The sequence below is a fragment of the Camponotus floridanus genome, unplaced genomic scaffold (genome assembly GCF_003227725.1).
Source record: "Camponotus floridanus strain SB8 unplaced genomic scaffold, Cflo_v7.5 scaffold28, whole genome shotgun sequence".
Lineage (NCBI taxonomy): Eukaryota > Metazoa > Arthropoda > Insecta > Hymenoptera > Formicidae > Camponotus > Camponotus floridanus.
The window spans coordinates 914,113-1,361,745 of NW_020229414.1; the positions used below are offsets into that span (position 1 = coordinate 914,113).

The 447,633-nt window shown below is 35.5% G+C and overlaps 14 protein-coding genes and 1 non-coding gene across 27 annotated transcripts in view; 7 read left to right on the forward strand and 8 right to left on the reverse strand.

Moving 5' to 3' along the window:
- Positions 1–59,118, forward strand: part of LOC105249826 (E3 ubiquitin-protein ligase TRIM9) — a 102,538-nt gene extending 43,420 nt beyond the window's left edge. For 2 of the 4 annotated variants that reach the window (XM_011255574.3, XM_025409765.1), the window contains exons 4-10: positions 36,930–37,025; positions 37,679–38,072; positions 39,657–39,689; positions 49,089–49,261; positions 53,304–53,442; positions 54,990–55,220; positions 56,216–59,118. In XM_011255574.3, coding sequence (XP_011253876.1) covers positions 36,930–37,025; positions 37,679–38,072; positions 39,657–39,689; positions 49,089–49,261; positions 53,304–53,442; positions 54,990–55,220; positions 56,216–56,544 — 1,395 coding nt within the window. In that variant the 3' untranslated portion in view covers positions 56,545–59,118. The remainder of the gene's footprint in view (positions 1–36,929; positions 37,026–37,678; positions 38,073–39,656; positions 39,690–49,088; positions 49,262–53,303; positions 53,443–54,989; positions 55,221–56,215) is intronic. The other 2 variants (XR_003122939.1, XM_011255576.3) reach the window with 2 other exon arrangements.
- A 51,868-nt stretch (positions 59,119–110,986) lies between these two features.
- On the reverse strand, positions 110,987–115,141 carry LOC105248891. Its single transcript, XM_020026777.2, has 5 exons — positions 114,914–115,141; positions 113,451–114,804; positions 112,764–113,342; positions 111,595–111,823; positions 110,987–111,472 (listed from the first exon to the last, which is right to left on the reverse strand). Exons 1-5 carry the CDS (start codon positions 115,116–115,118, stop codon positions 111,053–111,055), a joined length of 2,787 nt encoding a protein of 928 aa, XP_019882336.2. The 5' UTR covers positions 115,119–115,141; the 3' UTR covers positions 110,987–111,052.
- A 2,224-nt stretch (positions 115,142–117,365) lies between these two features.
- Positions 117,366–138,597, forward strand: LOC105248887 (organic cation transporter 1). The gene is made up of 10 exons (XM_011253930.3): positions 117,366–118,444; positions 123,936–125,683; positions 126,459–126,821; positions 134,291–134,549; positions 135,027–135,118; positions 135,684–135,887; positions 136,030–136,279; positions 136,372–136,503; positions 137,171–137,525; positions 137,786–138,597. Exons 2-10 carry the CDS (start codon positions 125,558–125,560, stop codon positions 138,060–138,062), a joined length of 2,058 nt encoding a protein of 685 aa, XP_011252232.2. The 5' UTR covers positions 117,366–118,444; positions 123,936–125,557; the 3' UTR covers positions 138,063–138,597.
- Positions 138,598–138,777: 180 nt separating this feature from the next.
- Positions 138,778–141,150, forward strand: LOC105248890 (tubulin beta chain). The gene is made up of 3 exons (XM_020026773.2): positions 138,778–138,910; positions 139,225–139,889; positions 140,095–141,150. The coding sequence occupies exons 1-3, from the start codon at positions 138,854–138,856 to the stop codon at positions 140,699–140,701; spliced, it is 1,329 nt and encodes a 442-aa protein (XP_019882332.1). The 5' UTR covers positions 138,778–138,853; the 3' UTR covers positions 140,702–141,150.
- Positions 141,151–141,229: 79 nt separating this feature from the next.
- Positions 141,230–144,260, forward strand: LOC109609725 (tubulin beta chain-like). The gene is made up of 6 exons (XM_020026771.2): positions 141,230–141,310; positions 142,135–142,246; positions 142,438–142,665; positions 142,951–143,281; positions 143,443–143,686; positions 143,806–144,260. Exons 1-6 carry the CDS (start codon positions 141,230–141,232, stop codon positions 144,169–144,171), a joined length of 1,362 nt encoding a protein of 453 aa, XP_019882330.1. The 3' UTR covers positions 144,172–144,260.
- A 417-nt stretch (positions 144,261–144,677) lies between these two features.
- On the reverse strand, positions 144,678–152,279 carry LOC105248886 (tubulin beta chain). The gene is made up of 4 exons (XM_011253928.3): positions 151,947–152,279; positions 148,240–148,348; positions 145,802–146,375; positions 144,678–145,641 (listed from the first exon to the last, which is right to left on the reverse strand). The coding sequence occupies exons 1-4, from the start codon at positions 152,001–152,003 to the stop codon at positions 145,011–145,013; spliced, it is 1,371 nt and encodes a 456-aa protein (XP_011252230.1). The 5' UTR covers positions 152,004–152,279; the 3' UTR covers positions 144,678–145,010.
- A 3,175-nt stretch (positions 152,280–155,454) lies between these two features.
- LOC105248884 (probable RNA-binding protein EIF1AD) lies at positions 155,455–160,221 on the reverse strand. Its single transcript, XM_025409757.1, has 3 exons — positions 160,194–160,221; positions 156,027–156,305; positions 155,455–155,836 (listed from the first exon to the last, which is right to left on the reverse strand). The coding sequence occupies exons 1-3, from the start codon at positions 160,203–160,205 to the stop codon at positions 155,639–155,641; spliced, it is 489 nt and encodes a 162-aa protein (XP_025265542.1). The 5' UTR covers positions 160,206–160,221; the 3' UTR covers positions 155,455–155,638.
- Positions 156,292–160,232, reverse strand: LOC105248885 (DNA polymerase subunit gamma-1, mitochondrial). Its single transcript, XM_011253926.3, has one exon. The coding sequence runs from the start codon at positions 160,203–160,205 to the stop codon at positions 156,441–156,443; it is 3,765 nt and encodes a 1,254-aa protein (XP_011252228.1). The 5' UTR covers positions 160,206–160,232; the 3' UTR covers positions 156,292–156,440.
- A 5,848-nt stretch (positions 160,233–166,080) lies between these two features.
- On the forward strand, positions 166,081–172,007 carry LOC105248883 (centrosomal protein of 97 kDa). Of its 3 annotated transcripts, XM_011253923.3 has the most exons (13): positions 166,081–166,140; positions 166,400–166,551; positions 166,867–167,025; positions 167,099–167,200; positions 167,349–167,545; positions 167,798–167,881; positions 167,997–168,292; positions 169,292–169,492; positions 169,561–170,163; positions 170,271–170,403; positions 170,480–170,702; positions 170,778–171,412; positions 171,565–172,007. In XM_011253923.3, exons 1-12 carry the CDS (start codon positions 166,128–166,130, stop codon positions 171,372–171,374), a joined length of 2,760 nt encoding a protein of 919 aa, XP_011252225.2. In that variant the 5' UTR covers positions 166,081–166,127; the 3' UTR covers positions 171,375–171,412; positions 171,565–172,007. The 3 variants fall into 3 exon arrangements, with proteins under 3 accessions (XP_011252225.2, XP_011252224.2, XP_025265493.1); XM_011253922.3 differs by having other exon boundaries at positions 170,778–172,007; XM_025409708.1 differs by having other exon boundaries at positions 169,292–169,444; positions 170,778–172,007.
- Positions 172,008–173,706: 1,699 nt separating this feature from the next.
- Positions 173,707–175,695, reverse strand: LOC105248889 (peptidyl-prolyl cis-trans isomerase D). The gene is made up of 6 exons (XM_011253932.3): positions 175,376–175,695; positions 175,155–175,292; positions 174,573–174,871; positions 174,349–174,483; positions 174,003–174,257; positions 173,707–173,943 (listed from the first exon to the last, which is right to left on the reverse strand). Exons 1-6 carry the CDS (start codon positions 175,509–175,511, stop codon positions 173,725–173,727), a joined length of 1,182 nt encoding a protein of 393 aa, XP_011252234.1. The 5' UTR covers positions 175,512–175,695; the 3' UTR covers positions 173,707–173,724.
- A 611-nt stretch (positions 175,696–176,306) lies between these two features.
- Trnaq-cug lies at positions 176,307–176,378 on the reverse strand. The gene has a single exon. It is a non-coding gene; the product is annotated as a tRNA-Gln (tRNA).
- A 1,597-nt stretch (positions 176,379–177,975) lies between these two features.
- On the reverse strand, positions 177,976–179,877 carry LOC105248881 (NEDD4 family-interacting protein 1-like). The gene is made up of 6 exons (XM_011253921.3): positions 179,676–179,877; positions 179,078–179,245; positions 178,861–179,001; positions 178,602–178,725; positions 178,335–178,520; positions 177,976–178,239 (listed from the first exon to the last, which is right to left on the reverse strand). The coding sequence occupies exons 1-6, from the start codon at positions 179,700–179,702 to the stop codon at positions 178,136–178,138; spliced, it is 750 nt and encodes a 249-aa protein (XP_011252223.1). The 5' UTR covers positions 179,703–179,877; the 3' UTR covers positions 177,976–178,135.
- Positions 179,878–180,854: 977 nt separating this feature from the next.
- On the forward strand, positions 180,855–212,955 carry LOC105248880 (putative oxidoreductase GLYR1 homolog). Its single transcript, XM_011253920.3, has 10 exons — positions 180,855–180,889; positions 180,976–181,012; positions 182,299–182,387; positions 182,469–182,595; positions 182,844–182,945; positions 183,035–183,226; positions 184,781–184,954; positions 211,264–211,374; positions 211,505–211,949; positions 212,225–212,955. The coding sequence occupies exons 1-10, from the start codon at positions 180,855–180,857 to the stop codon at positions 212,422–212,424; spliced, it is 1,512 nt and encodes a 503-aa protein (XP_011252222.1). The 3' UTR covers positions 212,425–212,955.
- Positions 190,739–196,371, reverse strand: LOC105248879 (leucine-rich repeat and immunoglobulin-like domain-containing nogo receptor-interacting protein 2). Of its 3 annotated transcripts, none has more exons than XM_011253919.3 (4): positions 195,796–196,371; positions 193,562–195,384; positions 192,981–193,230; positions 190,739–192,631 (listed from the first exon to the last, which is right to left on the reverse strand). In XM_011253919.3, the coding sequence occupies exons 2-4, from the start codon at positions 195,373–195,375 to the stop codon at positions 191,969–191,971; spliced, it is 2,727 nt and encodes a 908-aa protein (XP_011252221.1). In that variant the 5' UTR covers positions 195,376–195,384; positions 195,796–196,371; the 3' UTR covers positions 190,739–191,968. The 3 variants fall into 3 exon arrangements, with proteins under 3 accessions (XP_011252221.1, XP_011252219.1, XP_011252220.1); XM_011253917.3 differs by having other exon boundaries at positions 192,981–193,263; positions 195,796–196,370; XM_011253918.3 differs by having other exon boundaries at positions 192,981–193,263; positions 195,687–196,370.
- Positions 212,956–217,810: 4,855 nt separating the features above from the next.
- LOC105257711 (AF4/FMR2 family member 4) lies at positions 217,811–419,502 on the forward strand. Of its 6 annotated transcripts, none has more exons than XM_025409695.1 (19): positions 217,811–218,090; positions 227,833–228,961; positions 308,046–308,238; positions 340,827–341,387; positions 344,951–345,004; positions 356,323–356,418; positions 360,224–360,260; positions 395,786–395,819; positions 410,176–410,224; positions 410,602–410,654; positions 411,225–411,735; positions 411,884–412,623; positions 412,932–413,838; positions 415,613–415,749; positions 416,110–416,304; positions 416,400–416,477; positions 416,561–416,657; positions 416,807–417,086; positions 417,167–419,502. In XM_025409695.1, exons 2-19 carry the CDS (start codon positions 228,897–228,899, stop codon positions 417,274–417,276), a joined length of 4,197 nt encoding a protein of 1,398 aa, XP_025265480.1. In that variant the 5' UTR covers positions 217,811–218,090; positions 227,833–228,896; the 3' UTR covers positions 417,277–419,502. The 6 variants fall into 6 exon arrangements, with proteins under 6 accessions (XP_025265480.1, XP_025265482.1, XP_025265481.1 ...); XM_025409697.1 differs by lacking the exon at positions 217,811–218,090 and adding an exon at positions 225,907–226,204; XM_025409698.1 differs by lacking the exon at positions 217,811–218,090 and adding an exon at positions 227,575–227,756.
- The last annotated feature ends 28,131 nt before the right edge of the window (positions 419,503–447,633 follow it).

Here is a 447,633-nt window from a genome sequence, read left to right on the forward strand (position 1 = left end):
GTCGTTTGGACACGAGGTGTTCTCTGCCTTCCCTTTCATCTTCTAAAAATAACAGGGTTGTTGGCGAATCCCTTGCCCATGGATTCGAAAATACCAGAGCACCGCATGGCATCGCTTTCGTTTTGTCGAGCGCCATACGCGCGATGGGTATCGTCAGACTAGTCTCGTGCCAAAATCAAGCCCCGATTCCACGTACTCATTTCTGACAAGTGGATTATGCGATGCAGGAGCGATTCCAAGGAAACCGCGGCGTATCGTTTGGCAGCGGATTTAATTGAAGCTTAAAATAAAAGCTTAAATTGAAGTTATCGCGTCGTTAAAAATATCGAAGATAATCAATTTAAGCAGCTAATTTTTCCGAATCCGAATCTGATTTTATTTGGAAAAGAAAGAAAAGCTCTGACGTATCCAACAATAACGAATAAAGGGCACGTATGGTACACTTACCGGAGCAAAGTGAATACGTGGACGAAGGAGAAGTGGTGGATGACTTTTTTAATGCAATTGTCGCGCTATCAGGCCGATGAAGTGGCTCTCGAAACCCTTTGTGCAGTCGGTGTTTTATGCGCGAGCGAGACCGGGCCGTTTATAAGGTCACCAAAGTGCAAGAGTTCACGGGGAGTAAATCACATGGCATTAAGATTAAAAACGGTGGGTGTTATCAACCACCTTGCCGGAGCTGCGTATATTTAGCGCGCGTTTCTCATCGGGGGTGACCATTTATATATTGCTTTTTTTTATTACCTGGGCTGGCGTGCGCCTTGCGAGCCACTATTTCGACGCAATATTTGTACCACTGTAATATTTGCTGCATGCAAATGTTTCTCGTGCAATCGTTGATTTTCCGCGACTTTTTGCGTACGAGGTTTCTGTATTATTGTTGCGCGCGCATGCTTATTTATAATTATTAATTTCCCCCATCTATATACGAGATATTTTTTATCATTCGCTCCATTTTTATCACATTCTATTATATTCTTTCTATCTCATCGTGTAGAAAACTATAAGAATTAAAATAAAAATATCAAAAATATCATAAAATAATAATATAATAAATAATATAATAATATGATATAATAAATAATATAATAATAATATAATAAATTTAATTATTTTTTTTAAATAAATTTTTTCTCCAAAATATTAGTGAAAATAATATAATAAATTGCTTCATTTTTTAAATAAAGTTTTAATTTCCTTTCAAAATAGCAGCTGAAATAAAATAAAAATAATATAATAATTTTGGATATATTTTTCTTTCGTACGTATTGAATTTACTATAGAGATAATGTTCTCTATATCTTTCTGTTTATTTTCTACGTTAAAAATACCGCAATATTCTACTGAATATTAAAGTTTATAACATACGTATATTTATTATAGGTATACACGACGATATTTCTATTTGTCATGTTTCTTTTCGATCTCCAACGTGGATCAGGCGCCACACAGCTTGCTTTTCCGTGAGGTACATACAATCGAGTCTCCACTATTGTCAGCCACGCATATAGGTAAGGTAGATTTCTCTTTGAGAGCCGAAAGAATCCGAGCGTTTTGTGTCGACAGGTCTAATTTGAATCGCATTGTTGCCTTTGCTTGCTCCGGATCTTTTCGGATCCAGTTCCGTGACGGATGTATAAGAACTTTCGAGACATAGTCCCGTTGTCGCCGTCAGGAATAATCCCTTGTACGTGCGGTTTTGCCAAACACGAAGAATCGTGCGCACGATCGAGCGTAATCTTTGTGCATCGCGCGGATCTTTTCCGAGAAATAAATATACAATAGCTGAACCAGATAAATCAGAGAATTATTTGGTCGTTTCGTAATGTTTTTTAAAGTTAGTAAAAATACTTGTCGCAAATTTTCCACTTTTAACATCAGATATTTCTTAATGATCCTCGCATTATGTCCTCGTGTTAATGATGGATCTGCAAGCGATAGGTAGCTTTACACGTTTAACTATTCGAGAACTTTAATTCACGATTATACGACGCTCATTTTCCTCGTCGTTACATCTACCCTATTATGTCGCGGAGTCGTTACGATAACAACGCGGATACTTTCCGCGGTTATCAGTCCCGAAACACGGAAGGAAAAAAGAAATCATGAATGAGCGCGAAGGGGGATGACTCATCCCCTCGACCCTCCGATGCTTCTCCCATTTTTACCGAGAGAACGTGGATATTTATATACGCATCCAGCGGCTGCGCATCTCTCTTACACGGGCAAAACACGTGCGGGACACACAGCGAAGAGGAGTATACATCACACCACACCTTTTCGACTCTCTAATTTTAGCTCCGCGGTCGTCAGCTGCCAAAAGCTTTCGTGAAAGTGCGCGCGCGGCAAGAAGAACGAGTGACAGCGCGCGTCGTTCCAGATCCAGCGTGATTTCGTAACGCGGCACAAAAGGCGGTGGGATGAATAAGAAGGAAAGGGATCGAGGAAAAAGGGCCGGGGCGAATGAACCGTTGCTTTCGACGTCCTCTTCCTCTCAGCTCGCGTCACGCACGTGCGTCGATCGTCTCGATTATGGCCATTTATTCTCCGCGTCTCCGCAAACGGTTACTCAACTCGTTCATCACGACGAGTAATATGTACAGGGTGTTTCTTAACAAGCGCGAAAAATTTAGGAGATGATTCTTTGTCGAAAATTAAGGGGCTTTTCATATAAACATACACTCCTACAGCCCTCCTGTGGAGTTTAATGGGACTGAAAATGGGAGTAAAAATGAGAATAAAAATTAGGTTTTTATTTTTTTTCCAAATTTAGAACAAGTAAAGAAAGGAAATTAGTTGGATATTTTCTACTAGGAAAAAGGTTATTATTATTTATTAATATTATTTATTATTTATTAATATTTTTTTCAACCTTCCGTATTATTATAAGAGGATGAAACTAGCAATCTCTATTCAATTTTTATTTCAATTTATTTCAATTATTTCAATTTATTAGAACTTTTTAATGTTTATACGAAACCTCTCTCCTCTTAATTTTCGACAAAGAATCATCTAAAATTTTTCGCACTTATTAAGAACCACCATATATATATACACACACACTTATATATATATACACTGAGAAAAAAATTTGGTTGCATTAATTAGAATTCTGGTAGATTCAATCACTATGTCTGTTGGAAAATGGACGAATCCGAATTCTTGTAGGAATTACCAGATGAATCTGATTAATTTCTTCCTGTTAAATTTACTAAATTTTTTTGTTAATAGTACTAAACTCGCCAGCACCAAGTCGTCTAAAATGTTTTCCATCTAATCTCAAAAGTCTGTTTAATATTCTGAATTCCAACAAGATTATTGGATAAATTCAATCCAGATTATTGAATAAATTATTTTAAATTCAATTTGTTAGAAATTAAACTGATAAACAGTGATGCAACAAGAGGATGCAGCTCAAACACACACAATCAGAGAGCTAGCGTCCTCTTTCTGGCACTACTGCTCGTAAGAGAAAAAAAATATACTTTGGATTTAATGTTAATACTAGTTCTTTATACACATTTTATGGCAAATGTTGAATACGAGTTAAGTTAAGAAGCAAGCAAAGAAATTAATGCAACAAGAAATTTTATAGATCCAACCAGAAAACTACTAATCAAATCCTTATAGTAAAATCTATTAAACGTTCTAGTTATAAAAAAATCGAATCTTATCTTGATAACTAGAAATTCTTGTTTGATTTAACCAAAATGCCTGCAATCATATACGTTTTGTTGGTACAAACGATTTTTCTCAGTGTATATATATATATCAATTCATCAATTTTTCAAAGTTAAGTTACCATCAATGAATATTAATTCAATCCGTCGATTTATTCTGAGTATCCCGAATATAATTTAGAGAGCCAATCTCATCACGAAACAACGTTCTCATCCAAAAGGTGCATTACGATGTTATACGCTTGCGAGAATGAATTTTGGCGAAGTTTGAATGAAAAATTCGCTGGGCTACAAGAACGCGGTACGGGGATAGGTATATTGCAGTGAACTGTCAACGCCGATAAATATCCCGTGACGAAATTGCGCTCGTTTGACGCTTTTGCAAAAAAAAAAGGAAAGAAAAAAAGGCGAAAAAACATCGGCGCGAACACTCGCTCGGAAACGAGGAGGAAATATCGTTCGCTCGCGAACGAGCCTCATCGAGGCGCGCGAAACTTTTCTATTGCCGCGCGAGATTTACAATTTTTATTTCATACCGCATTAACCTCCAAGTTAGTTTAATTTGAATTCGAGCTTCTGAAAGAGAAGAGTCTTTTTTTCTCCTCCTCCTCCTCTTCCCCCCCCCCCTACCCCGCCGGCGGCGCACAATGCACAAACGCGAGCGTCCGGCGGTCGGAATTTTTTCAATTAATGCCCCCGTGTTGTTCCGAGATATAACCGTTCGACGTGTGGGAGGAAACGCACATGCGGGCGGACACGGCCATAAAAATATTGCGAAATGGCGGGGCTGACGATTGAAACGAACCGTTTGTTCGCCGGTGATGGAGGAAATTTACGTCGATGCAATTTCGACGTGCGTTGCCGTCTGGCTCTTTCTGCTTGGAAATCTCTACGTCGCGTCTCTTATTTCGTTACTATGCCCCATTAAGTTTGACGAATATTTACAATGCGGCGGTGTTTTGTCGCATTTGAAAAGATTAATATGCAAAATTCGTTTAACTTTGGTTTTACTAAAGCGATATTTTTTTCACAAAGTCGAGATAGTGATACGGCGCTAATATATAACGTACGAAATAATATATTTAAGTGTTAACAAACAGATCGCAAAGTGTGTACTTAATACGAAGAGCTCGAGATATCTTGTCTTAGTTGTTTGAAAAAAAAAAATTTCGAACGGATAAAACATACGTAAATATATAATTAGCTTAGCCGATTTTTGCACGACACCGATAAGTAAGTACAAACAATTTCAAGGTGGACTGTACATTATGCACGAGGTCTGTAGCACAGTAGGATAGGAGCTGCGTTTCGCTATCAGCATTCATATATTCGGCCTCGAATCCACACCCTCCGGAAAATCAATACTTAATGAAATCAATGTCGAGTCACGTCGCCTCTATCCGGATTTGATTCCTGGTTTGGGCAACGCGTTGATGGATTTATCGCAGATAACGACTGCACAAATTACGGGCTATTTTTGACAGTATAATTGCCTTTACAATTTATGAATTTATGAAAATTATCAAATTGCGAAATTACAAGTTTGGCCAATCTTGTGAATTACTTTTATAATTTCTCCTGACGCAGTGCATTTTATAAACCTTGGAAAAATGTTTGCGAAATAAAAAAATTATTAAGACATTACTTGTTGGAGTAAATGCTTAGGAAAATGAGTTAAAATAAAACGTAAGCTGCTTTTTTGTTTTATACATTAAATATTATTACATTAAATATTTTATACATTAATTATTATAAAATACTTTTTTTTTATTATATTGGATTGATTGATTTTTAATTAATATTGTTATATAAGAATTACATTTTCATGTTAATCATATGATAATGTGAATAATAATTATTAATATTATCTTATGGAATCTCTTGAAAATTTCTTTTTATGATGTCTTTGTAATATTATTATTTTAATGTAATATTATTATTAATTTTATTTATATTATTGTTTATAAATTCTTTAAATATCATGTTTAACGACAATCATATAACTCGCTCTCTTTCTCTCTTTCTCTCTCTCTTTATGATCATCGTGATTTCTCCTTGAAATTTTCTATCACTGTCTTAGTATCGCGTTATATCACGTTTCTCCAAAGTGCATGAGAATCACCTTGACGGGCAATTTCGAGAGTGTTCGCGACGGGGAGCGACCCGAGGAGTCGCACGATCTACGATCTCTGTTGAAGTTTTAAAACTGACAATGGCAGCAGCTGTGTCCCAATTTGTAGCGCATAATGTCGCTTTTACGAGGCGTACTTACGAGACATCGCGATCACGTCGCGTGGCACACCGGCGAATTGGGAGCGTTGTTGGAGTTTGAATTGCGCCGCAACGAGACGATGCACATTTATATTCTTCGAATAATATAGAGAATCCGGCTGTCGCACACGAGGGGGAGAGTCCGTGGCTTTATTACGGAGAAAGCGGGCCACGATCTTTGGGAGGCCGCGGGACATCATCGACATCTCGCGTGGAATCGAATTGCGATTCATCCGAGATACGAATACACCGCGAGCGAATTTTACGATTCCGACCGCGAATCGTCGAGGGAAAGGCGGGAATTATATACGAGGTCGAACGTGGTGGCCCCGTGAGAGAAGTCCTTCGGAAGAGAAAATTACATATAGAATTGTTCCCGTAAATATTACCCGAGGTTAAACTATATTCTCCCTCCCTTTCGATACAAGAAATTCGAAAGAGATGGAAAATTAATTATTGCATTCGATTAATTTCAATTTATTCGAATTCTGCAGAATAATATTTTATTGTTTTTTTAATAAAAGACATTTAATTTTTATAATTTAATTAATTGCTAATTCACGTAAGAGAGTTAATTGAATATATTAATCCGAAATTAATACAGAGAAACTCGATGTGGTACTGCGGTGGTACAGGTAAATATATTGTCTTCGATAAATTAATTATATGCTTAATCAAAGCGATTTAATGTGAAAAATGAAAACAATATATATATATACAAATAAAAAAATAATTAAGATTAATTATAAAAATAACGAAGATTAACATATGTGTAAAATCAGTCGTATTATTAATATATATATAAAAAGATCGACGTATAAAAATCAATGATATTATCGATCGTTTTAAACGATTATATTATTTCAATTTCTCGTAACAATATATGCCACAATTTCCTGTAATTTATACTATCAACGATATATACCGCGTATACATTTTCAGCGATAAACTATCCCGTTGTTGTTACAAATTATTATCACCGCAAATTCGCATTTATATAGGTAGACAAAAGTTAACTTTATCCACCGGATAAATTTCATTAATTATCAAAATTAATCAAAGTTAGGAAGCACAGTACGATTTCGTTGCTTGCATGTGGTCAATATAATATGCCGAGCGTGTTTTCCGCGTCTCTATTTAGTTTTCCCGACTTCTACTCAATATCCGCTCCGTTGTATAGACAACATGCAATTGCGAGTCAGCTTTGTACGATTTTACTCGTACGGAATTCTGCAAACAGCGCGGCTCGCGGCGAGAATAACGGTATGTTTGCACAGTTTCGCGAATAAACTAGCCCGAAGAATAATAATATAGAAGTATGTCTATCGGAGCGATTTTGCGCGCCGATAAAAAACGTGTCGACGAAAAAACGTCAAGCGCGTCAAGATGCTTGACAAGATGCGTTATTACAATTTCGTAGAGACACCTCTTTCTTTCAATCGTCATTTTTTAATCGTCATATTTTAATCATCATGTATTCTATTTATTTTAATCGCACTGCGGGAAAGGCGAGACACACGCGGGAAAGTCTTCGAACGAAACTTTTATCGTGCGAAAATATACGCGTTACGCGCGTTTAGCACTCGAATGCAGGAGATGCTCGTTCTATGGTGAGGGGAGGAGGGCGAAGGAGGGAGAAACATTTTCATAACGCGACGGTAACTTTTTTCTCTATAGCGCTCTATATCGAGAACGGGGGCGAAGGGGAGGGTGGAAAAGATCGGCGGCTGTCCGCTAGAAATGTTTGCCGAAGTTCGGCGCGTGTATGCTCGGTGCTTTTTGCCCTCTCCTCTCCTCCCCCCTTCCCCCTCCCCCTCCCCCTCCGCTCGACAGGATCCCGCCCTCGCAGCATCCCTCGCGCAAACAATGCGATGCGCGCAGCTGCGGCTCTCCCGACGGAAAGTGACTTTTTTCCACAAACAAACCGCACTTCTCCCCCTCCGCTCTTTCCCCCCTCCCCCTCCCCCGCGGTGTGCGTGAGAAGGAGGAGAAAGGATGGATACAGAGAGAGGAGTTAGTTTTCCTCTCGCTTAAATATTCGCCGGCGCAACGTCGGCACGTTGGTCGGGGCCTCGCCAACCGGAAATGCTCGCCGCTGCCGCGGATGTGCTCTGTCGGCGAAGCGAAATAAAAGAAGCCGGCGCAAAAAAAAGGAGGAGAGAAGTCCTATCCAAGGGGAAAGAGAGAGAGAGAGAGAGAGAGACCGATGAAAATCGCGAGCGCGGAATTTCATTTGCGCGACTATTTTACTCATTCGCTTCACCCTGGCGCAGCTTGCGCCACCCCTTTTCCTCTCCCCTTGCTTAGCTAGATGGGGCGCGTTTTCCATGACCTGCTGATCCGCGATTTCTCGATGTCGGAAGCGAATTTCACGGCTGACATTCTTTGTTATTCTCGTCGATGTTAACGATGCCTCACCTCTATTTTTGCGGACACTGTACGGTTTGCTAAATTTGGCGAGTTCGCAAAAACTGCTGCGTTTTTCTAAAATTATATAAGGTTTTAATTTTATACAATAGACGCTCTTGGGAGAAGAAAGAGAAGCGCGATCTCACGATTTGATTATGTCTTTCGGTTCCTCGAAGATACACTTCGTGAGAGAATTTCTGCACAACTTCGCAAGTTTATCCGACGTTTTACGCCAAAGAGTCGTACGATCTCATACATAAAAGTCGCGATGCAAACTCGGAAGTTTGTTGAGGAGGATCTGCGAAATCTATCCTCCCTCCCCGCGGGAATGTATCTTGCCAGAAAAATTCTATCCAGTCCCATAACTCTTGGCGAGTCTTTCGAAATTTCACAGCGGACGATCGCGCGTCCGCTCCGATCGATCGTGGCTCTCGCGAAAAATACCGTAAACTCATCTACGAGATTCAGGCATCGCCAAACAGTTTCAACCCCGGGATAAGTCTAACAGCCAGTCGGGGACAGAACGTCACGTGTCAACGGACAGTGGAAGTGACTGGCGCCATGATGCCTGGGGAAGATGTGTAAACGGGATGCATCACTCGATATTGGTGCTTCGATAGATCGCCCGCCGCGAAACGAGGTCACGTCTTCACCATCGGTTTTACGCCCGCTCTCTGCTTATAAATCTAACGGATGTGCCAAGACGTGCGCGTTCGTTTACGATGTTTGCGCTTCCTTTTACGACGCTCGTGTCGTTGCCGATCGAAAAATAGAACTGTGTTTCGCGAAAATCGCCCTCTCTCTCTCTCGATGTTGAAACGCGACGCGATGGAAAATCGTCTCTTGGAGCGACTTTTACATCACGCTCGCTTTTGACACTCGGTGCATAGTGAGAGAAAGTCGAGCCGATTGTCATGGAAACATGGCAATTTTAATCCCTCGCGGTTGGCGGCGATAAGAATGTCAACTATTTCGATTCCCGAGAGAAAGCGCCGTACATGAAAAAATCTTTCGTTATGTATAATTTCGTGTAAAAGTTTCGCGTAAATTTCATTCGAAACTTTGATTGTACTTACACGCAATTAAAGTATACCTTTCGAAAGTTTCCGAAGTTGAAGATAAAGCTTTAGGCAGACGACTTTAGACAGACAATTTTTTTCTACTTGCGATAATTGAAGTAGATTCAGACAGTCGTGATCAGACAGATAGGAATGAAATACTATCGAAACTGAAAGAGAGGGGAATCTTAAATACTATTTTATTTACTTTCATCACTAATTACATTTAAGGATGTTTTGTATGTACAATCCCAGCAAAAAGTAGCTGAAAATCAATATTGAATATATCCACTTTTTGGTGTATTTTGAATAAGAAATTGTGTGGAACAATTTGATCTTAGCTACAGTGCAGGGATGTATTTTTTAATATTTATTGCGTTTTTACTGAAATATTCCGAATTTTGTTAATCGAATTAACTTTTGGCAGAGAATTTCGCCTTCTGACAGATACATGAAATATATTTAATATCTTTTTAACCAGTTAGTACTTGTATAATATTATTTGACCAAATATTTCCTCTGTATCTAAACCTTTGCAAATTTTAAACAAATTCTGAATATTATTTCCATGTGTTTTTGTCATTTGAATCAACATGTATGAATCAATGTATTGGTTATACATTTCCCATAAGAATACATGTTAATTCGGTGCAAATTAAAATCCTTATAATTTGTGAACGCTTTAGTGAATCGATTTAAAAATTGTACTGAAGATTCTAAACATATGTATATGTAAGGACATTCTGTACAATTTTTATTGAATTCTCAATATTTTGAAAATAGGTACAAAACATCCTTAAATTTAATAAATTTATAATTGAATAAAATTGTATGTAAATAAAATGTTAATCTTATACTTTATATATTATTGATTGATTCAGCTTAACGAAGCGATATCTTTTTAATGGATTGTTTTTGAACGTGGAAAATTATAGATAAAATATTTATATAAATCTCTTGTATATCAATAGAAAGAGCATTCATATTTTATTTTATTTTTTTTTTAATGTCTATCTAGATAATTTATTTTTATATGAAATTTTAATGAAAGAATACAATTTTGAGATTAAAATAATTCTCGTTAATTAGACGAACTATTAAATGTTCTCGACTTTGCGTTTCATCACTTCGTGCCTTGTCGGAACACGCGTTCGCGAGAGCTGCACAGACAGACGCTGTAATTATTGCGGAAATAAATGCAGCGATCCGAGTTTCCTCCGCATCGATCGGCTTGCGAGGGGTATCTAACCGTGAAAAACGTGCCTGGTGCGCCAATATCGAGCTCGAAGGGCCCGCAGGGCGCTCTCTCTCTCTCTCTTTCTCTCTCTCTCTCTCTCCCCTTTTTTCTCTTTCCCTCTCGAATGGGGCGCGTCCCTTCCGTTTTACCGGGGAGTATCCCTTCCGCATTGGCGCGAAAAATACAACCGTAGTTGTAGATACACTCGTGCAATTACGGGGCACTTCGGGGTACTCCGGTCCCTCGAAATATCATCGGGGCGTCGAAGTGCGGAGACGCATTAAAAATTCAACCGGCGGATTCGTGACCGCCGTTGCGCGTGACACGCGCTTTTGCATCGCGCGCGTTCGTTTATACGACCGCACTCGGGCATTTCGCGTTACAGCCTCTCGCGGATCGCGAGAACGAGAAGGATAGAGAGAATGCAAATGAAATATTTTTACGTTTATCCTAGCGATATACCGGCGGATTTGTGGCGTTCCGTCAAATGCGACTGGTCGAAACGCCACGAGTGCGCTTGATATATCGTCGCCGTTAAAATTATAAACGTTTTAAGGGCGTTTTTTGCTATGATAAATTGCCGCAATGAACGCGGGCTATAGGTATAGGTAGTTTAAAATATATATACCGCCGCTTTTTTTTTTTTTTTTTTTTTTTTTTTCCAAAAGCGTAATACGCTCCGCGAATATTTTTTAAACAGTCGCGCAAAATGTCTCCATTGAAATTTTATGTAAAATTTCAAACAGGCTTTCGTGCGCGTTTTCGAATGATTAAAAAATACGCGAATATATCTCGGAATGTTTACTTGACAAAAGTTTATGCGATTCTTTAAACGAACGACAGGCGTATGTATTATTCAGGAAAAATAATAACGGACGTTGTTTGTTTTAAGAGAAAATGCTCGTTAAAAGTATGCATTCGCGAGTGCAGCTCGAAGCTACTGTTTTCAACGCAAAAGTTCTTTTATATTTATTAGATGATGGCCAGATCGCGAAATGCGCGAGGATGGAAGAGGAAACAATTCATCGTTAATTACTGTTCTATGCACACGCGTTCTCGGTTTGTCGGTGCAACAGGCGTAAATTGCATTCAGCATCGTGTATCGATCGAATGCATTTCGCTCGCGTTACACGTAAAAGAAGTAATAATAAAAAGAAAACGCGAAGAGATAACCTTTCTACGCCTCAGAACAGTTATTTTACGGCTGACCGGAAAAATTTCTCGTGCGATCGTGAAAATTTTATACCGTTGGTTAAATCACTTTGTATTCGTCTACGGTGGATAAATAATAACCGCATCTGCGTATAACTGAATAAAACGATGCGTGTTATAATCTCGTTTCTTCCGACTAAATTCATTTCATTTTAAATATCGTTAATTCCCTGTTAGAAACGTATGCGTTGCATGTAATTGCCCCTATAATTTAGAGAACTTAACATTCGTGTAATTGGCAGCGCTGTATTCTTTGCTTTGCAGTCAAAGTTGCAATTTAACTTTGTCGAGGAATTGCGCCGAAGTAGCCTGCGATTGTCCGATACATCTTTCGCGACATGTCGATAATAGAAAAGCTCCCGCGTTTAATTTCGCATCACGCGCTCGGGTTAGCATCGCGTAAATACAGAAACGATCGCGCTCCTCCGTGCTTATTTGTTCTTTTCTTGGGGGGTTCGCGCTTCCCTCGCGCAGCCCCATCGGTTTGTCCTTAACTACGTAAGTTACGGGAATGTTTTACGACGTTGGCGCGACTCTTACCCCTCGAAAATCGCGGGGGGAGAAAGGTTTCGCGAGTAATGGCCGGTGTTCGATAAGCGCTGAGTAACGATACTAAGGTCCGCGTGTTGTCGTGTTGGTTGCACCAGTTGCAGCTTTTGCTTCGCGAGCTATCGCCATATGACTTCCTTTCCTTTTCCTTTCCTTCCCCTTTCCTGGCCCCTCTTTTTCCCGGCCCTCTCCTTCTCCTCGAGTTCCTTCTTCGTGCGATTTTCTTCGACGATCCGTCTTCTGCGCTTTCGAGGTTTCGAAGACAATGTGTCTCGGAGAAGGATTAATGTTCTGCCTGCGTTTATACATTTCCGGCTTATACTGAAGAACTTTAAATGAAGAAAGTTATAATATTTTCAAATTAATGCAAATGGGAGGCAACACTTTCTTCCCCCTCTCCTTCTCTCTGTCACATCTCCTTCACTTTTCAATCATATTAAATTACATTAAATTTCATGTAATGGATAAATTTGATTAAGTCGGTTTAATTAAGGACTGTTTATAACTTTTAAGCTCGAGCTATTTTTGCTCGATATTTAATATGACAGACGCGAAAAAACTTTAATTTAGATGATGAGAGACTGAAAACGAATTGGCATTTTCTTTTTTTCTTATGAAAAAGCCATTCAATTATCCGGCGCATAAAATAACCGGCTGTCACACTGACGTATCGTGCGGGAAACGGTGACAAAGCAAAAATCTAATCTTTCCCCGTCGGGGACGAGAGTTCAAAGGACGCGTTTCGAAATCGGCGCGACGTAAATCACCCGGCACAAACTTGGTTTGCGCGGGTTAATTGGATAATGTTCCACGGACGCGCGACTTGCGGCTCGTACGCGTGACATCGTATGTTTATGTGACACACCGCGGAACCGACGATTAAAATGGAAATTCGCGCGCGGACTCCTAATTACGGCCATAGTCTGACAATTGCCGACAGATCGCGTAGAGGCGAGGAACGTGATAAGCTCGAGGTGCGAAAGCGAGAGAAAGAAGTTAGCGAAAGAAGTTAGTTGTACAGAAAAATGAATGGCCATCTAAAGTTATTATACACAGTTACTATATAATTATATAATTTACTATATATTATATAATTTATTATATATATATATATATATATATTATTATTATTATTATTTATTATATAATTACTAAACTATATTATTATATAATTACTAAAACTATTTATTATATAATTTACTATATAAGTTACTATACACAGTTATTATATAATTAATATAATAGAAGAAAACACAAGTGATTTTAAAAATTATTAAAGATGCATGCACATGAAAATACAAAAGAAATTAACGATTTTATTAGAAAACGATATTAGCGAAATTTACAATTCGAAATGAAAATAGTAGTCATAAATATTTTATGTCTAAAATTATTACATTGCTACCGCAGAGAAATCTTTTACGTGTACATACATCGATTTACGAAGGGAGAATGGACGATTTCTTCGCAGCTAGTTTCGCGTATAGACTCATATAAACTCGTTCTTTCTTTCCGAACGAAGAATCTTTTCGCTCACGTTCGTGCAACCTTCGCCGCTAAGAAGACTTTACATAGCGAGGATACGTGACGGGCGAACATTTAGGTCCGTTGTCGGAAAAGCGAGAGGAAACCAGAGGAAAAGGAGCCCGGGATACTCGACGAAACGGCGAGCGCATGTTAAACACGAAAATAAGAAAAGCCGATATATGGCTAAAGCAGATTTTCATGTAAGAATAACCTTATCTGGCCTCATATATATATATATATATATATATATATATATATATGTGTGTGTGTGTGTGTATTATATATTATATATATATATAAAATCCCGGAGCTAATACTCTTTTCACTGACCAACTTGAATCGTCGGTATTTACCGAACAACGGCTATTCATTTTTAATAGCTTACAATTTTGAAGAGCTATCGAAGCTTTTGAAAAAGCAATATTTGGCTGCGTATGATTGGAAAGTATTTGTAGAAAGAAAAAGCATAATTCTATAAAACATGCAATCCCATGAAATTATTCGAATAAATTCTATAAAATTATTCGAATAAATTCCATTAAATTATTTCAACAATATTAACTCTCTCTCGTCACTGCAAATTTTTTATCGAACGTTTTCAAGAGCTGTCATTTGCAATTAAAAGATTTCTCTGGTGAAAACGCACGGTACAAGTGCCAGTGGCTCTTTCGAGCATCGTTAGCATCCAAGTTAACCAAGTATCGATGTAAATCGGATGCAATCTCTGCTTGGCAGAGCTCGCTCGCGAGCTACGCGACACCGTGATATTTCTTGAATTATTGCGATTTCAATCCGACGTTCGCAATTTACTTCTCCCTCGGCATGATGCTCATAAATCATTCCATTCCGGATGTAACATCTCCCGTGTTGTGCCGACGACGGAAGCGCAGTCGCAGCGCAGCCAATTACCGCCTCGCGAACGCCTAATGCGCCACTCCGCGAAGAGCTGCTCCGAGTATTTCCCTTCTCTCCTACGAGTTTACCGTGCAGCTTTTCATCCCGACATAATAAATAGCAATTGTAACAACAACCTCGAACAAACAAAATAAGCTTGAGCCTCGTGCGGAAGAATTGACTTCGGCGAAAAATCAAGAGCGCCACGAGTAGTACTCTTCATTTATTAGATATAATAATTTCGATTAATACTCTCAATATATACAGGATGTCCCAAAACTCATAATCAATCTTTCAAAGATTCCTGGGATCATTTGGAGACGATTTTTCCTCAACGAAAATGTCGAGGCACTAATAATTTTCGAATTATAAGTGATTGGAAATAAGGAAATGTTTTTTTCGTAAACTAAGCTTTGTAGAAATAAAATATTAACGAAACCACATTCTTCGATTAATTTTACATAGAGTTTACTTTAGTTGAGTTTTAATTTAAGGCTTAATTGCAAAGATATATGATGACAAAAATCGGGAACAATATGCAAAAAATGATGGCCTTCATCGACATTTTCGCTGAGGAAAAATCGTCTTCAAATAATCCCAGGAATCTGTCTTTGAAAGATTGATTATGAGTTTTGGAACACTTTGTATATATATATATATATAGAATATAAAAGAAAATAGAATTTTTTAAAATAAATTAAGTATTATAAAAAATTAATTTATAAAATTATAGAAGATATTTATCTCTCTTTGAATAGAAAATCGTTTAGAGAAGACAGCCATATTTTTTTTTCTTAACTCACAAATAAGATTGTTGCATTGAAAATCTTCTAAAGCATATCTTATAATGACTATCGAGCCATAAAAATCAATTTATAAAAATTATAGAGATGTTTATCTTTTTGAAAAGAAAATCATTTAGAAGTCAGAGTCATATTTTTCTTTCTTGCATGGAAAATCTTCTTATGCGTATCTTATAGTGGGCGTTGATCCATGAGTTCTCGATCGCCAATTTATTTGTATAAAGTGCTCATTATGCGCCCTCGAATGTGCCATCGTTATGCATCGCATCGCTCTTTTCATGGCTCCAACAATCGTTGCCGAAGGTTATTCCGCCCGTTCGTGTTTCTCTTTGCTCGCGTGTTCGTGTCATAAAGTAACGACGTGCAGAGTCATTCGATTCTCCCGTTCGACAAAGTCGACGAGCAATTGCGCGCTATACGATCCCGGGAACTTCTCCAAGAACATTGGAAAATGCGGCCAATTCTCCGCCTGCATCGGGCAGTTTTATGTCTCGAGATAATCGAGAATGGTCCTTGAAAATAATTTCGGCCAAAGTTAAATCGTATAATTATCATAGAGAAATGCTCTTGAAACTTTGGCGACATCGTCCTTAATGATTCCTCTTTTATAATCCTTAAATATATGCACGTGACATTTTATCATCTTTCTCTAGGCAACCTAAAGTGTTTTTAAACTCAAGACACGAGATCACTTCGAGCTATCAGTTATATTCAGGCACTCGGAAAATATTGACAGAGGTACTTTTTGTGTACTTTTAAGCAAATTTTGACTTAAGTAGATCACGAATTTCTATAGCTCGCACCTGCTATGAACACGAGCTGTCTCCGGCAACGTTTTAGCGTGATTGAGACCCGCCATCGCTCATCCTCGCCCTGACAGCGGCGTCATACCTACCCTAATGTGGCCCTTTTTAGCTCTTCATCTCTTTTCCGACGCAGAAAAGAGACGCTCTACGTGTTTTATATTAGGAGAAAGAATTCTATCGCCGACTGCTATCTCTCCTTTATTTCCTCGCGAAAAAAAATACGATCGTACGCGATATATATTCCTGGGGGAATTTAATTTGTTTGCCGCAAATATTATTTTTTTAATTCACTCGTGTTAAACAAATTTCGTTCTTTACACGAAATAATCGATATATCTCCCCGCAAGAATTCATATTTCAATCAAATGGCAGGTGGGCCACGGAAAGCGATGGAAATTAAAGCGAGTTGCTTCCCGCCCTTAACGAAGCACTTTCATTCGCCCCTATTCGCCTCGAGTTTATTCGCCGCCCTTAATGCGCGCCGGCCTCGGTATTATCCTTATCCCCGCGCTGGTTCTTTCGGACAATTCGGAAAATGAGCCGGGATAAGAAACACCTGCCGCTGTATTCACGAAATTAAGCCCGCGGATGATTGTCAGGGCGAACAAAAACCGACACACTCGTCGCTCGTGTTTGCGTTTTTTTTATCATAAAAAACGGAATAAAGATTCACCGCGGAGAGAAAGAAAAAACTTTCGCGTGTCCAGATTATTTTTCCAGATATTATATTTTTATATAGATTATATCTGCGGTTAAATATATAATAGACGAAAGAGAATATATCTCCTATTCTTATTATCTCGCCAGCTGCTCGGTTAGACAGCCAATTAACGTTAAAGTTGAGAACTGAAAATTGTCGCGATATCGCTCGCGGGAATTGGAATTGCTTCGCGATGCGGTCGACGAAGCTTCAATTCAAATCACAGAGGAGCGTGCCCGCGAAAGCGTAACCGCGTTGTTAACTTCTGGAGCCCCAACGATTTCAGGACGAAGGAGGATAATAGCCTCGTGCTTGGCTTGCCCAAGATAGGTAGAGCAAATATATAATTAACTCTCTCTCTCTTCTTCGACGCGATGTCCCCTCCCCCCTCCTCCCCCTCTTGCCGACTGTTCCTCTCGAAAGACGCGTAAATGTTCGCCCGGCGTTGGCGAAGGGATTAAAGTGAAACGCTCCCTTGGCAGCGGAGGCCACTTTCAGACCGGTTGCAACCTCGGCAGATAATTTGGAAAATGGCACGTGATAAAGGGCACCTGGTGTACCTTGCCCTATTAACACGTATTAGAGTGATTATCGCGATTGGGAAGTAACGAGCCAAGGGTGCCTCGTAGGTTTGCGTAGGGATGATCCGGAAACTCGGGACCGTCAGACGGTTTGCTCACCGTCTGGACATTTCCTAAACTTGGATTGTACCCGTAAAGCCGCACAGGATTCGTTGCGATAATAGTAACGATTTAAATTAACGGCTACATAAATTGTGAAACTATTTTTATGAAACGTGAAATAAGATTTCCTTGCGCGGAACAAAATTTTGCAATTAAATGATTAAATCGCATTATTCGAAAGTATCATTTTTTTTTCGTCGTTACGTCATTTCGTATTATGTCACTACGTCACGCACTGTTTGTTACAATCGGCGATTCACTTGCGAACAACGTGCATAGCGAATTGAAGGTCGTTTCGTGACTTTCCAGCGGGATTTATCATTTCCATGTCACGCGAGTCTCGAATCCGGCTGCTTCGATTGCGAAACTGAAAGGGAATTTTAATTAGGATTTAGCGAGCGGATAACGTGTAGACGTTTAAATTCAAATGCGAAATGTCCCTTTTACATAATAAGCAATAGTTTGCGATATTTTTATTAATCGCAAGATATTACACATTCTACAGTGAAATATTACTTCTTGAATTTTTATTAATCGGAGAAGAGATGGCCAGGTTAAACGCGAATATGCCATCGAAATAATAAATGCGTACAAAAATACTGATGGAAATATTTTTAAACCTCGCGAGATTATTCATCGCGTAAAAGGAATAAATAACGGAGCGGCAGCGACTATTACGCGTTTTAATTTCAGCCGCGGAATATAATCTGCGTCGCTCTTTAAACGTTGATGCTGATCCTCTCGCGTCGCGGAGGGCCAATTTGGCAAATGAGCCGCGATAAAGGACAGCTGTTTCGCGCTAAAGGACATTAATAATTGATAATTATGTCAGCTGCGAAGTGTAACATCGCCTAGTGGGATTTGGCGAAAATTTCCAACCGCCATATTTTCCATCAAACGCACGCGTGCGCGCGCGATATTGCGCGACCGATGTCCCCTTTAATTTTTCACGAATTGTCGGCGGAAAAATATTTCACCCTCAACTCTTCCGGACGTTTAACCGCGGCTGCTATTACCATATTTTTCTTCCGCTCTTTTCTCCTTTCCACTCGGAAAAAGTACACGTATTTACGGCATAAAAAGTTATATTAATCTTTATCTCTGATATTATTTATCTAGTAGATTTTTTTCAAATATATTTTTTAAATGATTTCCAAAATATTTTTCGATGGAAAACAGTGCGTTCCGCCGGCTTAGATGAGCGAAAAATAATTCCAATTTTTCGATTCTCTCTCGCTTGACAATTGTCGTTCGTTTTTCGACGCCGAATGACTCGACTTATCGTCGAGAGTGTCGCTAATCCTCTCCGCGACGGTGCTAATTAATCGCGCGCAAATTGCCATTAATTCGCCGGGATTAACGGGGATTTCTTTACGCCGTACGGAGACGCACTCCGCGGAGATTTATTACGCCGCTCTCTAGATTAAGGCACCGTCTGTTTTTCGGATGGTGCGGGTGCGCGATAACACGATCGCGCGCTCCAACACTCGTGAAAATTACAACCCTCGCGGGGAATTAATTCGAACACGCGGGGTCGGAACGACGCCTCGCGTCGGTGATGTTCCGTGCTCTAGCTTCCATTTTTACAATATTATTTCGTGTGTATTCGCACGCGTAATATTCTCAATACGCGAGTATGAAATTCGCGTATTCTTTTCCGGCGAGTAATATTACGAGTAATTAGAGTTCGCTGCTGAATATACATTTTGCCGTAAAGAGTTATTAGATGGATTCATAAAACGCGAAGCGTAAAAGTAAAATGTTAAAAATATAAAATAAATTTTCTCTCTCTTAACAACTGATATAATAAAAATCTTAAATTTTTTATGACAAGCGGAGATAAAATATTTTACGTAATTATACATGCGAAAATTATACGTATATTAATAAAACATACGTATTATAATGAAATTAATAGTGTGTATAATTTATTCTTTGTTTAAAAAAATTATTTGTTACTAATATTTTTAAAAAGCTAATGTTTTTCTTTCTTTTTAAAATAAATAAATAATAGTATGCCCATACACAATACACAGGTTGTAAAATTTGGCAAATTTAGATTTGGTGCGAATTCTTAAATATTTATGAATGCACGCTTGTTATAGATAATGCAAGAAAAAAGTAAAATAAAGTTTTGTACAAAGGTTTCATGATTTCGAAATAATTGTCAGATTATTTTGCGCGAGTTGATTAGTTTCGCTATTTAACGAACCGAGCCGAAGCTCATTAGATCGCGAAATATATCGCGGAATTTACGCACGTATCTCTACAATCGCGCGTTTGTATCGAAGCCCGTTGCCGGTTCCTCGTAATTCACATCACGCGGAGAATAAATTGAACATCGGAGATACGCGTGTATTTTATTTGCATTTCGTTCGAAATGATTTGCATTCCGTAGTACTATGAACGCGCGATATCATGCGCGGCGGCTCTTTGATTCGACCGTAATCAACGAGACGGTAATTAATATTTGCGTTATACACGTATAAACGATACGTTTTCGGTGCCTTGTTGACGCTTTAACGACGAATCTCTCGTTATTTATTAATAATTCCGCTCGGCAAAGTATTTATATATACGCGGAGAGGCTTTCATACGATGTTTTGCGCTTTTGTGCTATACACAGCAACACATTATAACTATTCTCGTGATATTCGTACTGCGGGCATTCTATGCGCATTGTGCAAAGCTTTTCTCTTGATATTTCTGAAATATTACGTTTTTGCACGCAATATTTACGCCGATATTGATATGTTGACGTGTCATTCCGAATTTTCGAAAACCTCGCATTTTGTTAAAATAACCACCGGCACATTTTGACATTTATAGTTAAATGCAAGTGGCTCACCTTGCGCGACGAACGCGCGTAAAAATCTTTGGGGATGATGGAAAAAACGCGCGGAGGAAATTTATTCTCGACACGTAACTGCCGTAAACGTCTGGGAAACATGTTCTCCTGATGTACTTAACTCATGGTATTCCGCACGCCGATCTCGGATAATGTACCGCGTCCACCAGTCATCTCGGCAAAAATGATTATCCCCCGGGTTCTCTATCTCTCGACAACGGATGGCCGAGAAACGAACGTTCACGTATCTCGCTTTGCACGGTCGGAGATCAGATATCTCCGGTTAATGTAATTCGTCTTGCAGTCTGATGTATCCTGAAATGTTGCATGTTTATGTATCTTGCGAGAAATAATTATTCAAAAATAAATAAGACCCGCGGAGAGTAAGAGAAAAATTCCTACGAAGATATAAATGAATTTTCGCAAATTATTTCGAGATATCTTTCTCCTTCCTACGTGAAATCATACACTGAGAAAAAAATCTGGTTGCATTAATTATAATTCTGGTAGATTCAACTAGTATGTCTGTTGGAAAATGGACGAATCAGAATTCTTGTAGGAATTAGCAGATAAATCTGATTAATTTCTTCCTGTTAAATTTACCAAATTTTCTGGTTAATAATACTAAACTCGCCAGCACCAAGTCGTTTAAAATGTTTTCCATCTAATCTCAAAAGTCTGTTTAATATTCTGAATTCCTACAAGATTATTGGATAAATTCAATCCAGATTATCGAATAAATTATTTTAAATTCAGTTTGTTAGAAATTAAACAGTGATGCAAGAAGAGGATGCAGCTCAAACACACACAATCAGAGAGCCAGCGTCCTCTTTCTGGCATTACTACTCGTAAGAAAAAAAAGATATACTTTGGATTTAATGTTAATACTAGTTCTTTATATACATTTTATGGCAAATGTTGAATACGAGTTAAGTTAAGAAGCAAGCAAAGAAATTAATGTAACAAGAAATTTTATAAATCCAACCAGAAAATATTAATTAAATCCTTATAGTAAAATCTATTAAACTTCTAGTTATAAAAAATCGAGTCTTATCATGATAACTAGAGATTCTTGTTTGATTTAAAAATACCTTCAATCATATACGTCTTGTTTTATAATCAAACGATTTTTCTCAGTGCATGTACCTTGCGAGAAATAATTATTCCAAAATAGATAAGACGATTATTTACGCGCGGAAAGTAAGAGAAAAATTCCTACGAAGATATAAATGAATTTTCGCAAATTATTTCGAGATATCTTTCTCCCTCCTACGCGAAATCATACACTGAGAAAAAATCTGGTTGCATTAATTATAATTCTGGTAGATTCAACCAGTATGTCTGTTGGAAAATGGACGAATCAGAATTCTTGTAGGAATTAGCAGATGAATCTGATTAATTTCTTCCTGTTAAATTTACCAAATTTTCTGGTTAATAATACTAAACTCGCCAGCATCAAGTCGTTTAAAATGTTTTCCATCTAATCTCAAAAGTCTGTTTAATATTTTGAATTCCAACAAGATTATTGAATAAATTCAATCCAGATTATCGAATAAATTATTTTAAATTCAGTTTGTTAGAAATTAAACAGTGATGCAAGAAGAGGATGCAGCTTAAACACACACAATCAGAGAGCTAGCGCCTCTTTCTGGCATTACTACTTGTAAGAAAAAAAAGATATACTTTGGATTTAATGTTAATACTAGTTCTTTATATACATTTTATGGCAAATGTTGAATACGAGTTAAGTTAAGAAGCAAGCAAAGAAATTAATGTAACAAGAAATGTTATAGATCCAACCAGAAAATACTAACCAAATCCTATAGTAAAATCTATTAAACGTTCTAGTTATAAAAAATCGAGTCTTATCATGATAACTAGAGATTCTTGTTTGATTTAAAAATACCTTCAATCATATACGTCTTGTTTTATAATCAAACGATTTTTCTCAGTGCATGTACCTTGCGAGAAATAATTATTCCAAAATAGATAAGACGATTATTTACGCGCGGAAAGTAAGAGAAAAATTCCTACGAAGATATAAATGAATTTTCGCAAATTATTTCGAGATATCTTTCTCCCTCCTACGCGAAATCATACACTGAGAAAAAATCTGGTTGCATTAATTATAATTCTGGTAGATTCAACCAGTATGTCTGTTGGAAAATGGACGAATCAGAATTCTTGTAGGAATTAGCAGATGAATCTGATTAATTTCTTCCTGTTAAATTTACCAAATTTTCTGGTTAATAATACTAAACTCGCCAGCACCAAGTCGTTTAAAATGTTTTCCATCTAATCTCAAAAGTCTGTTTAATATTCTGAATTCCTACAAGATTATTGGATAAATTCAATCCAGATTATCGGATAAATTATTTTAAATTCAGTTTGTTAGAAATTAAACAGTGATGCAAGAAGAGGATGCAGCTCAAACACACACAATCAGAGAGCCAGCGTCCTCTTTCTGGCATTACTACTCGTAAGAAAAAAAAGATATACTTTGGATTTAATGTTAATACTAGTTCTTTATATACATTTTATGGCAAATGTTGAATACGAGTTAAGTTAAGAAGCAAGCAAAGAAATTAATGTAACAAGAAATTTTATAAATCCAACCAGAAAATATTAATTAAATCCTTATAGTAAAATCTATTAAACTTCTAGTTATAAAAAATCGAGTCTTATCATGATAACTAGAGATTCTTGTTTGATTTAAAAATACCTTCAATCATATACGTCTTGTTTTATAATCAAACGATTTTTCTCAGTGCATGTACCTTGCGAGAAATAATTATTCCAAAATAGATAAGACGATTATTTACGCGCGGAAAGTAAGAGAAAAATTCCTACGAAGATATAAGTAAATTTTCGCAAATTATTTCGAGATATCGGTCTCCTTCCTACGCGAAATCTTATATATAACATTCAATATTTATTCTCGAGTATTCTCTTTGATATAACAATAACATTATACGCAATGCGCGATTTCTTTGCGAGTCTTTTCCGTAAAAATAGGATGACTGTAAATATAACAGCAAATAAAACAGCGCACAGCAGACGCGACACGTCTGATCGCATTTGTGTCCGCTTCTTCTTTAAAAATACCCCTCGAGCGAGGAGAAGCGCCACCGGAGGAATATCGAGGAAGATGTTTCCTATTTTCTTTCTATATTTGAGACACAATAGTCTCCGGTTTTTTACGCTTTCTCGTGTGACGTGTACGCCATCGTCGTCGCTCGACGCGGATAACTCCAACTCACTTTTTCTCTATCATACTCGAGACGGGGAAGGGAGGAACAAAAGGATGGAAAGACGGAAGCGAGATGCGCCCCTTCGATACAAAAGCCACGCAGTGCGTCGAGACGTGCTGTAATGAGCTCCTTGCACCCTTTCGTACCATCCCGTCCCCTCGCTGGTTTGTGCAACTGCTTCAACACGACGCTATCTGCGGTCGCGCCAAGAAAGCCAAGGGGTTCCGCAGGTTTCACGCGAATCAATTCTACATGATTATTCACGGATGCTATATTATATGTATGACAATTCACCGCAACTTTCGAGATTGTTTTGGAATATCTCCAAAAATCTCAAGGACGAAAAGATCTATTATTTGGGACAATTTGCATTTTGAGAAAACCGAATCCGCGTGTGTAATATATTTTAGAAATTAGAATATCTTTTCCTTCTCTTTTTTCTGTCTCTTTTCTTTTTATTTAAAAAAATCATGCATTAGAATTTAATCTTTTTACGATTTTTTACAATTATTCATTTTTTAAATTTAATATTATCTTAGATTTTGAACTTTACTTGGAAAAGAAATTCTATATATTTAAAGTTTTATGGAAAACACTGTAAAAATTATTTATCAATTTATAATATGTTGAGGGCACATCTGATTTTTCTCGAGAAAAATCTGGCAAGAAATCCGGTAGTTTCGTGGGCCATAAAGCAATTAATTCCGCGCAGCTGCACTCAGCTGCACCTGGGGATGAACGCGTCGATCGCGATAATTTCCGTCTCTCCCACGGGAGAATATGCGACTCCTATTACAAGCTGTTAATTGAACAACGTCTTGCTTCAAGAAGTGCTTTAAAGGAAACTCAGTTTTGATCGCGACGATTGTCGGAGCTCGCAGTTAATTAACGCATTAATTGGATAACTCGTTGAATTGTCGCAAATTTTTTAATAATTTTACAAGCCCGACATCGTCATCCATACAAAATGGCCGATTGGACATTATTCAGAAAAGTTGCTGAGACTGTAGAAAGTGAATGGTAATTTGCATTCAGAAGCGGAATTTAAAGGCTTCGACGCATTTATGCGGGATTATGCAAATTCGATGTCCTCGCTTGTTCGGACGAGGCTTCTGAACGGTATCCACCCCCGATATCACGGCGGTAAATATGTATCCGCGAGTTAAGTGAGAATTATTTTACGCCTCATAGATCCTTCAACGGGGGATTTCGCCAATAAAGTTTCACGCGACAGTTTAATTCGTCAGCAACAAACATGTACAAGCGAAACTGAAAACAAGACAGCTGTCCTCTCAACGATGCATTTTATGAGAAGAATCACTTATATATTGTATGGAATAAATAGTACGTTTTAGAGTAATTTTTCTGCATCGTATACATATTAATCTAATTGACTTTTAGGCATTTTTCATCTATTGATGAAGAGATTTAAATGTGAAAATCGTAGTCTTTTGCAAAATTTCTGTTTTATAAAACGACTTATCAAGTACCGAATTTTTGTGCAAGTTCACTTTTTTATAAAAAGCTTAAATTTTCTTGTGAAAAGATTAAATTTACAGAGTATCTGCGAAATGTAAATACATAATATTTGAATTATATAATTCATTTTCGAATTTTTTTAATAAGATATGAACCTTATACAGTTTATGCAAATTTGATTGCGACGATGCAGATATTGTATTCAAATATATGGATAGTTTCTTTTATCTCTAGCATGCTAGAAACATGGATATACAAGCCCATAAAGTTTCGAACATATGGTTACGATCGTAATTTTTTTCCCAGTGCATGCTATATGAGTCTACATGCATGTAAAAGCAGCGCTTCTTGAGAGAAATATGTTATCGGTCATGTTCCTCGAGGTGCATTGGATTTCTTTACGGCTGCTCCTGTTAAACCTCCATGGTAAATTTCAAAGTTACGAGGCGATGAAAAGATTGCAGCTAAAAAGGCTAATAAAAATCAAGCGAGAATAAAAAGCAATGCTTTAAAAATCCTCCCGCAATGTAATGAAAGTTTTAATATCGCGAAAAATATGGTATCTAAATAATTTTCTGTTTTATATAATACAAGAGAGAGAGAGAGATATTTTTATTCTTTCCCTAATGGAATATCACGGTATCTCAATTTGTATGTGTATGTGCGATATATTTCGGCAGTTTTGTATTCTCTCAACTCTGCGATTCTCGGAGAATTAATGTAACGCCAAAATATGTGGCTCCGTACTGGCTAAATAAAAAAAAAATGCCAAAAATTTGACAGTCGATGATGGATTTGAAACGTCGATGATGGATTTTCGCCGAAAAATGGAGATTTCGTTCGGCTTGAAACTCGCGCAATTCGCGGGGTGGCAACCCCCGAGCCGGCCGCGGCGCTTTTACTTACGATTTGTAACCGTCGCGGCGCGTATTTTATTTTTTTTTTTTCGCACGCGAAAACGCGCAGGAACGGCCGCGTGATTTAGTGACACGGCGCCCCCAGCGAGATATCGTCGTTCGCAGTCGACATTGAGCGTCGGATTTATAAGTCGAAACACGGCCAGCGCCAAGTTCACCCGCGCGTTCTCCTATCAGTCCGCCCGATATTTCAGATTTATCAATGCCGCCCGGTATTTATGAGCGCGTTGTTCGCATCGCGATAGAAGCGCGATACCGCATATTTATACGTGACGCTGTATGAACGTGGAACGATGTATGCATAACAGGAGCGATTAATTGATACTCTTTTACGCATTCGATTCATTCATTGCGTAAGCTATCGCGAGATGCGTAGTAAAACTTGAGATCTCTTTCAAAATAATCCGAGTGGAAAAATTTCTAGGAAAAACTTGTCGCAGAAATTGACCAGGCTTTTTTATTGGCTAAGATTAATTAGATAGTAAGATTAATTAGTAGATTAATTAGAGTAGATAATTAGATAGTGTTCAAAAACTAGCCGGAAATATCTGATATTCATGGCCAAGAAATATTAAGTTTGATTTTATTCTGCGTGTCTCTTATTGTAATATCTATTGTAGATATGAAAGTGCATTGAAATGAACATTTAGTATTTTTTACTTCTTTCTTTTTATTTTTTGAGAATTTTAAAATAGAAAATATTCGAATCCAAATTTCCGCAGAACTTTTTTCCAACTTTATTTTTTTCAGTAAATCATGGAAAATTGATAATACATGTATATTCGAGTTTTTGCTTCTACATCTCTGAATCAGCAGAACAGTCTGTTATTCTTTACAGACTTTCCCCGTTGAGAACTGAAGAATGGATTTGTGTGCACTATTCCAAAGTTATTGTTTCACTGTGCTTTTATATGCATAAAATTCAAATTTCAGTAACTTTCAGAGAAAAATTGATCGCAAAATACATCGAATAGTTCAACAAAAATATTTTGTTATTTCGATCATTTTATTGAAAAGACGCATTTTCCATAAACTGGACATCAAACATTTTTTATCACTGTAAAATTGTCCTTTATGCGCATACTGTTATTGCATCGCATTCAAAGCATTTCGTTCAGGATACACAACAGTGCAATTTCATACAAAAATCTCCAAAAATACTTTGTACAATCATGTTATGATGGAAGAAAAAAAGAAAATGTGAAAATTGTTGCTTGATTCTATATAAAATATGATGTGTCGGCAACATTACATTATTGTTACCTGCAATGATTGGCAGCCCGAGTGTGTTGCATTCAATAAATACTACAAATAAATCTCCAGATTTTTGCAATAAAAATATATTTATATAAAATTTTTAATAAATAATAATAAATATATAATTTATATATTAATTATATATGATTAAAGAATTGGAGTCGTAATTACAAAAAGATCAATTCTGCTGTTTCGGCATTTAATCTACAATTTCTAAATACAATATATGCTTTTCCATCATCAAAGTCATGGTCAAACGCAAAATGTGGGTTTTGCAATCGGTAGAGAATGTGTCGCGGAAACGCAACAGTGAATCTAAAAGGGGTTACGGTGCATATAACACATTGCGGCCAGCCGTACATTGCAGATAGTGGATTACATGAGAGTATTAGCCGTATTCCCTGGCACTCCCCAGTTCCTCTCGCTCATTCTGATAAAAGAACACGACATTTCCTAATGGACGTAAATTGTCTCATCGCACTATCGTGAGTTTCTCTTCCATTTACTCGATTCTGCATCATGCGTCGCTCGTAATTAATATAATATTATTAACTTTAATCAATATAATCAATATAATATTATTTTAATCAATATAATATTCTTAACTTTATTTAATATTATTAACTTTGTTTAAAACATTGTAAACTTTATGTTAGCAAAAAAATCAAAATTTTGCTATCAATATCCGCACGAATAATAATGCAAAAAATTCACGATATAATTGGCGATTTTTAAATCATCTTGAGAATGAATATGATTTCTAATATTCTAAAGTATATTTTAATTCGCAGGAAGGTTGGCGAGATGTTTATGCACCTTCATCAGGGCTTATGCACTTCGACGCGTTATTTCCGAGAGGGGACGAGGTCTTTGCATCGCAGTTGATTAAAAAACGTAGATACCATGACTAAGGGGAGGATGTCGGACTCGGGGAGGTCTCTCCCGATCGTGATCGCGAGACAGTAATTCAGAGGGTGCTTTCCTTGTATACCGTGGGTGTAACACGCTGTGAAATGAAAGCGGGCAACGTTTTTGGCGCGGATCGTAGGGAAGGTAATGGCACTTTAACAGTCGACTCATAGTAAACTCGAAATTATTCATAAATCACCCTTACATTTCCTGTTTTACAACGCTTCATCGCGAAACGATATCGTAAAAATACAAACGCCACGAAAAACAGTGACAGCAAAGAGATCTCTGCGTTTGAATAATTTATAATATAAAGTGGAAAAAAGTCACGTGCTATTTTATTAACAATAATTTATAATAATGTAAAAATGTAACAAAGAGTATAATTAATTTATTAGGTATATTAAGCTTTGTGGAGGGAACTTTCGAGGCACGTAACAGAGCATCAAAGCAATCTCCGCGTGCAATCCTTGTGACTAACCCGATGCATCGGATTCTCTCAGATCTCATTCGACGTGCGTGCGGTTTCAGTCTCGTATGTGCATCCAACCGTTGCGTTTGTGCGAGTTCACTGCTCGGTGCATCGCGGCGATAGACCTATCGTGTTTACGCAGGATGGTATCCATTGCGCGAGTCTGTCCCTTATGGCGAACTCGAACATGTTCCGGTAAGGGCGAGGATAAACGAACCTCCGTGACAGAATGGAATGGATGTACCCTCAGGGCGGTACCCTCAGGTTAGGACTAAGCATATTTAGGAGTATCATTCAGAAAATCGATATAACGACACGATATGAGAACTCTCTCTTTCTCTCTCTTAAGTGCAATATCGAGTTAACAAGAATCCTGAATAAAGGAAAATGTTAGGAAAATATCACGACATCGTTCTTGCAATTTTTTATCGAATACTATTTGTGTATCGTGGTACTCGAATAAATGTTAGCGTCAATTTTTTACTAAAAATATCGTCGGTTTGTTGGATCGCCTACTTGCATCGTGTTCCCTTTCGTTCCCATTCATTCGAAAGAAGTAATCTATTTCAATGTTCCTCGCTATTTTCGTCCTCAAGTGAACAGCGAAAATCACTTTAAACGGATGACTCTGTGTAAGGAGGGTGGCACTATCTTTGCCCTTCTTGCTTCCCCACCATCCAACTCTCGAGTCGAAGGGGCGAATTGCGTGGGCTGCGACTATACGATAACGGACTCGTGCGCGATCTTATGTCTGGTCGAAATATATACATATACATACATATATATGAGCGCGGGAATGAATATCTCACCGGGGAACGGGGGCCAGAAATCAAAAGTCTGACAGAAGGGGGTGCATTCGAGTGACCAATTATTCCGGCGCACGAAACAAATTCTCTACCAGCGTCTAGATGCCACGCCTGGCGCAGACAATGAGGGATAGTCGGTGATAAAAAAAGGAGGCCGTCCACCTTTATATTTCGGCTATAAATGACCGGGAACACGTGGTGACACGACAGGCTGCAGTTAGGCAAAAATGTATTCGTCGGGTTGCGCGCTATTTGATATATCCGATAGCGATCCAGGGTAAAATGTGCGCTGGTATTTTTTAACTTAATATCGCGCGCTTCGTCAATGCACTCTCGTTTTACGCGTAACTTCGTTTCGACGCTAACCGACTTTGATTTCGCACTTTTACGCATAAATCTTCGACATTTAACTCTATAAAAGAATAAAAGTTGCCTGATAATTTCATTGCCATTTTAAGAGAAAGTTTTTATATAAATGTAGGTTTTCAGGTTAAGAAGGGGAGTATTTTTTGATAGTATTTTAAATAGAGAATATTTCATACATATAATAAATTTCTCGAAATCTAAAATGACATAGTGTCCCTATAGCAAACGGTATATTTTATGTAACAATGGCCAGGTCGCGGAGAAATCCCAAGTGTTTTGAGTTGACAGTGGATCCCGATCGATCGTGCAAACAATGGCGGAGCTCTCGAGCTTAATAAGTGCAAGGGTGCTTTCGGTACGTTGCGCTGCATGAAAACGCCCCGAGGATTTGCTCGAGGAGCACCCTCGACTTTTATAATTATGACCGCTGCCGTTCGCCGTACGGTTTGATTGGCGTCCTTAATTAACAAGTGCAATGGCTGCATTTGTGGGCGCAGCATGCATTATGTACGCGAGAATTGACTTTGCCCTCGTGATCCTACGTCGCTCTATCGCGTAGAATAGGTACCGACATTTTTGTTTTATTGTTGTTGTTTTTTTTTTTTTAAAGCAACCAGCTTTATTTGGCAAAAACCAGTATTAAACTCCCGCCCAAAAGGAGAGTCATGAAAATTCATAGTACTTTGCGCGAAACGTTATTCTCTGTGGGGAGACCGTATCGCGCAGGATTACACGGCGACCGAATAATTTAAGCCATGGAAAATGGAATATATCATCGCGTAATAAAGATTTGTTTATTAGCGTTCCACCGTCGTGACTTCAAAAGATGGATTTTTACATACAAAGGGACAAAACAAACAAAATAGCTCTAGAATTTTTTATTTTGCCCCTACAAAGAGGCGAGAGGTAGAGAGAAGGAGAAACTTGATTCGTTTATTAATATTTTCATACGTTTTAAAAAGAGATATTTATATTCAAAACAAGCAACTTATAAAAAAACATTAAATAAACATAAAGCGTTTAAATATATTATCGTAATAATGTCATGTACAAGATATAGATGTCAATCTGATGTTGCAAATTTTAAATGAGAACAAACGCAAGTTACGTCCAAGTTTTTCGCAAACCTTCGCTCGTTGTTTTTTTTCAACCACGGTTTCTGTAGTACTAAAGTAACGGAAGTGCTGCGGAACCTTGGTAGACTTTAATGGAATTACGCGTGGACCGCGCGAAAGTATTAAGAATCGATTATTAAAGGGGGAGATCGTCGCCCTTGCAGCGAATCCGACGAGGTTTCTCTCCCTTGCGGCTTCCCTTTATAGGTGTACAACGCGGTGACTGCGGTAATTAATATAACAAAGAGTCGGGGGCGCGCGTAAAAGGGACCGCATGTCGGGAACAATCTCGCAGCATTCTCCATTGGTCGCCTCGCGCGGAACTTGGCGGAAAGTTGCGTTGAAAACTGCGGAAATTACCGGGCGCGGCCGACGTTAACTCGAAAGGAGTAACTTAATTACGCTCGGGCACGAATCGCCGTAATACAAACTTTTCGTTTGTATTAGTGCGCGAGCGGTATGTGTGCGCGGATGGTAAAGGGAGCTCGGGAAATACTTTCGCGAACTTTATGGGCAAAAATTCATTTCGGCTCGCCATTGTGGCGATAATGAGCTCTGACGGACCCTTAATTCGTAGCCTCGTTGCTCGCGAATTAAGAGCACGAGCAAAATACACTGAGAAAAATCGTTTGATTGTATCAACAAGACGTATATGATTGAAGGCATTTTGGTTAAATCAAACAAGATTTAATTAGTATTTTCTGGTTGGATTTATAAAATTTCTTGTTACATTAATTTCTTTGCTTGCTTCTTAACTTAACTCTACTTAACGTATTCAACATTTGCCATAAAATGTATAAGAACCAGAAAATTTGATAAATGTAACAGGAAGAAATTAATCAGATTCATCTGATAATTCCTACAAGAATTCTGGCTCGTCCATTTTCCAACAGACATACTGGTTGAATCTACCAAAATTCTAATTAATGCAACCAGATTTTTTTCTCAGTATAGGATTGTTATTTTCGTGGTGATCTTTTAAATACATCACCTCAATCTGCGTCTCGTTTTTTATTATACCTCGCGATAGCTTCATCAGCGAACTCTTATTTCGAAAATCAGTAATAATAACTTATTAGCTCTTTTTACTAATTATGCCATTTGCAGGATGAAATTTCCGATATCGTTGGATTAATGTTTAAAAAATGTATAGTTGGAGAATCTACTGGTTCGCGCGTATCAACGATGATGGAGTCCATCGTCGATTACGTTCGCGAGGCGAGGGATTAATCGGAAATTAATTCGCCCCGCGCTCGAAACTTTGCCGAGGACACGGACTCCATTATCACGGCGGACTGCTTTCGGTCCACCTCGTATATATGCCGCGAGACACGAACGTGGCACCTCGTTTCGATGTAAATTGAAAACGGATGACAATTACGGGTTGGCGCGACCGCGAGTATAATCGCGGAATTAATCGGCTTCGCTCGCTCAATAGAAATATCGCCGAGTTCCGTGTTTGATCTTTTTCCTTTTTTCCTCCTTTCCTTTTTGTCGGCGCGCGCCTCGCTGTCGGGATTAACCCCTCGCGCGAGAAGCCCCTCGGAAGCATCTTTCCACCTTTTCCCATTCGTTACCGTTTGCCCTGTAAATACAGCATTTTCTGAAAAGCGTTTGCTGAAAAGCATCGGCCAGATTTAATAAGCTTTCGCGTACTCTTCGTTAGGATTTTAACGAAGCTTTCATCCGGCGTGATGGAAGCCTCCTCGACGATCCCCGAGAGTCGAGTGTATCTACGATTTTTTTTTTATTACGAATCGTATAATACCTCGGTTATTGCATATATATATATATATATATATATATATATATATATATTATAGCAAAGAATTGTATATAAAGTTTGCGCGCTCCGTCTTTGACTTTTACGACCATTACGACGGACGTGGGTTCCGATGTGAACAAAGTTCTTTGTAGATTTGCTTTCGGCCAATTAACGTCGTCGAAGAAAGCCGAGCGTTTGTCACAACCGAGACAATTCCCGAGGCGCATTTTGAAATTATTATCGGACGAGGAGAGTTCTTGTTTTGTTAACAAATTATTCTCGAAAGTTACGGTACGGAGGAATGCCATGTCTCGCGAGTCTCGAAATTAGTATGCTTGTTTGCGCGGAATGGGATCAACTACATGAACATTAAAGAAGCGCTCTTTTATAAGACCTTTGCATTCATCGGAATTCCAGACGAGCCATTTAGACGACGGCTTTCTCCGCCATCTCGTTAGATTTGTATTAAAGTTTGCAAGTCCTATTATTTAGCCGCGGATTTATGTATCGTCAAGGATCTCTCTCCCCTTTTCTGTGGAATTTATTTTTTTTTTAATATACATTATAATTTCGAAATATAAATCATCTTTCCTCTTCAGGTGCGCGCGCGTTTCTCGTATAGAATAATAATTTTACAATATTCAAAATATCACCGTGGGCTTTTTTTGTGCGCGAGTCTCGATGAAATGACGAAGAGCATTCGCGGGGTGATCGATCGAGGGAATATCTCGCCCGCGGCGACGTGCTGGATAGCTCGTCGTCCTGATGAAATCCCCGAGAGCTCTTTTCATGCTAATAAGATTTCGCCGGTCGCGCCCAATGGATACGCGCCAAAGCGCGAGGGAAAGGACTGTCGTCGACGTCGTCGTCGACCGTGTTCGGTACGGATGAAACACCGAGAGAAAGAGAAACGTACAAAGAGAAGTGCGCGTCTCCGAACACCTTTTGTCGACGCTTTAATTCGATATTTCGAGCGCGATGCGCGATACCATGGGTGAGAAAAATAACGACTTTCTCCTTGGACGGGGGTTTTAAAGGACATGCGTGATCCACCCGGATATTCATTTTAATTTCCGATACGTTTTGCCGCAAAAATACTTAAGGATGTGTATTTTTCTATTTTCAAAATATTGAGAATTTAATGAAAATTGTACAGAATGTCCTTACATATGTTTAGAATCTTCAGTACAATTTTTAAATCGATTCACTAAAGCGTTCACAAGTTGTAAGGATTTTAATTTGCACCGAATTAACATGTGTTCTTATGGAAATGTATAACCACGTCGATTCAAATGACAAAAACACATAGAAATAATATTCAGAATTTGTTTAAAATTTCCAAAAGTTTAGATACAGAGGAAATATTTTGTCAAATAATATATTATACAAGTACTAACTGGTTAAAAAGATATTAAATATAATTCATGTATCTGTCAGAAGGCGAAATTCTCTGCCAAAAGTTAATTCGACTAACAAAATTCGGAATATTTCAGTAAAAACGCAATAAATATTAAAAAATACATCTCTGCACTGTAGCTAAGATCAAATTATAATGTTCCACGCAATTTTTCATACTCAAAATACACCAAAAGTGGATATTCGTATAATATTCGAGAAATTGAGAAAAATGTATAGTTTTGAACTTATTTTTTGATCAATAATCCTAATGAATTGATATTGATTTGGAAATCTTGACAAGTGGAAAATATTAATGACACTTGTTGCAACTTTTAATTTTACATTTGATTAATGCTTAGAATATGTATCATTTATACATTCATAACATACACATAACGAAAAATTAAGGACGTTTTGTACCTATTTTCAAAATATTGAGAATTTAATGAAAATTGTACAGAATCCTTACATATGTTTAGAATCTTCAGTTCAATTTTTAAATCGATTCACTAAAGCGTTCACAAGTTATAAGGATTTTAATTTGCACCGAATTAACATGTGTTCTTATGGAAACGTATAACCACGTCGATTCAAATGACAAAAACACATGGAAATAATATTCAGAATTTGTTTAAAATTTGCACAAGTTTAGATACAGAGGAAATATTTGGTCAAATAATATTATACAAGTACTAACTGGTTAAAAAAATATTAAATATAATTCATGTATCTGTTAGAAGGCGAAATTCTCTGCCAAAAGTTAATTCGACTAACAAAATTCGGAATATTTCAATAAAAACGCAATAAATATTAAAAAATACATCTCTGCACTGTAGCTAAAATCAAATTATAATATTCCACACAATTTCTTACTCAAAATATATCAAAAGTGGATATATTCGTCAATATTAATTTTCATCTACTTTTTGTTGGGATTGTACATAAAAATATCCTTAAATAAATGCACCTAATCAAAACTGAAATAGAATATATTAGGACGATGTGCGAAAAAATTCTTATCTATTAATTATTAAATCAAGAATACCAGAAATGGAGGAATGCGTTTATTGCACGTACCGTCCGATATTTTCCTGTAATCCATGGAGGCTTTATCGCAAACTTGTGCTAGTAAATCCGCGTCTTCCTTGATGAATGCTGGTGCCGGTGGTATCGCGCGCATACTGCATACGCGATCGCATCCCATTTCGACTAGCATGCATTGTCGTGTTAAATGGAAACTGCCAACGACGCGCGTTGGTCTCTGGTGAATTCGACGAAATGCGCCGTCCGTTCGTACGATCGATCTGAAGGTATTGTCCGGCGAGGAAAGTCGAGAAATGAGGAAAATGATAAACGAGAATTGTGGGAACGATTCCACGATATTGCGAGACGTTCGACGCATTCTCGGCCGTTGTAAAATGATAAATTAAATCAGAGTTGTTTAAATGTGCACCGGCTACCAGATTATAAGTTCTTCGACGTTGGCCGCGTAATGTTATTAATCCTGAGCGCTACAAAGTATTTTACATAAATGAATAAGACATCGATTCTTTCTCCACTTGGGAGAGAAGTTTGAAATTGTTTTACGAATGAAGATCCAAAAAGAATTCAAAATATGGAAATTAATGCGTAAGAGAGCCATTTTTTACGAAACTGTTGCTCGTGTACCTGTTAAAACAACTATTTTGTATACTAATTAATTTAAATATTTTGAAGGATCCAAAATTTTTATATCGATAAAACGTTGACTTCTATAAAAATTCGGCGCTCTTTTATTTGAAAAAAATTACAACATAAAATATAACTGTTTTATTAAATTTGTGGAACATTTTCAAATAAGGTATCTTGAATTTTGTTTATATTTCATTTCGTGTAATATTAAATCAAGATATGTCGGTGCACGCTATATATCTCGAGTTTAGTCCCAGATTTTTCTCGGGCAAGGTAACGCTGTTACCTTTTTCCGTCGCGAGAGAAGAGCACTTTATGTCGTTATTGAACAAACAACGATATGTACTTAATACTCGTTCACGAAAGCGTGACTGTTTGCGCGTATGCGCGCTCAATACAAACTCTCTATATGTGCTGCCTATATGTTTATCCACTGGGACCAGCATAACATATCGATCCGATATCGAACACTCGCGCAGTATATAATTTATCTTCGTTAGTTGCCAATGTCTCTATCTACAATTTACAGATATATTTCTGGATGATTTGTTACACGAAAAAGAAAGACTAGAGAGAGAGACTACAAATATTATATAACACATACACGCGCAAGATATAATTTAATTCGCAACCTAAAAAGATGAGATTCTTTTCTATCATTTGGTTTTACATAATTTATTTTTTTCTCTCGGAAATTTTGCTTGAAAGTGGAAGGACGAAGGGATGCTCCCTTCGTTCTACATCGGTATCTTCAATTTCACGAATGTTACGTCCATATCACGTTCGCCGAATCCCCTTCGAATCACCGCACGTTCCCTCACGTGTCGCGAATTTCTGCTGTTACAGACGGAGCTGTCGCAGAATTTGCAGCAGCTGTCGGAGAGAGCCCGCTCGACGACGGAGTTCATTCAAAGGCTCAAAGGAATGACGGACAAAGTGCATGTGAGTATACCGCGCCTTTGACGTCCGTTTTAAATTCCGTGTCGGCGGACATGTCACGCGGTACGGTGCCGTAAAATTGCGAAAAAATATGGCGTTAATTATATCAGTCCTCCGATGCCGGTGGGGGGATTCGTTTCCGATGGCCGAGGGGGTAATTCGGATGCGCAAAAAACACCCGCACGGCTTATCTTACATTCGCGGAACAAAAGCTGACAGATGAAATTTCGTTTGATATCAGCGTCTATTTTTCACCCGCTTGTACTTTGCTAAGCGGAATAATCAATTCGATATCGCGTTTCTCGTTCGTGATATTTTTTTTTGCGCAAACCTTTCTTCTAGATTCATACATTCATCATTGATATAAAAAGTGCGATGCCTTTATTTGAAGATTAATTTTCTGAAACGGATTCGGAAATAAATTTTTATAGACAGCTATTCTCCGATAAAAAATTGTGTCTTTACAATGATTCTGACGCGACAAACTAGAGATAGAAAAAAAGGAGCTTTGCGAAAACGATATATCTCTCACTGAATATATCGATCGGAGCAGGAAATGTAATTTTTTTTTATCTACAATCTATCTCTCATCTCTTTTTTTTACCGGATGAGCTATTTCCCGATATTATAATCGAGCGGACCAACCCTTTTCGCAGGAGGAATGCATGGTGCTCGAGGGAGAGGTCGAGGATCGGGTGGCGAACCTGGTGAGTCTCCTGCAGGCGAGAAAGTCGCGACTGATCGAGGCCGCTCGACAGACCCGCGAGGCCAGGGTGCGTTCGTTGCGTGACCAGGTGGCCAGATGCGCCACGCACCTGCAGACGACCACGGCGCTGCTCACCTTCTGCATCGAGGCGCTGAAGGAGACGGACAGCGCGGCCTTCCTGCAGATTGGCGGGATGTTGTCGGTGCGAGCGGCGACCGCCGCCGGCTCCTGGGGCGGCGCCGAGGGTGTACAGGAGATTGCTCGTCTGCCATTGCTGGATCTCACCCTGGACGACAAACCGCTGCGTCGTGCCATCGATCAACTCACCTTCGTCCAGCTGAAACGTGAGTACGCCACACTGGATAGATGCAATTTGTGTGTAGATTGAGTTTTTTTCCGAACGCCGGTCCCATTCGCGGTGATGCGTGCGGTCGAAAATAAATTTATCTATTTTTTTTTATTTCCCGATTTTTTAGATGCTAACTTATAACACGAGACAATTAAATAACGTGGATATTTTTTTTTTGTATTTGAAACGAACGAGCCCTTTGCATGCTATACTTATTCGCGTTTGATTTTTATAAAACGTTATTGTATTTTAATAAATTTACAGCCTCTCGTGCGCGATCGATTTTATCGAATCTGTTACTTTTTACAACTCGTATAAAAAAACTTTTCGGTTTAACTAGCAAAACTTGATTATTTACGTTAGTAATTTTGCTGAACACGAGACTTTGGAAGTCTTAATTAATTGCTTGGAAGTTTAGTCGAAGCACGATATCTTAGGATCTATCGCGTTTAGAAAGAAAGTTACTCGGGAGTCAACGATATTTAACGTGAGAATCGTTAAATAATTTTGTTACAGAAACGATAAGTACATAATACTTTGACTCATTCCTTCTATGCTCGTTAAAAGTGTCTACAATAAAATCTTGCAATCTAGCGTTATAAATAACATTATCATTCAAAATTAGATGTTTAAAAATTGTCTAGAAAAGAAATCTTCATTCAAAATTATCATTCAAAATTAGATGCTTAAAAATTATCATTCAAAATTATCATTCAAAATTAGATGCTTGAAAATTGTCTAGAAGAGAAATCTTCAAAATATAAAATCTCTAATTTTTTAAATATTATATATTTCTCGGTCAGATATATTTTATAATAACGTAAATATTTCGTAAAAGTCTCAACTTGGAATCCACTGTAGTGGCTTGAATAAATTAGATATCCTTCCATCACGAGACCACTCGCGGAAACATCTCGTTGGCTCCTTGAAATTCATCCATCTGGTTCGTTGCCCGAACTGGATTGTTCATCGTGGTTCATCGAATCCTATAGTTCGCGTGGCGTATGTATGTGTCTAGAGTAAAGCATCGGACCTAAACTCATTCGAAAGACGTCTTCGTACACGCTTAATTGACTCGTAACTCCTCGTTTTCACGACTACACCGGGATTTCGTGGGGGCGATTTATCTTTGCAGCACCGAGCTGATCGCGCAACTTTGTGCTTTGCACGAGTCTTGCTCGCTGATAGTCGTTTTATCTTTCAAATGGACGAAACGAGAGTTCCACATGCTAGTGCAATTTCGATTATCTCGTTACGTATATCCTCGGAAAACGACTGACGCGATGGCTAATTGAATTCACGTATGTGGATAGATTAAATAATAATTTTTTAAATAAATTTTATACGCGCTCGTTTATTAATCGACTTGAAAAATATCGGAATTAAAGTAATAATTACGTAAGAGATGTAATTTTACGCGACGTGATAAATGATCGCTTGGATTAACGAGAGAAAAAAAACGAAAATATTCGAGTGAAAACGACTTTCGAACGAGTTTCATTTTGACGTTGTGCTTGCATGCGTAAGTAAATATAAATATCTTTACACCGATTACAAATCGCTCTATTGTTGGACGCAGCGTCAGAGGGGGAGGAACGATTTCCAACAGCAGGTAAAGAAAAAAAATCCAGACACGGGAGATGCGACTAGACATCGATTACAGTAGCGACAACAGAATCAAAAAGGAAAAATGAGAAAGAAAAATAGTAATTAAGAAAGATGAAGGAGGCGTCGATCTTATCCACCCGAGTCGTCTAGACGAGGATCAAGGACAAGGGGGGGAAGAGGGAAATCGCTTAATAATTTTACGTAGCCCCCGGGAACGGCTCCTTTCAAGCGTGCCTCCTCGCTCGCCGTCAGCCTTGCCTACGCTAAAACGTTTCAAAAGCGGATTAATTAGGTACCGGCTTTGCAGTAACTGCCGTAACGATCGAGGTATTAACTCGTTACAAGGAGACATCCTCTACATCCTTTCCGCGTTCGCCAAGGATACGCATCTCTCCGGGTCTTAGATGCCCGATGTCGGGTCGGGAAATGTTAATCGCGTCTGATTAACGTGTTTACGGATGTACGGATAACTTAATAATGCTAGGACGTAGAGGAAATCGCGTTAAGAGGTAGACATGGCTCGATTCATTCGTGTGGTAAATAAAATTATCGATTTCGTCGACTCGATTTTACTTGGATGGAATTAACTCGTGAAATTGATCAAAGCCCTCGCGGTTGAAATTAAAGGACGCGGAAGATACTCGGGGAAGCTCGTTTCTGTTTGCTCATTATATCTTAACGGATTTGCAACCGCGTCAGGATTTCTAATCAGGACTAGCCTCCCGAGAAGGAGAGGAGTTAATGAAATACAAATCTATTTAACGAAACTCGATAAATGATTACGAGGTCGAGGAAAGCGCGACTTTGCTGGCTTCTCTATCAGGACATTTAATTCTCGGGCGATCTTGATACAAATCGGGTATATACGGAGGGTAATACCAGAAAGTTTCTTCATTACGCGCAGTTTACTCGTCAAAGAGCAGCGCGTCTCAGTTTGTTAAAATCCGCGATACTTGATTGGCAGTCACACGGAATTTCATTTACTTAACCCGGCTTTGCAAATAGCAAAGCGAGGAATGTGCCCCGCGGAAACTTCCAAGTTCGTCGGGATTTCGCGCAAAGTTTGCGACGAAATCGTTCAGGCGAAAATTTCCGGAATCTAACGAATGTAATATATTGGAGAAAAGTATGTATATGCATATATATCTTTGACATTGTTGCTCGACTTTCTTTTTTTTTTTCTTTAAATTTCGAGCTTGTGTTTCGCAACCATCACTCTAGTACCATAGATCACTCTTTCAATAGATTTTATATTGTAAATTTATATTAATAAATAAAAAGATTATATATTAATAAATAATTGTTGAAAATAAAATAATGAGGAGAATGAGGACAAAATAAATAACTTATCAATAATTTTTAAAAGTATTTTGCGTCGAGTTTAATGATTCAAAAATCTGCAAATGTGCAAATGCTGCAATAACAGCTGCAACGCGAGAAATTAAATTATCGACCCTCAGCACGGTTATAGGGATGACGAACGATAGGCAAGGCAAAAATGCGAAATTCATTTATCGTTATTTGCGCGCGCTCGATCTGCGATTTCGATCTTTTATCAAAAGCCTGGAACGAACATCGAAAGTCGACGATTTTTTATTATCATGATTTGGAGCAGGAACAGCAATCGACGCGGTAAAACTCTGTAACAAGTGCCTCGTTTTCTTAAATTTCAATTTTATTGCGGTGTTTGATCCGGTAATTCGACTTTTACGACACGAGAAATTGCGGAATTTTTCGGGACACCGCTAAATCTTATTGTTATCTGCTTTCGCGATTATAGAAACGATCGAACCGTCGTATCATGGAGCTAAAAGTTTGTCACTGTCGGAAATTCATGCGTCTTATCAGCTTCAGTTTTATAACGCGATGCAATCACGAGCATGAATAATTATTGTCCAATAAAATATTATGATGATGCTAATGCATGTATGTAACGGCACAAATGGAAAACGAAGAATTTATCGTATTTATCGCATCTCAACTTCAAAAAAAAAAAGAAGACAGACAGATAGCGTTATTTCCTGTAAAGTCATTTTTTTATTCATTTTATTAAACTCTTAATGAAAAAAATTTGCCTGAGTCAACGTGTATATTTCTGATTTATATACTTGATCTTCCTAAGTTTCTTTCTATGAACAGGAAATAGAGAACGAATCTGTCCCGACATCGGGCGGAAAATTAAACGCACGCTTGTCGCAGACGAGGCTGATGACCGTACAATGCGACGTTAATGTCCTGTACGTACGTCTCGTTGAGATAACACGCGAGTAAACAGGGATTTTACCTCCTCGCTGGCAGATTAATTCGCTCATTAATTTATGCGACGTCGCAATCACGCTTCATCGTCAACGCCACTGATCGCTTTTAATAACGATTCCCTCAGAGTTCATATCATATATTGATTGAAATAATAATTTATAGTAGTTTATATATTTTTAGAAAAATAGTTTGATTAAGCTCTTCTACATTCAATAAAATAAATAATATTTGTGTATAATAATAATATTTATTTAGAAATATTTTATTAAAAAGAAACAACAAAAAATCACTTATTATCATATTTATGAAAAAGTAAAAATTAATAAGCATCACGAATCTCAATTCAAACTGTATTAAATTTCTCTTTTCTTTCATTTTATTAACTTTTACCACGGCTGCTCGACAGGAGAGCATCAATCTATAACGTTGCAAACTCGAGGAAGAGGAGTTATCGTATCATATCGAACCGAATCGAAACTATAGTCGACGGACTTTCAGGAGTCTAGGAGAGCTAAGAAGCTTCTCTCAAACGAGATCAGTTGTCTCGCGTCAGAAACGGAAGTGTCGAAGCGAACGTGATTGTTACTTTTGCGTCGACGGTGAAGCGTGAAAGATCGTCTTCGGCGGGGAAGTTCCTCAAGATCACGGCCGGCTCTCGCGAGAAGACCATTTTTCGCGACGTCGGGAGCCGTCCATCCTCCGTGAAGTTTATTTTCATCTGTCGGCAAGTTTTATCAACGAGATATATATATATTTTGCGCGTGATACATTTTAACAGGCTATCGGCGCGCTCGCGCTCCTCTCCCTCTCTCCCTCTCTCTCTCTCTTTGCTCGTATCCGCCCTTATCGATGCACCCTTTTTCCGCGTTTTTCTCACAAAGAGAACAGAATGAATGAGAGAAAGAGAGAAAGGGTGACGGGGTCTATACGGATATCGGGTATCAGCGCGACGCGTCTCGCGTCGTTCGATAAATCACTCCGATATGGGCATAAAGTTTCGCTGGCGTGTCGATTCACGTCGGACCCATTACAAAACTGTAAAAGGGGTGGCCGTAATAAAGAGAGACAGAGAGAGAGGGAGAGAGAGAGGGAGAGAATTTTTTTTAGCCGCAACCCTTTCGTTGTTTCCACACGTCTCTGTCGAGGCCGATCCTTTCTCGGAACGGGAGATCTTCAAGTCACTCGCGTGCACCTGTCCCATCCATTAATTCTCGCTTTTACGAGCGCACCCTCGTAAAATGATCGATATTTCACGCGGTCTCTCACGACTTTTTTAGGCGGTTTTAATTGACGCCGCGGTTTCGTTATTTCCCGCAACCTCCCCCTTCCCTCTCCTCCCTTTCTCTCTCTCTCTCTCTCTCTGGGAATTTTTTATTGTTATTGGGTTGGATCGTAAACGTTAGCGGTACTTTGAAACGTTACGCGATGGTAAATTCAATTAACGCTCGACACCCAAAATAATCGTTTCAATAAATCTTGGCTGCTTCGCTAAGGATCCATTAAATATATATATATATATATATATATATATATATATATATATATATATATATCTGTGCGTGTCATATTTCGAAATTGGCATTGTGAGAAATAATCGTCGATGCTGACTGTAATACCTGGGGATGTCGCACGTTGATAACACCGACGTAAAATCCGACGAAATCCGGGATAATCGATAGTAATGTCGACGATATAGAGCGAGCGGAACATGGCGCGGCAGAATTTACCGTTCGAATGGCTCCATCGAGGTTCCACGTCGGATTACACGAGTTTTTGGATCGCGATAAGCGATGAAACAGCGTGAGTTTATTCTCCACCCGCGACGTTCTTACCCCCCGTTCGGCATAAATGACTTTTATCTCGTCGATCTTTATCGCGTCCCACGCAAATTATGCGATCTTACTCGGGATTGCTCCACGAAAAATCAGATTTTCAAGGTATTTTTTCTCGAACGACATCATTTTCTTACCTAAGACTACTTCTTTATCGGAAAGACTGTTAAGGATGTTTTGTACCTATTTTCAAAATATTGAGAATTTAATGAAAATTGTACAGAATGTCCTTAGATATGTTTAGAATCTTCGGTACAATTTTTAAATCGATTCACTAAAGCGTTCACAAATTGTAAGGATTTTAATTTGCACCGAATTAACATGTGTTCTTATGGGAAACGTATAACCACGTCGATTCAAATGACAAAAACACATGGAAATAATATTCAGAATTTGTTTAAAATTTGCACAAGTTTAGATACAGAGGAAATATTTGGTCAAATAATATTATACAAGTACTAACTGGTTAAAAGGATATTAAATATAATTCAATAAAGTTAGCCATGTATCTGTCACAAGGCGAAATTCTCTGCCAAAAGTTAATCATTTCGATTAACAAAATTCGGAATATTTCAGTAAAAACGCAATATTAAAAAATATATCTCTGCACTGTAGCTAAAATCAAATTATAATATTCCACACAATTTCTTACTCAAAATACACCAAAAGTGGATATATTTGTCAATATTGATTTCAACTACTTTTTGCTGGGATTGTACATACAAAACATCCTGAGCCAGAATTATCGTCAAGCGTTCAAACGGATGAACATTGTTTTTAAATAACTTTTTGTCCCGTGTATTTAAATGAAAATTGACATGTTTTTCTTCCGTAAGCTTAATTGTCGTTATTAGGAGTAGGAATAGAGAATAATTGTTTTTCAAGAAAGAAACAAAGAGAGATAGAGATAGAGACGACCTCAATTTGCATTAGGACTCCGTTGATTCAACGCCGAACATAGTTATGTAACGCTCGTGCCATTAGCCTAATTTCATAACGTCAGATACCGCAGGGACCTTAGAGCTGCAGAGTAGAACGACTCTCTCCAAGGATACGCTGAACTCCATGACGATTTGCTGTCAAGCATGAAGCCAGTTAATTATGCATACACACGTCGAGTCTTCCTTGACGTTGCAGGAGACAAAACACTATTCCCAGTGTTTTATGTCTAGTCTATTAGTTTATATAAAACAGAATTAACAGTTTATAAAGTTCGCAACGAGCTTCTCGAACTTCACTCCCTGTCTATTTCACGTGACATTTCGCAAAATTTAAACATAAGTAGACTTAACATTTTGATTCGTTTACCGTATAAGCTTTTTAAGCCGAGTTGTGATAAAATATTCAATACTTAAATCAATTATCTTTTATCGATGTATTGCATGACATGTATATATAATTTTTACTTTGAACTTTTCCTCTCTTCATCGCAATTTATTCATATCGCGACAGTTTCCCATATAAAGATTACATTTTTCAATCCCATGCGAGAAATTATATTTTCCCATTATGAAAGATTATATTTGTGAAGAGAAAAATGTGATTTTTCATGCATCGCGTATATATCTATTGAAAGAGCGCATTAAATTTGCTACATCATTGAATTCACGACAATTTGATTGAAATCGGAAAGATGATTTCGCAGCTTCCATTGGCTTTTATTCTATAGAATTATCAAAGGCAGTATTTTTTCGTTAGCGCGAGTGTATGAGATGTGCCATTGAAATTCCGTTTTTTTTTATTTTGCACAAAATATAGATACACTTTCGCAAGTCCAATCGATCTATCGATCTCCGACTCCGTGTTTATCTGTCTTTTCATCTATTAGAGAAAGCAGATTTTATCAAATTTCTAATCTAGATCTGGATTGAGCAGAATGCTATCTATTTATAGATTATCCTCGAGTAAATATCGATCTCGAAAATGAACGAATACGAAATTATTCTTCAAAAATGTAGTGATAGAGACGAGATCTTATTCAGCAGAATTCTATCAAAGAACTGATGTGGTCGCAGTTTTTTTACTTGACAGCATCAATCGACAATGGCAGGAAAAAAAGACAAGTTTGGCGACATATTCCTTTTATCCTGACGGCGGCGTGTTTGTTGAGCCTTGGTCTTTTCGACCAAGACGTGTTTACTCCACGGTCGCGACCGCCCGATCGAATTATGCTTGCCGGCACATCCGGAATCGAGGACCGAAACGGACAGGGAGCCGACAGCTCATCGCGTCGAGAGTGTTTTCGGGATAAGTTTGCGCGAAACCTCATGCGGATGGCGGCGCGCACCAAGAGGAAATGCTTTCGGTTTATTAGCATGCCGCACAAGTTAACCGACGAGTTGACGACCCGCGTCGCGACGCGCCGAGTTTCCACTGAAAGCCAGATAATTGCATGTAGAAGCATCAACGAGACCTCCTACAGATCGCGTTGACGCTCTTGAAAGCGGACTATTTCGCTAGCATTCGCGTATTCGGTCCATAATGAATCGCTAGATCCAACATCAATCGTTTCGAACTCACTCTCTTATGATGAAGACAACACGCGGGGATTTATCTAGAGAGCCTTACGAAGAGAGAGAAAGAGGTATCATTGATATAATTTTCCATTTTAATCGAAAATTTTAAATATTTGGACAAATTGTCATTTTTTTAAGGATGTTTTGTACCTATTTTCATATCGAGAATTTAATGAAAATTGTACAGAATGTCCTTACATATGTTTAGAATCTTCAGTACAATTTTTAAATCGATTCACTAAAGCGTTCACAAGTTATAAGAATTTTAATTTGCACCGAATTAACATGTGTTCTTATGGGAAATGTATAACCACGTCGATTCAAATGACAAAAATACATGGAAATAATATTCAGTTTGTTTAAAATTTGCAAAAGTTTAGATACAGAGGAAATATTTGGTCAAATAATATTATACAAGTACTAACTGGTTAAAAAGATATTAAATATAATTCATGTATCTGTCAGAAGGCGAAATTCTCTGCCAAAAGTTAATTCGACTAACAAAATTCGGAATATTTCAGTAAAAACGCAATAAATATTAAAAAATACATCTCTGCACTGTAGCTAAGATCAAATTATAATGTTCCACGCAATTTTTCATACTCAAAATACACCAAAAGTGGATATTCGTATAATATTCGAGAAAAATGAGAAAAATGTATAGTTTTGAACTTATTTTTTGATCAATAATCCTAATGAATTGATATTGATTTGGAAATCTTGACAAGCGGAAAATATTAATGACACTTGTTGCAACTTTTAATTTTACATTTGATTAATGCTTAGAATATGTATCATTTATACATTCATAACATACACATAACGAAAAATTAAGGATGTTTTGTACCTATTTTCAAAATATTGAGAATTTAATGAAAATTGTACAGAATCCTTACATATGTTTAGAATCTTCAGTACAATTTTTAAATCGATTCACTAAAGCGTTCACAAGTTATAAGGATTTTAATTTGCACCGAATTAACATGTGTTCTTATGGGAAACATATAACCACGTCGATTCAAATGACAAAAACACATGGAAATAATATTCAGAATTTGTTTAAAATTTGCAAAGGTTTAGATACAGAGGAAATATTTGGTCAAATAATATTATACAAGTACTAACTGGTTAAAAGGATATTAAATATAATTTATGTATCTGTTAGAAGGCGAAATTCTCTGCCAAAAATTAATTCGATTAACAAAATTCGGAATATTTCAGTAAAAACGCAATAAATATTAAAAAATATATCTCTGCACTGTAGTTAAGATCAAATTATAATATTCCACACAATTTCTTACTCAAAATACACCAAAATTGGATATATTTGTTAATATTAATTTCAGCTACTTTTTGCTGGGATTGTACAAAACATCCTTAAATAAAAGTACGCATATTTTTCACCTAATATCCCGTAGCTTTACAAGAAACAAATTATCATACTAACTTGCTATACTAATTATCTAACTTTAACTTATCATTTCGCGATACGAAGAATCAATTCGATTCGAGTGTGTTCGGGAAATGTATACCTATATATATCCCGAGATATCGAGATTTGACAAATTGAGATATGGTGCTCCGCACCGGTAGTTCAATACATTTCTGTCGGACAGAAATCTAGATAGTAGCCGCGCAGTAATTTGCACGGCTTCGACTTGTACCTTAGACAGTCGGCATCGAATGGAATCGTGCGGTCGCGCGGCAACGACCAAGTTCCATTCGTCGTTAGGAGAAACTCGCGGCAAATTCGGCAGCCCGGAACCAGTTTAAATTGTGAAATTATTGCCGCCGAAGGTCATCACCGGCAATCTGGCTTTGGGGCAAAATCGGATTGGAGCCAAGCAATTTCAGGTCATGCTATATTTAAATATTAGCCAGCAGCGTTAAAATCATCGAATTAGTAAAACCGTTTAACGATCTCCACGTGAATATATTTATTTTATCGCCTTTTTGCGATCTTATCCTCTTCAATCATTTCATTGCGTTAAATTGTCGAGTTTCTCAAAGTTTCATTTGTTTTCGTGATGGTACATGATTATTTCTTCTATTTTACATATGAATATATATTATAGATCAGCTTTTTATTTATTTCATTCTAATTATTTACATTTAATTTCAATTTATTTATGATAAGTTTCTTTTTACTTGTAAAGCTACCGTCTTAAAGTGACTCACAAACGAACTTTGCCGATTCGAAATTTATAAAGTTAAATGCTTTACCTAAATCCTTTCCCGTTACGAAAATGCGGAATGTTTAGCTACTTATTTGGAAAACTTGCTAAGTGTGTACAAAGTTCTATCAAAGTGGAAAATTCCGGGATTGCAAACTTTTCTTAAACAGGTGCAACGTTTATAATCTGCTTACAACTTTATTCTCACAAGTCAACTTTAGCTCATAAGTTTGATCATATTCCTCTTACAAATTTATCATACCTGTGTTTCCACCACACGACTACTAATGCGGTGTATTTTCTCTACAATTTCGAGAACAAAAGATTTTAAATTAAGCAGAAAATTTGTTATTTAGTCGGTTTATCCTCGTTCGTTCAATAATTGATATGACAATTAAATCTCCACCGAGTTATCGCGAATGTTACAATATTAGAATTAATCCCAAGTTTCCTCATCTCGGAGTTAAACGACATTATTAAATCCAGCATATTACTTTACTCCCATGTTTCCACATACATACACACATCAAGCACACGTGTTCCACATGTATACACATATACACTGTCGTAGTTACAGCAACGCGAAGCGCTACTTAAACCGTCTCGACGCACGTATTTCCAGCACCCGGAGCGCCTTTACTGATCCCCGAAGAGTGTAGCGCCGAGAACAACAGCGTCACCGTTGCCTGGCAGCCGCCACCTGGGCACGGAATTATAGGCTGCGCCGGACAGAGAGGTCCCGCCATCGAGGGATACCTCTTGGAGTTGGACGACGGCTGCGGCGGGGAGTTCAGGGTGAGTAAACACACCCCCGTGTCCCGGAGAAATTGTACTCCGTTTGTCATGGAATCGGTGGCCAGACGCTCGGCTCGAGTCCCTCGGAGCGAGTTTCTCGAGATCTCGGCCCCCGCGAATTTCCCTCGAATTCCTCGATGACACTTTACTCTTCGGATACTTCGTCGCGCTTTCCGTTCGCTTCTTTTTTTTTCTTCTTTTCTTTGTCGACGCGACGGACGTCCGGCTCCGGTGTTTCTTTCTTTGTTGAATGCTCTCCTTCGGTCGTGTCATCCCGTCGACGATGACGGCGATACGGCTTTGTCCAACAATGGGACACTTCAACGTTCTCACGATATTTTTCGTAGAATTGTTCCGGCACGAAAGACGGCTGGCATTAAATAATATTTGACGTTTGTTATTTCTTCCGCGGACATTTTCAAAGTGTCATATCAGCTTTCTCATATAGTGCGATCGGTATAAATATTTTTCATCGATTATATATTAATTTTTTTGGGTTTAATTTATTTTCAAGATGGAATCACGAATCGATCCTTGTCCGTTTAATATAGAAATTCGTGATGTAAATCGAATTTATTATAAAATACTGTTGAAGTTGTAATAAAACACTAATTTTATTGGAAATGACGCTGCGAGAGTATCCATTAGTTTCACTCTCGAAAAGTTAGAACGGAGTTTCCTCGCGCTCTGACGAAAGAAAGTTACTCGTATTGCAAAAATAGTAAAAAAAGACGGGACTGTACGTGGCAAGAAATTCGAAAAGATTGCTTGTACATGTTGAACTAAACGTGACTGTGTAAACTGAGAAAAAAGGGATGTCAATTTTTTTATACTTGCAGAAATTCTAACTTTTAATCCCCCATAATTTTTTTTTATTTTTTAAAAATATCTATTTAAGTACAAAATTAATTGAAAAATAGCAGCATTTTCTCTCTTTAGAAAAAGAAATCATTGTACATTTGATTTGATGTATTGATTTCTTTGTATTTTGGCGAAAGAAATTTATTCAATTGTTGTCAATTTTATTATAACACAATAATTTATATTACACGCAATATCAAATAAATGTATTTTACACGGATGTCCGGACATTTAATAAAAGCAGAGAGCCCAAATGCATAAAAAGCTATCTTTCAATTTACCCGGAAGAATAATATCGGCTATATAACGTGACACTAAAACGCGGTGAATCAAAGAAAAAAAACGACGACAGGATTATAAAGTCCTTTTCGATGCAAATTTGTTTCGCGCGCTGCGAAATGAAAATCAATGCCGATCGCCCATAAAGTTGATATCTTCTATGGAAATTTTTGTCGAGTAAAAGATCTCTTCTGTCCTGTATCTGTTTTCGATGCATTTCCGGCGAGGATGGCGAGGCTAACCGTCGCATTTATTCTCGGATCGGGCTTTACTCGGCCGAACTCGAAATGCCGTCTTTCGCGTTTTATTGATCGTAAACGCGAGCACCTCCCCTTCTCCCTCAAAAAAACTGTGGCAACGATTACGGCTAATAATTCAGCCTAAATAGTGCGCTCGAGTCGCGGCATAAAAGTCGGGGATTAAAAGGCAGTCTCGCGCAGCGAATTCATGAGCCAAGTTTGAAAAATTTGAGAATTAGTTCGGCGAATGAAGGCATTTTAACGCGCTACATTAACCCTTTACGCCCGCAGCATCCACAGCGATACATCTCTAATTGTCTGTATGATAAGAAAATTGTACGTAATTTATAACAATTAAAGTCTTTTTAGTTCTTTTGCGCGTCTAAGCAAGTATCTACAATCATATAGAACCGATTTATGAATTGGGGGATTTTTCCTACTCGTAGATAAGGACTCGGTATTTGAGGGCGTTAATTGAAATCCGCAATTTCAAGATTCGGAGCTTACACGTGAGAAATGAACGAGCCTTTCGGGCGATGGCAATTATTAATTACTGACGACGATATAGCTTCGTTCATTAGAAGTTTTTATCAAATGACGGTAGTTCGAACCGTCGAACTGCAACATAATCCACGATATTAATGTGAGGCTCTACCGATGGACATAGAATTTTACAGAGTTTTGTCTTCCATCGCATCGGGAAAGGAAAAAGTTGAGCAAAAAGGAAAGGTCAGTTGATATATTATAAAGATTAATCTTTTTCATACGCAGTTTTTTAATATCATTTTTTTAATACCATTGAATTTAATACCATTAGATTTAATTCCTATAAATATCATTTCTTTAATACCATTGAATTTAATACCATTAGACATAATTTCTATAAATATTTACGCTACGTCAAAATGATATAGCGGATTTAAAAAAGATTATACGGTACCCTTAATAAAGAGAAGGATTATTTTTTATTTCATAATATAATATCGAGTTTAAACTTCATACGTAAACTTCGTAATAGCTTCAGTTAAACTAAATTATACATGTATAATATGATAATGTTGAAATAGTCTTATATGCGAGATTATACTAATCCTTCTCACATTTCGCGGAGGTTCCATTCTAGAAATGATCCGCGCGGAGGAACGTAACATGCTAAATCCGCGGCAAAATCGACGAAAATAGCACGTACATTGCTCCGTATCATATATATATATATGAATATCCGTTTGCACAAACGTGCTCCGGGTCGGGCTTGTAAATCGCGCGTCTAAATTTTCATGCATTGTTAATAATGCACCCGGTGGGGTTGGATACCAGTGCTCGTTAACGAACGGGGCGATACCGCGAATATAAATCGTCCTCGTTGTCGGCGCTCTCCTCCTTCTTCCTTCTTCCTTGCCCGACTCGACGCCAGTCCTCCTGATGGCCATCGGAATCGCGCGAACTCCCCTCATCCCCCTTCTTTTAATATTTAAATCGAGCTCGTTCGCGCGCAAGTACAACGCCTCGGGTTTCCTGGTCTCTGGTTTCGGTTTCCTCCTAGTTCACCGTCTCTCCGACGTTCCTGCGGAATCGTCCTTTAAGCTTGCGGCGAGAATCTCCTTTGACGGATAAGGATCGAGTTCACCGGTAGATTTACACTAATTTCCGGGATTAATTTCATCTTTATTTCATGTGTTATTTTATTTAAGGAAAATGTGCAAGATATGCAAGAGCTCGATTTTTATTTCTGATTCAGGAAAAATTTGTAATAGCAAATTCGTTTTATAGCACGCTTTATATATTTTCATTCAAATCCCAAATTTATTATGTTTATTGCGTGTATCAAGGTATTATAATTATACCTTGTACGTTAAAGATATATATATTTTTTTAATTTAATTTTTATTATTTTTATAAATGTTTCTATGTATCTTTATTATTATATTCTTTAGATGCATGTTTAAAAAAGATTAAAGAAAATTGTATATATTGACAGTGATGGAAAAAAACTATCAAAAAAGATTGAATCATATATTTCAGTAACTTATCGCGCAAAACTTTGATTTCAATATAAATCACATCTCGATTTGTTTATGTGGCTCGACCAATCGATAGTACCTTGACATTTTTCTTATAGAACAGTTTGGATGACAGATAAACTCCACTTATTCTCGTTGATCTATGACAGCAATGTTTGTTTGCCATTTTAGTCGAATCGAGTTGGACATTTTGATCAAGCTTTAATATTAGTCGACGTATAAAAATCAGTCTTGAAATATCATATCTTGAATATTTCTAAATAAATTATTTCTCTCTTTTCTTTTTATACATTATTATTTTTATTATTATTTTATTATTATTATTTTATTATTATTTTATTATTATTTTTAATATTTTTTATTTTATTTTATTATATCTTTTTTTATTATGCTTAATATATTTTATATTATTTTTTTTCCAAACTAATTAATACATAAAATTAATATATCAAACTAAATAATATTATATTATTTTTTTAACCTAATTAATATACAAAATCAAACTAAATAATATCATTTTCAAACTAATTAATTATTCTCGCGAATATATCGCGAATATATCATTGTTTCTCTCGAGTAACGGCACAGATTACTCGGATACAGTTGCAAGCTACAAATTTACGTTTGAAATCTGATTCGCAGGAGGTATACTGCGGCCGTGAGACTATCTGCACCGTGGATGGGCTGCACTTCAACTCGCTCTATAACGCCAGGGTGCGAGCCTTTAACAGCGCCGGCGAGGGTGAATACTCGGAACTGATCGGCCTTCAGACCGCGGAGGGTGAGATTCTTCGTTTTCTTTTCTTTTCACGGTTACCTGGGCCAAATGCGCGGAGGCTTCGGCTGGAAAACCGGTGTCGCGTGGAAGACGAACGGTCGTAAGCGACGTCGATTTTCCACCCGTGCGTGTTCCTCTCTTTTTTTTCCGCGGCACGATCGCGTGATCGATGAGATAGACGGTGGACGCACAGAAACGACCGCGATAGAATGCCCGCCGTGCGGCGTTTGCGGAATAATGCGGGCGACAATTATAAATGACTCCCATTTTTATTTTCGTATGTTTTGGACACGGTTTCTCGGAAATATTTGATTTTATTATTATTGAGTCTATTACATAAATATTTCAATGTTTTTAGCATCGCAGAGAGTTAGATGCTAATATCTTGCAATTTTTTTGAATGAGACAAATGGACTAATAACGAATATTGAATATTCATTTATTATCCAAATTAGAATTTTTATTAATATAATAGATATAATGACAATTAGAAGGCTCGTGTATTGCAATGCAATAATAATCAACTTAACATTAAAGGACAATACGAGCAAATTAATAAGTTAGAAATAAAAACAATTAATTATAAGTTCGTTTAATTAAAAGATCACAAACGTTTTGACTTAACTTAGTCTTCTTCAGTATGATATTTAAACAAAAAGCAATATATTAAATTGGTCCGTAATTGGTCGCAAAATACAATTATAAACTAGTCAAAATGTGAAACAATCATCAGAGCGTAGATAAAGAATAATAAGAAGCCCTCAAACTTCTACGGATCGCATTTATACGTTTCGACGATAGGAATTATTCCAATTTAATATATTGTTTTTTGTTTAAATATCATACTGAAGAAGACTAAGTTAAGTCGAAACGTTTGTGATCTTTTAATTAAACGAACTTATAATTAATTGTTTTATTTATTTTTATTTCTAACTTATTAATTTGCTCGTATTGTCGGCCCTTTAATGTCAAATTGATTATTATTGCATTGAATTTTTATTATTTTTTCATAAAAGTGGACCAATTTTCGTGCTCATTATATATTTTTCTAAATGAAATATTAATACTTAATGAAATCGTAGAGGAGAAGTATCTGATTTTTCATATTTTTCCAGATTGTCAGTAACTTGTAGCGTTCGCTTTGGATGAGAATTAAATATTAATTCTCGACAACCTCGCGCGTCTGACAAATTCTATATAAAAGTCTTAAATGATTTAACATATTGCGTAATATGTAAGATACGTCTCCCCTTTCTCACATTGAGATTTCACAATCGCGTCACGTCGACCTTCGACGTATCAAATTCTTCAATTATTTAGCGGCGTAGAAAATCCGGGTTTTCCTCCCCATATCGTTCCTCGTCTCCCATTAAGATTCCACAATCCCGTCACGTCGTTATTAACATCGAGTGCGGCGGTGATGTCGAATTCCCAATAACCCGGCACTTCGATATACCAGGCTCGTGTAACGCCAAGCGTGCAGTTCGTTAAGCACGCTTGCGGATCCGTATCCGCGGAATATTAATCGGAGCTCCTCTCTGGTTTCGCAGTGGCGTGGTTTTCGTGGGCCACCGGCGCGGCTGGCATACCGCAGGAGGTGTCCATATCGGAGGACGCGATGAGCGCGTCCTGCGAGGGCTACGAGCACCGCGTGGTCCTCTCGAGCGTCGGCTTCTCGCGAGGGGTCCACTACTGGGAGCTGACTATCGATCGCTATCACAGTGACACCGATCCGGCCTTCGGTATCGCCCGGGCCGACGTTTCGCGCGATCAGATGCTAGGTAAGTCCAACGTTGTTCTCTCTTTCTCTTTCTGTCTTTCTCTCGGTGTCTTTCTTCCTGGAAAAGGAGACGAAGCTCGTGCGGTTTATCCGGTGCCGATGAAATATTCATGCGCCACCCGGTACATCCTGGAGATCCCTGATTTGTTCGGAAATTCGGAGGCGAGAGACATATGTACTGTGTTTTCCCTTGTGTATTTTTTTCCGTATCTTTCTCTTCTTCTATCTCTTATATGTCGTTCTGGATGAAGGAAAACGACGATTCCGAAAGCGCGCGGTTGTGCAAGTAAAAGAGAGAGATACTTTAATCCTTGGACACGTGGAAACCGGATCAACGCTCTTAGAGTTGATGAAAAGACCGTTCTTAGCTTAACAAACTTTACGGAAATGTGTGAAATAAAAAGTCCACAATATCTCTCACGTTTTTCGCGATTTTTTTCTAAAATATTCTCCACAGTAACGGCGTAAAATCAATAATAATGATTTGCTTTATCTGTTTCAATTATTTCGAGCGAGTAAAAATAAAAATAAAAGTAAAAATGTATTTAGGAAATTGTTATTTTTACGCTATATCTTAAAAATTTAAATATTTTCTAAGCATTATATTTTATTGCTTATACAAGAGGAATATAATTATTTCGATAATGATTATGCGAAGTCTCTTTGTTTTTAAAGAAAAAATATTTATGATATATATTTATATCCATTTGTATATATTTATTTTTAATTCGTAAAATCAACTATAAATTTTTCATAGAATTTTAATTAATATACATAATGAATATTGATTATTAATATATTTATATATTAATTAATAATAATATAATTAAGAGGAAATTAATTTATATAAATATTTTTGCTTGTAAAATATCCGCACACGTCTGGTCCATTTTTGTTTCTAACATTTATTCCGCCATTTACATGATAATACAACTCAATCTCCTGTTCCTTTCCTGAAGATTGGCTCGCGCAATTTTGCGAATCGTCTGTTTGTAGGTAAGGACGACAAGGGCTGGAGCATGTACATAGATCGGCAACGGTCGTGGTTCATGCATGGCGGTGGTCACGCGCAGCGCACCGAGGGTGGCGTTCAACAAGGCTCGACTGTCGGCGTCCTCCTCGACCTGGACACCACGCACACATTGCGCTTCTTCGTCAACGATCAGCCCCAGGGCGGCGTCGCGTTCCGCGATCTCTACGGCGTCTTTTATCCGGCGATAAGCCTGAACCGCGGCGTCACCGTAACCCTTCACACCGCCCTGGACGTACCGCGTCATTTGCTCGCGCTTCACGAGGAGTATGTTAGCGATATGGTTCAAAGCTAGGGGTATCTCAATGTCCTCAAGAAAGGCCTGTCGCAGGAGATCGGCTCGCCCTTAAGCTCGACCGTTTGCATCGGTGACAGGTGCAGGGACTTCGAGTCGGGCCAGCTGCTGGAGAAGATTGTCGAGGAGAGCCCGGTCGACGTTAATTGATGAATAGATCGCTCTGAGAATGCCTAATATGATCGTAGCCTCGGTTTTCTATCATCTCGCTCGGTTCGACGTGCCCGGAATCGCTCCAAAATGTCGATATCGACGTGAACTTTGACTTTTTTGCCACGTTGTGCGGCGACACGAAAGCGGTTCGATTTTCACGCGAACTCAGAGTACGTAATATTCCCTCCGAATATTTTGCAGCTATTCGAAAATGTATTTTGCGAGTACAGCGAGTACATTTTATGTCATATCCGATTTAGAAATAAGAATTTTTATGTACGATTCAGAAGTGCATTGCCCCTGAGAGTGTTAATCCGAGTAAAATTCGCGTTACTTGTCTGAATATAAGCGGGATCCACGAGTAATGACAATTCAACAGGTCCGGAAACTTTAGCGAGGGAGACGCAAACTACTGGATCTTTTTGGATCCGGCTTATTCGAGAAACTGAAACTCTAACTGAAATCGGGATTATTTTCCGTTTCGTTTGCACGATCAATACTAAACCGGAAACCATCGAGATAATATTTTCATCAGAGATGCAGACATTTAAAATATACAAGACAGTATAGAGCCACTCTCGAAGAGTGAGAAGCCGCTTTATTCTCAAGACTTAATGAGACTGAAGTAATTTACGCGCACACGTCACGCAGTCCATAAATAATACTTCCCGTCAGGAGGTCAAGACAACCGAGATAAAGCCCCCTCCGTTCAAGAACAGCACATTTTCTATATATAGCGCGCGCTATAAAGCGAAGCAAAGAAAATGTTTTTTTTCTACGTACATTTCCTGAATACGTTTCTTCATCCTGGAAGATTATCTCGAAGACATAACGCACTTCTCAGAGTTCGATGCTTCAGTCTAAACTAATTCTTTGACGTTTCGTCCTGTACAACTGACTACAATCTACGAGTGTATGTATCGATCGGAGAAATTGCCGAATACTTAACTGAAACTGGAAGAGTTGACCCTTGGAAGCAAGGAAACGTCCATTAGCAAATAGCCAAGTATCGTCGCCGACAAACTTCCGTCGAGGACCGTGTTTGAGTAGAAGCGATCAATCGGTCGGTTCGAGAGATCGCGTCAAGAGAGGCGAAGAGTCACCCTGAATAAGTGAGAGGAATCTCTTTGCGAAATTCGTCGATGGAGGAAGAAACGTGAGTATCGTTTCGCTCACTCGATGAAACGCGACGATTCTCTTGGAACTTCTTACTTCGGGGAGTAAAGTCGAGACTCTAGGGCGCAAAGAGCATCTTGAGGGCTGACAGAAGGCATCGAGAAGAACGTTGAGCAGTCTTCTTTACAGCTTGCACCAAGTAACTAGTAAAGAAACTCGACGATCGATCCCACCGGACGGCATCCGCCGTACATTTTATCGATCGCGTAATTAATTCTTTCATCATCTACCGTCGTATCGGCGCCGAACCATCATGATAATCCATTGAGGAACTCATCATTCGCCTCGCGTAATCATCGTATAACGCAAAAGGTATAGACAATTTTTATCAACAAATTTTTATAATGAGATAATTCAATCTTACGAAGAGGGGAAATGCCATTTTTTCTATACTTTTTATATAAAATAACATTCTTTTATGCTAAAATATGCAAGGAAGACGGTGCATTTTCTTTTTCTGCCGAATGGATCGACGGAGAATTCAGATTCTTAACTTATTCGATGCTGAAACGATTAACGAGGGCGCGAAATCGCGAGCATTGAATCTTTGAATGAGCGCTGACGAGGCGCGATCGACGACTGAAGAGACGGAGGATAATCGACCACGGTAAGATAATTATCCTATACAGGACGAGGAATCTGAGCTCCTCGGGTTACATGCTGATCGAACGGTTCCTCGTCCTGCTCGCGATCGACACCCCGAGATCGCTCGATCGTCCTATCATTCATTATCCATATCGACACACGTATAAGTGTAATCGCGTTTTGTAGGCGTTAAGCTCCATTAAAAGCGTATAGACAGGTAAGGCGTATAAAGCACAGTGCTGCCGCGGCTTTAGTGTACAATAACATAGGAATCGCGTATACGTTTTTCTAGTCTTCGATAGAGACCTCCCCTGATCGACATCTCTCTCCTCTCTGTTTAGACCCACCCTTATTCCGTCCCCCTTTCCCTTCCTTTCTCCCTCGCACTCGCGTCTACGCTGGTCCTTTTTTACGACTTTGTATCTCGACAGGTCAGGAAAACAGGACGCTCGATGTTCTCGTTATATTCCGATGTAACGATAACCCGGAAGCGTAATTCCGCGCCGGGCATCGCGTTCGCTGCTGCTGCGCGCGTCTATTGGCGCCATATGTACATAAGTGTATATATACATATGACTATATCGATTGTACCGCCGATGAATTTACCGATTGTACCATTTACGACTCTGTATCGGATCAATAAAACGCAACGAAAACGCCCGCACGACGTGCCATACTTGGGTGAACCCCTCGATTCTCTCCATCCGACCACTTCGTTCCCCTTCGTTGGCGAATTAAGCCGGAGGTCCCTTACATAGGAGATATTACAGAGGAGATTTCGGAAAGCATTATGTACATATTATATTTGTTCTTTAATATATTATTAATTTTATTTATATTAATATTATTCATATACTATTAATATTGAAGGAATAATAATGCATTATATCGACATACACGTTATATATTTAATATAATTAAAATATATACTTTTCTCGTGAGGTAATAAAACGAGCTGTACACTTTAAGATTTCAAGGGAAAGAGATCAAGAGATCCCGCGCGATGATGTCCATAATTCATCACACTGGTCTCTTGCCGCTTTTCCCCCTCTTTTCCTCCCGTTTTTCGCTCATTTGATCCGAAACTTTCGCAACATCTCTTCAGGAAGTTCTCCCGGCGTAGCGCAAATTGCGACGAGTGGTCGAACGGCGGAGGGAAAGACCGGTGGGAAGCGTAGTCTGCGCGGGAGATGGAGGAAGAAGGAAGCAAGGGTGACGAATGATACGAGAGCGAGGGAGAGAGGAAGGGTGAGGTTGTGCGTACCCTGGGAGAAAGCACCAACGTGGTCTGGGCGGGCCTCTTTAACGAATGCAATTAGCCGTCGCGGCTGCGGCACGAGATCATTTTTCCCCTTCGGGCGTTATTTTATATCGCCTTTGCCGTAAGTTCGTTCAAGCACGGCGCTTGATTCGATTCGGAGATTGGAGGAAGGACGTTGCGCGATCACGCTTAGGGCTAATCGATTTCCACCTTCTTTTGCTCGTCGTTTCGTCGATAAAAAATGCGACTGTCACGATGCGTTGCTTCTATCATCAATAGCGCCTTTCTATTTAAACCAAGTCAGGGGTGAAAAATGTCCCGACATTTTCGGTTTGTATCCTGATAGCTTGGATGTGCAGAAAAGTTGGAATAAAATGCAATTTAGACTTCAAAATTAATTTAGCAAGCACATGCAAAGCTGCATTTTAGAGAGAGAATTATATTTTCTGAAAGCTTTATACAAGGAACTTTTTTCTAGCTTGTTTTTTTTACATATTATATATATATATATATATATATATATATATATATATATATATATATTGTTATTATTTTATGAAACGGAGATTAAAAAAAAATATCTTATTAATTTTTTTAGAAACATTTGCCCACTAACATCGCACAACGTCGAAAACTACGTCAGGAGAGATAATTCCTTGCTTACCTTTTTGTGCACTCATATAATCTTCAGAAAAGCGGTAACGTAAGAAGAAGGTAAAGTATCACACCAGTTTACGACGCGCAAAAAACATTATAAAAGTTGTTCAATGCCTCTCTGGGAAGTTCTTGTCCCCCACAAATTACAGCCGGCGGTGCTATTGGGAAGAAAGATGGTCATGGGTATAACTCGGATTAGAGGAAAGAAAAAGAAACATTGAGTGTCGTGTGCGAAAGAGGCGCTTCAAGAATATTGTTACTATTAAGATCATCTGTTCTCGAGGGGGAGAGAAGAAGGAAGAATCTAATAAAAAAACCACCGTTATTTTATGCGAACATAATTAGTAATAAATTCTTTATCATTATTTGGCTATTTACTTGTGTAGGATATTTCGTAAAGAGAACAAAGTTTGAGAGAATATAATTCTTGACAAAATACAGGCCTCTCTCCGCAAAAATCTAAAATAAAAATCCAAGTATGCGCATTATGAAATTATATAATTTTTAAATAAAAATTTAGTAAATTAAGAATCTATCAAAAGACATGATTAATGACTAACGGAACTTACATTTACTTTAGTTAATTTAAAAATGTATTTTATTTTCAAAGAAATTTAACTTAAGTTCTGTAAAGAGTAATTCCGAAGATAGATATTTAATATGTTGAACATTTTTACAAGTTGCGCAAAAGATTGCATTTAATCGAATTTGTTCAAAGAAAAAGTCCTCTTCAAATCAGAGAACGATATCTCAAAGATTATAATCCAAATGATCCTACATAATTTTTCATAAGAATTTGATGCAAGCCACGTTACGTGGAAAGACATAGACTTTAGACAAAAAGTAGTAAGCCATGTATTCTGCTCGCTCGTTGACAATAATGCAATAAGGATCTCCAAGTACAGAAGTTTCGCTTTTTACCCTCCTTGAAAAAAGTATACTGCGGCTTTTGAGCTTAAAAGTTGCGGAGAGAATCGGCTACGCCGTGTACGTGTTGTGACAATAGTGCACATATATGTAACCACGAAAAATATACCTCGTTAAATGCCGCCATCATGTAAGCCCGTGCTCTTCAAAATGTTTTGCGCGGATTTAAAGGATTCTATAAGATGTTGGTAAAACCTCAGTACTTTATTATCTATCGCATATATACAAATTACGTTAGTTAAACTTTTCCACTTTTGTATCTAATTATAAAATCCTTTGCACCCTTATTCCAAACTACTGAGTTACTCCGGATACAATAAACTATTGCACCATACAAAGGACTCTTGATTAAAGAGAATCGTCAATTGACAGTAGCTTAATTGTAGCTTTATCAGAAATTATTTTCAAAAAAATATCAGTAAATTATGTAAGAAGCGAAAAGTATGGATTGATGAAAAAATTTCTTGAATTAAATACGCGAATGGAAAATTATCTGCCATTACTATTTTATAACATTTTTGGAGAAAATCATCCCCGTTGTGATGAAAACGAAAATAATATATATTCCGAATGACTTTCTATTATGTTGCGCGTCCCCGAGTCAAGCTTACACATTAATAGGACTTGCTCAGCCCATTTACATGGTTCCTGCAAGCGATAATCCAACATGTACAATGACAACGAAAAACAAGGGAAACGCGTATTTCCGCTCAGTTTCTGTCCACGGCAGGCCGTCCAGTCGGAGCGAATAAGGGGGAAAAAAAAGGGCAGCCATCTGCCCGGTCGTAGTCCGTAAATCCAGCGTCCTTTTTCGCGGTCCGTGCGCTATCTCCGGCTGGTAATGGTCCGAATTCCCGGGATGGTCGAGACGCGGGAACGTGACGCTCGTTTCGGTCCAGGACGAGGAGAGCCGAGACACGTGGTCGATCCCCCTGTTCGCGACCTGTTCTCCTCTTCCGCGCTTGATTTCTTATTTATCCCCGCGAGATTAAGCAGGACTACTGTACGTGCGCGATCGCCGAGGCGTACAGAAGGGTCGCCCTAATCGCGTAGCCGTGCGTAGCTCTCCATCGGTGAGTCTATTAAAAAGAAAAGGGAGACAGAAAAGATGCGGAGAACCTTTCGAGGGGTTCGTTAAAGTTGGATCGAGGGACCTCCCTAACTACGACGATTTTTTTTTTTAATAAAGACCGAATCGCTTTGAAGCGAATGTCCGTGCGAGTTTTATTTAGCGTTAGCGCTATCGAAGAAATTATATTTAGTATCATTGCTATTTAATGGCTTTGTATCCTTTAATCATAAATTACTTTTTATCACGCGATTAATAATTTAAATTTCTAAAGTAATTTTTTTTGAGCAAATAATTATAAGTAAAAGTATAATTTTATTCCGATGGTAAAGTATTACACGCATTAAAATATAACGTTAATAAAAAAGGCAGGATAATTAAATAAAAAATATTATAAATTATTATATTTATAGTTTTATATTTATAATTGATAATTATAGATTATTTTAGATATGACTTTATTCCTATAGGCTATTAAATCAATATCGTAATATTAATTGTTTTGTATCAATTATGACGTAATCCTGATGTAAAGTTTTCTTAGCTGTTTTCGTTTTAAACTTTTTTTATATCATCACCGCGCAGACCTTAGCTCGTAACTGACTTTTAAACGAATCCCGCAATAATTCAGCATTACTCTTATAAATATGTACCAGGATGGTATCGATCCCAAGAGACTGGGTACATATCTTCTAAAGTTGAGACGTTAATAAAAAAGTATTTTTACTGCAGTTAGGATTATGAAAATTTAAATAAGTAGCGAGACGGGAAGTTCTTCGACGGACGTTGCCGAATTCACGATAGCTTTTAAGCTCTCCAAGTATCTCGATGGATATCTGTGCGTGTCCGATGTCGTCTGCGAGATCTAAGAGTTACATTAATGTCTAAGGTCTAAGGAGTACATTAATGTCGTAGACTCGAAACTCCCGGCCGTCTGTGAGTTTAATTATTCAAGTATCTTTCGTGACATTACATCGTTTCCTGAAAATTTCCTGAAAATTTTTATCTCGGTGAATAATATATGTATATCGAGATTATATCGCTATCTATCTATGCTACCAAGGAAATGTAAAGTCTTTGCGAAAAGAAAAGTTGTAAGTTTGCGAATATGCTTCCTCTCTTTTTTAAAATAATTAATTTAAATTTTTTAAAATTAATTTTCGATAATATTCTTGAAAGTTTTTTACAGCAGTCCTGAAATATATTAAAATTAATAAAAATAGAATTTTGCATAAGTTTTCGTTTTGTCTTTATAGAATTTTCTGTTCGCAACTACAAGATAGAATTAAAATCATAATTAAAATCTCAATGCGATGACCAGTCATGCTTAAAAATGGAAATTTTTCAGGAATTAAAAAAGATACGTTTTGAAATTTATAAAACCGATTATTTCGACATTTCAATTATATATCCAATTATATATTCAATTTCTGTTAATTGTTAAAATTAGTTAAAAATTTATTATTTTTGTGTGAGAGGAAGATAGCAGATTTTTATTTTTATCACATGTTGACATGTTGAAACTCAATTTGCGATTTCAATATCTGGCAGTACTTTATTTTTCATTTATTTATATCGACCATTATTTACAAATATTTAGTCTCTCAAGATAAAATATTGTCTCTCAATCAATACACCCATACACCCATTTCCTTGCAGAAAATACAGATTAATCGGTACAGAATGAAAGAAATGAGACTATGAAAAAATAGTAAGACGAGCTAGAATCGAGACATTTTTTCCTCAACTCGACAGTTCATCCCTTAATCAAGTGGAATGAATCGCAATTAGCGGCGACGAACGTTTGCCGACACCGGACGCCCGATTACGATTACGTCTGCCGTTCGAAGATCGAGAACCATTAGATTAACCCTTCCTTCCTCCGCCGCCGACAATTGTCGTTCCGGCGGCACGGCAAGGAGATTAGAGGAACGGTGTTTCGAAACGCAATTTCCGGGTTAACGAGGCGCCGACCAATGGAGCGAGCGCCATTTGCGGGGGAGTCCACGCGCGCGGAATTAGCGCGAATTTTCGAGCCGATAACCGGGTCGACTGCGAAATAATTATCGGGCGCCGATGAGCCGCGTTATTATTCCGGAATCCCTATTCGGGAAATCCTCGGAAAACACACGGTGTAACGTTTTCAATTAAAAGCATCGATATTGTCGGCGCGGCGCGTGCAGCGACCCGAATGATTTTTCGACCGCATCGCCGGTAAATCTTATTTAATCGTTTACACGTACACGCGGATTAAATTCGACGGGTTTCGGGCCATTCCTCACTCCATCCAGAAGTGCGGGAGAAAGGTCGTTAAAACGAAAAAGATTAACTACGTGGCGCAATGCGTTATAATTATAATACGGATTAATGTTTGATGTTTAATCGCAATATTCCGCAAATCTCGTGATTTCGCAAAGTTATGAAAATCACTGTAATTTTAGCCGTGCTACTGAAGAATGAACGTTTCAAAATGAACGATAAATTAAACATTCTTGAATAATTACATTAGTTTGTGAAATTTTCGAAACCCCCTAAGGGTCCTCACCCTTATCCCTATACGCTTACTTCTCGGCTTGTATTATATTATTTTCTGCGGCCCCTAGCACGGTATAATCGCGTATTTTATACGCGATAAATTCTCGTCGCGATCTGACAAGCGATACGTTTTGAAGTTCGTAATTATACGATCGAATGCGAGATATACGCGCGTCGAATACGGTATATGTTTCATGGATAGGGTTACAAATGGCCAGGCGGCGTCGGATTCGCATAGTGACTGTATCAAAGCGTAAATGGAGGAATCGATGCTACGGCTTAAACTACCCGGCCGTGTGCTCGAAACTCGGCAGCTTCCTCTAGAGAGAACAAGAGGCGAGAACTTAGCCCGCCGCCGAATCCCCAATAAACTTCGTCGAGAGTTCAATACGTCGAAGAAAAAGAGCGAAGATTTCACGAGTGAGTAAGTATATACATCTCGCCGGTTTCGGCACAGATCGACATCAGCGGAAGATAATACGGTTGTATCTATCACTGGAGACAAGAATCCACTTAATTCTGCACGTATTAAAGTATGTGTTAGAAATTTTGATTTATAAGATTGTTACGTGGGATTGTTGAAGACTTTATATATGTAATCTTATTTATCTCGCGCAAAATAATTAATAATATATTAAGAAATTTTAATGAAAAGAGATGAGTTCTCTCGATATCGTTTATAGAACAAATTCTAGTTTAATAGTCTTTTTATGGAGAAGACAGCGGAATGGATTAAAAGAAAGGAATAATGGAACAATATTGATTGAAATTAAATCTCAGCGAAACCGTTTTGCCCGATGCAAAATGCATTCATGTAATTAAATAAATTCACTTGGAAGCGAAATTTTATTCCTGGATTTCGATTATATCCTAATGCGAGAATTTATTTATCGATTTATATAATTTATTTTCATTTCGAGAACGATGTAACTGAACGTCACAAAATCATTATCGATGTATTTTGGCCACGAGATAAAACACATTTTATTTGATGAAAGAATTTTTTTTTTAGAAAAAGAACATTCCGAAATAAAGCAAAATGTGGACATTATTCTTGACTGAAAAAGAACTACACTCCTTGTGTGTATTATCCTCCTGGGAATTATACCGGAGGATATGTAAAGTTCTCCGAATTCTCTCAGATAGGACGTACAACGGATATTTTTGATTGGGGCACGGAAAGTGGGTTTCAGACTTTGTAAAATGTCGCGAAAAGAGGCATCACTCTTAAGCGGAGTTCTTTTTTTTTTACGGGAGCTGTAACGTCCTCCCGGGACACAACGGAACGGGTCTTCCTTTGTAGGGAAACTTCCTTCCCGGGGCCGCGAAAGCGTGAACCGCGAGTTTCTAAAATGTCTCGTTATGCAAAAAAAAGAATTCACCCCCGGGGAACGTTTTTCCCCGCGAACCCCCCGCGAGGCTCCGCTCCGCTGGGTCACTATCCGATGTAGATCCGCGTAAATAATAAATATGCAAAAGGCAAACATTCGAGGCTGTTGGCCACTGAGTAAAATGACTTTGCTTAAACGCCATCGCGTCAGCGGTGTTTGCGATGGAATGAAATGGTGCTACGCTAGCTCTGAACTACAATTATAGCACGCGGGACAAAGAGCCGCCACGATTCTCTCTGTGTCGGTTCGCCAGTCGGGATTGTTCTGTTCCGGTTAATCAGCATGTTTCCCCCGTAAGTTCATTACCAAAGTGGTCCTCGTGTCAATTGCAACTCGCCGGTTCGAATCACTTCGTTGACTCCCCCGAGCGACCGTCTGTGCTATTGTTTCCTGAAGACGTCTCGTCGCGCGATTTACCGTGCGCTTTGCAAATTTAGATACGTCAATATTTGCTAGCTGCGTATTTAAGCATTGGTTAATGACATTTGATGCTCTGATTGAAACAATGTTTTCTGTAAACAATTATATCGCCTTGAACGATTAAAATAAAAAAGGGGAATGAAGTTAATATAAAGTTCAACACATTTTAATATATGTTTTATATATATTAAATGTTTGTTTCTATAATCAATTTTAAAGTTTGTTTATTATAAAGAACAGAAATAATAATAATAGAAAATCTCTGCAAGTGTACAATACAGGAGCGACATGGCCGTTGATATTTCCCAACAGGAAACATGATTTGTTATTGTGCGAATATTATTTACGAAAGTGAATTACGCGTATGAATAATATAATACGCGATGCAAAAATCATTATTCATTCTCTACCGGAGTAGAGATTACTTGGAATTAGCAATACACATATATACATTGATTATATTTCTTAGAAATATAACATCGGGCTTATGGTGTGTACACTATAGTAGCGTTAGACCATTATCCTTGTAATATACGTTTTCATTTCATTAAGCTTAACCCACTAAGTTACAGGTAGCAGTTTTCGAGAAAATTTGTAGTTCCCAAACGCGTATATTTCATTTCGCATAAGCTGTCCTACATCTCACTTCATATATATTTATATGTAAGATACATATACGAGATTTCTCTTATATAAAAACTGTTATAAAAGTTTTAAAAGTTATAAAATGTTAGTGGTAAATTGTTGATCTATAGAGGATTTTTACTTGAGGTATAAACATATGTATTTTGAAAGATAAAGATGCAGAGACTTTTAATGCATAGACTTTTAATAGAAAATAAATTAATTAATTATGTGGAACATATTATTAATATTTTATAAAAGTATTATAAGCGGAGTTTATAAAATTGTTTTCGTAGGTTTCCTCGCGAGTATAACATCTTCATTAATTTTCATTTGATAAAAGGAAAATACTGATAACATTTAAAAACATTGAGTGATATATTATATTCTTTCGTGAAGGCTAATCTTTTGTAATGCATTAGAGGTACTGTATGTGTTAAAAATTTCTCAATGCATATTATAATTCAATTTATATCTCGATTAAGATAGATTTTAATGTATGATTCTTTTACGAAGTATATCTGCCAAGCCAAGGAATAAAAATTTATACTACTAACGTCATCGTCATATAATGTAAAATATTCTTAAGTAAATTTTAAATGTCGTCAATTTTTTTGTGACGATTATGAATTATCCATTTAAAATCTATATAAAAATATTTGATATTATATTCATGTGATGAATAAAGATGATGAATAAAGTGTATAAATTTTAACGCAACACTATATAATAAGATACATCTTAATAGCTTCTTGAAATAGCTTAAAGGTATTCTTATCCTCACAATTTTTTAAAAATTAATATAATTGATTGTACTAATTTTTCATAATTTACAATTTAAGCATTTATTATTACTATAAATTTCATCAAAAATATGAAATTATAAATAGCGAATATAAATCTTATTACAAATGACATCGCATTATTTGATGAAATTATCTGTAACCTCAGTTGCGAGAGTATTATACGCTAAAGAAAATTTACATAAAATAATTGTTGTGTTACCTTTCTTTTGCGATAGAAACGAAAAGTTTTCAACTGCGGATGTAGAAGGAAAGTGTCGAGGGAAATGGCGAAAACGCCGGAAAAGGATGGCAAAAAGTTACATGGCTTTCTGGCACGAGAAAAGAAAGTCTGTATGAGAAAATGTGCTGTCTCTTGGAAATATTTTTAGATAGTATATAATATTGCGACGTGTGTCCACCAAAAATATTTATGAAGGAGAAACTCTTATTTTTTATATATACTTATATTAATGTAATAGAAATAATTAAAAAAATTATTACAATTATTATAATTATGCGGGGTAACATTTTTATTCATTAAAAGCTAAATGGAAAATTCATGCTTTCCCAAGCTGTCATCCGCGATTTGTTAATTGCGGTGGCGTTAATAAACTGTCATCGTAATTTGACGTACTAACGCTTTCATATTTGGATCTCAACGAGCGACACGCTGAATACGCGACTACTCGCGAAAGTTCGGCATATGCATTTAATTAACGAGCATCTAATTAACGAGCAAACAGTAATGTCAACGTAGATCCGCTATTATGACGGATAGGGCCGTTATTTCCCCGCATAAATACATTTCATTAATAGTTTACTGTATTGCAAATACACTCTTACTAAAGTTATTTGTGTAAAAGTTACATGGTGTTCCTGCAGTGATGGATATTATATTCTCTAGCAATTATTTTGAAAAGCAATCTTCATCTAAATTCAACTAAATTTATTTAATGGAAGATATTACAAATTTAATGAAACACACAATGGATTTTAATTCTATGATATAATCTCAATATACAATATCTATCTCTATAAGTTATCTTCTCATTGAAAATCGAATCATAACATATACATATAAAAATTTTACGGAGTCAGATTAATTTTTTTTTAAATTACAGTAACTCAATTATAATATAACGATCTTTATTTTTATATGTCGCAAAAATAAATTAAAAAACGGAGATGAGGTTCGTGACATTATAATTAAAAAAATATGATTGTGAATAATTATGCAGAGATAACATGAATGCGATGTAATAAGAAAAATTAATGGGGAACATTGGAGAATTGAATATTCCGCGACTTGCTTTCCTTCTTTCTTTCTCTTTGCTGTCACAAATTGGTGATTGCGCATTATTAATGAGAATTTGCGGAACAAATTCATTCTCGTCCGTTTTGATCTTTATGATTAGAAAATTACGGAAAATTCTAAGAAAAAAGAGCAAGAGAGCGGAAAAATAATAATGAACTGGAGGAGAAAAAAGAGAGAGAAAGTCTTCAAACAGAATCATAAATAAAACTATGACGAGAGAAAATATATAAAAATGGAAAATATCCAGAAAAATAAATTAATAGATTCTACAATAATCATTTTGCAATTTCAATTGATGATGATTCGATATCATTTCGCACGTGCGTTTCATCATGATGATTTTATAACAGCATCGATAGAGATAATGCCTGCGATATCTTTATTAAGCTGCATAATTTTCTCTGTCGTAGGAACGTGATTTTTCCAAGGAGATAAAAAGAAAAAATGTATCCAGGCTCGTGTTGCGCGTAATTTAGCTCCCTGCATTCTTCTCCAACTTTTTGCATTCTCCGTCGTTTTTCATCTCGAAGCGTAATATAATTTCAGCCGCATCGGCGCTGTTCTTATTGAAAGGTATACACAGAGGAGGATAGAAGGAGGTACATGGGCATCGGTACGGAGCAATAAGACGCTAAGATGCTTTCTGCTACGAGGAACAACGCAAGGCAGGTATAAGTAGGATACATCGCTGAACTCCGCGAAAAGGAAGATAAAAAGTCCGCGGGCCGACATGCGAATAATAACGAGGCGCTCGTCGAGATCGAGAATGCGACTTGCAGACGCAGAAAATGGACGAGGGAAAAGCGCGGAGATAAAAAACACGTGGACGTAATAACTTTATTTTACGCAGAATCTCTCTCTGCGCCGAGACGAGAGATAAATGGCTGGACGACAGGACGGATGGTGATTCGATGAAAGTTTATGGCTAATGCATAAAGAGCACAATGCGATAACAATCTTTAATCAAATATTTGATTATTATCTGCGAATTTACTGCGTGCCGCGTGACGTGTGACAGCGACGTTAAAATCAGGCTGAAAGATCTGCAAATGCGTATGTGAGGATGACTATTTGTTTTTCGGTATTACTTAATGAACTAATGAATTAGTGAGTGATCTGTCGGAACGCTCGCTGCATCGAATTAATTGCGCGCAAATTAATTTCGAGCAAAAAAATTAAATCTAATGTAAAGAAGACACGTTTAATACAAAATTATGTAAAAAAATATTTCTACATTCAAGTATCGATGATGGAGAATTATCGATAAGCAATATTTCATTTTTCAAAATGCTAAGTCTTAAGTTTAAGCTCTCATTCCGATTTTCGAATCCGAAATATTATGATGAATACGTCAAACTGTCGCGTTTCGCCGATCGGCTTTTCGTTTTCCATGCGAAAGCCGATTACTCTAGGCTTGCGCCTTAAATCTTTATCTTAATCATGTGCATCGATCCGCGAACGGCGGACGGGAACGAGAACAGAAAATGGCAAAGCCGTGCCGACGATCGGATAATGCAAATTTAAACGAGTAGCACAATTTAGCGGAGACCGTATTCTGTCGAGGTGATACCGAGTCTCTTGTTCTCGGTTTTCTCTAACATCCTCGTCAGGCAGTTGACGGACGCACCGTCGAGAATCTGTGTCTCGATTCTCTGACACGTCTATCACCTTATTTTTATTCCGACGTTCGAGTGAAACGAGAAAGATCGAGTAATATCGATAAGAGAAAAATATGTATATCGACGATAGGGGAAGATCCATATGCAAAATAATGGCCGAGATTGCCGCCTATATGAACGGCGCGACAACGCGCTTCCGCGCTCACCGTTTTACATGCAAAACACGGGATAGCGGGATAAAGCGTGAAATAATATCTGCTATTGCTAGGTCTATCGATTTTGCCGGACCGATGGAAAATCTATCGTCCTCTTCCATTCCGATTCTTCCCGTTTCAACAACGGAAACTGAGAATAAGCACACGAAATTAAACACGGATGTTGGAAATTATGCAGAGGCCAATCGGAGATCCTGTGTTTTACAGACAGCCGGGAAGAGTAATTCTCCATTCTAATATGCTCCCAGGCGAATAATGTAAAATTATGTTATTACATTAATCCGGGGATCTAGTTTTCCAAATTAATTTTTACAATCATTCAATTATATTTTTATAAGCAATTATTAAAATTTTATTTTACACATCTAACAATTATATAAAATTATTACAATTTTTATTTCTTTTTTAAATTAATTTCGGATACAAACGAGATCGAACATCAGATACTGACATGACTCGGAGGCAAATAAGAATAAGAGTACATGTTCTTTCTGAACATACGACCGCGTAGTGAGATTCGCGTTACATTAACGGGATGCAAAATGGAATTATGTTCGAGAAAAAAGGAGCGACTCGTGGTGCGCTACGCGGATAAAACGTGGATGTAAACGAACAGGGAAAATCTAACGAGCTCTTGAATGCTCGGCTACGGGAACGAGCAAGATGACTGCTGCCTGCCGGCTGGCTCCCTATCCTCTTCTATCTGAAAATCGGGAATAGCCTCGGGGCCCTTGGGGTTGCCGTCCTCTACGGTTACCGCCTCGCGTTTTCGCCCAGCCACCCCTAAACGTCGTAATTGGAGTCTACTCCCTTCTTGTACCAGACTCTGCTCTCTTCTTCGTCTGTCGCGCCATCCTGTTGCGAACCATGCACGTACAGTTGGCATCAGAATGGCCGAGACACTTCTTTCCAGTTACCAATGTCTACAGATTTATTCTTATTAATTCACTAATTAAAAAAAGACGAGTATAATTATTGCATTAGGATATATTATTATATTTATATTAAGATAAATTTATTATACAAACATGTAATAGCAATTACCACACTGACTCATAAGTTGCGTCGAAAATAAACAAATTAAACAAGTAAACAAATTAAACTGAAAATAAACAAATTAAGCTAAACAAATTAATAATTGGCCAAGGTGTCTTATTTTATTATAATTTTCTTTTTATCTTAAAATATTTTATTCTTCTATTAAGCTTAATTAAACTAAAAAATCTATACGATCGATGAATCAATTTTTTAAAGGGTTTGACCTTTTTAAGCCTTGAATACATATGTTATATGTTTATTAATTCTCCTGCGTTGCGTTTAATATTGTAAAGGAGTGAATAATCGATATTTAATTTACACGCTAATTCCCCTTAATTCATTGTCAGTGTCACAACGCGTTTCTATAGTATTAAATTGAAATTAAGCCCTGACCACATCGCGTGTGATTGTTCTCACAGGTTTGATAATGTATTATGAGCTTGCATCGGCAAGCAATGTCAAACATTTCGCGGATCTTAAAATCTTTTTAAAATAATCGGTTTCAAAAACAAAGAAAACTATTTGATTTTATCAAATTATTTAATTAAATTTTGCGAACGCTAACGATACAATGATGAACGTTACATGCAAACGACATAATAGAAAGTTACATTTGCCTTTTCGAACAGTTAAATCTCCGTAAATATTTGCGCATATGCAAAGAAATGTATTATTAATTAGAAATTTATTTAATTATTAATAATGCATTATTAATTACAAATTTATTTAATTAATAATAATTAATATTAATAAAATAATTATAATGAAATATAAATATATTATCGATCAATATACATACATACATATATATATAAACATAAGATATATAAGATATATCGATATGAGATATAAAATATAAGATATATCGAAGTAATTGTTTAAAAGAAAGAGAAAAAGCAAAATGAAATTTTTTTCCATTATATAATAACATCTTTCTTTTTTTTATCGAAAATTAAGTAACGTTTGTTCGCGTTTCAACAGAAGATACACGTGAAGTATTCGTGCTTGGTGTAAATTCTGATTTATCGTCCATGGCGACCGATACTTTATGGAACTACGTGCATGCGCGATGGCTACTTTATAATCCAACCCCTCGGTCGCTTCCTGCCGTAATGAGCAGATAACGATAATTGTGGTAATAAACGACGATGATAAGAAGTAACTTTCTTCTTTTCTGACATGCTAACACGCCGTCATGAGATGCCGCTACTATTTATGATGACCGGTGATAAATGCTTTTTTCATGCAAAAAGGGCAAGTGCCCATATATTTTCAGACGCCCTCGCAAGGGATTAACTCTTAGATACTTTCATAGAGAGAAGCATGATTCGAGATTTATCGGCATGATTATTATACACGAAATTACAATACTTAATTCGAGAGGCTCTTATTTATATATATAATTTTATAGCGCGTATAATACTGTGATTTTCAACTTAAATATTATTTTACTTAATGAAATTGTTAAAATCACGGATCATTATACATCCTCTAAGATTACTTTATTCACCAAGAATCGCGTAATGAAATTCTGATTATACCGCTGTCGAGCTTCGCGAGATTTGAATATCGCCACAAACGCGTCAGTTCAAATGAGACGCGGCCAATGGGAATGCTTGGGAATGCTTTATACAAGTTTATTATGCACGCCAAGTTCACCTAAACGTAGTTAGCCGCTATGATTACAGAACTATTGTTGTAACGCCACGGTTGATATTCGTATTCCAAACATCTCTGTTTGAACGTTATCACATGCGTCCAGGTGGAGTATAAAACTCGATAGCATTTATCCTTGCTCGACATACTTGCGCGAAATTAGTTTTAATTACGCAGCTTTTATGCATTACTTCCTTGGCAGTTGCATCACGTTTTTCGCCGGAGCACTCGGGGCGAGCGAGCGAGCGATCTAATTTATCACGGTGGCCGGTCAGACAGTCGTGAAATTGCATTCTCGCGAATGCACGCCTGACATAACTCTCCTACATCACCGTTGAAACTTGCATTCATTGCTCGTAAATCGCATTATAATATTATGCATATAATTATTACCATTATTATTGTTATTATATTATTGTCGCCGCTAGCCAGGGTTTAATCAAGCGTTTATCATCATAAAAATGTGCGTTTTATCTTCGACGCACAATTATACCCTCGCAAATTTATCGCGTTTTGCGCCCTCTCTTTTGTCGGTAAGCTCATTACAAAGATAAAGAAATGCAATCCTTAATTTATCTAATGCAATTCAAAAGAGGGGGAGGAAGGGAATTATATTTTTTAATTTAAAGAACAATAATTGTTATTTGCTTAAAATATATTTTTCGCGTGCACTTTGTTGTGCGTTTGGCAGATTTACATATTGTAACGAAGATTTATGGTCCCTTATGATTTTATTCGCGCGTGGGTTTATATTCATTAGCCGTTCCGCGAAATAAGACACGCGATAAACTCGGCGCGCTCCGCCTTAGAGCGCCTTTATGAAAGGGATGTAGTGATATTTGGCGGAAAAATACGCGTATAGCTCACCCTATGCATAAGTTAAACAGGCCCGACATGGCATGCAAGGGCTCTTCCTATAATCTGATTTATTGTCGTCCGAATATGAAACATTGGACGCACGAGAACGCGCTTTGCATAATACGTTTCGTGATAGTTCGTGACGATCGTTTGCAATTTGCCTACATCTAGCTGAAACTATTTCATAAATTGCATCGTGTCTCGCGAAATGATGAACGTAGTTTACATGAAACAGCTTCGACAGTTATCTTAAACTTAGTTTGCTCGCGCGGATGAATAAATTATGGAATTTTAATGCGTTTGCATTAAAATTCCAAAATGGCGATTACATTAGTCTAAATGGGCGAATTGTGCCCTATAAATTTGATATCAAGCATATTTAATTTATACGATTATCGTGTACATGATCGCTAATTATCATTAATTACATTTAATTGTCGCAACGATACGTTAGTAGAAAATTATTCCCTCACTGCACTTGATTCATCATTATAATAATGCACAGAATGACGCTTTGTGTCACGTGGAAAATTTGCTTGTTTAATTAATTTAATTTTTCAATTTTATTCCATTTTATTCACACAATAAAAATGATTTTATATACTTTTGATACTTTTTAATCTTAGAATTACACATGTATATTTACGTACTATTTGTACTTTATAATTCCTATTCTTTATTTTTGTAATTATTAATTTACATCTCTCATTGCTTCGTAATTTTGATATTATCATCTAGCTGCGTGTAGCCTTATTGCTTTCCATCGGAGTCTCGTTGCTTTCATTTTTTTTTCTTCTAGCAGTTATTATCATTTATTCCCGCGACGCATCGTGCGTTTATCACCACGGGCAGCGCATTCTGTTGCATTCGGGTTCTCTGATTTATGATCGCGACCGGCCACGCAGTTTATGAAACTACTCGGCATACGAATATCCCGGTTAGATAATACATCCCCCGTCGTCACTCTTGACTTCTATACACTGTTCCATTAGCAGTGCGACAATGCGAATAATGCCAAATGTCGGTGACAATAATGCTAATGATTACACGCCGAAAAATTTCGCGTTTATTTTCTTCGATGAGGGCGACAAAGATGAGGGTGCGTCGTGAAACTTTCGATTTTTCGAGGCTCTCGCGCGGAGAATCATCGCGAAAATAATCGCGCCTAGAATTTTTGCTAAAATAAAAAAAAAATAGGTGACTCGAAAATTAACGGGGACACGCACGGTGAATAAAATATGAATATGTATGCGTACGCGGGCTCGCTCGGTTAAATCTACGATGTAACCGATTGTAAATAACTCCCGAAATTATGCAAAGTATTTTGCATAATTTGCACACAATAACGGGCGATAATAACTGCCGGGAACGAGCCTGATTAATTGTGCGCCGCGTCGACTCTCTCGATTTTCGGCGATTCGCTTGTTTTTCGTTATCCGCGATACGATCATTTTTGCTGTCACGGCCCGCGGGCGCATCGTCGTTTCACGGGCTCGTTTTACGGCGTGCAAAACGTCCCCGTAATCTGATTTATCGTTACGGACAGCGGAACAGTTTATAAAATTGGATGCGCTCGAATACTTCCCGTACGGTATACAGGCTGATTCAGTTAGTACCACTATTCTGAGCATCCCGTTCATTTCGTGACTGTCGCAAATCTCGTGCTTCCGCAACCTGTCGAAATCTATCGACGTTAGCGCGGACATTGGACGGTTATAAATTCGTTCGTGTCATAAAAAGAACGTCTGACCACGGACTTTCCTTATTTCTTTCCGCAATTTTTGATTAATATTTTAAGGATGTTTTGTACCTATTTTCAAAATATTGAGAATTTAATGAAAATTGTACAGAATGTTCTTACATATGTTTAGAATCTTCAGTACAATTTTTAAATCGATTCACTAAAGCGTTCACAAGTTATAAGGATTTTAATTTGCACCGAATTAACATGTGTTTTTATGGGAAACGTATAATTACGATTCAAATGACAAAAAACACATGGAAATAATATTCAGAATTTGTTTAAAATTTGCAAAAGTATAGTTTAGATATAGAGGAAATATTTGATCAAATAATATTATATAAGTACTAACTGGCTAAAAAGATATTAAATATAATTCAATGAAGTTAGCCATGTACAAGGCGAAATTCTCTGCCAAAAGTTAATCATTTCGATTAACAAAATTTGGAATATTTCAGTCAAAACGCAATAAATATTAAAAAATACATCTCTGCACTGTAGCTAAGATCAAATTGTAATACTCCACACAATTTCTTACTCAAAATACACCAAAAGTGGATATATTCGTCAATATTGATTTTCAACTACTTTTTGTTGGGATTGTACATACAAACATCCTTAAGCGCATAAGTCGCAAAATTAATAACAAATAATTATAAAAAATTTTTTTATTTATTAAGACACGTGAAAAGTGTACAACATGATTTATGAAGAGTTTTCTTATCTTTCACAATTTATCAAGAGAACAAGAATATTCTTATTATTATGTATATCATGTATAAGCCATGTGTGATTATTATTAATGTAACATATTCAAATTACAGATTATTATTATTAATTTAACACATTCAAATTACATAAGAACGATTATTAATACTTTAAATAAACGAGGCAACGAGACCAAGTTGCTTTCGTCGTTTAACGACAATCCATGTCGCGGAAATAACTCGCGCTCCCACGATCTTCATTCGCGCTCGTGGACCCTCTTTTTGTCGACTCATGATCATTTGCTCTTTCGCGCGGATTTCACGGTAGTGTACGACGTGCGAAATGTTCGCGTAATCTGATTTATTGTCACGGCCGCGCGTTTTAGAGGGAGGGCAGTTTATGGAAATGGGTCTTCTTGCGCGCGAATGTACATTTTATATATATATATATATATATATATATATATATATATATATAAAGAGAGAGAGAGAAAGAAGAGATGAAAGCTTCAAGTCGCAACATTATCTACGTTCGCAACGAAGAGATGTAATTCTCGCTCTTCTTAATTCCATCGGAGCTCTTTTACAGCCCTTTCACTTTATCGTCATCCATCCCTTATTATTCTACATAATAAAACGTTAATAAAAATGATAACATGCCGCAAGTAATGGTATTTAAGCGAGTCGTCGGGATCGATTAGACTTGAACATTTTTTAACGTACCGCTTCGCGAAATGAGATGGAAGCGGGGCATATGTGGATACCCTCATAAATGTGCGTATACATCGCGCGTTACTCCCTTTCGCGAAATTAACGAGCTCCCGGACGGAACTCTTTAACGGAGCGCTTTAAAACTCGACGAGCGCCGACCATAGATTCGATTCCGTGCGGCTTCTGGAATGCGAACATTACCGTTTGCCTCGAAATGAATTTCGCAAGGGAGGGAACGGCGCGCGCCCTACCGCGTGATTCGACGTGCATGCCAATTAACGGAGGCGACTATAACGGGCAAATTCGCCGACGGACAGACGGCGGATATTTACGGCCGATCGAATCGCGGGGAGAGTCCCGGGTATTATAGAATTCTGTCTAAATAAACCTACCGATATTACGTGACCGCGCCTCGTTAAAATTCACGACTTTCCATTCAACGTCGATACACAGACGGCGAGCTTACGATTTCGAAGAGTTCGCGACTCTGCGCCTATGCGATTTTCCCTCTCATCCCTCCGAGCCCTCGTTATTACATCCTCGTTCCGATGAGTTATAATATTATTTAAAAAGGAAACAATGCGACGCGTTGACGAAAATTCGCAGCGTGACGAATTACGATATTAATAGCGATTTCATAAACAGCGAAATATTTGTGCCGCGAGAGAGATGTATCATTTTATTGCTATTATATCGGATGTGGAAGAATCGCGCGAAATTTATCGACATATTTGGACTAGCTTATGCCATTCCGATCGATTAATCAATTGTTAAAATCGGAAATCGCGTAAATGCATTAACGCATTTTTTTTTTCGTTATATTACTTTTGCAACGCGAGCAACATCGATTATTGCGGTCGTCGTCTGATGACGGCGATTATAAAGGGATATTATATCAGGATCGGGCGACGCCGCGACGCTTCTCTTCGCAAGGGATAGGTGCCGATAAAGGACTATTAGGAGACGCGTTTGGAATCTCGAGCACCTCGAGGGCCGATCACTAAGGAGCATTATCACTTGCGATCAAGTTCCCACCAGGACATGCTCGACGCCGGCAAATGCACACATAGGGGCATATGCACGTCGTTAACCCCCGTCGTCCCCTCTTCTTCCGCTCTTCTGCAAGCCGGAATATGATCCGTATAGTTCACTTACACGCGCGAAACTTGCGCGAACGTTACTAACGAACTGGCATTTCTTGCGTGTTTCGCCTGCTCATGCCGGAATTCCACATAAACGAACATTCTCGCGTAGGTAAAAAAGGAATATTGTATCGTCAGACGCAATCTGAGCTGCACAAGAGAGAAAGAAATTTGTTTAAGAATAACCTAAAATTTAAATAATTATGTTATAAATTTTTTTTAATTAATTTTTTATTTGATTTTAAATAAATATATATTAAAATACATATTAAAATACATATTAAAATTAAATAATTGTTATTAAAAATAAACTTATTTATAACTTCCATGTTAAGAGAGAATATTACATATTATGAACGCAATGGTTCTTTATATATCTGAATTTGGAAATTGGAAATATTGCTTCAGGCTGCTGAGTTTCATCATTGTTTGTAGCAGACCTCGTGGTATGCACATATGTGGATCGCGTACCAATCGCGTACAGGACAATATGTAATATTGCACGTCGTGCAGTTTAGCATATTGATCGCACAACAGCCGAAATTATCTCCCCGATTCTGTCCGATACCTGTCCCTAGGTGATCAAAATATTTGCAACCAAATGTCGCGTATAAAGCGGCGTTTTACTATTCGACAAGTATCGGCGATATTATTCCGCCCCTCCAATTTTCGATAATGAAAATTTCGACGGAAATCACTCGTGTTTCGAGCTTACGCGTGATGAAAGAACTAGCTGTCGAACAGAATGCGATATCGACGAGATTAATTTGATCAAAGATACTATCTTTCGGACGTACGATAGCTATCGATCGAAGTTTCCAAGCAGAAATTACTCATGACATCGTACAATACTAGCTTATAGATGATGAAAATATATTGGCAGCCGAGAAGCTAATATTAACAAGTAGAGTCGACAGATCTCCCGTTTATCAAAGTTATATTATCTCTATCATGCAATAGATATTGATCAATCTTCTCTTCGCAAAAGTTACTTCTGATATTGTGCAATAGTTGCCCTTTATTAATAAAATTATTGATATGCGATACTATATTTTGAGCAAAAGATATTGGATAAATTGTAATATTATTACTGTGATTACATTATTCTTTATAAAAGTTGAACGAGAATTATGAACGAGAATATATGATTTTTTGCGCATCTCTTAGATTATAAAGCTATTAGACTATTAGAGTATAATTTCAAAATTGAACAAAACATATTGTAGAGAAATTGTAACAATACAATAAATGTCAAAATTATTTTTGCTACTGGAAAATATTGGAATATCTCACGTAGAATGCATAATAATATATATGGGACATTCACGCGCTATCGATAACACTATTTTTTCAATTTTTATTGGTGTGAAGTCCATTAAGCCTGAAATCAGTAGACTGTCTGCTCATACAGAGTCCAATATTGCTGGATCGTGAATTTTCGGTGATACGAGAAAGGTATTGTTTTAAATTGCAATTTATTTGTGTCGTATGTTTCGTTTTTTATTAGACTTCGTGAGTGATTATACATATCTAGGTATAATAATATTTTATCGAAAGATTCTTTATGTTTAAACATAAAAAGATTAGAGCAATAAATTTTATAGATGTAATAAATAGACACATTTGAGAAGAAAACAACATGAAATGTTATCTTCTTCTTGATTTAGTCAGTCGTAGGAAAAATATTTGTTAAATTCGACGATTATTGCTTAAAAAGTAATACTACATAATAAATTTTGTAGCACAACTTTTTGCTATTTCGTTAATGCTATTATTAATGCTATTAGATTATTAAGAAATTCGTAATAATACGAATAAAATCATTTTTCTTTTATTGTATTTCTTTAACACATTCCTTTCAATTAAACATTATAATTTTCAATATTTTTGTAATTTATATTTTTATTGATAGTACTAAAATATATGAAATATTATTCCACGATAAATAATAAATGTATATTAATAAAAATAGTGCTATAAACTTCTTTATTAATGCTAGGATATTTGTATATATATATATATATATATATATATATATATATTAATATTTATATATATAAATATTTAATTAATTAATCGAACGATTGCATTCCGATTCATCTTTTCGTTCGGTATATATAAGTATTTAATCAATTAATCGAACGATTACATTCGGCTTGCCATTTTACTCGCCGCGTTACAGTGAATATCGCGCGAGAGAGGCAGGCAACATGCGCGTCGTGCACGATTTCGACCGCGCGCAGACGAAAAACGGCCAATTTATATCTCGACTTCCGGACGCGATAGCGATTTCGTTCTTTTTGCATAAAATTCTACACCATTTCGCGGCACTACCGTTTAAATCTCGTCCCGATCGCCCGAGGAGCGGCTGACTTACAGTGAATATCCGAAATCTGATTCTTGGACTCACACTTAAGTGTAATATTTATACAGGGTCGTCAATTTTCGACTTTAACGAAATAAAGAAGTAGATTGGCTCGAATTAAGAAGGAATGACCAGTATTGTTTTGGGATTGTTGCAATAATTAATGAAATATTAAATAAAGAAGATTGGCCAATCTGCGTGAGTAGAGAAGCGCGCGCCGACGAGAGTCGTCCCACTGTAATCCGATACTACGAGCGCGGCGAAGCGGTGGACGGGTCGCTTTCCGAGACATGATGGTGATTTGCGATATATCGCAATACCGCGCCGAAAAATGACCCGTCCTTTTAGTGGCGAGAAAATGAAGCGCTATCATTTCCACACCACCTTGCGGTAGATAGCATGGTGCGCTTTTTTTATAGTGGTTTCCCCCATAGGCCTATTCCACTCTCAATTTGAAAATTATTCAAAATGCCATTACTATACCCTGAATATATCGTAAATGTAAAAAATTAATGATGATAGTACCTTTACAAAAATTGATTCATGGTTGAAAATCCCTCGATAAAATGTATTGCACACGTTGATAATGATACGATGATAAAATGCTTCAAGAATCCTTTCTTCATCTCATACACGAAGACGCACTGCTGGACCGGTTATCCCGATATTATGAACGACATCCAGTTTCACATAATTTATTGCACAACACGTAAAATTGTACGGCCACTTGGTTTTCACGCCCGAAAAATGATTCCATGTAAATTGCGGCCGCATGATAAGTATTTTCTCCCGCTAGTCCGTATGCCACAATTATATCCGTATATTCCTGCAGAGTACACTTCATTTTTTCTGTTAATTTACTACGCAAACACAAGATTTTTATTAAAACGTCTTAGCTCTCACACGCTGTTACCAGACTGCGTACGCCAGCAGCACGCAACTACAGCTGACAGCTGAGCGGACTGTGAGTGTAATCATAGTGCGCAGGCGTCGAACTCACACTACGCTTCCATTCACATGTCCGATCAGCTGTCAGCTGTAGTTGCGTGCTGCTGGCGTACGCAGTCTGGTAACAGCGTGCGAGAGCTAAGATGTTTTAATAAAAATCTTGTGTTTGCGTAATAAATTAACAGAGAAAATGAAGTGTACTCTGCAGGAATATACGGATATGATTGTGGTATACGGACTAGCGAGAGAAAATACTTATCGTGCGGCCGCAATTTACATGGAATCATTTTTCGGGCGTGAAAACCAAGTGGCCGTACAATTTTACGTGTTGTGCAATAATTATGTGAAACTGGGTGTCGTGCATAATATCGGGATATTCGGTCCAGCAGTGCGCTTTTGTGTACGAGATGAAGAAAGGATTCTTGAAGCATTTTATCATCGTATCATTATCAACGTGTGCAATACATTTTATCGAGGGATTTTCAACCACGGATCTATTTTTGTAAAGTTTACTGTCACCATTAATTTTCTACATTTACGATATATTCAGCGTATAGTAATGGCATTTGGAATAATTTTCAAATTGAGAGTGGAATAGGCCTATGGGGGAAACCACTATAAAAAAAGCGCACCATGCTATCTACCGCAAGGTGGTGTGGAAATGATAGCGCATCATTTTCTCGCCACTAAAAGGACGGGTCATTTTTCGGCGCGGTATTGCGATATATCGCAAACCACCATCATGTCTCGGAAAGCGATCCGCCCATCGCTTCGCCGCGCTGGTATCGGATTACAGTGGGACGACTCTCGTCGCCGCGCGCTTCTATTCATGCAGTTTAGCTGATCTTTTTTATTTAATATTTCATTAATTATTGCGACAATCCCAAAACAATACTGGTCATTCTCAATTCGAGCCAATCTGCTTCTTTATTTCGTTAAAGTCGAAAATTGATGACCCTGTATAAATATTACACTTAAGTGTGAGTCCAAGAATCAGATTTCGGATATTCACTGTAAGTCAGCCGCTCCTCGGGCGATCGGGACGAGATTTAAACGGTAGTGCCGCGAAATGGTGTAGAATTTTATGCAAAAAGAATGAAATCGCTATCGCGTCCGGAAGTCGAGATATAAATTGGCCGTTTTTCGTCTGCGCGCGGTCGAAATCGTGCACGACGCCGCGCATGTTGCCTGCCTCTCTCGCGCGATATTCACTGTAACGCGGCGAGTAAAATGGCAAGCCGAATACGATCGTTCGATTAATTAATTAAATATTCATATATATCGAATAAAAAAGCGAATCGGAACGCAATCAGTCGAATAGTGAATTAAATATTTATATATACCAAACGAAAAGATGAATCGGAATGCATTCGTTCGATTAATTCGTTAAATATTTATATTATAAAATATTAAGAAAAAATATTACATATATAATATCTGTATAGAAAATAAAATATATTAAAATTTATTAATTTTTTTATTATTAATATGAACAAAATCATATTACGTAATACAGTAAAAATTAAAGTTATTTATAAAAAAGAACATTCTAGATAATATAAAATTTTATTTCACGTTATAATGTAATAATACATGCAAATATTATGACTATGAGATTTAAAAAAAATTGAAAATCAATTAACAAATTTTGCCATTTAATGAAACTCTACTATTAAATATAATAACTTTCTAATTTAAAAAACCTATATATATATATATATATATATATATATATATATATAGAGAGAGAGAGAGAGAGAGAGAGAGAGAATTTCTAACAAAATATGAAGAAAAATTTATATAATATTTCCATTAATTTATTTATTGTATATTATTTTAATAAAATTTTTTACCAATTTTCCATTTTTATTATATCCAGGAAGAAATGGGTCGAGAATTGAAGACCACGCACCTGTGGTTCAGGATTAGCGACTGGATCTGCAACAGGATTAGCTTCAGTCTCAAACATAACCAATTCTAATAGGATGCAACTCAGGAACAGTTGGAATAAAAATGAAATGGTCTTCATCTTCGTGATGATGAAATAACTGTCACAATATGGCTAACTTCGATTTAACTTGGATTCTCTTGAACTACACTGAATAGAAAAATATCAGCTATATATACATATGTATTACAGAGAGGGAATATTCATTTTAAAATGCATTAAGTATCAAAATTCTAATGGATATATTATACAGCATATGTAAATATATCTGACATTATAATTAGAATATTTTCTAATAAAAAAAAATTTTTTAAAGCTATTTGCCCAAGACTTTTTTACAAGAAGCTACGATTAATTATTTTCTTTTTCTTTTACAATATTTATTCGTATTAAAAATTTTTAATAATTTTCATTAAGTATTTTACAATTATAGACAAATTAATTCCTGGGTAAATAACACGTTGCCTAACTGTTTAAATTGCTGTTTTCTTTTTTCTAGAAAAAATATACCTTTAATTTTAAAAACTCCTTTAATTAAGAAATGATAAAAAATGTTTTGATTAAAAAATCAATGAAATATCTTTAATAAATTTTTGAACTTATTAAAATATTTTTTATAAATAATAATGTTACATTACAAATTAATAATGTTATATTATGATACGCATGCGTAATTAACTGAATAGAATGCAATATCGATAAGAATAATTTGTTATGAAAGATTATTTTTCCTCACAATAGTTATGGATCGAAATTTCCAGGTAGAAATTACTCGTGACATCGTGCAATACCGGCTTTTAGATGAAAATATATTGATAGTCGTAGGGTGTAATATTAACAAGTAGAGTCGACAAATCGCACGATCCGTTTATCAAGGATATATATCATCTCCATACTGTAGATATTGATTAAAGTTTTTTAACAAAAGGTATTTCTGATATTATACAACAATTGTTCTTGAACGATAAAATTATTGGCATGCAACACTGTATTTTGATTAACAGATATTATAAATTGTAATAGCATTACATTATTCTTTATAACAGATAAATGAGAATTACGAACGAGATTGTGTGATTTTGCGTATATTGGATATAAATATTATATTAGAATATAATTTCAAAATTCAACCAAAAATAAACTTGTAACAATATATTGCCAAAAATTGTAACAATATATTGTCATAACTTTTATTAATAGAAAATATTTAATAGAGTTATATATATTGTACACACATAGTATATATATATATATATATATATATATATATATATATGTGTACAATAATATGCACGAGGTATATTTACGCGAGAGCTATCGATAACACTATTTTTTTTCAATTTTTGTTGGCGTGAAGTCCATTAAGCTTGAAATCAGCAAGTCTGCTCATACAGAATATTCAATATTGTTTGACCGTAAATTGTCGATATACGAGAAGGGCATTGGATATTGTTTTAAATCGCGATTTATTCGCGCTGTATCTTCCTTCAGAAATATTATTCATCATACTATATATTGAAACAGCCGAACATCCTGGTTTTTGAGAAAGCAGTCTCTTCTTTTGAGATAATCCTGTCATCTCGAAATAATCTTTCATTTTGTTCTATCTTATTATAATTAAAAATTTTGTGATGCATTTTGACTCTGTGATTCTGCCTTATTTAAAACTTTAATATTTTAAAAATGAAATATAATTTTATATTATTTTAAACAATAATTATTATTATATTATTTAACAATAATTACTATTATAATTAATAATAGTATTCATATAGCATTTATTTTATCGTAATTTATCTATAAGACAGATATATTTATAAAGCAGATATAATAATTCTCTTTAATGTAGCTGAGGTATTCTATAAAGATGTGCGCTAGTCTTTACTGGCTATTGCATTCACCAATTCATTTTCTAACGATTTACTCTGTACACAGAAATATTCAGAGAATCATCCTCCTCCTACGTTCCTACAAATTCGTACATGTCCCATATGCTGAATACATGTCCCATCGGCTGGTGTATGTCGTGGTGTCGTCGGCAATCATACCAGGCGGCGTTAAGTAAAAGCCCATCAGGCTGATGAGGATCGGTCCGCGTCCAGCTTCTGCTTCGCATTTGCACTTACAATTAAACTCGGGTACATCAGGAATGTAACAGTCGACCGGTTCTAATTCCTCCCTCAATTTCCTCATACGTAATACCTCCGCTAGCTAAGTCAAATTCAACATTGGACACGCGCATTTAGTTTGAATTCGTAAGTGAAACATATTTACTAATTGAAGGAATTTAATTGTTTGATGAGTGATATTTTTCGTACGAAATAATTTCATTGCAGAGTTGAATTATATATTTTTTTAATACTTTGGCATTTATATACTTTTTACATTAAAAATATATGCCCGATTTTTTAGTACGATGTTGATTTAATTAAGTTCTTATATTGCTTTTTAGGGTACTCTAGGAATTTGCTCCATTTTACAATCTGTGGGATCTATTTAGCTTAATTCCGATTTACGATACAAATCTATCAAATAATATTTGTCACTTTTTCTAAGTTTTCTCTTTATTTTTTAAGTACAAATTGTTGGGTATAAAATCTACTCCGCTTTTTTCCAAAATGTACGCATGTAAAATCGCGATTGATATCCTAGCTCAAGCTATGCGCGGGTATTAAGTAGAAGCCATCAGAATGATGAATGCGGGTCCTTCACACGGTAGAAGAATTCACGCTGTTATTTCGCCGGCGGCTTTTTGCACCGACGGTCGCGAATTTTTCACGCCATCGCGAAGTCGCGTCCACGTGCGCTCGCACGTGGAAGATAATAGACGGCGGGTATACGGGCTGCTGCTTATAAAAACTCCCGAAGCGTGTGCGAGCATTAAGCAAGAGCCCAAGCCCGCAGATGGGTTGATGAGTTCGCCGTTCTTCTCTTCGTACACTTATTCCGTGTCAAATACTGATGTTATGCAAATGGATGCGAATAATGCAACAATGTCCTTTGTCAGCCGAGAGATTGACAAATGTAACTTGAGAGAGAGCTTGCAGCGAGAAAGAGCTTACATTTTCTTATAAATTTGTATTAACAATTTTTAAAAACCTTCTTACATATATCCTATATATTATATTTCTTTATTAAAAGGATAATAAGGATATGATGTGATAAGATATATAAAAAAATATTAAAGAATAGTACAAAGTTTATATTCTTTTACACAAACAAAATTACATTTTGTTGAAATAATTTTTAAAGGTTATTTTTAAAAAAAAATTATAAATATAATATGTATAGAGCTTACGAAAGATATTGTGAGGAAGTGTAGATGATGAAATCATATCACTCTAAACAATCGTGTCATTCTAAACGTGACACGAGCATGATGAGACGGTAGGCTTCCCGTTATTTACTCCTTTGACACAGTCTGGAAGCCAGGAAAGTGGTGCAACAGTAGACTTAACGCGGCGTTTCATCTTTCACCGCAAAACCACGTTGGCAGGAAGTAAAGCTTGTCTTTGGAACGACTTTAAAAATCGATCTAGTGGTTTCGCCCATGACACCCTAATCTCTTGTTTACTTTCTCCTTTAATTTCATCTCCTTTTTTCCCTCTCTTTTTTAATTAAAATATCAATTATTAGTAATTATTTGACAATAATTATTTAATAATATAAGTAATTAAATAATATAAATAAATAAAAATGATATAAAAAACTAAAACATAGTAATATAAAAGCAAAATATTATTATAGCGCTGCCGAATGAACAGATGTCTCTACAAATTGTGAATTGCGAAAAACTGTTTGCGCGAAAACAATACGAATTCAGAGACAATAAAAGGTCCCTTCATTTTTTTTCCGGTTTACAAAATCAGAAACGTAATTGACAAACGCCGCCGGTAGCAACGAGCGCAAATCAAACGCGAAGAATATCCATCGCGCGAATTGATTTCTCTTCAATCACGAAAAAAATTCTAAGCGAGATGAATGTTTTCGCAATATCGCGAAAATCATTTTCCATCGTGGAATTTGATTCAACCGATTTGCGCCGTCTGCGCAAATATTTCGCGAACCGGATTAAAAAAATGCAAACGGTTTGTAATCCGTGCGATTTCAACGCGACTGCTATATCGTTCGGGATATATTCAAGATTATGATGATGGTATTTCTCACGGGGATTCCCGCAACAGAAAATTGCGACGAGTTTTTGCGACGGATTTGTCCGAAATTACGTCGTCGATCGAGTTCGACATTAGTGGTAAGCTTGCTGTCGCCATTACGAGATAACATATCGGATTTCAAATAAATGAGAGAATTAGCCATACAATTAGGGGGAGATCGCACGCTTGCGGGGATTGCGTCAATGAAATCCGATTGGCTGATCCCCAGCATTGACATGCACTCTCGATGTTTGATTTCGCGATGATTGCATATAGCGGATGATCATTGGTCCAATAAAACCGCGATAGTGACGTTTTTCAGATACTTTTAATACCAATTTAATAGTCGCTCGTCATTTAAAATCTGGTTTAAATTTCTGTGTTAAATCTATGCCTCCCAAAATTTGTACATTTATCGAAGAGCAGGATTTTATTCATGATAGCTTTCAGCTCGGAAATTATTGATGCTTTGAGATTTTTACTCGATGGAAAAAATTGATGATAAATTCTGAGTCATGCCCTGTGAACCAGCCCCAAATTTCGTTTCGCACGAATATCGCGCTCATGTCGCCGATATCGTAAAATAGGTATCGACAGTACCTATCAGCAGATTAGTATCGATGGCAGAAGCATCTCGGCAACTGTGATGCCTGAAGCAATGTCGATACAATGTCAAAGCGTCGACAGTTTATTGGCTGCGTCCATAATTACACGCTCGACAATTACAACGACAGACCGGATTCGTTCTCTGCCGAGCCGTTTCTTTTCGGAGCTACGTTGGATTATGATCGGCGGCGCTCTGTTGTCGATCCCGGCCGGGGATTATCGGACCTTCGTGCGCGAATATTCGAATATCCGGGCGACTGGGTTCTCCGCGCGCGTTCGATTAAACGCTACGATGCGATTGGCGCGAATTTCGCGCGGACACGACGAGAGATCGCACGTGCTTATTCCTTTTTTTGTGAGCCGACACGATCGAGTGTCATTCCGTCGGTTGTTGGCTCCGAGTTAATTACGACGCGGCTGGGACGTGTGATTGAGCCTTGAATTTATCATTAATCTCTTTTGGCGAGTCGTACATACATTAGCTTCTGTGTTCATACATTTCGCATATTTCATGATTATTTCGTAATTCTTTATAATTCTTTCCTCGTTAAATCAAAATGATGAAAATGAAGAAGCGGAAATGATATCGATTGTAGGAAAACGTCAAAGATGCGTCGCTTCTTTTCTCGATGTTATAGGGAGACTCGCGACACGAGAGCGCATGCGCTCGTTTTCCCTCTGAGAATAACCCGGAGAATTTCGGAGGTTCGAAAGTTTGCGTTCGGGATCGCGAAGGATCAGAGAGAGCTGTACTGCGGGGACCCGACTTCCGCTTATCCTGCGAACGGCGCTGTGAAATCAGCGCTGGGGCACGGTGATTCGAGAGAAGCAAGCCTGACGGAAACGCGTAGTAGTAGTAGTTTGTAGAGAGATGCCAAACCGCCAAACTTCGCCTCGAAACCATTCTCGTAGACCACCCTTCCTTCAACCGTAGACCACCCTTCTTACCTCCCCTCGCCCCTTTCCCTTCCGCTGCTCCATTCTCTCCTTCACACCTTCTCTCAGTGTCTCTCCACGTGCTCTATTCGCATTCTTTCCTTCCCTCTCTCTCTCTCTCTCTCTCTCTCTCTCTGCTTGTTTCTATCCTCTTCCTTTGTGACGTTTCTCGACATCACCGCAAGGCTTTTCCTGTATTTGCATTTCCTTCCTGCGCGATACCTTCCTCCACATTTCCCATTCCCGTTTTCATCTGCAGCCTTTTATCTGCAATCTTTCTCGATCCTTCATCTCCTTTCGCGAGCCAAAGTCCGCAACACATTATCTTCATCCATTATTTCTTGCTGGCCTTTTTGTAGCTCACTCTCTTTCTCCGCTTTCATCCTGTTCTCTTAATCTCGTTTATCCGTACTTTTCGATGCGATTATCGTTGCCACACATTTTCATCGCGCTTTTCTCATCGGTTTTAACAAACTTTTAATACGTTCCTATAGTTATTCTTCCTTTTTCTACTTCCTTGTATTTTTTTTTTCCTGTAATATATCTATAATTTTTTATAAAACATTTATTCCAGATTATATTAAATAAATATCCCTCTGCTTTTAGCTTCGCTCTGCTTGCTTGATTTCCGGCTAGTGATGCATTTTGCCACTGAGACAACGAGCTTTCGTCCTTCTATGTGAACGTATGAGCTGTCGAAGGAGTTCCGAAACAGCTACGAGCTACGATGCGAGCTCGGCTTGGTTCCTCTCGTCAGACTTCCACTTAATACTAATGTAAGCATCGGCCAATTAACGTAATTGTGTTATGGCCCGCGTGGAACACGGATCTTGGAGCTGTCTGCCGGCTTCTCAGCCCGCAGATCGATAACTCGTGCACACTATACATCAACGATGTGCAGACAAGCGATAAACGGGTACCATGGGCGGTATCAAAGTAACAGTAGATGAATAGGACTGGACGATGAATCGAATTAAAGTGAAGGATTCTAGTCGGTCGAGAAAGTATGGCGTTCAGGGATAAGAGAAAAAAATTTTCCGCCGACCGGGAAAGCCACTCAAATAAATGAAAGCGAAGCAAAGTGGGTTAATGAGAGAGATTGAAAGAAGTCGCCTTATTCTTTTTATTTTATCACTTCTTTAAGAACAAATATCAACGGCATGAAAAATGTAATCTTAATGTTTGACTGTTTATTTCGCACTTAATTGCTATCTATATAAATAATATGTTTAATTAATGTCGCACAAAATTTATATCTTAATTAAAATATCTTCTTGTACTAGCATCACGCCATTCTTATGAATATTAATGTTTTAGACGAAACTCAATCCTATCTACCATTTTACTAATTTCCTTGTCTCACGGTTTCTTGAGGAAGATCGCGACAGAATATTTTCTCCTCTGCGCGTCTTAATAAGGTAAGAATATCTTATCGTATAACATGTCTCTCTGCGACCAATTTTGCTCGCGTTTCATTTTATGATTTAACCACGCACTTACATATACAAGTTGATACAAATATTTATTATGATCTTTTTTATGATATTGCGAAAGAAATCACGGCGAAAATGAATAATGCACGTTCATTCCACTTTGAATTTTTCAGCAGTATCAACAATATATTATCAACATTATATTATTCATGCGACTGAATTATTTATCAACAAGAAAAAGATTAAACGCTGTTTAATATATTGTCGTTATTGGTGAACAACATTGAAACGGCGAAATCCGGAAATAAATTATCACCGGAGATTTCCTGATCGCGTGACAACGGGAGCGGATTTCATTTTCGATTAAAAAAGCATCAGTTCCTGCCGATTCTCTCAAAGCTGCTTGCATAACCCTCTCGATCCGCCTTACGATATCCTCTTTCGTACGGAGCGGTTTCACTTTCGCGTAAATCTCTTAGATAAATATTCAGAATAGGACAATAATCTCTTTACAAACGTTGAAAGATAGGGTTCCAAAATTTTTATTCTACACATAACTGAATAAATGTGTTGCGAAAATTTGGAGAAGAATTAATAAACTATTTTCAGACGATTTCAGCAGATTGATTCGATAATAAACGAAAGGGATTCAATCACTAGACATACATAGTTCATTAAAAAATCCCTGAACAAGTCCTTTAGATTTATATTTTTCGGTGCCAGTTCGGTTTCTCTGGAATCGACTCGAAAGCTTCTCTCCTCGATATCTTAACTTTTTTCGACGAGCGTGAACATAACATTGCTTCCGCTCTTTTGCACGAGAAGTGTATGCAGACGAGACGGTAAAAGTCGCGCAGTCTTCCCCAGGTGCTAGGTACATAAATTCGCCAGCGTCCCAACGGCTTCTGGAAGATATTTGAAAACTTCGATAGACAATCGAGACGCTCTACGCCTGGAACAACGGCAAAAGACGAGTCTCTTCTCACCTCTCTCGCCTCGATATCCTACGAGTTTCTCATCATTTTTCCCTGAATCGCGCGAGAGGATCGCATTTGCGTTCGACAAAATGCAGCTTTACGTCGCTCTCAGACTCCCACGACACATATAGCGGATGCATATCGACGACGTGCGTCTTTTTACAATCCATTTCCGAAGTTGCATGCGCGATACGGGTCGTTTCGCTCGTCAAACTTTAAGGACGGCGTAGAAAATCTCGAGAAGAACATTGAACGCTTACGACGTCTTTTATTTAAACGATGATTATCTCAAATACTGTCAATGTGAGATATATATGAAATATCAAAATTTAAATACGCGTTACAACGTAAATGCGTAACAACGCATTTTTACATTTAGATATTTTAATATTTCAGCTTTAATGCATATAAAAAAACATTGCATCTCCATAAGAGACAAACCGCATTTTTACAGATTCAACAGATATACCATTTTATTCGCGGAGAAGAATTGTAATCAGGGACGCGTGTATAAACGCAACGACACGGAAAAGAGTGATTTTGCGGCAAAATGGCGCTGCAGCACTCGCGCGTCCGGCTAATATCCGACGAGCGCGTTGTAAGGCAGAAGGAGTCGGGATGGAAATTTAAAATTCATATCGAACGTGTAAAAGTTCCGACGACGGAGCTCATTAGATATGAAACGAGATAAAGTTGTGCGGAACTCGTGAGTAAAAATTCGTTACGCGCGCGCGCTGAGATATTAATTCGATCCGTCCAATTTGCGCAATCATGTGCTTCTCGCACATGTCAATCTACGGGAAATCGGTGGGAAAATGCAGCCGGTGTAGATAAAATTAAAACGTCATCCGGACGAGTGATCTGGAAATTTGTCGAGTTTATGATTGATTATCGAAAATTAACGAATATTGAAATTGATTCTCGTCTTTGCATATATTTTTTTTCTTACAACGAATTATCAAAGAAGCATCGGCAATTCTCGCGCAAAATTGCGCCAATCGTCGAGTTTATATATATACGCGCCGATTAAATGTATCTCGCGGAAAATCGTATCCAACGTATCCCATTTCCGCCACGTTTCTGCGAATTTGATTTTACGTATCGACAGATTGCAAACTGCACACAGAGGGCAATTCGCGTAATGGACACGAAGTTTGACTGGCAGTTCCCTTTAATCGAAATTACTATGTCGATCATCATCTATTACGATCGAGGGCGTTGACTTATCTCGCTACGATCGAAATCCAATCCGGTGAATTAAACCCGTACACATACGAACGGAAAACAAAGCCTCGCATTTATTGACATTTAGCGTTAAATTCGACGTGCAAACACGCGTCACAGAAATTGTCGACTTCTGCTCGGAGGGGGGTGGAGGAAGGGGTGTAAATCCTGGTTATATTGTTCTAGGCGCGCGTACTATGAAACGAGAATTATTCAACGGTCACGGAGCTGATTCTCTCTCGCGGCGGATTCCAATTCTATTGCCATTGGAAATTCTATACGACTTAACGCCGAGAATATGGAATAGCGACGGCCACAATGCTGATATAATGAGCATCGGACCGTGGAGCAACGAAGCAGTGAAACGCCAGTCTCTCGGATTTATGGTAGTGATCGAACGCGGCGATCTCGCTCTCTTCTGCTTGGATTCCTGAATTGAGATGCTTATCGAAACGATTAAATTGCTAGGTAGAAATTTCCGATCGTCGAGAAATTGGAATGTTAATATTATCGCGGGGTGCGCACTTTTCTCCCTTCGGGGAATCATTAAGATGAACGGGAGTATTAGTATTCGCAATAAAGTATAGGAGACGGAGAAATATAATGGAGAGATTTTATTAATAGAAATAACGCATTCCGCTAACATCGATCATTGCGTAGCCTTTGTATTAAAAAAAGGCAAACTCTTCATGTCGAAAGAAAGAGGAGGAAAAAGTAGATTTTCTAAAAATAATTAATTTATTATGTGTAGACATAAAAGACTAATTATGTGCGGTATATATTGACATATGAACTACAAATATTATCGATAGTATAGATATAATTCATGCGAATAGCCATAGAATGCAATAATAATATCATACATAATATTAATACAATAATGTTAATATTGACAATCATATTAATCTTTCATATTGGTTTGCAAATTCGTGGAATAAAGAGCTGCTGTTATTTTGATGCCGAATACATATGCATTTGTTAAACAAATATTTTCGAGGAGTCAAGAATCGCGAGATTATACGGGAATGAAATGGGATAACTTGAAGAAGAGTGGTCGTCTGTCACGCTCACAAATATCGACGATTTGCGTGACACTGAACGCGAAGTTTCCACTTTGCGCGTCATCGATATTTGGATACAATGCCCGTCGGAAATTTCGACTGCGAGACTTGGCATGTGGAAAAATAACGGGGAAATCACGTCACAATGCATGCACAATACATATACTCGCAATAAAGACTGACAAACAATGAGGCCGCATACTGCATAAAACTGCGGGAGACAATCGTGAAAATTGAATGTCAGATGTCAAAAAGTTTATTGTCGATACTCGGCCCCACGAGTTAATTGTCGTACAAGAGTGCCCGAAAAATCCGATACGCTTTATCAGAAGGGATTTTACATTTTATCATTTAATTTGAATTTACTGGTCCTGGTACAAGTCTTCTCTCTCTCTCCCTCCCTCTCTCTCTCTCTCTCTTTCTCTTTTTATATAAAATTATTTGTTAATACAAATGTATTTATTAAAGCATGCAATCCAGAGAAATAATTTTCAGCATTAATTCGCGTCGCGTAAAAATGAAATAGCGCAATTTTGACACAATTTATCAGGGCATCATCTCCTCCAACACGGTAAAAAACATTTTATATTTCTGTTAAAATTTTCTCGTGTAAAAATTTTTATGTTAAATTTTTAACATACTCTTATGTAAATGTAACATATTATTGTTGCGTTATTTTGACATTTCTGCGTTGAGTTATTATTCACCGTTTCTAAGAGTTAAAATAACACAATTAATATGTAAATGTACGAATTTTTTATGAAATATGTTATATATTAAAATGAACAAAGTTGTATTATTTTTCTCTCTATAACAGTTTCCATATATTAAATCGACATATTTCTTCTGTTATTTATCATAAAAATGTAAGAATAACATTTTCTTTTAATTAAATTTAACATTATAAATATGTTAATTTAACATAAACTTTATTTCCAGATAAAGTTTAAGTATTACACTTTTGTGTTAATTTTTAAACATATTACTTGTGTTATTTATTTATACATACTTGCCTTCTGTTAAATTAACATTAAAATTAGAGTGGATAAATTGGAACATGTGAAATATGTTAAATTTAACAGAAAATTTTTTACTGTGAAAGTTTATTTCGTCCGGCTCTCCGCATGTAAGGATACACAATTATTCCACGAGAAATTCCGCGAGACTAGGGAATATAAAATGGCGCTGTTCTGGATGCTTATTCATCAATAATATCAAAGTGATGAGCTTTGGTGAATGCAATATATGTACATGCGATCTATCTTATCCCCTAATACGATACCTATAAAATGAGATTTTTACTCTATTGTATGAAAAAACGAATATTGTCCGTCGAGAATGAAAATTTGTCTTCGGATATAAATTAGATGCATTATAAATTGCGGTATAAATTGTATAAATCATTCATATTAGAATAAAAGAAAGGTCCATAATTCTTTTTGCTATTCAAACATACGCCATGTTATCATTTTTTCTTCTTTTCTCAAAACGCCATATCAAATATTCGAAGCAAACGCCATTCACGATCGAAGAGATACTATTCTTATTATACATATATCCGAAAATGTGTACAGCAAGTCGCAGATAAACGCCGGTATCTTTCGCTGGGAGACCTTTATATCGAGCAATAGCGAAGGAGGGTGTCCTACGGGAGAAAAACGTGAGGTATCTTTACGCCCTCAATTCTGTCCCGATACGCGCCAACGAGCGTAGCGAGGAACGGTTGTGACGGTTCGCCTTAACTTCGTACGCCCTCTCTCCGTGCAAGGAACGTACAAGAAGCGTTTTATGGAAGCAAAGCGGAGCGACGGCGCCACGGCACCCTCCACCCTTCCATCTTCTCGTCCATCCCAACCCCGTTATATCAAGTTGCACAAAACTCGTTAAAATTCCGCCGGTCTGTCCGTCCTTACAGCCGGCACAATGCGGAAATCATTTGACGGGGAAGAAGATAGGGGCGGAAGAGGGAAGGAACAGAGAAAAGAGATCGCGGTACAGTCGCTCGATCCTCTTTCTTTCCCTTTCACTTTCCCTCCCCTTCCCCTCTTTTTCCTCCCTCCCTGGGATGCTGCAGCATCCGGGGGAGCGCCCGTTGCCGTCTGTCGGCCGTCTGCTGCGCGGTAAAACGAAAAATTGCTCGTTCATGTATGTACAATGAGCTTGATATGCGTGGATGCGAAACCATGGGCTTTGATATCGGATATCATTCGCGAGCGATACGAGTGTCAAAGCGCGACTGACAAACGCGATCGGCTCGACATGGTGTGTCAGTCGCGCGTTTTTTTAATTCCTTAAAAGTATCCCATAATGAGGCGCGACATATAAATATGCGTTTATTTGTTTAATAGTTGAATTGGCGATAAGAAAAAACAAACAGAAGAATTCCATAAAATTATTGAATATTTACGACATGTTATTTTTATATGTAACATGAAAAATATAATTTTCTATGGAAATCATTTTTCATATCGTGCGTATTTTCTGCGCGAAAAATATTTGTCACCAGAGGTTCGCTCGACAATTTCTGTCGTGCCGCACGTGTTTAGCACGTAAAAATGCGAACGTGATTTTGCGACTGCGACGCATTTGCAAGCTCGTGAACCACAGTCGAAGATACTTTTACGTACGCCTTCGCTCGACTCCGGGAGTTGATAGGTGATAACGAGGAGGTCTGATGGAGGCAAAGTGGAGCACCAGACGCCCGGTGATTAAGATGTTAAATACGCGTCGTAAATTAGCGCCGCTCGCGGCGACGAGGGAGGAAATCATTACGAACGAGCAATTATCGTCACAATCGGTTTTCCTACGTCGGGCGCATCTTCCCTCGGCGATTGGCCGCGGTACCTCACAATACCGGGCGTGGCAATTTTCCACAACCGCAAGAATTAATTTCCGCGTCGACTTTATGCGCGTACGCGGGCACTAAAACATCCCTTCTCCCTCCCGTCGCCGTTTATTTGCGAGGGTGGAAGAAAAGGGAACATGTTGCGCAGGAGACGCGAGGGATGGTTCGAGAGATCCGACACCTCATGCACGAATTTTCGGTCGATTTCATTCTGTAACGCCGAACGTGCTAAAAATTCCAACCGAGTACGATGGGAAAATTCCCTTCATCGCATCCAGCCGTTAATCCATTTTGTTGGCCGCCGCGATTTTGGAGTTACTGAAAAATTCCAGAAAGATGGAGGGGGGTCCGTAAAATCCAGAGATTTAACTCGTCGAATAGGGTGACTCGACTTAAAAAAATTCGTGCTAACGTTACCCTTTCAAAATTATTCTTTTCAAAGAACCTTTACAATTTTTTAAACGGATTAAGAATAATAAAGATATGTTAGAGTATTGCGATAGAAGGCTCACGACAATGTATTCTTTCAACGTATCCTGGATTAATAAAGGAGGAATTTCCGTATTCCGTTTCGTTTACTAGTATCGAAGAAGATTGAGCCGTGACGCGCTTTCTCTCCCCGAGGGTGAGAAAAATCTCAAGCTGCGAAACATGACAATCAGAATTCGTCATGGCAGTAGCACGTACGAAATTGCAGAATCCGCTAGATGAGTGGCGCGTGACGCTGCGCATTCAGATTTTCTTCTCCCTCGGAAAAATCATCTTTCTGTTTCACGTATCGGCTGCATTAAAATTTGTTGGAACGCGTGGATCACGATTATGTTATAATTATCTAAGCAGAAACAATAGTAATTACAAGTCAGATCTAATCATGATGTGACCGCAGATAATGGAGCAGGACTCCCTAATCTTGAAAATTGCATCTTAATATTTTAAATACTACCATCATAATTGTAATAATTAATTTTATAGTAATTATATAATAATTATTACTTATAATTTATTGCCATTGCTATATCATATGAAATTCCTTAAACTAGCAAAGGAGAAACACATATCATATGCATAATTTTAATTGTTCCTTTAATTATATTAATTTAATTATATTAATTTATATATTAATACTTGTTTTGCGTTGTTTATGTTATTTATTATTATAGTTATTTTTATATAAATTAAGCTTTTTTTATTCATATTTTTTTCTATTTGTCCTTATTAACTTAGCAAATTTACGCAATCAGCTATCATTATGTTGCAAAATGAATGATATATCTGTTATTCATCGCGTGTCACGTTGAAAAGCACAGCATTCACGACGCGTGCCGAGCAGTCTAGAATCTTGACTCCCATAGACTTCTCCTTCTTTACACTTCCTGCCAAGAATATTGATCGAGATTATATTAAATCTCACGTATTCAAAGACTGAATTATAGTATAAATTAAATTACAAATTGTTTTCCACATATAATTGTTAGAAAAATTTATCCATAATTAAAAGAAGATTTATATATTGGAAGCAAGGAAGAAGAATTCATATAAATTCTTATAAAATAAAATGTAATAGTCTTTAAAAAGGAAAGATTATTTTTTATATTAGAATGAATTAATATATAATTAATATTAATTATATATTATACATTATTGTACATTATTGAAAAGATATTTACGATATATTGCGTTGTTTCATCTAACTTAAGTCACGGTTATTCCATTCAAAGCCATGTAATAAACTTATGGGATATAAACGTAGATCCATAAAGGAATTTGTCATAATTCTCAGTCACAATTGTATTTCAAGAGAATCAGAAATTCTCTTAAAGTCTGGACATGTGACATATTTGCAATTTTAAAACGGTTTTATCCTGTGTCACGCACGGAGGGCCATGCGAGTATCATGATGCGTAGCGAAAACTCGTCTCGTGAATATCCCTTTTCACTTTTTTTATTCGTTCTAGTGGGAATATTGACGTTATATTAAATCTCGCGGAGTCGGGAAAGTGATTTATCGGTAGCTCCGGCGAAAAGAAGAACTGGTGAGGAATAGGCGGAAGAGCGAGGTCCCAGACGGGAGAGAACCTCGTAAATTCTTCCAATCACCGACAAATGTTACCAATTTCAAGTGAGGTGCTGCTGGAAAGCTGAGCGCCATCCGTGTGTTCCCTTCCGTGCCTAAGCTTTAATAATAAAATGATAGTACACAAAGCGTCAAACATCAAGATTAATCAATCGTTGATCCTTTCAAATCGAGGGTTCTCTAGAGTTAGAATATACATCATCTAGATTATTTACATCAATTTTGTCTTTCGTTGTTAGTTTAATTCTTTATAATTGTTTTTTCTTGGATTTTTGAGGAATTAGAAATATATTTATTAATGCAAAATGTTTAAAACATTGTTTAGGGTTGTAAGGATATACATGTATATATCTTGTAAAATGTATCTATCTGACAGTTAGAAAGAAACAAACAAATATAAAGAAAAAATTTATTATATTACCTTTTGTAATATATAAATATTTTTGAGAAATTAGATTAAATATTAAATATATATTTAAATTAAATATATGAAAGTGATTAATAATAGTTATATATATATATATATATATATATATATATATTTAATAATATTTATATAATGTATAATACAAGCCTGAACATTGGTGCATACTACAAAGTATTCATCATACATATTTTATAAAATTCATTTTTTGTCTTATTTTCTAGTCTAATTAGAATTAATCTCCTTAGCGAAACTAGTTTCTATTCCTGAGATTCTCGTTAAATGATTGCTATCTTTGATTGAATTTTTGAATAAAAATCCAACTAAGTTTTGTTACAAAAATCAACAAACTACAAGAAAAGAGAAAATGAAATACACAGAAAACTCATTGTCAGTTTAGCTTTCTTGTTGTGATTTGTATTTATTCTAAGAAATGAGCCAAGAATAACTGTTCTCATCTTACTTTAAAAAAATAATTAATAAAAAAATAAATACTTAAATTTTCATTTATTTTAGATTATATTAAGATTAAATCTTAATAAAATTAATGACACATCTTTCTGAATTGATTGCAGGCATTTGATTACACTTTAACGTTTTATATCTTCGTTTTATATCTTCTATAATTTAAAAAATAATTAACAGTTATATTATTGCTATTTATCTTTCTTATAGTATTTATAATAAAAAATAAAGAAAGAAATAAAATAAATGAGAAAGATAAAATAAAATAAATATTTATGAATTTAAATAGAAAATAATTATACTACATGTAATAATTTTATCAATAAAAAAAATTGTAATAAATATATTTCAAATATTTTTTATTATTTTTATAATAAATAAGAATAAATAAGAATTTTTTAATTTTTATTCTAAATATTTTCTAATTAAAAGCAGTGCAATTTATAAATTAATAAATATTAGAAATACTTTTTAAAATTATTAATCACTTGTTTATACTTGATGATATTTTATATTCATAAGTTATCCTTCTTTTTAACAAAATTTATATATATTCTTTCTAATAATTGTAAAAATAATCTTTATATACGCATATGCGCGCACTTATAATACGTATAAAACGTATAAGACGTATAATACGTATAAGACGTAAAGTAAAAAAATAAAATATATTTTATTCGAAAATGCTAACGCGGAGCAAACATGCCATTAATTTATTATTATAAATTGAGTAATGATTTAATATTATAATTATTATAAATCGAAAAATAAAAAGAGTACATCTATAATTTATTTGTTATGTATGTATCTACATTATACTCATTACTTGTTACTTTATAATATACTAGTTTATTTTAATTTTATAGGTTAAAAGATATTACTCCTTTTTTTATTAATTTTTCAATTTATTCTTATTATTTATATATTACATAGGTAGAATACATCTTATTCACAAAAATATTCATGAAAGAAAATAAAATAATGTTTTATATGTTGCAAAGATATTTTCATTTTCTTAAGATTGCTAAGATTAAATTTTTTTAGTACCATAGATAGTACTATTTAGTAGGTTATCTTCTTAATTGTACATGGTTATTGACAGGATCGTTATTTTCATGCTGTCAGTATAGATCTCAAAAATCTGAAAGAACATATAATAATAATAATAATAATAATACCAATTTTAAAATGAAATAAATTTAGAACTAAATCCAGAATATTTCTACGTGCAAAAAAATTATACGATTCAAAATATTTATTTAAGCAAATTTAAAGTATTTATAATTCGTAAAAACAATTACAATTATATTTACAATTGTTACAATTTGTTATATTTCATATTAAAATGAGCGTTATTGAAAGAAAAGTAATATTTATGGTACCTAATCTTTATTTTTCTTGATGTGCTTTACTTTTATTTTCTCAAATTTAGAGTATAATGACATTTATATAAATAATAATGGAAAAAAATATAAATAATAATGAAAATATAAATAATAATATAAAATAATAATATAAAAATATAAATAATATAAAAATATAAATAATAATATAAAAATATAAATAATAATGAAAAAACTATTATAATAATTTAATTAAATAATAAATAAATATCTCATGTTAATTATAAAACAAAATTTATTTTATTACTAATAAGAAATTATTTATCAATTTTAAGATAGAACTATTCAATTTTTATTTTTTCCAAGTTTCATAAAACCATCTGTTATAGTTAATTTTTTCTAATTTATATACATGTACATTTTATATTTTTGATATACATATAATGCTAATATGTTATATTTATTATTATAAATTTTAATAGAATTTAAAAATTTAGTTAATTCTCTTTCATTGAATAAAGCTTTTCCCGAAGAAATTCATGATTTTCTTAATCTACATATTTTTATATTATTTTAAATAAATATCTTGTAATTTTATTTTAAAAATTTACTTACCTTATAGAATCATTTTTATTACAATTTTTCAAATATTTCTTTGATTTTTGCCACGTTTTGTTTCAACTTTTCTCCTATTTCCCCGATAATTTTTTCAAGTGGAGATTCAGGGCTAGGAACAGCTGCAGCAATGACTCCGTTGGAAATAGTAATTCCTAGAATTAGGACGAGCACGAATACAAAAGCAAAACTTGCCTTCATGATTTCTTCAAAATATTTAATAAAGCAAGATTTCTAAAAGTTCTAATAGAGATTGTACCGAGTTGATTCGACCTGTCTGATTTTATAGGCGAACTTGTGCCAAACAAAATTTTTATCAAGCAATAAAAAATTTTATCAAAAATTTTTATATTGCATTTTAAGAGTGAATACGATATTCGCATAATAAATATTATAAACATGTAATAAACAACAGCATTTTATTCTCTTCATAATCCATTCAGAGATTTCTTTATAGCATAAATAATATAAAGTTGAAAATAAATGTAACATAAAGTTGATAACAATTTTCATAAACGCGATAAATGTATATTTTACAATGTAATTATTTCAGGATTTATCAAGTGACACGATTTTATCAAAGAAGAATTGTGCTTTATGTCAAGTCTTGCTCAGTAAATTATTTTTTATTAATGATAAAAATCATATAAATATATGTTGTCACGAATTATAAAAAATAATATAAAAAATTATTATTAGAGAGAAAAAGATACAGATAAAAGAAGAAGGAAGAAATAGAAGAAAAATTTGTTTTATTACTTTTCGATATATACATATATATAATTTAAAATATTATATTAAACACAATGTAAAAAATTATTGGGAATTTTCTTTCTCGTACATTTCGAATATTTATTATATGATTTGTAATATGTATATGTATATAATTATGTATAGAATTTAGATATACATTATATATAATAATGCGATTCCATTGGGGCTTCTTTGATGTTATTAAATAGGTTATACAATATTTTCTCTCTCCATGTATAATTATATACATAATTTTATATGTGATTATATATAAGAAACTTTTTCTTTTTTCTTCAAATTTAATTTATAAAAAAAAACAATGCAGAAAGTATCCTTTATATATATATATATATATATATATATATATATATATATATCTATATTTCTTTATCTCTAAATACTTTTACATCATAAACTGTTGAAAAAAATAAATAATTTTATTTCAATAATATTTAACATTTTGTTGAAATTATATTCACAATATGACTTTACAAATCTGTTATTAAAAGAACAATCGATGATTTTAAGACAATCGGCATACATTGAAAGAAAGCATAAAACGTTAAGTATGTCTCGATAAAATCATGTAAATATATGTAAAATAATCTTATTTTTAATAACAAGTTTTACCTGTCTTTTATTGATAAAATTATATCATAATTATATAAATCCTAATAATTATACAATAATTATATAATAAATTAATTACATATGTAAATAATATAATAAATAAAATAATTTATCATGTTTAATATTAAATATATAATATTATAATTTATCTTCTCGCTCTTTTTCTCTTTCTCTATTATTAATATTACATATTAATCACATCATTCATCAACTCTACGTGATGGTCTTTATCACAACGATCCATCACTGAAAATAAAGTATCTATATAAATATAAAGTATTCTAGTTTATTTGTGTATCTCCTCTCAATATTTAAAGCACGATAATATGACCTGAGGCAGAGCGCAAATTTTTATTTAAACGAAATGAATTAACGAACATATGGCCGAATGCTATCGATCCCGCTGTTACGTCTCTCGCGTATATTTCTCATTATTGTATCTGTGCGAGAACGCATCATTAAATCCGGTCTTTTGCTGTTTCATGCAACTTCGCCGGGCATTGCAACCGCACGAACGCATCGAGCGGCACGAGGTCAGAATGAAATTTTTCCTTTTAAAATGTTACCTGTACGCCCGACGGCGGCGGATACCTGTAGGTTGGCCGATTACAAAGGAATCAATGGCAAACAATTGGATTTCTCTGGTCGAGCAACGCCGCATTCCCGAGGGCGAAGTTCACGGGCGCATCCAGAAATTCGATTGCCGCATGAAGGAGCAGCGCAGGCGGAGGACGATACTGCAGATTTTGCCGCAGCGCATTATCCGGCTACATTTCCTGTAACGAGTGTGCGTCGACAATTTTTGCGTAACATTATCGTGTCAGCAGGATTGTATAATTTTGATAGGAAGGATATATCTCGTCGATCAAGAAAAAGAAAAGAAAGAACGAATTTCACATCTCTTATATATTTTCTCTTAAAATTCACAAATTTTGAAATAAATCATGAATCAAAATCTATTACATTCATATTTATTACAGATATTGGAACAGAATGGAGTCTCTATTCCTTGTCTCTATTTGTTCTCAATGCTATTTGTCCGATGCAAAATTACATTAATTGCATTAAGTTGCGCTATAATTGATCGCCGATGTTGCGAAATACTAATTGCCACACAATTCATATCCGGCAAGATTGCGGGCGAGGGGTACAGTTACACGCCGCCCTCTCCTCATTATCGCAACAATTGATTCGAAGCTCTTCGTCCGTGTAATATTCGATATCGCGCCCGCCGATGTTCAATCTATCCTTGCGCCAAACGTGAAATAGCAGTTTCGATCTCGATTTCGAGCTCACCCTCTAGGGGCCAATAATCTCTCAGCTGGACATTAAAAGCCAACGACGAGTGCGTTGCAACGATCGGCGATGGACCCCGCGGCATACGATGGGAATAGCTCCCTGGTGGCCCCGTTAGAGTCGCATTCATCCCCTAGGAAGAACGAGATTGCACGGAAACCCCCATGAGCGCTCGACTTCTGCGCGTAATTTCGTCATTTGGCCGACTTTACGAAATTACGCTTTTTCTTCTCTACAACGATCATGTTATTCGACGAGAGGGATGAACCAGAAGCTTCGCCCTTTGGCATTTTTAAAATTTCTCAAAGAATTAATCAAATGAGCATCGCATCTCATCATCGTAATGTTACTCTACGATCAAGAAATGACAGAAAGGATTTATTTTAAATGAATATTTTTATTTAAATAACTATCGATCCCATAATTTATCTCGATTTATTTTAAAAATATGATAACTCCATATCACTCACATCAGAGACTTCCCTTTAATATCGTTAAGCTTTTTCATTTTTCCAAAATATTTCTTTCATCTTATTACACGCAAAAAGCTCAAATTTTTTATGCGAAGTTAAAATATAATTTCTCGTATACATTTTGGAGGGGAAATAAAAATCTCGCCTGTCGTTTTGCAATGTCCACGAGCGAGAAACGGCGTAATTTTGATAATTGCCACGCGCTACACGATATATATGTACACGTATATACAAAGTAGCCGACACGCGCGACACGTGTGTACTCTGTATATTATTTTTCGCTGGTACTGGTTTGCCTCTTCTCTTTTTATGCCGGGTGTGGTGTTCCAAAACTGCATCTGCAACACGCGAATGAGTCCCTCGAGGGCTCATCGAGGCGTCGCGCTGCCCAAATGCACCTTGCCCGTATGCACCTTCCTCGTTTCTGTAATCTCGATCATTAGCATACAGTGAATTGTACTCTCGTTCTCCGAGATACTCGGTATTTCTTTATTGTGCCATTACGCGAAATTGCCGCAGATAGAGCCGAAAAGTTGACACCGCATCTGCATTTTATGTATTTTAATGATAAATAATGGTAACTTTTTTATATATTCTACGAATTCTATGAAGATAAAGTGCCTAAAACGAGCGTTTCTCTCGTATAACATCTATCACAACTAATATGTGGTTGTGCCAAAAATATTGACCGAGTCGTGCTTTTATCACATTGTTAAAAAAGCGAAGCTTTTCCCCATAACATGCGTTTCGTAAAACTGCAAAATGTAACATTAATATTCTAAAGGTAATGTATCTTATGTATTATAAAATCACGCAAGGATTTTCAGATTTCACGAAAAAGACAGATGTCGAAATTTCATTTACATATATGGCTTTAAGCTTCACTTATTCACAGATTATGTAAAAGAGAAACGCGTAGAACGATACAAAAATATGCTGCTACCGAGCATTTATTCGAATCAGCAGATGCATGATAATCGATATCGGAAATTCTTGCGGAAAATCCGAGAAAATTTCTGCGAATCGGAAAGTTGCTTCTCAATCAATTTCTTTCAGGTCAAAGCGCAGACTCGAAAATTCCATGACTCAGTCAAAGACCAAAGGCGAGAGAATTTCATTTACGTCGTTGCTTATTCGAACGATGTAAAATTTTCGAGGAACGAGCCAATCGCGCGTATATATCTGCGTTTATCTGTGCAGATGCACAGGATGGGAAGAATCGATATCGTGGAAAATCCGTGGGAAAAAAAAAATCCGAGAGCTCGAGATGCTTTTTTCGGAGCGACTCTCTTTGAAGTCGCGGGACGGAGCCTTTCGAGATTTCGGGATTCCGGCGTCGCGCTGCTAAAAGAGCGAGAATTTCACTTACGTCGTCGATCTTGGCTTATCCGAGCCGTGTAAAATTTTCGGGAAGCGAATATACGCGCACACATACATTGCTAGTCGCATATTCGAGAGAACCCAGGTGCGCCATCGCCGTCGTGGACGATCGGCGCGCGAGGAGAAGCATGGGCATTGCCTTTCCCTTCCGACCCTCTCACGTGCCGTCCCTTTTTCTTCGTTCCACCGGCATATCGGACACGATTTTTCAAAGCGACTCACGTCCTCTCAATGTGTGATATGCTTCTCAAGCGACACGAAGCCAAGGGAGACACGTACGCGCGCCGCGTGCGCGTATCTTACGCTCAACCGGTGCTATATATATTAATGCATATTATACACGGGATATTCCACCAAAGAAAGAGGAAACCAACGAGCCTTTTTATCTGCGGATTTTGTCAAAGCCAAGTGTCAAACCGACTTTTCCTTCAAACGTCAAGGGACTGGGAGAGAAGCTATTTCTGTTGAGAATAAAAAATTTTTCGAGAATAAAGGTCCAAAAGTGTAAACGGATAGTTAATATGAAATATTTTTAATTATAATTATTAAGTGACAAAAATGGCACATAAGAGCCGAGACGTAAATATTTAATTTCGTTACAAAACATGAACTAATTACTTGATTCATATTTTGTAACGAAATTGAATATTGCAATATATTAATAAACGAAGGGATACAAATTGTTTTCCTTGCGCTCTAATTACTACGCCTGGGCTCTTTATTATTTTCGCTTAGTGATTGTTATTACTTTATCAATTTTTGTTATTTTATTTTTTAATTTAATCATTTTAAAGATATTCAAAAATTATTTGAAATTATATAGATTATAAAATCTTGCAATAAATAATGAAAGAATCTTAATCAACAGCAACAAAACTTTAATTCCAAGTTAGTCAAAATTTGCACGAAAAATGATTCCTTATATAAAAGGAAACATCATATTGCATCAATTCTTTAAATAACTAATAAGAAAAGATATTTCTAGTCACACATAGCTTAATATATTATTTCAAATGCTTTTTTCTAATTAATGAATCTATTCTTTCTTTTTCTCTAGAAAGGAAAATAGAAAACGAAGAAAACATAAACTCGTATGACGTTGCAAAAATCTCACAAGAAAGAAAGTAGAATAATGGAACTTATGTTGCAACAACACGACGTAGTCCTGTCGACTCAACGCTTAAGCAAATATTGCTCGTGTTTGAAGCGTGTAATTCAAGCGACAATACAATCCCATCATAGTGAATGCACGTAACTAGAAGCTTTCCTCGGTGCGCTCTTTTGTCAAGATCATTGTCGTTCAGAAGAGAGAGACGCGCGCGTGCTGCTTTTTACAGATAACGTCGGACGTCTGCAGATAATCCCGTGTTGAATGCCCCCGTCATTCGACATGGAAGAGCACGAAAAGTATATATTCTAGCCCTCTTGAAGACTTTCTTTCCGTGTGAGAGCGTGTTTCGAGGACTTTTGTGCGACGATGCTACGCCATATTTATCCTGATCGCCAGAAATATATCGCCCTTTATGCTTTTATCATTATTCATGCTTTTCGAGGGAAAAACCGCAATAAAATATAAGATGTAAGCAAAATTACATCCTTCAGCAACTTGATGGCAACGAATATATATTTATCTCAGAATGACAACTTTACAATAATTAATAACAGTTATACACACGATATAGCCATGTATCATAATATAAAAAACGCTTCGATAAAAATGCAAACTCCGTCGTCACCTCTTTTTGTCGCGAGTCTTGTAGTATGCATAGTCGCGATAATTACGCGCGTTTTTTAGATGCCGGCGACAAGGGACGACAAGGATGACAAATCCATTTTTGCGATCGTACACGTGCACATGTATATGTACGCGGAGACAATGACAGATGCACAGCTGAGAGATTATACCTATGTATATCGGGGCCTTTGATTTTCCACAGCTGCCGAATCACTCCGCGAAATCTGAAGTTTTATACGAAGGCAAAAGTGAAAGAGGGTAAAATCACCCTGTCAAAGGCAAGCATATTCGCTCTAGCGCAGGACCGAGTGATTTATATTGAAATAACACCGTCAGGTAAACGAATAGATTGACGGATAAGCCGACGTACGAGTGTGCGTTTGGCGCGTGTGTACTGCGTGGGCGTGTATATATTTTATCGCTAGGATGTATACGATGAAGAATAAATATCTCTCTTTCCGCGAAAGAGTGGCTTGGCAATGTTCAAGCTCGTTGGAAGCTCGAGAATTGCCTTGAGAGGATCATCCTTATTCGAAAGTTGGAAAATCTCTCATTTTCTTCAAAACATTCTCAAGAATGCCAGTTGGAAGATGACCAGAGATCTTAGAGTTGGTATTGATAACCCGGATTGAATCGAGTGGAAGACGGATTTAAAGTGGATTCGAGATGACATGTTTAAAGATACGGCTCGATTTATTTCGAAGGAAAACTCGACCCGAATATTTAATTATTATTATTCAACTAACTCAACGAAAATAAAATATACGTGCGTGTATACAAGATTATTCAAAGTCCCATCCATGTAATTTTCGATACAAATGGTTGAACTGAATCTCAATTGCAAAATTTTGACTGAAACGCAATGGCTCTCTTTGCGAATCATTTATATATTAATATTTATATATTTAAAATTTATTATATTTATATATTTGAAAGTTGGAAGGCGTTTGTCAGAACAAAAATGACCAGGTGCGCGCACTAATCTTGCTCTGATCTCATGTATATTATTGGATAATTATATTGGACAATAAAATCAATTTTAAAAGACGTTTCTTTAAACATCGAGGTCTAAACTCTTTGCTAAAGAATAATGACATTCTTATATTGCTTGTAAATTTTTCACTTGCAAGTACATGGGCGATATGGGGATACACATGCATACGAATGTGAAGCGGATTGGAATACGACTGCGAGTACAACCTAGCTGTTAGTTTAGCTCAGTTTAATTTAGTTTAGTTTAGTCAATAGCTCAGCCCGTTATTGTACTCTGACGCTCGACGTGCTGGCGAGTGCCGAAGAACCACCCTCTTCATTTGCATACAGGGTGTGCTCACGTAAATACTCGACTCGGAAAAGTCTGCCCTTGGCACATCAAAGGGACAGCGGCGCGAATTAACAATCCTCCTCTCCCGCGCGCAATCCCATCTCGCCCGCAAACAGAACCGACGAAATATCGACTTTGAATGTCATTTAATTCTTGGGCGTTTAGAATGGTTGCATCTTGGTGCGCGTTGATAAAACACGGTTGTTGGCGCGACTTCTCGGCTCTTGAAAAGTTCTTCGGATCTCTTGAGATAAAAGACAATAAGATGTTCTTGATCTAAGCAGATTTAACAGACATTCGCCTTCCAAAAGACATATATTCATATAATGTTAGATATTTTTATCGTCTATTAGAATTACACGCATTTTTATTAACTTAATCGATAATATACATGATGCTAGCGTTACTCAGTAATTCATCGTTTACAAAGAATCACATATAAAATAGTTCATTCTCTGTGCAGCTATTATATTTGTATATATACATATCTCTAGTGATAAAATGTATGCAAGGATTCTTTAAATGTTACAAGCCGCACATAGTTCAAGAAACGATGCAAAACGAGTGATCGAGACAGCAAGTCATCGCTTATCAAGAAAACAATTTTATAATAATTATATAGACCATATATTATACTATATATTATGTTTATAAGTAAAGAGTAATACTACCTATAATAAAAATCTCAATGCATCAATATATTGAATGAAATTAATGAGTAATATTGAACAGTATAAATAAATATAATATAGTAACGACACAATAATATAATAGCTTTGAGATACATATATATATATATATATATATATATATATATATATTTTTTCAATCTGTTAAGAATATAAAACTGATATATAAATTAAGATTTGTATTATAGATGATATTACATTAATTTGGCAAAAATGCATAAAGAATTAAGAATTATGAAGTATCTTATTGAAAGCATTATAAGATGTTTCAAGATCAAATATCAATTGTCTGACCTGAGTATCGGATAATTCATCCGAGGCAGACATATTGTCAAGAGTTTGTAACCATTCTGCAACTTTTTCTTTGCCATCAAAATCGCTTGGTAATATACTAAGACGGTTCATGGTGTCCATGAGATCCCTTAAATCTGGATGTAACTGATCCATAGCTTTGATTTCCAATCGTAGTTTATCCATAAGTGTGATAAATAATGAAACAATGTCTGCGATACATTTGGAGGTGTTGCCCTTGTCATCTTTTATTGTGATAGGTCTATCCTCTTTGATTCTCTCAAGTGCAGCTGGACAATCTAATCGAAATGCTCTGGTGAAAGAGTCAATTGTTGGAAACTGATCACTTTGTACCTGTAATAAAATATGAAACTTATTACAATCAATCTTGTAAATAAATATATTTATAAACATTAGATATGTATATTGAAGAATTTAGAAGTATTCAACTCTCGCTTCACGCTTCATATACTGACCTGCTTAAATGCTGCTCTATATTGTACTAACAATTTGCTGCATGCTGCCGTGTATTCCTTTGGAGTCACGCAATCCCTGATGTAAGCCTTTTCCAAATGTTGCAATGTATTTACCACAGCATACAGATCTGCTTGATTGTCATGCTTTTCTCTTTCTCGGGCATTTTTATAGAGCTTTACTTCTTCATACAATTCGGGACGATCTTGAGCTATCGACATTATTCTAAAACTATAAAAAAATATATCTCAAGAATGCTATTAAATTTTCTCAAGTTTGGTTAGATTAGTAACAACAAAGAATAAAGTAATATTCTCTCGTTATTAGTAGAAATTTCTCATTATATTGTCAAAGCAAACTCGTCAACTCTAGAAATTTATAGATTAAGCTTAAATTATGTATATAGTAACTCGATGCATTTAAATATTTAATCACTTGACACAAACGACAAGTGTTTCGGAGAAACATGATTACTTACTTTCACGATACACAACAGTAGGTACTATTAATTTTACTCGTCTATTCAAGGTAAAAATTAGGTAAATTATATTAAAATGTTAGAAACAATAAGTTATCAAATCTAACTGACGAAAACCAAACAAAGCCTTCCAGGAAGAGGAAAACACTAAAGGGGAGGAGAATCGTACGAAATGCAGAGCCATCTTTGTTAAGGCAACAATGATTACGATCGCTATGATTGACTTTATCTATTGTGAATCATAACAATTTCAAGAAACGTTTTATTTTATATAACATTTTACAACTTATTTTTTCTCAAATACAAAACTTTATTTTGCGAATGTATTATTTTTCGCAGATGTTAAAAAAAAAAACATTTAAGAAATATAATTATTTCACATCATAGCGATATTATAAATTATTTCATAACTCCTCAACACATTATAAAACTGTTTCATGACATAAATTGTACATTTGAACCAAACTATTACAACTTTATGAATAAATCACATTTTTTAATGTTATATTATTAAGAAAAGAAAAAGATTATATAATATTCGTATAACAAAATTATCACATATATAATTAAAGTTATAACAGCAGTCACGTATTAAAAAAATATAAACAGTTATAATAGCTTTAACTGTACTTTATAAATACTAGAATTCTCTTCAATAACTTTTTTGAACGTACAAGAAATATATATTTTTAGAAATCAAATATTTGTTGCATCACATCAGGTTTATCACTGTTAGGCTTTCTCGCACAGAATGGAAATTCTCTTCCTTCTTCTATGCAAAGGCAGTTAAACTCTTTGACAATTTGTTTCTTATGTTTATGCGAGTTATTCTTATTTCTAATAATATCAGGTACTTCGAGATTGTCGTTTATACTTATGTACGTTGCTTCCAAGGTAAGATTGTGTTTATCTAAAATATTCCAAGGCGGATAGACGTTTATCACAACTTCCGACGTCATTTTTAATGTACCGACAATATCACAGACTAGCATAATTGTTATATTCCTATGCAAAATTTCCTTTCGTTGTGCTTGAATATTATGCGATTCTGCTTCTTCAATTTCTACATCACATTGCAAGAGATTAAAAGTATCCTCGATCAAGGTTCCTTCCAGAAACTGATTGCCAAATTGCTTTCTACAGTTGCGTACAAATACACTGATGAACCGCATTGATGCAGCATCATGCTCCTTATTCAGTCGATGACGCCATATACGAACATTGGATACTTGTGCATTAATCAAAGACTGTAGTTTTGCAACCATGCTTCCTCTGAAACAAAAATATAATAATAAAAATCATGTACATATGTAAATCATGTACATATCATATAAACTGCATTTTCTCTGTATTTACTTATTATTTATTATTGTTTCTCACTTTTTAGATTTGCGACGTTTTTTTCCAGAATCCAAAAGTTGCGTATACACACTTTTGTCTGGAGACTTTTTTGATGGTGTAGTTATAGTACTAATAATTGCATCAGTTTGATTTGATTTGCTATCTGTCTTTTGAGTCGTTTTATTAAAAGATGGTACCTGAGAGATTTTTGCAGACAATGGTGTATTTTCATCCTGTATTGTTTCAGCTTCTGAACAATAAGTTTTGTCCAAGTGATCGGCAGTTAGTTGTAATAATGTAAATGGTTGTCTCGAAGGAATCAAGGATTTATTTGGTATTAAAAGCTGAGATGTCTTCACAGTTTCTTGTGTATCAACATCCTCTATGAGATCGCTCAGATTATTATTGCTACTACTACTTTGTGTATTGAAAAGTTTATTACATTCATCATTACTGCTACTACTGCTTTGTGTATTGAAAAGTTCATTACATTCATTGTCTTTGCTATCATTACTTGCATCTATTTCTATATTTGGGATTTTTTTATCAGTATTATTACTTGAACTGTCTTCAAAATTCAATATATCTTGTATCGGTGATAGAAACATTTGCCTATGTTTTTCTGAACTTTCTTTTACCTCATGTGAAGAAGAAATTGTTTTAATTTTGCCATCTGCATTTTCTTCCAACTTATCATAATCCAGAATACTATGATTATTATCAAGTTTTATTACTGGATTTATATTGGTACTTGTGACTTTATTATTGCGTAATTTTATATATTTTGGAGAAATGCCATCGTCTGATTCATGCTGTAATTTTCTTCGCTTCTTATAATGTGTAAGGACAGGAGATGTTTCATCAGTTTCATCGTCTGCACAAGATGGTGTGCAATGTGCCTCGCTTAAACATTCCTGTTGGTTTTCGTTCTTCTCCTTATTTCTTCTATAATCTAGTTTAGATTGTAGCATACAACTTGTAGAAGGTTCTGCGTTCTCGTGGGAATCCACATTGTCTATCCTTTCCACTCTAGCATGTGTATTTATATCGATCTTTTTCTTAGGTTGCTTCCTGCTATTAACGAGTATCGGTGATTTCTTGGAGGTATCAATCGACGATGTCCCAAGAACGGGCGACGATTGGGACCGATCGTCGTTCGATGCTACATCGTTCCCCTGAGTCTCCAGCCACATGCGTACGTAATCCTTCTTGTCTGTGCGCGGTATGTGAACCACATTCTGATCAATCACGAGAGCACGATCCGAGGTGGAATCCTGCTTCGGGGCGTCGAGCGCGAGGATCGATTTTCCAAAGTTCAGACGCCTCACGTGCCTCGGCTTGGTGTTGAACGACGCATCCCTGCTAGAACGACTGCAGCTCGATTCGATGCACTCTGACATTGCGAATAAATCCAATTACATATAGTCTGTTTTTCGCGACGCAAATTGCACAATCGCATACTTATATATTACATTAACACTATATCTATCTACACCGCATACCTATATTATCATCGCTGTCAAATGACGATAACAAGTCTAATTCGTCGCTATCGCTGTCGGATGATGATGAATCTATTAGCTCTGCAAGTGCTAGAAGTGCTATTGCTAACATTTTTTTTCTCAATATTTGGTCCATAATAACATGTGCAGTGTAATAACGACTGTTAGAAGGGTTAGAAGACGCCATGACACTAATGCCATTCATGCTCACAATCGCCAACGCTTCATTGGCTCTCCCAACAAATCTTGTAACGTCGCGTCTACGACTACAACGCGATAGGAAGCTATCCGAACGCACCCATAAAGGTGCAATTTCATTGACGCTAAAAAGTAGCGTCAATGAAATTGCACCTAATCGTGTCGTATACGCTGCCATCTTACTGTTGCCTTGACGATCAGTCTGCATCTTTGAACTGTCGCGTTCTAGATCAGACTTGAGCAGCATGCGATCGATCAATTTACATTTGTGAAAATATTATTTTTTATTAATTTAATTTATCTTCTCGACAGTAATTAATCGATTACACTTATTACTTATTCGATTTTTCCCTGATCTGAAATTGCAAGATAAATTTTTTTGTTTTGTTTACTATTTCATTAAACATCAAGCAATTCAATATACATCAAGAATCCACAATTTTTATTAGCAGCTAAGTTTGCAAAAAATTTAATTTAAAAATTTAATTAGAGTCTAAATAAATTTCAAAAAGTTAAAATAATCCTTAAAAAAGTTATAATTTTTATAAATTATTTGATTATGTAAACTTGGATTTGTATATAAAAAAATTGGCAGCAAAAATGGATTTTTTTATCACCGTTGTGTACATAAATGCTACAGAAGTATAAATATTGGATCTAATTAATTGCCTTTTAGCTTTATATGTATTTATAAATAAAATGTGAATGCGAGATAATTACGAAATATATACACTATATAATGATAAAATATTGTAACACGTACACATAATATTGCTACACTTCCAGGCTATATTTATAATAATCCGACAAATAATAAACAAGATATTAATAATAAATTTAGTATTTCCTAACAAGATATTAACAATAAATTTAGTATTTCCTAAGAATTATATATGAGAAATAAAATACATATTTTACATAACAAGAGATATGTATAGGGATGTTCTTTATACTATCACTATAGCATTTATTTTAATGTAAATAGCATCAGACTTGATACATCAAATATCAAATAATAAGATTTCCTTAATAACAAAAATTAAAAAATCCATTTAATGTCAATTTAACCAATTTAATTATACCAATTTAACAACAAAAGTCATTTCCATATGTACGTGTGTGTGTGTGTTTTGTTTCTCTAATTATCTTTTAGAATTATAAATCTCGTAACTATATCAATTATTATAATATTGAAGGAAATTAATTTTATTTAAAAGGAGAATAATAAAAAAGATTAATCAAAAAATGGAACGTATACATCGAAATTTTCCATTAAAAAAAAAATCGCATGACATATTTTTCTACTACACTGCACCTTCCCACTTGGATAGCGTGCTTAAATGTACAAATGCGAGATTTAGTGTGATAATATCCTGTCCTCCGCGGATCTGCCTCAATAGCATCCGCTATAGTCTGATTTGAGCACACGGATGTGTACGACTATCTTACCCTGCCGAGTGCTCTTATTTAAATGAAGCGACAAGATGTTCCTTCCGACCCCGTTCGATCATGATTGATATAAACCCTTACGCTCTTGAAGCGTCACGTCTTTGATAAACGTTTTTTATAGCAGAACGAAAACGCGTGTTTGGAAAAATAAGAAATCGATAAAATCCTTCTCTTATATAACTCTCTGAAAGAATAAGAAAGAAACGAAAGAGAGCTGTTCATTTATTTCTGAATAGAACAGAATATCTAATTTTTGTAAATTATTCTATAACGCGATAACGTATTATTCCATTTTAATTTTGATAATGTTATTTAAAAAAATTTAACTTCCTTCTTTTCACTTTGTAGAAATTAAAATGACGTATCTTCATCGAAGAAGGCAAGTATATCTTCGGATAGATTCAATCATCTCTGCGATTGCTGGGACCAAACGATTGAGAGAGATCAGTGAGAAGGAAAGAGAAAGAAAAAGAGAGAGAGAGAAGGAGAGAGAAACAAGGCGAGAAAGGGTTTAGGCCGCTGTGGAAATCTAAATCGTCGAGAGAGCACCGGGCTGTGCGGGCCGCGCGGACACAATTACCGGGCGGCGAGTGTCGAGGAACCCCTTTTATATATTAATAGTCGAGATAGCCGCCTATGTATGTGTCGCGTTTATACCGAGAGGGCCACCTCGGTTAGGACGATAGTTGGGAGCCAGGGGGGAGAGCGGTCCCGGAGGATCGTTGTCGGCAAATGGTAGGGGCGGAAAGAGGGGGTCGTGCGAGAGCGAGAGGATTCGAGAGGCTCGTACATCCGATCGAGGGAGATCGAGCGATCGGATTCGCGGGGTGGCAGAGGGGGAAGCCGAGGGGGGGCCTCGAAATGATAGATACGAGGCCGGGATAACGCGCTGGACCCCTTGCATCTACACACGATAGCCTCAGTTTCAGTTCGGTCACTTGCTCCTTCTAGCAGTAGATAGTGGTGCGCTTCTTTGCATTCTAGAGGAAGAGGGTGAGATAGATTAGCGGAGAAAAAAAGACGAGTTGAGAAAAAGTGGAAAAGTTAGAGAGTGCAATGATACTTTAGAAAGGGAAAAAAGAGAAAGGAAATCGAGAACGAAAGAAAGAAGGAGAGAAAAAGAGAAACGGAGAACGTAACAAGGGTAAGGAAGAGAGCAATTACGAAGAAATAGATCGTAACAATAAGTCGGAGGGGTGCAAGATTACGAGAGGACGACGTTCCGGATCATTTCATCGAAGATATCCACCGGAAAACTTCAAATCTGTCCCTTTATCTCGCGAATATCTTCCTGATCTTCTTCGTCATCCCTCGTCGGCGGTGCGCGCGAGGGGATGACTCACGACGGTGGTCCAAGACGAGAATTGTGAAACGCGTTATTTTCAATAAATACACGCGTAATATATACATATATAGATACGACATATCGTCATGGCAGAACGGAGGTGACCGGATGCCGGGCGGTGCAGTGATTCGATTGATTCGCTCAAGAGTGTTCGTGGCTTCCACCGAACTTCCGAGTGCCGCGTTAAGTGAATGTACGTGTACGTGCGTGCGTTTGTGTCTCTTGCTGCGTGCGTACGTGCGTGCTTGCGTGCTTGCGAACCAGCGTCAATCGGGGCCTTATACAGTGATCCCTTAGGCACTCTTGTGTACGTGCGGCTTACGAAGGAAGAAAAGGCGGTGAGTTTATCCGAAGTGGTCCATCCAAGAGAGCATCATCGTCGTCATCATCGTCGTCATCGTTCTCGTCATCAGCCCCATCTGCGCGCTGTCGCATTTCAATCAGCGTAGCACAGAGGAAATGACAGCCGGACGCGCGCGCTTCATTGAGCTTTCTTCGATCCTTGCGATAGGGAATCGCAGGGATTGATCGATATCAGGGTAAGACCGGATGATCATTCATTCACGAGGCTGAATAGCAATTACGAATTTGGTGATTTAGCGGAACAGATTTTTCAATCGGAATATTACATTATTTTAATGCTGACTGCAATTTAATTAATTCTCCGATTCGAATCGTCATATGGTAAAGTTAAAAAATATTATTAGTAACAATTGATTATCTGAGGATTTTACATTCAAATAGTATAATAGTGTAAATAAAAAATAAGCTATTAATCCCTTAAATTATCCCTTAAAAATCCCTTTTGATAAATTATCTTTTGATAACAAATGAAATATGAAAATATAAAATATATGAAATAAATATAAAATATATAAAAATGGAGTACATTATATGTCTTTCATAAAATGCACTTATTGATAGATAAATATTTCATATTAAAAATAATCGAGTCATCGAATTATGCGAAACTATATTATGCAGCATTAATATTAATGACACTTTACACTTTTTTGTTTAAAAATATGCTATTATGTCCAAAAATTCTTCCAGATATACGAAATCTTCTTTGCATTTGCATTTCATAACAGGTTCGATCAGTTGAGATCGCGTCAGAGAAATCTACGTCATAGTGAAACACGTCATCTCCGCTACCATTTCTCTTATCAGGCATAGCTATTATACAATCGCTAGTATAGACACGATTACAGCCTTAATTTGGTCAGGTACATAAATATAGATGATTCTTGAAATTGATTTTAAAACTCGAACTTCTAAAAATCGAATTTTCATACAACACTCATAAATATTTATTAAATAAAACTGTTAAATCTGTCGCGACGATAATTTTGTTAAATTGACAGATTATAAATTATCTATAATTACAATATTTGAAAATATGTGTGTGAGTGAGATTGCCAAGTCTTTACAAAGCAGAACGATAAATTTGTAATGTTATTTATAAATTGTCTCTCTTTCTATTTTCATTGTTGCAATGCAAAAAATTTAAAATACGCACAAACATACTTAAAAACATAATTTCCTCATTATTTTCTCGTACATCTTATAAATAAAACAACGTAAAATGCATCATTTATACATATATGCATTGCATCAATAAAATTTCAATTTCCATCGCGGAGAGCATTTAGTTGAAATTCCACAAACTAAGTAACATCTTTGCAGAATTTCAATCATCTTCGATAAATATCGTTATTGATTTTATTGGATATTATAATGAGTAACATTGTTGAAAATTTGTGACATCTTTGAAAGCATGCAAAATTTTCACACGTCTATTAAACTCAATAAAAAAATGTAAATACAATTTTCAATATTTCTCCTGTTATTCTTACAATATTTATCACGAATATATACTTTAATAGACATCTTTTTGATGCAATTTAACAGATATATTTCCTTTTTATATGAGTTGCAAAATTTACACGCGACAAATTATACATTATTAAATTATGGATTCTTAAACGCATTAAGAAATTAGATATTATTAAAAAAGAAAAGTACAATAAAACTTTTAGCGAGAGAAAATAAAAAACAAGAAAAATATGCAATTTCTGTAAAACTGCAGAAGATCCTACGGTATGGAATGCGTAAGAAGTATCGCGTAGGCGCGCGGATTCGCATGCGAACACGCAGATGACAAAAACAGCGGAGACGATGAAGTGGGAGATCGTGCACGGGGAAGAAAGAGAGGGATAGGCAGAATGCGAAGGCGTGCGAAACGGAATGACATTGTTTGCACTCGTGACGTCATCCGTAATTGTAACGAACAATGAGAGGCGCGAGCGTGCACATGCGTGCGTACGCACTCGCGTACCGTATGTTCTCCGAGTTCTAGAATTACCTGACGCCAACTATAACCCGTTAAATAAAAAAAATGTCAACCTTTTGTGTGTATTCGTGTGGGATTACAAATTGAAGAAACCGCCTGCGTAATTAGGATTTGTATACGTTATATAAAGACACAATAAGAGAGTATGATTTAATTATCACAGTATGATTTAATTATCTATTATTGTTCTACTTTCAAAAAAGGAAATATTTTTTTATTCTTGTAAAAAATATTGATAAATATTGTTGATTAAATTATCAAATTATCATTATTGATTATTTTATTAGGAATAAATTATATTATTAATCGAGATTATACTGTAATAAGAATCGAAATCTCGAACAAGATGCTATTGTTTATTGCTAATCGTTTTGATACAGAACAGATTACAAATTAATGTTACTTATCTCGTACAAATTCTAATTAATGGGATTTTATTTCAGTTGAGATTGATAAGAGAATATGAATTTGATTTATTGATGAAAACAAGTTAAGCTGGATCCGTTTGCCATTACAATTCTCCAAAGAATAGCATTCGAGTTAAGTTATGACGTTCATTCAAAATACGACAATTACGAAGCAAATGGATCAACTATTTTGTATGCATATCGTTATCAGTCATACGAAATTATACGAATATGGCGTACCTTATTGCATGCAAAGTTACATTATCAGTTTGCTTATGAGATTATTAGCTTCAATTTATAAAATTATAAACATTTTACATCATCAAAGATATTTCAAATTACTTGCAGATCACGATCACGCCACATCCTAATAAAAACTCTACAGGTTGTTTCCAGAAGATAATAAATAAAATCTTGGCAATCTTGGCATTTTAAATCTTTTTTTCATCTTTATCAATACTTGATGAGAGAAATAACAGTAAAAGGAAAAAAATTCAAAGATAAGATAGAAACGTGTGCACTACACGATGGCTTGATTATTGACGATTTCGTGACAATATTAATTTGTCGACAAGCACGTAGGCATGTCCCCAGGCAGCAAAGTCTGTTCAAACAGATTTTGCCAATTTCTGCTACAAATTTTTGTCGACAGTAAGATTGCATATTGTATAAAAAATTTGTTATATCAAATAATGATAACAGAATGTCAGTAGAAATGTTACAAAACCTGTTGACATAATTTGATAGCAGAAACTAAACAGGATTTGTTTAAAATGATCATAGCAGATTGGTGGCAAAAATCTAGCAAGATCTGCGCAACACAGTTTGATATTAGATTGATTGCAGAAATCGAGCAAAATCTGAGTAATGCAATTTGATGTCAGATTGTTGGCAGAAATCGAACAGAAGTTGTATAAAATTATTATAGAAGATTGGCGACAAAAATAGAGCAGGACCTGCGCAAAACAGTTTGATGTCAGATTGATTGCAGAAACCGAGCAGGATCTGCGCAATGAAATTTGCAATCAAATTCTCAGCAGATATCGAGTAGAACCTGCTGATATAACTGACAGCATTACAAGATGAGAAATATATAATAAATATTATGCATCTTACAGAAAGATTAAATATCAAAGAGTAATAAATGCTGAGATCGTTTACGAAATACAACATACAATGATAAATGACATGACATAACACATATAGATATTTTCTTTACTTTGTTAGTAGTTGATAACTGAATATATATTAGCTAGATACGCACAATGTATAAATAAAGTTACGCTCGCATGAGATTCTTACATCTATAAAAAATATAAAAAAAATTAAATTGCAATACGCAGTCAATTTATTGCAACTCATGGCAGCGGATGATCGTAATTTACGAATGAATTAAAAGCGAACAGAGAAATATGTTTATTTTCCTCTACTTATCATAGTCCACATCAAATGATGTAAATTTGAAATTACATGTTATTATTCTCAATTGCCGATAGGAACGCATTTCTACAAGTCGATGCATTTTGTTGAGATAATGTTTTCTGTGAATCTCGTTATTATTGTATTTATTCGATATATAATATCTGACATTTCATCTTTTATGAGAGTACATATACATTGGCCATAATAATTCATGCTAAATTGTTCTTTCATAAAATTTAACTGAATTTTATATGTATCAACTGAATTTTATTATTAACTTATTTTTCGATTCTAAGAAGAAGGCAAAAATTCAATCAATCTTTATTAATGATTGCAAAAACTATTTATAAGAATCTTCAAATAGACACGCTATTAAATCATTATTGTATGAGAATTTTTCTTTTCCTCATATGTAGTTTCAAACATGTTTCCGCATTCCAATTTTATATCTTATTTTTAAAATCTTGGCGAAGAATTGGCCTTTCTTTGTCTTATTACTTAAAAACTTGTGCTTTATCAAATTAAAAAAAATTAATAAAAAAAAAATTAAATACACCCTTTTAATTTAAAAGGACAGTTTTACTACTGTAGGAAGAACGCGCAATTCTTCTAACGTCAAGTGAGTGAGAAATTGCATTCTGCTCGCACTGTTGCATCTACACATTCCGACGCTGTGAAAATAATGCAACACATCTCGACGCTGTGAAAATAATGCTACGAAGATAATAGAAGATATGCGTACTCTTTTGTCGGAAGACGCGAAATCGAATCATTCCTTTTTACTTATCACATAAGCGTGCTTTTATTTATCTCTCTTTTGTTATTTTTACAATTTTTCCGGTACGCGTGTGTGTGTGCAAATTTTTCATATTTTATCGACGCACTTTACCGATGATCTAATTGTGGAGACCCAATCTAATTAGGTTAATAAGTTCGAATAAAAGCGATAAAAGCGCTCGGATTTTTTATTCATCATCCATTTACGTTATATGAAGATCGGGATTTAAGAAGCTCTCGATATATTTATGATTAATTAGAAATTTTTTATTGATTTATTTTAAATGTGTCTAAAGAAATACTTATATTTATGATTTTCTAATTTCGATTTTTGTTGATTATTTACGTTTTTAGATATGTGTTGAATAAGATTAAATTAATTTTAATTGAATTAATAAAGCAGATCCATATCGCAAATAGTGTCAGAGTGATGTAGAAAATAAATGTTATAGATGAAAAATTAAAATTTCAACAAGATTATTTACACTGAATTTAAATTCTTAAGTGGATATACATAAAATTTGAGAAAAACGTGAGGAAACTTATCGTATTATACAGATTTCAAAATGTAGAGCTCATAAGTAGTTATAATTGACGCGCACAAATGCAAACAAATTAATATCCCGAGTAATAAATCGTGTAAAATCCCGATCTTGAGAAGCTATAAGAATTGTTTCTATAACTATTGTAGTGAATAACATAAATCTTTGAAAGATCTATACAAGTTTTATAACAGTAAGAGGATTTCGCTACACTTTCTCTCTCGAGAAAAAAAAATGATGGGAGAAATATCCTTCGTCAACATCAACGTCAAGAAATAAATCCCCCATATCTGTTATCGTTAAACGATATTATTCAAGCCTCATCATTTTTTCAGATAACCGCCTCGCGATTCTAACATGTTTTTCCAGAGAAACGTTTCTTCGAAGACGAGGGGACGCGGAATTTGACCCTCGTGTCAGAATCCGCCGGCCTTATCTCCGTCGTGACGATTGTGCGCGTCGCACGCGGAAGCTAGCGAATAGCGAGCACTTACGATAGCGTGCACTATGAAGGGAATTTCGTTTGCAGAAAGAGAGAAGGAGAGAAAGAGAAGCGGCGAGGCGGACGAGCGTCCGGAGACTGCGGTAACGCGCTTGATCGAGAAGCGACGACGGCGGTGACTCTCGATCAGCCGAGAGAGGAGGAGGCGAGACCTCGACGAAGATGATGTTCGGTAGAATTAGACGAGAGGAGGTCTTCTCCGGCAATGGCTGATCGTCGCGATGCCCGCGGCCTATGAGTCGCTCTATCGCGCGGACGACGAAGACGACGACGACGACGACACCATCATCATCATCATCATCATCAAGTCAAGAGCCGATTCCGGGATCTACGCTGATCCCGTGATCGCGATCGTGACGTAGCGAGCGGACGAGGAACGCGGAGGATGAAGGGACGGTCCCTCGTAAACGAGGAACCGCTGCGTTGTCGCGAGTGAGTCGCGAGCGGTGCCGAGAAGTGTCACAGTCGCAGCAGCCAAGCTGCAGCGAGAGCGGCGAAGCGCGTGTCGAGGGAGAAAGAGATAACGGGAGAGTCAAGTGGACGCACGTCACTTCCGTAAACAATCATGAGGGTGAGTGAACGTCGACCTGCGTAGTGCCGTGAACGAACGAATCGGATTCTTCAGTGGAAGAAGTTTGCGTGATCAGACGAACGATTCGGGGGACTCGCGAAATGCGAAGTTCAATATTTGACTTTGGGCTACCTGCGGTGATTGTTCGAGATAACGATACTGTAAAGATTGTCAAATGTTTGACGAGAGGATCAGCGAAGATTAACTCGATTCTTTCGAGATAATAGTGGTGGGGTGAAAGTGAAGAGTCGCGAGTGGAAAAAGACCGATTGGGGCCAGACTGCGCGATCAAGTGAGTTTACTCTTTTTCCTATTTTTTTTTCTTTTTATCCTCAAATTTTCGCGATTGAGACACGATTCATGTCCTCCGAAGCGTCAAGGATCAAACTGATCGAGCGCGATACTCGGCGCTTTCGATAATCTCTCGAAGGGGATTCGGTCGGCGCTGATCAGACTCCATAAAATCGTACTCTCGATACGACATGCGACATGAAATGCGACCCGTTCGTTCCAGCCGGATGGAAATCGGCATCTCGATCCCGATCAACCGCGATTCGCTAATACTCTTAATGATATCGTGCGCGATCCTGGATCCCCGAACGACCAGATTAGCGTTCTAATACGTGTCCGAATCGTGGAAAGCTCGTCGCTCTCGCAAAACAGGCCGATTCGACACGCTCGGGGTTACATCCGATCCAGTGTCCAGGCGGCAGAGGGACGGCAGGAGGACGAGGAGGCGAAGGAGGAGGACGAGGACGAGAAGGTGGAAGAGAAGGAGGCGGGGGTGGAGGTGACGAGAAGAGAGCAGGCAGCGCCAAGGAGGAGGAAAGACTTCCTCGGCGCGCGGTCCAACGAAGACGGGCGGGAAACGTGCGTTTGTAATTCGGCGTGGCTGCCTTCGAGGATGAGCGACGGCGGTCATGCCGTGTAATTCGAAGGTGTACCACGCATCGTGCACGATCGTCGCCGTCGTCGTCATCGCCACCGCCGCCGCCACCGCCGCCGCCGCTACCACCGTCGTCGTCGTGGTGAAGCTGAGATTGAGACACGGCAGAGTCGCAGAGACACCGCCGGAAAGATGAGCTCGATCGACTTCGACGAGGTGCTGGTACACGTGGGAGAGAAGGGCCGATACCAGAACATCATGTACTACTTGCTGTGCATACCCGCCACCCTGCCGGCCGCCTTCTTGGCGTTCTCGCAAGTAAGCGCTCCTGTCTCTTGTTATGCTTCGTTTCAGGAGGTTTGAGGGTGGTTGCAGAAACCAAGATTGAACGCTGAATGAAAATCGCGACTCAATATTTTTAAAAATTGCATTCTTAATTCAAATAGTTTCGAATATATGAATATTCCTCTGAGATTTTTTTTAATATAATTAAATTATTATATTAGATTATTATGCAGATTATTATACAGATTATTAATCTTTCGAAATTAGTCGAAAAATTTTGATAATGATTTCTTTTTGATTATTTATATAATATGATGGTAAAAATTATTGTTTAATATTCTATATTAAAAAATTTTACAATAATTTATATCTTGAAAAAACATAAATTGCGAAATTACAACGCGTAAGATAAATAAATAGATTTAATTGGTAAATTGAAGCATGTCGTTATAATTAACATCGCGGTATTAAATTATGTCAACAGTTTTGCTAACAGATAAAACATAGTTACTGCTATTACGTGCGCATTTTAATGCAGAGAAATTTCACGAAAATATAATTTAATGCATAACTTGACAATTTACTCTCTTGAAATATAAAATGTACGAAAACAAACAATAAATTAATAATATCGCAGGTATTTAAATTCATAAAATATCAAACGTATTTATATTGAATTTCACGGAAATAAAGTCTATTGAATTAACGAAATTAGATTAAATCGAGGCAATATTACAAACAGTATCAGATGCGAAATACATCCGAGTTATCACACATTTTTTATTTAAGACTTTCAATTTCGGAACAGGTGTTCGTGAGTGCCTCGCCAGAACACTGGTGCAGGATACCGGAGTTGGAGAACCTGACGGACCTGATGTCGTTGGAGGAGAGGAAGGCGCTCTCGCTGCCCTACTCGGTCAAGTCTGACGGCAGAAGGATTTACTCCAAGTGTCAAATGTACGACGTGAATTACACGGAGATAATCGATTCGTGGCTGCAATACGTCGACGATCCGCAGAACGTCACTGACGGCACGTCGCTGCCGACCACGTCGTTTCGTCCGTCGACGAGCCGATCGCCGCCGGTCAGCAACCCCGACTGGCCGATCAGCAAGTGCCGGTACGGATGGAACTACGACACCAGGGACTACGACAGCACCCTCGTGACCGAGGTAAACTCGACTTTCTCTCTTTCACCTCTCTTTGATAGAGAGAAGGACAGAGAGAACGAGAGACTGCATGCTGCTCGCTCGTCGAAGCGACTGTTTCCGTCATGAGGCACTCGAGACATTCGTGTCTCGCACTGATTGCGTGTGGGCAATGGCAGTTTCTGCGGATTGTTTGGATGGCTTTAATGTAAGAGAAAATCCGAACGCTAATTTTTAAATTTAATTCCTTGATAAAGAAAAGAATTATTCTTTGACGATGAATAATCGCGTAAAGAAATCAATACAAGGGATATAAAATTATAAAAATCAAAGAGTATACATTCTGCGTTCTTTCCTCTTACAGACATGCCTAATTTGCTAGTAATAATGTTGTTATGTGTCGTTACGCAAGTATAATATATGTTGTAAAGAATTTAAATCATTGCGGGTAATTTCGACTTTACGAGTCGAATGGCTGCGTATTTCTCAAATACAAAGTACATGCCTATAAAAGAAACCTGTGAAACGACGCGTAATAATGGCGACTATAATTGCTGAAAAATTACGAAATGTTGATTTACTTGTTTCCATCGTCTACCGTCAAATTGAAATTATTCAATTCGCATTAATTTACTTCTTCCTCGATGACAAATTAATTTTATATTAATAAAATTATCGTTATAAAAAAATTATAAAATTTTATCGTTATAAAATTATTATAAAATTATTATAAAATTATTATAAAATTAATTTTAAAATTAATAATAAAATTAATTTTATAATGATAAAGATCTCTTATTATATGCTTGAAAGATGGAACGAGAAATTTCTTTTTTCGCAAATTCGCAAAAAGAGAAAGAAGCGATTCTCTCGCGCGAGTAACTTTGATACATTGTAGCGCGAAATATGGCACGACGATTTGCTTAATATTCCTACTATTCGGCCTTAATCATCATCAGCGAATTTCTTCCTTGCATAGCATCGGATTTCACCCACGTCGCCTTGGCCTTTGACTTCGTAGCGCTGTCCCAGTGACGATTGTGCATCGCGCTGAGCTTCTGCGGTCCCGTTCGCGGAACGAAATTACGTGTCTCCGTGACGATCTCTCATTTTTCCGTGAAGTATTTGTCGACGATGATGGGAACGATTGGCGCGAACGGATTAAACGGCGGAGAGCGGATTACGCGCGATTAGGTCCGATTAAGCGCGATATCGTGAAATCAAATGTTGAGAGACGTATCATTCCCGCGTTTATTATCTCACCGCGATTTCCATCATTGTCGTAAAAAAAAAAGTTCCCACCGCTAGAGGATTATATTAAAAGAGGAAATAAGATTTTTCACGATGATTAATATTATTCAGTAAAAAAAAAATAATACTTCTTATCGAATGTGATGAGATTAAAGAAGGAAATTGGCCTATTAAAGAATAGCGTGCTTGCAACTAACTACGCGAAGCAATTTTTCCAACATGATGTGTGAGATTAAAAGTGCGCAAAATTAGCATGTCTCAAAGCAGTCTTATTCCTCAGCGATTCGTCACATCCTCTGTCTACAACGAGAATCATTCGTCTCGCTTGCATGAAATCCTCAATGTCGCTCGTAAACATATTTATTATGAAGATTACGTTTCCGCTATCAAGTGCGCAAATGCGAGAACGATATTTGAGAAAATGCGAATTTGCATTTTTGACACTTTTTTTTTACCAAAATTATTTTATATATAGATGCGGATCACGTGCGATTTATTTTACTTCCGAGAGCACCGCCTCGCGCTATATTTGTAATTTTACATCTTGTTTTCGTCGCAAAACGTCACATCTTGCAGAAGACCAGGCAAGTCCGCGTTTAATCAAGTTAACACCACGTATCGCGTTTCCGAAAGAAGTCGTAACAATTTTCCGCCGTACATTTAAATATTGAAGAAAACAGCTGGACCCTGGAACTGGGTAAACTTCGCTGTCATGTAGCAACAGTCGTAAGTGTTCATTAAGACATTATTAAATTGCCACAATTAGACAACGCGACATGAACTGTTGACGTAACGGGGATCGCAATGCACGGGGTCGAAAATCTGAACGTTCTTTTTGTGTTCCTCTTTTCTTTTATTCAGTTCTACTAATCTTATTAAGCCGATTGAATCATAATTTTATAGCGGGCATCGTTTAAGAAAATTATTAACTGATGATGAATTTGAATATTGATTACGAGATAACGGCTATAAAATTTTGCATAGAGATAATGCATGACTGGAAATTTCACGGCAAATCCGCATTATCGAAACAGCGAAACAGGGATGCTTTTTTTAAAAGTAAATACGTCTCGAAATTGTATGGGCTGTATTTATTTTACCTATCTATATAGTCACGGATATTATCTGCGTGAATTCGTTCGTTTATATGACGCCGCTTATGATAAATCAGAGAATTATTATTAATTTTCTCCGTGCATTCCTCAAAATATCTGATAAGCGCGATGTTAAACCTCAGTATCGCATTTATGTTTATTCTATATTTATTCGTTCTCTCCAATGTTTACGCGCCCTGTTGTCGGTTTTTATTCAGTAGAATTACATGAATTACAACCACTGCATTTCCGTCCTTTTAATTAATCATCCGTAAAATTTATTTAACCGACGTGAAATACAACGGCCGAATTTAGCTCTCTTTTGTAGAGAGATTTAATTTAATACGATAAACGCGTGGGAAATAAATTTATTTGTAAATGTGTCCTACGCGAGATGCTACATTATTATCGAATTAGGGAATAAATTATTATTGGAATTGTGAAAAATTTATTGCTTTTACGGTTTTTCGGATTTAAAGAGGATTATTATATGTAACAATTTTCTATAAATTATTATAAATGATATGAGATTTTAAATTCTGGATGAAAAAAATAACTGATAATTTGCGTCATGCGTGGATGACATAAATAATTGATGAGTAAATTTTTCGAAATCTCGAGAAGAGTAACGTTTCGCGTTAACGCACGGATTTCTAAGATACCGTCAAAGGGTCGATTCGCAAGAATTCAACAACGAGAATCATCAACAGGTGAACAAGGTTGATGAGCGACCGAGTGACTGGCCGATAGGTTGCAGCTCTGGTGGCGTCAGCAATTGCCGACCAATTTACCTACCCCCGCATCCGGTCATGTGATATGTCACATCAAACGCCTCGCACAAACTGCCAGCTCTCTTCATGTAGAGGGTATATGTTCCTACGTACTTGGTCACTACCGGATTCAACGTGACAAGCTTCCGTTTTTTTTTCTTCTTTTTCTCTCTTTCTATCTTTTTCTTTCACATTTTCACGTGTTTTTTTTCGCTTTTATCTTTTTTATTGAATATTCAACGAGATATAGTATAATTTGCATTTTTAAAAATAACTAATGATATTATTAAAGACATCAATGTGCAATGTGTGTATGTGTATTTTTAAAGTGTCATTCGAAATTTTCCAATTATTTAACTTTCCTAAATATTTACTTGATTAGCATCACTTAATTAGCACGTTTCGTTAGAACGAGATGAAATTATTATCTTAAAATGCTTATCCGATTTAAATTTTTTTTTCGGATGTGTTTGTTTATATATCGGACGAGGGAGAAACAAGAGGCCAGAATGGCAAAAAAAACGCGTGGGCATTCGCCTTGTATCCTTTACTTCCGATCCGATGATTTATTGTGCTCGATTTAGGAGCTCCACTCTAATGACACTAGGCCGCACGAGACCGCGGAACAGGTCATTGTCTTTTCCGTGTCGACATATGACAAGCGGCCAAGACGAATATACCACAATATCCGCCACTTCCTCTCTCCCTCCGCCTGAATTTAATTTATAGCATGCTAAAATAATTTATATACATATTTCGTAATTTATATCACATTTATGCGTAATTTACATCGGTAGCCTCTGCTGTATATATTTATAAGGCCATTATAATTACAATTAAATTGATTTAGCCTTCAAAAAATATATTTTCGGTAATTCTATTATCGTAAATGACATAATAACACCGATTATATGTAAACTATCTTTTATTATTAGTATCATTTTCCGTAGTTATTTTTTTATGCATTTATAAAAAATAGCTTTTGCTAACTTGTTATTTGCAGTAACTGGACAAATCATTTTCTAAAATTAATAAAGTTTTCTCTTGCTTGTTCTATCTTGATTTCTCGGACTACCGTCATTTTGAATATCACGCGGACCAGCAAGCATCTTAATGGATTATGAATATGCATGGATACGTGAGAATGCTTGAAAATCGCTGACTTTAGATTGATGTTCAATGATCTGAATAAAAAATCCTATATTAAAACGAAAGCATATACGCAATAGATTACGAAATTCTTCATCTTAAATCAACAACGAAAATAATTTAGACTATAGAGATTAAATTAGACTATATAATTTAGACTATAGAGATTAAAAACATCCATTGCACAAAAAAATTAAGTTATTTATACTTTGTAACAAACACACAAATCAATCATACTAATATCTTTTCTAAGAATTTTTAATATATGTTTTTAATATATGTTTTTTTCAAAGTCACATTTAATGTGACTGATTTAATTTCAAAGTCACATTAATATATGTTTTTTTCAAAGTCACGTTTAATATATGTTTTTTTCAAAGTCACAAAGTATTTTAATTCATTATGTGAAAGATACATCGTGATTATCTCGTAATCGAAACAAAGCATAAAGCAAAGCAAGCATCATGGAAATAATAAAAGGGGATGAATAAAACGAACAAGTGCAACATACGATAGAAAATGATAACGATACAGAATGGAAAATAGAAGGGTAGGATTTACTTATCTTTGCGTCATATGTTTGCATAAATCCGAGACATGTAAATTCGCGGTTCGCGTACATCGAGTTTATAAATAATGGCTGTGATCTTATTGTTACATGAGTATCGTGTGATAAATAGAAACTTTTGAGTATTGTGCTATTATTTGAAGTTCAGTGTACGTGGAAAAATGCATCACAGATTTAATTTGATTAATTAAATCTGTGATGCATTTTTCCACGTACTTTTTTTTTCCTATCTTGTGATTCCTATACTTTGCAATAAATTACATGTAATTATGCCGTATGTATTTTATCGAATTCAATATCGATTTCGAATCTGTGCAACAAATTGCATAAACAATCGCTAAAGCGAACGGTATCGCGGTCATATCAATATCAAGTGATTTCAAAGTGTGTCAGGGTGACAAAATACATATTATGTGTTATTAATGTCCTTATGGGCGGCGCGCACTGCCCTTGACAATAACTCGATAGCATCAGCGGGTGCTCTTCTGCCTTTCCGCGCAATTTATCTTTTGCGCGTTTCGCACAGACCTCGAAAGTCCGTGAGTGGCAATTTGCTTAAATCAAACTTCGTGTCAAAGCCATTAAAACGTACCGACAGACTTTATTTGTCGAAGCGCTAATAGGCACTCGATTAAGAGATTTTGTTTATTCAGCTCGTACGTGGGTTGTTTTTGCGAATAACATTAATTATATATCTTTACATCCGAGCATGTCAAAGATGTAAATCACGCAGTTGCATGTTATCTTTTAGGGAGAGAGAATTTTTGAAGAAAATACGCGCGATGCTCTATTTTCCTTATTTTATTCCTTATTTTTTTCAAAATTTTATCATTTCGCGATACCAATTTCGGATGCTAAATTATTCTAAACTGTTGTAAAGACACTTTTTCTTATAAAATTGATTAAGAATAATAAATACTTATCAAAGGCATCTCATTGGAATTTAATTGTCTTTAAATATAAATTTATATATATGAGAACGTATTTTTTTCAGTCATATTAAAAATTACAAAATTTGCGCAAATAACTCTTATGCATTTTATGTAACTCCTTCAGCAACATTCGGAAAAACAAGTTTATTAGAAAATGTAATTTTCCAGAACATATGTATACACAATTCTTTAATTAGTATCATATTAAAATGCAGTGTACACAGTAGGCGTCTATCGTCATCATTTGCATTGACAAACATACGCTCGTTGAGATGATCACATCGGTTTTGTCGCGCGAGATCGTGCACGAGAGAAAGAGAGACGGGGAAGTTTAAAGGGCGCAGAGGAAGGGGGACCGTGTTCCTCCTGTCAAACGAGGGTGATGGACACCTCTCACTGTGGGAAGCTTACCAATACACCTTGGCGTCCTTCGGACGAACACGCGCGTCCGCATGCGAGCTTGCAATTTACATGCAGACCTCGTACACGTACACGTAAGCGTGCTCTCCCCACTCGCGATAAACACGAGCGCATTTACGGTGGTAGCCTTCCGCGTGAACGCAACGAGATGAAACGCCTCTACCATCGCGCTGTACTGGTCCAGCGCAGCATCCCCTCCGCCCTCTCCCTCTTTCCAGCTTCCAACCACTGCTCCATTCTTTGAAGCGCGCACGCGGGTGCGTGTGTCATCCAGCGATGCTGGACCGACGAGCAAATGACGATCAACCGAATGACGCGTGTGTTCACACGCGTGCGAGCACGCAATCCGGTTCGTCGCTAATGTTGGCGCACAGCCCGCCGCATGTACGCCATTGTAGCGGCTGTATAGAGCACTTTATGACGTTTACCGTCAATGTCAGCGAATATCCACCATGACTTTGTGGCCAATCTGTGCACTTATGAATTTTTTAATTTAATTCAAATTTTTTATATAATTTAAGAAAAGTTTTCGTATCAAATTCTAAAGTACAAGATATGCCTGCATAAGCTTAGATTATCATCCTAGACAGCCATATGCTACATGAATTTTTATAGTATTTTTGTAGAATGCGAGTTCTAATTTAATTTAAAAATCTCTTTAATGCATTCTAATATTATAGCACTTGTATTCTTATATCGTGACGCAAATCGTGAGATACATGTCGATTATATCTTTATAAAATTTGAAAATCATCAAAACAGTTCGCAATCAAAACAGTTTGCAATTGCATATCATGTGTATTATATACATATGTATACGAAAAGAACGATAGCGGAGCAATGACTTCTTCGCTTCCCGCGATATCGATTTATCTCCTCGAGTTGTTATATGTCGATATTTATAATCTAGTTAGTTGTGAGAATTCCGTTCTAATTGGAATCTTATTTGTATAGTAATTTTTTTCATACTCGACTGTTTGGCGTTCGATTAGATAAGCGAAGTGAAGAAGCTATGAAACACTTTGATTAATAAAAGCACGCATGCTTTTCTCGACTCAATTATTATCAATTAATAGCACACATAGTTTATGAATTATTTCTATTATAACTTAAACATAACATTAATAATATTTACGCTTGATATTTTTATATTTTATTATTTTTCATTTTCATTTCCATATTTATTATTGTTATGCCACTAATTGAAAATTATTCCTTCAATTGATTTCCTTGGTTCACTTTCGCCAATATGCAAAATATTAATATTCTTGTTGGCGAAGTAGTTTAATGGCATTCTATATCCACATAGCTAGATCTGGTATGTGACAACAGCTGGTGGCCTTCCACGTCGACGACTTTCTTCTACGTGGGAAGCCTCTTCGGCAACGTTGTGTTCGGTTGGATCGCCGATAAATGGGGCAGAAGAACGGCTTTCTTCGCGATTCTGTTTCTCGAGGTGATATTCTCCATCGCCACGAGCTTCAGTCCGAATTACGTGATCTACACCGCGCTGAGGACTGTGAATGGTCTCTTTTTTCCTGCCATTTATCAGATACCTTTTATACTTGGTACGTTAATCACACATAATTTAATTATATATAAAATTTAATTAGTTATATATAATTTAATTAGTTTAATCCAATTTTAAGTAAAAATGTTACTTTAAAGTTCGAGACATATTTATGATCCATCATCAAATTGTGATATGATGCATCATATCACAATTTATAATTTGACGAAAAACTTTAGACAAATTTGTTGAAAAAATTTAATTTTTAATTTTATATACATTGTGTGCAGAAACAAACATGTACGATTAAAAAATATACACAATATACATCATATACAAAATATACATCAAGATACATGTATATTCGAATATGCATAAAATCAAATTATAAATAGATGTATATTTTAAATTATTTATTCGCAAATTAAAGATCATTTAAAAGCGAACTTAAAAGGAGGAGAAAGAATCAGAAAGATTGCAACGTCTTTCTAAATAAAAGATCAACAAAGATTCTTCATGATAAATTTCATTATAGCTCTCGAGCTGATGGGACCAAGATATCGGACATTTGCCGGAATGGTAATCTGTATGTTCTTCGCTACGGCAATGTCTCTTCTGGCGTTGCTGGTAAGTGTCCTCATTCATAAAATGTGAAAAAGCAAAGTACAGCAATGTACAACAACGTTTCGTGATAAAAATCTCGACGTCGCGACACTCATATGATCGCGCGAGGCGACAGCTCGTGCACAATAAACTTAACGCGAGAGTACAACGCGGATCATTTTGCAAGCGATCTATCAGCGTGCATCATATGGTTCCAGCGTATGCAAATGCGAGTGATTCGCTGCATGCAAATAGAAACATTCAGATGTTCCTGAAGTGACGTGCGCGACAGAGATAATAAATTCGAAATAATGTTTTCACGCCGAATTGCGTTCTTAACTCTAAATTTAATAAAAGTTAAGATATTATAAATATAATTAAGATATCATAATTAAATATTTTAACAAAAATTAAATTAATATTATATATATTAAAATTATATGAAGAACTATATCAAAAATTATGTTAAGGAAATATTCATGGTGAAATTCCAAAATATTTATGTGACGCAAAAGAGGCCATAGAGATATAAAAGATTATTTTTTGTTTTCATTCGCTGGTACATGCTTTTATTTTTTCTTTCCGTCAGGGATATTTATTAAGGCACTGGTACACCTTATCGTTAGCCACATCGGTGCCTTTCATTCTTCTCTTCAGTTACTACTGGATCATCCCCGAGTCACCGCGGTGGCTTCTTAGTAAAAACAGAATAGACGAGGCGGAAGTAATAGTTCAGAATATGGCGAAAATCAATGGCAAAAAAGTGCCTAAGAATTTCCTCAGGAAAATGGAGGTAATTTTGTTTGATATTTAATTATTACAATACATATTTCTTCGCGAAGTTAGTTTACAATGTATAAACAATATATCCTATTTTTTCACTCTTTCAATATAATCGAGAAGATTGTATGAAATTTAGCGATCATTATTTGTAGATAGAAATATTAAAGAGGCAAGGAATATCGTGTAATGGTAAGAATTCCAACGACGGCAATATCGACATCGAGAGCGAGAACAGATCACCGCCAACATCCGCGACTCCCATGGACCTGATTACGAATCCGAATATCAGGAAAAAATTCTTTATTCTCGCTTTCGATTGGGTGGCGAATGCGGTGGTGTACAACGGACTGTCTTACAACACGACCAATCTAGGTGTCTCCGATTATTTGGCTTTCTTTATTGGTAAAATAATTCTTTTATCTAGATTTAATTATTATAAAAATTTCACGAATATATCCGAAATTTATGAGATTTTTTATGTTTATTTTCTACAGGAGGTATCGTAGAGATTCCATCGTACTTCATTACGTGGTACGCAATGGACAGATTAGGCAGACGATGGGTACTATGCGTGACCATGATGCTGGGTGGTCTCGCTTGCGTGTCGTGTATGTTCGTGCCCGAAGGTACTTTGTCGATTCATCTCTTGCTCTAATTCAAATCTCCGATAAAAAAAAGAGTAATTTTCTTTCCCAAACAATTCTATTCTTGAAATTAATTCAACAATTCTACTCTCGAAATTATTATTAATATTTTTTCATTTTTATTATATTTTTAATTATTTAAATATTTTTAATTCATTTTTTTAATAATAGCGAATATCTTTAAGAAGCGAAAATGCAGAACAATACAAAATAAATATAAATGTGTAATGCTATTACTTCGCGTTGCTCATCTCCATATTATTTGATTATCTTCGCGAGATTGAATAAAAATATTAAGCCGAATCGCGCTTCTGCGTCACGGCGGCCTCAAACGTCATTAGCTTATTGAATTCGTCATGATATTATCATACTTACACACGTTTAATATGAACGTGAATTACCGTCGTGCCGACGTCACAACGTTTATGAGTAAACGTTCGACCTGCTTATAAATTAGTTATTATCCGCACGCATAACTTCTCTTATTAGAAATCAACGAAACGCAAGTGTCAGATTTTTACGTCTTAAAAATGAATCAGCGGAAGAATTTAAGACAATGAAATGTGCGATTCTAATCAAGAGATTCAGGGAATATATAACTTATATACAACTTATAACTTATATACACGATCGGACTTTGTCGCAGCAGACGCGGTCTGGGTGACCGTAAGCCTGGCGATGATCGGGAAATTCGGTATCGCTGCGTCCTTCGCTGTCTTCTACGTCTTCGTCGGTGAGTTACTGCCGACCGTGCTAAGGTCTCAGGCGATGGGTATAGCTTCCTTCATCGCCGGTATCGGCCTCCTCACCTTTCCCTACATCGTTCATTTGGCGGTCTATTCGAGAGTCTTACCCCTGATCGTGATGGGCTCGCTGAGCCTTGCCGGCGCCTTCACTTCCATATTCCTGCCGGAAACGCTCAACATCCACCTGCCGCAGACGATCGAGGAGGGTGAGCAATTCGGGGCTGATTTCAAGCTGTGGTCCTGCCCGACGATACCAAAGTTAGTAATCTCGATCACGAAAATTGCAAGAAACAGAATTTCTTTTCAGGGAAAACATTTTCAAGGAACAATTTCAACGTAATTAAAATTATTCCTACAAACTTGCTTTATAATTATTTATGCTGTTATCAAATTAATCTCAATAACTTCATTTTTTTTATCAAGTAATATGATAAACATCAGTAAGACTGATTTTATTCGATTAATGATTAATTTGATCTCTTTCGTACTTATTAAATAAATTGATATTGGCGCTTCAGAAAAGGCAAGTCCGAAACCGTGCCATTGAGGTATCTGGTGAACGGTGGACCGGGTAGTCGCTCGTCTACCTCGAAGATCGCGACACAGGAAGTCGCGACACAGGAAATTGCGACTACATCGGAGAGCGAGAAGCTAGCTGCCGTACTGCCTTCGAAAGAAGAAGAGGCGAGGAACTTAAACGTGTCCAAGGGAGAGGAGACGAACATCGAGACAGTTGTCAGGTCGAAAACTTCTAGCGCGATAGTGGAAGTGAACGTGTGCCGGAAGTCGCAATGAGCCGAAAAAAAAGAGAAAAAAAAGAAAGAGAGAGAGAGAGAGACAATGTTATAAGTTGATTCTCTTTACAAACATTGTGTTATATAATTATCAGTATAGACACACACGCACATTGTATTTATTTTTCCATTTATTATAATGTACTTCCTTTGTAAAACCTGCCTGAGTTTGTCGACAACAGTGGCACGGCTCGATCCTTGTTTCTTTTTCTATGCTGCAAGAAAGTGTCCTATCGTCGCGATGTATGCGTGTGCGTGATTGATATGCGTATGGGTTCAGGATCAACGCCGTGAGAATTTTAGAGCGTAATGCCTATACTTTTTTTATGTTTTTGATTAGACGTGGATTTTGCATTTTGTCCTTATTAAACAAATCTTGTTGTGATTTCAATTAGCTTAAATAAAATATCTTAATACCTATATCGATGTGGGGATTGTGATGAGATTTTCCGAGAAAAATCTTGTCAGTCCATGCATGATCTATATTTTACACGCATTATAGTTCAAATGCTGAAATAAAACACATTTACATCGTCGATTTTGCAATATTATGATGCAAGTAGAAAATTACACAAGCGGCCAGACAGTCGCCAAGGAAAATCCAGCAGTCGCCTGTTTTTGTTTGAATGTCATTTTAGCAAGTCCGTAATTTCTCCGTTTCTCGTCCTTATTTCCGTCTTCCGAGTTTCTCGTCCTTACTTTTGACTTCCGACTCCTATCGCGGCCATTAAGGAGGTTGTCGTTGAATCCCGTGTAATTATTTCATCCTAAAGTTCCGATATTCGATATAAAATGCGTGAAATTGTTCATCTCCAAGCCGGTCAATGCGGCAATCAAATAGGTGCCAAGGTTAGTAACTGTGAAAAAATAAATGCGATAATGACAATCACAATTTTGAAGATTGACTGATGCATTAAAATATTTATCGCGTTTACTATTTTTTAAAATACTTATATTAAAAATTTCAAAGTTAATTTTTGAAAATAATCGATATACCGATTATATAAAAAACGGACTCAATTAAATATGCACAATCACTCTCCGATTATTTCACTCTCTGATTATTGAATTAATAAACTTCTCTTTCTATTTTACCATTTATCATGCTTATATTTTTCTCAATATTTAATTTGGCATTTAATTATTTCTGACAATTTATATAGTTTTGGGAGGTGATCTCAGATGAGCACGGCATCGATCCTACAGGCGCCTATCACGGGGATTCGGATCTTCAGCTGGAACGAATCAATGTTTATTACAATGAAGCCTCCGGACCGAAGTACGTACCGCGCGCGATTCTGGTGGATCTTGAACCCGGCACGATGGACTCTGTGCGTTCGGGATCTTTCGGACAAATATTCCGACCGGATAACTTTGTGTTCGGACAATCGGGAGCCGGCAATAATTGGGCCAAAGGCCATTATACCGAGGGCGCCGAACTGGTCGACTCTGTTCTCGATGTGGTGAGGAAGGAGGCGGAGAGCTGCGATTGTCTTCAGGGTTTCCAATTAACGCATTCGCTGGGAGGTGGTACTGGATCCGGAATGGGAACTCTGCTTATTACGAAGATCCGAGAGGAATATCCGGACAGAATTATGAGCACCTTCTCCGTCGTACCCTCTCCGAAAGTCTCCGACACTGTTGTAGAACCTTACAACGCCACCCTGTCGGTTCATCAACTAGTGGAGAACACGGATCAAGCTTATTGCATCGACAACGAAGCGCTCTATGACATTTGCTTCCGTACTTTGAAGTTGACTACTCCTACGTACGGGGACCTGAATCATCTCGTTTCTGCTACCATGTCTGGCGTGACAACCTGTCTAAGGTTTATTATATAAAAGTTATCACATACAGTTATGGAATTACATTATAAATAAATATAAAAAATGCAGAACATTCAGGCGATTTTCGCTGCAATATCGACCAATAATGCTTTAGAGAAACTATTGCAATAATAGATACATATAAAAATAATGTATATAAATTAATAAGCAATAAATATACGACTTATTTATTTTAAATAATTATAGATTTCCTGGCCAATTGAACGCCGATCTGAGAAAGCTCGCGGTGAATATGGTTCCGTTTCCTCGATTGCACTTCTTCATGCCCGGCTTCGCGCCTCTCACATCCCGAGGAAGCCAACAGTATCGAGCTCTCACTGTGCCAGAGCTCACCCAGCAGATGTTCGATGCCAAGAACATGATGGCCGCTTGCAATCCACGTCACGGACGTTATCTCACCGTTGCGGCTGTGTTCCGTGGTAGAATGTCAATGAAGGAGGTCGACGAGCAGATGCTCAACGTTCAGAACAAAAACAGCTCGTTCTTCGTCGAGTGGATACCGAACAATGTGAAAACGGCGGTGTGCGATATTCCGCCCCGTGGCCTCAAGATGTCCGCCACCTTCATCGGCAACTCCACGGCCATTCAGGAACTGTTCAAGAGAATCTCCGAACAATTCACGGCGATGTTCAGGAGGAAGGCCTTCCTCCACTGGTACACCGGTGAAGGCATGGATGAGTTGGAATTTAACGAGGCGGAGTCGAACATGAACGATCTAGTATCGGAGTATCAGCAGTATCAAGATGCGACAGTGGAAGATGATGAAATAGACGAGGAAGAAATGGAGAAATAAAAGAGAAGCAGAGAACCTTGCAAATTTTTTTTGACTTGATTGTTTCTTTGGTACTTGTTATTTTTGCTTTTTTAAATAATGCTTTACAGTATTTTATATGTCATTTGTGTACACGCATTTTGAGAGGAAATTTGTATTGTTTCTTGTGAAGTTTATAATAAATAATACGTTGTGGCAGAAACATTAAATTGCTTTTATGGTCGCAAATTAATTCACGACTTTTTTCTAAGCACGTGATATTCTGATCGCTTAAGAAATTACTTTTCGCGCTGTCAGCATCATCTATATCAGTTAATGACATTGTATAGCGTGAGATATAAATACACGCGTCTCTTAAATAAGACGAGTATTCGCAGGCCTTTAAAAACGCGATTCTCGTTATCGAATTCGATATCGTCCTTCTGGCCAACTCACATTGATGAACACAAGGCCTTGGCAAAAATTGGTGATCGCGCATTATCTCATCGGTGCCCCGCGAGGGCAAACACTTTATTATTGCGTGCAATAACGTAGAACGCGTGTTACTGCATGAGCTGTTACGAATTGCAACAGGCAAAGATGTTGGACGGATCCAGTCCATTCGCGTGCGTTTTTAATGCGTTTTCTGCTGTAACATCGATTTAACAATTTTTCGAGAAATTATCGCAATAATAAAATATTACGATTGTATCAAATTATAAATATTACAAAAGTGATTGCGGAAATATTTTGATAAGACGGAAAGATAAATTAGCGCGTAATGATTGCGCATTGTGTGATTAAAGAAAAGATTGTTTTGTGTAATAGAAATTAAATCCACGACGAGATTTTGTACAAAAAAAATGAGAAGTATTATTACAAAAATTAACATTATTTTTCTAAAAATATAGTGAAAATAAAAATGTGTTAAATAATTAAAATATGTATAATCAAAAAAATCTAATGCTATTTTGAAATTTCTAATAGTTTTACGATCGACATCTGTCACATAATCGATACTAAGATAGCGTAGCATTTAGTTTGCACAATGTTGAAATTTTGTATGTAGTATATTTAATTATAATGTAACATTAAAAACACAAAAATGTAATTGTTTGGATTAAAAGAATTATTAATCTTTTTCATTCAAATTTCAAAATTGTTCCAGTTAATATATTCACAATGAGAGAAATTGTACATGTGCAAATAGGGCGTTGCGGTAACTTTATTGGAAAAAGGGTGATAATGTTAACCTATTTTATAATACATTCTGAAACACACGTTATATCTTTTGTATAATGCAAATATACTATATAAATTTCATTTATCGTAAGAAAAAATTATAATAAATTATCTCTCTTGAAAAGATTAAATTTCTAAATTCAAACATTTATTAAATTAATGTAAATCAATTCTATAATAATTAAATAACGAAACCATGAAATAAATATATATATGTTAAATTTAATTTTTAGTTTTGGCAAGTAATTTTAGCCGAGCATGGATTGAATCAACAAGGCAGATACAAACCGAACGTTTCTGAACTTCAAAAGCAACGTATTGATGTGTATTTCTCGGAAGGTGCAGGTATTAATATTAGATGCAACTGCAATATGTTTTTTTTTCTAAAGCTAATTTATAATACACTAATTGCATATATTAATCATGTCTTTGGAACAGAATAGTTGATATACACTGTTGTATTCGTCGCAATTAAAAGAGATCGTTATAAAGCGATTATCGCGTCAGATGTGAAATTATTACTTCCTTTTTTTTAGATGAAAGACGCGTGCCTAGAGCTATACTGATTCCTTTTGATTGCAAAACTATGCACGAAGTATTAGGTGGATATTACGACTCGCCGTTTAACCTCGACAATGTTGTATGTAGTAAAGCCAGGACTAACAATAATTGGGCCAAAGGTTATTACAGCGAAGGAGCCGACGTCTTGAAAAAAGCCTCGCAGATCGTGCGAACGGAAGTCGAGGCCTGCGACTCGATTCAAGGTTGAAAGTTCAATAGCCTCGGCGAAGAATTTGATATTGCTAAATTGTTAAGAAAATTAATACCTTTATTTACTACTAAAGCTTTTCAGCTGAAAAATAAAAGAAATTAGATTATGTCAATTATTATTATTACATACTACTAACTCTGTTTCTCCGTCTCGCTAAATTTTATTATTATTAAATTAAAAATTTTCAATCATATATTATTTTTTCCATGGTTTGGAGCAATCTTTTGGTAAATCTATTAGAAAAAGATTAATAATTATACATATATTATTAACGAAGGTATACAGATTGTGCACGCTATAGGCGGTGGTGCTGGATCAGGCTTCGGTAGTCTGTTCGCCCAATACATGGCAGAGGAATATCCCAATAGAATTCTAAAATCCTACACATTGATACCGTCATTATATGATTGGCATCATGATGCGAAAGTACAACCTTACAACGCGGTGTTAACTATTCCCTACTTGATCGATTGCATCCACGAGGTCTTTTGCATCAACAATGAAGCCGTCGACCGCATTTGCTCTGACAAATTGAAAATGCAGCCAACCTTCCACAATATGAATTATTTAATTTCGCTCTGCATGTCAGGAATCACAGCGTGTTTAAGGTTGAAATTATGGCATTTAAGAATATATTAATTAAATGTAAAATATAAATAATTTAATATTGCTAAACTTTTACTAATAAAAAATATTTGTTATAAAAGAATTTTTATTTTTCATTTGGAAAATTTAAAGAGATTTTTATTCACTTTGTGTTTGTTTATAGGTTTCCAGGTCAATTAAATACAAGCCTCAAAAAGCTCTTGGTAAATATGGTGCCGTTTCCACGACTGCACTTTTTCGCGCCTGGATACGTATCGTTAAAATATAAGCATCCTTATACAAAACATATGGTTAAAACATTGATTCGGAATATGTTCGAACGCGAAAACATATTTATCAATTGTGATCCTAGAAAGGGACAATTTCTTACCGCCGCTGCTATCTTCAGAGGCAGAATATCTCCTAAGGTATAATATTTAACAATTATATTTATAAAATAAAATATTCGTATTTTAATATTTTTTAAATGATGATAAAGATATATAGGATAAAACGATATTTTGACGACTTAACTTTTCTTTTTTAGGAAGTTGACGAGAACATGTACTACTTGCAGCAAAATTTGTACAGTTCGCATTACGTCAAATGGATTCCACATAATATTAAAACTGCTATATGCGACATAGCAACGTATAATACAGCTATATCTGCTACTTCGCTATCAAATACGACTGCGATTCAGGATGTGTTTATGAAACTGCTCGATAAATTTCAAGAAATGTTCAAAAGAAAGGCGCATCTTCAATGGTACCTCGAGGAGGGAATGGAGGAATCAGATTTCTTGGAGGCTCAGAACAGTTTGTTATCCCTCATCTCTGAATATCAACAGTATCAAGACGCAGAGGCCACAACGGTTTTCGTCGAAGAATCTATACCATATGTTGAAAACTGAAATAAACCTGATATTTTAAGTATATATATGTATTAAATCAAGCTAAAAAATAATTGGATGAATTAATTATTGTATATATGCCACACTTGTTCATTTTTTAATATCATAAATATTTCATTGTGAAAAAGGTCCAAAGTTTCAAGATTTAATCTGTTGCTACTTGTAAATACATACAGCAATGTATAAAAAATATAAAATGTAAGAAAAATAATACGGTGATGCAATAATGCTGTATCATAAAAAAAAAACACAAACAAAAAAATTTAATTTTAAACTAAGAATTCTTTACTATATAGAAAAAAAATTTTAAATAATTTTAAACTAAGAATTCTTTACTATATAGAAAAAAATTTAAGAGATTATCAGTTGTAATAAAATCATGATTTTTTAAAGATTTTTATTACAATTCAATCTACGTTACATTTATCCAAGCAACATATTAAGATCTTTATAATTATCTAATAGAGCTAAATATAATATAGGCGTATCAAAAATTAATGATATAGTTAAACTATACCTTCTAAATAATTATTTTTCAATTTATTATTCGCCACAATTATATCGTTTTGCCTTCAAATATTCATCTTCATAAATATATATGCTATATATGTATTCATATATAAATATTACGGTATCATTATGCCGTATAAAAATCATCTCGATTGCCTATATTACATTCGCTTCGATTCGTCGATTATAAAGCGTATCATATATAAAAGTATCAAAAGGCGGTTTCTCGCGAGCGCACAGTCGGTCGTTCTGCAAGCTCTTACAATGATAGGACACAGATAGAAAAGCTGAAGATAGAACCAGAAAAAGAAAGCAGCATCGCGATACTTTCAGTTTTCCTGCTCGCAAGTTTCGAAGTCATCAGCGCATTCCTCCGCCTCAAAGTCCTCCTCCGCTGTGGCTTCCTGGTACTGCTGGTATTCGGATACCAGATCATTCATGTTGGATTCGGCCTCGGTGAATTCCATCTCGTCCATGCCCTCGCCGGTGTACCAGTGAAGAAAGGCCTTCCTCCTGAACATCGCCGTGAACTGCTCAGAGATCCTTTTGAATAGCTCCTGGATGGCGGTGGTATTGCCGATGAAAGTCGAAGACATTTTCAAGCCTTTCGGTGGGATATCGCAGACGGCAGTTTTTACATTGTTTGGTATCCATTCGACAAAGTATGAGCTGTTTTTGTTCTGTACGCTGAGCATCTGCTCGTCCACCTCTTTCATCGACATTCTCCCGCGAAAAACAGCCGCCACGGTAAGATATCGGCCGTGACGGGGATCGCAGGCCGCCATCATGTTCTTCGCGTCGAACATTTGTTGGGTGAGCTCCGGCACAGAAAGCGCCGAGTACTGCTGCATGGATCTGGATGTCAGAGGCGCGAAACCCGGCATGAAGAAGTGCAAACGTGGGAAAGGCACCATGTTCACCGCGAGCTTCCTAAGATCAGCGTTCAATTGGCCAGGGAACCTGACAAAAATCAATCTGTATTATTTGCGAATTTATTCACGAGATAAAAACTTTATTAATCAATAAATTATTATTTTAAATTAAAATAGAATCTGTTATATATTTAAAAATTTTCATTTCTATGAATTTGCTTATTGGCTCCGTGGATTTTTGTAGATACCTGAGACAGGTCGTTACTCCGGACATGGTGAGCGAGACCAGGTGATTGAGGTCGTTGTAACTCGGATTGGAAACCTTGAGAGTACGGAAACAAATATCGTATAGGGCCTCGTTATCGATGCAATAGGTCTCGTCGGTGTTTTCCACCAATTGATGCACCGACAGGGTCGCATTGTACGGTTCGACGACGGTATCGGACACTTTGGGCGACGGCATCACCGAGTAAGTGTTCATAATTCGATCTGGATACTCCTCGCGGATCTTGGAGATCAGCAAGGTGCCCATCCCGGATCCAGTGCCGCCTCCTAACGAGTGAGTGAGCTGAAAACCTTGGAGACAATCGCAATTTTCGCACTCCTTCCGTACCACGTCGAGAACAGAGTCGACCAACTCGGCGCCCTCGGTGTAATGGCCCTTCGCCCAGTTGTTACCGGCACCGGACTGCCCAAATACAAAATTGTCCGGTCTAAAGAGCTTCCCATAAGCGCCGGAACGTACGGCGTCCATCGTTCCTGGCTCCAAATCCAGCAAGATCGCGCGTGGCACGTATTTTCCTCCATTTGTCGACGTCGCAACTGAGATGAGAAAAATGGAGAATGTGAAAATCATTAACGTTTACTTGCTTAAAATATTGTGAAGAACGCAAGAATCCGAAAAATGTTTAAAATAAAAAGAATAAGTAACAATATATTATTTATCTGGGAAAGAAATCTTTAAATTTTTTAATTATTAAATATAAATATCAAAGATAAGACGTATGACGTGTAAGACGTTAATGATTATATTCAATAGACGCCGTATAAATGGCATAAAAGACGTCAAAGCTATCATATTAATTAGTCGCTATTGTCATTCTACCAAAAACTCGTACCGACTATAGTGGTCAGCGGAAATGCGTGTCTGTATCGCTTGCAAATGAGTAGCTATTGAGATATGTTGTCAACAGAATATAAAGATCTGCATTGTTCAACTTAAGCAGAATCACAATAGAGAGGATTCTAATTTTATAGATGTTTAATTGAAATATTCTTCCTTTTAATCTCTCTCAATTATTATTATAGATATTAAAACTACAACAATGTTATGCGTTAAATTCATATATACATATATAAATTAAAAATTAAAAATATAGAAAAAATAAAAAAAAGATATACAAGCATGAAAAATAAAAAAAATTTTTCTATGTGTCTATTTAAATCTATTTCTAACGAATAATGTATGCAACTGAGACATTTTTACGTTAATTGAGCCGCTTCAAATGTGCGTGAGCACGCACCGTACGTACGTTCTTGGAAATAATTTCATTTCGCGGCGCGAAGAAATGCATGAGAAGTTCAGAAATCGTGTTGCAGCCGCAATCTATAATTCTCCGACCACACAAAGCGGCTATTTTCAGCGTAAATGCGTGTCCCGACGTTCCTCTTCATCCATCGGCGCGGGACACGCGCTTTTCTACCTTTCTCGTTATTGCTATTTTTGACGCGAGGACAGAATCCGCACAGAGAAGAAAGAGAGAAGTCTTCTCCACTAGAAAGATTTCTCTCACGGATCGAGAAATCTGTTCTCGCCCGTGAATACGATCTCTTTGTACTTGTATAATATTCTGTTATATATCATTTCTTTTTTCACCAACTCTTAGAAACATTAGAAATTATTGTTCGTCAGAAATGTTAAATAATGTATTTGTTACCTATAATTTTTATTTATATGAATATGCTTATATAAAAGATTAAATAAAACTACGTAAAATAATTAAATTAGTTGTAATTAAATTAACTGGCTTGAGATATTTTTATTCCATTGTATTCTTGATTTCTAGGCTGATCATCTTATTTGTACACACTCTCTTTCACCGAGAAGCCAGGTATATCAAGTAATCCGATTTCCATTAAGTATAAATGTATGTCATATATACATGTAATATATATGAAATATACAATATTCAAGAATGCAATATATATCAATGGATCATTTTTTTAATGGATATCTTATTTTAATCGTTTTCGTATTTTCATTCTGTTCTAATTTTGATGTTTCTGGACTGATTATCTTTGGACACACCCTTTCATCGAAAAGGTGAAAGGGTGTGTCCAAAAGTAATCAGTCCAGAAACATCAAAATTAGAACAGAATGAAAATACTAGGTGTGTCAAGTAACCCGACTTCCATTAATATCTAACATATATATGAACATGAAACATTTAAGAAAATATTATGTATATATGTAATATATCAATTATATGTATTTATAACATTAATAAATTATGTTTACATAAAAAATGATTTTTTCAAAAAAATTGAAAATGTTTATTGTGAATATAAAAATTACTTTTTCAGCATATAGTAAATATGACAACAATATTCCAATAATAGTAGGTTGAATTAAATTGCAATTAAAAATAAAAGAAGTGCAAATACATAATTTAATACATGTCCTTACCAGACGCCTCATTATAATATACGGAGATTCGTTCCAGCTGCAGATCGCTCTCCCCGTGATAAATGCCCGACTGGTCGATACCGTGCTCCTCAGAGATAACTTCCCAGAACTGCAACGTGATTCGTTAACATTATGTTACGTGAGTCAATTGCTCAAACAGTTCGCTCATTTCCGGGAATATTAGTAACCCGAGAAAGTAGTTTCGTGTAAAAATAGCTGGAAGGGAAGGAACGGTATCCTATTATCATTTCCTAACTAAAACTCGCCCTGAAAAGAGGTTTATTTTACGCTGTGCTTTTCGCTAAACTCTCGAACCACTCAACGTGTCGAATGAGGAGCGGCTTCCCATCGAGCACATTACCCTAAAGTTCCCGGGTCGCGATGTGACGGGGGGATAACACGCGCGACATCCAAAAATAGGGATGCACGGAATTAACGCGGTCCCCCCTGTTCATGTCCATCCTCCGGTTAAAACATTTCTTCTCTCTCCATTTGTCTTGTCTTTACTATTTTCTCTTTCTATTAATAGCAAACCGAGTCGTCGAGGCGACAGTCACAGCGAAATGCATCCCTTTGATTATTCTAACTGTATACTACATTTATTTTCGTGTTGAATAAAAATTAATCTACATCTCTCATTTTTTCAAAGTAAAATATTTACATCATTTTGTAGGTCTATATTTTACAAGAAATATATATTATATATTTATAAATTATAATATAATTATAATATATTTGGCAATATATATTATATTATATATATATTATATATTTCTTGTAAAATATATATCTACAAAATATGTATATTAAACTAAACCCATATAATAAATTTTTTTTAATATAAAAAAGATTATATTTCATAGACTTTAAAAAAAATTATACTGATACTTAAATTGTGGATGAATATAATTATTGAAAAATACTTATTCATCGGGAAATTTTCACAAACCTGCAACAGCTATTTCAATTGCTCGAGAAGCACCATCGTATATTTTCGTTTAGATCATAAACGTTCTGTAATTTCACAGAAGCTTCGTTCTTGCTTCCTGCAATCGTTAAACTCTTTCAAGCGGAAAACAATACCGCGGAAGTGATAGTAGATCACATCTAATACAAAGTGAAGGGACGATACTCTTCTAAGATAGACGATTGTTTGAGTGTTTTACTTGCTAGACTGACGGAAATAATGCGCATCCGATTGTGAAAATAGGAATGATTTTTAAAGGATTGATTCATTTTAAGAGATTGCACTTTTTGAGAATTATATCTTCAATTAATTTCAGATTTTGAATGACAGAAAAAATTTATATCGCGAATATATACATTGTTGATTACGATAATAATTATTTATAATTCATAAAAGCATAATCAATATATAAAAATAAATATATTTTTTAATATAGGCTTCTCTTTAATTAATTAGTGAAGACATTGCATTTTTATCACTTTAACGTAACTTTTAATTATAATATTTTCATAAAAAAAAGTTACCACTAAATTTGTATATTTTGCTATGTTACTGATAAAAATGTTTCTGACTCATATCTTCCAGTTTATGATACAACGTGCGTCATTGCGCGATAAGTAATATCGTGTAAAGAAAAACCCTAATTCGTAAAGATGACGAAATGATAAAGGTATATATCATTTACCGAAGATAAGTTACGATAAAGTGAAAAGTTTACTTTAGCTAAGTGCAGTTAAATCTTTATTTGACAGTCGAATTGGATTATCTGCCAAATTTTTCAATATTTATTAAAATAACATGTATAAAAATTAACATGTATTAAAAATTAAATTAATAAACAATAATATAAAAATATTAGGAACAAAAAGTTTGGGAATAAAATATTCCCAAACTGAAATATCCCCAAAATGAACAGAATAGACATACAATTAGAGTATAAATTAACAATAAATTAATAATATACAAAGAAATTGATTTTCTTTACAAAAAATGTAATTTTTTAATATTGCGCATAATAATTGATATAATCGAATGTTGAACATCGCGAATCCCCATGTTGTCACGCCTATGAACACGATCAATGAGATTAACGAATCTGAAGTGCTTCTCTCACGATAACACTTTACAATGTTTCCAGTAATGTGTCTGACTCAGTCAGAATCAACAAGCAATAAGAATAATTATTTAACTAAAAAAAATAAACAATAAGAAATAGTAATTAATAATAAGTATAATTATACTAACGCTTACACATTTTTAATTATATATAATAATTTTAATTTGCTTTAACATGCAAATTTTACAATCGCGTAATAAAAGCAATTTTTTATTTTATCATCGTTCTTATTGAGAATAATTTATGACGATTTTTCAAATAACTGATTTTCCCAAAAGATGAATCTTGAAACGACCGAGTTTATTCATTTTCACGCCAATGGATAATGGAGACGATTACTGTAGAATTTTAAGTGCTCTCTAAGTACACATTAAGTAAGCTCGTCTCTCTTTCCTGCCCTCGCCCCTTATGTACGGTAGCGCGATTAAAACTTGGGTCACTTTACGCACTTTGGCCGCACGAGATAGAAGGGGGAATCTCAATAGCGAAACGAGCAGCTCTTTAAATTCCATCTCGTTATGCACCGCCTTATCTTCGACTCAATTATAGCCGCAGTCAAATGATATCACTCAGAAAGATTGTACTGTTCAATGTTTTTTATGATTGCATTGTCCAATGGTTTTTTATGGAATAATGCTCGTATTTCTGCTGATTACTATTTCGCTGAGTTTATTAATTCGCCAAGGCAAAGGCAAAGAACAGAGAAATTGATAAGACTGCTCGAGTTCTTGAAATTATATTTTTATTCTTGCTAATCATTTCAGATTAAATATTTACTTCGTAATTATTGTGTTTTTTTCATGATTAAAATGATATCATGTATCTAAAAAAAGAAATAAACGCGTTTGGCGGGCAGAATAATTCCTCGAAATTGATAGGATTACGAGTAATTTTTGGTTTTTAAATATGATGAATATAACGAAAACGAGAAGAGGTAATTTGAAGAACGCAATTCTTCTGGAAATCACGGCGAAAATGCTCCGATCGATATTTCAAAGACAGTGAGTCACAATGCCCGGCTTGTTTGCGCTTTAATCGACTGTCTGTCGTCTCATCACGCGACATAAACCAGGTTTACGGTTAATTTCCGGCACCTATCTTTGCAAACAAATAAATTATTCTTGTCCTATCGCAATGCTCTTTCGCGAATCTCCACATCCTGTTGAATATACTCGAATATATCACGAGTTATATTTATGCTCTCGATATTAACGTTTAGTTTTTTTTATAATTAAAAAGTTTTCATTTAAAATCATTGTATCAATCTATGAATTCGTTATTGATATTTTGCTTCAATAATATATTTCGATTAATGAAATATTTTCATTTGAAGCTCGACGAAAATTGAGAGACAATAAATTGAAATTTGCTAAAAAATCTGCTAAGATATATAACATCATAGTGTATATAAATAATTTTTAAAATACTTAAAAATACGAAATATTAGAAAACTGCTTCCTTAATGAACAGCAATTTCTCATTAAATTTGCCGAAAAAAACTCAACATCGAATTGACAGAATTGAAATTTAAATACACAGACAGTGATTTTACTGTCACATTAAATTCTCTCGAAAGATTCTTAAGGAAGGACATCTCTTTTTGGCGATTAATCGTCGACCTACCTTGGCCCCGATCTGATTGCCGCATTGTCCAGCCTGTAGATGCACGATCTCCCTCATTCTGCCTTCCTTTCAGCGCGGAAAAACGGAGCGCGTGGCGAATAAGAACAGCTGATCTCTTCCCGATCCTCCTGTATATCCTGTCGCGGCTCGATACCGTGCTGTGACGTGCGTACTTGGATGCGTCGAAATGGAATGCGTAGCTGTGCGTAGCGTGTGCAGCTAAGTGCAACCGAGACGAGGTGTGCAGCCGGCCGTCGCGAGTCGGGTCTGCGAATGGATGACGAGCCGGACGAGGGAAACGCACTCGTGTCGGCCTCCTGAGCTCCACTCTCCCAAAGCGGAGCTACGGCGCTTGGCGATGATGGGGTTAAGCTTAAGAGAGGAGCGGGGAGAGCAATCCATCGTCCTGACGGAAAGAGAAGGAAAGGAGAACGAAAGATTGAAAGAGAAAGAGAGAGAAAAAAAGAGGGAGGGAGGGAGCGAGCAAAGGAAAAACGACGGGGCTGGTTTTCGCATCCGGGGTTACACTCTAAGAAGGGTGTGTGTAAACCCTCGACGATACATAAATCTGTATCCCGAAGTACGCTCTTCCAGTCCGTTTGTTTCTTTTCTCTCTACGAATAGGTCGTACGAAGCTTCTGATCATCAAAGCGAGTAATTACTTCTTCTTTTTTTTTTTTATCTACAGCTCTTGAGTTGGGAGCGCGAAATCGATTCTTCGAATATAATGCGAATTAATTACTGCTGCGATTTGATTACCGGAAGCTGCAAATTATATATATATAGAGTTAGTATGAGTTCGCGTCATGTGAAATATTATTGAATGCGACGGTACGATTACTCTTTATATCGAATTACCTTGGAGCTCATTCACCGGAACTGTAACAGGAGATAGGATTTTTTTTGGAAAGTACATACTTCCTTCTGGTTGTGAATACAAGGTATCACGTTTAACGGGAAGCGTTTCGGTCATATGAATTCTGGGGCACACACAACGCTTGCATGCTGTTAATGTCTGGGAATTATAATCGACGACGGCATTCGCATGTCAGGATGTAATGAATATTATAGATTAACATATTTTTAATTACATTAATTTTCTTTTCTTTAGTTTAATCACTTTTGTTTAATCACTTTCAGGCAGAAATTAAAGACATTTCTTTTAGTTTCTTTGGGGTTTGCCAAAAATAACAAAAAAAAATATTAAAATTTATAAAATCTATACGTTAAAAATTTTATACAGTTAGAATAAAATTTCAAAATGTCAAAAATAATTCACAGATAATTAAATACGCGAAATCTATCTAGAAACAATATCTTATATTTTAATCTACTCTAACATTATAAACACTCATATTAAAACCTTAATAGTTGTCGTTTTAAATTACAACGTATAATTAACGCACCGAACACAGTCATACGGTACGAAACACTGCATACCACGAATTCTTAAAGCAGGATGTCGCTCTAAAAAAAAAAAAAAATGTCGAAAGTGCACGAACGAAGCGAGATGCTGGAAGTCTTTATCTTGTGAATCATTCTCTTAAAGCGACACTCCACGATGGCTTTCCACCGTCCTCGTCGAAAACGATAATAATCGAGACGATAGTCGCGCATTCCGTCTCCAGCTGCGCTCCGCGCTCCTTCATGGTCTCCCGCTGTTGTAAAAAGCTTCCGTCTATTATTCTAACATCTTTTCTCGGCTTCCCGTTAACATCCGCGTCATTGACACGGTGACACGCGATTATCGTGCGCATTCAGAAAGAAAAGAGTTAAATAAATATCGGTTTTTATCAAATAGAACAATGCAATTCGCGATTAATTTTTTTCTTTCACTTTCTGTCTCCTTGTTAGAGATTAAACATTTTTTTGTATTTAATATTGTATTAATTTTTGAGATTTTTAAGGAAGTAGTCAATTTTCTTTACCATTTCAATGACAGCGCGTCAATGGCTTCTTTTTTTCCAAGTATGGAAGCAACTGTGTCTGATAATCATAACTATCTATTAATCACCGCCATCGAGAAGTCATGTTCTATTTAATTAACCCGCATGTGCATAATTTGTTATATGTCAAAGATTAAACCTCCATTTTTCCGAGTACATTTAAATTTAACGTCTAAATTCTAAAAATAGAATAACTCATCATTTAGAGGGAAAAAGAATTTTGTGAAATTAAAAAAATAAAAAATTAAATAATAAAATAAATAAAGAAGAGTCGGGATATTTAGCACACTAGGCAGAAAATGATGCTTATCTCTTGTTCTTTTTTTCTTTTAATGAGCTAGGTATGTAGGACGTGCGCGTTCTTTGTCGTTGTGTACGGCGCCTGGCGATGGATCGAATTCGCAAGACAAGACGGTCAACACACAGCGGGGACGATGAGTCATGTTTTTTCTACTAAGGTCAATGTCTGCGTTTTATCAAAGGCGAATGACCAAAACGTGTCCGGTAATTACGCGTGTACGCGTGTGCACAACTTCAATCTCATAATTAATGCGTGCTAATAATTTATAAATCTTTACATAGTAATGATTGTAACGATACGTATTGCATATTAAATCGTTATTTATATATATAACATATACGTATTGCACATTAAATAATTATTTATGTATCTAATTTTCTTACTATATTATTATTATTATATCAATTAATTTACTTCGCATGTACATTAGTGTCGCGACGCCCCGATTAAAAACTACCATCGAATTAATCATAAAATAATTGAAGTACTTTCGAAAATCTGTAGTTCGTGAGAAAGAAATATTATGCGGATCAAAGGTTAATTGCTCGAAATTAGGGAGACAAGATAAAGCGATAATCTCGGTAGAAAGGGGACGTTTGTCATTAAGCGGAAGTGCAGGGTCACACGTGGGCCGCAATTATTTTCGAGTCTCCGAGTTTCTTGCGTGCCGACCGACTAGCCAGTTTCCCAACGGAACAATGTGTCGTGGCTTTATGCACATTCGCCTCTGTGAAGCGCATAACGATTCGGTGCGAGGCCGAAATCTCGCGTCCGGCCGATCTTTAATTCCGTCGGTTTAACTGTACTTCGTTAATCCGTTAGCTCGCTCTAGTCGAAGCTCAACATTCCTTCATAACCATGCCGCATTGTGTATTACGTTGTTATAACGTTACGATGCAAAATGCATATTGCAGAGGGTCTGACAGCGGTTGTCTCCACGATTTAAAAGCCATATTTGAGACCTCTCTATGTCTGCGTAAAATGCGAATCTTGAATACGTAGCTAGCACGTTATCCACTGAAGAATTCATGGTTCGTCTCCTTTCTACCGAGATTATTGGCGCTTTATCCATATAATACTTTTTTCTCACGAACGATGATCCTCAGATTCCTAAAAATACTTCGCTTATTTTATGATTGGCTATTTTCTTTCCATTGTTATGTATTATGCTTACAAAATGCCAATAATTTAAAACTTTAACTGTGTTTCGCAAATTTATTTCTGTTAGAGCGTATTAAGAGAAAATGGCACCCTGTTGAAGTCAATTTGATGTAAAAATTTATTATATAACTATATAAACATTATCATACGTTTGAGTAGAAAAGAACATAACGTTTGAGTAGAAAAAAAGAAAGATTTGTTTTTATCAGGCACAAAATTGTCTATGTATGTACATTCTTGTAATATAATACAAAAATAAAGTCTGTCCGTTTTAAGTTATAATACTAATCAGAATCAGATTCACTGGAATCACTTTCACTATCGTTTATTTTCTGATTAGCGGAATACCTGTTCATATTTACAAAGAGCTCTTCATCGTCGCACGTAGTATAATTCGTTGCTATCGATTGTCCGTTTCTCTTCGGATCTTCATCGAATTCCGCTGGCCAACAATTTTGTGCACGATACCATTTTATGTGATCCTGACATATAAAATAAACATTATTAAAAACATTATTAAACATTATTAAAAAATAGAATTTTAAATTGACTTAAAGTTGACTTAAGACGAATTTTAAGTCTTCATTATGTCTCATTTTTTATTGATATTCGAATAAAAAAATTTTTATTAAAATGATAGAAGAAATTATGAAAATAGCTAATAAGAATTACCTTTGTGAGTATCTTAACAATTTCGCCCTTAACTTTTTTGCCTTCCTTGATTGGCTCTATAACAATATAATCACCTCTCTTTACCCAGATATTTTGTCTGAATTTAGTAGGCATTGAAACAATGAATTGTTCTCCGGAGGAAGTGACAACTTCGTGAAGATTATGGCCGCGGGCTTGAACGATTCGTACGATGGTTTGCGAATCCGTGGGAAGGCTCATATCATCAAGCTCTTGGAAAACGTATTTACGCTTCGTTGCTATAGAAGATGACATTGTGCTCTGAAAAAAACTGAATTAAAAGAATATCATAATTTTTACTCTCATTTTTTCCTTTTCATAAACTTTTTCTTTTTTAAAGCATAGTTTTCGCATTCTTAAGATCCAAAATTGCGATACAAAATTGATTTCATAATTTTAAATAGCTTTATGAGATTGTGGCGAGTTTTCGATTGAATCTTCTGTTGACTTAAGTTTGCGATTTTTCGCATCATGCCACCAGCCTAGCGAGCCACCGGATTTTTCCAAGGCAGCCCATACGTCTAAACTTTCGCCAGGTGATACTTCATATCCGTTCTGCAAACCATGAGGATTCGACGGAGTTTTACAATCGTGAGCAGACTCTTTGCGAAGAACGGTATCGACTTCCACAGCGGCAAAGAACGCTACCGACATCGGTAGATCTTTCATGCCTAGTCGAGAAGCGCAGAACGATCTCGTCAACAAGTTGGTCACGTGCATTGCCAGTGCGGCGTTGTATTTGTATCTAGATGGGACCAGATATCTCACTTCGTCGTGAAACGACAAACAGAATCTCGCGTTATCTCTCATCAACCATCTCATACAGACCAACATCAGATGAAGAAAGTCCACTGCCCCGCTCTGCACAACCCAATTAATCTTGGTGGGCAAGAACTTATCGTCGTCGTCAGTATCAGTGATTTCTAAAGCGCGACTCAATCTGGCATTGAGAAACGGCGTGACTGGATGCTTACTGCCAGCAATCTCCTCCAATCGGTTGAACATGGCCGATTCCGAGCCATCCATCCATTCGGACTTCTGGAACATGTCTTGTAACGTTTTTCCATGCAACTTTGCCATTTGATATGCTTGATAGGATGTGTAAAGCTTATCTTCCAGGTCATTGTTGATAAATTCAGCCTTCAGTCGAAACACCTTTTTACCCTTGGTCAAGGCGAACATCTTGCGCGATTTAGAAGTAGCCTCGGCATCGGTCATGGATGGATTGAACTGCTTCAACAGACGTTCAGCGAATTTCTGACCGGCGCCGTAAATCCGTGCGTAGTTGATGACTTTGGCGTGGTCGCGTGAGATGCCGATAGCCTTAGCAGTAACGCTGTGCATGTCTGTACCGTTGGATTTAGTGCCAATCAAAGTCATCCATCCGAAAGGAGTTGCTCCGTGAATACTTTTATAATGAGCGTCTCCAATGATTGAAGCAATCCATAACTCTTGACTGTCCACGTCGGCGCCGACGATATTATATCCTGGCGGCGCTTGAACCATGCATCTCAATTCGGAACCAATTCGTTCGATATGCGCGTTTGATGCTGTCATCCATGTAGGTTCCACAGCACGTCGTGTTAAAGTACCGGAAACGACTACTTGAGGTATTATCGCGCCATAACGCATATGTTTCTTAATTCTCTTGATACTGCCAGGCAGAGAATGATCGTCTAACCATATCACTAGCTGCGACATGATTCTATCGCGATTGTTTCGCCAATAGGACAACATACGGGCGATTTTTAGCACCTCCGCAGCGCTAACGTTCAAGCCAGCAAGTACATTCTCGGAAAACTTATTAAGAAAATCCTTGGCGAGAGGATTACCAACATTACGACTAACACCGTCCTTATGTGGTAGTTTGAAGAAGTAGCAGCAGTTGTCAATATCAACGTTGCACCACACGCCAGTGCCTTTGTATATCTTATCATCCGGTCCGTTCTGCTTCTTCTTAAACTGCCAGAATTCCGTTTTGTGAAGATCATTTTGCACGTCTGTTCTCAAGGTAGACATCGCGTCCTCGGAAATATCTCTAGAGCTCTTGGATGTTGGCAAAGGGCAGTATGCTAAAAGATTTTTTAATGGTAGTTTAGTTTCAATATCGAGATCATTGTTGTAAGGTACCAGAATTCCCCAACCATGTTCCCTTATGTAATGCAACGGATACTTTTCCCATGTCAAATTTAACAACTTTGGAACTACTTGCATGGAAGTGCTGATGTTTTGCGGACCCGGCATCCAATCTTCATCGTTTGGTTTGGGACAGAGTTTTCTATACCAGGCTGGATATCCTGGCATATGAGGCATTCTAACAGGTAACAAATATCTAGTCTCCTCTAAATAAGCAAATTCCTTTGCGAGAGGATCCTGCTCTTCTTCTTCATCATCTGATAAATATTTTTTGTCTGATAGTTTTTCCATATCCTTTGTCTCTATATTGTCAAGTTTTACTTTTTTTGGCATTTTAGCTTTCATCTTAATTTCTTGCGTACTCCAATCTTGATCCCACATCCATAAGTCTTGTTTATACTTTTCATCATGCATGAGATGGCAAACGGTGTCGGCTCTCTTAGCGAGAGTAAACTTTGCTTCATAATTTAAATCATCAAAAGTGGATTCTGATTCCTCCAAGTATCTCTGCCAATTAGAATTCACTGGTAAATATGCAGAGCCAAGTTCTAACATCCCAGCTAGAGTAACTGGATGAGGAAATCTCTCTTGGAAAAGTGGAAATAAATTGCGTAGAACATTATGAGTGGCAACAGCATCAGAAGCACAATAAGTCATCAACATGTTAAAATTATTTTTAACATCTTCGATAGTACCTTCGACAAATATATCTCTCGATTCCTTACTTATTTCAGAGCCACAATATAACTTATGCACTTCTATCAAGCTGTTTAACGATGTATTGGATTGCCAGTTATCCTTCTCTAAGTCTGGTTTTTTTTTAGATAATAACAATGATCTTTGATAGCTATTAAGACCGCTGACACATATATGTAACGACATAGTATCGAGAAAACGACTTCCTGTACAGTTCATCCAATATTGCTCTTTAATTCTGCTTCTGTCATATGATACATTATGACCTACAATAATTTTTGGTTTTTTCTGATGTTGATTCAATTTATGTCCATATTCGTCTTTGTTACTTTCTATAGAAATAAGCATATTTGGCATGAATAATTGCGTGTCAAATATTTGATTGATATCTTGCGCCAAAGAATTTGATACCCAACCATACCAAGCTTTATTACTGACTGCAGTGGCGAGAGTAGGCAAAGGACCCTGTTTCATACAAACCTCAACATCAAAAACTATTCCATCTTCCAATGGATAATCTACACTTTCCATCTTACCATCTGCTGTATATCTGGTCCAACCTTCTCTGAAGAGCCATTGTTTTGGCATCTCAGGAATGTCCTTGATAATTTCATTTATGATTTTTAAATATGGTTTAACTTGTACTTTTCCAATATTGTAAAAATGTTCCTCTATATCTTTTCCTTCCAAAATTGGCAGCTTCAAGTTTACATCCGGTAATCTGGTTGCATCCTCTACATTTATGCCATATGTGCTTAAATTCTTTTTGATATTATTGATTTCCTTTTCAGAGAGATGTTCCTGTTTATCATCTTCCCTGAACAATTGTTTATGCAATAATTTGGGTAGCATTTGCATATTTATTTCATTAACTCTGACAGTATCCTTTCTCAAATTAGTGCCTGTATCTATATCCGTGATATTTTTCGGTTCTTCTAATTCTTGAACATCATTTTGAATTAATCGCTGATGTGATTCAATCATTTGCGTATTTACATCATGAATTTTCAATTCTATATCTGCATTCACTCTCTCGTCCACTTGCGATTCTTTTAAAACATTACTATCTGATTCGTTTGATGCTCCTTTGAATAATTTGCAAAAACCCATCTCGAAATTTTCTGGTATTGCAGGTGTATTATAAATAGAGTTCAGTGCGGATTGTGCGGCATTTTTAGAGATTGAATCCTCTCGGTGAAATTTCACATCTTGTACGGTTTTTAAACGTACTTTTTTCCACTGACTCTTCTTGGAAATTCGTATACCGTCCTTCACGTTCGTGCATTTATGTCGAATGCAAACATTAATCAAACGAACCTTCAACTGCATTTTATTGTCTCTTCCTTCGAATACCTCACGGCTAATAAAACGAAGCACATGTTTCAGTAACCCGAAGTTATCGAAATCGCGCGCGTTATAAAGCAATATTTTATTAAACATTTGGCAATTTTATTAAAAAGGAACAAGAAACGAAATCTTACCTGATGACAATAAATAAAGTAAACTCTATTTGGTATGACGGAAATATTCAAAAATAATTTAATAAATCCTTTAAAAAACTTTAGATTGTTATTTTCATCAAAAGCGGTTATGTCGCCGCGAAGAGAAGACTGAAAGATATCATGATCCACTTTTAAATGATTCCCAAAACGCCCTCTGTGAACATAAAAACGTGGACATGAACTACGAGGCCAGTTTCCACGAATGTTCTCAGAGGGTAATATATAATGTGCACAATTTCTGGTTTTGTTCCGTGCTATGTAAAAAATGCCTGTAGTACACGAAATGCCTACGTACACAAAATGCCATCAGTGCTGTATAGCAAAAATCTTAATAATTTAATAGCCCTAACAATCCTATTTCTCGATTAAGTGAAATTATTCGAGGAAAGCCTATTTCTAATCGCGTATATTTTAATTACGTGCCCTAATTACATTCTCTAACTGCATGCCCTAACCGCATGAATAAATGTCATTACATATTACAAATGACATTACATATTATTGTACGTAAAGCTTTTCTTCAGACCAGTTGAATTTACTTTTCGTTGATCCTGACCACTTTCTCGCTCGATCTCTAATCAGAGATCGAAAAAGGAGATAAACACTCCTTCTTTTGCCGATTAATTATCGGCAAATGAGCGTAAATATTTCACGCTCATCGTAACGATCGCTCGATTTTACGATCGTTTGTTAAATATTTGAATATAATTTTATTTTAACTCAAATAAAGCCAAATTACTACAAATTTCTATATACTAGATTTTCTAATAAAATATAAAATTCATGTATGTGTATAACTTTTATGATATTACAAATTATTTAATTAGTTAATCGTTTGGCTTTATTTTAAGTTAAAGTAAAATTTAAAAACAATATCTACAAACAAATTCTACAATGGATGAGCTATGATATAAGAAATTAGAATAAAATAAGTGCGCGTTATAAGAATAAAGTAGTATCAAAAATTGATAAAATTGTTAAAATTATTAATGCGTGCTCTTGATTTAATAAACTAGTCAAGTCTTTACAAAAAAAATTTTCTTTTCTTGATTCTCTTTTTTAAATTAATACTTCAATATATTTTCGCAATAGATGCAAAGCATTTCGAAAGAATTTATTAAAAATTATTTAATTTAATCTATCATAGCTCATCCATTTTAAGGCAACGGACTTACTACAATCTACAATCTACAATCTACAATCTACAATCTACAATCTACATCTACAATCTTTACGAATCCGTTACCTTAAAGTTAAATAAAAGTTTTTCTCACTCACCGACACTGATGCGCAACAGCGGAGTTGTTGTTATCGAAGCTACGTTGTCTGTAACATACAAATATAAAATTCATTTATATTAATGCTCACAAAATGCAATCAATATTTCAAAAAATTTTTATCGCGCGGAATTTTATATCCGATGTGTAAAATAATAAGCAGAGATAAACACGTGTGGAAAAATTTTATAAATTTTTAAAACTGTTTTTTAAGAAAGCTTTTTAGAAAGTTTTATATAACTTTTATAAAAATCTTTCTCTCTAATTTTCTCTATAATTCATTTAGATAAGATCGAATTATTACGCGTATGATTTATAACAATTGATATACAAATAATAAATATTCACCATCAGGTTGCAAGATGCCTCTCCCAGGCCTCCTCCTCCTCTCATGTTGTTGACGCGCGATACTTTCAACGGCATTCCCGCACTCACGAGCGATATTTTTATATCGCTATTTTCGTTATTTTACGCGCGATACTAAACGGCACTCCCGCACTAATTCGGTACGATTAAAAATTTTGTCGCGCGATGTATATATTTAATATATATATATTTTGTCCGACACTCCCGATTTCGGTACGAGCGAAAATCCCATTTCATTTCGCGAGAATCAATTTCGAGTCAACAGGTCGGGAATGCAACGATACAACGAGCAAAGATTAGGCCCGAACCGGAAAGAAGACGAAACGATTGACGGAATAGAGGAAAATAAAGTTCACCAGCTCTTTTTCGCGCATAATTATCCTATCTCGTATCGAACCTGGACCCGCTAAGCACGATTTCAGGTGACCCGCACGGATGCTATATCACTAGCGCAGTACACAAGGCTGATAGACGATAAAAGAAGAGGATACCCACATTTTTTAAAAGCTAACATTCAGCAATTTAGAAAATGGGGAGGCAACCCCTTTTACCGAGCGAAAATCGTGCCTAGGGGAATCCACTCGACTCCTCGACAGGGTTAACACACGCTAGGCGTGTGGCTGTAGAGTAGACGAGCAAAGAGAAGGGACCTATTGACGACCATTTCGAACAATCGATCGAGTTCTAACCGATTCGGGCCAAATCAATTGACGAAGCAGAGCGTGTTCATCACTAAGCCGATCGAGCGCGAAGCTCGAACCCGCGCGCCCATGTATATTTTATACTGGACATACGTTCTGCGCGGCCGGCATCACCAAGTGCCACGTTGCACAAGGCGCGAGTACGTCGCAAAGCAACGACTCGATGAAACATCCCAGTTAATTGGCGTCGGAAGGAGAGACTCGTTGACAAAAACGAAATTGGGATTTTGAAAACGGGACGCGAAAACGCGATAACGCGAGAGTACTATAACGCGAAAATGCGGTTACGAAGCGCAGCCGTCCGCGGCACGTTGACGGCACCGACGACGCGAAAGGGTACTTAGCTTCTCATTCAGGCACCTTAAGATTTATCATAAATTAAAAAATTTAAGATAAACCTCAAGGTACCGTCCAGGTACTAAGCCCTCCCACCGCGACAAGGTGTACCCCATGGGAGGGTTATATTATATTATATATAATTTTATATATAATGTAATATATATTTAATTTTGTAATGTACTATATAAATTTTAATTCGCAAATATAAACGATAAATAAAAATATAAAAGATAAGAAAAAATCTATTATATAAAGCAATGTTTAAAATAATTATTAGGGAAAGAATTTGATAATATATGGAACATCTCACATCACTATCTCACTGCTTGAAGGCCACTGAGGGAATGATCGTAGGTCAAAAACATTACCGCGATACTGTTTATATCGCCAAGGTTGACTATGTAGAGAGAGACTTTGATAATATATGAAACGTCACTGCTTATTGTTACTGTGCGAACGATCGTAAAACCTTTACCGCGATACTGTTTATATCGCCAAGATCGACTTATACTATATTATTGTTATAATTCGTCGTTGAAATATTCTACGAGTGATTGCCGATTAAGAAAATTTAAAGCATTGGTCGAAATTTATTTAATTTTAATAAGTATCGTTAGAGAAATTATTAATAAACATCAATAATCGAAAGATCATAATAAAATTAATTTCCTTATTCCCTTTTATGTTCCCTTTTTCAATTTTTATTCGCACTAATTATTGATTGCGATTCGATAAAGATTTATCGTTACGATACATTTTCATAACGTTTATTATAAATTAATTTATTTTTAATTATTGGTAATTATGTCAAATTATGTTTCGATACTTATCGTAATCATGTTTAGAAAAAAAATTTGACAATATACGAAGCGTTTCGCACCACTACTTTATCGCTCGAGTGTCACTATGCGAATGATAATAAAGCCGTAACATATTAACAATAGTACGCTATTGTTTATATTGCCAAAGTCGAACACCGTATGATCGATAATTCGTTGTCGAAATATTTTACATATTATAACATATACTGTTACACATGAAAATATTAAATTGTAGAAGTTTTTCAATTTATAGATTAATTAAACGATTATTTATTAAACAATTAATTAACATACGAAGCATTTCCCATCGTTACTTTATTGCTCGAATGTCACCGAACAAATGATAGCAAAACCGTAACGTACAAACAATAACGCGCTATTGTTTACGTCATCAAAGTCGAACATAATGTTATTGATAATTCGTTGTCGAAATATTTTATACTATAAACAATTATAAAACAATTTATATAAAACAATTTATTGATTAAAATTGATTATTTATTAAACAATTTATCAGCCTTCGTTATGCTAATTATTTGCATCTATAATTCGATTGTTTTACTTCGTGTTCTCTCACAATCCAAATTATATTTACATTATCAAGTAGAACGATAAGATAACACGGAAATATATTTGTGACTCTAAGCATTAAAATAATAATTATTGTCCGTAATGATTGCAACGAAATGATTATTTATTATCTTAGATTTCTATCACTTTGATTTTTGATTAAATTGTACATCGCTAAATATGCATTTTAAGATCTATCGTCGCGACACAATTTTGCGTATTATTTAGCATATATAAAATTAAGTAATAATCATATCAAATTTCTTAATATACTTCTCAATCGCGTTTAGAAAAGGAATTTGATGAAGCTTTTCGCGTCACTATTTTATTCGAATTCATTTGGCGAATGATGATTAAAACATGTAAATATTAATGCGTTATATGTTGCAAAGATCGGTAGTATTATTATTAATTTGTCGCAAAAATACTTCATATATAGCATACATATACGCGCGAAATATTAAATTAATTTAGAAAAGTATTTTAAATTATTGGTTAATTTACTATACGATTGATGTATCACGAATCTTTATATTAATCTCGACTTTGCGATTTGACTGTCAAACTGAAAACAATAACGAAATAAGCATATTTAGTCAAGTTAATATTTTTTTGTATAATATCTACATATATGTTATGATTATTATATAAATAAGACATCTAAATAATTTTCTTTTTTTAAGAAAGAGAATGAGAGAAAGAGGGAAATGACTCGCAGTAATATTAATTACAATTTCGAGAACTTCCTCTGATTATTTTGATTGTTATAAATATAAACGCCAAGCACAAATTAAACATGCAAACAAACAATACTTTTACAGATCTCTTTTGTATGAACCAAAGTGTCCAAAATAAATGATTTTGAAAAACTAATTATTACTCCCTATTTATATTTTTATTTGTCCGTTGAACAGATATTTTATATCATCAATTGCACACTTATTGAAAAAATTGTTCTTAACTATAACTCTTAAAAATTAAAGGGTCGAGTAATGAATAAAAAAATCTAATTCTTATATATAAAATATCTAAATAAATATATTATAAAAAATCTTTCATAACGTATCTATTAAATGTTAATATTATTATAATTAAATATTAGTATACTATAATGTATCTATTAATGTTAATATATCCATAATTTTCATGTATCTCGTATAATATATTTTATTTTATTTTATAATTTTAAATATTTAAAATTAAAATTTATGTTATTGTATATATATACGTTTGTAACGCATTCCTTAATTTCATTGTTATGATCGAGTGTGTCGATAAAAAAATTAAATTAATTTTGTCATTTGTTATAAGTGAATTGATAGAAAGATGATAAATTGTTATTTATAGGGACATTCGAAAACTCAAAGACATACCGAAATCATATGTAATATATTTATATATTTAATTATATATATTTATATATATAATTAAATATATAAATATATTACATATGATTTCTTAATATATTTATATTAATAAGAGATTTACAAGTTAAATATAAACGTTTGAAATTTTCCGCTGTTCTTTCGCTTCCGATGACGTCATAAAATTAAATTCCGACTCCACGCTCCACCCATATTCGCACATGCTCCTTCTTGGTATTCTTTATTCAATGATTGTGACCTGTTGTGATCGCGACGACATCTCGGCGTCTGCCTGCTTCATTGTGTTCATCATGGCTTCGATGGGTTAGTATTCGCCGCGAAAATGTTTAATTTAGCATTTTAATTTATTTACACGACAATAAATGGAACGTAGCGCCGTTAAATGATCTTGCATTCCGCTCTTGATGAATTTTCTGTTATTTATCGCATCAACATAATTTAATTTTGCGTCTTTCGCGTAGTTGTCAGTCTGACTTTTTTCCTCTGCCTTTAGTTTAAATTCATATTGTATCCCCATGTGTTTGCGAGGACGTTAAGTTGAAAGATCTTTGCTCGTTTCTAGAATCTCTGGTATGCGATACTCTCGACCTGAGCGGGCAGGGTCTCAAGAAGCTCAGCCGATGTCCCTCAGATGCAGATATTAGTACGTTAATCATAGACGACAATGATATACAACGGCTTGATAATCTGGATTCTTATCACAGAATTACCAAGGTGAGAAAGAGAAAGAGAGATATACAAATTTACATTAAAGATTGTTTATGTTAATGTTATATATACATATGTAAAGTTATAAGTTTTTAGCCGTAAGTCTATCGCTGTATTAGATAGTTTTGTATAAAGAAATTGTAAATTTTGTATAAAGTTTTATTATGCATTAATTTAAATCATTTAAAACAGTCTTGTTACATTTAAATTGATAGAATTCTGTTGTTTATATATAATATAAAATTATTCTATCAATACAATTTAGTATTAAACTATATATGTAAAAAATATATATGTAGATATATGATCTACTGATTTCAGCTTTCTATAGTCAGAAACCAATTATTACGTATGTATGGTGTGTCAAAGTTGCATAATCTTGTTACTCTCAATTTGGCGAACAATGGTATACTCACAATAGAAGGTATCAAGGACATGATCAATTTGCAGACTCTTTGTTTAGCGGGTAATAATATCAAGGTAATCAGTAATATTGTATAATTTTATATATATTTTTTATATAATACTATAACATAATAATAATATATTATAGTCTATTGAACATCTGCACACAAATATCAAATTGGAACATCTGGATTTGTCTGAAAACAGCATCAGTCATATTTCAGACATATCTTACCTGCGAAGTTTAAAGGTATATCATTATGGATATATTTCTGTATAGAATTGTTATGTAACAATAATTAAATGCTTTGATTTATTGCTTTATTAAATTTAATTTTTGAATGTTGCTTTACAATAATATATATCTTTCATTTGGTGTTATTATTAAAATTTTTTAGGAACTTTTTTTACATAACAATCGCATAATAACATTGCGTCAATGCGAGCGCTACTTGCCCACATCCCTAGAAACATTTACATTGGCAAATAACAATATTACTGATCTGAATGAAATGTCACATTTGGCTAATCTTAAAAATCTAGTCAATTTCTCTATTGCTAACAATCCATGTGTCAGTATGACAGGTAACAGTATGTATCCTTTTTATAAGTTACACCCACACATGTTACTATTTCATCTAGAAATTAGTAGACTTGTTGATGTCTTTTAATATCGATTATAGTTGGAAAGAAATTTGTTATATCGAGACATAACACTAGCATTCTATTTTTTAAATGCTATAAATGGTAACTTTTGCTTTCACAGTTACACTAGATATAAAAAAGTTAGTTTACATTAATCATATAGTATTACAATAGTATATTATTCTTAACAAATGGTCTATAGTGGATTTGACTATCGGCCTTTTGTTATTAATTGGTGTATGAGTTTAAAATCCATTGATGGTTATGCAGTTGATCCTATTGAAAGGTGGGTTCCTCAAAAATATATACTCATATATAAATTACTATTATTATATCAAGACTATGATTCATGCACATTGAATTTGAATGATCAAAACTAATTGGCGACAATATTTACTCAGCTTGAAAGCAGAGTGGCTGTATTCTCAGGGACGCGGTAGACAATTCCGCGTTGGTGAACACGCCTTACTTGCTCAATATCTAGCATCTGTCTGTCCGCTTTCGGGCGAATCCTTAGAGAACGAGACGGACAGAAAACTTAGGCTCATACTGAGTAAAGCTCAACATCACCAACAGCAATTGAATCAACAGAGCGATGCCGGAAGCGTGCACAGCTTAAGTAGCGTGACAATGAGTCCTTCTCCAGCCGCTAGACGTAGACTTAGTCATAACAAGACAAACTCTCCCAGACGACCTAGTGAGTCCAATAAATTCATCATTTTTGCATAGAGCCATATTGGAGACTCGAATGGAATGAGTTTTTTTTGCGAGGTTTCTTAGAATTCAATTTAATATCATAGTTGTGCGAGAAGTGGACTAGTAGTGATATAGATTTTCCAGTCGTCAAGTTTTCTGGTACACACATCCTAGTTATGATCTGTTTTCTCTAGTGCCAATGTTGACATACTATGAAGATAAATGCTTACAATCACCAAAATTTTATGAAGCAAAGTACTGTGTCTGCCATATTCCTTGCAAAGGTATCCAAGGTCAAATTGAGGATTTATCATATATCAAAATCACATAGCAGGACTGTGCAAGAATCTAAAAGCAATTTTATTCTTTGTGCTTAATGAAAATTATATATTTTAATTCATGTAGTTATTGCATTTAAATAGTACAAATTAAGTTGGAAATAAAGTTATTTTTTATTTTCAATATTATTATATAAATATTAATATTACTTATTGTAATATTTACATATTATTTTACTTTTATTTATTAGTATGTATTTTACAACCTATATATATCTCATTTGTAAGAAATATCAATCATTTATTCAAAAGCAATTAAAATACGAAAAAACTAATTGATGTGATTCGTGCACATGTCTATTCCTCTCATGCATAGTACTTTCTGAGCAGTCTGCTTCTTTAGGCTTTTATAGTGCAAATGACCATTGGCCGATGAAAGCAGTTAATATATTATTACAGCTATATACTTAGACGATTTGGTTAGCGTATTAGCATTCGACGATTTGGAAAGAAACCTTTTCACATAGTTCACATCTTTTCTTTGAATAGTAGTATAATTTTAATTAAAGTAGACTACATATTATTCTTGCATGCTTTCTTGCTAGCAATGCTAGCATCTAGAAAAACTTCCTACAAGCACAAATATATTTTATACAAATGATATAATTTCGATTGTTGCACGATAAACATTAATAACATTATCAAATAATGTTTAACTTAAGCTTCCTCGAGGAACTCTCTGAAAATGAAATCGCCAGATCGAATGGTATCCAGTTGTCATACCGATGCTATGGTTTCTTCGTGTCACGGTTTATTGAGTGGGGATCATGATTCGACTCTGATGACGCAGAGCTTAGATCCCAATATGCTTTCTGGTACATTCAATAATAAAATATCAAATAATAGTTTGCAAGATATGGAAGGTAATTCAATTATGTAATTAAATAATAGAGAATCAGATTACATAATAAGAGAAAAACTGTTTATATAGAAACATCAAGCCCTTTGCAAGCAGCTACGAAACTTGTACCAGTACCAGAATCTTTGATGAGTCCAGATTTTCGTCCGCCATCGGGTCTTTCACGGATTTTAAAGACTCCCACGCCAAGTAAATTAACGTCTCCTTGTCAAATAACAATACCTAGCAAACCATCTATGGATGGCGATGGAAAGGCAATTCCAATCATAAACACTGTCAATCCTATGGCTAAAACGAGTCTAAGCGCTATAAAAGCGAATGCACTGATGAAGAGCAATTCAGCAACAAATTGCAGCTTCGTGAAACCGAGCATAGCGAAGCCGGTCGTGACGTATGCTAACAATAAATGTCCACATAGTGTAAAGATTAATAATTACGTTCAGAGCAAGACATTACCTGCAAAGAGAAGCACAAGAAGTCCCAATCTAGCTAGAAGTATACAGCGACCGAAAAGCGCGAATGAAAGACTCAAAAGTAACTTGAACAAAGAAGATAAGAACGGCGATGCTGATAACGGAATTCAAAGTAGCGATGAGGATAGTGAAGTATGTCAAGCGAAATTAGATAGCATTCGGCATAGAGCTATTCAACGAAGACAAGAAGACAGTAACAAAGGTAAGATATGATTTTAAAATAGGAGTATTAAAATAAAAGTACTTAATAGTAGTATTAATTTAATAGTAAGTATGTATTAACGGATGCTTTCTCTGCTTGATTAACAGATCAAGATCAAACAGAAAAGGCTGCTATCTGTATTCAAAGAATGTGGCGAGGCTATCATACAAGGAATCTTAATAGAAAAGCTACTAATATATTAAAAACAATCGACATGATGAGAACAAATAAATACATTCAGTAAGCTCATACATATTTTTGTCATGCAGTTCTATATATATCATTTATGAAATAAAATTGACAAAACATTTTATAGGAAATTATCAACTGACATGGAAGCTACAAGAACCGCTCTTGAAAGCGAGCATAAATTACAATTATTACAAATGCAAGCGATTAATGCATTATGGAAGAAAGTAGTCAGTCTGCAACCAGGTAATAATCGAGAGAACACTTTCAATGAATCGGACAATAATCTGCAATCAAATGCAGATGTAGTTAGTAATCTTGCTCAAACCTGCAATCTACTTCACACACAAGTGAGTTTTTAATAGAATAAGTTCTGGACTCCAAAATATTTCCAACATTTTGCATTTTTCTGTTTCTTTTGTCAGGTCCAGCAACTACAGGATTCGATGTCTGAGATAAAGCGTTGCATGTCTAGTATGAAACCAAGACCTTCTCTCGTTGATAACGGTGTCGCTACTCAAACGGAAATATCTGCTGTGCACACACCGGCAGGCGAAGAAAACACATTCCCGTATGGACGTCCGCAAGTTAATAGACCGCAAAGTCTACCGATACATCAAACGATACATGAGGGGAATGAAAATAAGAGTTTCGCGTCTAACTTGGTGGATAGCGTACTGAAGAAAGTATCACAATCAACTGATACGACAGATGATGAAGTTAATACGGATATCTTGAATTCAAATGAGAATCCAGAGGTGCCACACTTGAATGATAATCCCGAAATGTTTAAGAGTTGCGAAGAGATAATAGAATCCGATTTTAAGGAGGCAGTTGAGAATGAGGTTGCGACAAACGATTACGAAAATATAATCGAGAATGCAACGATAGATGGTGAAGTATGTGAAGAAACATTATGCAAGGAACTGCACAACTTGATCGAAACGGAAAATGGAGCAGAGGTTTCTGAAAATTGCGACAAAGAAACTGCGATTAATGAAGATGAAAAGGAAACCTCGTAGATTTGGATAAGACGAATCGTATTCGCACCATATGCCTTGTGAGTAGCGCAATCACGGTAAGACAGTGTGTACGAAGTAAAAGAAAAAGGAAAATGAATGTCGAAATATAATGCTCACTGTAAATAGTAATCGTAACAATATTATAAAACGAAATTTATAATTTTAATCGTAAAAACCATTTTGTTACAAGAGGAAATACAAGAGGGAATTTTATCATGATGAACAACAAGCTGCCATTCTGGTCAAATAATTCTCTCGTGCTTAAGTAAAAAAGGTTGATGAAAACACAGTGCGTATAAACAATATCGATAAAATTTATTTGGATATAATTGTGAGACTTTTAAGTCGAAACTTAAGTACAACTTCTGTTATACATTACTTCCATATTATTTTATCATCGTAAAAAGTTTCAGAAATTTTCCGTCCAAATATCCAACTATTAATATGATAGTACATATATTTGTAAAACATAGAATTATTTTATCGCACTGGTCATTGAGAATTGTTTCTGAAAGCATTAATTTTGTTTATATTGCTCTCTATCTCCTCGAAATAATTTCATAATATATTCTAGGAAATCACAGCTTGCATTTCAATAGATACTGGTATTTCTAAATTAAAAATATCTGTAAAATATATATTTATTATTCATTTAATCAATATCCATCTGATCAGTTTTTCACTCATGTAACAATTTCATATTTAATAATTTATTTGTTTGTAATAAAAAAGTATTATCTTTAATGTACACTAAAAATATTAAAGCATTAAAATAGAATAGAATAAAAGATATGATTGAATTTCTCTAGTCAATACAGTAGCTTTTACATTTAGGTACACTGTAGATATTCACTTTAGAATTGTTATGTATAGATATTACTTGAGGCTATGAAATAAACATTGCAACATCTTCATTTAAAATTCATTATATTGTTAAAAAGCATAATTAAAAAGTATAACAAAGATATAATAATGTTTCTTTTAAGTTTGATTAATATTTATACAACAAATAACTGTTCATTGAATAATTCATATTCTGCAAATATACGCGAGCTTAATAAAAAAAAAAGAATTAATTAAATTAATATTATATATTGATTGCAGCATATTTTATATTATATATAATCTCTATATATCTTATTGTTTACTCCTCATTCCCTCTCACTGATCTTAATTTATTACTTTACATTTGATCATATAATACATAAAATAAAAATGTTATATATAATTCTAAATGGGTTTAAAATAAATTTAAGAAATTAAAAAATTTAACTACAATGAAGTTTATCTTGTTTTTGATGTACTTTCTTTAAAATTATTAAATTTTAAGAAAATATATCGACAAGAAATACACAAATTAAAATAATATATCAATAAATCATTCAATTGAACATAACATTCATTCTATGTGTATATGAAAAGTGTCAAGTAAAAAAAGAGCAATTAAAAATAAGAAGGGAAATGATCAAGAGTGACATTAGGAATGAAGAGACATAATTGTATTTATTAATATTTTAATGCTTGAAATTTCTTGAATACTTCAACATTTTTATGAACTTTGAAATGAATGTTCAATGTGTGTGTAACTTGCAAGATATTTGCAGCAATGTTTGCTTCAATAGAGAAAGCTTAGCTAAAATTCTTATTCTTGTGATTTTTCAAGAGAAACATGATATGATATGTGATATGTAAACCAAAATAATTTGCTTGCAATAGCTTGTAATGGGTTGGATAGACATTTTTCTCGTGAAACGAGAATATAGAAGCATAATTATAGTATTATATTTATTTCTCATATTCCCTGACAACTTATAAATTATATATATATATATATATATGTTATATGTATATATAAGGCAATACATTCTCTCCTATTATTACATATTATTTACATTGCATTTTATATTTGTATTTGATATTATTTTAAGAAATATATACAAAATTAGAATATGTTATGCAAATATTATTGTCTCTCCGTATATCAAATAATCCTAAAATATTATATCCAAATATTATCCACGTATTTTTTCTTAACAAATATATAATTGACTTATTTGCATTTTTAATAAAAATTTATCAAAAAACTATAATAAACACAAATTATCGATATCTTTACTTTTTTTCATTCATATATGATATATATACACAACATGATACAGTGAATTGATTCAAATATTGAAATATCGATATTAATTTTAGTTTTTGATTTTTATTGTTTAATTATCAATTATTACAAATTATCGATTTCTTAATATCTAATTCAATTCCTTAACATATATGATGCATTCTTTCATCTAAACAAATAAAAGTATAAAAATTTTTATCAAAATCTTTATAAATGTAAAACGTACTAATGAAACATTTTTTGGCATGTAGTTTTCTCAAATTCTAAATAAGAATTTTTCAACTTTTTTATTCTTATTATTTCTCGTGTAATATCTTTATCATTAGGATATATTTCAAATGCTCTCTCTAAATCTACTATTCCTAATTTATATTCATTTAAGCCACTATAAGCTTGCCCTCTCCTAAATAAAGCTTTACCATTGGTATTGTCCGTTTCCAGAACCTAAATTGTATATTTAAATATAATACAATCTTTGATTTTATCATAAAATGTTTACTTACCTCATTACAGAAATGTATGACTTTGCGATACTCTTTCCGTTTTAGATATACAGCAGCTAAATTAAGCAATAAAACTGATTTAAGATCTACCAATGAAACATAAATTGTATCTGGCATGTCTTTCTGCTGGCACATCCAAAGATAATACCGTAATGCTTTTTTATATTTTCTACCTGCATCAACAAAATTCTTTTTGGAAAAATAAAAATTTCCAGAATCCTTTATCCTTCTTATGACTTTTTCCATATATTTATGCTAAAAATATAATTAGATTAAAATTAAAAGGTATTTCATATCAATATGTAAAAAATAATTTTTAGAGAAATATATGTTAAAAAAAAATTACACTGAGTTTCTCAACATGTAAAAAATAATCCCAATCTTCTGGCCATGGTGTATAAACATCCTCTGATCCATCATTTTCTTCTAATCCCCAATTCTCATTTTTTTTTAATTCTCCACAATCAATTATACTTATTTTCTAAACAAAGCAATCATAACACTGAACATTTATTATAGATGGAAGAAACTATATTATTCTTGTGTTATATAAAAAATATACAATCTTACATCAACTGGAATGTCCTTTTCAGTTTGCACTTTACCAATTTCTAACACTATGCCCATGCCTTTTATAACTTCGCCAAAAACTACATTGGTATTATCCAAATGTCTAGAAGATTGAATGGTAATGATGAACTGAGAACTGTTGGTATGTGGTTGTCCTTCATTTACCATACTAAGCAATCCAGCAGATATGTGTTTCAATGTAAAATTTTCATCATTGAAATAAGGACCGTAAATACTTTCGCCACTGGTCCCATTAAAATTGACAATATCTCCACCCTGAATCATAAACTGCGAAATGACTGCAATGCAAAATTACATGAATGTATAACAATTAATTATTGTAATCAGTTAGATTCTAGTAACTCTTTTGCTCAAATAATAAAAAAAATTTATATTTTTTTCTACAAACAAAGATAGAAATTTATTTTTGTATTATAATCTCAAGATTATAGCGTGAAAAAGGATTGAAAAAGGAAAATGATAAGATTAATTGACTAAAAATTATATTACAATAAATTAAATATTGAGAAAAATTATATTACAATAAAGAGGATTAAATATTGAGAATTATGAAATGCATACTTTTATGAAAAGTACTCCCCTTGTAATGTAACCTCGTAGCCTTTATTCCAGTGCCTTTCTCGCCAGTGCACAAGGCACGAAAATTCTCCGCAGTTTGCGGCACCACATTTTTAAATAATTCTATGACGATTCTTCCCACTAAATAATAATAATAATAATAATAAAGTCAGTGATTCTTGCGAAATATATATCGCGATATTTTATAACCTCATGTGAAATACCTTTTTCAGGACCTATCGCAATGTCCAGAAAAACCACAGGATTATCCTTATCTGTAAGAAGATCGTTTACATTTTTTTTCAAGGGATACTTCATATCTTTCTCGATAAAAAAATCAGTTCGAACAATTTTATTCATATGTAAGATTACTCGCAGCTTGTAGCCGCGAAGCCCACGTAAATACAATAACACAAATATTAGACCGTGTCTTTGTCACACGCGTTGTTTTTCTAATTGCTATTTCTAGTATTAGAGATAAAAATCTTCTCTCTAATAATATTCTAACAGAATTAATGATTTTATATACTTCTTAGAATTTATTATTTTTGAAGATAAAAATGTTTCTTTTGTAAATTGAAAAGTGTATTGCGTCTGAACTAATAACAAAGAATATATTTGAACGTATATATCTTAAAGTTGTCAACAAGATTAAATTATATATATATATATATATATATATATATATATATATATATATATATGTATGTATGTATATATATATATATATAGAATAATTTTTTATTTGTATAAGATAAGAAGAGATAAGAGAATATTAAATTTATCAAAGTAAATCAAATTTGCGACTTTAAATAAGAGTGAAGATAATTAATCTCTCGATGTAAATGGCCAAACTTTTGTTTGTTTCGAAAAATTCGATATATATATGTTGCAAGTAATAATAAATCAATTATTAATCACTCATATAGGATAAAACTAGATTTAAATAAAACAACATATACGCAGGATTAAATATATAATATATATATATAAATTTCCAATCCCTTTTACTTGTGCGCGTTCTTGAATAAAATACGTTACCTTGAATAATATGCGATAATTTCAGTTATAAATTAAAAATTACATTTGTTATTTTATATTAAAAGTTAATAAAAAAACAATAAAAGAAAATATACACACATTTACAAAAATACTAGGTCCCACCGAGATTTGAACTCGGATCGCTGGATTCAGAGTCCAGAGTGCTAACCATTACACCATGGGACCTCTTGCACAAGAGCCCAGTGGATAATGTACATAGAGCATCAAAATTTTTCTATAAAAATTATTACCAATATTATGAATTTTCAAAGTATTAATATGTCAAATTTATTAATTGGTAACAAGCGTTAATACTTCAAATTCGTACTAACAGAATTATTACACATATCTCTAATAATAGATAAGTTATTTTTTTCGCACATATTTGCACAAATTGAATAAATTTTAAAGTTCTATTGAGTTAGTTCTATTGAGATATCTCAGCATTCTATAAAATTGTACCAATTAACAATTATCAATAATTTTTTGTTTTTCAGATTATAAATAATATATATATATATATATATATATATATATATATATATATATATATATAGATTAAGAAATGATAAAATTAATTTACAATTAGACATTAGAAATAAATTTTGTTGCTTATACAATTGAACTTATACCGAGAAATCCATGCTATACATAACATAAGTAAATATTACATATTACAATGAAATCAAAATATTAACATTGTATAAAATATAATACAGTTTAAAATCTATTAATGGAAAAATTGAACAATTTGCTCATCAAATTCAAATTCTACTTATTGTTAGAACAAAAATTATATTTTAATAATTATTATAAATTAAAATCAACTTAGTATAGTCAAACTTTCTTGAAAATCAAATCTTTTTTTAGAGAATGCTAAAATGGCAACAAGAAATCTATTTACTAACTTTATTATATTAACAATTCTAAAATTAAATGAGCAGGATGTAGAGAACATAAAATTCAATATTCATTTTTTTGTTTTATCATTATAATAAGTAAGTATAACAATGAAATTTCTCATAGAATAACATATAATTGCATATCGCTTATTTCATATAATAAATTTTAATACATATATATGTAATATTTATATATCTTTCATCTATATCTCACAGAATTTTTTCAATAAGAATTCTCACTCTATATATATATATATATATATATATATATATATATATATATATATATGTATATATGTATATATGTGTGTGTGTGTGTGTGTGTGTACGTGTGTGTGTGTGTGTGTGTGTATACACACACACACACACACACACACACACACACACACACACATATGAAAATTATAATACTATATAAACAAGCAAGATATCGATACACTTATCATATACATAGTAAGTAGTCAAATGTCTAGAAGCTTTTCTAGTGCTAAATTGTATTACATACTATCAGAACTTTTTTGTCCTCCATTACTTATCTGGAAATAATAACGAATAATATATTTCGTTTCTTCGCGCGATTAATTTCAATTCGAGTCGCTATTGCATAATATAACAATTTCACATGTGTTTCATACACGTTTACTTTAGTGACACACATTTAAATATACAATGCGAAAATGAATAAGATCATTGGCTTAAAGCATTTTTCATATTTTGAGCAATAAAAAAGTACACTTTTCTTCCTGTACCCTATTTTGTATGATACTTAAAAAAATGTGTGTTCAGGGCGTGAGTGTATGTATTTATATGGATGCAAAAACGAATTTCTTTTCTCGTATTATTCTCTGTTTCATGCAGTAAATTTGGCAAATTTGTTTTGAATCTTTGTTTTTGCTCTATATAGATACAATTGATAGGTAAATTACAATTTATAATCAATTGAGAATCTTGTCGATTATATATTATACAAATATGACCCCACATAAAAATGCTGTTTGCTCTAAAGCCACGTTAAATAAAGAGAAGTGCAGATTCAATTTTTTAATAGAAAAAAAGTAGACGCTCCTGTGCACTGCCGGATAGTAATCTCCAACCACGTTTGATGTTTAAATATTGAATGATGGCACGTACACAAATTAAAACCCCTGAAATAATATAATATTATATTTTAATATTTTTTTAAATAATAATTTTTACATTAAAATATCTTTTAATTAAATTTTTTAAACATCATACATACCAAATGCCATAATCAACCACCAAAGCCATGAATTCTCACGTGAAGCAAGATCGGTAGAGTGTTTGACAATGAGTGTCCACTTTGTCAGAGACAATCCAAAACCAGCCAGTGCACCATAACGAGAAGCAATAGTGTGACAGAAACACATCAGTAACAGAAACCCGATCCAATTAAATAGGAATGCAACTATAAAAGGCAGATTAATTAATGTAAATAAATATATCATATTTTAAAAGAAAAGATTTTTTAAATATAAGAATATCTCACCAAGAAATGCTGTGAAAAACATAAAGTCTGTACCAAGTAATCCACTTTCTGGATCACCTTCTGCAGCTTCGGTATCTATTGCCAAAATTGTTAGAGGTTGTTGTGGTGACCTAATATTTCCTGGCTACAATAGAAATATTTAGAATAACTAAAGATTCAAAACTTGGAAAGAGATGTTTAAAATACAAAAAGAATTTACATACATAAATACATAACAAATATATAAATATATAAAATTCTTTCAAGTACAGTTATGTACCATATGTACTTGAGGTTGTGGCTCGCCTTGTAGAGTTTTTTCACGCTGCACCTCTTCATAACTGGGCAATTTGGTAGCTACTTCATAAGGAGGTGGTGCAGAAAAGTCTGGTTTTGGAGGTGGTATCTCTTCTCCATCGGCCTAAATAATTTTACTCAATTAATTCAATTGTTTAATCTAGAATGATTTTTACTATACATTATATGATATACGTTACCATTCGAATTCGATTCATCGTTGTTAGATCGTTTGCCTGTGCACCAGCAGCAGATGTTCCGGAATGATTGAGTATATCAACTTGCATAAATGGCATAGCTACAGTGACTGTAGAAACTTCGTTTTGATGTGATGTTTCGCCACTGGTATCCGCACTTGTTTGAGGCGGCTATAAAACAATACATAGATTAGATTTCGACAAACACATATAGTTTGCGGGATGACAGTCGCTTTTGTTTACTCTGAAACTCTCCAAAAGTACGATCGAGAAAAACTTCCAAAATAATCAAGATATATATGTGCCGTGACAAATCATAGATAACGATATGTCGACGTATAAAATCTAACATAAATCATCAAAATAACATGACATTACGGAAAAGAATTTTAACGATTTGAACGAAGTTGATTATAATCGAGCGAGAAAATATTGACGATCGCGCAAGGCAAGTTTCCGTCGTGCGTATATATAAATAGACGCGATGTTTTCGCGTTGAAATATTTCACACGAGATATTCTTCGCGACGCAAAAAAGGATAAAATGTCCTAGAAGGGTTTAGTGAATGGAACCATTTACGGTTCGTTGTCGGTGGACGTACCGTGTTGTGGCGAGCGTTACTGTCCATTTCCAGCCAGATTTCCGCGTGACAATTGACAAACGATATCGGAAATTATCTCCTTGAGAAACGGCACGCTCCTATAAAACGCAAAACACCGTTTTCCAAATTAATAAAAAGCGTTCGCAATTCGGATGGCTGACAGCTGGTAAGTCGTAGCTGACGTGACGTTTCACGTTTGCTCTAAAGTCACGCCCATCATTCTCGATTCTTTATAGATATTCTGGTCAGAAAGTGCGTACGAGAAAGAGCATTTGTTTCTTTCTCTTTTACAAATGCTTGCTATTTTCCTGATGCAACATCACGTTCCTTTTGATAATTTTTCCAGATTTTCTATTTTAGGTTTCATAAATATTGTCGAAATCAGTGATACATACTAGTACAATAAATTATAGAAAATGTAGCCGAGGAGAAAATGGTTTCTTAATTAATAATCATAAACTAATGAAAGATAAATTACGCTTGAATAAAATCGAGGTCGATAGAATCGAATCTTTAATTTTCTCCACCCAGCAAATACAGAATATTGCAACAATATTGCGGCAATATTACAACATTGCAGCAATGTAGCTGCAATATTTTGGTTTGCTGGGCATTTATGTTATAATTCCAAAAGAATTGTTAATCTAATTTAATTTAATTAATACATTCTACCTTCGACATCATGAGCAATTATCAACAATTACGATCGTGTCAAATAGTCGAAAATAATATAGAAAATAATCCGCGAAAATTCGGATTATAAGAATTATTAAAGATTAGAGATATCGAGCGATCTGATTGGACGCGGGTAGTCGCGCATTGAGAACCGACCCTTAGGACGGGGTCCCAGCCACCGGAAGACAACGCGATGCACCGGAAATGCACCGTTAACAATTTCACCGCGTTTTCAAGCAAATTCGTAATACGCTCTTCACCCATCGCGAATAACGCGTGGATTTAACATTCGCGTGTCGCGCGCAGAAACATCGTCAGCTTCGTCGATCCGTGAAATCGTCGCCAGCTTGACTAGCCATCCGACGAGGATGGTATATTGGGGCGGGGCGCGGGGAAGAAGCGACTACGTTCACGTCGTCGCGCATAAACGACGCTCCGCTCGTCAGTTGCTCCAGTCGCTCGCTGATCGTCGCAGGAGTAGGTAGACGGATCTTCGGCCACGCGATGTCGGAAGTATTCAAATTGGGTGACTTAGTTTGGTGTGTATTAAGAGTGCGCATAATGCGATCGTGTGTATGTAGTGCCACACGTACTAATCCTCTCCGTTTCTCTTTCTGGCTTTCAGGGCGAAAATGAAGGGATTCTCGCCGTGGCCCGGCCGGGTAAGTGCCGACTCCCCTCCCCCCGCCCCCTTCCTCGCCTCTTCCCTAGTCCGCGACTATCGTAACGCGGGCTCTCTCGCTGCACTCCTCCCGTTAACGTCGTTTGCGCGCGCGCGCGCGCGCATACTCGCTCGTATTTGGCGGGTTTTGCCGCGTTCGCGAGTGCACGAATTGTTCCGCCGCGCGATATCCGTCTTGGACTCGACGCCGCCAACTTTGACTCGCATCGCATTCCGTCGCATGGCATCGTACGGTCTCTCTTATCTCCCGCCACACCCGACCTTCGAATTCAAATTGGCGCGCAGGCCGCGAAAATATAACCTAAATCCCGAATTTATGCGTCTCTCTCTCTCTCTCGATACCCGTCCCTCTCCTTCTCGCCTTCGTTTGGCGAAAGCAATCGTCGCGGATTTCATAACTTGTCGTTGCGATGAGTATCGAGTAGCGGTATTTCGATCCGCTAATCGTCGAGATTTCAGAATTTGTCCCGCGTAATCTGGCTACCTTTTTTTCGATTGGTAACGACGCGCATGACGTCGAGTGTTGTCCGAACGGGTCCGATTACGTCTGATCAGCTTGTCGCATTCGCATTTTTCTACGTTTACAATGAAATAAAAATGCATATTTTTCTGAAGAAAGAGAGAAGAAAATTAAGTATTACGAAGCGTGTGTGTATGTGTGTTATTCTGGGATCCCTTGGATTTTAATCGCGGTAATCGCATATCGTTTTATGACAGGAGCGTACGAAAGCGATTTATAGAACTACTTATTGTTAGATATAACTTCATATTATTGTCTGTAATTTTTCTTCAGGTTATCTCTTAATTCATATGAAAATTCAATTTAAAAAAAAAACAATATTTATATATTAATTTATGTATAATTATTATTGGACAAGAAGTATTGGTTGTGTTATTGAATTATTTTTAATAATATATTGATATCTTTCTTTAATAGTTTTTATTATATTTAAAATGATTATATTTAAAATTATTTTTCTAGCAATTTCACATCTTGAAAACATTATAAATATTAAAAGTTTGCAGTTGTAATGAGTTTTAGTTTGTAAATGAGACAACTATGTCATAGTATCAAAGTATTTTGTTAGAATAAATTTTCAAGTGATTGTATCCATCTTTTATTCTATATAAAAAGAGATTGATAAAATATTGTGTTTGAAATGGATTGTAAGTAAAAATGAAATGCAAAACATAGAATAAAATGTTGTAATTATGCTTATCAGTATATTAGACTATATATTAATAATTATATAATGGCATGTGAAGGTGTCAGTTCCTTCAAAGGACTTAAAGAAGCCTGCAAATGCAAAAAAGGGACCAGTACAGTGTATTTTTTTCTTTGGGACAAACAATTAGTAAGTTTTATTTACAAGTTGTTTACATGTTATTCATAAAATATTGTTATATTTTAAAATTTCTTAATATTTTTTTTGTAGTGCGTGGATAGAAGAATCCCACATTAAACCGTACCAAGAATATAAAGATACTTTAGTAAAATCTAGCAAGTCTGGTGCATTCAAAGATGCAGTGGAAGCTATAGAAGAATTTATCGCCAAAGGAGAAGTGAGTTCAAAATTTTTATATATTTATATTTGACAATTTGTTATTTATAACTTTACATATTATATAATTTGATATTAATAAAATATCACTTAATAAACAGCACTTATTAATAAACATAAAAGTTATTAGTTAAATAGTAATATTCTAGTTCCAAATATTAGAATTAATCTGAGAACAAAAATTAGAAATAAAATATCTAATTTTAATCTTGCATAATGAAAATGATAATATCTATTGATGTGCATTAGGTATTCGAAGATGGCTTGGATCCAGATTCCCTTTTCGATAGACTTAAAGAAGATACTGTAGCTGAAAAGAAACCTGTTGTTAAAACGCCAAAACCTCGCAAGGTTGGTAGTAAACATGTTTTATATTCTTCCACAATTATTAAAAATATTAATTACATCTTATATATACACACAATTAACTACTGCTACAGGAAACAACAAAAACTCCTAAGCGATTAAGTGACAGTGGTTCAGGTGATCGTCGACCTGCTAAAAAGCAGCGTAGGGAATCAAGTACCAGTAATAGCAACAGACTCGGCAGTGTCAGTCCTACACTGAATCATTCTACTCCAGCTAGAAAAACGGGCTCGCTTCTAAACAGACCGGCAAATGTCACCAGACCTGTAAGTAATTGATATCTTTCTCATTGTAGTTGAAAAAATTTATGCATTCTGTACCGTGAGTATTAACCCAAGTAAATAAACCCAAGTACATGTGATTTAATAATGTTAGTAAATCTAAAATTTACTCCATAATATGCACAACATTTGTATAACATTTTATAGAATTGAGATTAGATAATTATAGAAGATGAGATATTTTATTTTTAAATATCTAGAGTTATATTTACATTTTGCACTTTTATATTTACAATTAGCACTAAATATAATTGTTTGAATTACATTTTTTTTTTGTATCCAGTACTCATGAATACATTATGTAGAATGTTATCATAGACTGAGAATCGGACAGTATACGTGCGCGGAATGTTCCGCATATATACGAGTGCTATGTCTCAGTGCCGTACTTAGTTACACGATGATCTCGTTACTATATTTAGTGATTTCATATGTTCTTTAGTTTTAATAAAACATATTGAAAAAATATACTTCTTTATAAAAATAAAAAATTTTTAAGTTTATTTGAATTTTGATAAAAATAATAAGATATTTAATTATATCCTCACATCAGACGCTAATAATTTTGCAAATTTAGAGATCTTTAACATTTTAATAACTTTATAATGTTTATAATTTATAATTATAATTTAATTTATAAAAAAATATTAATTTTGCAATTTATTAAATGACATAATGTTTATGTGTGTGTATAAAATTTAATGATTATTTAATTATATATTTATTAAAAATCATACTACTTATCTAAATGTATATATTATAAGAATGAAAAGATCTGAATAAGATTTTAAAGAAATTATATCTAATCTCTCTGTATGCACACAACCACATTTTAGAAATTTGGTCTATAAAAAATTCTTCTAATTATCCACAGCTTGATAATTTATTATTCAATAATTACTCAATAATTATTCGTATCTGTGATAGGAGAGTGGATTTCTATTTGAAAAATATTTGAAAAAATAAGCTTCTCCTTCTCCTTCTCTATTTTCTTAAAGCTTTTTAAAATATATTTTTTGTCAAAAGTTTTTGAATAATAAATAAATAAATTTTTACAATCTCCTAATTTTTAGTGTAAACATGTTGATAATCAAAAATTTTATCAAATATTAAATTGGATTTTAATTACAATTAATTGTTAAGATTTCTTTTTTGCTCCTTTTTTTATTAAAATTTAATTCATCAAAAAATTATTTAATTTTTTATTAATGATAAATAAGATAATGGTATTTTTTAAATTCACATTTAGATATTCTTACTGCTGCAAACATATATATGACGAATATAATTAAATTAAAAAATTAAATAAAATTAATAAAATTAGATAAAATTTAAATTAGTCAAATTAGATAATTATTTCAAAATATTAATATTTCAAATAATGAAAATTTATGCCAATTGAATCGTGTGTGTATAGGAGAAATGTGTTTGTCATACAAAAAATATTCTAATTTTTTATATATGTGTTTTTTTGGAAATATTTCAAAAATAGTTTGTATAAATATTGTTCCCGTAACATTCTTTTATCTTTTTCCACAGGTTACACCACCCTTGGATCTTGAAACGATGTCAAAAACCCTCAAGGAAAAGAATATTCTTCCATCAAATCTAAAATTTGGTTTCCTCGGGCTAGGCATCATGGGTAGCGGTATCGTGAAAAATTTGATCAACAGTGGTCATAGCGTGATCGTGTGGAATCGGACGCAGGAAAAGGTATGTATCAATGTTTTTTTTTTGTTTTCATTATACGGCGTGCATAAAAACTTTTTACCAATGCATTATAATTAAAATATACATATTATTATTATTATTATTAAATATATTTACATTCCATTAACAATTACATTTTTATAAATAGATATAAATTTTTTTTATATATTAACTCACTTAAAAATTAACTTATACTATTTAAAATGAAAAAAAAATTAGAGAATAAAGAATTATTGGAAGAAATATTATTACAATAATATCAAGAATATCACAGTAAATAATTTATTAATTGAAGATTAATTGAGATTTATATAATTAAGAAGTTGAGCAAACATTATCTCGATTCAAAGAAATAATTCGGAATTATTTTCACCGATATCTCGATTGAACTAAATAACTCGGAATTATTTTCGCAAAAGCGAACAAGTCATTTATTGAGTGACTTTAGATCTTTTACATCGCTCAGTTAAAATTTTGAATGATTTAATCATTTGATCTTTTCTTTTTCAATATGGATATTGCGATAATAATGAATAGTATATGTCTTAATATAAATTGGTGCCATTTCACTGTTTATTCTGAAACAGCAAGTTTATAAAATAAAAAATGGCAATTTATTCTATCTTATTTATTGTATCTTTTGGATGTATTTGTGGTATTGTCTTTCAGAGCATAGAAAATAGAAGACTTTTGAAAACTTGACAAGATATTGAAATATTAAATTTTGAGAGGTAACCCTCTCTTGTGATATACTAACATGTAAAATATTTTGAAATAATATTCTTCTTATAGAATAGCTATAAGAATTGCTCAATCTTTTTAATATAAATCGGATTTAATAATCTTATTTACATTTCGTTTCTTCTTTGGTATGCAATTTTCAAATTTTGGATTGTAATACAAGCAATTACTTGTATACAATACATAGATATGTAACCTAACATCGATATATTTTTGACAAATTCAGTGATTGGCAAACATCACTTAATAAAAAATTGACTATACGTTTTCACCTTGATTTTATATATCTATAATTTATGTTCTTTTTAATATTTTTTTATAATAATTCTGAGAGCAATTTGCTATCAACATATCGACTTACAATTAATTCTATCAAAAAGACATTCAAGTGAGATAGAATAATTTCTCTCTCTTTCTCTAGAGTTTTATATATTCTATAATATATACATTGAACTTAAATCGTAATATATGAATGTTCATAAATCACAGCATTTAAAAAATATCTTCAATAAAGTTGAAATTGCATAGGATGTTTCAAACAGGTATAATTTCAGAGCATCTTGCACATTAGGAAAGTAAAGTTTTTTTATCATTAAATACGTTCCGTTTTATAATATATAAATTTTTGCTACAAAATTATTTCTTATGATATTATTTCCGCTAAAACAACGTTTCTTACGAAGTCTTTCTCTCATTAGATATTAACAAATGAAATAAATTTTCTAATCTATTTTATAATCTCTATTTCTCTATAATTATTTACACAAATGGTAACTAATTTTTAATATATACTCACTAATAATAAATTTTTGTTCTTTAAAATGACAAAAAGCTTCTCTTCTATTTTATTTGTAAAATTAGAAAAAATATAAGAAATTGTGCATTTTTTAATTTATATAAATATTTAATTATCAATAAAAAAAATTTGACAATAAATAGACAAATTTGTGTTTTAATGTTATTAAAATAATAATAGTATACACAATAATAGTATACTTCATTCTCTTTTTATGGATCTCTTATGGGAGAATTTTAAAATACTAATTACTTACACTTATTACTAATTACGCCACTATTGATGTAATAATATATCAGAAAAATCGTTTCCGGGAAGCAACTTTACACGATTCAAATTATTTTGATTTTCTGTACGCCTTTTAATTAAAGTCAATAGTGCGATTAGCGTCCTTTACGCTATAATTAATTTATGTATGCGCTACACACGCGTTATTCTTGCGTTAAGACTTCACGGTTTAAAACGATATATAAAAAATATATGTGTCGGAAGTATAAGTACAAGTTTCGATCTACGAAGGAACAGAGAAAGATTCTCTCACTTAAGATTCGATGTACCATAACTCGAGTAGCTAGTTTAAATTATTCTCTAAGCGTAAAGAATAGATTTCAGATTTCTCATCTTTCGTTTCTATTTTTTATTTTCAAGAGTGTTTGCCTAGTTGCATTTATCTAGTCTGGTTATATAACACAATAATATACTTCAGTTTAACTATATGTTGGAAATACGCGGGTAAATACATCAATAGAATTTTCTCCATATATTATTTTATATAATCAAAAATAAAAAAAATGAAAGATTTATTGATATCGATCGGTCTGCAGTTTAATATTTTAGTCATAGGGTTGTTCATAATAAATGCGATATTGAGCAATAAAAATTTAAAAACTAATTTCTTTATAATAATGGAATTTATATTGACAAGTTGACAATTATTAATTGAACATTAATTTCAAACACTTTTGTGTAAATTAAATTTCTGCATTGATAATCATTTATTTATTAATGAAATAAATTCCATCATCGAATTGATAGAAGAAGCAATCTAAATATATATACGTTATATATATATATATATATATATATATATATATATATATGTGTATGTATATATATATGTATATATGTATATGATTGTGCCTCTAAATTGAAATTGTAACGACTGTCCTCTTTAGAATATGTTCATAGATCGATAGGTTTGACAAACATTATACAGAAGCTAGTCATATATATTGACATTATTATTTACGCATTAGCATCTGCGGTTCGCACTAGCTCTTCCCTTGCTATTAAAATTTTATATTAAAAATTTTTGTTATTCATTGTTGACAATTCATTGTTTTTATTCATGACTTAATAACTTTCATCACAATTCTTCTTAAAGTATCATCGAAACGACAATTCGGAAAAAGAAATGGGGAAATCCTAAATAAAGTGAACAGAGCTGTAAATAAAGAGAGATCCACTTGTTAAAAAAGTTTTGACATAGAAATACATACTTAAAATATTATTGTCAGAGAGAAGCTATAATTATAATAATTTGATAATACACAAATGATATATTATAAGATTCTTAAGATTTAGAAAAATCGATTTTGTCATTTTGAGATATTATACATAAAAATGATGTAATTGTACGCTTCTGACAAATTTATATTGATAATAGATTCATTGAATAAATGAGTAGTATTTATCGTCAACTATCAATTTGTTGAAATTTTTAATAAATTTAAATTAAGTTTACAGTTGCAAGGTATATGTTATATTTGTAGTTATTTCAATTGACACCAGATAAATTAAAGTGAAAATAAACTTAATTTAAACTAGCATAGACGCGCGAGTACGAAATTTGTTAGATTAGATACGATTAACTTGCATTTCATATATATAGTGCCATTCCGATTTGTTTATCTAGATGAAGTATAGAATGTGTGGAAAGTTGGAAATCAATAGGAGAGAAACATTGTTTGATGAAAATATGAAAAAATATATATAGAATAATGTTTTTCTTAGCAAAAATTTGCATATATTTTTTTAATTTTCAAGAATGATTAGCAGATTAATTATGTGTTCAATGTTTGCGATAATTAAATTTTTATAAAATTAAATTTAAGCCATTTTAAGATGTTATTAAGAAAGTTCTTAACTTAATTTTTTTTATTATTCATAAATAATTGTATCTTATATAGAATAGACATAAATGAAAATTCTTCTGGGATGATTAAATCATTTCTCTTATAATGCAAATAGTGTGCAAATATTAATTGATATGTATATCTCAACTAATTTCTAATATATCTTTAATAATTGCAAATGCACTATTTGCTTTATAACAGAAAATGATTCAATCATTCCAGAAGAATTTTCATTTATATCTATTACACATACAATTAATTGGAATACAAATTTTTTGAATTATGTGAACACTTAATAGTAATAATAAATTTGTATGTTTTTTTTATTTATTGGTCAAGAGGCAGAAATTATTAATAAATTAAAAACGAAAGAGGATTAATAAATTGTATATGTTTACACTGTTGTAAGAATCGTGAAGAATATATTCATCAATAATTACGTAGTTGCATAACTGCAGTTATAACTGCAATTATATTTTATGATATTTACTTGTAAATAAGACTTAGCATTCGTAAAAGTGATAACTCCCACAACAACAAAATATAAGCTTCTTGACACAAATTTTTAATTGAATTATTTTAAATTATATTAATTATATTTGTTTAAAATACCATCAAAAATGATTTAATTATATTAGATATATAGAAAACTGACTGTTTTTACCGATTAAAAAATATCGTTACATCACAGACTCAATTTCGATATATTTTTCATCAATCATATATAAACATTATTTATTATAAACTTTTCTGTTTATGTTTTGATACAACCTATTAAGATTAAGTGAGGTAATGAGTCATTTAGAAATTAATATCTATTTATTTTATGACCAATTGAAACTGCCTTTTACTCAATTTTCACTGAATTTTCCAGCTTTATTAAATTTGAATTTGATGATTTACTGAGTCTCAGTTTTTCTGATAATTATGATATTAGTTGCACAGGTTTTTCTCGACATAGAATATGCTTCCCCCAGCGTCATTATGACACCGTAACATCAAGCACTATATGGTTTCCGCCATGGTTACGCTTCGTCTTGTATATCCCGTACGCGATCTCCCCCTCTAACTAACGCGGAGGAAATAGGATAAAACTTTATCTCACGCATAACGACGCTGACGCGATCCAAAAATAACGACAATGCTCTTCTAGCCTCCATCTTTTTCCTTTCCGTTCACTAATATCGTTATTATTGCGACTCAATCGTTTCTATAATCCACAGTGTTATTTACATAGACGATCAATATATAGGTGTCCTTTTTTTGCGTGACTTTTTCGATATAAAAATATGCGCTTTCTCTGCGATTCGAGATCGATGAATTTTTAAGCAAGACAAGCGATAAATCCATAAATATTTAACTTTAAATTTCATATGACAGCAAAAATGTTTCGAAACAAAAGTGTTTTGCTGTTTCTAATATATTTTTATACTTATATATTTTATATTTCAATATTAATACATTATAAAATAATTTTAACATAATGAATTAATTACTCACAACAATTAACTTAATCAAAAATGTCAAAAACATTTCTGAAATTAACCTTTTAAAAATATAAATTGATTTTAGAAGGTTTTAAATGAAATTATCTTGCTATCTTATACAAGGTGATAAATCTAACATATTTAAAAAAAGTTTTTGTTCAGTTTGCGAAATTTATTATTGAATTTTGAATTTCATTCTGTCCATAAATTGGTGATTTTTTGTTAAATCTTTTTTGCATGTTATAGTCCATTCAACAATCACGATTTATTAAAAAGTTTTTAATCAGATTTGACAAATTATACACAACCCACTCTTGCTCTATATTCTTCAGTTGTCACTTTTATTTTTTTTAACTCGGACATTGAACAATATTGCAATGGTAATCTCGATAATTAGAATCCGCGTTAATTAAATTGTTTAGAGTTAGCGACAGTAATTATCAGAATTGAAATACTGCCTATTGTTAATTAGCACTTTTATCTTTTTATTTTAGCGCTTGTTTAAGAAAAGTCATTGAAAAATTAAACTTTCAGTATTTTTCAAATTGAACTATCAATATATTTTTCTACAAAAAATCTCTTATTTCGCGAGATGGAATTTGGATGGGGATTAAGACAAAGACGGCACTTCGCGACGGTTCGTCAAGATTTATTCAACAAAGGAACGCATTTTTGGAAAACTTGTATAATAGCACTTTTACTGCAACTAAAACTATACATACAATTTCTTTCAGAAGCGGTGCTTCTATTCCAAAAATTCTAACAGCCAATAATTTCTGTATTATAATTTCTTCTTTTTTTTTCATAATAAACAGTTGGATATGTTCCTACAATGATTAAAAAATTAAGTACGTACGTTATATTTTCCGATATATACGTTTCTTTCTTTTCTCTCTTCGATAAGACACACATGTATATATGTATATATATATATATATATATATATATATATATATATATATATATATATGCGCGTGTGTGTGTATATATACACTCTTATATCTCAAACAATTTGTAATCAACTACGTTAATCATAAGCGATTAAAAAAAAGGATGTGAGCAAACGCAATCAGCGTTCTGCACTATTTTTCGATTACTCGCGAGGAAATCGAGACGAAGAAAGAGAAAGAAATTAAAATGAGTGATTGTACGCGAATCGATCTCATTGTTTTCAGTCTTTCGCAATAGAGAATAGAATCCGAATTTTTTTTTTTCGCGGACATTGATACATGAAACTTTCACGCATTTCTATTTACAAAAAGTTAAGAATGATTCCTCGCGGAAACCTTAAGACTTATGGAATTGACAACTAGATAAAGTTTTTGTTTTTCTCTCGTCTCGAGCTTCTAAAGGAAATTAATTTATGATCGAAGCGCGTAATGCATAATTTGCATAATTTTATCTTTATTCCATCATCTTCTTGGATGCTATTGATCATCTAAAAACGATAGCGCACTGAAAAGGACACATTGCTTGACAAGACGGACAGATTGCAAGGTCGACTATACCAAGAGAGTCCTTGGAAACTGTCCGCAATTTTTTTTGTTCTTCTAGTTAGCACACCCACGCACTTGTAATCGACAGTCTTGATCTTTGCAGAAGAAGATTCTTTCGTTTCCTTGGCACTGACACACGAGTTCTCGAACTGTCTTCTAGGGTATTCTATTCGAATTAGTCGTACAACCGGAAGAAGCTTCGAATAGTTTTCTCGAAGACACCAATTTCCCACTTATCGAGCAGAATGACGATTATCCTTCCACCTCACCTTATCGATTACTCGAGTACAGTTTCTCTCTATGTTTCTCATAATTTAAACTAAAGCAGGAACCCATTCTTGACTGCTTTAACGCACTACCGGCTAGAGTTTAGTCTCGCGTGGAAGATCAGGTAGACTGTTGCTAGGTATTAAAAGTCCCAGGGCTTCCGGAATCTGTCTTCGCGATTCTTTGGCCAGAATATTTGTATTATTGGAACCTCTAAAAATTGGCTTGTTGCTGTTTTCATAGTTGCTACATATGGATAACGTGCTGTCATACTCGTCGATACATTGTAACATCGTCGAAGTAGATAACATTGAGACGAGTCCCGGAGGTGGCGGTGGTGGACCACTCTTCTCGATATAGTTGATGTGAATGCCATCCATTACATTTTGACCAAGTGGACTAGACGATGATAGCTCAGTTGGCGTATAATATTCACTATTAACATCTTCTAAACTCGGTCCCGCCGTTAGATCATCAATCTTCGCCTTGAAATACGTATCCATGCCACTGAGATCGTCTTTATTCGGGTCGAACACCATGGAATCGCTTTTGCCACACGAGCCGCTCCGGCAATTATCGAAATATAGATTCGGCAAATTTTCCAATACTTTGGATAGCGTCTGCTGCTGATACTTATAGCTCTCTCTCAATCGCAATACCTGATGAGCGCTGAACTTACGGATTTTGTTCCGTTGGAAGACGTAATTCTCGCGCACCCAGTTTAGCTGGCTAGTGGAGTAATCCCTTACTCTCTTTACCTGCGAAAAAGTAGAAAAATAAACGCGATTATTATGTATATCTATTATATATACAGTAATATCTCGTATTATTTCTATGATTACTCTGTGCTACGTGACTGTTAATCTTGATCGTGCTTTCTCAATAAAGAATTGTTTCATTAACGAATCGAGATGCGCGCGCAGATCAAAACAATGTAATAAACTTTGCACGTATAAGATTTTTTTGTTACTTCGCGCACAACAATTTATGCGTTGCAACGAAATCACGTAGATCAGGTATCATCATAGAATATGATAATAAAAAAAAGATTGAATTTAATTGCGAACAATACTGCCATAAAAAAATAATTTACACAGAATATCGTACCTGATCATAATACTGATCTCTCAGCGCGGTCAGGTGGCTGGTACCATAATCCCGTATATCCCGTATATGTTGCATTTGACCTTCGTAGCTGTCGCGAATCCATTCCACTTGCTGAGCGCAGTTGTCTTTAATTCTGTGCACCTGCTGGGTATAGTTTTCCCTCAGTCTTTCAAGCTGTTGGCTCTTGTACTGCTCAATGTTGTCAAGCATCTGGTAGATTTGCTTGGCTCGCGGCGTTACTCCTACACGTCTACAACACAAGCACCATTTGACGCATCCACATCTGCGAAAAATATGAGAAAACTATTAATTGAAGAGTATGAAAGAGAAAATAGAAAATCACTAGAATAGCTAGAAGTGAAATTATTACATCTAACTTTCTTGCGAATCGTTTACTCTACTCGTCAAAGTTGATGTTTTTGACAAACAATTACCATCACTCGCGAACTGTTAACAGATTGATAATACTGACAATGCATTTTATACAATGTCGCAAGATGTACGAAAGATGTGTTGTGAAAATGAAAAAAATACGATGTATATATTGAATATATCATCACTTTATGTATCATGATACTCACTTCAACAACAAGTACCGCAGTAGTTGCAGCAACAATGTCAATAGAAGAAACACCACAGCACAGATTGCGCCGACCAGGATGCTGAAGAGCTTTATATTATTCAAGGTTACCGGATCCATGTGTAACGTTACGTAGATAGTCTCATTTGCGATCGGATTCACTGCCGTGCATTTGTACTTGCCCACATCTTGCCGTAACAACTTTGTGATATAAAGAGAACCGTTCTCCAGAACACGTATGCGATGATCGTCAACGATCGGCTGGTTCGTCAACCAACTGTGTACGGGCGGATGTTCGACGAAGGCATCGGGAAAGGCCGGATCCGGCATCCAGTGGAAAACCAGGCCGCTCGGAGTGACCCAGGTCAAGGAAGGCGCAGGATTTCCGCTGAACTCACATTCCAGCAATACTGAGCTTAAGAGAAGATACTGCTGGGTATTGGTAGCTCGCACCAAAATTGGCCGACTACACTTGAGGTAACTTAATGTCTGCAGGATGTCGACAGTGCCATCCACTTTATGGCCGCATTTCAATCCACTTTGGAAAGCCGTTTGTAAATGCGTCCTGCTCTCCGCCCACTTGAGAAACCAGAACATACGACAATCGCAAGCCCATGGATTGCCCTGCAGCTGTAGCTCTTCTAGTAGCGGTAAATTCGCTACATTCGCCGGTAAAAACGTTAGATCGTTATTCCGCAAGTCGATTCTACGTAGAGATGGTGTCTCATTTAGAGTCAATTGACCGATCTCGCGCAACTGGCTATTAGTGATCTCCAAACTTTCCAGTTCCATCAGACCCGCTAGATTCCCATTCCGGAGATTCTCCAGTTTAGTTTCAGATAACAGGAGGGTCCTCAGTTTGCTAACGGGTCGCCACACATTCGCGGGTAGCGATGAGATTGGCAAACCACTCAGTCTGAGCCATTGTAGATTGACGAGGCCTTGAAACGCGATGTCGGTAAAACGTGTGATTGGATTGTTTTCGAGGTTGAGGCGCTCCAAGGCCGTGAGGTCGCTGAAAAGGCCACGCGGCAACGTGTCGATCTCATTGTTAGCGAGATCGAGCTCTTTTAGTTGAGTCAAGCCAGAAAATAACCGAGACGGTAGTTTGGTCAATCGGTTACGGGCCAATCGTAGCTCCTGCAATTGTTGATTCGGTTGAAAACTGTGATCCGGCAGCGAAACCAAAAGATTACCACTGAGATCAAGTCGCATGAGCTCTCGAGCGGGCGCGAACGCCTGATAAGGCAGTACGGAGAGTAGATTCGTCTCCAGACGAATATCCCGAAGACGATTCAGGCCGTCAAACAGCAGCTGCGGCAGCGCGACTAACCGATTGCCGGTGAGGTTCAGGTACTGGAGTTGATGCAACGGATGGAAGACGTCCGATGGCAGCTCGGACAGCCGATTATCACCTAGATCGAGTCGCTCGAGATGCGGGATGGTACGGAACACACCAGATTCTACGCTCTCGATACCGCTTGACGTCCACGTCAGACTTCGCAACCCTACGGATGCCTCTAAAGCGGACACTGGAATCGCGGCCGCTTGAACATTCTTCAACCATACGGTCGTAATATTTCGGGGCAAGCCAAGACCGAGGAAACTGCGCTCCTCGCATGACAGGGTGCCACCGTTGTTGATGTCCCTGCAGTAGCAACCACCGGGACATTTTATTTGTAAAGTGGCTGATGTGACCGATGACAGTATGTTCGAGGGTGCACCCGCGACCCGCACCGCTGCTATCACCGCGACCAGAAAGATCAACCACCTCGAGCGCAGACCACCGCTTTCCCTCGCCACCCGTTCCCGCATTCCTAAGACCTGCAATGTGACGATTTTCATGGATTCAGTGATTCTCTCATGTTGCCGACGAAGGGGCTTTCGTACGTAAATCTTTTTCAAACTAGTCCTTTCTAACCGATCCTAGACTATCTGCTAAATTGACCAAGACACAAAGACTTTATCATAGCTCACGATCGGATTCTACTTTGTTTCTCTCTTTTTTTTTCTATCCATTCAACATCGGCAGTAATTTCGATATATCGATCATTCGGCCACGTGTGTCTAAAAGCTTCCCCCCCTCCTGAATCTCTTGGTTTTTTTCCGCTTTACTATCTACCTACCGAAAATCACGGCCGTGTTCCCCGCAGGTTACCCCAAATATTTTGCTCCTAAGGACAAAGTGGGACGGATAGTAACACAAAGAAGAGAAGAGAGCTCTTGGAGCCTAACCGTTCGCGAAGAATCCGACGGCACCGACGTGTTTCACGACGATGGGTGTGTCGAGGAATCTCCTGATGCGGCCAACGACGACGATACCGATGCTGACGATGACCGATGTTTCGAAGATGACGGAATTAACAGCGTGTCGTCGTCCGTTAATGCTGCCGTCGTGTCGCACCGGTAACATAATTGCGCACACCTGTACCGTACCGTATCGGCAACGGGACAAGAGGCACCACAAAATTGCAAGGAAATATCAGTCCATCAATAACATTAAACCGACACCGGTGATCTCAAGCAAGCACCGAGGATATACACACGAAAACGGTTTATTTTCTTTCGTCTCTTATCCCCTACCCCCTCTCTTGCTCTCTCTCGAGCTATCTATCTCTCTCTTTGTCACGCCTTCTCGGTCTCCTTCTATCCCGATAACCGTCCCCGTCAGGCGTCGTGTGCAGCAACGCCGTAGCGCGCACCACTTGTCACGCGTGTCACATGACACGTTCGTGCATATCGCGCTCTCGGTGGCCGGCCGCATCCGCCCGCCGCGCGTCAGATGCAAAAAGCGACTGTGGAACGGAGCTCCGGCCGTGGCTCTATCGGAGCGGCAGACTCTCCTCGTGGCGACCGCCGGTTCGAGCAAATCGGCAACGTCGCCGAATCCCCAGTCGGTCGGCGCCGACGCAGACCTCGTCGGCATCTCTCTGTAAAACGAGCAGGGTGAAAGAGAGAGGAAGAACCGAGAGAGAGAGAGGGTGAGAGGGAGGGAGAATCGCTGTGAAAGAGCGGCTCAACGAACAGCAAGGACAAGAAGGGTTTAGATAGACGGTAGTCCCTCGGCAATGGCCCTGTCCGTTTGATAGGGTGAGAGTTTGGAATTTCTCGGGGATCGTTCTACTCGATGTTACGAATCCATCGAGTATCCATCGAAATGCGCGTCATTGGCGTGACTTAGGTTTTATTTCTGCGTCGTTTGACACGTTTGAACATTTTTTCCAATATTTCCTCGAAGGTATTTCCGGAGGTGTTTTTCTGACGGATATTTTGGCCGTAAACTCTCTCATCTTCGAGCTATATTGCGATTAACGAGCCAAAATAATTTCCAGTTTGTTGCCAAATTAGCTGCTAAATATTTGATGTTATTTTAGCGTTTATAAGAAGATTGTCGCATGAGATATGATAGAGAAATAAGCGCGTTTTAGCAGTGATTCATTTCGCTTTGAGAAAAGCGAATCGAAAAAGATAATCAGTCTCATATCGTTTCTAACATACATTGATAGTCTAAGTTAAATAAATCTGATATCTCTGATAAAACTTGTTAAATTTTGAATTACAGAATCAACAAGAATCTTTTTTTCTTTAATATCATAAGTGGAAATCTTAAGAATAGGGTCAAAGAATTATACGAATAGAATTCTCTTTAAGTCTGGGATAAATTTAAAATCTAGAAAAAAAACATTTTATTCTCGCTTGCTTCATGAATAGTGTCGTAGATCGTAAATCGTAGGACATAGCACCAAATAGAACTTCTAGAAGGCGTTCACATTACAGAACAAAGTTTTAAAATGTAGAATCAGGAAATATGTCATTTCCTGTATTATAAATAGCATTATGTTTAGCAACTATATCTTGCATCGAATGTTATTGATTATAAGTAGCATTATATTTAGTAGCTATATCTGACGTTGAATGTTTTCAACAACTTGTTTAATGAATTTGTTTATTTAAAACGATCAGATAATAGTTATCATTGTTCAAAATAAGTATAAAAAGATAACAGATTTTTTGTCAATTATGTATTAGCTGTGATAACAGACCATATAACTTCGTGTCTGCAATAGAACGGGGTCTTAAACTTTGATTCTCTCTAATGGAACCGGTCGTGCAGACGGTAGAATTTCACGAGCATCCTAGCCAGAGAATACTCCCACGTTCGTTCGCGTTTAATCAAATCTATTTCGCCACGGTGCCTCGATGTCTAGCTATTGTTGGAAACCTTTCTGGAAACCACAATCATTCCTCAATAAATCAATCATGTGAGAAAAAATTCGTGATAGTTAAATTACGTTGAAGTCAAAATCAATATTGCAGATCCGTATTAATCTACTTCTAGAATTGAGATAGACATAAAAAATTACTACTTTTAAAATTGAGATGTAGAAATAAAAAATTATTATAGCTTTTTGTTAAAAAAAAATTTATATGTCGTCAAATATTGAAATTTTTAATAATAATAAATAAGATTACGATATACATTATATAATGATATATTGTATATGACTATCTAATGTCAAATGTTTCATATCTGCCCATTATGAACATAAATAGGATCGTCATTAGCATAAATTATACATTATAGCTAAGACAAAGTGCAATATCTTATCGCTATTTGCCTTGTCGAATGCATAGACTGTAATATTGTGAATATTGTAATATTTCACTGCTTCTAATGATGCAATTGAGAAAGCGTGTTTTCACTTTTACTTTAGCCCTACTATGTCTTTTCGAATGAATTTGTTCATTTATCGTTTTATATTTATTGTTATATATTTTTTATATTGTTTTATATTCTATCTTTTAATTTTTTTATGCTGCTATGCTTTTTATAATACTTTGTCATACATCTATATCTCTTATAAATTATAAATTTATATTTTTACTTTATACTATATTGTAGAACGTATGAATAATAATCTAAGAATAGATTCTTCGATTACAGCACCGTCAAAGCATTTGTTTATAAAATATCATACGTGCAAGTTCTTTATAGACGTCTTGTATAACTGCTAATACGCGTTTGCTATCATGTTTGGTTGATTTGAATGAAAAGGGTATCGTATTTGAACGAGGGATGGAAAGCGGGTTGTCCCTCAGGTCTCCACCGTGCAATATCGATCCATGACCTAACTTTGTTCTTCGCTTTTACCAGCAACATACGAGCCATTTGGAGTCGAATCGGAAACATCGTTCAACGTTGTTTTCAAGTTTAGACGAAGATTTAGGGTTACCTAAATTCGGAGTTAATTTAGAAAAGGTCTTTGGGGATCAGAGAATTGATATGTTCATTTACGAAACCTAATCTAAGTTTCCAAATTTGCGTCTGGAAGGAGTAGCCTCTATATAAAATTAAATGTACAATATTAAATGTACTACAAGACGTTATGAAAAAAAATTCATGGTTTTAAACTCTTTAATATTCGTGGAATTTCGATGAAATCTTTATTTCTGAAAAAAAAAAAAAATGCTTTTGTATTAAAGTGATTACAAGTTTGCATATTTCGCGACAATTGCAGCGAGCAATTACATGACACGTTGCTTATTTGCAAACAATCGATTCAATGGCGGATGCCATATGTGGTTACACAGTTCGTTTCGCAGACCGTAGGAGTCCGTTAATTGCGCACAATGTTGGCGCGCGAGGAAAACAATTTCGCGACCGAATCAATGAAGTGAACGTGGTGCTATGCCGTAATGTTGCATATTGTGCGAATCAGGAGCAACCATTTGTCAATAAACTCCATCAGTGATTTACCCGAGAATCGCTATCTTTCGTGCCAGGCACGGCTCATGAATAATCGAAGCTATTTCAGATTAATACGAAGCTATTCCAGATTAATAGATTCATCTTCTTCACCATTGGCCATTGCACGAAGGTCCATAATTAATAATCATATAACGAAGGTCAATAATTCGATAAAACTATATTTATATTGAACAAAGAATTTGCAAGAGCACGCGTTATTGGAACGTCAATCGCGTTTACGCAAGCCACAGGGGACGGAATGCGTCAAGCTTCGCTGTTTATGCATTTTTCTTTAAACAGAACCCTTGTGTTAATACGTGCTTTTCTCAATTTTTGCAAAATTATGAAATTAATATTGAAAATCGGTAAGAGAGATCCAAAATTATTTTATTTTAATATGATTATGTATTTTTCTTAATTATCTATATATTTTCTTCGTTTAGATTTGGTAAAATGCATGTTTTATTAATACAATATTTTATGTAAATAAATATTAAATATATTTAACTAAAAGGTCTCATATAGTTTAACGTGTACATCATTTATGTATATTTAATTAAATTAATATATTCCAATTTAAAATTAATAAATGTTATATATATATATATATATATATATATATATATATATATATAGTTGCTTTTAAAATTAGTTTATAAAAATTAGTTTATAAAATAGAGCGATAATAATAAACACGATTTTGATACGAGCAATAATATTATATGAAAAATTTTTCATGTCGATATTATGCTGCATAATGTACTCTGCATAACAATTCCATATGCATTTCGAAAGTTATTTGTTTGTCACGCAGGCTATCGATTGCGCCTGCGATTTGACTCATGTCATTTGACAAGCAAGATATTACACCTTTATTTAGCTGTCCAAAATTGTTCTGATTTAGATCGGTCATTATGCAATATTGCATATTTCGTATTAATACATTCTTTTGAAATCCGAATTATATTTTTGATGATTTCTGAAATGTAAAAGCTATTTTCAGATTCAATCATTCATGATTCAAAAGAAGCAAAATTGAAATGTTATTTCATTCATATTGCTAATCATATTGCTCATTAAGTTTTTTTTATAGAAAATTCAAAGCATTTTATAAATGCATTATCAGTATCAAGACTTATTGTTAGATGTATATTAGTCTTCTTGATTTGCAATTTTTCATAGTATTTGCAATCTGCGCCATTTTCAAGATAAATGCTTTATATGGGTCTAAATCATCTTCATTAAATATGTAGCGGTGCTCTCCTAGATTAATTCGTGACGTTCTGGAAGAGAATTAATGAGCAACCTTCAACCTATTTAACGTGGAAAAGGAGATAGATGGCTTAAATTTTATGGGTTCTGCGTGTTAGTACTCATTCGATATCATTGATTTCATATCGATAACACTTTCTATCAAAAGCTATCGATAGTTATATGATTAGTACATCAGACGAAGAAAGATTTTTTCCTGTGGCTATATAAAAAAAAATTTTATTAAAAAATGAAATATGACAACAATATGCGTTCTATGATAATCTTACTCTTGAATTCGTGTGAGATTTCGAAATATCTTCATTTTTCGAGACTTGATGTATTTAAATGTTTTGGAGGAAACACATTCCATTATCATAGCTTTTAAATTTTGGCATATTTGTTTTTCAATTTTGTGAAAATTTAAAAAACTTTAGAAAGCAAGTGGAAAAGGACTTTCCACCCATGCACGCGAATGTGTCGGATAACTTGTCTAAACTGTCACGCACCATTCGCCGATACGGCCTTGAGCCTCGTGTCACCCTCGTCCTCGACGACGTACATTTTCGACTGCGCCACGATCTATAAAAGCGATCGAGGCGCAGTCGAAAATGTACGTCGTCGAGAAACTGCTATCGTGAAAGTACAACTCATATCGAGACATCGAAACGCTTTTACGACATTGGCAAACGATTACGTATATTAAAAGAAAACAAATTTTATACAAAGAATAAAATAACAATTAGTAATTATGATAATGGCATTATCAAACGATATTATAGTATTATCAAACGATGAGTCATTTATTTATGATATAGATAATTTTATTGTATATGTATAAGAAACAAAGCGTTATTATACTCTATTATTTTCTTATTATTTATTACTATTATACATTGCTATTATTACTATTATTATTATTATACATTGAAATTCATAACTTGAAAAAAATAATTACAAATATATCGAACAACGGCCTCTTATTAGCCTATTTTTTTGTTTGATATATTTGTATATTTTATCAATTTCTCTATAACTAATTACAAATTGATCAAAGAAACCGTCATTAAAATTTTATTCGAATTCGTCGAGGGACATTTGTCCTTCTATTTTCTAGATTGGAATTTAAGAAGAGTTGAAAGATCGATCGATCAATGTCCTAACTACATAGTACGTTGCTGCAAATCAGTCAGCTTGAGAGAATTTAATTGCATACTTTTGTTACTAAATAATAAGATTAAGTCTCGATTGGCAAAGTTTTCTGGGTTACGGAAAGGCCACGTGAAAACTTGCTTCCCCCCTCCGTTTTTGCTTGCACACATCGTCGGTCATGGTCAGGAGGGGGCGGTATCAAAGGGTAGGGTCATCTGCTTTTTCGATCTGATCTCTATGCGCGCCAAGGCTTCCTCTCATGAGGACATGTACTATTTAGTAACGTTTACGGCAGATTACTCTATAAGACAACTTTTATGAGTTTCGTATTGATCTCGCCACCACGCCTTCGTTCTTTCTCGACACGTGTAACGAGATTTTATCAAAAATTGCAGAAAAAATTGCAAATGCGTTTGAAAAGAGAGACTATTTGATGAAGGAAGCATAATTTTGCATGAAAAATATAATTATTCATAAAAGTTATTATATTATTACTTTATCTCATATTTATTTGCACGACATTTCTGTAAATAAATAAGGATGAAGTATCTATCCTCACATCGAATTTTAATGCAATAAATTTTGGTATTTAGACAAATTGGAAATGATCGCGTAAAATAAATACAAGACATTTTTTAAAAAAAAGTACAAATAATTCTTAAATGATATATTCTTTCCAAATGATATGCATCTTATTTTTAGTTTGTTAAATATTTATGTAATTACTGTATAAGCAGGTTTTTTATTTATTTTATACAAGATCTTCTCAGGAATAATGATATATGTATATGAATAGTTTTAAGAAATTTATTCTCAAAAGATTGTGGCGCTACTTTTGGAAGCACGTTATATAATTCATTGAGTATTGAAAGCACGTTTCCTCGAAAAATAAGGGAATGATCAATTTCTGCACGTGTTACGTAACAACATCCATAAGTGGTCGTAAGGAATTTCCTCGTTGGAGAAGGCAAATTCGAAAAAATCGACTGTTCCTATCTTAATCTTATAAAAACCTCATTGTTCGCGATATATCTCTTGCAAGAATTACACACGTCGAGGTGTATCTGCTGTACTGCTTAGAATATTAAAATTCAATTGTATTTCAAGAGCTTTCTCTCGTGCAGACGTGGCATAAAATAATGCATTCAAAAATTACGTAATCGATGATGAGAGCATGATTAATATTGATAATCGTATAGTGTGCGATAATACTTAATTTTCTCTACAATCGATATTTAAATATTTTTTAATTATCATGACATATAAATATAGATTCTAAAAATAATCTAAAATTAATTATAATGTGAGCTCTTTTTAAAAATTCTCGAGTCACCAATTATGCAATCTTGCGTCTCTTTATGCCCGTGAAAAAAAAACATATTCGTTACGTAACGCGAGCAATGCGCTGGCAAAAGCAGCAAAGAAGGTTCTCGTCTTCGTACAGTTGTACCAAGGAGGAACGACACACTTTCATAGGAAGTGAGGAAGAGAAGCCTTTGCTTTACGAATCGGGGCAATAGCGGTTGCACGCTCGGGTAGGCCGTGCGATGTATCGCGTTTCTAAGTTGCGTGAATGCAACAAAGCAAAATGCGATTCTTGCTCGAGACGAGAGAGAGAGATAAAACGGCGACGGGTAGAGCTTGAGCCGAGCCGAGGCGAGCGGAGCTCCCGATCAGCTGGGAGACGAGCGACGTTGCCGTCTCGTGGGCGCATGACCCCCGGCTTGCGCTCAACGAATCCGCAGATCAATAGTGAGCCAATCCGGCAACGTTGCAACTACCGTCGGCTCTTTATTTAAACGTGCCGGTTGCTCGGCGGCCGCTTCCCTCGGTTTCTTTTCTCTCTCTCTCTCTCTCTCTCTCTTTCTCCCCTTGCACTCTTCTCCTTCTCCTTGATCTCTCTCGTCCTCCTGCTTCTTCGTTCTTCCCCTAACATTCTCAGTATCGTTCTTCGCCTTCCCCTTCGGCATTTTACCGATCAGACTGACATTTCGAAAGGTTCAGTTTTGATGAAATGTATGGATGTAGTAAAATCTTGTGTCTGTGAAAAGGTTCACAACTGTAAAATAAGTTACTTTCTCTAGCTATTGTACTCGTGGCTATAAATACTTGGTGTTGGATATATAAACGTGCACTCAGGAAATCAGGGACGTAGATACTTGCTACGGCCATTGCACCTGAGTGTTACTTAAATGAATTATCGTAGCTCGTTGCATTATGCCGTGGTAGTTAAATTAATAAAATAATTATGAAATTACATCAATCTATTTCAAGACGTAATATCGATAATCTGTGTGTGGGTGTATCTATTATTAATTTTGGATGCGTCGAATGAATTATGAAATATTCAATTTCAAAATGTATACTCTTATAAAGTTGATAAAGCCAATGAAAGAATGCAACTAAATTTTTTTAACTGCATACGTCTTTTTTGCATATATTGCTTGTATATTATTTTCTCAGAAATTGAATATATTCTACAGATGATATGTTTTCTCAATTCGTCGCTAAATCGGGAATGGAAAGCACATGTGGGCGATTATTTCGACATTGAATTCCGATAAAGGCAATGTTCGTTTTGCTTACTCAAGATCCGATTGTTTACCTAGCTTTGATTGGTCGATGATAAAGTAGCATCGCACGAAGGATTCCATCTGTAGGAAGGTGAAAACAAGAAAGTCTCTTTGATTATACATTATACTTTCACGTATGCGATTGCTTTCGTTTTCTTCATCTCTCAACGATAAAGATACAAACTTGCTATAGGCAAGTCGACCTCGACAAATTCGGCCTAATCTACAGATTAATCCACTTATTCTGTCAAGGAAAAAAGAGATCCTATTACAATTCTAATACTTTTAGTAGAGTTCTTGGAGAAAAATAAATTGTCGTATAATTTTATTTTCCGAGAATCAAACTGAGTCGTTCCACCTACAAGCATTCGCATTGTGAATTTAAATATAATCGAGTGTGTTTACATTATAAATTTCTTTCCATCAGTTTATAAAAATATTATATAATAATACATTTGTTTTTATTATGTAAAATATTTAAAAATATTACATTTATCGTTTCAACTATTTTTTACAAAGCATCAATTACACATCTCTATTTTCTGTATTTTTTTTCCTTGAAATTTTACATATTTATTGTGAAATTATTTTAAAATTGTTCATTTTTTTTAGTTACGAAAATTTTTACGTAATTTAATTCGTTTGTGAACATATCTCACGGCAATAAAACATCAATTGAACAGCCAACGACCGTTAATTCCGTCGAGTATTCCATCCTCTGGTAACTTCATCGTTTTTGTCTGCAAGGCTGTTAGTGCCGAGCCTTTGAAGCGGTTTACAAGCGGCTTGCTAATTATTCAGCTGTTTAATGTATTTTGCCGTTTTTTCCTTCTTTTTATCTATCGGGCGCATTCCTGTCCAAGTTGATATTAGCAGTTGAATAGCATTCTTTCCGAACAAATTTCGACGTCTTTGCAGGGTCCATATGCCATCAGAGAAAGCCAAAAAGTGTGCTGACAATCGACACTTTTGTACTGACGAGACAATGGAGAAGAGATCCATATTTTAACATACATAAGAAATGCATCCCTCACAACTGCTCAGCTTTCACATAATTTTATATGACCTGCACGCGCATAACGGAATAATGTTTAATTAATTAAATGCATGATGTGATCCATGTACGCGCGTGTGCGTTCAATTCGTATCTTTTCCCATCAATCAAAACTGCACCACGCATTGAATGGAACAATTTGATTAACGGTGGATCAATATCTATATATATGTAGAGACATAAATTTAATGTTCATAGAACTCTAGGTTCTCTCGAAATGAACATCGAGACAATTTCAGAATTTAATTTTTCAAGTTGTTCTTTTACGTGTAAAGGATTGTTAGTGATATCAAGAGATGCACTTTTAATAAATAAATTTATCCATTTTTTTAAAGCCTTTTTATCTAAAATTAATCACAATATTTGTCTATTCAACATCATATTTTGGTTTCATAGTCTTCACAATTATGATTATTCTGCTTTCATTGGAAATATGTGAATATCTCATAATTGCGATATCTCGGCAAGCTATATCAATTAAGCCGGAAAGGAAAGGATTATTTATTGATCGAAGAGATTTCTTGTCTTTGTTTATTAAAAAAAGCTTAATTTTTAAATTTAATCTAAAAGTTTTTCGTACTAAATATAATTATAATATCTTATCTATTATCAGAAGGACTTAATTAAATCAAAATGCATGATAACCACATATATATCGAAATATTATAGATAAGATATGATATAAATATATATAAGATATAAAAATATCATATATAAGATATAAATCACAATACTATATATAGTATTGAAATTTAAAGTATAATAACACATATTTGCTGCTTTTGATGATAAGTTTAATTCAACACATAATTGGAATATTTATCGAACTGAAGATCTTTTGTGATATGTGAGAAGAAAGAAATAGCGTAATCTTTCATGCATAATATTCTGGAAATTGATTATGGGTGAATAAAAGGGCAATATCATTGACAAATGTTTTGTTTGATGAAACGTTACATTGAAAATTGCAGAGGTGTTGCAAGTGCATAATGGATACGATGCGGAAATGGCAAATAGTATTATTCGCTCGTCGACCATTAATGTGGACACCAAACTGTCAGCCTCAATGTTAAGCATGCACAATTGTTCACCTACGCGTAGGTCATACATGCGTGGTGCAAATTTATAATATTTTATATAAAGCGAGCCGAAATTTCATTAAGGAAATATGTAAATGCATCTCCTTTCCCTAATCTATTCAATGCACTTTAATGCATCTTAAATAACTCATTTAATAAATAAATATTTGAATCTAATAACTAAAGATTCTTGTGCATTCAATGAATAAATAAATATATAATTTTTGCATATATATTACTAAAATAAAAAAATATAATATAAAGCAGAATGTAAAAGATAAAATCTTTAAGCAATTAAAAATACACATATTTTGTGAAATATACATTAATAAATGTACTGATAAATGTGCAATAGTTTTCATATCATTCAGTTTTTATGGATGATAAATTTAATTTTCGAAAATAAAATAAAATATAATTTTGTTGCGCGCATTTTAATATGTTTACAAAGTATATTTAAAAAAAAGTTTTATTTAAAACTACTATCTGTAATATTTTTTATGCGCTTCAGAATTTTATGAGTTTTTTAAAATAGCAAATGTCGAAAAAACTCATACATTTTATCGTTAGGGTTATCGAGTTACATACGATTAAGCGAGAGTCGACGTTACAACGTGTTATCGTGACAAGAAATGCAAGGCGTGCACGTGTGTCGTATTTGTCCTGAAAATCATTGAATTTCTTCCATCATGGAAGTCGTACAAGTTGTCCAAGCTAGTTCAAGGCCATCGCATAATACACATTATCGCGATTTGTCGTGACCGTCTCTTGTCTGTCAATTCTTTTTATTTATTTGATTGCCAAGTCACCTGTGTGATGACACGCACTTATTTTTTTGTATGGCACTTTACGTTATCAGATTCGTCGTGGCATACATTTGCAAATAATTAATTTTCGCGAAATTTACGCAACGAATATTATCTTGCGTAATCGTGTTCTGATCAGCACAATCTTTTCGATACGATTAAACGAATTATAATAATTTAAATAAATTTCAAAAATATTAGGGAGATTTTTTTCTATATCACACATTTCTCTGATTCAATTTTTATATATGCTATATAATTTATTTTACTTTTATTATTATGATTTATTTTATTTTATCTTCAAAAAATTATTTCATTTCTTTCTTTATCTATCTTCTTTATGATTCTTTGTCTTTTATCTTTATATTTTGATTTAATTATATATTTGATTAGCTAATTCTATTTGATTAGCTAAATCTTAATTTGTATGAATATTTAATAATATTTATATCGTCAATAAGAAAAAAGTAAGTTACAATTTTCTGTCGAGAAAGAGAATAGCTCAGGATATTAAATTTATTTGTTCAGTACGTAGAAATAATATGAAATTGAGAATTGGCTTTCTTTTTTCGCGAAGACGAAAAAAGAAAACTCTTAAAATAACGGGAATCCAGTGTTATAAATTTCGGTTCTTTTGTAAGTTCTTTTGTGTTTCTCTTGTATGATATTCCGTTTTCACCAAGTTAGACGAGTCTGTGTGTGTTTTCTGCTCATAAATCTCGCTTGAATTGACAATCGAAAATATTTGTTCTTTTGAAATATTCTTGAAAGTGTCGTGTGATAAATATCATGTTGCCAAGCAATCGATAGATATTTTGTATCAAATACTTGCCAAGATGTTAATGATTAAGCTTAGTCATAAACTCTATCTCTCTGTTTCAACTAAATTTTACACATTTATATTGATACATATACAATGTGACTCAAATTAGACGCTACGAATTTTAATATCATATTCTTGAATCAAAGTGGGAAATCAAATAATAATTTCATAGCAAAAATTGAATAACATCAATTTATTATGATTTATAATTTTAAAGGAACAACTTTAAATGAACTTAAGTTTAAAATTGAAACTTTTTTTATATGAAATAATTCATTATCTTTGTTTAATTATAATTTAGAAATTGCTAAGGAGTGCATCTATATATTCTTATTGAGGAATTTTTAATTTTAAATTGATGTAAGAATGATCATTAAAATTCGTTCGTTTCGAGACGCCCTGTATATTGTATAGTCATGTATATCGTGTGGGTGGTAAAATGTAGGAAGAGAACGCTCGATTGCTTTACGTTGTATGATGGTATACGTCATACAAAGAGAAAAAGAAAAGGAGAAACAGTTTTTTGACCATTAATCGTTTAGCACGATTACTACTTTGCTCCTTCAAAGCTCCTTCTACCCTCAATAACACTGACAATAAACGACGAAGGTCGTCTCGAACAATTGTATAATAAATTTTGACGCATCTCTTCTATTCTATTACATCTGTAAAATTTATTTAACTTTGTAAACTATTTAGCAATTAGGATATTTTAAAAGTGCAACATTTAGAAAATATTATATACTAGAAATATTAAAAGAGAAAGAGAGAGGGACTAATTAATAAAAAATTAAAATTAAAATGAAATTATTATTGATGAGAGCTGGACATAAAATTACGTGTTATATTTAAATGTCGTATTTTTAAAATTGTTGCTGAATATTTATAAATTATAATTTACAATCATTTTGGTTTTATTTATAATCAAATGATTACATATTATTGGAAACGCCATTCTAACATTCTCTTCGGAAAATTTCTAGAATCTTGTACATATAGTTAGAGTAAGATTTCCTATGGGAATCGTCCACACAAGAAAAATAATCAAAAAAATAAGAAAACGGAAGTGCGTCATATGGGCTGAACGAACGTTGAACGTAACTTTAAGTAGACCATGACGGCGGGATGTTACTTTACAAAGCTGTTTTTCGACGAGAGAAAGGAATGGAAAAGTCAGATACAATATAAATATGCGAAACAAACATGATTACGAAAAGCACTCATCTTTCTCTCTCGTTTTGCAAATTTTTTTTATCGCGTCGTATTTAATTTAATCTAACATTTTATTGCACGTATCACTGCAAATCGTAAGCTTGCGAATTAACACGACCTATTTTCCTTTTCGGTCGCGGTTTGTTGATACATATGTACTTGCGTCTTGTTTCTCTTTTTCTCTTTCGTAATAACATATGGCCGGATGAGATAAGGATTCGTAGATAGGACGCGCTGGTACCGTGTACACACTAGAATAAGTCGAGTTTCTTTATAACGCGCGTGTAATAAACGGTTTCTTATTCGATAATGTAATATGTAAGTTTTGTATATAAAAAAAAATTGTGTATATAAAGAATAATGTATTTGACACGTAACATCAAGCTTTGTTTGACATTCGATAAGAATATTTAATATACACAGTGAGAGTTAAAGTAGAATATGTAAATATTTTAATTTTTTTTTAAACACAAAGAAAATATGTAGGATTGTATAAGAATATGTAAAAATTTAAATTGGATAATTTCGAAGGAACGATTTATCTTAAAACATATTCTCTTCAGGATCACTATGATATCTAAATGAATTTATTTTGTAATATGAAACAATTATATATATATTAAAAAATAATTTCAAATTGATAAGTCTACAGTGAAATCTTTAAAGTTAAGATCGTTAGAATACTAGATGCATGTTACTACGTGAATATATTCCTTACTTATTATCAATTTGAAAAGATATTCAAGTATTGTATTTCCGCTGACTCAGCTCGTATAACTCGCTTCGAGATAATATAAAGTTGAGCTCTCTTCTTTAGAATTAGAAGATCGAGTCACAATATTGCTCGAATGCGAAAAACATATGCGAGATATATTTTTTAGTTATACCGATCGTCAATTTTAAAATAAACTACTACAAAAATGAGCGACTCTGCGAATAAATTTCATAAAAATTTCGAGAGAAACAAAGTTCGCCGGTACATCTCGATTTCGAGAAAAATCCAACGTTATCGCGATAGCCATCAGCCACGTGACGAAATAAATTTGACGTAATACGACGAATCGCGCAATTTTGTTCATCGACCTTGTCCTCGATGAAAAGTCTCGGAAATCACCTACGCAGGAAAAGCCGCGCCCTGATAGTTTACCGCCTCGCAAGAAAATTCCGAGGCTCGCGTTCGAGCGATGTAACGCGATGGAAACGTAAAATGGCCAACGGTCGTTCGTAATTTTCTTGGTCGAGATAAAGGGCAAGAGAATATCGCCAAGTTTCTCCATTTTCGATCGTCATACGCGTCTCGCTCACTTATCGTTGAAAGAGAAAAGTCCCGGACGCGTGACCGAATCTATAACGGGTATTTGCGACCAACGTGGAGGAAACTTTTTTTGATCAACAATGGCGTCGTTTGCTGATGTGGCCGGCGTTGTTACCGAGAACGCTTCGGGACGAACGGAACGACGCAAATGGCGCTCGGCTCCTCGTGGTGCCGTCATCTGTCGGCGACAGTTAGTACTAATTGTGACTGTTTACTATATTGTGTATTTCACGAGAGATGGTGCCACCGTGTTAAATTTAATTTCGTGATAAAACATATATGTATTATGTATAGAATATTATAATTTATATTATTTATATATATCTTTATAATTTATAATATTTATATATATATCTATAATTTATAATATTTATATATCTCTATAATTTATAAAATTTATATATCCTGTGTGACATTTCTAATATATATACAAAAGTTTAATTATATATTATATATGCCATAAATATTTATGAAATTATAATTAAATTGCGATTAAATACTATAAAGATATTTGTACAAATAATATTGAATTCAACATGCAATGTGTTATATATATATTATATGTGTATATAAAATATTGGAAAAAACGCCCTTATATAACGCTTTTTGTAAATATAAGAATTATGTTACTATATTTTGACTATAGAAAGTTCAATAGAATAATCTTGTCTTTTATATTTCTTTTGCAGTGTGCAGATTTTGTCAAAGCTGGAGCGGAGCAAGGTTTAACACCATCTGATGTCGTGCTGGCAGCTGACATTACCTTCTCCTGTGTAGCTGACCCACAAGCTGCCAAAGATGTAAGTATTTGTAAAGTTCTACAACTCTTTAAGAATAATTATCCATCTTTTTCGCCGATATAGTTTCTATTAAATTGAATAAAATTATCAAATTTATTAAATTTGTGTGTTAAATAAATGCTTTTTCCAGATGGTATTTGGCAATTGCGGCGTATTGACAGAGATATCTCCTGACAAGAGCTATGTTGAAATGACCGGTATTGACGCAGAGACATCTCAGGATATTGCCGAAGCAATAAACGGCAAAGGTGGTCGTTATTTAGAAGCGCAAGTGCAAGGAAGCAAAACGCAAGCGCAAGAAGGTACTCTGGTGATCCTTGCAGCTGGAGATCGATCGTTGTTTGATGAATGTCAATCTTGTTTCGAGGCTATGGGCAAGAATAGCTTCTATCTCGGTGAAGTCGGAAATGCTTCCAAAATGAATCTTGTGCTTCAATTAATGGCTGGTGTAACTCTGGCAGCTCTGGCTGAAAGTATGGCACTTGCAGATCGTGCCGGACTCCAGCAGAAAGATGTTCTGGAAGTTTTAGAATTGACATCTTTAGCGTGTCCAGCGATACTCGATAAGGGCAAAGGTAATATGGATTTGTCTAGATCACAATTATTTCATTTACGTTTGTATTCACCTTTAATTGCTCTAGTCTAATAATAATATATACATTTCTAATAAATGTAGTAGAAATTCTAACTTAAATTATTTTAATATTTTTAAAGATAATTTTAATTTTTTAATAATTTTAATGATTATACATATTATATGAATCTCATGTTCTCTCAAATTGATTAAAGGCTAATAAAATATGTTTATGAAACTTGTAATTAATGTTATTCTTAATATTTTGTTTTATAGCAATCATTGAGGGCGGTTTTCCCACCCAGCTACCATTGCAACATATGCAAAAAGACCTGAGATTATCTCTAGGTATGAGTGACCAATTGGAACAACCTTTACCGTTGGCTGCTGCAGCGAACGAGGTGTACAAGCATGCTAAGCGTCTCGGATATGGTGAACATGATGCTTCGGCCGTTTATATCAGGGCCAGGTTCTAACGCAACATAGGCTTCATGTTGTCATTGAACTTCGCTATACCGTATTTATTGCGCTACCTGACGTTATTTCCCGCCGCTAACTGAGGAAAAAAGAGAGAGGGTGAGAACAGTAATTGATACTTTAATAAGATACTCGACTTAGTATAGGTCGGCGATTTAGAAATACACACGTCGTTATATTTTGTGCGTATGTTTGCAAAATTTTAAAGAACGTGTTGAAAATGAAACGAAAAAAGCAGTGTATCACAGGAGACTTTTGTCAACGTGCGTTGAGAAGAAAATTGTTGCAAACATTTGTAAAATAATCTTAATATTCTAACTTACTATATATATGAGAATGATGATTTCGATTCTAATTATAATAATACTTTTTTTTTTCTTCTGGCATGTCATAGCGCAATAGTTTTTCGATTAAAGAAACATTTTTCTTCATCTATAAATGAAGGAATAGCGTCGGTTTAACAATCGAGCTCCCCAGTCGCGTCTCGACTTCGATTATGCACGAGACGTCAGATCCAATTATTTCAATTTCAAGAGATTCGCGACGTGTCGAAAATATATGTGCCTTAGGATACCGATTAAAGGAAGGCGTTGAGTGAAATGCGGATTGCATTTCGAAAATTGCAATTGATAATGAACGACACATTGTATCGACGAGATTATCTTAACGATAGACAGACTATACTATGACGATGATAAGTAAAGCGTTGACGACAACAGTTGCAAGGAAGTTTAGAATCAACACATAAGTTTTATGTGATGCAATTGTAAAGTTTAAATTGCGATTATATAATAATTTTGACGATATCTTGCAATAGCCGTTAATCGGGACAATTGCATAATAGCAATAGGACTGATCTTTATTCGTATTCTCGTCTTCTTCATGATCCACATATTCTAGAAAGTAACGTTAAAAAATAACTTTTAACATATTTTATAGATGCACTTTTATTTTGTAGATCTCGAGTTTTTATCTTGCACTTTGTACAACGAACAGCTAATCGTTTACTAACGAATTCGAAGTTACAAACTGTTGTTAATTGGATTATTAATTATTAACAACATTAATAAAAAAAATGAACCGATTTAACAAGCACAAATACAAATCTTTCTCTTATTGGTCATTTAAATTGAATTCTTCAATGAATTGTATGATTATGCCTCAAAGTGATTCTTTCATAGGAAATTTGATAGATGATAGTAGTATATTGTCACATGTAGTTTATCTTTAAATATTTCCAATTATCTCTAGAAAAAAATAACTACTTTATATAACGAATTTGATCATTTGCACTACACATGTTAATGCACAAATCTATATAATAAAATTATATTTTTAAATGTAATTCGTCAATACAAATATATTTTGAATTATATATATATATACATATTTTGATTAAATATATAATAACAACAATATGAAATTTTTTTTCTGTTTGATTATAATATTAATTATTTCATCCTCAAAAAGCTTATATATATGCTTTTGTATTAATATTTATATATAACAACTTTTAGTATATATTATTATAAATACAGTGTAATGCAAATGGCCAGATTTATTATTTGATTTATTATTAATTCATTAATAAACGATTCGAGGAAATATTTTTAATGTTAAAAAGTTTCAGAGATAAAATCGTTTGATATTTTAAATAACATTCCCTTCCTTCTACAAATCTTATTTCTTCTATATTTCATTAAGATTTAAAATACTATTAATTGAATCATTTTGAAATATAATCGCAAAATTCAAGAAAGAATTCTACTTAAATAAGAGAAAGATTTATATTTGTGTTTGATAAATCAGCTCACGTTTATTAGTGCTGTTAATAATTAACAAGTCAATTAACAACATTTTCTATCTTAATGAAACATAGAAGAAATAAGATTTGTAGAAAGAAGGGAATGTTATTTAAAATATTACACGATTTTGTCTCCGAATCCGAATTTTAACATTAGTAATATTTTCTCGCAAGCTTAGTTTTGAAAGCAACAGAAATTTAAATTGTACACTTATAATATTTTGTACTTTTTATTCTATCATTCCATAATTAAAAAACTAAATCCAATCTCGTGGTCGAAATCAAATTGCATACAATAAAATTTTATTTGCTAATAAAAAATATATTAATGAATATTTGCGAATCACTTTCCCAAACCTTAATTTATTTAGTATACGCGGGAGTTTATTTTCTTAAAAGCATCGCGTGTTCGACGCACATCGACTTCTCGGAATAGTCCTTACTATGATGAGGTATCCCATTCTTTCGTACGAGACGCACGATCTTCGCGAGGAGAGGATCCTTCTGATGACGAGAAAGGAAGTGAGTGCGTGGAGCCCTTCCGTTTTCCCAGGACGATCGTGCGATTCTCACGGGCGACACGCGACGAAGTCGAGAACGATCGGAGAGTCGCAAATTGGTTCGCGGAGGAGACCTATGGTCAAGAAAAACGTACGAATTTCCTCCGACATTTTAATGTGAAAGAGGAGACACCGTCGACGTTTTAGGAAAACGCAAAAACAAGTGAGTCCTTCATATTGAAGTAAATTTGCGCCTCTTTTATCAATTATTTTATTTTGTGTGCATTTTTTTCGTTTCCTAGGAAAAGAAGATTTTAGTGATCATAAATTTTTTAGAGAATTTAGAGGATGTAAAAATTAAAAATTGTTGAATTTTTATATTTGATAATTATCAAATATAGAGATTTCCTTCTATAAATTGTTATTTATAGTATTCTTTGTCATGTTTGGATAATAAAATTGTAAATTTTATGTTTAATTGTTAATTTAGGCGATAATTATAGCTTTTTAAAAAGAAATATTTAGCGATGAATGTTTTAAGGAAGATACTGAATAAGATAAGGAATGAAGAAACGTTCGCGCGCTCTTGGAAAAGAAACCTAAGCAAAGTTTTTTATATAGAGTATTCGTTTTCAGATTCGCATTTGATTCTCACACATAAAATAATCCTCTAGATTATCTGCTTATTTGTCTGTAATAGATATTTCTCGAAGTCGAATGGAAAATCGTGTCGTACACTTGACAAGGTCTCAAATTTGTGCGTATGAGCATGTGCGGGAAATTACGTAGTGTATAGCTGAAATAAAAATGGCTTAGCGCCATATCATCGTACGACAACATGTAATTAGACATTTACACAATCATACAATCATATGTCTAAATAAATAACATTATAATGACAATTGTATGAATATAAGTCGCAACTGGCGTGTGGGATGTATGTGTGGAGAGATAGCAAAAAGATATATTAATTATTCTACAGCATAAAAGAAAAATATATATACATATAATTAGTAAATATTAAGTTTAATAAAAGGAAAAAAAACAAACTGAAAATAATAATATGGGAGAAATTAGTATGAATGCGAGTGAATGAATGAGAGTATACATCATGCGCGTTATGTCAGTAACAGACATTATATGTTTTGTCACGGATACAATGGTTTTTGAATAAATATCTATTTGAACTATGAATTTCATCTGTCCTGTCCCTGGATAGGTATTTGTTTACATCTATTTGAATTCTTTGAATTATTCAGTTTGTGCCAAATATCGTTTTCCAGTCATTTTTAAGCCTTCCGTTTCTTCTTCTCCTAGTAATTGATTCAATAAGTATCATTGTCAATTAAGCGTGTCATTTTATAGATTACATTTGATATTTGCATTTTTTATTTTATATATATTTCAAATAATTATTTAAATTCTTTAGACACAAATTATATAAAGGAACATTATGTATAAAATTTTACTATAGTACTACTTTCAAAAATATCTTTAATATATCCTGTTTTATATTTCTATCTTTTCCTTATTATTTATAATAATTAAAGAAAGTAGTTCATAAAAAAATTAATTCACTTATATGTGTGTTTATAGATTCTCAGAGAAATTCAATTCTTTTCGTCATATCATATCTTTATCTTTTGTTATTCATTATACCTTTTAAATAAATAATGAGTAAAATATCTTAAGCTGTTAAACTTTGAAATCTGAAATTATTTTTTGTGCGGATTTCTTTAATTTGCATGTTATATATATTTAACCAAAGTCAAGTCTTATTATTGTTATTTATATTCAAATGTCCTTGATTTGAACTATTAAAGAAAATTGAGTTCCAAGTCTATTAAACAATTTGATCGTTTATATTCAATTCCGAATTGTATAAACTTGAAGCTCAATAATTTATATTTCGAATTATATTAAAATACTTTAATATATATTGTATATTTATATGTCTGAATCTTAGTTATATCAATTGTCAACTTTTTATAACTTGTAATGCATGTATACAACACAAAGGACATCTTACAATTGGCATATTTTACTTGCATGTTCCAAATATTTATCAGAGATTAATCAATATTTTTAATTTTAATTAATTTCTAGAATATACTATTAAAATATTTTATGATAATGTGATACATGTGTAATTTTAAAAAGGCATGAGTGATAATAGGTTTCCAAGAGAAACACAAAAGTTAAAATAATAATATTATTTGACATCATATTGATTAAAACATGATTTAAATTTGGTCAATATAACATTAAAATGACATTTGATTTTTGTTCCTTTTTTGGGCTAGAGTAAATAAAGTAATCTTTGGTTAAAATTTAAATTTATAGATACTAAATATAACAACACATACAAATAAAATAAATCACAGCGAAACAAAATATTTATTATTCTCGTTACGGATTATCGAAAGAATCAGAATAGTAAAAATAGTACAGAATACTAAAAATAGTAAAAATGTTCGTTATATTAATGTTTACAGTATTCTTGCAATCGTAATTTCTCGAGTATCCGTATCAATATTTTTTTTTAATCTCGATACTTTTTTCCAACACAACCCTAACAACACACATGCCCAAAACGTGTCTAGAGGATGACCTCTCGATGACGAGAGAACATATAAAATATCCTTCGGCTGCCTCTAGATATTCTATAGACGTCTTTTGGACACGGTGTTGTGTTGTAGGAAATATAATTTCTCATGTTCGGAAAGAAACATACATTATCTGTTTGATTAGTTTATCGAAAACGAAATTTTTTTCATATCTATTTACTTACTTATCTATTTACCTCAAAGAAAGATATCTAAAATACTTTCTAATATCTCTCTCAGCGAATATCGATGACAATCTGTGTAGTTGTAGCTCCGATTTACATACACGCACGCGCACACGAGTCAATGTGAAGAACGACAAACGCCGATAGCGATAGCGTCGTATCTGTGCGCTGGACTAATGGTGGGGATGACAGCAGGGCGGGGAGGGGGAAGCAGGCGTGACGTACTCGCCTGGTAGCGGGGCGGGAAAGGAGGGGATACCCTCGCTGCCGTCAGATGACACCTGTGGCTCGACCCCCACGATCAGTCCATCCGCGACCGTACGCGCGTTGCTTTACTGTGTTGTTTTTACGCGTCCTCGCTTACGCGCACAAACACCTACACACACGTGACGCAGTCGGATTCGCACGTACGTTTGCTAGAGCGTGCGCGTACATACGCGCTGATTGTACGTCATAAAACGGACACACGTACACGCGCGTACTTGTCGCGCCCCACGCGCAATATCAATGTCAATTGTCATCGATCGATGTAGCGGTATCGAGGAGCGGAGAGCCCAGCGGGAAGAAACGGTATTTATTTCACGTATATATTATATTCTGGCGCGAGGTTCGAAATTCGCCGAGTTCGAATTTCGATGCCACTGCCCCGAGAAAAATGTGCGCGACTCCCGTGTTTATCTGTGCCAATAGTGTAAATTCTTTCTCTCGCGCGTGTACTTGTTGCCATTCGTTCATTATCGTACTATTACTACTGACTGCTAACATAGATAAACATTGGAGTTTCCGACTTGGGAGCAAGTTTGCTCCTCTCGAGAGCGATCAATGACGTCATAGTTCCGCCTCGAGTTGCGAGTCCAAATGAAATTAACACGTACCAAGTAAATTCAAGCGTGGAATTAGGTTAGGTTTAATTTTCACGAATTCCCGGAGCGAAATGTAAATTTCGCCTTGTCTGAAAATAGCGGCTCAATAATATCGCGAATTTGTTTTCGTTGCGAAATCGCTTCCGTTGGCGAATAAAGCAGAAGAATCGGGTCTTTGCGTATCGGTGATATATGGAAAATTGACCTTGTCAATTTTAAGATTGCGAGAAAAGTATCTTTGCGATAAATCGTCGTGAATAAACATGAAGGTTATTTTCGCGTAGAGATTAGTTCTCTCTCTCTCTCTCCCCTCCATTTCTTCCTCCCTCTCTCTCTCTCTTTCTCGTGTATACGGGGGTTATTTTCGTCTATTCGGAAGCTTCGAGTTTGTCGCTGATTCGATCTTTGAGATTCCTTCTAGAGTTCCGAGAGAAGCGCGTTTCGTCGCGTTCTATTGTCAATTGACAGCTGTCAGCTGCGGTTATCGCGGAGGCTCGAAAGTGGCCTATCGCGGATATGCCATGTCGAGTCGAGGCCGATCGACGTCGCATGTAGATCCTAGGAACAAGGTCGTCGATGTGGAGCGTTACTTTCTAGACGGCGCGGCGTTTCCGATGTAACCAAGAATCACCGAGAATCGTCCTCATCGCGAAAATGCACGTGTCATGCGCGTGTCGGATCTATGCGAATATATGTCATTGTCGTTGAGAATTAGCGAGAATCCGTGAATGTCACTCTTGGATATAATACTTGCTCAAACGTTTGTCGCTGAATTATTTCCGGTTCCGATTTGGCGAAAATTATTTGAAACGGTCGGAACATAAATATCTCTCTCTCTCTCTCTCTCTGTGAAAATTATTACAGATTATGATAATGTTTTATGGTGATTTAGCAATTTGTTATGGCACAATATCAGTGAAAATTCTTATGTTTGATTTTTACAAATATTTTAAATATTCCATGTTTCTATGACATCATAGATACAGAATTGATACGAGATAGAATAAACATCTTTTGAAAAGTGTTTATTTAGTGAATGTCTCTAATCCTACGCATTTACAGGATATCTAATAAAGTGCACACACAATATAATAATAAAGATAAAGATTTTTATCATGTTTCAATATTACTATAATAATTTTTATTATTTAGAATAATTTTTTGGAAACAATAATGAAATAAAAAAATGCTTTCTAGTTTCCTGTTTATTTTTTCACGAAAAATCACGTCCGTTGCATTCGATTGTGCCATGACTAATTGGACCCTCCAGCAGTAATTGAAAAATTGTTTATATTAATAGGCAAAATAAACAAGTCGATTTGGATTGATAATGCATTAATAAATTAATATAAAACAAAATTGCAGCGTCTTTCTGTTCGATAATATTATGCGAGTCGCGGTTAAAGAATCAAGGTATTGAGTCTCTCGCGCGGACTTCTTTATCTTCTTCTATAATAGGCGTGTCTTTTTCGTAATAGCGCTTTATTCTCGCAGCTCGCGGCGAGAAAACGGAGCACGACCCGCATGACCGTCAATGCGAAACGGTGACACGTTTCGCTCGGGACACGCAAGAGATTTGGATCCCGTTTGCGGTGCGGCTGCCGCGTCGTCGGTTACTTATTAATGACGACAATTCTCATCTATGTAGTATCGATGGAACGGCTCTGGCGCCCGATAATTCCGGCTCACCAAGTCGAATAACCGCCGCGAGAAAAAAGAGAGAAGCGTAGCAGATTCTATTCTTCTCGCGCAACTTTTTGCTCCATTTCTCGAATGCCGCGGATTCCGTATTAAAATATCGTACGTTTTTAATTCGTAAATACAACAGTTCTGGAAAAAATTATCATTTGGAAATTTCCAATTTTCAAAAAAAAAAATTCTCAATTTAAATATCTAAACTTATATACCTTTGCCTCTATTGCTCTTTCGACACTTTTGTTGGGAAAAATTAATAATTTTGTTGATCAATAAAGATTTCTTTCAAGACAGCAATGCAAATTCTCAAAAGATGATGTCATGATATTCGTTGTTTTACACATTTTTAAAATGTGATGCGTATAAAAAATTAATATTTATCCTTCAACTGATGAAATTATGATAAATCTATGCAATTTGTATGTATTTTTAATTTTTAAATGTTACGAAAAATTGATTGTAAATCATATTTTTTGTTATCTTCGTTAGTTTCATAAATAGATTTTAAATATTTCTGATCAGATATTTCATCTATACATACAGCTATCATTTCTACATATATTACTTGCGAATTTACAAAATTGTTTAAACTTTTGTGAATTTCTCAAAGTCTTGAATAAATGAAAAACAGAAATTTTCCACGCATACATTCAAAAAAGAAATTTATATATAATATTGAGAATTTTTTTATTTACATTTATGACTTTATTCATCTTTGAAAATAATAATAGTTTAAATATTTAAAAAATTGAATTCGTTTAATTATAATAAAATGAGGGAGAGATTTAATTAAATGTAACTTGCTTATTTAACCGCTTTTATTTCCCTATACATTAATTTGAATGATGAACGTTCCGTTGTAATTTCATTAATTCGACAGAAATATCCGATTGATCTAATGACGTAGTTTTATTGAAATAACAAAATATTTGTCGTGTCAACGATACTTCACGGATGTAATTATGTTTGTGAGGCCGGAACGCGCGCGTTCACGTGTGAAGTATCGGTCGATGAGAAGAGCAAGCGAGAGGTGCGAAGCTGCTTGTGGGGAAAACAGCGTGGACAAGATTACGATGGCGACGTCGTGTCGACACACATACACACATATGCGCACACGTACATATATCGAGTTGAATCGAGTCGAGTCCCTCTCTTTCCGTAACTCGAAGCAGAAAATTCACCTCGGTTCGAGTATCCTCCGGAGATTAACCCTTTCCGGTCGAAGGATTTCAATCGCAATCGCGATGCATTGTGTCTTACCTAAGCAAATTCGAAGCGATCTAAGAACAGCTGTGACATTTTCTTCGAATTTTCTTCGAAATTCTTCCTTCGGAAGAAGGACTTAAGATTCGATCAAAATTTATATACTCTATTTCCGTAATGCTCTATTTCCGTAATACTCTATTTCCGTAATGTTAAACGATAATTTTTAGAAATATAACAATTAGGAAATCACAGAACATAATTGTAGGCAAAGTAGTGATTTGATTTGATTGAATTAATATTATCTTTATAATTTTTACACGTTAAATTAGTGAAACAAATTTAATTTTAGTAACGCTACTTGCATGTTGCTGTATATAACAATAAATATACTAATATATTAACATTACAACACATGTTTCAATTATTAAATTAATAATAATACATTAGAGTGTATTATTATTAATTTAATAATTAAAATGAAAAGTATTAATTAGTTAAATTATTTATTAATTATTAAATTATCTAAATTATAGAGAAATATTATTTTGTCAAAGAATATCACGAATTATAATCATTATATTTTAATGATACACAGAGTAAAAATTAAATGCATTCAACATCGAAGGAAAATCGGTCGGCTTTAGTAGGGGAAAAATCGGTTACGTGAACAAGTTGTATTCGTGTTAACAAGTCAAGTCTCGTCGTCTTGCATTCCAAGGTGCGAATTCCGGAGCGGTTTTCTTTTAGAGAGGGAACGAGAGAGAAAGAAAGAAAGAGAGAGAGAAGTGGAGCGCTTACGGTACCGATTTTCCAACATATATTTAACGTCGCTCTTTCTTTTTACTCTCTGCCAATTTTCATTTACCCAACAAGCGAAGGACTCTGACATGTGGGACAGAATACGCAAAACGTAACCACAAATCGTCGATGAACTATGGAATTCAATTTTGCTTATTCGATACTAAGAGATAACGATGCTTGCGTCATGGAAGCTTAAATGTACACCTCGAATGTAATTTTTTTTAAAAGATAGCAAAATTGGAAAATGTAAAAAGCGCATATTTAAATTTACATGATTATTATTTATATAAATTTAATCGATTGAAATCTAAAAGTAGGAAAGTAAAACATGTTTGTGAAATTTGAAGGTCCAAAAAATAAATCAAGGAATAAATTTTATATCCTGAATAAAAAAATATACTCTTATTATCTTTTTATTTTTCACATCTTCTTTAATATCTTGACATTCAAGATTTTCTTTTTCATTTAACTCTCCCTTTTGATTTCTTTAATTAGTAACTTTCTCAATTCTTTTAATAATTAATATAATTAAATAACACGCGCGCAGTTCTCTCATCGGAATATGATTTATGCTTTCCTTTTCGAGAAAAATTACGAAAATGAGGTCTACAGAGAAGCGCTTCTTTCACTCGAGGTTGTTACGCAAAAGCGCAAGATGCTATTTTGTAGTCGGCGAAAATAATAGGCGATGCTGCCGTAGAAAATAGGGTAAGGTACCCGATCGGGACGGCCCCCTTGAATCGCATCGCATTTAAGATGCATCAATACATTTGCATCCTATTGAATTGCATTTATCCGAGCGGCAGAGAATGAAGCGCGCCGCCAGTCGATCCGTGCCGTTTAACGACTCGCGAAAATAGCGACTCGACGAGTAGGTCGTTTGTAACACCGAATACTTTCGACTTTGGCGAGAACGGTGTGTATCAACCGGTTCATATAAAGGGATATCTCTCGCCCGGTGTTTCGATCTGCCGTGTGTATTTCTCTGCGCGCGAATTATTGCGGCGTAACTTTCAGCGCGGCCGCGCTCGTGGAATCTCTCGCATGGAATGCCCCGCTTTTGGAATCTCTCTTTCTTTCTTTCTTTTTTCTTCTAGGAACCTCAAATTATGCCCCTTTCCCGTTCAAGAGGCGAATCATTCGATTTACGCACTTCCGAATCGGTTCCTTTGAAGCGTATAATTTATCGGTCATTCGAAAATTACAGATTATTGGGATTTCCGAGTTTCGAATTGAAATTAGTTTTTTGATTTGATGTTTTCATACGATAGTTACTCGCCCTCTTTGCAAAGAAAATTACAGATAGCTCTTCGAATAAAATCCGACATTATCAAATATTTAATTATAAAAAGATCGAAGAAAGCTTCGAGATTTTTCAAACATTTTCTGTAGATCTCTTCAAAATTATATCTCCGATGTTAATTATTTCTTTGCGGATAGTTCTTGTTTTTTCTCGTGTTGGGGAAAGAGCGTCTTTTAAAAAATAAGAGAGAAATCTCGAAATGTTCTTTACAGATTATTAAATTATAACAAGTTTTTCGCGTCGATCGTGGGACTTTCGATATCGCTAGAATAATAATTCGAGTTTGCGGGCGGAGCAAGAAGACGCACGCGGTGAAAGTGCATAGAGATGTGAAGGCGGCAAAGCTGAAAGTGAGAGAAAGGAATAATTGCGATTTGTAACATGGAATGTTGTAACGGGAAGGATTCCTAGGATTCAAATCATAACACGACCTTCTTTATCCTTTTAAGCCTTCCCGAGGCGATCATAAATCACTGCACGCATTTAGAAACTTGGCATTCTTTCTTTTCTTTTCTTTTCTTTTTTTTTTTTTTTACAAATAAGGAACTAGTGATTTTACAGTTCGTTCAATCAGTTTCGAATTGTTTCCAAGGGACGTTTCAGAAATCATATTGTCCTATTGTTAATTGTATACCTTTTCTGATGTTGACATTGTAAATTCTTGTAACTAAACTAAAATTTTTGTTAGTCATTTCAAAAACTACGAAATATTTTGCAATTCTTTTTGTTCCTGACAAAGAGCTTTTGATTCTTTGAATATTATTTCGACGCATTTGTTTAAGAAAAATTGTAAGTTGTTCAAATAATTTATAGCGAAATGCAGCTATCAAACATTTTTCTTAGAAATTAAATTAGAAAGAAACACTGATGTAGGTACGTAGTCTCAATATTATACGATTAACTGGGCGATTGCTTTTCTGAAAACTTAGGGAATGAATGTAGAATGTTAGAATTGTCGGGCAAGGAACACCACAATCAGACTTTCAGATATACTTGGGAATTTTGATAACGCTAATGACATTGCTAGTTAGCGATTTGTAATTGGTAAACTCGAAACGCGCCCTACGCGATAGTTAATCTTACGTCAATTTATGCCGAGTTTATCACTTCTTGTTTACGCGCTTTTTTTCTTATCACGCCGACATTAAGATAAACAAGTAGCTTCACATAACGTTTTATCGAGATTCGCAAGAATGGCGCCGATCGAGTTCGGTCTGCTGGTCGCGAGGCAGTAATTTCTATAGATAAGAGTAGCGGCTAATCTGCGTTAATTCTAGAATGTAAACCTTTTTAAATCTTTCTTGTAGTATTTATTTTTTTACAATATTTTTAATTTTTAATCTCTCAAATTTTTGTCTTTTAAAATAATTTCCGGAAAAATTTTAAACTATTTTTTTTGATAGTATTAAATTTAAATTTAATTAAGTAAATTTTTTTCTATTATTTTTATTGCAAAACCATACATTCTAACATTTAAGACAAGAGTGAATCTTGTCTTGTTTTTAAAAGACATGTGTATCCTCTTCTTTTAAAAGGATGATGTGAGCTTTTGGAAATTTTTTATATATTTATTTTTTTGTTTCTTGATAGAAGATTAGCCGTAATTATAAAGACAGATTGTACAGATATAGGTTTAAAATATTTATATCAATAATGTAAGAAAAATATACAAGCAAATCGAAATGTTTAACAATTATTAAAAAACAATCATATATATATATATCGATTCGTTTTCTCTTTAATGACAAGCTAAATTAAAGAAGCATTAAGAAGCAGTTCAAATACATTCATTTCATGTTTGTCGATCATTACCAAAGCAATCATACATATCGCTGTAAATATTTGCGTACCATCTGTGGTCTGGCTTTTATTGAATCTATTATTGAGATTTCATATCGCAGTCTTCTCCTACTTTGTATTAATGATTTTAATAAAAGGAATATTACTACTAATAAAATGAAATTTACATGAAATTTATTTCAATAATATATACACAAAATATAAGATATATTATACAGAAGTACACATGCAGCGATATATATTTGATAAGAAAATAATTTAAAAATAATAATAAAAAATTGAGAAACTTCAAGAAATTCCAATTTCTTTTCAAACACTATAAATGTTATGATTTTCTTCCTAGTTTTTTAATCACGTGCAAAAAGTATCACTTTAATAGAGATGGAAAAATAAAATATTCGAAATATTCGAACAAGTTTGAAGTAGATTTTCAGATATTTATACTCTTCGAGGAAGAAATCAATCGATAATAAACATCTTCTTGGTATAATAATGAATACTTCCGTAATGAAAAGATTCAGATTGATAGTTCAATGTGTCAGGCTCGATTCGACTCGGCTCGAGTCGGCTCAATCCGAGCTGGCTTCGCTCTTGCTCGGCTCGACTCGACTCGGCGGAACATCTCGAAGCCGGCGTCCAATCACGCGAGCGGATTTGCGATCACGTGACGCCGCGAGCTCGCGCTTGCAGTTTACGAAGCGTCACAGATCGAGGAAACGTTCTTTTCACTCTGTTTTCGCGACCGTTTATAAATAAACCACCTCACCTGGTGCCGTTCCGCTCTACGACGACACGCGTAGCACCTTCGTCGTGCGTTCGGAAGCGCGTGCCTACCCTCTCCCGTGGTCAATTTCCGAATATCGCTCGCTCACGTTTGCGGAGGGGAATGCTAAGATGTTGGAGGACGGCGTCGTGTTGCGGCACACTTCGGTCGGAAGAAGATCGCGAAGCCTGGCACAGATCTTGAGACAAAGACTTTCGAAAAAAAGATTGTGTTTTCAAGAATCTCGAATGAGGTAAGAAGGATCTGTGTGAACGTTATATTGTAATGGGGTACAGTTACATCGTAATAACGTTATTCTGGATTTCACCGCGTGCCTTTAACATCATGGTGTTGTTCTTCTATCAAATTCTTCCATATACGGAGAATTTTAGCGGTTATATATTAGTCATTATATGAACTAAGAAAGGAATTAAATGTACGAAATAGAATGAAATAGATTTGAAATTGGAAGTATCGTAGAATTGAGCCTGGAACAATGAATTATGTATGTAGGTTAAGTGCTTGTACGACTCCAATATGGCGCCGAATTTCATGATAATTTCAGGTTAAGATAGCAAGAGAATTTACTTGTTTGAATATTTTCTTTTTTACTCCACCTCGATGTTTTCAATAAATATTTACTCGCTGTCAATTGAATAGTATACGTGTACGTGTGAGATAGACGCTTAATCACGCCGAGATAAATATCGATAACCAATCGTGACATTAGATACCGTAGGTATTACGATTAAAATGAAATAATTTGAAATTTGACTACGCTTTATCTATTGTCAATATTTTTTTACACATTCTTATTATATTATACGTGTCCTTGAAGCGACCACTGATGTCGAGAATAATATCTTGTTATTCAATGTAAGACTGACAAAGAAAGAGAAGACTGACAATGAGACATAGAAATTATCTCTCTCTCGATCTTAAACTACCAATTTCCGGTTTTATCTCCGCGAAGAGAATGCTCGGCTCGTGCAGTTGCTTCTGAAAAACTTGATCGCAGCGAACGATTAAAATTCATTCTCACAAGCTACTTTTTAATTAGCAAGCTTAGATGACGAGAGATAAAAATAGAGAATATCATTGCTGAACACGCTTTCGGTTACTCGTTTAATTCGCAAGTTTTAATTGGGTACAATATTTCGAGCGACAGAAAAAACACGAATCAATCAAGCTTAATCGCTGTCCGATCGACAAACTATCGTGTGAATCGTTACAAAAAAATTGCTCCATTAAATAGGCCTTTACTTTCGCGCGACCAGCGGGAATATTCCGTTTGTTTACGTCAACTGTAGCCTTCGCGCGCGGACCGATTGGAAAGAGGGAGACAGAGAGAGGGAGAAAGAGTTGCGAGAAAAGCGGGAACGAGGGGCGAGGGAAGGCTCGGGGACGAAGAATGGGAGGGGGAGAAAAGGAAGGGGGGGAGAGACGGCGACGCGAGATCGCCCGAGCGACTGTCAGCTGCGCTCGGCGCACTTTCACTCGGGCGATTAAAGCGTATCGCGCGCGCGATTTCGGCGGCGTTGAATCGTAACAGATTTCGCGCGATCGACCGACAGCACCAGGAATCTGCGGCGGGTCTGCCGCGAGCCGGTCGCGAGAGTCGATAACGATAACGAGGCGTGTAAATCTCGCGACGAATCCGAGAGAGCGATCGCGCGCGACGTCGTGTCTTCTGCTGAGGTAGCGACGCTCGGGAGGAGGGGGAAGGGGGGGATTGACAGGCGGCCATGTTTGGTAGCGGTGGCTGCACGTGTTGACGCGGCCAGTTGCAGCCCCGCGGCCAGATGGTGCGTGAGTTTACACGTGCGTGAATCCCGGGAGCCAGTAGCGTCGAGATCTGAGAAACTATAATTCTGCCCGCAGGTAAAGGAGGACAGCGAGGGCGGATAAGCCGGAGGTATTCTCGAACGAGTCGACGAAGCAACGCCGTCGTCGCGACGCCACATCTGGTTAACGTAAGACGCCGAGAGAGAGAGAGAGAGAGGAGGGGAACAATCCTGTGGTGTTCGCGCACGCGTGTTGGCGCAGTCGATCAGTCAACCGGTGGCTAATATCATTTGGTCGCTTGAACTTCGGACGGAATCGTGATCGAGTTATCGTGCTCGAGTGTACGTCCTTCACGGTGAGTTTGTTTACAGCGTGATACACTTCGTGCTGGCCATGGGAAGCGTGCCTTGTGTAGTGAAATTTGACGGTAAATCACCATTTCGACGATCGTTTTCTCTCCGTTAACGTTTGTTGATCGGCGCCGAGTGAAATCGAAATTGGATGTTTCGCCGAATATTATTTGCCTGCGCGAGTCGTCAGTTTGACGTGATGACAAATTACGCTTATTAAAGGACAGTGAGGCGTAATCGATCAGCTGTAACTCGCGAAAAAAGTGTGTTCGACACCGTTGAACTATCGAGGAAAAGAAGCGAAGACATGGAGGACGAGGGTTTATGAAAGAATCGAAGGAAACACCATCGTGAGATTGTTCGTACGGCGATATTGATAAGACGAGAAGGCAGAATTCCATACGAAGAGGAAGAGAAAGAGGAAGGATAAGACGTGCGACGGACGCTATCTTGATAAATATCCTTGTGTTCTCCGAAGCTCGTACACTTGGAAATTAATTCCATTTTCAATGTCGAGGGACGCGATAATTCTTCCTTCGTAAATAAGTCGCGATATGTACGGTACTTTATTCTGTCGTCGTTCCCATCGTAACCGTTGTAGTAGCTGCTGTCATCGTCGCCGGAAGGACGATGCATCGCGCGCGTAACAACCGCCGAGATAAACCGTCATCGCGACTACCGGCAGTGTATTATCGGTGGTGAATGGAGAGCTAAAGCAGTGGATCAGATCACACGAACAACTGATGTAGTGATGCAGTGCCGTAGTGTTAGTGACCAGTGCCACGTGCCCGTTGTTTGGATTACTTGAAGATGCCTTCGTCCGGCGGCGGATATTATGACGACAGGAATCCTTTGCTCAAGGGCACCTTATCGAGGTGAGTGTAATTTCCATGAGATCATTTAGCATTTTAAGCTCGGCAAAATGGCACCGTTCTAGACTTCAGTCAAATCCACAAAACATTTTGGTATTGTCAAGAGTAGAATAGAAAAATTTTGGATTTTTTAAAATGAAGCTAATTATTTACTTATTATTGCAAAATAAAAATTAAATCACAAATTAAAAACTTTGATACATATATATTTTTTTAAATATTTTTAAACATAATAAAATTTATGCGCGAAATTAGTTGTGTATTTTAAAATAAATTTTGTAATATTTGAATGTTCGATAATATTAGATAGTAATTAATATGATGCAATATTGATGATACAGAATAATGAATAATTATAAACAGTAATGTTAATATAGAGTTCTATTGTTTTCCTTCTTTTCTCATTTTTTCTACATCTTAATATTACTAGATTGATATGTGGTACCATTACCGTGCTTAAAATGTTAATCAATAATATCTATTATCGATTATATAATTTCATGCTTATTGATATGTTTATCCAAAAGATATCGTCAGTTCGTTTTTGCACATTTAAAGCGGAAAGATATATCTTTTGCTTAAAATGTGAGGAGTGATATTGAAGGTAGAGAGAGATGGAGAGAGAAAGCCGCTTCTTGCGACCGCAAAGTGAAAAGCATAGTTCTCACTATAGATATACCAGCTAAGAGTTAACATACTCTGGTCAGCATTCTCACCACACATTTAGTGCTAAATGTGCGGCTATCTAATGCATCGCTCTTGTTTACACGAAGTGTGTACAGTGCTTGCCTCGTTAAAATCTAGAACCGGGTGACCATTTAACGCTAAACGAGAATGCACCGCGAAATATCACTCCTCATGTTTGCGAAGACAAACGATCATTGAAATTTCAATATTTTAAACAGTCACATTTGTCTTTGTCAATATCACGCCAGTGCATAAATTATGATTACACAATCCGCGATAGATCTTGACAATCTTATCAATCAAGGCCAATCATAATTATCAATAATAGGGTCAAATCGCGTATGACAATTATAATTAACGATTAGTCATATTTCATGGCTTTACAAATAATTTGGCATCAGAAGTATTTCTTTTTTACATTGTTATATTTTCTGAGAGATTGCGATTGTATAGTCCACGATATCGATAGATTGATGACAATCTTATCAATCAAGATCAAGGATAATTATCAATGATAAGATCAAATCACACATGCAAGTTATAATAATAATACGAGTAGTCGTATCCTATCACCTCATTTTATATTACAAATAGCTTGCGTCAAAAGAATTTTTTTTTATATTTGATATATTTTTTTTAGAGATAATGTACTTCGGAGTTATATCGCTATTAAAATTACAATAAATTTAAATAATACAAACACAAAGCGAACCACAATTTCTAACGTTTGGTTCTAACGTTTGTTGCTTATATCTCATTTCGACACGTCCGCTTAATATTTCGGAGCACATTTCGATTCGTAAAAACGACGACCTTGATAGGTGGAATGCATGACATCGCGTTGGTACATTCGCAACCGTTGTCCTTGGCGCGGCCCTGTTAAATGCAAAATAGCCTACGAAGGGCAGTGTGTGTGTGTGTGTGTATGTGTCGATGTCGATATCCGATTTGCGTCTGGTTTACGCACGCATCTCTCGCACGTGTGCGACTTATGTACACAGCCTCACAGGTATCGGTCGAACATGCACGCGACTTTAATTTATCTCTTAAATGTCACTCTTAATTGAAGGAAAAACGTGGACATTGCAGAGACTTACAATGCAATCTTTGTTCTGAAAAAAAATTTTGAAAAATAAGATTAATTCACCCTCTAACATTAAAAATTAATTAATTTCAAAAAACATTATAAAATGATTGAAACACTTGAGAAAAAATTTAAAGATTAAACGAGATAATAAGAAATGAAATTAGAGGTGAAAAGAGAAAGATTAGTTCTCTCTGAAATACATTTGCGTGAATACGCATAAATCTAATGTCTTGTATGAGTAGTATAAAATATTTCGTGACTCAATGAATCGTCTCGTAAAACGCGTGATGAATGCGATCTCGTCGGTGCTGTTAGGATCACATATAAATACGCACATTTCGCACGTCAGCTACGTCGTTGTTAACGACGTGATATTCGCGGCGACGTGCACGCAGTATCAGCTTAGCACTTGGAACAATACTCACGTAACGTCGTCACGACTGTCCTCGAATTTCGCAAAATAACATGGAGACTTATACACGCGCTGACTTATATTCAATGTAAACGTAATTAACGATCGCACAGCTGGCGGAATAATAATTTAACCGTTTGCACACCTTCTTGCTCGAAATATTCCGAGTCATAATAGTTGAAGTATCGCCATGGTTGGCTCATTTTCAACCATAGCTAGCATATATTTTTTGTTGATCATAGATGTGCGGTTGGCATCCGTTGTAATCGATTCGAAAGAAGAAAACCGAGCAGACAAGCTTTTTAATATTAATATTAAAACGGTCTCTCTAGCTAATTTTATAACAGACTAATTTAATAATAATAAAATACACATTGATTTTATTGCTAAATTATTAATCAATAATGAAAAGAGTATTATTACATACAATAAATGCGTGCAATTTCTTTAATTATTCTTGAATAATTTAATTAAATGATAATATTAATGTATTATTTGTGAAACTCTTGCCGTATTAGATACCTTTCGCGTGGAATTAAATATAAATATATAACTTTTGGTCAACCATGGAAGGTTGCTTTCCCGATGTTAGATAAGCTGAAGCAGAGGCACGCTGATAATTCCATGTCTACGTTGAATCCTCAAATCGTCGCGGCGGAACGAAGAGAAAGTTGGCACGAACAAATCTCCGGACAATGACAATAATAACTCAATAACGAGGCGAGTTTGCGAACGAGTTTTATTCCCGATTCCGTCGAAAGAACCGTTTCGAGTCTGTGGACGCGTCTGCCAATAATCACAGGCGTGGAATTCCTTTCACCACCATGCGATCGTTTCGCTTCGAAGGAAATTTCTTTGACTCGATTCTCTCGCTCGAATTCTATGGATCAATTTTTTTATAATGCATGAGACCGTCAATTTGTTGAATTATAGGTTATTACAAAATTATCGTGATCTCATATAATATGCACAATGCAAATGTATTATTAACGATACAAAATTATCGTGATCTCGTATAATCTGCATAATGCAAATTTTCAAAAGTTTACTTAATTATTTACAATTCATCATCCCGTAATTTTTTTAAAATTATATTTTGCATTTAATTTTTAATATTTAATTAATCATTTTAATTAATCATTTTATTCGATTATTTTGTAAATTGTTTCAATATAAATTTTTCGGCATTTAAATGTTTGCATTTAATTTTTTAAATTTAATTAATCATTTTATTCGATTATTTTGTAAATTATTTCAATATAAATTTTTCTGAATTTAAATTTTAAATAAATAATACATTTTTTTGCAATTTGTCAAGTGTTAAAAAACTAAATATTTTCGCAATTATATTTGAAGTTAGGATTCTAATTAGAAATTGAGATTATCTAACTCTATCTATAGTTAGGCATCCTCTCGAGGAAAGTTTTACTTGATGGCCGTCCCGAAACCTTTTTGAATCTTTCTGATTGGTCCCAAGTCGACTATTTTCCTCGGGAAAGAAATTTTCCTCGGTATCGGAATCCAACTTAAGATTAGAAAGGACAAGATTGTGTTACTTGCTCGTTTACATTTTTTTACAAGCCAACAGTTTGTGACCAAGATGTGACGATTATTAATACACTGAAGGAAAAATTATTTTAAATCAAGTAAATTTGTTTTTTTGAAACTTTTGCTTTGAATGAAAAGGAATCATTTATTTCAATTAAACAAAGGCATTTCATTTTAATTAAATATGCATATTATATCGAGTACATTATTTTTTATTTACATTTTTTAAATACTATTTTCACAAAATACAGACTGTAATTCATTAAATTAAATATATTGTTTTTTTTAAACTAAAAAATTCAAAATTTTTCCAAGTAAAAAATGAATTTTAATAAGTATTTTATAAAATTAAAATATAAAAATAGTTAGTTAAAAATTATATTATCTTAAGTATATACATTTTTTAATATATGTAAATAAATATTTAATAGACGTTTTGAATACAAGTAAATATGTGATTAGCACCCACCGAATAAATAGCTTTTTCGAAATAAATAAAATTTTTTTATTTCAAGATAGTTTTTCTCTCAGTGTATTAATTTGTGGAAAGAGAAAATTTGCTAATGTATTACATATTTAATATACAGTGTCACTTTAATCAATTTCCAACATACGCCAAAATATCGTAGGATAGTTGCGAGACATTGTTGAATTGAATACGCTGCTCCTTGATAAATTCATCCCGCGTACTTCGCAAGATTAAGTCCGTCGACTTGACCGATTCTTTGCGAATGACATTTTTTTATGCGCGCAATCCCGTAATGGCGGTCAATGAAATTAAATCCTCGTCGGTCGCGCCAAGTGCATTCTCTCACTCGGCTAACGAGCTTTCGCGCTCGTGTTTGTTCAGACGGTTATGCATGTGCAATATGCCGAGCGTGCGCGACACTAGATAGAGAGAGAGAGGGCGAGCGCGACGAATGAGACGAGAGAGAGAGAGAGAGAGAGAGAGAGAGAGAGAGAGAGAATGTGTGTGTGCGTGTGTATGTGTGTTCCGGCGCCACCCTTCTATTCTCATTATCGTGCACGGTCGTAGGGCGCCAAGAGGACGGGAACCCTTGCGGCACTTTCTCTATTTACTACCTCCGGACTCTCTCTCGCGCAATGGCCGTATACATTAATATCGATTCGCACATTCGCGGCAAATTGCGAGGATATAAGGTAATTGAACGAAATTAAAGGGTGGATAATCGTACGGTGATGTTTTGAGGAAATTACGCTCCACGGCTCCCTGTCTCGACGCACACGCGCGTAAATCACACGGTTCCCTCGCCGCGTATGATACATTGCTTTTCTTCATTCGATGAAATTAAGAGACGTGTAATTTGAGCGAGCTTTTTATGCACTTCTCCCTCGAGACGTTCACGATAGTCTAAGATTATACCCACGAAGGAATACAAGTATGCTTTTTCAGCTGCGCTCTTTCCTCAAATCGTGCGCAGAGTTTATGGTTTGCGAGAAACACGTTGCGTTTTTCTTTTCCTTTCTTTCTAAGACATTTACGTATGTGTGACATATTATTCGGAAAAACTCAAAATTAAATAAAATAAATATTTCTTTTTTTTTTTTAATTTAAACTCTTTCAACTTTGCAGCTTTATAAGAATCTAAATAAAATGGATTATTTTATTTTTTACTTGGAACATTTGTGCGCTTGAAATATATGTTTTTCTCGTAGAACTCTGTACGATAAATTCATCTCTGGATTAAAAATATATATAGAAAACAGTTGTGCTATTTTTGACTTTGCGCGTGTAATACCATGCGTGAGACAAGCGTGAAACACGAAAAAGGGGGAAAATGGAGGAAAAGGACCGTTCGCGCAGGAGAACGATGGGAGGAGACGATGGCGCCGTGTTTCTTTTCTCATTATCGTAGCCGCAGGGTTCCGACATTCTGCAGCGTTAGTACGTTGACCTATTTTCCGCCCTCTAATCTCTCCCGTATCTCCGCACCGTCGATTATGTGACAGTTTTAGTTGAATCTCACGATGCTCGATTTTAAAAATTTTCCTGCTATAAGTAAAACATGTCATTAAAGAACACTATATTTTTTTCTCGGTATTATAGAGGAATGTTGATTACCCTTTTTTCCAAAATTTGAAATAACGACAATAATACAATTCTTTGCAAAAAATGAATAATTAAAGTTTACTTTAATACAAATTTTTTATTTGTATTGAATCGATTATGTTGAAGAGATATCCTACTATATAAAAAATATGATAACAATAATGTTATTGTATTATTTTTAATTTTAAACGTGATAATTTAGAATTATGACAGCGCAATAATTTTCGCACGAATCTAAAATATTATACGCGATATATCCCGCGTGCAAAATGCAGCTTAAAAGTTATTACGGGGAAATGCGTTTTGATTTCATTTTATTATCGCGTGATGCCAGGGCGAGTTCACCGCTCTCGCGAGTCCGTTTTGACATTTTCGCCGGCTATCAGTGGGTGGCGGCGACCGAGCGGCAAAAGTGATCGAGTTGGCCTCGACACGAACGCACATGGGCGCGACATGAGAAAAGGAAATTTTTTCTTGCCACGAGTGACTTAGGTCAGGTTAGGAGTTCGAATGGAAACGAGCTTATCGAGCGCACGCATCGTCACGCTTCGAGCGTAGCTTCGAAACTTTAACCCCCGAGCGAGCGGCTACGCTTAAAGTTATTTCATCCATGACGGTTATATCAGATATTGCCCCATAATTTTGTCTATCTTCGCGTCTAATTTAGAACAATATTTATCAAGCCAATGCACCGTGGAATAGTAGCGTCTTACGAGCATATTTTAAATACCTCGGGAAAATATATTTCTTCAATGATGATTTCAGATTCTGTTTTCGTCCTCGTTTTTAAATTGACAATATCAATAAAATGTATACATTGTATCTGTGCGGATATTTCTATTTGAATATAAAAATGTTTCGTTTTTTAATTTTTTTTTACTTGTTCTTTAATACAACCAATTAATCGAGAGACAATCTTTGTTTAAAATTGAGGATAACCAAATGCGCGACCTCGACTGATAAATATGTACGAGCGGGAAGGAAAAGAAAAACTCGTGTGTATAATCTTATCTGGAGTTGGCAGTAACAAGGTGTGCGTTGATTTGTCGTAAATTGCTTCGAGAAAATACATGTATACATTTGGTTTGTTAGTGTATTGGTCGGAGGTAATTGGATTGATTAAGAATTTTTTTAAATACGTTAATTATTTCCAAGTTGTTCAAGTGGTTAATTAAATTTCTACTACGATCGGATGCGAATAAAAAATTATTTGATTCTCCATCGGTGAAACTAAATTGAAAGTATGGTTTGACCACGAATTCAGGCATCTTGACCCGAAGAATTTTTTCGAACGATAATCAACGTTCCTGTGTAAACCGTAAAAAAGGTATTCTTCCGTAAAAAAGGTATAATTTCGTATAATAATGAACGTAATTTCTGTCTGCTATTATTTGTTATTTTTACTCCAATCCTAATAACAAGTTTCCCACTCCGATTCTGATAATAAGAGTTTCTTGGGAATAAACGATATTTAGTTAACATTTTAATTTTCTTTTTACGAATGAAAACAAAATATATTTTTTTATGTTATAAAAATATTTTGTGGAAAATTAACTTTTACATGCGAAAAGAAAAATCTGTATAATGCTTTGAGATATTTACATATTAAAAAATCGCTATTCGGTTTTAATCGGTTTTCAATTTCCATTTATGTAATTTCTATGCAATACTAAACACGGAAGGAAATAACGTCGTCCAGTCTATCTTCTCGTTGAATTGACAATGATTGAATAAAGCCAGGTATTCGTGCGTCATCGATAATTTGTAGTTGAAGAGAAAGGTCGTGAAGCGCTTTCGCCAGCTATTTGCCGATTCCTTTAAAGCACTCTGGAGAAATAAGAATATAGTAATATTCTTTCAGAAAAGAATTTACGATAACCCCAAGTCGAAACGTCATAGGTCACACAACCTTAAACTCGTGACAATTGATCATATGTAACACAATAATCTAAAATCACTAAAAAACTGTTAAGTTTTTTTTTTAAATTTACATATGTTTATTACTAATGTGATGATTATTGCATTGTATAAATTAAGTTAAATAAATTTTCTTAGCAAGAGGAATTGAAAAAAGTATTTTTTTTTAAATAAAGAAGGAAGAGAAACAAGTTTTCAGTATTGATTGTATGAATAAACATTTTTTATTATGAATTTTAATGAAATATTTGCTTTAGGCTTGTACTATCCTTACAAGCATAATTTTTGTTAAGATATTAACATTAATAATTGCGTTTCAAGTGTACAATATTATAATATTTATATATATAATTATCGTACGTGTATAAAATATTTATATTAATTTATATACATATAATACAAAAGTACAGTTTATCATTTTTATTACCGAATATTATAATGTTTTTTGGTAATGAGGTTTGGAATATGTAAAAATCACTTTTTCATTATCTAGAACAAGCAATAATTATTTACAGCATTTGCAGTTTCGCACCTCGCAAAACTTATTAATACGACGTGTGATTAATTTTGCAAAGCTGATGAGGGACAACAGTTTACGGGAATACTTTATCGTGTAATTGAATATTATAGATAGTAGAATATATAATCCACGAACGGAGCGCAAGTGCACGACTGTCTCGCGGACAGTTTACGAACAATAACTCGAACGTTTGTGACGAAGCATTAACTGCATAACAAATAAGCGCAATGTATTGATTACGGGCGTGTTATTTCACGAATTACGCGAATTCCCAGCGAAAATTGTTGCAAATAATAGTCCCTTACGTAGCAATGAGAGATCCTAACCGAGACTGACAGTCTCTCTTATTCTTGCTATTTCAGTCTTACTTGCTATTAACCGCACGCGATTGATTTCTTCATAGATGGTATTGTAATTATGCAGATGGTATAGCTGATTGATTGATCTTTCTACAGACAGAGTCGAAGAAACTGTCTGCAAAACACCCCGCGAGAAATGTACACTGATAATTATTATACAAGTTGCATCTGTTTGAGCAGATTCTCGCCATTTGCATGATTTCTGTAGAATCTCCCGCGAATATTCTTTTGTTTATTAGTTTTTAAATTAATGTAGAATTTGATTTTTTAAATTACGTTTCTTAAAATTTGTAAAATTGAATACAACATAAGTGTTATTCCCAATGCAAATGCAAATAGATGAAAATTCATAATGTTCTAATTTATCGCTTATTGCTCATTGCGAGATAAGACGCTCGTTAAAAATTAAATGAAGATCGCGATATTCGAAAGTTATTAATGTGTTTTCTTAATGTCCGAAGAAATGCATTTGTTTATGCCTTAAGTTCACGATAGCTCCGTAAGATAAGTAGCATGAACGCAAAGCCTGCTATTACGGATCATTGCATTTATATCAAATATAACTTTATATCAACTGTAAAATACGTATTTACTTCAACTGTGAAATATGTAGTTAGAAATGTCTGTAGAGCTTATATTGCTTTAAATCTATGACGGTTGAAAGTAGAATCCGCGAAATGTAAATCCATTCACCTCCGCTAAAATTAGCGGCGATTAGGAAGTCGAACGTGCCCGTGGCACTCGTTTACATTTTTATAAGAAACACAATCGAATTCTCGATGAAGAGACTTGCGTAAGTTTCAAAATTTCCTTCACGTTTCTATAATCGAGGATTATCGCGCTCGAGACGTAATACACATAAAAGGCATCGTTTTATTCCTATCGGACACATTCTAACGATCTAAGACTTGTGCCACGAGAAGTCGCCGTGCAAGTCCAACACTTTCACCGGTGGATTTCTAATGCCGACTCGGTCGTCTTTGGTTGCGTTCACAATTGACAACAGGGAATCCTTTGATAACGACACATAATATAAATTCCAGAGCATAATTTGCGTAACATAATGTGCGTTTTGCAAGCATTCTAGTGCACTAATAATCAGTAAACGTATCACATATTCCTCAAAATGCTAATAAACCGACTTGTTTTTTTGTTAAAGCTACAGTGCACGCTGGTTAAATGAAAATATTCCAATTTGATAAGCAGCAACAAGTTTTTTAGTCCTCTTTTAAATATATCCATTGTTAACAAGAAGAAAACATGTGTACGTTTTATGCATTTTGTTCTATTTATAAGAAAACTTTTATCAGTAAAATTACAGTATTTAATTCAATAGATGGAAAAATATAAAGATAGATACAAATAAATTGGAATAAATGTTGCTTTATAGGTTTTTGTAAAGTGATCATTTTTTAAATAATGTTATTTGCTTTTATATCGAGAAATAAATTTTCAAGTCGTTAATAAAGTTTTTTGGAATGTCTCGATAATTTCTGTTTATACGAATTGTAATTTGATGTACCAAATTTTTTTTTAGATTAAAAAATTGAAAACAGCTTGAGAATTTACTTTAGTAAGAGTAAACACACACAAAATTATCTAATTAGATAAGAATTATAAAATCATATAACGAAACTTAATTTATATTTAATAATATTATTTATATTTAATAATATTTTTGCATTATTGTTTTTCTTTGCACACATGTAGCGTAATGATAAATTATACTGTAAAATTATTTGTGCACAAGCATATTTTTAAAAATGAACACGTTACATGAAAATAAATCAGAATAAGCCTATATATATTTCATGAAAGGTGTTATTTAGATAGTTACGTAATAATTATATAACCATAAAAATTATATATTTTTCGTTTGAAAGGTTATTTTACATAAAATTGTAGAGTGGGCGAAAATAATGTAAAAAGTTGTTTTTCGAATCATTTTATAAAATTACATAAAATATACATATACAGTATTTAAAATACAGATAGATGATAAAAAAATGATGAATTTTATGACATACATTTTATACATATTTATATTAATGCATGATTAAAATCAGAAATAACATGTTTTTTTCTTGTTATGCGTCAAAGATAAGTTGCTATAAAAAAAATACAATTTTTATGCAAATTTTCTGAAAGATTGTAAAACGAAGCAACAGAGATTCATTTATGAGATAATTATAAAAAGCCTCATAAGTGCAAAATAATATCATTTATATTATGCATTGACGTAATAATGCTTTTAACATGTGTACAACATGTCCCAGATGTTTTGAATAACTTATCCTGACATTTCTCTCTCTCTTTTTTTTTCTACGTGCGTTCTTGAATATAAGTTTGAAGCAGATTTATCACATCGGAAGTTTGCGATATATCTGGGTTATCTTGGTCTACATTGTTCGCGTATGCTTTTGCTGTTTACTCGAAAACGGATTTACGCATAATGTAAGATCGTTTGACAATCGCTCCGCTACCTCGTACGCACCACTAAATGTAAATCAGCTGATATTATCAGCTAGTAATGTCAACTGCGTGCGATCGTGCCACGCGGTTGCCTCTATTCATAACTACGTTTTCACAGATTATATTACACGGCGTTCGCAATAAAGTTTGGATATAATATCCAGCGTTGATAATCGCTGTCGATAAACATGTCCAATGAGATCATTAATAGTTTCGAGAGAAAATCTACTTTGCCGTTTAATTCTGATTCACTGCATGAAATTTATTCGACATAAATTATCGTTTCATTTATTTGTCGTTTAATGATTAACATTATAAAATGAGCACCATTATGTTTAATATTTAATAAAGCGTAAATTTGCATTTAATAATTCATTATTTATTTCGCATTTAATAATACATTATTAGCGCTAATATGACGATATTAGATATATTAGTTTCTTTCATTTGCGTCAGATTCAGTTGCGATCGTCATCATTTTACGTAGATATTTCAGGATTTAATGAGAATTCAAACGGAGGACGATCGCGTTCAAACGTCGACGGTGGTGAAAGTTACGATCGGTTCGTCGTCCGAGTACTTGCGTGGCCCCGTTCGTCGTTCTCTTATAAGCACGCTCGTATACAGTGTGAGCGTTTCCTAACATGAGACAATAGCATGGCAGGGATCGGAGCAGGCACCGTGTCGGAAAGAACACACGATAGGTGGTAAAGAGCAAGAGGAGACAAAAGGGTGAAAATGCCGGTTTAGTCTCGCACCTTGATAGATGTTTATACTTAAGCCTCTTTTAGAAATCCCGACAAAATTTTACAGAATATTTTAAAACTGAATATATTTCCTTAACCAAATTTTAATCAAATATCATTCTCAGTTTTTACAACACTTGATTTATAATTTGAACGATGAAAAAAACGACCTCTAAATTATAACAGAAATTAATATTCTATTAAAATAATGTCAGATAAGAGATAATGAATCTGTTAAATCCCAAATACACTTTACCGAGTAAATTTATATGCATGTAATTGCACGAATGAAACTTTTGATAAGCGCAGATGAGATAACAAATGAAAGCTTTGCAATCCAATCGACTCACCGTTTGCTCGGCGATGCGATAAAGAAAGTGAACATTGTCGGGATCGGCAACAAGGAGAAATTTTTCTCTTCGTGGTGTTCCGATTGAATGAGCGCGATCTAACTTTCGGTAAAGTTGATAAATTGCCAGACACGGGGAACTTTTAAAAGGCAAATGGCCATACTTCGCGGCCAAGTTATCGATGAGATTAGTCGCTCAAGAAGCAATATGAGAAGTCGATGACGGGTGGAAGCTTCTCGCTGAAAGTAGGTTTCTCTGGGAAAGGGACCAGTCTTCTCTCGCCTAATACAGCGCTTCACTGACGGTATTTCTCAGAAACATGAATGGTAAGACTGTCGGCCGTACGATTTTCTGCGCCATGATAAAGAAGAAAATTACCTCGTGGAGATTATATACACACATCCTCTTGATAACTTTCCTCGCTCTTGCAACGTTGATTGATGACATTTTGAAACGTCAAAATATTTTCTCGCGACAATTTTTATCTGCGCAGTTTATTGGAAATATTAATATTAATTTTAATATCGCAATACAATAATTTTCTGCGAGGAATTTGATTTTAATGATTTCTTACCGAAAAATTGATGAAAATTGCAATGTAAGAAAGTATATTTATATCTCAAAATTTCTTCATCAAAAATTAATCTTAAAATTGATTAAGAAACGATTAGATATGCGCGTATATTCTGATGATTAAAATTAATGGAAGCTCTTTATAAAATTATTAAAATAATGTTCCTCTGTCGTATAAAGGCGAAACGAATATTTCTTGAATTTTATTTATTTATTTTATTGAAATTTTCTTTGAACAATAATCAAAATATTTAGGATTTAAAATACTGTAACTTAAGTTACGAGATATGCCGACTCGTATCGTTTTAAGAAAGATATTCAGCCTGGAACGAGGTTGTTTGATCTACCGTGTCAGGGTGTTATACGATACATATGCGTAGAAATGTGCCGCTGGTCGAGCACATTTTTAGAATCTTTCTCTGCAGGAGTGCGTCACTTCACAAACTGCTTCTTCCTTTTACCGTCCTCCATTCCATCCTGAGGGTTGCATTCAACGCGTAACCCGTTTGCAACTTCCGCCATCGAGCTGTCGGTTAACCCCACCTGCTTCGAGCCGAGTGTCCAATTACCTTGAGAGAGAAACTCGTCGGTTAATCCGTATGTATCGTTTTTCTAAACCTCTCTATTCTCCTTTTCTTAATTCTTCAGAAACTTTCATTCGGTAGAGTTTCCTTCCGATCGATCGTCATTCAATAATTAGGTTTAGTTTTCGTCCAAAGTTTGCTTTTGCATGAAATAAAAAATATATTAAGTTCTAAATAACTTTTTAGTAATTTAATTTCAGTAAACAATATATTTGGGAAAATATATCTTTTTTTTTCCAAAGAAAGATAATTATTATTGACAACTTTTATTTTAAAAAATAAATAATATACAGTAATTTCTTTGGCAAACGATGTAACAGAATTAATACAAGAAAGCAATTTATTAAAGGCGGTACATGCAAATTTTATATTACAAATTTATCTTGCAAATCGAGCAGTGACGAATACAAACATTTTTCTGAATAATATCGTATCTTTATGCTTGATAAGAGTCTCTTATCGGCTCAAGTAAAAGAAACCATGACGATTCAGGTAGAGCTAGAAACGGGAAAATCTCAAGGTCTTTCGAGGAAAATAAAGGATCCGTTATATTTGACTGGACTTTATTCCCTTCGACAAAAATCACCCAACATTCGAATTCCATGTGATGCGATGGTCGTAAAAGAAAGTGTGGTATGGTGTGGTACAATGTGTCTTCGAGGTCGTCGTCGGCGTGGTCGTCGACCGCGTAGATCATTATTATTTAAGCGTTACTGTTACCAAGGCGAAAAGAGGTGAGCGACCGAGTTGAACAAATCACACGGAATGCATCGCCAATGGCAAACGTGTCGGCATTGTTGTTGTCGCCTTGCCTTGCATTCGAGGTCGTTATTTCGAGGCTGAGTCCGCGAGAGGACCTGTTGACTCATTATGAATTTAAGTATTGTGTGAGTTATAAACAAAAAATATATAAATATATAAATTACTGGCTTGTAAGATTCAGAATTATTGGTTCGTAAAGACGAGGATTATGTCTGTATAATTGAGTCTCACAGAAATCTTTAAAGAAAAAAATCTTTGATCCCGCCAAAATTACATTTCCAATAATAATCTTCTTTCTATTATTGTTTCAGTCTTTTTTTGAATCTAACATTCTCCCTTTTATTAGAAAAAAATTAGGATTTATCACACAATTAGGTACTGATTAATTGTTAATTAGTTGTTCTAATCTCAATTTCTTTTCGACATTAGCAGGAGATTAATATTGTATTTGAGGAGGATGCTATTACGACTTGATATCTTTGAATTTTATATTAATTTTCTATCAATATGTAGAACATAATAAATTGGGACTAGAATAATTAATTGTCAATAAATTAATTCCTAACTATGCCATAAATCTAAATTTGTATGTGTGATTTGTGAAGGTGAAACTGTTAGATTAATGTGGACTTGTTTTGTCACAAATAGAATATTATTATAACACGTGAAATAAGAGTATTAATTTTAAAATAAAACGAAGAAATGAAAAAATAATGAGATGCAACCAATTAATTAATTAATGATGTAACAATTGTGTTTGCATAACATCATAATTGAAATCATTACGCTAACATTTAACAAATATCCTATATCAGATGGATTGAAAATAAGACCAAGAGCCTCATTTGCTACGGGATAAAGAAAAAAAATTGAGATTGAGTTGAAAAATTAATTGTCATTATTTCTGAGTTATCAACCGAGTTATCATGATCACAAGCGAGCGATCGCGTTCGCAATTGTTAATTGCAGTCCCGTCAGTGCAATTATTACGCCACATCGACGTTCTCGTCTCCGTAATATTATTATTTGTCTCGTCGGTGTATTCTCCTCGTGCTGTTCGACGCGACTGTATATTATAGCTACTTGCCCAATAATGATTGCGCCATTCGCGCCATAATCGCGACTCTCCGCGACCGGCTGCTTTTTCATCGTACAATTAGCGACCGAAACTTGAGACGCAATTCGCGATTGCGCGGAATCCGACACAATTTCTGTTCGCAAACGGCGCGCGACTTCCGCGTGGCAGTCAACCATGGAAACTTCAGGCCTTTAAATCCGCCGATTTATCGCTACTAGAATGCTTAATTTTTTTGTTATTGTCTATTATATTAGCTTGATTTATGAGCTGCTTATTTATTCACGTATTATGTTTGAAAAATGAAACTCGTAAATAGTTATAAAAATTTGCAAACGTTATGATATACAAAATATTTTTGAGAGAGATATACAGGCATTTTTACATATACTTTAAATTAAATATTAAAATGTAAAATATATTTACATAAGCATGTTTTATAAAATATATATTTAAATTAAATTTAATTAAAATATATATTTAAATTTAATTGGCAATACAATGTTTAAAGAAACGAGCTATCATTGCTAATATAAATTGGAGATACTATTTCCTGAAGGAACAATTGTCATTTTATATTTATCCTACTTGAGGATATTTTTGATACCTGTTTTTTACCCTCATGTATCTTTATTTAACACTTAATTTTTTGTATAAAAATTCGATAGATCGAAGGTGAGAATGAAATAATTTCGAGCTGTCTCTCTGATTGGCCGGTAGAATTTATCGCGAGATGTTCCTTGCGTTTTAGTGACGTCAGGATCGCGTAGAGAGAGTCCCGTTAGGAACTCTCCCGTCCTCGGAGCATTGTGGGAATCATCCGGTTTGAGCATCGCCTCCTTTCTCTCTCTCTCTCTCTCTCTCTCTCTCTCTCTCTCTCTCTCTTTCTTTTTTAAGAGGCGGCGGCCTCTTCCATCTCGGTATTCTATCCACCTGCTTTTCACAACGACCTACCTACCTACGTGCATTTCGCACACACGTATACTCTACTTTACTCTCGTTACTTTTGCCACGTTTTATCGACGATAATCGTTGAGTCGAATATTTCGTCGAAGGCCGCAATTTTGTCGAAGAATCGACGCTTGTCGTAAAACGAGAAATGATTTTTTGCGAATGACATGATGTAATATTAATGATTCTCGAGTTACATAAGAAGAGATCTTGGAGCAGATATTAAACTTTAACGAGTAGTTTCATTTGAAACCTGAAAACTGAAATAATTCGTTTTTAAATGAAAAGAATGCTCTAAAATTAAATACCTTGTAAGGCGAACTTTTAGTCACAGAATAGTTTTACGAAAAGAAAAGCACGAGCGTAATATATACTGTTCGTGTTTGTGATTTAGTGTTTTTCTTATCTATAAATTAATCTACGTGGCAGGATATGCATATTCGCGCGAAAGATAAGATATTTATACGTCGCTGTGCGACCCGAATGCATGCGTTAGCAAGTGTGTCAGTTGGCTTCTTCCGAATGGAATGTTGCGCCTTCTTTCGTCCAGACATCGAGAGCTCTTATAAGTCTTAAATACCTACCACAAAATAAGCGATATCGAAGGAAAATAAGAATAGATTTTGAAACTAATTTTAGACTAAACTAATTTTCAAACTAATTTCAATTTAATTTTAGAAAATGATTAAGAGAGAGAGAGAGAAATTGAAAATATATTCCTAGGATGAAAATGATTTTTTTAGATGTGCTTGATTAAAACGAGAAAAAATAGAATTTATTCGCGATTACATTCATTTATTGTACAATTTATTGTACAATCCTAAGGAGAGAAGGAAACAACATTGTCTAAGAAATGATATATAATTTTCTTGACAAACAATAATTATCGATCGTAAAGATATATGAGATACGAAGACTGATATATGACATTAGACCTAAAACCGCCATAATTGATAACGATAAGATCAAATGGCGAGGCTAAGTGAATAACCGGGGAGGGAAAGTTTGAATATAATAAAATTGGAGAACTAAACGCGCGCGCGTGTGAAAGGTTTCCGCCTACGCTGTATTATCGAACGCGTCTATTATTGAACATCCTGTATACAAGAATGAATCCGTATAAAAAGAATGTCTCGATCATTCTGGTAGCGACTATACACGTTGCAGATTCCATCGCCAGGGGAAACGATGGAAGAGGGATACGGAGGAGAGGAGCGGAGGGACTCGAGTCAACCTGGCGAAAGACGGAAAGGGCGGAGGACGTGATTTGATAACACGGCATCGATCCAGGGTTCCCGGAATGCCTCCTCTACCCTTCTCTTTTCTCCGGCGTCTCCGCGCGCACCCCCTCGCACTTCCTCCCCCCCCCCGTTTCCTCTTTCCGCACTCTCCCCCGCAACGTTTCGCCGATTCCGGTTGCTGCAACCAACACGGAACTGTAAATACCAGCGACGTTAGTCCGTCTTGCTCCAGACCGACGCGAACATCTCCCGTGTCCTCTCCGTCTCTCCCTCTCTCTTTCTCTCTCCCTTTAGAATCCCCGATAAATTCCCGTCACCGGAATTATTCCGACCGCGTCGCGAAAATATGCGGCGCGCGCGTGGCGCCGTTAATAAGTGCGCTATATCATTGCAAGAGATTATGCGCGGCTCACAGCTGAGCAAACATCCGAGGCAGGCGAGCTCGCGCAACGCGAGCTCCTCGATAATTATTTGAGACTACATCTTCTCAAAGAGATATCTACATACATCAAAACTTTTTTTCCATCGGCAGTTTATATTTTTTCAGCTCTTACAAGACTTGAACGTATTAATAGTATCTAATTTATAACAAGAAAAAAGTAAACGTGACTGTAATTAATCGAAATAGATTATAAACTAGATTAATAATTACATATGTCGTAGATTTTTTGTATAATTTTCATCTTTTTTACAAAAAGCTTCAATTAAAAAGGCTGATTTTACAAAATGTGTATTATATTTTTAGTAAAATATCGCAGTCAGTCATAAAAATATGATTATATTTAAATGCACTACGTGTCATAAATTTTCAATCGAAAAGAAAGCGTTAATAAAGTATTTATTAATTAAAATATTTGAAAGAACATAGAAGCAAAATTTATATATTGCCTGAATTTTTTCTTAAATTTCCACAAAAAAATATATAAAATATAAATTAATTAAATAGAAAGTAAGATTATTCTCTCTGGTTTAATTGAAAAAAAAAATTTTTTCGAAACAAGAAAAACATCAATACATCCCATTTTCTCCTCTTCAATCTATTGAAATATACAAAGTGTTACGATTCTGCCACAAGCGCGAATTGAAAGAATACATTTATATAAGAGCACCAAACGTGTAATCGGGGTCGTATCGCGCGGAATACACACATAACTGGAATGTCTCGAGTCAGTATCCTCGATAAATTCCCCGTCGCCGGGATTATTTCGGACGACGTGCCGACCCCACGGAAATATCCGGCGCGCATGGTTGGTGCCGTTACATCGGACGTCCGTGCGGCTGGCGTTACGACGTTCGCGACGACGGACCCCTCACGGGGCCCCGTGCAACCGGCGGAAGGGAGAGAGAGGAATCTATTAATACGGACGCGGGAAACTCCGGCTTTTCATTTCCTGCTCGTTATCCGCTTACGTCGCCGACTGCGCCAAAGCGCGTTTCCGTGAGATCGCGCGTTTTTATCTTATCTGCTTGCGAAATACAGACGTGTGCCCTCTAAAAATATAGCATTCGGTCGAGCAATTCGATAAGTAAAATGTAAACGATAGATAAATTGATTAATAGATAAACTATAAGGCAAATAAGTAAAAAAATGTAGCGCAGTAAAATGTATCCACACGGTAAAAAATATTTTGTATTTCTGTTAAAATTTTCTCGTGTAAAAAACTTTTGTGTTAAATTTTTTACATACTCTTATGTTAATGTAACATATTATCATTGCGTTACTTTGACATTTCTGCGTTGAGTTAATATTCACCGTTTCTAAGAGTTAATAAAACAACACAATTAATATGTGAATGCACGATAAAAATGTAAGAATAACATCTTCTTTTAATTAAATTTAATGCTATAAATATGTTAATTTAACATAAACTTTATTTTCAGATAAAGTTTAAGTATTACACTTTTGTGTTAATTTTTAAACATATTATATGTGTTATTTATTTACATACTTGCCTTCTATTAAATTAACATTAAAAGAGTGGATAAATTGGGACATGTGAAATATGTTAAATTTAACACAAAATTTTTTACTGTGCAAGTATACTCGAAGAAAAAAATTAGTGAATTCAATTATGAAGTGAAATTTTATAGTATCTGAATATAAACACACACAATACACAAATAGAACATGAACACAACAGATATACAAATAGATGAACAATGTGATTAACTCGATTAAATTTCCACGTAAAGTATAATTGCGTTAACGAAATGAAATAACCTTATGTTGTGATTTATATAATATGTTAACAAATTTTATAAAATTTAATTAAGAAATTTAATATAACATAGGGTCGGTGATTTTTGAAATCGTATAAATTACAATATAAGCACGCTTCATTTGCATATTAAGATACGATTCTTAGATTGCAATTATATCGATGTATTCTATATTTTTTATTAGTTGTATATAATATATATATATAAAAGAGATAAGATTAACATGTAGCTTTACATGCTCTTTATTTATATATACTTTAGATTTTGTACTTTAACTTTGTAATACACTTCAACAAATATTTCTGTATGTGTAACTCATATATATCACATTTTAAAGAAAGATTGCGATAGTTTTGCTTTGAAATTTGCTAAATTAACAATAAAATTTATAACTTGATCTGTTGACACACGTGAATGGGATTCTAAAAAACATAGTCAAGGCTCTGTGGATAGTTGCTAAGTAGCGAAGGCTCGTGAAGTCACAAAAATCAGTTATCTTAATTCCCCTTTCATGTACTTATCGTTCTGTAATTGGCTATACAAGTGGTCGCTGTTTGCGATTTGCGATATAGAGTTATCAGGAAGTGTTTATGTTTTATTAAATCGTTATTTACGACGAAAGCAGTACATTGCAAACCTAGAAAGAGAGAGAGAATGTGAAAGAGTGATATAGATCTATGCCGCAGAGAATAAATATAATATATCTCTGAGAAGATTCGCAGAGTTATGTAATTCGAATGAATGGTTTACAACGACTTGGTAATTATAATTACGATTGCACTGTTAAATATAAAATAGTTTATAAAGGTGTTATTTTTTAATTGCATAAAAAAAAATTGAAAATAAAATTTTAATTAACTAAAATTGAGAAATTGAAATATAATATTGCTATTATAGTTCTCTTTCTCTCTCTCTCTCTCTGTCTTTTCTGTTGCTTTTTTATTTTTTTTATAACATTCATACTTTCTTTCATTGCAAAATAATTAAATCTATATTAATTTATCCATCATTAAAAAGATGTATCGAATATTTCGAAACTTTTGGCACAGTTTGTTTCTACAACAACAATTTTGAATGGCTTCTTGACAGTCTTCGTGGCTACTATGCGGCTTTTCTCAACCAAACTCTCGGAAACCCTCGAGAATATTTTTGTTTTTTTCTCGCCATCGTGGTTGAAACGGACAATTAGACAAATCTAATCACAGTAAACCTTCGTCATGGCCGTGCACGGCCGCGTGTTGTTTACGTTTGTTATCCGAGTGAAAGTTACCGCTAGCCATTGTGGCTTCTTCATACTTACATTTAATGCAGGTACAACTAAGTGCATGTTCGACAACAGTTCAGATGGTAAAATGAAGCTCATTTTGCACCAGCTTTCGTTAATCTTGTTTAAAAAAAAATTGATCTTGAACTATCTTAAGATTTAATTATTGATTAAATTTTAAAATTTGTATACATATTTTTATACGTATATATGCGTACGATTTAAGTTGCTTTTAAAAATATATTTCATGTCGTAAGAATGATATTTATATTGCCATTATAACTGTATACTGCGTGCATCTCGCATGGAAATAATTTTTGGTCCTTGTAGTGCGAATAAATCACGAGCTAAAGAGTGTCGAGCTTGCCGCAAAAGTGGTTGCAATGAGCGCGTCTCGTCTGTATGCGCGATAAATTGATTATGGTTGAGAGAAGCAGGAGGGGATTGGCGGGCCGTAAATTATGGCCGAGTTATTAAATTATCATCCGGCGAGACAACTTGCGTTGCACGCGGAATGCGAGCACGAGGAGATTGCTTTCAAGGCGACAAGTAGCTTGGCCAATGAACCGACTGCTTGCTTCGAGTTGGTTGCAAAAAAAGAGAGAGAAGACAAAGATTTTTAATAGTTATCGAATGATAAAGATTCAAGTAATAAATCGATATGAAATCCTTGCGAAGGCAGAGACTTAGTAATAATAATTTTTATAAAAATCAGTTGTCGTGTATGTGTGAATGATACCAATATTACATATGTTTACAATTTTCTCTCTGTTATACATGCATATAAATATAAAAATGCTTTAGCATAATATTTAGCATAATAAAATAATCTTTTTTAGAAACAATGGATTAACTTTTAGATATTTAATAGAAATTATAAAAATTAAAGATTTATTAATCTTTGTTTTTTCTTGAATCTATTTTATATAATATATAATTTTTATATATTTTTATATAATATATTTTATATAATATTTTCAATACGATAAATAAGTGAATAATTTATATTTTTCTCTTTTACCTTATCTAAATTCACTTGTCATAAAAAAAGTGCAGATGCGACAAAAATTGAACGTACTATAAATATCGATTATTTGATTATGGACAATTCTATAATAGGATTAGCATTTGTTTTTTTTATAAACTTAGTTAACGCGAACGTGTCACGACGTCAAGTATTCTATTGTTATTTAGATCTGTTTGTGTCGCGGTCTTGATAGTGTCATGACATTTTTCCACGTCGAGAAAAGAAATGCTTATTAAATATGAATTAATTCGATCGGCTTGACTTGCATAATTAATCACCATCTCATTCTAATCTAAAATATCGTGCGAATATTCATTAAAGTCGGAAATCGAGCTAAATCAGGTATTTAAATCGAACATTAAGATATTAGATTTAGAGCACTTAAAACTTTTTTTATTTTTGTAAAAGTGTGCATTTATTTTTGGTTGTTTTTAAATGCAAAGGATATAAGAAGAGCGTTAGCAAATGACACGGCAAATGCAGTCTCGAATCAAACAGTCACGTTTAGCGTTAAGTGCCTCTCCAAATGGGGGGATGGATAACGGACCGATAACTTTGCACTGCAATCCTGCAATTTTCTGCTCGTAAGGCTTCTCACGGACGAATCTCTGATCTTTTCGCGAGATATAATCCGTTTATCTGCAGTCGGTATATTCTCCCATGAACGTAAATGAGGAATACTCAATCGCTAAAGCTCCGTCCTCGACTTTTCGATTCGCATTCTCATCGCGTTCTCAGCGCATTTAGAACTAAAGTCATTTGAGAGATTCTAATTTGTCTCTCATGAAAATTGCGTTCGATCCAAACATAGCATAAGACTTTAATAGCGCTAAATGCGCGATGACGTTACGATAATCATTCTCTGTCGCAGTAAACTTCAAATAAATATCACTTTCTAAAAATAATATTTCTTGAAATAGTTCTTGATAATTTCGCGACACACTTTTCGAATTATACGAATGGACATCTCACGAAGAATAAAATAGCGTTGATGACTTAGATTTTCTTATAACTGTAACGTAGAATATTCTTTATTTGTGATGCTCAATTATTGTCGCATGACGTCGCCGTAGAAGGATTATTTTGCTCGGCCTTGGTCGTCATTTGCTCGCTTTGCGTGTTCGTCGCTTCGTGTTCGATGATTATGACCTTCCCCACCGTATTTTTCCCGCACTCCGCACCTCTTCCTCGTTCCTGCTCGTTCCATTAACTTCCCATTAACCGGTTGGGATTTTGTAATTAAATGCCGTCGGCATTAGCTTTCGTCGTGGCATAAACGCTGTCGAATTAATGTAGAGCGTGATATATACAAGGTGTTTTTTAATAAATTTGAAAAATTTTAGAGGATGATTTTTTGTCGAAAATTAAGGGGAGTTTTTCATATAAATAAAAAAAGTTCTAAAAAAATTGAATAGGGGTTGCTAGTTTCATCCTTTTATAACAATACCAGAGGTTAAAAAAAGTATTAATAAATAACCTTTTTAATAGTAGAAAATATCCACCTAATTTCATTTCTTTAACTTGTTGCACATTTGAGAAAAAAATAAAAATCTAATTGGTGCACATTTGAGAAAAAAATAAAAATCTAATTTTTACTCCCATTTTTGGAGGAGTAACTCCAGAGGGAGGGATGTAAGAGTATCTATTTATATGAAAAACCTCCCTTTAATTTTCAACAAAGAATCATTTCCTAAAATTTTTCGCATTTATTAAGAAACACCTTGTATACAAAAAGAGAAATTCTGGAAAACACGTAACAATTGTTATATATATATTATATATATTACATAATTATATTTAATATTATTATATTGTTATATAATTAAAACGGTATATTGTCATATAGAAGAATATATAGAAGTTTTTTTATCAAAGTCTACAGTATTTTACATTTTAAATATTTTAACTAATATTTTAATTATCATCACGTACGTAGAGTTAATCAAAATAATGACATTATCATTCTGATACATTATTTAAAATTAATTAAACAATTTCTACAACAGAATGTATTATCACATTTTTCATCATAAATTTATGTAGTTAGCTTTTGGAATAAAATAGAAAAATTATCATCATTATTTTGATTGACTCTACATTTTATGTTAAAAGATTTTTAATGCACTTTGCATTGAAAATTTATTTTATCACGTAATCAGCGATCCATGCGATCGCTCTATCGGTCATGAATTATTCGTGCACATATTCCTCCGTAAGAATTAATTATGGCCACCTCGTGGCTACTCGATGCAATATGGAAGACTGCATTGTGTGATGTGCACAAAGGGAACGAGCGCCGTGCAATGCATGCACTCGTTAAATTACCACAACGTCGTCAAAGGGTTAACGTGCCGAGTGGAAACAAAAATACGCAACAGATTTCCGCGTGAAATCCCGCGTACGTTTTCTTGAGTTCTTATTGATCTGCGAGTGATTTAATTTTATCAATTAGAGAAAAAAAACAGAAATATATATGAAAAAGAGATAGATAGAAATCTAGAATATGTATGTTTCACGTTACAAAGTAAGACGAGGCAAATGGTAGAGTGTTAACATAGCAAGTTCAAAATGTTATTCCAAGATCTAATTTTGTAACGAAACGTTTCGTTTATTACCAGCAGTCGAAATACAATAAGGTGTGTCGAATCATGTTTAAAGAATTTTGATAAATTTAAATTCGTACGTAAATTTAAAGGCAAATTTATTTGATTTGTTATGGATATTTTGTAGGGATTTAAAATCCAAAGAAAATATAAAAATTTTGTCAAATAAAATCTAACAGGCTTTCTAATTTTAGAACGTACATAGAATCAACGTATAAAATATAGAAAACGGTCAATACATTAGGCTAGAGGTTAAACACGTGTCGATGCGAAAAGTATTCTCTGAGCCAGGAGTATAGATAATACGATATCGATCCATTGTAAGCGTATCGTAGAACGTCCTCGACCTCGATATCGCGGATCGAAGAATGATTTTCGTTAAAGATGCGTAAATAGCGGAGATACTGCCAAGTCGGTGGGGCCAAAGCAAGGGCCAAAGGCCTCGACGCGGCAGATTGACAAATCGATTTCTTCGCGGTGGGAATAGTTTTACGCGGAGACACGTTCGATCACCGAGTAAAAAGAACGTGGAAGAAAAAAAGGAGGATATTCATGGGGCGTTAGACTTGTCGGCGTGAATCTTAATAGAAGCGTATCATTTATCTCGCGAGTTGTAAGCGACGTAAACGTTCTCGCAAAATAAACTTTTGGAGTGCGAACAGATAATACAAGTTGATTATTTATTTAATTCCGAGTTGAGACTTTATCCGACTTTAATCTGGAGTTTACAAAGGCATGTAAGGTCGAATGTTGCAAAGTTGATGGAAAATGGGGATTCGCAGAAAGTACGGAAAATCGTGCTCGAACATCTCGTATGTATGCGAAGGGAAAGGAGTAGCGCGGAAGGGGAGGAGTCAAAGAGACAAGAGGGAGAATGAGCTTCGACGGGGGACTCCTTTTGCTTGGAAGGTAAATGAGCCTCTTCAAGGAGAGAGAAATGCTCCGCGACTCCGTCTTTGTCGCTCGCACACACGTACACTCGCACACACACACATACGCTTCCCCATCCTCCTCGCCAATATATATTTAGCGAGCGGCATTTCGCGACCCACATACTCAACGGGAGGCAGAATGTCTCGTTGTATCACTTCGCCTGTTGACGAAGAAGAAGCCGATGTTGCTTCTTCGTGTCATCGCGATCTTCGATATCAGGTACACTCGAATCCTTTGATATTGACAAGAACAACAATGAAATTGTCACGATAGAATTAACGTTAATTTACATTGAAATTTCAATCTTATTATATCAGATCTTATTATATTTATCGCGCACAGATTGAAATTTTGGCAAACGGATTTATCAACAAATATTGCAGAAATGTTAAAATAATCGATTAGATAAATTGTATCTTTTTAAACAGATTTTTATTCTGTTTTAAATAATTGCGAGTCTCAAATCTCGATATTCGAGAGAGTGAAATTTGGAATAGATTTATCAATAAATGCTGCTTTATAAGAAAAATAAATTACATAGACATTTGTATCTTTTTAATACGCTTTATGAGATTATTCCATTGAATGGCTACGAGAAAGCTCGGTAATCGAGGAGATGAAATCTCGATGATGTTTATTCTTACGAAACGTTAGAGCCCCCCTAATCCGAGTTGAAAATTGCATGATTTCATAACGCAAGAGGAGCGCTTGTAAATCATAGCCTACCGTATCACTTCTCCGATCGCTTCGGCGAATAGATGCACTTACGGAGGTATTGCATTTGATGGAGGAGAAACAGTGACTCATTGTCGAGGGGAGTCCGGCTAACCACCACTAAATCACCCTACGGTAGCGCACTGATGTAGATGCATTATCTTGCTGACCCCCAGTCACTCGTTTTGCGCATCTGTGCATGACTCCGATTTACTGGAAATCAATAGGGGGCTATACAAATTTTACAAACTGTCCGCAAGCTTCGCGAAATATTGCACAAACGTGCACCGTTTCGGTCGAGACTAAAAATTGTACGCGTTGCAAACACATGCATACACATAAATCTGTTTCATTAAATTGCCCATAAATTATACACAAATTTATATTGATTAATTATGTACAACTCTGGAGCGAAATTGAAATATTACAACGAAGATGTGTATCAACATTTATATTTCTTGATGTATTAACACTCTATAATTAACCAAATATTCTGAAATAAATACATATCTCTCTCTTTATTTATCATCCCTTAGCAAGCGAAACGAATAGTATCATTAATGGATAATGCATCATTAATGCGCCGCTAGCATCGAACCGTTGAAATGTTAACGAGCTCGAAAGTACGAGCGTACAAATCGACGAAAATCTATCGCAGCGTCAACATTTATCGCGAATAAATCAAACTTCGTTCCTCTCCGACAATGCGCCTCGTTTCGAGGCGATTATGCAAACACACGCTCGTCGTGTTTTCTGTCATGAAAATAGCGCAGATTACGTTGGCGCTCGCGGATTTAAAAAAAAAAAAATCATTACAAACGGTGTGCGTAACGATAAAATGGAACAACACAAGCGCGCCCCATCGTGAAATGCGCGACTCGACTCGCGACTCATAAATACGGGTCCATTGTTTCCCCTCGAAATGTTCCGCGTGCGCTTCCTTTAATTGATTTCCCACGCATCTGCTGTCGTGTTGCGTCAGTGAAACGTAAACCAATACGTAAACCAATACGATTTATCGGCAGGAGACACCGATTGCTGAGCTATGTGATGCCCTAAACTATTTAAGCGCGCCGCCATCGGCTCTGGGAATTAGACGCTCCCAGAGCAATCAAACTCTTGCGTGCAATCCGAATTATCCAGGTTATATCGCGCTTTTTTTTGCCAAGCGACATGCCTGCGACAAAATTGTAGTACCAATATTTAAGTACCAGTCGAAGTGCAACGTGAATAAATTATTTAGGAAAAGAAATATGAATTTTCCGAGGATATTTCCGTTTTATCTTTATTTTACGTACAATTTTTTTATAAGACAAAAATTTGTCTCTTTAACTCTATGAAACAAAATTTTAAGATTGCAAAATACCACTCATTATTATATACATAATCATATTAGAGAAAAATAGAAGCAGAGAAAATGATAGCAAGCTCGCAATTTATATAAAACGAAGCAACATCCGCTATTATTTGTGTTAAATAAATTATCCGCTATTATTTGATAAACATTAATTAAAGTTTTAGATAAATTCGTTGCGATAATAATATTTCGCTTTTACTTTATTTATACAATACTACGTTTTATCCACCTATAAGTGTTTATAATCGATGAATTTCAAGAGCAGTTCTCTCTTACATAACTTAGAATAATTATTGTAGAATCATGATTTATAGAATCGCGTGAAAGCACGTGAATAGTGATCTATTTCTCGTTATTGTGCACCCATGTGATTGACACAAATCTGGCGAGTGGTTACATTAATCGATTTCCTAGGCGAGCCACGCAATGCCGATAACATCTATTATGTCGCGATAATATATAGGGAAAGAGCGAGCGAAGGGGTAACCGATTTAAATGATATGTAAACCAATTAACCAGTTAACAGTCAAATGTGTGTAATCGTTGTTGATTTCGTCACGTGATTCGAGCCACGCGTGCGCGCGTGTTTATCGACAGAAGATTTTGATCGCGCTATTTTGCGCGCTTGTTACGGATGAACGCTATTATTATGGAACTCGATATTATCGTTTACAGCATGCTTCCTATTGTGCTCTTTCGCATCGTGTGTAAATACAACTTTCGCATTTCCTCCTCACTTTCCGTATATGAAATAATCAATGTTTGATGTAAAAGAGATAATATTTATTATAAAATTATATTAAAAAAATTATATTAAAAAATAAAAAGAATTCTCGTTTTTTTTTTTAAATTAAATTAATTGCCTAGAAAATTGGCAAAGGATACATGCTATTTATAATATTGTTTACTAATTTAAAGAATATATTTTTGTTCTCTGTATTCTCTTCGAAATAATCAAATGTCATTTAGGAACATATACATTATTAAATTATTTACAGGGTAAGATATCAGAGATCTTTCTCATTTGTAACCATTAAATACAAGGATTGCTTAGAGGTATGTGATGGCAATTCCATCGCGATGAAGATAGCTTAATAGAAATGTCAATATATTAAGTAAATATTAAAGATCAAGTTATTTCCGGCAGTCGTTGCTTTCTATCGATCTGCTACTTTGCGTGATTAATATCGACGATATATTGTGGTTATTGCGAGATACTGGAAAGCGGATGAGAAGGGAACGGCTACGAGACGAGGTGTAGATTTATGGCTTATGTCCCAGGGAAGCTCTAAAATTTGTTATTTACGGATCGATGATACGTATGCATGTGAACCTACCGTCCAATCCGCGTGAAGATTCGCATGCAAAGTACCTTGATATAACTTTTCGCACGTTATAATACGGGTAAAGTTGTAATATAATAAATCCGTAATACACAACACACTCATAAAGAGAGAGAAGGAGAGAAGGGGGACGATTGGGGATGGAAAATGCGGGATAAAATCGCTTCTCGTTTCTTTGAAACGAAAACCGTGTTTGTATCAATTTTTCATTACGACGAAAATTTCTTCAATGGTAACAAATTTCACAGTACAAGTTGACCCAGTTAACGTCAAGCCTAGAACGATCCAATTACGAGACACCTATAATCAGACGCGTAATCGCATTACAGATGATCGCGCGACCGCTCACGAATGTCGTGTAATCGTCTAAACGTCTCCCCCGTTCAGGTATCCCCTTCTAATCTCCAAGAAAATCCAGGGTTCTCTGGCTTTACATATCGTTTGCCGGTTCAAACGCCGCCCCCTCGATGACGGGCATTAATTGCGTTGTTCAGACGCGTTGAGATAGTATCATTGATGCTATCGAACGAGGGAAATCAACGACTCTAGAATAAATTAGGATAGAGTTCACGACATGTTTTTGGACGGAAATGTAAAAGTTAATAATACAAGGAAATGTAGATTTTCCAAATTCAAAATAATGTAAAAAATCATTATTCATAATAATTTATTAGCACAACATGGAATATGGATAACTGATAAAAATGATGCGATATTTAAATATTATTTTTGCAGCAAATGTTAATTTATTGCAATCAATATTAATATTTTTAATAATTAAGGTAGATGCTGGACATATGCTACAATAAATAGTACACGAAGAATGCCAATTTTATATGCAGCATTTCGGTCACGATTTTTCCAGATATATCTGATATTTCCAGATATATCTGATATTTACTTGATATTGAAGACGAGAGCGACAAATATATCGATTATACAGAGTGTTTCTAAATCTATGTCAGAGATTTTAAGGGCGTATTCTAGGGATCAAAATAAGAAAAAAAATGCTCATAAATGGGTCCAAAAATGCTTTCTCTTCGAGTTATAGCCCTCTAAAGTGATGGAAAAAAATCACAAAATATATTATAACTCTCGGAAACTTTTTCACAGAACGTTGAAATTTTGCAGCGTAATAATTAATAATGACCTTTAATTTTTTGATTATATATTTTGCGATTTTTTCTACCAACTTTAGGGGGCTGTCTCGGAAGAAAAGCATTTTTCCATGTTTAAGAACTTTATTTTATTTTGATCCCTATAGAATACGCCCTTAAAATCTCTGAAATAGGTTTAGAAACACCCTGTACCTGTGTATTGATATTACACAGATATTTCTTTCTCTCTCTCTCTCTCTCTTTCTCTCTCTCTCTCTTTCTCTCTCTCTCTCTCTTTTTCTAAACATCCGCATGAAAGTGCAGAGCAAGTGCGTGTGATCGACATTGCAACCGATAACGTCGATATCAGCGTGGTGGGATTACAGGGTGCGTCGCGACGCGTCGCGTCGCGGTGATAGTCGCGGTGATAGTCGCGTGTCGACGCTACTGCTAATAATACTCTCGTCGTTTACTCTCTCGTGGGCAGGTCTGCGGCAGTAGTACTACTACTACTACACTACTGTTACTACTACTACTACAGCACTACTATTACTATCACGCCGATGTTACGGTTACTGCCGCGCGACCAATACGAGGCTGGTTACCACCGCTGCTCTCGTTCTCTCGTCTGCACGTTGTAGTTACGCCGTTTTACCACCTTCTGGTTCGAAAGAGCGAACGGGATGTAGGACACGATATGCTCGCGGAGATAGAAAAATCGAGGGAAAGAGAGAGAGAGAGAGAGAGAGAGAGAGAGAGAGAGAGAGAGAGAGAGAGAGAGAGAGAGAGAGAGAGAGAGAGGGAAGCTGCGAAAGACACATATAATTAAGAAAAATATAATAGTTTCTTTCGACCTTTTCTTTCTCTCTTGTTTGCTCTCTCTCATTTATTATTTTTTTTTTTAATTGGATGTAATTTTCTTCGTCTCCGATTTCTCATCTTATATATCTGTTTATATCAGTATTTTGTATATCACATTTATTGTTTGTATATTGTTTGCATATTTTTTTGTATATTTTCGAATTATAATTTGCATGAATAGACACTGTATTGCGTGCTATCTTTTATCTGAAAATATTGTCCGTTCTTCCTTTATATTGTAATCGAACGGAATAAACCGTAACTCTGTTTTTCTTCTTTTTTTTTTAGCGTATGATTTATGAGAAATGTCAAGAGTTATATTCACTTAATCTTTTATTGACTCTAGTCGGAGAAAATTTCGGTCTTATGTTCATACATCTTTTGTTTCCCTTTAATAAATCTTTTCTCTATACTTGTCACATTTCCCGACGACCTTTTACCTTTTCTCTCTTAGACAAGTTGTTCGATGAATTACTGCAAACTCGTTGGAGAGAGTGGTAGAAAGATGGAAGAGACATGACGAAGAGAAAAGCCGATACCTAATCCTCCCTTGGTTGGCCTACCCTTGGCGAGAAATCAATAAAGAGGGACTTTCGTCTCGGTCTCTCCTTCCATGTCTATTTCTATCTCTCTCATCCTTTTCCTGCCCTATTCTTCTTTCTTTAAAGTTCTCTCGCTGCTTCCTTTTTTTTCCAAATTGATCGTATTGTTGAAGGAAACTAAACAAAGGCAGAGACAAGTGCATTTGTTCTGCTATCGTCATCGTGAGCTTTTCCTAGAATCTCGAAATATTGATGCTTTTGGTCGATGATACAAATATTTGCTGCAAATATTTAAAGGAAAGCATTCCGATTAGTTTCATAAATTTATCCATCTAGTTTGAGCGAATATAAATTATCGTAATATATTTACCTTAATTTATTTACCTTACGTAGAATATATACATATTATATCTACTTTTAAAAAATAATTTCACTATTATATATTCACTAATATCATACACAGAAATAGGAATATTTTAAATTTTATTTTCGCACGTTTATTGACGTTAGATTGCGATCGATTATTTATGATTATTTATTAATTACAACCTCGTGTAACTATAACTCTCGTCGTCGATGAGATGTAATTTTCAATAACGGCACATGTGTTTCTAGAATTCCCGTTTCTCATCGCATCGCCGCGCGTTTCAATATTTACCGCCCACGTAATTAATAACCGAACGCTACTTGAAACGCTATTTGCAGTAAATTGTACGGGTGGGTGTATTCCGGGAAAAGGGGGAGGGCTGCGGAATGTACGAGGAGAGTTACGTCATTGTGCGGCGCGTCGATGTGACGTAGCGGAAGTCATGCGTCACCGCTGACGTAAGCGACGTCGGGAGAGGAGGAACGTCCGAAAGAGGCCATTGACGAGGACTTGTTGCATTCCGTCCTTTTCTGCACGCGTCGTCGACAAAGCCGCGGGAGTACTCGCGATTTAAATGGATGGATCGAATCTGACGTCACGATGAAATATTTCCTCTTACGCGATCGTGTTATTTGCATTTTGAGACTGATAGCGCGCATCGGTGAAAAGCAAATCGTTATTTTATTTGACAAGGATGAAAAAAAATATAAGTTGTTGCGTTTTGAAAGAGACGATGGGAGTTGTCTGGTTTCGACAAAGCTGAATGTGACTCGCGTTTATCGAGATTCTCTTTCTGTCATATCAATTTTTTGTTTTTTCTGCGAACGGAATTTTTGCGTCGGACAGATTTCAATCGCCGTTAGAAGGCGCAATGTAGCGCTTTTTAAATCATTTTCTCAAGTTGTAGTCTACCAACGAACATCCGCGATTAGAACTGAGTCTGCGTAAAATTGCAGCTACTGACGTATACTTGTTGCATATTCGCTTGCGCATGTCTTCTCGTTTAGTAGGTCAATGAAATAAGAAGATTTGAAGATAGAAAATTATGTTGGGTATATGAAACACACTTTGTGCATTAAATTAACACTAGTCTCTATCTAAATGTATATATATATATATATATATATATATATATATATATATATATTGATATTAACTGGATAAATGTATTTTACGGAGCATCTTTTAAACATAATCTATTTGATATTTTATATTTAGAGAAATAAAAACATAAAATTTCTTCTTATATTATTTATTTGTATATTATGTATAAATAAATAAATTATCGTTATATATTAATACATACATATCCATATAATTAAAAATTATAAAATTATTAATTAATTTTAACGTACAATATTTTACATACATTTTATATCAAATAAGTTTTCTCTTTCTCTTTAATCAATTTTTATATAAATTAATATAAGTGTCAGTTTTCTGATTATGTTACACTACGTCAGCGAATTTTTTGCAGATTCCTGCAAAACTTCAATCCGGCTTAATTCGTTTTTGATCAAACAGTTGTATGTCTACTATTTAATCAAAGTGATTCCATCGTGCAATTGAGAAGGTCGGAGATATTTCTATTAGATAGATTGTCCTGGACTGTAAATTAGTTTCCCTGGAAATTAATTTCCCGTTTGATGTAAGGATATCGTGACGATTATCGATGTCGTTTATAACCTTGCTTTATGTTTTTGTTATCGCGACAAACGACAAAGAAAAAGCTTTCGTTAATGTTTATTAAAAAATATAAAATGGATTTTCTAAAGCGAAAGCGCAATAAAAAAAAAGAACTAATGGAGATTTTCTATGGAAAAGAAAACAAGCGTTTTTCTTTGTACAAAATGAATACGAGTAACAAGTTTTTATAATATTATATACGATATTATATTTTTATAATATTATATATATAAAAAATATGTGATATATAACATATATATTGTGTTATGAAAATAATTTTCACGTTTTGACATTTAATTCTGTATAATTATGTTGTTATAAAATATTTATGAGATAGGAATAACAACTTTATAAATATATATTCGATTTATGTAAATCGGATTGTACGGGTAAATATATGTTATAGAGATTATTAGATACGTAGATAAAGAGAGAAAAAGATATATATATATATATATATATATATATATATATATTTTACAGAGAGATAAGATAATTAGATATATATTTATATAAAATTTATACAAGTAAGAAAAGATTTTAATAATCTTTCGATATCTTCAAGATTCGAAGAATTGTTGAAAATAAATTTTTTTAAATAAAATGTCTTCTTTATTTTAAAAGTGCTGTGTAATTTTTTATACAATCATTTGACTACAAAAATTCTTTCACATATTGTTAATAATTAACAAAAATAATTTGCTCTCTTTTATTGCCATCTTATTATCAGTTTCTAAATTAATTGCGTGTACGATTGCGTACAAAAATATGAACAGAGTTTTAATCTGCTAGAAAATTGAAAAAGCGGCGATAACAACGACCTCGAATAGTTAATGTAGTGATAACAACCATTGTGGTGAACATAATCGTTCCTATTATCTGTTCGTGACGTTTTAACATATGACTTGTACAAATCGATCCGCAATTTATATCGATAAATTGAAACACATTTGAATTTTTCAAAGACAAACTTTTTTGTCCCGAAGTTGATAAATTTTTTCTCGACGCATGTTGATGGCGAGTATAAAGTGAGGAGACAGAGAGGAAAGTAAACGCAATAATTTTATTGCATATAGCTGTTGCACGTGTACAGAAAATCGAAAAAATTTCAATTGTCAAGCTAAAAGACAGAGATGGAGAAGAAACATATATCTTTGAGAAAATAATTATACATACATCTGTAGGAAAGTTTTTATCAAGTTACAAGTCATTTTTTTACGCATAAAATTAAAATAATATACGCGTGACATATTTAATATTAATAAAATATTAGTATTAAAATATTGTGTATATTCTATTCCGACACTGTGGTCATCACAGTTATCTTTATAAAGTGTTATAGCTGAAGTATAGGATCGACATATATCAAGAGATACAGAATAAAGGAGAGGGCATTTCCTGTTTTCACGTTCTTTTGCGGTAGCGATGGTATTTCCTGCGTGCTCGAAAGCAGACAACATATTTGTCAAATGCCTTGCTATATGTTGATTATTATATTATTATTAATTATTATATAATATACATGCCCATATATGTATGTTTACTCTAATATTAATATTATATAAAGAATATTAATAAAGAGAAATGTATTAAAGCACTCTTAATAAATTTCTCTCGAGACAAGAGATGATAAAATTTATTTCCATTACAATTAATTAATTAAAAATTCAAATTACCGGAAATTAAAATAATCATATTTTTTTATATATCATTGAATCATTAATTAAATTCAATCAAATTTTTTCGAATCTATATTTTATACAGTGCAGATTGTTTTAGCAAAAGTTCACTAAGATACAAAAATGTTTCGTTCGCGTAATTTCGTGCACGAAACTATTAATAACCGCGAAAATTATGTTTGCCTTCATGGCAAAAAACTGCTCGTTCATGTATTGACTTGTATCGCGTCGAAAGTACATATTTCTAATCTCGCTCTACTTCGTGCAGCAGATTGCGCGACAAAGTTGCTCTTCCCGTTCTTGTTCATTTTATTATTGTTTCTCTCTACCGTATATTCATATACAAAGTGTAACATAATCACGTGGCGCATAATCGATTCGGTCTCCCGGCGAACGAACAGCGCGATCATTGTTCGATAATGGTGTCAATGGAAAGTTGGAAGGGCTTAGAGGTGATCGAATGCCCTGACTAATTATCTAACCGAGCGAGGGTTGGATGGATGCGATAAGCAATTTATGTGCGCGCATATAGTATGGCTGATGGACCAAGTGTCCGTCGCAGACGGCTATTATCTCCTGCGTTTAACCCTCTCGTACTCGGATTATTCCTAGATGCATCAAAGAGAGAACATTAGGGTAACTTTCTATCTACATGTATTACGTGAGATACAATATCTTAATGCCTGGTATTTGCATTGAACAAATTATATAATCCTTTATTTAAATTTAAAATGTAGTATTACGACAACGATAGAGGGAGCATATTGCACTTTCTTATTATTTTTTAATGACAGATTGATGTATTTATTAAATTATTTATCAATTTATTATTTCATTTTATTTTAATTTATTATTTTAATTTATTCATTAATTTATTATTTTAATTTCATTTTTTATTTTAACTTATTATTTTATTTTATTTTATTATTTATTAAATTCTTTTATTTTTCAAATTTAATCTATTAAATTACTACTTGCTTCTCGAAACAAATCTAAACTCTCGTTACATTATTATTCTTCTCCCGAATATTTTCTTTTTATAGCACGAGCACAAAGTATGATTCACCGCGACGGAGATGATACGGGTCGAACGATTAATAGGGAAAACGCGCGTTGCGTCGCGATTAAACAGCGGAAGAGTAAGCAAGAATCGAGGGACAATGTTGCGATGCGTCACGCGTGTCAGCGTAACACGGTAAAGTAGGGAGCGTCGAGCTGTCAGCTGAGCATATCCGTCCACAGATGTCGGCCGCGTCGGCAGGTGCGCTCGGCCAATGGGCGAGCGCGCTCGCCTTCCCCCGTCCCGCCGTCCGTTTGGCGCTCCCAATGGCACGGACAGTGATCGCAATATGGCTTCCGCCAGCGCCAGCGAGTGAGAGTACCTCCGATAAAAGGTGACATCGGTCACGGTGAGATATTCGGGGGTGCGCGGGCAGTCGCACGCGTGAAAATCGCCGTGCGTTTCCTCTCACCGTCGCGCGGATTCGCGCGATCGCGTCGTTAGTGCCGCGAGTGCGGCAAAAACATCGTTGTTTCGTGCGAAGGAAGACGTAGAAGGAGACATACAGTGGTATAGGAGAGACGGAGAGAGAGAGAGAGAGAGAAAGCGCGACGGAAGATCGCTGTGCCCTCCGATCCGTTCGAATCCAGACGTAATCTCGGCTAATTTCGCGCGGCAAGTGAGGCAACGAGTAAATCCCGACGATCGTGCTCCCGGAGCGGCGCTGCTCCGGGCGGTGCTCGAATTCGTCGAATAAGTCGAGCGCGAGTCGTCCTCGAGAGGAGGGAAACATTACGCGTGAGAACTACTACGATAATCGCGAATCTCGAGCGGACAGCGCTCTCGAGTGCGCGCAGCGCACCACCGGGGCGCTCTCCGTGTGCGTGCGGTGCGTATGTGTGCGCGCACAGGTAGCGGAGGTAGGTGCACGTTCGGGCAACGACGAGCGGACACATCGGAATAGCGCGAGAGGTGGTGAATGAGCGGCAAGCTGCGAACGCGCGCGACAGAGACAGAGGGAGAGAGAGGTACCGGGGGAGACACACGCGGGGTGTACGACGGTGTTTCGGCGCGGCGAGGCGACGTTGCCAGAGTTTTTCCCCCCCGTCGTGTACTCGGCTGCTACTACGAGAACGAGAGAGAGAGAGAGAGAGAATATTGGACAGGAGCGCGACGACGTAACGCGACGATTACGGTAGTGTAGTGGTAGTAGTCGCGGTGCGTGATCGCGTCGCACCAACGAGAATCTAGACGCGCCGATTGTCCTCCCCGGAGGCTCGCGACCGAGCCTCGACGAGAGGATACCATGGAACGACGTCTGACGACGTACGGCCGCAGCGACACGTGACAAGCCGAGCCACAAGCCAGCGCAAGCCATGAAGAAGCCGCCACGGTGAGTCCCCAGCTTGACATTCGCCCTCGCAAATCGTGGGATTTCTTTCTCGCGATAATCTCTGTTTTTCCGAACGCATCCTTCGCGACTACCTTGTCTAGAATCCGCGCGCTCGTCTAGAGATACTTGTAGATTTTTAATGCTAGGTTTGTCGCGAATGCAAAAGTATAAATTAATTTCGCGCGGTTATTAATTAAGTTAAACCGAGAATTAAAAAATCCTCGAATTTCGTGGAGAGGTCTTTCGCGATCATTGCCACAATTTCGTTTTTCAAGTGAGAAAAGTAGGGTAGGTTGGCGTTTGAAAAATTTGAGCAACGTTGGCGAGGAATCTTTGAGGGTTGCTCGGGGTGATACGAGGTCATTGATACGTTACTGCCGTTACAGAAGCGAGTATACATCCCCGTGGTGGTAAAGCGACGCGATTATGGGGGATGAGTCACAGAAGATTGACGCCTTGTTTATTGATCTTGACGCAGATGCATGGCGCTTGTTATGGTATCGTCGTTAGTGTCGTTACTTTATCGAAGGTTGAAGGTGTAAGCTTTACAAGCAGTTAAGGGGTTGTCAGAATGATTGTGTTAAAGATTTTTTTAAAAAAAGATACACCGAGTATGTGTGTCTTATTACTGTCATAACAATACTTAGCAGACAATTTTCATCATTTCGAAAATAAATTCTTTATCGTTGAAAATTATTGTCTCTATCGTTACTTTTCTATTTTTATTTCTAAGTCATTTTTTTTTTATTTTTACGTTTTAATTAGTTTAAAATTATCGACACGTGAATGTTATTATCGCAAAAAATTTAATATTAGCATCAGAATTCTTTTGTTATCATTGTTAATAGCGGAACAACACATGTATTGAAGTATATACATGAATATTTAGTATGCGAGGAATCCGGAGTAGACTGGTTTCTGCTAGAAAAATTCATTAATTACGTGTGAAGTGTGATTTAAGAATTTTAATCATGGAATACACGTTGCTTTGAGTTGAAATGACATATAAAATGAATCACGATATAAAATGAATCACTATAACATCAAATGTGATTTTAATAACACACTGAAAACCTAAAAAAATATTACTCAAATTTACTAGTTTCAATATTGCGGCATGAATACTTATGGGAAACCATTTAATGATGGAAATATAAAAAGATTTAAATTGAATCTATAAAATGAAAATAGATAAACTACTTAATATTACAATATTATTATATAGTTTATTTTATAATTTTATTTGCGAACAACAAAAACAAAATTTCTTTAAAGTTTAACTTATATGTTAAAGTGCAAATTTTTTTTCAACACGTGCAATGCTGAAAATAAATGTCTTCGCTGAGGAAAGATTTGCTCCGAGTTTTTCATGAAGATTTTTATTTACTCTGTATGCACAGCAAAAGTTTGTAATTTAAACTATACTCAAATTCGCGCTATATTAGTTAGAGCGAAACTTGAAATCCAAGCTACTTGTCGCTCGTTCTCGGGAATGAATTTAATCGTGTCACGAGTTTTATTCCCGAGCCAAAACTTTCGACGTCGAGGAAAGCGCGCGCGATCTTTAAGGCCGGCGAAGAGTGTCGAAGAGATGAGCGCGACACTTAGGAATTTGAGGGTCGAAGTAACGAAGCGAACGAAGAACGTTCCAAATACTTGCCGGTCGTCGTCATGTCGTTGACGACGGCGACGTCGGCGTCCGTCGACGAAGAAGCTGCGTAGGTCGCTAAATTATGGAGCAGCGGAATAAAGGAGAGCCAGGGGAAATGAAGAGAAACAAAAGAATAGTTTACTTGGGTATCGTTGACGCTGAATAATTCTCTACGCGTTCAACGCCTTTAATTTGCTATCGCTGTAGTAGAAATTCGACTATCCATCATGTGAATCTCCCTCTGACATTTTCCCTTGCGATTCTTTTACCTTTTCGTGATTCTTTCTCGCGTTCAATTTTAATCTCGTATATATCGGAGTAGAGCATAAAGAAGCGATAGTATAAAAATGTATCAAGGAATTTATATTACAGGTAGATATAAAAATAGTCGTATATGTAACACGTGAATACAATTTTAATGATTGCTATTTATTTAGCCGTTTACTTCTTTTATGACTGGTGCATTAATTATTGGAAGCATGGAAAGTCAATCTATCTCCTCCGCGACTCACACACAAGTTTAAAAATCGATATCCTACATATTCGTAGCTCATAAATCTTTTCTTCTTTCCGTTAATAAAACGCAGAATAACTTTAGATGATTTATTTTCCTTTCAAGATATCGATAATGTTTATTTAAATTGAAATATTATAATTTATTATATTTTTTTAATTTATTATATTCTATTAATTATATTCATTAGGAATTGTCTGTGCATTGTTTAATATTTTATATTTTTATAATAATTATAATATTTTCATATAAATTTCGTGTTAACACACGTGCGTGCATACACACTTGTATTTTTCTTTTTTTCTCTAAAATAATATGAGAAAATTATATATTTTAAAAACACATACGAGAGATTTGACTCTATCTCATGCTATCAAGCGCAATTGCTAAGAAGAACCGAGAGAGATACACGAGCTATGCACGCGACACCGCATAATTATAAATCTTAACGCGCCCGGTGTCAATTACGCGTAAGCAGAGGCGGTCGTTTGGCGAGAGAAGGTGCTAATAAGTCGGCGATTGTAAATCCTTTTACGGCCTTGAAAGCGACTCCTTCACCGTCCGAGATGTTTGTACAACAGCATGTGTGTCTCGAGGAGTGTCTTGGGTAAATAACGGAACGCATCGGTTTAGACCTTCGATCCTGCGTGATCCTCGAAACGCCGAATCGCCCGCAGGATATCTCATTTCCTTGTCCTCGTCTCTTTGTTTACGTAACACATACGTGATGTCAGATGAAGAATTAATCTCTTTACTTAATTTGAGAGAGAGAGAGAGAGAGAGAGAGAAAATATATTTAATAATAATTTTGTTCTTTTTTTTCTCGAATTCATTTAAAATTTTTCAAGATCCTTCTACTTTATATCATGCGTATATATAATATATAATTTAAATATGATAATGATATATTGTAAAAGCATATGTTATATTGACAAATCAAATATTATGAAATAAGACATTGATTTCAGACAGTCGATTAACTGGTCCTACCGCTTATAATAAATACGTGCTTGAGGAATCGATCATTAATCTTACTTTTGACAACTGATTTTTCGCTCTCTCTCATTATCTCAAAAAGATCTTCTTTCTGTTTAATCATCTTAAAATTTAATGAACTACACTTTATATCATCATGATTTATTTCTTCTCTTCTCATCCAAAAGAACTATCCTTTTGTGCCCTTTCACTTGACATCGCTACGATTCTTTTAAGTTTTACGTATTCTCTCGAGAATTTTCACCTGGCGTTTTGAGAGAAAGGTTATTGTTTCAAGCGCTGAAACACCGACAAAGACAAAACTCCCACATATCTGTGAAATTCTTGAAATATGCCGCCAATACCTGCAAGCACCGGTGCATGAAGGGTTGAGAGGGCTTATCCTCCTTTCTCGGAGGTTGCATAAGGTATATAGAAAACGAGCACCGTTTTACGTTTGATTTTATTACTTACTCACCCTGTACGTTCCGCTTTCTCGACGAACGTGTTTAGAGTCGATCTCTAAGACCTTATCGCGAAAGAGGTATCGCGATCGAGTGTCCATAAAATCCGACCGTGTTACAGAAAATTTCGCTCAATATCTGATTCAATTCTTGGACTATGATATTGTTGTAAATTGACCAATCAGTTCAATATATCGTCATAAATTATAATTTTCGTAATAAATCGTTTGGATTTGATCGAAAGCAAAAGGAGAGTGAATTCCGAGACTAAAGCGCGGGATAAAAATTTTACAAAATAAACGGACGCATTTAACAAATCCAAGATCCGAGAAGAATGAAAGAAGGAGAGGAAGGGTGGAACAATGCGAGCTCATAGTTCACGGAACATGCATTTGCAACATATGTATGCGCGCACACGTATAAGCACGTTTGCATTTCCGGTCGATTTGTAATGCAGGGTAACGTGCTCGGCTGTTTAACGCGAAGCTGCATTACCTGTCTTTGTATTTGCAAACACGCTGTCGGGACATAAACATCGGCCGTGCGAGCTACGCGTATGCGTGTGTGCTTACTCCATATGTATCGTATACACACACACACACACACACACACACACACACACACACGTAACATTTGCGCGAAAGAAAAGTGATAATTATAGAACGGCCGACTTATATATGACGCTATTGACGATCAAAAATACATCCAAAAACGATCATAATTCGAGATAACTTTATCTCCATTAAAAAAGAGAACGACAAGAAGAGAGAAAGGATTATCGATTCGAACAGATATTTATTTAGAAAATTATTTTAATAATTTTTTTTTTTTTTTTTTTCAGAAATATTGTTCGAAAGTTATACCGTTTTAATATTAATAACTTGTATACCCGAATGTTTTACTTTATCCAAGATATCTCCAAACAACATTCTTCTTAAAGCGACAAAAAAAAATAAATTTCCGACAGCGCGATTAATATTTATCAACTTTGAGAATGTATTTGATGTCTTTAGGATAATTAATATGTTTGATCGCAACATATCTATCAGACAATATCGGTAATGGTCCTATTACGAGCAGATGATTATAGTCTCGGTGGCAATAATTATATTAGGCTATTGGTCTGGTCGAGTTGCTGCTTCCGCAGCATCGCGATTTATGAGAGATAAAACCCGATGCTTTCGAAGCGGATTATCTTGTTCTCATTCCGAGATAAAGAAGCAGCGCTTGCGAGCTATCTCGCTCCGTCGGGTTGGTTATTTTATCGCTATTTTGAATTTCATATTAGCGCTAATGGAGCATCGATCGCGGGCGCGAGAGGTATCATTAGATATTAAAAATTTATTAGCGCACGCACATAACTGGTTACCTGAATCGTGAGATTGTGTAGAGATCGCGTTTAATTCTCGACGAGAAATTAAACGCGATTAATTGGCTAAATAAACATCTCTATCTTGCAGCAAGAATGATGATTAAAAATACGTGTTACTCGTTGCGTCTCTATAATTATTATCAATCGCACGTATTTTTCATCTAGCATAGACCACACATAAATACGGCAGCGGCGAGACATTGCTAGAACACATTGATTCGATAAAAACTGACTTATTCCAGAGTATAGTGGCTACTCTTCACACGTATGCGTATCGTAAAACACACACACACACACACAGTTATACGCGTGTCTTCGTCCGACTGCAAGTTCGATCTCGTTCTATCTTACTTGCGCTGTGACGCTCGCTCTTCTCTTTGCTCGATAACTCGACGATAAAGGCTGCGGCTGACAACCCATTTTGATAAAGGCCGTCCCGACTATCCATCGGACGTTGTTGTCGTCCTCCTCGTTCTCGTCGTTTGCAATTTCAGGAACTCAAAGCTGCTGCCGCCGCCGTGCCCGCGATGCCTCGAATCGCCGCCACTGAACCAACAATCGAATTACATGGCGATACTATCGAGGCAGGTTAATCGAAGAGTCGTCGTCGTGTCGTCGCCATCGTAGCCCGCGATCTTTCGATTAACGCGACGATGGAACGCGATCGACTATTTTATTACGGAGATGTATCATTTTCCTCGATCAATAATCGGTCGATCGATTATTCCGAAAAAATAATGCGCGTGAAGTTAGAGCCCTTCCCAATATTAGAAATAATTGATTCTTTTTTTTTCTTGATTCGATTGCACATTGTTTGCAGGAATGCACTTTTTTTATTTTTATTTACACACTTCTAGTAAAAAAGTGTTTTGTTCAAGTATCAATTTTACATTTGCCTTTCTTTTTTCAAAATAGTGGCTATTTATAATAAATAGGATTATTTAGATAAGATTTTGAAAGATATTTTTGAAAAATTTTTGGCACGCGATCGACTATTTTATTACGGAGATGTATCATTTTCCTCGATCAATAATCGGTCGATCGATTATTCCGAAAAAATAATGTGCGTGAAGTTAGCCCCCTTCCCAATATTAGAAATAATTGATTCTTTTTTTTTCTTGATTTGATTGCACATTGTTTGCAGGAATGCACTTTTTTTATTTTTATTTACACACTTCTAGTAAAAAAGTGTTTTGTTCAAGTAAAACTTTTGGAAGGTTAATTTCACATTTGCCTTTCTTTTTTCAAAATAGTTTATAATAAATAGGGTTATTGAGATAAGATTTTGAAAGATGATATTTTTGATAAATTTCTGGGACGCGATATTTTAATAATATGTACAATAAGAGATTCAATCATTAATGTTATTGAAAAGATGCTAATGTTAAGAGGAGAAGAATGGCCTTTTCTTGAACGCGCGAAATATCCAACAATTCTCATAATATGTGACAATTCTTTTTACGGGCAGCACGCGAAATAAAAATCCGACCGTGTCACGGACGTGTGAGAAATCGTTAAGAATCTAGTGAGGACGTTATCGCGCGATCTACGGGGTGATTCGCGGAAGAAAGACGACATCGGTGGCACAACGCCATCTTTTTGAGCGGTATTTCATCGTGGAGAAGAAATTCCCGTAAAACTGTGAAATAGAGAGTGCAAAGAGGTGGTTTATGAGAGAGTGAGGGGAGCGGGGGGGGGGGAGAAAGGGTGGGAGGAAAAGTAACACACGTGTGCTGCGAGGTCGTAATAGAACTGCCTGCTGCAATTTTATTATCGATATTTTATTGTCTGATGTGAAAAAGAAGGAAAATCGATACACCTTTCAAAGTGAAAACGCGAAGAAAATATCAGATTAATATCACTGCAAGTAATTTTATTAAGCAGGAACGTGAACTCTCCTAATCGATATGCAGGATGTTTCAGAATTACCCACGAGGCGAAGCATGATCGTTATTTCTGTTTAAATTTAGATAAATTTTCTATTAGCAAATTTTGCAATATTTTGCAATATCGATTACGCGATGTGCAACGCGACGAGAATCGCGGTGGAGGAGATAAAATGAAAGGTAGAAGGAGCTCCAGCCAGGTTATCGATTCCGCGAGGGACATAACGCTACGACAATTATGATATTTTATTTATCCCAGCCATTCGTACTCTCAACGGCTATAATATTTGCGAGCTGTCGTGCGTGCAACTTTTTCCGTATGTCTCGCCGGGACTTCTCGTGTCTTTTCCCGTCTCGTTCGATGCACGTTAACTCCCGTTTTTCCCATCGCTCTATATCGGCTTCTTTCCCTCAATTGTACCAATGTCGATCGTCATGCGAAACTTCCGTGGAAAGAAGGGAACGGGACTCTTATGCGGACGTTGCGGTAATATTGTGGCGCGATTACGCGATCGACCCCCTAGAAAGGTTGTTTTCTCGATTGCGTGTCCGCTTATTTATATCTTTTGATATTCTTATGCAGAACTCGATACATGCGACATTTAATTTCCTTTAATATTTTTAACAAGAATCTCGTGAAAAGGATTTTTTTCTCAAGGAAATATCAAGAACAAGCGTACAATATAATATTTTCGTGATAAGAAAATTATTGTATAATAATAATAATTGGATTATTCATTGATTTGAACTGTGTCAATCTCTTTACAAGAAAGTTTTTTTAATTGCGGAAAAATAAATCTAGATTGATTAAAGGTTAAAGAATCCTTCTTAAAATTTAAATTGCAAGTTCTACAATTATTTATTTCGAACAGAAAGCAAACAAAGAATAGATTTATTAAATAAATGTCCTGTCAAAAATTGATCGAGTTGAAATGTTATTTTTGTCCACTCGAGATAATTTCTTGTGGACGTTTTTACCTCTATTATTGTGATTTATCAATCGTTTGGAAATCGACATAGCTTTGTGGTATGCTTTGATATGTCCATCCAACAGTTCTATTTAGCTATCTGTAAATACAAGTTAAATAATAGTTCATTTATCTAAATGTCGCTTTCGACAGCTTTTCATGTATAGATAAATGTCCAAAGAAAAATTCCAATCGTTAAGCATTGTAACGAAAAGATACTACACGAATCTATACTCGGAAAGGTCAGAATAATTTTATTCTCCAGGTATTCTATTACTGTGTGATTATATTTATTTGTTTTCTGTTCGGAAAAATTTCGATATTCCTTCGTGACCGATCGAAAATTCACGTTTCCGATTGGAATTATAAGTCATTCCATAATGAGCCTCTTGATCCGCAACGATGAAGTGTAGGCGCAAAGGTCGATAGCAATGAAGCTCTCGTAACCTTTAACTCGCCCGCGACTGAAAGAGAGAGAGAGAGCTGCATGATTGCAGCGGCACGTGGATTATCGTGTTCGCTTTTAAATGAGCGTCCCCGAAACATTGCGCCTCTTCGCCCGTCATCGCGAGAATCGATAAGTGTTCGCCCCCCTCCGCTCCCCCTTTCTGTTCCCTCCTTTCTCACCACTATTCCATCTCCCATTATAGGCTGTATCCCAACGCGATCATAATTATCACTTCCGTTCTCGCGCGTGTCATTGTTCACGTATTGTCATCAGTCTGCGATTGCGAACTTGATTTCCGCGAGAGAGAGGAAAATCCAGCATCTATTTTTTGAGGAGGAAAGAATATAGATATAAATCGATAGCCATATGATTTCTATTTGCGACAAAAAGATTCGCGCTCGTAACATACTCGGGGAAGATTTATCGAGTCGAGTGCATTGCGTAATGAAGTACTTATAATTTATATTAGACGGTGGATCGATATAGAAGTTGCACTTTTCTTCTTGATTTCAGACACAGATATTTATGTAGAAATTAAATTAATTAGCCAATTAAACGCGTATATATGAATATGTGAATATGTGATTATTCATCGCACGTATTCTATAGAAATAATTAATGTGTTTGCGACGGTGATTTCGCAGAAAATTAATTAAATCTCCCGTCGATAGATAATATCGTATTTAAAATTACTGGCAAGTTGTAAAGTTATAAGTAGAAGGCTGCGATGCTTTGATTTCGTAAAGAAGATATTCCTCCTCTACCTTCCCCTTACGATGGTATGTCACGAAGTAAGTCCCAAAATTTGCATTCCTCTTGAAATAAACTCGTTAGACCCGTGACTCGAATTCAGCGTAAAGCAAAGCATGTTTTCCAGACTCTATTTGCTCGTCCTAATTAAGGTGCGATTACCTGCAATAGGCCACAAATACTCGAGGAATTTAAAAATTTAGCTCCATCAATCGATTGGAATAATACCAAATTATTAAAAAAAAAGAAAGTTTCCGCAATCGTTTTATATAAACAATTGTATTATTTACAAAAGTTAAATCACATATTAAGATAATTTGAAAAAAGTACACATCTGACGATTTAAATAAAATAAAATTACAATATATTATTAAAGAAAAAAATGTTTAAAAAGTATTTTAAAAATATTTAATAAAATTTAGATATTTTTTTCCACAAAAATAGACTTTATTTGTGATAGTAAATAGTTAGGATCCATTTGTACGCAAATGAGTTATTTGTATAAATATACACATGCCATTGCATTGCTATAGAGATGCCAAGAAATTTAAAAAAAATTAGTTTTACGATATAGTTTTTAATTTTTAATATTGATATTATACTGTTTTTAATTCTTTATTTTAGTAAAATAATTTTGAGTATAACACAATTCTATATACATTTTAATATTTTCAAATATTCAATGAAATTATGCGTTTTATGTTGCATTACAAATTGTGCGTGTTTTCTTCTTGGCATTTATAAAGTATTTTCTTGTGAAAAGTAAACCGATTTCATCTCGAAGCGAGAAAGTCATTTTCAAGGTGAAAATCGTTAAGATTTGAAAGTTGTACATTTCGAGTTGCATCGACAGAATTATCTGAAGGATCGAAATAAAAAGAGGCACATAAAAAACTCCTATTTGAGTCACATTATATTAAAATGGATCCGTAGAATAGTAATGTGATGAAGAGACTCTTGTGAGTTAATTGAAGAAAATTTTTTTTATACAAATCTAAGAACTCTTATTTTTCAATTGCTAATCTTTTTTATCTTCATTATCTGTTTTCTTTTCTTTATTACTTATTGAATAGTTATTGGTTGTTATATATGTCCATGAACATTACGTCCATAGAATAAATTTTTGGCAGCTTGAGAAGGATTGGCAAGATTGAAGAAGATAGTTCCACATCCGCATACGTGCACAAACACACACACATATATGTAGATAAAACTAATTTATACAATATTTAATTGAGGTGCAATTAAATAATGCATGTAGCTAATTAATATTTCTACTGACTGATGCAATTAACATATTAAGCTTCGGTAACGAGGAAAAATTATGAGCTAACACTGTTTTTCTTTTACAGACAAAAACTTTTTATTGTTGTTATTTTTTTCGTACTTTAGAGTTAGAAATTATTGACTTACGAGACGATGAGAAAGCAGAAAAACTATAATAAATAATGATTTTTATTTATTTTTTTTACAAACATTCATATTTCTTATAATTTTATTACGAATGATCATTAACTGATAAAATAATTATTCTAATTCAACTTTTAGAAAGGCGATAAATCAACAATATTACACATATTTTTTGTATGAAATACAGTCCTACTTTCACAGAATAGACTTTGCTCATTGAGTATAATAAACTTCCGTTTATTTGTTTATTCGAATATTCATTTCCGTTACTGTTTCTTACCTTGTTTATAAAAAAATATTGTAATGATAGAAAGTTCAACAATGATTTCACTCGAGCGATATATCGACCGCTTTTATCAAAATTACTTCGCAGAATTCTTTCGGATGTTTCACACCCGGATAATCTCAAAATCAAGATTAACTGCGAATAAAGGTCACTAAGTCGGTCAATTATTTTTATGAGGAATCTCGTCGTTTATCGCATAACAGGCCAACGATTCGAGCACAAAGAGAAAGGGAAACACCCATCTTCGCTTGATATAGTGATAATATTATTGCCTCCACTCTCTCTTTTGTACGAGTTTCCGTTTTTCCCCCATTTCCCTTCGATGCTCATCGGCAAATTGTACAAACGATTTCTCGTTTCATATCCATAAGTATTATACCCGATTCGAGTGATACAATTTCGTGGTAATGCCGGCTGTTCGGCCGAAGGGTCTTAGGAAAATAGAAAAGAAAATTGTCAAGGAGAAAATAAGCGGAACGTTTACGAGAGATGCAACAGTTTGACTTGAGAAACCTCAATACCTCGTTTTAAGTCTTCAGTCTATATGAAATAAGAATACACAATGAAAAAAAAAATTATTCTCACATAATATTGATATCGATCATTGCAACATCCTTGTTTTATCTTTTAGTAAAACAAAAGCAATACCAATTAGGTAATTTTTTCTCGCGTTCAAGAATAATTGAGAGTTGAAATATGATGAAACATTTTCGTTAAAATCTTATACATCTGAAATTATAACTGTTCTGTATGAAAAAAACAATTCTTAATTCAAATACAAATAGATATTCTATTGATAGAATGTTTATATTACGAGATAAAATATTTTTTCGAGATTAAAAGAAAAATATGTAAATTAATCTCTCAATTTTTATTTATTCAAACAAAATAATTATTCATAAATCATTAGCAAAAATAATCTCTGTAAAGTTTCATAAATATTTGTTGTAATTTTATGTAAATATTTTCTTATAAGTAATTTGTCTTCTAAAAAAATATTTGAGAATGATTTGTGCAATTATATTGAATAAATAATATTTTGTTGAGGAAGAATTTTTAAAGAGTTCAAATTCTATCCAATCAATAATTAAAATTATTAACAAATGTTTTAATTTGGATTTAAATTAATCAAAAAATAAGACAGAGAAAATTTCTCTATTTATAATTATTATAATGTTATATGAGATATATTGAGGAATTTCTCATTTCAACAATTGTGGAGTAATTCAGCTAATCGATTTCTAGTTGGGTACTGATACTTCACTTCTGAGTACTCTCAGCATCCTATTGCACATCCGCTTCGTCCTCCGCACTAATCCTCGAACTGCTTGTTATCGAAAAGAAGTTCTCTTAGTGTTTTATTGGTCTGGAAACATGTTCGTTGCGCTTTCAAGTAAGCATTGATCGCGACAACAGTTTAGAAACAAGCGACCTTTAATTAACACCTCAGTACCATGACGTTGATACATCTTGTACACATATAAAACGTTTTACACGATGTCGCATACGTTGTCTATATATTTAAATGTCTAAAATATGTTGAAATCGAATGTTTGAGGCTATTCATCAAATTTCAATTTGACAGATTAACGATAAGATATTATTAAAGCTAAATGAATCATATATGACACATTCTTTGTGTGTCAGGCGAATTAATAAATGAACATTATTATCAATAAAAGCCGAAGATCAAGGATGACTAGATATTCGAGATATTAAAAATAATATTTGCAAGGAAGTTATAAATGAAACAAGAAACTGATTCTTCTTTGTTGCCAAATATCGGTATATCGATTTATTTCGCATGTATGTGTTTGATAAAATATCTATTTTTTAATCAATATCGGGTTTCTCAAATTTTATGCATGATAATATTTTATAATGTTACTTATATAAATCCTATTACGCATTTCAAATTCTCCTTACACAATTCTCTAAAAAAATCACATATCTCAGTGTTATAAATTTATGTCCTGTCTCACATTTTCGCACTTTGCTTTAATCATTAAGAAAACACCATTTATCATATATAATAAGATAATAAATTTATAAGATTTTATATCTTTCGAGTCTCCAAAATATATACGCCATTTCAATAATTATTTACCAACCACTAATTGCAATAAAAAATATTTTTTAAGACTTAAAAAACCGAGATATGTTTCTCAGGATATATTCAATAATTTATTGCACATCAAAGAGACATTCATTCGATGTTACCATATCAGTGTAATTTAAAAACTGTCTTAAGGACGGCTCGGCTTCAATTCTAATTAGCTGAAATCGCTCGTTCCGCGTCCGCGAAAAAGCACGTGGTGCGATGTCGTGTATCATGTAGAGCGAAGTACGTATGTGTATACATGCTTACGAGTGCAACGAGTGCACTTAGCCGTAAAACATGCCTTGAGCTCGTTTCTCCGCGGGCTCGTGCTGGGTAATGTGAGAGTCGCCGAACACGTCGGGGGCGATAAAGGGGAGGCTGATAAAGCAACCACAACGCCATTATAAATATATAGTGTCGTTAACGTACGTATGTTGCACCGATAACGCGATAACCTATAAATAGCCGACGCGAGTGTTGGCGAAGAGAGGAGGAGGAGGACGGTCAGGAAAAATCCTTTTTTTTTTTGTCGACACGGCTGTGATGGATCTCGTCTCTCCCTCGCCCCCGTGAAAAAGGAGTTGCGTGCCGTGTTTTTACGTGCGATAATTCTTGACGGTTGCAGGCAAACGAAACATTTTGCGTGTATGTGTGTAATGTGCACACATAACACGCTTTTTGTCCCATAATGCTCGCGCATCTTTCTTTATAATGCACCTTGTAGAGCGCATATTTTAACGATATCGCAAATATCTAAATAATTTTCTTTCTTTATTTATCGTAATTTATCTTGTCATCGACAGCTTGAAATTCGAAAAAAGAAAAAGTGTGTTAGAGTTGAACGAGAATGATTTCGTTCTTTGCTCTGTTTATTGGAGAACTTAATTCTGAATTCTCTGAAGTTCTTTCCTTCTTTTTAATTGAGATTGGGTTTATGAATTTATTATGTGAGCTTCATAATATAATTTCAACTTTTTAAATTTTGACTTCTTTTTTAAACACTCGAAAGTAAATTCTCCGAGTTTGTCGGAGGGAGACTTTTTTCGAAATTATTATGATAAATATTAAGATTCGTTAAAGTTCTCCGAGCATATAAAAAAACGATATGCAAATATTATACATTTCGTGTAATATTAGCTAACAAGTATATAAAAATAATTTTGAATTTTAATATTAATAATTGACTTATTTTTATCTTATTATTCTCTCTGTGGCAATTTTAAAAATGGGTCACAATACTAAAAAAAAAGGAAACAATTTGCAAATGAAATTAAATCGAATAACTTGCAATGAATATAAATATTGAAACGCGCACAGATATAATTATCCCAGTGCTTCGTCAGGTTTTGTGTGTGAAATTAACTCTTTCCGCGAAACGAGCTAAACCAGGATCGGTGTGAAAAGGTTCGGTTTGTCCCTCGAGCATAAACGAAGTGGAGTTGTGTCTCGTGTATATTCAACGACGGTGCGATGTAACCCTCGTCGTAATTTGTAAAATAAGAGGCTGCACGCGGTATCGTGGCCTTCCTCGCTCGAGCTCGCCAACAAATTTGCCGGTTATATATTTGCAAATTATTATCGACCTGTCACGAGCAATGAGGAAATAACACACTGTGAAGAGTGCATATAAATGCACATTCGCTTTCCATGATATGAAATAACACTTCGAACACAATGAAAGGTATTAATTCATTTATATATAATTGCTCGATTTTCTCCTCTTCTCTCGTATAAAAAAATATTGTGATGTGTAATATAGCATGAAAAAAATTTGTTTATTATTCACGGATAAAATAACTTCATTGACAATTGTTCTGAGGGAAAACGTATTAAATGTATTCAAAAATACATTTGTAAAATATATTTATCGCGCAAAGTTCAACGGCAATAATTCATAATTGAGCGACAGGTTGGATCTCGCGTGACGCCAATTAAAATCATTCGTTTCTAACACTAGCGAAGTCGTTTTCGCTTTATCGAGCGGCATAAGCGTTCACACGGCGAAATGTAACTCACTGCGCACTCGGTTCGAGAAACCGTTCCGGTTAATGGAGGAGAAAGTCATTTTCGACTTTGATGCGTCCCGCGTTACGACACCGCTCCTCGTAGTTCAACTTGCGAAACTAATTTCGTTTATATTGCAAAGTTATGCCTTTTCGGCACACGGAAATATTTCTCTTTAATCTGAAATAAATTTTATTAGCCGGCAAAATAATTTATCGTGCTTTCTATCATTATAAAAAAGTTACGTAATAATTTCTTTCTAGCGATCTCTTCATTAATCATTTCCTGAAATTTCGCTCTCCCCAACTCATTCTTAAAACGATATAATTTATTGAAGTATTTTTTTTTTTAAATAGATACATTTTATTTTCTAGACACATACATACGTATCATCCTTACGTTTGTGTTTTAGCACCAAGTTGTTGAAAAAGTTCTATTGAAATCTGAACACGCGCTACTTAAGACAAAATCATGGTAATTTCGCAATAATTACGGAGAACATTGTGTTAGTTTCTCTCAAGACTGTCAATTGAACTTGCCGCAAGAACTTTCTTCGGGATTCATCGCGATAATCCGGTGTAAAATCTGAACTCATCCAATTCCGTAGCGACTCATAAAACTTGCTCGCGGTCTTGCGCCGACCTATTATACAGCAGCACCTCGAGAAGTATCGATATTTCACGGGGCTTTAGCGTCGATGGGAACGAGAAGTTTTATGTACGCATAACCGGTGGCATCCTCGCGTAAGCTCTCGCTAACGTAGCAGACTATTTTGCCCTTTTTCATAAAGTAAGAACCGCAGGATATCAGAGGAAAGAGGAGGAGAGAGAGAGTATACGATGAAGGGGGGGGGGAGGGAGCTGATCTTATCTGGGGCAATGGAACACATGCACATGCTGTGTCTACTTGTTACCGACACAAGCAGCCCGTGTCCGAGCAACAAAAGTGATGCCCCTTGCGTGCAGGTGATTGGAAAACTTATAACAATTACAGCACCTCAAGAGTTTTTTCCTTTTCTAGATTTTTTATTTATTAAAAGAATATAAAATATAAAAAATTTGTATTCTTTGAATTTAATATATCTGCATTTTTTGTTTTTCACCTTTATCGAATTAATATTATTCATTGAACAGTTAAATAATAAAAGCAAATGTAATTTACTAAAAGATTTTTGATATTTATTTATAAGCCTAATTCCTTTCGATTTAATTTATTTATAAGGCTCTAAAAAAATATAACTGTGCGATACGCAACATATAATTTTTTGGCAATGTTACACATTTCATAAATTAATCTGTCAATTATATAATTTCATATAGCGATTATATCTCTTATCTATATATTTCTTTATGTAATCGCCCGCAATCAAGGCTCACAAATATTATCATCATCATCGTTATCAAGCGCGTTGTCGTATCAAAATTGTCTCAGTAGTCAATCTTGAATATTCATAGTGTGGCTTTATTAAATCTGCTGTTTGACTAAGCTCGAGACCGAAAATATAAGAAGCTGTAGAAATTGCCGTGCTAATGTGAAATAGGGAATGGAAGATTGGTCTCATTCTCGTGCTACGCGCAGATAAAAATAATCCACTGACTAAGATCTAGATTTTGGCGACTCTCTTCTATTATTACTTCGAGTCTTACTCAGCGGGAGAAAAAAACCGTGTGTATCATTTGTGCGAAGATGCGATTTTCTGTTTGCGAGAACGTTATTCAAGGACGAACCAATCCTAAAAAGAGAAAAATGTTCCTCTTATGAATTGGATATTTTTCCTTGTTTTTTTACTTGTCAATATTGATCTTCTCTGTTTCGTGAAAACATTAAAAATATCTAAATTGACGATCGAGTATTTTAGATAAGGAAAATATTTTGAGTATTAAAAATATTTTGATAATAAATAATATTTTAATATAAATAAATATTAATTATTTACTTAAATAGTCTTGACGAAGTAAATAATATTTAATTGCACTTAATCATTACGAAAGCTATCAAGTACAATTTTCACGAGCTTTTATTTTTCTCAAAATGTTTTTGCATTTAAAGATATTTCGACTTAAAACTAATAAGTTAATTATAGAATGGAAAGGAAGCCAAAAAACCGTTTATAAATTCATCGAATACATTTTTGATGATTTTATGAAGATTAAAATCAATTGGAATCTTGTTCTAATTCAAAATTGAGAATCGAAAATATTATGAATTATCATATAAAAAACATACAGTTTAACAACAAATTAACACATATTAAATTAAAATAAAATAATGAATTTATAAATGACAGAAAGTTCTAATATGAATGGTGTTTAAACATAAAAATTCGACTGTAAATGTTGACGAATAATGTTTTGATGGAACTATTTAACATGTTTCTGAAACTCGCGAAATTAATTACGTCGAAATTTTTCCGCGGTCAGAAACGGGTTTATTTCGGGCCCCATAATTATGGCAAGAAAGAACGATCCTCGTTTTAGTCGGCTTTTTCTACTCATGGTGTTGAATTTATTCAGCGGCTCTGCAACTACCGAGAATATGGCGTAAATTATCCTTCCTGTTTCGCGCTGCTATTTGAATTTCCACAAAGTCGTGGTTATTCCACATATTTATTAAAAAAGTACAGAGTGTATTTTCAAAAAGTTTTTATATTTATTTGCTCAACTAATTATGACTATGACTAGTAAAATCAACATGATTTTAGTGAGAAAAGAAGTAAGATAAAATGTATAAAAAATCCTTTATTAAATATACAAAAATTTAATTAAGAAAACTTCAATTAAAAAAAATAATACAGTCATTATATTTTGTATCGGTTTTTTAATAAATTATATTTGATATCGTTTGTATATGCATTTCTGACAATGTAATCGTACATAGAATTAATGTAACAGTCAGATAATTAATGTCCATAATATTATAAACTAATATTATTATAATATTTAACCATAATATTTAAACTAAAAACAAACTTTTAATCAAAATATTTTTATCGCGTAAGAATTTTCCTTCCATTAGACATTTTTTCAAAACAAACATTTGATAAGTCTGGCGATCAAATGTCTCGAATTGTGAAATAGAATTCACGAAGGCTGTAGATGAATTTTAAGAGTTAATTATGACGCCGATAAGCTAGAATATCGAACGAGCTATAATATTCTAAAAAAAACAGCACGTCCTTAATCGGAGCACTCTGCATAAACATTCTTTGCGATGTCATCATCGTTTATCGCTAGCATTTAATAACATCTAACTTGACTGTCTACGCGATTTCATAACAAGTTCAGTGAAATAATTGAAAAATATTTAAGCGACCGATAATTATCGCGACAAGATGACGAATAAATCAGTGGCCGCCGATTAATTCACAGGAATGGGATTTTCATGATTTTCTCTCTTTCTCTGCTCTTTTCCTCTTCCTGCACGAACATAGATTTGCATTTTCCCGTAATCGCTATTCAATTCGGCGACATCAGTGCTCTATAACTTTGGGAATTTTCGGTGCGGCTTGGTAACCGTGAATTTTTATTACCCGTATTTTTGTCATGCTATACTTCTTCTAATTAGAACTTTCTAATTGATAACAATCAAGCAGTTAATGATTATTATTAATGATTAAATTAAAACTATAATATTTAATTTTACTTGGATTAAATTTTTATATATGTCTATTTTTTTTATAGTCAATCATTACTTTCTTCTATACTTACTTATTATTAAAAGAAAATAACTAATAGATTTACGAAGATGTACAATTTAATGCGAACCAATTTCTTGAGATCATATGTTACTTTTATCTATTTCAAACAAATAATTATATGGGTAATTAACTAAATTTGTAAATGCATGTATTTTTAAATAACTTTGCAGGAAGCATTATTAAGTTTTAGAAATAATTATAGCGTGTGTGTTTTGAAAAGTATGCAATTAATTCTGCTGTTGTATAGCTTGCTTGTTATCTATCATCAGAACAGTACCACCTGATAAAGAACTGTTATCTCGTGACGTTGTTGTACGCTTATCTGCGTAAAAAGAAAGGTTCTACTTTGTTTCTTTCTTGGCGACGCATAGACGATAATTTGAAGCACAATCGTCTCCTTAATAGATAATGAACACGATAAAGCAAGCAAGAAGGATAAAGTAAATAAATACAGGTCATTCCTTTTTTCTTTTATCTTGAAATCCTTTTGTCATCTTCGAATTCTTTATGCATTGACAATTCGGAAACAAAGAATGCGAGAAACAAAGAATCCATAAAACACAAATATGCATGCGGAAACAACTATAAATTTATATATTTTAAATTATAACAAAAATTATAAAAATATAAGAAGATAAAAAATATACACATTTAAATACATATAAATATATATTTTAAATATATACAAATGTATGTTTTAAATAGACAAAGAAATCACTTCCGCGCGCCATTAATGATTTAAAAATTATATTATTTTTTTCAAAAATATTATACAAGTATATTAAATTATTATATTATTAATAGAGATAAATAAAAATATGAAGGATTTTATTTTATAAAAATTATAATGATTTAATGATAAATATTTTCCCTGTGCGCGCGTGTGTGTGTTGTATGTACACGCACATATTTTTCAATATATATATTATAAATATTCATCAAATAATTGAACTTTATATTTGAATCCTCTGTGCCGGAATTTTTTATGATGAAAACAATTTGAGAAACACTATTCCGTTATAGTATTTTATGTCGGAAGAATTATGAAAAAAATTAACGTCGTTATTTATTAGGTATTTATTATTCATGAGCTCGCATAATGACTCTTAACCTAACACAATGCAATAAAACGAAGCTACATGTGTTTCCTAGTAATTACTTGATTACAAAGTGCCGTCTATACTTAAAGATAAAACAAGTGAAGGTTAAGATGACACGGCGGCGCGGTCCAGGGGCATAATCGATTACTCGAGATAATAATGCAGCGGCGAATGGCGGTCAAGGAAAAGTAAACGGAAGCTGTCGAGAGAAAAGACAAACAGATCCTCTTGAATTTTTTCTTTCCCCTTTCTTTGTCCTGGTTTTTTCTAAGAACGAAACAAAAGCTACGTTCTAGTTTGGACCGAGAGAGGAAAATATCTATAACATTCTTGAAATGTGAATGGACGGTCTCTGAAATTATTTTTCTTAAACTAATATCAAAATGGTTCGATGAGAAAAATGAACATTTCGAGTAACAGTCAATGTTTATATTCAAAACACCGCTGTAGATTAATAACAGAAAATAAAGATTCGAAGTAATGCGCGGATTAAACGCGAACAAAGGTAAACACGTCGGTCCTTTCAATCCCTCGAATCCCATCCTCCTCCTTCGTGCTTTCGCCCCCTTTGACGGACAACGATGAAAGCGACGGCGTAGGTCAGGACATCAGCCAGTCACCGGACGGACTTTGACGTTACGATTGTCAGCGCGAGAGATCGGGTCGAATGGCGGAACTGCCGGGATTCCTCCGGCACGCCAATTTAGCAAAAGTGATTGACAGACGACGGCTTGGTGGCGTTTAGCTTGATGCTGGCCGGTAGCATCACCGTCGATGAGTTATTCTCCGACCGAATGATTTCCACTCGAGCCGCTCGGGAAACTGTCGGCGATGTTTCTTTTTGCAACCGGTACGTCGCGAAATGTTCGACGCAATCTTATCTTTAACTTAAAAAAATCTTTAACTTAAAGTTAAAAATTGTCACTTTATAAAAAGGAAAGGAGATATATGAATTACGTTATTATTATGTGGATAACAGACAAGATAGGAACGCTTTTATTGAGCTAATTGTGCAAGTGCTGGAGTCGCTTTGGCAAGATATTAAAAATAGGTAACGAAATTCAAGAGAATAAACGAGCATTATTCTTTTGTAAAATCAATCGAAAGATATATTTTTATGAGTTTATATTTAATAAGAAACTTATTAGACAAGAACCGCTTGTAAGGAAGTAATCTTATTATATTCGACTCTTAAATTTTGATTCAGGATATCACAAGTCGCGGAACCGGAAACGTTTTAAATAGATTAAGAAATTGAATTAAATCGATCGCACTCAAACGTGTTACAGGTGTCGCGCTCTTAAAATGACTAAAAAAAACGCGATAAAAATAATAAACGTCGCTTACATAACACTTGCGTAACAATTACAACAGTTACAAAGCAAATGTATTCTTTATTGTTTCGAAACAAACGTTCCAAGATTTTTGCTCTCGGTACTCGGTCGTTTGTACATTGGAGTTTTAATTAAATCGAAGCGTCATTTTTTTTTTAGAGAGGAAAGGAAGGGGGGGAGAGAGAGAATACAGGTCGCTTCTTCCGATCCTCGCCGAGCGGTGATTATTTTCGCACTCGCTGCGCGCGAGGGCCGCGCGTGTATCGATCCGATGCATTATATGCGAGTCGGTTTTCGCAGTCAACCGCTCGCCGAAACCGACAGACGCCGCTTCGCGTCGGCCCTGTTTTCATGTGGAGCGCTTTGTCCGGGAATTAGTCGCGTATAAGTGGAGGCGGCGGCGTCGGCGTCGGCGGCGACGATGATGGGGGATACGTCTCGAATTTCAAAGCGAGTTTAAGCGCCGATATTATGCATTCCGAGTCGCGGAGGGTCCGGGGGTTGCCGCTGCATCGCGACCGGCAATTTTAAATCGAAGTTATTTGCGGACGAAACGCGCCTCTCTCCTCTCGCGGGACGCTAAAGGATCGCGTTGGGAAGCCTTTGCGACCGCATAAATATGTGTACGCTCTCTTATGTGCGCACGTGCGTGTAACGTACATGGATTCGCACGCAGTGAGCAAAAAATCTGGTTGCATTAATTAGAATTCTGGTAGATTCAACCAGTATGTCTGTTGGAAAATGGGCGAACCAGAATTTTTGTAGGAATTATCAGATGAATCTGATTAATTTCTTCCTGTTCAATTTACCAAATTTTCTGGTTAATAATACTAAACTTCCCAGCACCAAGTCGTCTAAAATTTTGTCCATCTAATCTCAAAAGTCTGTTTAATATTCTGAATTCCAACACGATTATTGGATAAATTCAATCCAGATTATTGAATAAATTATTTTAAGTTCAGTTTGTTAGAAATTAAACTGATAAACAGTGATGCAAGAAGAGGATGCAGCTCAAACGCATACAATCAAAGAGCTAGCGTCCTCTTTCTGGCACTATTGCCGTAAGAGAAAAAAATATACTTTGGATTTAATATTAATACTAGTTCTTTATACACATTTCATGGCAAATGTTGAAGACGAGTTAAGTTAAGAAGCAAGCAAAGAAATTAATGTAACAAGAAATTTTATAGATCCAACCAGAAAATACTAACTAAATCCTTATAGTAAAATCTATTAAACGTTCTAGTTATAAAAAATCGGGTCATCATGATAACTAGAAATTCTTGTTTGATTTAACCAAAATGTCTTCAATCATATACTTGTCTTGGTACAATCAAACGATTTTTCTCAGTGCATGGATGTAAAATCAGCCGCGCGCACAATTAGAGTTTCTCCCTGAGAGAGAGAGAGGGAGAGAGGTACGAATTAATTGACGCCGGGCGATTTTTCGCGACGCCGTTGAATTATTTCTGCGTTCGCGTTGCATTACGCGCGAGATGTTAATTATCGTAATTATGAATCGCGCACGCGAAGCGCGCGTACATAATGCACGTGTCTTGTCGCTCGCGCAATCCCAAAACAAATTGCCGCTGCGCTTATTACTCATAAACGACGATTAATCGTTACGGCTAAAACAGTGAGCTATCTGCTTTTAATTATTTTATACGCCGGCGTAAATTGGCTCTGTCGTGCGGGATGATGCAATCATTAGTAACGGGGGCTTTTTCCGCTGCGCTGCCAAAAAATTGCGATTTACATAAATTTTCGCTCAACGTTAAAGGTTTGATACGGGATTAATTTCAATTCGCGCGGTAATTATCGAATCGAAAGGGAAAAATTGTACACTTCGATCCCTTCCTAACGATTATTTTCCACGATTATTTTTGTCATCTCTTCGCAACGTCACACTTTCGACCGCACAATCTCCGAGTGGCTCGTTAAACATTAAACTCGTTTTCCTTCGTCTCTACTTGGCGCGGACGACGACAGCTTCTGTTTGCCGTGCTCTCTCATCCCCTTCCCCCTCCCTCGCTGTTTCCCGACTTATATACGTTACACGAGCATCCAGCACGAGCCACCACCACCACCAGCGGTTCGCGAGACTGTCACGATAGAGTCCACTACCATTATATCGGACGGCATTACCGCTTGGCGGTTTCCGCGCCGCACCGTGTCGCGCGGCGAGCTCTCGGACAAGGTGGAGGAATATCGGCGTAGGAATGGAGAGAGGCGCGGCGGCGGCGGAGGTGGCGGCGGCGGCGATGCGGAGGAGTAGGACGTGGAGTAGTAGGTTGCGCGTGCGGCCATTTTGATAATCTCCCACTCCTCGCGTCTCGCTCCCTCCCCCCCCTCGCGTTCCGCATCCCGCTCCTTTTCCCTCTCGCCGTTTCTCTCGTTTCAATCTTCCCCCTCCCCCTCCCCGCCCTCTCGCTTCCCTTTGCGTTCTCGATGCACGCACATGAAAATCCGCCGGACGCATACCGACACGTGCGCGCACACGCGCATCTTTTTCCCGTGGCGTGCACGAGCCTCGTGATTTCTTCACCCTCTCTCTCTCTCTCTCTCTCCTTTTCACTCATTCTCCAAGAGAAAAAGAGAGCAATAGTAGTAGTAGTAGTAGTAATAGTAGTAATAGTAGTAGTTGGCCGTTCCCGTGACGGCAGTCGCTAGTGTCGCGGATTTCCCCTTCCCCTTCTCCTCCTCCTCTCTCTCTCTCTCTCGCGCGCGCTTCCTTTTCTCTCTCCCACTCTTCCTCGTTCGCTCTCCCTCCCTCTCCGCACGCGCTCGCTCGTCCTCGCGTACCGATACACACGGCACCCACACACACCGGCGCGCGCGCAAGTACGCGTGCATCTCGCTCTCGGCGTGCGCGTCTATCTCGCTCCCGCGTCCCGCGCCCTCTCCCGTCTCGACCGGAAGGTGCCAGTTTCTCGTCGACCATCGTCTGGCGCGCAACGATCGCTACGTTTCGCGCTTCACGTCTTCTCTCGGTATCGTTGTTGCGTCACGTAATCCTGCGTCGCGCGCAATCTCGTCTCGATCGTCGTTGATTCTCGATCGACGCGAGTGTTTGTTTACGTACGCGAAGAGAGAGAGAGAGAGAGATAGTCGCGCGTCAACACAGTGCTCTGCTACGTGCGTCAAAGCTACCGGCTCTATTTTCGCGCTACGTCATCATTGATAATATCCTCCTCGAGTGCGACGTAGTGTACGGGATACAGTGTTCTCTCTCGCGTTACGAAGGAGTTCTCCGTTACCGATCTTTTCCGTGTGCAACGACGACGACGACGACGAGCAGCAACGGAGCGCGCGCTTCTTGGATTAGCCGCTCCTCTCGCGCTGCTTACTTCACGGCGCTAACTCGTACGGGGACTCGGCGGGAGAATGAGAGTGCCTTCGTCGTTGGCGTTGTTGACGAGTGCCTGTGATTACCTCGGTGATCGTAGTGATAAGAATCTATCGTCGGGATCGCTTTCAGTCGGACCGACGACGGCAGCAGACGTCATCGTTCGCTTCTCCTGAACGCACGGTGAGCTTTCCCCTTTCCCCTCCCCTCCCCTCCCCGCTTCTATCCTTGTCTCGCGAGTGAACGGAGCTGGCTCGCGGCGGTTTTTATTGCGAAATGGCGCGTAATCAGCCAACATCGCGCGTAATTCTATCGGTACATCGCGCGGCTGCGTCATTTACCGCGGAATGATTCTTGTTGTCCGACAACAAGCTGCCGCTTTGAAATGACAGGCGGTTTGTCAATAATTTATCAGCGGGGCTTATGACGCGTAATCATTCAAAGTTGAATGGCGCGCGGAAAATATTATTGAATTTTTGCCCTTCGCAAATTTCCACTTGCGCGATATCTCGTGACGATTATGTCATGATTAATTAGACTCCCACGGGAAGCTGCGCCAATTATACGCGTCCCGTCCGACTCGAGATATTACTCGCAAATGTTGGTTTTTCGAGAACTTTACGATAATTTCAAGTCTCTGTAATTATTAATTATCAACGTAAGTTACATCGATCTAATGTGTAATTATTTACGATTATTCGAAAGTCTGTCGTTCGCGAGAAAGTTTGGATTATTTATAGAAATTGAATGGTCGATTTTTTTCCCCACTAATCGCAGACCGATGGTAAAGTGCGCATTAGCTCGATGAGATGCATCGTTCACTCGTTTGGAAATATCGCTCCAATTAAATATATTAACTTATTAATAATATATATTATCTTATAATATTATTCCATCAAACATTTTCAACACATTATTCGTTATTTTACAATATGCGAATTAAACTCGTTTCCCGGTATCATCTATAAATATTAATTATCTCGTTACGCGTTGTATCGAAGAAGTCGTCTCGAATGTTGTCCCGCGATGATCGATTTGACTCGGAAAAGTCAGGGTCATCCATCGCACGAGTCGTGCTTTCAATTCCAGCATCCGAAACGATGGAATCATTGGATAGCCATACGTGCAAGTTTATCGTGACGTGTAGCGAACTTCGCACCTGGCCGGCGATTTCTTATTTTTCTCGCGGCAGGAAAAATCTCTCGTTCGATAACACGTGTGAAAAGTCTGCTAACGTCGCTGGTAATTATTATCGCAATCTCGCTCTCTCCTTCGTGCACACTTGAACGTATTGCGCAAGTGTTTTTCGCGATCATCGGCTATTTTATAAGCGCGTATACGTCTTGAGGTCTGCTTGCATCGCACTATTTTCAGAACGACGTGTTTACGACGCTACGATATCAGATCGATCTTTCCATGCACGCAGCAAAGTATGTTATTACAAAGTGCAGACTCAATTCATATTTGTAATATATATTTTTAAATTCTCGCAAAGGTCGCTCTCTATAATTTCATGATTCGATTTACAAACGTTTACAAACGAAATACAAACGTTTTGCTCTTCACCCATCATTTTTAAGATTTATTTTTATCGCGCTTATTATGTGCAAAATTTAATTGCTGGCAGCATTCAATTGGAATAGTCTTGTGACGTAATACACGTAAATATATTCTTGTTGTCGACACGTCTCGTAATTTGCGCGAAAACAAAATTCTCGAGCTGTAACGCGATCGAAACAATGAGCTCGCGTGATTCATTTCGCGAGGTTAACACTGTCGAAGCTTTGCTTTTATGAATCATATTTGTTCGGCGGGGAATCTATAGGGCGCGAAGAAAGCAATTTTCTTGCCAGCATTATCGTTACCGGAGATACGATAACACTTTGTCACCGAGTAGCTGAAACTCGGACGCGACGAGAATGCGCTCGCATTTTAATATCCATTGTTTATAAGTGGCCTATAAATTTCTGGTTGGAATGTCATGCTTAGGTTTCGGGATATTTATTTACTTTTGAAGATACAAACCCTTGAACCTAGAGTGGTGATTCGGAAATTTACAGCTGTGCGAGAATTGTCAATATATTTTTCGAAAGAATGGAATTGCGTCGACAAGTCTACAAAGAAATGTCAGTTAGTGTGTTTTCGAGTCTATTCAAAAATTCATCCTTCACTGTAAAAGGTATTTGTAAACGTGTGTTTTATCTTTTAGCTGCAGGAACAAAAAAAAGTGGACAAACATCTTTTTAAAAGCGCGCACATGTTGGAATATAATAAAAATCAAAACATCCAAGTGTTAGTTAATCCTCAACAGACATGAGGTTTTTTTATTCAATTACATTTGTCACCATGTTTCTGTCAGATTTTTAAAAATTGAAATAACTATCTTTTCCATAACTTTAATAGATGTCGATAAAACGAATATAGCGAAAAAAATATGATTTTGCTATATTTTCCTCTCTCTGTTTCTTAAATTTAACAGTTTATTATTATATATTTATATGTATAAAATATATGATAATATTTATGAATTGTGCATAAACATTGGTAACATTAAATAATATACAATAATAAATTTTTACAATGCTAATACTTATAAATATAATTCATTAATTACAAATGAGGTTAAAAACTATGTGAGTTAGATGTCACATCGTGTTCCGCAAAATTGTGCTTTTTTAAGGAACACAGAGAATGTTGGAAGCCGCATTGTGTCCTACCGCGTTGCAAGAAGCAGGAAAAACGTCGCAGGTCATTCCAAGCGACGTTTTACGGCCGATCCATCTCTGTCCATAAAATAAATCTCGTTATTTTACGAACCGGCGTGTCTTGGATTTTCTCTCCTGAGACTTTATCATTGTCCAAGGACGATGAATCTTTCCCGTTTCGGCCGCGTTTTTCTTAGGACACAGCAGGTGGGGGAGTGTGTTTTTTGTGACATTACCGGAAAAGCGAGGTCAAAGGCCCACAAATATGAAAGATCAAAATATAAGAAATATGTATTTTTGAATTTTCTATAAAACTTTATTATCGTGTCTTTGATTATAGAAATAAAATATTTTAGTAGTGTTAATCGTTATAATTTTAGTTTTCAAGGAAATGAGTAACATAAAATCAATGAGCTCAAATACTTATCATTGTTATATATAATTATTTATTATTCTTAATATATTTACATATTTTTTATATTTTGATGCATTTTATTGTGGATTGTATTATGATATTTATTCTTCAGGTCCAATTTTTGTATCTTTTTGTATCATCATATTTTTATATATGAGATTGTTTGGAATGAAGGGAAAGAATGATTTAGTTCATTGACAAAATTTCTTTTTTTACGATTTATCGTTTTAGAATTTTATTTCAATTCGTCATCCAGTTTTATACATACATAATCTTCTTGTAATGTTTTCCCATTTTTTTTTCATTCAAATTTCCTAATGATATATCCGGTATACACAATGAAATTTCAATAGCTATTTTCTATTTCTCATTAATAATGCACGGTTTCAGTCTGAGGAATATTTAAACATTTTGCTTTTCCTTTTCGATGCACGGTTACTTTTAGACACGCCGATAGTCGCTAATTAATACCCGATTGAATGAAGTACTGACGTCACTATCGACGTCATTTTCTCGAAGTATCGGAAGTATTTATCGTCTCCGTTACTAATGTTTTATCTTGAAAAAAGCAACTAATTCACAGTCGTCAATAAGAATTGAATTATTTATGAATTCATTCTTTACATGTGTACATTAAGAATATAATTTTTTCCGATATAAATTAATATTTAATTTCGATTAGAAGAATTATTTTATATCTGATCATCTCTCTCTCATGTAATAGAATGTATAACTCATTTGTTATTCTTATTATAGAACAGAACTAAAATGATAATAAATATCTTTTGTCACGCGCGTGATTTATTTTCTTCTCGCTCGCTGTCGCGTGTCGTCGCGCTAACTTGGTGTTATGTAAGCGAGAAATCAAGAAGGAGGAAAATGATTAAAGAGAGGGAAAAGATTCAATATTAGCGTCGAGAAATTGCAGCGACCTTTTAAAAATGGTCTTTAAGACGCGACTTAGGTCGAAAACACCGGGTCAAAGTATCGCGATTGCGTCTGCTTTATATGTATAGTATAATATATGCATTTCTCATTTATAGCTGCACAGAGATTAAAGCCAACAATGAGAAATGTATTCAGCTTTTAATTAATTTAAAATATATAGGAGAAGAAATAAATATTGTTTGTGTGCGCGTTACGTTTTTCTTCTGTTTTAAATAAAATAAAATCAGTTAATTAAAGCCTTAAATAAAATAAATCTATAAAAATTGATAAATACAAGAAAGTTATATTTTTTAAATATTTTCTAACTATATATATAATTTTTAAAATATATAAGCTTCTTTATATTTTTGAATTTAATAACTGAGATTATGATATAATAAAATAAAATTAATAAATTGTGTGTACATGGATGAACAGTAATTAGGAACTAGGTAGTATATCACTTGAGACACTTTCCAACATGGCAGTTAATTCCATCATTTAGGGACGTTTACGATACACCAATGATTTATAAGAGTGGATCTTGGGTCTTTGGAAGGAATATGCAGAGAAATAAGGCAGGATATTTTAGTATACTCGATGGAAAAGAAGGTGCAGCGACGGAGCGATAAATTTTATTGACGTTACAGAGGCACGTGTGCTATCTTGTCTCGCAGAAAATTCCGAATCCACGCGAAGAAAGTCTCTGTGCGTTTATGATGACCATTAAAAGAGTTCGGAACGGCGAGAAAAATTCTGCCGTCGTAAAAGAGTAACCGAAGAATGCCGTTATTGTCGGGATGAGAGACGCTGATGCTCCTGGGGAGCGCCGAGGTATTGTCGAAGCGATCTCCTTGTGCGCACAAAGTGTTGCCGCCGGGCTTGCGACTTCATAAAATTACAACTTCTTAGTAAAGCTAATATGAATCAAGTTTGCTTCTTTACGATTTAAGAAAATACACTCTCTTACTCTATCCGGTGAATTCAACTTAAAAATGGCGCGCGAGACGCGAAAGCTACACCGCTCGTGATATATCCAACGGGATAAGGCTGATAACTCTGATAATATGCGCTCGTTAGCCACGGTAATGAAACTGAATGAATTTTATGCGCGCGATAAATTTGAGTTTCTGATATACATATATGTAATGGATAACAGATTATTATTATTAATGTTTACATTCAGAGAATTAATCTTTTATCAATTTTAAGAGTTAATTTTTCATCACATTTAATATTGTCGTTATTAATTGTTCGAAATTGTTAGTTTTTAAATTTCGTTCATGATACGAACTTTGTGAGATTTAAAGTTTTTATTGTCGGAAGATTTTCACAGATTTTTCCTTATTCACAGTTTTTTCCTTGCAATTTTTTCTCACACAGTTTTTTCTAGAGGAACAATATAATTTAATGAAACAATACAATGAAAATTTTATTCTGGTGAAATAATTGCTATACAATCAATTTTAAATTGATACTCTGTCTAAATAATATCAGTTAATCTTGTAATTACAGGGTTACAATTTATCTTAAAATAATACTCTATTTAATTAATACCAGCTGAATTTTACGTTAATATTTCATTGAAACTTTTCGATAGTATATACGAATGTACATAAGGAAGATGTTGTACATTATTATGCGTTTTTCTAGTATCAAAAGATATTTTAACTTGTTTGTTCCTCTTGAAGATGTCTTCTGTTTTTCACGAGCAATAAGCATTTTTACACCTATCTTATATTCATGAATTCAGTTCGCTCGTGCACCGCCATTGGATATGTTATGTAATCGATTATGTTTACAATGAATAACTGAACGTACAGGCTTTAATTTTTATTGAGGTGATACGAAGTTAAACGCATTCAGAATTGGCATTGCCGCTAGATACGTTCAATGCCAACGCGTTAGAGAAGAAAATCATAATCCGTTACCTCGTCGAGAGAGCTATTTTTCCATTTGTCAATAAACTCCACGATCAAAATTGCAATCTCGTCATTTACATTTTAAAAACGAAGTCTTGAACATTTCACGATATCTTGATTTTTATGCAAAATCGTGCAATTGTACAATTATCATTAATTTATTGACAATTAGACTTAATAAATAGTTTTAGTAACTGAATTTTTAATTAAAATTATTAATAATTAAAAACAAATTTAATAATTGTTTTTAATTTTATCATTATGTATTTATTATTTGTACAAAGTAATTTCATTTTATTAATTAAATTCTACATAGAATCGAGAAAATAAAGGAAAAGTTTAAATATCATTTATTTTTTTAAATTTATTTTAAACGATTTATTTCCAATTTCAAAACAAGAATCTATTTATAATTTTTTGTGCTTATATTCTGATTTAAATATATCCCGATATATAGTTTGTGTGTGTACATTTTACTTTGATAAATATTTTTTGTATTACGCAATACATAAAATTAAAAATCGAAGTCTATCCCGAACACACCGCAAATTAAAATAAATTTTATCGAAAATTATTGAACAATGCATATCTGAATATGATAAATGTATCGCATTAATAAATTGAATCGCGCGGTGAAGAAAAAAAAAGAACAAAATGATTTTATTTTCGTTAAAATCCCGGATATAAAATGCAAGCGCATGCAGGAAGAAAATATATTCACATATGATCGTCGTTTAATCTTATTTGTCAACTGCGGGATTTATTATTTCCGCGAATGAGATGCTTGCGATCTTCAAGTTAAACGAGTGCAATTGGTTTCTCACGAAAATATTCAAATGAGTAATACGCCCACAGACATATTCCCAGAAGATGATATTCGCGGAATGATCTCTCGAGGTCGCGTTTAATTTCGCGCGATAGCGTCGACGAGCGGCAACGACACTGTGACTTAAATCGCTTTAATAAGAGTACATTTAAGGAGATTAGCGACGCGAACGGCAACTCTCTGCTTTCGAAGGTCACGAAACCAGCGTCTTATTGCCGCCGTGTCGAGAAACGATGTCAGTGTGTCAGTGTCAATGGAGCCGAGTCATCGGAGTCCACCGTGTCGATCGTGATTCAACGGAGGAAGATGATTTCGCTAATCCACACTTGGCTAATATTGATTCCCATTCGTAACGGCGCCGACAAATGAGAGAGGAGAGACAGAGAAGGGGGAAGCGGGGGAGGGAGGGAAGAGGGAGGATGTAACTCGCGCGTAATATCTACATTATTAGAGGAGATTGAATTAATTTCCGATGCTTCTGTGACATGTTATTTTGTCATTGTTGCTTTTAAGCGATTAGTTCTCGCGGGATTACGTTAAATTTCTGCGATGACTCCCATAGTTTTACAACATATTTAGATATTATGATAAAAATTGAGATTACATATATATTAGATGATTAGTAAATAAAGTTTAAGTAGAACATATTTTTTAAAATTTTCTAAATAAAATATCGAATCAGTATTTATTGTAAATATTTCTTTGTTTTTTCCGGGATTATGAATATTTTGATTTAAATCTCAAGAGAAACAGCGAACATATTTTTTGCCTCTTTTGAGCTGTAGAATATCTCAGTTTAAAATATCAAGAGAGAGAGGAATATTATTTCGATATTCTCCCGTCGATTCGAAATATGAAACTATAAAGCTCCATAAACAAGCGTAAACTTTAGAAGCTGAAATCCTGAAATAATGGATACGTATATCTCTATTATAAGTCACAATTATATGATATCTTTTCGATTATTTCACTCAATGTCGAATTTAGACGCGTTGGCAGATAAATACGGCACTGAATATAGCGAGATGACAGCGATTATCTCATTTCCTTTGCAAATCGAGAGCTATCTTTTCTCGCGATTGTATTCTAAATTTTGCGCATAAAAACACGACATGCTTATGATAAATTATGATAAATTATAACGGAAGATGCTCGCGGAAATTGCAACGATGGCAGGAGGAAAATTGGAGCAAATCGGTAAATATGCGCGCGCGCGCGCGAGAGAGAGAGAGAGAGAGGGAGGAAGGGTGGGAGGGAGGGAAAATGTTGGAGAGGAGGCCATCGAATCGTCGGGAATTCGCAAACGCGCAATCCACCATTTAGCCTTCGCGCCGAGCTTAAAATAAACGCGACAACTCACTTGCTTGCTTCTCTCTCTCTTTAGCGTCTCGCCCTGCGTCACCTTCTCTGCTTTCTCAGCATATGTTGTCGTCGTGATCGTTTCTCGCCGCTGCTTTGCCACTATTTTCGATGATTCCCTACGTCGTCTTTCTTTCATGGAACATGTAGCTTTATTCGCGTTCATTTTATGGGACTCTTCGACGAAACGATTCGCCGACGTCTCAATAATTGATTCGACATTTTTATAAAAAGATATTCCGCATTCAAGTAGATTGGATACTTTTAATAAAATACAATATTTGATTATTTATTAAAATGACATTTATTTTATTTGTTATGACAAAAACGATGCAATTTTCGTCGAGTAAAAATTAAATTTCAGAAAATTTAAAATTATTTGACGGACGAAGTTTGTAAGAGATACTTGATATTCCGTTGTAATTCGCTAGTTTAACCGGGAGCAGCGTTTCCTGACGCGCGACAGTCACGTTCTAAAATGGACGTCGTCAGTCCTAGTTCGCGTTAACTGGAACGCTTCTCATGCCTCTCTTTAGCGCCCGCTGAGTGGTTAACGAAGCCCGCCGTGTCGAATTTGCGACACATACGGTCACGTGCGTGTGCGCGCGTGTATGTGAGTGTACTGTGCGGTCTCACGCGTGTACGCTCGCACGGGTGAGCGGCTCTTTAAAGCGTGTACAAGAGGCCAACGCTATGCGAGAGAGACGAATGACGCTTTATTACTTCGTTCAAGTTTATCGTCTGTCTTCGGAGACACGTCAAATAAGAAGTTGTGTCGTGAATCTATGATTCGTAACAGTTTCGCGGAGAAGAAATCGTAATATAGAGCCTCTCGGATGGGAATTTTAAAATTACTGTAGTAAAGAATATAATTTTCTTTTTACTTCTCAAACAAGTAGTTTCTAAAACGTCAAAGTCTAACGCAAGAGATCATATATGTATGTCGTAACAGACAGTTGTTTGTCTCCGTAATTAACATAAAACTATGTCCTTCATCAAGTCTTAACATTCATGAAATATACGCGATTCGCAGATAAATGCGCGTTTAATTTTGTATTTAAAAATTATATTTCGAATGCATAATTTTTTTATAGATATTTTCACTTAATCCTTGACAGAAACTTTATCAATCTTCGCAGAGTACTATTTATAATGAATTTCATGCGATATGTTTATCTCGTAAATTTACTCTTTATTCGCCATGGCATCATTTTTTATGCATTGTACCACGATAGAGACGCATCGAGTTGCTATAACGGGCGAATAAAATCGACTACTTCCTTTCACATCGTCTCCTCCCTGCTCGATCGCTAGGGAAAATGATCGCGCATTAAATCGTCGTGTTATTTGACATTCGAACGTCACGCTCTGACGTCGACGCGTGCGACCGAGCCGAGTTCCTTCGCGGAAGCGTCACACATTTCATCATACGGTGTGTCGTAACCGGCTCTCCTTATCGCCAGTTCCATTTTCATTCTGGTGTACTACATGGCAGCAAGACTGCTTCCATCGTTATTAACCCTACTGTACGCGCTAACGGTATTGTGTATTATATTTGGAACATTATTCTCTTCTCGACAACGTTTCTATTTCTTTTGTCGTGGCTCTTTTTGTTCGCTGTTGTATATTTCTATAAAAGTATCGCTTTGTATTTAAAATATTTATTTATGGCTTTCATTCTAAACTTGGTTTATTTACATGATGTGTACACTGAGAAAAAGATCTGGTTGCATTAATTAGAATTCTGGTAGATTCAACCAGCATGTCTGTTGGAAAATGGGCGAACCAGAATTTTTGTAGGAATTACCAGATGAATCTGATTAATTTCTTCCAATTAAATGTACCAAATTTTCTGGTTAATAATACTAAACTCGCCAGTACCAAGTCGTCTAAAATATTTTCCATCTAATCTCAAAAGTCTGTTTAATATTCTGAATTCCAACAAGATTATTGGATAAATTCAATCCAAATTATCGAATAAATTATTTTAAATTCAGTTTGTTAGAAATTAAACAGTGATGCAAGAAGAGGATGCAGCTTAAACACACACAATCAGAGAGCTAGCGTCCTCTTTCTGGCACTACTGCTCGTAAGAGAAAAAAAATATACTTTGGATTTAATGTTAATACTAGTTCTTTATATACATTTCATGGCAAATATTGAATACGAGTTAAGTTAAGAAGCAAGCAAAGAAATTAATGTAACAAGAAATTTTATAGATTTAACCAGAAAACACTAACCAAATCCTATAAAATCTATTAAACGTTCTAGTAATAAAAAATCGAGTCTTATCATGGTAACTAGAAATTCTTGTTTGATTTAATCGAAATGCCTTCAATCATATACTTGTCTGGTACAATCAAACGATTTTTCTCAGTGTATATTTCTTATTTTTCCTTTGATAATCGAATTATTTCGTTTGCTCTAAATTATATCGCGACAAAGTTACGTCGATAGGGTTGCAGAGGTCCACGAGCTCGTTCGACATTTACAAAGTAGCGAACCGAGCGGAAAGAGTCGAGCAACGCGCTTGATGTCCCTCGTAAAACATAGCCACAGTGTTTTATTGGCCGACCGAGAAGACGATCCTTTCGTGGTGGGTGGAGTCGATAATGCAATAATCCTTTATCGCGCAATTGAAAAGGACAGGGTAAGGATACGGTGAGGGGTAGAACGGAAGGTTATTCTTTGGTCACACACCGAACGACTCGGATACGATGACATTTTTACGGACCGACGACATAAATCGACTTGCTCGCGATTCGGATAAGGAGCACTGAAAACAGTTCAAGGCATCACTGGTGATTCTCTCTCGACGGTAGTTTCCTTTTCCTCTGCACCCTTTGTCTCCAGGGGATTTCGCGGAAAAGGGTCAAGGAGGAAGAATGAAAGACTTAGCGTATAAAATACCGGAATAATATAACTGAATGGAATGTCGGTTTTGTAAGAAGATTTTTACATATAATCGTATTATTAGTGTAAACGAGGTATCAAAGTGTTTAGGAGATTATTGCATGAATTAGAGATTAGTTTGGTTTTAGTAGTTATATAACATTAATAATTAATAATCACTTATATAATATTAATAATTAAGAGGGAGAATGAACTGCTTCTAACTTGGCTCTACTAATGCGACCTTTCCCATCTCTGAGATATTTATTGATGTTAATTGAAATTATGTGTGCATCGACAAAGAAAATAATAAGTCAAGAAGGAAAAAATTCACTTTGACTTATATTTCAATATTTGAAATATTAAATTAATAATTATTAAACTGTTTGGAAATGGTGCATTTTTAACTAAAGTTTACATTTTTTTGATACGTCAATATAATGTATTTTTAAGAAAAAAAATGAGAAAAGTGAAAATTTCAAAGTATATAAAAGTGGACGCGACTTATTATTGTAAAAACAGCGCGGAAGCTTGTTAACAAGAGATATTTCTAACCACGAGAACGGTTGATAAATAATATTGAGCGGAAGCAAATCGCGGCATCCGTCGATGAAAACACCGATAGCTGATGGCCGCTCTATAACCGTGTAATCCGGGATTTAAAGCCAAGACGATGGATCGAGACGGATTAGAAACTCGGTAGTAATAGGCGTCGAACGCGGATCGGTGAAGAAAAGGCGAGCGGTTAAGGCAGATCAAGTTGGATTTTCGATTTGTTTCGTTTAATCACCGTTTATTTCTCACCCTCCATCTCTATTAATTTTACTTTCATCAAGTTTTTCTTTATGCTCGGAAATAATGCGGTATTATTTATTTATTTATGTTTTTTTTTTATTTTCCAAAAGTGCAATATATTTTTAAACTTTCTTTTCCCCGTATGATTTTTATTATTTTTCTACACGTATAATGTGCTTATACTATATCATTACAAATTACGAAATTATCGATTAATGTATATATTTTGTTTCATCCCTGGAGGGACGTAAAGCAACAGTCTCTCTTTCTTACTTTGTGTATCTCCTCTTCCTACTTATCGGCGGGAAACGCAGCTGGCTCGCCGCTTTAAATCATCCCTTTCTCATTACCATTTCAAATGGGCCGCGATTAACGCGAATTAATTATCTACGATGGCAATATTCCGCCCCCGGGGCGAACCGGGGCGCCGCTACTAAACGTTTGCTCGAACGATGAAGAGAAAAATTTACCTCGAATTATTCTACTATTCCGGTATTAAATATATATACATATATATACATATCTCGGCTAATTTGGTCGCTACGTTGGCCACGAAAGAGGCGCGAATTAATCCTCGAAGGATTAAATCGATCGTGACGCGAATCGGAAAACGCCGACAGAGAATCGCGGTACTTAAAAGTATATTAATACAATAAAATTCAGAATACTACAGATTATACGCTTGTAATAAGAATAATAGATTGCATAACGATAAAACGATAAAACGGTAATATGATAAATAAATCATTTACTTTAAAAGTCGTTTGTTTCATAATTTCATTTTTAAAAGGTGAGTGGATTACGAGAAAATAAAATATTAAAAATGAAACTGTCAATACGTACTATTTTCTTTTATTTAAGGATTTATTATTCACATTAATATTAAAATGATTTTTAACGAAGCACAAATCCTGCTTTCATCTTTAAAATTTTATAGATACTACAGATATATGGAAATGGAGAGGCGATAATTTCATTGAACGTTATTTGTGACATATTTGGCACGATCGCTGCGAAAAAGCAAAAGTTAATTCGATCCGAGTTGAATATTTATGATGCGAACGTACATATTCGGATTATCGTCTGCTCCATATAAACGTGTTCTATGATTGATCGTCGTGCGCAAAAATCACGGACGAAAGAACCGACACGAAAAATAGCGAATGCCAGACTCGAAAAGGCAGTCGATTTCATTACAAGAGCGAGCGATGATTTCGATACGTGGCTCTCCATAGACGCCATTGTCGACGGCTGATTGTGCCGGATTGTTAATCGAGCATTTTTGAAAAACTGTCCGATCCATTCCTCGCGCGAGACCATCCGGATTTCGATCGTGCAAACATCCAACAGAGGGAATTTGTCGAGAGCGATCCAAGTTCGTTAGCTCAATGAACTCCGACCGTTCTGTGACAATGTCCCTAGATATTCAATAAAGCTGAGCCGACGACTCGACCGATGTGTTAGCTTGAAATTTTGCTTTCTCGCGCGAGATAGAGATGCCTTTGATTCCTTCCCGTTTTTCTGTGCGGAGGAAAAGTGAACCGAGAAGAAAATTTCCATTAAATTAGCCTCCCCACCAGCGTTAAATTAATTATAAATGGTCTTAAGATTAAGTTCTAATTAAGTGCTGAAGCCCGGAATTAAGTATTCAAATTGTTTGACAGAAGATCAAATTAATATTAAATTTATTCAATGTACAAAAAATATACAAATAATTCCAATAAAAAATGAAGACATAATAATCAGGTGTTAATTAGATGCTTTAAGAAACTAGATAAGACAATATAAAATTTTTGATACTATTTTATTCTTGCAAGATGATTCGACGTTTAAGTAGAAAATTCTACCAAATGTTATCCAATTCGAGAATAATATATCTAAATATAATATTAATAGACGAACATTTGTTGACATTAATAAATGTTGACCATCTAAATTTCGACATTACTTCATCTTACGATTTCTTGACGCGATACAATATGATATAATTGAATTAACAACAATTATACTTAATTAACAAACCGAGCCTTAGATTTATAAACCAAAACAATAGCAAAATTTTTCTTAGAGGTATGCGAAGCTTCTAAAGCTGAAACAGAGATATCGTAGAATAAAATTGTATTTGCGAGGGTCCTAATCCTCGAGATAAATTTATTTGTCTACGAGATTTCCACTTAAATTTTGTCTCGGAGCGTTGCGAGATTGCGATTAGCGACAAGCGACTTAGTCGGGGAACGAGCGGTTGGTTTTTCTCCGGCATCGATTTAGTTAAGAGTACGAGTATACTTTCTAGAGCTGATTTAGCGAAGCATGAAGCGGCGCGGCGAAAAGAAAAAGAGAGAAGCCCGACGAGAGACACGCAGAGGACGTCGCAGAGGGGTATCGATCGAGAAAGTGTCACGTGCACGACGCGAGGAGAGGAGACTGCATTCGGGGGGGGGGGGGGGGAGGCCGAGGAAATATTCGCGCGACTAAACGTGCACGCCGAATGCACATGTATGCGTCTGTGCGCGTGCGAAGGGGACTCCAATGGGATAAATGGATACCAACGGGAACAAGTGTGCGCGCACTCGGGGACACAAATAGAGTCGTTCTTAACTTGGCTCGATTACACCATGCGGGTCACGGGGAAATTACCGAGTCGCTTACATGCACGAGACCGGGAAGGCGATTAAACTTTCCGTCGGATATTTCTTGCCGTCACGAATAATAAGCAGCTTTGAATTAATAAGATGGAAGGAGAGCGCTTGCGAAAATGGACGCTATCCAATCGTACCTCGGACTATTATTTTAATAAAAAAGAGATCGATGTACGATTTCCATTATTTCGACGAACACGATGTGTCCCGAAAGTTCCTGAGATTGCAAATAATTTGCATATAGCAAGGATATTAACAGAAGCGTTCAAACAATTTTAAAGAATATTAAAATATTCGGTATATATAAGTTAGTGTCTCCTCTCTTGTTTTTTAGGTGTCTGTTGCGATAAAAATGATCAGATTTGCGCGCGGCTTTTTTTAGAGCTGGGAACGGAAGGTGAAATACGACGTGCAGTTTCTTACCATTCATCCGCAATTAAGCGGTTGCGGCGAACAGTGATTACTGCCGGTGTGTTTAATTTGCATGACAATGCAGCCGTTTGTCCATCGGCATGAATGTTTCTTCACGTTGTGCGCGCCCGAGACGATCGAGAAAGTATCGCGCTTCGGGGAATAAGCTCTTTAATCGAAATATATCTTAGAAAAATCAAGATTCGCTTATGTAATGCCTTGCGAATTGTTGATTTATTACTTGGCTTATATACTTGATTTACATGAGCTTTTGCAACGTTTTATATTATAACGCGTGACCCTTCTCTGCGTAACATATGTATCGATATCGGTGTTTCTTATTCTTGCGCATGTGCGAAAAAAATATTTCTCGACGCCTACGATTTATACGCGCTATCATATCTTGCGGGGAAAAGCTGTCTCGATTAAAAAGAAATAAACGACCGCGTTCTCAGATTTTCTTCGCGCGCGTAAGATCCCGCTGCGCATTACTTATGTTAATACATTCGGAAATATTCCGCAATGACCCTAAGTATATCATGGCGCGTGAGGCATTAGCATCGTGCCTTGACAAGTCGTGCAACGTATGTCAGATAACGTACGTACGAGAAGGAAAATCGTCCGACCGACCTTTAAACGTCTATTTAAAGCACTCTCCGCTCCATACTTGCTATTTTGATTGTGTTACATGTTGCGAGTTGAAATACGGAAAGGCTGATAATGGGAATTTATACGCAATATTTCGCGGAGAAAGGCTATTACAATGTAAAAAAATGGGATATAAAGTAGAAATACATTTTCTCAGAAGATAATATCTCTTTAAAAAACGTTGACATTTTGTAATTACTTTATAATTTTACAATATATTAATATTATTCTTTTTTTATATTTATTTAATTATTTAAATTTTAAATATAATATTTGAAAGATATTTATTGAAAGTAACACATTATCTTCTAAGAATTAGTAAATAGTTTTTTTGATACAAGTTATTAAAATTATATAGTTTATATTTTATTTTCTTTATAAATTACATCGATGGAAATTTGTAAATTTAAACAATTATAACATTTATAAAAAGAGAGTTTCACACACACACACACAATTATATTATATCTTTAGATAGATAAAAATCTATAAATATACATTCAATTGCGACATTAATTTATCACAATCATTTTTATTAAAGTAAAATTCCACATTTTTTAGATAAAATCCATGCCAGTGGTAAAGATCATTATTTAGAAAAAAATCGGCACAAGCTAATTTTCTTTATTGAAAATTAGTCTTTTTGTTACAAGAATAATTGAATAGCAAATATGTTAACGCGAAGATACATATTGTAAAAATTTGTATTTCTGTTATTATGTATATATTGTTATCGTTAAATTAAAAATTAATACTCATGATTCTGTGCAAAAATAGGGCGAGAGAATAAAGAGGACTATTAATGGAGGAAACGATTAGTCTAAATGGAATATCAATCTTATAGATCTTTGGCAGATCATAAGCTCTTGATAAAGTGCCGTTTGTGAACCTAAAAATTAATCAAATTTAGTGACATTTATATTTCCAAAATTCAAGTTTTAAAAATATATTTCATATATTTGAATTAAGAAAGATTCTATTATTATATTAATTTCGTTTTATAAACTATATTTATTTGTTATAATTTATTATTCAAAGCACAGAATTTTTTTGCTTAAAGTTATATAAATATAGTTTACTAATCATATTAAATATTTTTATAGTTTTTTACCAGTTTATTCCAGTAAAATCGAAGATAATAAAAATCGGAATTTCCCATCGGTCTTTTCTATTCATTGGACTTTTCCAACTCTTGCTCTTACCTATAAATGGCAGCAATTGTTACAAAATCGTAGTGTCTGGTTCGTTCTTACACATAACGTCGGCATCACCGGAAACGCGACTAAACAGGTGTTTGCGCCAGCTGCAATCGCCCTCGCTATGCTTCGTCACGAATCCCTTCTCTGTCCTATCTTCGTTTTCGCCTTGTCTTGACTCTTCGTTTCTCGTCTGCGTCAATGCTTTCTAAAAGGTCGATAGTTATTCTCGGCGCTGCGTCACATAAGCAACAAAATTCCTCCGTGAATTTGCTTTTGAAAGATAAAAGCGTTCTCCGTTTGTCGATATTCGCCTAATAATTAGTAGGATAATTATGATTAATAATAATGAACGATATTATGGATTCATAAAATATTGAAGATTTGACGAGGCGAAAAAATCTACTACATCACTCACCATTTACAGACAAATTACTGCTATGTAAACTTTTAAGAATGTGTTATGTAAAATCAATTATAGGAGAGTGAAAATTTCCAAAAAGAAATTCTACCTTATATTTTGTAATTTGTCATTATTATAATAGGGTGTTGGAGCATTTTACGTAAATTGGAACTAACATTGGATGGTAATTTTGGTTTTGCAGCGTGGAACGAGACCGGCTTCGGGAGCGAGAGCGACAGGCACGCGCGGCGATGTCGGTCCAGGCGGAGCAAGCGGCTGCGGGAGGCGGTCCTGATACGAGACACCATCATCACCACCACCATAACCATGTGCATCATCATCACCCCAACATACACGTCTCTACACCGAACCTCTTCCGCGGTGGTCCCGTCAGAGTGAGTACATTTTCCATTTATTTCTCGTCTGCGACCGGCGAGACCGTTTTTCCACCACGCGTGATTTCGCATGTACTCGTGTATAGCGTTATTGATTATTTCTTTGGGAATATTTAGGGAATACTGATTCGTCCTAAAATGGAATTTACATAGATACCATTTTTTTTTACTTTTATTCTAAAATTATTTTTAACTAGTATTTTTAAAAATAATTTAATTTATTATTTTTAAATTAAATTTTTTAAATTTTATTATTATTTTTAAAATAATAGAGATACATGGCGATCTTGCACAAAGCGACAGAAAAATTTAAATTGTTTTCAAGGAGATTTAAATATTTTAATACGACCTTGCCATTTGCGATTAATATTTTCTAAATTTTTTTTTCTGTTGCTAGCTAATATAACTAACGCGATGAAATATTTCCGCAAATGGAAATTAAAACAGTTGTCTATCGACCATTAATTTATTTTCAATGATAATGCTTTTTTCTGTCTCTTTTTTGATGAAGAGCGTTGTGTGTCAGTTAAATTGACACACCAAACATTTTGTGGCTTTTTTTCTTCATTCACCGAGATGACGTTAAAAATATTTCTGTACGGGGAAATGAAAGTAGCGACGAATGCTGACCTGTCGATCAATTTTTGCCGCACACGATTGCATCTCGTCGTGCGCATTTAACGTCGTATCGGGATCTAAAATGAACAGATCTAAAACGAGCAGATCTAAAACGAGCAAATATTTTTGCTGTTAAATGGCATTTCATTAAGCGCGACTTTGCTTACGAGTGTTCGCGATAGTTGCAAAGTCGCGAATAATTAATGAGCTGAGGGTGAGAAAATCAGATCGACGTCCATTTCTTATATCGCTCGTCATCTTTATTCAAGCAGGATTCCGGAACCTTTTACGTTGTCCGATCGCTTAATAGATCTTTCTCTTGCGTTTTAAAAGCCATCTCGCCCTTTTTCCCCGCATCCTTTCACTTCCGTCTAGTTAGTAATCGGAAGCACTTCGTCAAGTAGATTCACTGACCGCTTCAATTAACGTTAACCGATAGTCTTTCGTTCTGGTCTTTGCCCTGTATATAAATTCACCATAATTTGCGGCGCTTTAATGAATCTTCTCTCAATCACAACCATTAACGCTACTCGATTGGAATCCTTGAATAAAGTAGTTATCGGAATTCTCGCTTGGTCTTAAAAATATCGAGAGCAATAAAACTATTATATTATTATTATTAAGCGTGCGAATAAAAATTGCAACAATTCCAAGAATGATGAGTTTCAAGATTCGCGGTAACATATATTTACTGACGTCGATATACGGAAAATCCCGATCGTGTAGTCGCTTAAACATTATCGATATAACTGCGCGATTAAATCGGAACATCATTGGATTTTATGCAAAATCTTTCTGCAAACGGAAACGTGTCGCAACGTAAATGTAGCTTCCAGTGTTGGTCAAAATTGATGATTTTATAATTCAATGAATCTTTCATGGTTTGGAAAAATATCCGCGATATAATTATCCTTGAGATTTTTCAATCTTTGATCTCGAGAACTTTGATCCGTTTTTTGCGACAATTATCGTTCGTATCTATTATATCATTTATATACGGATAATTGCGAATTAATTACACATCAAAATTGCGTATCGCAGACGTTTACGCTATCTGTTTTCGATAGCATCTGATTCGCTTCCCTTAAACTGCGCTTTTACATGTTTTCCCTCCTTTGATCGCGGAACGTTTCACGGTTCTCGTGTCCACGATCCTTAAAGCTTTTCCGGTTACAACCTCGAATCTGGCGCGGACGATAGCGACAGCTGCTGTTGCCTTGAGGGCCTACAAGGAAACCTCATATACGGCCGTTATGGCGAAGTCAAGGACCCGTCGAGTCTTTCTCGTGGTTCGTAAACATGACCTTCTTCTTTTCCCCTTATTGCCTCCTCTCTCCTCCACTTTCACCTTCCGGTTTTTATTCGCGCTGTTCTCCTCCGGGATTGCTTTCGGCGAAATTTATTTCTAATCTACGATGGTCCAGCTAGGAAAAGGATGATCCCTTTTTGGGGAAGGATCGTGATATAAATATAAATTGAAAAAAAAAGAACGAATTGGCGCGCGTTTGGATTTCTAATCGATGATTAAGGGATCGTTTTTAGATGGCGCCTATTTGATACAATTTCGAAAATAATTCTGGATGTAGAATTTTACGGATGATGAGTCAATTATACTTGGCAAGGATTTTTCTTATAGAATACTCGCTCTCAAGATTAAGATTCTTTTTAAAGTGAGAGAATAATATTAGCTCTTACAAACTTGGAACGAAAAGAAATTGTTTTGTTGTAACATTAGCGAAAGCATCAATCGATAAAATGAAAATGTCCGCGATTGAAATTTCTTACAACCGGTCTACGTGATTGCAAGGTGAGATTAAAATTGACATTTGAATAAATTAATCAACTTTGTTACATCGCTTCTCGAACGTTGTTGCATACGCGATAAAAACGAGAAAAATTCAGCTTCTTCCGTCTTGTTAAACCTTAATTATATAACTTAATTATATAACAACGTTCTCTCATTACGCTCGCACGACACCGCCTCGGCTTTGGATCGTTAATACTATTTCTTTTGCGGGATGCGAATGAACCCTAGTCGCGCTCCGATTGGCTCTTTCGCGTATTCAACAGGTGTTTTCTCGACTTTTAATCTTTCCTAATGAGTATTTTACGAGAAACGCAGTTAAAGGCGATTCAATTCTCTCAAATATCGCGTTCGATTTTCTCATCGCATTTTCAATATATTTTTTTATTTATACATATTTATTAGGAAAGAATCTTTTTTTTAACATGACTCCGATAAATATATGTTTTTTAAAATATAGAAAAATTTATAATTTTTTATCTACATACTTTTACGTGCACGAAGATTGTATATCGCTCATTTATTCATCGTTATAAATTCGTCGAAGCAAATGAGAGGATCAAGCACGAATCGCGCATGTCAGTTTCTAAATACAGTTATTCCGAGGGGAGACATGTCGTCCGTTTCTTTGCTGAAACATGGCTGGGAAGCTCCCGATAGAAGTGCAACGCGCCGGTTCTATAACAACCATAACTGTAACTGCACGTTAGTAACTGTACGATGAGTCGCGAAGCCGCTTGGCGTCTTCGTCGTCCAGGCGGAACGTAAAAACGGGAAGCTCCGCGATAACTCACTCAGAAGGAGAAAGAGAGGAAAGGAAAGTGGATTGGAAAAGGAGAAGACAACGGGGATGGATGGAGAGGACGGGGGGAGAAAATGGCGCCGGTTTCTTACGGATTCGATCAGCTTTTACGACTTTGCTTCTCTTTCTCCCACACACATGCACGCACTCTTTCTCTCCCTTTTTACGATCTCCTCTTTGAAGCGCAGCCGCAAACGGATTCCGCGACTTTTCCGCGACGCGTCACGTAACGCGTTCTCGGAATACCGTATCGGGATAGCGCATTTTCAATATTAGGGAACGTGACATCCTCATGTGTCACGTAAGGGCGACGTGAAATATCGACTACAATCTGCGCGATTATTCGCGAAAATGCATTGCGTTGATGTATAGACCGAATCGATTAATGCGGAAACGCGGTATGGGAATTATTGGGCTCTCCGAGCGAATGATATATTTAAATAACGCAAAGACTGAAGAGAGACGTCTAGAGGCTAATATTACATTTGTCGTACGATAAATTTTTTTAAACATTAATTGGCTGCGAGATAGTAATTTTTTGAGTCTTTAAAAACTTTCTATTCTGCAGCCAATTAATATGTTTAAAAAATTTGTCGTATGACAAATATATATTAATTGGCTGCGGGATAATAATTTTTTGAGTCTTCAGAAACTTTCAATCAATATTAGGCTAAGGCTAATATTACATTTGTCGTACGACAAATTTTTTAAACATTAATTGACTGCAGAATAAAAAATGTCTCAAGACTCAAGAAATTACAATCCCGCAGCCAATCAATATGTTTAAAAAATTTGTCATACGACACATTTTTTAAGCATATTGATTGGCTGCGGGATAATAATTTTTGGAGTCTTCAGAAACTTTCAATCAATATGCTTAAAAAATTTGTACGACAAATGTAATAGTAGGCTAAGGCTAATATTACATTTGTCGTACGACAAATTTTTTAAACATTAATTGACTGCAGAATAAAAAATGTCTCAAGACTCAAGAAATTACAATCCCGCAGCCAATCAATATGCTTAAAAAATTTGTCACGTGATTGGCTGCGGGATAATAATTTTTAGAAACTTTCAATCAATATGCTTAAAAAATTTGTCGTACGACAAATGTAATATTAGACTAAGGCTAATATTATCATACGATAAATTTTTTAAACATATTAATTGGCTGCAGAATAGAAAGTTTCTAAAGACTCAAAAAATTATTATCCCGCAGCCAATTAGTATGCTTAAAAAATTTGTAATACGACAAATATAATATTAGGCTAAAGTTCGCACACGAGAGATTTGTATTGTCTGGAAAAATCTTTAGAAACGTTCAAGAAGAATCGTTGTTCGTGGATTCTTCTAATAAGCTTCTATAGTAATAAAATTAAATAAGCTGAAATTTTATAGTATAATGCATTATTGACGTTGAAATAAAATCTGGGAAGAAAAGATTCATTAATTTTCACGCTAAGAATGCTGCTTTCGATATATCATTGTTTTTTCTTCCTCTCAGTGTTTTTCTTTCCAACTTTGCGCGCATCTCTTCATTGAAATAGAACTTACATTTCACGGTGTTATGTTCTTACGTCCATTGGGGATTGTTATCCCGATTGTTCGTCGTGAAAATTCCCTCGAGTATGCGCGCGCGATAGTTTATCCGTGTTCCACCTCGCTGTTTAAAGTTCGCCCAAGTTAAAGCTCGCTAGTTGGGAGATTATTCGGTCGGATAAAACGATACGGATCGACTTAGGAGAGACGCTATTAGCCGTGTCCTAGCAAAGTCGAGAACTTACGATCTCTAATAGTCGATACAACTCTCTAATGCTCCACAATCTTCTTGCATCTTTCATCGATGTGGGAAATTAATCGTAAAGTGCTATTTAATTGGTAATTAATTTATCGAGCGGTAAATTAATTAACAATTAAGTAGCACTTTACAATAAAATGTGCGCTTTTCTCTCCTTATTAAAAAAAAAAAGAAATCTATTCGCCGCGTTCGAAATGCAAATTCTAAAATAATAGCGACTTTTCGATTACCGGCCTCGACTTGGATCAGCATCCGCTCGCGAAATACGATTATGGAGCTTCGTCGGAATCTCGCGGATGGAGCACCTCGGCATGCGAGTCATCCGCGGACGGAAATAAAGATGCTGTACGTGCGACGAGAGGGCGTTATTGCACAGCTCGAGCTGTTCGAGCGAGAAGTGGTTACGGGTTGCGGCGTTCAGCGGAGTCGTGCGTATTTATTACCGAGATTAACGGCGTGCATTTGCATTTCTGTATAGCGAGAACCGCGTTCGGCGAAAATTCGCTCCGAGCGTACGTCGCGAAAGAGAGAGAAAGAGAGACATTATGACAGTTTCGTGTGTACGTACACACGTGTGCATTTGATATGCGATATATACGGTTCGATGTTTGTAATAATGGTCAAATCTGTTTTTCAAACAGCCCAAATTTTGCAATATCAAATCAATAAATAAATAAATTGCAACTCAATATTTTGGAATACACGAACAATTATTTTAATTAAAGAATACATTTAAGTAACTTTCTAAGGAATGGAATAACATGGAGAATGATTCAAAAGATTGGGAAGAGCTTTATTATAGGCCTTCTGTCAATTTATAAAATTATAATCTATAAATGCATTAAAAATTCCGATTTATTATTGTTAAAGCTACGTAAGAATTTGGTTTAGTAGATTGCAATTTAAAACGGAAAAGAGAATATAGATAGAGATATTAATTTATACAACACATTATATATATTATTCGTAAAATGATGATCATTGTTTGTGTGTGCTGTAACGTTGCATAAATTGAAAGTACCATTCTTACGCGCGAATGGTCCTTTTATCCTTGCCCGCGGACACGATTTGTCAAAAGCCGGTCTTTACACATTTGTGGATGTCAACGCGAACGATAAAGTTATTTGTCGTTCTTGCGCAGGAAAAACGCGTTCCTTATGACATCCGCGACACGCGTTTTATTCCTTTACGCGAGAGATAAGAGAGATCCTCGTCTCCCGTGTCTCTTTTCCTTCTTTTCCTTTGCGACGAAATGTGTTCAAACAGAGACAGCCTGGAAATTCCCTCTCTCTCTCGTTCTCTTTTTATCTCTCCTTCTGTCTCTTTGCATTACCTTTGAAGATGCAACAGTAAACGAGAGCATTATTTTCTTACTGTACGAGCATCGCTTTTATCCGAATTTAGGAACAAGCCACAATATGAGATGCGACAATAAAGTATATGTATAAAAAATACATGTGCGTGGATACAAATAAGGACATTCTCTAGATGCAATTAATTTTTATTTAAATTATTTAAATTATAAAATAATATTTATTTTAATAATCAATTTTGTGACACAATTTTATAATTATGAAAATATATATATTTAAATATCAATATTTACTAACATTTAAATAATCGATACACACATGTCTTTCTCTTTTATTATATATTTATTCCCTCGTTAGACTACATATCGATTATATTCGAAATTCTTTAGGAAGAATGTCGAGCGTTTTTGCGATGATAGATTGCGAAAATCTTTTCTCTGTCAGGATATAGATGGTCGTCGCTCTTATGTTATTGCTTGATTATTTCAATCGGTCGTAGTAGGTTACGCAACGTGCATGGACTTTTGATATTGCAATTCTTACATTCGCACTGTTGTATAATTAATCGAGCATAAAAACTTGTCATAGCGCGACGTTCGTTTCCGCAGAAATCTCGAATCGGGCAATTTTTCTTCGCGCGTGCGCAGAACAAAGTTGATGCCATTTCTGGAAAGAAAATTTAATCGCGCAGATAACGCGAGTCACTCTCTCGAAATAGCAATTCTTATCTGGCTGCCTTGGATTCCGATAAAATCCAGTTCCATCGGAATCGTCTTCGGTTTCTCCGCGATCTCGTAAACTTCTCGGACTTCTCGGTATTTAAACGGACGATAATATCGGCACTTGCATGTTATTAAAACGTGAATGCATTGCAGGTTTATGAAAAAATTAATGAAAAATTGCAAAGTAGGAAAAAGTTGAATATCAAGAAATGAGAGAAAATGTAGGAAATTATAAGAAAAGATGCGAAATTATGTAAATCTCATAAATTTAGAATTAAAAGATTATATATAATTAATATCGTCATAGAATCTTACATTAATTGAACGCACAAGCCTACAATTTGTAAAAGTAATATAAATAATATATAAAAGATTCAAATTATTTTTTAAATAAAAATTCAATATTAGCAAGATAAATGACTTTCAATGTTGAATAGTATTATCCGTCATAGATAGCGTTATATCGATCGCAATACTTTTTTATTATGCGATACAATGTGCTTGTAATGGCATATTTATTATGTTATAAAATACGAATCATGTATCATAAGAATATCTCACAATCGTAAAAATGCATTTGCACACAACTAAAATAGATGCTGCTACGTATGTTGTGTGTATATTTATCGTACATATAAACGTTGTATACATACATACACGCATACCTACATATATAAACACACACACACACACACACACACACACACACACATATATATATATATATATATATATATATATATATATATATCCGGGTGCTGTCATCACGTGCCGATATTATTCTTCCGGCATGACGTCGCGATATGCTTCTGTTAAACACGCCGGAACTAAAGAGGGCAAAGAAACATCACGTCGCATCGCATCGCGGCGAGAATCTGCAAGCGGCAACGTATCGAGAGAGATATTTCCCGGTTTTCTTTCGTGGGCGGACATTCGGGAGATTCTGTCTGTATTCTGTCGGATATAACGTGCATCTATATATTGACTTTATGTTTGAGCGGAGCCGCGTCGTAGAAAAGCGAGGAAGAAAACCCGGAATAATAAGAGAACGAGAAGAACCCGGAAGCTTGAATTTTCGGCGATGGACGCCAAGCGGAAACTTCAGCTCGACTTTACCACCCATATCCCGCGAACGATCTCCGCCAATTTTTGCCGTACTGCATATTGTACATCATAGAGGTCATTAACCGGTTTTCAAAACTAAAAACTGAAAATGCTACATTCTCTTATTTTTTAACATTTATCTGTTTTTAATAATAAACAGAAAACAGAATACGATTGTCGTTTTATTTAATTTATTTAATTTATTTAATATATTTTTTGCATTAAAATTTTACAATTTTTTTTCATCTTGATGCGACATGTTTAAGTAACTTTTATATCATTTTAATTCGAAGAGCTTATAATATTTATTCACTCTTTCTGTCTCTCTCTTGCTCTCTTTTTTTTAAGAAATTTTTATTGAATATGCAGTACATAACTTCACCCACGATAATGATACGTGGTACGTAATGCGCCTTTTGTTTTGCCAGAAAATAGCAATGTCCCGGTCGTTTAAAGCGCACGTTTAACGAGTCGTTTCTTGTCGCTGAAATCTCGATTACCGGCGGGGAACATTACGCGTTTATTAATACACCGCGGATGAATGTCATTGCCGCGTTTGTAATTAAACACTCCGCGGTCATAATCTTGCTTTTGAAACGATGGTGATTAAACGCGGTCTCGGCGCGAAACGTAATAGACTGCGACAAAAGCGTTGGCATTTATACGCGTGAATCTCCAACGTCTCGTCAAATCTATTACATTCTATATATTCTATATATTTTATACTCGATTCACAATCTACGAATATTTTTCCTCCTGAAATTTAGACGACCTGCACAATTATTTTTAACATTGAACGAGCAAGCTTTTTTCACTAATAAAAATAAATAAAAATACTACAATTAATGATATGCATTACATAATCACTCGTTTCAGAAAAAAATCACTCCAAAAAACGATGCCGTTAAAAAAAATAATCGCTTCGATGAAGTGTCTTTTAAAATAATACGCATAATTTTATGCATATAATTAAAATAAACTAAACATAAATTTACGTAATGATTTAGGCTTGTCGAATTTTGGCTGTGTCAAATCATTAATTAATGCGCGCATGTGAAATACAGTGTTACATTTCGAACGATCGTTTATCCCACACTCTGCAAAATATCGCTTTCAGCTGTCCGCATTACTATATACATTACACGAGCTTATCGCGAGAGTATATCGTATATACCAATCGGTAGATTACGCAATCCGCTCCGCTCGGTTTTAATGATTATACATATCAAGTGACGACGACGATGGTGACGATGGCCGGTAACAATGATGGCAAACAACGATTATTTTTCGACGAGAATTCGCGAATTGATAATTGGAAATTCGCTGGTTTGTGAACGATTCGATGGTTCATTAGATCTTTCCGCATTGACGCTAAAATCAATCGATCGATCGCCATTGCTTTCGTGCAAATTATCCAGCTCCAGTCGATTTATACATTGACGTTGTAAAAATTTTCCCGCGTGAAAACGTTAATGCGAAACTTTTATTTCATTTACAGACGCAAAACTTCTCGTCGATTAATTCTCTTGCGTGACTTGTCAGAAAGTTCTGACAAGTATTTTCATTATTTAATATACTTGTTATTATACGATATTAAAACGTAATTTAATTGTGTAATTTTCATTTCTCAACATTAGTTAATTTATTAGTCGTTTTGACGAGAGATTAAAAAATATTGCGAAGATATCGCAGGATATTATTACATTCAATTTATCAAGTATAAAGATATTCGTTTTGTAAAGATATGCATCGCAATTAACTTTGTTCGCTAAACGAATACTGCTTGCAAATAGTAGCTATATGTATAATATGTTTGAAGTGTTGATCGAATATCGTTGTAATGGAATATGCAATGTACACTATTAAGGATCAATTTCTCAACGCACTAATACCGGATAATGAGAACTGGAATATACGATTATTCCTTCACGTTTAGAATAATCCTGCGCGAAGCAATTTTCTCACGCGCAAATGAAATTCAATGAAAAAAAGTTGCAACTTTTACAAAGATTGAAAAACAGTTATTATTAGTAAATAAAATTAATAAAACATGGAACAATATATTTGCATGCAAAATACTAATAATAATAATAAATTAAACATTGCTTTTAAAATACTAGCTTTTCATCAATGAAATGTATATCAATTCCAAAAATTTAAATAAATTTAAAACTATAATACGACTAAAATCATATTGTTTTAATTATAATAATTTAAAACGAAAATATCCCTTGTGCTTTTATAAAACATATTTTATATTTTTCTCGAGCAATAATGATTAACACAATTTTTTAAATATTAGATACGTATTTGCAGTTTAGATTATCTAAAAAATCAGTTTTAAGTAATGTGTACAATAAGATTGTATACTGCCTGATGTGCACACGTAACCTTCAAAAATATTACCTTGAAACAAATACTAGGCGAATTTTTTGCGTACACTCATCAGCGATGCGCGGCGCGTAAAAACACAGCCGGTCGCGTAAAATCGACGTCGGCATCGTGAACGCGTTAAGCAATCTCGTCTTTGCCGTTTCGTTTCACGGGGAGAACACGCGCGTATAAGTTTCGGACATATATTGTCCATTAATTTCCCGTGGCCGGTTTCGGGAGCCCGCCTCTCGGCGCCTGGAGTCAAGTCGCGCGTTTTTGCGCCAGGCGGAAAGCGAAGCTCGTGATTTGTAGGTCATTCGATCGCATTATATACCTATCTTGCGGTTTACATAACCCGACATGTATGTATGTGTGGACGTGTGTCGCGCATACACGTATATCTGTCAGTTCGGCGCGCGTGTCGCGAAACAGCACGTGTATATGCAAGTCGAGGCCAACTCGCGATGTATAGATATCGTGTGTGAGATATATGGGGACGAGAGTGAGGCTGCGTGTACGTGTATGTGTGTGTACGTGCGCGTACGTGTGCGTTCGCACGATGTACCACAGATGCGCACCTGAATGTCAGATTATAGACTGGCTAGGCCAGATCCGCAGACGAGCGCATTCTCTCTGTTTGTCGCTCGCTACAAATGCGAATACGAGGATATATACATATGTCTATGCATATATCTCCGTCCTACTATTAGTCTCTCCGTCTCTCCTCTCTTCGCGAAGCGACAAACAATGAGATATAAAATGAGACGTGGTGAAATAAGACGTAGGATTACCACCGTATAATGAGGTACTAACTACAAGAAGCAATCAGTCAGCGAATGCGAATATGACTTGAAGATAAAACAAATGAGCGATCCTACAGATTCTATTCTTCTTTGTTGTACCTTGTTATATTTTCCTTATTTGGAATAACGCGAGCACACGCTTGCACGTTGACGGAAAGCGATTCTCAAATCAAGAACTTTGAAAAGTTTGGCGAGCAAATTTCCCTGAAAGTTTATGTGTAAAAATTCAGTAAAATTGTTTATTTTCAAGTAAGGATTTTAATTATTCCACTAACATCTAATAAGGATAAATCGGAATGATACAAAAATAAAAAAAATTTTAAGAATAATAATTAAAATAATTAAAATAATAAATCAAAATAATTAAAATTATAATAATAAATTAAATAATTAAGTAAAATTGTTGATTTTCAAGTAAGGATTTTAACTACTCTACTGACGTCAAATAAGGATAATGGAAAAATAAAAAAATACAAAAGAATAATAACTAAAATAATAATAATAAAATATAAAAAAATCGTGAATTAATGATCGAAGGAGAAGATGGGAAATATATATATGATGATACTTGTAACGCGTAAAGCAGCTTAGTGAAGGGAATATAGGATATTCCGCATGCGCATCAAACAAAGGAAGCTTTTATGGAATCAGCAAGGATATACGTGTTTACTTGTACGATCGTCGAATTATATGCGTTAAGGAAACAGCAGCATCTAATATACTCTGCGACAAGCGCAGGCATTAACCCGTCTATTGCGCGTCGTGTTTCTCCTTCGATTTCGCTGCTCCATCGAGCGTGCCGCGTCTCAAGGAGAGAGATCGGCTTTTATATTTCGCGTCGCTTCGAGAGCGCGCAGACGTTTTTCCGCTCGTCACCGATTCATCGCGAAAAACCACTCGTCTCAGGCGCTAACAGGATCCATTGAATCCGCTTTTTGTACGCGCAACGTTTTTTCAGGTATATGCGTGACGTTTAGCTGACGTTTAATTCGCCGCGCGCGCGCACGAATTTGCATAAACGCACGTGCGGCCCGCGATCGATGACGCACGCAACGTAGTTATGCGGGAAAGTGCGCGATTTCGAACATCTATCGATTCTTTTTTAATAAACGACTTCTTCGATAATTGTCGTTTACATAAATTTCACTACGGTAGAAACACTTTTTTTTTTATATTCGCGTCATGTAACATTTAATTTACATGTTCGCACATTTGCATGTTTTATCAATATTCATAACCTTCTCGGAAACGCACGAGTCAATGAAATATGTCTTTTTAAATTTACATTAATTTTGCAGTAAAAAATGTAACGGAAGGCATGATTGATCGATTTTCCTCAAACACGAAGACGATGCGTGATCTTCGAGAATAAATTTATTTATTAATAGCCGCACACAAATATCGTAATATATTTCTACGAAATTATCGCACACGACACATGTATGTTTTGAGTCGCAGTCGATGTACGTGCTCGATAAGCACCGCATCGAATTTCACTGTCGAGCGCAAAATCTAACGCGCCGCTGATATAAAGAGCGAGAATCGCGAGAAAGGTCTCTCGATAAGCCGCGTTAATTGTCTACGAAGTCAATTACATGGCTCGCTGAGATTTACAGCGTTGTTTTTATTATAGTGGATTTATACACGAGAAATTGCGCGTTTACACGAAAAGAGAAGGGAACAAGGATATGCTTAAATAACGCAGTCTCTACGATATCACACACATACAGTTATATACAGGGTGGCCCACGAAAAGTGTTACAAATTTATATCTCGGAAACGAAGCAATTTAGAGAAAAATGTTTCAGACAAAAGTTGTACGGTTTCGAGGGGGACATAAGATGGTGCCATTAGTTTGACTTTGAAGAGTCACCTGAAAGTCTCGTAAAGGTCACCTCCAACTTTTTAAATGGAATACCCTATATGGTTTGCATATTCTTGTAGCTCATCTCGAAAGCTTTCCAAAACACTATAATGAAGTTAGTTTTCATTAAGTATTTTCCGAGTTATGAGGCTTGAAATCATTTCTTAATTTTACATAAACTATAAAATATCTTGTAAAATATTCATTTTTCGATTATTACCTTAATACTTTTATGTACAAAATAAGGAATCAGTGTAATTTGCAATTAACAATTACATTTTTTTTTTCGAAACAATTATGTGTTTTCTTTACACCAATTGATTCCTCTCATTACTTTGTACATAAAAGTATTAAAGTAAGATAATAAAAAATGAATATTTTACTAGATATTTAATGATTTATGTAAAATTGAAAAATTATTTCAAGCCTCATAACTCGGAAAGTACTCGATGAAAAAATACTTTATTATAGTATTTTGGAAAGCTCTTGAGGTAAGCTACAAAAATATGTAAAAATACACTCTTCAAGATCAAATTAATGGCACCATCTTATGGTCCCCTTCGAGCCATACAATTTTTGTCTGAAACATTTCTTTCTAAAGTGCATAGTTTATAAAATATTCGACCGTTCCGGGACTTTAGGGACACCCTGTATAACCCGGTCTATAATCGATTTGAAAAATTATCGCGCATTTACTATTTTTCGCCTTCTCTCGCTCTTCAACGACTGAAAAGGACACGACTCGGCCTTGTCAGGTATATAGATCCAGGCAGAAATAATCGTGTTTTCTCCTTAGCCGAGAAATTCCCACGAAGGCGACACGAGAGACGGAGAGAGAGAGAGAGAGAGAATTTTTGCAAGAGCATAATCTCGTCGTCCCACGATACTGTCGGCGATTCCCGCGCGCGTGTATCTCGCTCTCTCTGTCTCTCGCTCATTTGTCATTCGCCATTGTACGCTCGACCGGAGAGAATCCTAGTCGCGTTAGAAGGAACATATTTACCGGAGCAATTTATGATGCGGACACAGGAGCGCCGCGAGGTAATAGGATCGATCGGCCGTGCGGAACACTTCGATTTTCATACGCAGCTCAAAACCGGTAGTCCTGACGGAAGGAGCGCTGACTTATCGTTCCCAACGTGTTGTCTAACGGCATGCGTCGACGAACTTTTTCGCGGCGTGATAAATGAGAAATCGCAATAGATTTGTTTTAAAATAAGCATCGCATCTTGTACGTATTAATCATATCACGCATCGCGTCCTTATTCTTAAAAGAGACATTAAGATTGATAATCGAATTTAAATGGGGGAGGGAAAATGCTGAGATTTTAAGTTACGACGAGACATTCTCTTATTTATCGCTTTATTATTTTCAATAACGTGACTATTGTATTTACTAAATAAATTATTGTATAAATGCATTATTGCTTCTATCTAATTGAATATGTTTAATTAAATATATTATGCATTAAATATAATGCGTTTAATTAAAAATTTAATTAAATTAAATTACGATCGATCAAACAATCGAGGGAAAATGCGTTAGTTTTGCGCGCATCTCGCAAAACGTCCGTTTCTATTTCCGTGTCGGTGAACGGCATCGATTGTCGCGGTGTCAGATGGAGATTGACGTTTCTTCGACATCGCATTCGCGAATGAAAGCGAGCGTTTTTCCGCATGCCGATTCGCATTAATAACGTAACAGCAAGAGCAACAACATCGAGAGAGAGAACCCCCCCCTCCCTCTCCCTCCCCTAAGTTTGCGTGACGCGCCGCGACACGCGTGAGTGCGTAAACGCGTTTATCGCCGCGTTTTCGAGTTAAATCGACTATCGCCGCGAGATAACGGCAAGTCGACGACACGAGGAATATCTTGCGGCGGATCCAGATTGCCGAGCCTTTTAATAACCTTAATGCCCCACGGGGGAACTATCGCGAAATCCCGGAATCGCGAGCGCACCCTCCTCGCTCTTGCCTGCCCATTCGGGGCTGTTTCCTGGCGTTTCCCCCGCATCGTGCGGCTTTTAAGTTTTGGATTTCAGCGGGAAGCCGCGGGAGGTTGCGGAAGAGGCACAGGGGACGGGAGAGGGAAAGGGGAAGGGGGAGGCAGCGCGTGCTCTCCCGGCCATCTCTCGTCGTCTACTGCATTATTCAGATCTGTCCCGAGAAGAATACCAGGTTGAATTTTAAGGGGATGAAGAAGTCGACGAACGAACACACAGCCTCCCCTCCCCTCCCCTCCCGCTCCCGTAGAGAAGTCTCGTTTTCCCTCCTCGCCTTTTTAAAGTCGCTCCGATTTCCGTGCGGCTCTGCCCGAGCGAGATTTACATATGTCCTGTATCTCGCGAATTTGCATCGCGCCCCGTCGACGATCGTTCGCCATTCGTTTCATGCTCGATCTCGCACGGTAATCCGTCGGTAACGCCATTGTTGCGCCCCCGTTCGCGATTTCTCCGGGGCTCCGGCTCCCGCTATTTTTTGCGGATCTCGCGATTTATCGCGCGCGAGGGAGGGGGACTCGCTTACGTTTTTGCATATTCGGCTTTTATCGCGGGGACTCGCGTGCGAAACGGCAATTAAGTCAAATATACGGGCGGTGCAGTTCGTAAGTCGTTACGTCGCTCGACGTTTCATCGACTTACATATCGGCCGGCTTATTGCAGCCATTCTCTCGATTGAAAAGTTTGACGCGCAATAGCGATCCACATCCCGCTTTCCTCTTTCTATTTTTAACACTCGAAAAAAACTTGGTTTTAAAATTGCGAAAGTTAGTTTAATTTTACGTTCTTAGAAAGGAAGTTGTAAGAGATTCAGGAAAAATCAACGTTAAAGTTAAAAGAATTAGATTTAGAGATCCCCATCTTCTCTCTTCCTCAACTTTAAAGGGAAGGGATTTTTTTTTTCTAGTTTCTTTCGTCACCGCTAAGCTTCGCAATTGATATAACAATTTTCATATCGCGACGAGAATATCAGAGATAAATCGTAAACGATGCAAATGGTTATGTGCCATCATTATTATTGCGCGATAAATCGCGCGCGCGTGTCGCTCGAAATCGTGGCGAGTTTTATAATTAACCACTGACAGGGTAATCAGAAAGCGTTTATATTACTTTCGCGTGTTACAATCATCCGGATGAAAATGCATTTGCCGGGTGTGGAACAATAACGTCATGACGATTTAGCGGCGATGCGGCAGCGCGGCGATTTCCGTCATAGAGGACGTTGTTTCATTCGAAGGACAGCCAATTATTGCACAATGCGCGACATAATTAATTAACCTCTCCCGTATTAAAAGCGTTTATCCGTGAAACACACTTTTTGTGTGGAAACAATTCAACGCGGCCACTCCCGATGCAATAAATGCGTTAATTAAATGTATAAGCTCTGTTTGATTTGTTGCCCCGCGCGCAACAAAATGTGCGTGTCATTTAAAATGCATACAATTATACGAGCCCTTTTATCGAATTGTGTAGAATTGATTGGGATTCTCTACGCAATTAATTTGGATACCGCAAGTAATGCGATTTGAAAATATCTCTCGCATCTCCAGTTATCCTGTATGTCGAGACTGAAAATGATCTTGAACATTTTTTTAACGAGAAAAATTGATACGCGATTAATTATCCGCGCACGTGCAATAATCTGCGCGTATAAATACGCGTTAAAGTTTATCACCAAGTTGGATTAGTCACGAAGAATACGACATAGACGAACGTTTTACAGCATTGTCGTGATACGGGTTACGTTTCCGTTACGGTAGCGTGCGTGTTATATACGCGTGCACCACGCAAGCTGCTATTTAGCGCAATTTATTAAACCGCCCTGCCACCTGTCTCCCCTCTTCCTTCGTCGCATCCCGTCCTCTTACTCCATCTCCGCCGGTTTCTCTTCTTCATCCCCTTTCCGCTTTGGCCGTTTTGACTGTACTATGCCGACTATATAAAGGAGGGATGTGTTCGGTGGCTAAATACACATACACACACAAATGCGGCGACCGGCGCCGCCACACACACACACACCTACATATATGTACACACAAACACCCACGCTGAAGAGAGAGCAAGCTGGGTCTCTCACGGCGGGGGTGGTATGACGGAATCAATACCGGTGTGTGAGAGGGTGGGATAATGCGGTGGCTTGACGAGAGTCGTAGGTAGTAAAGGTCGGAGAGAGGAAAAGAGAGAGACGGAGAAAGACAGGAGTGGATACGGAGGAAGATAGGGTTGGGAGGAGACAGAAAGGGTCGAGGCGGAGGGGCAAAGTCGAGGACTTTAGAGGAAATAAACAATAGGTCGGTAACCTACGTTCGGTGTGCTACACGCTGCCAGAAAATTACCCGAGATACCGAGTAATGGTGTGTGTGTGTGTGTGTGTGGGTGGGAGACGAATCTCTTATTTCTCTCCTCCCACGCGTTCGTATATTCTCGTTGATTTTTTTTCTTTCACTTTTTTTTTTCATCGGAAAATAACCACGGGCATTATGGTGGCGGTTGGTACATTTTGTATTTCTGTTTGCAGCAGTCAAACTTTGCGAGGGTAAAAAAATAAATGTAATTGCTACGAGGGAATACGTATCTCGGTCGGTTGAAAATTACGCATTAAATTTTAGATTGATTGGGATTAATTTATGCATTAATTTTAATATCGAGATATTGAAATTTTGCCATTTAAACGGAGAAATTTATTAAATCTTTTCTCGTTTTCATCATTCGTCGAAAGAAATGAAAATACAAAGTATGTAATATGAAGTAAAAAAATTAATTAATTGCTGTTTCGAAAGAATTACGAATGATAAATCGATACTGTGGAAACTGGAACATGTACGCGTCGCAATAACAATGCTAATCGCATTAAAATGAGTGGCGGGGTTTGTGTTTATTCTTCGGAGAAAAATGTCTTAATCAGGAAATTAACTGATGGGTGATATGGATGGCGAAGACGTGACGTCACTTCGATAATAAAATTAGCTCGCGCTCGAATCTTTTCAAGAAAATAAAAACCAATCAAGAATATCTTGCAATTAAGTAATGCTTTGCATTTTCACAATCTATATATTACTTATTTATGAATTTTATACATTCATATATATTAATTTGCATATTAATTATTTGTATCAATCGAATCGCAAAACACGAGCGCTTTATACGTTATTTTACTATTGTAAAAACATTGTTAAACTATGAGAGTGAACAAGAGTATGAATTCCCTCGATTAAATTTATAACATCTCTAATGCCTCGCTCGAGATTTGCAGTGGTGATTGCAACATTGCGGCATTTCTCATCTCCCGTTGCAGCTGGCTACCACCCCCTTTTTTGCTTTTTTATTCTTTCATCTTGGCGGGTCGATTCGCGCTCTGTTTGCGTCATTTTGGACGCGACACAAATAGTTCGATGCATCGTCGCACGTTTCTCGAAATCCTCTCCGCGTACCATTGAAGAGGGCGGTTAATTAATCGCACCCTTGGCACGAGTCCACCGAGTTCGAATTTAGTCATAGCGGCCGTTTAACCTCGGTAATGTCTATCGTGAATTTGGATAATTTCCTTCCTTCTCGTCTGTCGCACCCTCGCATCCTCTTTCACCCTCCGTCGCGTTTAGCTTCGCTCGTTGTCGGCACGCGATTATTCCTTTGTCTCAGCCGTGAACTATCCCGGCTCGGCAATTACGTACCGATTACAATTTCAATCACACTATACACTTTCTGATGTTTTCAGGATTACGGAAATTTATTGAAAATTTTAATTCACGAATCTCTCAATTCGCGAATCTTAATTTCATTTTTATATAATTACTTCAAATACGTTAATTACAATTTTAAAATCTCTCTTAAATCTGGGGAGGTACATATTTTTTTTCTTTAATATTTTAACAAGATATTTTAAGAGATTTTGATTTGATAAATTTCTCTCGATGCTAAAGTTATTTTTTTTTTTCTAAGTACACGATTTATCTTTTTTAAGTAAAATAAAAATTAAAGAGATTTCGCGTACAAAGGAAATGAAAAAGCGAGCACCTCTACGACTTTGCGTGTGTGAAAAATTTCCATCGGGCTGAAACTCTCGCTAATGCAATTAGCAACTGTGCTCAATCTTTGACTTTTTATTACGTCGCTTTAGTGTTCGCCCTCTCGTCCACTTCGATATTCGATGGAACGTTTTCGCGCTTAGTCAGTTTTCCATCGGTTTCCATAGGCGCTTGTCTCTCCGCCGGTATTTTCCGGTATTCTTCGCCCGCTCGACGATCGTATTAACGCAATGTCGACTTTATGCCGAGCTTTCAATATTTCTATCTTCGCCAGTCAGCAGATATAGAGAGATTAGGGGTGAAGCGGCGCGAACACAGTCGACACGATATGCATTTGCTTGGTAGCGCAAACGCGTGCAAGATTCAGGCGGGAGTCAATGCACTTGCGATGTCACAAGAGCGAGGAAAGCGTCGTCTTTATTGCTACGAGATTAAATATTAATCATCCGATAGTCAAAAATTATATTATTTCATCAAATTGAGTTACAGTTTAACGAAATATTATTTAGGAGATTTGTTCCTAAAATATTTATATATAAGTATCTGATTCTATAAATTTTAGTATAATTGTGATTAATTCCTAAATTTCTTGGTACGATAATTAAATGACGATGATTAAATAATTGTGCATCAAATAAGGCATTGCTAAAAACAGGAAGGCGAGAAACTGCAGTGTATGCATTATTTGCATTGTGTACACAGTTTGGAAGCTATTCTTTATGCGCATCAATGTTCGACGATCGATGTTTTACCGGATGTACCGGCAGTAATGGAAATTAACATTCTAATCTATCACTTACATATAGCAATATAAAAAAAATTACTTCGAAAAACTTGAATTAAGTCTCCTAATGCGATGCAATGACGTGTAAATAAATACAATAGGCTCGTAGGCAGTGGAATTGGAAATTAGAAACAATGACGTAACGATAATAAATATCTGATATTTTCTTAAGATGTCTCTTGCACGTAACATTTTATCGAGACATAAAATTCTTCAGATTTCCAAATAGTGAGAAGAAATCATATATCTGGCTTAAAAAGATCGTAAAGATGTGATAACATTTGTCAATTAAACGAAAGAATCAAATTGATTATCAAGAAAAAAAATACCTCCTACAAGTGGGATAAATGTCAGAAAAACGATCTCATCGGGCGAAACAAATAGCATTATTAAAATATGAGAGATATCAGATTGCCCGAGCGCATTTATAAACGTGTGGAGTATCACGTTCGGCTTGAATTTTAAACATCGATAAGATTGGCGCGAATATGAACGGCACGTTTTTGCTATTTTCTCTCGTTATATTTATCGTCGCCTTTTAACGCGATCTCGCGATTTCGGGAAATCAAGGCCGTGCCTCGGGCTCGAATGTCAGGGGGGAAAACGCGCAAAGGGCGATGATGAATTATGGTACGAGAAGAGATCTCTCGGAGACTATTAGTCTATCGGAAATTGATTCTTATTACACTTAACGTGCACACACAGGCGGGGCTTCTCTCGCTAATCTCCGTGCCATTAGGTAACTTCTTCGCCGCGATGTCAATTGCGCATTTAACCGTTCGCCCACGCGACGCGCTCGTTAAAATATTCCCAGAGACGGCCAATTAATTTCATTGATAACGAATTTCCTCTAAGCCCGCACGTCAATCTCAAGGTAACGATTCGCGCGCGTGGAATATCGTAAAGTGTCCGTCCGCTAAATTTACAAGAGGAAAACGGACGACATTTCTTTTCGGGATATATTATAACGGGGAGAGCGAATAAAGATTAGAGAATGAACCGATTTTTTTAATTGAAAACTTGATTCCGCGTTCGATCCCCGGTAGTGTTTTCACTCGTTTCGATTCAATCTCTCCCCCTAACTTTATTGCCCGCTAGCGGAAACAAGCGTTCCCGCCACGATCGCTATATTTTTCCCGAGACGCGAAGTTTTTAACTTTAATCCGATTTTGTTGCAATTTCGCACACCTGTCGTTACCGCGTACTAAATATTTTCGTACGTAAATTTATCGCTGATAACTCGCATCATATCAATATTCCTGATATGCCGATACTATTTTTGTTATGGTCCGAAAGTATTGCGAATTTCTTTTTTAAGCTCGAAATGAAAAAACGTTATACGTGTATACGTTATTTGAGGAATGCAAATTTTGAGCTTTTATTATCGCGATCGATTGCGTTCAATTAAATCAAATCGAGAGATTCTTAATAGCGCGTATTTAAATATAATAAATTACATTGATATTTTCTATCTTACTTTTTTTCATTCCATTTGATTTAACCTCATTTATCGAACATTATTAAATACAGTGTAATGAGGTTAATGAGCTATTACTGCAAATGTATCGCGTGTTAAAACGATGTGCACTCTGCCCGAATACTATTTCCGTCACTGCTTTCGCCTGAGAGAGAAGGCCACCGGCGACTTGTGTTATAAATATACACGAACGGCTCGCGTGATCGGTCCCGATGTAATTTCGTCCTTCGTCCTTCCTCGCCTTCGTCGCTGATGGGCGTCTAGCGTCTGAGGGTTACGCAAGGATGCCGATGCGAGAGATCGGGCTCGTCCGACGAGAGTGTAGGGACGGGGTTAGAAGTGAGGGTGGAACATCCTAAAAGGGCAGACTCTCGGGGATGAAAGAAGATTCCGTAGTCGCGTCTGTGCGCGACCGGAGGATGGGATAAGTGGGTGGTCGACGCGAGGTGGAGAGGAGAGAGAGAGAGGCTGGCAGACGCGTTCAGGGCGCGAGGGAATAAAGTAGATGCCGGGTGGTCCGAGGGGGTGAAAAAAGGACGAAGGACGCCGTTGTGAGAGCAGAATAGATCTCGTCGCGAACCGACTGGAGAAGCGACGGTGAAAAAAGAAGTACGACTCGCTCGCTCGTCGAGACGAGTGGGGGATGAATGAGAAGAATAATCGCGCGACTAAGTGGAACGATAGATGGTGAACGCTAACCGTGCAATATACACGCCGACAAAGAAGTCATCATTAACGTTTTTTATGAATTTTTCAAGGGACGCAGACAAAACAAAGAGACAAAGTAGCGAAGCATTTGGGAAAATTATAGTTTCCTCGTGTTATCATTTATAATTTTGATTAATTTATATCATGTAAATATCATTAATTATCTTGTATTGTTGATTAGAAAAAGGTGGTAGCAATTTTACCGCTTATTATAAATTAAGCTTTATTAATTAAATTTCTTTGATAATTGGGTTATTTTTAGCATAATAATCGTCGATTTTACGTTTGCTTGCTATTATCTGAGCTTGCTGTTACAATCGGGGTATTTTTCTTGTAGCGACGAGCCGCCTCGACCTTGCAACGCGAGATCGGCGCGTAGTTAAAGTCACGGCCTCTCGGTGGAATTTGCACTACTTCGGTAGCGAATGCACGGTGGCGTAATGATGAGTGGGCCGTTTGTCTCTTTCTGCTCGACCATGATTACTAACCTACCGTGGAATATCTTCTACGCTTTACCTTCGACGTTTCGGAGTGATTTATCGTCGAGTTGCAACGGCAGGTCGTACTCCGTTCCTCATTCGAGTCGAGCTTCGTAATATCTTCCTGGCGTTTACATCGAATACAAGAGAGATTTTTTACAGTACAAGACGGATTTTTTCGTTCTCTTGAAAATTGAGGCTTCGTACGTACGTCGGAAACGTGTTATTAAGTTTTTTCTGGACATTTGCTTTGATGCAAATCATGGCAAACATTACACGATAAAATAGACAAAGACAATGTCAATAGTAACTATTTTATATTCATTTTTCTATTTGAAGCACGTACGACGGCGATTATATTGATCGTGCACTGAGAAAAATCGTTTGATTGTACCAACAAGACGTATATGATTGAAGGCATTTTGGTTAAATCAAACAAGAATTTCTATCGTGATAAGACTCGATTTTTTATAACTAGAACGTTTAAGATTTTATTATGAGGATTTGATTAGTATTTTCTGGTTGGATCTATAAAATTTCTTGTTACATTAATTGCTTGCCACTCTTAACTTAACTCGTATTCAACATTTGCCATAAAATGTATATAAAAACTAGTATTAACATTAAATCCAAAGTATATTTTTTTTCTCTTACGAGCAGTAGTGCCAGAAAGAGGACGCTAGCTCTCTGATTGTGTGTGTTTGAGCAGCATCCTCTTCTTGCATCACTGTTTATCAGTTTCTCAATTTCTAATAAACTGAATTTAAAATAATTTATTCAATAATCTGGATTGGATTTATCCAATAATCTTGTTGGATTTCAGAATATTAAACAGACCTTTGAGATTAGATGGAAAAAATTTTAGACGACTTGGTGCTAGTGAGTTTAATATTATTAACCAGAAAATTTGGTAAATTTCACAGGAAGAAATTAATCAAGATTCATTTTCCAACAGACATACTGTTGAATTTATCTAGAATTTTAATTAATGCAATCAGATTTTTTTCTCAGTGTGCGTTAACAAGTAATACCGGAAATTGTGGTTTAGTTTTGCGATATCGATAGCGGCTTTCACCTTTCGGGCTTAGCCCGGGTTATAGGGCTGTTGAAGGATGCGGGAAGGGAGACGGAAGGCTTTGTCGCTTGTATCGAGATAGTTCAGAGTACCGTGCTGTTTAGTGTTACGCCATCTTCCATTGGCGAGTTCTCACGAGGTGAACCGTATTATCCGTGTGGTCAGATCGCTCGTAGCACGATCCTCGTTACACGATCCCTTTACAAAGCGATCTCGGAATCTCGAATTATCCCGCGCTCTTGATCATCGGGGAGATCATCGCGTTTGCGCCGTAAATCGCTTTAATCGTTCCGGCAAGAATTTGTATAATAGACACTGTTGGGCTTATATTAGTCATCGCATTTTAATATAGTAATAATTACATATTATTTTTATTGCTTGATGAGGGATAAATTTATTTATGAATGAAAACTGAATAATTGATATATTTTTCGATTAATGATTCATATCGATAGATAAAGACGAGAATAATTGATTTAAATAATTAACATATGTCGTGAGTAAATCTCGGAGGGATAAAGAGAGGCGAGATGCGAATTTTTTAATTTTATGGATAGTTACAATCGAACGTTAATTGGCCGAAGTATCTCTGTTTAGCAATTTGTGCGAGCGCAATGAAGTGTTTGCGGACGTTGGCGGGAGCCAAGTTATAAATTAATTAGTGACGAGGAGAGAGATCGCGCGGAACTGTTAAGCCGTTATGGATGTCTCGTCGAGGAATCTCCCAGTTCAAAACACGAGCTCGACGTGCTCGGGCCGAGAGAAGCTAACCCATCCCTTGACAAGCCGAGAAATCTGTCACGACGACGGCGCGGCTTGTAGAGACGTCGTTAGAAGCAAAGTTGTAAATTAATTGGAGTGCGTGCAGCTTCCGTGTCCGCGATTTCCGAGGAAAGGGACCATAAAATGGCCACGTTGTCCACGTCCGGCGACGTCGCCCGCGATGGATGACCGAGAGAAACACGTGGCGGGTAGTTAATTCTACTTTTCGTGTAAAAATCTTGTCATTAACGCGAGGATGTTAAAAATTTGTTTGCGTTTATTCGTTAAAGCGAAGATTTAAAGATATTAAACAATTCGACTTGTGAAGACATTTATATACACAGAAAAAAAGGACATTCTTGAAAATATATTTGAAAATATATTTAGTTTTAACATGAAAATCTTGAAATGAGATTATATCGCGTTAATTAAAGAAAAATATAATTGCTTGAATAATAGCTTACTCGAATGAAACTATTTTATATAGTTCAATCGAGAAAAATATATTCTTATGATTTAAGATTTAAATTTCTTGAATAGAAAAGATACAATGTCGGATAGAAAATAACATTTTTAAATCAAAGATTATAATTTTCTTAAAGTGGAATTAAATAATTATATATTCTTGAGGTGACAATTACAATATTAAAATAAGACTATAATATTGTTGAAATTTAAAATTATTAAATGCTTCTAAGAAGATTATAAATTGTTGTATATATACGAAACAATGAACGTGTTAGTTTAAATATATAAGTTTTGATTTGACACTTATTTTTTTTCTGTGTATATAATACGTTTTAATACAATGATCTTATGTATCAAACAGACGAATGAAACGTTAGTTATCCAAGATACGATGTCAGTCGGTAAACAATGCCAAAGTATTTGAGATCAGATCTTTTTCTTTTTTCTCCTCCTATTATCAATCCTTATCTGTTTTATAGCATCGTTTCAATTCAGATATATATCCAATCTATATGATACAGCGACCATTACACAATTTGGTAATAAATATCAAGCTTCTCTCTCCCATGGAGAGATATTCGATCATGCATTGCGATATCACCAACTCAGTAAAATGGCTTCGCGATAAACTTGCGAAATTTCGGTCCCCCTAAAACAAGGTGCCTCTCCTTTCGTGTGTTGGATAACTCTTGAATTGTTTTTATTCGTCAGTCGCATGTAAAGTGAACGTAAACGTTCGTAGACACGATAAAGCGCCTCGTATTAAATTACAAACACAAAAGGTGGGAACGCAGTCGATGTCGACTCGCACGAATATCGAGCAATTTAGCTCGAGCGCAGGAAATAAAGAAGAAAGCTGCGCTCTCGTGGATTACTCGCTACAATCACCAGCACACGTGTGACCGATGAATCCACGACGCCGGCCGTCGTCGACGTCGTCGTCATGTAGTTTCCGTTACCGTTGGTCGCTTAATGCGAATTTCACATGCATGGAGCGAAACGACGATGAGGACGGCGAGAACGACGACGACGGCGACGGGCAAAGTGCGGGAAAGCGATGCCAGACACGTATCATTTTAAAATGGAATGGGGTAGGAAAGAACGGAGGAGAGAGAGAGAGAGAGAGAGATAGAGTATCGTCGCGCAGACGGCAGCCCTTTACGTGCAAAAGCGCGATTTTTTTTGCACTTTCCTCCGCTCGCCACCCCTCTCTTCATTACCCCTTGATTTTTTGTCCCGTCCCCATGCGCCAGTCCGTCGACTTTCATCTACCAATTTTTTTTTCTCTCTTTTTCTTTACCCTTTTTTCGCCGCTTGCACGTTCTCGCACTCTGACGCGAGAGGGGAAGGGGATGGAAACTCGAAACAACGGTACGCGCGAAAGGGCGATTTTAATACTTTACCTCGCGAGGCGGCTCAAGGTGGCTTTTATTAATTCGTTTCGTGTTCACGTTAACTCGTGCGCGGTTCGCTAATTTGCATCGAGTCCATTTTTATTTGACTTTGCATCTCTTCGCATTCGCGTTGCTATCAGCCAATTACGACAGCCGCTTGAAAGCACGCTAATAAATTTTATCTCAAATACTACAAATTTAAATTATATAGTGAATATATAACAGAACTTTTCTCAAATTTATTGATATTTTTTAGATAAATTATTAATAAGGGGAGATATAAAAATTTCTCTTTCTTTCTATGAGAATTATTGTATAATTTAAGTGTAATGATATTTAACAATTTAATATTTATGCCTTAGAATAGAATAATTAATTCATAAATTATATTAGTATTTGTTTGATTGCATTTAATTATGTCGATCGGAAGATTTCAAATAATTGTTGCTAAAATATATCTTTAATTTCTTGTTATATGTTTCACAAAATAGTGAATTTGACAGCTGGAGTTGAAGCAACAAATAAGTGAATAAACGCATATGCATATTTTCCAAGTGTTGAAAAATGCAAAAAATATATTAAAAAAGATTTATACGAGATGTAGAAAAATCATATGTATTTTTGAGAAGAATGTTTTTATTATTACAATAATAAAAATAAATTCATATATCTATATTTTCACACAAAAAATACATATTTTATATGTATTTTGTACGTATTTTAATGCATTATATTGATTTAATGAGACTCAACTTTCGTTGATTTGTCGACAACCGTTTCATACGCTAGTCGCGAATCACTTAGTGCATTCTGCGGAAGAACGAAATAAAAGCGAACGAAATGGCGAGGTAAAACATCGCGTATTACCCGCGTGTAAGAAGCGAATAATCTCCGATCTCGGCATAGCGTTCATACTAATGCGTTAACGACGGTTCTCTCTCTCCCTCCTTTCTCGGGGAATAAAGATTTCGGTCCTGCCGCGGCTGTCAGATGAACAACTGTGCATCGTTCGGTCCGCGAACGGTTGGCAAGTGCATTCGCCGTCAAGCGAAATACATATATCTTTCCCTCTGTACGCCAGAGACCGAGGTAGGAGAAGAAAGAAGGAGCGTACGTGCCGCCGCTCATGTACCTTAAACGAAACTTCCACCTGCCTTCGCCGTCGGAATTATTGCGGTTTTTTTCGTCGCTCGAGGCGGATTCATCGCTCCTCCGTTCCAGGCGAATTATATATTCGCGAGAAAAGTGAATCGCTGATGTTGTCACGAAAGTTGTCCATTTTTTTATTCGAGAAACGGTACTATATGAAAATATAATATAATATTATTATATAATTGTTTCTACGATTAATGACACGAGGAAAAATTGCGTGAATTTTCACTCACGTGTGATATTCTCGATTATCTAAAGATTTATTGATATGATTATTTATATGTCAAGTATTTTTAGTTCCAAAGTTTACTTGGTGTTTTACGATTTTTCTGTCTTTTGAGACCATTCAGTTTTAATGCCAGTACCTCTCTTTTTTCTACCGAGCTTGAGCGTTTCACATTTAATTTTTCGTAGACGTAGGTTACAAATACCGCGGTAAAAACCGCAGAACATTTACGTTTTATACAAACGATTCGCTGATCCTTTTTGTCCCGTCCTTTTTGTACGGTTTTTTCGTATTGGCTGTTATATTTATATAGATATGTATATATGCTATAAACGGAAAAAAGTGGCGAAAATAAGAAAAGTGAGAAAGATTGTTGTTTAAATAATCTTTCTCATCTCTTTGCAAATTCTTTTCGCGAATTATAATTTTGATGTTTTTGCATTTCGCAAATTTGCGTTGCCAAATTCTTGTCACGCGATATCGAATGCAAGCACAAATATTGAGAAGAATAACGGTATTTAAAAATTTAAATTCTTCAAAAATATTTACACTATCTCTTTATTTTAATTGAATTATTTTTAACTCTCGGAATCGAACTCTTTTTATCGTCTTTTCAATTTTTCAAATATTTTATTGTAATACATATTTTAATATTTAAAAAATTAACGGTTATTAAATTATATTTAAACATGATAAGATATAAAAATAATTAACAAACAACAAGGGTAAAGCTAACTCAACTAAATCAAAGAAAGAGCTTAAATCATGCATATTCTATATAAAATCTTACTATATCAAAACGTACAAATACCTTTTGTTTGATAAGAATTCTATGGCTTGTGTGCTAGCTTTGTCGAATTTCTTCAAGAATAAGGAGCTTAACTCTCACAAACGCGGATGTATCCAGATTTTTCCGAGCTTTTTTCTCGATGAGAAGCTTTACCCGCGGGTCATTCATGACGCATTGTGTCTAAATCATATTTAAACAAGGCTCGTACACTTTAATAAAAAACGATTGATGAATCGCATATGCGTGATTTAAAAAAAAAACAAATTTATTGGACTAAATTTGTCATATATGATTGAAGTCTCTAAAATTCTTAACTAAGTTTATTTTTGAAAAATTCCTTTCTATTTTGCGAATAATCGAGTGAAAACAATAGATCGAGGAAAAGAAAAAGAGACAAAGACGAAAAGGGACAAGTTTTTCACGAGAGGTGCGACGAAACGGCCACCGCGCGAGACACAATTTTCGCGCGCTGAAACATCTCGCTGAAATACTCGCATGTCGCGCGCAACGAATTTCGGACGTGCGTTCGATGGGTCGCGGTGCGTCAGTTAAGTGGATCAAAGCTCGATCGAACGTCCGCGCTCGATCGGGGAGTCGCCGCGAATCGCTTTCATCATCCATTCACGTCGCGAACCCGCGCAGACTCATAAATACCGCACGACTGCGCGTGTGACGGCCGTGTGCGATCTCGCGTGCAGACAGCGTGACGTAAATACCTGCCTGCATTCTGCGCGATACAGAAAATCATGCGAGAAAAAAATCTGGTTGCATTAATTAGAAACATGGTAGATTCAAGTATGTCTGTTGGAAAATGGACGAATCAGAATTTCTTGAAGAATTGCCAGACGATACGATCAATTTCTTCCTGTTAAATTTATCAAATCTTTTTGATAATATTAAATTTAAAAAAATGGCATTGTATCTGTTTCCAGAAATTCTTTTTTTTATTTCTTTTGTTTAATCAAAATGTCTTCAATCATACGTCTTGTTGGTAACGATCAATCAAATGATTTTCGTCAGTGTACAGCCTGGAGATGGCCAATTTCCCGATGCATTTTTTTAATGCAAAGAAACTTTTTTATCTCAAGTTCTTTTCGCATTTTTTTGGATCTCTCATTCTCGACTTTGCTCTTTTTTAATTCCGCATATTTAATACACACATGTGTGCTCTATAAAAAAGCCAAGAAAGATGCGAAGGGAATATTTAAAGAAACTTTTGCTTCGCTTTATAATTCGCCGGACAATTTTTTTCGCCGGGTGAAAAATTTGCGCCGCCTTTCTCGATTAATCAGTTTTAGTTTTCCGTTATTTTTCTCTATCGTTTAATCCATCTGGGAATCTACTCTGCGAAGAAAGTCCTTTAGAATCCCATCGCGCGAGAGAGAGTCATTTAATGCTCTGCTTTAGTGCGCGAGCTTAGTGGTTTCACGGGCAAGCGCGGAGTGCGGGTTTATCGATTTCTCTCTCGCGCGCACAGCAACATGAACATTTTCATCGCCGTCGGTATCATCTTTCGCGATATATAGTGGCTGCATTACGGCGTTATAATTACGAGCGCTATTTTACGACGCTTTCGCCGATACGGAACAACGCCCCGCGCGCGCGCGCGCGCTTTACGCGTTGCGTACATGTTATATAGTACACGCACGGGATACGTCGGGCACACGTGGAGTGCTACTCAACGATGGCGGGGGTGGCTGACTGACAGGCTGACTGACTGGAGAGACCGGATGAGGTTGCGCGAGGTCAGGGCGGATGAGAAGTCCCTGACCTGGTCACCGTCTGTCTCTCTCTCTCTCTTTTTCTTTCTCTCTTGTTTTCTTGCATTTACGTTACCGCAAGTTTTATGAGAGAAATAACGCTTTGGGATCTAATGAATGCGACAGGATGTTCTTGCTTATCGAGGAGTAGGTTCTTCTTGTTATAGAACGAAGGATCGATATTTCAAGAAATATATTGTCAATTTATATTTTTAATTAACGTAACAATTTTTAACAACATATCTCGTTTCAGATTGCAATTAATTTTCTAACACGATGAGTCCCTCTTATCGCGCTTCATAAATAAAACACAAAGTAGGAGTTATTACGCGACGCAAAGTTAGCAGGCCGATCTGTTCATCGCGTCTCTATAATCAGCACTCTCCCGGCGCTCCCATTGTCCCCGACATCGTCGATGTCCCATTATTCTCCAAGTATGCGCAAGAATGTCGCGCGCTGCTGCCTCCCGAAACCCCGACCCGAGCGCATTCGCGTCAAGAAGGGCGCGCACTTTCGTTACAACCGCGCGAAAAAATCTTTCTAACAAGCGAACGTGATTTATAGCGGCGCTCATTAATCACGTTAAGTCCCACGTCTTCTCCCGCGCGCGAGACCTTTTTAAACCGCGATTCGATCCCATTGTCCTCAACGGACAAGGACGGACGAAACGCGGTTGCTCGCCAAGAGAAAGAGAGAGAGAGAGGGAGAGCTCCGGAACAGAACAGGCGGCTGTGTTATTGCGCGCGTACAACAACGTGATTCATATTAACGCGCGCGCGCTATACGCTAAATTACCAGTCGAACACTGTGTGTCGTAAACTCGGCAGCCGCCTGTTCCTCGGAGCATTAATTTTTGCTAATTGCCCGTGCAATCAGCGCGCGAACCGGAGAACGAACGTGCATATACGTTTATATGTTTATGTTACATATATGCGGTGAAACTCAACACACGACGAGGGTGTCGAGAGTCGCAGACTGCATCGGCGACCGCGGTTTCGATCGCTGCGTCTCGCTTCTGATCTTTGTTTGATAAATGGCGGGCGAGTTTACGAAGCGCCGCACCGTGGCATGATTGATTCGTACATGTATATATCGTCGCCACCCTTATGTCACCCCTCGACCCCGTTGACTTTCCTCGCGTTTCCCGTTCCATTTGGGCGCGTTTTACCATTTAAGCGTGCGGCTTGTCATCGCGATCTCCCGGCGAAATGAATTTCTCTCGGTGGGAAGGTTTAAGCAGCAATTAGCAGCTCTGTGTGAGATTCGTTAAGTTAATTGAGAATCTCAACGTGATCCTTTAATTAAAAATGCGGTAATTGGTAATATAACTCGCCGAAGAATCTGACGTTAAGATATGACTCGGCCAGAAATCTAGATTACGTAAAAATACATTTAAATTCTCGAGTGCTTACGTTGGATAAATTGGCAGTTTTTTTTTCATTGCGTTCTTTTTTTTTTTAATATAAAGAAGATTAGTTTCATATACATGCGATCCTGAATTATTATAAATGCTCTTGAGGATGTCAAGTTGAGTGAACCAGAGATAACAATTAACGCATTTATGTTCTTCTCCACGTAAAGTACTTGGAAATTATTTCTAAATTCGGAAATATACATGGACGAACAAGAATTCTTGTAGGAATTATCAGATGATTAATTTCTTCCTGTTAAATTTACCAAATTTTCTGGTTAATAACACTAAACTCATTAGCACCAAGTCGTCTAAAATTTTGTCCATCTAATCTCAAAAGTCTGTTTAATATTCTGAATTCCAACAAGATTATTGGATAAATTCAATCCAGATTATCGAATAAATTATTTTAAATTCAGTTTGTTAGAAATTAAACTGATAAACAGTGATGCAAGAAGAGGATGCAATTCAAACACACAGAGAGCTAGCGTCCTCTTTCTGGCACTACTGCTCGTAAGAGAAAAAAAATATACTTTGGATTTAATGTTAATATTAGTTTTTTATATATATTTCATGGCAAATATTGAATACGAGTTAAGTTAAGAGTGGCAAGCAAAGAAATTCAAGTAACAAGAAATTTTATAGATCCAACCAGAAAACACTAACCAAATCCTTATAGTAAAATCTATTAAACGTTCTAGTTATAAAAAATTCTTTCTAGTTATAAAAAATCGAGTCTTATCACGATAACTCATGAAATTCTTGTTTGGTTTAATCAAAATGCCTTCAATCGTATACGATTTTTCTCAGTGTGCTGCAGAGAAATTACAATAAATTTCGCTCGCATTGCTAATGTCTCTTTATTCCTCTTTTCAGGCTGATCCCGATCCGCAAATCCAGTCTAAATTGGGCAACTATCATCTAGTGAAGCATCTGCTGGACGAGCCTAAACGATTGATCGGCATCGACGGAATTCCGCCGAGCCCGGCTCCCTCGCCGACACCCTCCCCCCACAAGTCCGGCACCGGCGGCAGGAACTGTTCCCCGTCCTCGGGGCAGGAGTTTAAGAAACCCGGCGGACTCAGGGGCTCGAGCGCCTCCTCGTCTTCCTCCTCGGTCGGCGGCTCGTCGGCCGCGAGCCACCAGCAACGGGGTGGCTTCGTCAAGCCCGCCGATGGCAAGCCGCCCTACGGCGGCCGGGGTGGCTATCCCGGTCAGCCGGTCAAGCACGGCGGCGGCAGTAACGATCATCGCAACCACGGCTTACTTCCGGCCAAGGGACCGCCCCCGCCGCACGTCCCGCCCGCTCTCGTAGGGAGCAATGGCTCTTTGCCGGTCGGAGGCAATTCCGGCGGGAGCGTCGCCGGTGGCAATTTCGGCGGCGGTCTCGCGAGCCGTACTCAATTCGCCGGCCGGCTGAAGCTGATCGATGTTAACGTGAGTATCGACTTTTTGCATTTCCCTCCCCTTCTTTCTCCCTCCCTCTTACCCTCTTCGCGCGCGATGATTGCCGATACGTCGTTCGTTTAACGATCGTTTCCAACGAACACGATCTGCGTGCGCGATGATTGTCCGTCCCTCCAGAGAAATGGACGATGTAATGGCCTTCCGGAGGTAACGGTTTGATCGTTTCGCTTCGAGCGGAGATTGTTTACACGCGAGGTTTTTCGGAAATCGCCCGTTTCCTGTGATATAAATATCATAGGAATAAATAAACGATAGAGAGATATTGATTAATAATTGACATGTCGAGAAGAAAAGTTCTAATGTCGATAGAAATTGTGTTACATAAAAGTCACAGACGAATATTACAGAGATTACGAAAAAGGAGAAATATATCACAAAATTAATCAATATGAAAATTTAAGTACATAACGACAAAATAAGAAAAGGACCTTTTTTATATATTTATTTATTTTAAATGAAAAATTTCAAATTTTTAATTCTCCCTCTATTTAAACAATTATTTTTTTGTTATAATTTTTTTGTTTTCGGTTATTTCATTGTTAGTATAATAAAAATAATTACAAATATTGAATCGTGCGCACGCAAGCATTTTAATAAAAAGTACGTGAATATAGAGCTTTTTATACGTAATTTTTAGGATATCTGATATCGTCGAGAAGCGAGAAGATTAATCTGAAAGCATTCCGTTATGGTATCGAAAAATAATCAATCACGCGACAATTTCCATAATTGATACGTTCGACGCTAAAAAGGAACGAAATACTGCTGTGAACACGACTCTAAGTAAGCTGTTTCAAATAATTTGCATTATTTTAGATTCTGTGCGTTTCTTTACTTTGTCAGCTTTTAACATTATATATATGATGAGAAATCCATGTAAATTTTTGCGGAGACAGTATTTTCGAAATTAATTGTTTGTGCGTGTAACACGTTCCCATTTAGGTGAGAAACATACGTTGTGAGTCATTTTATTTAGAAGATTAAAATTTGCGAATTTTAGAATTTTAGAATTTGTCGCTTCCCAATAGCATCGATTTTCCGTTTAATGCACTATCAATAGACATATTAGCGGCCTTTCGATAAGTACACGAGTGCCACCGCGGTGACGTTGCCAGACTCACAAAGTCTCGAACAACTTTAATAGCGTGTCTCGCCGGAGTTGTGATTATTTGTCACGTAAGAAGATTAAGAGCGAAGTTTCAAGTCGACGCTATTGTCGCACGTTACTAAACGAGACACTGTCGAAATTAACAAGTTGCTAAGAATCATTATGTTATCGTTAATCTAGCTTCATATTATTTTCCATCTTACATAAGAAGTTTTCTATAATATTAACACCAAGAATATTAAATCAATTGAAGCTAAACTTCAATTTATTTAATAGGTAGAAGAACTTTTAATTTTGATATCATTCGTGTACAAAACAATTCGAATCATTTCGAAATTTTAACTAATCAACATCGAATACAAATCGAGGAGATAATAGTAATTTTATTAATATTTTTGCGAAAATTTTTTTTTAAATTTAACTGCGAAATATTATTGTATTGAATACACGAAAGTTACGTTTTTTTTTTTTTTTTTTTTTCTTCTAAAAATACGTCTAAAAATTAACACGGTACTTGGAATTATTCGCTTTACATCAAAATCTTAAATTATCAATCACTCTTCGACATGTTGAGCGCAATTCATCATCTTCGCGTTCAAACGAGTGAATCACGAGATGCTCCTTTCCTTCCTGACCACAAATCGCAGGAGAAAGATCAAGTAGCTATGGCATTAATCACCGAGGAGCTATAATAAAGAGGTTATCTTTCCTTCCCCTTCTCCTTTCTTCTCTTCCCCTCCTTCACATTGAATCTCCACTCCGGGATCATCTAGTGAGGTATCAAACGAAACCAGTTGGCTCGACAGGCTCGTTGACAGAGAATGAATTGCTTTTCAATGGAAATCCACCTGAGGCGGGGGAGGTCCAGATGGGGAGGAGGGGCAAGTTTCGAGACGGCAGGTCCTATTACGCGTGGCTTCTCGAGGTGCAAATTTCATTGAGATTGACTATCGATCGTGTCTCCTTCTTTGACCCTTCGTCTTCTCTCCCCTTCCGCTCACACGTTGCCATCGACGAGACGATCAGAGTGCCTTTCTTTCCACGGGTGTACTTATACAATTAGAACCGGCTAGGTTCTGAGTGCATCTCATCCCTCTTCTTTCTTTCGCATTCTTCTGGAAAATTGATTCCCGTTTGTACCACGTAATCGTCCCTCTAATAGTTCTTACTCTGTTTTGAGCCAGCATCTCTCTTCTCTCTATCCCTTTCTTTGACAATGGCGAGTCGCTCGCTGCTGAGTCGTTGACCATTCGTTCTCATCCGCGAAATTGGTTCGGAATTACGCGTGAAGAAGATGAAAGAGGAGGGATGGGCACGTGGTTGACAACGAGGGGATAAATTCGTACACCAAGTATAGTTGGCGTTACGTTGTTAATGAAAGCGATATATATCCCAGATTTTTCTCTTTAATGCCATCTTTTCCTTCGATTCCTTTATCTTCCATTGTCGTTTCTTATTTCGATTTTTCTCTATTTTTTTCATCTCGTCGTAATTAATATATCAATATCCTCATTTTATTATATATTTCAAAGAAGTAAACTTTGTTTTTATGCTCTTGTCAAAAATATTTTACATATTTTACATATTTTTATAATATGCGTTTAAGTATAACTTAAAGATGAACACGACAAGATTAAGATTCAACTCTGACAATAGAGTTAAATAAAATTTGTTGGAATCCAATATAATAATAATTCGTTGTAGGTTTGTTACAGCTATGTTTCTCCCTCCTCTCTCTCGGCTTCCGCTCTCTCCACTTTTCCCATTTTCCGCTCATTCCTTTCCCGTGATTATCCAGTCTCGTCCGCCTCCGTTTTTCACCCCGTTCTCCGAGACGCGGTGTCCTCCGGCTAAAAGTTACTAGACACTCTCAACCCTCGTATTCCATGCCCCCTCCCTCTTTTCATCCGTCGTTTCAGCCATCTCACGCATTCGCTATTGTTCCTGCGTTTTCTTTCTGGGAATGACTACTCGCCGTTATTCGTAATACCACCCTTTAGAATGTGTCCTCCCACTCGTCTCACTCCCAGTCCGCACCCTTTTCAATGCCTTCTCTCCATTTCCGTCCCGACGTTGTTGATTAATGATCGCTCGAGGAGGCTCGTGATAAATCGCGGAGAAATCTCGCGAGAAGAGCGAATTCTCCTCTGTGTAAATTAGCTCTGAAAATGCGTACGAGATATAGTTTGAATTTGCTCTTCGCGCGCGAGAAGAGATTAGTTCGATTTACGAATCGACGAAATGAATTTTGTTTAACTTTACATTTGAGCAATAATTTTTTCATATAATTTTATCTTTTAAATACTTCCTTCCGTATGCTTAAATCATATTAATATATTTTTTTTATAATAATATATATGATATAAAGATGGATAAATTACGTGATATAATTACAAAAGTAATCTTTTCAATCTTTTTTTTACAGGGATCGAATTCGCGATCATCAATTGACAGTACAGATGTGGAGAATATTCTGAAGGTAAGTTTTTTAGAAAAAAAACACAAATCTTTTATTTACATAATTATTACAGCAGGGCTTTAAATAACTAGTACATAATTAAATTTTTTCTCTCGCATAAAACATTAAAAAGTCGCATAAATGAGAACATGAGAAAAATCGATTTAAAATTCTATAAAATTTTGCGAAATAAAATACAACTTGTTCCGAACATTGATTGAAGAAGCAGCTCCTATGTATTTCACGCGGATAAACACAGGATTGAACATTACGAGATGTAAGAGCCAAGCTATCCAATGTCGAATTCCCTTTCTCGATGGGAGGTTCATGCTCGATCAATAAGTCAATCTTCTCGCCGATACAGGACTATCTTGTATCGAATCGATTTACCATTCTTCGTTCACCTCCGGCGCGTCCGATCTTCGACGGCGATATTATGTCACGCCTTCGTGAGATAAACGTTCTCGATTTCCCGTTAATCGAAACTCCACGAGAAGTGATGTACAACTTTCTCCCGGGCAGCAGTTGTCGCGATTTTCGAAGACGAAAATATAGATTTTGTATTTATACGCGAACAAATTTATCTCTCACTCTCGGAATAAGGAGAGTTTATATCCTCTTTTTACGGGGGGGATTAAGCGGAGAAAGACGCGACGAGATTTCTCGATGAGGGTATCTCCCGTGCGGAAAGATTGTGTTTGCCTTTTTTTTGTCGGTAGAATCTACGTTCGACTTCTGTCGATTTCCAACTAAAAGCACCAGCAGTCTCTCTTGGTACTCTCCGTTAATCTAGAAATTAAGAAAGGAGATTGCATTTATCTTACTTGCCAGTGATTTTTCCGCTCTTACTCGCCAAGTTTTTCTCCGCGTTTCCTGCAAAAGTTCTTCTGAGCGAAAAGTGCGATGAAAGCACCGTTATCATCGTTCGTGGTTTACCGAGAGATCACTCTTGAATTTCTTTAAGTTTCTTATTAATTAATGTTGATACGGTTAAACGTACTGTCTGTTGTTTCGTTATTTTATAGAATTTTTAATCGATTTTTCTCATGTTTTCATTTATGTGACTTTTTAATATTTTAATTATTAGTCGAGAAACTCGTGGAAAATTTCAAATTATTAAAAAAATGTCATGAAAATTTCAATGCTTGAATGAAACCTTTATGTTCGATGGAAGCTGCTTTACTGTCTCTTATGCGCTTCAATGGCTTGTTAATAGAAAATTCATTAAAGCATCTCCACGTGGGACTTTCCCAGGCAGCCTTGTCACATCCGTGAAAAGTTACTTGGCAGTAGAGATATATGATCTATAGTTATAATTATTTATTGCATTATTTTCATGCATAAGATGTACTAGCACGCATGTTAGCCATCCAAATGCTTTGAATATTAATCTCAAAATATTCTACATAAACATTTTTTAAATACAAGTGTTAATATTATTATAATTGCCGTCTTATTTTCTAAAATGCACAAAATATTTATATACATTTTACGTACATTTATTTTTCTTTATTAATTCCTGTTTTTATAAAATATACGAGAAGGAATATAACAGGTGATATAACATTTTAATTAGTAAAGAAAATAAAATGTTTCGTACTTTTCTAAACAGTTCCTTATTTTTTACCGTAAAACACAAGTAAATAACTACTGTTATTCACGCTCAAATGATACGATTATGACAATCGCCTCACGCGAGATCGTAAATACTTTCCTAAACGCCCAGCGGCAAAAACGGCAGTCGCGCGGAAAGCAGCATGGCTGTTTACGCGCTGTGAGAAACGGAATTACGGTGGTAAAGAACGCGTCTTCTCGCCGAGAGAGCTCCGGACTGCGCTCTGACAATAGGAATGCGCATCTTCCTCGCTTGTTGCCGCATCGTGGAAAGCCTCTTGTACGTATTCATTCGCGATACTATCGGCGGGGCAAGACACGCGAACTTGGATTACTTCCTCGAAGTAGGAAGGAGACGATAAGAGAACAAGCGGACTCTTTGGGCCGCGCGAATTGTTCAGAAAAAAATCCGAATTTAATACCGAGCTATAATTTTGGATAAAATTAATTGTCATTTTCAATATCAAATTATTTCATATTTATTTTATATTTATATTTTATATTTATTTTATAATTATTTTATATTTTTTCTAAATTATATTAATTTTTTCTTTGTGATTTTTATTATTCGAATTATTTCTTGGCATTTAATTATGCAGTGTTTAATTTAAAAAAACATTTAAATCGGCAGTCACATTATTCTTTTTAAGGATGTTTTGTATGTACAATCCCAGCAAAAAGTAGCCGAAAATCAATATTGACGAATATATCCACTTTGGTGTATTTTGAGTAAGAAATTGTATGGAATATTACAATTTGATCTTATTGATATTATTTCCATGTGTTTTTGTCATTTGAATCGACATGGTTATAAGTTTCCCATAAGAACACATGTTTCGGTGCAAATTAAAATCCTTATAACTTGTGAACGCTTTAGTGAATCGATTTCAAAATTGTACCGAAGATTCTAAACATATGTAAGGACATTCTGTACAATTTTCCTTAAATTCTCAATATTTTGAAAATAGGTACAAAACATCCTTAAAATGTGCGAATAATAATTATATTATAAAAGTGCACGTTTTTATGATATTAATTATATAAATTATATAATTATATAAAATTATATAAAATTATAGGATTATATAAAATTATAGGATTATATAAAATGATAGGCGATACGTATACTTTAGATCAACGAATACAGTCGACCGACTAGATTATCCGGGATAAGTAATTACGGTCGTAAATGCAATTCAGTGGCGGAAGGGTAAACGTTTCAGAACGACACGTAAATTTATGACGCTATTCGCGCGCGCGGCGCACGTGCGCGCGACGAGGGACACCCACGTTTTACGTGAAATTTCCACGAGTGTGGAAACGGTAAACGGACGGGAGGAGCGACGGGTCCTCTCCGACGTTCTCTCGGCGTGTCCGACGCCGCAATGATTTACGCCATCGTTGCCGGCCGATTGTCATGTCGTTTTTCCAACGACACATGACATTGTCCCCGCGACATCGAGCCGAAAATAGTCAGCTCGCGCGGATTCTAATCCTTTGATTACCGACGAATCCTAGGGGTAATTCTCGACATTTCTCTCTCTCTCTCTGTTTCTCCTTCCTTCTTTTTGCCCCTCTGTGCCGTTCTCTGGATTCGACATCCGAGTATATAACGGGATTTTAGCAGTCTACTGCGCTACCACTGGGGTTGCTGGAGGATCAGCAAAACGAGTTAGGGGTCGATGGGATCGTATGCTAATTTATGGATATGGTTTAATGGCGATTACGGGCTCCGATAACACCACCGAACCCCAGCAGCAGTCGTAACGTTGTGACAGTATCAATTCCACCGCCGCGTCGCCAGATTGACATCGTTCCGACACCTTGCTCGCGAGGTGATTGATACTTTCGTTTCACGCGACTCGCGTGAAAGCACGGGGATCGAATTTTCCTTCGCGAAAGAAATTTCAATTCGAGTTAAAATCTCCGAAGAAAGAGAGGAAAGTTGTTCGATGATTTGGCCAAAATAATTCGAAGCTTAAGTCTTTATGATAATTTTACTGAACGAAAATTTTCCTTAAATCCTACAACAATTGTCAAGATATTTCGCGTTAAAAATTCACGAAAGAATGTTCCAATTTCCAAGTACAACGCAGAGGAGCAAACAAAGGAAGGAGAGAGAAAACGCAATATTAATTCTTTTAAAGAAAGAGTGACCGTACTATTAAAAAGAAGTTGCCACTGCGAATCCTTTCCCTTCTCGTCTCATTTGTTTAACGAGGCAGGCTCGTATACAGCGAGGCGCCTCGCCCTCGGGGTTTTTCCACTTTCAGCACAAATTTATGACGATGCAGCCCATATAGCGGCCGGTACAGTTTTGCCTCTGAAATCCCTCCCTCCTTGTCTGCCTCTCCTCGTTCCCTCGTTCCTCTCGTCGCTCCGGCGTTTGGTGCAGGAGCACCGTCAGAAGCCCATGAATTATTCTCACGGCTCTGCCCGTGGGAAAATACGAGAGTTGCGCCAGTAGGCATCGTAAATGCGACTGCTAATTGCGCTCGTCGACGACGGCGACGACCGCTCTCCGGCCAACTAGCTTCGCTGAATATCGCATTCTTTCATGACCACCTCTCCCCGTTTTATTTTCGATGTTTTTGTCTTGGATTCGGGACATCCTTCATCCGTCGCGAGCGCCTTTGTCTCGATTGTTAACGTTTCATACGCGAAAGAGTCGCAATTCTTGACCGAAGATTCTAAATCTGTGACTCGAGACATTTTTATCGAATTATATTTCCATGAAATATCCTCGATTGTTATCGAAGGCGAAATTAGTTTAATTAGGATGAAGTCAAAATGCCTCCATTACGGTGTCTATTAGATCGCTCCGGATTTGACATTCAATTTTATATCGTCCACGGAAGCGAATTCCCGCGTTTGGTCCAACGCCAATCTCCAAGGCTCTTAAAATTATTAGGTGTCAATTGCTCTCGTTATGTAGTTTATTTTTCGCCGGACTGCGGCGCAATAACGAAATCTTTTGGTGGACCCTAATGCAACGATTTATCGCACCGAACGATGCGGCGAAAAACCGTGACCTAGATGGATGTGACGGTTATATATCGAGTGACATTGAATTAATAATCGCGTACTTTCGCGCGTGATCGAGTTGTTCGTACGGAACGGTGATCGAATGCATTTTTGAAGGGACTTTGCAACACTTTGTCGTGCAATATACGTCTGAATGTTTCCCTCAACTGTCATCGCTACGTGACCTGGGCGTCGGATCGATCGTGGTTTAGCCATAATGTCGGAGTTTGCAGCGAGTCGGTTATTGAGAACATGAAAATGTCAATCGCGGAACATGCGTACATTACGCATTGATTACACATTGATTAGTGATACTCGTGCAATAAATTACATTCACGGAGAGACTCGGCGGGAATGAAACAGCACGAGAAACAATGACGTGCTGTATCTTTAATCGGATTCGTTAAACACGCACGCCGAGGATTTAGGTCGAGTGTTAACGAGGTCAATTCATTGTCGATTCTGTTAATTTAAGACTTATCAAAGCTATCTTCAAAGCGGGAATTGAATTCGATTTAATTACAAAGTACTTAATTTTCTATCTACTATTGTAAATATAAGATATATGAAATAGGAAGATTGTTTTACTTTTGTTTTCTAGATATATCATTTTTTTTTATTTTTGTTAATATAAAGACAGTTAAGAATAGAGGCAAAATTTGCGCGTATTTTTTTCACTTTTTAGATTTACAATAATCTTAATAAATTTTTAATATGTATAAAATTTTATTAAATTGACAGAGATTTTTTTTTATTTTAATATTAGTAGTTTCTAATTATAATGTAAGTTTGTTTACACGCTTATATAGAATTAACTTAAAATTGCGAAATATGAGTTTCAGTTATGTGTTGATATTTATGTCTGATAGAAATATACAGATCGTTATAGCGTTTAAGCGAGCCATCTCATCCTGAGGATTCCTCGAGAAAGAGGGAAGACTGAGAGATGGCAAGTGTAATTTTGCGAGTGCAGTGCCACCGGCTGGTCGCATCTGTAACGGGTTTTCGCTCCTTCTCGCGTGTCTAACGTAATTACCGGTATTACATACAACATATGTACTCTACCAGAGTGTCTACTATCCGGAAAGAGTTGGAATTCTTTTTTGGAAAGCCTTTCCAAGCTTTAAATAGGCATATTTTGTAGATACAATTTTAATTTTTTTTTAAATATGTTTATAAAATATTATCAAGAACAAATAAGATTCTTTAAAACGATTAATATATTTAACTCGGTGTTATGATACATCGGTGGATGTACTTTTTCAATATTTTTCATTTAAATTTGTGATAATTTCCTTGGTGTATATTCATGTTTAGAATGATTTGTTCTGTTATTTGAATTTGTCAAATCAAACTCTTATAAAATTTATATGAGTTTGATTTTATTATGCCTTTAATTAGCATTAACATATTCTTCGATGAAAATTTTTTTATTGAATTATAATTGTTGGTTTTATTTTTAGAATGAAAATCTATTCATTATGTGCGTATGATTATATTATATTATACTATAGATTCCATAAAAAAATTTCCTTCAAACATTGATTTTGCTATATTTAATTTTTTTAGATATTAATTTAGTTATGTATATAATGTACAAGATAATGTATAATATTTAAATTCCATTCTCATAATAAGATAAAGAAGAAAATGTCTCTAACGTCGTAATCAATTAATAATTACATTAACATTGATATAGAGGATCTTTCTAAATAGCTCAATTTTTGAAAGACATTCTAAACGTAATTGCATCAGAAAGTTTAAGTTGGTAGTAATGCCGAGTGCGAAATTAACTTGGCATGTCTTGTATAGCTAGAAGTTGTTAATGTAATTATTTAATCTTGAAAAGAGCATGTGGAGAATTCCCTTTACAAAGAAAAACAGAAGAGAGAGAGAAAATGTTACTTTATTTATCTTATAGTTTAATCAATTTGAAAAAAAAAATTTTACAAAATTTGAGATTTGTAAAGATTTTTTAATATTAAACTTTTAAATATTGCGCAATGCGATATAGCATTTAATACAATTTTTTATATCTATGATAAGGAGCTGTTATTGTATCGCGAGTATAAAAATTGCGATGTAAAAGCCAGGGTATGTGAGTTATACGATCCGTTAATACCAGAGAGATTGACGCAACTTATCGAAGCGGTAGGAAGCGCAGTAAAGTTGGGCTTTAACATAACGAGCAGGTGGTACTTGCAAATTTTTCGTCGCGGTCGAGTTTCTATCTCATTTTTCTCACGGACTCTTCGTCCGCTTGCTCTCATATATCTGTCACGATTATCGTATGGCTAACTTTAAAACAAGGTTCGCAAAGTTTGGAAGATTTTTCGTTCACATTAGATTACAAAATCCGATGTTTAATGTTCGAAAAAAATGACAGACAACACATGATAATGAAAATATTTGTAAAAGTATTTTTATTATATTATTTCTGATTATAACACATACACATGTAGACATGGGAATTATATATGTCAAGGTAAATTATTAGCTCTACGCTCGCACAGTTCCGTTTACATTCCCGTTATAATCCGGAAGTTTTTCTCCTCACTTTAATTTTTTTATTTTTGCGTGCGAATCTTAGTGCGACGCGTCGCGTCCATTATTCATCGCGAATTCGACGTTTATTCGCCCGATATCGCACCGCTATAAATTCCTCATTCGTAGCGCGTGCAATTTGCATAACTCGATGTCGTCCTTCGTGCGGCGTGGAAATAAATTATCGGTCCGCGTAAATCATCCCGCACGAAACACGCCCTTGCGATGATCCGCGCGCGCACGCAAAAGAGAGAGAGAGAGAGAGAGAGATACGAGTGAGCGGGGTGACTCAACCATTAAGAATTTCTTTCTCTCTTTCTTGGTTGGCATGCGAGACCTTTTTCGTTGGCTCGTCCTTAGGTACGCGTCGCACGCGCATCACGTGTGGCGGTGCAACTGCAACTGCACGCACTCCGGCGGGAATAACAAGTGGGATTTCGCCCTAAAAAAAAGCGTAACGAAGACTGGCGGTTCTCTCAAACTTAAACGTTAATTAAATTTTCTGATTTGTGTGTAATTGTATCCTCATATCCGTGCGCATTATTTTTAGATTCGAGTATAAAAACAGTAATAATATAATAAATACGTAAAAGAGTATTTTTAAGAGAATAGAATACATATCTTAATTATTATTGAAAATAAAAAAAAAACATTAAATATGAAATGAAGGAAAAAGGAGTCTGATATTTGATGAGCTTGTTGGAAAAGTAGCTGATAGGAAAACATGATTATTAATAATTTTGATAGAAGTCGTATGTATATTAAAATATAAAAAAGCGTGTTTTAAAATATTTTTAGCGTTTCTACGCTTCTTAATATCTGAACGGGAGTTTTAAAAAAAGTAGGAGAAAGAAAAGAATTTTTTTTCTCTCGCACAAAATCATCTTTCCGAGATCTCCGGGTATAGTTCTCGCAGAACATTCGCCACGCCAATATTCGCTCGGGTTTCCCTTCCTTCGTCCGTTTCCTGCGAGCCGTCGACTTTTATCGGCACGTCGGCGTCGCGTTTCCATCGCAGTAACAAGTTTCACGGACCAATGGATCTGCAGTCGAAATTAAATTGCACTCCGGGGAGTTGGCGATTACTCACTTTCTGGGCGATACTCTACGCGCGCGACCATCGCCTGTCGATAATTGAGTATCGGTTTTGTATGTAATAATAGCGAAAGCGAAAGAGAGATAAAGTTTACGTAGAGAGAGAATAATATACAGGAGGTGCATGGCAAACGTCGAATAATTATGCGCACAATACCTGTAGTTTGGCATTTCTTTTTCGCGGAGGAAGGAGAATTTTTTGCAAAATAACACACGGAAAATGTACGATACATTCTTGATCGCGATTATTTAAATTTTATTATTCATCAGCTTCGTAATAAAACGCGTTCTGTTAAATTCTTTCTTTGAGAAAGAAAATTGCAAACGGAAAGATTTCCGAGGCAGATATTCTCTGTTTTTAATTACGACCGGGCTCTTATTGAATGCGCGCGTTAATTTTACCATTGTCGATGATACTTGTTGCTCGCGTCCATAGTTTTATCGAGTAATTTGACATTTTATACCCGGGACTGACAGGAGGATACGTATCCAGAGCATGAAACGTTTGTTTCCGTCTCGCGGATGTCGCAGATGTCGTCGTTAGTATTCCGTACAGGCTGTCGCACTAATATGATACCGCGCATTTGACGAAATTACAGTGCAATTTCCTTCTAGAACAATACGTTCTCTTGAATGCGACATTATTGATATTATGCGTGCCACGTTTTCCTACAATCCGAAACAAAATATTTATGATGCGACCGGATCTTTACGCCGCAAGCAGCCGAGCATTAAATTGACCGCGGCATTAAATTACAGGTAAATAGTTGCAAGAAATCCGAGCGTTTGAGCGTCAAACTAAAAAACAAAGTTGAAGGAATATATGTTTTTATCTGTAATAGCACGATCAAGTTTAAAGCGCCACAAACTCACTCCTCCGTGTATTATATGAGGAAGAAAGGAGATAAAAACGAGTGTACGGCTGCATAGAAATTGAAGCATTAAATTTCCCAGTTATATTCGTTTTCCACGAATTAAACTTTCAAAACGTAAATAGATTGTATCTTGAATCTTATTGTTTAGTATTTAACGTTTATTGTCACGAAAATTTTATAATATTTTAATAGCGACGAATAACTCTCCTCGATATTTTACTAAGGAAAATTCAATTTCACGTTTATTAAGGATGTTTTGCATCTGTTTTCAAAATATTAAGAATTTAATGAAAATTGTACAGAATGTCCTTACATATGTTTAGAATCTTCGGTACAATTTTTAAATCGATTCACTAAAGCGTTCACAAGTTCTAAGGATTTTAATTTGCACCGAAACATGTGTTCTTATGGGAAACTTATAACTACGTCGATTCAAATGACAAAAACACATAATAAAATAATATTCAGAAATAATATTCAGAATTTGTTTAAAATTTGCAAAAGTTTAGATAAAGAGGAAATATTTGGTCAAATAATATTATACAAATACTAACTGGTTAAAAAGATATTAAATATGATTCAACGAAGTTAGCCATGTATCTATCTGTCACAAGGCGAAATTCTCTGCCAAAAGTTCATCATTTCGATTAACAAAATTTGGAATATTTCAGTAAAAGCGTAATAAATATTAAAAAATACATTTCTGCACTATAGATCAAATTGTAATATTCCACACAATTTCTTACTCAAAATACACCAAAGTGGATATATTCAATATTGATTTTCAGCTACTTTTTGCTGGGATTGTACATACAAAACATCCTTAACGCGTGTTTGATTTAATTTATATTGCGTTTTCTTTTTTTTTTTTTTGAAATAAAATGATTTTTAGTTTCGTTTAACTCTCTTCAGATTTTCTCTTTCCGACTTTTAGAATTTTATTTCCCGCGAATGTCGAGTACGCACCGATCGCACGCAAGAACGTAAGCACTTCGCGAGCCGCGCTTTTGTCTCGTCGGCTCTTTGTTTCCCGTCGACGGGTGTCTTCTCGGTGGGTCAATGAATCGGCCTATGCGCCGCGACGACGCTCGTCCGTGGAAAATGCGTCTCGTTCGATGCGTCGGGAGAGGCGACGCATTGTGTGACAGTTTGCGACTTTGCGCCGATGGCATTTGCACTGTCACGCACCTGCACGCATGTGTGCGTCATGTGTGGGAGACACGTGTTTATATGTCAGGCATACCAAGTTGTCTTTCAAAATATTCAATTTTCTATCGGGTTTTATTTTTAAAAAGATAAACAATTTTGTTCGGAAATATATGTTGATTTTATTTATTAATTGAAATATGAAAATATCGAGAAATATTACTGTTACATCTATGAATTCTTTATGTTCATTTTTTAAAAAAAAAATGATATTGGATTTGTCTATTTATCTTTCCCATTAAGTATTTTGATCGGAATTCAGTAAATTGTATTTCAGTAAAATTTAATTGAAATTAAACGGGAAATAGGAGCTCGCGTTTACGGAATTTAATTTTAGAAAAGTCGTCTGCAAAAGTCGTCTGCTTCAGTGCGCGTGTGTGCGTACGTTAATAGGAGAGCGGTTGCGCGTGTAGAACACTTAACAGTCGTGTGAAATCCGTCCGACGTAACTTCGTGGACATTGACGTAATCGTGCCCCAGTTGCGCGCTGGCTATTACGCAAACGTGTTGTTGTGTCGAGAATCGCGATCGCTTCTTTCTCTTGTCGTCACTCGAGCGATGAGCAAAGGGATTGATTCGTCATTCGACCTCGTGGGTCTTACGTCGAAATCTTCTCTCAATATTTGCACGTTAATTGCCACCATGTAACCATGTAACCAACATATTGTCGCTCTTTATTTAGTCGCTTAATTTTAGGATGTTTTTAAAGGTGCTAATAAAGACTTTTAAATAAAAATTTTCATATTATTTTGATAAATTTAAATATCGTGTATTGCTAGAAAATAAGAAAGGCTATAATTTCTTTAAAAATTATCCAGAGAATATATTTCTCTGGAAATATAAGCTATCGCAAAAAAATTAATCTTGCGAGATCTCTAAAATTCTCGTCCCAACGGATTAATTCATTAATATGCATAAACGAGAAAATTAGTATTATCTCAGGAATTTTCATATGACTCATATTTTATTTTGCCATTTCAGGAAATGACTGTGCCGCTCACACCATTGACGGCGATCGCCCAGACACCGCGAAAGGAGCTCGAATCCAAGTTCACCTTCAACCCCCATCTAGCAAAGGTAAGAATCGATTGATCCACCCACTCGCCGATCAAAATGGCAAACGGGAATCGAGAGTAATCATTACTCCGGTTAAAGCGCTTTGATGTTTACGGTTGCTAAGAGGATGCCCTTAATCCTTCCGTTGCCAATTACGAGTTATTTTGTGAAAGAGGATACCTTCACAACTTGATCTGAAGGAAATCTTTATTCCCAATGCCGGCTACATTTCTTATAATTTTTTATTTGAAAATTATAATGAAAAACAAGAACAAACACAAGAATTTAAAAGAGCACAATAATTATAGAATCTAAATAAATTTTTAGAATATAAATAAATTTTAAATCGAAAATAAGCGAAACAAATTTTTTGTATAGCAAGAAAAATTCATAATTAAGACTCATTAAATATTGTAGTTTCTCGACTGTAGATTCTCGACGATAACAATAATTGATAATTATATAGTCGGTAAGTGTGCTGATAATTGAAAATGAGAGATATTTGAATCAGAATGGCATAGATTAATTCCGTTATCGAAAGCACGCATATTTTCGTGGCGAACGAATTAGAAACATATGAGATTAAGTTGGTGCGTGTCTCTCGCGAACGTGATAATTCAAAAGCGTGATATCGATCGCGGCAACATTTCGGTCGTTCGTGCCACTTGGCACGATGTCAAGCACCGCGGTTGTTGGCGTGTGTGCACATGTGTATATATAAGGACCGCCGGTTGTGTCGTAGGTGATACGAAGCGAGGCAAGTTTCGCGTAATATCTTATTTGCAGGAATTAGCATTTTAGTCGCCGTGAATGCTAATCTCTGAACTAAATCGCAACGATAACACAAAGATCTGCGATAACATAAATACGAGCAATTTAACAAATATATTAATTAGTAATTGTCTAAAAAAAAAACAAAAACAAGTGCGTTACATTTTACGACTTGTCGATACATTTATCTTACTTGTAATTGATATTTAATGACAAATGTGTACATAATACGCGATCGCTATCTTATGCCAATTGAAATTGACGGTTCCGATATTTATGGCATGCTTAACTAATCGTCTAATTGAGCGTTTAATTAATCGGAATAAACACCCGGGTTACTGTTATTGAAACATGGTTTCGACAAGCGGAACATTGATACCTACGGGCGGAATAATTCTGGAGCAATAATGTCGGCCGGATGGGAAATGTCTCGGATCGCATTAATTCGAGCTAGGTCCCGTGCTACTTGGCAAGGTATCAAACGTTTGCTGCTCTCAAAAGCTGCAGCGGCCATAACGCGCCGACATTAGGGTGGGACGAGGTTGGAGCAGGGTTGACGTTGCGAAAGAGAGAGAGAAAGAGAGAGAGAGAGAGGAAGGAGAAAAGAGAAGGAAAGAGAATGCGGTGAGCCTCGTAAGAACGTCGGTTTAATTCGGGGTACGTTCTTCTTTACAACGATGTCGTTTTGCGGTAATGTTCATCCAACGTAAAAACTCCGCGCTTGACCGAAACACAGTGTTACACTATGTAAATAAAACTGCGGACGAAACTAATCCGTCTGGCCACGCACGTTTTCCTTTTCAAACTTGTTCCCTATCGCTCTCTGACAAGTCGTGACAGTAGCCTTACTTTCTCTGATATGAAAATGTATCTACGTATTTTATAGTATAATGAAGCAAATGTCTTTATAAAATAAATAATGCGATCTATTTTTAACAGAAAATGAAGAGGCGGAATTCTCTCTCTCTCTTTTTCTGTCGACAATTTTTTTTAGTTTAGTTTGAACACAAGATTACACATTATATTAAATGCCCAGCATTATATAATAATTAGATTTATTGGATTTTATGTAGATTTGATTCAAGCTTTTATTATAGCTTTTGCACTTGCAATAACATTTAAAATCACGCGATAAAGGAAGCTTATATATATAACGGATAATCAAATATAAATTTACAAAGAACAGTAATTAAATATTAAATAACGTGATTCGAAAGGGAAACAAAATTAAAGAAACAAGAAGGGAGAGAAATATTTCACGATTTATCGGAAAGTAATCGAGTAACTAATCGGATAAAAATTTGCCGGTTTGCAAGCAAGTTAACTAATTTATGCGCATTACTTATTAATATTGATTTCTGACAATTTTTATGAAACTTTGATCTCGTAAAACTTTAACTTTATCGCCGTTTTACAACGTCGCAAACTGATTTACAACGTCTGGGAGGACTTTGCGTAATATTTGCAACCTGATACCGCTGCAGGAGAGACTGCATTGCGTATTATAAATTCGTTTCCTGTTTTTACCGTCCCGTCGACGAAACTGCGGAGAGAATCGGCGGCAAAGAGCTGGGAAAAAAGTGCGCGCGGTAAAAAAGAAAGAAAAGAAGGGGAAAAGAGAAAGAAGGAGAGAGAGAGAGAGAGAGAGAGAGAGAGAGAGAGAGAGAGAGAGAGAGAGACGAGGCAAAATCGGCCTCGTAAAAGTGGATTAATTCGGACCGTCGTATATATACATATCTTTCCGGCCGAGATCCCTTTTGCGCGCGCGCGCGCACGCGCGAATAAATTGTAATAACGGGCGAATGCAAAATCGCTGCCGGCATTTTCTCCGCTCAAACGTCGCGAGAATTACTCGCGGACTTACCGGAATGAGAAATATAGCGCGAACCACCATTCGCCAAATTGTGCAGCACGTGGAATCTGTCCGCGGTCGATTTCGCTCTTTCGCAGATGAAAGGAATCGTTACGCGATATAATACCCGCATTTTGTAGACGACATAATCACCGTTTTAACAGCTATATGCGTGTTATAATCCTAGTGTTCACGTCATGAAATGAAATTCTTTTAGTTCTGTTATTTCTTCTTCCATTTCTTTTATTACAATTGATAGTAATATAATAATAATAATTATTATTATACTATTATTATACTATTCCTTTCCGAGTACCGAATAAATAAATACCGTAATAAACTCAGATTATCAAATAATGTTAAGCATATTATTAAATTCTTAAATTTCACAAACATACATTTGTCAATTTAAATAATAATAATAATAATTATTATTATTATTATTATTTAAATTGACAAATGTATATGTATGTATGTTTGTAAAATTTAAGAATTTAATAATTTGCTTAACGTTATTTGTTAATCTGAGTTTATTACGGTATTTATTTCCTCGGTACTCGGAAAGCATTTAATTATATGATGCAAGTTGATTATTTCGCGTGAAGTTTCACGGGAATGCCGCCGAGACTGATATATTATTTCATTCGCGATTACAAGAATGTACGTAAAGGGCCGCCAAACCGCGCGATAAATTTCTATTATGCTGGGAGAAGGGTCCGCGGTATCAAGGGAGACGCAGCGACGCGCTGTAAATTACTCGATGCGGAAGCTGGGAGAGACAAAGTACACTTTCGCGGTTTCCTTTACAAATTTTCCTAGATCCGTTTAATTTCCCGCTGCTTTCGCGAACTTTCTCTTTTCGCCATTTTGCAGTTTGACCGGCGTTAAATACTTATCTGCATTGTTTGGAAACCTTTTTATATAAACAATCCATGCGCGAATCGTTTGCCTTATGCCATTTTTCAAAAGCCAATATAATTATTATTCAAATACATACATAAGATGTCCCGCATTGACATGTTACTTTCTAGGAATGTTGTTGGATTTTGAAGAAAGGAAAACGATTCGAATTATTTTTGATTCAGTTTTTCCTAATGGCAGTATATTATGCAATTGCAGATATTAATTTCTACAATTAAAATTATTTTTAAGATTTGATTCGTAACCGTTGTTTAATTTTCAACATATTTTTATCTTTTGCAGTTGACAGAAGTGACTCCACCAGAACCTGCAAAGCCTCGTGAGTAGAACCTAGAAATTTTCATTATTTCTTTCTATGTTGTGTCTTCAGATGAAATATGCATGTTTGAGAGTGCGATCGTGATTTAATTGATTATTTGTCGTTGGTGGGGGGGGGGGGGCAGCTTAATATGGGTATTTAATTGCGACATTGCGTAAGAAACTTATTTTTCGCAAAATAATTGTGGCAAACAATTTATAGTTTTTATACAGTACAAATGCATATGATGCAATAAGATATTTGCATATATACAGAGTGTGTCCCAGTTATCTTCCGTCATCTTTCAAAGACAGATTCCTGGGATCATTTGAAGGCGATTTTTCCTCAGCGAAAATGTCAATAAAGGCCATCATTTTTTGCATGTTCCCGATTTTTGTCATCATATATCTTTGCAATTAAGTCTTAAATTAAGCTCTCTTATTAAAGAATTATTTAACGATTATACACATATACATACGTGTTTTATAAAAGTAGGTAGAATATAAAGTCCTTGTCAGATTTGTTGTACATTTTTACAAGCTGGTTTATTAATGTCGCTCCTAACTTTCAAGTCGAATTATATTTCGATATTTACCGTAAATATTTCGCGATAAAACACATTGTGTCAGAATGCACAATATAGGGATTAACCATCACCGGGGGATATAATTTTTCGAGACCGTCCGCCATATTCGGCGATTTAAATGGTCACGAATATTGCTGGAAACGATATTTCAGAATCATACGTATGGTCGAAGGAATATTAATCAGCGCATCTGTAACTCGCGCGTGCGGTATCGATATAAAGTTCACGGATCGATAGTTATACATATATATTCGTTAACATGTAAAAAAAAAAAACGAAGCGAGAGAAACATTCGCGGCGAAAAGCGACCAACGCGTTGTCGAACATAAAACCTGTGGATTCCATGCAAAATCTCGATCGTCGATTTTGCGGGTGCGATTTCATGAATCAACCATCCGTGACCTCTGCCATTCGTTCATTCAGCCGTTTAAGCGCTCGAAATACATGTTATTTATTCGCTCGTGCGCGATCCTACCGCGACTCATTTATCGCGAATACACAGATTATTTGCACGAAGCAATTCTCAATCCGTGGCTTAATCTCGTTATCGGTTTTTTGTAACATCCATATTTTTCGCAAGTAAAATATCGACACATCTTAATATAAACATAAACAATTTCGTGGCTTGTAAGAAACGATTTGCATAGACTATCGTTGCATTGACGTTGAATTTTTCCTCGGAAAAAAAGGCATTAACGATTATTTCGCGATAAAAATGCAACCGCGAAAACTCGAAAGCGTAATATTCGTGTAGCGAGCGTTTAAATATTTGACATCTTTTTGCGAAAATTGACGACCAGGAAGCTTTTCAACAATACTATTGTGTTCGTTAAATTTAACGTTTTTTTCAACATATTGAAACCCAAGAGACATATATTATTAAAAATTGATTAACGAGTTTTGTATTTATTAATACCGTTTACGATATATCTTCAATGATCTTCTGTTAAATGAGCAACCTGTTTATGCACGAATTAATTATAAATTTCATCAAGAGAGCTCCATTCATTACAATGAATAATAAATATGTTTGATCAAATTGATTAGCGGAATCGATGTTCGCGCAAGTAATTTCACAAAATTGCTCTTTGCAAAGTTTTATAATTCTATTTCACTTAACGGTTACATATCCGATCTGAAAAATCTGTAGATTTATCAATGTTTTAAACGAATGCTAGAACGATTTTTCATGAATTAATTACTTCCCTCCCGCTCTCTCTTTTCCCCCGCCGTTTTCTACCCGATGCTCGAATAGTGACCACTTTACAACGGCTATTATCGAGGTTACAACCATTCCTCGCCAACAATCGGGAGTTGGGCGGGACGAATTTGGTTCTCGTTGAGTAAATTTGAACTAGTCCCCGCGATAAGCCTATTTCGCACCCTTTACACAGTTGCATTCTGCGAAAATCACCTAATTCGTTTAAGCTTGTCAAAGAAACCGCGAGTTAATACAAACGAAAATACGACGCATGTACAACATGCGTGAAGATAATGGATAGACATTTTCTCTCCTAAAATTTTTTTGCTCTCTTTTCTTCTCTAAATTAAAAAACAATAAATTAAAGTAGGCTATGTATGAATAATGTAAAGTAAGATGTAGTAGAAATCATAGTAATAATAATGGAAATTCTTAAATGAAAATATCGATAACAGATATACTAGTGATGCAATAACAATTAATAGAGAAATTGATAGTGTCAAATTAAAAAGTCGATTAATAAAAATTATAATTATTATTTTAAGTTTAAATAAATCTCTGTAAGCAAGTGGGGAAATAGATGAAATTTTTTTACATAGATAACGATATTATAATTAACTCGGTAATTATGCATACACTATTGCGATTATGCAAATTGCTTTATGATGCAACAATAATTCGCGATTGAATTAAATGATATTTCTCATAACTGTGATTTAGTTGGAAAAAGATAGAAATTACTGAAATAGATACAAGCGGCTGAAATGGATGATGATAAACATTCACGTTTCTTCTTTATCAGAATTTCGTGGAATGGCATTCTATATATCGTAGTGCAATTACGGCGTATCAGTTTATTTCTCTCTGGAATCACGAAGGTCGACAGTTTCCCGTTAACGAAATTTAATGCAAGATCCGCGAACTGCAACAGGATTCGCCGAAGAATCCATTCCCGCGAATTTCTTCTGGATCAGAGAGGACACGGTTTACGTTCGAATAATATCACGTTTTCCGGAATCGATTCGATGCAAAGTACACTTGAAGAATGATCGGAAATAATAATGTCGATTCGTGATTTTTTCGATTCTTTGTTATCAAATGTTTGATAAATTACATAAAAAACGGATTTCGATTTTGATTTGAAAAGAAATTTTATATAAATTTTCCGAAAACGTATGAGAAGAGATTCTAAAGAAAAAATTGTCGATCTTATTTCGGTGATAAATCTACCTCGCGTTTGAACTTTCGCATTTCGGCTTGTTGTAGGCGCGGTAAGTTTTGACCCAGTCTGTACCTTGATGCTTCATTGAGCAAATTAATGAGGACCGCGCGACATTATTGAGCCACGCAGGCGCACACGTGTAACATCGTCGGCACAATACCCGTTGTAATATCGTGATCTGTGAGCTTGCTCGATGAACAATATTAACATTACGCAATACAATACAGATTGCGCAATATTATATCCAAGTATCTCGATGATCAGAGAAAACGCTCACAATTTTATCATATGCAGAATTAGATACAAACATAATTAATTTTCACAGGTTCTTAAATTAATTTAATTTTCCTTCAGCAAGATTTCTTTCACTTATCATCAGGAATCATTTAAATCTAGTTATTTATTTAAAGATTAGGCTTTAGATGTGGGTAGAATTCTCTTAGCATTATTATCAGACACAATTTGTATCTTGAAACTAGTTCGCATGGAGACTCTCAAAGGAAGATTCCCGAAGGACAATTTCCTGTAGTCATATTCGAGGGTCTTGTTAAAAATTCCGACGTGTCCCTTAATAAATAAGGAGCCAGTAGCGAAACGGAGTTAATTTCGCGAAGCGCCTTGATTAACGCGCGAAGGAGGCGATGGAGTCGAGGTCGCGTCGAGCTGATTAAGAGAGGAGGGAAGCGCGTTAAACGCTGGGATCCCGACATGCGTGTGATACCGCCCACGCCCACGTCCTGATCTCGCCTACCTGTCTGCGCACGTGTTGCCCACGCGGGTTAAACTCGTAGCTACGCCGCTTCCTACGAGAACATCGGTGTTAATGAGCGAAGGCGCGATCGCGTGACTGACACGACCTTTGACGAACTCCGGGCCACATATGACACCACCCGGGGTGAATGAGCGATAAACGACCATGTCGAATCGTTCATCCCTTATTCACCCTAACGATCAAACAACTCGGCAGTCGTCACGCGTGGATTATCCTTTCTATAGGGAGTCCTCGCAATGTTCTATACTTTGAACAATGAAATTTTAATTAGAAAAACTTGGCGCTGCCAATAAAATTGGCATATATTCCAGTTAAATATATATTGGAAAAAAAAATTGGAACATATTCTAATTATTAATCTAACATTTAAATTTAATTGCTTAGTTTCTTTAATTAATTTATATCGATTTATACGTGGAAATTTACACTTTTAAGCTGAACAATATACTAATAAAATTGGCAACGCCAAGTTTTTTTAATTAAAATTTTTTGTTTTGTATTAATTTTCAATTTTTTAATATCATTATTTTTGAAAATTAAAGCAACTGTTTTGTGTTTTTAATTAAAATATTTTTATTTAACTTGTACAAGTTTTCTTCTGTATACTTTTATTTATCTTGTACAAATTTTTATTCTTAGTTGGCGCAATTTTTTTTATATCACTATTTTTATAGACAATTACACTTACTGAACTTGGCGCCCTTTTTTTCTTTTTTTTTTTTTAAGTAGGTTTTTAAGGATTTAATAAAGTCACCAGTATCGAGCATTCCTGAAATATTTAAGAATCTGAATTTTGTATCATATGCTGAGTTCAAAAGAAAGAAATAAAATAAATTTCTTATCTAAATTATGAGAAAAATATTACGAGGGAGGATATTTTATTTATCTTGAGAGGAATGCCGTTTATTGTAAGTTACATCATAAAAATTAAGAACGCAAAATAAAAAAAATATAGTAGTTAAATTTATAATCTCGAATTTGTTAGCACAATTTACATCCATTACATCCATTCTGCATTATATAAACTATTAGGTTTATGTTTTAGAAATCATGATATGTGTATAATATAAGAAATTTTGTATGAAACCTTCAATATTAATGAAGTTAAACGATCATCCCAAAAAACTTAGCGAAAGCAATCTATCGGCGAAGCCGCGCAAATTCTGAAAATAATATACGATAAAACATACATTTGAGAATGATGACCATTTCCTCGGCAAATGGATTACAATGGATTACGAACCTCGCAAAGTTATCTCGAAATTCAGGAATAGATATCAATCAATGTCGTTAGTTCGATGCTCGTAATTGACCCAGTGAAGAGTTTAGTTTCCCGACTCTCAGATGCGTGCAGGTATTGAAGATGATCTTGCAATGAATGATGTATCAGATAAACCCTCATGTTCTCGATTCGCTCTCTTAATTCCTTCAAGGATCTTGCCTTGTATCTTGCAATCTCCTTTTTATCTTCTTAATACTTTTTTTTTTCTCTGTTGCTCATTTTCATCCAGCATCATCCTGCGTCATCTTTCCCTCCTTCGCTCCTTCATCTTCCCTCTTCGCTCTCGTCGCAAAATTCTCGCCCTTCGCGTTTGTCCGTCTTCCTCCTCGCTTCCTCGCCATTATTCTCCATTCGCTCTCTCTTTCTCTCTCTCTCTTTCTCTCTGTGCTTCCTCATCCTGCCGCTTCCGCCGTCCGCGATACGCCGAGTAGAATGAGTGAGGGTGACGAGATGAGGAGGTTGATTGGTTTCCATGGAAACCAACCAGCTTTGCACTGGCATCTCTCGGTTGAACCGCCGCCGTCGTCGTCTATCGCGCCGCGCTGCACGTCGCTCGTTTCGCCAACCGATGCGATACGCCGGTAACATCGATGAGAAACCGAAGCGGCTCTTCTGAATTTCACGAACGTGCCCCGGAGGGAGAACGGCGTCTATTTTCGAACGTTTTGCGGCAGTTATTTCACTCCCAAAGGTGGGAAGAGCGCCTTCGTCGGTGGCCAGGAATCGGTTAACGAAGAGTGAAAATGTTTCCGATGGAGAATGTGTAATATAGAGAAACGTGGGTGCATAAAATTTGTGCTATTTCCATTTTCTTTGAGATGTGTTTCGAATTTATTTCGCTGGTTCTCGCTAGAATGAATGATTACGAGGATTTTTATTCAATGATTATTTCTTCTGAGAGAGAGTCGTAGATAGTAAAGATATAATAAAGGTATTATTTAACTGATAGATGCTAGCCAAATAGAATGACAAATACGATTTCGACATTCGTAGTTTAATCGCTGCTTCATATTCAATAAAATTATCATCTCGTTAATCTTTTTCACTCTTGTAAATCGTATAAACTTGACGTAGCGTTTTGCGACAATTTTTCACACTCGCAGTAATCTAGCAGTGCATATAAGTCTAGTAATAAATCAAATATATATTAACCTTTGTTCCAGTCTAGCGATGCTAAAAGGAGGGCGAAAAAATTAATATTGATTTATTTGTGCCAATAACAAAGTGCGAAAAAATTAATGCTGATTTATTTGTGCTAATAACAATGTCGAGCTCGTGTTTAGAAGAAAGCCGATCTCTGGCTCTTTATAGACTCATCCATCGGATAATCGGTAATAATTATCTTGATGAACGAGATAGATAGATAGAAAGAGAGAGAACTAGAAAGAGGGAGGGGGGGAGAGAGAGAGAGAGAGACGCGTCGCGACGACCACCACGACGTGGAGAATTTCAGGCTTGCGGCAGTAACTCCGCCGCCATCGTCACCACCACCGCGGTGCAATTCCCGTGACATTAATTATTGAAATCGCCGTTGGCGTCCCATCCAACCATATCTCTCTCCCTTCCTCTCCCTCTCTGTCTCAGTCTCTCTCTCTCTCTCTCTCTGTCTTCGTCCTTTCCTCCCCCCCGGATTCCTCCCTGTCCTGTTTCCCACCGTTTCTCGTCACTGCACTCTTCTCGGTCGCGATCTCGAACTTCTCTCGAGCGTTCCATCTCCTTCCCCAAGCTGCTTTCCCTCCCCCGCGACCGACATCTCGGTCCTCGCGCTCTCTCCTCAGCCTCGTTTTCTAGTTCGGAGGAAATCCCCTGGGCTAACTTCGCCGAGAAGTAGCCTAGGGACTGCACCTGCTTAATATTCAATCGCTCGGATCGCCTCGTCTCGCTCGTAAACGCAGCAAGATGCGAAGCAATCGAGAGGTGGAGGATCGAAACGACGAGCTCGGAAAAACGAAAGACGCCTGATTTTATTTGTAATCTGTGATTTGTAGGATGTTTCGTTGTTACAGGGTATATTCTTTCACCTTGTTTGAATATTCTCGTGAACGTAACACGACAAAGGGTCGGGCTGTCTTGACGGGATTCACATTTTCCACTTGTGCAATCTTCATTTTCTGCTCTTTTAGATTTAGCTTAGCTCCTAAGGTAGCCCGTAGTATCTTTAATTCACTACAGCGACAGGCTAACATCATTCATCAACCGAAACGACTTTGAAATATCGTTGGACGGTCTGTCCCACGTGAGGGGAATCTACTGCGGTTAGGCATCCCGAAAGCGATATCTCTAATCTCTCGTAGCTCGTTATCCCGTCTCTTGGTTTAAACGAATCGTTGCTTTTCTTTCGCGATGAAAATTCGCGGCGAATTGGAGAGACGTGCTCCGCACGCGCGCTCATATGTTTTGAATCAATATTTTGGATAGCTTACGGCGACGCGATTCAAATTTCCTGGTAGAAAAACGTTGATTGGCCGACAAGAGAAAAAAATGTAGCGGGAAAATATACGACATGTATACTCTTTCAAATAGCATTTATCGCGAAAAAACGATACTACCGCGTGCGCGAGTTATCGGAATTGCTGCTCTGAATTTTTTTTTAGACTGCTCTGAATTTTTTTTTTTTTTAGACTTCATCGTCAATTTGCGACGCAGATCGAGATGAAATGTCGCGCAACTTTACGAATGGCGCTTTGTTCTCGAGACGATAGACCGAAGACACGAATGGATGATGCGTCACGTTCTTGCGCGAAGTTGAGTTGTCGCTATGAATAAATCATTAGTCTCTTCATTACAATATAGGTATACATATTGCCATTCCAACGGTGTTGTAGTGTTTGATACACAATTGAACAGGTGGTTCTAGTTATCGGATTAAGCTAACATTATCATTCATTGAACTTTAAAGCAGCCAATTTTAATACATTAATCATTGTGTTGTCACTTTAATCGTATTAATTTTAATATATTAATCATTTTCATTCTTGTCACTTTAATCGTCTTAATTTTAATCAAATGCGACAATTTTTCATAAACGAAAGTTGTTTGGGATATTAAGTAATTTCGTGATGAAAAATTTGAGCGATCATTGAAAGCGGTAGACGGGTTATATCTACATCCGACATCTGATATGTTTGCGATGTCTAGGGTCATTGTAATTTATAGCCTCATAGGCTGTGAATTCTTTTATCATGACCCGATTTTTTTTTGTCGAGATTATCACAATGACAATCGGCGAGACGAGAGATAAAAAAATACTATAAAATACAGATTAGCTCAAGTTGGCACATCAAAAGGGCAAATATTAAATATCACCGCAATAAGCTATTAAATTATATGATCGTGGAATACATTGTAGAATGATTTGATCCATTCCAATGTATTACGGACATTCAAATCGATAATGTCTAGTCGGATTTTCTCGTCGTGTTTTGAAGCGATATATTAACGTTGGCATGCTGATTCGATCTAATTTTACTTCAATGACAAAATAACAGTTGCTACAATAAATCGGTTTAATTAAAAAAGCACATATTTGCGGGTAAGTTGAGGGAGCAAAGCTAGTATTACATTACAATGAAATTTTTATGAAATGAAATTTAGCATTTGATGCAGTTTATTTAATTGGATTAATTTTGATAGATCTTGGTATTTTCAACTCTTGAAAAAAATTAAATATTACAAATATTATATTTTTACGTACATGATAAATGAGTACTTTGCTTAAAATCGTAAATAAAATATATTCACCCACAACTGTGCAGAATCATTGTCGTTTCAAATATATGCTGATTTATTTATTAATCTTTTCATTACAGTAATCGTCGAGAAAGCCTTTGTATTTATAGTTTGACTTTCACGCATCGCTCGCGTGTAATAATTTTATTGTGACATTTTGCTTGCGTGTTTTTTTTTAAACATGGGGAAGAGGGAGAGTGGACGTCGCGCCGCGGAAAGCGATCGTAATCTAATCATGTGAAGGTTATTTAATATTATATGTCGAAACACGCTATAGCAACATGATAAGCGATCTTCCGTGAGAGATTCAATTTCTGCAAATTAAAGCACGCCACATTTTCCTCCGACGAGTCTTTTTCCCCATAACTTTGTTATATAAAAATACAGACGAATATATTTATTTAAATTTTCCATCGACTATGAGTCATAGTGAGAACAAAAAAAATGCCATCATATTATTCGCGTTAACGATATAAAATTGCACGCAGAAGAAAAAAATAGATACGTCGACAAATATTGCTGCAATGTATTGATAAGTGTATCGATAAACTGCAGTTTGTTATTAAATCTCAGCTGCATAGTTGGATTATATATATTGTTGTTACGCTTTCGATGCTGGTGTAGCAATAATGCTTTCTCGAGGAGTTGTTGCAAACTATTTCGCACTGGATATTTGCATACAATGCGCACTTATCTATTTTAAGCTTACAAGCGAGTATTTTTCTCTCTTGCTCTTCTTCTTCTTTTTTCCTTAAATAAAATTTTGTTTATCGTTTTACCATTTTTCCAAACGAGGCTTCAAGGGCGCGATTCTTTAGAAATTTGAACAGACGCGGATCTTGAAGGGAGAGCCGATAGAAATTTATCATTCGGGCCGGGTCCAACGCGCGCTTCGAGATAATTTTATCGGGTGTCCTTGGCAATCAATTCGGAAAACCGGGTACTTATAACTCGATTACGTAATCGCGCCCGTGTAATCCAACTGCAAGGTTGGCGAGGTCGCCGCCATTTATTTACAGGGGACATTATTGTGCCGGACAGTATTATAATTGGACGAATCAAATTTTCATTCATTTCGCGTATGTGCCAGAGGTCGACGTCGTCGGGCCTCTAATGAATCGCGAACGCAGCGGCGCGTCACTTGGTGCGGAAGTTATATTTAACGCGTTGAACACACCGGCAATTCTCTCGCCGGTTTTGCTCGCTCACGCTGGAATAGTGCATATAATCACGTGGAAAATAACGGCGTATCACGAGCGATAACAAACGTGTACGATAACACGTTTGCATACATCGCTAGGGGCTTGAAAAATTCATCAGTTGTCCACATGTCAATATATTTCACGCGTCAAATTTATTCTACTCCTAAGAGTTTCACATTTATTTTCTATAAATTATCTATTTTTCTTTATAATATCTACACTGAGAAAAAAATCTGGTTGCATTAATTAGAATTCCGGTAGATTCAACCAGTATGTCTGTTAGAAAATGGACAAACTAGAATTCTTATAGGAATTACCAGATGAATCTGATTAATTTCTTCCTGTTAAGTTTACCAAATTTTCCGGTAATAATACTAAACTCTCCAGCACCAAGTCGTCTAAAATTTTGTCCATCTAATCTCAAAAGTCTGTTTAATATTATAAATTTCAACAAGATTATTGAATAAATTCAAACTAGAGTATTGAATAAATTATTTTAAATTCAGTTTGTTAGAAATTAAACTGATGCAAGAAGAGGACGCAGCTCAAACACACACAATCAGAGAGCTACCGTCCTCTTTCTGGCATTACTGTTCGTAAGAGAAAAAAAATATATTTTGGATTTAATATTAATACTAGTTCTTTATATACATTTCATGGCAAATATTGAATACGAGTTAAGTTAAGAGTCGCCTAACGGCGAGCAAAGAAGTTAATGTAACAAGAAATTTTATAGATTCAACCAGAAAATAAATATAATGAAAAAATAGGTAAATAATAAGATATATAATAAGATAAATAATAGAATAAATATAATAAAAAAATAGATAATTAATACACTGAGAAAAATCGTTTGATTGTACCAACAAGAGATTGTACCAACAAGAGATTGTACTAATCAAATCCTTATAGTAAAATCTATTAAACGTTCTAGTTAAAATAAATTAATAAAAAATCGAGTCATCATGATAACTAGAAATTCTTTGATGGAACCAAAATGCCTTCAATCATACACCTCTTGTTGGTACAATCAAACGATTTTTCTCAGTGTATTAATTATCTATTTAATTATCTATTTTTTTATTACATTTATTCTATTATTTATCTTATTATATATCTTATTATTTACCTATTTTTTCATTATATTTATTTGATTATATTTATTGTGCGTCCCCCTTGTGCTCCATTGCGTAACAACAATAGCACCGGTATATTTTGAGTAACAGGTTGTTATGGCTGCTTCCGAAAGCCTATGATAATCTCTCGAAAAAATCGTTGACATATAATTATGCATTAGCACGAGTATGCGGTAAGCATGGAAATGGTTAAGCAACACCTCTCTCGCCGCTACAGTCTTCATCTTGCACAAGCCGTATCCCATAATAACGGTTCGCCGCATCCCGACAATCCCCCGAGTTCCCGCTCTGCCTCCGCCGAGCGGCGAGCGCTTAATATCACAATTCCGCCATTAATTAGCATCCTGCTAACCGCGGGTATATATGCGACAGGAAGACGGCGGGAAAAATACCGCGCGTGTTATAAATAAACATGCATCCATGTTTACCGAGGCTGCGACGAGCAGGAGAAAAAAATAGACACGTGTTACATTCGTTTGTCGCGACGTCTGGAATTCTTATATTTAGCAGCGTTAATGTATACCTTGAATAGTGTTACGTGATATTTACATATGCTAATTGCACGGTATTTCGCGATAATTACTCGTGAATTATCGATTAAAGACAAGCTTTCCCCCGAAGGCGACCAAGTACTTTGCAACCTCGCGCATAATTCCGTCATCTCGACGAGAAATTGGACATGCCGCTCGTTAGACGTTAGCGAGTTGTAAAGTTCAGTCTGGAATGCGAGGGAAGGTGTCTTTGATCGCCTGCGGGATCATAAAGCGCGCCGGCAGCATTTCGAGCGCGTGCTTTACGAGGTCTGTATGGACTTGACGTGTCTAAGGACCGCGGATCGTTAAATGTCCATCTGCATCTCGGCGACGTCTCTCTCTCTCTCCCCCCGCGAATCCTTTTACGATAACGGCCTGCCCGCTCGTCGCACGGATCTTTCTATCGCGATCGGCACGAAACTTCTCCTGGAGAACATGGAAGAGGAGGCAACGAAAAATGTATTCATACATCGTAGATGGCATTTTAACGATTCGGATGAGTACAAGTACTCGGAAAAGAAGAGAGCTACTTCATCGAATAGAAAAATACGCGAGGACGAGTCGCTTCTTTGTCTCCAAACAGTTCACTTTTATATATCTCTCTTTTTATTTATAACCGACCGTAATTTATACACTGAGAAAAATCGTTTGATTGTGTCAACAAGATGTGTATGATTGAAGGTATTTTTTGGTTAAATTAAACAAGAATTTCTAGTTATTATGATAAGACTTGATTTTTTATAACTAGAACGTTTAATAGATTTTACTATAAGGATTTGGATAGTATTTTCTGGTTGGATCTATAAAATTTCTTGTTACTTTAATTTCTTTGCTTGTCGCTAGGCAACGTATTAACATTAAATCCAAAGTATATTTTTTTTTTTACGAGCAGTAGTGCCAGAAAGAGGACGCTAGCTCCTTTGATTGTGTGTGTTTGAGCTGAATCCTCTTCTTGCATCAGTTTAATTTCTAACAAACTGAATTTAAAATAATTTATTCAATAATCTGGATTGAATTTATGCAATAATCGTGTTCACCATATTAGACAGACTTTTGAAATTAGATGGAAAAAATTTTAGACGACTTGGTGCTAGTGAGTTTAGTATTATTGAGTTTATATAACCAGAAAATTTGGTAAATTTCACAGAAAGAAATTAATTATATTCATCTGATAATTCCTACAAGAATTCTGGTTCGTCCATTTTCCAACAGACATACTGGTTGAATTAATCTATTAGAATTCTAATTAATGCAACCAGATTTTTTTCTCAGTGTATCTTTTGAAATTTTGTCAGTTTGTCGAAAGGAAGCGATTCGGATATTTTTAAAATCGCACGAGGTAGGATGCTTAAACTGGAACATACGCATCCTCCTATATTCGTTTGTCGCGACACCTGTCTATTTTAAGCACTGCGTAACCGTTTTGCGTTTTACCTTTGCCATTCCGCTTCGGGGATCGATACCTGTTGAGTGTGCGACCACGCATTCGCGTTACGTATCCGCAAAACGTATATATGCCGTCAACGCGACGTGCGTACGCGCACGTATGCGTCCCATTCTCCGAGATTATGTCAGCTCATGAATACATACACGTTATAACTGTCATCGGATGATTGATAAATCTATACTACTCCTCTCTACACATTGCTCTCTCTCTCTCTTTCTCTTTCTCGATATTATTTACCATACAAGTTGCCGGCAGATACACGTTTCCGCTTCCGGCAAACATGAGGAACTGTTTTCTGCCACATGTATTAAAGATAACTGAAAGGACACATCGGAAAGATGAAATCAATCGGGATAATTGCGATAGCAGATGGCGAACGCATTATTATGTATATAATTTACTCCAATTAATATACATGTAATTATCGTTAATATGTATTATTAATTGCCCCCTTTAATAATAATTGTAACAATTAATAATAATTAATAATAATTAATTTTCTAAATAATAACGCAATTTATGAGTATAATTCTTAATGACTTTGCGGTTATTACATTAAATAAAGTTGTATTTGTAATTTAATCGAGTTTGATGGAATTATTTTATTGCGCTGATATTATTTGCGCTCGCATTTATTACAATTGACGATCGAAATTAGCGATAATTTTATTTCCCATAATTATCACTTTTTCCGCCGTCCACTTTTCCGTGATGCAATATCTTGTTGCGATGCCTCAATGAAGAATCCGATACTATTCCCTCGCGGTCGGACGACGATGAAAACCGGTTGAGAATAATCCCAATGCGCGGCATGGCCGATAATCAGCTTAATTATTTATCCGTTTCTCGGTTTTGATGAAGCGAAATAAAAATTAAAGCCGCGGATTTCCCAGCAAATTCGAGCGGACGAAGGATCGGCGATCGTCGCACGTTGCATCCGAGATAATGACTCGCGGGATTTAGACGTGGCTTAACGTGGATTGGCAATTACCTCTTGATTCGTTTGATCTTTTTCAACGTCGCGTCGTCGCGATGTCGGCGATCAAATTATTTCGGCGCGGTTTATCGAGCCGTCCATCGCGGTCGACCGCGTATCTATATACAATTTATTGCGTCGTATCTCGGCGCACATCTGATTTTCACGTCGGCATATCGCCGGCCATTAATTTCCGCTATTATCAGCATTATCGTTGATCGGTGTTCATAGCGTTCAAGTTACGCTAATTACCGTATCATCGAGCGATATTAATTACGTTTGAGAGATCGATGAACATTGCGCGATTGTCGTCGACGAGAAACGGTTTAGTAAATTGGCTCGGCCAGAAATCTCAAACACACACCACGAAGATATAAACTGGTGGAAGGTTTCAATAAATTAATATTGGAAATTAGAGAGAGAGAGAGAGAGAGAAAGAGAAAATAAGAGATACAGACGCATTCAAAGAATCGACTTTAGAGGGAAAAATATCTCTAGAACGATAAAGAGAAAAAATATATTTGTTCTTCAAACAACTTGAAATTGATACGGAATTAATATACCTCTATAATTATCTGCGCGATAAGCCGATATTTTTCTAGATTCTCTTGGACGTTCTATTTGCATTCAGTTTTCAAATCTTCCCGTTCGTCTCGCGAAGAAATTGGAATAATAGCAAACTTGTCGGAGGGTTACCAGATTCCGGCTTCCTTTCCCATCGTACCGGTTTCTTCTTTCGAAGTCTGCGTTAGGGTGGGTAAGTTTTCGCGGAGGGAAACTATGGTTACATCAACGGCCCGAGGGGTTGTACATACAACGAGTCAAATTAAATATTGAATATCGATCTCTCCTTTCTCCGGTTGTGCTTGTTGCACATACACATCGTACATAGGCATCGTCGATGACCTACTTGCCTAACTGTGCTATATACGATTTCGCGGAAGTACTAAATCATCGCCTAGTTGCAAGCATTGTAATACTTTGCGGATAATACGCTTGTGTGAATTTCGCTTAGCGTATTGTTGTGTCATCCGGTTTTCATCGTCGCTCGATTACATCTCGGATAAATTTAGTTCACGATCGTTTCACGATAAGTAGCGCAGGAAAAAAATGCTTTATTAGACGTATTAAGAAGATTAAAAAAATAAGTCAGATATGTCATTGAATTATACGGCTTTATTTTATGTAGAAAGAATTTCTTCTTATTAAGTGAAGAATTTGTTTTGCAAATGTTCTGTCATTTGTAGTTGAAATTTGAAAAAGAAAGTACCACGCGTGACAAATTCTGGCTTATTTCACCGTTTCGTCATCGCTCCTCCGGCGCGATGGAATAAACAACGACCGTGTTTTCATATTCCGACAAATATTTGTGCGTGAAACGACACACGCTATTATCCGGATGGAAGGGTGAAAAGATATATATACCCCGTCTCTCGTCGTTACCGAGAAGTAAATTGTCGGCGGCAGGTTGGCCTCGATGTCAAAAAGTTCAACGTCTGAGAAGAGGAGAGAGGTGGGAAGGGTAGGGGCAGGGATCGGCGGCAGAGGGTGAGAAAGGGCGAAAGGGGTGAGACGCGAACGAGAACGAGGGAGCAGCGAGGCAAGACGCCGCGCAGTTTATTGTGAGCGAGCGCGAACGTGAGCGAACGAGACAGAGAGAAGAAGGTCCATTTTCCTAATAACGCCCCGGCTTCAGCCGGCAAGGTTGGGTTAGTTTTCTCCGCCACTCTTCTCTCCCGTTTCTTCCACCCTCGTCTCTCCCCGTCCGACTGATTCTCTCTCTCTCTTTCTTTCTTTCTTTCTTTCTTTCTCTTTTGCCTCTACATCGTGCCACGACATAACGGATTTCTTTCCCTTGTTAAAGCCGTTCTTTCGCCACCCCCGTGACACGAGCAGCGCCTTTTCCAACCCTCCTTACTCGCTGGCTCACTCTTTACCGGAGGGTTGCTCTCGCAGCGATAAATAACTAGACGAGGATGGATAAGAGACCGCGTTGGAGGGCACGAGAACGTCGGGAAATAAAGAACGACGCGCATCTCGCGCGTTCATCTTTTCGTTAGGGGCTAGCTAACGCTACTGTATTTTGATTAATTAATAACGTGGCGGGAAAGAATGAATAGGAGCTTGCCACGCAATTATTTGTTAATTTTCCGGGAGTCAAGTCGAGTAAATCTTGTTCATAGTCGTGATTTTGCCGCTACGTTGAATGAAAATTGGATGAGACTAAAGAAAATATTACAGAGTGTTTACAAGACTTTATTTAGGTGATATTGTCTTAATAGATAATTGATTGAGGCGTTCTTAATTTTATTATCTTTTTTATACTCATCTTGAAGGAAAATTTTGTATACATCGCGACTAATTTAGAGAAAAATGTATATTGTCGGGAGAATAAGATGGACGAGAGGGAGATTTATCAATTATATCGTCTAATTAGCGCAAATAGAAACAGAATTTTTTTTCTGCGAACCGCAAATTATTTCTTTAATAAAAACAACGGCAATAAATCTCGCGATATAAATTAATCTAATTTCGAGCAATTTATTTATACGATGCGATTAATCGATAATTAATAATTATCTAAAATTACATTAATGTGTCCGTTGATATCCTCGAACTCCGTGTCAGAAATATAACGCGATGCTCCATAATCAATCGCATAACTCATTTAGCGCGATCGATGTATTACTTTCCCGATTATCCGCGGAACGTATGACTGTCAATTAACGTATCGAATATGCTGACGCTGGAAAGACTGGCAAACCGTTTAACGGTTAAAATACGTGTGCGCGCGATGCGAGAAGGAAATGCCGGGAAGTGTGTGCGTGTCTGCGTATGAATGTGTGTGTCGGTCACTGCTTAAAAGGCCGGCGAGGAGTGTAAGAAGGTCGATAACACACTCGCCCATCCTCTTTATCTTCGAGCACCCTTCGCTCGCTCCTATGCGGCCAGGTTGGAGTTACTTAACGTGATTAAATCCACCTCACCCCAATCCCGCCCCCCGCCTGTCCGCGCGTATCTCTTCACTTGGCTCCCTCCCCCGCCCACTCTTCTTGCTGATGCCCTCGTTACGTCTCTCGAGTTCCCTCCGCGCACGTGTGAATGCCGTGCTAAACCGATTCGCGATTAATTTGTTTTCGTTTTATTCGCGACACTTTCTTGCGCGCTCTCTTGGTCACATTTTTTTTTTTTTTTTTTTTTTTTTAATCGCGAAACGTTTGTTGGCAGCAAACATCGCGGTGCCTTTACGTTGTTTACTGAATTTTAAAGAAAGTGTCGGATTATGTAATATGCAGTTATTATGGTTCATGTTGATAGTTAATTATTCGTGCTGCTCTGATTCATTTTGACATCCAATACATCAAAGGATTTGCGTATTTTATTTATTATCCGTGTCCTCGTGAAAATGTTCGCATTAGCCGTTTAACGGCTTTCAAATGACGGTGTTAAAATTATCGATGATTTAATTAATCTAGGTTTATGCAATAACTTGCAAAGAACATTGTTATGCATTGTGTTATTAATTATTTAATTGATTGATTTCTGTATAATGAAGTATGCTAAGAGGGATTGCATATTTTATCTGTGTCCTGTATTTATTATCAACTGTTTAATGGGTTTCCAATTACGAGGTTGAAATTGGTATTTTAATTAATATATGATGAGATTGAATTATATGCAATGATGGACACATATTACTCTTTAAGAAAACATTTTCCAATATTTTCTTCATCGAATTTTGAGAAAAATCTAAAATACATGTTGCTGGTTAATCATTTAATTACCATTTAATTATTTTTAATAAGTAAATAATAGAGTATTTTACTGACAAAGGTGGCAAAAATTGGCTCGCGTTTAGTTCTCATGTCCCTTTAAATCACATTTTCGGGTTTCCTGCCGAGTCACTTGAATTCAACCGAAATATTCAGCCACGGGATTACCCTCTTAATCAGTTGCCACATTGAATTTACTGGCTGCGACAACAAGAGAGCGCATAATTCGGGGCAGAATCGCGGAGTAATATTAGCCACGCTAATAATTCACGTGATTCACGCTCTACGCCGAATTCTACGGAACTTGGCAGCCCCTTCGAAAGATTTTCGAAAGGCTCGAGTGCACGGGAAAGGGGCCGGAAGGAAGAGGTTACCGGGGCGATCCGCATGAAGAGTCTCCCCGCGCGCACGTGTACATGTGTACGTGTGTGCGCGAATGCTGCGCGCGTGTGTGTTGGTTGCGTCACGTCGAGGAAGTCGATGACCCACCTCCACCTCCTCTTCCTCCGTCGACCTCCCTCTCTGTTGCTGTTCCTCGTCCTCCTTCTCTTTTCTCTTTTTGCCCCACACATCGTCTGCTCGGATATTCCGTCGAGTAAACCTCCGGTAATGCCTGTGTACATCTCGTATCTAGACTCGTGCATGTACACGCGTGCGCCTGTGTGTGTAAGCGATGAGGAAAAATTCGTGAATGAATTTCGCATATGCGGTCGAGAGAGGATCGTTGCCGCATTATTAGGTTGATCATGCACTGGAAGAAGGGATCCCGGTTGAAAAATGAAAATATAAAGAGCATAAAATATATCTTTCCGCAAACCACGGAGCGCTCAATCATTCCCGCGTAGATTTACGCCCAGTATTGCATTAATAAAGTTCAAATTCTCATTTATCTCGAAACTAGATTAATGTTTTTCTTCTTGAAAAGATATTATTTATTTTCGTTATTTCGCATGGATTTTTTCAGATTAATATAATATTCGAGGACACTGTTATTTTTTTGACAACGTATGTTTTAATATAATGTATAACAGGCTCCTATTATTACCGAAGAGATATTTTACTTCAGCAATATTAAAATAATCAAGTCCGTTTTAGAGAGAAATGAATTAAATTGTGAATTGCGTTTTGCGATGTATTAAAATTCGAGTCGAGCTTGTGTTCTTTTGCGTCATAGAAGACTTTCTCACGGTGGTTTCTTTCATAAAGGGGTCGCAAGGGGATTCAGCCCCTCGTCGATGATCCGACTCGTTAGTGTGGTTATTCATAAGGTCGATATGTACGACTCTCCAATGTAAATCGAGCGAAAGTCAACGGCGAAACGGAGATGATGCGATGCGATGCGACGTCTGTATTCAACTCTTTCGCTTCTCCGATCGAGAGAAGGAAAGGGAGAGAGGGATAGGAAGGGAGCAGCGATAGGAAGGAAGCTCGAATGACTCGATTAAAACTCTTCGTTTAACATTCTCCCTCTCGTCCGCTGCTTCGCGAGTGTTCGTCTCGAATCTTGGACGCAGTAGCCATTGCTAAACTTTGGACTAAACTTTGCGAGAATCCCTTAAAGTCTTTCTCGCCGATCGAAATTTTTTTTCTCGCGTCAAGTGGGAAAAGAAAGAGAGAATGTTCTTAGAGTCACTCTGTAAATGAGAGGTAGAGTTTGCGGATTAGCTCTAGTGATAATGCATTCAGAATATCATGAATGATTCCAGAGTGTCTATTCCTTGGAAAAACACGAGAAATCTGGAATTGATAGAGATTTCTTTTGTGCTTGGAAAAATCAGGGAATTTTCATGAAATTTTATTGGGCTCAAGACAAAGGAATCTTTTAAAAAATTTTATCTTTTTCTGTCTTATTTTAAAAAATCGCATGAAAAAAATTTTTTGAATATTCTCTTTACCTGTCTTAAACAAAAATACTTGGAAGAATGTTCAAGAAATTTTTTTACAATTGATTTGACTTTTTTATAATTGATCTAATATGCGTTATGAGAAAGTAGAAGTTTTTTTAGCAAAATATCTATAATTATACAAATAAAATTAAATATAATGTAAATTTGAATATTATGCAATATACATTAAATAACTAGTTATTGACATTGATGTCAAATTATTGAAGCTCATCGCTTTGGATAGCAAATATCACTTGCAATACAATGCGAAGCTGTTCAACTTGAGCGTTATTAAGCATTAATTAATTAATTAATTAATTATCAGAGATTAAATTATTTGGAATTTATCTTTTGAACATCAACAAACATAATAATTAGCAATATGCGAAACAATTACTTTTTTTATAATAAAGATAAAGCTGCTGTCCCTCTTTACATCGGTTTAATCATTTCAAATACGTATAATTACCGAGCCGCACGTTTAGATCTTACGCTGATGAAGAGTTGCGCAAATTAGCGGAAAGGAGGCCCGATGTAAATGAGTCGTTTAAGCATTCACGACATCATAATACGCCGTAAAAATGCAAAGACCAGAGCCTTCGTCTTGAACGTCCTGAACGCCGCGTCCCGCGCGTTTAACATCCCCTCTCCGCGGGTTCAAGGCCAACGAACTCGGACTCAGCCCTTGTTTGTCGAGTTTGTCTGTAACGTCATCGTGTGACCCAGTTTGCATAAGCCCGCCGGGAACCTCGTTTATATGTGTGTATGTGCGCACCTAGTGCACGATAAGTTAACCCTGTGGCTGACCCTCGAGGCGATCGCGACGCTTTTATTATTCACGAGAAAGGTGCCTTGACAAGCACCGACATCAACTTTCGGAGGAGTCATTGCTTTCTTCTCGAAGGTACGAAGCTTCGGAAGTAATGCGCGATTTAATAGCCGTCCGTGAACAATGCAAAATTTAGCGTGACAAATTTCTTTACATTTTACGTTATCCGTGATGATGCATATCAACACATACGATATGGCGATTGCTTTCTGCACGATAATAGATTAAATTATTTTTTTATATTTATTTCGGATATTTACCGAGTATTTTTTTCGAAATTTTTATGTTTTTGTGTATCTCTCGCTTTTCAAAAATTATTTATTAAATAAAAACAAAAGTAACGTTACAAAGAGAAGATATATTTCGAGAATACATCAAAATATTCATATCAAAATATAATAATAAACAAATTTAAACAGCTTGATATTTAATAATCATCAAAATATAACAATAAACAAACTTAAACAGTCAATAATGCCATACAAATTAATAACGTAATACGGCGAAATCGAGCTTCGATCCAGTCGCGACATTGAATTCTACGAAATTGTGTAATATTTATTAATCATGTACAATCTCTATAAGTTGTCCCAACATGCACCGGCGTCCGATCGGAATCCGCAGGCCCCGCCGGGTAATTTGTCGATCGATATCGATGGACATACACACATGCGATGATTTCCTGCAGGAAGCCAATCGCGTGGCGGAGAGTAAAGGCAAACGAAAGAATTACCGAATATAACCGGAGACGTCGCGAAGGCATACGACCTTCGGAGTATCGATTAATCGCGGGTTAAGCTCAATGCCAAGCCCAAAGTGATCCGCTAATCCACCCCGCGGCCGTATCGTTAATCTGGGAACTACGGATTTGGATAGCATTAGCGGAAGATGTGCTCTCGAATATCGTCCGCTTTCCCTAAAGGCATTTAATCCCCAAGATGAAATCAATTATTTATTTATATATCTAATGCGCGCAATATTTGGTTTACGAAAGGCTTTAAAAACCTGTTGAAATATTATATCGAAAATCTTAGAAGTGGAGGGCGTTTCTATTATCAGTAAATCTCTCGATACTTATTTATTCGTGTATCTAATGCGTGCAATATTTTATTTTATGTATGCTGCGAAGGGATTTAAAAAACTCATTGAAATATTCTGTCGAGAATCCGAAGAGGATCTCTATTATCAATATTTTTCTCTTTCAATTTTTAGCAAAATTGTTAAGATAAAAATGATGAAAGTCGTGCTAATAATTAATTTTAAATATTTTAATCTTATGTCGCGTAGTTAATTTTGCGCTGCGGTACTTTACTTATTCCTCGTTTTATCGTCACTTAGCTTCCATAAAAAGGGGAACGGTATTCGAGCCAGTTCACCTATTAATTTATTCCGACAGTGGCCGAGGGAAGAAACGAAGAAAAGGGTCGAGAGGCGACGGGCTACAGCAAGTCCATGTTTTCCAGCCGGAACTTTTCACTCAGTAGAAACGTATAATTCACTTTTGCGCACGGACGGGATTTTTGTTGAAAGCCGCGGAAAAGCGCGGCCCAGGTAGCTTGAAGTATTTCCTGTTCGAATTTCTAGTCCAAAGGGAGAGAGGAAGCGCCATTGCAATATTTATACACCGCGAAACTGGAATATGTGTTAAAAATATCTGCGTTGTATAGCACTTGTGCTTTATACATAGAATATTCAAGGACATGATGAATAATTACCTAGTCATTTGTAAATTTCTTTGCGATGTCGCGCTACATCGATATAATATTGCGCGCCTTTTTTACGGTCATGCATTTTCCAGTATCATAATTGAATTAATTATTCTCTCTCTAAAAAAAGAATATATTTTTTTAAAAGATTTAAAAAATTTTGAGAGGGACACCCAAGTATAGATACACTTGTAAAAAAGACACATTCTTGTAATCTTGTCACGTCTTATTTACACAAAGATTTGTTTTAAAATATATTTTTATACACGAGACAGAATATTAGGGAGATATATATTATATAAAATAAAAATTCATTTTTTTTATTTGAGAAGCATAACTCCCTTTTTAAAATAACTTATATTTTATCTTGCGTCTCTCTCTCTCCTATCTCTCTCTCTCCCTCGATCGCATATGTTGTCGCGCAACTTTTTCCAACTTTTTTATTTAACAACCAAAGCTTTATCGTCGTATTTGGTATCAAAGCTATGTTTGTACAAGCATTCTTGTTTGAAACATAGCGTTCTCGATTCGAGTACAGAAATTGAATTGCGTCACGCGCTGTAGCGCGATATCTTCAACGTGTCCTCCCTTTTACGATGCACTTGCAGTGCACCAAGTGCGACGACGTTGAATTTGCAACCCCGTTCGTGACGTGCGCGGGTCAGAAACCGTCGAAACTCGCCTCGCAGAAACTCGACAGAGGTAAACGAGAGTCTGAGGGAGAGAAAGAAAGAGAGAGAGAGAGAGAAAGGGGTGAGAGGGGTGAGTTACTCAGCAGCTCTCCTGGAGAAGTTTCCCGAGTTGCAGGCAACTTTCGGCTCCGACCGACGAGCAGAACTCTCGAGAATATCGCGCCGCAACCCGTTAATAACTATCCGCGTTGACGTGCGCCACCGACTCGAACGACTTTGTGCATCGTCATTCGTCGGCCCGAGACGACGCTGCACCTGGCGAGCTCCGCACACTTTCTTATAACACGAGCGAATATAATAGAGATTGTTCAACGCGTGTGTGTGTTGTCGCGCAAATAATTTTTTTATTATTTTTAAAATAGAGTATCCTGTTATTTTCACAAAAATATATCGCGACAAGAAATATTCTTTTTCAATAGACGGATAGTGTATGTATTTTTAATTCTAGAATCGAAATTTTAATTCTATTTCCGAATTTTTCACGATGCGCACAGCTTGATCGTCCATCGCAGCGAGAAAGTTTCAGCGAGTAAGAGATCAGGTATTTTTAAATTAGCGAGATATCTCCATTTCTCCGTCGGATCTTCGTTTATCTTGCAATTTTGCGCGGAGATTCGAAATTTCCCTCACGAAAAATCGATTCGGAATTGCGGACGAGATGGGACGGAGATGCAAAGCCGGAGAGCAGCCGGGGGGATATACCTTCGACTAAGCTCGAAGAAGTCGTCCGTTCGATGATGGTGGCGTTTATGCGAGTCGATTCCGCATCGGGGTGCCCTGGTGAAACTGGGTCGCCATGCGCCGCATGCACCGGCGTCACGGCACATGTCGGCTCACGTTTTCCCTCTCTCGCATCCCCCTCCCCCGTATGTTGTACGCTACAACGGCAGCTTGCCCCATCCCTTCGCTCATCCCCCGTCCTCCTCGTCTTCGTCGTTCTTTGACACAAAGACTCGCGGTCCTCGCCGACCGTATGACATTACGTATTCTTATTCGTCCTTTCACCGAAAGCGAGCGAATGCACATCGTGTCGCGGCGCATGAAACGCTTTCTTAATCCTTCCTACGATCGAATCGTCTCAAAAGAAAGGCACTCATCTGGATACACACTTTTATCGCAGCTTTGTTTCGAGCGTACATTGAAATGTTATTGTTGAGAGACGAAGCAGGTCGATGTGTGTGTGTGTGTGTGTGTGAAAAAATTGGGATCTTTTAATGCAGGGAAGTTATATTTAACGCAGCATTATTCTATTTTATTGAATAACAAAAGAGCGTAATTCGCGCTTGTGCTCTTATTGCATTGTTTATAAATAACGAAGCCGTCACACGAAGAGCCTCGCTTCTTCTACACTCGACAATGCAAAAAAGCACGAGCTTTTTGCAGGTAAACTCGAATAACCTGCCAATACGTACGAGTTACCCTTTGTCAAACGACAGCGCGCAAGCTTTATCATCTGCGTTATTTTCAAAGTTAAAAAACAGCGTTCGGTCTTTTATCTCGGGCAATACGACTACGGCTCGTTATTACATAAATCAAAGAAGTTGCGACAAGCATGGAAAAAGGTTACAAATTAAAAGATACGATTAATCAAAGTAATATTCTGTCGGTTTGTTCTTATTAAATCGCGAATTGACATCGACGTATTTGCGAGTATTAGAAGCACTTGCCTTTATTTATGCGATTGGAAACGCATGGGCGTAAATCGCCTTTTTGATAAACGACGTAGAACGACATTACGTGATTGCGCGATTGCATTTATCCGCGGGGGATGCACTTGTCGACGACGGATTTTTTTTTTTTATACCTCGGTAATGCGCCTCTCCGGTTGCGCGCAGCGTTTCGCCTACGTTCTCTTCGCCAGCTCATCATCGTCCTTTCCTGCGGATGCAAATTAAGCGTTGCGGCCAAGTAATTCCCTATCATCAGTCGGCCGAGCAACAATGAAAGGTATTGCTTAATACCACGTCGTACACGACAACGGGCAATCGGTTACCTGGAAGTGACTCAGAATTTCGTAGTGCGAGGAATCTGGGTCAGGCTGACAGTTTATGTTTCTCTCAATTGCGATAAATTAATTTTTAACGTCTCTGTGTTATCTACAATATATTGCTTCTTAACGCGTCGAATAACACATCGAAAATATCCCATATATTTCAATAAAGTACACGTTGTTGGCAAATGGAATTTATGTGAGAGATAATTTTTGTAACATTAAATGTAAATTCGCGCTTTAGATACTTGTTATACATTGTATTACTTGCGAAAGTCTTGCAAAATAATCAGTTTACTGTTCATTGTGCGAGACACATTTTTAGTTGGTAACCAAAATGAACTGAGCGTTTTTAGCGTGATACTTTTGATATTTAATCAGAGGAATGCGCGAATCATTCTGTCAGCTTGCGTTCCCAGCTGCAGTTGATTAATTTTAAAACATGTATTATATTTGCATCGATATTTTTTCTTAACGCGACTTATCCATTTTCGACATTTTGATTAGGTAAATGATACAATATTGGCTATTTTAAAATAATCTTTTTAACATTAAAGATTAATCTATTTGAAGATCCTCTATGCATTATTGATGAAAATCTCAATGAGAGAGCCATGCTTTTATATCGTGAATACGTTAAAATTAAATATCTTATACACCTTTATATGTGACATTTTGACATCTGACCGAAACTTGTGTGTGTCATCGATTGAAGCTCTAAAGCTTAATTTGAGATTCAGTCTCCGTGACACGTGTAGTAGGAAATATTCAATGTTCGATTCGATAATAATCCAATCGATGATTTCGTCCGAAATGGAAGACGCGATGTGGAAATACGGCTCTTAAATGGCAGCATCTGTGTTAGGCTCTTCCCCGCATTATCGCACAGTGTTCGTGGAAAAGGCAAAGGTGTATGGGCCATAGATCTGTCGAGAATGATTTATAGTCACCATCAGCGGACTCTATCCGCGTTATCGCGATAGCGGCGCATAAACAATCCGACGTATCGCGTCAATAAGCATAGTGCATGTTGAACTATGCACGCGATGCATTGCATTGCCGGTTGCGTCTAAGAAGCGACGCATAATCGATCACCAAAGTCCGATATTAGAGAACGTAATTAATGTTGAATAGGAACACATACATCGAGAACTATAAACAGAACATCTTACTTAGCCTGAGCATACAAATCAATTTTTTATCAATCGCGTTTCTAGTCGAGAATCAATTCTTTGCTCGATATAACAAAAAACAAATACTCAAGAAGATAGACAGAAGGGGCAAACATGATTCTATTCCCAGAATACGTCATCCCTTCGTCACGAATCCCGTCAAATCGCTTGCCCTCGGGTCGTTCGACGGTTGTCTATACCGACTTAATTTCAAGAACGAGGCTAGTCGACGTAATACGTCATGATTCTCTCTTGGATTGTCTATCGAGACGAGATGGCAGTGCGGGGAGAAAAATATAGAGAATTATGATGGCTGATGAACACGGGGTGGACGGAAAGGTGAAAGGATGAAGACGGGCGGAGAACGGAGTCGTGATGAGGGGCAAGGTGGTCCAAACCAGATCCTTTTGGCCAAACAGGTGTACACGGAGCCGCCAACCTGGCGTGTGCCGGCTAACTATACGCCTTAATAATACACGAATGGTCCGTTCACGGCCGGCACGCACGCACACATTAACATAAACATAGGTCGCGCGCGCGATGGACGTATCGATCGATGCGTACGAACAACTGGTCATCGAATGTTCGTCGAACTGTTCATTTCTGCGTTCTAGATGCTCCCTCGAGAAGTCTATTTGCGAAACGGGACAAATTTATTTATGCAAATTTGATAATCGATATAACAGTTAGACTAGAAGTTATTAATGACTTTTATATAATTCCTGTTTTTTTTTTTGTTAGAGAAGAGAAAATGCGTTTTCTTATAAAAGATGATAATATATAATATGATGTAGAAATTTTATTATTTTCATTATAATCCTTTATAAAGAAAACGTCATAATCTAGACATAATGATTAAATGTCGTATTTCTTGCACCGTGCAAATTTTATGCGGATGGAATACATTCTAGAGATTTTAAAATAAAATTTATGTCAAACTTACAGAGTATTGTATCCCTGTGTAATTGATTTTTTACACACGTGCATTTAGAAGAATATTAAAATATTTCGCTTGCAAAGAATTTCAAATGTCGCTTTAAAAATTAACCATTTTTGCTCGAATCTTAGTGAGAATGAAAAATTAATCACATCGAGCTATCTTTGCGTCACGTATTTCAATGATTGAGCATTAGCTCGCATGTACATCTCCGGCACATATTAAATTGCGAGACGTATCAATTCGCGCGAAGGCATTATCTCTAGTCTCCCCCGTCTCTTCCCGCGCGAGCGAATCATATCGGTACCTGGAAGAGGAACAAGGTAACGAGGTGGAGGGAAACTAGCGGGCGCTTCGAGAATGCTTGAGGTGCGTCGAGTAGGCGGCAAACACGGGGAAGGCAAAGGCCTTTAGCCGGTGCATTAGAGTGCTACTTATGCTCTCGTCTCGGGCGTGTTGCATTCGCGGCGCGGCTTTGCACGCACGACGCGCCTTCGGATTGGGAGGCGGACACGTTCTCTCCCCACAAAGCGTTGCAACAATATTTGCATCTCGACGGTAACTGGCTTTTTCTTCTTTTTTTTTTTAAAGAGAGGGAACGCTATCGCGTAATTATCGTTATCGCCGCTTCGCATCGCGATGCATCACGTCGTATGCCAGTCGGTAGTTTATTCTTCTAGTGTTTCCTCGTTGCGGCTCCCATTCCGAGCGATATATCATTGCCCTGGCTGCAAAGCGTTTTATCGTCGAGGGAACCTTCGACGATTGTCTTGGAGAAAATTGGTAAAAATCGAGAAGTAAATAGTGAATATATGCAATATATTTGAGGAGAAATAAACGATTCTATTTTGGAGCAAGTCGTATAATATCCTGACATTACGAAATACATATAAAAAGATACGTAAAGTAAACTATGAAGATAAAAGTTTGAAATCTTATGAAGCATGTTTTGGAAAAATATAAGATTAAATACGTTTATAATTTATCTTACATTTACATTATTACAACGCACGTAGATTTTGTGCGACATGATAAATGCAAAAATAATTCCTTATAATTCGATTCTAAATTGCTACATCAAAGTCATTGTTCAAAAATTCTACAAAAATCCTACATCAATCACAGTTTAAATAACTTTTAGATTTCAAAAATTTCAGAGAAATTTTTTTTCATCAATATTTTCAATTATCATCAGATTTAATTTTCCAGCTGCTCTTATTTTTAATTTATATAATACTTATATAATATATAATATTATATGCTGTATATATCAATTTCTATGCATACAGAGCATAATTTACATCTATCAGAACGATCGGTATAACTAGAATTACTTAAACATGCAATAACAATCGATCATCGACGACTCTGTTGCGCCATTGAATGTATTAATTCAAGCCACGTGTAGTCACGTCTCAGACTTCTGCGAACTTCCTGCTCATAAAAGTCAAGGTGCGATGAAATATGAGAATATACGATGTATATAAGAACAAAGGAATGAGTCTCAAAATTTGAGTCATTATAAATAATGTACACACTATTAAAACCATATACATTCCAATAAATATTATATATTCTATATCCAATATACAATGAAAAGAGAATTTAGCAAGGGCAAAAATTTATCGAATAATTTTCTGCGGAAACAATCGTTTTTCTTTTTTATAAATTAATTAATTCAACAATTGTTTAAAGTCCCCTTTGGGATAAAACAGTCACCTTGAAACAAATCGACGAGAGGGCTCTTACATTCGAAATTACATTTCAAGAGAAACATCGGATTCCCTCGAAAATATTACTTTTATACTTTACACGTCCAGTAAGTCAACGACGAGCGCGCGGGACCGATAAATCTCGGAGAGGAAGGTTTCCCAAGCAACCCTAAAACACGTATAAATCTCGCGATCGAGTCGAGCAGCCATCTCCCAGCAAACGCGAGGGTTCTTCAAGCCCGACGACAGTTCGACGATGAATCGCGCGATCTTACGAAGAGAAATGAAGCGCTTTCGCCGCGATCGAAGTTGGCTCCCTAGTAAGGCCCCGCGCAAAGTGGGGGGACGTAACAAAGCCATCGGTACACGCAGGTGAAGCGACCGTCTGCTCGCCAAGCTGCTCTCGCAGGGGCCCCTCTTGTTGGCGCGTGTTACGGGGCCCGTTTGCCGCACCAGCGGCGCGCCACCCGGCAGCAAGCAACAGCAACAGCAGCAGCAGCGTGGTGGTAAGTAGAAAATCGTGCCGGCGATGCCGCCCGACTAGAAGGGGCCCCTTCGAGCCTCAGTCAACCGACGCGCCTCGCTAAGATCGTACGCGCCGCGCCATCGCGCTCTAACGCGATTTAAATTTGCCTCGAAACATCGACGGGAATTTACAGCTACAGTTCCAGGGCCGAGTTTAACGGAGAAAGAATCCCCGATCGAAACGCCGTTCGTTTTCTGGTGCTTCAATTTGATATCCGATGTTAGCAAGAGTCTCGAGGTGAACAGCGACGCATCGACGGGATTTATGGGGGCCACGCTTACGTAGTATCGATCGATTCCCCCCCGGCGAAGTTGAAAGTGAAAAAGAGGTGGAATCTTTAATCGAGGTTCCGACTCTCGTATCGTCATCGTTGCTTTGGAAGACGTGATAATTAAGGATGTTTTGTATGTACAATCTCAGCGAAAAGTAGCGGAAAATTAATATTGACGGATGTATCCACTTTTGGTGTATTTTGAGTGAGAAATTGTGCGGAATATTACAATTTGATCTACAGTGCAGAGATGTATTTTTTAATATTTATTACGTTTTTTACTGAAATATTCCAAATTTTGTTAATCGAAATGATGAACTTTTTGGCAGAGAATTTCGCCTTGTGACAGATACATGGATAACTTTATTGCATTATATTTGATATCTTTTTAACCAGTTAGTACTTGTATATTATTTGAGCAAATATTTCCTCTGTATCTAAACATGTGCAAATTTTAAACAAATACTAAATATTATTTCCATGTGTTTTTGGCATTTGAATCGACGTGGTTGTACGTTTCCCATAAGAGAACACATTAATTCGGTGCAAATCAAAATCCTTACAACTTGTGAATGCTTTAGTGAATCGATTTCAAAATTTTTGCCGAAGATTCTAAAACATACGTAAGAACATTCTGTATTTTCATTAAATATTTTGAATCAATATTTGCTCAATATTTTGAAAATAAGTACGAAACATCCTTAAGTACGCGAGGATCAAGGCGCCGACGAAAATTTCGCGACGTGCGCGACACATAATCGATCATTTTCGGCGGGATGTTAAGAAAGCCGGGCCGAATTAGTTCGCGACGAGTGCGACAATAGATGGGATGCGCGAGCGATATAATTGGATGTGCATATTTGAATTAATCAATGCCGCGTATTATCGAGCCGCCTGACGCTCATTTAAATTCAATTCGCTGTGAAATGTTGACGACAGGAGGTGAACGGGGGGGGGGAGAGGGGGGAGACAAAGTTGCGCGCAATATCGATCGGTTCGAGCGGTGTTGAGTTTCAAAACGAGGTTCAACTGACGCGTACCCCCCCTCCCCCTCCCCCGTTTCATCGCCTCGCGATGAAGTGTATCGCGTGACGTTCTTCATAAAGCTTTCCATTCTCGGCGCATATTTATCATTCACTGTCGTCGGCGAGTTTATCACCGTCTCATTAAAATTTGTTTCGCGCGATCAATCGTACCGCTATGCAATATTGACGTGAGGCCGTTCGAGGAAAACTCGTGTCATCGATCGTAGGCTCGAAGGTTTCGAAACGAGATTCGATCGGGGTCAGAGTTCAAAAAGAAGTTGCACGATTGTCGTAACGAACGCGCGTCTCTCTCCACTCCCCCCTCTCCCCGATTCCTCGCGAGGAGATATAATCGACTTAAATTGCATTTATAATCGTCGTTTGTTCGTTCCGCGTGCTTGTGAGAAATTTATAATTAAGATTTCTATACGCTATTGTGAAGCGCATCTCCCTTGAATAAGCTCGAATAAGTCGCATATTTTCGTTGAACGTCGAATAAGAGCCCCCCCCCTCCCGGGAGTCCCCCTCGTATTTAACGTGTATCGCGTGTCCGTAAAATCGATAATTTCGGTGCACCGCCGGAAGTTTCGACAAAGCGATCTGAATTCATGAGCGCGACGCTTATTCACGGTCGTCGATTCGTTTACTCGGCGCGATTTAATCGAGTATCTCTGGTCAGCGAAAATTGTCACAATCGAATCTGCGCGCGAGGCAGATATTTAGCGAGATATTCGAGAAAAAAAGAGCAGATCGTACGGTTAATTCCCTGTCGACTGACATTTACTTTCGCTATTTCAACCCAGGTGCAGTCGCGATTTACTGGAATGTCGAGCTACATATCACCTTATTTCCAGTAGGAGCAATTAGCCTCTAGAGTTACATGCTAAACGTCGCCGAGGAGAAACGTTTGGACTGGCACACGTGTCGCCAGCGTACTCGTTTCCGGCGTGCGCCGGAAGAGGAGGAGGCACCGGTGCGTTGTGCGCGCGCACGTGTGTGTATGTTAAGTTCAGTAGGGTGTACATAAGTAACCCCGAAGAGCCCTCTTCTGTCCGGATCCCAGCCGGGTCTGGGTCAGTCGCTCACGATCGTGTAAGAGGCTCGAGAACGTGTTTGCACTTCCGGCGCGCAACTCGACGAATTACCCTACGTCGACCTTGAAGAGCCCAGCCCCCGCTTCTCGCCCCCTCCTCTTTTACCTCGCGTTCTTTCTTTTTTGACGCCTCGTACCGTGATACCGTGCACTCTTCCGAAGTTAATCCCAACTTTCGAGCGAGTTTTAACGAAGCGCGGCCAAGTTTGCGCGCCGAAGGTCTCCCTCGGCCTCGCAATTTTACGACCTTGAAGAATTGTTCGCGCCTGCCGACATCTGTCTTCGCGGTGAAATGTTGTTCCATGACGTGGATATTGAGCAAACGCTATTGGGAAATATATATTCGTACGCGCGCGCGTTTACAGTTGGAGAATAATTTCTTTGCCCGTAGTGAATGTGGATCTGGCGTTTCGCAGCCTTGAAGAAAACTTTGCAGCGACGGTTTTTATCGGCGCATTTCCCGTCCTTTTTATGTATGCGTGCGTATGTATAAGAGAGACGCGAGTTTGAATTTATTCCTCGCTTAAACTTCGGAATATCCCCGGATAAATGCGAGCTTTGTATTATTTAAGCGCGCTGAATGCCCCGTTTGTGCGCTTAAGCGACTCTGCGCGGCTACCTTGTGCAATTTTCTGAGATAAAGTTGCTTCCACGGCAGTTCAGTGCATTGTGATAACGGAGTGTAATCCTCGTGATTCCGATAACAGGGAGAAAGTAGCTTTAAAAAAACACAATTTAGCGCGTGTCATAACTTCTCGACGGAAGCGCGATTGCGCGAATCTTAATTCAATCGCGTCAAATTTTAATTGAATTCTAGATCTCGGTGAACTTGATTAAACACTTTGATGAATCGACAGATTATCTTCACGAGTGCATAAACTCGGATATAATCGGAGAGTCTGAAGGGCAAATATTTCACATCGGATTTGTGTGTGCGTGCGTGAGTGGTTCGCGCTCGGAAACCGATCCAGAAGAGTCGCATCTGATGCAGCATCGCGAGTGTTGGTCGACGATCGGGGGTCTTACTTGCGTTGCAAGTGCGAGTAACATGAAACAGAGGCAACGACAGCGACAGCAGCGTGGGCGATAAGTCATGTTCAGCAGATTCGAGCTGCTTCAAGGCGCTGTCAACTATCTGCTGTTATCAGGTGCGCTGTTAAGCCGGTTCGCTCTCACTTTAGACTCGATCGATCGATCTTATGCTCTAGTAATTTACATAGTCAACGCGCGGAGAGATAAATCAACGGTGAGAAATAAATTTACGGTGCGTTGTTACCCGCAAATTGTCGTTTGGCAAATTTCGAATCTCGATGATTTTATCCATGTCAATTAACGACAATCGCCGCAATTTTAGTTCTTTCTCCGTCGTTTTTCTGTCTGGACCGGTTACCGCGAGAGAGTCGGTCGACAAATTTATAGATCGCGTCGCGTTTACATTGAATAAATTTAGCACGCGAATTATTTACGTGCCATTTCGTGCTGCTGAAAGTTGCGAAACGACTCTCGTCACGCATTTCCAGATGATATCGTTGATTTATATCATTAATTCAATCTTTTGTCTAAATAAAAGAATTAAAGAAATTAAGGTAACAAGAAATTTTATAGATCCAACCAGAAAATACTAATCAAATCCTTATAGTAAAATCTATTCAACGTTCTAGTTATAAAAAATCGAGTCTTACCGTGATAACTAGAAATTCTCGTTTGATTTAAGCAAATGCCTTCAATCATATACGTCTTGTTGATACAATCAAACGATTTTTCTCAGCAATTATTTATCTATCGGGAATTATTTTACGCAATTTAACGCACTGTGATTTTTTAAGTCGATAAACTTGTGCGCGAAAATTATAGAGATATTTAAATTTTCCCGTTGAAAAGTTTAAGTGGTGTCAACTTGACTGATTATTGACATGTAGTCGTTAACACAAGATACGACCTCGTGATACTTTAGCGCTAATTATTTTATTTTCCGACATCGAGAGCCACGGTTGTTGTGTGTTGTGCCACTGATTGATTGCAGTCATCTGTACCGAGTCGGCCGTTAAATTGCGACGTGGCGAATATTGATAATTAGGCGGTCGAGATTGCCGGATAATTTCGTACCTATTGTTGAAACAGCGGCCATGACGGCCGATGAATAATAAGTGCTTCGACATGCGATTACATAATCATTTATTGACATTATAATCGCCAAGAGTCTTTATTCTAATACGTTCATGTAAATTATTCAGCATAAATACGAATGAGAAGTAACAATATGCAAACATCTCTTGATAAAAAGAATATATGAAAATATAATATATATATTATGGGAGGCAAGATATACAAATTATATATATATATATATATATATATATATATATATATATATACAGGATGTCCCAAAACACATAATCAATCTTTCAAAGACAGATTCCTGGGACCAACGAAAATGTCGAGGCACTAATAATTTTCGAATTATAAGTGTTTGGAAATAAGGGATTTTTCGTAAACTAAGCTTTGTAGAAATAAAATATTAACAAAACCACATTCTTTGATTAATTTTAAATAGAGTTTACTTTAGTTGAGTTTTAATTTAAGGCTTAATTGCAAAGATATAGGATGACAAAAATTGGGAACATGCAAAAAATGATGGCCTTCATCGATATTTTCGCTGAGGAAAAATCGTCTCCAAATGATCCCAGGAATCTGTCTTTGAAAGATTGATTATGAGTTTTGGGACCCTGTGTGTATATATATATATATATATATATATATATATATATATATATATATAATGTAAAAATAATATATATATGTTATACATTTATGACATACTTTATACAAGAATGTGAAGAGAGAATTACGTGCAATTTCTAATGTTTGATGCCGATATAAATTCTAGAGCGGGTAAAAGATTTAGCAACAAACTTTCTGCTCTTGCTGGATTTCATTTCCGGCAGTGTCACGGCAACGTAATTTCTCGCGTAGCTTCGTAATAAACGTTGAAACACACACGCGCTTCCGCATTAGACGCGAACAGGATAAAATACGGCGAGCGAGAACGGCCGTCTGGGCCGTGTGTTCAGCCCTCTGTTTCGAATTTGGCCCTCGCTATCGTGCCGTAAACTCGCCCGAGCACCCCGAGTCCCTTTTCCCATGACGTGCGTGCATGCGTGCGTTGCGTGTACGCTATTGTTTACGCAATGCCGGTCGCGGCTTGCGTCCCGTGTGCGGCTTTCTTCCACCTCTTCCTTTCATCGTTACTTCCTCTGTTTCCCCCCCTCCTGTCGTCGCAAGCAGGTCATCGAATTTCTAAAGGCAATCTCGCGCACGGCAGACGGTCCCGTCAGAAGGACGACGTATCGATGCCGGTTGCGTGGAACGCAACAAACCGCTTCTTCGTAACTGCCTGAATTTCCTTTTGAATGTCGTTAACCGTTAGCTTCTTTTCACGCCATTGAATCGCGAAATTTCAGGTCACGATTATTAAAAATCCCATCATCATATGTTTATATTGATTCTATGATTATTTCACGTCAAGAAGATAAATATGTCCTACGATTATTTTGATTATTTTTCTCGAAAGACAGGGAGAGAGAGAATTTAATATTTAATTATTTAAATCAATGGACAGATGACTGGCCAGCATTATTATTCTTCTTTATAAACATATGTAAATAAAAGAGAAAACTTTTTCGTGAATCGATACGAGTGTTTATATAGGAGATGAGATTATTTTTTCGTAGAACTAGTTTACTGAATATTGATTTTAGCGTAAGAGGATGTGCCGTTCTCAGATCTCGATAATCAAACAATAATTAGTCTCTGCTAATTTTGCTAATAGCCGCTCTTTTCTGTTACAGAACGAGAGAGACATGCTGCCAGCAGATTATCTGCGTAAGTATACCAGCAAAACTAAAAACTATAGCAAAGGCTAAAAACTTTATTTCAAAAGTCTTACTTTCGTTTACTTTCACTTAAAACTCTTACAAATAATTTTACCCATTTTATTTCGTGAAAGAAAATATTTTTAGTTCGAAACAATATGTTTATTTCATAACAAAAATACAGGTACAATAAATCGAAACGAATGATCGAGCACTTTTTCTCATTCGTTGAATAATACATTTTTTAAATGCAATTTGCAACATTTGAATCACTTTTAATACCTAATCGGGCAAAATAAATCACGCATATATTCAATAAAGCAGCAAAAGAACTAGCAGACGTGTCGGCAAATATACCGGTTACATAAACCACAAAGTTTACTCCAGATTTTCACAGAGGCTTTTAATTAAACCGCTCGGTGCGCTGCAATTTTTCGGCCTGTTAATTATTTTACCGAATATTTTGTTTTTTTTTGTTCACTGCACACAAACGCATAATCACGTCGCATAGTCTCTGATTGTTTGCTCTTAAACAAGCGATTTTTTAATTCACGCAAAAAGTACATACTACGAGAATTCCCATTTGACAAGTCAAATTATCAAAGTGAAAGTGAACGACCGATGTTTTCTGCATTACCGTTATATACCTGTAACAAAAAAAAAAGTATTAAAGGTATACACGCGACGGAGAGGAGATCCGGACAACACGTGAACGCTGCTAATAAAGATATTTCCAAGTTTCTCACGTGTGGTGGGTTCCTTGCCTCCGTGTGACGGCGGTTTGGAAAACTTTCTTTCTTCTTCGGCGTAGACGAAACACTCTGTACATTTTTATGACGACCTTACCGTACCTCTTTACCTCATCGTCACCTTTCCGTCGGCATTTTCTGAAAATTTCTCGTGCAAACTTGGAAACTCTCCGCGAGGAAATTTCTCACATTTCCGATAATATATTTGATTTATATACCTATCTCGATTCGGTAAATTTGTTTGATGAATAATTCAATAAGTAATGAATAAATTGCAGTAACGTTAATTAACGTAACAATTAATAAGAGAGAGATTTATATTTTCCGCAAAAATACAATTATATAAAAAAAGATTGATTTTTTACATTAATTGTAAAAAAAATCTTTATCTCTTCAATATAATGTCGATTATGAAGCATCGAGTTTGATCAAATAAAATGAACAAATGCCACAACAAAAGCATACCGCATGAAATTGCCATGCACAGTAATTTCGAAAAATTTAATTCGCATTTCCCGGAGGATTTTCGGGAAACAAGAATTGGACAGTCGGTGTATTCGTGTAATACGATGATTCCCTGAAACCGGAGTGGTTTACATCGTAACGATTAATCAGAGAAAGAGAAAAAAAAATTAACGAGCCGACGAAAAGGGTAGGCAAAAGTGTTTCCTATCCTCGCTTCCCCTTTTCTCCAACTTTAGGGCTTCGACCCTCCTTGAACAATCTTTTCCCCTAATAACAGCCGCTCCACATGCTCTCTCTCGCTTATGATGGAAAAGTGGGTCGCGACCGAATGCTTTTTTCCTCGTGTTTCATGCTTCTTCCGAACCGGAGTTTCGGGTCGATCTTTTATTTGTACGTGCTGTGTGGCTTCAAAAAGGGTGCATAATCAGCGTTTTAAGCGAAAATTTAATCGCCCGCCTGCCGCGTCGTTTAACACGGAGAATTAAAAGGGCTAATTAAACCGTTAATACCACGTTGTTTTTGACAGCGCGCATCAGAAAACCAGTTGCTAACAAATTAATTTTTTTTTAATGAATTAATCATCATATTACTCCAAAGACTACGATTCCTTTATACTTGAAGTATCTCGATTTCCTCGTTGGTTTTGCAGAACATGATTGATGTGAGCGATTAAACTTCTCACTTCTCGGCTCATAAAAATCAGAATGGACTGTAAATATTTTTTCTCCTTTCTCCTCTTCGGCGAAAAATGTTGTTTCTATTTGTGTTGATTCCATTTGCTAAAATTTTGCAATATAACGAGAAGTTCGTGCGTTATCAGACGAGCGGCTCGCGTCCTTGTCGATCCGATAAGCGACCCGTCACACACGAGCTGATAACGAGTTTTAGTTCTTCGCGATCGCTCGATTTATTTCGCAATAAAGTGTGTAAATATTCTCTCCTTGTCTCTTTGACGAGTAACGATTTATTAAGTGTGTAACTTTTAATTGTCAGTTTGGGATTCGACTCGGGTTGACATTTCATCTCGATATTTATTATCATTTATTATTTTTTCAACTCATGTAAAATGAAAATCGAATTTTTCTCTAGAAGTAAAAATTCCTTTTATTCTAAAATTATTGCATCTAGATCGATACAATTTTACGATCGTTAATTAATAATTATTCCTCCTCTTACGCGCTTACGTTTCGTCCGCCGATTACGCGTGAAATTTACGACTGCATCCGATCGTTCGATTACTTCGTACCTTGTCGAGCGTCTTCTGGCATTCGGGCATACATTGTACATTGCGAATCGCGATAACGGGTTTATCGGGATACCTATCTGCGGCATGTGCGCGAGTTGCAGTCGTAAGTACTGTCGTCGACGTAGAGAGCCGGCCGTGTGCGTCAGAGATTTCTCACTACGAGCTTTTCGCCATTAGTAGCGCGAATGTTTTCATTGAGAAATTTACTTAGTTTCTTAGACGTGATGCTGTGCTAGCGAGATCTAAAATCATAATAAATATCGATGTGAAACGAGATTGACGGATTAAATATACACGTATGAGAACGATATAATTATTGATTTCAATTATAACTCTGCATCTAAATATGCAAAATTGAGAGTCGAAATTCATCGAATAAAAAATGGAATATTTTGAGAATTTCGACTCTCAAGTTATAAATCAAGAAAACTCGTGAGCATTGAATGAATCGAGTTAAAAATGGCAAGTTAGACAACCGTGAATTGAGAGATTAAAAGTTACACAAACTTTTGAAAAATCTGTTCTATTTTTAGTGAAAAGATAAAACAAATTCGCGCAATATATGGCGAAGTAAAACGAGCGTTGGCGAGGAAGGAAAACTAGTTATCAGCGAGTTAAAAGCGCGTTATCAAATTATACGCTTACGTTCAACATGACTAGAATTTCTAATTAGTCCGATTAAGATTTACTTTAATAAATACTAGAAACATAATTAGCCTTTTTGCAGCTAGATATCGTTCTATCAATTATATTTCCTGCCATCCAAATCAAAGTCCTTAGATTCCATTTCAACGATAATTTATTAATTAATTTTATAATAATAACACGTGTCATTCTAAATCTCTCTCGCAATCTTCTGCATCAATAATGTTTACAACGTGGCAAGAGGATTTCGAATGGCGAATAGCACCGCAGGGTTCGTCGATCATTCTTCGCACCTCGATCGCATCTCGCCGCGACGTGTGAATGATAAAGAGACATATAATCAGCGAGGCATACGCGCCTTGTCCGAGACTCTATCTCGCGAGAGTAATGAGAACGAGCTTGGTTGCTTCGCGGACGCGAAACGCAGTTAAGTCGAAGATGCTAGATGCGGATAAAAGGGGGCGGAAAACCGGATCGCAAATAAAGTCTCAGACGCCAGATGCGCGTCGCTACTCTTTCCGACGACAACGATGAAAAATTCGCTCCAGATTAGAATCGTCGTCACAGAGGTTTAAAATGTTGCTCGAGAAAATGCGCTGCAGATTATTCCGATGCACGAAGACGCGTCCCTGAGAATTATTCGATGAAATTCTGGCTTCTGACTACACGTCATTCGCGTTAAATATTTGTAATAGCACATATTAACATCCTGAGAGAATATGAAGCAGATATTTTTGTCCGAAATGTGCAATTTAAAAAATTTTAATATAAAATGCTGCTTCATAAAATACCTCGTATCCATAATTTCAGTTCGGGATTGCATTTAATTTTTTTATTTAATTCTAATTTTTAATTTACAAAATTGAAATATTCTTTTCAATTATATCAAGATGTTTGTCAAAACGGATACTTATAAATTGTTTTTCAACAACCACGGAAATGTGTGCAGGGTAAATTTCGCACTGAAAAAAAAATCTGGTTGCATTAATTAAAATTCTGGTAGATTCAACCAGTATGTCTGTTGGAAAATGGACGAACCAGAATTCTTGTAGGAATTACAAGATGAATCTGATTAATTTCTTCCTGTTAAATTTATCAAATTTTCTGGTTATTAATACTAAATTTCCCAGCACCAAGTCGTCTAAAATTTTTTCCATCTAATCTCAAAAGTCTGTTTGATATTTTGAATTCTAACAAGATTATTGGATAAATTTAATTCAGATTATTGAATAAATTATTTTAACTTCAGTTTGTCAGAAATTAACCTGATAAACAGTGATGCAAGAAGAGGATGCAGCTCAAACACACACAATCAGAGAGCTAGCGTCCTCTTTCTGGCACTACTGCTCGTAAGAGAAAAAAAATATACTTTGGATTTAATGTTAATACTAATTCTTTATATACATTTCATGGCAAATATTGAATACGAGTTAAGTTAAAAGGCTTGCCGCTTAGTGGCAAGCAAATAAATTAATGTAACAAGAAATTTTATAGATCCGACCTGAAAATACTAACCAAATTCTTCTCTATAGTAAAATCTATTAAACGTTCTAGTTATAAAAAATCGAGTCTTATCACGATAATTAAAAATTCTTGTTTGATTTAGCCAAAATGCCTTCAATCATATACGTTCTTGTTGGTACAATCAAACGATTTTTCTCAGTGCGGGAAATCGTAAATACGCCTCAGAAATGAACGAAGGGTAATCTTCGTTCCGCGGATCGCTTTCGCAAAACGCGCAACACGATAATTTACATCCGCGGATTAAGGAGCGCGCTCTAAAGCGGGCAATCTCATTAACGCGGTCGCGGAAAGTGACGGCTCGAAATGGCCAAACGCAACGGGGGATCTCTCGGCGAGTTGAAACGAGAAGACGAATAGAGAGAACGCGCGCTCGCCTCGCCGATTATGTCCTCGGCGTTAACTAAGTCGCGGGATTAAGCCGGATGAGACACCGTTAAGCCGAACGGCGGCCCACCTATGGCATTTTTAACGTCGTATATCCTCTTTCGAGGGCGGTCTCGTGCAAAGTAAACGATCTACATCATTACGAATTCGCCTTTTATTCATTTCTAGCGATGACGTCCCGGTAGAGGACGTTTGCTCGAAAACGGGAAGAGAGCCTCGAGATTCGTTTCATATCGCGCTACCGCGCGAGTGAGCTTTATCGTAATCGCTCTTTGTCGACCGACGGGCGTGTGAGCTATCGCTAGCTATTAAATAGTGAAACGAGGAAAATCTCGATTGGAACGCTCACGGAAGTTCTTTATTTCTCGCGTTTCGAGATTACCATTTGTAACACGTACAAAAAAGAATTAATCAACGTGTTTGAATTTTTATTACGATAAAGGGGGAAAAAGAAATATATTATATATATTTGCATTTTTCGATTAAATAACGATTTAAAAACGATTTAAAAACGTTGCTTCTGGGTCGTAATATTTTTTATCATTGAAGAAGTTTATTCTTTACGGTGTACCGATGATCGTGTCCCGAGGGTTTCTATGAATAGCGAGACGATTGGCACGCAAATTCTTTCGAGACGTCTTTTTTAACGTCGCGACGTCGATCGGTTAGAATGGAATTAATGGGCGTCGCCGTTTGATTCGGCGCGCGTGTCTATTTTCGAGAGTCCAACCGAAACACCAGGCGCCCACCGCGATCTAAATTAACTCGTTGGCTTCAAAGCGAATCGCCAATCGGTAAACATAGTTAGCGAAAAACATCGCAGCGTTCGATTGTTTTAGAGGCAGTGAATTATTCCGTATGATTACTCGATTAGTCGGAAACTATCGCGAACAATAAAATCAGCGAGGAACAATTGGAGCGATCAAAATTTTAAACGAAAAAAAAAATTATGCATCTATTTCTGCTTTTCACGAAGCGAGATGCATTTAGCAATGACGCAATGACTAGAGGAAAATGGAGCTGTTTTTAAAAACATAATACGATATAAAAAAAAAAATCTTATTTTCGACTCTCTGATTTGACATAAATCTCTCTTTGACGAAGCGGATGATTCAAATTATTGAAGGTAGGAACCTGTCTAAACCCTTCGTATCGTAAAGTCAAAGGACAAAATCTCGCAGTGGTACACATCGCCACAAGGTGGAAATGAAATCATCCGACGCGAAGGTCTTCCTCGTCGCAGCCCACCGCGACGCAATCGCCGGTAATTGCTTTATTGTCGCGCAAATTTGCCGTGGAGAGAGCCGCGGCGTTTATCTTCTCGGGTACCGATATTTCGTCTCCTCTTTCCTCCGGCTTTCCATATCTCATCCCCGGCCCCGCCGTCGCCGTCGCGCTGGAGGCGCGCAAAATTCTCCATCCACCTCCCTCTCTTCTCTTTACCCTCCCTCTCTCTATCTCTCTTTTCCATGGAGCAGGACGGAGGCGAAATTATTACCGATGCTCGCCCGCACGGCGCCTTCCACCATCGATGCACACGATGCAGACGCGTACATACTCCGAATCGCGATGCACACAATACAGAGAGACCCGAGTGGCGTGCGAACTTAACGTATGCATGCATACACTGAGAAAAATCGTTCGATTGTATCAACAAGACGTATGATTGAAGGCATTTTAAATCAAACAAGAATTTTTAGTTATCATGATAAGACTCGATTTTTTATAATTAGAACGTTTAATAGATTTTACTATAAGGATTTGGTTAGTGTTTTCTGGTTAAATCTATAAAATTTCTTGTTACATTAATTTCTTTGCTTGCTTCTTAACTTCACTCGTATTTAATATTTGCCTTGAAATATATATAAAGAACTAGTATTAATATTAAATCCAACGTATATTTTTTTTTCTTACGAGCAGTAGTGCCAGAAAGAGGACGCTAGCTCTCTGATTGTGTGTGTTTGAGCTGCATTCCTCTTCTTGCATCACTGTTTATCAGTTTAATTTCTAAGAAATTGAACTTAAAATAATTTATTCAATAATCTGGATTGAATTTATCCAATAAAACCTTGTTGGAATTCAGACTATTAAACAGACTTTTGAGATTAGATGGACAAAATTTTAGACAATTTTGGTGCTGGCGAGTTTAGTATTATTAACCAGAAAATTTGGTAAATTTAACAGGAAGAAATTAATCAGATTCATCTGGTAATTCCTACAAGAATTCTGGTTCGTCCCTTTTCCAACAGACATACTGGTTGAATTTACCAGAATTCTAATTAATACCAAATTTTTTCTCAGTGTACGTAAAACGCAAAAACGGTAACTGACGTATAACCGGTGGTAGCAAGTCGGGATGGGAGGGGGAGGGGGGATAGAGAAGAACGGGAGATTAAAAGTGGGTTAGAGGGAAAGAAAGAGATGCACATAGGAGTGGTCCGATCTCGACCTGTGGGAGGACCGCGCACCTGGGTAATCTTTACGGGAAGAGAGAGAAGCCTTGCGAGAGAAATTGCGAAACTCGGATATCTCGTTCGCGCGGTCTTCGCAAATTTAGCCGTCGAGTAGTAGAGCCGGCTAAAATTATCCCCGCTTCTTCTTTCCTCGATCGTCTCGCGATGCGTCGTGTACGAGTAGAAGTTAAATAGAGCGGAAAGTCAATTCCATTTTCCCTCCTTCCCTCCCTCCCTCCTTCCTTCGAGGGTAATTAACACGCGCGCCAGATTGCACCGTTCATTAATCTTTAGAGATGTTTTTTGCCATTCGGCGAAAGCAATTAGCTGTTATTTGACTTGCATTCCTTGATCGAAGGGAAAAGCGATGCAGTTGCGGTCTCGCTGCTTTGAATTGAAGGAGAACGAGGTTTATAATCGGCATTAGTTGATTTAATGTCGCGATGATAATGTAACGTAGGATTACTCCAATTTTCAATTTATGTGGACGATATAGAGAATCTAGGAAAATTCGAAACGTTGAATCCTAATTAACTCAGTAAACGATATATTTTCGAATATTCCATACAAAATGCCACTCGCCAGAAGAAATTTAATCGAACTAATTAAAAGCGATGACACACGCGTAATCGTATCGGACGTGTATTCGGGCACCGCAAATCTGCCGGAAATTCACTCTGTCAGGTACAGGTGTTGTGCACCCTGTATCGAGCCAGCCCTGCGCGCGGACACACGTACGTAACGTGTGCATTCGTGTGTGTCACGCTCACGCACACACGGACGCAGAGGTGTGCGTACGTGTGTGTGGTGCATCGACGGCGTTACGCGGATGCAGATGGCGTATAACCAGGAGCGGTAAAGCGGACGAGGAGAGAAGTGGAAGGGAAGTTTAAAGCCGAGAGGGAGGGAATGCGAGAGCGTAACTCGCTGGGGAAGGAGAGAGACGGATGGCGTCGCGTTGAAGCGAGATGGGAACACAACGGCGGGTTTAAAGGGGTTCGCGACAGAGACAAAGGCAAAATTCGCCTTTTAGAGGAAAGAGGGATAGAATGCTGGGAAGAAAAAGAAGAGAGAAATGAGAGGATAAATAGAGGGAGAAAAGAGGCACAAAAGGCAGTAGGATGATGGTAGAGAAAGGGGATCAACCAGAGAACGAAGAGGGCTTGTCGCGTTGTTGGAGACGGAAAAAGTTAGAAGGAGAGAAAGCGGATGAAGGAGGAAGAGAGGAAGCGATAGATATAAACAGGCCGTTCCGCCGCTACCGAATAGCTTTTCAGTCGTGGATTATTTGATAAATCCTCCCGGTCTCAATCTTTCCTTTACTGAAAGAGAACATCTTGTAGCAAGTCTGAAGATGCTCAGTGGCCAGAATGCCCGACCTTGTTTGGAATAATTTTTCTCGGATAAGAAATCTTTGAGAGTAAAAAATTTCATCTTTTGCGAATGCATTAAAAAGTGTATATAATAATTTTAATCTAAATCTTCGACTCTCTTTAATACCATCAAGTATTTAAAAGAAGTAGATCGAGGGGGATATCGATTAGGGAGAACGGTCGATCGAGAGAAATCAGTCTCCAGATATGCCAATTAATTAGTACCACCGTCACGATATACACTTCGATAACATATATACCGGTGTATACGGATACTCCGGTTCGGAGATACTCCGTATACTCGGAAACTTCCGAAGTCATTCGCAACAAGCGGCTTGCTAGCTAGCTAGCTGCCTCGTGGAGTTCTATTCACCACTATGCCGTCACTATCAGTGCCATCGCCACTACCACTATCACGTTACCGCATCGTTGCCTCCTCCGTCTTGTCCTCCATCGTCACCACCACCTCCTTCAGCGACCAACCTCCCAGCCTCCTCCTCTCGAGACCTCCACCTCCCGCCGGTCTCTTCTGCGCTTCTCATCGTTCCCTCTCTTTAATAGCAAGCAGAACTTACACCAGCTTCAATTCCGAGCACATATACATGCATACATGCACACATACACGGTTACATGCTATCGTATCGTGCCGCTAGACAGCGATGGAGAAGAATTAAGGCTGCGAGCTAACAACGCGGATATTGCCTTTCGTTATGTCACCGGGGATGTTGCGCGTTAATTATGTCGATTAACCCATTAGTTTCTTGCCGCGCTATCCTCCGTTTTTGCGTATTCCATCTATATTTATCTCGTCTCTATAATTGGAATCATTCTTGAAATGCGCATATTGATACTGCGCTTTTTTTTTTTTATAGATACACACATGCATTTTACACGTGATGAACATGTCTTTCATATATCGTGACAAGTTTATGCGATCACGCTTTCTATTGTCTGATTTTTTTTTTTTTTTTTTTTTTTTTTAATCTGATTGCATTCGCGATGTCGCGTCGCTGTGAAATCGTGTTCGGGAGCCGCCTGTCAATTGTAACGAAACGGTAAAAGCGCACGTGCCACGAGTGGCAAACGAACACGATGACAGAGAGCGCGGCAGATGAGATAATAGATAATAGACACACACCGGGGCGATTGTTCGCGCAAACGCTTTGAATAGACGCCGCGTGGCAGAAGCTCGTAAACGAGGTTCCTGCGAACTTGCCCTCGATTAAGATCATTATCCTTTTTTTACGTCGTTTACCCTAGAGCTATAGACTAGAGTCCTGTTACTCGTCAACGTGTAACGTGTCAGAAAATTTAATTTATCGCTAATCATATCAGTCTCGATTTTATTAATTCTTCAACTAACTCTTAAAAAAATAAAGTCGGGAAATTTGAAGTGTAATAAAATATAAATAATTAGTTGAAATTATTTTACTATTTTATTTGTGTTTCAATGCTTTCCTCGCTTATGTATTTAACTAAACTTTTTTTGAAAGAGATAAATTAAAATAATACCGAATTCAAGATTTATATTTTTGATAATAACCAGAAGAGGAATGTGTTAAAAACTGTAGCAAAGTAGAATATTATTACAGTAATTTGTAGAAAACATTTAATTTTCATACAATGTTAATTACAATTAGTCTTTTATTGGTCGTAATTATTATTTGATGTCATTAGCATTTAACGAGCTGTGTTACTGATATATTAAATTGTTAATAATATTGTTAATATATTGTTAATATTATTAATATATTGTTAATATAATAATGTATCTAGAATCTTACATATATTAATATATACAATGTGCATGTATTTTTCACTAATTTAATTTTAGAAATTCTGAAAAGCAGTTTTGAAGTAATACTACGACAAAGGGGTTAAATTCTGTCAAATATGACAAAATCGCGTATAAATTCCTTCACGATTGAAATCCTATATCCTCTTACACAATCTTCATGTCAGCACGTCTGAAGAAAACATGACACTTGCTCGTTAATCTCGATTTTTCCTCCCTCGTTCGTTCTTATCAAAGAAGGAACTCTCGTTCACGCCTTTCCCTTTAATGAAACGTCTCTCGTTTTCCTTTTTTTTTTACGCTCGCGGAAACGTTTTTCGCTCGTTTCTTCGACGCCGGATACGTGTTCTTCCTCGTTCCGTCCGCACGCACACGCACACGTTCGACGTGGGTGTCTCCTCCGAGCAACACGCTTACGACACGGCCACGACGGTTCCGTTGCATGTCGGAACGCGAGGTTAAAGGAACGCCTCGCGCGAACAGGTTCCCTTCCTTTACCGAGGCGCCGACCGCCGAAGGGAGACGGTGAGTTGCATCAACGCCAACGACACAGTTGGAGACTGACAATGGACCGCGTTCTCACCGCCCGTTTAAGCATTTAAATCGTGAAGAGTCTGTAGAGAACGGAGTGAATTTCAAGTACATAGATACGTGAAAATTGCAAAAAACTATTACGTAAATTCTAATTATCCTATTCCATATTTATTATATATATTTCTTTATTACATATTTATTTATTATTCAGAATGATAGTTTAAAAAAAGAATGTCGAACATCACATGAGAAATTAATAATTCTTCTTATGATGAAAAAATCAAAAAAGTGCGAAATATTTTCTTGATTCGTTAATATGCGGAAAATAAATCAGAAACTTGCGAGCATAAATTTTTAAGTGAAATAGGACTAAATGATGGAATAGGACTAGAACAAATGATTAATCACGTTGATTTATGTTTCGATAGAGAATAATGGAATTGAGAATATAAAGTTATATTTGAATAGAATGGTAAAATTGATGAAATTTTTTCGGATACGCGCCTCTCGTTAACGATGAAGTATGTGCTTTGATAAATCGCATGCATTTATCATTAATCGTCGTTTTCCCCGGAGAAAAATGCAACTCGCGTGCTCATAACAAAGCGCAAACGTCGAACGGTACGGTTCTAAAATTGTAAACGTTCCCACGAAGCCGAGTAATTTGTACCGTTCGAGACGCGATCGTTAAACTCTTTCGTGCGGCGATTTAGCAGGTTTCTTGCTGGCAGCGGCGAGCCAGTCAGCAGAAGCTTAGACGTTGGCGTAATTCGAATCAAATCGTGGCTATTATTAGCTCCTCTAGGACAATACGGCTATACAGTTACTCCCGAATTTGATGAAATAAAATTCCATGTATCCCTTGTAAAAATGAATTTTTTAGCTTCTGCAAGATGCATGAATCTGTTCTATCAAGAAGGATGCAAATATCTTTCTATATAAATAACCCAATTTTTGATTAATTTTGTAAGTCATGTTATATTTCTTCACACCCAGAATATAAAATAAAGAAAAACTACAAATGTGATAAAAAGTTTTAAGAGTAAATAAACTTTACAACACATTTATATAAAACTTTGTAAATTAAAATATATCCCCTTTCAATCTCGCAATTTCTGACAAGCCCTCGTAATTGTCGAAAAATTCAACCTCTTCAAGCAAATAAAATCTAATAAAGAATATAAAATAAAGAAAAACTACAAAGTGTGATAAAAAGTTTTAAGAGTAAATAAACTATACGACACATTTAAAAAACTTTAATAAAACTTTAAGTATAAATTAAAATATATCCCCTTTCAGTCTCGCAAATTCTTTCTAACAAGCCTTCCTAATTTTCGAAAAATTCAACATCTTCAAGCAAGTAAAATCCTCGTGCAGCCTTGTCAATCGAGTTAGATGCTAGGCAGAGGCGAGAGAGCGAGCTTTAGCGCACGCAGAGTCAGTGTGGCGAAACCACAAGGCACCGCTCGCAGAGCGCGCGGACGTAGGACAGTGCATCGAGGGTCGATGCCCTCCACCGTGCGCCATCGATGTTCGGTGCTCTACGTATTTTCTCTTTATCTCCTTCTTTCTCTCTTTCTCTCCCCACACACACACACACACACCGTGGTTTTCTGCCGCCGGATACTATATCCTCGCCCCGGCCTTGTCCCCGGGCTCTCTCTATTCCACATCGGCCGGATACTCGTCGGACAGAGTCCTTAGAGGCTCGCATGTCTCTCGCGATGATCGAAAAAGGACGAAGGCGTCCTCTCCCGCCCCCGCGCGTTTCGCTCTGCTCGAGGACAGGAAAAAAAAATATCAACAACAACAAAGAAAGGCGAAAGATGCGCTCTCGAGATGCCCGGACAACACACGCGCGATTATCCTTCTTATTAAATTAAACGCGGCTAATTCCAAGGGCAAACTGATAAACGACGTATTTGCTTAATGACGTAGAAGCAGGTAATTGCGATCGCCGTTCAACAGTTTGTCCGAGGAGCGTTCGTCGAGAGCGAGGTAATCTCTGGGAATCGCGATGCAACGAGCTTACTCGGAAGCAATTACTTCGACCATCTGCTTTTCTCATAGAGCCGACTTTAATCTCGATGATATTTTCATACAAAAATATATATTAGTTCCCTCTTAGTGTTATCTTGTAAATCTCTCGATGCTCGAAAAACAATGTATTTCGTTGAGTCAGCTGTATTAGGGATTTCACATTTTTTGTTGCCTGTATAAACATGACCTTGTCCAGGAAGCATACATTATTATTATCCACTTTATTAAATTAAGCGAGAGAGCCGATTCAGAGTGCAGATAATGAACGACGTGACTTGAAATTAATATCCTAACTTTTTAATGCATTTAAGCATTCGCGAGAGCGAAAGCAATAAATTATCTCGCGTGTAATTTAATATACGTTGATTACACGTAATATATATCATATATAAAATAATATGCATTACATATTGCACGCGCTTTTCATCTTGATAATTTTTTAAGCTTCCAACCGCTGCGAGGCACACCTGTATGCGTATTGTGAAATTTTCATTTTAGGAATTTAGAAGTCTAATGCAATTTTTATATCGTCCGCAATAATAATACACATATTTCCATTTTTTCCCATGCGTCATAAATTCCTTCTCGTTATTAAACAAAAATTTTATATAAAATTTTCACATTTTTCCAATTGCATTCAATTCGAATTAACTGACTCTAGCTTCAGGCTTTTCAAGGGGAACCATCGTAGAATGCGAGAAACGCTAAGGGATGAGTGACAGAGACAAAATAGTCGCTCTAGAAAGAAGAATCAATGAATGATTGCTCCTTCTTATTGTCAGTATGCGATGCTCCACAGGTTGCAGTCGCACGTGTATTCCTCGCATGCATATCTCTCTCTCTCTCTCTCTCTCTCTCTCTCTCTCTCTCTTCTCGATTCTAATCGAGTATGCTCATCGTTCGTGATATCAAATTATCTCCATCTTCTGTTGACTGCTATCTGCTGCTGCAGCCGTTTAAAATCTCTCGCATCTAGTTGCGCCGAATGGGCTTCCTTGTTTGACGAGTGGCGCTCGAGCGATTTCAGAAGGATCGCGTTAAACAGTGAGCTATAAATCCCCCTCAGCGTTCACTTCACTAAGGCACTTCGATGAATCACACGAGCCAGTGCTTCTCATTCTCGAGATTAAATTGAACGACGCTTTCTTTCTGTTACAGTGATCTCGAGGGGGACTTGCACTTGTCAGATAGTGAAGATGAGGAAAAGGTAACGTCTCTGTGAATGCAGATTTTTTATATTTATATCTTAATTACGATCCAATTAAATAAAGTGTGAATTATGATTATCAGTTGCAAATTAGATATTGAAGTTTACAAATTAGATATTGATTACATATTAATGAGATAATGAACATTAGACTTTTAATTCTAATCTGTTATTTTTAAACTCGACGTTAAACAAAAGTTAAACTTTCGTTTGCTTGGTTTTTCTTTCCTTCTTACAATACAGAATATTGCAGAGTACTTTCGCAAAACGATACAATCAAGTCGCGATTGAATAAAAGCATTTATCGCGATAAGAAAAATTCCGTTCCACTTTATTTCACGGTGAAATTGCTGATAGCTGATCTTTTTATTCTCTAGGAGACATCGTCGAGACCGACGAAAGCAAACAGGAGTCCAGATCTCACAGTCGTGTAAGTAACTGATTTGTATCCTGATTAATCACATTTTGTCGAAATTAATTTGAGTCAAGAAAAATCAAGAAAAATTATTTATATATTAATTAATTATATATTTATTATTTATTAACAAATATTAATATTAATTAATTATATATTTATTTATTAAGTATTTATTACCTTTTATAAAAATATTAATTATATAGGAATTATTTTATACACATAGAAACTTTAAAAGTTTTGAGACATTCAAGTTTCCTTTTGTATTTCAAACTTATATTTTTCGAATAAATATAGTCAATGTTTTTAATACTTTTATTTTTTTTAAAGAGAGTAGGAAGCAGTGTGTAGAAAATAAAAAGTTATTTTGAAAATATCGTAACTTTTTGGTGTCTATACATTTATTTAATTTTTCATGTTATTAAGATACACATATAATTATTTTCGTAATTTTAGATAAAATCAATAATGATAAATTTTTTAAATTAATTATATCACTGTTGACAATTTTTCAGTTATGCCGATAGCATTACCGTAAATTAAAATATCCAATTTTCCACATTATTTGATTTCGCATTCTTACAGCCTTCCAACGCCGCTGATCCCAGCAATGACATCAGCGCCGACACCTTTATCGCCCATAGTCATGTCACCCATTGGACCGTTGTCGCCACCACGGCCGATCAGTCCGCCCAAATATCCATCACCTAAGCGGACACCGGAACAAGCGATGTCACCTCTGCCTGGCATTGCCAGTCATACGGTGCGTTGCCCTCCGTCGACGAATCCGATCGTCAACCTCGGTCAACCATCGAGTCCAGCGGAGGCGCCACCGAGCTCCGAAAGCGCTAGCACGAGCTCGGACTCTGGCACGGATTCCGGGTCGGACAGCAGCGAGGATTCCGAGGATGAGGACGATGTAACATCGGCGCAGCCTCCGGCCAAAGGACCCACGACGCCACCGTCTGTGTCGCCGAAGCAGGAAACTCTGGTCGAGGAACCACCACCTGCCGTGGAGGAACGTCGCTGGGATCTCAGCTCCTTCTTCAACAAGCCGGTACAGCAAGATCAGAATTCCGAATCAAAGCCGGCTCAAGTAAGTCGATTTTATATTAATCGGTCGTAGATATCTTTAAAAATTTAAGGAAACGATATTTTCGAAAACAAGATTTTGATTTTGACTTTTATATAAATTCGAATTGTATATAAGAGATCTTTTAAAGATTACGATAAAATTTTTCCAGGATAACGTTAGACGAGAGGACACGCTTGAGATAAAAACGGAGAATAGCAGAGCGCATAGAGAACAGTCTCATGATTGGCAGCTTGATGAACCCTTGAAGAGAACTCATATAAGCTCTCTTAGCGACAGCGATCATCATTCCGATCAGGAGAAGGTTCATCAGATCGAAGACAACAATCGCTCTCAAACGGAGAAGCCAAAGGTGACCGATACTAAAAGACGCGGGCGACCTAGAAAATCGAATAAAAGTCCGAAACGTCATCGAACGTCAGACGAGAGTTTGAAGAAGCCGCGCAGCGGGACGAGGACGGCTGGTAGTACTTCCAGTAAGAAAAAGCCGCCGAAATCGAAGGAAACGGTGAGTACAAGCGAAAACGACAGCGACTCGAGATCACAGAGTGACTCGGATAGCGATCGCCGATCTACCAAAGTAATATCGACCGTGGTGCCGACGAGAGATGACAAGAAATCGAGACTGAGTGTGTCGTCCAGCGAGGACGAGAGTTCACCGCCGCTGAATAGAAAAAATAACAGTGCCTCCGAGGACGACGCCGCACGATGGGCAAGAGTCTCCTCCATTAAGCGGAATAATTTGTCGGACTCGTCGAAAAAGCAGGACAAGAAGAAAAGTCCCGCCAAGGGCAAACCTAGGCGGCCAAAATCTAGAGTAACCAAAGTCACCGGTTCTGACTCCGACAGTGAATCGGACAGATCTGTAAGGAATCGCATCAAAGTTGCTCGGTAAATTATTTTTCGTAATTATTTAAAATTATTCTTTTCTCGCAAACAGTTGTAGAATATAAAAAAATATTTAAAAAATTGTCTATGTCTACTTTTATCATTAGAATGTAACATATAATTTTTTGACATCTTGTATGTATGTGTATTAATGAAAATATTAATAATACTATGAAAATACAATACTCAATAGCGATTTTGCGTCAGATTAACGAGCAATTTCTTATAAATTCTTGTATTGTTATTAATTATTTATTAATTTAATAAACCTAGCAAATAAAGTTTATTAACAGAACTATTATTAATTGTAGAGTAATTCCGAGACCGCGAATACCACCCACGAGGACGACCTCACCTGATAACTCCGACAGTGACAACAATCCGGCGTCCAAATTACAAGAAGATGATGCCGGTAATGTGCAAGATAAAAAGAAAAGCGACACGTTGCGCCACGTCTTCTCGAAGGGAAGTGGGAAGGGTGGTGGCAAAGGTGGAAAAGGTGGCAAAGGCGGCGGTAAATGTGGTATCTATGTGGAAGAGTACACAAGTAATTCTGCCACGCCGACTGGCGGAGATAGTCCTTACAAGAGACCATCTTCACGGACATCTAGTGGTGGCAACAATATACTTTTGCGCTCATCCCCCGCGCTGACCCACGTGAATGGCGTGCCAAGTCTGATGTGCAAGGTAGATCTCAACAGGATATCTTCGCAGATATTACTATTAGCGAGAGGACAGGAGCTTAGACGACGTACGGAATTACCGGATACCAGGCCATCTTCGAGACAGAGACCGTCCTCTAGCTTGGCGATTTCGCAACCACCGAGGCCGCCCACGCCAGAGGAGGGAGAAATTGTTGACGCACCGCCCCCGCAACAAATCCCATCGGACCGTGCGAGGATTCATCGCACCGATATCGGTCTATTGGGTAATAATGTTGACAGAAATTTGTTGCGTTCTGTGATCAAAGCTCAGTCGGGTCTGAAAAACGGTGGTCCTCTGCTAGAAAGTGGTACCGGTGGTGCTAATAGTGGTGCCAGTGCGATCGGTGGCGGTAATGCGCCCAAGAGGAAACGTAATCCGAGTTGTAGTTCCGTGTCGAGTTTGAGTCCTGTTCAGTGTTCATTGGATGCGAAAACCAAGAGTTCATCCGAGCATAAGGACAGGAGTCGCAAGAGGCAACGGAGGCATGCTACGAATGACGGCCTGTCTTCTCAAGTATGCATTTCAATTTTCAAACAAAAAATTAAAAAATATAACAACTTTATTTTGCGGATATAATCGCCTTTTGAATTACATCTTTAATATATATACGTATTATATACGTATTAAGATTGTTACCAAAAGGAAAAATTTAAAAATTTTACTTTTCTTTTTTTAAATTGACATAAAAAAATTAATGGCGAGTCACAATGTAGATTTGAAATTATTCTAATGGCGAATCACAATGTAGATTTGAAATTATTCTAATAAGAAATAGATTTTTACATGTATTCTTCTGGAAACATAACATTGTCATATAACAAAGAAAAAACAAAATATAAAATATCTCAATTTTTTTGTATAATTATATCATAATTTTTTTGAAAATATATTTTTTTTTACAAGCATATTTATGATCAAAATTTTTTCAAAATTTTACCTCCTAAAAATATAAAAATTTGAAATTACCGCAAATAATGTAAGTAAATTCTAAAAATATTAAATATAAGTTTTATATCATTTGTGTGCTATTTTATTTATATATCTTAGAATATGTATATCGGAAAGATCATGGTTGATTTCTGTTGCCCAAATATATACATATTTGTTTTTGTTTATTGCTGCTATACATATACATTAATCTTAAATGTATTACAAATCTTTCAAAATAGAAAAAAGATCTAAATAAAAAAAGATCTTATATAAAAGAAATTTTATTATAAATCAAAATTGATTCAATTTTTCCTGCGTATGCAAAAGTCACAGTTAACATACTAGGTCACACTAAGAGTTAATATTTATGTGCAGAAATTAGGACAAAATAACTTTGATATTTCAAAAATTTTGATTTTAGGATTTTAGAAAAAATATTTAATATAAAAGTTGTAAGTTTTAAACAAAATATTATATAGTAATATTAGTATGTGATCTTGGATAGTATTATCAAGATTACTTTTATAAATTTATAAATAGTCATTTCTAAGATACACTTTTCATTTATATAAGAAATTTTATATTATGTAAAGACCAAAATTCTGTAATTTATTACTGCTATAATATTTAGCGAATTATCATTTTGGATTAATTTTATCGATAAGGATAGATAGAGATATTGGAGACACTTCCGCTGCATTATTCAATCAGCCATGACTTCCAATATATGTTTTATTATATATTTATATGATATATATAATAAATCATATACATAATTTTTTAACTAAAAATATTTTTATTTGTTTATAAATATTAATATTTTCAATTCAATCATTTTTTTTGCAAAAATTACACAATATTAATATACATATTGTCCTTATAAAAAAAGTTTTAAAGAAAAAATAGTCTAATTACATAATTCTGAAAAAGCCTACAGTACTTTTATAATTAGTATTTATTAGTATCATAGATTTAATGAATTTCTAATGCTAATTTACCTACCAATGCTAATTTTCTAAAAAAAAAAAAAAAAAAAAAAAAAAAAAAAATATATATATATATATATATATATAAATATAATTTTATTTATATAAAATAATTAAGTCGAATAATTTATTTAGCATATATTGTGATATAAATCAGCGTTGTTCAAGAATAGCATAGGGGGTACCATTCTTTTCCTACTGTCTTGCAAACAATCTAAAACTTTTCATTGCATGGTAGACATAATAATAAATAAGAATTAAGCAGTGCAATAGCGAGATGGAATAGAGGACAATAAAGGAAGGTACCTATTATGGACAATGCTGATATAAATGACAATTTTATGGAATCATATTTTGATAATTCATAATAGAATGACATCCAACCAACGAATCATGAAAGGGACGAGAAACAAGATACGAGCTTATTACCGCCACCACCTCTTCCAGCTCAGCGCGTCTACTATTCTTACTTCGATCCACAGAATGAAATTTTGGAGGATCAGGATAGGTAAAGTCTCTTTGCATCTTAATAAGTTTGTTAATGGGAGAATAAAATTTGACAAATTTTTCCAAGTAGTTGAATCTTTTATATAAATTATATAAATATACTATATAAATATACTTATATAAATATACTATATAAATGTACTTATATAAATATACTCATTACATTAACATGTTAATGCACGATGACTGATTCGATTTTATTTTATGCTGATTCAGATTAAACATAAATTACTAGTCCAATTTAGTCAATTATTAATCCAGATAAACTTACAATAATATCATTAAATAAATTTTTTTGATGACTTAAAAAATCTTTTAATATCATGACAGTATGTTTGAACGCACGAAATTTGCGTTTCAGGGACCATGACCAGTACCTGACTGAAGCTAAGCGACTGAAGCATAATGCTGATGAGGAAAACGAGCTTACAGCGCAGGGCATGATGTATTTAGAGGCCGCTCTCTACTTCCTTCTAACTGGTGATGCGATGGAGTCGGACCCAGTCACGGAGAAAGCCTCGTACACCATGTACAAGGATACTCTTAGTCTCATCAAGTGAGTACATTTCTAATTAAGACGTGCGCAGGCACGACGAGAAGAGAGCGCGTCTGCTAATTAAAGCGATCCCCGATTTTCCCTTTGTTTTGCAGATACATCTCGTCAAAATTCAAGAGCCAATCCAACAATACACCCGAGAATAGTATACATACGAAGTTAGCTATTCTAAGGTGAATATTTTTTTCGAGAGTTCGCTGTATTACATCGGTCTTGTAACAGTCTCAAAACCACGATTGTTATTTGTCATTTTTAGTCTTTGGTGCCAGTCGCGCTTGTACTCCAAACTTTATAACTTACGCAAACAGGAAGTGAAAGAGGTCCAAAAGATTGTCAATGACTTCAATCAAAAGGTAAGCTTTTCTCATTATCCCATCACGTAATACATTATATAATCATTTATCTGATTGAATACATTTTAAACAGTATTATGATTATCTTGCACGTAAAATTTGATACATATTTGAATAATTGATTAAGAATTTTATTTTGGTATTTTCAGCAACCTGCTCAGACAACTCCAGTGCAACCGGAGGGACAAGGTACACCTTCTCTTTCACCTACGCCGTCGCCCGCCGGTTCTGTAGGTTCAGTTGGCAGTCAGAGTTCCTCTGGATATAGCAGTGGCGGACAACATCCAGCAACATCAGGCCAATATGTTAGTGTGCCATTGCACGTATACAATGCGATGATGAAGCAGAATCAGTATTCAGGATTACTTACAAACGGTCACGATTTATGGGACCAGGCAATAAAACAGGCGAAACAGGAGGAGCATAAAAGTATGTATGAAAAATTAATCAACATATCAGATGATTTTCGTTCCGATCTTAATTACTATTTTATATCTTCGTGCTTTTAGATTTTTTTATTGACTTGGATCGAAGATTGGGACCCCTAACTTCGTATAGCTCATTGCGCGAGCTCGTGCGATATGTTCAAGCGGGTATAAAGAAGTTACGAGCTCTCTGACCACAGTGGCATAGCCCCCGACCACCTACCCCAAACTACATTACCTCCCTTCCTCAAAACATGGTCACTTACCCGACCATGTTTACGTAGTTGTGTTGATACTGCATTAATCACTACAACATCATCTCTGGTTAGGCAATCGGAGATGTAGAAGAAATAGGAAGAAGCGACGGTGATGTATCGATGACGAGTGAAATCACGGACTATTTTCTCTAAGAAAAGTGGTCTCGGGGGTACGACTGAATCGATAACGAGGGTCATGGCAATCTCTAGAAAGAGAAAACGAGAACAGAGCTCGTGGGATCTCCCTTAGTCGGGCGATCTGCGTACGATCTGCGTATGGGGGCATTCTTCAGATAAATTTAGCAGCAAGTTTATAGTCAATTGCGAAGCGCGTGTGCCTGAAAGGCGCAAGGAAAAAGCAGCCGGACGGAAGGAGGAGCTGCTTATCTTACCACGGTGCATAACGAACCTCGTGCACTTTGTTTAGAGCACGTGTTACTTATTCTCGAGGCGCATTGAAGAATCATTGAGCGGAGATGATATTGAGGCGTTCGCCAACGAGCGATTAAATTTCCTAGCGAGCCGCAGTGATAACTTGTGTCTATTTTTCCGAAGTGTCCGCTTTTGTAAGTTAACGCATGTAGATATCGATGTAAGAGATGTCAGAGGTCAGAGCGAAGAAAGAAAAGAGGGAAAGAAAGAAGAACGAAGATAAAAAGGATAAAAAGTGTGAAATCACAAAGGGGTAGTAGAAGTGCCACTGAAAAGCGCCCGTGTGTTCTCGCTTCACGGTGCGCCACAGCCGACGTTACCTGAAGCATGAGTATCGTTTCGGCGATTCAAGTGCGATGAATAAAACGAGAATATATACATATTTAATATATATATAGTTTATTACCTATATAAATATATAAATAGTTATATAAAGATAAGAATATATTTATAATAACGAAATCAGACAGAAAGAATGCATCTCGCGCGCCGGCGCCGCGTTTCAGTATAGGGGAACAGATGACAGAGTTGTATTCGCAAATGGGGATAATATCGTGATAAAATGATGAGAGAGGGGAGGAGACAATTAAAGTGTTTTCGGTGAAGAGATGCGCGAGCAACAGGATCAACAACAAGATCGAACGATGTATTATAGTTACGTCTAACATTTACGTGCGAAGAACGTCGTCTCTTTTTTTTCTTTTTTTGTAGATAGATCATGGGGAAGTAATTTAGACTAGATTAATAATTAATATGCAACACAGAAAAAGCAGTAACAAATGTGACTACCGATACATATTATTTACATTATCTAGAGTTAAAAACCGGGGGATATGTAGAGGTTCTTAGATGAAAAGAAAAAAAAAGAAAAGTACAGATATACCGCATACACATATACCATACATAGCATCATTTGATGAAATGAAACGCAGACGAGGGAAGAACAAGGCATGATAAATGATGTACGATCGAGAGCTGGACAGCGTAGACATGAGATGATAACAGAAACGGTGAATAAAAAGCAAATACACACGGATAAGTAAGTTGCTCATGTGTATATTTTTGTAAATAGGTATTTGTGAGAGTGCTGCGCCGTCTTGAGGGCGGTCTATCGTCCGATTGAATTTGCGATAGACCGGCCCGCCCCAATTTTTGCTACCACAATTCTTGTCGAGAATCAGATAAAAGAGAAATCACAAATAAGTAGAGGAAAAAAAAGAATATAAGAAGAGACGTAATGAATGAACATATGACGAGATATCCGTTGAATTTGTTCGTTGAAAATTAACGCGGTTTCTTTCTTTGAGAATTTTTCAAACGGATTTCTGTTCTGTCCCCGTTCTTACAATCGCTTCTCAATATCGACAGGCCAATCGCGCTGGGGAGAATTTCCGAATCTGTTACGATAACTTCATTATTCAAGTTCGTGGAAATTCGGCTCGTCTCACGTTTCAAACGCATCTCTTTCCCACGATCGATGAGAAATTGATGACACTCTCGGATGAATCGCGTTTTATCAGCGAAAATGTAACTAATAACTATACTATATATTATATAATATAATATATATTATATAATATATATAATAATTAATAGCATGGCTGCCAGTTTACTTTTCTCGATAACGCCGAGTTTGTGATGACTCGATTTTTTAATCACAAAATCGATGGAAACGTGATAACGTAGTCTAACATATCCGATTTGAATTTAATTCCTCAAATCAAATCAAATGGGCATCAAACCCCATTAGATCGGAGAAGAATAAACAGCATTCTCCGAAAACGTAGGACCAATTGTCATTTAAACAATTCTTATGATAAAGTCATTCTGCTGTTGTTGATGTCGCAGCTAGCAACTGCAAAGAAAAAAAACAAAGATCTAAATGAAAGCAGACGGATTGGCGGGACGATGACGGCCCATAGTTACTAAGCGCGGTCCAATGGTTCACGGGATACAATTTTATATTTCGCGAGTGCTAAAGGATAAAAAGAGAAGAGAAATAAAAATAATAATAAAAAAAAGAATCTATTAAGGAGCTTTGATATTTTCGAGACACATATTTATAGCAGATACATATATCAGGCCCATTTTTCCGCCAAGCCAACCGTCTGAAACGAACACAAAAACGTAAATTTGACAAAGTCCCAAATCACAAATTCGCGAAGTTTATCGGGAAAGGAACAGCAGAAAACCGAGAGAAAGAATATTTGTTACAACTTGAAAAAGAGGATAAATATTCGCGCTCGCTACATGATGGATGGAAAATTATATCTATTTATTATATAGATTTTCTTTTTTATTAAATATTTTTTTCGATGATTTCGCGCTGATCTATGTTCCTGTATAATTTCCAAAGATAAGTGAAGGGTGCTGTTGCTCCGTAGTGTTCTGGATAAGCAATGCTTAGTTTTGATCAGAAAGTGCTTCTTTCTGGATCTTTTCTAATTTTCTTTTCGTTTTTTTCTTTGCTTTTTTTTCTTTTTATTGAGCAGAATGAATGCTACGCGAAGTTGTATCGTGCGATTTTTGCTGTAATTATTAAGGTTTATCGTTACTGTTATTGTTAACATTGATAAGATATTATTGGCGATAATAACAGTGTTATAATCAGTAATAATAATTATAATTACTATAATGATAATGTAATAGTAACAGTAACGATGTTACTATTTATATATAACATTTATGTTACAAATAATATTGTTATTACATTCTTTTGAGATGTATTTTAATGAGTGAGATAACGCGAAAACGAGGTAAAGCGATGCGTGAAAAAAGAAAACAAATCCGTTGGCGTACGCACGTGCGTCATGTGCGAAAAATGTATATTATTCCTATTTTCACTACGGAACGATGGGTATCGGGATCGGGCCAGAATATCGCGTGCGTATTTGTAAATGACCTCGGTAGAGAATTTAGTTAGCGCCATTTAATTTAGTCTTCTTAGTCTCCCCCTTCCCTCTATTACACACCACTCCGTACTTGTAAAATATTTATATGTATATATTATTTATATATACATACAATATATATTGCGTGTATATACATATATATGTTAAAGAGACAAAGCATACACGCACACCCCAAACGCAATCTTATATAATTATGGATTATATCATATATATTATTACATTATTAACAATTACACTGCATTGATAATTATTTTACTATATTTGTGCGGGATATATGGCGTACTATTACTCAATTCCGAATGCAGAAGAAACGTGTTAGCCGCCGCTAAACTTTCCCATCCATTGCGATTGTGCCAAAAAAAAAAAAAAAAAGAAAAAAAAATTCGCCTTCAAACAGTCACGGCGATACCTGCTATTATTTAATTGTCTGAAATAGCCCTCGCAGATTAATTAACACGTTATTCTTCACATAATCTTTCATCATTAAAGTCCTCCAAGTATACAAAAATAGTATATAAGTTCCTTTGCTCGCTCTGTCCATGATTGTCAATGTTGACAGATTGTAAAAGAACTCGGTTTAAGACCTTTTTGTTAAATAATTATGTCCAGGAAAGACTACAAATGTATGTCATTTTATATATATATATATATATATATATATATAATATAATTACGATTATTATAATTTTTTCTGAATTATTATAATTTAATTATTGTATTAATGTATAATTTATATTAAATAATATTACAAAATTACATATTTAAATTATATATTATAAGATTATTGTATTCTTTTTCTATTATACCTAATAATTGTAAAAGTTATATATTGAGAGACACACACACAAATGTATATATATTTTGTATTTTATTCGATGATTGTGAAAAATTTCAAACCATTCAAGTATTTCTTTATATTCGAGATACGTAAAATTCTTAAACCGAGCCCATACGAAAAAGAAAAAAAAATCGATGCGCGGTGGCTGTAAGATGGTGATTTTGCAAAAGGAAGATGGGCAAACGGATAGGGTAGTTTAACGGCAGCGTATTCCGATGCTGGCAAAGCAATCGTATTGTTCTGGTTGTACCGAGCAATACACACATAACTCGATTAATTGCGTTGATTGTGTGTATAACGACGATACGATCTATACACGAACTCTGCGTACGACGGCGAGGGTAGAAGCTGTTCTTTTCGTCCTTTTACAAATTATAATTTGTTTCTTGTACCTCCGTAGGCTTTCAAACGTGTGCTTATCACGCTCGGCCTGATTATGAAATGAAACGGATTAGAACCGCGAAAAACGGTTGTGTTACACATATGTAATATCATTTTTGTATTGCGATGTTTGTGATAATGTTTGTGAACGTGTTCCAGAGAATCTACCCTCCCTTCGTGAGACGCGGAGTTTCGTCGAGTCGAGCAAGCAATAGATATGCGACAGACGATGGTCTCTATTACGACCATGTGGTACACGTGCTGAGATATATATATACATATAGATATATGTATACACATATACACCAAGCTTAGACTTACATACATCGACTAATTATCTGTTTACTGACGACATACTTAACGAATCATTTAATGACAGACAGACATGGAGACGGAAGAATAAATTGGAGGATTGGAGGAATAATAATAGGCAAGATTAATCGAAAGGATTAACCAGAAGAAAGAGTTGAAGAACAATCATGTGAATGACAAACCGCACCAAGGAGAGACCAAATTATATCGCTTAATGAGATATAATTACCTATTTGCTTTTTCTTCTATTTATTTTAATTGTTAATTATTATATTTATTGGCGCGGAGGGGGTTGACACAAACATTGATACACGTACGTTGATACACGCGTAATTTCCGGAATACACACAAATAACGAATGTGGCCGGTCGAGTCACACCGCAAATCACCGCAAACTGATGTAAAATAGGGCAAAATTGTCGCAAATATTTTAATTGTTAGAAGAATTTTAAAGTTGCTTCCGTTATAAACGAAGCGACAGTAAACTGCTCGCTAAAGAGAAAGGTATGTCTAAAGTAATTGACGTTAATCACACCGACTTACGTTAATCATCTCGACCGAAATCCTCTTATTTTCTCTCTGTTTTATGCAAGAGAGCTCGATCAGCAGCATATTAAAAATTAAGAAAAAAATTGTAATGATTGTTAAGTATAATTATCGTTTTTGCTGGAAATGCAACGATCGCATAAAAATAATGTGATAAGATTCAATAACGCGTGACTAAAGAAACGAGTTATTTTTATAAAATCATGCATACGATTAAATATTAGATACAATTATATATTGGAAATATATCAATTCTTGATTGTTGAAATTACAACATAATATAATTAAATTTAATTGATTGATTTGACGCTGCATGATCGAACTTTACTCGCGTACATAATTTCGGACTTTACATGATTCATGTTAATCGCGCAATTGCACGAATTTTGAATGATAGCGTCAATCGATCAAAATTTTCGCCCGTGCGCATTATCCACTGTAGCAATACAACTTCCTCGTTAATTACGGATTGTTTATATATTTCGTCGTTGGTACACACATTTTTCGACACATGTAGTGGAAGAAAGGAAGTACAAAATTTACATAGCGGTCACACGAAGTGACTTGTAATATTCTATCCTTCGACGAATGTATTTCGTAAACGTTCCAGATGCCTCATCTTGTACATCAAGTGATTAATATAAAGGCAAAACTCTTTAATAGTTACACTATCTCATTCCCTTTTATTACTCATGTTGCCAAAAAAAAAACTTGATAAATTGAGATCGTAAATTGATTTAAATAAATCGGTCGCCTAGATGATAGTCCTTTGTCGGCGTGCTCATTTTTGTTTTCCTTTCGCGTGTGATCTCGCTTCTTTCATTTTCATTCGATTACAACACAAGCCGAGGAACTTTCTTGGCTTCGGTTTGGTTCTGCCTTTTATAGGTGTCTGATCGAATGTCTTTCCTCATTTTTTGCGCGCGCTTTGCTATTCCTCGACATAAATCGCGCGATGCAAAACGCATATTTAATTTTGACGGATCGACAGTTTTTGACTTATGCTCGTATGCGAGAGGAGGACAAAACAAAGTAAAACGTACCACGTGAGATAATGGCGACAGTTGAGATAAAACTCGTGGGAGAAAGAGACCCGTGACAATATATACATATACATATATATATCTATATATTTGCGAGATATTTTGTGAAACAGGGCTTTTTTACCTATTTTATAGTAATCTCAGCTTATAAACGGATTGAGGAGAGAGTGGGAGCGAGAGCGCCTTTTACTAAAAATAATAAATTAAAATGAAGTGAGAGACGAGGATGTTGCTGAAATGACGTATAAGCGGTTGATAAGCGGTCTGTAAATGCGTACATACAGTAGCACAAATGCCGTCATTTAACGGGGACGGTTTCACCATAACGTGTACCCTATATTTTGTTTATGTTTGCGCCTTATAGATTAGCATTATTACTATTATTCTAATTATTATTGATTATTTTGATTATTATATTATTATGTTTAGGATTCTTAATTATTATTATTATTATTATTATTATTATTATTATTATCATTGTGTATATGGTATAAATTGTAAAAAAGAACATATTTACTATATCATATTCATTTTACGGGGACTCTCCCGAATGAACAAATTGTTTAAACTAAAAAATGAAGGAATAAATAAAATATTGACCAAAAGAATGTACTTAATTTTCTATCACCGATACACTTTGCTCATCTCTCTCCTTCTATTCTTTTTCTTCCTTTTTTCCTTCTTTTTATTTTCTACAATTTGTAATATTTTATTGTAAAATTGATATAATTCCGACAGAAATATCAATACGAAGACATCGAATTGAAAATTGAAATGTAAAACAAGTCAACTGAAATGTAGCAAGTTAATTGGTTTAGTTCTCCTTGTTCTTTTCTTCTGATTTATACAATCCAGCGTCTATCATGTGATTTTGCCATATTTTGTTAATTTTTTGTTACGTGAAAAATCCAGAATTAAACTGAATAGTATACAAGTTAATATAAATGCTTTGACACATATCGTTCTTGTACTTCGTTACTGTTAATGTGCATAATTCAGATATGCGCTGTTTTTTTACTGAGATCTGTTCATTAGAATTCATACAATAAGTAAAAAAAAGCGTACCTGAACATTTTTTTAAATTCCACTAAATTGGTTTTTAGTGTTAATATCGAAAGTTTACCGGTCGTTCCAGATTCATTTCTTTTCCTCGTATTCTTCTTTTCTTTCTTCCCGACCGCTTTCCAGTTTTGACATACGGGAGAGAACCACCAATTGCCATCTCCAGCGCAAAGATTATAGTGGCAAAAGCGTATCCAATTGCAAGAATATAAAAACTGAATGTTAGCTGCTTTAGCAACATTACATTGAAATCTTTTTTTGTTAAAGAGGCTCTTATCTGTCTCTCGCGTTTTATTTCCCAAACAATCTCATCTTGAATTTTCTTAATCAATCCAGCCTGCATCATCCGATGTATAATGTCGTTCATGCGTTTATACAGCGGCCAATTTTCGCGGGTGATATATGAATGTAACATCGGAAACAGCATTCTTGATTTAATAAGATTTTTATCCTTGATTTTATAAAGCAAATAATGGCAGTCACCGATGCATACGGCAGTCGACGAGTTTTCAACATGTTCTATGCAATCTTTGTAGTTAGCTGTCTTGTAGCGCGATTGGAATACAGGATTATATTCGCCAATTATATCCTGGAAGATCTTTGGTCCGTAGAAATTATAACCGGCATCCTCAAAAAAAGAACCAACAAAAAATTAACCTTTTTCACTTATATATTATTAAAATATATTAAAATATATTATATATTATTAAAATTCATAAAATTTTATTATAAACTTGTAATTGCAATTGGAATATAGCAACTGCTTTGCTTTAAATTAAATATTGTAATTTATACATGATATAAGAAGATTTTTTATGATTTTTAATGAAAAGAGAATTATGTATTTTGTATAACTTTTCTATAATACAAATATTAATTGTACAACTTTTGTATAATACAAATATCAATTTACATTTATCAATATGTTTAATTTGATATAATAACATTAATTTGATATAATAATCTTAATTGAGTTTAATATCTAAAAAAAATAAAATTAACTTTAAAATCTCTTCCATATTTTCACTTACAAAAAATTAATCATACTATATAGATTTAACATGAGCTTCTAAATAACTTGAGAAACAATTATAAAATAATTTAAGAACAATTCTTTCGTATCTTTAATCATAAAATAATATATCATAATATATCATAATAATAAATATTTACTTATAAAATAACCAAGCACATTTATTTAAATAAGATTGAATATAGTATATATAAAAAATTTATTATTAATTTAACGAAAATTGAGATATATATCTGGAGAGAAAAAACAATAAAATGAGATTTTTCTATTACCTTGAGACTTTGTATGCTGTCAATGTCACGATAATAGACCGGCACAGTGAGCAAAGATGACAAGTGACTTTGGAAAAGAGCATTTATATTAAGGAATAAAATCAACGCCATACATATGAAGATCCTTGCGGAATCGATTTTGGGCAGATGTAAAAATCCTATGCCAACCAGAAGTCTTACGATCTCTAGTCCAGCTTTTATATATCCCACGCTTTTTATAAAAATTACGTATGTTAACAAACATATGATAATTATTCCTATTATTACTTCTGGCGACATAAAAGTTATTATCTTGATGAATTCGGAAATCGGTTTCTTTGGTTGCGCAATCACGCAAACTCCTGCTCTCATAAAGGGATATAGGTATCTGAAAATAAATAAAATATTACTTTTTAATCTCTCCTATGGAGTTTTCATTAATATGCAATGCATAGAAGAGAAAATTCTTCTTTCTCTCTCTCTCTCTCTTTCTCTTCTTCTCTCTCTATAAAATGTTAGTTATTTATTATCTATTTATTACTTATATTTAAATATTTAATTGTTAGATCTCTGTAAAAGGTGTGATAACCAATTTATATATAATAATAAGAATAAGAGATAAGATTCAACAAACATTCTTTGTAAAATTATTATAAAGTATGACATATACTTGACTGTCTCATAATTATAAATCTATTTAATGTATAAAGTTTATATGATTTAATTAGATCCTTAAAGAATTCTCGAAGAAAAATCTTTAAGGAATCATCTTAAAGACTTAATATAAATTGTTTTTGGAAAATACTGAGAGACATACCTGCCTTTCCATAATGAGATCATATATGCTGTATTCATGGTAATGTCTATTTTCTTATCGTTCATAGAGGTTACTAAATCTTCAAAAGTAACATTCGATCCTTTACGGCCCATCGTATAAGGTTGTCTATGAAGGATAGTGATCTCGCGACTTGCATTCAGCTTATTTAAAAGTATTTTAATACTCTCACTGCTTTCACCACGAAATCTTTCTTGTTTTGGTAAACTCAAATTAACTTTGATGTATGGTTCCATCTTTACGGCATTTAATCGAATTTGATATCTATTCTGAATGGTCATTTTATCAAAATTCAAATCTATGCATATATTGCTGTCTAAAAATATAAAAAGGATAGTTATCCACATTTTTTTTGATACATTTTTTAAGAATCACGCAAAATTAGTAATGTTTTGTTAATAATGCATTATACATAATAATTACAAAAAGAGAGTATATATCTTGTTAATTTATAAAAAGTATTTATCTAAAATAATATAACAAATAATAAGCAAATTAAATTTCACCTTACTTTAAGATATTTTATATTATTGAAAATTAATTCCCGCGAATTAGAGCCACATCGCGATAATTCGAGGGAAGAAACAATACTTCCTTCTTTCTGATTAATCGTATATTTCAAATTAAAAATAATTAACGAAAAATGAACGTTTCGAATCATATTTTGATTCCTCTTCAGCGCGAGATTAACAATATGAGTTATAGTGTTGTATGGTGACGCATTTAATTGAAAATATATGTTCTCGATGCATAGGTAATGTTAAATTGTATCTCGCAGAGATCTGGTAAGCACATTGTTTTTAATCATTCTTTAAATTATTGTAATTGTAATGTGTTAAGTCCCAATAAATCAGATTCCTGCTTTTTATAAATTTATAACTGTATGCCGTTGTGTATATCTCATATTAGTTTGAGATTCAATGATGAAAATTAAAACACGGAATCTGTTTATTGGGGACTTAACACATTACAATTACAGTAATTTAAAGAATTATTAAAAACATTGTGCTTACCAGATCTCTGCGAGATACAATTTAACATTGCATGCCTATGCGTCGAGAACATACATATATTTTCAATTAAATGCGTCACCATACAACACTGTAACTCATATTGTTAATGTCGCGCTGAAGAGGAATCAAAAGACGATCCGAAACATTCGTTTTTTGTTAATTATTTTTAATTTGAAATATACGATTAATCAGAAAAAAGGAAGTATTGTTTTTTTTGTTCCAACTACTGTGCTATATTTCTAATTATTCCAATTTCCATTTAATATTTAATTATTATTATTTGAACCAAATTTCAATTTATTTAATTTTTAATTTGCGCGTTAATATGTTTCCTTAAATAAGAGAAAGAAGAGAATAAGATAAAGAAATAGAGAGAGATACCATGTATGTATTTCCTCTTCAATATTATCCAAGGATGGCCGGCTCGCCCTTTGACATGTTCTACTTCGTACCAGTTATCTGGCGTACTGTTCGAATACGGATTAAACGTGTAAAGAACAATTCCATCGTCTGGATCGATGCATATGAATATAACCGAGAGCAAGTTATATTCCCAAGCTGTCCAGAGATATGAGCGAGCATTTATACAACCCCGAGTCGCGGTTTGCTTATCGACTAGGATATAAAATCCTTCTAGATTCGCCCATGGCGAATCTTGTGTTCTCTATATGGAGAAAAAGAGTATGTAATGATTAATTATCATTTTTATTTACTATATAAATTGAGTTATATATTATTTAATGAATCAATTATAACATATTGATATCTTTCATATTCTTATAATTTAATTGTTTATAATAAACACGATACGGGTTTTGAAATCTTCAAAAAAATGATAAACAAAGATTGATGTAAATATGGTTAAAGAATTATACTTAAATGATTTCGTTTTTGAATTACGATGATTAAAAATAAAATAATAGGTCTTCGCAGATTAATTATTATGACTACAAATAGATTCGCAATATAGGTATATATATATATATATATATATATATATATATATATATAAGTTTATATTCTCAATTATATTGCCACAATATATTAATATTTAATTGCCTGTTTGAAATATGAAGATTCGAAGAGAAAGAAGAACAAAACAAATTTTTATCATCGACAATAGGAAGTTGTCAAAAAAGATACAAAAGAGAGAAATATAAATGTGAGCAGAAGTAATATATAATTTAGGCTATTGAGACCAAAGATAATTAAATGTAAGCCTATTTGAATGTCAATTTTTTTTATAAAAAACAAATTCTTATATAATATAATATTACTATATATTTTCAACTTATTTTTTTAATATAGAATCACTATCTTTTTGTTTGTACTCTTTGTTTGTACTTTGTTTGTATCAATTTTGGGGCATTCGATAATATTACATGTTTTTTCATAAAATTATATATTTATTACGTTGTTTTATTATTATTTACCTGTAACAGAGCTCGCAAGAGAGGCTGAGAAGATGTCACTAACACAAAACGATGCGCCTTTCGAAGAAAATGGACGAAATTGTAATTCTTGAACATTAGAGGAGAATGCCTTGTCAAGGTAAATTTCTGGAGGACATCCAATCGAGGATTCGTTTCATCTATCAATGCTACGGGTATCATATTAATATGTGATTGTACAAGAAATTCATTACAATCTCCGCCCAGCACTAAAGTCAAATGAGATTCCGTTGGTAGACATCTCATTAAAATAAATACCTGTGAAATTAATATTGTAATAATATATTAAAATGTCGAGAAAAATGATTTCTTTTTTATTTGTAAGTACACAGTAAAATTATCTCAAACACTCGTTTTAAGATAATTTTATTATTGTAATGATATTATAATATGATAATTTATTATAATAATATACAATAATAAATATGTATGACGCGGATAGGGTCATTTTTATAATAAATAAGAATATTTCGATTTTTTTATCTCACACATATTCTTTGAAAATTAAACTTACCGATGCCACTAAATTTGTGTAAGAAGATTGTTCGTCTGACGATGTAACTTTATTATGAATAGCAAAAGAAGATATGCCTACAATTAATAATGAGAAGAGAACACAGAGATATATGTTTGACATACTTTCGAAAATTTTACTATATAATAATACAATATTAAACTTTTGAGAATAAATTCTTTTTACAGAGAGAAAGTTTGCTGACTTTGCTATTCCGATGAAAGAGAATCGAATGTCAGACGTGTTTATAATACCGTGCTTTTATAACATTTACATAGTTGATCGATTGTATTTAGATAAGCGCACATGTATATGTGCCATATTTTAATTTTTATAATACCGAATTTTATGCTTTCACCTATTTATAAAAGTTAAAAATAATGTTCTACACGTGATCTTGCGTGATCAGAATGATTATAGAAAAATATTTTAACATAGAAAGAAATATATATGTAGTAAATATCTTTCTTCGACGTATGTGACATGATATAATAAATGAATATGTCAGTTTAAAAAGCGGGTTAACCATCGACAACATAATGGAACAGATTGAAAGATATTTGATTTGGTTTGTTCTGCATTATATAGTCCTGTATTCGTTGTAATAATATAATTTACATTAATTTTTTTATGAATTATTTATAATATAATTTACATTAATTTTTTCATGAATTATTTTCTTCGCATATTTTCTTATGCATATTGTTTATTTCTCATATCTAAGAAAAGGAATTTTTACTATTGAATAAAAGTTATATAGCTTTATTTTGATTTTTGTAATAAAATAATTATATATGTTTTGTAATAATATAACAATATTACCAGAAGCAATAATAAAATATCTCTATTCACTTTTAATCATGATATTAAATATTTTTCCATCCTTGAGAAAACAAATAATTGTTCTTAAGATAAATGTACAGCTACATGTTGCAAATTTATTTTTTCATAAAAACAATTGTACGTTTTCTTTATTTTCCAATTGATTCTTCTTATTATACATAAAAGTACTAAGGTAAATAATAATAAATAATAAATAATAAAAATAATCGAGAAAATGAATATTTTATAAATATTTTATAGTTTATGTAAAATTATGTCGCAATTGAAGATATAAAATATTTCATAAACTATATTCAATTTTTGATTACTCTAAATTCAAAACTTTTACATATTGGAATATGTGGAAATATGTGAGAATATGGAATATTGTGAGAAATTGATTTATAATATTGGAATATTGTGAGAAATTGATTTATATGAAACTTATGAAATTTATTAAATTAGTTCTATCTAAGAAACCTAGATTGATTGTCACCTGGCCTTAGTATCTACACCTAAGGTAAAAGTAATATCCTTATCTTTTTGTCTTTCTAAACTCTATAACTTTTGTGAAACACTTTCAACGAAAATACATTTAACAGATATTCAAGATGAGTTATTAAAATAAGTATGCCTTGTATATATATATATGTATATGTACATATTCGTAATATTTCTGATAATCTCATTTTTTTAATAATTAAGTAATTTTTCGCATTATTAAAACGTCTTTTTTTCTTTAGTTTAGAAGCAAACATTTAAGACACATCATGAGTCAATTCTCTGTTATTGTACTAATGTAATCGTTCTATTATTTTCACAGTAATTACGTGATAGCCTGATGATAAATGCGATTCGCTTTTTCGTCTGTTTCTGATAAAGAGAGATAATATAAAATTACATTTTAGTGGGAATATAATTACATGTAATTACATCCGAATGTTACGTTCCCTAAATTATGGACACACGGAGATAATATCTTGCTAAAGTAAATGATAACATTATGTAGGATATGTATGTGCAGCATATGTATGTATGCATATATGTACATGTGTGTGTATGTGTGTGTGTGTGTGTGTGTGTGTGTATGTTGTAAACACGAAAAAGTGTTATTGTGATTATAATAAATAATTATAATTAATTATAATTATAATAATTTGTAAATTATAATCTTAAAAATCAAGAAATATTTTTCTAGCAGCGAAAATGTTCACATGAAGTACAAGAGTCGATAGAAAAACATTCCTATCAGGCAATCGCCGTCTAATTTAGTTATACAGACCCTGTTAAAAATATTTTATCGTGTTACAAATAATTATAAGAGAATTGAGCTCTGAACAGTTTGATCAGTTTGCAAGTTCATCAAAGAATTTGTGCAGAAATCTCTCTATACATGTAGTCAACGCACCTGGAGAACGAATTGATTACGGAGTTTATGGAAGAAAATACGAAGGAACATACTATGTGACATAACGGGGAGAAAAACTTGTGATAAAATGCGTAGGAGAAAAACTTGTGATAATATAATATGTATATACGTATACACATATAGATCTATATATTTGTGAGATATTGTGAAAATTATTATATATTTGTGAGATATACTGAAAATAATAAATTAAAATGAAGCGAAGATGTTGATAAAACTACGTATAAGCGATTGATAAATGATCTGTAAATGTATACATATAATAGCACAAACGCCATTTAACAGGAACGATTTCATCATTCAACGATTTCACAGGAACGATTTCAACGTTTATCCTGTATTTTATATTTGCGTCTTATACATTAGCATTATTATTATTATTCTAATTTTTATTGATTATTTTGGTCATTATATTACCACGCTACACTGTAAAAAAAGTATGTAAAATTACACATATAATCAGTGTAACAATTATGCTATTTATAATGGAAATATATAAATTCATGTACTTTTATAAAAATTCGTTATTTTACTTTTTATTGAGTAAATATTCATTCATATTTGATAAGAAATTACAAGGTTAAGAGTGTAATTCTTGGATTTTATGTAAATGTACAATTTTTTGTAACATTTATATAAAATTTAAAAATTACACTTTTAACCTTGTAATTTCTTATCAAATACAAACGAATATTTACACAATAAAGAGTAAAATAACTAATTTTTGTAAAAGTACATGAATTTATATATTTTCGTTATAAATAGCGTAATTGTTACACTAATTATGTATGTAATTTTAAATTAAATTAAATATGTGAAATTGTATAAACACATATACAAAATGTATTATTACATAAACATTTCTAGAAATCTACTTCTCCAACATGTAAATTTATTAGTACAAGATGCTTACTTACCATTTAAGATAATAATTTTATCTATGAAATGTAAATCTATTAATGTATGTAAATATACATCTTTAGTTGGTCTCAATATTATCCATTATAATAGTTGTAAATTTACACAAAAATTTTTTACAGTGTATAGTTCTAATTTGCCAATTTTGATTTAATTTTTAATTATTATTATTCAAGTCAAATTTCAATTTATTTAATTTTTAATTGAGCGCTAATATGGTTTTTTAGAAAAAAGAAAAAAAATATGATAGTGAAAAAGAGAGAAACACCATGTATGAATTTCCTCTTCAATATTATCCAAGGGTGGCCTGCTCGTCCTGTGATATGTCCTACTTCATACCAGTTGTCTGGTGTACTGTTCGAATACAGATTAAACGTGTAAAGAACAATTCCATCGTTTGGATCGATGCATATGAATATGACCGAGAGCAAGTCATATTCCCAAGCTGTCCAGAGATATGAGCGAGCATTTATACAGCCCCGAGTCTCGGTTTGCTTATCGACTAGGAAATAAGATGCTCCTGGATTTGCCCATGGCGAGTCTTTTGCTTTCTATGTAGAAAAAAGTATATGATGATTAATTATATTTTTATTTTTATTTACTATATAAATTGAGATATATTTAATTAATCAATTATAATATTGATATCTTTCATATTCTTATAATTTAATTGTTTATAATAAACACGATACGGGTATTGGGATTTTCAAAAAATGATAAAGAAAGATTAATGTAAATATGGTTAAAATATTATACTTAAAAGATTTCGTTTTTGAGTTGCAATAATTAAAAATAAAACAATAGTTCTTCGCAGATTAATTATTATGACTACAAATAGATTCGTAATATATGTATATATACATATAAGTTTATATTTTTAATTAAATTGCCAAAATATATTAATATTTAATTGCCTAGTTTGAAATATAAAGATTCGAAGAGAAGGAGAAACAAAATAAATTTTTATCGATAATAGTAAGTTATCAAAAAAGATACAAAAGAGAGAAATATAAACGTGAGCAGAAGTAACATATAATTTAGGCTATTGAGACCAAAGATAATTAAATGTGTAAGCTTATTTGAATATCTATATATTATATATTATATTTTATAAAAACACAAATTCTCATATAATATAATTTTACTACGTACTTTCGACTTATATTTTCATATACTCACCTTCTTATTATTTGTACTACTCAGTTTGGGGCATTCAATATTATTATACATGTTTTTTTTATAAAATTATATATTTATTACATTGTTTTATTATTATTTACCTGTAACAAAGCTCGCAAAAGTGGTTGTGAAGATGCCACTAACACGAAACGATGTGCCTTTCGAAGAAAATTGTTGAAATTGTAATTTGTGAACATTGGATAAGAATACCGTGTCAAAGTAAATTTCTGGAGAACATCAACTCGAGAATTCCTTTCATCTATCAGCACTACGGGTATCCTATTGATATGTGATTGTACAAGAAATTCATTATAATCTCCGCCTAGCACTAAAGTCAAATAAGAATCCGTTGGCAGACATCTTATTAAAATAAATACCTATAAAATTAATATAAAATTACAATAATAGAATGAAAATGTTTTGAGATAATTTTATTATATACTTACAAATAAAAAAAGAATAATTTTTTCAACAAGTTTATAATGATTTTGTAACATGATAATTTGTTATAATAATATACAATAATAAATGTGTATGAACAATAATATAAACAATAATATACGCGGATAGGGTTATTTTTGTAATAAATAAAAATATTTCGATTTTTTATCTCAAACATATTCTCTGAAAATTAAACTTACCGATGCCACTAAATTTGTGTAGGAAGATTGTTCGTCTGACAATGTAACCTTATTATGAATAGTAAATGAAGATATGCCTACAATTAACAATGAGAAGAGAACACAGAGAGACACGTTTGACATACTTTCGAAAATTTTACTGTATATTAATACAATATTAAACTCTTTAGAATTAAATCTTTTTTACAGAGAGAAGATCTGCTAACATTGGTATTCCAATGAAAAATAAACGAATATTAAACATATCGCACGAATATGCTTTTCTATTATTTACATAATTGATCGATTGTATTCAGATGAGCGCAAGTGTGTGTGTGTGTGTGTGTGTGTGTATATGTACCATTTTTTAATTTTATAATGCGGTTTTTTATATAATTGGTTTCATAAATAAATTATGAAATCAATTTATAAATGAACACATGCTCATTTCTCCTCGTGCAGTTTTGCTCTTTACGAAATCCCATTGGAGTTTGCAACTAGGAATATTGGAAAATGGTGGATCTCATTAGTAAGAATACTGACATTGTTTACTCCGAATTTATCACTGGCATACGCTTAGTGCTACATTCTAGTTTTTTAAATTCAATAACAAAATATGCATGTAAGTGACAGTCTTTCGATATATCGATGGGCTCTATTCTCTCTTCTCGTCATGGCGAATTTGCTTCTCCAAGACCTTAAAGAGCAAGCCATTTTTAAATTATCTTTTCCATTTATTTTGGATACGTTGATAATATTATACTTGCTGCTCTCTTTTCTTTTCATTTTACTATATTAGACATATTTAACTCTTTCCATCACAGACTTTTTTAAATTTTTTAATTTAACAATTATGATTAAAGAAGATTTTATAAAATTTGACTAAATCGACTTTCTCCTGCTTTTAAATTTTTACTCACAACACTCAATATACTATTAAAATGGCATTATTTTTGGTTTAATAGACAGAGTGTTTAAACTGTCACATCCAAAATATCTACAAAAGAATCTTAATAAAATTATTAATCTATCCCTTAAGAATAATTATCTTTTAGAATTTATTTTTTCAACATTCGTCTTCGCTTAAAATTTCTTTTTCATTTGTGTTCTATTTGATTCCTACTAGCTTCCCCGTGTCACGTTGGTCTTCTTTTTTAGTTTTTTTATAGTTTCATATGTAAGAAACTACTTAACAGAAAAATTCTCTCCATTGGCAAGAAATATCGAAAAATACTTACATAAAAAAAATAGCTTTTTTCAACAAGTTTAAAATAATATTGTCATATGATAATTTGTTATAATAAAAATAATATTCGATTTTTATCTCGAACATATTCTTGGAAAATTAATTTACGATGTTACTAAATCTGTATAGCAAAGCCATTCTTCTGATAATGTAACATTATTAATAGTGAGAAGAAATATTCCTACAATTAGTGACGAAAAAAGAACACAGAGAGATACGTTTGACATATTTTCGAAAATTTTATTACATAATAATATATATAATATTAATCTCTTGAGAATAAATTCTTTTTCCAGAGAGAAAATCTACTGACATTGCTATTCCGATGAAAAAAAAATCGAATGGGTCAGGCGTATCTATAATATTGTGCTTTCATAATATTTACATAGTTGATCTACTGTAACCAGACAGGCACTCGTGTATATGCCATATTTTAATTTTTATAATATTGTATTTTATGCTGTCATCCATTTAGGTAGAAAGATAATTTAATGTTCTAAATTCTGATAAGCTATGATTACAAAAGGATATTGTAACATCAGAAAAGATATATCTATAGTAATCTTTTTTCATATGTGACGTGACATATGTGATGTGATATAATAAATGAATATGTTGCTATAATAAGCGAGTTCAACATTGACAATAAAACAATGTAACAGATTAAAAACATTTGACTTCGCTCGTCTGCATTGTTTAGTTCTGCAATTAGTCATCGCCTATACATCTAAATAGAATGTCTTCCGCATTTTCTCACGAAGGGAACCGGAACCCGGTTTCCTTGAACGCGCCGATCCAAAGAAGAACGAAAGACACGATGTATCACACATATCATATTTACGGGAATTTCTTCCGGATGAAAAAAATTATTTAAACTAAAATAAAGAAATAAATATTATTGATCAAAAGAAACTATTTTTCTATCATCGATTCTTCGCTCATCTTTTCCCCCATTTATTACTCTTTTCCTTTTTTTTCCTTTTTTATTTTCGGCAATTTGTTTCAATGTGTAATCGCTATAACTCCGACAAAAATATCAATATTGAATCGAAAGACAAAATATAAAAAAATAAGTCAACTAGTTTAATTCTTCTCCTTCTTATTTTTCTGTTTTAAGTCCAGTATTCTGTAACTTTAACATAAACATTCTGCTAATTTTCTTGAACAATGAGAAATTTATAGTTAAATTCAAGAGTGTACAAATTAGTGTTTTGACACATATCATTTTTTATTTTCGTTTTCTATTGATGCATGATTCAGATCCATTGTTTTTTTACTTTAGAATGTCTGTTGTTCATACAATTTTTTAAATTACAAGTCGGTTTTTAATGTTGATATCGAAAGCTAGTAGTTCACTATTTATTCCAGATTTTTCTTCATCGAATTCTTCTTTTTTTTCTTTCCGATCACATTCTTGTTTTGACATACGGGAATAGAACCACCGATTGCCATCTCCAGTACAAAGATTATAATGGCAAAAGCGTATCCAAGTCCAAGAATATAAAAACTGAATGTTAGCTGTTTTAGAGACATTATATTGAAGTTTTTTTTTGTTAAAGCAATTCTTCTCTCTTCCTCATGTTGTATTTCCCAGAGAATCTCATCTTGCGCTTTCTTAATCAATCCAGCTTGCACCATCCAATCTATAATATCATTTACGCGATTGTATAGTGGCCAATTCTCGCGGGTGACATACGATCGCAACAGCGGAAACAGCATTTTTGATTTAATAAGATCTTGATCCTTGATCCTGTAATATAAATGGTGGCAGTCGCCGACGCATATGGCGGTCGACGAATTCTCGACATGTTCCTTGCAATCCTTATATGTGACTATCTTGTAACGCGATTGGAGTACAGAATCGCCAATTTCAGGCTTGAAGTTTTTCGGTCCATATAAAGTGTAACCGGCATCCTGAAAAAAAAGTATCAAAAGAATTAACTTATATATTGAAATATGTCACTTATATATAAAAATATTAAAATATTATTAATTTCATACCGTTTTATTATAAATTGTTATTTGATTGTAAAGTGATTGGAATTGAAATGTAGCAGCTGCTTTATTTTAAAGTAAATATTTCAATGAATGCACAACTTAAAGAAAACATTTCTAAAGGAAGATTTCTTAAGAGGAATATGTGTTTTGTAAAGTTTATAAACATTTTATAAAAATATTTCAATAATATGCACTGTGTTTGATTTAAGTAGATATAGATATTATTTTATAAACAATTAAAAACGAAATATTGCAGGTTAATATAAAAATTATTCGAAAGTAACGTTATATGATAACGTTATTGAATATTTTTTTAAAGATATTCATATAAAAGAAATTTAAAATCAATTTAATTTTCTTGAATATTACATGAACATTTTTTATTTTTAATGTAATAGTGATATTAAAACAATAAAACTCAATAAAAAGTTATTTAAAATTATAGAAAGCTGTAAATTAAACAAATCTCTCATAAAATTTTAATAGACATTCTTTTATATTTGCCAATTTGTTTAATTTGATAAAATAATTGTAATTTAGTAGTATCTATGTTTGTTACGAACAATTTTTTCGTATCTTTAATTTTTTATAAAATAACTCGGTATATTTATTTAAATAAGATTGAACACAGTACGTATAAAAAATTTATTATTAATTTAATGAAAATCGGGATATGGATTGAAGGAGGAAGAAAAAGAAAATGAGATTTTTACCTTGAGACTTTGTATGCTGTCAATGTCACGATAATAGACCGGCACAGTGAGCAAAGATGACAAGTGACTTTGGAAAAGAGCATTTATATTAAGGAATAAAATCAACGCCATACATATGAAGATCCTTGCGGAATCGATTTTGGGCAGATGTAAAAATCCTGCAGAGATCACGAGTCTTATCACCTCTAGCCCAGCCTTCATATATCCTACGTTCTTCATAAAAATTATGTAAATTAACACACATGTCCCGATAATTCCCACAATTACTTCCGGCGACAGAAAAGTTATTATCTTGATGATCTCGGAGATTGGTTTCTTTGGTTGCGCTATCACGCAAACACCTCCCCTTATATGGGGATATGTATATCTGAAAAAAAATATTATATTTTTTATTCTCGTCAATCAAGTTTTCATTTATTATGCATACATAGAAGAGAAAAAATCCTTTTTCTTTTCTCTCTTTCTCTCTCTCTCTCTCTCTCTCTCTTTCTCTCTTCCTCTCTAATTAGTTATTTATTATTTATATTTATTATCTTATTTTTGTCCTGTGAAAGGGGACAGTTGTGATAAATAATAAGAGAACACTCAACAAATATTCTTTGCAAGAATTATATAATATCTTATATTTCGATTATTCCATGAATATAAAGCTGTTTAATGTATAAAGTTTATAAGATTTAGATCTTTAAAGAATTCTTAAGGAAGAATCCTTAAAGAATCCTCATAAAAAATTAATATAAATCATTCTTTATCTTTTGGAAAAACTGATACATACTGATACATACCTGATTTTCCACAATACGAATAAAGATCTCGCATTCATAATAATGTCCGTTCTTCTGTCGCTTACAGGAGCCATCGCACCATCATAAGTACCATTCGGTCCTATACCGCCCAACGAATAAACATCCCTATGAGGGATGGTTATCTCGAGACTTGCGTTCAGCTTATTTAAAAGTGTTTTAATGATTTTACTGTTATCACCGTTAACTCTTTCTTGTTTTGGTAAACTCAAATTGATTTTGATATATGGTTTCATGTCAATGGCATTTAATCGAATTTTGTATCTATTCAGGGTGATCGTTTTATCAAAATTCAAATCTATGCATATATCGCTATCTAAAAAAAAATGTAGTAATAGGTATTCAATTTTGATATTTCCAAGGATCATACAAAAAGTAATATGTCTTATTAATAATATATTATTGTAACGTTTCAAAAAAGAGAATATTCTTTTTAATAATTTATATAAAATTTTTATATATAAAATAGACATGATATTAATTAAATTTCGTTTTATATTAAGATATTTTATATTAATTGAAAATTTGCGCGCTAATATGTCTCTTCAGATAAAATAAAGAAGAGAGCAAGAAAGAGAAAAGAAATACCACTTATGAATTTCCTCTTCAATATTATCCAAGGATGACCCGCTCGCCCTTTGACATGTCCTACTTCGTTCCAGTTGTCCGGTGAACTATTCGAATACGGATTAAACGTGTAAAGAACAATTCCATCGTCTGGATCGATGCATATGAATATGACCGAGAGCAAGTCATATTTCCAAGCTGTCCAAAGATATGAGCGAGCATTTATACAGCCCCGAGTCTTGGTTTGCTTATCGACCAGGATATAAAATCCTTCTGGATTCGCCCATGGGGAGTCTTTTGCTTTCTATGTGGAGAAAAGAGTAATACTGTTATTATTTTTATTTACTAAAAAAAGTTTTTATTTCTATTAAATATTACTAAGATATATTAATATTTAATTGACAAGTTTGAAATAAAGATGGCAAGGGAAGAAAATGCAAAATTAATTATTATCAGCAATAAAGGTAAGCTGTCAGTACTAATGCAAAAGATACACAATATAAGTGGAAATAATGTACAGTTTAAAGTCAAAGATAAGTGCTGCTATTTAAATATCAAATTGTTTTTCTGGCAAACAAATACTGATATAATAAAATTTTACTATATATTTTCGACTTATTTTTATATAGAAACACTCTTTTGTTTGTACAGTTTTGGATTACATTCGATATTACGAGTATTATACATGTTTTTCCATAAAATTACTTATTACGTTGTTTTATTATTATTTACCTGTAATAGAGCTCGTAAAAGAGGTTGAGAAGATGTTACTAACACGAAACGATGCGCTTTTCGAAGAAAATGGTTGAAATTGTAATTCTTGAACATTTGATAAGAATACTTTGTCAAGATAAATTTCTGGAGGACATCAACTCGAGGATTCCTTTCATCTATCAATGCTACGGGTATCATATTGATATGTGATTGTACAAGAAATTCATTACAATCTCCGCCCAGCACTAAAGTCAAATGAGATTTAATTGGTATACATCTCATTAAATTAAATACCTATAAAATTAATATAAAATTACAATAATAGAGAGAAAATGTTTTGAGATAGTTTTATTATATAAGGTGTCCGCCAATTTTCGACCTTAACGAAATAAAGAAATAGATTGGCTCAAATTAAGAAGGAATGACCTGTATTGTTATGGGATTATATTAAATTATATATATAATTATTATATATAATAATAATATTATATATATATATATATATAATTTATATTTATATATATATATATATATATATATATAAATATTTATATATATAAATATTTAACGAATTAATCGAACGAATGCATTCCGATTCATCTTTTCGTTTAGTATATATAAATATTTAATTCACTATTCGACTGATTGCATTCCGACTCGCATTTTTATTCGATATATATAAATATTTAATTAATTAATCGAACGATTGCATTCCGATTCATCTTTTCGTTCGGTATATATAAGTATTTAATCAATTAATCGAACGGTTACATTCGGCTCGCCATTTTACTCGTCGCGTTACAGTGAATATCGCGCGAGAGGCAGGCAACATGTGCGGCGTCGTGCACGATTTCGACCGTTCGCGCGCAGCAAAAACGGCCAATTTATATCTCGACTTCCGGACGCGATAGCGATTTCGTTCTTTTTGCATAAAATTCTACACCATTTCGCGGCACTACCGTTTAAATCTCGTCCCGATCGCCCGAGGAGCGGCTGACTTACAGTGAATATCCGAAATCTGCTTCTTGGACTCACACTTAAGTGTAATATTTATATATATCGAATAAAAAAGCGAGTCGGAACGCAATCAGTCGAATAGTGAATTAAATATTTATATATACTAAACGAAAAGATGAATCGGAATGCATTCGTTCCATTAATTCGTTAAATATTTATATATAATTATATATATAATATTATTATATATAATAATTATATATATAATTTAATATAATATTATTATATAATATTATTATTATATATAATAATTATATATATAATTTATATTTATATATATAAATATTTAACGAATTAATCGAACGAATGAATTCCGATTCATCTTTACGTTTGGCATATATAAATATTTAATTCACTATTCGATTGATTGCGTTCCGACTCGCTTTTTTATTCGATATAAATTGCCTTTATTTTCAATTAATGTTCCCCAGGAGACAAACTCCCCGGGGTGCAGGTACAAGAATTACGGCAACTGCCGCGCGCAAAATACTTAAATATTTTATGGACGGTGGACAATTGCCCCCCCCCCCCCCCGCCAATGGGCCGAGCAACACGCGCGCAGCATGTGAGTGCAAGTGTACATGTGAGTTCGATGCCTGCACACTATGATTACACTCACATATTCGCTCAGCTGTAGTTGCGTGCTGCTGGCGTACGCAGTCTGGAAACAGCGTGCGAGAGCTAAGATGTTTTAATAAAAAATCTTGTGTTTGCGTAGTAAATTAACAAAGAAAATGAAGTGTACTCTGCAGGAATATACGGATATGATTGTGGCATACGGACTAACGGGAGAAAATATTTATCGTGCGGCCGCAATTTACATGGAATCATTTCTCGGGCGTGCACGAAAACCAAGTGACCGTACAATTTTACGTGTTGTGCAATAATTATGTGAAACTGGGTGTCGTGCATAATATCGGGATATCCGGTCCAGCAGTGCACCTTCGTGTACGTGATGAAGAAAGGATTCTTGAAGCATTTTATCATCGTATCATTATCAACAATACATTTTATCGAGGGATTTTCAACCACGGATCAATTTTTGTAAAGGTACTGTCACCATTAATTTTTTACATTTACGATATATTCAGCGTATAGTAATGGCATTTTGAATAATTTTCAAATTGAGAGTGGAATAGGCCTATGGGGGAAACCACTATAAAAAAAGCGCACCATGCTATCTACCGCAAGGTGGTGTGGAAATGATTAGCGCATCATTTTCTCGCCACTAAAACGACGGGTCATTTTTCGGCGCGGTATTTCGATATATCGCAAACCATCACCATGTATCGGAGAGCGACCCGCCCTCCGCTTCGTCGCGCTCGTAGTATCGGGTTACATCTAGACGACTCTCGTCGCCGCGCGCTTCTACTCACGCAGATTGTCCGATCTTCTTTATTTAATATTTCGTTAATTATTGCGACAATCCCAAAACAATACAGGTCATTCCTTCTTAATTTGAGCCAATCTTCTTTATTTCGTTAAGGTCGAAAATTGACGGACACCCTGTAGACTTACAAATAAAAAAAGAATAATTTTTTTCGACAAGTTTATAATGATATTATAATATGATAATTTGTTATAATAATATACAATAAACGTGTATCCGTGACGCGGATAGAATCATTTTTATAATAAATATAAATATTTCTATTTTTTTACCTCAAACATATTCTTTGAAAATTAACTTACCGAAGCTACTAAATCTGTATAGAATGGCCGTTCTTCTAATGCAACATTATTATTAATAGTGAGAGGAAATATGCCTACAATTAATAATGAGAAGAGAACACAGAGAGATATGTTTGACATACTTTCGAAAATTTTACTGTATAATAATGCAATATTAAACTTTTTAAAATAAAATCTTTCTTGCAGAGAAAAACTCTATTACTTTGCTGTTCCGATGATACATGATCGAATGTCAAGCGTGTCTCACGAACGTGCTTTTATATTATTTCCATAATTGATCGATTGTATTCAGATAAGTGCGTGCGTGTGTGTATATGTGCCATATTTTAATTTTTATATTACGGTTTTTTTTATTTTTATCATTGGAGTAGAAAGATAACTTAATATTCTGATTTGTTTGATAAGCTATAATTACAAAGGGATATTATAAACGGGTATTAATAACATTGGAAAAAAATATATCTATAGTAATATCTTTCTTCGATGTATGTGATGTGATGTAGTAAATGAATATGTCGATAATAAACAGATTAACGGAGTCTCATATGTAACAGATTGAAAGGTATTTGACTTCTGCATTGTTTAGTTCTGCATTCTGCAATAATGTAACTTGCACGTTTCTTTTTTTGTGAATTATAACTTTATTTTCTGCATATGCGTGTTATTGATTTCTTATATATGTAAAAAGGGTTTGGATTATAGGGTAGTTCCACTTAAAAACCCTAGGTTAACTTTCACATGATCTCAGAACGCACATCTGACATCGAACTAAAATTTCCTTTTATTTTAACTAATATCCTTTTTTTCTCTCCTCTAAATCAATAATTTCTAATCAAATATTTCCTAAATAAAAATACGTGTCATTGAAACATATTCAAGATAGGCAATTAAAATGTGACACCTGTATATGTATATGTACATATACATAATATTTCTTGTATTATTTTTTTAATAATTGTGTAATTTCTCACATTTTATTAAAAAATTATTTTTTTAATTAGTGTTTAGAAGTAAATATTTCTAATATATTTGTACATATATAATCATAAGTTATTTATCTTTTATTATACTAATGTAAATGTTTTATTATTTTCACAGTAATTATGAGATAATGTGATAATGTGAAATACATGATTCGTTCATATTGTATATCATACTTTCGCATTTTCGTCTGTTTCTAATAAAACCTGATAATAGATAACATTTTAATGGGAATATAATTATACATCTGAATGTTACGCTCTCCGAATTATGGACACACGGAAGCGAGTAACATGTCGACAATAAGTTTCGCTTATGATAGTTCTTTCTCGGCGGGCTATTTTTTATTTTCCTTTCGCGTGTGATCTCGCTTCTTTCATTTTCACTCGATTGCAACGCAAATCGAGGAGCTTCATCGGCTTCGTTTTGGTTCTGCCTTTTATGGACATTTAATCGGATATGTCTGTCATTTTTTGCGTGCACTTTGCATAAATATAAACGTGTTGCGAAACGCATATTTCCTTGATATTCGACAGTTTTCGACTTACATTTCGTATGCAAGAGGAGGACAAAACAAAGTAAAACGTACTATGTGAAATAACGGCGACAGGGAAGACAAAACGCGTGGGAGAAAGACCTGTAATAATACATACGTATACATATACATCCATATATTTGTGAAATAAGGCTTTTTTATCTATTTTACAGTAATCTCAGTAAACGGATTTAAAAGAGAATGAGAGCGAGGGAGTCTTTTATTGAAAATAGTAAATTAAAATGAAATGCGAAACGAGGATGTTACTGAAATAATGTATAAGCGGTTGATAAACTATTTGTAAATGCATACATACAGTAGCACAAATACCGCTATTTAACAAGAATGATTTCACCATAACGTGTATTCTATATTTTTGTTTACATTTGCGGCTTATAGAATAGCATTACTACTAATATTCTAATTATTATTTATTATTTTGGTTATTATATTATTATGTTTAGGATTCTTAATTATTATTATTGTATATATATGATATATGATAATATATGGTATCATTGTAAATGAGAGAAACATAATTATTATATCATTATATTCATTTTACTCTCCTGAATAAATAAATTGTTTAAACTGAAAAATGAAGGATATAAATAAAATATTGACTAAAAGTAGATACTTATTTTTCTATCGTCGCTTCTCATCCAATTCTCCTTCCATTCATTCTTTATTTTTTTCTTCTTTTATTTTCTGCAATTTATTTTAATGTGTAATTCCGACAGAAATATCAATACAAAGAATCGAATATGAGAAACGAAATGTAAAGAGCAAACAGCAAGTTATCCAGTCTATTTCTCCTTCTTTTTTTCTAATTTAAACATTTTCAGTTTATCCTGTGGCTTTGTCATAAATATTCTGTTAACTCTCTTAATCTATGAGGAATTCAGCATTATAATTCAAAAGTACAATTTAGTATTTTGATACATATCGTGCTTGATCTTCGTTTTCTGTTAATGTGCTCTGTTAATTTAGATATGCACTGTCCTTTCTCCCTTTAAATATGTCTCTCTTTCATATAATTTTTTAAATTCCAACCTAAGTCGGTTTTTAATCCTAAGCGAACGTTTATTGTTCATTCTAGATTCTTTTTTCTTTCTCGTATTCTCCTTTTCTTTCTTGACGATCATTTTCCTGTTTTGACATACGGGAACAGAACCACCGATTATCATCTCCAGCACAAAGACTATAATGGCACAAATGTATCCAAATCCAAGAATATAAAAACTGAACGTTAGTTGCTTTAGCAACATTACATTAAAGCCTTTCTTCGTTATAGCGATACTTCTTTCTTTCTCACGTTTTATTTCCCAGCCAATATCATTTCGAGCTTTCTTAATCAAGCCAGCCTGTATCATCCTCTGTATAATATCATTCACGCGGTTGTAAAGCGGCCAATTCTCGCGAATGACATAAGATTGTATCATCGGACGCAACATTTTTGATTTAATAAGATCTTGATCCTTGATCCTGTAATATAAATGGTAACAGTCGCCGACGCACACAGCGGTCGAAGAATTCTCGACATGCTCCTTGCAATCCTTATATGTGGCAATTTTATAGCGCGATTGGAGTACAGGATCATATCCGCTAATCATATACCTGTAGATCCTCGATCCGTATAAGGTGTAACCGGCATTCTGAAAAGAAAACCAACTGAATCAACGTTTGTCATTTATGTATCAAAATATAAGTAAATTTATAACATTTTATTATAAACTTGTAATATAATTGGAATTGAAATATAACACTTACTTTATTTTAAAATAAATATTATAATTTATGCATAAGGAGGATATTTCTAAGTGATAAAAGAATGTTTTTTTATGTTTTTTTTTAAGTTTACAAAAGCCTTTTATTTGCTCAATAATATACACCGTGTCTAATTTAAATAGACATGGATATTATTTTGCAGGCAATTAAAGATACGAAATATTATAAATTTATGTAAAATTTGTTGTAAAGTAATTTTATATGATAACGTTATTAAATATTTTTTAATAGTGTTAATATAAAGAGAATTAAAAGTCAAATGGCACAATTAAGTTTCTTGAGTGTTATACTATTTTTAATTTTAATGTCATAGCTTAAAACAATAACTTAAGAAAAAATTATTTTAAATTATGGAAGATTGTAAATTAAAAAATTAATTAAAAATTAGCAAATAAGAACATGTAGAGCGCGATAATTGAAGCGCAAGGAAGAATTAAAACACATTTGTGTGTGTGTGTGTGTGTGTGTGTATATAATTTATTATTGATTTAACGAGATTTGAAATATGAATCTAATAAGGAAAAATGTGTGTGTGTGTGTGTGATAAAATAAGATTTTTCAATTACCTTGAGACTTTGTATGCTGTCGATATCGCGATAATAGACCGGCACAGTGAGCAAACATGACAAGTGACTTTGGAAGAGAGCAT

Bases quoted from the DNA above. Each gene is read 5' to 3' on its own strand.
- LOC105248891 (XM_020026777.2), bottom strand. From the start codon at position 115,118: ATGAATGGCATTAGTGTCATGGCGTCTTCTAACCCTTCTAACAGTCGT. The intron at 114,805-114,913 runs GTATGCGGTGTA...TCGCAATGTCAG, and splicing joins TGACAGCGATGATAATATAG to AGTGCATCGAATCGAGCTGC. The intron at 111,824-112,763 runs CTAAAAATATAT...ATTTTTTTATAG, and splicing joins ATGCAACAAATATTTGATTT to TTTTAGAATAATGTCGATAG.
- LOC105248887 (XM_011253930.3), top strand. From the start codon at position 125,558: ATGAGCTCGATCGACTTCGACGAGGTGCTGGTACACGTGGGAGAGAAG. The intron at 135,888-136,029 runs GTAATTTTGTTT...CATTATTTGTAG, and splicing joins ATTTCCTCAGGAAAATGGAG to ATAGAAATATTAAAGAGGCA. The intron at 136,504-137,170 runs GTACTTTGTCGA...TTGTCGCAGCAG, and splicing joins GTGTATGTTCGTGCCCGAAG to ACGCGGTCTGGGTGACCGTA.
- LOC105248890 (XM_020026773.2), top strand. From the start codon at position 138,854: ATGCGTGAAATTGTTCATCTCCAAGCCGGTCAATGCGGCAATCAAATA. The intron at 138,911-139,224 runs GTTAGTAACTGT...CAATTTATATAG, and splicing joins GCAATCAAATAGGTGCCAAG to TTTTGGGAGGTGATCTCAGA. The intron at 139,890-140,094 runs GTTTATTATATA...AAATAATTATAG, and splicing joins GGCGTGACAACCTGTCTAAG to ATTTCCTGGCCAATTGAACG.
- LOC109609725 (XM_020026771.2), top strand. From the start codon at position 141,230: ATGAGCTGTTACGAATTGCAACAGGCAAAGATGTTGGACGGATCCAGT. The intron at 142,666-142,950 runs GTTGAAAGTTCA...TTATTAACGAAG, and splicing joins GGCCTGCGACTCGATTCAAG to GTATACAGATTGTGCACGCT. The intron at 143,687-143,805 runs GTATAATATTTA...TTTCTTTTTTAG, and splicing joins GAGGCAGAATATCTCCTAAG to GAAGTTGACGAGAACATGTA.
- LOC105248886 (XM_011253928.3), bottom strand. From the start codon at position 152,003: ATGAGGGAGATCGTGCATCTACAGGCTGGACAATGCGGCAATCAGATC. The intron at 146,376-148,239 runs GTAAGGACATGT...TTCTCATCTCAG, and splicing joins ATATTATAATGAGGCGTCTG to TTGCGACGTCGACAAATGGA. The intron at 145,642-145,801 runs GTATCTACAAAA...GATTTTTGTCAG, and splicing joins GGAGTAACGACCTGTCTCAG to GTTCCCTGGCCAATTGAACG.
- LOC105248884 (XM_025409757.1), bottom strand. The intron at 155,837-156,026 runs GTAATTCTTATT...TTTATATGTCAG, and splicing joins TTGTTAAGATACTCACAAAG to GATCACATAAAATGGTATCG.
- LOC105248885 (XM_011253926.3), bottom strand. From the start codon at position 160,205: ATGCAGTTGAAGGTTCGTTTGATTAATGTTTGCATTCGACATAAATGC.
- LOC105248883 (XM_011253922.3), top strand. The intron at 167,201-167,348 runs GTATATCATTAT...AAAATTTTTTAG, and splicing joins CTTACCTGCGAAGTTTAAAG to GAACTTTTTTTACATAACAA. The intron at 169,493-169,560 runs GTAATTCAATTA...CTGTTTATATAG, and splicing joins TAGTTTGCAAGATATGGAAG to AAACATCAAGCCCTTTGCAA.
- LOC105248889 (XM_011253932.3), bottom strand. From the start codon at position 175,511: ATGAATAAAATTGTTCGAACTGATTTTTTTATCGAGAAAGATATGAAG. The intron at 174,484-174,572 runs GTAAGATTGTAT...TGCTTTGTTTAG, and splicing joins AAAAGGACATTCCAGTTGAT to AAAATAAGTATAATTGATTG. The intron at 173,944-174,002 runs GTAAGTAAACAT...TATACAATTTAG, and splicing joins TCATACATTTCTGTAATGAG to GTTCTGGAAACGGACAATAC.
- LOC105248881 (XM_011253921.3), bottom strand. From the start codon at position 179,702: ATGGACAGTAACGCTCGCCACAACACG. The intron at 179,246-179,675 runs GTACGTCCACCG...ATTGTTTTATAG, and splicing joins GTAACGCTCGCCACAACACG to CCGCCTCAAACAAGTGCGGA. The intron at 178,240-178,334 runs GTATGTATGATG...ATATTATTTCAG, and splicing joins GTGGTTGATTATGGCATTTG to GGGTTTTAATTTGTGTACGT.
- LOC105248880 (XM_011253920.3), top strand. From the start codon at position 180,855: ATGTCGGAAGTATTCAAATTGGGTGACTTAGTTTG. The intron at 181,013-182,298 runs GTAAGTGCCGAC...TGGCATGTGAAG, and splicing joins TCTCGCCGTGGCCCGGCCGG to GTGTCAGTTCCTTCAAAGGA. The intron at 211,950-212,224 runs GTAATATGGATT...TTTGTTTTATAG, and splicing joins GATACTCGATAAGGGCAAAG to CAATCATTGAGGGCGGTTTT.
- LOC105248879 (XM_011253917.3), bottom strand. From the start codon at position 195,375: ATGCGGGAACGGGTGGCGAGGGAAAGCGGTGGTCTGCGCTCGAGGTGG. The intron at 193,264-193,561 runs GTGAGTATCATG...TATTTTTCGCAG, and splicing joins CTGCGGTACTTGTTGTTGAA to ATGTGGATGCGTCAAATGGT. The intron at 192,632-192,980 runs GTACGATATTCT...ACTTTTTCGCAG, and splicing joins GAGATCAGTATTATGATCAG to GTAAAGAGAGTAAGGGATTA.
- LOC105257711 (XM_025409695.1), top strand. From the start codon at position 228,897: ATGCCTTCGTCCGGCGGCGGATATTATGACGACAGGAATCCTTTGCTC. The intron at 345,005-356,322 runs GTAAGTTTTTTA...TTGCCATTTCAG, and splicing joins ATGTGGAGAATATTCTGAAG to GAAATGACTGTGCCGCTCAC. The intron at 410,225-410,601 runs GTAACGTCTCTG...TTTATTCTCTAG, and splicing joins ATAGTGAAGATGAGGAAAAG to GAGACATCGTCGAGACCGAC.